At 41.8% G+C, this 552631-nt stretch overlaps 39 protein-coding genes, 2 non-coding genes and 1 pseudogene across 64 annotated transcripts; 25 read left to right on the top strand and 17 right to left on the bottom strand.

Annotated features, from left to right (window-relative positions):
• The first annotated feature begins 796 nt into the window (after positions 1 to 796).
• LOC113152637 (transmembrane protein 184B-like) lies at positions 797 to 14200 on the top strand. 2 transcript variants are annotated; one of them, XM_026346004.1, is made up of 9 exons: positions 797 to 1249; positions 3713 to 3946; positions 6211 to 6376; positions 7965 to 8055; positions 8170 to 8245; positions 8786 to 8877; positions 9312 to 9481; positions 9704 to 9898; positions 11111 to 11340. In XM_026346004.1, exons 2-9 carry the CDS (start codon positions 3713 to 3715, stop codon positions 11338 to 11340), a joined length of 1254 nt encoding a protein of 417 aa, XP_026201789.1. In that variant the 5' UTR covers positions 797 to 1249. The 2 variants fall into 2 exon arrangements, with proteins under 2 accessions (XP_026201789.1, XP_026201797.1); XM_026346012.1 differs by lacking the exon at positions 797 to 1249 and having other exon boundaries at positions 11111 to 14200.
• A 541-nt stretch (positions 14201 to 14741) lies between these two features.
• LOC113152912 (probable ATP-dependent RNA helicase DDX17) lies at positions 14742 to 22282 on the top strand. Its single transcript, XM_026346437.1, has 13 exons — positions 14742 to 15184; positions 15357 to 15516; positions 15683 to 15779; positions 15902 to 16035; positions 16142 to 16207; positions 16315 to 16456; positions 16603 to 16763; positions 16861 to 17033; positions 17150 to 17260; positions 17471 to 17532; positions 17624 to 17683; positions 20567 to 20803; positions 21043 to 22282. The coding sequence occupies exons 1-13, from the start codon at positions 15135 to 15137 to the stop codon at positions 21507 to 21509; spliced, it is 1920 nt and encodes a 639-aa protein (XP_026202222.1). The 5' UTR covers positions 14742 to 15134; the 3' UTR covers positions 21510 to 22282.
• A 75-nt stretch (positions 22283 to 22357) lies between these two features.
• LOC113152530 (ADP-ribosylation factor-binding protein GGA1-like) lies at positions 22358 to 30358 on the bottom strand. Of its 2 annotated transcripts, none has more exons than XM_026345839.1 (17): positions 30290 to 30358; positions 28833 to 28917; positions 28405 to 28480; positions 27925 to 28023; positions 27672 to 27795; positions 27459 to 27559; positions 27196 to 27276; positions 26795 to 26923; positions 26603 to 26684; positions 26001 to 26111; positions 25730 to 25882; positions 25438 to 25511; positions 24979 to 25166; positions 24545 to 24774; positions 24267 to 24436; positions 24047 to 24157; positions 22358 to 23608 (listed from the first exon to the last, which is right to left on the bottom strand). In XM_026345839.1, the coding sequence occupies exons 1-17, from the start codon at positions 30330 to 30332 to the stop codon at positions 23498 to 23500; spliced, it is 1968 nt and encodes a 655-aa protein (XP_026201624.1). In that variant the 5' UTR covers positions 30333 to 30358; the 3' UTR covers positions 22358 to 23497. The 2 variants fall into 2 exon arrangements, with proteins under 2 accessions (XP_026201624.1, XP_026201616.1); XM_026345831.1 differs by having other exon boundaries at positions 26001 to 26114.
• Positions 30359 to 31159: 801 nt separating this feature from the next.
• LOC113152481 (MICAL-like protein 1) lies at positions 31160 to 38482 on the top strand. Of its 3 annotated transcripts, XM_026345759.1 has the most exons (15): positions 31161 to 31743; positions 32177 to 32225; positions 32373 to 32508; positions 32774 to 32862; positions 32968 to 33107; positions 33999 to 34630; positions 34772 to 34817; positions 35443 to 36085; positions 36289 to 36408; positions 36833 to 36959; positions 37099 to 37186; positions 37296 to 37369; positions 37693 to 37807; positions 37889 to 37935; positions 38139 to 38481. In XM_026345759.1, exons 1-15 carry the CDS (start codon positions 31601 to 31603, stop codon positions 38261 to 38263), a joined length of 2574 nt encoding a protein of 857 aa, XP_026201544.1. In that variant the 5' UTR covers positions 31161 to 31600; the 3' UTR covers positions 38264 to 38481. The 3 variants fall into 3 exon arrangements, with proteins under 3 accessions (XP_026201530.1, XP_026201544.1, XP_026201536.1); XM_026345745.1 differs by having other exon boundaries at positions 31160 to 31743; positions 32177 to 32508; positions 38139 to 38482; XM_026345751.1 differs by lacking the exon at positions 31161 to 31743 and having other exon boundaries at positions 31766 to 32508; positions 38139 to 38480.
• Positions 38483 to 39116: 634 nt separating this feature from the next.
• polr2f (polymerase (RNA) II (DNA directed) polypeptide F) lies at positions 39117 to 41872 on the top strand. The gene is made up of 5 exons (XM_026346361.1): positions 39117 to 39255; positions 39438 to 39507; positions 39707 to 39837; positions 41185 to 41256; positions 41345 to 41872. Exons 1-5 carry the CDS (start codon positions 39236 to 39238, stop codon positions 41433 to 41435), a joined length of 384 nt encoding a protein of 127 aa, XP_026202146.1. The 5' UTR covers positions 39117 to 39235; the 3' UTR covers positions 41436 to 41872.
• Positions 41873 to 44369: 2497 nt separating this feature from the next.
• Positions 44370 to 52228, bottom strand: sox10 (SRY-box transcription factor 10). 2 transcript variants are annotated; one of them, XM_026345949.1, is made up of 4 exons: positions 52096 to 52228; positions 48897 to 49741; positions 47461 to 47621; positions 44370 to 47244 (listed from the first exon to the last, which is right to left on the bottom strand). In XM_026345949.1, exons 2-4 carry the CDS (start codon positions 49328 to 49330, stop codon positions 46460 to 46462), a joined length of 1380 nt encoding a protein of 459 aa, XP_026201734.1. In that variant the 5' UTR covers positions 49331 to 49741; positions 52096 to 52228; the 3' UTR covers positions 44370 to 46459. The 2 variants fall into 2 exon arrangements, with proteins under 2 accessions (XP_026201734.1, XP_026201727.1); XM_026345942.1 differs by having other exon boundaries at positions 47353 to 47621.
• A 12348-nt stretch (positions 52229 to 64576) lies between these two features.
• On the bottom strand, positions 64577 to 71760 carry LOC113152663 (ATP-sensitive inward rectifier potassium channel 12-like). The gene is made up of 3 exons (XM_026346047.1): positions 71721 to 71760; positions 67844 to 67959; positions 64577 to 66200 (listed from the first exon to the last, which is right to left on the bottom strand). The coding sequence occupies exons 2-3, from the start codon at positions 67864 to 67866 to the stop codon at positions 64577 to 64579; spliced, it is 1647 nt and encodes a 548-aa protein (XP_026201832.1). The 5' UTR covers positions 67867 to 67959; positions 71721 to 71760.
• Positions 71761 to 75154: 3394 nt separating this feature from the next.
• Positions 75155 to 75226, bottom strand: trnaq-cug. The gene has a single exon. It is a non-coding gene; the product is annotated as a tRNA-Gln (tRNA).
• A 469-nt stretch (positions 75227 to 75695) lies between these two features.
• Positions 75696 to 79170, top strand: kdelr3 (KDEL endoplasmic reticulum protein retention receptor 3). The gene is made up of 5 exons (XM_026346212.1): positions 75696 to 76084; positions 76440 to 76540; positions 76959 to 77117; positions 77288 to 77540; positions 78130 to 79170. The coding sequence occupies exons 1-5, from the start codon at positions 75994 to 75996 to the stop codon at positions 78171 to 78173; spliced, it is 648 nt and encodes a 215-aa protein (XP_026201997.1). The 5' UTR covers positions 75696 to 75993; the 3' UTR covers positions 78174 to 79170.
• Positions 79171 to 79386: 216 nt separating this feature from the next.
• On the bottom strand, positions 79387 to 80918 carry LOC113152717 (annotated as a pseudogene).
• Positions 80919 to 82001: 1083 nt separating this feature from the next.
• On the bottom strand, positions 82002 to 96331 carry LOC113152435 (ankyrin repeat and fibronectin type-III domain-containing protein 1-like). 2 transcript variants are annotated; one of them, XM_026345691.1, is made up of 20 exons: positions 96128 to 96331; positions 94918 to 95044; positions 94023 to 94418; positions 93452 to 93716; positions 93132 to 93332; positions 91958 to 92074; positions 91026 to 91123; positions 90609 to 90699; positions 89931 to 90038; positions 89093 to 89192; positions 88168 to 88297; positions 87885 to 88004; positions 87535 to 87638; positions 87154 to 87268; positions 86707 to 86873; positions 86308 to 86485; positions 85996 to 86158; positions 85104 to 85270; positions 84653 to 84851; positions 82002 to 84050 (listed from the first exon to the last, which is right to left on the bottom strand). In XM_026345691.1, the coding sequence occupies exons 3-20, from the start codon at positions 94182 to 94184 to the stop codon at positions 83326 to 83328; spliced, it is 3210 nt and encodes a 1069-aa protein (XP_026201476.1). In that variant the 5' UTR covers positions 94185 to 94418; positions 94918 to 95044; positions 96128 to 96331; the 3' UTR covers positions 82002 to 83325. The 2 variants fall into 2 exon arrangements, with proteins under 2 accessions (XP_026201476.1, XP_026201484.1); XM_026345699.1 differs by lacking the exon at positions 94918 to 95044.
• A 5703-nt stretch (positions 96332 to 102034) lies between these two features.
• Positions 102035 to 156745, top strand: LOC113152902 (meiosis inhibitor protein 1). Its single transcript, XM_026346425.1, has 32 exons — positions 102035 to 102486; positions 103395 to 103518; positions 105372 to 105422; positions 106415 to 106488; positions 107341 to 107446; positions 111564 to 111773; positions 113832 to 114007; positions 114665 to 114779; positions 115088 to 115207; positions 115745 to 115844; positions 119649 to 119783; positions 120793 to 120907; positions 121499 to 121590; positions 121786 to 121933; positions 122347 to 122458; positions 124500 to 124560; positions 125229 to 125326; positions 129577 to 129757; positions 131138 to 131288; positions 132158 to 132343; positions 133016 to 133153; positions 133440 to 133629; positions 139605 to 139721; positions 141597 to 141707; positions 143058 to 143251; positions 143571 to 143655; positions 144760 to 144944; positions 149247 to 149328; positions 149732 to 149838; positions 150410 to 150541; positions 155366 to 155493; positions 156415 to 156745. The coding sequence occupies exons 1-32, from the start codon at positions 102343 to 102345 to the stop codon at positions 156464 to 156466; spliced, it is 4020 nt and encodes a 1339-aa protein (XP_026202210.1). The 5' UTR covers positions 102035 to 102342; the 3' UTR covers positions 156467 to 156745.
• Positions 156746 to 157972: 1227 nt separating this feature from the next.
• Positions 157973 to 168384, top strand: LOC113152768 (coiled-coil domain-containing protein 134). The gene is made up of 7 exons (XM_026346200.1): positions 157973 to 158225; positions 161545 to 161678; positions 161832 to 161953; positions 163097 to 163181; positions 163635 to 163816; positions 167031 to 167102; positions 167227 to 168384. The coding sequence occupies exons 2-7, from the start codon at positions 161576 to 161578 to the stop codon at positions 167350 to 167352; spliced, it is 690 nt and encodes a 229-aa protein (XP_026201985.1). The 5' UTR covers positions 157973 to 158225; positions 161545 to 161575; the 3' UTR covers positions 167353 to 168384.
• Positions 167455 to 172720, top strand: LOC113152519. Of its 2 annotated transcripts, none has more exons than XM_026345809.1 (3): positions 167455 to 167550; positions 168469 to 168639; positions 170020 to 172720. In XM_026345809.1, the coding sequence occupies exons 2-3, from the start codon at positions 168630 to 168632 to the stop codon at positions 172008 to 172010; spliced, it is 2001 nt and encodes a 666-aa protein (XP_026201594.1). In that variant the 5' UTR covers positions 167455 to 167550; positions 168469 to 168629; the 3' UTR covers positions 172011 to 172720. The 2 variants fall into 2 exon arrangements, with proteins under 2 accessions (XP_026201594.1, XP_026201604.1); XM_026345819.1 differs by having other exon boundaries at positions 170023 to 172720.
• Positions 172721 to 175121: 2401 nt separating this feature from the next.
• srebf2 (sterol regulatory element binding transcription factor 2) lies at positions 175122 to 189116 on the top strand. Of its 2 annotated transcripts, none has more exons than XM_026345638.1 (20): positions 175122 to 175436; positions 178530 to 178918; positions 179614 to 179806; positions 179994 to 180148; positions 180285 to 180437; positions 180610 to 180891; positions 181029 to 181143; positions 181228 to 181379; positions 181469 to 181673; positions 181783 to 181958; positions 182341 to 182590; positions 182746 to 182915; positions 183036 to 183207; positions 183329 to 183446; positions 183532 to 183641; positions 184126 to 184258; positions 184419 to 184590; positions 185167 to 185343; positions 186077 to 186188; positions 186729 to 189116. In XM_026345638.1, the coding sequence occupies exons 1-20, from the start codon at positions 175355 to 175357 to the stop codon at positions 186944 to 186946; spliced, it is 3534 nt and encodes a 1177-aa protein (XP_026201423.1). In that variant the 5' UTR covers positions 175122 to 175354; the 3' UTR covers positions 186947 to 189116. The 2 variants fall into 2 exon arrangements, with proteins under 2 accessions (XP_026201423.1, XP_026201432.1); XM_026345647.1 differs by having other exon boundaries at positions 186732 to 189116.
• A 938-nt stretch (positions 189117 to 190054) lies between these two features.
• Positions 190055 to 192912, top strand: nol12 (nucleolar protein 12). The gene is made up of 6 exons (XM_026346188.1): positions 190055 to 190211; positions 190822 to 190927; positions 191006 to 191054; positions 191223 to 191368; positions 192028 to 192125; positions 192413 to 192912. Exons 1-6 carry the CDS (start codon positions 190102 to 190104, stop codon positions 192606 to 192608), a joined length of 705 nt encoding a protein of 234 aa, XP_026201973.1. The 5' UTR covers positions 190055 to 190101; the 3' UTR covers positions 192609 to 192912.
• Positions 192913 to 200252: 7340 nt separating this feature from the next.
• Positions 200253 to 216095, top strand: triobpb (TRIO and F-actin binding protein b). Of its 2 annotated transcripts, XM_026345896.2 has the most exons (13): positions 200253 to 200947; positions 204519 to 204575; positions 204932 to 205000; positions 205232 to 205321; positions 205518 to 205627; positions 206627 to 207059; positions 207906 to 208140; positions 209022 to 209133; positions 210168 to 210327; positions 212071 to 212166; positions 213366 to 213452; positions 214862 to 215060; positions 215152 to 216095. In XM_026345896.2, the coding sequence occupies exons 1-12, from the start codon at positions 200942 to 200944 to the stop codon at positions 215021 to 215023; spliced, it is 1617 nt and encodes a 538-aa protein (XP_026201681.1). In that variant the 5' UTR covers positions 200253 to 200941; the 3' UTR covers positions 215024 to 215060; positions 215152 to 216095. The 2 variants fall into 2 exon arrangements, with proteins under 2 accessions (XP_026201681.1, XP_026201671.1); XM_026345886.2 differs by having other exon boundaries at positions 200254 to 200947; positions 214862 to 216095.
• An 853-nt stretch (positions 216096 to 216948) lies between these two features.
• On the top strand, positions 216949 to 218489 carry ndufa6 (NADH:ubiquinone oxidoreductase subunit A6). The gene is made up of 3 exons (XM_026346348.1): positions 216949 to 217109; positions 218006 to 218121; positions 218242 to 218489. The coding sequence occupies exons 1-3, from the start codon at positions 216971 to 216973 to the stop codon at positions 218371 to 218373; spliced, it is 387 nt and encodes a 128-aa protein (XP_026202133.1). The 5' UTR covers positions 216949 to 216970; the 3' UTR covers positions 218374 to 218489.
• Positions 218490 to 219086: 597 nt separating this feature from the next.
• On the bottom strand, positions 219087 to 220915 carry LOC113152880 (essential MCU regulator, mitochondrial). The gene is made up of 3 exons (XM_026346388.1): positions 220728 to 220915; positions 219891 to 220055; positions 219087 to 219297 (listed from the first exon to the last, which is right to left on the bottom strand). Exons 1-2 carry the CDS (start codon positions 220881 to 220883, stop codon positions 219918 to 219920), a joined length of 294 nt encoding a protein of 97 aa, XP_026202173.1. The 5' UTR covers positions 220884 to 220915; the 3' UTR covers positions 219087 to 219297; positions 219891 to 219917.
• A 427-nt stretch (positions 220916 to 221342) lies between these two features.
• fam234b (family with sequence similarity 234 member B) lies at positions 221343 to 228902 on the bottom strand. Of its 2 annotated transcripts, none has more exons than XM_026345787.1 (13): positions 228765 to 228902; positions 226889 to 227431; positions 226143 to 226256; positions 225650 to 225817; positions 225454 to 225569; positions 224787 to 224937; positions 224576 to 224714; positions 224143 to 224337; positions 223948 to 224026; positions 223692 to 223859; positions 222910 to 223030; positions 222125 to 222351; positions 221343 to 222013 (listed from the first exon to the last, which is right to left on the bottom strand). In XM_026345787.1, exons 1-13 carry the CDS (start codon positions 228799 to 228801, stop codon positions 221936 to 221938), a joined length of 2136 nt encoding a protein of 711 aa, XP_026201572.1. In that variant the 5' UTR covers positions 228802 to 228902; the 3' UTR covers positions 221343 to 221935. The 2 variants fall into 2 exon arrangements, with proteins under 2 accessions (XP_026201572.1, XP_026201581.1); XM_026345796.1 differs by having other exon boundaries at positions 221343 to 222037.
• A 3057-nt stretch (positions 228903 to 231959) lies between these two features.
• LOC113163924 lies at positions 231960 to 232111 on the bottom strand. Its single transcript, XR_003298949.1, has one exon. It is a non-coding gene; the product is annotated as a U12 minor spliceosomal RNA (small nuclear RNA).
• Positions 232112 to 232619: 508 nt separating this feature from the next.
• Positions 232620 to 237168, top strand: poldip3 (polymerase (DNA-directed), delta interacting protein 3). Of its 2 annotated transcripts, none has more exons than XM_026345972.1 (10): positions 232620 to 232707; positions 233454 to 233572; positions 233697 to 234124; positions 234252 to 234296; positions 234391 to 234468; positions 234773 to 234982; positions 235156 to 235233; positions 235324 to 235453; positions 235698 to 235764; positions 236025 to 237168. In XM_026345972.1, exons 1-10 carry the CDS (start codon positions 232640 to 232642, stop codon positions 236239 to 236241), a joined length of 1440 nt encoding a protein of 479 aa, XP_026201757.1. In that variant the 5' UTR covers positions 232620 to 232639; the 3' UTR covers positions 236242 to 237168. The 2 variants fall into 2 exon arrangements, with proteins under 2 accessions (XP_026201757.1, XP_026201764.1); XM_026345979.1 differs by having other exon boundaries at positions 234255 to 234296.
• Positions 237169 to 238025: 857 nt separating this feature from the next.
• On the top strand, positions 238026 to 240942 carry rrp7a (ribosomal RNA processing 7 homolog A). Its single transcript, XM_026346152.2, has 7 exons — positions 238026 to 238099; positions 238236 to 238378; positions 238469 to 238594; positions 239029 to 239152; positions 239260 to 239357; positions 239437 to 239644; positions 240628 to 240942. The coding sequence occupies exons 1-7, from the start codon at positions 238036 to 238038 to the stop codon at positions 240711 to 240713; spliced, it is 849 nt and encodes a 282-aa protein (XP_026201937.1). The 5' UTR covers positions 238026 to 238035; the 3' UTR covers positions 240714 to 240942.
• Positions 240943 to 241040: 98 nt separating this feature from the next.
• Positions 241041 to 244380, bottom strand: LOC113152551 (zona pellucida sperm-binding protein 4-like). Its single transcript, XM_026345862.1, has 12 exons — positions 244082 to 244380; positions 243696 to 243820; positions 243485 to 243602; positions 243008 to 243142; positions 242708 to 242880; positions 242516 to 242595; positions 242272 to 242405; positions 241992 to 242175; positions 241640 to 241784; positions 241480 to 241549; positions 241260 to 241391; positions 241041 to 241186 (listed from the first exon to the last, which is right to left on the bottom strand). Exons 1-12 carry the CDS (start codon positions 244269 to 244271, stop codon positions 241050 to 241052), a joined length of 1623 nt encoding a protein of 540 aa, XP_026201647.1. The 5' UTR covers positions 244272 to 244380; the 3' UTR covers positions 241041 to 241049.
• Positions 244381 to 246449: 2069 nt separating this feature from the next.
• On the top strand, positions 246450 to 250864 carry wbp2nl (WBP2 N-terminal like). Its single transcript, XM_026346139.1, has 8 exons — positions 246450 to 246606; positions 247264 to 247372; positions 247486 to 247624; positions 247801 to 247893; positions 248222 to 248422; positions 248891 to 249004; positions 249532 to 249608; positions 249704 to 250864. Exons 1-8 carry the CDS (start codon positions 246548 to 246550, stop codon positions 249758 to 249760), a joined length of 849 nt encoding a protein of 282 aa, XP_026201924.1. The 5' UTR covers positions 246450 to 246547; the 3' UTR covers positions 249761 to 250864.
• An 878-nt stretch (positions 250865 to 251742) lies between these two features.
• LOC113152804 (heme-binding protein 1) lies at positions 251743 to 259640 on the bottom strand. The gene is made up of 5 exons (XM_026346257.1): positions 259592 to 259640; positions 259294 to 259493; positions 255268 to 255406; positions 253634 to 253814; positions 251743 to 252850 (listed from the first exon to the last, which is right to left on the bottom strand). Exons 2-5 carry the CDS (start codon positions 259369 to 259371, stop codon positions 252676 to 252678), a joined length of 573 nt encoding a protein of 190 aa, XP_026202042.1. The 5' UTR covers positions 259372 to 259493; positions 259592 to 259640; the 3' UTR covers positions 251743 to 252675.
• A 1845-nt stretch (positions 259641 to 261485) lies between these two features.
• On the bottom strand, positions 261486 to 263391 carry fmc1 (formation of mitochondrial complex V assembly factor 1 homolog). Its single transcript, XM_026346304.1, has 2 exons — positions 263208 to 263391; positions 261486 to 262013 (listed from the first exon to the last, which is right to left on the bottom strand). The coding sequence occupies exons 1-2, from the start codon at positions 263334 to 263336 to the stop codon at positions 261810 to 261812; spliced, it is 333 nt and encodes a 110-aa protein (XP_026202089.1). The 5' UTR covers positions 263337 to 263391; the 3' UTR covers positions 261486 to 261809.
• Positions 263392 to 266429: 3038 nt separating this feature from the next.
• LOC113152389 (glutamate receptor ionotropic, NMDA 2B) lies at positions 266430 to 372234 on the top strand. 2 transcript variants are annotated; one of them, XM_026345617.1, is made up of 17 exons: positions 266430 to 266691; positions 272005 to 272139; positions 273852 to 273959; positions 295969 to 296610; positions 326004 to 326147; positions 326341 to 326611; positions 333197 to 333389; positions 343998 to 344112; positions 347170 to 347375; positions 347642 to 347813; positions 351735 to 351888; positions 352661 to 352786; positions 355813 to 356042; positions 356143 to 356303; positions 356712 to 356899; positions 359967 to 360205; positions 364595 to 366877. In XM_026345617.1, the coding sequence occupies exons 3-17, from the start codon at positions 273933 to 273935 to the stop codon at positions 366875 to 366877; spliced, it is 5151 nt and encodes a 1716-aa protein (XP_026201402.1). In that variant the 5' UTR covers positions 266430 to 266691; positions 272005 to 272139; positions 273852 to 273932. The 2 variants fall into 2 exon arrangements, with proteins under 2 accessions (XP_026201402.1, XP_026201410.1); XM_026345625.2 differs by lacking the exon at positions 266430 to 266691 and adding an exon at positions 267008 to 267269 and having other exon boundaries at positions 364595 to 372234.
• A 14427-nt stretch (positions 372235 to 386661) lies between these two features.
• Positions 386662 to 401366, top strand: tcf20 (transcription factor 20). 3 transcript variants are annotated; one of them, XM_026357531.1, is made up of 6 exons: positions 386662 to 387189; positions 389073 to 397462; positions 397662 to 397755; positions 397863 to 397926; positions 398083 to 398183; positions 399797 to 401366. In XM_026357531.1, exons 2-6 carry the CDS (start codon positions 390284 to 390286, stop codon positions 399799 to 399801), a joined length of 7443 nt encoding a protein of 2480 aa, XP_026213316.1. In that variant the 5' UTR covers positions 386662 to 387189; positions 389073 to 390283; the 3' UTR covers positions 399802 to 401366. The 3 variants fall into 3 exon arrangements, with proteins under 3 accessions (XP_026213316.1, XP_026213325.1, XP_033181996.1); XM_026357540.1 differs by having other exon boundaries at positions 397863 to 397912; XM_033326105.1 differs by having other exon boundaries at positions 386662 to 386963.
• A 1438-nt stretch (positions 401367 to 402804) lies between these two features.
• LOC113157847 (germ cell-specific gene 1-like protein) lies at positions 402805 to 407355 on the top strand. Its single transcript, XM_026353476.1, has 6 exons — positions 402805 to 402939; positions 403404 to 403722; positions 405604 to 405651; positions 405730 to 405894; positions 405979 to 406090; positions 406526 to 407355. The coding sequence occupies exons 2-6, from the start codon at positions 403428 to 403430 to the stop codon at positions 406989 to 406991; spliced, it is 1086 nt and encodes a 361-aa protein (XP_026209261.1). The 5' UTR covers positions 402805 to 402939; positions 403404 to 403427; the 3' UTR covers positions 406992 to 407355.
• A 236-nt stretch (positions 407356 to 407591) lies between these two features.
• On the bottom strand, positions 407592 to 412714 carry LOC113160502 (epithelial membrane protein 2-like). Its single transcript, XM_026357798.1, has 5 exons — positions 412566 to 412714; positions 410893 to 410980; positions 410078 to 410186; positions 409052 to 409192; positions 407592 to 408947 (listed from the first exon to the last, which is right to left on the bottom strand). The coding sequence occupies exons 2-5, from the start codon at positions 410968 to 410970 to the stop codon at positions 408790 to 408792; spliced, it is 486 nt and encodes a 161-aa protein (XP_026213583.1). The 5' UTR covers positions 410971 to 410980; positions 412566 to 412714; the 3' UTR covers positions 407592 to 408789.
• An 8181-nt stretch (positions 412715 to 420895) lies between these two features.
• On the top strand, positions 420896 to 423741 carry LOC113157854. The gene is made up of 6 exons (XM_026353489.1): positions 420896 to 421518; positions 422379 to 422522; positions 422618 to 422736; positions 423163 to 423334; positions 423422 to 423564; positions 423733 to 423741. The coding sequence occupies exons 1-6, from the start codon at positions 421152 to 421154 to the stop codon at positions 423739 to 423741; spliced, it is 954 nt and encodes a 317-aa protein (XP_026209274.1). The 5' UTR covers positions 420896 to 421151.
• A 448-nt stretch (positions 423742 to 424189) lies between these two features.
• Positions 424190 to 429151, top strand: LOC113160405 (zona pellucida sperm-binding protein 1-like). The gene is made up of 8 exons (XM_026357639.1): positions 424190 to 425453; positions 426251 to 426423; positions 426514 to 426593; positions 426701 to 426813; positions 426907 to 427087; positions 427716 to 427857; positions 427941 to 428010; positions 428262 to 429151. Exons 1-8 carry the CDS (start codon positions 424895 to 424897, stop codon positions 428279 to 428281), a joined length of 1338 nt encoding a protein of 445 aa, XP_026213424.1. The 5' UTR covers positions 424190 to 424894; the 3' UTR covers positions 428282 to 429151.
• On the bottom strand, positions 428302 to 435824 carry zgc:65811 (CD9 antigen). 2 transcript variants are annotated; one of them, XM_026357749.1, is made up of 9 exons: positions 435711 to 435824; positions 435492 to 435564; positions 433939 to 434044; positions 433746 to 433843; positions 432289 to 432363; positions 432065 to 432166; positions 431592 to 431687; positions 431428 to 431511; positions 428302 to 429373 (listed from the first exon to the last, which is right to left on the bottom strand). In XM_026357749.1, the coding sequence occupies exons 2-9, from the start codon at positions 435555 to 435557 to the stop codon at positions 429284 to 429286; spliced, it is 717 nt and encodes a 238-aa protein (XP_026213534.1). In that variant the 5' UTR covers positions 435558 to 435564; positions 435711 to 435824; the 3' UTR covers positions 428302 to 429283. The 2 variants fall into 2 exon arrangements, with proteins under 2 accessions (XP_026213534.1, XP_026213525.1); XM_026357740.1 differs by having other exon boundaries at positions 428302 to 430226.
• Positions 435825 to 450154: 14330 nt separating this feature from the next.
• LOC113160510 (tetraspanin-17-like) lies at positions 450155 to 454895 on the bottom strand. The gene is made up of 6 exons (XM_026357810.1): positions 454815 to 454895; positions 453784 to 453868; positions 453587 to 453684; positions 453233 to 453307; positions 453060 to 453143; positions 450155 to 450362 (listed from the first exon to the last, which is right to left on the bottom strand). Exons 1-6 carry the CDS (start codon positions 454878 to 454880, stop codon positions 450360 to 450362), a joined length of 411 nt encoding a protein of 136 aa, XP_026213595.1. The 5' UTR covers positions 454881 to 454895; the 3' UTR covers positions 450155 to 450359.
• Positions 454896 to 463812: 8917 nt separating this feature from the next.
• On the top strand, positions 463813 to 510008 carry LOC113160412 (RNA binding protein fox-1 homolog 2-like). 8 transcript variants are annotated; one of them, XM_026357652.1, is made up of 13 exons: positions 463813 to 464712; positions 475122 to 475172; positions 488427 to 488630; positions 489638 to 489811; positions 490187 to 490240; positions 490386 to 490478; positions 499421 to 499508; positions 500813 to 500869; positions 501106 to 501253; positions 502301 to 502343; positions 504374 to 504471; positions 506993 to 507068; positions 507290 to 510008. In XM_026357652.1, the coding sequence occupies exons 1-13, from the start codon at positions 464458 to 464460 to the stop codon at positions 507332 to 507334; spliced, it is 1386 nt and encodes a 461-aa protein (XP_026213437.1). In that variant the 5' UTR covers positions 463813 to 464457; the 3' UTR covers positions 507335 to 510008. The 8 variants fall into 8 exon arrangements, 6 of the variants coding, with proteins under 6 accessions (XP_026213437.1, XP_026213446.1, XP_026213454.1 ...); XM_026357661.1 differs by lacking the exon at positions 502301 to 502343 and adding an exon at positions 502829 to 502871; XM_026357669.1 differs by having other exon boundaries at positions 500816 to 500869.
• Positions 510009 to 511035: 1027 nt separating this feature from the next.
• Positions 511036 to 514755, bottom strand: LOC113160449 (G-protein coupled receptor family C group 5 member D). Its single transcript, XM_026357715.1, has 4 exons — positions 514484 to 514755; positions 512546 to 513710; positions 511923 to 511978; positions 511036 to 511742 (listed from the first exon to the last, which is right to left on the bottom strand). Exons 2-4 carry the CDS (start codon positions 513636 to 513638, stop codon positions 511653 to 511655), a joined length of 1239 nt encoding a protein of 412 aa, XP_026213500.1. The 5' UTR covers positions 513639 to 513710; positions 514484 to 514755; the 3' UTR covers positions 511036 to 511652.
• Positions 514756 to 517737: 2982 nt separating this feature from the next.
• On the bottom strand, positions 517738 to 518088 carry LOC113160543 (retinal cone rhodopsin-sensitive cGMP 3',5'-cyclic phosphodiesterase subunit gamma-like). The gene is made up of 2 exons (XM_026357853.1): positions 517946 to 518088; positions 517738 to 517855 (listed from the first exon to the last, which is right to left on the bottom strand). Exons 1-2 carry the CDS (start codon positions 518086 to 518088, stop codon positions 517738 to 517740), a joined length of 261 nt encoding a protein of 86 aa, XP_026213638.1.
• A 16368-nt stretch (positions 518089 to 534456) lies between these two features.
• On the top strand, positions 534457 to 537073 carry mgp (matrix Gla protein). 2 transcript variants are annotated; one of them, XM_026357827.1, is made up of 5 exons: positions 534457 to 534559; positions 535764 to 535844; positions 535973 to 536002; positions 536205 to 536304; positions 536508 to 537073. In XM_026357827.1, exons 2-5 carry the CDS (start codon positions 535784 to 535786, stop codon positions 536662 to 536664), a joined length of 348 nt encoding a protein of 115 aa, XP_026213612.1. In that variant the 5' UTR covers positions 534457 to 534559; positions 535764 to 535783; the 3' UTR covers positions 536665 to 537073. The 2 variants fall into 2 exon arrangements, with proteins under 2 accessions (XP_026213612.1, XP_026213606.1); XM_026357821.1 differs by having other exon boundaries at positions 534463 to 534559; positions 535761 to 535844.
• A 2055-nt stretch (positions 537074 to 539128) lies between these two features.
• On the top strand, positions 539129 to 540524 carry bglap (bone gamma-carboxyglutamate (gla) protein). The gene is made up of 4 exons (XM_026357841.1): positions 539129 to 539186; positions 539326 to 539373; positions 540208 to 540292; positions 540422 to 540524. The coding sequence occupies exons 1-4, from the start codon at positions 539129 to 539131 to the stop codon at positions 540522 to 540524; spliced, it is 294 nt and encodes a 97-aa protein (XP_026213626.1).
• A 1973-nt stretch (positions 540525 to 542497) lies between these two features.
• On the top strand, positions 542498 to 543949 carry LOC113160456 (pleckstrin homology domain-containing family F member 2-like). The gene is made up of 2 exons (XM_026357728.1): positions 542498 to 542779; positions 542977 to 543949. Exons 1-2 carry the CDS (start codon positions 542539 to 542541, stop codon positions 543582 to 543584), a joined length of 849 nt encoding a protein of 282 aa, XP_026213513.1. The 5' UTR covers positions 542498 to 542538; the 3' UTR covers positions 543585 to 543949.
• A 1390-nt stretch (positions 543950 to 545339) lies between these two features.
• Positions 545340 to 548022, top strand: LOC113160485 (pleckstrin homology domain-containing family F member 1-like). Its single transcript, XM_026357774.1, has 4 exons — positions 545340 to 545437; positions 545577 to 545651; positions 546155 to 546494; positions 546726 to 548022. The coding sequence occupies exons 3-4, from the start codon at positions 546248 to 546250 to the stop codon at positions 547283 to 547285; spliced, it is 807 nt and encodes a 268-aa protein (XP_026213559.1). The 5' UTR covers positions 545340 to 545437; positions 545577 to 545651; positions 546155 to 546247; the 3' UTR covers positions 547286 to 548022.
• Positions 548023 to 552631: the final 4609 nt, after the last annotated feature.

Raw genomic sequence — 552631 nt, forward strand, 5'->3', positions numbered from 1 at the left:
TCCTGCTGCAAAAATTATATGCTAACAGTTTTATGTCACCTTAAGATTTGAACCTCCAGCAACCTTGATGTCATTCATAAGAAAACATAACTGATGCAATCGCAGGGGTGTGTAAATAGTGTGTACTGTGTGTAATACGTTTGTACAGACCACCATGGCCCAGTGGCATTGTAACAGTTGGGTTAGGGATGGTAAAGAGACTGAAGCAATGGGGATTTCACTTTATGTATTGTGTACTGATATCTTGTACAGTTCTTTAACACACTTTATTTACAACAGTATTTGTGTATATTTTATGAAGTAATAAAAATGAATACAGTTGCTCACAGCTTTCTGTGCATTTTCTCTTACAGGCAGCATACAGTATAGCAGTAAATACATGTACTCATGTTTTTAGGTACAGGTTTGAGGTAGTTTTGTACTTAGTTTTACATTTAAACATTACCGTTTGGAAGTGGTTCTTGCTGTGATTCTGAATTAAACTTAATAGCTGAACATTTTAAACACCTGCAGAAACCTTACCTATGAGGCTTATGTGGAACAAATCTGGACTACACAACATTTACGTCATCAACAGCATCAAGTTCAGTAGTTTTTAAAATACTTTTCTTATCGAGAATCTGAGAAATTATTTGTGCGTGTATTTTGTATCCTACAGGAGTAAATCATTTGAAGCACTTGTCCTTGGAGTGCAGTGCTTCTGCCACCTCTGCAGCTTCTACAAAGTTACATCATGATCAGTGGAAAGACCACAGACAGGAGAAACGCGACTGCGCATGCGCCAGGAGGAGTTTTGGCTGGCAGCTGCTGCTGTTGATACAGGGAACTGCTGATGGTGGTGTGGAGGAAATAACGGTGTCCACTTCATCAGCTCTGGGTGGGGAAGGGCAAGAGAATAGCAGTCATTTTATAGACATTTTATTATTACACCTGAGCGTATCGCTTGTTATTTGAGCGTTTTTTTACTTTGTTCTGATTTCACCGGGAAAAGCAACAGCAAGTTAGCGTCAGGCTAAAGAAGGCTAGCTGACGCTAGCTGGCTGCGCTCAGCTGCCGACACTTGGCCAGCTTTATGAAAAGAGCCAACTTTATGGGGTTCAGACAATGAAGCAGCGATTAGACAAGTGACCGACTGTCAGCTGAATGGTAAAATAACTTTTTGAACTCCACAAAGGTTTGCAATCGGCTGGATGATGAGCTAAACTGGTGTTTGGACCAAATCAGCGCAGATCAAATAACTGCAGAGGAGGTGAGTAACATTAAAATCAGCCTGATGGAGCAACGAGAGCTGGTTCCTTCACTTTAATGTGTTTCTGATGTTAGATTTAAAGTTAAATGCGGCTCCCGATGACTTTACATGAGCGTTAAATAGAACTGATGTTAACCCATTCTAGAAAATGCAGCTCGGCTGGAACCTGGAAAACCTGCTCTCTCGCTCTTTGTGGGGTTTGTTACAGCATCATTGTAAAGACCTGTGGTCACTGCTAAGTAGCCCTTTTGTCTGCACTGCCTCTCATTGAACTCAGTCTCGATGGCCTGATGTTTACAGTACGTTTCAGACTGCTCTCCTAGCCTGAGGACTTGTGATGGCCTGGTATTAGTGGTGGTGATTGGATCGAGGTCAAAGTACAATAAGTGTTTTGAAACCATCCCACGGGTGCAGTCAGCAGGATGGATGAGTTTCATCCCTCTTGTCTGTGACCCACTGGGAAGCACCGAGCTCTGCGTTTGTAGGTTCAAGCAGGTGCTTATGATCCTCACTGGAACTCAGACTTCATCTTTTTTTCATTGCATTTTCATTTCAACATCTGTTTGTTTGTTTATTCACTTAATTTAACAGCAAAACCAGTTTGAATGCATGCAGCCAGAATTATTGATAGATAAATAATTATAATCCATGCTGAATTTATGCATTTATATTATTATTCATCAGCTTGGGCAATGTGGCCAAAGGTGCAATACTAAATGAAGCCTGTCCCCTGGTATCAGTATACAGAACATGTTTACAGTGATGCTAACGCTGATCAACTGTTGCTGTGTTTAAAGTAGAAACGTGTGCTGCATGAGAAATCATTGTGCCAGAAGTCTGTTATGTAAATTTGTGTTAAGACTGTATACTGAAACTAGTTTGGGTTCCACAGATGGCTGGTTCTGCTCTGATTTCCTCATAGTTTATTTTCCTCATTAGTTAAACATGTATGACGTGCTCCTAGTCATTGTGTTGCCACAAGGCAGTGTGAGTCATCCATGACAACCAAGCACCAACCTATATTTAGCTGTTGCACATGGGGGTTTGGAAGTCATTGTGAAATTAGTTTTCACTGTGAATGATTAGATTATTGACTTCCCAGAATCCCAGAATCCTGACCTAGACACTGACATAGTTGAACAGTGGCTCAAACACAATGATGTTGGCACATTGATGAGTTTATTGTGTGCGTGTGTGTGTGGTTTGGCACATATAGCTTACATTTTTCCAAGTCAGCACTGTGTAATTGTGTAAGACCCTCTTCTTATGAACGGGTGTTGAAATTCCTATATTTTATCTTCCCATTTTTTTGAAGTGAGTCAAATGTAAAGTAAGCATGAAGCCTGACAAGCTAATAAAGAAAAGTCAGTGGGGTTTGGACTCTGTATGCTGCACAGTTGACTTAGCTTTAATGTATTTACCGATATTTACCATGATACAGGGATTATGACTTAGTGTATTGAGATAATGTAAGCAAGTTGAGTTATTTTCATTATTGTAATAAATGTAATTATAGGAAAACTTTTATGCTATAAGAACACACCATTGTGTAATTTATGCAGAAAATATGAGTGTGTTTTATTTCCTTAATGTAATCAGAACAGTGAAATCTGTACCATATTTGCATAAATTACATCACTGCCATCTAGAGGTTGGGGGGTTTTAGCTCAATGCAAAATGATCTGTCTGCCACAAATCTTTTAATGTAAACTAATTACAATATCATAAAACATAGTGTCACAATATTTATGTGTATCACTACAATGAAGGTTAAGAAAAAGTGAAGCACCAATATGAAGCATCATTTTCACTGACCACAAACAGATTTATGGAGTAGTAACAGTAAAAAGAGAGTATACATTCAGATGAGGTTTCATTATATTTTTAATTTACTTCAGTTTTATATTAGGTACCTACCTTATTTCAGGACACGCCTCATGGTTTTGAGTCTGATTAAATTCTTTTTTGACAGAACATGCGTGTTAGTGCCGTTTCTAGCTACACTGCACATCTTTCTGGCCTCTGAAATGAGAGAAGAGAGGGGAGAAATTGGGTCAGGAGCCCTCAGTTCATTGCTCTCAAACTGATGTTGCTGTGTTTGAGTTATTCAGCCCCCACCCTCTGGTTTTTACACTCTTTGTCAGTGTCTCCTCACCCACCTACTGTACATCATGCCTCTTCTTTTTACTCATTCTGTTTTGATCTTGCTTCATCTGTCTATTGAGACAGTCTTTCTTGGCATTGTAGATGCTGTGCACCGTCCTACTTTGCTCTTCTCTGCATCTTTTTCTCTGTTTTCTCCTTCTTACAACAGTGGATGTTTGCTTGAGATTGAGTGCTGACATTTTGAGTTACATGTACATGTACGCATTTCAGCAGATGACAGTTGTTGACTATGTTAGATTTTATTGTATAAATTACATTTTTATTCATGAAGTGTTCTACACCCTTTGCTTTATACAGATGAGTCAACTTTGGCGGCGAGACATACCCCTGTCAGAGAGGTTGGGGAATAACTCTCCAGTCGGCCTCCCCCCAGGGTCTCCAGTCACTATGGGCCCACAAGGATCCAACACCTCCTCTATACCAGAAACCCCAGTGGTCACACCAGAGGAGCCAATTTTCCTCATGACCTCCACTGCCCAAACTATATCGGGTTTCTTTGTTTGGACAGCTCTTCTCATCACATGTCACCAGGTAAGGAGAGCTTGACATTTTGTAATTCATTCTTGTAATCACTAGGTTTAAACTAAACTTATAACCTCAGGATTTCGGGTTTAACAATAGGATGTATCAATGAGAAGTTTAAATGAATAGAATGATTAATGAGGAGATTATATTTATTTAGTGTGCTATAGAAATGTAACGGATCTAAAACAAGACCACAGTCATGACATGGAGACATCCACCATCTCGTGGAATAGTCCTGCCCAACTCTCTACTGCATGAGTCTCCCACACAAGTGGCTCCATAATACCTGCAGATAATGTATATCCTAAAGATATGCTATTTCCTCTGTTTTTGTCGTAAGAAGGATCATCACTTGCTTTTTTTGTAATCGGGTAACGTGTTTACATGCACTCAAGAAACCGGATTACTGGAAATCCGAGAATACATGCAGCAAAAGAGTAATCTGATTTCTCCTCTGCCCTGGGCTGATCTTGGAACCATGGTCCACAGATTTTAGCTGCATGAAGACAGAAAAGATGCCTCCCAATCACTTTTACTTTCTTTCTCACTGTCTTTTTTTATTCAGCCGCTCCTCTCAGCTGATAGTAGTAGAGCTGTGAGTGTCGGCCACCTTTGTTATGCACATGCGCTCTTGCAGAAAGCTGATTAGAAACTCTGTTATGTGTTTACATGAGTAATCTTCATTCTGTTGGAGAACTCTACCTTTGGAAATCAGGTTTCTCTAATTCTCTACCCTGATTACCCGTTTACATGACACTTTCTCGGGAAAGCCGACTGTAACCCGGTTACTTGAGTCCATGTAAACGCACTGTCACAGCAGCAGCTCTAGTGAAGTGAATTAACTGAATCATGTCTTTGGAGAATTGCTACTCCCCTGTGTGCTTGAGTTCCTGTGTAACATTCTGTTTAGTGTCTGTGGTGCATATAAGTGTTGGTCTTGTCTCTATCAGTTTGTCAGTCTTCATGTTACAGTGGACTGTGCATCCGTTTTATAAGTGAGAACAGTTGTGCCTCTAGGTCTTGGTTCATAAAACATGTTTGCTATTGTTTGCTGCTGCTCTTTACATACATGGTTAAAGAAAAGGCTTCTGTCACTCTGGCAACAGATGCTATTAGCTCAGCTACATCATGAAAGAGCTTGTGATTAGTGTGAGAGAGTGTGTGTGCGTGTTTATGCATGAGTGTATATGTACAGAGCAGGGTCACCTAGCAACAAACCCTGTGAGCAAAGTGCACTACCTCGCTTGGCTTGTTGTCACCCACTGTTATTTTACCAGAGGTGTGTGTCTGTTTACATGCAGGAAAGGTGATAGGTAGGACATTGTGTAAGTGGAAAGGAGCCGGGAGGTGCAGACAGAGGCCCACCCTGTCCTTCCTGTTGTCTACTGCTCTGAATAGGAGTGATAAAAGCCCAGTATCAGTTCCCTAAAACAGCCTCACACACCTTGCAGACACACTACTCCAGTTTCTGACTCAGGTAAATGTCTGCTAGCTGTATTTTCTGACAGAAGAGAGCCTGATGAGCTTGCACATACAGGATTCATGAGACCGCAATTAGTTTCAGTTAACCCATTAATCCACCACATTCTGAGCTGGGGTGTCACGGGAGGGAGGCTGACACATGTCCCCTGTAATGTGATAAATATATGTTGCTGTTTAAAGCAAAAAGCTAACTAAACTAACTAAAGTATGCAGAAGGCTTCATTCATGGCACTTTCTTTGAAACTCTGCATATTTCACGCAGTTCTAAAAATATATTGTATATTCTGCTTCCTGTCAAACTGCCATCAAAACTGGGCAAATACACGATAATGCATCAGTTGCTGCTCTGTGACAAATTAATAATGGAAACTTAACATAACAATGGATTTTTCTTTTTCTTCTTACCTTGTTCTATAACTCGTATATTGTGTATTGACTGCATCGTTTTATGTCCATAACGGTCTCATGTGCATATACAACTGTGCTGTACTGTGTGTGTTTCATTGCATTTTCTTGTCCTTTTTTAAAGCTCTGATTATTAAAAGTTCACCTCAGTGGAGATCACAAGTGTACTCTGTGTTTCCAATGTAGTTTCATTTGTTTGATTCCATTATAGATAAGAGCAAATACTTTACACTTAAACTTAAAATAAATGACATATTGTGTGGTGGCACAAGTGAATCATTTAACTTTTTGAATAAATTTAGTTGCACTGACCTGTTCTCAGTATTAACTGTATTTTGATTAATCCCCTTCTTCTGACCTTTTTTCTTTTTTCATCCTTTCAGATCTACATGCACCTACGCTACTACAGCTCTCCCAATGAACAGAGGCACATAGTAAGGATTCTCTTCATAGTCCCCATCTATGCCTTCGACTCCTGGCTCAGCCTTCTTTTCTTCACCAACGAGGAGTATTATGTGTACTTTGACACAGTCCGAGACTGCTACGAAGGTGAGTGGATGGGGAGCACCGAACACTAGCACTTTCTGCTACAGGCTGGGTTATTTGGTACCATATCGGACATGCACACAGCAGGCCAATATTCACCATAGTGGTGGGAGTAAGTATTCTGTGTTCCAGTGTGTTTCTCCTTGGGAGTAAGGCTGAAGAATTTATGTGTTGTGACTCCCCAGTGGCAGATGGCCTTTGCAGTGTCTTCATTTACAAAGGTTGCCAGTTTTGCTCTTGTGTCTCCATGGCCTGTTGGGATTGCAAGGGAGGGGAATTCTGTTTCCTAGCAACTGTATGAAAACCAGGAAAACGTTAAGACTTTGAAGGCGTCTCACTAGTGAGCAGATAAATCATAATCTTATTATTTGTTCTACCAGCATATAATGCATCTGCTGCACGGGAGTATTCATGCTGAATTTGCGAAGCACATACTATAAAATGATGTAGTTATGTTAATGTGAATAACTATATATATGCAGGCAGCACAGTGCTGAGCCACTGATGTGTGTTACGCTTAAATTAACTTGTGAACATTAGTGTGGATGAACAGACATTCTTCTCAGGGGCATCAGTTACTGGGATCAATGTGCAGTCCAGTCAGGGATTATTTAAACTGAGTGCATAACGGCAAACGGAGTGCATTACACAGCAAAACGGCCAACAGACCTTAATACACAGGCTATGATATAACAGTTGTTACACTTGTTGAGGTTACCTGCCTAAAGAGGATGGATTAAAGGCAAGAGCAAGTTGCTTTGTAGCGTAATCAATCAGCGCAGCCAGCTGACTGCATGTAAGATCTGAGCAGCGAATAGAATAGAAAGGGATTAGAGAGGCACCTGGCGTAGTTTCATATTTAAGCCCATGATGCCGTGGAAGACTGATACAAAACACGTAAGAATATCATTTTAATCTTCATTAGCAGCAGTTATGTAACACAGTGCTTAAGTGAAGATTATAACCTTACTTTAAATTTGGGTAAGATGATTATTTGCTATAGAAACATTTTTCTCTGAACCATTTCTATTGTGTGCGTGTATGTAGCAGTGTAACATGACCACACTGCTTCTTTTCTCTGCTCTAGGGAAGAATAGCTTATTATTGTGCCTGAGCTTACACTTCACTCAGAGCCATTACCCAATAATTGCTAAGCCTGCTGATGGGCATGACTCACCTTTCTGCCTTGATATGGCAAGCTCAGCAGTTCTGAAACTGAATCAGCAAAGCATACCTGTAATTACAACTGTTACACCAAGTCTTGTAAACACTGCTCTACTAACCGGCACTACTTGCAGTCCTCTCAAGTAAGGGGAAAAGACGGCAGATGGTACAAATGCTGATTGTTTTTGCATAGTTTCTTTTGAACTGTCTTGAATTACTCCTTACATTTTCACATGAAGGGATTCTCTCAACTAAGAATGGCTCATCTTTGCTGTGATGTGTACGATAGGCTGGTACCTTGTGAAAGGTTTCTGTATATGGCATCAAGCAATTACTCCAGCTATAGTTTGTACTGGCTGTTTAGTAGAATCTCAGATTGATTTTACACCAATAATCAATTTTTGTGTGTGTGTATGACTCTCTGCAGCCTTTGTTATCTACAACTTCTTGAGCCTGTGTTATGAGTATCTTGGAGGAGAAAGCGCCATCATGGCAGAGATCAGAGGGAAACCAATCGAGTAAGTTTTGTTTGATCTTTTCTGGTATAAACAAGAACTTGGGAATTATTTTCATGTTAAAATAACCTAAATTCCTTTATAACATTTGACACATGAAAATGTGCCTTACTTTAGGTCAAGCTGTGTGTATGGGACCTGTTGTCTGTGGGGAAAGACCTACTCAATTGGTTTTCTCAGGTTTTGCAAACAGGTATGATCACCCTCTTGGTTCATATACTGCACACAATTAACACACACACACACTACTATGAATATAGGCACAAGCATTTCTGGGAGCTTAGGAAATCTGTTATCACTTGACACAGTTTGCGAAACTCTGTTGCACAAGGAGGAAGCCAAACATCAATTCTGTGCAGAAACGCTACCAAGTTCTCTGGGCTTGAGTTCATGTTGGATGGACTGAAAGGCAGCACAGACATGTTCTCTGATCAGACCAAGTCCATGTTTCGTCAACAACAATGACAAAATGACAACAGATCATCAGAGCAGCAGATGTCTTGTATCCGCAGGACTGGGCAAATATTTAACTTGCAAAACTGCAACAATTAAAAAGCATAATTATAATTAATTAACACATAATTATAAGGAAGTGTGTTTACATTACATTTCTGCATCTATAACATTTTTTGAGCATAAATTTACAAAACACAATTAAATCAGTAAATGAAAATAGAAGACCAAACATTTTGCTTCAATTCCTCTTAATCTTTCTCACATTTGCTTTCCTCAGGCAACTCTCCAGTTCTGTGTGGTGAAACCCCTAATGGCAGTGATCACTGTCATTCTCCAGGCATTTGGGAAATACCGAGATGGAGACTTCAAGTAAGATTCCACTCACACTGTGTCATTCACTGGACGGACATCCCTCTGAGCACTGATCCCTCGTGTTCTGACTCACTGACATTAACCAACTTCACCCAATACTCTTTTTAATTCTTGTGCAGCACTATTCAGAGAATTTATATTTCTAATTAGTGAAAGATAGAAATAGAAATAGAAATAGAAATATTTTTTTTCTGCAGTTCTTTTGGAATTACATTGAAATAATTAATGACGGCCTGTATAAAAAAACATCAGTAGTGCTACTCTACAATTCACATTATTATATTATTAATGAATCAGAGGAAAAATTCTAAAATTAACTTGGCATTGTGTAGCTTTAGCCTGAAAAACCTCTAAAACTCTAAATTCTCTTTCCACAGACAGTAGGATTTCTGTTTACATGGTTTTCTTTTCTTTTTGTTACTCTCCTTCAGTGTGGCCAGTGGTTACCTGTACGTGACTATTATCTACAACATCTCCGTCAGTCTGTCTCTCTACGCTCTGTTCCTCTTCTACTTTGCCACACGTGAACTGCTCGTCCCATACAACCCTGTGCTCAAGTTCTTCATGGTCAAGTCAGTCATCTTTCTCTCCTTCTGGCAGGGTAAGAAGACCAAACAAAAACACATTTGTATTTATAATGACATTTGACATTTGACATTTTGTTAAGTATCTCCTATGTGTGAAGAAATTGATATGCCCGCATTTCACTCTTTCTGGCTCATGTTTAAATTTATGAAATTCGACTCCATGACAAATTTCACACCAAAAAAAAAGATGGTAAACCTTGTTGTTTTCTCACCTGGTCTCTCTTTGTACAATGCAGGGATGCTGCTGGCCATCCTAGAAAAGTGTGGTGCCATTCCTCAGATCAGCTCTGCGGACGTCTCTGTGGGCGAGGGAACAGTTGCAGCTGGTTACCAAAACTTCATCATCTGCATTGAGATGTTCTTTGCTGCTGTGGCTTTGCGCCATGCTTTTACTTACAAAGTCTACATGGACAAAAGGCTGGACTCATATGGTACGGGAGGCACTTGTTTGTGTATTTATAATATACTGTATGTATGCGCTTGAGTGTGTTTTAAAAGGGCTGGTGTAATTTATCTTCTTTTGAGAAGCTGAACATATATAAACTGATAAAAGCATGTATAATGCACTAATCAACCTAATATAATGTGCAGTTCAAGCAGAGCTCTTCTTCTTACAGTCTGATTTCTTCCTCTGATCTGAGCTCACTCTCTGTGTCCACTGGTTTTACTTGGATTCTTATCTTTAACACTGAGTCTTTCTTTTTTTCTTCTAATCCGTTTCTTCATTTTCACCTTGACTTTCTTGTGTTTCTGGTCTCTCTTTTTGTACTTCTCTCCTTTTTCTCTCTTCTTCACTGCGCTGCTCTGAAAGGCTCGTTTCCTATCTATGGACAATACGGTAGGTCTGACGTTAGCTGTGTTTTGTCTGAGTTTGCCACAGTTATGTATGTTACAGTGCTTTTCTTTTGCTTTTTTATGTTTGGTCAAGTGCACGTTAACATGATTAGTGTTGCTGTCAGTTCAGCATGAGTAATATAGACATTTATTTTTATTTACCTTTATTTTGCAATAATTATATTCAGCCCCCACATTTTCCTTTTCATTTCTCCTGCAACAGTTTTGTTTAATATATGCTCATACCTCTCTATAGCCTGTGTTACATCTTCACTTGGCCAGTAGTATTAATAATGACCTTCATATAATTTTGTCACAAAAAGATGAGAAAAAATTCAAGGTAACCCTGTAACACATGTTCTGCATCAAACATTAAATCTGTATAGTGTCCTGTCAAATAGATTTTATGTTGCAAGTAGAAGTGGATTTGTAAAAACTAAATTTAAAAAGGTGTAGTCAGTATTAATTTACCACGGTCTCTACTCCAGTCACTCAATTTATCCAGAACCTATAGAAGCCACTTGTCTGCTTAATCCAAGAAGAGAATCTTTTCATATAAAGTCATCATAAAATATTAAAATGTGCATTTATTTTGACCTCTGATATCAGACTACCTGCCATTGCTTTATTATATAATTTGCATGTCTTTGGCATCAGGAATCAGATTTATTTTTTCCATCCTGTCGATTACATTTTTTTAAATTACATTTTTCCCACATGTCTTTCTTACTTGTCACTTTCATCTGTCCCTTCCCGTCCATCCTGCCCAGCCTCTTTATTAATATTTAACCTTCCCAATCCACATCTAGGCCGCTGTGCCCCAATGAAGAGCATCTCCAGCAGCCTGAAGGAAACGATGAATCCTGGGGACATGGTCCAGGATGCCATCCATAACTTCTCCCCAGCTTACCAGCAGTACACCCAGCAGTCCACCCTGGATCGCAGTGGGGGGCCACCCCTCTCCCGCAGTCACAGTAACGTCAGCACACGTGGTGACAATGAAAAGACTTTGTTACTTAGCTCTGATGACGAGTTCTGAAACTTAAACATAGACTCACTAAGCTCACTTACCTCCGGCAGCCCATATTGAATTTTAGCAGCTATGTGAGACAAATCAGATCTTTTGTTTCACCCTTTACATTCTGGTTTTATTTTTAAGTTTGATCCATGACAGACTTGAAATAGTCGTGCAGTAAGGGCGAGATTGTTTTACAGGGAAAAGAGACGATAATGGGAGTAAGAGTGGAATATGAAGAGAAGGGAAATGTTGTTACAAACAAAGTTAGAGAGAAGAGAGTCATTGCTGACACAAATCTGACATCTGCATTTATCTGTTGAATAAGAATCGGTACAAATAATTATGCCTGCACCTACCATCCTTATGCTGCATCAAAAAAGTGTTAGAAAAGTGCCATCTCTATCTGAAACAAATGGCCTTCATTCTTCAGTTTTTATTTTGATTCTCAATGCATACTCCTTCTCACCCTTTTGCCAGCTCTGCCTGTTTCTGATACATTGCCAAACAGAGGAGCAGCACTTCATGAGACACACTGTGTTAAGATGTAGAATTGAGTTATTGCCAAGCAAAAGTAAGGAATCTGGGATTGCAGGATTTGTTTTAATATATAAGAATTAAATCAGAAATACTTGTTTATTTAAATGTTGTAAGACCTTGAAGGCATAGGTCATAGAAATGTTATAAATATTCTGTATATGTTTTGTTGTGGCTTCGTATGAACAGGTAAATCAAAAGCGTAATAGTGTGACTCTGTCTGTTGACCCGGTTTTGGCTCCTTGCACAATGTTATTGTTTGTGGAGCATAGAGGGAACAGCTGTAGGGGAGATTTTAGCGTGGGCAGGGCAACTGATGGAAGGACAACACCCACACAGATTACAGATTACTGAAGAAGCATAACTTCCTGTAGGACTGGCCCAGCTGGGATGTGCTGTGGATTATAATCCCATAAATAAGGGCATTGCATGCAGCACAGATCGGGCCTGCCTCTGCTGGTACTATTAATGATGACATTGTAACAGTAGTAGTAGTGAGTGAGTCACATTAGGATACACATACAGAAATGTAAAGACATATTGGTGCAAACAAGGCTTTAAATCTTTTGGGACTCACACCTGGGCATTGAAAGCTGGCTGGCACAACATTAGAATGATCAGCTAATAGACATATATGTTTATGTATGTATAAAAGAAAATAGGGAGTGGAAATAAGTCTCAAATGAGTCAAAATCCTTGGACCTGCTTGTCTTCTTTCTGTTATCTTTTTCCTAATAATAATAGGAACAGCCTAATTTAATTGTTCGCACTGTTAAGTGATGAGTAACATGCGTTTTAGCAGCAGCCACTTTAAAGGTTGCTCGTGGTCGTGATTGTACATATTTGATGGTGGAGCACAGAAGTATAAAAGCTGAGTAGACCTTTTGGACACGTGTCAGGCGCCCCAGTGCTGCTTTTAAATGTGCAACTAGCATTTTCTGTTTATCTTGAATGCAGAATCCAATCTTAAGCTGTTGACAGCAGATAAACAATAGAGTACTGTCTTGTGAGTAATGAATGTAGTATCGTTGAAAGATTTAACAGCCAAATGGATCCTCAACAGTGCACAACCAACTTTTTACAAAATCATGTTCTGTTAACATCAAAGTGTTAGAAGAATGGAATTCAACATTAGAGGATGCAAACGTGGGTTTCCAGCTGTGGTTGCTATTCTCTATCCCATCAACCTCCTCCTATACTCAGTCCGTGCTTCACTGCTTCAGTTAAAGGCAATGTAAAGTGAATTTATTCTACTAATCTAACATTAACTTAGTATTGAAAAGTTGAAATTCCTGCCTTATACTTGCCACTTGGTAACAGTATATCAAACTCAAGCATCTTTATTCAAAACACTACAAAGAGATAGTTTTGATACTGCGTGACTTAAAAGTTGGATGTTAATCTGAAAACCAGGATATTTAATATCCAAAAGAAAACAATGTTGTAAATGGTTAAACTAAGCACTGCAAACATTCACTCGAATGGCTTTGCTGTTGCTTTGTTTTAGTAATATTTGTGTTTAATGTTTTAATTTTCATATATTCTCTCGTTTTATTCCTGTTGCATACATTTTAATTTGTATATTGGTAATATTTCATGTTTCGGGGCTATATTGGTTTCTGCTGGTGTTGAAATGCAAATAAAAGACAAATGGAAACAATATTTCTACCATGTTTTAGTCAGCTTTCACTACATGGGTCTACACTATGTAATATTTTGGAAAACTGTAATTTCACTTTTGTACAGGAAATTATTCTACTTCCGTTTACAGTATTTCACTGTTGCAGCTACCAGTTATGTACTTGGATGCAGTTAAATTAGATAACAGTATCACAAATACTAAAAGGTTTGCTCCAGCTCCACAAGATACCTAACAGTCCTAACGTGCTAAAAGATTTGCAACAATAATAATCTAAAGATGCAGAACAGAGATCACTACTTTTTTTTATCTTAATGGGAACTCCACTAAATTTTTGTCATGTTGAAAACACAATTCAGTAAAACTCATTTGGATGTGAATAACTGCAGTGAAAATGGTTTGAAGTTGGATATTCAACAGACATTCAGCTGAAACTTCTCCGGTAAACAGAACCACCGATCTGCATTTGGTGTTTGCTAGTCCTGCAACAGAACTGCACCTATGCCTGTACATAGTTAGAGAGTTAGGGACTGTCTGCAAATTGTCATTCTGTCTATATTAATATAATATCTCAATAACTTCCATGTCATGTGACCAATAAGTTCACAATCTGTTCTGAAATGTGCAGCTACATATTTTACAGAGGGCACACTTCTTTGTATTCTACTTTGATAAGATATATGGCTATGTTTTTTTAATTAAAATTTTATAATTGGTTTACATAGCTTCATCTTATGTTTATGTTTATGCTTATTTTTCACTTGTATTACTTATCTATTTCTTTTACCTTTTTTCACTTGTTTCACTTTTTTCACTTCCACATAAGTTGCATTAGTGAACTATAGATGTAGATAAGTTGTGTTTTTTTGTGTGTATATACAACGTAGTGATCTTAATTAAATGTGTATGTGCAGGCAACTGCACACAACTAAGTACCCCTACTTTAATCTCGTTGTACGATGTTGCAATGACAATAAAGTTTATCTTTATCTTTATCCATGCATTCATAAAATAAAGTGCTAATATTGACTATAAAGGAATATGTAGCTGTACATTTCAGAACAGATTCTGAATATATAGCAAACGCTATTTGAATATAGATATTACAACTCGTAAAAAGCTGTTTTATTTATTTATAGTGAATATTTTTACTACTAAAAACTGGAATGTCAATCATATATGAGGGGCGGGGCTTCTGCATGCAGCCAGCCAATCACGGCAGCTTACACTTGCCGGTTGACCAGTGCTAGCGAAGCTAACAACAACAACAACACTCCTCTTTGTTTTTGTGTTAATGAATGGACGTCTAGCTGGATTCTTTTCAGTGAAGTGTGAGGTTTAGTGTGATATTTGAGTTTCTGGAAACCTATACGAAAGTATATTTTTTTCCACTCTGTCTACGTCCCATGTTATCTTTAGTATTTGACTGAAATACTAACTGAATGTTAACCCTGCGCATCCGGCAGTTAACGCTAGCTTTGGTTTTCAAGCAAGGCCTGGAACGGCACCGTTAACGAAAGGCGACAGCTAACGTTAGCTAGGTAACCGCTCTGAGAAAAGGGTCTAGCTACTAACATAACGTTAAACGTAATATTGAATTATTTAATAGCTGCTCCACTCCTCGTAGTAGAGTGTTGTCAAAATGAGAGGTTCGTATGGGGAGAGAGATAGAGACCGTGGCCGTGACAGAGGGTGAGCATCAAATGGTGAATTAGCATGATTGCTAGTGCTGGCAATATTGGCGATGTAAAATGTTTTTACGCATTTGTTGCGTTGATTACTACAGTTAAAACACTGACGTTACCTTCACCTTACCTTAGGAAACCATAACTCATGTAAAAATGTGTGTCTAATGATTTTGCAGCAGCCCACGTTTCGGGTCTAGCAGAGGTGGCCCACCACCTGGCAAAAAGTTTGGGAACCCCGGGGACCGTTTACGAAAAAAGAGATGGGACCTGGATGAACTCCCCAAATTTGAGAAGAACTTCTACAGTGAACACCCTGAAGTGCAGCGAATGAGCCAGGTAGTGGTGTAGTATGATCTTCTGATGCAGCTAGTTACCTAATGCGAAATTTGAGGTCTCTAAAAGAGAGTCTGTAGTGCCTTAAAGCTGCTGTAGTAACTTACTATTTAAAAAAACACAGTGGTTTGTTGGTTTCACATACTTGTTTGTTATGTCATCCTTTCAGTATGACGTTGAAGAGTATCGTAGGAAGAAAGAAATCACTGTATGTGGTTCAGGCTGCCCCAAACCTGTCACCAACTTTCATCAGGCACAGTTTCCTCGTAAGCTCATACTGTACATACATGGGTGTCACACATGGAAAAGTAGTGTCACCAGTAAAAACTACATAATGCTGGCTGCTAACAGAAATACCTGATAATGTTTTTAATTCTACTCCATCTAGAATATGTAATGGATGTGTTAATGCAGCAGAACTTCAAGGAACCCACAGCTATTCAGGCACAAGGTTTTCCCCTGGCCCTCAGTGGTAGAGACATGGTTGGCATTGCCCAAACTGGTTCTGGGAAGACCTTATCTGTGAGATTGATATGTTTCTCTGTACATGTAAATTTTTATACAGATCAAACTGGTGAACTGCACAGTAGCAAAATCCACTGATATCTCTGTTTTTGTCTGTCTTCAGTATCTCCTGCCTGCAATTGTGCACATCAACCATCAGCCCTACTTGGAGCGTGGAGATGGACCAATTGTATGTGAAAATTCATCCCACTAATCACTATATAGTCTATTTTGCAGAGTTCCCCAGAATAATATTATAAGTCACCTTAATCACTTTAGTATTTGTATGATTTGCAGTGTTTGGTTCTGGCCCCGACAAGAGAACTGGCACAGCAGGTCCAGCAGGTTGCATACGATTATGGAAAATCGTCCCGCATTAAAAGCACCTGTGTTTATGGTGGTGCTCCCAAGGGACCCCAAATCCGAGACCTGGAAAGAGGTAAGGAGAATTTACTGGTTGAATTGAAGAATTATTAACTTTTTCTAATTCTCCCAGTCACCTAAATCTTTCCTTTACATCAATGTCATCACTGAATAAATCAGTAAATGATGAGTGCGATGTATTACATACCATTTTTCTCCTAGGTGTTGAGATCTGCATCGCCACACCGGGTCGTCTGATTGACTTTCTTGAGGCTGGAAAGACCAACCTGCGGCGCTGCACATACTTAGTTCTGGATGAAGCTGACCGCATGCTGGACATGGGTTTTGAACCCCAGATTCGCAAAATTGTGGACCAGATCAGGGTAAGTCTAATAAAGACAATGAATTAATGCAATAGTTTAATGTGTATTTGTTTGTAAATTTACTTACTTGTTGATTGTGTGCTATGCTCTTTCTCAGCCAGACAGACAAACCCTGATGTGGAGTGCTACCTGGCCAAAAGAGGTTCGCCAGCTGGCAGAGGACTTCTTAAAGGACTATGTCCAAATCAATGTTGGAGCACTGGAACTCAGTGCTAACCACAACATCCTTCAGATAGTTGATGTCTGTATGGACAGTGAAAAGGATCACAAGTAAGAGGCTAATCATTTATCACTCATTTAACAGAGGTCCATTTTTGTGATTTGGCTTATTACAATTTGTTTGTATAAGATTGCTTGATTTATTGTGATTTGTGGTGTTTTCTCAGGTTGATCCAGCTGATGGAAGAAATTATGGCTGAAAAAGAGAATAAGACTATTATCTTTGTGGAGACCAAGAAACGATGTGATGACCTCACACGTAGGATGAGACGTGATGGGTAAGTGATGTGACTGTTGTGAATACATTCAATCACATGTTAAAAAAACCAAATTTTTTCCAGACAGTGGGGACCAGGCATATGGTGCACACTCATTCAAGGATCAAAAATGTATCATTAAAACCTCAAAGCCAAAATAATATAATCTGTTTAAGTATATGATCATATATAAAGGGCTACTGTTTTTTTTTTTTTTTTTTTTTTATCCAGGTGGCCAGCAATGTGTATTCATGGTGACAAGAGCCAGCCAGAGAGAGACTGGGTGTTGTCAGGTACCAAAAAATGGAAATATATGATAGTGACCTATATCGTTGTTTACTTTTCTGTGATTGTGTTGAAGTTCCCAATTATGTTTTCTTGCAGAGTTTCGTAGCGGAAAAGCTCCTATTCTCATTGCTACTGATGTGGCCTCTCGTGGTTTGGGTATGTTCTGTATGCTCAGCAAAGCAGATCGTTTGTGTACTATAATCGCACGCTGACATGGTCACACATACAGTTCATGATATATGATCAGTTAATATGTAGAAGAATGTAAACATTGGTCAGTATATTAATCGGGCTTTACACTGCATGTTTATTTACAGTGGATTTATAAAGAAAAGTCAACTATGAACACAGATGAGATTTTCTTTCCAAGAATATATGATGTTTCTCAGATAAAGTGTGTATCTGAGAAGTGTCATATCATATTTTTTATATTTGAAGCAGGAGTTTGTGTGAATATTTTAGCCACTTTGCTCTTCTGAATAAGACTTAAAAACAACATAGGAATAATGTTGAATAAATATGTAAGGGGTGAGGCTAGTGAAGCAGCCCCTTACAGGATGGCAATCAACCTTTAACCTAATTCTATGTTCATTTGTTTTCCTTTCATTTTGTTTTTGTTTGTTTTTTGTTTCCAAGTCTCTCTTCCGGCAACTAGAAGCACACAGGCCCTCGGGAGCCTGCAGCCGGACCTAGGCATGACAAATCGAAAGCTGACTTGGGGAGAGAGATGGCCTGATTAATCAGCCCCAGACACAGCCATCTCCACTGAAAACCTAGAACAGAGCCCACAAACAAAAATCTCCCTCCTTCCAGGACAGTGGCTACCTGGGTGATGGGGGAGGGGGCAAGCACGGGGTTCTGCTGGGCTTCCAAATTTGATCCTAGGGTCGGGGGCGGCTGTCAGGTGAGAGGGCAAGGAGGGGAGTGTGGAGGAGGGTGGGTTCCCTTCGGCCATGCCATCATCCGAGTGACGCACCGCACCATTTCCTGATTAGATTAACTCCTATTCATCCAGAGACTTTGACATGTTTTTAATATGTGTGTATTTATTCTTTTGGGATATGAATTCAAGAATCACTCTTCCACAGTACCTAAGGAAATATATTTCCATACCCAATACCAACCTCTGGACAACAAAATTTGTATCTAAATTGGTCCTCCAGATAATATGAATAGATGCTACTTAGGTTTTGTGAAGATGACAGTGGTGCGTTACAAGAAGACAGAATGAGACAACTGCAAGGAAATGGAAAGCATCCAAAACGGGGCATGGACGACTTTGCTGGAAGCTCCCCTCTGAACTGCCCCCTGATGCCAGCCCCTGACACCCCCCACCACTGGCTGTGCCGGCCGGCCTCTCCCTCTGCGGACGTCATGTCTGGTCCTGGCTGGCAGGAGTCCTGGCCTGGAGGAGCCACCTCTCTATAATCGATTTCCCTCCCTTTCACTCCTCTTGCTCTCTGTCTCTGCTTCCACTCTATTTTCCTGCCTCTTACACATCATTTCTTCTCTTCTGTCTTGTTCTTCTGTCATTTCTTAAATGTTTCCACCTCATTCATCTCTCTTCTCTGCCCTCTAACCCTTCCTCTTTCACCCCCTATCTTGGTCTATCTTGCCTTGTTATTTTCTCGACCTCATTTCTGACCTCTGTCCTTTTTGTCCCTATTTCCCACCACCCCCCACTCCCTGCCTTTTATACTTAGGCCATTTTTCTTTGTATACATCAAACCAGTCCATTCTATAACAAAATTTACCAGCCCTTAATGATTTGCTAAATTTCTCTATAAGGGCTAGGACAAAATTTCAGGATTCAGATTTCCTGATTCCTTGGCAGAGCCCATTCTCAGATTTGTCTTATTGGAGAAAAAAAGTCTTCTTTTCAGTGTCTGTTTCTTGTTACTAAACTTGAAAAGCTGGGCTCGATGATACCACTGCCATTGGAAGTGACCTGGGAGGCATTTGGAACAAGCCCATTCAAAAGTCTGCCATTCTACTATCCCACATCTTTATTAGAAATGATCTGTCAGTGGTAAGAAGCCAGAGAGTCTGGTGTTCTTAGAATAATTTCAGGTTCTCTGCACCCTTGACTTTGTACTTGAGACGACATAGCCCAGCAGTGATGTCTCGAGGCCAGTTAAAGGCTGTGGGACATGAAGAGGCACAGATAAGCCTTAGAATAGGACTGCATACCTACAAAGTCCAGCTGTGGCCCAGACAGTTTCCAGCTTTGGGAGTGTTGTGGAGGAGTGGCGAGGTGGGAGAGAGGACTGCTTTTGTCCCATGCACTCCCCTCCTACCCCTGCAGACCTCCTAGGACTAGTGATGGGTGAGGGGACAGAGGGGTAACTTTGTAAGCCATCACTAAATCTTTGCTACAGGGTAAGTACTGTACCTGAACCTCCCTTCCTTATTTTCTTTCGACAGCCTTCATCATTAGGCTTCTTAAATCAGACTTGTCTCTCCTACAATCAGCAGTGCTTTCTGAGCCGTTTGTCAAATGTAATGAGAAACAGACCTTTAATTTTTTGAATTTAAACACAGTTGTTCCCTGTTCTCAGTTGATTCAACTTCAAACATTAATCAGCAAAACCTGTCAACAAAGGTCACCTGTCTAAATTGGGTTTCTCCTTTTTTAAATGATAATATTGTTATAATTCTTCAGAAAAACTCTATCATCACTTAACCAAGTTGGTCTGTAGCTGCATGTAACCTAATTCAAATAATTATTATACTACAGTATATTGTTGATCCCTGTTTTGTAATTGGTATAGTAAGTAAAATCATTGAATAATTGTGTATTGTACAGTCATCATTTGACAGGTAAGTGATGCTTTCAGAGGATGATGGGTATCTTGCAGGTATTGTCTGTCCAAATGTTTACACTTTCAAAAGCACAAAACTTAAAATTCATGAATGTTAGTTATGTTAGTTTTAGTTAGTATGTTTTCTACTAGTGTTAGTTTTGCTCTGACTTTTGTTTTTGTTTTTTAATCCCTGTAACTGGTCTCATCACACCACCATGACTCAACTCCCATCAAGATGTGGAGGATGTTAAATTTGTCATCAACTATGACTATCCCAACTCATCGGAGGACTACATCCATCGTATTGGCCGTACAGCCCGCAGCACCAACAAAGGCACGGCTTACACTTTCTTCACTCCAGGTAATCTCCGCCAGGCCCGCGAACTGATCCGGGTGCTGGAGGAGGCTCGTCAGACCATAAATCCCAAACTGCTGCAACTGGTTGACACTGGGCGTGGAGGAGGCGGAGGAGGTAAGTGATGCTACCTGCTGAATTAGTTCACTACTTTATATGGTGACTATATAATTAAACCAAATTTGGGATAAATCTAGATTCAGGATTGATCACTGGTATGACTGGTATGAGGATGGTGGAAGAAATCCTGTGACTACTTTTTAAAGAAGCTAGAGCTGTATCCCCTAAATAGATTCTTGTCCTGATGGAAATTCACCCTCCTTTTTTGTTTGTCCACCCTCTTTCTTCATTTCCAGGCAGTCGCCCCCGTTTCCGTGGCAGCTCTAATTCTAACAATCCCAACCTGATGTATCAGGACGAGTGTGACCGGCGAATGCGTTCTGTGGGTGGCAGCTCCAAGGACAGCCGCAGCAACAGCAGCTATACCCGAGATAGCCGCGGAGGAAGCAGCAGGGACGGGGACCGCTCCTCCACATCTTCCTCTTCTTACAGAGATCGCAGTAGCCGAGATGGAGGACGCAGCTACGGTTCTGGCTCCAACTCGTATGACCAGTACCAGAACAACAGCAACAGCAGCCAGTACAGCAGCTCTAGGGGTGGCTCTAGCACAGGAGGTGGTGGAGTGGGGCAGGCCCCAGCTCCATCAGGTCCCCAGCCTCTGATGGCCCAACAGTTTAATCCTCCTCAGCCTATGATGGGCCTGATGGGGCACTCGCCATTCCAGTTTGCTCCTCCACCACCTCCCCCCTCTGGCAGAAAGTAACGTGATCTGGGCACAGTCACACCCAGCACAACACACTACTCCCATTCACACATATGGTCTCAAAATCAGTCTGGACTGTTTTGTTAGCAAGTTGACCACTATGACATTTACATTCCAGTTATAAGCTTGCCTGGGATAAATCACATCTGTGCAATGTGCTTTAAAATTCCTTATTTCTAGTTCAGACTAGGCTCTTAGTTTTTTCTTATTAAGTCGCGACGTTTGACTTTTTCTTTGAAGTAAAATTAATCAGCATTAATTTCATTAGACACGATGTAATTTTAATAATTTGACCGAGGTTGTCATGATTGTCTCAGAAAAAAGTCCAAAACAAAAAAGACAAATATGTTTTTGTATTGTGAGCCTCTCTGTGACTTCGAGTATTTAGCTTCCTCCTTTAAGTGCAGTGAAGGTAGGTGCTTAAATCTCTTTATTTTGGGGTTTAAAAGTTTATTTAGAAAATAAGATCAGATAACTTTGAATTATGGAAGAATATCTATCTTGAGCAAAGGTTGGGGTGGGGGCATAGATGTTTAGTCCTAAATTAGAGACAGTTCTGCAGCAGCTTTGTGTATTGATGGCACATTGATCAGAGTGCACATACGTGAGCTTTCCTTTAAGTTTTTTTGGACAAATCTCCAGGTGCCTGCCACTTACTTTCTAAGAACACTAGTGTAGTCAAGAGTTAGTGGCAGTGCTGGAAAATTTCTTAGCTTGTATTACTGTATGTCTTTTTTAACAGTTTTTCATGTGAAATAAAGGTATTCAGCATATCTTTGTGCACTAAATTCTTGACACTGAAACTGGAGGTGGATTGTCATGTTACTGACAAAGCAATCGAACATACCTTCAAGTCACCAACAAAACACTTTATTACCCATTTGCAATTTTACCAGTGTTATGCTCTTGCACAAGTCAAATGTACATGACAGAACTGCCATCATTATTTACAAAGCCATCGTATTGAAGATTAGTAGAGTGGAATGGGACTGAGAGCCTATGTGGAGGAGGAAGTGTTGCACGTGACTGACATGCATCGCAAATTGTAGAAACAAGTTGAACATGTTTGAGACTGACACTGTGCTCAGAGCACCTGGTTGCAACTCAGTTTGCATATGCTCAAGTATTTGATTAGTTTTAACCCATAAATGCTAAAATATTAATTTATATCACAAGCTAAATAATTTGTCAAAATGTAAAGAAATCCTACTCAATGATTTGAATATATTAATTTAAAATCATAATGAACTAGTCTGCATCTCCGACTACAGACTAAATACAACTGATGTAACAGAAAAAAATCTTGCACAAAACAATTTTTAAAAAATGTTAGAACTGCAAAATAGGCACATATGGCAGATAATACATAACTCTGATGTTGACAGTAATTTTTACTTTACACAAGATCGGGAAAGACAGGAAAACTGTATTATCATCTCTGAGCAAATCAAAAAGGAAATAAATTTTAATCTCTCACAAAATAAACCACCACAAAAAGTTGATTAAGTATAACTTTGTTTTGCGAACTAAGATGAGCTGTGTGTGTAATGTGTCCCTCCCGGTGTGCCCGATTTTTTCCAATGTTGGCAGAGCATGCAGAGGTGAAGGTCAACGTAACAGATAGTGGATTGAAATCAACTTTGTGCCCACACCAAATGCGCAAATATGCACACAATGAACATGGATTCTTTGTGGCACCGTCTCGTAAAAAAACAAGATTTTGAGACTGCAGCAACTTTGGGGAAGCAGTTGCAGGTCTGTTCTAAAGCAGCCGCAAACAGCAGACTAGATCTAGACACATGACTTGTTTAGAGCAAAGCATACGCACATTACACTGAGCATGAGTGTAATCTGAGGAAAACCAATATCAAAGAAAGTACAGTGTGATTACAAAAGGAAAACAGACTTATGTGACGTGTGAGTTGATTTAGGAGGAAAGCCGAGTCTGAAAGCATAGAGTCTGTTAATGGTGGAGTTGTGTTTAAATGCTATAGATTCCCCCACGTCTCCGGAGGAGGAAACTGTTCTAGACTGCCGCTTTCACTGTGCTCCTGCTCTCCCATGGTGAAGGTTAATCTGTACTGCAGCTGCACTTTTTCCTGAAACACAAGAGAAGTGGACAGATCCAGTAGTTAAAAGGGAAGCCTTGACAGCATGTGTTGTCCTCTGTACCAATCTCACATTTTCACAGTGAGATGATTTCAGATTTATAAAAGGCATTACATTCTGAAAGGCAATACAAGAACTGAAGTGACGTTTGTCAAGAATTACAGTCACAGGCTGCAAAGAAGATAGTTACATAATAGGGTGCAGTGTAGCATGTTTAAGGGATCATTTAGTAGCAGAACCTTTCCACTTCTTGCTTTGGTGTCATGTAATACAACTCTGCTCTTTAAATAGTTAACAGTTTAAGTGAGATAACATTTAAACAGACACCAACAAAACCAAATTAAGGCTTTTAGTTACTTTCAAGGACTGCAGACAATGGTGATTTTCATGCCGTTTACATACAAAGTCAGCTTTATGGGTTAATTTACCTTCTTTGGATTTGCCAGCAGCAGGATCTGTGTGACAGCAGCAGGGGGAAGGATGGGGTTGAAAGCTGGGAGCTCTGTTCCTGATGGAGGCTGCAGCTTCACTGCCATAGACTGTAGTTAATAAATTATAAAAAAAAAAACAGCTGTGTTAGCATTTATGAGATTAACTTTCCTTAATGTAAAGGCCTTAACAAATGCCTTTAAGATTATTGCTGCTGACCTGAGGAGCAGTAGTCTGGAAGTTTATGTTGGTGACAGGGACAGGGGCAGAGGACAGCATGGAAATGATCACCACAAGCACGTCAGGGCGAGACGGAGGTGATTCCCGAGCAAAATGAAAGAGAACCCGCAGACTGTGTCCGTCAAACACTGTCACAGGTAACAGACTACCTTCAGATGGAAACAGAAGGAGGGAGAAGAGAGAGTGTTTAATAAAATAGGTACAAGTGCACTTCCAGATGGAGAGAAGCATAAAATAATTAGGTGACCGTTACTCACTGGGTTTAATAGACTCTAGTGGTACAAAAACATCTGTCAGGGTGACTTCAGCAGAAGGGGGCTCTGTGTGAGATGGGGACATATCCAACAAAGTAGCTCCAAGGTTGGGCTGAGAGTTGAGGGGAGATGCAGGGTGCTCGGAAGCGAAAGCTAGGATGGGGTTTGGGTTAGTGTTGGCCCCAGACTTGCTCTGGAGATCCCTTAGTGTTGGTTTAGACTGCTGTTTGTCCCTACAAACAGAAAAAAATGCACACATGCTGCCTTATGCAAACTGAAAAGAGCTTGAGACAAATTTTACTGTGTGTATTGCTCACAATGGACAATGGACTGTTTGAACTTTACAAAGTTTGAATTAATCTTTGGTCAATTTTGAGAGTTTCAGAGCAGACAAAATATTTTAGAAGCCTTGTAGCAGAAATGTGCGTGTTAAATACCATTTAACCTGCAGGCCCTCTGGAGGCAGGGACTGCTGTAGCAGGGTCTTTCCCAGCAGGTCCAGCTCGTCCAGGCCAGAGTTCCCAGGAGTGGAGCCAGATGAAACAGGCTGAGAGTGGGAAGTTGGGTCTGGACTCAAGAGGAGACTGGGTGCAGCTGGGATGTCTGTGTCTATGCTGTCAGAGGACTGGAATCAGAAAATCAAATTGTGAGGAAAGTGGTGGAACAGATGACTTGTCAGTCATCCAGGTCATGCTATTCCAAAAAAAAAAAAAAAACAAATCTGTAGGCAACTGCACGTGGAGGTTTTGTTGATCATACTGGAGCAGTGTTGATAGCAATAATGCAAATTAACATGAAGTTCAAAAGTTGTTGTGTGTATTGACATAATACATCTGTGTTAATTATGCAAACTCACTAGACCATCACAGTTAGAAAAACACTCTCCCTCAGCTCACCTGGAAGGAGTCCCAGGCAGTGGAGTCCTCAGGCTGTGATGGAGGGTTGGAAGTGTGCGTTCCTTCACTTAAACCTGTGGGATGCACAAAGAGTGACAGTACTATTTAGGAATAAATAAGTGTTCAGTTGTTTCAGATCGATCTTGACTTTACAACAACAACAACAACAACAACAATAATAATAATATCCTGCAGAGATATTTTTCTTTTTTTCCTCAAAGGTTATTGTTAAATGTAAAATACAGACAAACAAGAGTTCATTTTAGTGTTTGTGTGTCTAACAAGCTGTTACCAAGTGACATGAGCTCGTCGTCGAGCAGACTGATTCCCATCTCCTGTGAAGGGGCGTTGAGGCTGTCGGTCGGAGTGGGAAACTCTGGGAAGGAGGGAGGCGACTGGGGAGACGTATCCAAACCTGACAGATCTAGAAGTGCTGTTCCTCCCCCTGAGAAAATTGATTCAAAATTAGTAAGTAAGTTTTCTGTATCAGTAAACATTTCTGTAAGTACAAAACCAATCTGCTAAGCAGACTCCATGGTTTGGGAACTGAAAGCTTCACCCACCTGTTTTTTTCTGTGCGTTTAATGTGTTGTTGCCATTTACTATCTCCCCCTTCACCTGCTGTTTGTACAGGTTGATGACGGTAGTCAAGCTGTCGTTGGCCTGCAGGATCTCTGCTGTGGAAAGATGAGAAAATGTTCCTTATTGTATTAGACTAGATTGTGGAAACCAGCACTGCCATTAGAAAGAATAAATCTCGGGACCTATGTGGATTTAAAAGCAAACATGCTCTAATAACTGTAACTATGAAATCTTGGTTTATCATCTCCATTCATGTATTTTACTTTGTTCTACAAATGACTCCAGAAACATGAAACAGCCTTATTACACACACAAAGCATTGAGAATAAAAGGTAGAAAATGGCAGTATTTAGTATGAAAAACTTCTGTAGGAGTTAATTTGTAAGAAAATGGCTGTATGTTGTGAGAACAATGATTAAAATGATCAAAGGAATCAACTGGACACTTAAACAGTACAAATGAATATTGATTATTGGTTTTTGCTCAGGCTGATGATCAAAATTAAACATTTCTGCTACAAATCACAAAGCAGAGATCATTGCTTTATTCTCCATTTATCTGACAGATGAATGAAAACACTCACCCAGAGCCTCGTCGTTGTCCTCTGTATCACTTGCCAGTCTGAACAGTGTAGGTCTCATTTTCTCACAGCGCTGGTACAGGTCCTGACAGACACCACATTTAAATACTTGAAATCGATATTCAGTATTCAGTTTTACATCTCAGGCTATGGTTGTGTATATACTGATCTCCCTGTGATTGTATTTCAGGTCACCTGTATGAGCTCAGCGTTGCTCGCTGTGCTGTCATAGTCCTGCAGAAGCTGAGTGAGCAGAGCGACGCTCTCCTTCACCTCCTGAATGGCGTTCACCCGTTTCGACACCTTCTCTGCTCGCCTTTGATCCTGCAAACCGAAAAACATAGAAAAAGTGCAAACTCCAAACTTCACAAATGAAACAAGCTGAAGGATCATACAGAACACAAAAACATGAGGCACAAAACCCGCCACCCAGGGCCACCACCCTACTTCCATATTCAGGTAATATTCCTGCCATGACTTCAGTCTTATTGTATTTAACTAAAACTCCTAAAATCACACACCTAGCTATAGAAAGTTGTCTTGTAGTAATTTGTAATTCAAGAAGAGAATTAGGAAGGATGACGAGGCAGGCTTACCTCTTGGACCATTTCCTTGATGAGTTTGTTTGCCGCTTTTAAGTCCTCGGGGTGTGAGCTGTTCAACAGGCGAGACAGCATCTGACGAAGCAGACAGCCAGAGTTCACATGGTTGAAAATGAGGAAACAGGTTTGAAAAATCCCTCAGCAGAAGCACAATCATGATCAAAACACAGCACAAATATACAAACTGGATAAGCAACTGAATCAGCTCACATTTCTTCCTCATGTTGGATTTTTAAATAAATAAAAAAAATCATTACTTTTGACTTCTCCTCATCCTCAAAAATGGCATTCTTAGGTCTGGGTGGTGGGAGGTTGAGTAGTTTGTCTGGTGGCAGTTCAGGGTCTTGTTTAATAATGCCTGATAGACAGAACACAGAACGTGAACAAGATCATGAGTGAACGTGCACTTTAAGAGCCTCATAACAACTGAAAGGTGGTTTTCATTCATCTGAAGGTGGAGAGCTTCTTACCTTGCTTCTTTAGCATCTGGTAGGCATCTGAGATTTTGGTCTCATCAGGTAACCCCAATGTCCAGCTATAGATCAACTCCAAAACTTTCTTTTTTACTGGCTCTGGTGACCGTGAGCCCAGGTACTGAGTGGGAGAATGAGAACAAGAAAAACAAGTTAAGTCACGCACAAAGAGAGAGAGACAGAAAGGTGTATAACTGTCTGGAAAAGTAAAAGAGTGCTTGCACACAGAGATGCACTGTGGAAGTTTTACCTTTGGAGAAACTACTTTGATGAGTTCATTGAGAAAACGGAACTTGCCCACTTCACTGTGAAACCTTTTCCCACAGTTTTTCATACACGTCTCCAGAACCTTGTGATAAAACACAATGCAACATAATATTCTGAAAATACTCTGAGATGTATGCATTTAAAACTGTCAGGTTGAAGTTAGGTTTTATACAGACATGTATATAGACACCAGTGACTAGTCTGAAAAGCTAACTCCTCTAACATGGTATTGAGGTTGTGTTTAGGATTTAGTTTATCATGGAATGTTTGGAGCACTCAGAAGATGATTAATTAAATCAGACAAAAGTTGTAGTCTTAAATAAAACATAATTACATGAGACTGAGATTTGATTTTCAATGAGAAAAAAAAAAAAAAAAAAAAAAGACTACACTGAAAACCAGAAACATCATTACTAACGCAGCTAATTTTCACTGTCAGGTCCTGGTTTGGATGTGGACTCACCAGCAGGGCTTGCATGGCCTCCCACTCCTGTGGAGACTGGATTTTATGGGCCAGGAGCCTGGTGGCCAACTGAGGTCTGCAACACAAGTGACAAACCAGACTGAATATGTATGTGCACAATTATAGCTGTTACTAAGCCAGATGATTGATTGTAGAATGATTTCTCCATCTTTCCACACACCTCAAAAGAAACTGTGGCTTTTGTGTGTTTTTTTTTTTTTTTTTTTTAAATGGGCCATTATTCAGAAATATGATGCAGTATAATCTGTATTTGCCACTAAAGTAGCAGGGAACCGAATACTAACTGTTAATTTGTAATCACAGTTCAGTTTAGGTAGTAAAATTGTAATTCAACAGGGAAAAGACAGCCTGTCTTTAATTAAGGAATGAAGCACAGACTAAGTCCTGGCCCTGTGGCCTGCTCTCACCCCTCCAAATCATTGTTGAGCTGGTCACAGAAGGCGTGGATGCTGCTCCAGTCAGTGTCTCTGTTAAGCGGGTTTGTTGCTCTGTCTGTGAAGTCAGCAAATAGGATGTCAGACGACAGATGGGACAGATGTTATTTCAACTGTGAACACGTCATTAACTGTCTGTTCAGTTAAAGTCCATTTGTATCAAGTAGGAAAAAATATTAGAGACCCATGATCGTTATGCGATACAATTCAACACATCCACAGATGAGTTTCCAAAATGACCAAGAATTTTAATCCAAACATTAAAAACGTCACTGTAACTGTAACAGAATAAATATGCGTTTTCTGTTTGTATTAACTTTAGGAAGAAAACAACTGAGAGTATGAACTTATTTTGTCTTTTAGGCTAAATATTTATTAATGGCATCAAGATAACATAAGACACTTTATTCATGATTATGGAAACTTCTGTGCAAACCTGCTTGTCTATACTGTGATGTACAAAGTAAATACGACGTAAGACAACAGCAAATCAGAATAGATACAGAAAACATAATAAAATGCAGATTAGGATATGTTAGTAGTATTAATCTTAAATGCAATATAATAAATAAATAAATAGGTAATAATAATTCATGGCTGACATACACAACAGAAAGGATGTTATGCAAAGGTGACAGGTGATAACAGGCACCTACAGCAGGAACATTATGCAACAATGGCAGTTAAAATAGCTTAGAACAGCAGTAGCTCACAAACACATAGAATCAAGAATAAGAGCTAGAAGGACTTGGAGTTATAATGGTTAACAAAGCTCCTGGATACCCACGACAAGCACTAACACATTAAAAGACTGAAAAACATTAGATCTCCCCACATAAAGAGTCCTGCAACAGCCCCCAGGTGGTTCAGAACACAGCCAGGAGTCATCAGGACTCTACACGTTTACCTTTTAACTTAAACTAGTACCTGAAAAAACACAAAGGAGGCCAAATGGCTCCTGAGTGACTCTACAATTTATTCATTAAGTCGGTGCCACCTAACCCCAACATGTCACCGTGCAGACACACACAGGGTGTAACGTTAGCTAGCCCGCTGCTGGTATTCGCACCGAGTCACTGTCTAGAACTTTCTTACGAGGCAATAATCTTTTTTATAGCTTCACCACAATTATAATTAAACATCTGATTGATTTAAATTAGGCTCCGTGGTCTTGATTCCCGCTGCCTGGATGAGCCATCGAGCCGTGAAGCTAAAGCTACGCCTGGCTACGTTGTGTGTTGACAGCTGGCAGCCACAGCAGCTCCGGAGCTAGGTTAGCATCCCGGACGGCAGGCTCCGAGCGCCGCTCACCGGGAAACGCTCTGCCGTGAGGAGCTGGCATCTTGGTGACGACATCTAACAGCTAATAATCTGGGAGAATCTGCATCCCCAGATAAAACAGGCTCGGTAAAATAAGTTAAAACACTCACTGATACGAGACTCCAAACTCTCCGCATCGGGCGGCGCAGCCATCACTGCGAGATTTATGTGGTGCGTCGGTCTCGCGAGGGACGTACGAGCACGTAGACATAGAACTAGACCGGATAGATAGACACTCAAATAGAAATCTGCTTTAATATCCCTGTTTTAAAAGCTATGTCGTACATATCAAACCTCTGAAACATAAATAGCTTTTCATGTAATAAATCAACGTCAACAAGGTCCATGGAAAAATAAAATATTGCATTTTAGACAAAAATCCTAAAAGTGTAAGTTTGAATAATAGACTGCACATAAAGTCCGTATCATCTTCATTTGCTCTAGTTTGAAGCTGAATAATCGTTCTAGCTAAAAAATGTCTATGAAATTTTTGCCAAGTCACAAAGCAGAAGCACACCGGAAGTATGGATTCCTTCAAAATAAAATATGCCATTCGGTCAGTTTATTTCTGAAGAAAAGTAAATTAGAGACAAAGAACACTTGTTTTAATTTTATTCGCAAACGAAAGAAAATGACCTTTGTAAGAGTAAAGTGTTAGTGCTGCTAATATGATCTGTCAATTAAGATTGTATTTAACATGCTTGACCGGAAGTTTCTTTTTAAATTAACCTCATAACTTTACAGATAACTTATAAAAAACGTCCTGAAATGAGTAGTGAAGGTTCACTGATCAACAAATGCTCAAGAACTGCTAAAGGGGTCTGTAATTAGTAAATTGCCACATTAGATTTTTGCCTGGCTGTTGTGCAATAAAAAGAGAAAGTGTCAAGTGTTCAAGTAACCAGAAACCTCTCCCTCCTAATTATAGAGAAGCTGCAGCTCTGCGTCCCCCTCCAGCGGCAGTTATCGTGCACGTCACTGATTGTGGATCACAACAATGGGGACTAATGCAACTAACGGGATTTGAATTTAATTGATTTCAGTCCTAACTAATGGACCAGGAGTCCAGTGGTTCAGCACTTCTAGAAGCTCGTTGGTGGTTTGTGGTGAAACGTTGCTGTGTCGCTGTGGGAGATTTGATCCGTTTGAGCTTTGCGGATGGAAACACTGAAGAAACACTGAAGTAAAATCGTCTAACATACTTCGACACCTCCGTTTCTGTCTGACACTTCACACGCGTCAGGAGGGAAACGCGACTTCCTCGTTGCAGCTGAAGTTTGACCGCAGGTTGTCTGTAAACAAGTCGCTGCAAAGGTAGAAGAAGCTGGTTTCCTGTTGTCTGCACAGACTCAGACCTGCCACATGTAAAAGGTTTCTACCAAGTGATAAAGTGCCATGTTCACCCAGTTCCCACTCAAGAGATGGCTTCACCGTCGGCTGTACGGGACTGGTGCCGCGTCACATGCGCTGATTACCCCGGTGTGGAAATAAAGAACCTGTCAACCTCGTTCAGAGATGGACTTGCATTTTGTGCCATCATCCACAAACACCGACCTGACTTGATGTAAGTAGACCAGCAGCTGTGTTGGAGAATCACATCATCCTGTGTCAGATGGACCAGGTGATGCTTCATTTCTAACACAGCTTCAGGAAGGTGTTTTCACACTGTGTTGTTTGGGTTCTCCAGTCTAACATGCTATCTAATCTGGAGAGCAGGTCCTCCACTGTGTCTAATCTGCTCCATTTGCTTAATCTCAATCTCTCTGTAACCTTTTCCTGCCTCATTAAATGGGATTAGAGTTTGTCTTAACCTTTTACAAACAGCTGAACCAGAGTCATGTTATTTAACATCAGGTCTTGATCCACATTTAGCTGTTGCACTTTTTTGTGGAGCCTCTTATTAACCATCATCCAGCAACGGGCAACTTTTCTTGTTTGTAATTTTGTCTATTCATCATTATTTAATCAATGTCTCCATTTCCCTCACCTTGCTATAGAGATTTCAGCTCCCTCTCCAAAGATAATGCTTATCACAATAACAAACTGGTGAGTCATTTCCATCTATGTTCGGCACACGAGCCAAATTCAACCTCCTTGAACTCTGTGTTCAGAATTTATTTTCTGTCACTAACACAAAAGGCTATTTTTGCAGTCACCTATCTTCATTCTCTGTTTGATTTTCCTGGTGTGCAGGCGTTTGAGGTTGCAGAAACAAAGCTGGGCATCCCTGCATTGCTGGATCCAAAGGACATGGTTTCCTGTGAGGTGCCTGATTGTTTGAGCATCATCACCTACCTCTCCCAGTACTACTCCTTCTTCAACAGCAACAGTAAGTCTTACAGTGTGTGGTGTTTTATAGTCCTTTATCAGATGCTGTTATTCTGATGGTGTGAGGTTTATTGCCTGTTTGTGTTAAGACATGCCGTAGTTTAAGGTTTCATACATACCGTATAAATACATATTCATGCCCAGTGAATATTAACTTTATTCGGTGCCTGTCTTCTACCTGCTTTATTACAAGTGCTGTGGTTTCACTATCATCCTCCTGTTATCCAAACTGTGCTCCATTTGCATGTTTACTCTTGACTTTGCAGCTGGTCCTGCCAGTTTGAGATCATCACACATGACTCTCTTAAACAATTTCACAAGGATTAAAAGTCCTGATGGTCTGAAACCTCTGAAGGTAAATGCTCACAGTCATTTAAATACATGTGTACTCCCAATGTGCTGTGCTCTTCTCAGATGCTGGGTTGACAGACTGAGTTTCTAGTTTCTATTCTCTTTTTAGAGTTGGACCCACCTGGAAACCAGCAAAGACCAGTTATCCAACACAAAGCCACAAACACTGTGTAAGCTCTGTTCCAAACCCGTCCACCTTATACAGAGACATCTGGTTGATGGAGAGGTCTACCACCGCAGCTGTTTCAGGTAACAGCACCGTTCAGGTAATAAAGGTCACGAGGTCGGTACGGACATATACTGCCTGGCTAAACAGAAGTTACACACTAATATTGTTCAGCTGCCTTTTACTTTGATTACAGCATGTATTTGTTGTTGCGGTGTTTTGATATGTTTATGCAGTGTTACCACATTTATTTCTGTCCAGAGTTGCATTAATTTCTCACCCAGATGATGGGATCTGGCAACTGTGTAAAACTTTCTGCAGCACACCCCGAGATTCTCAGTAGGGTGAAGGCCTGGACGTGTGAAAATCATGTCTGCTGCTACTTCAACCACTCTTTCACAATTTGAGCCCAATGAATTGTGGCTTAGAATATACACGTCATCAGGGAGGAAGACATCCTCTGATGGAAAATCCCAGTCATGCAGTACATTTAGGTTACTAAAAAGGTTACTAAAGGTTTACTAGCTGAAACATTAACTATTGCTGTAATTAACCAATGGAAAGCTCTCGACAATTTTCTTAGTGAAATCCAGGTGGTTACTTTTTTTTGGCCAGGTAGTGTATTTGTCTTTACAAAAACAACTTTAGGAACTCAACTGAATTAAAAAGGTGTTGAATTTCACGTGGTAAAGGCTACAGAAACCCACACATATTTACATTACAATACAACCCTGCTCACTGATTGAATCTAAAGAAATCTGTCTACATTCTGTCACAGAGTTTGAGAAGAAAACATCGTAGTTTGTTTTGTTTTGAATTGTTAAATGATTGGATTTTCTTTTTAAGCATTCAGATAATTTTATAGGAGTTATTCAGACAGTTATTCAGTTTATGTTCAAGGTGTTGAAGGCACTGTGTTCTTAAATTGCTTGAGAGATTGTTTTACAACAGCATATTTAATTTTTGCTTTTCAGGTGCAAAGTGTGCCGCTGCACTCTTTTACCAGAGTTTTACACACAGGGAAGTGATGCTGGCTCCTTGATCTGCACTTATCATACAACAGACAGTAAAAGTACTCGAGCTGACTTCAGTCAGCAAATTGGATCTGCTGATTATCAGCCCAAAAGTATGTTTCAGACGGGTTATGTTTCTCTAAGTGGATTAGTAGTCACCGGTGTCCCTCATTACACTATGAAAACAGAGTCACAGGACAAACTGGTTTGTGAAACAGCAAAGACAGAAGTCACAGGAAGGCAGGAGAGGAGCAGAGAGGTAAAAGACAGAGAAACGTCATCTGATGGACTGAAGAGCATGGTAAAGAAGCCAGCACCACTTACTCTTCCTCCACCCAGTGGTAAAGGCAGGACAGTAGAAGTAGCCGAACAAGCTGGACCTGTACCCACTGTGGCAGACAGCAGGATAAAGCAGGAAGCTCCAGAGAGTCAGCAGCCCTCAGAGCACTCTTCACTCCGCGTAAGAGTCGCAGAAGGAAGTGGTCGGCCGGTCCCAGCACCCAGGCGAATGTTGACGAATGACTCTTCTTCAGCCCCTGTTCCCACTCCCAGGGTCAAAACCTCGCAGACAACAAGCAGCTCTCCTGCTGCAGGTAAACAGGACCTGTATTATTTTACTCTCACTGTTTAGTGTTTGTCTAATTTAATTATCTGCTGTATGTTAATGTAAGTCCATGTCCATCTCCACTCTGTAATGACAAGACATTTTTTGTTTTATATCTTTCTCTGTGTAGGTAACGCAACCAACCGATGTAAATCTCCACCCATTTCACCTCACATGTAAGTGTACAGAAGAGTCACTTTTAGCACAGACTTCTAACTCTCTTCTGTATTAATCCAATGCATAAAGACAGATTATCAAAGACATGTTTTCTTTTACTTTTGTTACTTTTATATTTATTAAATACTGAAAATAGTCATTTAGTGAACACAGTACAATAACAAAATTGTTTAAGGAGACCTACAAAAGTGAATACAAAATAGGAACTGTGCATGATGTGCATGTACAAGCACAATATGTGATATTTTAAAATCTTTGAAAGCTGAACAAGTGTGATATGCAGGATTAAACACATAGTATGAGATTGTGCATCAATGGTGAAGGTGGGAGACAGTTTATACTTTGAAAATTGTTATTTTTAATATTTAAATATTCACTTTTTTTTAAATGAGATGTGATAAGGCTGATGTGAGTTAGTGATTTTATCACTATTTAGTTTATTATTCAAAACATTTTAATTAGGCTTTTAACATCACATTAAAGAAACTTTAAATAATTTCATTTAACATAATATTGATAATAACAATATTAATAATAAGAAGAAATATTATATTATATAAATGTATATATAAGTCAATATGAAATAATGAATCTACAGAGCATCATTTGTCTTCCCCCTTTCAGCATCAGCCCAACCAGTCGTAATCCTAAAGTGAAAACCAACCACCCATGGTTGGGCATCATTCATCCTGGACCCTGGACACAGCTGCCTCCTGCTCCACCTCCAGTAACCACTCCTCGATTCAAATCTAGCCTGCAGGGGACCTGGTACAGACCCAGATTACCTCCGCCCAACCCATTTGCTGAAGTTGATGAGAAAACCTGTGAGGAGGCTGCGAAGTGTGAACCTGCAGGAGAAACTAAGTCCACAGTAAATGTATGTCATTCAGAGAGCAGTGATAATCTGGCAAACAATTCAGGGGATACAGACGTTGCAGGCGATGCTGAAAATACAGCCAATAAACCTGAGAATAACGCACAACCGCTCGATAAACCCATCCCACCAAAGAGACAAGTGGGTGTGAGTGTGAACACAGTGGAAACTCCCATCAGCTCATCAGTTTTAGAAGAAAATAGAGGCACCGGTGGCTCACTACTAGATGTGACTGAACCAAGAGGGCTACAGGCTGCTTCAGATGCTGCTCAGAGTCACTTTTTACCCAGGAGTGTTTCTGTGCCAGCTATAATATCTGCCCACTCTCAAAATCCCTTAGAACGTGATGGTCTAACAGAGGCAGATGAATCAGTCACATGCAGCCAAAGCAAGGTATGACTAAGTAATGAAATTTAATCCTGTATAACACCTCCCTTGTATAACCATGCATGTAAGTTACAACATGTAGAAAAAGGATGTTTTTATGACATGTTATTGCTGTGTAAACATCCTGGTTATGCAGGTTATAAGGGCCTTATTCTCAGGGCCTGTGTAGCATTTCAACTCAACAACAAACCTTTCCCCCATTTTTGCAGCCTTGCAAAGAGAATCCTTATGATGGAAAATCTGCCATGCCCAAATCAAAGACGTTTCAGGCCCTCACCTCTCAGCGTGCCCCAGCCCCTGGACATGGTTTTCCGCTCATCAAGAGGAAGGTAGTGTGGCTGGATAAAGCAAACAACATTAGTAACTATAAATATGTACTTTATACCAATGTATTGATTCTTTGTTATGAAAGTATCCTTACACATTCAGTCATTCAGATTTAATCATCTTCAACCTCAAGAGAGGGATTGGATAAATTGATTGATTAACTGATTGAGGTTTTGTCCACATGTCTTATACAGACCATTTTATGAACTTTCCATGTGTTTGCAGTGTTTTTGATATTTTCTTTGGCACTTTTGCCTTTATTAGTAAAAGTATAGTATTAGTAAAGAGGCAGACAGGAAGGAAATAGAAAAAGATAGGTGGGTGCGACACTCATTAAAGGTCTTGAACCAGGGATGCTGCAATGTTGTGGCATGCATTGTAACCATGGCTAAGATATTTTAATTAATTTTAAATGTTGCATGCCAGGTGCAGACAGACCAAACTATTTCGACTGGAGACCTGCAGGTAGAGCTGGGAGAACTGAATAAACAACTGGAGGCCCTGGAACAAAGAGGTGTTGAACTGGAAAGGAATCTGAGAGAGTGCAGAAATGGTATGCAGATATTCAAGACAAAACTGTTACGAGTACAGAAATCACTCTTATATAGATAAAGCATGCATAAATACTCCAAAGCAGTATAATCAACATGTTTAGGCCTCTGCTGTTTCTAGTTTCCTGCTTGTAATTTCAGATAAAGCAGAGCAAATGCTGATGGAGTGGTTTTCTCTTGTCCATGAAAGACATGTTCTGGTGCGCAGAGATGCAGAGCTGGTTTACCTGTAAGTAGACTAGAGGTAATGATGTATCTGTGTGTGCTGTGTGTGCTTTTAGCAAAACCCAAAACCAGATCAGTTTAAAGTAATTTTAATATATTTTATGTTTTGCCAGGAGAAAGCAGCAGAAGTTAGAGGAGAAACAGGCGGATGTGGAGTACAACCTCAGGTGTCTGCTGAATAAACCTGGTTAGTGTTTAATGCAACACTTGACAGTAACAGAAATCATTTATCTAAATAGCCAGATGCTGATGGGAAGCTCTGGAATAAGTTATGGGGTCTGTAATGCTTGAACAGGGAGCTACATAATCATGTAATCAGTTGGGGCAACATACATTTATTGCCCTGTGCACTTTTTATATGGTATAACAAGCATTCTCATGAAATGTTCTAAGGTGCTGCAGAAAAAGAAACAGAAACCTCAGTGGGTACAGTTTCCTGAATGTGGTCCATCGTGAGATAGTAGTTTGATGTGCTTTGTTTGTTAATTGTTACACACTTTGTATATTTAGAGAGCGACTGGAGTCAGGTGGATTTGAATCGAGAGCAGCAGCTCCTGAATGAGCTGGTAGCCATCATCGAACAGAGGAACCAAATCATCAGCAGCTTGGATCAGGACAGGCAGAGGTACACATAAAAAAAAAACTGTATGTGGTACTTTAACATACATAGATTTAAATCTTTTAAGTGTTATTTTTTTCTTCACAGGGAGAGAGAAGAAGATGTTGTTTGGGAAGCTATGATGACAAACAAAGGTGAGACAAAGGTAGACTTGAAACAGCACAGTAGACTGTCATGTGTGGATTCTGCAGTCTGTGTCTTACTCAGCTCCCAGCCTAAAAGGAAGGCTGAGCAGATGACCTTAGGTTGTCTGAAACACATTAATGCACGCTTACAGAGACATTTGAAGATAATAACTCATGTTCTGATTAAGTTTCCACATTTCATCTCTCCTCAGAGTTGCAGAAAGAAGGACTTAAAGAGTTAAAGAAGTCAAAAGGAAAGTTGAAGCCCTCAAAGGTTTTCAAGATGCTTAGCCATAAAGCAGAGGGCACCAAAAACTCAGTGGACAAAAAGAGCTGAAGGACTATGATCATTTTAGAAATGTTTTATCGATACAAAACTCTGACAGATGACAAACTCAACCCCTTTCAGATGAGTCAAGTGTTTTTTACCATCATCCTATTATATAGTTTCACAGAGAGCAGCTCAGGAGAGCTATAGACAAGTTGATTTTATTCTTTCTTTCATTGTACATTTTCTCTCATATTATTTTTGTGTATGTTATTACATATCTGTATAAGTTGAAATATGCAATAAATATTTATTTGGGAAGATTGTGTCGGATCATTTATAACAGGAAGATATTATGTATTATGCTGACAAATGCTGAATTTAAATTCAACAGCAGATTTAAATTGTCCTGAAGCAGTTGTATTTTACCTTATCTTTATGGTAAAAGATGGTTGATTCTGGCAGTAAGATTTCCTGCTGTATGATCTGTGTCCCATCTTGTATTTTCAAAATTTGTGCGCCACACAAATATTGCAGTATTTTTAAATTGGTATTTGACATTGAGAAGTGCTCTGTTTATACGAGGTTGCACAAGGCTTGATTTTAGTTAATTCTAATGCAGGTCTAAATATAGTCTAGACAATACAATCAGCTATAACTGTTTTAAACATTTGCGGTTTGTGTCCCTAAGATTAAAGAAAAATACCAATACACTTGCACAATTTGAAACGTACATCAGTAATCAATGTGTCCATGTCAAATAAGTAAATGATGGGCAGGGAGAAAGGGGGCTACCAACTAATTCACCTAACTTAAATTTTTAGCCAGTTTGAACTTTCTCTAAGCTTATTCTTTACCAAAATACAAGACAAGCAGAACGAAAACGGCGGACCTTTGTACCAGCCGGAATATTTTGGGACGCACCACCGGAAGTTGAAAACGCAAACGGCTCATGTGGGTTCGTGTTGACAACAAAAGTTACTGATTTTCTTTAGTATTACGGATTCATACCGGCCTATATACCAGCTTTAAAATAAAAAAATGTCCGACAACGAAGATAAGTAAGTAACGGCACACAGATTTAACATGCTATATTAAACTGCGTACTTTAAAGTAATGTCACAAAACGTGGGCTAACATGATAGCTAACTAACGCCTAGCCGTTTAGCCAAACGTGATGCTAAGTGTTTACTATTTTGGATCTGTTGAGGCTTATAACTTTTTTTTTTCATCACATTTGTAGTTTCGATGACGGAGATTTTGATGACGCTGAGGAGGATGAGGGGTTAGATGACCTGGAAAACGTGGAAGATGTAAGTTCGTCGTTTGGTTCATTTTTAACGTTATCGTTCGATGCTTTGTCTTTTTAACCTGATTGAACACCTGATGTGTGATTTAACATGTCACTTGATGTTTAGCCTGATTTATTTATAGCGTTCTCCACCGATGCGATGTGATAATTTGATTATTATTCAGTGAGTCCCAACTTGTTTGGTTTGCTCTTGTGATCAGGATGACCAGGAGAATGTGCAGATCTTGCCCGCAGGAGAGGGCCAGCAGGCGAACCAGAAGAGGATCACAACACCTTACATGACCAAATATGAGAGGGCCAGAGTGCTGGGGACACGGGCTCTACAGATAGCGTGAGTGTCATATCTGAACTGGACTCTAATTACTGTCACATCTGTCCTTCATCCTCTTAAACCTTAAACCACCCAATGTGTGTGAAGAGCTTCTCAGTCAGAATCGGCCAAATATGCAGTTTCTAGTGGCTTTCAATGTATTTACCAATGTAATTAAAAAAAAAACAAAACACACAGACATGAAGATACAGTACAGTGAGAAACATGACAAGCTGACAAATGTGTTGGTTCAAAAAGAATATTTTCTTTCACCACCTTTAGTTCATAATGTTGTAAAAAGATTTGGGCACTCTCAGAGCATAAAGACCATCTCCAAACCTCCGCTGAATGTGTGTGTGTCTGTAAGCTAAATCTGACTCCTGATGAAAATGTGTTGTTCATTATGAAAAGGAGAATCAGACAACGGTGACTACGAATTGTTGAGCAGCTAAAGTCTTGTATTCAGGAAGAAGGGGAAAATATTCCATTTGGTAATCTGTAACAATGAGTATCCTGAGTTCCCATTTTGTGTAAATACTGTACGTGTTTGTAGTGACAACAGCAAAACAAACAACAACACACATCTAGTTATAAGCCAAACAGTTTTCAATAGAAATTTTTAAACAAGGACACAAGTGTCACATAACGTCAGTCTGCATGATTTGTTTTTTGTTTTTTTTTTGTTATTTAATTGTTGGGGTATGTGTCATATTGCACAATGTAGATTTAAATTTTATAAATTCAGTTAATTTTTACAGAAGTTATCATATCGTCATTATTACACAGTGATGGTTAATGATAAAAAATACCTTATTTTCCCTTTTTTTAATATATATATATATATATATATATATATATATATATATATATATATATATATATATATACACCTCACCATGATTTCTGTAAATCCATCATGGTCATCTGTTTTTTCCTTGTTTGTGCTGTAGAGACAATTTCTGTCCGAAAAAACAAACACATCAGTGACACCTAGTGTCACAGTGATTGCTGCAACACTAAGTGACCTGTGTCATTTTGAAAAATGTCAATAAGTGTCAATAAAAGTATTTGAGTCAAATCAACTATTAGTATCACTAATAGTATGTTAGTGTTAGTGTGTGCATACATTTCTTCAGACAGTAAATGTAAAGGGAAGAACTGACCTTAAAACTCACAACTTAAAAATGACATTAGAAAACTAATGTATGTTGGATAAATAGTGAGAAATGACACATGAGTGTCCATCTGCCCCACACAGGAGTTTGGTCACATGAACAAATTTAAGTGCTAATAACTGGTCCTAAATGTTTAATAAGATGGTTTGGATTTTTAGAGGCAACTTAATTAAGTGAAACTTGTTCCCAACAGGATGTGTGCTCCAGTCATGGTGGAGCTGGAAGGAGAAACTGACCCATTGCAAATTGCTATGAAAGAGCTTAAGTAAGTGAGAAAATGAATTCTGAGAGGAAGAGCTTCACTGTTCTTCACATATGTCTCAACATGGCTTTTGTTTGTTCCCCTCTAACAGGAGCCGAAAGATCCCCATCATCATTCGCAGGTACCTTCCTGATGGGAGCTATGAGGACTGGGGCTGCGATGAGCTCATCATAACTGATTAACCTGTTTATCAAGTCTGCACTGAACTATTTATGCTGTTTTACACCCAGAATTATATGAAACCCAGGATCGTCCTTTAACTAATGCTTTGAACTGAGTTCTTTTTGTGATTCAATCCACAATGGACTAATACCTAAAATGTACAGACGACACGTTTAAAGAAAACAATCGGTGTGTTGTTTTCTAATAGCTCATCTCTGACTCTCTGTATCATTGTGTTGCATTTAAATTCCTAAGTTCTCGTCCACACTACTGCTTCTTTTAGCACACGCATTAAGCTAAAATGCACAAGTGGGTTATGTAACTTTAGGACTAACATAGTTTGTTTTCTAAAATGATCTTGTTTTGTAATTATTTCATTAGTTTGATTTTTAAAGACGAGAGACGATTAGTATAAAAGAACTGTTATTGTTATAAATAAACTGTTTTATATAAATGATCATGTCTTATTCACATCACCTTTAATAACAAAAGCTTTGTAATGAGAGAAGTGGCCCTCTCTAGATTAATATCTGTATTACCAGGTGTCAGAAGTCAGCCACACAGTTTACAGGAGTGTTATTATTTAGTTTCCCTGGCTGTACTAAATGTAGTTTTCACAAACACCTGTACCTCAAAGATACAAAGGCAGCAACACAGCAAGTAGTGGATTGTTTAAAAATTGCAATTTTTATAATTGACGTGTGTAGAAACTGCAGTTTGTTAGTACATGACAGATTCAACCAGGAGCTGTTTAAAAAAAATGAAGCTGGGTTACTCCTACAGCTAAATGAAGATGTGTCCCCCGCTCCCCTCTTCCCTTCCCCCATGCAAACACATCTATCAGAATCACACATCAGCTAAACAGTCACAGTATTGTTTAGAGGAAATGGGTTGTTGTGTAGGCAGAAAGGGGGCAGTGCACGCTGGAAGACGGACGGAGCTCCAAGTTTGTGAGAAATGGACGATTAACATCTTTGTTGCAGATGAAGCTGTGTGATCATCTCCCGCTTTTATATTCAGTGCTTGTGTGTGTATAATATGCCCAATATGCATATAAAGATTCATTCTAGGTGATAGAGATGGAGCCAAAGGAACATCTAGTAAAAATGTATGTGTATGAAGGCAGGAGGTGGTGCACTATCTTAGTCTCATCTATCTCACAAACATCAAAAACAGCAGCAGCATGAAACCAGATCGATCTGGTGTCTACGGTCTGTGTGTAGTCAGTCATGTTATTGATTTCTGAGAAACTGCTTGTGTGTGAGTCTTTTGATTAGAGGAGACAGGGCCTCAGGGTGACGTTGCACTGCTTTCATGGGGACGAGAGCGCAGCCCATGTGACACTCACCAGCATCCACCACAATGAGGCTACCATGAGGTCATTCTCCACCCAGCTTGAGGGTACAACTAATATCTCCTGACTTATTTCTTTGCCCTTTAACCTCTATGTTTAACTTCATTTACTTCTAATCTTGTTTGTCTGTCATTTCTTTATTATTTCCCTGCACATACAGTATGTCTTTCTCTGCGGATCTCTTATCTCTTATTTCGTCTGGTGAAGTTCACCAACTGGGCCACAAGAACAAATTTAGTCTTTCATTTTAGAGATTCAGTATATGTAAGTGTTGTCATTTTGTTTTATTAGATATATTCACCTGAACCTTTCTTAATGTGGAGAGGTGTGACGCTTCTGTGGCCTAAACTGGTGCTGCTGCAGAGATTTTCCCTTTGAAAGGTTTTTGAGTGAGGCTGACCTTCCTAACCAACCAGAAGAGAGAAGGCTCATTATTTCTGTTTTCTTTTATGCCAACACCAGCTTGATTCCCAACAGTTGCATGTTACAGTTTTATACACAGACAAGACTTTTTAAAATTAATGCAAAAATCTTTTCTCATTGAGCTCTTTAAACAAAATCTCTGTCATGGTTTTAGAGTTTAGGCCAGTTCTGTGAACTTCTGATGGTTACTGTCTAACTTTGCTAAGATGAATCAGGACCTATTGTATTATGTTTGGTAACTGCAAATAAAGTCAAGCTTGATTTTAACATTAACCCAGTGAACCAACATGAGAGGAGCAAACACATTTGTATGTGTTTTTGCTTTGCACTGTGATGTGGCAGGTCATACTGTATATAATCAGCACATCACTCCAGCCTGTTTCTGGGTTTTACTGCTCCTGGCTGACACCTGTCTTAACAGTCTCATGTCCAAAAGAGGTAAATTGAGTTGTTTCCTTTTTATTTACTGTGGAAGGAAGAGTGTGGGGGATGAGTGCAAGAGGGTGGGTATAGTTGGGGTTGCAGGGTCTATGTGCATAGAATGTATGAGAGTCTCTTTGTGAAGTTACAGGCCAGGCAGTTATGGGTAAGGCTTCCTCGTTGCCCTGTTTCCCCCCTCCCCCACAAGCCCCCTTTCAATGGCCTTCTTTGTTTTTCCAAAGTATCACACAGCCGATTAAAGAGAGGGAATTAGGAGTCAGGCTTAACCCACAATGCAGAGAAGCACACACATGTACATACACACTAGCTGAAACATGCATTAATACCCCGTAGGATGTTGGAATAGTTCAAGTTCCGTTGTAGGAAACTTTCTGTTGCACTAATGAGCTACAGTACGTGAATGTGCATCATTTCTCTAACATAACATACACACAGTCTCATGTACAAGGTGCCATCACACATGTTCAGCTTACATCTGCCAATGGTCAGTTGTGGATTGTTGTGGCTGTGGAGCTGAGTGGCACCCGGCTAAACTGAATTATCCATTAGCTGAAGAGATTATGTTGAGAATGTGAGCACTGCTTGAGTCATTAGACGCCATGAGGACATGTGCTTTTGTTGCTCTAAGAGAAGATGAATTTTTGCAGCTTGATATATTTTAGAAATATTCATTATTTTTGCCACTGTAAAAATAAAGTTTCTAGATGCAGGCTTGTTTTAAAGCAGTGGAAATAGCTTTATTTCAACTGAGAGTAAAGGATCATGAGTCAGCGTCACATGCTTAGGCTTTTGTTCCTGCTGTTACAAGTTGCTTTGCTGTGCTGGCAACAGTTACACAAGAATAAAAAACATAAAACAGCTACAAAAATGGCAGTAATAGTCAAACAATATTGTCATAATGAAGAGAAGTAATTGACAGCGCACAAAACATAAAACAAATATAAATAAGAAATGTAAAATTCATAGCATATTATATTTCAAACACAGCAACAAGGATGTGAAATGACGGTTAGTTACAAATGGGATTTCCGCTTCGATGGAATATGAATTATAACAAGCAGTGCAGCATGCAAGTGGTTTAGATATGTGTCCAGCAGTGATAAATAATATTTGGGTGATAAATACACAAATGAAGTAAATTAAGTGTTTTTTCAGATGGAGAATAAGATACTTGTAATAGAGTTCTGAACTCCTGTGTGGAGAGATGGGACATTTAAAAACACATTAACAAACAGTGGAAAAAACAAATACACAACATGAAATACATGTTTTTCTTCTCTGCTTCATGTGTTAGTACTGTAAGTCAAGGCACTTTTTAGAATTAATATTAGGTTATGATAAAACATACCATCTCCTGGAAGCTTTACTCGCTAAATCTCTGCAACTTTTTTATCTCAGTATTTACCCCCCACCCCCTTAAACACAAATCCACAGTTCACATCAACATGGTTCATAAAAAGATTTGATATTTCACATTGAATACTGTTCTACATGACACATAAAGGGAGATAATAATGGCATTATGCATTTGACAAGAGTTATAACAATCAACTGATAAATCAAATTATTTATTATATGACACGTTGTGACCATAGTCAAAGTGAATCATCCAGGTATAAATAGAATCATATTTTATCATGAATACGTTTTATGAATGAGTCAAATGCTAAGTAAAATCAAAAATATGCAGAAGTAGCTTTTGACACCAATATATTTGTAAGACAATCACATTAGGTCACATTGGAATAATGTAGACAGAGAAAACTAATTAGCTACATGATGTAAGGTAGTTTTGAGTGTCGTGTTGGGAGAAACGTCTATAAAATGAGTTTCTTCTTTAAAGTTTTGGTCTCAAAACTTTGGTCGTTTTACAAAAATCTTATATCTCTATACATTAACATATGCTCATTTGTAATTTCAAGTACACTGTGTAAACTATCCTGATAACAGTCATCATGAGAAATGTTTTTAACTAAACGTACATTACTTAACAAAAACTCTACATGGTTTATGGCATTTTTCTTCCATGAGTGTTCACTGTGTGTACAAAAGGCATAAAAGTGAACACTGCACAGACATTTGAATTATACAGGGAACAAATGTGCCTCAGAAACCAACAGAATGTTAACAGTATTTGTTGTATTGATTTCCAAAAGCAATACAAAACTAACATCTGTTTGATAAAAGGTCAACCATGCCTGAGAAATGAATAGACCACAGCCAAATCATCTGACACTCCAGTCTCCTGCTACAAAAAAATATTTCATATAGCATGAATTTGGCTCTCTCCAAGTAACATGTTCATAATACATGACTGATCTTGAAGTTCTATATTCCAGATGTTGTTAAATGTCTCTGTGTACCATGGTTCCTGTGGTTGCTGACTACAATGTGCATCCTCTGAAACACATGGAGTCACCAAACCGACACAGAAGTGATCCTTCACCACCCATGTACACTGCTAATGATGCTGCTGTCTAACCTGGAACTCTGCAGTTGTGGGTGGATGTTTTGTTCTTTGCACCATCCAAGAAACAAACTGTCCGACTACTACATTCTGTTCCCAAATGAATCAATCAGGCTTTAAAACCACCACGCTCCAAGCTCGTTCTTGGGCTGTGATAGCATTTCTGCATCTGGGCAAGACCAGAGTGGGGTTTCTCCCCTCCTGCCTCCCCAGCCAACTCCACCAGTGCCTGCCCACTCACCCCAGCCCAGACCACTTTCCCCTCTGATGCCACCAGCAGTGCTGTTGTAGCTGCTGCTGCTCCTTGGGTCTGACTTGGGGGCTGGACCTGCACCAGTGCTCTCTGGTCTTGTTATCTGTCATGGCCGCGACAGTGTTGTGTAGACGGGCTGTTCCCAGTGCGTCGGGCTGTGGGACTGCTGTACACTGGCTGGGTCAGTAATGGGTGTGTACAGGGGTCTCTGTGAGGGCCCCATGTAAGAGAAGGCCGAGTACAGCCCAGAGGCCTGGCTGGAGTGGGCATAGTAGGAGCCCGAGGCCTGGTGGTCAGCATACTCAGCAAACTGAGCCCTTGAAGCCAGTGAGGGGAAGGCAGAACTATAGTGAGGAAGGCTGAGGGGGGTGTAGGTGACATGGGAACCAGCTGAGACTGCCTCTGCAAAGTGACCCCCAGCTCCTCCGGTTTCACTCTTAATCTGGGCTTTAGAGGGGTCTGAGCCCAGAGGGGAGCCATGGTGTTGTTGTGGTTGCTGCTGCTTGGAGAGCCAGGCTGCTGAATGTCCACTGGCCACTGCCAGGGCTGAGGAGATCCCGTAGGTGTACGGCGAGGCTGGAGAAGCTGTTATAGTAGCTCCTCCCCCAGCACTTTGCCCAACCCCTGGCTGCCCATTTGGGGGAAGATATTGATCAAACTCATTGACATCGAAAGGCTCCATGTTGGCCATCACCTCGTGGCTCATCTCACCAATGTCCACATTACCAAAGTCGATGTGAGGTTTCCCAGATCCTGGAGCACCAGAGCTTCCTTCTCCTTCCATTGTGCCACGGGAGCCCCCAGCACCCTCTCTTTTTCCATCCCCTGCTTTCCCAGCTTGAGGTTCTGTCTTGGGAGTGGTGGGGGGCGTAGGAGGACTGTGACTCTGACCTGCAGACACAAAAGAAAACATGCAGTTAGCATTGTTGTTCTTAGCCAGATTGAGCAATTATCTAGAGAGTGTGACATGGATCAGCAGGGTAGTGGGAAGCAGCCCACCTGTAGCATGTGGGTGGTGCCCATCTGCCAGAGGGGAGCCGACTCCTCCACTGTGGGCCACATCCAGGTGGAGGCCCTTGTAGTGGGATTGGCTGTGGCTGACCTCACCCTCCGAATGGCCGTCGGCTTCACTCCCCGAGCTGGAACCAAGCTTCCCGTTCTTGCGGCGTCGTGGCTGGTATTTGTAGTCAGGGTAGTCCTTCTTGTGCTGCTTCCTCAGCCTCTCTGCCTCCTCGATGAAGGGGCGCTTGTCGCTCTCATTGAGAAGCCTTGGATAAAAATCAAGTTCAAAATAAGTTTACTAAAAAAAAATGAAGGCATATTCGGACGCTATGCAGAATTTCAAAATGTATATTGTTGTCCCAGGCACCTTAATGATTCACTACCTCTGCACATCTGTACCTATTGTTATACCTGCCTGAGGCTTTTGACTGCTTGACAGTAATGCAATAAGGCAGGCCAAAGATGCATCCTGGCTGCAAACATGGATGTGTGCTTCCTTCTACTCCTACTAGCAGAAATGGCATGAGAAACCCCTGACCTCATCCGCCTCCCTGTTCATCATGTTTCTGGGCCAATTAACCAATCATGCCTGAATCCAAGGTCAAGTCTTCATCTAATTAGTGTTCAGTCCCCACAAGGTTAATGAATTTAACCTTTGTGACCTTCTTGTTAGTGAATACTGAGTGTTCTGCACATGAAAATAAAAAAGGGAGAGGCTAGAAGAACTGCAGGAGTTCTATGATGGTGTTAACTACTAGAAACCGAAAAATCATCCAATATGTTTTACTATGAGAGTTGAAAGACTCCGAAAATCCCCTCTTATTCCCTCAGGAGCCATTCATGCTTTGTGGCCAAGAATCAAAGAAGGCATGAAATTAGCCTGAATTCATGTGACTATGACTCCCTGCAAAGACACATTTAGTGTTTTTTTTATCCGTTAGGATGTGACTAAAAGTGGCAAATGAGTTACTAAGAGTTATATACAACTAGTTAAACCATGTATCAATCAAAAAATATCAAATATGACACTGAAACAGGTTTTACTTGCTGTAGCCATTCATCCTGTCCATACAAGTCTTTAGAAGATCTGAAGGAAGTGATGGCAACATAATCCACAGTCCTCCCTCTGAGCAAAAACACGAAATGTTCTGAAGATGATACAGAGCTTCTGACCAATGTTCCAGACATCTTCCAAAGTTTTCTTTTAAAAGTTCAAATCCATCTTTTTGCTGTTTTTCTCAACAGAGCAGCACAAAGATTTTAAACTTCTCTAAACTTTGGAAGATTTGATTTGAGCTTTAAATACACGTTTCGGACCGTGGACTCTGAACCCATCACTGTCACTGAGGCTTCATATGAATTTGCTGACATGACAAACCTCTTTCAGTGTGGGACACATGAAAACTGAACCTGTCCTTTAAAGAATCGACATGAATATGACAACATGTGCCACTTTGTGAAAGCTCTGAACATACTGGACTGTAGGTGGAGTATCATCATCATCATCATCATCATCATCAGTAACTGTCCACTCCACTCACCTCCAGAGCTTCCCCAGGGTCTTGCTGAGCTCTGCGTTGTGCAGGTGTGGGTGTTGGTCGGCGAGTTTCCTCCGCGCCGCCTGCGCCCAAACCATGAAGGCGTTCATGGGCCTCTTCACGTGGGGTTTGCTCTTGCTTCCCGTGTTCACGCGCACGGGCATGGGCACGAGGGTCCAGTCGTAGCAGTTGAGCACCTGGCTCACCGCCTCGCGGATTCCTGCGGGAAAGCGTTCGTCCTCGTCGTCGGATCTGACGGACGAGCAACCCGCCGACACGTCGTCCAGACCCGCCAGCTGCGGCTGCTGCTGCCCGTGGAGAGGTGAGTCCCCACCGCCTGTTGCACCGGAGGAGTGACCCGGTGACATGGAGCGACTGTCGTCCGACATACCGGGACTGAGCTCAACCTCCGACAAGCTCTGCTCCTCTCTGGACATCTTCCTACACACACAAGCCTCCAGGTGCTCAGACGATCCTAGACCTGATCCTAAATGCTCTGCTTTAACCCTCGGGTGTCTGTTCTTGTTTATGCCTAGAGTGACGCACGGAGTGCTGGCTGACTGCTGTCTGATCTGTCCTTCTGGCCTCCTCTAAGTTATAATATAAACTGCCAGTCTGTCTCTACTCTCAGCCTCCGTTGTAAAACTCTATGAGGGTTCCACATTAAAGTTCTTTCCATCCGTGTTGTTGGTATCATAGGCGGCTCAGTGCGCACCTTGGACCCCAGTTTACCTGCTAATGCACAACTGCCCGCGCCAAACTCACCCAGTCTCACTTTCCTCCTCACTTCCCCTTCTCTCTCTCTCTCTCCTCCGTGTGTCCCGCGATTGAAATCCAAAAGCGAGGACCTGAAACAGAGTGGTGAGAGGCGTCACTAAGAAAACAGAGGTAGAGTGACAGTGCCTGTTTCATTGGGCACCAAAATCTGCAGGTCAGCATATGTTTCTGGTTGGTGTTTTTATTCTAAAGAGGTCGAGTCAGAATCTTCTTGTGTGCTTATTTTGCTTCTATCAGAGTAACAACATAAACAACACTGGCATTGAAAGATCTGCCCCACCCAAACTTATTTGTACTTATCTCTAGATTTTAAAGAATGAGTCGTGCGTATTGGAGACATTTACAACCCAAGAGTTAAATGGCTTCATATTTGTTTGGTGAGTTAAAACAGACTCACTGATGATTCTGGCGTGTTGTGTATTTGGTGTATTCAGTATTTATTTTCAGGAACTTTGTGGAACAGAGTTATGATTTGCCAGAGCTCAGAGTTCCAGCTCTTGTATAACGCGGCGCCTCTGTTTAAGCTACTGTTTTTAGGTTTTGCAGTTATCCCAAGCTCCCCGGAGAAACAGCGTTGGAATGATATGGGGCCACAGGAGCACAGACCTTGGATTTATACTTTGCAGTTCTTGGACAAACATGGCATGGCGATGGAAATATAAACCCCGTGTGCGTGCGTGCGCGTCAATACGCGTATGTGAACTGGACACATTCTGTTTGTTAAACAGGGGCAGGTCTCACTCAGGGGGCAAAATGTGTCCTTGTTTTGTCCATTAAATCAACACCCTGCCGCGAACTGTACATTTTAAATCAGCGAACTTCCTGTGAACCAGCAGCGCACAGCGCTCTGCTTTGTTTTCTTACTCTTGTATGATATTGCAGGAAAATTAGTGTCTAGTGACATTATGAAATAGTTTGTCAGTTCAACAGTTTGTGTGTTCATGTATAGCTTAAGTGGGTGTGTATGCTCACCAGAAACCTCCCCGGCCTTTATGCCAGCGAGTTACTTCTTAACTTTTATCCTAACGAGCTCTAGGTTTATTTCTACTTAAACTAATATCACTGATGGACTTTGTCCGATCACTACTGCCCACAAGCAATGTCTGTGAACCTGTGTCTCTGTATAACACACAAACATGGCAATGGGGTTTACAAGTGAGGCTCCGTAAACCAGCTTTTAATTAGCATCAAAGTGGATGTCAGTCGTATCTGTTTCCAGCACAGCTTCACCATCTGTCCGAGGCGCATTAATAATGATATTCATCTGCCACCTGTTGTGTAAGACCACTTAACAGACTGTCACCATGTCCATCAAAAGAGTCCCTGCTTCAAGGACACAGTGCGCAAAGGTTGTGCGTAAAATTCACCAAAGCGCCTCATTGCGCGCGCGTTGCCTGCATTTGCACCGCACTCAGTTTGGATATAATACCTCTCTTAATAGAAAACATAGAGAACAGTGGCATAAAATCGCCTAACAGAGTAGTGATAATTTCCTTTCGTCACTGAATAAATTAATTGAAATGAATGTAACTTACATAAAACGCCTCAAATAAGCAACAAGCAAGCAAACAATCAAACTCACCTATCTACTGTCACGCCCATCAGTCTGCAGCAGCAAACGCAATTTCATTTAATATTTGATGATATACAAATCGTTTTCGACACACCCTTCAAATCAGGTTTCTAATTTACATTACTGAGCACATTTACTGAGCCTAATGAATTTCTTCTGCTTGCGCTCATTATCACCGCTTCACTTGCCAATAAGTTGACCTTAATTTGCTTGTTTGGAAACTTTTATGTAGTTTTTTGTCAATTAGTGTATGTAGTGCCATCTAGTCCACATAGCTCCAAAGAAATAGTAAACAAAGCACAAAACAACACAAGCTGCATTAAAAATACATTAATCAAAGGAATATTCGTTTAGAGCTATTTCATTGTGTCCATCTTCTGAAAACGTTATGTTTCTTTATTAAGCTTTTTAAGCAATTTGCTTCTCTCTGCTTGAAAAATGTTTTACTGTCGCCACAGAAAAATCAATAATCATTTAGTGTCAAGACCAAACTGTCCAAACAAATGAATAAATATCGACGAAACATAAAAATGAATCCACCTTAGAGAGAACATTTTTAAAAGCGCCACTTGTTGCTGAGGACCGGGTTATCTTTACCATCACATGTATCATAATGTTTATCATAACACTTTATCAAGAATATTCCTCATATTTATCCTAAATGTTACATTTGCAATAGTTCGGTGCTGACTCACAAACCTGAAACTAAGAATGAGAACGACCAAACTTAAACGACCAATGTGTCTAACAACACTTCTTCTATGATTCCGACGTGATTAAAGAATCAATTCGGAGAATCTGAGCAGCCACCGGCTCCAGAGAGGAAAGAGTTGGAAATGCTAAGCGTCTTACTTCAGTAATGAGAAAAGGAGGTCGCCGGTTTAGCACGAGAATCCGTGAGTTCCCGAGTTTCCAAAGTGACGCTCGCTCCCCAGCCCCCTCGTTCGCGCTGCCCGGGTATGAATGCCTGCTCTGTGTGTCGGTACCGGGGCTTAAAGAGCTCCTTGTATGAGGCTGAGAGAAAAAAAGAGAAAACAGACACTGGGGAGGACAAATCTTAAAGGAGCAGCACAGACGTACGGCTGCAGGCCCGGAGCTCTCTGATTGGTTGAGGGAGATATGGTTTGTTTTACTGTTTAACAAATGTAAAAATATGAAGAATCCGAGTTGATTATGTTTAAAACAACAAGTCAAAGTTTCTTTTGTAAATGACTGTGACGCTGAATATGAGAGAGCAACGTGTGTAAATAGTTTGCACAAAGTTTGAACACCTTACTGGTGATTGGACTTTGAACTGGTTTCATCTTAACATCGACTAATCTCATATTCTGTATAGTTCATTTATATATATAGTGTCATTTACACTCAATGAAATCATACCTACGTGCACATTTTAGAGAAAGAAAAACCAACGTAGTGTTTGTATTACACTCCAAAATGAAGTACAAAACATAAATCAGGTGTCAGGCTGGTACTGGACCCTGACTCTCATCACGGTTTTATAGCTTTTATATAATTTCTATCAGCCAGGACAAATGTCCTCACGTTCATTAAACGGACGCGACAAAACAATCAGACATGTTTGATCCACAAATAAAAAGAAAACTTCATCAAATGCCTCATTATTAACTGATGAGTGAAGAGAGGGAGAAGTGTCGTTTTTCTTTAGTGTTTAGTGATGTTCGGGTCTCAACATGCGGCCTCAGGAGAAAATGTGCTCAGACTTTACGCACTTTGGTGACTCACAATGTCCATAAACAGAATCAAAACAGGTGAAGACATTTGCATGATTGTAAAGGACGTGTATCCACTTTTAGGACTAAACGTAAAACGTGTGATTATAGTAAACATGGTGACACAGTTTTTAGAGTCAGGATAAAATAGAGCTACTAACACATCTCATGCGTAATCAGTCAAAGGCCCTTGTAGAGATTGTGTGACAGTCGACAAAACGTCACTTTTGTAATAGAATCAGCACCTGTGGAGCCACAGAGTGCGCGTTTAAACCTGTCGGTGCTGGTCGAAAATGCACAGAGGAGAGAGGAGAGGGGACGTTGTAGGCCGCACGGATACAAACACAAGCGCTGTTCTTCACAACAATGACCCCTTGTATCCGCGCCATGCGACACACTGGCCTCCAATCCCAAATTCACATTTTTTTCATTATCCCTGAACGTTAACTGTGATAAGGGAATCCCGACCATGAGTGCATCTCTCTGTCTGATTCTCTGCCTCTTTCGGTCCTCCTCTCCTCTCTCTTCTTTGCGCCCTTTGTTTTATCTCAGGTGAATTGTAGGCCTAATCATGTGATCAAAATGAGCACCCCCTTCCCTCTTAAATGAAAAAAAATGGGGAACAAAAAGCAGTTCTGTGCAAATGAAAAAAGAAAAGAAGGAAAAGGCTTGTGTCTTCTCTTGTATCGCCACTCTTTGTCTGCGTCTCACCAAATTCTGACATATAGAGAAAAATGCTCCGGGAGCGCGGCGACTCAGCCCGGGGAGCTGTGGTGGGACGGCCCGGCTCCTGGAGCTCTGAACCGAACTACTTCAGAGAGCAACTCTGGGGATTTGTCTCCCGCTGTGCAGCTGAGGATTTGCGGCCAGGCCTCGGTTTGACGTGAGTGTTTGTTTTGGCGTGTGTGAGTGTGTGTATATGTGCACAAATTATAAAAGTAGAGAGAAATGACGTGAGATAAACGAGCCTAACAAATTTAAGATGCGAATAATTATGCAGAAGATGTTTGAAAAGAAATAAAGTATAAATGAGGTAAAATAACAATTTTATTAGATAAAACCTCTAAAGAAAGAGAAGAGGAATCTTCCTTTATTCTTGCTTAATAATTATCTGAAAACATCCCATTGTCCGAAAGTACCGTCAAACTGAGAGTCTGCAGACAGAGTTAGAGAAATTAAACCACTGGACGCATTTAATAATAAACCCAAATTACGCAGTTCATGTGAGCATTTTAAACATGATGCTTCTACCATAAAATACCCTGGTGCTACTGTCAACCCTCATAGTTAAGTGATTTATATTTTACCAAAATCTCTCTGGTAAATATTTATTTAAAATTCTTAATTTTCTTTCTAGAATTTTTTACATTAAAATTCAGATTTATTCTATATCACGAGAGATTATAAAATGTATTAGATTGGACTTAAATAATAAAAAAATAAATTTGTTCTATTCTCTCGAGTTTTCCAAAGAGAAAATAAAAATTAAATATAAATTAAATTTAAATTACTGTTGTCTCAGTAAAATGTAGACTTCAGGCTTTAAGCAATAATAAGCAGTAAATGATTTGCTGACGTGTCTCAGAGTTTTAGATGTGTGCATCAATAAATGTAAAAGTAAGAACTTTAACTTTGATGCTACTTTTTAATGTTCATTGACGTGAAACCATAATCACTGCAAATGTTTAACTAAAAAATAACAACAACAATATGATGGACACAAACACAGAGAACCACAGGATCCAAACGTTTGTAGTGAAAGAGACACAAACACATCCGGACGGTGGTGACAGTTAGTGGTCAGCAGCAAAAATAAAAGCCTGACATGGGCCCTGCAGTCCTGTGACCGGGAGTCCAGAGGACCCACCAACACACGCCACACGTCCCCAGTACTCAACCTGATATATGCACATTTGTTTGTTTCTAAATATCAAGACCCAGACCTGATCTGTGTGTGAAATACTGGAGAAAACAGACACAGTCTTCAGTCTGAGACTGTGTGCACGTAGTCATCAACAAACTAAACTGACTGTTTGGCAGGTGACATCACTCTAAGTTGTGCATGTGTCGTAATTTTCCATATATTTGGAATTTATATAGAGGAAATATGTTAGAACAAAAGCCTTTGTGTGTTTTAGTTTTACAGTTAAAAGTAATTTAGACTGATTTCATGACCTCAGGATAAAAATCTTACACATACAAAGTTTTTCACATGTGTGTCACTTGGTGCATGCGATGAGTTGCATTGTGGCATCACATGACTGGTGGGTATTTTTAAGTTGAAGAATTAGAAAATCACTGCATAGTCTGTTGTTTGGTTCAGTCAGGAGACAGGAATCTGCTCAGCTGACATGTCTTTGACATTAATGTGGTTTTGGTACAAGTCTGAGCAGAGATGTGAACAAATCTCTGAACATATGTTCACGTTCTGAAAGCTTTTTATCACTGTGTAAAGAGGCAGCAAACCTCTATCCTGCCCTGTGACACACTCACCTCACTTCTCTCTCCTTCGCTTTCTTTCCTGGTATATGCACCTGTGCAGGACAGAGCAGGTGTGTGAGAGTTTGGCCATTGAAGTGAATCAGTCAGCCCTGCAGAAAGATCCGGGGGTAACTGCCATTGCAGTTATTAAGTTATTACAAACGCAATCAACTCTGTCTCATATTTTGCAATAAAAGCAGCATTCTTGCTTTAGTTCCTCCAAAGAAAAGGCAGTAATAATGTGATAGTGATGGATTTCTACCCTAGAGAGAGTTCAAAGGTCAGGATCAACCACAGAATGACAGGAGCTGGTAGAGATTCAGAGTCTTACTCAAGGAAACTAAATAAATTTCAGTTCTATAGGAATAAGAAAGCAATTTTATAGATTCTTCCCACATAGTAATAGATGTGAGTTCAGGCAATCTTCCTTAATAAATGAATGGAGCTGTGTTACGTTGAAATGTGTCCCTCTTTTCAGTATCTGTGAATCCTGCCTTTGTGTTCATAAACTTCCTATTTTGTTTGTGCTAGTCTTGTCTTTCTTTGAGTTTTAGGTTGTGTGCATAAGTGTGAGGGGTTGCCAAGAACTTGGACGGGCTTTCGTCGCAGCTGTTGGGTCTTGTGTTGTGTGTGTTTGCATGTGTGTGTTTGTGTAAATGCAGATGTATCGTTCTGTGTTTGTATGTGCATGAAGTTACAGAAGGATGTGTGTGTGTGGGCTTTCAGAGATGGATGGTGCTGCTACTGGTACCAGTCAGATAGGGATGAATAGTGGTTAGACTGTGTGTGTGTGTGTGTGTGTGTGTGTGTGTGTGTGTGTGTGTGTGTGTGTGTGTGTGTGTATGTGTGTGTGTGGGTGCGTGCGTGTGTGTGTGTGATCCTACCTTAATGAATAGCTCATTGTGTGTCCTGCTTCATATCTCCACTGGCCAGCCAAAGGAAAGAATCTAGTTACTTCGATTGTGCGATGGGGTACATCTGAAGGAAACTGATACACGGGGGTTAAGGTGGGGGTGTGTGGGGAAGGTTGCTGGTGTCGGAGAGGGTCCACGGTGTGTGCTGTGCTGTAATGCTCCCAGGTAGGGCACAGAGGAAGAGTTTAGTTACCTGTAGCTGATCTGTGCTGGTTTTCTGTAATCACCTGTCTCCTTGTTTTTGAGAACCTTTCCAGGTTTCACTCTCATACTAATGTTTTTCTGCATGAATGTGTAATAAAATGAGATCTGATCTTCATCTAAGTGTAGAGTATCAACAAATGTAATGTGCCTAAAATAAGAACACAAAAATCAGATTTTTCATGTCTTCATAGAGAACGATCATAGAAACCCCAATAGTGATAGCAGGCCCAAATCATGACGTTTCTTCCACCATATTTTACGATGGGAAGATGTTTTCATGATGATATGCTGTGCCCTTTTTATGCCAGATGTAATGATGTGTGTTCTTTCCAAATAGTTCAATATAGTTTCATTGGTCCGCAAAAATTATTTGTGCAGCAATTTTCTTTTTAGTGAGCAGCAGCTTCCTTCATGGTGTTCTGCCATAGACACCCTGCTTGTTCAATGTTTTACCTACTGCATGAGCACAGATGTTAGCCAGCTCCAATGGAGCCTTCCATTCTTTGACTGTCTCTCAGGTTTGTTTCTTTACCTCATTGATGAGTGTTTGTTGTGCTTCAGTCATTTTGACTGGTCGCCCACTTCTTGGTAGAGTAGCCTCAGTCCCAAAGTGTCTCTATTTGTAGATTGTTTGTCTGTAGACTGGTGAATTTCTAAAGTCTTTGTTGACATCACTTTGTAACCTTTTCCAGCTTTATGTAAATCAACAACAATGATCATTGATCTTCTAAAAGCTTCTTTTGGCAAGGCATGGCTCAGATAAGTGTATTCTTCTCAAAAAGTGTTTTTGTTCGTCAAAGTAGCTCTAGTCCACAGCTCCAAACTAATTTTCTTACAAGACTCCAGGTATGCTAACACCTGACTCCAAACAGCTTTTTTGAGGGTTGAAGGGTTCACTTACTTTTCCACTCCCACTGTGAGGCTTTTATGGTTGTACTCAATAAAGACATGAAAGATCAGAATGTTTTTGTGCTATTATTTTATGCTCATTATATTTGTCGTGACTTAGATGAAGATCAGATCACATTTTATGACAAATGAATGCAGAAAATTTCCATGAAAAAGGTGTAGGTACTGTATCTGAAAAACTGCTGGATTGATTTGAATTTTAGAGACATTTGTGGTACCTGGAGGATAAATTCGACTCACTATGGTGATCACAGACGTTTCCTGTAGCATGGCAATGGTGCCTTGTGTCCCTCACAACTATCTGCCGTCTCCCTTTTCTTCTAATGTACATGATGTGAACCTGTAAACTTTCTCTCTCAACAACACATCTCTGTAGGATGAGCTTGAAGAATAATAAGTAGGGGTAGAGAGGGGCGAGGGACGTGGACATTGAGTCATTTGCAGGAAAATTCAGAAAATGATGTTCAAGAATCCAGCTGGGAACAAGGGCGTCCTTTGTTAGGATGCTTCTGCTGCATGTAGGCTTGTTGCTGTTTGGGACATCATTACACAGCAATGATGTGCCCCTCTAAAAATGTTCAACTTTAATGATTATTTCACAGACTGTTTTTGCCCCAGGACACAAAACAAAATTCCCATTAATTTAGCCTGACGTCTTGGTGGCTGAACACAACAATGTGCACTTCAGATATCTGGTGGAAAGTAACTGAGTACATCTACTGAAGTAATGCACTTAATGTGCTTTGAGTTTTGTACTTTGTCCATTTTATACTTTTCTATACGTTTTTACTCATTAAGATTGGGCACGGAACCACATCTGGTAACTTCTGTGTCACCAAATGAGGTCGGCAAATGGGACTGTATAGTCAGTGTGCATGTTATAAAAAACTGCTGGATATTTGTTACCAGTACCAGAATCAGTACCTCAAGAAATGATAAATGTTTGAGGAAAATAGGTTTTTGGCATATTTCTATGTTTAAAAAATGTTATTTTATAAATTTTAAACAGGTCACAAGAGTAAAGTCTTGTAATTTCTCCAATCATGGTCTAGAGTTGGAATTTTGAATTTCAGTGTTTGCACATTAAATTTAATGTCAGTGGGAAACATTTGACTCTGTACTCCCCTGCATTTATGTAACAACTATAGTTATCAATTAGTAAATTGTACACACAAAAGTAAAGTATAATTACAATATTTCAATGTCCTTTTATAAAGTTTTCATATATAATTTCACTAAATTCTTGTAAAATGTTTTACAGAGTGGACTAATGAACTTGTAAATAAGTAAAAATGGCCCATATTTTACAGTTCTGTTCAAAGCTGTTCAAGTTCTTTGTCAGCACAAGGTTTGAAATTTCATCCCTTTCAACTCACGTCTTGCTTTTTTGATTCTCAGGAGAGAATCGTAAGGGCTCATTTTAAATAAATTCATTGTTACTGTGTTGTCTTGTTCTGTGACCTGCGTTTTATGTCCTTTGTGTTTTCAGGACAAAAGACAGAAAAACAGACTCAGGGAGAACAGGATAAGGGGTGATGATTTTTAGGAGATGTGGAAAAGGAGGCGGATAAAAAAAGTCACTTTCCAATCATGAGTTTTTCTCGGAACATTGAATTTACCAGTGTGAAAGGGTGGGGGCCTTGAGGGTCCGGGGGCGGCTGGCCGCAAAGTTGCCGGAATGAAAGGAGTTCGTTGTTTGGTTCTCTGAGAGGGAGATAGCGAGTTTGCCGGGCATCAGTCCCCTCTCCCATCGCCTTCTCACCCTGCAGCCCTCCCTCGCTCTAGCCATGTGAGCTAGAGTTCAAACACAGGGCCCACAGCTGCACACACACACACACACACACACACACACACACACACACACACACACACACACACACACACACACACAGACAGCACAGAAGTACATACATGGAGGACGATATAGATACTCTCATGTGGTACACAGTGAGGAAGCCAGAAAAGATCAAACTTACTGTGCTGAAGACTAGAACTTATGCGTGAAAACTCAAAGGCCCTGGCGAGGTGCATATTCAAAGGCAGCAAATGACAATAAAATATTTATACTGTTCCCAAAGGTAAAGAATGGCACAGGGCATGTAAAAATAACGTTATAGATACATGGCAGCTAAAATGTAGGAGATGGCCAATGTCATAAATTCAGAAGTTGTCTTGCAAAAATTATCACTTTTCCATTTGATTTTAATTATACTGAGGAAAGTTACTAAATGAAGCCATGGTATTTTAAATCAGATGTGCCAAGTAAAAGGCACAGACCACATGAGTTTCCATGGATAGACAGCTAAACCGGCAGAACTTGTAGGCATCCTAATTCAGAGAGAGTGTAAGAAATTAGTCACTTACATCAGTTTGAGTGATGAAAATTTCATTTTTAGCATCGGCAAACCCACTGCTAAAAAAACCCATCAACGTAAGGCTTTAAGTCATCCAGCCCAACAACAAAGTTGGCATTGTAGAGGTCAATTGTTCCTCTGATCGTTTGAGATGCTATCAAACAGACATCAAGTTACATTACAGCTGATTCATTTGATCAACAAACTGATCTTCACTGACGTATAACCTATCAATAATCGGACTGGGATGTGGATGTGCATCAGCATTTAGGTCAAAGTGCAAGATATCGAAGGCTTGACAGGTCTTTAATCTTATTGCAAGTGTGCAGCATTAACCTCATTTATATGTTGGACTATTGGGAATCCACTCCAAAGGTTGAAGTAGTCACCTCAAATATTTAATATCATCAGTTGGAATCTAAGTATAACTTTAGGTTTTCATGTTGTCTTGAAGAGAAGGTTTTCAGCTGCACCAAAATATTTAGGGAATCTGTAATCGTACACCTCTAATCCAGCAACAGGGAGATCGGTGAGAGACGTGCAGGCTCAAGATGGCTGTAGGGTTTGCAAGAGAAGTTGTCACTGTTGAACATAGAGCACAATTTGTCTTTGATGAATGTTCCATAGCTAAATGTCAGGATAATGTCCTACAGTGTTTTAAATATTAGAGTGAAGCAGATCCATGCAGAATCAAGGGCAGCTGATTCATTAAATAAAGAGACACTGGGAGCACAGAAATGTACGAATAAAGACAGTGAAGAAAATGAAAATGGAAACAACAGGAAGGAGCTTAAAAGGGGTCACGGCAAAAACACAGAGATCGGTGGGGGTGTTAGTGCCTTGGGGAATGATAAAAGAGAGAAAGAGATACTGGAGAAGTGCATGTCCCAGGAAAGAGATGGAGGGATGGAAAACACCAGAAGAAGATGTACACACACACACACACACACACACACACACACACACACACACACACACACACACACACACACACACACACACACACACACACACACACACATCCTATAATTAGCATGCTAACAGGCAGTTAAATGTCCCACACAAAGGCTCTCTGTTGAGCCTCAGTTGCTCACTTCGGAGACAATGCACAATAGGAGTCAGTGGGAGCCCCCAAATCACCCTAATAGCTGCTGTGGCCCAGCGCGACTTCTCCTGTCTTACCATTCCACCGATCCCCCTCATTCACTCATTCACTGACTCGCTAATGAAAAGCTGATAGCCTCGAGGCCTGCAGCTACCGAGCAGCTTGCCCTTTCCTCCTCATTTCCCTCTTTTCATCTTTTCATCCACTGACAGAAATGCCTCTCCTAGGTCCAGAGTTCCAGCACGTGGGCTGTTTTTGTTGTTGGGCTTCTTGTGCATGGGAACAGCAGCAGACTGACAGAGACACACTGAGGATATGTAATTAAAGGAAGATCAGGACAGGGCAACCATGAGGGGCTAAACGGGGGAAGTCTCCTATTAGTCTGACACGGGAAGATTTTAGATGGATTCAAATCGAGGCAGAAAAAACAGGAGGAATATTATTTAATTATGGAAGAAAATGCAAAACTTTTTAAACTAGAATCTATAGTAAAGAGGAAAAGACTGAGACTTCTCAGGGTTTAGTGTTGTCCTGCTTTCTCAGACTTCTTAACATTGTGTATAATTTCCAAGCAAGTGCACCTGCTCAGAATCTAATGATATCATCACAGTAACTAACCAGAACAGTTACTGATTTTCATTCATAACTCAAACACTTGGCTCTTGCTTCTTTCTATTACCAGGTACACAGAAACTTGAGGGCGGCCGTTTACTTATTTGTCTTTAATCCTGCTGTAAAAAGGATCTGACATCAAACCCAGAGCACATTCTACCAACAGTATTTATTTATGCTGACATATGCTTTAAGCGTCACAAACAATAAAAGAAATTAACTAAGATATATGCTTTTCCATATTTTGATATGAAGGAAGAGCCCCCACTGTGATCGGCCACTGAATGACTACACAGAGATTAAAGGGTTTCAGTTCAGTGGTCCCACAAAGGTGGAAGAAACTCAGCAGCCACGGTCCCACTATTCAAAAAACTGATGATGACAAAACTCTTCTGCAACTTCCTAGTTTAAAAATCAGGCCTCTAGTGTCACACGAAACAAACATTTCTTCTAATGGCACTGTGCTTCAAATGTCTTCACCCTGACTTAAATTTGTTGCTTGCTCTGTATCTGTCGCTTTGGATGAAAGCATCCAAAAATGTAAAAGCATATTCAGATTTGAGCCACTTATCAATTTTTTCCTAATATTCTTGAATTTAGATTCAGTTCTCTGATTTCTCCGGTGCTCCTTTGTTGCACCACTAGAGGGATCATATGATTCAGTGCTTTGTTTGAATGGCTGCAGAGGCATCTAGTGGCTGCAGGAGCTTCGACGCCCCCAACTGAATCACAAATCAGAATATCACTGTACATGTGCACAGCATCCTTCACCATGAGGAAGTTTCAAAATAAAGAAACAAAAAAATAATATAAATATTTATTTGCAACATCAACAAGTACACAATGATGAATAAAGTGCTTTGTAGTTTTCTGAGCACATTTCTCCAAGCAGAGGTTAGAAAATCATTAGATTTATACAAGCAGGAAGACTTAGAAGCACAATAAACAAAATGGCCTTTAGATCGGCTGTTTTCTAGATGACTCCCTCATATTATGGGTCAGTTAAACACTGACAGTTAATACTGTTTGAACCATGGTTATTTTAATGAAAGCAGTGAAATAGTGTCAGGTAAGGTGTGCTTAGAGGTGTAGAAAACAAAATGGTGTAACAGCTGCACCCATTAAAGTACTGTGTAGGGGTTCCAGTTAGAGCCCAGCAGAAACAGCACACATGACCAAAACAGAGATGAAACTAATGAGATAAATAGGTCCAGTTCTCCCAGTCGCCTTCTTTGAGTCGTGCTCTCACATAAATAACTTTTTTTTTTTTTTTTTGTTCTTCTCGTGTTTTAAAAAAAACATCTGTCTTCACATCTGTCTGCGCACCATCACAGTCTGGTTACAGTGAAGAGGCCGTCTGCTTGCCAGGTCACTGTCAGTGAAATCTAATCTAAATCTAATCAAACCACACCTGCACTGTAATAACTAGGCACATTAGCTGAGTATTTGAGAGTTAATCCCACTGAATTGGATTTTTTTTAGGAAATACCTTGAGGTTTACATTTAGCCAAGTGGTACATTTAATAGAATATAATTTTCCACTTAGGGCAAAACATCTTTCAAAGTTCTATTTAGTTAATTTAGCCACTCACAGTGATGCAAATGAAAAAATCCTCTGCAGTCATAGATGGTAGAGATTAAAGACATGATACCTCAAACTACAAAGGTTTGAAGGTTAGGTTTTACTCTTTGAATTATGAACTCTGGAGGCTAAAAAGTAACTTTCTAATGTCACTGCAATGTAAAGTCGAGCCGGAGCAGGCAGATGAGGCCGGTGCATAAACACTAGTGTGCATGTACTGTGGGCTGCACAATGCAGAAGCTTTAGGTCATTAGACATCTGCAGGTAGATGCTACAAATATTTTATCAAACTAAAATAAGCATGCAAGGAAAAATATATTAATCCCACACAGTAACAGTTGATGTGTGGCCATACATACCAAAATATTTTATGTATTTACACATTTGTATCAGATAGGAGAGATTTGCCAGATCTGATGCTTTGTATCGTGGTTCCCAGCATGCAGGAAAAATGGAGGGTTACTGTTTTTTTCATCTATGACATCATAATGACACCTCAGTTCAGAGCAAATCACATTACACCTGACTTAGTCCTCTCCTCTGTTCAATCCAGTCACTTATTGCACATTTCTTCCACCTCCTGTACATCCCTTTTATTCCTGTTGTGCTTCACAGTGGCTCTACACTTATTTCATGTCACACAAACTATCAACACATAGGCTGCACACACTCCAGCTTCAGAGGCCCTGTGGTTTACTTTCCAGACTTTTTGGCGATCAACACAAACATAATAAAGCCACTTCCTTAGTGTTATCTCTGGCTGCAAACTCCACAGCAAACAAACCAAGAAAATTAATTCATAAAAGAATATTACTTTGATTCCTATTAATATCTACAGCATAACAAAACTTAGGATTACTATTTCAACACATTCACTTGACTGTAAAATAACATCATAAGTTTTAACAGAAGGTTTAAAATAACAGCCATGTCTGTCTAAATTGCAATAAATGACATTTTCTTATGGAATCTTTATCATAAATGCATGGTCTCACAAAAGTGCAAGTAGAACTATTGCATGGCATGATGACCATTGAAATCCATGAACAACATTCAATATGGTTGAGCATAAAATGTGTCTCATAAAAATTCAAGTCTTGAGCTCAGTCCTCTTCGAAAAGGAAGAGAAGTCAAAAGTGCTGTTGCTTTCACAAAAAGAAATAAAGTAAATTTCTAACTATGCAAAATTTAAATAGATTCTAAAACACTGAAGTTTACTTTCCTTTGGTTGTGAAATTTGTTAGAGATTCTTTGTCCTTCTGTGGGACCTCTCCAAAAGGTATTTAGGAAAATCTTATCTTCTTTTTCATTTTATTTTAAAACAAATATACATATAAAACCACACGGGTAAGACAGAAGCGGCTCTTAATGCCTGTACATGCCATCCAAAGCTGAATACATCAGCAAGAAAACAGGAAGGACTACTTTCCCTCCACTCTTTAAATCTCTTGCTCACTCTTATAGGTCACAGGATCAAGAGGGATGGCCGTCTGCAAAATGTCAAACTCCATCTGGTTGTTGTCCATGTCCAGAACACACATGACGTTGTGACTGCCTGATGTCATGGTTGCTGTGTCCTGGAACATATTCTGAAAGTCTACAGAGACTGAAGTCGTCCTCTCCTCCACCCTTTCCTTCCCTACAATCTCAGAGGAGTCAAAAATGTCGACCTCTTCCTCCCCACAGCTCAATGCCACCTCATTCTCGTAACAGAAGGCGCTCAGTGACCTCGGAATCAGGTCTTGTCTGGATCTACATGCAGACACAGGGGAAACAGCGGAAGAGGGTCGGCTTGCGGCCTCGTCTAGCTCTTTAGCGCTGTGGTGAGGTGTTGATGGGACCTCATAGGTCTTGTGAAAGCGAGCGTAGTCCACCTTGTACCGGTCTCGGTCCTCGTAGATCACAGGTTCAAACCTGTGACCCCAGAAGATCTCTCTGGCCAGGTAGGAGCTGCGGAACTGGGTGGTCATGGCCGTGGCCTCCACCATTCCCTCCAGGATCACAACAATCTCAAAGTCATCTGCTTCCAGATCAGCTCGGCTTAAAGTATATAAGGGGCTATCTTTATCAATCTCATGAACTATGACCAGCGGGGAGACGAGGAACAGCCTGTCTGTGCCCTCATCGTAGCCCACATTGAGGTCCATCTGCTCCAAGGGGATGAACTCCCCCTCAGCTGTGATGTATGATCGTATGAGTTGGGCACGGACATGAGCCTCCACGATGTGGCTCCTCCGCAGGTTGCCCACCCTCCACATGAGACACAGCTTGCCATCACGCAATGCAATGACAGCATTTTTGGAGAACACGAGGGTCTGGTTCCTCTTCTTTGGACGCGCCATCTTGGCCATGATGGTGCCAATCATAAAAGAGTCAATGATGCAGCCCACAATGGACTGGATCACCACTGTTATGACGGCAACAGGGCACTCCTCTGTAACACAGCGCCAGCCATAACCAATGGTGGTCTGGGTCTCCATGGAAAACAGGAGCGCCCCAACAAATCCCTGGACATGAAGAATGCAGGGCATCTTCTGTGGCTGCCCTCCAGCTGTGTGCCCTGAGGCGTGTGCATGAAACCCCACTGTAACCCCTTCACTTTTCACTATGGGATGCTCCTCAAAGTCCCCATGTGCCAGGGAGACACCATAAAAGATAATGCCAAAGAAAAACCAGGAAGCCATGAAGCTGGTGCAGAATAGAAGCAGCAGGTATCTCCAGCTGGTGTCAACGCAGGTGGTGAAAATGTCAGCGAGATAACGCTGACTCTTCTCTTCCATGTTGGTGAATACAACATTACACTGTCCATTTTTCTTTACAAACCGGCTCCGTATTGAGTTGGAGCCTCTTGTCAGAATCTTCCCATTGTAGTTGTTCATCCCTCCTCGTCCACTTGTGCTGGACACAGCAACAGAGTCTTGCGACTTCTTCCGACTGTCTTCTGTCTCTGTTTCACAGGCTGAGTGCAGTTTGAAGTGGTGTGAACTGTGGCCGTTGTGGAGTTCTACGCTAGTGAACTTCTGATGTTTCTCTTCTGGTAAAATGTGTGACACAATGTTGTACCTGTCAGCAACAGACAGTGGGAGAGGTTATGTAATAAGTGAAGTTAAACTGACACCAATAACTCAAGTCACTTATCAGGTTTAGAGACAATCTAGTTTAGTCTCTACTGGGTGAAGGCTGATACAGTACGAACAGCTTAGGAAAAATTTTAAACTGAATCTTCTGAAGTAAAAAATATGTTTACAATAAAAAAGGATTGTGTAGAGCATGTGAACCAGGAAGAAATAGTAGGAGGACAGATCATTGAGCCATTAATGTTTTTAAACTTTGTGTGAAATGCACAAAGACACTTAACCCCTTAGCAGCACTATTGTCTGAGTTACTTCTTCCATGACTGCAAACAGCAACTCAAAAACTAACTCATGGTCACCTACATCAATCATCAAGTAATGTGTCTCTCCCCTTTACATGATGGATTATGAGCTGGGAAGGTGAGTTCAGTTTAGCTACGTGAGAGGGATTGCTGTCATCATAGATTATAGGATTAAATCCGAGTCTGCATCCGACTCCATGAAATCCATGAGGAAATCAGTGTTACCTTTATTTAAATCATTAATTAATAATAATAATTATTATTATCTTCTAATGACAAATAAATTATTAATATATTAATTATTATAATATATTATTCAGCTTTGTTGAAGGAGATTTAGATTTTCTAGATTTCTGTAGTCAGAGAAACTCAATCTACATTTACACACATACAAGAAAAAAATAAGACATGAGAAAGGAAAACCACACAAAAGCATAAGATAAAAGAGAAACCCGTATCAAAATCTATTACATAGTTAAACCATACCATTCCAAGAATGTCCTTCTAGGGATTTGCAGTGTTCATCTACTCTAAATTCAAGATTTAGACTAATTGAATAACTTTGTCCAGCTTTGTGTCACATTCTTACATTTAGTGAGGACTTGTCTGTAACATTTACAGTTTTCTGCAGAATGTGCATATTTAGTACAAATACGTGGGATTCCTTTACCAGTAAATCCAGAAATCTGCCTATTGGGTAACTTCACACCAACTCAAACCTGTTAAGCTCACAAAAATCTTACTGCTTCCTTGCAAAACATGAAATATTAAAGTGGATGTTAGTCACTTAATACACTGAGGAAACCTGCCTGTCCTTTCAGGCAGCTTGTCAGGCTGGTCAGGACAGTATAGGACGGCCTTGGCCTTTTTAAGGATCTGCTCGCTGTAAATATCTCTGAGCTGGATCTGACTCATCCCAACCAGCTCATTAAATATTGACAAGCACGTTCCTACTGGCTACTTTATGTTGAGTCTTCTGGACCAGACAGTAGCTTATTAGAAAAGGATGGAGTTGTTTCTGTGAAGCAGAAGGGATCCCGACACTGCTGTGAGGCTTTTTGACATGACACCTGCACAAAATGAATAGATCAATAGTAAAATAAAATCAAACCATCAAGTCTAATTATTTAAAAGTCACACACAAACAAAGTCTCCCGATTATGAGCTTCCGATCTATGCTGCAAAAACGTGAGGCTTGAATGCTACAGTTCAAGAGTAGATTCAGATCTAAATCCACCATGGCCACATAATCAGACAAAGAAATAATTGTGGTTGAAGTACAGGTGTAGACAGGACAGGAGACTGTTCCAGATTACTGTAAATCCCTCACCTGTTGGACCTACTTGTTCCCATGGCACTAGTGATCACTAGTATTGGGCCATTGGGGGAGGCCAGAATCTGTCCTGCTCCACCATGGAGCTGGTTTTTGGACCACCGATAAGACCACTGCAAGGGAGAGGAGACATGAACAGTATCAATGCATAGTAGTTTGTATACGCTGATAAAAATCTAATTACAACACCTCTAGCTCCTAAACTGGAGATTATAATGAGAGTGCTGCTGATTGTGAGTCACACTGAGGAGAGGTCTTCAATCAACACCAAACATCACTCGAAGAAATGTATGAGGAGAAATGTTTCCATTGTGAGATGTAAGTGCAAGATAAGGAGGAAGAACTTTTTTTAAAGTGCATAAAACCTGCAGAAGAGTTTTGCTTTCAGCAGTGATTGAATATTGAGATTGAAGTTAGGTAGCTCCTTCTACCGTTCACTGAGCAGAAAAGCTCAGCTTGGAATCCTGTTCTGTGTGGTTTAGGGACGACCAGACACCAGGTTTTGACAGGGAACAGTGGGCAAGAGGGATACAGGCAGCCTGTAAAGCTGGTGCAGAGATTCGACGTGTCCTTTTTGGTTGTTCATGTTGCTGCATTTTGGATCATCTTGAGACTTTGATTGCACATGATGGCAGCCATGGCAGCAGAAAATTGTAGTGGTCAAGACAGAAAATAACAAGCATCTGCACAAAGTGTAGGGTCTGATTCTTCTGCTGTTATAGAAGCCAAATCTGCTGCATGAGAGGTGGAGAAGCTGTCATCAGCAAAGCTCATTTAGTTGCCAGTGATAACCCCAGATTCAAAACCAATTTTAATTAAAGAGAAATAACTATCTACTATTTACAAAACACAAATGTCATTTTATAATGACATTTGTGTTTTTACTCTAATTAACCCAACTAGACTCCTCCCTACAGGGAACCAGAGCTTTGCAATAAATAACTGTGCTTTCAAAGTAGTTTCCCCAACACTGACGTGTAATAGATGGATAGTAGTTTTTATCATTTCAATACACAATCTTCATTTCATACTATTTTAAAAATACACTCAGTTTACAATGGATTCACTGAAGATACTGGAGACTCTATTGTATCTGTTGTATACTGAAAAATATTGACTCCCATGTACATCTACATTTGAATTTGTATTTAAACGTGAAGGTTTAATGACATTTTGTGTGACTCTGTCCCCACAGCTGTCCTTGCAGCCAACAACACAGCTGTGAAATAACTTGTTCCACCTCTGAGCCTTATCTATAAAAGGAAGGTGCTACGAGCCAACAGTCCATCATGGATGGTGTTGTTTCCCTTTTGAGTTAAAGGTTTTATAACTTCTAATGAAAAGAAGGCCGGCAGCAGCAGAGCACAGGAGCCGATGTGTCTCAGCACGGTACAGTCAACAGGTGAAGCCGGGGACTTTTACTGAAGCCAGTTTCCATAGGAACACATCTCCTGTGGCATTTTGGGGACGGAGCAAAGTGGAGATTCACCAGTGACACAGTGGTGTACGGGGGCTAGGATGCAATATTAAGTGCTCTTATAACATGAGTCAGAGGGGGAGTGAGGGGTGGAATGAGAGAAAGGGTGTAAGGGCATCAAAACAACATCAAGGCTACAGTGGCTTTTAAGTAGCTTCTAGTTGGGGTTGAAGGGGTGACACTTAGTGGAGACTCCACATGACTGAGTAAGAACAAATGATTTAGACAAATACTGTACGTTTTGTCTTAGCTTTACTTCTTTTGCTGATGATTTACCCAACTAAAAGAGCAATGTTCTATTAACTATAATGTTTTTACACTGTTAACAACAGTGTAAAAACCACATAATGTCTTACCACATTAAGACAAACAGCTTGAACTGTTGTTGGTTGAAGAACAGATTAAGGTTAATTCCGGTTAAATGATCTTTGTGATTTGTAATTATTGTAATTTAATACTCTTGAATCCACTACTGTCCCATTTCTACTGCAGTTTTGATAAATAAATCAGTGCAAATGTGACACTATAGTGACCGAGTTTCTCATTTCACCTACAAGATAATGTTTGGTGTATAAAGTGTGCACAGGAGAACAGATGTGCAACACGTTTTCAAGTCAAAGACCTGCTTTGTGAAAAGATCTGACCTAAAGAAACAAATGTGTATGAACTGCATGTGGGGTGTAAATCTATTAGCAACTCTCCCATTCATGCATCTTTATTTTACATTAGTAAACACTGTGCTGTGTGATGTAGATGGGATGTATCTTAAAACATTGGTATTGGTATTAGTATTTATTATTTTACAACCCCCCTAAAACACTTTTATTTATAGGCCCCATTCTAAGCACTCAAGGTTATTCAATCTAGGAAGGATCATAGAAATCTACTGGCTTGAAAAGCAGAGAATAACCTACTTATTGGTTCATTTGTTGCTGATTATTTGGAACTGTGCACATTATTCTTGTCTTTTATCCTAATCCTTCGATTTTGGTTTCCTTGTTAAACTAGAATGTGAGAACTGATCAATTTCACCTCTGCTCGTCACGAGCCAGCCCACAGAGAAGCAGTCAGCCATGCAGAGAATTATTCCCACGCTACCATCACATCCCAGACAACCTCCGTCTTGGCTTCATTTCACATTGTTTTTCCACATTGTCCTATTTTAATCTTTACAAAACATGTGTTCATGCTGGACCCAGTGATCATTTTGCAATATGTGCAACTGCAGACACTCGCTTTCCATCTGCAGAGCTGAATGGACACGACTGTGAATGTTTGTGTATAGCAGCAGCTCATTAGGTCATTTCAGTCATTCAGTATGACTACTATAAAGTTTGCAGTGGTAGTACTCTCATTTATCATTTACTTAATTTAAAGTAGCAATACCACTGTAAACAAATGTCATTCAATAACTACTAAAAGTGAAAGCACTCTTTAATTTCACCTCAATAAATATGATGTATTTGGAATATTATCATCATTATTATCGTCATGTCCATCACTTTGATGTTGCAGCTGGTAGCAGTGGAGCTTATTTTAACGACCTCTATGACATATGATTTGAATCTAATCATTATAAGTATATGTCAGTTACTTTACATAGATACTGGATATTTTCACACCAAGCAGTTCATAATTATATCGTATTTTGTAATAATTTGGTTCTAAAAGGATAACTGATTAAACAGTTATCTAATAAAACTAGAAAAAGTAGTAAAAGAGTGATGTTTGGAAAATGAAATATGTTGGTAGAAAGTTGCTTTTTCTGGTTTGTTAATGAAATGTGTCGTTCTTGTGCTTTTTTAGTTTTTATCTTCACAGTCCTGCTTGATGCAGTTTTCCTGACTGGTCCTAGAAAGGCTTTAACACTGTCTGAAAGTAGGTCAGGGTGACGTAATCAGGCTAAATAGATCAATAATGTTCCCCTCAGCATTGGCTTTGGAAAGATCCCTTCACTAACTCCTCAGTTCCTCTGTAATGGTGAAGTTTTCCACTCTGAACCACTTAGATAATAAAACTGAGTAAATAGTACAAAACATTTGTTTAAAGTTGATCCGCAGGTGTAAACCACCATCGCTGCCACATATTATACTTGTTGTGATTTGATGTGTTCCCGGCTGATGTCTTTGAACCAGTGTCTCAGAGATTCATTATGTGACCGTGTAGTGTGACTGTTCACTTTCTCATGCACGACGCAGCAGTTTCCACGATGCCTGAGCTTCAGCCTCTGACGCAGTGCTTATTTTGCTGTTATAATTGTGTGAGAGCCTGAAAAAACATCTCTTATTCATCTCTCCAACACTGAAAACTATTAGAATTATTACTTCACGTTGCGTTATCACCTCCTGAAGCTGAAATGTTCTTAAAAACTATACTAAAAATCCAACTGATACTCACCCTGATTGTGAGTCTGTCACTTGATTGTAATTTCAGTTCCTTGTGTTCGACCACTTTCAGTGTCCAGGGAAAAGGTCCCACATCCTGACTTGACTTCTGTTGTCTGTGATCCTTTCTTTCACTCCTCCTCTCTTTGTAGTTTATTCTTCATTGTTTCATGCCTGTTATTTCTCTCTTTTAATCCTTTATTGTCCTCTGCTGTCTCCTGCGCTGACTATAATCCTGTCTGTGCGCACATTCTCATACACTGCGAGCTGAAAATGCTGTGTCAATCTTCCCTCTGCAGAGCATGGGTACAGAGGAGAGGGAGGGAGGGATGGAGGGAAGGAGAAATGAGAAGGAGACGAAAAAGAATGGAAAAAAGAAAGACAGAGAAAAAGGAGAGGAGGGGGCTACAGCCATGTGTACTCTAAACATGTGTAGGTGTTGAATGATACCTGGTGTTCCCATGTAAGCGAGAGAGAACTCGTTTGAGTGACTCTTGTAGGAAAACGGTGATGCTGCTCTAACAGGTGGGAGATAAGGAAAGGAAGTGAAAGAACGTGTGCAACACAAGGATATTACTGTAAACTGGATTGTGAACTTCATACTGGATGTTCAAGGCTGCGGTTTCCCTTTTCGTGGTTTATTTATCAAAACTCCATTAAAAACACAGATTTGAAATCCGGTTTGTTCATTTGAATCTGGAGACTTAAACTGTTGGAACCAGTAGCTGCTGAACACTTGCTGTAATTTAAAGCTTGTAACAGTAATGAAAATAAAGAATTAATTTATTAAAATAAAAAAAAATAATAAAAAATAGGGTTATTAATATAAGTAAAATATTCCTTTCAAAGTACATAAACATAATAAACTGGAACAATGTGAATGTTCTTTTCATCTCTGCTCATTTCAAAGTTCCATTTCTTTGTCTATGTTTGTAATTTACTCTGTTGGCGTTTTAATGTAACATTTATTCATGTTATTTATTATTATAACTTTTTGTCCTCTGAAACATTTGCTGATACCAGATTCCCTTCATCCATAAAAATATGAAATATGAATTGAGTAAAACAGTTTCTATGGAAACTCATCCACAGCTCCCCTTTAGCCGCCTCATCGCTCCCTCCTCCTCTCTTCCTCCTTCCCGCTCCTGTCTAAATTATAGATCGGATGGTGGGGGACATCTCTTCAAATTCTCTTCCCCTGAATAGAGATTGTGGGTGTTGAATCTGTACATATGTCAGTTCTACAGAGGAAGAACAAGGAGGCGGATGGAGACTGTACCTATGTATTGAGAAAAAGTGAAGTAAACAGAAACTTTGAAAACACATGGAGGGAGATTCCCAGGGTTTCACTTTGGAGACAAGTTTGTCTTCTGCTGTCTTGGATGATGTAATGAGAACTGCTCATGTGTGACATGCTGTACATGTAGTTTTTTTCACTGGTTTGTTGCTGATCAGTTATCTGAACTAGTTACTGTTTGTCTGTGGAAATGAACAAGCTATTTTGTATGATGTAGTTCTGTTTGAGAGCTACTAGATTTATTTGAGGTTCTTGAAGAACGTTAACACAACTAACGGCAAGTGGAAATATTTTTCATCCTCAGTCTGAGAACTGGTGAAGAGAATTATAACTGTAGTCAAAAGGCCACTGTGTACATGTGCTGCTTTGTAAATAAAAACACCATTGATGAATGGATAATTTGAACTTTGCGTGACTGTTAGAATGGTTATACCTATTAATAACCTACGTGTCAATCATAATGTGTCTGTGTATGGTGAGAGAAAACTGATCCACAGTGGAGCATCTGCGGAGAGGAGGAGATGACCAGGCAGACGGACACCTCAGTGCAGGCCGTACTGTGTGTATGTATTAATAGCTGCTAATCAGACCAGTGTGTGTCAGATTAGTTCCCATAACCTTTTCCTCAGCACACACTTATTACAGCATACGGATGTGTCAGCTCTGTGCAGAGGATGTCCTCTATAGTGTCTGCTGGTCAACCCTCATCCCAGTCACCTATAAGAGATTAACCTAACAATCATTTCATCGCATATTTCGTGTATTAGCCTCTGTTCCTTCTCCTTGCATCCCTTCATCAATGTAGATTATAAGAACACTTTGTCTTGCTCTACTTTAAAAGTCTGGTGACTTACATAGGGACCAGGTTCTTTGCTGGATGCTTCAGGTGTGTAGTCTTCGCCTGTGCCCCCTCACTTCTCTGCACCAGTGAAGATGCACTCAAAGTACTGTGGAAGTATTTAGTCTCTAATCTCAGGTGTACTGTGCTGGTTTTACTGCATCAAATGTAAGAGTAGGATGTGTGGCAGATGATGCCAGAATTCAGCTGCAATTTGTGGTTTACTACAACATGGAGGACAAATGAGGAGGTGGAAGTGGTGGGATTTAATGAGGAGGGAGACACCAAGAGATGAGAAATGGAGAGAGCGAGCAGTTTTAGGTTTTGACAGTGATTCAGTGAGCAGAATTAGAAGGAAAAAAAGATGTAGGTGGAATGAAAGTGTCAGAAGACAGTGAAGACAAAGCGAGCGGAGAGTGTTTTAAACACCGAGGAGCACCGTGGCACCGCTACACACGCTCATAATACTATATTAGAATTATAAATCATTTGGCCTGTAAAAATGTGATGAGGTGATGAGGTCATTTTGCAGCTGAGAACAGCGATACAGTCCATTATTCAAGATGTGTAGGATGAAATATGTTCCAATCACAATCTGTCACAGACAGTTATTCATCATCTACTGTGAAACATGATTACAAATATGATCCACTTATTTCATCAGTTTGAATCATTTCATTTATGCATTGTGTGTTTCACTTAATCCCTCTAATTATTTACCGTGATCACAGCAATATAGCAGGTGCATGTTGTGTGATTCAAGTTCCTCACTTTCTACAGTTTGTAAAAAGACTTCAACGTGTTTTACATAACGACTTAAAGATAAGATAATAACTGATAGAAACAGGTAAATAGTTAAAAGTTCTACTGGGGACAAGACACTAAAATCCAGTAGAAGTGCCATCACATTACTGTTGACTTTTTAATCACAGAATTTCGACTTTTAAATCTAATAATTTCCTCTAAATCAAATTTTTTAACTCTTTCCTAATCGGTGGCTGAACTAAGAGAACTGCTCTGCATGTTTGTTGCTGTCCAGAAGCAGCTTTGTTTAATTTTCTTTTATATTTCACCAGGTAGCTGCAGTTGAACTGGAAATCAACTGAATATATCAATGTTTTGGCTGCAGGATGGAGAGTTTCTCACACAGGAACTAAATCTGAATCTGATTCAGGACAGATCGTGTTCAACAGGAACAGAACATTTGTCACTGTGTGTGTGTGAGAGTCCACAGTTATTCTCTGTGTACCTAAGGTGCAGTGTGTGTGTTTAATCTGTCATACATCCTTGTGGCTGAAAAAAAAAAAAACTCAGGTTCCACCGAGATTTGAACTCGGATCGCTGGATTCAGAGTCCAGAGTGCTAACCATTACACCATGGAACCGCTGCGGGTCCCTTCATTAATCTGCACCTGGAGAACTGAGACTATGTTCTGAATGTAACTCTGAGGATAAATGGAAATCCTCTGCAGTGCTCCTTCTTAAAGAACTCCCTCCTCATGAGAACAGTTGTGTCCTGTTTCCTTTTTGCCTGCAGCTTGTCGCCATCTGCAGTTGTGTCGGAGCTGCAGCGGTGAGGATGGAGCGGAGCGTCTAAAAGTTAGCGACAGATAACCGAGCAACACAGGAAGTGAGGGGGGTTAGCCTTCTAAATAAAACACTAACATATTTTAAAATAACAAATCACCTGACGGTAACAAAAACTACTAAACGTGTGTTGAATTGAAAACTGAAACTATTACAATACTATATTAATCAGGCTAAAGTCAAAACAGAACTGCGTGTTTTAACTAGTGTGACTTTTACTTTTAAAACAAGAACCGGAAAGTGTTACACACTGTTGATCCGGGCGAACTTGACGCTGGTTCCTGCTGGTTCCCTCTGGTCCGAGCTGTCAGCCACGTCACCTCCTCTTAAACAACTTTTCGCTCAGACTCCTGAAGACGCTGATGAGCTTATGAGGGAAACCGGCGCATTTTTAATTGTTTATCTACTTCTGCTCAGATAACCGGGCTACAGACACCGCAGGAGACCAGTGTGCAGCTGCGAGCTTCGTGTCACTTTGTGTTTGTTGCTCTCACGCAGCTCGTGTCTGACGACGACAAAGGCCTGTTTGACTTTTATTAAGATTTTGTTGCTGAACACAAACAAAATGAATATTTTTCGGTTGGCGGGCGACCTGTCACACCTGGTGGCTATCATCATCCTCTTGCTGAAGATCTGGAGGTCCAAGTCCTGCGCTGGTAGGCTGAGCTGTCGCTGCTCTTTAACTTAGTGGAGACTTTTTGTTTTGGTCTGTATCCTGTAGTAAACATGCAGCTTTGCAGAACACACTCAGTAACTACTTATTTTTTATACAAATTCAACGATCTGTGTGTGTAGATATCAGATAAGAGCCCGGAGAGTACTTGCATTGCTGTAGCTGTGCAGGAGTGGAAGCTACGTGGCAATGTTAACAAAGCAGCCTGCTGCCTGCTCCACTTACTGCAGAAGGATCTACATCTAAAACCAAACTCAGTCTGCACCACAGCTGCCAACACTGCTGGGATGATCTGTTTTGCATAATGATTTATCTTTTTTACTGTTATTTGTCTTTAGGCATCTCTGGGAAGTCTCAGGTGCTGTTTGCGCTGGTCTTCACCACCAGGTACCTTGACTTGTTCACAGTCTTCATTTCCGCCTACAATATCGTCATGAAGGTGAGAAACCCCACACATACACCTGCATTTCCCCATTTTCACCTTTAACCTGCAGTAACCTTAATAAAAAGTGTTTGTGGCACAGGGTTAGATTGATTCATCCACACACCCACTGAACTGGTCTAATGTCCAGAATTTGACCCAGAGTTTTGCTCCTGAGCACATAAATGCAGAAACACGTCGCTCTGGTCAGTGTGACATTCACAGGCACACACACTCACTTAGCTAAAGCTGACAAGGTCCACACAACAATCACAACAACCCAGTTCTAAATCCTCTCATGAAGGTCATGATGAACTGTTTTAGAGGGGTCGGTGTAACTATGCAGTTCAGTCCACAGACACCAGTTACACCCAGAAAACAACTTCTTCTTCGTGCTCATCCATGGTTATTAATTGATATCTGACCCTGCTCTCAGGTGGTGTTCCTCGCTCTGTCCTATGCTACCGTGTACCTGATCTACATGCGCTTCAGGAACACATATGACTCGGAGAACGACACGTTCCGCGTGGAGTTCCTGCTGGTGCCGGTCATCGGGTTGTCCTTCCTGGAGAACTACTCTTTTACCCCCCTGGAGGTGAACAGATTCAAGTATTTTCAGTACTGCTGGATGTGATGTGATGTGCTCTGCAGCCAAGAACACAGAATCGATTTATTTGCAGCTATTTATTATCACTTAAATGTTTTCATGTTAGGAGTTTAATTTCAGCAGTTCTCACGTGTCTCCCTCCCACTGGTTCCATCCAGATCCTGTGGACCTTCTCCATCTTCCTAGAAGCAGTGGCCATAATGCCGCAGCTCTTCATGATCACCAAGACCGGTGAAGCAGAGTCCATCACCACCCACTACCTGTTCTTCCTCGGCCTCTACCGGGCCCTCTACATAGCCAACTGGGTGTGGCGCTACCACACAGAGGGTTTCTTCGACCAGATCGCGGTGGTGTCCGGCGTTGTGCAGACCATCTTCTACTGCGATTTCTTCTACCTTTATGTCACAAGGGGTGAGTAAAGATCATTTTAAAGATGATGATTTAGTATTAAAAGCTGAAATCCCTTTAGATCAATAAGAGAGTTTTAGCATTTAATTATTTTTTATTTGTTTATTTAGTTTAGTTTATTAGTAGTAGCGGTATTATCTTTATAATCCTAATGTGAATTTTAACTTGAGTAATCCACTGCTTCCTCTATGAAATATCAAAAATAATGACAAGGGCTTGTTGTTATTTGCTGAACTAGTCCAAACACTTGTCTTTTATTACCAAAAATCCCCAATTTATCATTTTCTGTTGTTACAAAGCAAAGACAGTGAAACTTCATTTAGAAAACAAACACTAAGAAACACAAACTGTTTCTTATACACATTTATTTAATGTACATTTACTAATTGGACAACTAGAATGTGTGCTGTTTCAATTCTGTGAACAGTACAAACTGTTTATTAACATATTTCGTTGAAGAGGACATGCATCCTATTTGGCAGCAGCTAAATAAAGATGAATCTTGTTAGGTGACTGGGAGCGGTGTTCGTAAACAGACGAGTGGAGAAAATCCAGTTTTGTGGTTTCAAACCCACCCTGTCTGTCTCTGCAGTGCTTCGAGGACAAGGAAAGATGTCCCTGCCGATGCCCGTTTAAAGCCCCCGCCTGCACTGCTCGGCCACCCATCTGTGCCTGCTACAGTTCAGCATCTGAACACAGACATGAACCTTCAACTGTTCATCTATTAGCAATGGGACTAATGGTCTGATGACATCCTGTTGGCCTAAACGAGTGCACGTCTAGAAAAAATGAATTTCTTCTGTCTGATTGTACTTTTGTGTCTGATTGGTGTGAATGTGACTCTTTGTACGTGTGTGTTTGAACACATCTTGTGACGTTTGTTATGTATGTTTGTTTTCTATTTCGTTTTATTTTTTGTTTCTGTCTTTATTACATGTAGTAGAAACGTGTCCCTCATGTGCACACACAACATAAAACCATGCAAGTCACACTATAGAAGCTGTGTATTTGCTTCTACTTTCCCCTTTAGGTGCTGAGGTGACTGTGGCTTTAGAGATTATTAGATTGTCAGATCCTCAATAATATTCCTGATTCTGTACAAGCACTCAGATTGTACAAAGCTTTGGTTTCCACACACAGCACAGCTGTAAATCCTGTGTTTCCCGTCTTAAAGCTGTAAGAAGCTTCTACACTTTATCACAAACTGTTGCCTGATGACAAATATTGTTGTATTTGTAAAGTAGTTGTATTTCTCTAATATTCCACAAAGTGTTGTCTTCTTTCTGCAGCACCTGAATAGTTTACTGCATCACATGCAAACATTTTTTTCTTATTGCCAAGTATGTTACTGTTTTGTACTTCTAGTCTGTCCTTTGTATTTCAATGTGTCTTTAATGGGAGAGAAAAGGGCTAAATATTCTGTCGTGTCAGTAATCAAACCAAAGATGGAAGAGAAGGCTGCTGCAGTGTTTCAGTTTGTCTTGTCAGGAGTAAAAATGGAAGAAGAGGTATCAGGGAGTCTTAAATGTTGTATAATTAACCTGATTAACACTTGTGGTACTCACAGAAAGTTGAATTGCACAGCATTTTTATGACATTTTCTTTAATATTACACGAGTTCTTTCAAATTAAAGGTGTGGTTTTGTTCTTTGTCACCTCAGGAGGATATTTACCTTCCTGCAGCACACACACACACACAGCACACACACACAGCACACACATTGTTATTTAACAGTATGATCTGAAAGTGCCGGTGCATAAAGATAAAGTGACAGCAACTATTATATATATATTATATTTAACTCTTGTCCTAAACACCTTGTGGAACGTGGTCACAGTCAAATCTCCCTCAGCGCAGAAACGTTTTCCTGTGTTTGTATAACACCTTCCCTCCCTCCCTCACTGCCCCTCCCACCACCTTCGCAGCTGAACTGATGGAGAGCGGCGTCGCCGCCAGAAGCTGCAGCCTTCTCCACTACCTTTACCTTCTTTACAGCTTTCCCTTTCCCTTTGTCCTTCCCCATGATCCCTGCACCTTCTGCGGCACCTTTCCCCAGTGCCGTCACCAGCTCGCACCAGAAAAGCCTCTCCGCCCTCTTCCTGGCCTCTTCCTCCTCCTCCTCCTTCCTCCTCCTCTGTGACTCGGGTCCTTTCTCCTCTATGTCTTCAGTCTCCTTATGAGGGGACCCCACCTCATGGCCTCCTTCTCCCAGGATCCTCGCTTGTACCTCCTTAATTGCCCACTCAGCCTCCTTATACATATTGTTGCTATAGCAACCGCCTCCATTCTCTTCCACAATCTTGTCTACTTTCTTCAGAAGCTCCACAACCTGTCCTGTCTCCTGTTTACTGTTATCAAGGACGTGATACCCTCCATGACAGCTGCTGACGAACTCTGACAGCTCATTACTCTCCTGCAGGAAGTCCTCGATGTGTTTCCCCTGCAGCTGGTCTCCCCAGGTGAACAGCACCATGGTAAACCTGGTGGCTCCAGACCCAAACGTAGCCTTGATCCACTCGAATGCATCTCTCTCCTCCTGGGTGAACCTGCCAGGTTGCAGAGTCACCAAGAAGGCGTGAGGTCCTGGAGAGGACAGGACAACACACCGCCCCACCTCCGCCATGACGTCCTGATGGGACAGGTGTGTGTGGAAGAACCCAGGTGTGTCAATCACAGAGACGCTTCGTCTGTCCACCATCCCAGTCTGTTTCTTACAGTGTGTGGTCACAGAACAGGGGGAGACGTTGACCCGGAAGGCGGATCTGCCCAGGATGGTGTTGGCTGAGGAGCTTCTGCCTGTTCCTGTCCTCCCCAGCAGAACAATCCTCAGGCATTCGGCCGCTGAAGTAGGAGGTGACGCTTCACAGACAACAGACCAATCATCATCATAGCACAGTGTTATTAATACAGTAATCAGTGGTAAAGCAGCTTAAAGCATGTCCAGAAAGTTCGTCTTTGAATGTTTTTAAAGGTAAACTTATTCTGATTCTCTAATAAATGATGGTGATGATTCCCTTCAACAGTTTTCTGAAAGCTCTTGTTCTAGTTTAAAGAAGAGCTGCTTTGTCCACAGTTCTTATTCCTACTAACAATCATTCTTGCAGAAAGACATTTTGCATGTTTTGGAGCACACATCGCCCAACATAAGGTTAACAGACTTTTTTTAATGTCTTTTTTTTTTTATTACTTGAATTCTTGGTAGTACTATTGGTAGTAATAATATATGCAATAGCACAATTAAATCAGATATTCCAAAATCCCACATTTAGATCGATTTATATGCTTTGGACTGGTTAACTGTGATAATGTGTGGATACCAGCCTTGGGGTGATAATAATCCACATACCTTCATGTGACGCAGCATTTTCAGATGACGACATCCTGATAGAGAAACTATCTTCCAGCCGTCGTCCTGACGTTTACTCAGCCAGCAGCAATAACACAACACAATAATTCACTGTGAGTTTCTGCAGCGGGTGAAATGATGCGATTGAATTCACCAGGGAGCATCCAGAGCTGCAGAGAGGAGCTCCACTCCGACTGTCAGCCTGGTCTCTCTTCACCGTAAACCTGAGGTTAAAACGGGTTTTTACTCTCACTTCGGGTGGTGCTGGTCTTATGATCACACTATAATAAGTTGTGCATGAATCTGACTGAATTTATTCGGGGTTGCAGTTCCTCTCGATGACCACCAGGCTGCAGTACAGCTCACAGCTATATTAATACTTCCGGTGAATACTTTCAAAATAAGTTGTCTGTTACAAACCAACTTCACATCATACAGTCAAAATACTAAATATTTAAAGTGATTGATTTTACTAATGTACAAAAGACAATATTGTAGTTGCAGTTTTAATGACGTCTCGTTGCTTCAATGAGGAATAGTAACACACACACACACACACACACACAAAATCACCGGCAGAAATATAGAAAGTGTGAGACACAAAGTGACGGATAAATGACAACAAAGGGACATTTAAACTGGCTAGACAAGTGCTAGTGAGCTAGTATATTATTATGCCTTTAGTACAGTTAGGACAGAAAAGTACAGATCAGTAGATCTTCAGTCTCTTTAGTCTCCATCTCCATCTCCTGTTGTAGGTTTTACATTAACAATTCATTCTGCAGTGAATTATTACATGGCTTGTGTTTGGTAGCTATATTTTGAAAGGTTATACCGGAAGTGTATCTGCATTGATGCAGTGTCAGACTTTGACCACTAGGTGGCAACAACGATATTGAGCTTCAATCCAAGGTTAGAACCAGGATCAGATTTTACTGCTGCTTTTATATTTTATAAAATGTCCTAATGTAGTGACTTATATTAGTATTAGAAGTTTATAGTCACTCACTTTGTGTATGTTGGGAGAATATGCTCTATTAGACTCCAAAAAAGATTCTCCAAATGTTCTTATTATATCATAAAGACGACATGATTAATGCTGCAATTTACTTCTCTCCAGTTGGACTACGCTGTACAGTGTATAATTAACAACAAGTACACACTTAAAGGCTTTGCACAACCAAATTGGTATTTTTTAATCATTCTGCTTGATTTGATTTGGCCCTTTTCCCAGTCGTACCATAACAGGTGCACATTCTGCACACACCCACACAGTCGTGAGAAGAGATCTAATTAGGTACAATGATGGAAAACACTTGTTTGACAATGAATAGATGTTGAGCCTAATTAAATGTTGAACTAAAATGTTCAGGCATCATTTTGTTCTACTCAAGAAGTAGAAGAAATAAAACAAATGCAATTCACTTAAAAAAAACCCTCCTTACTTTAGCAGATTTCAAAATCACTATATGACAGCTTCACCCATGTACCAGTCCTTAATGGGATGTGCAGCAACATTAGGTTGGCCACTTTTAACACAGTCAACAGTTTAATCCATAACAACCTTTAAAACTTCTGATTATGCACATGTTCATGATGTTAAAACTCTTAGTGTGAGTATTTATTTTATTACTATCAAAGATAACACCTTACTAATAAAATGGTTCTGTCCAATAACTAATAAAAACAAGTCCAGTGAAAACAACCATATAAAATACAGATGTAACAAAGTCAGACACTGTGACACAGCTGATATAAATGCATTGATGTGTAAGGCTTCTATGTTGAAGAAACTGAGATACTGAAAGACAGTTTATGCTTCCAAACAGGTGAATTCAGGCAAAGAAATGCAACGTCTGAAGAAACCAAAGAAGAACTCACCCTCTACATCCTCATCACAAATATCTGTAACAAAAACGTTGAGTGTGATTCTTCCAGTATGCAAGTACACAGCATGTATCAAGACCCGAGGGTCTTAGGACAAAGGATGTAGTTCCTGTACAGACTGTAAGGGACTTTAACCCAGTACTGAATGAATGTGATTTAAATTAGACATTTCAGCTGTTGACTGACAACTTTAGGCCCTCTAAATGTAATCTACAACACAGTGAAGCCAAAAGTGAAAAGGCTTGGAGCTTCAGAAAAGCTTTATCACAGCTTTTCTGAAGCTCCCTTTTGCTGAATTGTGTGTATTTACTAGCTTAAGCAGCAATATCACTTTGTGATGTAGTGAGTGATGGATTTATGGATTTTCAAGTCAGAAAAACTGCTGATAGTTTAGTTTAGGCACATGAGCAGATCTAACAGACCGAACATTAGAATAGAAACTGCAGTCATTGTAAAGTCAGAGAGTCTAGTTTGGATTTGTGTCTATTCATCAATGCAGATATGTTTTACTGATTTAAAAATAAGTTCAACGCAGGCTGTTACTTATTTTAATGTCAGGATGAACCGTTCCAGGGTCTGTCCCACTCCACCTGGCCTCTCGCTGGAAGGCACACTGCTTTGCTGGAAACCTGCTGAGCGTCTCTATCAGAACTCAGAACAGTCACGTCATGGCCACTGATGCTCAGTTCGGTGTGACAAACAGTGTCAGACATGTCTTGTCCTTGAAACATCGACCTCTCACTGTGTGTCTCTGTCACGCTGCTGCTGTTGGGCTGGGACTGACACCCAGCTCCACTGATCAAGTCTGATTTCTCCAAGTCAAGGAAGGTGCTGTTTTCTCCAATCCCCAGTCCAAAGCTCTCTAGCATATCCATTACTGATGGCACCGACGGGCCACTGGGGCTCCCCTCCTCAATATGACTCAGTGTGGGCAAGATGTCCACCAACTCTGCCATCTCCATCAGCTGGATGACCTCAGTGATGCTGGAAGGAGAGTCCTGTTCCCCTCTGTAGGCCTCCTGTGTGTCCAAATCTTTAAACTGTGCAACAGCAGCAGCGTCTGGTCCAGATTTGATTAAATCGCTTCCACATCCTAATTCTGACTCGCTACTGCTTGTTAAAGCCACCGTTGTCTGGGCGGAGATGTCTACAGGGTACCCTCCCTTTGCAACGCCATCTATTATCGTCAGTGCAGGATTTTCAGAGACAACCACCACCCCTGGTGGAGCGGAGATGTCTGCAGTGACGACATCTGGTGGAGTCACGTTGACCACGCTCTCTAAAAAAGGGGGATGAAAGAAGGTTATAGTCTTAGTCCTTGATTTAGATGTACGGTATTTAATTACTGAGATGGTCGTCAACAGCAGTATTCTCACATTTCTATGCAGCTATTGTTTCTTCTAGTGCTTGAATGAAATATGTGAGACGCCTGACCTGCAGTGACCTTACTGTTCCCACCTGCCCAACTCTTCTCCTGCAGTAAATATCCAATCACATCCTTGTAGATTGCTTAATTCACTTCCACATCATCTGCCAGATCTTCACTCTTACCTGTTACCTCTTACCAGCATGTAGCTCAAACAACTGACAAACAACTTAGCCAATATAATTTCCCTTCACCATTATTTAGCAGAGAAATCTCCAAGAACCAGACTGAAATTATACTTTTTCAGGACAAAACCTGATTATTTTAGACTCTGACCACCTAGAAGAGTCTATGAAGATTCATGAAATACATTCAAACTGTGGCAGATTGTTGTAAAACCCACTCTACGTCGTTTGAAACTGTCACCATGCACATGCACTACAAGGTCTCTGCAGAGATATGACTGTTACTCAAATGTTTGTAGAGTCCCAAGCCATCTGCACCCATCATTGTACCTCTAATGGCTCTCTGTGTCCGACCAGGCCATGTCAATCTAGCGCTCAAACTCTCCTCCTCTTCCTCGCCATCTGGACGTAGTGGCGGGTCTCCTCCCATCACCAGACCTAGAGGCACTGCCCCCACCCACTGCTTTGAGCGAACGCACTGCAGACAGTCCATAATCCAGCGGGCGTCCCTCCACACCACTTCTAAGCGCTGATGAAATGAGCAGCAACGGGAAAGTGAAATCAGTTAAAGATATAACAAATGGTGATTGTGAAATATTTAAAATATAAAATATTAGTATTAGACTTTAATCAATTAGTGAAAGACTTTATGTTATATTGATTTATCCCATTAAACTCACATTAATCATAGAAGAGCAGACAAAAAGAACTATTTTAAGCTTTGAGGTGACTGAAATGTGGATTTATGTAACATTGATTATTCTTCCTTTCATAATCTTACATGGGAAAGCTCAGCGATGTGGTTCAGGCGCTCTCGGGCTTCCTGCAGCTCCTTGGTGTCCAGTGCCTCCCGCAGAGCCTGTTGGGCCAGATGAGTGTCCAGCTCCAGCCTCACCCAGGCCTGGCAGTACTGGGACAGGAAGTCGCGTTCATAAGTCCAGAAGTGAACTGGTGAGGAGTTAAGAGAAAAGAAGCTTCATTAACTCACAGCCGAGAGAAAAGAGCCTCAGAACTCATTAACACACTTTATCAGACATTGAGCGTGGGAATTTTCAACAGCGGTCAGAGGGGGGAAAGATGGATTTAAATTTGAGTCAAAACAAATCCTCAAGTGTGGATGAAAAACAGGATCAAAGCGCTAATTAGATAAGAAAAAACAATAAATGCGGCTCATCTTCAAAAGAGCAAAAGATCAGATACAGTGCTTCAGTTTCTTACACTTTGCAACCAATCTGGCAGCGGTTAAAATGCATTTCATGGGTTATTTTTTGGTTTATTTTAAATCTTTTTTTTAGTTCCATTGAAGATGAGTCACATTTTGAGATATATAGCAGAAGAAATCGTTCTTTTCACTTCACTGCTCACTGGTTTCATGTGATACTATTGTTTTAAAAAGTGCCACAGGCACACCAAGCTGTTCCAAGTAACAAGAGATTAACCTGCCAGGTACCTTATCCTGACCTCAGGCTCCCAGTCTGACAAACAAATAAAACTATAAATCCAAAATAAAAACCCTTTTTCAAATTCACTCTTAAGGATTTTAACCCAGTGAGAATCACAGTTCCATAAATGTGAACCCCTTTAACCTGTGGTTGTCTAACATTTGGGAACAAGGAGATAAAATCACCTTAAACTTACACATAAAAGTGCATATGTGGGAAATCGTCACCTACCCAGCTCAAAGATCTGCAGGGGCATGGTGAGACCAGGCTCCTTGGTCCCCACCAGAGGCCAGTAGCTGGAGCTGAAGTCCTCACTGGGGGGCAGCAGCAGAAGCATGGACACCTTGTCTCCAAACTGCAGCAGCTGTCCGGTGTACACACCATACTGATAAGCCTGTCAGAGACAGCAGATACAATAATAAAACGATATCCTAATGATATGAAAACCTCTTTGGAATAGTCCTCTCCTCGTTAAACACTTCAGAAAGTAACTCCTTAGAGAGGAGGGTTTAGTGGGAGATGGCTATTTGAAATCATCTTTACCCTGTAGAGGGGGATGTTGAGCTTTGTCAGGAGATGTGTGACCGCAGCTCTCAGAGACCGGATGAATTCAACCGTCTCGCTGTTCTCCATCAAGCTCTTCTCTTCACTGCTCAACATGTTCTGAACACTGCCATTGGCCGTGGTCTTAACATGACTCTGGAGCCATGCCCACTCCTCTCTGTCACACAAATATGATGCAATTACCGAAGCACTTTAAACAACATTCAACACACAAAACTTTCTCCGATGTTGGACTGCAAGTTTAATTAATGCCAGGAAGTAATACAGTATGTTTTTAAAATCCCCTCAAAGCATTGTCAGTAAAAATGACATAGTATAGTATAAAACATAGTTTGTGGTGGGCTTCACACAGTATATGACATGTTCAGACTCTGCTACCTGGACACGTGGGCATTGTGTCGAACCCGTGTGTGGCACAGTACATTGGGCAGCCTCTGCGGCACCAGGACCCTGATCTGTTCCACTGAGCTGCACAGCTTCAGGATTCCCACATACAGACCAGGCTGGACTGACTGAATACTGTGTCTGTGGAAGGACAGCTTCTCCTGGGGAACACAGAGAAACATGTACGATATTAAAGATTAAGAGGCGTTAATAAGGTGTAATGTTCAGATGCCTGCAGTTTTAATTTGGTTTCATTTGGTTTGGTAATTTGGTTTGGGCTTGCTAAATTAATTCCAATACATCTTTGGGGTTATTTGAGCTGCACAGGAGAAAGAGAAAAACATGGCTCAATAATCAAGTCAATACGCTCAATAACAGTGCACATAGCGCTCAATGAAGGAGCCACTGCTCAATGTGTCCGTGCAGTTACTCTTTGTTCACCTTGAGCTGTTCATAAAGCATGTCCATAGCAGTGGGCTCAGGCAGCAGAGGAGTTCTGCTGCGGTTCCTTTCCAGACGGGCCAGGGCCATCCAGTGTAGCGGAGGGTCGGGAGGGCTTGGAGCAAAAGAGACAAGTCAGGTTTAAAAGTATTCAGTTTGAATAATTCATATTAGAAAGTGTAACACTAATAACTAGGGGGGATACTTGTATCCTGAACACATCGCTCTGCATGTGTGTCACTGTGTGGGCTGAGTAGTGAGCTGGAGACTGTTCTTTAATCAGAGGGCAGAGGTTAAAGCCTGATTTGATGCTAAGTGCCTTTTGTGAAAACATAACATTTGCACAAAAGCGATTAAGAGAACATGAGAAAAGACTCTCACCAAGAGTTTGGAAACTCTTTCAGAGTCACCAGTAGTACGTTGCCCTGCCGGTCTTTCAGGGGTTCATAGTACAACTGGCCCAGGTCCATAGTTCCCAGTGAAGACTGACAGCAGAGCAAGTTGGGAGAGTAAAACGGAAACATGAGCATGAATAAATATGAGGACATTAGGGATTAATGCAGTGAAACACAGGTTCTGGGGAGAACAGGTATGTAGCTTGCGATAGGGAAGTGAGGCAGCAGTAAGAAGAGTGGGAAGAAGAAGAGATGTAAAGAGGTAATTAAAATAGCAATTAACCCATTTTGATGCTTCTTATCAAGCAGAGTACAATAAGCTGCTTAACGTCCTACCTGCAGCTGAGAGACGGCTCTTAAAATGTTGTGCCTGTTCTGAAGTAGGGAGGAGGGAGATGAATGAGCAGAGAAAAGTGCCTGCTGGAGCCACGGCACTTGTTGCCACGCACAGGACAACTACAAGAAAAAAAAATCTAATTTAAACTGCATTTACTCAGAAGATTACACAGCTTTCAAATAAATAAGCAGTTGACGTGTTTTTAAATGAAAAATATCACTGACTACATGTTCTGAGATACCAACATTATTAAAGTCAGCGTGGGTTGAATTCACAGTTCACCTTAGCAAACCAAAGGAAGTCTTGGATGATGGAGTTGGAGCAGCACTGGATCTCCACCAGTGGGAGTTGGTCTTCTGCTGTCACCAGGATGTTTTCCTTGTGGTAGAACACAGTTGCCAAGTACACACCCCTGATGAGATCAATATGAAATAGACCACATAAAGACAAAATATAGACACAATCAACAACAGCAGCAAATATTTAATAGGTTACTCTACTTCTACATTAAAGCCACAGCCTTCTATCACTTTCACAAGTTGATACTGGCTCAAAAATCCTAAGAAATTATAAAGTAAGATTAAGCTTATCTGCAAAATATCAACTTTGTGCTTTGATTGATTTATTTATGATGATTTTGCAGTGGATTTTTAAACTGTCTCATTAGATGAAAATATGAGATAGATGTGAGAAGTGTTATCTCCCCAAACAGCCAAAAATCCTTCTAGTAAATAAAATCATGTAAATGTGTTATCACAAACCAACATGATAGAACATGTTTTTTAAAAGACATCAATATTCTCATTAAGCTGTATCACTGTAAATATCAATAAACTCTGCTGCTCCTCTGTGCCACAATTTTTTAAAGCAATGCCTTTATTATTCACCTGCTCCTATTTGGGAGCTGTCCCTTTTATTCAGTGCTAGCTACTGTGGTGAATGTGGTCCACTGAATGCATGTGACAGAGAGAGGCCTTGATCATTCACTTGCAACGTGCCGCAAATTCAGCCATCCTTCTCTTCTTCAAAAGACCTCTTCACTAATCTTGAGGCTGCATCATTGTTCTTTTTCAATAACTGTAACAGATAAAAGAGCTTGGACCTCTACTTTGTGGTCTACGCTGCTGTAATCGCATCACATTTATCCGTTATTCCCCCACACCCTCAAGGCACAGTGGGACAGGTAAGACGGATGAGAGAGTGTTACCTCTGTAGGAGACGAACAAACTTAGTGGCGGATTGGAAGAGTTGTTTGATGCCTCGAGACATGGACAGGCGCTTGCTGGGACTCTGGGGCTTAGAGCTTTCTGTGGAGTGGAGCACAAGAGGATCAAGTGGGATGAGAATCACTTTATGTGTCCAAAGACATTTACTGTGCATGTACAAGGTATTTTACAGGGTGAAGGTGGAGAAACTGTTTCCTCTGTAGTGAATGGAGCTGAGACATGAATGTGGATGCTGCTGATATAAAATTATGTAAAGACAGAATAAAATGTGCTACAGTCAAAATATTAGGTGAGAAAGACTGATGTTGAAAGAAAGATGTTCCAGTGTCTCTGACATGTCTTTTCTGATATTTCAAAATAATTAATACAGTACAGAAAAACATTGTCAAAATCCTGGTCTAACTACAGTAGTTATATGCATGCAAATAACTACATACATGTTTTTGACAGGCTCATTTTCAAATACATTTATGCACAAAGGTTTGTGCCAAATGTTAAGACATTACTTCAAGTGTTCCTTACATCTGATATTGCATTCACAACGATGCATGAACGCATGAACGGGACACACAGGAGGTCGAGGTGACCTTGACCTTTCACAACCAAAATCTAATCAATTCATCACTGAGTCCAGGTGAACATTTGTGCTATATTCGAATAAATTCCCTCAGGGCACTTCGGAGATATGGCATTTACAAGCCACTGCTACTGTATTGCTGTAGCAGAGTTATAAAGAGCTGTTCTGATGAAATCTGTCATATTGGAACACCATTCAGAGAGCACTGATCTAAATGTATATCAACAAAAACCCAATGTTACCTATGCAATATCCTCTGTAATGTGGTTCTCTGGCATCTTCAAGCAGTTTCCTTACCAGGCCCTCATGGTTTCTGAACTGTGACTTCACACCGACACACTCTCTCCAACCTGCATGGGAAACAAAAGAGAAACAAAACATCACTTTCATTTTTGTGGAGTTAAAGAAAATCATTCAAGACATCGAGAATCCATTCACAGGCGAGTCCTGGGAGCTAATTTTTTTCTTATCCTGGTGATTAGGACGCAAGAGCAATTGTATGAGACCATCTGTGTGCTGTGCCTCTGAAGGGTTTGATGCTGATTTATTCTGAGCTCCTCTTAAGTCGGGTAATAAGTTTAGTTACATTACTGACACAGTAAACATGGTGAACATCACTAAAATCGCCACTGTTTATTTTTGCACAGCTAGAGCAGCTGACATACAAGAAAAGATTATGAGCCAAATTTCAACACAAAGCAGCACGGGTACCACGGCCCATTGACATCAAAGTGACATCTTAAATTCTCCACGTTTTAATAATTCATTAATCTACCAGCCATGACTGGATTCCACTTCTTTCACATCCAGCTTGATGTCAGCCAAGTAATTTCATTACACATAGACAGAGAGAGAAAGAATAGAGGCCTTTCAGTGCTGTAAGCCCACATTAATCAAAGTTCGCAGTTCGGGATACTCACTGGAGGGGGCAGCGCTGACTGGCGTAGAGCACTGAGGCAGACCCCATCCTCTCACATTGTAGGCACTCACTCTTACGAAGTAATGTACTCCCTGCATTTGGAGAAGCACCAGACCACCAAATTATCACCATGCACTAACCTTATGAACATATCGCTTTTATTATGAATTTATCTGGTTACATAGGGCAGCTGAGTCAGATAAGTGTTCCTTGATGGAAAGTGGTTCAGCACAGTAGATGTTAACTGGGGAGAAGGTTTTTTGTGTTTTTAAGTGCGGGTATATTGTGTATACACAACTACATGTCCCTAAACTGTTAAAGTGTGTGTTTGCATGTACAATATCTGCAGAATGCCTATGTTTACCGTTAGTATCTGTAACTGTTGTGATGTCTGCTTTGTGTGTGCTGTCTGACTTACGGCTGTGAGTCCCGTGATGGTATAAGATGGATTCTTGGTCTCTGTGACTTGGGCTGAGCCAAGGATGCGTTTAAAGCTGGCTGAAGTGCTCCATTCCACTGTGAACACAACAACCATCTCACTGACTGATTATTCTCTGGCTTTACTCAAAACCCCCCTAGAGGAGAACTAAGGATCTGAGTGTTTACAATGTCAGGGACTTGCTCTACCTGGGCTTAATCTACTTTTGCTGCAAAAGTATGACGTTTATGCAGCTGTAAAAAAAGTGGCAAAAATAAAGAAGCCAAACTAGATGCATAAATAGAATAAACAAACAGGAAGCATTTCACTGAACAATCTGGTGTTAGACTGAATTCTTAGCACATTATTTTTTAACATTTTCTTCAACCCCGAGAGTTTTACACATTTTTAATTCATCCTCAAGTTGTTCCATTGATTTACCCTCTAGAACAAGTTTGCTTTTTAAGTTTGTTCTTTCTCTAACTTTTTCAAACATAAATTATCTGCTAAGATTATAACGACTCCTCGCTCAGTCTTAAAATCAATTTTGTATAATCTCTGGTAGCACTGGTGTGTTGGCTAAATTAGCAAATTTAAAGTAAACTACATATCAGATTTTAATATGTGTAACTTCAGAAACAGATGGTTTCGGGGTTTGAGAAGAATATTTGCTGAAAATTCTTATGGTCCTTTTTCTGTAAACAAAAATTAGGTTATTGTGAGCGCATTTCCCCAAACCTCTACACAATAAGTAACAATAATTGAGCAGTGTGGAGTATACACAGCACTCCCAGGTAACAGATGTTATACTTTATATTACAATATGCATGCATGGTTTCCTTATTTAATTCATCATGCCACTGATTGTTTTTGTCATTGCATCACCCCGTATGCATCTATGAGTTATCAAAGTTTTCTTATTTACCACCCACCTTTGTAGCGAGTTATGAGCCCCACAGTAGTGTCACCTTCTGGCTCTTTGATGGCCACAAATAAAGAGGAAGTACTGGTCACCAGTATGGAAACATGACTGGGAGGGCTCGGGAGCTCTGATTGAAACATTAAAAAGACAAACCAAATTTTAAAATAATTAAACAACCATATAAAAAAAAGGTATTGCACAAGTATAATTAACAAACCCTGAATCTGTAACTGCTTTACCTGCCTACATGCAAATAGAGCGAGTTTAAAGAGTTCATCTACAGGGATCAGTAAACTATCACAGCATTATTATTACAACAATTCCAGTGTAATTGTGCTCTGCTCCTTCTGAAAGGGTTTTCAATTTTATAAATTACTCAAACTGAGCTGTGAGCTGAAGTAAATCTACTTTATCATATCATATATCTTTTATAATTTGAGCGTTCAGTTGCCACTTTTTACGGACAGCAAGTTTAATTTCACTGCAGCCAAAAAGAAGAGTGTTGGCCTTTTTGCCCTCTACAATAATGCTGTGGTCATAAAACAGCCTAAGAAGGAAACTGAAAGCACTTAGGAGAGAAATGAAACAAGAGCTAAGCAGACGTTTATACAGAGCAATTAGTATAAGTGCAGAGGGGACTTCACATGATACTAAAAAAATGTGTTTAAATCAACGGAAAGTCCACTGAGAAGACTTGAGCATGTTGGAGCAAGGAAAGAAAAGCTAACAGGCTGAATAAAGAACAAAACAGATCATACCGAAGGCTTGGAGGACTGTATCCATGAGCAACAAGGTTTTTGAGTTTGAAACAAGCAGCCACTGGCAGCAGGTTAGAGGGAGTGGGCATAGGATAGTTTGGAAAAAGGTTGATGACAAGGCAGTTTGCTGAATTTTTGATGAGCTGCAAGGAGCTGGAGGGAGACTTTCATGAGGCTGAGTTACAAGAAGGGAAATCAGTAAAACTTAAGCAGAAGTTGGGCTGTATACATGATCGCTCAGGTCCTGTCAGCAGTGATGGATGGCTTGGTAGAGAGCTGGGAAATATATTAAATTCTCCTATGGTTGAGAGTTGGTTTGATGAATATGAGTATTTCTAACAAGTGAGGGCTGAAAAGAAATGGACCTGTGACTGAGACTGTGTCCCAAGCCATGGTTGAACAATAAGCTGACCCGAGACCACTGACCTGTGTTTTGGAAGTTCTCTCTCATCCGACAGTACAGTTGCAGCCGGAGGCTCCACAGGCGGATATATCTCTGAACGTCAGCCTGTGCCTGAGGCGCTGTCCCTGCCTTTTTCCCTAACTCCTTCTTCCTCTCTTCCACCCTCTTACCCGCCAGCGCCACCAGAGCATCCAGCTTAAGTGCCCACTCTGCTGGTTGGCACACTGAGTGGAAATACAGAGAGCAAGAGAAAGGGCACAGTGTGAATAGGTTTTGCACTGAACCGTACAACAGCGACACAATCGCTTATGTTAGCGGAGATATTTTAAGACATAAGACTCACAAACAGGGTTATGCCTGGCTCCCGCCTTTGTCAACACATGCAGCAGAGGTGAATTGTGAGTAAGGGCGGCCACGTCCAAGGGGACCAGGCCCTGTTCGCTCACCCTGTTCACCGCCTTCTCTCTCTCTCTTTCCCAGTCCTTCTCTTTCTTCTCTCCTCTCTCCCACATGCTGCTTCCTCCTCCACAGTTGGTGTGATCTCTGGATAGCAGACTTTGTACAGCCAAAGTGTCTTCATTTTCAACTGCCTCCCACAGGGTTTTGTACTAAAGGGAACCAGAAGGAAGGGTGCAAGGCCACATGAGGGAGAAAGATATTAGAAGTGGGTTCATACCAAAATACAGATTTATTTTATAAGTTAGAGGGAAGGGAGTTGCAGAGGCAGTAATACAGGACACATAAATCAAATCATGAATCAAAGTAGCAGACTGATCTGGGACAATGTACCCGTAGCGACACAGGGGCGGCTTGTAATGTCACAGACATATCCAGTACTTCCCACCATAATGAAACAGTCACAGGACGAGTAAACACATCAGACCTTCTCTTGAAATGACACCTAAATATCTTACAGCATCTGCAGACTTGCTGAGGTGCTTGGGGATGTCAGTTTCCCCTGCAGCAGACGACTCCCCACCCTTCAGTCTGACAGACAGGTTTCTGTAGATGCGCTTGGGCGAGACAGGACCCAGAGAGCGCCGGCGCTGGGGTGGGTTCCTCATGGATACAGACATGACGGGCAGAGACAGGAGAGAGGAGAAGAGAGATGTACGAACACACGGGACGATGGAGGGTAGCTGAAGAGAATGAAGAAATAAATGGGGGTGTGACAGACTGGTTAGCTCATTGGAAGAAAAATTAGGATCCTCAGGCTGAGAATCACACAGAGAGATGAGAAAAGTGACATTTGGAACGGAGAAAGCTAAACTTTATGAGAGTATGAGGTGAAGGTGAAAGTCATCAGAAACCTGGGGAGAGAAATAAAAAAAAAAAAATAGAGTCAGGTGCATGTAGATTATTGTACAGTGAAAGCAATTTTCTACCAACTTGAAGGGTAAGTATAAGCTGAGCTGGGTAGTGCTTTTGTGTGGGTGGATAAATGGATAAAAGTTACAATGCCTGTACACAGCAGATGAAAAATACCTTCAAGCATCCATTTTTGTGCCTCCTACTATTCTGCCCTTTGTTCTTCTTTTACCCGCCATAATGTGACACTAGTTTTATTAGCACTGAATGGGGTCTCTCAGCGCACAAAGCAACCAACCCATCAATCTAATTAACTAAAGAAAAGTAATCTCTTGTAGAAGAGCCAAAATTCTTTACTTCTAACAAATATGAATGTCCTCGTATCATCAGCTCGAAGATAAAAATCCATCATCACCAGTGCAGTAATGATGGTTCATTATGATTTCCATTGCCGTTTCATCAGTACAATCATTCACTTTTGTGCCTGAAAATCTGTCTTACATTTTTTTCCCCAAACACTTGGAGCCAAATGCAGTCTGGTGTGGGTTCTTCCCCCTTCCTCTTCAATCAGCAGATCTTCTCTTTCATTCGTCACTGTCTTTCTTCTCGTTCCCCTCTTTTCACAGGCCTGCAGTTTGGAGAGTGATTTTCACATCACTGTGGTTTACATCACGCCCTGAGCATTGTGATCTGAACAGCAACTTTGTAAATAGGAGATACTCAAACTCTGCCATCACTGCCATCCAGCTCTCTCTCGTCACCACTTTCCCATCTACAGGAAAATCTCACATTTCAGTTTTTTTCCAGCTCTCTGTATCAAGTCTGACTGACATTGTTCTTGTGTCAAAATGAATGCCCCCCTGACAAAATGGGCACTCTGACCACAATGACGCCACCACCTCTTGGTGACACATGTACCTGCTACCCCACTGTGTGACTCACTGAGCCTGCACTGTGTGTATGCACAGATCACTTGGGTAAGAGCAACTACTTTTATTGGCTTCCCCTTGCCGGTTTGTTATGAACTATATGAGCTGTGAAAAGTGCCGGTGAGGCTGCCGAGAGATGGCCTCTTTTTTGGCACAGAATGAAGATCAGACAAAGCGAGACACCTGACAGAGTGTGACAGTGTAACTGTAATACTGTAGGTTAGAGATGTGAGCTTTAAAACAACCTATGTTGACCCATGTAGAGACGCACACTGAACATTCACTGTGGTTTCTTGCATGTCACTATGTCTGGCTGTGGTGAGGTCGTTTTTTTTTATCTCAGCTCTGAGTCCCACATGCTGACAGCATCATGCATCTTTGCAAATATGCTTTCTGTTTCTGCTAAATGCTGTGGCTGACAAGTTTAATGGAAATCTAAAAAGTACTACTACCAATGCCCCAGGAAATAATGCAGTACCCTACATCTGTGTTAACAAACCTCAAACTGTTTTCTTTATCAAATTAATTTGATCAGTTTGGCAACAAACACGATTTAAATGATCATAAAAGTCAGACTGTGATGCTGACCAGTAAAACAGTAGGTGATAATGTTTCAGATAATAACCAGGCATCCAAAGGCTTCCCAAGAGTTGGTACAACTTACAAAACCCCATGCAACACTCAGATTAGCTATGAATTCAGATTTTAAACAGTAAACAGATATTCCAGTAGCTAGACCACTGGATAAACCAACAGCTTATTCTGAGTTTTTAATATCTTACCGTTATTCACAGATTCCTCTTCAACCTTTACTCCTGCGCTGCACCGATGCTTCATGTTTCCTCTTTCATGAACGACTTCCTTTTCAGCAGATAAAATCCATCCATCAACTTCGGGAGTTTTCATCAGAGGCTGAAGTCGAGTGAGGAGTGAAACCAGCTGTCGATCGCCCTCGCACCTCTTCCTTGTTCCGCCCTCTTCCTCCTTAATTTAATTTAATTTCTCAGAACCAAACGTTTTTATAGTACTTCTCTGACTTGATATGATATTTGTAGACTGCTGGGGTTAGAATTCAGAATTTAGCACAGTCTCACCATCTACAAGTCACATTAAGATTTACAACAGGGGCGGATTTAGCGGGGGGACAATAAGGCATCTGTCCTCACAGCCCCTAAATTATTAACACAAGTAAGACCAAATAGAAAGTTGGTACTTATACAATTTCACTGTATTTTCCAAATGTCAATAAGTCTATTATTTTCCCCCCATGTAAGTTTTCCAGACCTGCCATTGATTTACAGATTTTATCTGTCTATAGACATATAATATATATGATATATATAGAGAGAGCCTGTTGTTTCTGGAGTGTGAAGCAGCTTGATGTTAACCAGTAAGGTAAGACAGGCCACCTGAAATATTTTTATTCTGCTCTGCAGTTCAATAGTAGTAGGAATATTTGTTCTCATTATAAAAAAGAAAGAAATTCAACAACATGACCTTCACTGTCGTCAATGGAAACAATAGGCTCAGCTGCAATAATGTGAGCAGAGTCAGATTTTGACAAAGTGTGGGCTGAGGTGAGTGGAAAAGGTACAGAGTTATATTTAGGACAGCTCAACACCCCCGGGGATGACTACTGTCACAGTGGTGGACTAAAATCACCGGCAAAAAATATTAGTTAATCTGTGAGAACATGATTGTTTCTTAGTGTATGTGTGAGGGATGAGGGGGTGGTGTGGAGTAGACACAGGAAGTGGTTCAAGAAACGCAAAGGCCCAGTGATGTTTGAAAAATGGTTGCATGTTAAGTCCCTACTTATGTGCTGAGACAGAAGCTGTAGCCATTTGTCTCTGAGCTGTATTGGCCCCTGTCTGTGTGAAATAGTTGTCAAATAAAGGTGAGTGATATGCCTTGGCTCTCACCTAAGCAACAAGGAAGGCTCTCCGTCTCTTCCTCTGTCAGTTCATCTCTCTCAATCCCCAATGAAACTACACAGTCTGATGGATTTAGGTTCCATCCAAGCACAAATGGGGACTTTAGAAACAAATATTTTCCACCTGCTTGTCAGAGGTCTGCTACTCTTCTCACTCGGCCAAACAAGGCTTTGACCATTTCCTGCACACACAGTCCTAACATATTGTTTGGCCTCCAACATGTTTGCTGGAGCACAGCAGATTTGTCAAAGGCAACACATATTGCACATTGATGAAACGACTGCACTCACTTGTGCACACTCATGCACAATGAAACACACACAGCTGAGCTGGCTACAATTTATGTCATGCACTACTTTGATGTGCAGTGAACTGTATTTAAGGAGAAGTAGAGAGAGATTATAAATTGACATGTTGGTAGTGGCTGATACTCGCCCCCACACTCCTGTCATCAGATAGTTGCTCAGTTGCCGAGAGGCTTTAGTTGTCATGGTGATAACCAAATTGTGGCCTTTGCTGTTAAACGATACTGCAATGCAAACTCATGCATCCCACCACACACTCACAGCATATTATTTAGCTATGACATTCCTTGGAGGATAAACTGAAATTGATATATAATTTTGAAGGTAATAATATATGCTTTTTGCTGAAATATATATATATTTATTTATTATCAGAATTTGACCCTAAAGGACAGTTTTTCTGAGCTCACTTAAAACTTAAAGATGTGCACATGCAAGCACAATGTGTGGAAACTGATAATCTTAGATAGTCTTATGATGAACCTAAAAAGTGTGATAGACAGCATTATAACTACCAGCACACACACAATTAAAATAGGCATCACTGTGAAGTAGGAGACTTTTTTTGAACACACAAGTTAAAAGTGAACAATATTTACAATCACAGATCAACAATTCCCCTCCCTGAACTGCCACCTTACTGTGGTGGAGGGGTTTGCGTGCCCGAATGACCCTAGGAGCTATGTTGCCGGGGGCTTAAGCCCCTGGTAGGGTCTCCCAAGGCAAACAGGTCCTAGGCGACGGGCCAGACTAAGAGCAGTTCATAAACCCCTTATGACGAGTGAAAGATCAAGGTCGGATACGTCGCCCGGATTGGCGTCACCGGGGCCCCACCCTGGAGCCAGGCCTGGGGTTGGGGCACGTAGACGAGCGCCTGGTGGCTGGGATCTCTCCCACGGGACCCGGCCGGGCGCAGCCCGAAGGAGCGACGTGGGACCGCCTTCCCGTAGGCTCACCACCCGCAGGAAGGCGCATAAGGGGTCGGTGCAGTGTGGATTGGGTGGCAGCCGTGTGGAGGTGCCTCGACAACCCAATCCCTGGACAAAGAATCTGGCAATTGGGACATGGAATGTCACCTCACTGGGTGGAAAGGAGCCTGAACTTGTGTTGGAGGTTGAGCGGTACCGGCTAGAGATAGTCGGGCTCACTTCCACACACAGTCTGGGCTCTGGAACACAACTCCTTGAGAGAGGTTGGACTCTCTTCTACTCTGGAGTTGCCCATGGTGAGAGGCGGCGGGCAGGGGTGGGCTTGCTTATAGCCCCCCAGCTCAGCTGCCATGTGTTGGAGTTTTCCCCGGTGGACGAGAGAGTTGTTTCCCTGCGCCTTCGGGTAGGGGATAGGTCTCTCACCGTTGTTTGTGCCTACGGGCCAAATAGCGGTGTAGAGTACCCAGCTTTCATAGGGTCTCTGGAAGGGGTACTGGAAGGTGCTCCGACTGGGGACTCTGTCGTCCTACTGGGGGATTTCAACGCCCACGTGGGCAATGACAGTGATACCTGGAGGGGCGTGATTGGGAGGAACGGCCTCCCTGATCTGAACCCGAGTGGTGTTTTGTTATTGGACTTCTGTGCTAGTCACAGCTTGTCCATAACGAACACCATGTTCAAGCATAAGGGTGTCCATCAGTGCACGTGGCACCAGGACACCCTAGGTCGGAGGTCTATGATCGACTTTGTGGTTGTGTCATCTGACCTCCGACCATATGTCTTGGACACTCGGGTGAAGAGAGGGGCTGAGCTGTCAACTGATCACCACCTGGTGGTAAGTTGGATCCGATGGCGGAGGAGGGAGCGGGATAGACCTGGCAGACCCAAACGTATTGTGAGGGTCTGTTGGGAACGTCTGGTGGAACCCTCTGTCAGAGAGGTCTTCAACTCCCACCTCCGGGAGAGCTACAATCAGGTCCCGAGGGAGTCTGGAGACATTGAGTCCGAGTGGACCATGTTTTCCACCTCCATTGTCAATGCGGCTGTTCGGAGCTGTGGCCGTAGGGTCTCTGGTGCCTGTCGTGGCGGCAATCCCCGAACCCGGTGGTGGACACCGGAAGTAAGGGAAGCCGTCAAGCTGAAGAAGGAGTCTTATCAGGCCTGGTTGGCCTGTGGGACTCCTGATGCAGCTGATGGGTATCGGCAGGCCAAACGTGCCGCAGCCCGCGCGGTCGCAGAGGCAAAAACTCGGACCTGGGAAAAGTTCGGCGAGGCCATGGAGGAGGACTATCGGTCTGCCTCAAGGAAATTCTGGCAAACCGTCCGGCGCCTCAGAAGGGGAAAGCAGTTTCCCGCCAACACTGTTTACAGTGGAGGTGGGGAGTTGCTGACTTCGACTGGGGACGTTGTAGGACGGTGGAAGGAATACTTTGAGGATCTCCTCAACCCCGTTGACACGGCTTCTGTTGAGGAAGCAGAGGCTGGGGACTCGGAGGTTGATTCGTCCATTTCCCTGGTTGAAGTCACCGAGGTAGTCAGTAAGCTCCTCGGTGGCAAGGCACCAGGGGTGGATGAAATTCGCCCCGAGTACCTTAAGTCTCTGGATGTTGTAGGGCTGTCTTGGCTGACACGCCTTTGCAGCATCGCGTGGAGATCGGGGACAGTACCTCTGGACTGGCAGACCGGGGTGGTGGTTCCTCTTTTTATAAAGGGGGACCGGAGGGTGTGTTCCAACTATAGGGGGATCACACTCCTCAGCCTCCCTGGGAAAGTCTATTCCAGAGTGCTGGAGAGGAGAGTTAGGCCGCTAGTCGAACCTCGGATCCAGGAGGAACAATGCGGTTTTCGTCCTGGCCGTGGAACACTGGACCAGCTCCATACTCTCGCTAGGGTGCTCGAGGGTTCATGGGAGTTCGCCCATCCAGTCTACATGTGTTTTGTAGACTTGGAGAAGGCGTTTGACCGTGTCCCTCGTGGCATCCTGTGGGGGGTACTCCGGGAATACGGGATTCGGGACCCTTTGTTAAGGGCCATTCGGTCCTTGTATGACCGGAGTAGGAGCTTGGTTCGCATTGCCGGTAGTAAGTCAGACTTGTTCCCGGTGCATGTTGGACTCCGACAGGGCTGCCCTTTGTCACCGATCCTGTTCATTACCTTTATGGACAGGATTTCTAGGTGCAGCCAGGGGTCGGAGGGAATCCGGTTTGGGAATCACAGGATTTCATCTCTGCTTTTTGCAGATGATGTTGTCCTGTTGGCTTCATCAGACCGGGACCTCCAGCAGGCACTGGGGCGGTTTGCAGCCGAGTGTGAAGGGGCTGGGATGAGAATCAGCACCTCCAAGTCCGAGGCCATGGTTCTCAACCGGAAAAAGGTGGCTTGCACCCTCCAGGTTGGGGGGGAGATCCTCCCTCAAGTGGAGGAGTTTAAGTATCTTGGGGTCTTGTTCACGAGTGAGGGAAATAGGGAGCGTGAGATTGACAGACGGATTGGTGCATCGGCAGCAGTAATGCGGTCGGTGTACCGGTCCGTCGTGGTGAAAAAGGAGCTGAGCCGAAAGGCAAAGCTCTCGATTTACCGGTCAGTCTACGTTCCTACCCTCACCTATGGTCATGAGCTTTGGGTCATGACCGAAAGGACAAGGTCGCGGATACAAGCGGCCGAAATGAGTTTCCTCCGCAGAGTGGCTGGGCGCACCCTTAGAGATAGGGTGAGGAGCTCAGTCACCCGGGAGGAGCTCGGAGTAGAGCCGCTGCTCCTCTGCATCGAGAGGGGCCAGTTGAGGTGGCTTGGGCATCTGTTTCGGATGCCCCCGGGACGCCTCGTAGGGGAGGTTTTCCGGTCCTGTCCCACCGGGAGGAGGCCCCGGGGAAGACCCAGGACACGCTGGAGGGACTATGTCTCTCGGCTGGCCTGGGAACGCCTCGGTGTCCCCCCGGAAGAGCTGGAGGAGGTGTCTAGGGAGAGGGAAGTCTGGGCATCTCTGCTAAAGCTGCTCCCCCCGCGACCCGGCCCCGGATAAGCGGAAGAAAATGGATGGAGATCAACAATTTTTCACATGATGCCTTTAAATAAATTTTTATACCCAGTATTTCATTCAAATGAGAATGTTTTTTGAAATGTCTTAATGCATGACTGGAGGGGACCTTTAAGGAAAAGAAAAGCACTCACACAGGCCTTATATCATTTGGAAAAGACCTTGGCCTTTGTCTCTTCAGTATTGTATTAGTATTATGTCTGAGATAATTTATTTCAACATAACATAGCTATAAAGTGTTTCAGGACATTCAAATATTCTTACAGAATTGTTTTTATCTAAAAATAACAATTTACAAGTGTGCCTGTAATAATGTTAAGTTCACTTTCTGTTTTTTACAACCAACATAAAACAAGTTTAACCATGTTAATAATGAGCTGTTTCATATTTCAGTGTTTACTGGACTCCACATTATGTTAATGTAGTTTAGTTAAATAAAGTTTTGATTCAAAAGTGAGCGTAGGATAATTGCGTCATTCACCCTTTAGCTCAGGGCTAACATTGCATAGATATAATTTGCGACACAATTGATCAGTCTGATAGTTATTTCGCTGAATTGTATCTATGGTTTTATTGGATTGTCGGTAAAACCTTTAAACAAAACTTGAAAAAGAAAACGAAGACGTAAAGTTTGTTTTTGTGGAGAAGAAAGGTCAAGCTTCTGGTTAGCTAAAGTTAGCTTAATGTTAGCTTCTAGTAACTAGCTAACTCTTTAACTCAACTGTCGGAGTGGCTATTTTAAAAAAAAGAAATTTTAATTTTTCGTTTGTTTCAACAGGTGATACGACCAAAATGACGAGCGGAAATATTGTGTATGACAAGATTCATTTCAGACATGACCCAAAATGGAGCGGCCGCTTGGGGCCTGCAGAGGGGGGCGGGCTGCTGCTCTGTGTGGCCTGTGCCATCGAAATGATTGAGAGTGAAGATGTTTCGGTGAGAGATGTACTGTGTGATGAACAATATTTCTTATTAACGGCTTATTGAGCCATGCTTAAACAAAACAAAAAAAGCTTTTGTCCAAACAAAATTAATTTCTTACTATTGGATAGTAGTGTTAAGTTGTACAAAAGTCTGGGACCACATGGTAAATATGTCATATTTTCATGTAAACCTGGAAATAATCATTTTTGTTTAAGGAGAGGAGGGACACAGTCATATATCATGTAAAATAAAAGCACTTAGTTATGATTTTGTGCTGTTTCTTGGTCATAAGTCAAAGTGAAGCAAATTCGTGACATTTACCTTGTTAACTCCTTTGTAAAGGTCAGATCTCCATTTCCACTGAAGCCCATGCTTAGATGACACTGAGGTGGATTTAATCTACTCATGAGAGGCTTGTAAGCCTTTTTTTATTAAAATATTAATGAACATTGTGATAGTGGGAGACATGGCAACATAACAAAGTGAAAGTTTTAGTGTTGGTCAAATATGAATCTCACTGTCAAATTATGATTATAGTCAAAGTTTCTAAGGGGGCCGTGCATGGTACATACACTTTGTGGAAACTAGATCCGTTTTATCTAAAATAAAAACAAAAGACTAAAATTAGAAAAAACAAGGTTGTCTAGTAGTCATCTCATATGATAAGTACAGTAGCTGTAAAACAATCTTCAAGAAGGAAAAATATTTGATATGGGCTTTTAGACACAGGTGCTCATCTTCTGATCTCTCAATTTTGGACCCAATTTTTGTCGTGTTACCTTGCATCTTTACAGTCTCTGATACTTGTTGGAATTTGTCAGAAAATATTTATGGCAAAAGCATTATCTTATTAATTTCCCCAGATGCATTGGCTTTATTTACCCTCCCATATCTCTCTGTCTCGCTCTGTTTCTGTACAGTCAGTGAGGAAGTCTTTTGCCTTGTCTGGTATTAGCGGAGTGCTGAAGTGTTCCCCAGGGGCTTTACGAGAGCTGCTCCAGCAGGACCACAGAGTCTCCATGCGTTTTATAACTTCTCTACTAGGTGAGAAATAGTGGTATATACAGTAAAACATGCAATTAAGATATGAAGGAAGGACTGGAAGGTCACTTATTATTTACAAAACACAAAATGCTCACTAAGAGCGAGCAGTGCACAGATTCTCCATTTGCTACAGACCGTTTCTAATCAGCAGTAATTGTTCTAGACGTCTCATGGGTGAATTCAGTTGTATAACCTTCACTCCACTGGTCCACACTTGTGCTAGTGCTGCAGTCACATCACTGCTTTTCTGCAAGGTCACAATGAACACATTAGATATGATCACATTATCTGAACAACAAGAAACAGAAATATTCAACATGTTCTGCATAATGTAGTTATTTTGTTGTATTAAAAACACTATTCACATAGATAATAGACTTGACCTGCAGTTAAATGATTTTCTTTTTTGTAGTAGGCATAATCACAGTGTTCAGTGGTAACCAATACAATGATTTGCTGATGACCCTTTCATAACAACTGCATTACATCTCATGTGGCATAGCTGTATTATCTAACCAGCACAATCTCTAAAAGCATGTCGGCACACTTTTTATTTCTAAAAAGTTAAGATAACATTGTAGACGAATGCCTTGAAATACTAGACATTGATACCTTTAACATAAAAAGGCACAAAACTCTGCTTAAAAATTGGAAGTGAAGGAAACTTAACCTGATAACCTTTAAGATAAACTGACTGTTATTGTTTGCTCTTGTTTACTGTATACTTTTATTATCTGCTGTTTGTAGAATCAGACAATGTTTCAGTATAAACTTCATCAGCTCTACACCAGCTAATAAAAAACAGTGACTAATGACATCTATGCACATAATGAATTGGTACCCGTTTCTTTATCTTGAATGTGTACAAAGTCATCAATATTGTGAGAGCAGGGAATAGCACTGGTGAGCTAGTTTATGAAATTCTTACACAGTGCCATTGTTTTAATTATACCACTATGGGTTTATATAGTACCACAGCATCAGAGGATATTACTGATATTTCATCTTCACTGGGCAAATTTCAGTCAGTTATTGCAGCATAAAGAGTTAGGCGTACATCATTTGAGCTCTAATCAAATTAGTGAAATGAGAGGATATGTGGTCAAATGTTAAGCTGTAAAAGATCTGACCAATATGACAAGACATTAAAAGAGCCATTACAGTCCAGTGCTTGTGGGATGGTCTGCTAAACTGAGCTGCCACTGAGAGCGTAATCCCATCTAAAATTTACCTTTCATGTCCCTTCATACACATTATCATTTTTACATGCTTGCAGGTTAGTATTTAAAGAGGCACCATCATTACCTGCACACATAGGTCATTATATTGTTATTTTTACTTGTTTTGGAAATCTAGAAAAAGTGTCCAAGATTAAGCAGATGCCACACAGGTTCTAATAGGGTATAAAGTGTGCGGGATGAGTAGTTAGAATTAACAGATTTAGTGTGTTTTGTACTGGAACTCTACATTGTCAAGGTGTAATACTAAGTATAATAATAAAGTATTATACTTTGACTTTTATATTTATACTTCATTTTTCTTGTCCTAAATGAGGTTTACCAAAATGTTTTACAAAATAAAAGACAAAACTAAAACTGCATCATTTGATTCATCATATGAAAAAATACATCAATGGAGTAAGAAAATAAAAATATATTGCATCCAATGTATATGGATGTATGCAAAATATGTTTATAAACAACAAAATGGAGAGTAATAAATGAATGGAAAAAATCTTTAAGAGCCCCCAGAAGCCACCGAAGGTCTAAAACTGGAAGACACCTCTACACATGACAATGTATTTGTGAAGTTGGGCCTGTAAATCTGACTTATTATTACTGTTCTCACCCTAGGGATGCTTCACGTTGTGAAGGAACCAGCCTTATTGGAAAAGGTTGACCAAGGTGAAGTGATGTGTCTTTGTAATTTGGATAATGCAGCACACATAAACACACAAATACACATCTTATTCCTATTGCACTCACACAAACATAGATGTAGACTTTCTATGCAGTAATATTCCAGACTGCAAACACAGGCTACGTGTCTCTATTTCTCAACAGTGTTTTTCTTTCATACAAACTCTCTTGGTGACTGTGACATTGCTCATTGTTGGTAACTAAGGTGATCTTACGCCACAACTCCACAGTCCCAGTTTCTAAATGTAAAATTTTTAAAGGCCTTGACCTTACTTCACATCTTAAAAGTCTTTCACTGCTGCACTATACACGTCTTAAGTACCTATTTCATTTTGTATATAATGATCAGTTAGGCAGCTTTTTCAGATTTCTTTTATCAGTTTTTAGTACTCAGCCCGGTTTTTCTCACTGAAGCTAAATATTTGAAAATGCAAAAATATTTTTAACAAATGACAGAATGATTTTATGGTAGCTGTCTTAGAATGCCTTAGGGACCACTTTGCTGTATTACTTAGTAGAGTGCTTGAAATTTGACACTGCTTCTGCTCTTTGCACATAAAGAGTGTGAAGAACACATTTTAAACCTTGTTGGAGCTCTATAAATAATGCAGTCATCATATCTGTGTGTGAGGACAAACAAAGGAGGAGAAAGAAATCTCCAGAAGTTTTCTAACTTTAGCTGAGAAGCCATATAAAGCACTTAACTAAGTAAGAGCTTTGGTTTAGCTGGATATTGCAATAAAATCAGCTCTTATGTTAATTGACTGCTGGCAGCATATAATGACATCAGAACTTGTCCATGAGCCATTTACGTACAACACATTGACACAGTTGCTTACAAGATCCTAAAAGACACAAAGAGAGTGAGAGAGAAGTGGGATCTATGTTTATTTAATGAATATTTCTCTGTGTTATTTGTTTAATGTGAGTGTCTGTGTACATGCATTCATGTTATGTGTATGATTATGCATTGTCAGTGCTGGTTCAGCTGCTTGTAGAGCTTCAGAGTGAGGTGTCATTTCACTTTGTCTTGGATGAGATTCACAGGCAGGTGAGAATAACACATTCATAGATGTACTGAATTGAGAAACATTTCCGCTCATCTACACATGCAGACAGGAACACACTCAACATATTAAACTATGTAACCAGCAACTTAATCCTCTCTAGGTTGTTTAGTAACAGGCAGTGAGCTTGTTTCCCTCTTGCTGGTATTTTGTCATGTATGGTGGAGGCAGTAGTGGAAAGGACTGATTCAGTAGCGATAATGCTGGTGGAAAGTAGTAAAGCTGTGTACACTGATAATGCTACAGATGTATACCACCAGGAAGAGGTGCTGACAAGTATCATTTACATTACTAGAATAGAGCCTGATTAGAACTAGAAAGAAAACATATTTAGAAACCTCCTTTGTGAACACAGATTTTAATTTTATGTGAACGAGTGCTGGAAAAAGAAATAGGTTTATATCATAATTTGTGAAAAAGATTGAATTACAGGCTTGTGCAGTGAGCTCTAAAGTATAGGTGCGTTGTTGTAGTTATAGCTGGATTTTTGTCAACATAATGTAAAATGAAAGCCATGAATATCACTGTTTCACGCCTGCCTTACTGCTACAGCTGCCCTGGAGAGGTGATTTGGACAATTCTAAATCATAAGCAGGAGTGTGACGGTGTCAAGCTTTAGCTTGAGGACATGTGATGTTAGTCAATTTTACCGTTTGTCGTATCTGTTCCCTGTTGTATGACTTGCTCATTACTGTTTACAATGCCTGTGAATGTCTCTGTGTAGTATAAAATCATACTGACCTTGAGCAATTTTTCATTTTTATCCACACAAGCTCTTTTACACTGTTGAATGCTTGTTTGGCTTTGGATTTTTAATCTGTGTATCTGCTGTGTAGCTGAGTGACCAGCTCAGTGTGAAGAGTTTCCAGCCCACATTCACCTTCCTGGGGAGCATGGTGGAAGCAGTCCCCAAAGTGGCTCACAGCCTGGTGACTCAGTATGGTGAGACACTGCAGCCGACACTCAATCACACCTCACAGCTGGCAATGGTGTACAAGGGAGTATGTTTTCATGTGAATTTTTATTTTTATCGTTAGCTGGCAATTTTGGTTCATATGAAGATGTACCAGTAATTGTTGTTTCCAAATATATGAGGCCACCATAGTGTCAACATTGTTATTAGGGGGGTGGGTGATAAACAGTTGTACATGTTGTCAACCTTAATACTTTTCTCAGAATGTGATATATACTATAACCTTACCCAGCCTCACAAACTCCATTACATGATACTTGGCAAGAGACATAGTGCCAATGTGCAAAGTAGCAAAGAGGAATTTTATTCATTGATTTACACCCCAGGAAAAGTAGCACCAGGCATTTGTATGTTAGAGTTGAGAAATACACATTCCAAAATGATCAGTAATTGGTGCATTTTCCTTGATCTCCAAAAAAGGAGACTCATTATACCATTTGCTTATATATGATTGTAATATTGTCCATGATAACTAAATTCTGCAGCTCTAGTCATATAGCGGGGAGATTATTTTGGAAGTGTCTACAAAACAAAAAAGCTTTGAGTCAGGTTGTTTTAAGATAGATTTAATAACGAAGTGGCACTGGATCAGGTCAGGTCATATCTCAGATGGCTCATCATACTGTCACACCTCTAAAAAATTAAATCAGTACAGTGCTGATTTATCTCGAATGCTGATATCCAGGAATATTAGTGTGCACAGAAATGGTTACTAGTTCTGTGTCCACCTTTGAATTAGTCATCCCCGTGCAGTTCCCTTCTCCACTCCTACTGGTGCTGAGAAATGACAAAAATGCCACAAAACTGTATTTTTTATATCCTTTCCTTTAAACTTTCTCAATTCAATCTCTCTAGCTGTTATGACCTTTTCAATTACGCTCCAGCTGCATTGATATAACTGTGCTCTGTCCGTACTTAAAATTCTCCCTGTATAACCAATCCCATGCCAGCACCTGCTGAAAATAAAAAAAGCTGAAAGAGTCACAAATACATGTTCAGTCAACCTTTCCCCTGAAATTCCCCATTTATATGTATATATTTTTGTGTACAGTTCTGCAGGGTAGGGAGGAAGACATATAATGTACTTCACCAGCTCTCCTGCACACAACTGTGCTGATTTAATCTTTGCCACAACCACCTATCTTTCTTTGAAGTGCCTGAAAAATGATGCCACTCTATCTAATGTGTCCTGTTAATGAGCAGTGTGAGCCTGTGTTGCTGTGTGTCTTTTTAAGCAACAGAGTGAGCTTTATGACAATTGCAGAGGCATCATAGTTATTCTACCATGGTATGTGTGTCCACCTCCCATGTATTTTCATGAGTTTTACAAGCTCCCCTGAGTTAGTGGTGTGCTGCGGTGATGCTGATTCTAGACTGACTGTGTGTGTCTGTCTGTGTCCTGTCACTCAGCAAGTCTCTGTGGGGCTGTTTGGACTAACAACAACAGCATGGCAGTAACAACATGAGTCCAAAGCAACCAATGCATTTCACTCTTTCTCTGACTCACTGTCTGTCTGTCTGTCTGTCTGTCTGTCTGTCTGTCTGTCTGTCTGTCTGCCTAATGACAATACCTGATTAACCCATCTGTTTTTCTCACAGCTTTGATTTCCTCTGCTAGAACCCTTCTTTTATTCTCTCTCGCTCTTTTCCCCTCCTTCTCTCAATTTTGCATTACTGTTGTTTTACTCCCCTAGGTCCTAACAAAGGAATGGATACAGACAGAATGAGGGAGCGGTGATGAAGGATGAAGCATTAATGACTTAATGATAGTGGAAGGGAGGGAAGAAAGGGCCTGTGATACAACTACACATTAATGCACCATTTTGGTTTATGAGTCTGTACTTTCAACTTCATTTCACTTCAGACATTTGAAAGAAGTTACATACAAAAAAGCTAATATTTTTGCCCTTTGGCAGTATTTATCTGGTTGGGCCAAACTATGTTGTATATGTGGGAATCATAGAAGCCAGAGAAGGGTAGAAAAGGGTTTAGTTAAGCAGGGTGAAGCACGGAGTGAAAAACAACAAGAAGAGAAATACTGTAGAAAGCAGATCAGAAGATGAGCAGAGAGTGCACATCTTCACAGTGGCAACAGAAAAACAGTAAACAAGAGAAAACAGAAATTAGCCTTTCATTTTATATGGCAAAAGAACAAAAGCTGTTGAATCTTTTATTTTAGTGCTCATGTGTGTCTGTCTCTGTGTTTGTATGTATGCATCGTAAAATGTAGTGTAAAGCACTAAGGCTTTTATTTGTTGTTGTTTTTTGTTCACTACTTTTATATTTAGTTCCTTCCATTTCATTCCTCTGTTTGTGGAGGTTTTAACCCCCTACCTCCTCATCTCCCTCTTCACCATCTTCTTCTCTCTTCATACCTGGCTCTCATCTTGGCCACCTCATATATTTAGGTTTAATCAAACATGTCTGGGAGCCTCTCCTGCCTCACATGGGTTTTGATCTGCTTCACAGAGCAGCTGGGCTTCAGCCTGGCTCTCATACCCTGTCATCTCTTTCTTCTTTCCTATCTCTCCACCACTCTTTGAGTCTCTGCTCTTCTGTCTTCTTTCACCTCAAGTGCTGCCCGGCACTTTAACGCTGTTTATTCTTCTGTTCTCAAAGTCACTCCTCTATACTTACAGTACTTGCTTCTCTTCTCTTGCCACCTGTATGTATCTCTCTCACTTTCCAACATGTGCATATTTATTCTTCAGACTTTCTGCACTTTAATATTTTGATTATGGCCACATTAATGCAGTCGTTTGGTTATTATAGCTGTCACTCAAGCATTTAAACACTTCAACAATCTTGTATTAAAATTCGTCAACACAAAGGCCATAAATTAGCTATTAGCTCACTGAGTGACAGTAGATGGATGATGTATGAGAATCAGTGTGTTTTTATATCATTCCTTCATTACACATACACACAATTTTCTGCTATTCTTGCTTTCATTCACTGTATAATGGTATTTACTTAAAATAGATTGTAGTGTAGTGTAATATTTTCTATATTGCAATGATGTTACTCACTCATCAAGCATACTATATTATCTTCTTCTGATGCAATTTTTTCCATTATGAAGTAAGGGATCTCAGTGGATGTTTTACAGAGAGAGTAATTATTTTGAATAAATTATAAAACCGGGGCCTCAAGGGCCGTGATTGGGAATGTGTTGTCTGCCATTTTGACTTTAAGTATTCACATTTGATTATTACAGCTTGCTGAAGTAATTCAAGTCAGATGTGCAAATGCACATAAATATGCTCTTGTATGCACTGCTGTAACATGCATGTCACACTGTCACTCTTCTTTTCCTTCTGTCTCTCTGCCACCATCACCATTTTTGTGACTATCAGTGCATCGCTCTCCCTCCCTGTACTGTATACCTTCTTCCCCCTGTGGGTTTCCTTCCTCTATCAATTCAGCCTTTCTGTCACTACCTGCCTCTTCTTATCTCTCTCCTTTGCACCATCAGTCTCTCCATGAGTATCTCTATGTCCTCTGTCTTTCTTCTTCCCTTTGGGAATCTGAATCATACTGTACTCTCTCTGTCAGACAGCGTACTTGGAAGCCTCTAACTCCTGCCTGCTGCGCAGAAAGAAAAAAAATCCTGTCTTACTTTAGTATATATTTTAAATCATTTCTACTCACCCTCTTTACCCAGCTGCCATTTTGCTGCACTCTGTCCTCAATAGCCAATCTTCAGTTTCATCTTCATGGCAGTGTTCTCCAGTGTTGGCTCTACAATTTTCTGTCATTGCTAAAGAGTCTTATAAAGTGAAACTCAGCACTTAGTTCCCAGCTGCTCCTCTTTTATGTTGTTATCTTGTTTCTCTTCTTGTAGTCTGTTTGTCTATGCTTCTCTCTCACAATATATTATTTTTATCTTTCATCTTTATCAGTCTTGTTTCTTTTTCTCTCACCCCTTTACACACACACAAATCTTTGCCATATACTGTACTTGATCAGTTTAATTTGATTGTAATTTATTTAAATATTGTCGTCGTACCACCCCAACCATCCTCTTCTTCTCCTTTGTATTAATTGTGTATTGATATGTGTGTGTCCTCTCTCCCTGTCTCCTAGTGCCCTTGCTGAAGCATTTATGCTCAGCCTTGCTTTACCCAGATGAAACACTGAAGGCTTCAGTCCTGTATGTGTGGATCAAACTGTTTGGGACAGCTGGGGGCTTGGCAGCACAGTCATTGCCAACTGCCATCAGGGACAGAGTGTGTATCCTGTTGCTGCAGACCTTGGCCGATGCCAGCGCCCCACAGCTCATCAATAACAGCATTGGTGAGAAAATATCAGTCGGTTTAATACCTTTGCTGTCAGGAGCAATGCCAGAATATATTCTCATTTGTCCTGACTCAAAATATTCTTCTTTGAATTGAACATGGCTTTGATGGTTTCATGGCTACATCTGTCTAGAGTGTGTTCTGTGATTTTTAAAACCAGGGAAACAAATTCTTTCAAAATAAAGGTAAAAATAACATTGAGGGCATTATTAGCTGTCTAGATGAAAAAGTGCATATATCATTGGCCTCATTTAAGTTTATTAGGCTCTACATAGCCAAAGTGAGATTGAGATGCTATCATCTAAAGGTTTGAAATCAAGTATTAAAAAACTAGTTGCAAATCAAGATAAGAATTTTGAGCAGCTGCTTTACTGACTACCTATTTTGGAGTTGTCATGTACAGAACATGTAGCCTCTCTCCCAGCTGCCTGGGAGAGAAATAGGGTAAGGATGGCAATTATGTTGTTTCGCATCCATCCAGAATCTATTTAAGAGTGAGGCTAGATAGAGAAAAAGGAAGGATTATATGAGATGAAAGAGTGTTACTATCTTGTACGAGTTTTGAGTTATAGGGATAATGAGGTCGGAAGCGTGTGCTTTGGTGATAACCAGAAAGGAGGTCTGTGGTGGGTGCATAGGAGTTATTGAAAGGGAATATAGTCATTACCCTATAGAAAGTTGATGATATTATATCACTGTAATGCCTTTTGAGAAAAGCACAATGCATTATGGGCTTAGAATAGAGGTCCAAGGTTGGTGTATTTCAGTTTTTAGAGCAAATAAATTGGAACAGTTACTGTTGTTGTTTTTGTAATTTTAAATCGATTTAATCACCACCCCCGGTGAGAACAACATTAAGAAGGAATTAAGCAGGATTACCATAATAACGTGTTTCAAAACATTTGAAACAAAAGAAAATGTGTTTTTCTTCATGCTTTTTTCTTGCACTCATGTTTTGTGTTTTATTACTTTCTTTCCAGATGGCTAGAATGGAAATGATTATCATAGCTTATTCATGCTATGCTTTGGCAAGTTGAATTTTTGCATTTATATCTTCTTCACAGATTTTGAAGATTGTCTCCAGCACAGATGTTTTTTATCATTGCAGAAGTAGTCTTATATTCATGAGCCTGTCATCTAATCCTTTATCAGTGGTGGTATCTGAACCAGACCAATATGTCAGTAGGAAAACAAAGTGATACTGTGTATTTACAGTTTAAATCTAATACCAGATATTCACAAACATCAAAAACCAAAGAACTTTACGCTTTGTAATGCATATTGCATCTTTCACCATGTGCCGTTTAAAGACTTGGTACTTATGTCTACCAACCGGCCACAACATTAAACATAATTACAGGTAAAGAGAATAACTCTTTAATAGATTTTCATATTACAATGGCACCTGTCAGGGGGGCGGGATATATTATGCGTCAAGTGAAGAATTTAAGGACCAAATTGCGATGGCTGGGTGACTGGATGAGGAGAACTCCATGGACTCCTGTGGCATCTTCCCAGTATACAGAAGCCAGTACCTACAAAAAGTGGTTCAATGAAGGACAATCTGTGACAGGATCATGGGTGTCCAAGGCTCACTGGTGGACATGGGGGTAGTTCATCTGGTCCGAGAGTTCTCCGGCTAACCCCCTGTCTACTGCCAAATAGCACCTACAATGAGTATGTGAGAGTCAAAACTAGATCCCGAAGGAAGGTGACCTGGTTTGATAATTCACATTTTCTTTTACACCATGTGTAGCCAAATCTGTGTGCATTTGTAAGTGGGGAAGGGATGACACCAGGATATACTATGGGAGTCCATGGAGGCCCCACCTCACAAGTTGACATCTTGCTGCCAAACACCAGAGGACACCTTATTAAGTTGTGTGGAGTCCATGCCTCTTTCGGTCACAGCTAATTAAGCAGCAGTGAGGGATCTACACAATATGAGTTAGATGTTATTAACGTTGTGAGTGTTTATTATTCAATTTGTAAAATGTTGAACATATATGCGTATGTCAGCCAATATTGTTTTCACACTGTGTGTTTCATCTGTTAGGCCTGCTGTGTCTGTTAGTGCAGCTGGAAGAAGCAGTGTCAGTTCTAATGAACAGCCCCGGCAATCAGATCATGTGCGATGAGAACCAGAACAGCCACACCAACAGTAGCCAGATCCTAAGCCAAAACCAAGAGCAACAACCCTCTGACCACCCTCTGCCTCTCATACTGAAAAAGGTCTCTGTCCAAACATCCTGCTGCTACCCCAAGACCTGCATTCTGACACTGACGATAATCATAACAAGAAGTTCTAATCCCGGATTAATGTGTCTTTGAATAGGGATTCAAGGGGTTTTAGCCAGGACAAATATTTGTGCTTCATGTCTGGGAAATCAATGTGTAGATTACATCTAGTCAGATTTTCTCAGTGATGACTTGCATTACAAAACCCAGCTTGTGACGTTAGTAGCCTTTTTGTAGATCGCCAGTGTGAGATAAGCAATAAGAATCACCAACATCTAAATAATCTTCCAAAACATAAACAAATATGTTGTCTTTGGGATCTGTACAAAGATTTTGTAATTGTAGTTGATGTTTATCCTCACAATGAATGAGTGCATGAATAAACCAATGAATCTTTGGCTTCAAATTACATCAAACTAACAACAGATTTACTGAAGATGAGAGTCAGACAGTCGGAAAAATATTACTTCATCCCTTGCTGTCATCAGCAAGCTGGAAGTGTTAAAGAAACTATAATTGATCTGCTTTGATTGTATCTCAAATAGTCACAGTTTGCGGTGTAAACACTGTGTAAGCACTGCACCGTATTTGAATGATGTGTCTTAAGTTGGTTGGTTGGCCCTCAGAAAATTCATATAATGTGTCCTTCAGTTGCTGCTGAGTGGTGATGAAATGCTGCAGGTGACCAGTGCTCAGTGTATTGCATCCATCTTGGTTCATTCTCCCAGTCAGTACAGCACTCCCTTCATAAAGGCTGATGTACCTGGTACTACCACTCATACACACACAAGCTGTTGCCTTCTGTGATTTATTTTCTGCTTTCACTTTGACTCTACCTTGTCTGTTGGTATTGCTTTATTCACTGCACTTATCTGTTCTTCACTGTGGTGGTTCTGTTTGTGTTTCCCTCTTGTCCCAGCAGCTAAATATGCATGGAAACACTACATCCTTTTTTAAAGATTTGTAAGCTGTTTTTGAATAGCAACATTATTTGTTGTTCTGTCTTTATTGCTTTATTAGTTTAGCCCCTCTAACAAGCCGCTTCATATCCTCCATCTCTCCTTTACTTTATAGAGTTTCTGTTCGACCGTTTGGCAAGCAGTAGTAGTGATGTGCTGTTGTCGTCTGTCTATACATGTTTGGTGTTACTGACCGAAGACCCACTGTTCTTCTCCCAGTGTCACTCTGTGTATGGTAAGAAAGCTAAGACAGATAAGAAAACACTGTTGGTGTGTGTGTATCTAGTGTGTTGTTCAAAGTTGGGTTACATGATTTATCTGCAAACATATCTGAAAATAAGATAATTGATGCAAAGGTAGGTGTGAAACTCCTACCTTTGATACCTTTGTAGATTTACAGAAAAGTTACAGACCTAATTTACCAGTACGGGGTATCTGGCTTAATAACTCATTGTGCTATTAGACTCTTGCTCTAATTCATTATAAACATGAGCTTATTACAGCAGATTCTGTGTAGCAGTAAATTAGAAAGTTGTTCTGCTGCAGTGGTTTGTTTGACATGCATGACTGTGTGTGTTGGTGTCTTTGTGCTTAGTGGATGTACAATATTTATGAGCATGTCAGTCATTTTAATGCAACAAGAGGGTCTAGCCTGTAGCATAGTAGTCAGTCACATCACTGTCACAACTTTGGCATTGAGCAGAACTGGAAAAATGTGTGTGCTTGGTTGAGATAGGTCTGCCTGCTCACTATTTCTTTGACTTTGTGCTAGGTATTGAGTCCCTTGTGCGCAGTCTGAAGGAGGCTCTGCGGCTGACCAACCCAGCAGTGCAGAAACAAGGTCTGCTGCTTCTTACTGAGATACTGGAAAGGTGAGACTGATCTGTTTTTTGTTTTCCTTTCCTTTGAGGCATTTCAGTGCCAACTTTATTACACTGTACTGGACGTGTCTGGACGTGTGTATATCTTTTCACAATGACTAAAGAGTACTAAATGACTACACTTGAGCATTTCTACTTTAATAGAGCACTGTCATATTATTGGAGAGTAGACACAGCAATTATGATTTAATTAAGGCACCTTAGTTAGCTGCAACTTTTTGACACTGTCATCAAAGGGTCCATTTGACTTTCAGAGGTAAATGGTGTTGCAACTAGCATATGTATTTTAGAGGATTGCTCAGCTAAATCACAAGACACACTTGAGAGTGTAGTTATCGAGTTACGTGATACCTAATGAGACAAAGACATGAATTTCGGAAGAAGCATGCCTGCCAGTTATAGTCCACAGGCATTAAAGTAAATAGATTTAATTGGAAAATGTTTTCAGCTGATATTTATATGCTGCTTTTTTGTATCATTATTTATAATATACAGTATACACTATAGAAATACTGCATGTAAGATATATGGCATACATATGTTTGGCATAATTCAAGATTTAAAAGAAGGAACAATGTTAAGTGTTTGTTGAACCATTGACTCAGTGGTATTATTACAAGATACACTGATCAGCCACAACATTAACACCACCTGCTGGTTTTACATTGTGGTTTACAGCAGTGAGCATGGGAAAATGTAATTCTGTCCATGACCGACAAAAAACAGGGTTCATCGCAACAGTGTGTATGAGGAGGGATCATCCTCACCCCGTGCACATAAACATCTCTTAACTGTAACACACCCTTCACAGAAATGAAATACACAAATAAAAATGTATTATGCACATCTGTGTGCTCACAAAGTGTGTGTTTGCAACTTCTCCTACACAAACAGGCATAAAGTATTGTTAATTTGGGCAAGTTTAATTAGATTTAAATTAACTGTCTACTAACTTGTACATGAAAATAGGTCATGAGCTAGTAAAACACTGTCATAGCAAGGTTGACATAATTGTAATAGCAAGGTTCACTTGTCACATGTTAATGATATAAGAGATTTCAGATGTCGAGGGTCATTTGTTCCTTGAATGGAACTGTAAAAAAATAGAGTGCTGAACAAATTAAAATGTATGTGTGAGAGAGAGAAAGAGATCTTTGCCAAATTTAGTCAGTAACATTTCTCTCACAGTGCATGTGTGTGTTTAGGTTACTTAGCGTGTGTGTATATAATTGTGGCTGCATTTTGATAGCGACAGCTGGGGGCTTTAAGGTTTGGTGTTGTTCATCCATCACAAACTGATTTAGTGGTTAAAGGTCACTGTGACCTCCTGTGTCATGTGATATCACATGAAGGCCTTGAAGGAATGTCATCAAATTGGGCACAATCTTCTACTTGGACTTGAGGATGAAATGGTAACATTTTGGACGTCAAAGTTCAAGGTCAAGGTCACTGACCTCCAGTCTGTCCCATTCTTATGAAGGCGATATCACAGCAACAGCCTGTGGGAGTTTCTTCTTACTTCTGCGTCCAATTAAACTCAAGGAATTTGCAAGTCTGGTCAGACATGCATGTAAACTACAATGTCATTGGTAGGTGGAGGGATACAATTGTAATGTCTAGCCTGTGTGTTCTTGCCAATAGCTATGCACCTGTGTGTGTGTGTGTGTGTGTGTGTGTGTGTGTGTGTGTGTGTGTGTGTGTGTGTGTGTGTGTGTGTGTGTGTGTGTGTGTGTGTGTACTTGTTTACTTTTTTTTGCCTTGGGAGTGAGGACATTTTGGGAAAGTAAGGAGACTGTGACCAGTCCTCACTCTCTGATAAACACAGCCCTTTTCAAATCCAGAAAAAAATTTGAGTAGGAACACTTCCACAACTGACAGGGAAGAACAGAACAAACGGAACAACATTGTCATTCCATATGTTGCAAGAGTGTGTGAACAACTGATGGGAATTTTCAACAAGCACAGCATCCCTGAACATTTCAAGAAGAGAAACACACTGAGGCAGAAACTGGTCCAAGGACACTAACAGAGCAATATAGTATATTTTGGTTCAGTGCAGTGAAGAATGTACAGACTTGCACATAGAGACTAAACAACAGGGTCAAAACAGAAGAGCCAGCTCCTCAGGACAGTCCGTGTTTAAGTTAGGCTTAGAAGACAGGGTGAGTTTAAGCATGTGTGTGTTTGTGTGCACCTTTAAGTGTGCATTACAATATTAGGATGTTTGTGTTGTGCCAAAAGTCTGCAGCTGTTTGATGTCATGGACCATAGACATGCACCACTTTGCAGTGCTAATATTGTACGTCAGCACCATTTGTTTAAAAATAAAAGAAAGAAAATAAGAGTGTGTGTGTGTAGGTGAGTGAAACAGAGAGAGGGTAGGTTCACTCAGTCAGTGGTGGTATTGGCAAAACAAGAAAGACAGGAAAATGAACAGACTGTCAGCTTTTTGATTAGTTTTTGTTGTGTCAGAAACCCACATCAGCAAAAAAATTACTGAAAGGCCTCTCCCTGTCATACTGAATAATCCTGGAGATCCAAAGTACAGACATTTTTTTCTGTCTTGATATTTAATTATTTGCTTACAACACAGATTCTAGTAGTATTAATCATAGATGGTTCAGGATCTGTGCCTCCGGCTGCTAGGCTACAATTTAACACCAGCTCTGACAGCCTGCACAGTTTTTGTTCTTTAAGCTCTGTGCTGGAGTTACAGAGCCCACATTAATGTGTAATGTCTGCTTCAGTTTGAGTAAGTTTCCATCAACATACAAATAACTGCATGTGAGATATACCCCCTTTAACATACATTCTCCAAATCACAAGGGTTAAAAAGCTATTGGGCAACTACTGAATATTTGTTGGTCAGTTGGGTTTTGTTTCAGTGTCAGTTCATGCACAAAATATCTTACACATAGCTCATGATTGATTTAGAGTTGCTATTTAGATATAGAGTATAGAGTTGACCGGGCAACTGAAGAAGACAATAGTAAGCCTTGGGGCTTACTATTGGCTGTGTGTGTGTTCTCTATATCTGCATGTTTACTTGTCAGCAATAAAGAGAAAACTTCATGACCAGAGCCTTTAATTTACCACAGCATACAAGCACTGCTTCATCTTAAAGAACTGAAAGGCCAGGTTCCAGTTCAGAAATAACAAACTGAGTTCTGTGAACTGATGAAACAAAAATCAACTTATGTCAAAATCATGAAAGTGTGGAGAGAGAAAAAATAAAGAGCCCTGAACCCAAAGCACCACCTCATCTGTCAAACACAGTGCTGGTTCTGTTCTAGTTTGTGTAGGTGCCAATTGAAGTGACACACTTGACATTTATTGATGATTTCAATTCTGATGGAAAAAAACAGGGTGAATACAGGGTTTATGAGAGCATTTCGTGAGCTCAGCAGAAAACATCACCACTCACGCGATAATATTTCATCAAGCAAAACAACTATCCTAAGCATACCAAATCGCCCAAGTCAACCAGCCAACCGGCTTTTTAGCAAAAGCGCATGCTGTTGTCTCCTGGTAGAAGACTTCAGACTTGCACTTAAAGGCTTTTCCACAAAAGATTGAGTTTGATTATTTTGTGTGACTTCATTTGTATCTGTCCAATTACTTTTGAACTCCACATCTTTGGAAATCTTTCTATTCTTTCTATTTCATGTAAACCTACTCAGATAAAAGTTGAGACTGTAAAGAATTTGTACCTGTCCAGACACAGTACTTGTACTCATCCATTGTGAATGAATGTACTATCATTTTTATGTGTGTGTTTGTGTGTTGTTGTTACAGGCAGCCCCCAAGTGTACGTTTGTTCCCCAGTGGTCCAGGGTTTGCAGCCGCTACAGAAGCTGTGAAAGTTGGAGTGTCATCCTCCTGTCTACTTGTAGCTACACAGGCTGCTAGTGCTGCTTCTGCCCTTTTTAGGTAGACACAAAAACATACTGTGGATAAATGAGTCACATATTGTCAAGCACACTGGTGAAGTAAGTGGATTTTTAACTTTTTAGTGTTGATTGTTGCTGAAATATTTAAATGCTTTTTCCATAACCCATCTCGACATGCAAGTCATGTAGGACTATGTTAGGGAAGTGAAGTTGAACTGGCGAACAGACATAACACCCCATTATACACCCGTTACACACATATCACATATCTCTTGAATTAAAATAAAACAACAATCCTGATATTAATCCCAGGGTGATGTTTAAAAACAATGAAGAATGCAGACATACTCAGTGATCCTCCCCTCCTTCTCCCTTTACTGCTGACGTGATTCACTGCTGGGCATGTACAGTAAGTAGATGGAAGAGGCAGGTTTGAGAGCGTGGGAGAGATGCTGTGTCAGATGTATTCCACCAGAACGTGTTCAGTTATTAAATTATGTGAAAAAAATTAGGCTAAAGGTTTAGCGGCAGCTGTTGTTTTGCTGTATTCATAGCAATTAGCGATTCGCCAGCAAAGTCACAGACCGTGTGCATAGCTGACATTGCTGTTTATGCATGTTTATAGAGTGTGATGGGTGTTTTAGATACTTTTTCTTTCTACTTTTGTTTTGTATACAGTAAGAAGCATAGACCCTGTCAGCCTTAGTGTCTTGCTCCTTCTCCTGCCTGCTGTTCGCCCTGTGTGGAGGACAGGAGCTCAGCCCTCAGTGTCAGACACAGAGGCAGACAGTGGACAAACTGCATAATACACACATTTTACGTCTGCTAATCTATGTCAGGGTACTCTTTAAGTGCAAATACAATACTGAAAATCAGTCTGCATATACTGAGAGTCACAAATAGTCTTTCATACACAAGAAAATGGGTACATTAAAAGGAATTTTTGTTTATATATATATATATATATATATATATATACTTTGACGGCCCTAGTATTTAAGATGATTTGTTCATATGTACTAACATCGTCCTCTGTCTGAATTCTGAAGGTTGAACCACCAATCCAGACCAGTCCAGTACAGGGAGATGGAAGGATTGGTAGAGGTCATTACAAACAGATTATCTGAGCTGCCGCTGCCCTCCCCTGCTAATCAGAGAAGCTCTGTGAGTTAGTTAGTTTTTCTTTATGTTTTGTCTACAGTTATGAAACAAGGATACGAGATACATAAAAATTAGAAAATTGTGGTGAACAGAACTGTCTGTGCTATACATCTACTGCGTTTGTTAAAACTGTTTCTGTGGTTATCAGTGGCTGTTCCAGTGACAAAACAGACACTGTTACAGTACATCTGCCTTTTTATGTCACACAAAATATACGAATGTGTGACCTAGATGTTTTATTGAGGGGAATTAATTCTTCCTTAAAGGAATAAATGTCCTTCTGCATGCATTCACATTCGAATTTAATATGCAAAGAAATCCTCCAGTTGCACTGAAAAATGATACAGATTCAAGGCTAATATTCAAAAAATGTTAATGAATATAATGTTGATGTTCACTGAAGAAACAGAAGGAAGTGTTTCTCAAGGTCAGTCTTAATGGACTTTTAGATAAGATAAGTTTTTTTAGATAAGTTTTAATGATTTCTTGAACAAATCTTTCAGTTGATGTGTCTTGATGAGACGATAAGACAGCTTTCTTTGCCATGTGATTAGATGTGTTTTTGTTTTACATCTCTCTCTGTTTATTCTCCAGGGGAGTCTGAAGAGGTCAGACACCAGCAGCCAGGCTTCAGTGGCAGAAGGTTTTCTCCTTCAGGCCATTATCTGTATTCAGGCTGCTTGCAGGTCAGCACATGTTGAAGAAGTTAAATTAGATATATTAAGTGTTAATTTGTGAAGATAAGTGGAGTCAAAGAACAAAATGATTCTGTCCACCAGCAGAAAAGATAACTGCATGTAACAGAGTCATATCTTTGTCTGTCTGCCTGTCTCTGTCATTTTCAACCTGTATGTGTATTTATTTATGCCTGTGTGTCTAAGGTTGGCTGAGGACTGTGCATCAGAGCCTGTTCTGAGGGAGAACACATTCACAGCTCCATCTAAACGCTGCCATGCTCAGGACTCACTGGAGTGTCTTTGTCACTGTCTGCTGCGGTGCTGTGATTCCGTCTGGATACCCACCGTCACTGTGAGAGACAGACACACTCAAACGCGCAGAAGCACATATTTGATTCATCATCTTCTCATCTTAACCTTCTATCTCCCTGTCACAGGCACTTGTAGCCAAACTCTTGAGAAAATGATCTTGCAGTTCCCATCATCTCTATTCTGAGAAACGGGTCACACTGATTATTATGTTCTGTGTGGCAGAGCCTCTAAATGACTGTATTAATAAGCACAGCCATACAGGCTCTGTCTTCATTTGTTTTATGTAAACATGGGCGTTAGAGCCTATCGATCAGTGCCTCAGCTGTAGTGCTAGCAATTGTTTCATGTGATTTTTTTCCAGAGTTGGTATTTAGGCTGAAAATCAATCAGTCAAGAAAAAATGTTTTGTATTTTGGTCATTTATTACAATTTTCTGTGTGTTTGTGTGTGTAGAGAATGTGTGAGCGTGCACTCATTGCTCAGATACTGCAGTACTTCTACTCCATCTTATCCTCCCAGTTCACCCTCCTTCCATCTTTTATGCCTGTCTTTGCAAAGAAATTAGGTGAGTTGGATAACACCACAACCTCAAATCATCAATTATACTGTGCATACTGTCTACTTGTTGATGCTGTATGTTGTCTCATTTGCACTGACTCGCATTGCTGGGCTTGTTGTGATGAGCTAGTCACGATCTTATACATATTCCGCATTAACTATTCAGCTTTGACTACTGCAGTAGAGTCTTTTGTCCTCTAGACGAGACAGCAGGCTGACAGTCCCTGTAATATTATTTTAGAAAGAAAAATATCATAAACTCATTATTCAGTAGCTGTAACACAACCAATGTTGCTTCATGATATGACAAGTTAAACTAATCCAGATTTGATTAAAGCCATGATAAAGTTTTCAGAGAGATAACAACAACAACAACAAATCCACAGCCACGATCCTCACACCGCAGTGGAGTTGTTTTTTTGATGCTTACAAAATTAGATAAATGAATCATCACTTAAGAGAAACAAATATCAAGAATTCATAGTGGACACATTTTCCTATTTTAAGATGATAGATCTGAAGCTTCTCTTCCAATTTGTTCATCTGATGGCTCTTAGTTATGAGATGAAATTTAAAAGATAACGTTCTGTTAAACTGTGCTACTATTCATGATGGCATTAACTGTCATGGCAGACTGATATAATGGGGACAGTCCACACACAGCTCCTGTTTTTATTGTCTTGTTACTGCTGTGTTGGCACATACTGGTACTGGTCTTGCCAGCATCATATAGCACAATCCTCACACCGCAGTGGAGTTGCCAACCAGACAGAAGAAATTACCAGACATATTTCTGAAAAGCTTACGTTCTGATACAGATTTGCTAATGAAGCATGTTGCTCACAATACATTCAACTGAAATCTAACTAACTAAACAAGCGTTAACAGGTGCAATTTGACTATAAAGCTCATTCCAGCCAAGTGAATTGGTTTATTGTCATTATCACATAATGTTTCTGTAGAGTAATGTTAAACTAAACTCCACAATTGCGCAGTTTAAAATTAATTCTGCTGTCATCAAAAAGGGGCATAAATACCTAAATGTTGACTAAATTTGCTATCACTGTAGGGGGAAAACTGAGCAATCTGTCCATAACTGGCTGTCCACACTGCAAACCTCAATTATTGACAGGAAACGTGTTGCCTCGGGCATCTAGACAAGCCTGTGTGGTGGCTCTAAAAAGAATCATAAGCTTTATATGTGTGCTGCCAGCAGTTAACAAAGCAGAACCATTTTCTGCAGATATGACTGAGAAGTTCTTGGCATAGGTCCACAAGAGAGTGAGTTAGTAGACTCAAATTAAAACTTCCCTGTAATAAGTAATGGGTCCTCTCTGTCACTGCAGCACCGAAACAGCCAAGATGTTAAGTGCAGCTTTACAGTATATGGTAGGGTTTTCCCCATACAGTTAGCCAAGTGATGAGTATTTTTAGAATATCGTTTGTAGGGGAATGTATCCTGAAAACTAATGATTAAAAGACTGAAATACAAAGCCATGGGGATTATTGGCCCATGAACAGTCTAGGAAATGCAAGATAAGAAGATCAGTTGCCAGAAGGGACAGTATTGTTTGATTCAGGTGCACCAAAATTGGATTTGCATTTATTTATTTTTTAGTGCTTTAAACTGATTATATTGTTAGTTTATCATTGCTGTTGAGTACATGTACCTTTATTTTGTACAACATGCTTCATAGCATTTGCTATTTTAAGTTGTGTTAGTACTGCAGATTCAAACATGGCAAATTTACACTGTCTAACAGAAATTCATAAATGGACAGAGACTGAATGATACATGTGTGATAATGACGGGCATCTCTGTCTGGACTGTGTGTCCAATGTCTCAGTTCCTTCTCCCTATCGCTTTTAAACCACTGAAATTTTAACTGTGTTCTCCTTTAACCTTACACTAACTGGACGATTAGTATGCCTTTTATTAGTGTTTAGCTGTTTATATGTGGAATTTAGCAATGTACTTTGTGAAATTTTTTTTTTAAAGTGTTTCTTCCTCTTCTCAAAATATGCTTTTCACCTTTTCTTCCCTGCAGTTTCTTCTGGTTTCTACAGGCTGGCTCTGGAACACAAAGGCCTCTTCTGTGCTGGAAACAGGTACACTGTAAAAGGATAACCTGGAGACACGCACACTCCTACAGAACAATTAACAAAGCACTTCTGTCTAAAAGGTGTGTGTCTGTGTGTTAAACTGTGGTGGCTCTGAAAGTTGAGTTCTTATTATCATTCCCTGTCAGAGTGCATTGAACAATGAGACAGATAACACGACTCAGGCATCTGTCATTTCTGAATCTTTCTACCAGCTTTCTCAGCAGTGTGTCTGTCTCAGAGCTCTGGTTCTGCAGCTTTAAAGCCTATTCTTTGCTTGTGCATGTGTTTAGATTTTGCTTTGTATATGTTAGCGCTTTGTGGGTGCATGTGTATGTGTTAGTATTTCTGTTTGCACTTTCGTGTTTCTACATTAATGTGGTTGCCTAGGTAGGCTTTAGGTCCCCTGCTCTGAGCTGTAATGAAACTGAACCATGGCATTTCTGTGTTGACTAAGACAAGGCACATCCTGTCCTGTGTCTTGCAGCTTATTTTTCACTGTATTGACCGTGCACTGTGGGATGGATGTGTGCTGTGTGTGCTTTGTTTTGGGTGCTCTCTTTTTCTTTTTTCTTGTGCCTCTGCAGTTTTCCTGTGCTCTCCCTACTGTCTTTTCTTTATATTCATGTCTATTCTCTCTCCCCTGTGTGTTTTTTTCCTCTTACCAATTCTTTTAGGAACCCAGATCTCAATGCATCATGCTGTGGTTTTCTACAGAAACTCAGCATGTGTCTGCTTTCCCAGTCAGGCCCTGCTTCTGACTCCTACCAGCATGGTATGCATGCACACACTTGCACTACACACAGAGCTGCTATATATGTAGCAACAGTAAAAACCATGTTGGTTTCTAAGCAATGATGTCATGTTAGCAGTGTGTGCAGAAGTTCAGATCATGTCAGTTGTCAGTTGTTCACAGTGCTCTTGAGATTTCATTAAGTTTTTTTCCAGATTAGTTTTGAGATTACCTTCCAGTCTTGAGAAGTCACAAAATCCTGGTAGGACGTCTGTGTGTTGCACACAGATTTAGGCCTTATTCACAAATTAAAAGCAGTAGGGATGTGTGGGTGTCTTGTTTCATGCACAGGGGAGACAATGACATATAGTGTGGGAAGTCCAATTTGACTGTTGTGGTTTGTGACACTGTTTTATAGCTCTAGAAAGTTATCCTGGTAGCAACTGTTTTATCTCTGGTTGTGAAGATCTCAAGGTATATGTGAGAAAAACGTTGTTCTAATTATAAAGTAACCCACTGGAAATGTGCACTTACATGTTTCTAGTTGGCCAGCACCTTGCTGAGTGGCATCACATTGTGTTCCAGAAACAGGCCCAGGGTAGTTTTTCTGACAGATGCTGCATTGTTTTGTAAAAAAGCAGGTAAAAACTACACTATGCAACTTTTGGGAATCAAGTAAGTGGTAGCATGAGGCATAGAATCAATCCATCATGCTCTGTCTAGTCCTTCAGGTAATATTTGTTATGAAATTACAATAAATACAAATATATCAGTCAAGCAGAATTGGCCTTCTCTGATTTATTAGAAAAGAGAACCTTGCTTAAAATCCTCTAGAGTGGCATAAGTCTACCAAAGCCTATTAGAAAAAAACAGAGGTGAATGCAAATAAAATGTTTTCTACTAAATGTTAAAACCTGCCTGCTAGTGTAAAAGTTTAAACATGTAAGTTAATACTGAATTGGGGCCTGTTTATTGACTTAAAAAACATAAAAGAATAAAATATATCTCCTCTAAATCATCATTGGTACTGCCAGTTGGTTTAAGAAGTCACACAGTTAAATGGAGAACACCTGAGTGCAGAGAATGTGTTTCAAAGAATGTAGCAGAAATACATCTGTATCTGGAAGGTCCAGTTACTCGGGAATCAGGATCCTGACCAAAAACTACATCCTGAGGACAAAAGAACACTTCATGCAATTCTGCAAAGAGTTAGTTTGCTGCTGAGGTTAGGAGCAACATCCAAGTCATTGAATATCACTTGGAGCACAGTTAAATGTATCATCGGGAAGTAGAAGGAACTTGGCACATGGGTAAATCTGCCTACAGCAGGCCATCTTCAAAAACTAAGTGACCATGGAAGAAGAAGAAGACGAGTAAGGCAAACCAAAACATCTGTGACTGCCTGAAGTAGTTTCAAACTTAAGCTGCTGAGATGGGAGAGACTTTTTACCTGGGATGTTCACTAGAAAATCATACTCTCTAGTCTTGCGGCCAGAAAGCTTCATTTTGGTCTCATCAGACCATAGAACCTTTTTCTAGGTTACTTCTGCATCTCCACAAACCCCAAATCAGAGTTAATGGGATTTTTTTCTTTTTCCATTCTCCCACAAGGCTTTGAGTTGTGTATTGAAATAAATTCCCAGTTAGATTTTTAATGAGCTGTCTAAACATTAGGCCACCACCATGTTTCACCTGGCAGAATTAAATGGATAGATTATAGTAACAGACCAATGTTAAAATGTATTTGTTTAACAAATCAAACTAAAGAGTTTGTAGAGAAAAAAACATGTCACTTCCAGAATCACAATCATAAACTTACAAATTCTTTGTAATTTATTTATAACATCTTACATACTTATAATACAATATACTTATAATATACTTGTGTCTTTTTTTCACTTATAACATCAAAGAAGACTGTCATCCTTAATAGAACAGTCTATCTCCAACCCTGTTCAGAAAAATGGTCTTAAAGTAGCTTGTCATTTTAAAAAATGTTTGCAAAAACATTTCCTTCTTTCCATAAGATGAAAGGAAGAGACTTTGAGTGTGGCCTTGAAGTGAGCATTTAACGGTGTTTGCTTTCTGCTTCGAATTCCTTTGTGAAGGAGCTGATGCTAATTCTCATAAATGTCAAAAATACTTCAAATTAAAGGGCCATTGCTCCTGGTTATTCGAGGCTGACGTTATTTACATCAAAGGACAGCAACTCTAGGTAGATTAAGCTATAATTTGAAAACTAAAAATCCAGCTCTATACTTCTCCCATTCCCTTTTCCACATCAGTTTAACGCCACTCTAACATAAAGAATAAAAAAACATTTTTATTGGAACATCCCAAGAGGCATGTTGTGATATTGAGACCAGAGTTGAGTAAAATATTTCTTTGAGGTAATGAGATGTAAGAGAGAGCACAAGCCAGTGCTGTTCTTGTATGCATGCCGTGTGTGTGTGTGTGTGTGTGTGTGTGTGTGTGTGTGTGTGTGGCTGTGAATAATGAGTTCTGAGGATCTAGGCTCCTGTTTGTTTCTTTTTCTACCTGTCAACATCTTCCTCCCTTTTCATCACCCTTATCACTTTCATTTTCAGCCTCTTTCATACCCCCATTTGTCTCTGCTCTCAAATGTTTCTTGATGAAAAGCTCATTTTTATCTTTCTTTTAAACTTTGGTAAATCTTTATATATATATATATATATATATATATATATATATATATATATATATATATATATATATATATATATATATATATATTAATGATAGATACAGTATATATCTGTATATATAGATGATATTAGTGCTGTTTCTCCTCGATATCTAGTTGCATATCTTCTCCATGTCAGTGTTTTCTAGACTGAATTAATCATTTATATTAATAATTAGTTGGAAGATTTATTAAAGTGTATCCTTAGCAGTTTTGTACAGCTGTTTGATAATAGTGCAACATCTGTGTAAAAAATGTTTCTTCTCTCTTTTCTTTTTTCTTTTATTTTTTGTGATTGAAACCTGAGCAGGAGGCAGCGTATCACAGCAGCCTGCTTTATAGGTCTGTTGTCTTTCTCCCATCTGTTGTCTCCCCTGCGTCTTCATCTGTCTGTCCTCGTCTTCTCCGTTCCTCCCTTCTTCACTCTCTCACTACTTCTCCTGAGATGAGAGCTACATTGGTGCTTGCTGCCCTTCTCCTCAGATTTCCCTGCTTCCAAACAGTACCATTTATTTCTTTCTCTTTCTCCATTACTTGTTTTCCTCTGTTGCTGATTGGTAGTCTCACTCCCCTCAGACCCTGCTGTGGCTTTATGCCCTCTCCATACTCATTCATCAGTGACCCTTATCCCTGTCTGCCATCTCCTTGTGACTACTTCGTCATTCTCTTTGTTACTATGCCCCTACTTTCCAGTGATTCTTCATGCTATATACTGCATTTCTTATCCTCTCACAATTTCTCTCTACCCCCCCCAAACTTTCAGGAGGCTGAATTGCAAAGCACTATTTTCTCTATTCATTGCCATATTTTTCCCCCTTCTCGTTCTGAGATTATTTTTTTCTTTTCTCTGTTTCCCCTTCACTCTCCCCTCTCTCTTTCAAGCTCCCTAAAGACCACCACATCATGGATGCAGTATCACGGTGCATATACACCTACTCTGTTAGACCTTTCAGAAAAAAATCTGGATTCACTGCTATGCTTCGTCTTTGTGTTTTCTCTCCCTCATCCCTTTTTTTTTTTTACATCGTTGGCTATTTATACAGCATATATCATTTTCTTTTGCCCCCTGCTCCTGTCTTTCAGTCCTCCAGTCTTTGAAGACATGGAATCCCTCCTCTGCACTGTTTCACAGTGGCTTGTCCTGGCTCTCATCTCTTCTTGCAGTTCCTGTTTTCTTCCTTAATAGTAGCTCCCTTTCACACCATAACTTCAATTCCAGGTGCTTTCTGCATATTTTAGGAACCGTATTTATTAACTTGGTTAAATTGGCTATATGTTTTGATTCACCATAGATTATTAAAGGTGTAAACTATACTCACTTTTATCCACAAATTAATTTATCCTCTACATAAACAAATTACTGCTTTGGCTTGGCTGTAGTCACAAAGACAAAATTGCTGAGGACTCATTTACAAATGACTTGTAAGAGTTGTCCTCATTTCCATCCATCCATCTCCTTCTTTTTTCTCTTGTCTCTGTTTTTCTCTGTACTGTATCTCCATAACTTTCTCCTGACCCTGTTTCCCACATTGATTAATAAACTCATTTTCTCTTTTGCGTCTTTTTTATTTCCATGCTCACACACCAGATTTTGAGGAAGTGGAGAATCTTCTGCTCCACCACCTTCCCTCTCTGTGCTGTCGTGTGTCAGATTGGCCCTCCCTGCTGTGTGAGGTCCCGGGGCTGCAACTGTGTGAATATAAAGGGCCAAGGTCCCTTCAGTACTGTCTGGTGATAATGCTACACCTTGCCCTGCAGCAAGGAAATAGGTAATACCACACACACAAACACATGGTCTGGACTTGTAGCTGGACTACACAAAATAGCAAAAAGTAAAAGAAAATCTGAATAAAGACAAGAAAATAAAAGCCAATTTTATTAACATTTGAAAAACCTAGATTTTTACACTCCAGCCATTCAAAACGTAATGTACAAAGTTGAAAAAGGAGAATGGCATTTGGTTTTGCAAAAGTTGCTTGATAAAAAATCAAGGCTTTGTTCAATTTAAAATTACGCAAATGCCAAAACAAACTTGTTCCGACCTAGTATTTTGGTGGAAATTAAATCTACCAATAAACATTTCAGCTGCTGAGTGTTTTTTGTTAGAAGGGTAAGCACTGTCCATCTGAAATGTGGCCTTGTGGCTGCTGAGTAGCTCTTAGTAACACTGCGTTAAGGGAGTTAATATAAAGAACAAAATGTCATCAAACTTTTCTGTTCTCATACCAGTGCTGGCACACAGCCAGCTGCACCACTTCTCTGTGCTCCAGTTTCATCTGTGTGTGATCTAAGTAACATATATAAACACAGACATTTTTAGAGTTTAGTTTAGAGTCTATACAGTAAGTGCTTCTAGAAATAGACACTAAAAATAGTGTGAGGAAGTAAATGTGAAAAATGTTCTTTACTAATGTGGATATAAAGATCAAAGACTGTTCAGTAATGCAGCCCCTGGGAGCAGAAAAGGCAACATTTGAACATTATATCACAGTATTGAAATCACCAAATCCCAGATGATAGCTGGTGTCAGATCATAGCTTGGTATCAATATCAGTATCTCACTGTATTCTACCAACAAACCAGCTGCTTGTGCATGTTGCTGTAGCTATCTTCCTGCTCCAGTGGCTCTGCTGCGGCTTATCGATGGTGTTCTTAAGTACATATTTTATGACCTCAGCTTCTTTGGAAAGTTTTATCTGTCCTTCTCTGGAACCTCGGCTATGCATTACCCTACCCTGGGGGAAGGGGATGAAAGCCTCTCCCTGCCACTGTGTGGTCTCATCAAGATTAATGGAAACTGTGGCCAGAGATTTACATAACGTAGGAGGGCTGACTGTGTGTAGCCTACGTGTAGGATTTGTGAATCTGTGTGCATGTCTGTGTGTTGGTATATATTCTAATTGAATGTGTTGGTGTTTTTATATGAGGAGGAAAGATAGCAACTTTGTGATATCAACACACCCCTGGAGCAGTTTGTTTGCTCTGCGCACCGAGTTTGTTTGTTCGTCCAGTTTATTACCCTCACACTGAACGTGGGTTTGACATTCAAGTATATGTGTGTCTGTATATTTTTAAACATGGAAATGTTTATACTGCACTTGTAATTTTGTAAGTTAATGTCATCATTGTTGTGAATGTGTGTGGACCAGGCTCCTCCCAGAACAGACGGTGTTTTCCAGTGTGTTGTGCCTGTTGCGTTCGGTGCAGGAACAGGGTAGCTGTGCCGTGCCACGCTCTGTGCTCCGCTCTGCCCTCTACCTGTTGGCAGTGACACAAGACAAGAGCCCCAGCCTGGATGGGGTAACTTTGATAGTTTCACTCAGCATAAATCAAAACACATTCTTTACCTTAATAATAAAGTAGTACAGTACTTCCATACATTGTAAAATATGAACATTTTTATATTTATAAAAAAATAATACCTCAATCAAATCATCTACATTTCCAGATAAAACAGTTTCACAGTTTTACTTTTCATCTCTTGTCTTTTGTGCTTACCCAAATACACTGTGACAGTTGAGGCAAGTTTTCTACCTCAGTTTTAAATATTCTGTTTTATTTTATGTAAAGTGAGTGATCCTTACTGTGTTTACAGTGTGAAAAGATTCTCTTGTCACATTCATAGAGATTTACTTACAAGCAGTGCCACACTGAGGTGTCAAGGTGTCATCAAGATGAAGGTGTTTTCTGTGCACAGAGAGAATAGCTTGTACTCAAGTTAGAGCTCTGTACAGTTTAATGTACTCTGAATACTCAAAATCAAAGCTTGACAGTCCATATTCATCTTTCATTACTAAATCCATATTGTGCTTTAGATAATTCATCAGCAGAGAAAATTAATTATGTGTCTCCATTTTTTGAAGCTACACAGAACAAATAACACTGTCTGAAAATGTCTTTTGTGTAAAACATTTCTTTAGTTCAAAGGATGTTACATAGCAAAACTTTGTGTTGCAGCTGCTTTGAAAGTACTTAATAGTAATAATGTATTTATTTTGCCTATGAATATAAATAAGCCATAGATTGTAGAAGAATTCCCGCTGGGAGTAAAACCTCTGCAGTCTTCCATTTGGGTCGATGAAATTATTTTTAAAAAGTTTTGTGCATGTGTTCTCATCTTTAAAGAAATATTTAGACTTTTCCAATCTTTCTTTACCAATCTACTCAAGGCTTCTTTGAACTGCATCAGCAAGGCACTGTCCTCTGGCCAAATCTTCTCTTCCCTCTACATTCACCATCCTGCACTCCTCCACTTCATCTGTCGCTATGTGGAGCTAGAGGAGAAATTTGGGTCCCTGGTCTTGGAACTTTGGTTGACCAAGCAAGAACAGAACACAGATGCACAGAAGACCCTGGTAAGGGGAGAGTTGGTTCACATCTGCCTCAGACCCACATGTTACAGAGAATGATTACTTTTTCTATTTTGAAGTTTTAAAAGTAACAGTAACTCATGCATGAGAACAGGGTCTGAAACGAACACCCACTAAAGGTAAAATGTGTGTAGATTTTCCATTTGGGCAATAAATCTCTATCTGCCACTGTGGCAGGTAAATATTTTTTATCACTAGTTATGTAATAAAAGGAATTGCAGATACTTTTGCTTATGTCCTCTGTGTCTGATCTCTCGGTATGAATATAGTGCTATTATACCACACCTTATTGTACACATTCACTTCTAACTGTCAGAAGCAGTTTGTCTGTATGAGGCACAGTACAGAATGTAGGTGGTCATGTTTTGGACCATATAAAGTATAGGCTATATGTGTTTATGAAACAGTAAGAGTAGAATTTTTGAATTTATAAACTGCTAATCAATATATGTGAATATTTTGCTTAAGAAGTGTTTTATATTGGCTGGTAAAAAATCTGTTTAGTCGGGGGATTTAAAAAATAATTTTATCTACCCTTTCCAGTAAGTCAAAAAAAGTCATTTGGGGCTCTGCATGAGAGGATTTTTCTCAATTCCCTTTGAACTCTCCTAAATTAGAATCAGAGTTGATGAAAAGGTAGTTGGATGTCATTTCTAGCTACAGGGAGAGATGCAGCAGAAAGGAGAGAAGAAAGAAAACCATGATGATAAGAGACGGGATGGGGAACCAGACATGGAAACCATGGAGCTTCTTACTCTGATAGAGATGTATCCAACTGTCATACTGATCCTCCTGGTGAGTACCAGACACCCCAAACAGAAAATTTGATTTAAGAGGTTGGTCATATTAAAGGCTCTTAAATAGTGACTGATGTGCTGCATTGTTTCATACCCTATTAAAAATATTTGTAAAGCCTTAAACTGAAATTCTGCAGTTTATGGAAGACGCATATTTCTCTTTAACCTGCAGTTAGTACCTTGTTAGATTTACTGCATTAAGACAATGCTGGTGTTAAACCATATTCTAAAATCTCTTTTATGGCTTGTGTGTGTCGTTCTGTTGGCTGTCTGTATCATTAAAGGAAATGGTTTGCACTAGGGAGGCCCCCCTGGCAGAGAGAGCTCTCAGTGTGCTAGAAGTGCTTTTGCGTCGTCAAAAAGATTATGAGCCAGACTTATGTGCCAAACTAAGGCCAGCCCTGCTGCAGGCAGTACAGAGGCTCAGTGTGGAGAGCGTAGGCCAGGGGCTGGGACAGGGAGACACAGAACAGGGTAAGAAAGATAAACTCACAGAGGGAGAGTATATCACTTCTACAGTTTAATAAAAAAATAGCCCTTTGCAAAGTAATTTGAGCCAAACATCTGTGCAGAGTTCATTGCAACAGCCACATGGCTCAGGTTTTTTGAAACTGATGGTAAATTAGAAAAACCGACAAAAATAATTTCAGTTAGTCAGTGGTTTTATTAGGAAAACTTCATGATGTGATGAAAATTGGAATAGTGGTTTTAATTTACACTTCTACTGGCAGTTCATTGACAACACAGATAAATCTCACAGCATTAAACCTTTATGACAGTTTCATACACCTGCATTGCCGTGAGGATTCAGTAATGGGGTTTTTCATTTGAAATTATTGCGCCTTAATCTGAGATTTTATTATGTTTGAATCCAACTTTTGATAACAGAACATTTTAGATGACTGAACAACACCCTCCCTATTAATGGAGCTGGTTACGTCTGTGTAGAATCAAAACATACCACATTCCCAATGCATACTAGAAATATGCATTGGGAAAAAATACTGTTCTGTTAATGCATAGTTGAAATTACTCTGATCAGAGTGGTACAAACATGTTGTCTGCAAAAGCTTTTTCACTGTTAATTTACCTACAATCTTCTTAGATTCTAGTTTTTCAAACCTCTTAGCTTAGTCAACATTGAAGCCAAATTTAGACACAGAGTGTGCTGGAATACCTTAATAACATGCTTTTGGCTACAGACTCTGTCCTTGCAGTAGCAGTTTCATCTTCTAACAAAACATTATCACCTATTTAAGATTTCCTAAACAACACTATTCACAATCATGTAACAGGTATGATGCCAGCTGATTCGGTTTGAAACTGTGCTACACTAATTACTGTATGTTAGGTGATAGATTGAGGTAAATTTAGCTGTTTGCTCCCCCGAGTGTACTTTTTATGATGTTGCAGACAATTTTGTGTTTCCGTTGTTCTGCTTCTGTCATATATTTAAACTGTATAATAAATGATAGCTTTAAATTAAATAGTGTCTTCCCTGATCGATTAAAGCTCATACACAGTAAACACACACACACACACATGCCACTCGGCACCTATATATACACTCACAGCTTTACCCAGTAGGTGCCTGCGCGGTGAAATGCAATAGAACAAATGCAGCCTGACAGTCTTTATTCTTCCCTAGTTACTTAATTAAATTTCAGTATTAGAAACAGCCAGCAGCAGCAGCCACGCCTGGGCTTTCAGGTCTCAAAAGCCCATGTCTTCACATTGACTGAAAAGTTATTTTAGATTACGAAAAGCTATAAAATAAAAACGTTTTTTAGAATAAATCTTTTACACCCTAAGCTGTTTTAGTGGATGTACAGTATATCCAGAATAAAATAACACTAATGGTCCCTAGATTTAGAATACTAAAAACTAGGGGAGTAACTATTCTCCCAATACACAGTTTATTTCAGACTCGTTTTTTGTTTTGGTTTTGGTTTTTACTGGGGGTTGGGGCCCCTTGAAACACGGATGACCTGCACTCTGTATTATCCCTGAACACAGCGCACCAATACAGCAGCTGCAGAAGCAGTGTTACTTTCTTGATGATGTAGATCATGCACAAAAAGGCAAGTGATAGGTCCTCTTACAACAACAGATGTAACATTTCTCCATTATTTTAGGGATCAGGTAGAGAGAGGTGGAATGTCTGTAACTGGATGGCAGTGGAAGTGGTCTTCTAGAACCGTGTTTCGGTCTTACTTTCAGAACACACTATTAAAAAAACTGCACTGTTCTGGAAAAAAAAAATCTAATAGACTAAACGTTACTAAATAGGACAAAGGATGTAAAGGCCTCAGTTAGAACAAATAACATATATATTGAAATATTAATGCTGTAAAATATATATTTAACAGAGAATCAAACTGATGAGTAATGATTGGGTTTAAACCTGCAGACTGTGTGTATCATCTGAAAGGTTAAAAGAGTGAAGGATTTGTTTGGGTTTAGGGACAAACACCAGGACTAGTTTGGTCTTTTTATTTCTTTGATTTATGTAATATTGAATATGATAATAATTATTCTGACTTGATACCTAAAATACACACTTGCATTGAACAAAATAATGTAATAATTGTAAATTCCACTATGCTGTCTGCCTAAATAAAACACAGTATAGGCTTAATAAAAACATGTTTTAAATCCTACAGCTGCTAATTAAAAAGTAAGTAGGACTAAATTTGACTAAATGTTCGGTGCCAACTTCTGCTAATTAGTTTTAATACTGGAATTGGTATTCTCTGCTACTGGGACAGTTCAGTACTGTGCAGCACACACAGTACCTCTTGCTTGGCTGTGTGTCTCAACTTACAAAGTAATCGGGACCTTCCAATCGGGTTATACTGTGTGAATGGATGAATTAATTTTTTCTGTCACAAACTTGACCTGAGTTCAGAAATTATACGAAGATTTAAATGAACGATAAGAAAATTGTTGTACACTGCAGTAAACATTTATAATGTAATGTGCACAATTTAATAGGTCCATTTGGCACGATGTGCTTGGGAAACATATTGGAAGCACTTAGTTTAATTATTCTCACACATTGAATGAATACCTGTGCCAATCTATGTTTGTTTGGCTTCTCACTGGTGAATTTTTCTTACTCATACTTGAAGTTGCACAGCATTATAAAGCCCAGATGATTACAGCCACAGTCTGACTAGTTTCCCATTATGGTTGGTTTATATGTAAACTAAGTGGCTAGTGGCGGTGCTGTGTCTTTTAACTGTACTGTCAGTCAGACTGGGTTGAATCGTAATCACAAAGTCTCTCCTAAAACTCTGGTAGTTTTAAATTGGATTGAAATGGCAAATCGTTCCCAGAACACTGTTGCTTCTGATTAATGTTTGAAGGAGAGAACCATTAATCCTCTGTTAAAATGAAACCTCCCAGCCTCCTTTGTGAGTACAGACAGTGGGACGTGAAATATTTGTTTATGTAGCTGGCCCTCCTGTAGGAAGCTTGTTGTAATGATATTGTTTTAGCCTTGTGCATAAAAAATCATACACAGTTTTTATATTCTTGGATATATGAGAGGAACACTCTGAGGTTGGTGGGCTAAAGTTATAATAGTTTAATATTGTCATATTTTTTAATTCAATCTGAATTTCTGTTTGAATAATTTTGCCGGTGGTTTCTACAGCTTTAGTTAACTTTTAAAGTTCATAGGCTAATTTCTGTTTAGTTCATTACAGTTATATTAGTTTATTGTAGTTTTGATTTTAGTTAAAAGATTTGTCCTTATTTGTTAGACTGTAGTTAAAAGCTTGACCGAAAACAAAGCAAATGGCATTCACAGTACCACACAGTTATAATGAAAGAATAAAAGTGGACACTACCATCACCAGTGTGTCTGGGGTTTGCAGGTTGTCACCCATACAGGGCTCTGATGTTTTCTGCATGATATAATGACTATCCACCTTTATTTACTACTACATGGGTTAGTAGTTAAACGTAGTTACATTGCATTTTTATCCAAAGCTCAAAATGGCCACCCTGGGGTTCACTGTCTTGCTTGAGGACACTTGATGTTTGAGATAGGGATTAAACCACTTACCATGTAGTTAGTGGACAACCTGCTTTACCTCTTGATCCACAGGCTTACATATTGCCATCTAAAGGCTTTAGGATATAGCCGCAAAGAATTGTTTTGCAAATTTTAGGATTTTTGCTGAGTTTTATCTTTTTCATGTAAATGTATTTATATTAGTTCCATAAAGTTTTATTTAAGTCTTACATTCTACTTAAGACTCCCGCTGTGCTTAGACCCTTGTATCAGATAGAAACTAAATCAATAAAAGGCACTATAAAACTTGAACTTTAAAATATTTATGAAAACAGCCTCTAACATACAAAATAGTTTTCATTTTAGTATATGCTAATAACACTGGTGTCAGCTTTGATATAGTATTAGTCCTAAACTTAAGTACTGTAACAGCATAAATTAAGCAAAAGCCAGGAAAGTGGCGATTTTTTAGAAAATATGTAGAGTGGATCAAACATTGACCTCCATTGCAGCCTGTGTGTATTTGTTAGATCATCAAATTGATTAGTACTGTACAATGTACATATACAGTGGGAAAAAAGGTATGTAAGCTTTTGGAATTTCATGGTTTTCTGCATGAAAATGTAATCTGATCTGTAGACTCATGAACACAGATGTCAGCCAGTTCCGAAGATACCTTCAAATCTTTGACTGTCACTCTGGGTTGTTTTGTTTCCTCACTCATGAGGGGTTGATGTGCTTTTGGGGTCATTTTGACTGGTCGCCCACTTCTTGGTGGAGTAGCCACAGTTCGAAAGTGTCTTTATTTGTAGATTGTTTGTCAAACTGTAGACTGGTGAATTTCTAGTCTTTGACAGCACTTTGTAACCTTTTCCAGCTTTATGTAAATCAACAATTCTTGATCATAGATCAAGAATTGCTCAGAGAAGCATATTCTTCTTGTGCGGCGCAAACTCAAAGAGTGTTTTTTGTCAGTCGAAGTAGCTGTATTCCACACCTCCAAGCTAATTTTGTTAACTTGTGCTAACATCTGACTCCTGAAGCTTTGAGGTCATTATTCAAAGGGTTCACATACTTTTTTCACGAACGCTGTAAGCTTTTATGGTTGTTCTCAATAAAGATATTTTTTGTGTTATTATTTTAGGCATATTATATTTGTTAATACTCTTGACTTAGATGAAAATCTGATCACATTTTATGACAAATTCATGTAGAAAACCATTAAAATTCCACATACTTCACATACCTTTTTTTGTCACTGTACAGCACTGCTTCTGTTTACTGTTAACTTCACACATAACATTCTTCTTGTTTAAGTAGATTGGAAATTGAAATTTTTAAATGTCTAAGACCCATTGAGTTGACATCAGATTTACAAGTTAAGTTCCTTGCATACATATCAGGAGCTGTCATGTGTTTTTGGTAGAGGTGTCTACCAGATGGCATTATTATGTCTGTTTATTTGACCAGGTTAATGGGCTCAGCTGAAGGGTGCAACCCAAGTGTGCCAGCTGGGGATACTGGGGAAATTGTTGCTGTGGTTAGGTTGTGCCTGCTTTCTGCTCATCCCTGGCCCCGCGGGAATCACAGACTCTTATCCCTGCACATGTTCCAGTTCAATCCACTGTAATTTGCATTGATATATACTTTATATTAGCCTCTAATGCAGCGGTATCCCAAGGGGAGATATTTTAATGTTATGCACTACAGCAGTAAAAGGAGGGTGTACTGTAGATTGCTTTTCTGTCTAATTTTCCTCCAGTCTCTTTGCTGTTACAGTACTCCTGCCCTTTGTCTTTTTGCACCTCGTCTCCCTCGTCACATTCCCTAACTGCTTTTTCTTTGTGTGTGTGTGTGTTTCACCTATAACCTTTTCTGCATCCAAATCCAAAAAATTATTATTTAAGAGCTTCTGGTAGTTTTAATATTTCTGAGCTTTTTGTTTTTGTTGTTGTTTTTTTCTTGATGATTACTGTGTGCTGCCCACTTTTGTACGCAAACCAGAACTTTCAAGTCCCCAAGGCATTGCAAGATAAGCTGATTTTTATTTTATTTATTTATTTTTTCCTTATCGCTGCTCGAACAGTGTCAGTTTGAACGATGTCCTCTATTTTGGCTTTGCTGGAAAAAAAAAACACTGGGAAACATCAGGCTTCAGACTAACTATTGAGGCAAGGTGAAATGCTAATTCGGGATGAATGTCAGGCAGTCTCTCATGTGCACCACTTCCTCATCTTTCTCTCTCTCTCTCTCTCTCTCTCTCTCTCTCTCACACACACACACACAACCTGTTAATTTATCTTCTCTCCCTCAGCGTTTTCATTGTTTATTTAATTGTCTACCGTATCCGTCCGCCTGTCTGACCTTCTTACTTCTTTTACACTTTTCCGTTAACAGCTGTGCCTTTTCCATTTCTCTCTTTGTTTAGCAGTGAACTCACTCCCTCTGGTGCTGAAGCTGCTTTGTGTGATGCAGGCCAGTGACCCCCCTATATCTTCCTCCTACAGCAAGATGGATGGTGTGCACTTCAAGCTGCTCTACCATGGTGAGGTCAAAAGTTGCTGCTGGCAGGTCATACTAAGCAAAGAGTGACTCTCCTACCATCAGCCCTCATCTGTTAGCATACACACACCAACAGTTTCCGTGCATGTTTTTATTAATGTGCATGATCAAGCACACAGATTCAGTAAAGTGGTTGCTAGATTAGAGGCATGTACTCACACATTTAGTATGTTTAAATGAACTTAAGTAACCTGGTTACAAGGCTTTCTCAAGTAATCCAATGCAAATAAGAAAACTAATTTCCCTAGGTAGATTTCTCCTGGGGAACATCAATTCATCATGCCATGCATACAGTATGCATGACAAGTAGCCAATATAGGTTTTTCAATGGTCAATGCAGATGTTTAGAGCGCGAGGAGGCTGATGTTAAATGTTGATATATTACGTTTCCTTTTCTTTTACTTTTTTAAAAAAAAATTTTTAGCAGCAACAAGAATATATGATAAAATTAATTAACTCTATTTTTAAATAATCACATACACAGTTGTTAGATTATAGCTGAAACTAATACAATCAGATCAATTGCAAGATTGCAATAAAATAAGTAATAGTCTTGAAATTAAGAACTAGGTAATGTTGAAGTCCACTTGGTCAGTTCTAAGCTGTGTCGCAAATTAGAACTGAAACGTTACCTTACAGCAGTTTGCATTAAGTTTATACCAATTAGCATATCATTAGTCAACAAGCTCTCTGTGGTTAACATACTTAACAGCTGTTTTTAAAGGCTTTTTACTTGCCAGTGAGTTAAATCTCAGCTCACCTGGGCTCCCTCTGTTTTCCTGCCTGCTGCGCACATTGTGCTGAGTCTTGCCCTCAGTCACAGAGAGGAGAGGCAGCAGCCTAAACACCATAATCATATTTTAAGGTTTGCTAATCTCACTCACTGCTCACTTCAAGTGCTAATACATTTTTTCCAGTTGAGTCATCTCGTGCTGGTGTGAACAAATAACTTTAATATGCAGTTATTCATTTGTGCGAGTGAAATGTTTCCAGTGTAGGTTGTAGAGCTGTCTGCAGACTGATCAGTGAGTCTACCGCTAATGATAAAAGGCTGCGACGAGTGAAGGCAGCAGAGTGGAGTCCACCCAAAATCTGGCAAAAACTGAAGCTAACACAAAGTGACCTGTGGAAGAAGAGCCTTTTACCTCTGAGTAAGAGATCAAGAAAAAAGTATTATAACTGATCCACGTACATGTGGATTTATTATAACCAGGTTACTTGAGTGCATTTGAACACAGTGAATGTTTCTCACACTCTGGCACTAATGCTAAAAATACAGACACACAACACATTCGGTTCTGAATACAAATTACTTAACTACTCTTCAGTATGTTTCTCACTGACACAGGCACTTATTCACTGTCTCACAGACACATAATCATCTAGTGAAGACGTATCTCTCTAACACATGAGAGGAGCGCTTACTGCTGATCTGCAGATGTAAATGCAGGAATGTACCAGACATATCTGGTAGAACATAACTCTAAGTATATTATTAATAGAGCTTCATTGTTTTCTTTGGTGTCAGCAACCCTGTCCATCTGTGACTTACTGCTTAGGTTTTTTCTTTTCACTGCAGCAGTGGAACCTTAGTCTGAGTTGTTAGTTATATTTTCCAGCCTCTCACATTTGACATTTTCACTGCCAGATCAGATTAATTCACTTTTTACCGACTGGTGGGAGACATGATGTGACAGGCAGTAAATGCCGAAGCTCATCTTGTTACATTTTATCTGTCTGTTACGTTGTGTCTGAGTGTCTCTCTTGGATTAAATGTTTATCAAATGCGTTTGAGAGCACTGCAGGTAAAATATCAGAAAGACAAGCGAGCCATCAGTTTTGAATTTGTGTTTGTCAGTGAGTATTATAGCAGGAAGGTTAAAGCCGACCAACACAGAGACCCTGGTGCCTGCCCTGAGCTACTTGTACTGCAGTCTGAGCCTGTCCCCTGCACACTGCGCTGACAGAGGTTAGACACACTGCCTGTCTCTTTCCCTCTCTCTAGCTCCACATATTTGTCTTACTCTTTTTACTCTCCCAGCATTACATTTTCCACACACTCTCTCTCCAGCCTCTGCCTTAAAATTTTTCTGTCTTTCTCTCTATGTCCGTCTGTTTCAGCTTCTCTCTCATTCTGCCCTGTTTTGACAGAGGTAACACTCTGGCTTTGACAAGCACAAGGCACTGAGACACAGGGGAAATAATAAGCATGCAAGCTGACACCTGCCTTACATCTTTACATACTGATACACAGGCCGTTGCTCAGTATTGTTATGCTGTCAAGTCTGAGAGCTTCTCACACATTTGCTCAAAAACACGACAAGTGCTCAGTGTTTTGTTGTCACCTTGGTAAACCTAAATATTTGTAACCACAAATACAAACAGAAAAATACACACAGTGACATGGTCAGTAAAGTAACTCACACTGTCATATGTGTATAAAGATGCACACAAGAAACACCTTTTTATTTTTGCAAATAATCAAAAAATAAAAAAGTTTTATCATATATATATATATACATATATACATATATATATATATATATATATATATATATATAGTTTTGATATATATATATATATCAAAAATATGAATTATTTGACATGAAATATTGATTGGCATTTATTTTATTGAAAGCTAAATAATTTCTCTGCACAGGAAAATGTGCACAGAAGTCTGTAATGAGCTGGTTTGTAGTTAATAAGGTGAGTAGGCTGGTGACCAAAGAGTGCCGATACCATTGGGAAGCAAAGCCAATTACGCCCATAGCATTTCTGTACTGGTTCAGCTGCATTCGCCATCTGCTTCTTCATCACTGGTGGTGTGTGTGCAGATGCTAGTTATTTCAGCCTCAGGCTCGATGGTGTTTCAATTGACCTGGCTGGCTGCCTATGTACTTTATATAACCCCAATGTTATGCAAATTATTTCCCCTATTATTCTGTTCATTTTTTTCTCATGTGACACTCTGATTTCCATATTATACATTAATTCATATTGAAAGATATGTGCCCCTTGGTTGGTTTCTTGGTAGAGGCTGACGTTGTGACTTCAGCTGAGTAGAAGCATGATGTGAAAGTAAGTGGGTGATCATGTACGTGTTATTTTTTAATCGATTTCTAATTTTCCAGTGGTCTCGCAGGTGCCACCAAAAAGTGAAAAGTATGTGTGTGTTTATTTGCATAATTGTAGGTGGGTGTCTGACGCACGTCACCATGCAGTCATCCAGACCAACTGCTATTCACACACACGCACCCACACTGACAGACAAGCATACAGCCCATCTAAGTGTGATGACATAGTGCCTTCTCCTCCCCAGCTGTCTTCATGCTGCTCTCCAATAGTGGACTGATGGACCAGCTGCAGACAGTCCTCTCCTCCTCCTCCTCCTCCTGCTCTTCCTCCTCGGCTACATCCCCCTCTCCATCAGTCTGTCCTCCTTCAGCCCTGCTGTGCTGCAGCCATCTACTGCTGTCCTCCCTCATTACCTTGCAGCGCGTTCACTCCGCTCAGGTACACACTACAGCTCAGCTTTGCTCTTATCACAACTTCAGGATAGAACTTCACAAAGTCAAGGCACAGTCAAGGGCAAGACATAGAACAGATAGTTCAATAGAAGATGGATTAAAAAGTGGATGCAGAATACAAAATGGCAATTGGATTTGTTATATATAGTGTATATCACAGAAAGACTGCACTTTATTCTCTGCTGCCACTACAGGCGTAATTCATTCTTACTTACAATTAGATTTTTAGTCCTAATCTTGTTATTTTTACGATTCTCTCCTCTAGCTCCCTTGTTCTTTCTGTCTTTCTGTTTCATTTAATGTAGGCCCATAAGAGCATCAGCTGGAGTCTGGACACAGTTATGCTGCAACTTCTGGTTCAGAAAAGAAACACAGACCATCTCTTGCTGGGTAACAACTTCAGAACTTTGTGTAATGATCACTTTTGAAAGACATCTACCCTGTAGATGTCCACATATGTGGACAGATCATGGTTTCTTTTTTTCACATTTTGTTTTTCTCCTCCTAGTGTTTTGTATTCTCCTAATTTCTTCCGACCTTTCTGTGATTTTGTACTACTCCATTTTGCCCTCTTTGGTGCAGTTCTGTAATAAAGTTTAGCTCCTTTTGGTTTACATTAACTCCTGTTCGAATAAAGTGACTGTCAGTGTTTTATCCAAATCCTAGTTATATACTGCACACACTTTCGTTATATTAAGTGGCCCACATCCCCCTGCACTTCGAGACACATCATCCATGCTTCTCATGTGTCTCTGTCTGTCAGCTGGATAAGTGGCCTGTCATGGTCCCTGTGATCTATTGGCTCCCTCCCTCTGCCCTTCCTATCTTTCTTTCTTTCTATCGCTCTTCTCCCTTAACTCAACCTTCCTGTCTGTTGTTCTGTCTCTTAGTTTTTTATCTTCCTTATGGTTCCCATTCTATATTTTCTCCCCATCCATCAATCTCTCCCTTTCTATCTCAGTGCTTTGTCTCTTCTGCTACCACTAATTGAGTCCTCCCCCCCTCAGAGAGCTCTAATCTCAGTGTACATGGCATAAGTGCAAATCAAGTGGCTGGCAGCTCTCAGTTTGGATCCCACTGTGTTTTAGTCATTTTGGCTGTGTCACTGCCTTTATCTCAGTCACTACTTTGGTCCCACAGTCTTGCTGACCTTCCTTCAACCCTATTTCTTGCTGTTTCACACACTCTTCACTTGGCACTGACATCTTTAAATTCTTGCCCTCCCTTTCTGTTACATATCAATTCAAAAATGTCTTAAGCTCCTATCAACTCTTATTCTTACTCTTCTCTGTGCACTTCCCACTCTGTGCAACACTTACTCCCTCACTTCTGTACTGCAATGCACTTGTTTCTCCTGTGGTCTTGCTCTCCACATTTGTTTGCTTTCTTCTCTTCCTCTTGCTCTATTGTGTGTTTAAGTATTTTATTTCTTCCTAATTTCCTTTCATTTTCTAGCCATTTACCAGTTGTCATTTTTCCCCTCTCTCTTTCCAGTCAGCTATCTGAAGTTGCTGCAGGCCTTACTTGATGGTGACCTGGTATCAGAGGTGGTCTGTTTGAGCACTAGTCCTGGCTTGGTTGGGCCCAGACCTCTGGAAATAGAAGATGGAGCTTTGTACCCACTTGGCTCTAGAGGGGCCCAGTGCCTTTCAACTGCTCTCAGTGGACTTCTTTTGCAGGTTGTAGTACTTGTACTACTTAACTTTGTGTGGTAATGTATGTGTGTGTGCTTGTATAGCTAATTACTAATCAGTCCCTCCAGCAGTCCCTCATTTTTTGTGGATTTTTGCAGCCTAACATGCCTGATGTCAGACACTCCTGCCTTGCAGGCGTTTTAGCATTTTACTTTTTGCAGATGCCCCATGTCTCCCGCTATCAGTATCCCGGAAATCAGATATTACTTATCTTCTTGTTAAACAGTAAGTAGACCAATCATTTGTATGCAGGTTTTACATGCATTCTCCCATCAGCAGTTCTGATGTGCAGAAAATTTGAGGCAGAGACAGTATAAGTATAACGTTAAGTAGATTTCCTGAATTGATTGCATTTTTGTTAACTGTTGCGATGCTACATTGCATTACAATTCCAGAAGGGATTGACTAATGGTTCTTCTTCCTTGTTGTTATGACCAGTGTATTTCAATTTTGAGGATGTGGGTTGGATCCTAGGTCACCTGAGTTTTGAGTCAAGTGCTGTAGGAAAGTTCAGTGTCCAAAGACTGTAACTCAGGATGTTAAGTGACTGAAACAGGAAAGATAAAGCCAACAGTTAAATAGTCAAATTGAGAATAATGGTTCAGAAAGCTCAGTTATATTTGCTATTGAACATGTCGTAAGTGCAGTATGGATTTTACATCAAAAGATATATTTGAGTCTACTCCAGGGACTATTACTGCAACATTACATTTCCGACATTTCTTGTATGTTAAATGCAAAAATAACGGAGAATATCTACAGTCAGTTATGGGTTGTAATAAAATGTGTAGCGCTACCAAATGTTTCGTTTTTCATTTGGCTGTGCACAAATGAGACACATGTACATTGTTACACACAGCGTTGTCTTTAATGGTGGGTTGGTGCACAGAGGTACATAATGAACTGAAGGGAAAAAGCACAGCTATTCTCTAACAGATTTGTTTTATTCTCATTTCTATAAATCTGTAAACTCTGACTTAGTTGCATTTAGAACAACATTGTGTGGCAAAGTTTATTCAGAGAATTAACAATGTGCATCTAGCCCAAAATAAATACTGTAAACATAACCGTGTGCTCCCACAGCTGTGGGCTTAGATATAACAATACCTCCTCTCTTGCTTTACTTCCCGACCACTCTGTATTTTGCAGTAGAGATAGCATAAAGGAAATCTTTAAAATCTTTACAGCATGACATTGAACCTGCCTTTCAAAAACAAGGTAGTGAAGAAAATGAGATTGCAATTGATTTAGCAGTTAGGATAATGGAATTGCACACCTAAGCCAGCACAATCACAGGTGTCTCCAAAATGTTATTACATGTAGCTAGTGTATTGACTTTGGTTACTTATTACAAAAGTGTCTGTCTGGTGTCTCACCAGCATTCATTTTGCAATAAAGAGGTGAAGCACTTCCTCTGGATGAGGCAGCACAGAAGAACCATCATGGTCCTAATCATTAGTAATCCAGTGCACAAAAGGAGGTAGTAGATAAAAAAACATTATGAAGAATCTTATCTAGAAATATCTATTGTGCCCTGAAGTACTACATATGTTGATACTTAAACAGGCCTTTGACTTTACTGCTCCAGCATCACAAAACACAGACACTACATAAATATGAAGCAATGAAATGCTCAATGACACAACCAAGTATATTAGCTGCTACCTTTACAATGTAAAGTTAATGGCCTAGTCTGGAAAGTCACACAATAACAGGTTCAATTTCTCTGTGCAACTGAAGCTAAGGTATCGTGAATCAATGAATTGCAGAGCTTGCAGGAGTTATGAGTAGCTGTAGAACGAATGGTGGTTATTCATTTTTAATGTGTCCATAAAATGGCAGCAGAGACAGAGTCTGAATTAAGTCCAGACTCATTGTCCAGTAAATAAATAAGGGTATAAACCAGTTTCAAGATGCTGACATCCTTATACAGTAGTAGATAATAAGAGGTTTGTGCTGCAACATGAGTTGAACAGTGAGAGTGCAAACACAGCAGGCATATATCATACTGACCAAATCAAAGACAATTCCTCTTACTGGTATAAGCAACATGAAAATAGTTTAGATGAACAAGGAATTCCTGAATCAGCAGTTACAGTGCTCAGAGGTCCTCAGGATACACATGGATAATAGCTATTGTACATGATTTGTTTTGCCACAGTGTCACTTTAGCAGGTCATTAAAACATAACAGCCACAGCAGGCACAGACGCAGGTCACACTGTAAGTATTATTACAGTTTTCTGTTCTTCAGCTTATTCAGTTTGAAATGAAATTATATATACAGCTTTTAAGTATTATGTCCCTGCTTTCATTTGAGTAGATTTAGATCTATGAAGAAAGAACTGTATGGCAGATTTAGCCCTATTAACACAGTGTTCAAAGTTTAGGGGTCAAATTGGTCAGCGACACATTAAGCCGAACAAAAACCCTTTATCCTCCTCTGCTCTTGCTTGTTAGGAGGTCTCTGTGAATTTACTCTGCTCCTCAGTGAGTACAATGCCACACCATCAGGTTTAAATTGGAATGTGGAGGTTATTCCATCTCTCCACCCTGTAAAGCGCTGTGGCAGCTTTGGACATGTGTTTTGGATTGTTGATGCTGAATGATTACATTTTATGCTGTTGGTTTTGCAGCAGTGAAATCACAAATAAGTGTGTGACTTGAGTTGGCAGCCATATAAACCCAAGAACAGAACAATAACCACGTTTAATAGATAAGGTGGTCATAAGTTTTTCTATTTGTTCGTCTATTGTGGACTCTAGGGTTTTAGGGACTGTTGTAGTGCATCCAAGGCTTTTGTCATGAAATCTTGATTTGCTGTGCTGTCTTACAAGCAATGGTTCCTCATCATGCAAATTATTTTCTGCTGTTGAGTTTAGACAAATCAAGTACCTTTAATGTCTCTTTTTTTTTCAGCTTTGCTGAAACCCATTATTTTTATCTTCTTCACTTGTTTCCTTACCTCCACCAGCTCCACCTTAGTCTAAACTAAGGTGCATGAAATTAAACTTTTAGCACAAGTTCAAGCAGGACGACACCTGTCAGCCAACTCATCTTGTCACTACTCTAAGGTTTCTGTCCATTATTTTCCAATAACTTCACTGGGTTCTGCATGATGTAACCCTTATTATCCGATCATGATCCTAGCTGTAAAACATTCAAACCACCACAATTCCTTTTGCTGTCATTGTTTTCTGTGCTGCATTGCAGCTTCACCCCTCCACCATCAGTTTCAAAGCCCCTTAAAAGCTTCAGGGCATTTCACTCCTGGCAGCTATTTTTGTTAATTAGAAAAGTTTTAATGATTAGAAGTAAAAAAATATATGTATATGTACAATATACATATCATTATATTATAAAATATGCAAACTACGATGATAATTGGATATTACACCTGTTGTATTTCTTTCTAATCGTATGTTAGTGTTGCAGCATGCCAACATCTGGTTTCACACTATTGGTATTTCCTTTCTGTGTAGGAGACTAGTGCTGAGCTGAGCTTCAGATTTATGCTTCAGTGCTCTGTGGTCTGCTGTTCAGCAGCTGATATGAGCAACAGTTCCCTACTCCTCCCCTCTCTCCTCTGCCTTGCTTTCTTTTCTTTTTGATGCTCTGGTTTGGTAGCAGGAGGAAACACTGCAGCTCTGGAGCTTCTCCTCCTTGTTCCTTGTTTCCTCCCCCTTACACTTTGCCCTCCAGTTTCTTGACTTTCCTGTTTCTTTTTTCTCTCCACTCCCTCTCTTTCTGTTCTTCTCTCTGACTTGAACATATCCTTTAATCTTTGTGTCCTCATCTGCCCTCTTCTCATTTGTCCTTTCTCTTACCTCTATCCACTTCACCTCCCTCACTATTATCCCCTCCTACTCATCCTCTTGACTCCTCTCTGCCTCAGGATTAGGATGTGGCTGTTCACTGTTGTCTTTAGATCTGCCTGGCCTACTTCCGTATTTTTGGACACTACCTGATGCTTGCTGCCAGAACCACCACTGTGGGAGCTACATGCATTATTAAAACCTTTCAGCCACTGTCTCCACTGTTTCCTTGTTCTCCCTTTTGTTTTTGGCTGCATCTCTGTCCATTGCTGTGTGTGTCCATGGGTATGCGTTGTTCATGTCTATTTACTGTGCATCTTTTGCTGTGCATATCTGACAAGCAAGCACATGTCACATTTCTGTGACTCCCATGACTTGCAAAGATGTGACATTTTAGAGATGGACTATGTTTAAAAAGATCTGCACTCAGGTTCTGTGTCATGTTTCTCAATACTATGTCTGTTTCTCCACAGAAGCATGAGCTGTTGCTGAGAGCCTCAGTCAATTGTCTAGGCTCCCTCCTGGGCTTCCTTCAGAGGAAGAATCCCACTACAGGTACAAGACAGTTTGGAAATGAGTGAGTGTAGAAAATGTGTGCAACAGAGAGAGAGAAAAAAATGGAATAGTGCATAAATGCTTGTGAGAGACAGATGAAAGATGTGTGTAAATGTGCAGGTAATTAGTGTATTTGAGAGAAACATCTGTATGCTAGACAGCACATGTGAATTTGTGTGTGTCTGAGTGTCAAGGTGACGGGGAAAGAAAATTTGTGGTCAGTATGTCTGTTTACACCTTGGTCGTCAGCACTACAGCATGTCTGTTTGCATTTAACATGCTGTATGTTGATGTTGTCAAATGTATTTGGCATTTAGTAATTGCATCAAGAGAAATAGAGAAAAATGATTTTAATTGTGAATTATTATATTTCATCTCCTGAATTTTTGTGCCTTCGCATTAGCCAAGTATGTGGTGTGTCAGCCATGGAATCGATTCCTTATCTTCTGCCTTCTAAGCTCAGGAGAAAGCTGCCTTCTGCACCCTGTCTTTCTCAGACTCATGACACTTGTGAGAGGTTTCACACACACACACACACACACACACACACACACACACACACATAATGCAAATCAAGTATAATTTCTCCTGAATTGTTCTGAGCACTCATACATTTTTCATATTAAAAATATCAAAAGTTAATGAAAGTAATAAAAACATAGAAGTGCTTGAAGTATTTTGATCCCATGACAGTAAATACAGTACAGTACCATATTATGTCTGGCACAGTACACCACATTATACTGCAAAGTAAAGGCATATTAAAGCCACATTTTGTGTTGTGAGCTATGTCTCCATCTCTTTTATTATTGAGTGGGTGCAGGGAAAGAACTGCAGGTCAGCTGAAACCCATGTGATGCCTGTCACATCCAACATTTCTGACATTACTTAACAGACTTTGGCATAAACTTAAGGCTTAGCCACCATAACAAGTCACTTTAAAAGAAATTATGTTTATTGTTGCTTAGATTCTTTATGCTTTCCCCCTTTTATACTCAAATTCTCCTGGGTTTGTTAACAACTACATCTGTGCATCTTATGTGCACATCTATTTTTGTACATCTGTTTGTGTCCTCTGCAGCTTCTGCAGCACGGCAGTACGGCTGTGCTGTGCGAGCCTGACCTGATCCAGGTGATGGAGGCAGTGGAGACGAGGGGGGTGAAGGAGCTCAGCCAAGAAGCAGCACAAGCCCTTAGGCTGCTTCTCACACAGGTACAGTAGGCCTGTGGACATATGTGGTCACATAGTCACAAATAAAATCATGTTTCACACTTGAAAGATGCTAGATCATTGACATGCTGTTACATGTGAACATCCACAATATTTTTTTAATTAATTCATTAGAAATTGAATCATGATAAACTGAGTTTATCAGTTTGTTTGCCACAGTGTTTATATTACTTTGAAATTTTTATTTACCTGGTGTGTAGAACAGTAAAAACTAAGAGACAGCAGGGGAGATGTGCACAGTGAGTTATTTATGCAAATAAAATGCCGGTGTTTAACACATCAGCACTGCAGCAGAATGATGCCATTTTACAGTAGCCTTCCTTTGGAACCAATGCACAAGACTTAGAGTTATGTAGTCGCATTGACATTAATTTAGTAGTCTCAGCTGTTAGTCATAACTACCATTTGGTGCCCACAATTATCTGAGTTTGTGTCTGTGTTGGTCAGAGAAACAACAGACTGTGTCTTGACAAATCATTGCACCATGTTTTGAATCCATTTATCTGTCAATTACATGTGAAGCAGATGGACTTTGGGGTTCTTTGCATATCACATGCAGAGAACTACTTCTAGATATACAATAGACTTTAAGTTGCAATACAAGTGCTATTGTGCCAGTTTAGCCCAAATTTGTGAACCCAAACATAAAATATACATTTTTGGCCATTTGCCTCTCTTTAAAAAGATTCAAGAAAGTTTATAACAAACAAGTCAGCCTGAAAAATTTTAATCAACATAATATTCATCAGGATTCTGAAATGTCTGTTATTGATAAGGCCTTTGCACAAAATGTTAATAAAGGTTATGGTGAGCCCTGGGTTTACTTCTGACAAGGCAGTTTAAGGTGATAAATACAAACTAGAACTATGGAGACGCACATTCAGACGTTTAAGTGAATTACTAATTACTATTACTATTTCTAAGTCAGTTTAACTTTCTTGTGAAGCTGGAAGCAAGTCACAGTCTACAAGAATAAAGTCACTGCCTATTTATCTGAGTATCTGATGACTGCAAAGCTGATATCTGTTCAGCTCTCAGTAGACATTTTGTTGCTGCTGGCTATTTGTTTGAAGATGACTGCACACAGTGTCCTCCTGCAAATACAAATTATGTGGATCCAGTCTCTGGACTCTATTCAGCTGTTCGGTGCTGATGTTGGATGAAAACCCAACCAGCCATAGTTGTTAAAATTATGTTTACTGGTTGGAGAATGGCTAATTAAAACCATTTATCATCATAATTTTGTACCATTTGGTACATGCTGTGCATATCAAATTATGAAATAAATTCCTGTCTAACACCAAAGGGCCTGTCAAGTTAGATTCTGAGATCAGGAAAATACCAAGATGTAGTAGTGACACTTGGGCAAGTGTTTCCACTGCCATGAAAATGGAGCCCTCAAGGGTCTCACTTTCTCAGTTGTGTGTTCAGAAATGAGTATTGTGCAGCTAAGTTCATTTGAGTAGCATAAAAATAATATGGCAACCTAAGGCAGTGGCGTTTATTGTGTAGCTTCACAATAATTTGTACAGTGAAATATTGAATATATTGTGTGGATGGATAATATAGAAATGTAGGACACCCTAGCAAACGTCTCCCTGCTCAATGGTGATCACAGCACTTATTTGGCACAAGCTATTACAGTTAGTCACCAAATCACACAGAAGAAGCACAAACACAGAACACCACAGAACTGGCTTCCAGCCCTTGTTTTCTCAGTAAAAAAATAGTTTTAAAATCAGATACATGATAATCTATGTTCTTGTTGTTACTGTGGGAAGCTTTGCAACAAATGCATGACGACCATCTGAGTTTGCTTTGAGACATCATAAAACACAGAAGGAAAAGCAGTCGCATCAGATTGCGTAGCTTGAATTTGGCAGCACATATAGGATCAGAACATTTGGTATTCTAGAAGTAGCTCAGAATCAGAGGAGTGACAGAATGATGGCGCACGCTGCAGCTCCCAGTGCCGGAGATTCGTCAGCTGTGTGAATGCATGTGCCTGTGTGTCTTTGCTTGTGCTGGTGTTTGCTTGCAGTGTGTATGTTAGTCTGTGTGGAGACAAGAAGGCAGTTTATGGGAGGTTGGGTTCAATGTGACAGACACACTTCTCTTAACAGTCTCAAGACAGTATGATTTTTCTCCTGTCATCCCCTCAGCTCCAGTCTAGCAGACACTTTATTTGGACTGATGTGAAATCTCATGAAGAAGTTCTCTGTGCTTGTTTGTCAGCTATCTGGTATCACATCACTGTCTTGCTTCCTCTCCGTGAATTGTGACACACCCACCGCCTGAGAGTGTGTGTGCACATACTGTGAGCATGCATGCATCATTTGCTTTTGCAGCTTTAGCCCTTGGCTATTTCTGGTCTTACCCTGCCTCTTTACATATTCGCATGTGCTTGTCTTCCTGTCTCTAACTACAGTGTAAGTGTGAATCAAGGCCACTGTTGAGGGTTAGCATGGGTGAAGCTGCTGCAGCTTGTACTGAATACTTAGTTAGCTCGTCAGATCAGAGCTGGCCTTGGGGAACAGTCTCTTTTCATAATTTCTAAAACTTCTAATAACTTTCCTCAGACTGGAAGGAGTCTATCACCCATCATGTTTTTTTTTTTTTATCCCTTTTATTCTTGCGTACAAAGCCCAGTCTTTCACTTGCTAGCCTCTTTCTGTTTCTCACCCTATTCCTTTGCTTTCTCACTCCTTTTCCTTTTGCTCTACAAATTGTTCTCACCTCACTAACTCCACTTCATTCACCTCTGTTTCCCTTTTTTGCTCTTTTCAATTACTGAACTGTATTGAAGTCACTTTTTTTTATATTCTGCCCTTTCCTTCCCCTGCCAGTTCCTCAAAATCCCATCCTTTAGAGTCACTCAGTGGCAACTCTTGCCAAATAAAATCAGCTTTGAGTGTAGTACTCACTTGTGAATGAAGCAATGCTGCTTCTCCCACAGAAAACTTAAAATATTTATAGTCAGGTTATAGTTTTTATCATATCTTTTGCTGCAGCTATGTTAGTGTCAAATGAGAAATTAGTATGGGCAAGCAGAGGCACTGTGGAAATCCAGCTGAGTACTTTAACTGATCTTCACATTGCTGAAGTATTGAAAAGACATTATCCATTCTGTCTGAACCACCGATTCTAATCTCTACCTGTGTGCTCCAACTTAAAATCCTCACCAGTCTAGGCAAAGAGACACAAGAAATCTTTCATCCTTGCAGTCTTCAACTTAGTTGCTAAGAATGATGATTATGACAATCATGAAGAAGATGTTGATAAATTGGTGAGCACATGGCAGGTTGTAGGGCTTTTGTAACTTTAACTGTGGTGTTCACAATAATAAGGTTGTGATTGTGTAACACTGTTTTTGTGATGTACACATTGATTCTTAACTGGTTGTTCTACACAGACTTGGACATGTGGCTGCCATTCTTCAGTTCTTCAGGCTAAATGTGATGTTCAAAGTGTGTGGTGTGATTCAGCAACTGTGTATTCACTCATATACTTTTAGCTGACCTTTAGTTAGCCTCTGAACTGAAGGGGAGCAGATCAGTAGCAGCTGTGTGTTTAGTACTTGGCAGTTTACTATGAAAAAGCTTGTACAGTAATCCTTGTATTCAGTCTGCTTTCCTTTGGGGACTGTTCATAGCTGCTGGAGATGCTCTGAGACCTTTTAACTTCTGAAAAGTTTTGTTGATGGTGAATATTTTCTCCAGGATTTTCAGTTTTTAGCCTGTTTACAGCAAACGTTTGCTGTTCTGCATTGCCCGAAGTATACAGTTACATCTACAGTACAGTTCTATTTGATGCTTCACAGGCTTTGTGCACATTTTACTCCTGCTGTGCATGTTAGTGGCAGCTGAAATAAATAGTTTCTTTTTTCTAGGAGAGGTTCTTGTCTTGCTTACTTATTTAACACTCTTCTAATCCCACGTTTGTGTGTATGTGTCTCCTCTGTTCCCTCCTGTGTGCTGTAGGTATAAACAAGAATTTGCCTTTTGTCAGCTTTACTACTGCAGGTATTTTGGTTTGTAAGTGGTTCTCCGGTTAGGGTTAAAATTCCTCTTCTAAAAAAGCAAATTTTCACTTTAAAAATAAGGTTTTAAGGGATCATTCTAGTTTATTTCTGCTTTTGTTTTTCATAAATATAGCCCCGATGGGTTGTGCTACCTTTGCACCCACCTAAATAAAACAGGATTTTTACATGAATACATAGACATTAGCAGCCTGGAATGGCCATGACGCCAACTTATAGGGATCTTACAGTCTTCCTATATACTATGCTGAGAGGTGACATTAACTGTAGCTTGGCAATTTATCCAACACATTTTTGTAACATTTTCTCTCAGCAACTGTTGTAATTTCGACTCAGTAGATTGAAATAGCAGATGCTGGTGTTTATTGCTGGTGGGACCAAATGTACACGCTCCTCACACAGTGTCTAATTTGTTGTACTCGCTTTTTCTAGTCAGATGGAGAGCTGAACATTTGTCCAGCCAGCCTCATAAAGCCACGTTTATAAGAAATATATCAGATTGAAATAAACTAGAATTTTAATTTAATCCTCGCTTCCTGATTCAGATATTATATATTGATATTGATTTTCCCTACTTTAATTTTCTCATTGTCCTGTTTACTGCCTATTAACATTTACTCTATTTGCATTTGTATAACATTTGTTTGTCCGGTTCTCTTTCTCTCTGTCTTGTTGTCATCATCTCTCCCTTGTTACACCACTCCTTTCTCCTCCTTTCACTACTAACTCAACAAAATACAATTCTCCCTCTTCTTTTGTTCATTCAGATCCAGAGCAGTGTCCTGCAGTCGCCACGCACAGAGGAGCACAAGCAGAGAGCGAGAAATATAATGGAGTCCCTCGACCCACAGACACCAGCTGAAAGCTGCAGCCCCACTCTGCCCAGCAACGTCTTGTATCCTTCACCTACAATGAAACACATTCATACACACCTCTTACCTACACAGGCTGATGTACTATGTACTGTGAAATATGCAAACACATACACTCTGACCTATATTTGAAGTACAGCTCACGCTTTGCAAAAACCTCAGACTTGCATCTGTTCTAAGAACAGAAATACGCACACAAGCACTCTCAGCACCCCATGAAAGTGGGGTTTGAAAGTGTGTTGTACAACACAGAATAGTTACTGTGGTTAAGTCAGTAAGCCCTTAGAGATAAGAACAGTTTAAAATTACACCTCTTTTTTTTTTCTCTATAATTCCAAAAACTATAAGGTAAATATACATATCCATGGTGTCGTGGTAAAGCAAACACTCTCTTTAAAAGGCCGTAAATAGCTAACATGTAAGCTGCTCTCATTGCTGTGTGTGTACTGCTGTAAATCAATCCTCTGCCACTTCCATGTTGTACATCCTACTGTAAAATGACTGAAAGGGCTAAAAAGGCAATCACCAGGCTTTCAAATAAGGTATAACAGAATGGTACTTCTGCCTAAAGATATTATGATAACATTCAGAATATTAACATTTATCTTATTTCCATAAAACTCTCAGAGCACCAGTGCACTTAGATCCCCGAGGAGTTAAAGGACAGGCTCTCAGTTTGCAGAGGTGAAAAGCTGCCTGCTGTAATTGTGTCTCATATTAAAATATGTTTCCTGTTAAAGATAGTTGCAGTGGAAGTGATGGGGACAAAACACACAGGTTTGAAGTTTACCTCGAGACAATTCAAGGCTTCAACCTGTCAAATCAGTCTCATTAGAGGGAATTTTATACTAAACATACAAATTAAACATATTCTGTCTCTCATTTACACACACACAACTTCTTTCTCACCCTGTTTTATTGCTCCTTTACTCTATCGTCTTCAGGCGTGTTGGAGATGTGTTCCTCTGTCTGTCTGACTTTACACTCAAACACTGATGTTCCAGCTCCAACTTGTACAAAATGATTACATCATATATTTTTCAGTTCTTTTCATTCATGTATTGTTATATTTCTTAAATGTGCTGCACATATTTTACAGTATAATCATTGTACTGTATGTGTTTGTTTAGCAGTAGTAGCAGTAGTTTCAATTTCCAAGCAGTGTCAAAGAGAAGCAGACAAATATCCTTTTTCTTTATATAAATTAAACGTCATTTGTTCATTTGTTATAGGCCAATATGTTTGTTTATGATCATACCACAATGTCTCTACTAGTCTCTGCTTGTTCCTAGAGAACAGGATCCGAAACAGAACCTTACACACATGTTTCTGTGTTTATAGGTATAGTGTGACTTTTTGAATTTTTTTCACAGGCTTTTCTAACAAATAAAAAAAAAATGTAAAATTTAAATACTGCTGTTTTTATGTGAAAAGCAACTAGCAAATATCTGCCGGATAAAAATAGTACAGAATCTGTCAGAAGTATAAAGAAATACTTTATACTTCTGACAGATAGAATAAAATAGAGTAAAATTCAGGTTGAAGCAGTTATCTCTTGAATTTGTACATCAAAAATAACATGATTATAAGGTTTTAGATTTCTGCCCAAACCTTAATTTATGAGGCTCCTCCACTGATCTACTACTTATTCAAAAGTATTACATCAAAAATTACACAAATAATGTCAATAACCTCAGTCCACATTATATCTTCGTATATAGTGGGACATAACATTAAAAGGGAGGGATGGGCAAGTACTTACTTAAAAAATAGTAGTAGAATTTCTTTACTGAGGTTTAAGTACTAAACTCATGTTTTGAAATTTATTGAAAGTAAGAAAGTACAAGTACTTCACTAAGACAACTGGATCTTAAACAATGTGGATTTGCTGTTCCTGTCATAAATGGATTTATTGAATTTATTTGACAGATTCTCAAAGGTGAAAATTATAGAAAACGACACTTGTAGTTATAAGATATGAATATTAAGGCTAAAGTGACCTGGTGTGAAACTAAACAATATAATATTTAATAAGAATTTTGATCTGCAAAAGTAACTAAAACTGTAAAAGTGTAAAGTACATAGCATAAAAATACTTAAACAAGCACTTTAGTACTTGGGTAAATGTACTTAACACCTCTTAAAAGCATTTGTTTTAGTAGAAATGTAGTACTTTTTGTAGGTATAAATACTGCAAGTTCAGCAGTAAAATACTTTTTTTAGCAGTAACTCAGTCAGACTTACTCAGAGGAGTACTACTTGTAATTTAGCACCAGAAGTACATTTAAAACCATTACTACCTAATTGTTAATTATGTGGTTTATGTGGTAATATTTCTACTTGAGTACTAGTGGTACTCCCCCTCTGAAGTACAGTAAATGTACTTCGTTACTTCCACAGGAGGAACTAGAGGGAAGCGGAACGCTGAGGCGGTGTCCCTCCCTAAACCGTCCGTGCTGAAACACGTCCTCCTCCGTGCTCGCTGTCATTCGTCCAGACCGAGGCAGCCGGTGCGATCGTGGCGCTGGCGGAGTGGAGCAGCGAGAGCCGCATGTAAATGAACACCTCCAGCTCCGTGCGGTTGTTACCTGCGGTTAGAAGGAGGAGAACTGGCCGTTTCACCGCCCACAGAACCGGAGAGGAGACCTTTGACGTGTTGTGTGGACATGAACAAAGATTGAAGTGGTCCACTTTGGAGCAGACGCTGTCCGCTAATCGCTGCCGTTTGTCGCCTCCACACGGTGACGGGTCCGGGGTGAGTTCTGTGGCCGTAATGTCCAGCGCTTTGTCGGTCGGATCCGCTGTGCTGGCCGCTGTCTGGGGGCATGCAGCTGCGGTGATCAGCGGAATAAATGTGCGGAGGAGCGGCTTCGTGTAGTTGTTTAATTCCCCAAAGTGCAGCCCTGATGAAACCCTGTATAAATAAGAGTGAGATATTACTGCGGAGTTGATGTGTATCTCCAGTAGATCATGATCAGAAACTGCTGCTTCGCACTAGACGTGAAATTGTTGTTTTACAATTAAGAAAATCAACTCCTGTAATTGTTTGTGAAGGCTGAATTTAAGACAGGTCGGGTAGGGGACATGCAGTCAATTAAGCATCTGTAATTGATGGTCCACATGACAGCCTTTATCCAGACTCTGCCATAATCAGCATTACGCATGTCTGTGCCGCTGCATGAATGATGATGGGGGGGGGGGGGGGGGGGGGGGGGGGTGCTGCACAGATGGAATCACAGAAAGTGAGATGATGTGTCAGTCCTTGAACCTCAAACCACTCACAGCAGGCAGGCTGCCTGAGGGGAATCTGGATCCAGTGCGGCTGCACATCCAGCTGTCTGATAGGCATCTTGCTTTTTCCATCCTCTCAGGAGTTGCTTTCACCTCAAGGGTCACTTTTGCCTCTTGAAATCAGTGTCACATAGATGGCTGGTTGGCAGTGTGGACGGTTTCTTGCTCTTGATTGAAGATTATTTCCAGAAGACGGTTTTCCTGTCTCGCTGCGATTACAGAAATTGCACATTAGCGTTACATTGTAGAGTGTGGCATGCATTTTTGCACACCACTGGGAATTAAAATGCAGAGTGCAGCTATCTTCAAGGTCTGTGTTATGATAAGATACGGTATCCTACTTATCTGACAAAGCTGGAACCTGGATCTCCCACACAGGAAATCAAACTCCAGCCTCTTTGCCACAGGAGATTGTTGTTGGCAGAAGAAAATCTCCTCCGGCCAAGAGATTTACGTGGGCTTACGCGGCTTCAGCAAGAGCCACTCTGCCTTCAGACCTCCTCGTAGCAGCAGGATTTCAGTGCCACATTTTGACAGACCAAATACGAACCGGGCCCTCCCACCGTGGGTTCTGAGCATCAGTGGGTAGGCTGGAGGGAAATCCATCCAGTCCAGGATTCAGTATGGGACAATATAAAAGCATGTGTCTTGCAGAGTAGCAGTGTTGTGTAAATGTTCAGTGGGCTGGTGTGTGCACAGTGTACACTGTGTTACACACCTAAATTATGAAAGATGGGGGGGTTTCTGTCAGAGGTCAAAGGCCGAGCAAAAGGTTCAAGGTGAACTTAACATTATGGCTGCAGTTCTCATGTGGTCTCAGAAACGCCACCTGAGTTTTTAAATCGATCGCTGTGTGTAATTAGGACTGCCTGCTTACAGCTAATGGATGCATTTAGACTCTCATTTCTGTGCTGCCCATGCCACATTAGAGATGATTGATTCCCGCCCGTAATGCCCTTCTTACACTACTTCTTAAAGTCTCAGCACTTTGCCCTATTACATGGCAACATTAACAGCTGCTGGATGTAAGTGTTGATTGCATTAAGTTGTGCCAGCGGCGATAACCCCTTTTCGCTGATATTTTCGCTGTCAGAGGTACATGGCTGCACAGAAACATCAAATAACCCTGCGAGCTGCTGCTACCGTAGAGTCAAGGCCCTCTTCTCCTTGGCTGTTATCTGGAAATATTGAGGCTTTTGACCAGCACTTAAGGATATTTAGTGCAGCGTTTCTCAGAAGGCTGGGAAGCTACCCAAATGTTGTTCCCAGAATGCACAAATTGGCCTTAATCGAACATTGTCTTCACTCAGCAGGCTTCAGGAACACTTGTTTCTGCTGACTCTGGAAGAAAAAAAGTTGTTTTATGGTTTTATTTTTAAATAAGGAACTCCAATGGCCACAGAAACCCCGACTTAAAGCCAAAATAACAGCAACAAAATAGTCAGCATTCTTCTGCTGAGCAGTCTTTGATGTTATATTGGCAGGTGCAGAATAATCTGTTGTAATCTCCTCTAAGATCAGACTCTGCTGTCAGAATGGGCTGTGAAAGTATCGTAAAACAGGACGCTTTAGTGTGAAATGATCTGTGTTGGTCCATATTATCTGCACTCAGAAGAGGGATTGTTTCTTGGAGCATATGCTTTTCTCCACTGATTTAAGTAAGATCCTTGAGGGGACTCATTCAGTCTAAATTAACATTCACACCCTGGGACGTTTGCTCGCTCCCTAGTCCTTCAGATTTAGAAATAAGCAGCCAGGCTTGTAAAGATTATTTCTGTCAGTGCAAAATCAAGTCCCGGGTGCTCATTATCCTCCCGCGCAGACTCGTACCCCTCCTCTATCTTGCGTTTGCTCTCCTACAGTATTCGTGAATTTTTCGGTTTTATCGCTGTGCCTTAGCAAAGGCAGATGAAATATTCACCAGGAAAGCTGTTGTTTCCCGCAGGGTCTCGCCTTCCCACTCCTCGACTTCTCCCCCTTTCCTCAGCCTCAGCACCCCTCTGCTTATACCTTCAAATCCCGTCCTCCTCCTGCTCCTCACATTCTGACATACCCCTCCACATCCCTCTGATACTATCACTGATGGAGCCCTTACTAAATTATGCATTGAATTATTTGAATAATGTCTTGTATCTTTTCATCAACATTGTATTTTCCCTCCCACCACTCTCTTCTGTTTTCCGCTGTTTTCTTTAAAAAGCGGCTTTTATCAAATTTTCATTTGATGAGCCACTATTTTTAGCTGTTACATTTATTTTCTCGCTTTCATCGCTCCCTTTCAAATGTATAAGAAGCCTCTGAGGACAAAAGGAGCTGCAACTGAATGAAAACATTGAAGACCACTGCTCTGCATAGAGTGTCAGAGATTGTAAAAGTTCCTCCGGGGATTTTGTAAGAGCCAAACATCAGATGTGTGTGTTTTTTTTGTTTTTTTTTGTAATGAACATAAGGAGCCCCCTTACAACTGGTGGCTACCCTCTGTTGTTCCATATTGTCCACTTATCCCCAACATGTTTCTCTGTTTTGCATACTAGACAATTATCACAGGAGAGAGAGGCTTTCTAGTACCTATTGGAAGAAGGAAAATAGCTGCGTGAATAAAAAAACGATTTCAGTGATATTTTTATCGAAATACAGCCTGTTCATCCATCACTATCACAGAATCCTGTTTTGTGAAGGGAAAGATGTGCAGCTGCCTGTAAATTTTAAATCGTGCAACCCTGTGCCAACATTTTGATGTTTAACAGCGTGATGTGATCTCTTGGTTTGTCATGTATGTTCAGGCCAACGCCTCTTTGCTACCCCCTGCTGACCATGTGGAGTGTGTGTACAGTGGTCCTGGCACTCGCCTCTGTCGTCCTCGGCTCAGCAGAGTCCGACACGCACAGACTGAGACATGACTCCAACCTGGAGATCTGTATCCTTTTGCTGTCAGCGTGCTGCAAAAACACAGAGGCATAACTGTGTGGATGTCTGTCTGTGTGCATGTATGTTCTTTAAGTGTGACAGATGGACACGAGTGAGTTATCCATGTGAAAAGTGTGTGTCGTCCTAAACTACTTGTTATCAGACAAGCGGCTGTTTGAGACCAAGAGAAAAGATCAGTTGAACGCGCTCAAGAATCTGGTCGAGCTGAACGACATCAACCAGCAGTACAAGATCATAGACATCATGCTCAAAGGACTCTTTAAGGTGGGTTGTGTGTGTGTTCTCTCACATTATAAACTCACACAGTGAGGCAGCAGCAGAATCAAGCATCAGATTAGAAACACTAAGAGCAACAGGTCTTCCTAAGAGCTCAACCTTCTCGTCCTCTGAGCAGATTGAAGGACAAGAAGGTTCACGCACCAAGATAATCAAAGGTTTAAAATCCAGTGATGGGATTCATCAGCATCTCTCTTTGCATGCATTTGAATCTTAATTCAGACTCCGCTACTTAAAGCCCACAGCTTAAACAAGGCTGGGGGCTTTGCTTTACAGTAATCCTCAGTTTCCCAGTGGACTGCCATCTATGCATCTGTGTGTCTCCCAAGGGCAACATGCATAGTCCCCCCCTCAGTGGCAGAAATACACTGTCAGCATTTCTGTGTGTGTGTGAGCAAGAGATAGAGTGAGTACAGTGTTTCTTCACACTTCTCACTTCTTTATACCGTCCTCGTACACACAGACTCTAATCACAAAATGTTTCTGAATGCTCAGAATATCTCTATTTTTACCAGAACACAACTTAAAGTGTGAAACCTAGTTTCTCTGAAGGCACATTTTACCTTATTATCCAAACACTCGCTTTGAACCGTATCTTACTTCAAACATTACACATAGCCGCTCATATTTCCTGCACTAATAGAAAGGGATGTGTAAAATATCATAGGCAGGTATAATCAGCATTTAGCTCAATGCACTGTGCCTAATGGGAGTTTTCCACTACAGAAAGTCATTGCATCCAGAATAAACAATAAAATCATGATTAAATTTACAATAAAACAAAATACACAACTATAAAACTAAACTACAACTGTAAAATCTCCTAGCCAAACACTACTCCAGGCAGATAGGAAACAGAGGATGACACTGGGAACTCAAATAGAAGCTGAACATATTTTATGGGGAACTTTAATTATGTACACCCAAATGAGGAAGTGTGTCACCTTTTCAAAAATAAACATTAACTAGTTTTTAAAATACAGTGACGAAGCAAACAAGATTTTAACTTTATGTAGTGGAAAAGCAGCTTTCACTGAGGAGGTACATTGTATTTCTACTTAATTATTACAGCAATTTGCATTAATTAAACACTGCACAATAACTGAATCTCTCTTTCTCTTTATTCTTCAGGTGTTGGAGGACTCGAGACAAATCCTGGTTGCGGCCAACATGCAGCCTGATGACCCCTTCCCCATGGACGATAAGATCAAAGAAGGTCTGACTCACTTCATCATTTCTCTTGCTCTGCTTATATAAGGCACTTTATTTAGCCGCACCTCTAAGAGTCTCTTTCACTGTCTGATTCTGTCTTCAACACCTCTGACTAGTTTGTCTTAAGCACCTCTAAAAGCTCCATGTCCGTCAGTCTCTCTCTCTTCTTTTGGTGCTAGGGAGCCACTAATGTGAATTATGTCTCTCATATCTGTCTGAATGCCGTGAAGCTCAGATTCTCTTTTTAAGACTTATTCAACCCCGCTGTTCCTGTTCCCGAATCGAATCATCTATTGCTTGAACTGCACATTTTCCTTTTGTTCTATTTATCAGCATGTTCTGTGTTTTGAGTCAGCACAAATATATCTTCAAAATCATCAGAATTGTCCTCACCCTGTTTCTATTCTTCTAATTAACTTACTTTTCCTCTCCTCTCTATCTGTACGACCGTCTGCAGCTTATTCCCATGTGGTGGAGAACACAGCATTTTTTGGTGATGTGGCGTTACGTTTTCCCCGGATTGTCCACCACTACTATGACCGGAACGCTGACTGGGGCGGTCTGCTGCGCTGGGGGCTGAATTTCTGTAACCAGACAGGAGTTTTTACAGGAGGAGCCCACCAACATGTCCTCACGCTTGTAAGACCAGACAGTCATATTTTCATCTGTCCACATTCTAACAAATGTCACCTTTCAATAATTGGATTGTCAAAACCTAGTGATGTCTTCTGCAAATTACAGGTTTAGCTTTTAAATTCAGCTCTGCCTTTGTTTAGAGGTTGAATTAAAGAGTCTTTGAGCAAAGAATTTGTTCTTGAAAACGAGGACTCAAATCACATTCAAGAGTTCATACAAATATTAGTCTAAAAGTGAAGTCCTTGAACATGTGAGAAGCAGAAGTTCTTTCAACTGCCTGCCTATGTGTAAGGTTTACATCACTTTCATGACTGGTTGAGTTGAGTTAAGTTTCTTTTTGCGGTTTTCTGTGCATTTGCAATCAGAGCAGAATGTTAAAATAATATTGCATCAGATGCAAATGGAAACCTTCTCTGTAGGAGGGTGTAGATAGATTGTGGATAACATTGCAATATAATCATTCAGTGTAATAGAGTAAATACAGCAGGTGCACATAGAGATGACAAGCGTAGGTCAGGTTAGTGCTGCTGACGGCTAAAACCTTTCGGTCATCAAACTTGAACCTGACCTATTGTGACTTTTGCAAAGTCGTTATAACAGCATTCTCTGTTTAATGTGTGTGTAAATGAACTAAACTCCTGCAGGATTAATCTGTGACCTTAGCAATGTGCCAAGAGGATTATATACTGGATTAATTCTGAGGCTCAAAGCAGCAGCACTTAGCACCCTGAAAGTGTGCATCCAGACCTCACTTGTGTTTCAGTAACCCCACACTTAGTTTCTGATCCCCTCTCTCTATTTCATGTAGCTCTAGCTCCAAAGTGCTAATGTGAAAATAAGCTATAATTCTTCAAAACCCCAGAGATCCAGTATTATTCAACACCTCTAAGAGCACAGTTACGCCAATAAAGGACACAGGCATGGTGTCAATTTTCTCAGGCTTTTGGTTTTAATTTAAAACCATGATGAGGGGCAGGCAGAGGTGCCAAGAAAACAGCAGCAAAATAAATACTAGGTGTGCTGGATGATTGCTCAGTTTAGGCTCAATTAGTCTGATGTCACAAGCCTACGCAGCTCTCGTAATTTAACAGCAACAAATAATTAGGAACACCTTCAGTTCTTTAGAGGCTTTTTGTTTCTGAGAAGGTTTATTTCTGCTCCTAGAAACGGCTTCTTTCAGCTGTGTGTATATTGGCTATGAACTGAACCTCATTGGTTAGAGTTGACTTAATTTTTAAAAGATTTGTTTAGGTTTTTATCTATGAAAGGCAGGTGGATCCATAATTCTTCTTGGAGCTCAGAGATTTTTGAGATTACAGTTTTTGCAAGATATTATTTATGATTCTGTTTGGAAAACCAGTCTAAGGTATGAAATAGAAGGACCCACTTCCTGATTTAAATTGGGAAACCTAAGTTTTTCTGCTTCTGATTGATTAATTGGTTGATTGATTTTTATTATTATCTCATGTATTTGCACAATTTGTACCCTATAAGGAACCGCTCTTTCAAAGAAGTTTGTTTTTCTAGCACTTAATCAGGGTCAAGACCTTAATGTGTAGGAAAAGAGCGACGACAAGCAGCTTTCAAAACATTAGGCCTGCATACTGTAAACGAGCAGCTCCAAGGGTGGAGACATCTGCAGAAAGGTTTCCCAGAGAAAGAGAACAAGTTAATGACGTGCAACATAACTAAAAGAGGGTTCAGAGTCACCTGAGATCAACATAACAGCAGAAACAGCTACATCCTGCCTTCTGTATAATTTACAATACCAGGACTAAACAGACAAGCAGCCTGTCTTCTCTTCAGGCTTTAGATGGTAATTTTGCAGCCTTACAAACACCGAAATTAAACATCCGTTTTATCTTTTATTCATCAGTACTCCAGAATATTCAAGACTCTTTCTCATGCATCACATCTAATATAGATTTTCTTAAATTCTCTTAACAGAGATGGGACAAAAGAAAATGTGATTCACTCTCAATTTCATCCAGACACATTATAAAGTATTTGAGTTCTTTACAGACAATTAACAGCTAATTACTATTATTTTTATAAAAGAGTGCTGGTGTGCCCGTATTGTCGAAGTAAGGATATTTCAGGTCTGCATTTGTGTTATCTCTGTGTTGTTAAATAGAGCTGATATTGTAATGAACCAGTCTGTATCTAACATTGATTGTCTTGACAAAAAACTTTCTGCATCAATAGTTATATTTACAGTAAAGTCAACTCCCATCTTTCTATAGATTTGCATAATCCTGCTTTTGAACCTGCACCCATAAAGGAGGAGTACATACATGGAAATGAATTAAGCTACATTTTTGAAACCACAGTTTTTCTGTGTGTTGGTGAAGTTGTTTCAGGTCCTGTTGCAAAAGTCATACTTCCTCTTCAGTTGTTCACATTAGAACTGAATGTGATTTCGCAGATTATCACTTTCTGATACCAAAGTTCCAGCATCTTGTTATTTAGAGTCATCACTTCATTTAGTCTCAAAGCTGTTTTAGGTGAGTTGGAGGATTTTCAAACTACCGACTTCTTCAAGCCATTTAACATGAGGCTCAGGACTATAAAAATGCTTTATGTGTTAATAAGTTCCACATTTTAGTTTCAGCATATGTTTCAATCATTGTTTCCTGGAAATATATTGAGAAACTACAAGAGAAACTGTAACCTAATGCTATTAATGTTACACCTTAAATTGTTTCAATAGATGTATGTAGTGCGTACAGTGTAAACAGCCCCTGATTTAGTGCAGGGACGAGTTTCATCCAAAACGTAGTGTAGGTATTTCCTTCTCTTCTCTTGGAGGATTTGTAATTGCACTCATTTCCAGTTCAGCATCATAATATTTGTAAGAATCTTGTTATGATTCATTGTAGTGATAGTAACTCCCACTAAAAATCAAAGCATCTGTTGTTTTATCCAGTGAGTCAACATCAAATGACACACACACGTATCCATCTTTGTAAAGATGTGTTGGTATGTATATCCTTAATGTGATTGACAGCATTTCATACGTTGATTTGTTGCCACAGGAACCAGAAGAAGTGTAGATGTTGCCTGCAGCTGCTTTTTAAATTGCATCATTCTGCTTTTAGCTACAGAATCAGTGATTGTCTCATTTTATTCCTTCTCTCTGTTGAGGAGATGATGATGATGACGACGTTTCCCTCCTTCTCTTTTCCTCTGTCAAATATGTGTTCTGCTCATCTCTCAGATGTCACAGGAGCTGGGAATAACGGAGAAGTCTCCAGACTTTATAAATCCGTACCGCACAGAGAGAGACGATGTGAGTAGGATTCTGCATCACTATACACACCCTCACTACCACACACGTACAGACCTTTACTTTACACTTTGCACTCCTACAGTGGCTTTAATAGCAGTCGCTCACACTTTCTAACCTGCTTCAGGTGCTTCACACTGCAGAGGCTTTTCAGAAGATCCTGAGGGAAGAGGAGAAGAGGAGGAGGAAAGAAGAGAAGAGAAAAGAAATCAGGAAAGGTCCTCGCATCTCCCGCTCTCGCACAGAGCTATAGCGCTGCACCTCTGCGCTCTGCAACGGGCAGAGAAGTGGAGGGAGCAAATGCACAGTCCACGAGGAGTGGCTTGACTTGCAGACTCTGACGACAGTGAAAGAAATAAAAGCTGTTGTCACTTGTTCAAAAGCCAGGTGCTCTGCTGAAAACAAGAGAAGAACCCTAAATGTGACACAAAAACGTAACGTGGAAGTGCAGGTTAGTCTGTTTCTGACAAAGACCTGAGTTTCTGTGCTCTCAGTAATTTATAATTGGAAAATTGAACGATTAAGAAATAAAAGAAGTCTCTGGACCAGGTTGATAAGGGAAACTCACTTTTGATAACTTGAGGATTATATAACTGTACTTTGGAATATAAGTAATTTTAGTATAATAAATTTTGCTTCAAAACTTTGCTAAACCCTCCTGTATTGTGTCCGGTCTAGATTTGATGTGTCTAAAGCCCATTAAGCTTCAAATGTAAATGTATGTGTTTGCCAAATATAAATTTGACCTCACCTCATTAAAATCCAGCCTTTTGGTGGTTAGATTACACAGATTTCAATGATGGAATACAGGTTTATTTTATTATTTTGTTAGTTTTTACTACCCAAAGTTGTAAGTGCATATCTTAGATTTTGTTTCCATGAAGGACAGTATAATGTCAAATATTATCATTACCATCTCTTTTTTTTTTTAATGTCTTTTTGATTACTGATTTTGTAACCAACAAAGGGGTTAATCAGTTTTGCATCGTTTCTGGTCTTTCTGAGAGCATTACTAAACTCTCTGCAGTTGTTTTACTTATTTGAATTATCTCTAATAAAAAAAAATAATGTTATCCTTTTGGGAAAGAATATGTCAACCAGTAACACAGTATGTTGCAGCTCAGTTCCTGTTTCTTTGCCTTTTTAAAGTAATTTTCCTTCATGTTTTTGCTGGAAATTGACATATTTTAATAATTTAGATCTATGGAATTGATGTAATATTGAAAATGTCACGACTGTTATAGCCTATAAAACTATATGTGTATTCACAGAAGTAATATCCTTGCTGCCGAATGAAAAAGCCATTTGTTCTGAAGTTTACTGAAATAAAGTGACTGTCTGTGTCTCATGGATCACACTGTGCTGTCAGGGCGGAGCTCGGCCGGCAGGGGGCGCTCTCAGCCGGACAAAGTCCACTGCACAGACTTTGAGCTCGAACCAACGTGGAGCTTAATCAAAGTCAAAATCATGGGAACAAAAACCTGAATGCGGAGAAACGACCTCTTGGATTGAGACTGGGATTCTAATAACATGGATTTGGGTAAGATAATGTCATAAAGTGCGTTAGCAACCGGGTACAGCTATAATGCTAATGCTAAATGACTGTTGACAGCTAATGTCACAGTGAAAACTGATCTGCTAATGCTACATAATAAATGTTAAACATGCAGCTCGTAATATTTACTGTAGAATTAAAGAAGTCCTCATGTGATGTTTAGTGTTTAGTAGTGATCGTGAGTTATAAATAACATCCAGACTAACTACGTAGTTTATATCGCAGTCAGCTGTTGACAGGAATCAGGTCTCTGAGCCTCAAACACCTTTAAGAAGTTTTATTTATTATTTCTAGTAATATTTTTGCGTGTATTTTTACTGTTGTTGCATTTATTTTTGGGCATAGATATACTATACATAAAGATATATATGTCTTAATGTGGTAGTTCTAAGTCTTGTTGTTGTACTTTTATTGTTTTGTGTCTTTTTGTTTCTGGATATTTTCCAGGTGAGGACTTGAGGTCATCTGACCTCTAACCCACGCTCTTTCACTTTCAGCTGTGATGTTTCTGTTCTGTGCTGAACCTTCCTGACAAACACTGACTGTACCAGACTCGTATATCACAAAAACACAACTGGTGTTGTCTAAATTAGCAAAACACAATGAAGACAGTGGAGGTGGTGATAGCTGCCAGTGGTGTATATTTATAGACTTGACTTTGTTAATCATCAAGGGGAATCCCAGTGTTGCAACAGACCTTTCACAAATAACAACACTGAAGGAAATAGTAACCTTAAGATAAAATAAAGATTACTAATCAGTGTATAATGCTCAGCGTAATATTTTGTAACATTAGAGCTTGAAGTTGGGTGGATGATCTGAAAAGCTGTACATTAAGGTTCATATATTCACATAAACATCAAAATGATTAGATGCTGTACATGCTACATACGTTTATTAGAGTGTAAAAGGTGTAGAAATACAGAACATTTAAGACCATGTGTTTGTTGTAGTCATGGATGGATTATTGAAGGTGCCCCCAGGTTACAGCTGTGTAATATCCCTGAAAGAAGATTCTAAAACAGCCACAAAGAAAGTGCAAAGTGTTCTCAAATAAACATGAAGCAGTCATTAAGAGATGTGTCTCTTTAAGCACAGACATAGTGTGATGAAAGAGACACAAAATATTTAAAAACAGTGACGAAATGTCTCTAAAGAGACTCCAGGGATTCAAAACAACCACAGAGAGAAAAGATGTAGAGAGTTTCTGTGCAAAACCAGCACATAGAGATAGAATGACCATAAAGACGGAGTCACGGGGCTCCTTTACATGTCTGTTTCACAGAGCCCGTTGTGTCATAATCCAAGTGACATTCTAACAGCGGAGGATGAAAAGTCATTTTCTCTTGTGCACTTTTTTCACAGCAGATGACGAAGAGATAAAGGAGCCATGTGATATGGAGCGGGGGGAGGAGGGTGATGACTCTGAAACCAGATGGAGTGATGAACTCAGACTGGTCCTCATTGGAAGGACCGGATGCGGCAAGAGTGCGTCTGGAAACACCATCTTAGGCCGGAAACAGTTCCTGTCACAGATCAGCGCCAGTTCTGTCACCCAGATCTGCGAGCTCGGGAGCACTGAGCTCGCTGAGGAAGACGTTGCTGAGCAGGATGGTCAAGCTGTCGCACAGAGGCGGATGAGGAGAGTCACAGTGGTTGACATGCCAGGTTTTGGTGACACTCACCTCACTGTGGAGCAGATTCATGCTGAGATAGCTAAATGTGTTTCTCTCTCTGCCCCTGGCCCACATGCTTTCCTCCTGGTGGTGCCAGTGGGACGATACACAGACAGCGAGAACCAGGCTGTCTGTGAGTTAACAGAGATATTTGGGGAGGATGCTCTTCATCACCACACAGTGGTTCTTTTTACCAGAGGTGATGACCTGGAAGGAACAGGGATTGAAGAGTACCTGAGTAACACAGCACCAGCTGGGCTTAAGGCTCTGATTGACAGGTGTGGTGGGCGGTACCATGTTCTCAACAACAGAGACCCCAGCAACACAGCACAAGTTAAAGAACTCCTGATGAAAGTGGACGAGATGGTGAAGCAGACTGACAGAGGGTTTTACACCAATACCATGTTTTTAGAAGCGGAGGCAGCCATCAGAGAGGAGCAGAAGAGGATGTTGAGGGACCGGGAAGAAGCAGAGGGGGCAGAACAAGGGGAAAACAACAGCATAGATGATGAGGCTAAATGTCCAAAACAAAGAAAATGTGACTTAGAGTCTGACATAGCAGAAATGAGTGAGACAGGGCTCATCAGCAGGGACATGGAGGGAGAAAATAATTTGAAGGTGGAGAAGTGGACAGTTGAAAGCCGACACAGTGCCTTCAGCTTCTTGAGGGACAGAGTTGATCGATGTAGAGACCAGTTCAGAGGCAGGCGTAAGGGAAGCAGCAGGCGACAGTCTGTCCGATCATCCTTGACTCGCATGAGGAGGGAGGCTGCACTTTCTGCTAAGGTGCTAGAAAAAATTAAGATCCTGGTGGCTGCTGGAGCCACCGGCATGGCAGTCGGAGCAGTATTTGGGGCGGCTGCCCCTTTAGCAGCTGCGGCTGGGGCATCTCTTGTGGGAAACTCAGTAGGTTTTGCTGCAGGTCAGTTAGCTGGCATGTCTGTAGCTGGTGGCACAAGTGTTGGGAAAGCTGTAGGGGCTATAGTGGCGGCAGCTTCAAGTAAAACTGCAGTGGCTTTGGGCGCAGTAGCAGGTGGAGCTGTGGGTGGTTCTGTGGGAACCATTGTTGGTGCTGAGGCTGCAAGTCCTGGGGAAGGTGCTATGGATGCCCTTGGGCAGGTTAGTATTCTAGGGGCCTCTGCTGTGGGGTTGGCAGCAGGTGTAGGAGGCACCATGGGAGCTGGGGCTGTTTTAGGTGCAGCTCTGGAGGGAGCAGCTTTCAGCACAGCAGCCCTCGGTGGACCTGAAACTGCAGCTGTAGGAGCAGCTAGTGCTTCTGTAGCTCAGGGTAGTTTAGCCTCGGCGGCAGGACAGCATGCAGTGGCTACTGTGGCTGCAGGCACTGGGGCTCCACAGTGTGCTGCAGCCGGGGCGGCCTTAACTCAAGTGGGACCTGTAAATGCTCCACTTGCTGTTGGGTCAACTGGTGCTGTGCAGGGGTTAACAGGGTCGGGTGTGGCATCAGTAGCTAGCAGGGCTGCATCAGACCCCTGGGGCACTGTGGCAGCAACAACACGCATTCTGTCTGCTGTGGCTGAGATAGGCAAGGCTGCAGCAGGTATTGCCCTGGCTGGTGGTCTGGTAGTGAAGGTGGTAAAGGAAAAAGTCAGAGGTGGCACAGGAGTAACAGAAACCACTTACTCAGAGAAGAAGTCTTATGAGATCCACTGGAACAAATAGATACATGCCTAGACATCCAGGAAATGAGATCATTAGCATATTTTCCTCACCTCGTGGTGAAATACTACACTCCACGGCATCTCACTGCGATTTTACCATGGAAATGTGAACCACCTCAAAGACACACAGCTAGTATCCCAAACTGTGTAATATAAAACAACACAAAATGTATGAACATGAAATCACACATTATATGAGATAATAGAAAGCAGAAGTTGTAATTGCTAATGTGATGAGTTCAGTAACATTTGCAATGCAGTGTGGGATGACTAATACAGCATCTTACACAAAGACCTTCTCTAAATCAAGTGGATTAAGGATGTGTTTTATTTCACTGCTGCTGTATTTGCACCCAGATCAAAAATCTTAAAAATAAAAGGAAATGAAAAGAGGAAACTGTATAAGTTAATTAGAATTTACAATATCAGTTTTTCCTTTGGTGTTTTAAACAAACACATAATACACAGAAAACAACAACTTCTTTAGCACAATATTACAGCAGCAGTGTTGGCTTGCTGACAGAAATAAGGTATTATCGGTGGGTGGATGTGTTGCACAATTTTACATCCTGCAGATATAAACCAGGACAGAATTTGCTTTTATGTATTAATGGTTATGAACAACATATACCAGCTATTGTAACTGTATCAACAGTTTTCTTATTAACTTTTGTTGCAGTGAAATGAAGAATAAAGACAGTATTTCTTCATGCTGTTGTGTCCTCTGTTGTTGATCGTTGTGTTTTTCTGCTGTCATTCAACTTCAAAAGTGCATTTTCTCAAGCTTCAGTTTGTCTCGTGAAGCATTTTAATCAGATCAGATCACATGGCTGTACAGGTATATGTTACAACTATATCTATAATTATTTTATATTTTTGCTACAGTATACAATAAATTTACAAATCCTTTGAGGTGCTCATGATTTTCAAGTAATTCTTTAAACAATAAGTCCTATGGAATAGGTTTTGCTCTGTTATAATTTCACTTCCTCATGACAACATTTAGTGCTTATTTTATGTAAAATTACATCATAAATTATTTTTAGGTAATAGGAGGCTTCAGCAGTCTGAGTTAGACAAATCAACATTGATTTTCTTCAAACGTTAAATCCATTTTTGTACCTGATTCCATGTTTCTGCTGCAGAGAAACAGCGACCAAGGAAACACAAAAAGATATTTGTACAAAAAAAAATTTAGGAATACAACGATAAATTTGATTTTGACTGCTGAAGCTGCACATCAAGCTTAAAAATACTTGTGCACCAAACACTAATTGGAATTGCATATAAAATTAATAATTTTAAAGGCCAGTATAAACAAGAAAAAATGATCACATTTATTACATCATACATGACTATTGTTTGAGAAATACATAAAAAAAATATGAGGCTATTCTTGAAGTATTTATTTATTTACTTTTTCATAAGGGAACTGATATATTTGAAGTGTGCCCTGAAAATTAATATATTATTTGAATGGAGTTTTGTATGTTAGAGGTTGCTGTTTTATTGAACGCAGCATTTTATAAGCAAGGACACAGATGAAGTTAAAATGTCAAGGGCGTTCATGATAACAGGAGAAGTGCGTTGATTAAACGTGTCTTAGTATTTTATTTATTTACTGTCACTGTGTCTTAGTATTTTATTTCTTTACTGTCACTGTGTCTTAGTATTTTATTTATTTACTGTCACTGTGTCTTAGTATTTTATTTCTTTACTGTCACTGTGTCTTAGTATTTTATTTCTTTACTGTCACTGTGTCTTAGTATTTTATTTCTTTACTGTCACTGTGTCTTAGTATTTTATTATTTACTGTCACTGTGTCTTAGTATTTTATTTATTTACTGTCACTGTGTCTTAGTATTTTAGTATTTTATTATTTACTGTCACTGTGTCTTAGTATTTTATTTATTTACTGTCACTGTGTCTTAGTATTTTAGTATTTTATTTATTTACTGTCACTGTGTCTTAGTATTTTATTATTTTATTTATTTACTGTCACTGTGTCTTAGTATTTTAGTATTTTATTATTTTATTTATTTACTGTCACTGTATTTTAGTATTTTATTATTTTATTATTTACTGTCACTGTGTCTTAGTATTTTAGTATTTTATTTATTTACTGTCACTGTGTCTTAGTATTTTATTATTTTATTATTTTATTATTTACTGTCACTGTGTCTTAGTATTTTAGTATTTTATTATTTTATTATTTACTGTCACTGTGTCTTAGTATTTTAGTATTTTAGTATTTTATTTATTTACTATCACTGTATTTTAGTATTTTATTATTTTATTTATTTACTGTCACTGTGTCTTAGTATTTTATTATTTTAGTATTTTATTATTTTATTTATTTACTGTCACTGTGTCTTAGTATTTTAGTATTTTATTATTTTATTTATTTACTGTCACTGTATTTTAGTATTTTATTATTTTATTATTTACTGTCACTGTGTCTTAGTATTTTAGTATTTTATTATTTTATTTATTTACTGTCACTGTGTCTTAGTATTTTATTATTTTATTTATTTTATTATTTACTATCACTGTATTTTAGTATTTTATTATTTTATTTATTTACTGTCACTGTGTCTTAGTATTTTATTATTTTAGTATTTTAGTATTTTATTATTTTATTTATTTACTGTCACTGTGTCTTAGTATTTTAGTATTTTAGTATTTTATTTATTTACTGTCACTGTATTTTAGTATTTTATTATTTTATTATTTACTGTCACTGTGTCTTAGTATTTTAGTATTTTATTATTTTATTTATTTACTGTCACTGTGTCTTAGTATTTTATTATTTTATTTATTTTATTATTTACTGTCACTGTATTTTAGTATTTTATTATTTTATTTATTTACTGTCACTGTGTTTTATTATTTTATTATTTTATTATTTTATTATTTTATTTATTTACTGTCACTGTCTGATGAGCTCCACAGGGGGCGCGGTTTATTCTAATGACACCGAAGCTTCTGATGTTTGACGTACTATCAGACCACGGCAAATACGAGCTTCTCATTGGACGACGGTGACTGGTCTCATGACAACAACAGCCTGGTTTCGACCAATCGGAGCCCGCTTTGGGCCACAGAGTCTGTTTGTGAATGACGTAAGAAGCGTAAAACAAGATGGCGTCGTCTTAAACATTAATCGGTGTGAATTAGTTTATTATAGACGTCGGCCTCTGTTGAGGCGCCAGTGTTGTTTACGGTTATTTTGGGAGAATAACAATCTTCCCAGTCAGATACGTGTGTTGAAGGTCTTGCTGGACGCCGCGCAATAACCTCCGACCCTCCGGTGACAGCCGGAGAGGCGAGCTGCTGACAGACAGGATGGACGGCGGAGAATACATGGAGAACATGGACCCGACTTTAGCGGAATTAGGGGATGAATTCACCCTGGGTGACATCGACGGTGAGTAGATGTGTGACTTATAATTGTTGTGAAGTGTGAAGTGTTTGTCGTGAAGTGTCGTCTCCGACCTGAGACAGTTGGCCTGTGGCGAGTCGCTGACACGAAGTTCGCTTCCGTTTGTTCGTTCGTGCAGAACTGGAGAGAATTCGCTTCGCTGGGCACCAGATATTAGAGGTTGACAGCACTAATACTCATACTTTGTGCAAATGAGTGCAGCTAAGCAGTGTTTTTATGAAAAGCTGACAATAAATAAACAATGCACGGGTGGCCAGTGACGTCCCTTTTAGCTCTTACCTACCAGGGACACGTCTGTGGAGAAGAGGATGTTCGTTCTACTGTCTGGGATTCTTCTTTTCTAAGTCTTTGACCTGTAAACTTGTGCTACACATGAAAACAAAAACAAAGATCCACTTGGCTCAGCGCCACTAAAATAAGTGTCGAAAGTGCAGCTAGTGTGTTTATTTACGCAGTGTTGGCTAATGAGCAGGTTTGAACTTGTTCTCATCTAACTTGAGAATTAAGATGTTCACAGTACATATAGTTATTTTTTTAAATTTAATTTAACATTGAAAATGTCCACACTGTGTTGTGACGTGTCATGTCATATATTAGTTCTGCTCTTATTTACTTCATGATTCCAATTTTACAGTTTCCTTTTCAAAATTGTGTTGAGATAGTCTTGTGTCATAATGCACTTTGAATAAAGGTTGACTGGACGTAGCCCTTTTAGTTTGACTATATTTTAGTTTTATTAAAGTTTTATTAATGTCTCATTAGAGAGTCATGCTTCAGTAGGGATGCATTTGAATGTGTAGGCAGAGTTTCCATGAAACAGAAGTGTCATGCATCAGAAAGCTGTGCAGGTGGGCAGTGAAGGGGCATGATGTAAACCAAGGCTCAGAAGATGCACAATTTAGTTTAAGTTTAGTTTTTTTTACCTTTTTATTTGTACACTGACAAACAGTTGAACAAACTTGATGAGACAACATCTCTGTAAAGATCCAGTTCTGTGCTGTTCAGGCAGACGCTAACAGCTCCCACTGATCCCGTCTCCCTCTAATCAAAACAAGTTCTGCTGTTTGGCACACGGTGAAAGGATGAGGCTTTTGGTGTAACGCCGGCCTGCGCAGAGTCACCAGATTTCCATTAGTGTGGAATTTTGCTAAATGCTAAGTCACCAGACCGGACTGAAGGACCTGTGTGTTTGTGTGTGGTGTCAGACAGTCTGAGATAAAACTGTGTATTAGGACAAAAGTTTACCCTTTTCTGGCTGTGATGCTTAATGGATTTATAAAACGCAAGGCTACAGTATTTAACAAGCATTAATGGAAAGCACTGACACTACTGCACACAGACGCTACCTGTTTTTGGTGTCTAATTGTAATTCTTCTTTCAAAGTGAAGAGACAGCACACCAGCTAAAGTTATGTAATCCCAGTAAATCACTGTGCCAAAAGAGAGAAAGATTGTGAGAAATGACAACTGAGGCTTGACTGATGAATTCACAGGCAAGCTGCAGCAAAGGCATCCCACACTCAATTTTGTCTCCATTTGGCCTTGGGCTAACTGATAATGACAGTTTCTCCGTCAGGCAGAGCAGCCACCTGCAGAAGAATTACTTGACTTATAGAAATTTAAGGCACAGGCTTTTTTATGTTAGATGTATGTTTAAGTCACTTTAAATTGGATCTCAGTTGACTGGCTTTGATTTGTCTCTTTGGGCAGCCGCTTATTTAGTGTAGACCTCAAAGGGTGCTTGTTCTCCAGATGAGCCATGTGCTTTTTTGTGTGATAGTTTTTAAAGACCTCTGTAAGGACTCATGCAGTTGACCCCACATTCATCTAGAACATTTTTCCTCTCCTAATTATTCCCTTAGCAACTGCAGCTCTGCTTATATAACCAATTTTCTTTGCTCTCAGCAGCCTATCCCCTGTCTGATAGAGTTATCATTTGTGTCAGCTTGTCTGAAGCTGTGGGGGCTCCGAGCTGCTTTGTCCTGTCTGTCATAAGCTGTCTGCAGTCTGAAGGTGTACAAGCATGCCAGATCATTATTAACAATTGTTAAATTGCAGACAACAGAAGCATAAAGCTATAATAGTCTTCACAGTGACTGTAAAAATCACATATATCCTGCTGTTCTAAAGTACTGTATATTAGAAACATAGCAAAAGAATAAGAGTCAAGTCACCACAGTGTCTTGCTTGATTGAAAGTCACTAAAGACATTTAAATATTTTAATTCAGACTTCTCCATATGAGGCAAATATAAGGGATTAACAGACAGCTGGGAAGAATTTAAATTAGTTATAAACACCAAATTTCTATTATAGTCTATTAGGAGTCTATGCAGATGACCTACACTCTGTATTGTCCCTGAACACCTCACTGGAGCTGAAACTAACAGCTCACACTACACTTTCTACACAGTATTACCTTCCTAATGCAGAGCCTACACACAAAAGCAGTGATAGGTTCTCTTATGATAAGAAATATCAGATTTCTGTGATCTTTAATAATACAAACGTAATAAACTGGCTGCTGATTGTATATTATCACACACATACACATACAGCATTATTTTGTGTTATAGTCTAGTCTCTTCAGTTTTGTGCCCTTCATTTATGTAACAAACTACATAGTGACTGATTTTAGGTGGTGTTTAACATATTGTAGTGTTTGATGACAGGATTCATCGTCATTATCAGTGTTTCATCTATCTATCTGTCCTTCAAGTCTCTCAGAGCTGCCTGATCCTTTATCTACATGCTCTTTTACCCTGCTTCTATTGTCTTTCAGGGCCATCAGTACATTCACATACTTTTTCAAGGCTAATTGTTTGAAGGCTGTTCGCTTTGTGCAATGGTTTATGACTAGACTAGCAGCTGTTTCTGTGCATGTATGTGTCAGGTCAAGGCCACTCCAGTCAATTCTCTGACCATGTTGCAATTTGTTATTCTGCAGGTTTCACCCAGTGATACACTTTCTGTTCACATAGACCTATATTGGAAATTCACAATATCTTCGTTTTGAAAATACTTTTTTTATATTTGTAGACAGATATGTTGTAATGTGTGTTCTGTTTTGTCAATTTCAGAGATGCTGCAGTTTGTCAGCAACCAAGTGGGGGACTTCCCAGACTTGTTTGAGGACCAGATGAACTCGGCAGGTTCAATACAAAATGGCTGCTCTAGCACCACCCAGCGTCCTGCCGTTCAGACCCCTCAAGCTCCCCAAACTCCCCAGACACCGGCCCCTGTTGCCTATCACAGCGCCAACAATAGTCTCGCCATCTCGCAAACGTTGTCACCCCAGTCTTTGCCCCTCACCCCTCCCCTCACTCCTGCACAGACCCCCTCCTCCTCCACCACCACCCCCTCAGGACAGCAGCAGGTGACCCGCAGCCCTCTGCTGCTTCAACCGCGGCCTCAGATTGTACAGCCCATCCAGCCTCAGCCCCAACAGGCTGCCCAGCCCACCATCCAGGTATCACCTACCTGACACCACTTTCACACTCCAGTCCTGTGTTTTTATGTATATAAATCCACATTATACTAATTTTAGTAGCAGCTCTAATAGTAGGGATGTGGTTCAGTACCATTTTATCAAATGGCAACACCCATTAACCCTGTCCTCACTCGTGTGTTTGCTGTGCTGCCACTGCACTGACAAAACAAACAACATAACAAAATTATCTTTGTTTTTCATCATCAGTCAGTGATGTTCTGCTGCACACTACTCTTAACGTTACCTGAAGGTGAATTGTTACTCAGCTACAGTTTGTGCAATCTGACGGTTTAGAGAATCCAGTGTGTCATCAGCAGTTGGCAAGCGTCCTTCACAAGTTACCAACATAAACAAAAGTTCTTACTTTAATGTGTTGAATTAGATTTAAATAAAGGACCTTTTGTTCCCCCTGCATCATCAGTACCCTTTAGAAATTCATTCAGCCATGGGTTATGTCATGGTTTTTTCCCCTCCTATGCTGAGGTCTGTAGTGTCAGAAAGCAAGTATGTGAAGGAAAGATTTTTGGCCATGAAGTTTAACAAGTCCAACAAGTTCCAGGCAGCAGGAATTATCAGCTAATGTGCTCACAAGCCCAGTCACAAACTTTAGTTGTGTTGAAGAAGGAAAAATGCAAGTTAAATGAAACTGAATTCATTATTTTACCTAAATGCAGATGCACACTCAAGGGATCCCCATGCAGACCCAGACCTTCCCAGTCCAAACCCTGGTTCAGACCCACAGCCAGGCAACGCTGCCCATACAGACCCAGGCAGCCCAAACTGTGATGATTGCATCCAATGGTGGACAGTCACGTTTCATCCAGAATCCAGTCATCTGCCACCAGAGTCCTGCTCCTGGCTTCCAAGGTGACCAAGAAAAATAGGAGGGTGTCACATCAGGGCCATCAGTACATTCACATACTTTTTCAAGGCTATCTGTTGACGCCTCTGTCACATGCAACAATTTAAAAATAATATGTTTTGTTTTGTTTTGTTTTGGACCATGATTTATTTTTAGTTTGACTGACTAATCATCATCTCTCCCGATTCCCAGTCCTACAACCACAGATGCAGAGCATCATGACATCACCACACCTCCAGCCAGTGACCATTCAGCATCAGCGTGTTCTGACTCCAACCGGTCAGACCATCCAGACTCTCTCAGCGCCCACAGTCCACACCGTACAACAGCAGGTGCAGCAAGTGCCTGTGAGTAACGTCTCTAGTGTTTGCTGCAAGAAGTAGCTCCTGCACACATTTATTTTGTTTTATGATGATGGTGTAGATGCAAAGATAAATTGAGGTCCAGCAATTCTGAGATGTTTTTTTGACATCTGTCAATCAGGTTCTGGTCCAGCAGCCTCAGATTCTGAAGACCGATTCACTGGTTCTCACAACACTCAAACCAGATGGCACACAAGTTCTTTCTACCATGCAGAGCCCTGCTGGGATCACTACTTTGACGACCCCTATTCAGAACACAGCTCTGCAAGTCCCGGTATGAACATATAATAAAAGGATTTATAGTGTTATTTGATTGATAACAACCGTTACAGTTTTGGTCTCTAAATAAAGTAATAGTGTAATAGAGTATTTCTAAATTTGTTTACTGGTACTTTTTCTTAAGTCAACTGTCTGAGAACTTTTGTTATTGCTGATTTCTGTCTCAGACACTGATGAGCAGCAACATCCTGACCACCGTCCCTGTTGTAATGGGAGGAGGAGACAAGCTCCCGATCAAGCAGCTCCAGCCAGGCTCAACCCACTGCACAAACGCAGCCAGGACAAACATGGAGCAGAGCCAGGTGACAACAGGACCAGTAGTCCAAGGAGGAGTGGTGAAGGAGGGTGAGAGGAGGACGACGCACAACATCATCGAGAAGAGGTACCGCTCCTCCATCAACGACAAGATTATTGAGCTCAGAGACCTGGTCATGGGTAACGATGCAAAGGTTAGTGATCTTAACATTAAGATTATTTTAATGGCATTAAATACTTTCAATGGAAAATGAATTCACAGATTTGACTCACGATCTTAGAAATAGAAATGTGATTCTCATGTATACTCCTCCATTCTCTTTCTTCCCAGATGCACAAGTCAGGAGTGCTGAGGAAAGCCATTGACTACATCAAATACCTGCAACAAGTCAACCACAAACTGAGACAGGAGAACATGGCCCTTAAGATGGCAAACCAGAAGAACAGTGAGTGTGTTTATAACTACAACCCTTACTACAACTACATGTGGCAGCTTACGAATTAAATTAGTTTCTCTCTCTCTGTCTCAGAGCCAGTGGCGCAGTCTGAAGATGTTGAGCTCAAACAGGAAATAGTGATGATGTCACCTCCAGCGTCAGACTCTGGTTCCAGTTCCCCTCACCAGTTCTCTCCTTACTGTGTGGACTCTGAACCAGGCAGCCCCTTAATGGATCATGATCCGGTAACACTGACTTTGTTTTTCACGTTAATTGTTGTCAAATAAAAGACAAGCTCGACCTTTGCAATCCTTTGTCTCTTCCTCTCTTTCAGGTGAAGAGTGAACCAGATTCTCCATCCTCTGTGGGAGTGATGGATCGTTCTCGTCTGCTTCTATGTGCTTTGACCTTCTTCTGTCTGTCTCTAAACCCACTTCCATCTTTGTTGGGTTCTGATGCCTCAGGGAGTCCCAACCTATCTGCTGGCCATGGGCCATCCAGAACGCTTGTCTGGTTCCCAAGTCACACACATGACTTTGGTGAGGAGGACATATCTAAATAAATAAAATATAGTTTGTTATAAATGGTGTAAATCTCTTAGAATGCATCACAAATTTACCTCTTGTTTAATGTCTTCTCATTCTCCAGCATCCTGGTTGCGGTGCCTGTTGCCATGGGTGATGGTGTGGGTGCTGAGCGGGGTGGGAGCAGTGTGGGGCTGTGTCAGGGTGCTCTACTTGTGGGAACCTGTCACACCCCTTCACTCCCCAAAATCAGTGTCGTTTTGGAGACACCGCAAACAAGCCGACCTGAATCTCAAAAGGGTTTGTGTCCAACACATCTGAAACAAACCTGAACTTTGTTTATGGCGCTACAGTGATTTTTGTTTTAATGATACATCTAAAAAGGGCCAAGGTAGTGTTTACAGTTATAGGAAAATTATTTCACAGTGTGGATGTTTGCTTATTCTTTTGTCCAGTTTTGGAATTAGACTTGATGTTTTCTCGCCTATTGAAGAGCACTTCACTCACTTTGTTTTGATGTCTCAATTTAGACTGCTTGTTCCTTGCATGGGTTTATTTTTAGTGTTTGTTAAATCATGCTCTGCTCTAAGTCATGACCTTTATTCTTCACATCTTTTCCTGTCAGGCTTCACTGAATACTTCCAGCTTACTGTTTTTTTCTCCCTGATCCTGTCTCCTGCAGGGTGATTACACAGCAGCAATGGCCAGTTTGGAGACCTGCCTGTCAGTCTTGACCAGAGCTCTTCCCTTAACCAATCTGGACCTTCTCTGCTCGCTGTCCTGGAATCTGATCCGCTACTGCTTGCATCGTCCGGTTCCTCTGGGCTGGCTTGTTCACCAGATCAGAGGAAAACACGAGGGGGACGAGGCTAAGACTAGTGCAAGAGACGCAGCACTGGTTTATCAAAAACTGAGCCAGCTGCAGCTCACAGGTGAGTGTTGAGAACAAAGCAGGCTGATAGATTTTACAGGCTGCCGTGATAAGATTCATGGTTTGGAGTGAATAAACACTGCAAAATATTTCACACAATAAATAAATAAATCAATGAAGGCACAGTGATGGGTTCTCTTCTGTTTTTCTCTGTAGGAAAGCTGCCTCAGTGTAGCAGTCTGTGGTCTTTGTCTCTGTCTCTAAGCGCTGTCAACCTCAGCGAGAGTGCCCAAGGCAAGATGGCCCCCTCCCAGCTCACCGAGATCTATGTCACTGCAGCAATAGCCCTGCGCACTGTGCTGGGGCACCACCTTTCCTGTCTGCCCGTACGTCTCTTACATTTGTCGTCACAGTGTTAGAGTATTTGTCCAATTTATCAGCACACAGAGAAAATAACAACTTTATTTCAGTCATGTCTGATTTCTTTTGTACACGTTTTCTCTCAGGGTTACCTATTGAGCTGTTCAGAGAATGTGGCCAGCCAATCGGACACAAAGATGATACCTGACTGCCTGCGCTGGCTCTTCACACCTCTAGGCCGACAGTTCTTCCTTAGCTGTGATTGGTCTGTGAAGTCAGAGAGCAGTGACGGTGTGTACACTTCCCAGAGAGACCCAGGTACGTCAGGAAAGGAGTTGAATTCACTCATACTGTGATTACTCTTCATTTCATTGTTTCATTTCTTCCTTCTATTTGAAAGATTATGTTAATAAGTTGCATGTCCTTCATCTTCCTCCAGCTGACCCCATTGCCCAGCTGCACCGCTCTTTCTGCAGAAAGCTGTTGGAGAGAGCTGTTCACACGCTCATCCAGCCACAGAGTGACTCAGAAGCAGACAAACGCAAGAACGACTCTGGGTAAGCCAGGGGCCTAGTCACTTTATTTTCCACATATGAATTGGTGATTTTATCTGCATCTGTAAACCTCTTCTTACTCTTTCAGGGAGTTTTCCAGTGCCCTAGAGTTCCTCCAGTTGTTAAACAGCTGTACAGAGGACTCTCCATCCCCTCCTCCTCCCTTCTCGACTCCTCCCAGTCACACCACCACTCCAGGTATAAATAGCATGAAGAGAACAACTCATTTCCTGCCTTTTTACAAGGAATCATGAATCACATCACATGTTTGTGTGGGGAAGACATAATATGCTATCGGGTTAATCGTCAGTGAAGATTAACCAGATAACCATCTTAATTATTACTGTCAGCATGAATGGATTTTTATTGCTCCGTTGGCTGTGCACTTACTGCACAGCCAGTTTACCTTCTGGAATTAGTTTTTTTTTTTTTTTTTATTGGATTATCACAGATAACGACCTTTGATGTACTGTAAACCTTCAGTGGAAGAAATGTTAATTAGTTAAAATCTTAATTAGATTCTTGTTGTTGCTCAACATGAGATCATAACACACATACATCAGTTTTTACAAAGAGACAAAGATGCAGGCATGTTCTTTACAATCAGATTATCTCTGAATCGAGACTTTCAGCTTTGCAACCAGGCTGGTGGAGCATCATTTCCCTGTCTTCTTTCTACTAGTGGGAGACCCAGTGAGTCGCTGGTGGGCCTTGGTCCTAAAGGCTGCTGTGCATTGGCTGCAGGGTGATGATGTTGCAGTCAGGACGCTGTTAGCAGAGGCAGAGCGAATGCCAAGGGCTCTACACACCCTAGAGTAAGTAAAGCGAGAGTAGGAAGGTTTGACAAATTTAAAATAATTTTCAACTGGATTCAGACACATTAAGTGACATTTACACAGGACTTTGAATGGCGTTAGTAAATCCAAATACATTGTACTTGTTAAAAATAAAATGGACCATCCTCTTCTGTTTCAGCCACCCTCTACCTAAGGCTGTGCTGCTGCTTTGCAAGGCAGTTCAGATGAGTTTGTCCCCTCTGAAGGGAGAAGGGGTGGTAACCTGCCTGTCCCTGTGTGACAGAAGCAGCAGTTACCTGTGCTCCAGCATCTCTGTTCCACTCACCCAGTCTGGGAACTTGCTGAACAAGGTAAACTGCAAACACTCCATCATAAGCACCAGCATTAATCTCTCCTTAAGATCTGCTCTGGGTTTGTGGTTTAAGTAATCTTTTCTACTGACTTTTACCCACATAAACAAACCAGAAACCTGACGTCAATTTATTCAATCCTACACACATTCTAACACTGCATGCAGGCTGACGTGGGGCTGTGTGTGTGCGCAGTGTGGGTGGCAGGAGGTGGCTGTGGTGCATTGTAGTTGCATTGCATGATCCTGAAGCCGAGTGCAATGTGTCTGCAGTGCAGTACAGAGGCCTCCCCAATCTGCACGCACCCGCTACACACCCCACCGCTAGACTTCACTGAATCTCATGTAGTCCTTCTAATTCTTTCTAAGTCTCTGTTTTTGGCCTATGTGCATGTTGGGCGAGGCACAATAGTAATGATGGTGGTGGGCTGTGGTTGTACTGGCAGATTTAAGTCACCCTTTGGCATCTCTTATAAATATAGTACTCAGTACATCAATCACAGTGTAAAATAAATCAGAACCTCTTTAGTAAATGCACCAAACAGCTCTTTGATTTTTGTCTCTCTTCTCCTCGAAGGGTGTGGAGCTCCTGGTCTGTGACCTCCTGCTAACCCTGAGGACCAGTTTATGGCAGCGAGGAGGTGTCAGTAATGGAGAGCCTGGTCCGGCACCTGGATCCCAATTGGCTGGTTTCCAAAGGGACCTCAGTGCACTCAGAAAGCTGACACAGTGCTACAGACAGGCACAACACAAGGTAAATGCTTAATGTGGTCACAGGTCAGATGTGTTGAGAAATCAGTGCAAGATTACAGCCGGTCAAGATGAGTAGTTAATGATAACAAGTATGAGCCATTCAGTTTTTTAAATTGAAAACAATACACATCAGGCGTTACCAGAGCTCAAAGTGATTAGAAAACAGTTTACACTGAAAAGAAGGCACCTATCCACATTTTATAAAACAACAAGCAACAAGCCACAAACTATGAGTAATTATGTTTGTGGCTTCTTCTTCTTTCATTGTGTCAACAAAAGCTATGCAGTGATAATAAACCTGTAAATCAGCTGGGACCTGTTAATTGTATCCAAGATAAAACAACGTCATTCACTGTTTCAGACTTGGAAGTGAAGGTCTGTCCTACTCTAAGCGGCTGCAGAAACCTCACCACTGTTTAACATATCATCAATCATAGTTGTAAGATTTACTGGAGTAGTTATTACTGCAGCTGGAGGGTCTTTAACAACTGCTGCTTTCACATTGGTCGGTGGTCATTTGTTATATTTTGACTTGTGCACAACTCCCACGAATTGCATAGTTTTACGAGGTTCTGTTTTAGGAGCAGCCGTGAGGCTTTTTGCATGAACAGCCTCCACTGAGGGCAGAATGTGTCCTGTAGATCTGCTTGGTAGTAAATGTGCAGTGAAGTGATGTGAGAGCTTAGTGTTTGTCTACTCCAACATCACTGTTATGGTGTTGTTTTTTTCTGCAGGTGTTTCTTCATGAGACCACAGTGAGGCTGATGGCTGGAGCCAGTCCCACGAGGACACACCAGCTACTGGAGCACAACCTCCGACGCAGGGCTCACAGCTCCTACACTGCAGGTAAAGGAAGAGTCACACTGATATTTCTATTTCCTCACTGATTAAAATTAGGCCTGTGCAATATCACCAACAATTTATATCTCAATATAAGGTGTTTTATATCCACATAATGATACATACCAAGTGTGCATCAACTCACATAACCCCCATCCACAATTGTGTGAATTGGGTCCATGTCTGCAGATGATCTGCAACATCAACCTTTATCTCAGATATCTTGAGATATCGTCTTTTCCCAAATAACTTAATCTTTAGGAGATGTCGTCTTAGATCCACATTCAAGTACACATAACAAAAACTGTGGATTTTGTTTCCCAGCATTTCCATTGAAAGGGTTTTGGAAGGCTCAGCAAGAAAATCCTCGTCCAGTCTTTCTTTAATCTTAACTACTAGTGTTGAACTTAAAAAATTACAGGGCAGAATGAGCCTGTATTCATATGTAAACACACATAGCAACCGAACACACATACACACACACCAGAATACAAAATATACTAACTGAACTTTTCTTGTCTTTCTCCTGCCCCCTGCTCCTGTCAGAAGGTGAGTGCGTCCTGGGCGAGAGGGAGAGGGCTCACGCCATCCTTCTGGCCTGCCGCCACCTGCCCATGCCCCTGCTGACTCCTCCTGGCCACCGAGCCCGCCTTCTGGCTGAGGCCAAGCGCACCCTGGAGCGAGTTGGAGACCGTCGGTCCCTGCAGGACTGCCAGCAGATCCTGCTGCGCCTCAGCGGGGGCACGACAATCGCTGCCTCCTGACCACATAAACAAACACACAGACACACTGTTAAAACAAACACGGTGATCAGGGCTACTCACAGTACACTGAAAACTGTGAACTCTATGATTTGAAACTATATGTACACCAGGCTGTTATATGTCTCAGCCATTCACATACTTATTTAGATCAGGTCCATTAATATAAAGAGTGAGCTTCAAATGGCTGTTTTTTACCGTCACAGCTGCTTTAACTGTCGGCCTTGAGTCCAGACTGCAGCTAAATCTTTCACATTTGCTCATTTAATGCATAGTTGCAGCACAATCATGCCACCTCCTGGTTGTTAATGGTACTAATAATGGGCTAACAGCCTCATTTTATACTGTAAAGTGCCTTGTGGTGACTTCTGTTGTGATTTGGCGCTATACAAATAAAATTGAATAGAATTGAATTTTAAACAACGCCATACAACCAGGAAAATCAGGTTAATAGGCCCCAAAGGGAAAAGGGACCATAATCTAATAACTGTTCAAATTAATGCAAAGCAGCTGTGCATTTATTAGTCAGATACCGAGCTGGTTTGTTTTCGGCGCACAGCAAAATGAGTGCTACAACAACTGTGTAACGTCTCATTATGCTTGCATGCTTCACTTAAGGGCTTCAGAGTGTTCAGGAGTAGACAGCCGAGGTCTGCAAATCACGACTGTGCTGTAGGACGGATGTAGGACACAAACAAGCTTGCTTTTAACCGTACAGTGCTGAGTAGTGTCTCTTCTTATCTACCTCATACACACTACAGTGCCAGCATTGTACTGTGGAGTGAAATAGGTTAGTTAACACGTCAGTGATCCTGAATTTGAAGTGACTGTTTGAAGTGATGCTTCGATCAGTGCAGTGTCATTCTAATACAATCTTGCTGAATCGCTTTATTTAGACTTTAGGGTGCAGTAGAATTTACAGCATAGAATTTGACTTGTTGCAGATTATGCAAGAATGGCAACCAAGAAACATGGAAAGTAATATTTTAAGTACCAGAGGGGAACAGCCAATCATGGGCCAACAAGTAGAGATGGGTTTCGATAGCATTTTATCAAATCTGTTTAACCAGTCAGTTTAAATAAAAGGGTTCTGAGTGCAGAACTAAGACAAACTCAAGCTGTTATGTATAATAAACATTGAAATTAGTCTTCTTCTGTTTTACATTAATAACAAAATTCAACTGGCACAAGCAGAAACACTTAAGCAACAAATATCTCCTGTGTTTGTCTTTTTTTGTGTGTGTCAGTCATAGGTTTGCTGAAGAGTGAAGGTTAATTCATTTTGATAAGAGATTAATTTGGCTGTGGAGCTTAGAACTAGATCCAAAACTAAACTTGCTATGGGAACCCATCCCTACTGATAAGTTTAAAAATACATACACACACACACACACACACACACTCATTCACATTGTGATTGTAAATAGGTTGTACATAGGCAGATAAACAGAAGTAGATTGAACAAAAGTTCTTACCTATAGCCTAAGAGGAGACGCAGGTCAAAGAAACATGTCACAGTTGGTTTGTAGTAGTTTCTTGTCAGGACCTGGTCTCCGGTCTCACCCGGAAAGTGATACACAATTATTACCACACACTCAACCTGATGCAGGCCTTGCATGTTGGCTTTAAACCAAGTCACCGATGGAGAAGAGCAGCTGTGTCTGGTTTAAAATTCCTAACATTTACAAGTTATTACTGCAGGTTAAAGAATCAAATCACACATAAAGGTTCAGGCAGAACACCAGAATCCACCTGTGGAGGTTCTGGGTGGTGTATCACTTTGTGGCGTGAACACACTGATAAAAGTGAGGGATTGTATTTCTTGTAGCAATGTCGCATATGATGTAAAGCTCTCAAGCTAAATGGCCTTCATGTTGTGTACAAAAAAAAATATTTTATTATGTTTCATCATTTTTGTTATGATGGAGGAGTTTGCGTATCTTTGTGAGATCCTTTGTCCAATTTGCTTTTTATTTGTAGCTGTCAACATATACAAGACACAGCACTTCTGTCATTCTCATTTCTGTGCTCTGATTATCTTATTTAATGGTTATGTAATATTAATATAAATGCTTTTAGGGTGGGAAGGGAGCAGTTTTACAGTCATTGTTTTATATCTGTGAAAGCAGAGTAGGGCCAGAAACCGTCACAGACAGTATATATAATTAAAGAGGTATTTTAATAAAAACCTCAGTTTAAGCTCATTATTTTAGAGTCTTTTTTTTTCTTTGCTGTTTAAAAAATAAAAGTAAACACACATTTATGCTATTAGAAACTTTGTCTTCCAGGTCAACCCAAGATGTAGGTGAGCAAACGAAAGACTCGTAAAAATACTTTAGATTTAGCTCTCCTGAGACGGTAAAATGCAAAAGAAGAACGTGAAAGTGGTCCTCAGCAGCTGGACTTTTTGCTTAATGTTATGATTATGTTACAATTTATTTTTGTCTTTTTCCCTTTGCGTGTTTTATGGTATAAATGTATGTGTTAATTGGAATGTTTTATAATAAAATGGCAGAAGTTGTTGCGTTGTGTATAGTTTTTATTTTATTTCATGTAATAAATCTGAGTATAAAATATCTAGTCCACACTTGGACACACACAGTATGATGCGAAAGTATGTTTATTCAAATTAATCAAGAGCTTGTGCAGGAGGGATTAAAAAATCTATAAATTATGACAGAACATTAAAATGAGATGAAGTTTATATTAATTATATAAAGTTATATTTATACCATATATTTATACTATATATATGTATATAGTTAATCAAGTTCATTAAGGTGAAGATGTGTGCACAGTCTGGTAGAAAACTAATGAATGTTGAAATTGGTTAGGAAGAAAAACTCTTGGTAATAATGGATGCTGAAATTAAATTCTGTAAATAATAAAACGTTTTTCATTTATGCCAAAAGATTAATATATAAAAGAAAAAATTATTCATGGCAACGAATACATTTATTTTGAAGAAGTATCATGGACATTTACAGTAACTTAAATAAGGATAATAAATCCTTAAATAAACATCCAACATTTATCCAAACGTGTATGTTGAGCGGAACGTTTTCGACTGTGGTGTACGTGTTTCCAGACGGACAGATGAATGACGTGCTCCTTCATAAGACGCGCCGGAAGTAGTGTTCAGTAAACACACGTGCAACATGAAAAATTCAAAAAAGCACAACAACGTTTCCAAAAAGGCAAAATTCAAGCCAGGGTCGAAAAAACGAGAAAACAAATGCATCGTGATGTTTGACGACAAAAACAGACAGTAAGTTTATCACCGATAATCAGCCTTTAGCTGTTAGCATCACTGGTTTATTACAGGTTAGCTCTAAGTTAGCCTGTATCAGTGTCTCTTTAAACAGTTTGTATTAGTGTGTTATCTATAGTTTAATTTATTACAATATGACTTATGATGATTTAATGTCATGTAATTAATGTATCATTAACCCTGTTGCTCATGACTAACCTATGATCAAGTCACCAACCATTATTAAGAAATAATCAATGAAAGAATGTCAATTCACAGTTTTACAGTGTTTAAAAGTTATGTCAATTAACAGGTCCACTATAAGAAAAGTGTTTGATGTCATGTTACATTTTGTTTAAATGGTAAAACACTTGTGTTGATAGTTTTCTTACAGTGTACATATAGTATACAATAGTTTGAATTCTATGGGTTCAAATACTAAGATTTTCTCACTAAATGAGGAAGCAAATGTCATTTTTGTCATTGTTTTATCTTTTTTATTCTCCATTGTCTCAGTGCCACTGGAATTATCATTATATGAAAAGCTCTTATATGAATGCCACTTACTGTTCTAATCTGCACACATTTAAAAAGGTGGCTGTTGATTTAAGTTGCTTCTCTCCTGCAGGGAATATCTCACTGGTTTCCATAAGAGAAAAGTGGAAAGGAGGAAAGCAGCAGTGGCAGAAATCCGTAAGAAAATCAAAGAAGAACAGACGAAAGTTCGGGAAGAGGTGAGTTTAAAGTAAGAGAGCAGAGTGGTGCCTGAGCTTGTAAAGAGAGGCTGAACTGACGTTAATGTCTCATTTCAGAGGCATAAGGAATACATTAAGATGCTCAAGGAGAGGAGAGAAGCTCTAGGTGAGTCAGTCATTTTACAGATTTTTGAACCAGTGGATCAAGTAGTTGCTGAAAATGCTTTGTGACAGATTCAATTAACATTTACTATAGGTAAATATAAGAACCAATCGGACTATAATGAGAATCTTTGCTTACTGTTTTGTTTCCTCACTTGATCACATCTCTTAGAGGATGCCGAAGATGATCTGGAAGATGTGATAACCGCCACAACAGAATCTGTACAGTACGATCACCCTAACCACACCGTCACGGTGACGACCATCAGTGATCTTGATTTAACAGGGGCTCACATGCTCGGACCCTCAGCAAATCAGGTGAGCAGTTCATGTTCAGTACATGTAACAGAACACCTGCTTGTTCTTGTTCTTTTCAGATTTAGGTGTGATGTAGGTCAGTTTCTCCTGGAGAACACAGATTTCTCTGCTATGTCTATGTATGTATGTGACTGTTTGCATAACCAGATTTCATAATCAGCTTTGTACAAGTGATTGACAAGAACACTGCTGACAGGGAAAGTAGCAAAAAAAGAATGGCTGGATGACAGGAGAGCAATACCTTATCATAAAAAGGTGGCACTAAAACTGAATCTAACACAAAGTGACATGTAGACATGTAATTAAGTCGGTTTACATATCATATTTTTTAAATGTAGATAGTTCACACTTTGAAAATGAGCTTCATTGTGTCTGTGGACTGTATTTCCCCTGGACTATTTAGCCTTGAAGCATCTTCTGTCATCAAACATCCAAAATCTGTGAGCCAGAATCTGATTTCTGATCAGTAATCAGATGATTTATACTAACCAGGATACTACATGTAAACACGCTCCCACATTATCCTGCACAGTCTGACTTCTGTTCAAGTTCACGTAATCTCAGTGAGTGAAAAACAAAAAAGATGGAGAATTCTGGTCACATATAAAACATATATGTATTATTGAACTACATTAACTTTGGCAACCTCTGCTTTCAAGGTTACCAGGGAGTGTGAGGATGAAGAAAAGGGGGAGGAAAAGGAGGATGAAGCTGCTGCAGTGCCAAGAAAAGCTGGGAATCCAATCGTGAATAAAAAGTAAGTTGTTTATCATTCAGTTCAGTATCAGTAAGCGTGGCTCGTTTTCAACTGGCTCATTGTCAGACGACGTGTGATAAATATTTGTCACTGTTTTTGAGATTTTAAAAGCAAAATATCTGATCAAGTAATCAGACGATGAACACACACAGTGATGGTGCCAAGTCACCACATTCTCCCACAGCACAGTGATGACATAACAGCTGTCCTCAGATGTTTCTCGTCTGCCGGCCGTCCTCTGACCCCAGCTGCATTTCTCTCTCTGTCTCTCTTCCCCGCTGTTGCAGGATCCGCTCCCTGACGGCGGCACTCAGCACTTACACCAGCAAGCGGAACAAGAAAGGGAAGCAGGAAAGACGAGGGGGACGAAGCCGACGGACAGACAAGAGAGGTGGTGTCACAGAGAACAAAAACAAAACGGGGAGGACCAGCAAGTGGCAGAGGCGTCGCAAGACTGGGAAGAGGGTTCATCATCAAGACTGAAAGATTTTCTGTGAAAATATATTGTAGGGTTTGAACTGTAAAGAGACTCGACTTGTCTGAATCGCGTAAGAGGTGAACAAACCGGAGTTATTATGCTCCTATGTTTGAGCACGTGTTTCCTCAAAAGTCTGTAAAATACAAGTGGACGCACAGAACGTGCCCTGTGTTGGAAAAACCTGCCTTTTGAAACCTTGTGCTCATATTTGTACATTTTTGCAGAGCGAAACTGTTCTTGTCATGTTTTTCATACACACTCTGCTGTATTTAGCTACATTTGGATTAAATGAGAGATGCATCTCGCTAATAAGTCACCTTGTGTTATTTCACTGTGCTCTATGAGGAATTTGTCCCCGTGTGGTCTATTGTTTAATAGGAAACCTGATGCTGTTGTCAACATCCTCTGCAGAACATCAGGAAATCAACCCTTAGCTCTGGGTTTCCTCAGAGCTCCGTGTTACCTGTGTGATGGTTGTAAAGTTGAAACAACCACAGTGTCTCTCAGAGCATCTTATTTGCTGTTAACATGGAAATAAGCCACTGGTTTTAATGTATGTTACCCCCCCCCACCACCACCACCACCACCTCACCAGTGTTTATTTATTTACGTTAACCTGAGCCAGCATTTGCCAGATGTCACTAGCATGAGCGTTGCATTTCGCTTTCTAAAGCCCATGATATTCAATACAACAGCTCATTAGAGGAACCAGCAGGCGACTGGCTCCATGTTGGCTCCAGGTCTGCGTGATTCAAGGTCTCCGCTGCATTAACTGGGAGCCACCATGGCCGCCGCAGCTGCTTCAGTTTCAGTCATTGTCGCTGCAGCCAATCAGGTTGATGTGAGAGTTTGGCAGCTCCAGAGTGTAGAGAGCATGTGAAGAGGAGGCATGTGCGTGATGGGGGTCTGATGGGCAGTTTACCCTCGAACTGCAAATGACATGTTCTGACAGAAGCTGACGGTAGGAGCTTCTCCTGTCAGGTAACCATCCCAAAATGTTGGCTGCTGCTTTCACTGTCCTACTTCTGTCTTAATAGGTTCAGTTTCTTGTCTTTTATTGGAGGCGGTGGTTCTTGTAAAAGCTGTTAAATTCCAGCGCTTGTGTGTTGTGGTTGGTAGTAACGCTGCTCTGTGGTGAGTTTTAACACAGCTCTCACTGGATTGTGTTTCACTGTCCTTGAGTGTAATTAGTTATCACCTACTCTAACAGTTCCGCTTTCGATCTTGCATGAATCATGAATTAAAAGAACCTCGTTACTGATACACAGATTATGAAAATGGGGCCTGGGGCACAGAGGAGAAAGAAGCCCCTCCAGGACAGAGGAGACAAGACCACAAACGAGTCTCGTGTCATTTTTCTCCCTTTGTGACCATTTTTTGTTTGTTGTGTTCATTTTTTGCCTCCGTGTGATGATTTTTGCCTTTTTAAAGTTTGTTTCACTTCATAAAGACGTTCTGCTCTAGGGTCCCTCGACCTGTGCCTGGTTGTTAAGTCTGCTGTTTGATATCCATCCATGTCTTTAGTGTTTACTCTTTGCTTACTCCTGTCTACAGTATAGTTGTGTCACAGCCAGACCTAATAGAAAAAAGAGTGGTTTTAATTAAAATACTGCAGCTGACACAGCTACACCTTCATTATGATTTAGCCAGATGTGTTGTTATGATTTGCTTCACAGTATATTTCCCTGTTGTTTCGTAGTTTTTTTGTGGGATGCAATGAGTGGGCAGGTTTTGCCTCCAGACCCACCATGCCCCATTCCAGCACTGAGCCCACCTGCCCCAAGTTCCAGCCCAACATCTTCGACCCCTCCCGCTGCCACGACTGCCTGCGCCAGAGGCACCTGCACGTCAGCGCAGGAGAGAGCTCGGAGGTAGCACCACTACAGAAATCCATCGCAGGGACTGGAACTGGGGCTTTAACTGGGACTGGATTAAGCAAAGGAGTATTGTTAACGCCGATCCCATCCCAGGCAGAAGAAAGAGACACCAGCAGCAAGGTGAGAAAGAAGAGAAGCCACAAAGGAAGAGGGAGGGAGAGGTGGAGATGGGAAGAGGATTCAAAGTGTGCTGAGTGATGGGATTAGCTGGACATGAAGAGAGCATTAGTGGTCACAGGTGAAGTCAGTAAAACAGGAAATCAGAATAAGAGACAGCAGTGCTGCTGGAATCAGCTCAATTCAACACTTCTATTTATTTTCTCTGACAAAGAGCTCAGTGTTTCTGTGAGTGAGTAAAAAATTATTAAGTTAGTTTAATGTAGCTCACGTGGAAACACAGTTAAATCATGTTTTAGTGTTTGTTGCTTGTGAGAAAAGGTCAGAGACAAAGAATAAGAGGCATCAGTGAGGAGCAAGGCGGTAGCAGCGACTCTAATTATAAATTAATGACACTGGATCATTTACTCTCTTCATGGGAATCACTTGTAATTTTAGACAAAGGGACAGCACACAGAAAGGATGTGTTATACCGTCTTAAACTATGACCACCTGACGTTTTTCTATATTATAACTCTCCTGCCTGGATTATAGTAATATAAAAGTATGTGACAGCACACAGCACGTTGGGATCTGTTCTTTTGTAATGATTTCCATAAAGTTATAGACACGGGTGCCCAGGTGTGACATTTGCAGACAGATTCTTCTATTTCAAGAGGAGGGTTTATGGCAAGAAAAAAAGGATGAAATATTAATGAGGAGAGCCACGAGCCAGGTCGAGTTGCAGAGGTGTAACCCTAATCGAACGGCAGACTGAACATGTGTCAGAGAGGACACAGGGGACAAACACTGTTCAGCTGAACCTCTATTGTAGAAGAAGGGCCCAGACAGACACATGTAGGATTGTTCTGTATGTGAGCGGCTGTGTTACGTCACTGAATCTCTTTACTAAAATAGCTGTTACCTGTCTGAGAGTCTGGTCGTTTTGTTAAACATCATCTTTGGAGGGACAAACAGCGACTTCACTGCTTCTTCCTCTGGACGTGAAGATGCAGTCTGCTACTGACATGTTGTGATTGGCCTGTTTTTCATCTCGTCATCCTATCAGGAGGACTCTGACTGCCTGTCGGTGGTGAGCAGCTACTGTGATGTCATTGGAGGCCGTCAGGTTGATGGAGGAGGCTCATTGTGCATCTTAAGCCCCGACTGTGAGCTTTACATCTGTGGTGGTGACGACGACGACAGCTCGGACAGGTAACACAGTGGAAAGTTCAACTGTAGACTTTAATGTGTAATTTTAGAGGTTTAGTCACCTAGATCAGTCTCAGTCTGCTAAGTCCTGCAGACTACTAACTTGTATTTCTTGATTTATCTTTAAAATTCATTATATCCTCATTTGGTTTTAACTCTCCCCTCCTCCCGTCCTCCCTTGCTCTCCACATGACCAATCTCTCACCTTCCCATCTCTGCTCTCATCATTCTTCTTCCATCTCCTCTTCCATGCAGCTGTCGTGACCAGAGTGACTACCACGAGTTCAGCGGCTCAGTCAGTGCAGACGACGAATACCTGTCGAGCCGTCGACGCTCAGTCAAACTCAGCATGACCCGGCTTGACCCCCCACCCCACCGACCCAACCCTCGGGCCTGGATGGACGACACTCGGAGCAGAGACGGATTCAGCAGACGATCAGGTAAATGAAAGGTGACCGTGTGCGTTGTTGTCTTTGTTTTATCATTTCTACACAGATTAGATTAGATTCACTTCCTCTCTCATTGGAACACGTCATTCTCAATAGACCTTCAGTAAACTCATGACTTACTGCACTTGACCAATCCGTATCCAGTTACAGCCAAAGGTGTTCTTTACTTGGCAGCACTGTTTGATGTCAGCAGCTGAAGTGTCGCAGAGCAATTATCAGTAATACAATATAACTCGTTTTGTGTCAGGAAACCTCTGGTAGTTGAACTCTGACGTGTGCATCTCTTATTTCTGCTCTCCCTCGATCTTCCAGGGTTAAAAGAAGACAGAGAGAGGCGTGAAAGTGGCTACTTCTCCCTAGGGAGGGCAGCGGGGGCCCGTTCACTCCGTGAAAGCAGCCCTACTGCTCCTTTCCGCCATTTTGAGAGAGGCCACCCCATCTTCAGCGGCAGAAACGTTGAGCCCAAAGACACCGTCCCCTTCAGAAACCCTAATCTTGGTGTGGCCTCTGAAAGGCAGATACCAGAGAATCTAAACGAGGACCTGCCTGAAGAAGCCCCTCCTCCTGACCCTTATGAAATTGCTGTTGAGGTTGAGGCGCAAGTCGGCCCCCGCTCACCAAGTCCTACTCCTTTTAAGATAGCTGAGTCGCTTGCCTCAACCACCCGGAAAGGTTTCAGCTGCTCATACGGCCGAGGAGACTCATCTTCTTCCTATCAACAATCGGGACGTTTTGATTCCTCAAGGCAAAGCTCTGCTCTGCAATCTCGCTCTTCTTCTCCGTCACGTGGAAACTCACCATTTAGACGAAGTGAGTCCACAACCTCCCTCAGCAGGAATAAATTTGATAGTGGAGGGAGGTCTCAGAGGCTGGAGCCAGGATCCAAAAGCTCCTTGCAAAGTGCACATGCTCGACGTGTTGAGTCAGGTACTCTGCCAAAAAACTTCAAATCGTTTGTTAGTTCAGTCAAATCCCAATCCAGCACCATTTCAGACTTTAGGAGTGCCCTGAGAAAAACAGAAGTTAACGGATCTTTAAGTGGTCGTGGTCGTACTCATGACAGCAGAAGCCCCTCTCCTTCAAGGAGGGACTATAACCCCTCAGGCCAAATGTCTCTTCGCAAAACTGAAACCATCAGCAGCTCATCTCATACTCAGAGACACAACAGTCGTACTTCATCTCCATCTAGAACAACTTCTGACAGACTCCGTGACAGTTTCTCACCCACACGGAGTAATTTCAGTTCGTCCAGCCAATTCCTCCTTCGTAAATCGGAATCAGTTACGTCTCTGAACGGACGTGGGCACCATGGACGCTGTGGCTCCCCCATAAGGGAAGGATATGATATTGAAAGTCAAGCTCTGCTACGAAATTCAACAGCAAGGAATGGACTGAATGATCAGGAATATGAACATGACAGGCCCATCGTGCCGCAACCAAAACAAAGTTATGATGCCCCAAGTCGGTCCATTCTCCGTAAGACTGAATCAAGCACTGTTAGTAGCAGTCGAGGGCGCGACAGTCGTAGTTCCTCCCCTGGAAGGAGAGGCTACACAACCCCAAGTCAATATCAGCTCAGGAAAACAGACACTAGTGGTTCGTTGAAAGTCCGTGGTCATGAAAGTCGTAACTCATCCCCGTCGAGGAGAAGCTATGAAAGTCCTTCTCAGTCTCTGCTGTGCAAGAATGAAGTGAAGAGTTCTGTCAGAAATCATGACGGTCACAGTTTGCTGCCTTCAAAAAAAAGTTATGATGCTCCTGACCTGCGCTCACAGCGGAAAACAGAAACTAGAAGCTCCCTGAGCAACCAAAACTCTTCTTTGACTGGAAAAGGCACCAGTGAAGCACCAGGCTACTCCATCCTGAGACACGCCACTAATGGAGACTCCATTCGCTCCCCTCAGAGGAAAACTACCTATAATGACTCCAAATCGGACTCCAAACACTCACCACGATCCTGGCGGGAATCGACTCATTCTGTCCGCAGCTCTTCGTTATCTCGTGCTGCTTCACCCTCCAGACAGAACACAAATGGCAGCAGAACAGCTTTTGTCACCTTAGAAACACCCAAGAGCCCCAGTAGTATGAGATCCGGGGTTGGGAGACTCGCCCGAGAGGATCGCTGCCCCTCTCCTCATGATAGGAGGTCCTCCCATCGTGCACAGAGCCCTTCTTATTCCCCTCATTTACAAATGCGGAGGCACACCTCCTCCCAGAGCTCCATGGAGTCGTCAGAGTCAGGTCAGCTGTCAGTGGGGTCCACAGGGCGAAACAGGGAGGAGTACGCCATGATGGCCGACCTCCCAAAGGTCAAAATGATTCATCAGGTGGAGGGAATGGGCCACACGGGGCGGCATCTCAATCAGCAGTCCTCCCGGAGACAAGAACTCTTCAAACCAGCCAGGTTGGAAAAATATTATGTGTTTGTATGATTATCACACAGAAGTACACAAACACAGTAAATAAAACTGTACGCAATTACCTTCATAGATGCCACTTCAAATTATTTACTGAGCATTAAGTACATGCTCTAAAAGGAACTTTTGAGCAGAAAGGTGCGAGTACACCACTAGAAAACATTTCTCTGGGTGTCAGTTCAAGATTCAAGATATAAAAAACGTAATCCATCCCAGAGAGAAATCTGACGTGTTAAATGTTTCTTCTATTCACAAACTGACCCAATAAACAATTAGAAAAACACATGTTGGAGCGAAACTTCACCATTTACTGTGAACTTTTGTTGTAAACTGCGAATGTGAAAAATACCACAAAGTAAAATTTAGGCTCGATTTGATTTGTTTTTATCTGATTTCTGCATTGAAAACGTACTCATTACATAAAGGCCCATTTTAGATTGATATATATTACTGGGTTATAATGGAGTATGAATGACTTTCTGTCTCTGGTACTTAGCGGAGGTAAATCTAGGAGACTTTGTCGCCTTCATACCATCAGCTCAGACACATTTGACCAAATCAGACTCGCCGTTGACCTGTTTGTGCTGTTTCAGCCACTCCCTGGGCAAACACCCCTCCAGAGAGTGGGACGATGTGGTGGACACTGAGAGAGAGTGGCACAGTGGTGGCAGTGGGTATCTGTCTCGAGCTCACTCTTCTACGTCACTGCAGGTAGGCCAGTTGGGGTTGAGTGATTTTATTTTGTGTAGGTATGTAAAGACATGTTTTGAGACAGTATGTGACAACAGGATGAAATTCAGCATTAAATCCATACAGAAGTGTGTGCACTGCATTAAGCGCCTTTCCCTTTTGCACAGTATAATCCATCACAGTGGACCTGCGGCTTGTGCTCTGCGGTTTCCACCTGCTTAATATGTTAATGCTTAACCACATCTTCCACATACCTACTCCACATTTGAATACATCTGTGGATGTGAAACTGTGAGGGTTTCTATATTTGCTCATTGATTATGCTCATAACAACACAAGCTGTGCTTTTTCCAGAGGTCTGGCAGTCCCACAGCAGATGAGGGGAGTACCTGGAAAGGTAATCACCACAGATCTGAGCAAATGCAGGTATGTGGAACAGTTAGTCCGTGTGTAACTGTATGTGGAGAGTGATTCTATCATTAATATTTGAATTGAACACCATAAACCAACTGCAGCACTTGTATTTGCACCTTTATTGCAGTTTGGTCTGTTTAAGTATACGTTATCTCTCTGTTACACATTTACCAGACGTGCTGCAGTTTGTACAGCGTTCACACGAATCCCATCTATCACTGGACGCACTTGGCATCATCCCCTGACTTTTCTATATGCAGCTGTTTTGAAACCCTCTTCTTGCAGCTTGTTGTTATGTGTCTATACACTTCACCGACACCCTCCAGGCATTTCATAAGACTGACTTGAGCTTTGTCAGTTATGGTCTGCTGGGACATGTGTTGAAATTCCTGAACTGAAACCAATAGCTACCAAAAGATTTGGGAGGAGGAGGGGAGTGCTATTTAGTTTGCAGAAGATATTCAATGAGGAAAATATAGCAAAAAGAAATCTTCTAAATGTTTGGGAAGTAGATGATAACAACTGTTTTACATGTCTTGGTTCTCCAACATGTTTGAGGGGTTTGGTCCCAGGAATAAAGAAGGAGTGACACCTCACTCTGCAGAGGATTTGTATGTGTTTTCTTAACAACAACCTGCTCTGGGTGTAAATAATCGAGGCAGTAACAGCTCTCTGTGGCCGGGGACTCCATCAATCCCTCTGATCCCCGTCGAGGTCCTCGGACCCAGGATTTCGAGCCAGCACCGTGTGGTTGGGTTCAGTCGATTTGCAAACGATCTTCGCGGATCCGCCCAGGAAGTGGCGGCGAGCAGCGAGCGAGCAGAGACACGACAGGAGGAAAGTTAGCTTCACGCAACTTGTCCAAAAGTTGACAAATTAGAGCTTTAAAATCCCAAAGTGTTGGTCCACGACTAGTCAGATGGATGCACTTTCCCCTTGAGGTCGGACGGTGACTCTGCTGTGGACCTTGGCGGTTCGCTTGATTAAATTAACATGGGTATGAATGGCGGGGACGGTTCTAATTTCGCGTAACGCCAAACTTCTGCGAGAAAGTTAGCATTTTTACCCGAGACGTTTAGCTTCAGCTGGGAAGTATAAACGTGAGAGCAGACGAGGGTTTGTTAGCGTGAGGTAACTGAATTTTTCTTTTGTCTTTATTTTACTCTCTCTGGATCCTGCTGTCATGACGGTAAGTCGAAGTTTCACGTTGAAAGCTGTTTTGTTTTTCCTGTCAATCTCTCTTTAATTTAATGTTTTTCAAATGAAGTCTGGAACAAGAGTTAGTCATTCACGTCTCACAGTTGGTTAAATCGGTGTTTTTTATTGACAGTGTTTATATAAATTACCACATAGACATCTTAATGGACCATTTTGCTCAACGTTTGATTGATTTTAGGGGTGTGTACGTTAAATACATATTGTTAGCTTAATGTAATTGGGTTTTTAGATAAATATTGACAGGTCGAAAACAGTAATTCTCGTTTCCAGGTGTGGTGAAGTTTCATCTGTTCACTTTGTTTTTAACTAGCAGGAAGTGGCAGCAGCTTGCACTGTGCACACACTTGTCAGTTTATTAGATATATACTTAGCCTAGCTAAAACCAAAGCAGGCTAAATGTCACTAAATTCTCCTTTAATGTTCAGTTTTTATTTAAACTGTGTTTGAGAGATGTTGTATGATCATTTAAAGGCTGCATAGCATCATACTGCCAGGTGTTTGTATTAGTTTCTATCAGTAGGTCACTCTAATTGTAAAGCATTAATTTTAGGTCTAACTAAGAAACTGACTTTATGTAGTAACTGAAGTGTTTTACTTGTTTGCACACAGACAACACAGTATTGCATGTTGTAAATTAAATAACCTGGAGCAACCGTCTCTCTAAACCATTATTATTCGTGTCATCACAGTTAGTTTAACATTAGGTATGTTCTTATTCATGTTCTTCAGGAACGTCATCTGTTTAACTAAATGGAGACAAGCAAACAGCAGAGCTGCAATAAAGGCTCAGCTCACCTAACAATACTCCTCTGTAGTGATGGGAGACAGCCGTGTTTGACCCGCTTCCTTCCTCCTTGACTTATTTTAAGCAAGGTCACTGATCTGAGAGCACATGACAAGGTCAAGCACAGGTCTTTCGTAACAGATGCTGCCTCCGCGGCTGCTCCCTGACCCGGCTTATGGTCAAGTATTGACTGCATAACATTAATTTATGATGAGTCTCGCCCCAGCACCAAAAATCCTTGAGTGGGAAAACACAGTCAGTGATGATTCATCCTTTGAATCGTTGTTATCTGACAAAATGCAGCTGTCAGCATCTGAATCAAGTTTTCTATTGTATTTACAGCCAACACCTGACGTTCCAGCCGACTGTTGTGATTATAGTTTTTGTTGTGTATGCATGTTTTTGTGAGTGTGGATGTCCGGCAGTCTTCAAATCATTTCCACATTATTTATTAATAATCAGAAGGAATTTAAATTGCACATAACATTCATAACACATTGATTCTCCTTTATTTGAACTATTGGCAGCCATCAGACCAATCATTAGATTAAAGAGGGTCAGTGGTTTATTGAGAAAACTGGGTGGTACTGTGGTTTACAGAAACACAACTGAAGCCAGGAAGGGAGGATAAATACTGAAAAGGGCTGGTTACACTTGACAGAAGACACAGAGAAATTATATTAGAGTGCAAACAAAGAGGGAGCTGAATAATTGAACCATTGACAATGGGGATAAAATGAATAATGCGCAGTTGCCACAGAGAGAAGAATGTAATGGGAAAGAGATGCCAGTGGGAGAAGAGGTGACGAATGCAACAAGAGATTTTTTTCAAAGTGAGGAATGAACTGTACATGTTGTGAAGAAGAGATAAGCAAGGTCAGGAATGTATGTTGGAAAAAACGTTGCCTAATCTTAATCTGGGATCACCACATCGTGAGGTTCCTAGTGCATGTTTTCCTCCTCCTATCAACATGTCAGAAGCAAAAAAAAAGAAGCCTGTTTGTGGAGACAAAGTCGAGTGAAACATGATTCAGTGTCTCTTTGTTGGCACACAGCATGATTTCATAGTGTGCAATAGTGTTGAGTTATGAAGAAAAGATTTACACTACAGTTTCCTCCTATTATTAGGGACATGCTGCTCCAATTCCACATACCTCAGATATTAAGACATATGATATAATATTTCAGAATCATGTTTCAGCTCAAATGGCTGTTTACTTGTAGGGATTCTACGGCCTGCACCATAATGAAAATGGGCCAATTCACAAATTGTCACATCAAATCACGCAGAAGCATGCGCTGCAGTGTTCCTGCTCCAAAATCTATGTATGAAAAACATCTTGCCAATTACAAACAAGAATGTTAAAACATAAATCAGCTGTTCGACCTGCAGATAAGACCTCTCCTGCTGCTGCCCTGGTGGATTTTCAAATTAAATGCCTTGTCTCACACTCATTTAAGTGAGGAATTTGACCTGACATTCAGCATTTTGTCTTTAACCCTGATGCTTTATTGTAGTTAGAGGTTCACTTTTTATGTTTGTATTGTGAATGTATTTTTTGGTGATGGATGGATTCAGTTTTGTTGAAGAGCTTTAGGGATTTTTAGAGACAGATTTGGGGCTTACTTTGATTGCAGGAGGCAGCTTGACACACCTGTTGGTGATGAGTTTGGTGTTTGACTGGCTAATTAAAGGGACTTTGTGCAAACTAAGGAAGGTACAGCCAAAACATTTGTGCCTTTGTCCCCCTGTGCATTTAATGAAATGAGCATTAAAACCTTTCTGTGGATTTAGGTCTGCAGAGTACTGTATTTACCTTTTTGTGCATGAGCTCTGGTTAAAAGCACTCTGGACTCCTGGACTCCTCCTTCTTTTGTCTTTAGTGGAGCTTGAAGTTCTTCACCAACTAGATAACAGGCATACTTACTTCCTGTCTTTTTTCACACCTCATATGCATCTTTGCAGCTGTTGCCCCCTTTTCATTTATTTGCTGTGCTGCAGTGCAATGGAGAAACGCCGTGGTAGTTGTTGAATGATCACAATATACTGTATAATAATCTCTGGTTTGTGAGATACTGGAGCTGTAGAGTGCTGTATGTGTAGAAACATACTAGTGTATGGTTCCATTTACCCCGGAAATTGGAAGCCGGAGCTGGGAATGACTTCACCTGAGTTGACTTCATTCCAGTACACTAGTCAGGTTACTATTACAAAATGTTCTAGCCAGGTTAGCAACTGTTTAGCCGGTTTATATTGGTACAATATTCTGTATTTTGCACATAAAAAGACTGCAGTGACGTTCACAGATAGAAGTTGTGTACAACAGTTTTAATGAGACACAAAGAAGACAGAACTGCTAGAAATGTATACACATAATACTTAAGTAATAAACATTTACAGGAACCTTTACTGGTTTTACCAGTTCGAAGTTTCGATAGAATCTATAGGAACTAGTTTGTTTTCCTTATGGCAAAATAAGTCTGGAGCTCTGGATCTGTTGTGATCATGCACAGTGATGTATTCATGCTGCGTACGCCTCGCCCTTCGTCCTGTTTCATTTGTTGCATCTAGTTACATTTTTTCTTTTCTTTCATTTCCTGTTCACTCTCTGTAAAATCCTTTTGAGACTTGCTTCGGATAAATGGCTTTTACAAAATGATGACCTTGAAACACACAAACAGTTTCCTTTAAAACCTTTTTGTCAAACATTCAAATGAAGCTCAGTGAGCATGACGCTGTGTACTCTTTACCTCGCAGCCTGACCTCCTCAACTTCAAAAAGGGATGGATGTCGAAACTGGACAACAGCGGAGAGGTAAAGTACAGTAAAGCCGCATCTTCCTCTCTCTCCAGCATCTTCCGTCCATCCTTCTCTGCTAATGAGAAAAGCTGTGTGGAAGGCGATACCGGCAGATTATCCTCGTTATCACAGTAATAGCTCGGTGATTTGAGACACAACAGGTGTCTCCTCTCTTTGAATGATACACTTGAGTGCTTGAGCGTCTTACATCACAGACTCTGCTGATGAACAAGGGGGATTTCTGTATCACTAACAATGTTTACTTTAAAAACTAAATATTAATAATGCTCTTTTTGCTTTCACACACCATTTTGTTTTAATAGTTTTCAGTTCTCAGACTAGTGTTGGATTTATCTGATGTCTTTGTTTAGTGGAAGAAGCACTGGTTTGTTCTGACTGATGCTGGACTGAAGTACTACAGAGATTCGAGTGCAGAGGAGGTATGTTAGCTAATAATCACACTCTTTGTCATGTCTGACTGTTGCATTTGATTTTAGAAATAATCCAGTAGTTGCATTTAATAAAAACATGTTTGCATGAGAATTTTCAAGCATAAAGTATCAGTTTCTTGCATGTTTTTGTTGTTGTCGTTTATGTTTATGAGAGTTTAGGGGAAGTATACCGAGTTTCTGTGCAGGTTGTGTAAGTTTTGTGTGCTTTTTTTTGTGCAGAAAGATGACATGGATGGAGAAATTGACCTGAAATCCTGTGTGAAAGTATCTGAGTTTGACGTGGAGAAGAACTATGGGTTTCAGATACAGGTAATTTCTGTCACTGCTCTGTGTATGTGATGGTGTTTATAATCCCTTTTTGTCTCCCTTAACCACACCCGCTCTGTGTCTGCTTGATTCACATCTCACAGACTCTCGTCTCTATGTCTCATCACATCGGTATCTCTCTTTTAGTTTTCTCATCTCAATCCCGTCATGTTTTTGTGTTTCCACATTTGTTTTCCAGACGCGGGAGGCCGTCTTCACGCTCTCTGCCATGACAGCTGGCATCAGGCGGAACTGGATAGAGGTTTTAAAGAAGTGTGTCCGGCCGAGCAGCTCTCCAGACCTCACACAGTAAATACCAGTGGAATTGTAAAAAATGAAACTATAATGAAGGGTAAAAAAGCGTTGCCTGCATTCCACGTTTAGCTCGAGTTAAATTCAGTCAGCTCTGCTTTTAAAGAAAATTTTGGCTGAATTTATTAAATGATTTTCTTATTTAACCTTAAACAATAAGACCAGTAGTTCTCTGTATGTTTTTTAAAACTCAGAGTGACACAAAACTGGTCCCCAGTACTATGCACCTTAATATTGGAATGAGCTGCAACATGATCTAAAGTTTGAGAGACTTTTTCTCAGTGCGATTTCCTAATAAATAAAACTTAACTAACTATAAAAAGAGCTGGAGAAGCAAAGTAGCAACGTAATATGAATCAGCTTCTCTCTCTGAACATTTCTCAGTTAATATTCATCTTGTAAACACTGTGGCAATCTCTTCTAGTGCCAGACACTGTAATATTGTCAGAAGAACTGTAATCCAGAGCAGAAGAAGCCAGCAGAGCAGTGTAAACAGAGCAGGGATCACATGCACGCTGAGTTGGTTCTTTCTTACTTCAGATGCTGTAGTAACTGGGACTCGTTCGACTGCTCTGGAGCTCTTTTTAAAAAGAGGGGGACCTCGTTATTTCTGTAATTAGGAAATGTGTGTTTTAATAGTTCTGGAACAACAGTGAAGCTCAGTGAGACAAATGAACTAAACCAGGTTCTGGATTCACCTTACAGGTCATATAACAGACTGGGTCTCTGTTTTATAAGTTTTGCAGCTCCCAGTATGTTAACATTGGCTGTCTCAGCATTATTGAATTGTTTATTTCAGGTTTTGCTGCAGCTCAACCCAGTCTGATAAGAACCCCTGTTACACACATGCACCTGTAACTTTGCTGTTTTAGCTGCTGTTAAAGAACAATCAAAGTTTCATTAATAACTTGTCAGTAACTTGTTCTCACAATGTCTCACCACGAGCTTGCTTATCTTGCTGTCTGATCAATAAGATATTTGTCTGATCATTTCCAGATTACCAGACAGTAGCAGCGACAAGGAAAACTCCCACTCACGCTTTCTGTCATCCTCTCGTCACCTGTCGTCGCGCCACAGCGACGTTCAAACAGAAGTTCCGACCTCTGCTGCTTCCACGCCGCACAGGTTTGACTACGTCGAACTTTCCCCCGTATCCACTCCTCTCCCAGCCAGCCAGAGAGAAGCAGGAGAGGGGCAGGGGAGGGAGCAAAGCCAATGGCAGGACGAGAGGAACACAAGCAGCCAGTGGGAGGCCGTGCTGTTGAGGAAGAGCAGCGGCGTAGGATCGAACCTGCGGCTACGCATGGAGGAGGAAATAGAGAAGAAGTGGGCTGAGTTTGAACGCCTGCCCATGAAGGACATGAGCTCTTTACCACAAGTGGGATCGCAGTCTTCCAGCCAATCAGCCAGTGAGGCGCTGCAGAGGGAGGTAGTGCGTGGAGATGATTTTCCAATTTGCAAATTTAATAAAATGCAAATTAACTCTTCATCTGTCTGGATGAAGTAAGAATTTCCCTTTTCTGCCTTTTTAACACTAACGCCTCTTTTTTCTGACCTGCTCCTGCTGTTCAGTAGTGTCTTCCATCTAAAATAGCAATTGAAAGTAAACACTGATCAGATTGATAATTGGGAGTGATGTAGGAGACGCTTCTGAAACTGACGTCTGTTCTTTCTGTGTGTTGTGGTGTGCATCTTGGTTTGAACCTGTATTTGGCACTGAGTCAGACTAAACATGAAACACCAGCTGCCCTACATCACAGCGCTCTCACAGGCTTCATACAGTCATACAGAATGTATAGATAACGATTTACTCTAAAGAGGAGGCTTTGTGCATTAGTTATTAAATTATAATAAAATATAAGTCAAATATATATTTATATAAAGAAGTGAATCCTAGACACTGTGTTTAAACCAGTGCCTTAAACCAGCCTTGAAAGTTCAGCAGGGACATGGGTTAAAGTTCAGATAATGTGATAAAAGGGAGCTGAGGAGCAACTGTGGCATCATGGGTCTGTCTATTATGGAACAGTGGCTCCAGCTGATGGTTCAGATCACATGCTGGCTTTGGAACACTGAAAGAGATTCACTGATTTGGCTCAAATGTTTTTATTTGACTGTATTTTATCTAAAGTTTGGTTAAATGTGTTGTAAATTACAATCATACTTTTTATTGCTGCTCTTTCACTGTCAGTGCCAGCGCCTCTGCCATCCATTAGCTTCTGCCCTCCACCTCCTTTGCTCAGTGGGCTTTACCTCGGTCTTTGTCTTTTCTCAGGTGGCGTCGCTGAGGCAGCAGCTGGAGCAACTACAACGAGCAGGAGGGAGAGGTGGAGGAGGTGTCGTGGGCGGCTGTGGCCCTGACGCCCCCTGCGGCCGCAGCCTGGCAGCCATGGAGCGCGCTCACCGACATGCACTGGAGGAGCTGCAGAGGCAGCACGACCGCCAGATGAAGGAGCTTGAGGCTGAGAAGGCCAGGCTGCTGCTGGAGGAGGCCCAGGACACAGCACGAGGTACTTACCTGCGAAGGTGGTCGTTATTTTTCATTAATAAAGGCACAGTTGATCAAGTAGAGTTGACGTAGTGCAAGTCTGGGATGTTGGTTATAGAAGAACTCATGGGACAACTGTTGGTGCTATAATGTAATTTATGAGCAATAATAAAATAATAGTGGAAACAAATATCTCAGGTACATATTTATATTTTCTTACTTAAGAGAAATATGAGATGAGTTTAAATCATGAAATGTGTAAAATGATAAAGCAAAACACAAGGAAATACACTTTTCCACTCTGTGGTACTAGTTCATCTCGACTCCACTCTTTTTGCTTTTGGTTTCAGCTACTTAGTTTTCCAGTGCAGATATGTTCTGTTTCAGACGAGGTTGAATGCAGTTAGTTGAAAGACTGCTGATAAAATCTGAGAAGAAAATACTTCCTCAGTCTGACGAGACAACTGCGGTTACTCGTGACTGACAAAATGGTAGTAACACTTCTCTCTGACCAATCAGTAGTCTGCAGTGTTTTCTTGTCACCATTTGGTATCATCACCTCAGATGGAGGTGGTACCTAATAGGTTTGAGATGAACTGTCACTTTAAAGTGACTTATGATGTTAGACCTGGTTCATGCACTTGAGTATCAGAGTAGGCTGGTGCTGGACCATGACCGTCTTTTAACAGTTTCATTTAACCTGACGGTTTAATTGCACTAATTTCATCTCACAGTTTACTTTTTGTGAATCTTTTCAGTTCCTGTAATTTTTGTTCACATTGAACTTTTCTCTGTGGAGCTGCTCAGTTGTTCTTTCTTCATGTCTTTATTCCTGGCTGCTCCTAATGCTCTGCACTGTAATCAAAGGGATCATGTAGAAGTTGCGTCATGTTTGTTTTCCAGTGATGGAAGCTTTGAAGAAGAAACACAAAGAGGAACTGGAGAGAGAAGTGGAGAAAGTCAAGAGGCTAAGCAGTGGGGTGGTAGACTCTCAGACTCTACGAGCTCACCAGCAGTGAGTAACTTCAAATCAGTTTTTGCCAGTGTGGTAAAGATGTAAACTGGCCACAAAAACATTTGTGGGCTTAGGAAACAATCAGCAATGCTTTTTCTCCGTCTGTTAGCATGACACAGACTCTGTAAAGAAACAGAATTAGCTCCACTGGCAACTGTCTGTTCAGGAGAAATCACACAGAAATACAAGCTTGTTAAGGAGGTTGTACGAGCACCCCTGCTCTGTGTGAGCCTCGAGTCTTTGTTGCCTTAAAACTAAAATCTTTTTAGGCTGGACCCGGGACCTCAGTCTCAGTCAGCACAGGCCAACATTGGTCATTTATGTGAAAAGCTCTGCTGTGCTTTTAAGTGGGAACCGATCGACCACAAAAGGGTTTTGTGTGAAATAAAAGGTAGAATTTGCAGACTCCACAACAATCCACAGTTCCTGGTCCAGACGAGGCCATTACCACAGCGGCCACTGGGTTCTGTCAGGCACTTAAGGAATGTGGAGGAATTTGGTCATGGATTAGTTTTCCTTTGTAAGCTTCAAAAAGCCTTTTGACACGAGGCTGTCTCAGAGCCTGCTCCTAGAACCTGCATTTTCGAGCTTATCTGTGTCGCCTGCTTTGAATTCTCTTCGCTCTTTGCACGCTCTTCCTTATTTTTGTGGTTAGCTGTTTTAAACCACAGTAGGAAATACTTCCCTCATAAAAATAAAATAAAAAACCACACTCATACTTTTTCACAGCAGTACTGCAATGTGTACTATTTAATAATTTTATGGTAGAAGTACACAATAGGGGTTGCGCAAAATGGAGCTTGTATTTAATAGTAAGACGTCTGACAAGGTTTAGTGGGCTGTGTGCTGTGACGTGATCTTATTCTGACTAAATACATGTGGATTCTTGCTTCTTCATGTGTCTTGCTGCTCTCATTCTAAAAACAAATGCGATGAACATTCTATCATAATTCAGACATGCAGCGTTGCAGCTTGTGTTTCTTGTTCCTGCAACATGAGCACATTTTCTTTTTTTATTCTCTCCACTGCTGCAGGGCAGAAGCTCAGTCTCTGCAGAGAGAGCTGGCTGGACTGTCAGAGCGCTACTCTCAGAAGTGCCTGGAGCTAAATCGAATTGAGCAGAACAACGCTGAGAGGGAACGGGAGATCAGCCGCAAGGAGAGAGACATGGAGCAGCTGCGAAAGGAGAACCAGGTGATTTATCACACAGATACTCAGAATTAGTGCTGAGAGATGTATGTAATTAATTTAATTAATCATTTTTGAACGATGTTAAAAAAACTAAATCTCAAAATTGAGATAATTGCTTCATCTACTGTCACTCAAACACCAGCAGTAATGTGCAGTATTGGAGACACCTGAAGCTAGAGTAAAGGTGGCCGCAGCAGCCGAAGATGACTGAGTAATACCCAGCCGTGTAAAGTAGCCATTTTCTGCTACGTGATACTTTGAACGTACTACATTTTAGAGGTAAATAAATATCATACTTGTACCCTCTTACTTCTGAAGGATACTTAAGAAATCTTCAATGATGAAATATAAGATTTGACTTAAAGTTACACAATGCAGAACAGTGCAGGTGCATTTTGAAATAACAAGACGTCACTTCAGTTCCACTTTCTGAGCATTAATTATCATACACAGTAAAAGACGGGACTGTATACAAGCACTATAAGAGGTTTTACCACAAACTCAACTGGCTGTGGTGGTTGTCTAGCTGTGGGTGTTAGTTGGCACTATTTTCTTACAGAGTTTACATTTTGTATGCGTCTTGTGTTTCACTCTGTTGCTGTTTTTTTTTTTTTTCACAGGAAACCAAACATGCTGCCACTAAAAAATTTAAAAACTGTAAATACTGAAACATTTTAATATTGTGAGATATCGGAGTACTCTTGTATATAAATTGCTTTTACTACTAGTTACTTTCAGAATGTGATTAATATTAGATGTGATCAATATTTGGATTAGATTCAAAACATATAACCATCAAAATGACCTGCACTTTGAGTATTTGTGTGTTGTAGCAGCACTTTGAATGCAGACTTTTATTTGTAACAGCGTATTTCTACACTGTGGTATTACTACTCGTACTTAAACAACCTGACTACTGCTAACGCCACAGATAAACCCAGAGAAAGGTTGTGTTACGTCAGTGATATGGAAAGTGTGGACATTCCCGCTCTCCCCAAACTTCAGGGAGTCTCCCACATATTTTTAACAGCTCACTGACGGCTACAAATCATAAACTATGTCCTGAAAGTCCTTTTTATCGTTGTAAGTGGACCTATCACGTGTGTTTGTGTGGGGGCTTTACATTAAGAACTCACTGTGTCTACACAGCTGCTGGTCACTGCAAGTGTGTTCAGCGAGCCGTTCAAAGACAGTACAGAGTCACCTGGTCACCTGTGTTTTGGAAGCGTTAGAACCCATCATGTAATTAATTTACAAAAAAGTTTTTGTTTCTGTTTCAAAGCTGCTGCTTCTTTATATCTTTTACAGGGATAACAGCTTCGCTCATTGTGTTTTTCTTTTATCGATTTTGCACATATGGCTTCAGTTGCTAGGGAATGTTGCATACTTTAATAAATAAAACTATTTTTGCACCATGTTTTGAAACTGTAAACCATCCATAACACTGAAAAGAAAATAAGATTTAATCTTTTGGCCATATCTCTCAGCCTTACATGAAACAACAGGAGTGATGTGAGGAGTCTTCATCTTTAGGTTATAACTAAAACGAAATAATAAATGTTTTACTGTAGAGACATTCATCAGATTTCTGACCCTCCTTAAAATCTGGTCCCGTTTCTGTGTCTTGCCTTAGAAATGTGATTGTGCAATCTCCATGACTGTAACGTTTACTTTCATGCAAGTTTGTGTTGTCTGGCTTTGTCGGCTTCATTCAAAACTACAAAAATAAAATATTTTCCTCTGCAGGAGTTAAAGGCTCGTTTGACGGAGGAGATCAGTCGGATGCGATCTACCATCACAGATCTGGGAGACAACAAAAGCAGGGCGGCCTGTGAACTGGAGGTAAGGTTTTACTGTGTGAGCCTGGTCTGCCAGTTAGCTGCCAGGTATTTTTATAACTGGTTGTAGAATCTGCAAATTCTTGTCTCTACATTAAGATCCAGCCATGTCTGAAAGATTGATTGTGAAACAAATTAAAAGCAAAATAACTTTCACAAATCTGATCCCTGATGAGAACAATCGGAAGAATAAGAACAAGAATCTTTGCGGTGCAGCGATTTAAATTCTCTCCTGTACAGGTTAATTATGGATAAAAGAAAATATGCATTTTCTGGATTTACTGTAGATTAGTCAGTGACTGCACAGACGTACCTGTGTGTAGTTTATCTGATTTAACCGGCTCTACAGACATGCAGATCTAAAATGGTAATCTACCGTCGGGTCCACCAGTATTTGAACAGTGACGAATGTTTTTGTAATTTTCCATCTGTAGTTTAAAGTGTGGAATTTCCGCTTCAGTTCAAGGTGTTTAATAAAGTATTCAGGAAACTGTTGAGGAATTAAATTTCCCCTATTTCCAGAAGCTCAAAGGTAACTAGACAATTTATGACGAGCAGTTTAAAACGGACAATTCAAGCCTCAGCTACAAAAGGCCCAGAAGAGTTTTCATTATTTTTTAGAATAGAAATTAAATCTCAGTAAAAACACTATTTACAGTGATTATTCAGCATAACAGAGACCGAAAAACTTAAATAAACACCTGAAAACCTAAACTTGAAGAGACATGTTTAATTTATTCCTTATTTTGGGTGTACTGATCCTTTAAGTCTTGTTGCTGTCTCTCTAAACACACATCGAATTAGACTGAAAGACACAGATAAAGCAGTACAGGGAGTTTAAACTGAACATATAAAATATTGTCAACATGCACTGAGAAAACAACACAAACGATTCTGACATGCCACCATCATCTTCCAACAATGCAGCTTTTCATTTATGCTTCAGTATTGTGTTTTTCACAATACACAGGGTGAACCAAACATAAACAGTGACTGGCAAAAAGCCCAGACTGTGTACTGTGTAAATTACAGAGAGAGCCCACTGTGTTTATCATAAATCAGTCTAAACACAATTACTGTGCGTTTTTTGGAGAACTCGAGTGATGATTATAAGAAGAGAGGAGTAAAATATGTTTCTGTGTTGTCTTATGTGTGTTTATTGTTTCGGAGACAAGAAACCGCACTGTGCTGTTTTCCTCCCAGGTTCTTCTCAGGGTGAAAGAAAATGAGGTCGAGTACTTATACAAGGAGATCAGCTGTCTACGGAATGAAGTGCAGTTTCTTAACACGGTACTGTGTGTGTGTGTGTGTGAGTGTGTGTGTGAATCTCACCTTCTATTTTTGCACACTTTGTGTTATAGGTTGAATTTTAAATGGAGGAAACTGACATTTATTCATTCAGTCTTCGCTCAATAGCCTAAACATTTGCAACTTTCTAAAAACAAAACATCTTTTATGTACAAAAGTATTCAAGCCTTTTGCTGTGATCAGGTTGTGATCTGGTGCATCCTGTTTATTGTCACTGACAGAAGAAAATTAACAGCAAATTGGCAATTGAATTGAATTGAATTGAATTGAATTGAATTGAATTGAATTGGCAATTCACTCTGAATGTCAGACAATGAACTTGAAGGACCTCTATGTAGACCTGCGATAACAGGAAAAGGGAATAAAAGTATTTCTAAAGCTTTGAGTGTTTTAGCACAGTAGTGAGAGCTGGGAGAACCTGGCAAAAGAAAATTTCAGGGACGCTCCATCAGCCAAAACTTTATTGGGGAGTAACAAGAGAAGCCAGTCTGAGGACAAACTTAACTTTTTTGACTAATACTGACCCTGTTAAGCATGGTGGGGGCAGCATCGTGCTATGGGAGCAGCGAGTAGTTCACAGCAGCTGGCAAAGGAAGGCTGATCAGAACAGAGAGAAGGATGAATTTAGCCAAAACCTGCTCCACAGTGCACAAGAACCGAGACAAGGTCCATAAAACATGATAGTGAATAACAACTGTGCTGTTGGTCTAGAAAACCAACATGTGACTAAGACAACACTGGGGTAATTACAAGACAAATGTTAAGCCAAAACCCAGACTTAAACCCTCAATGGAACATCTGTGGAGAGACCTGAAGTTGGCCGATCACACACACTTCTCATCCAAGAACGGGACAAACTGGAAGACAAATCCAGGATTGAAAAGCTTGTAGAGACTCAGGCAAGAAAACTCAAAGTGAATCAAGGGTCTGAATATTTTAGTAAATGAGAGGTTTGTTGATTTGGTAGATTGATCAGCAAAAACAGCAGCTTTAAAAAATACAGCAAAGTGAACTCACCATGTGTTTCTTTGTTCTGTGGACCTCATATTACTGGATGAGGAAATGTCTGTAAGTTTGTTAAAACTAGACCCCGGGATAAACAGGTGTTAGTGATCTATTGTTTCTATTGAGGAAAAACAAGGTTTAGCTGCAGAAATGAATGAGGACTTCACATCCACGCAGACTACTTTTCTGGGTTAAAAATCAATGAGTGATTGTACAGAATTCATTAATATAACAACAGCTTGTGTTTGTTTTTAACAGTTTGAAGTGTCCGTAGTCCATGATCTTTCTAAATCCACCATGATAGTCCAGTTACTGTCTCATGTAGTAGATGAAGCTGACTGAGGGACTTGGACACATCTTTTCATCCTCTGCTCTTTGCTCCACAGGAGAAACGCCGGGCCTGTGAACAGCATGCAGATGTGCGTGAGGAGCTGAATGCGTTAAAGGGTCGGAGCGAGCGAGAGATCCAGAGTCTCAAGGAGCACTTGAGACTGGCCATGGCTGCTCTGCAGGAGGGGCAAAAGCTGGGCAACAGCCTGGACCATTGAGAACCTGCTGCTGGTGCTAACGCTCTGACAGACACAGGTGTGGACTGGTGACATGACACAGACATTTGAGAGGCAGTTGTTTTTTAAATACCATCCTCTCTGTGTGTTTCATTGCCGTTGTTTTCCAGGTGTGTCTGCACCGTGGTGACTGAATGAAAGAGGGGTAGAGGAGCTGGATGTTCTGCTGTGTGGGGACCATGATAGTGCCTTAGTTTTCAACCATTTTGCCAGTGAGCAGCATAGAGTAGCTAATATCTGGTTTCATTACACTGGGCCACACATGATATATAAAATATAAATCTGCACTTTTCTTTTTTTTTTTTATTTTATTTTATTTTAGCTTTTGTGAGTGCGAGCGAGTGCGCATTTGGTCTGAAAACTGGATTATTTGTTAGACTTTTCTTCTTTTTTTTTAAACTGTTATTGTAGATAAAGAGTTTTTTTTAAAACTTCTCATTACGTCTGTGTCGTCTGCTCATGAGCAGCAGCGCTCAGCACGGTTACAGAGGAGCTGCTGTCATCTCAGTTTTCTGATGTACAGCTTCGGAGTCATGTTTACTCGTTGAAAACAGCACACGTTTCTTTAGAAATGGAAGCTTATCATTTGCTGTAATTATTATTATTATTATTATTATTGTTAATATTACTTTTTTTTAAACATTTTATTGTTTGAAAACGAAATTCCTGAAAAAATATTGGGATTAACACGGGATAAGACAGGAAACGTTTCTAAATCCTGGCAGGCTGAACAGGAAGCTGATCTTTGATTGTATGTGAGATTCAGGCTCCACTACTATTGAGTATGGCTGTAAAAGCTGTTGAATGAATGTTGTCCCACATCGCAGATGTCTTCATTTTGATACCACGGCTGAGAAGCTGGATTTCTCAAGCTTCCAGTCTTCATTATTGGCATTTATGTGCCACCACGACGAATGGCAGGTGTTGCATCAATGAGCCAATTTTGTATTGACAGTGTGTATTGTGATAATATGACTTATCTACCTGCCTTTTGAACAAGTTTCATATTTAATATACTGAAGAGCCTGTATCATCTTTGTAAATTATACACATTTTACAATCAATAAAAACAATTCAGCAAAAACACTTTGGTTTGTTTGTTTGTGGTCTGGTGTGAAGGAGTCTAGAAAAAATGTAAGATGCAAAGTTTGTCGATACTTTATAGAAAATGGTCAGTGTTTTTCAGGTTTGTGTTTTGTCTCGGTTCTACACAATGTAGGACTCTTTGTTAATATATTTGAAATGTAGTGTCGACCTCATTCAGTTTTGAGGCTTTATCACTTTTACTCCACTGTGTTTATCTGACAGTTTGAGTTGCTTTGCAGATACAGATTAAACAAAATATAATAAGTGATAATAGATTATCACTGATTAACCTCCTTAAAATGTGCTCCTACTTTATCAGCTTCTTTTTGTTTCCCACCAACACAATATCCTATTTTTATTATGTTTAGTTGATGATTACTGTTTTCTTACTGTAAATTGAACTAATGAACATGTTAGATTTCTGCAGAAGCAGAGCTCCTGTTGACACAGGATTCAGTGACCTTTAAATACTTTTTACTTTACTTCTATGTTTTTATCAATAACTAAGTCAGATTTATGCTTAGAAATCACTTTATAGTGGAGAATAGAGCGGGATCAAATTTGACACTACAGTCTTCTCCATCACCAAAGTTCCACATCAATCATATTTTAGGTGTTACATTCAACCCAGCAGTTGGAATCAAATGCAAGACATGAAAAGATATAATTAAAAAGATCTGAAATCTTAGTGAGTAGTGGTGAAAATATATATTTTAAGAAACACGATCAAAATGCTGCTGCTCGCTTTAATGTGTCGTTAGCGGAACGTACCTGTAGGTGGCGCCGTGGCGTTCGTCGACACAAATACACCATCGAAGAAGTCGCACCGGAAACGCAGCAAACATGGCGTCCACAGCGGCGACCCGAGCGGCAGCGGCTGCCTCTAAAGTCGTTAAACCGATTTTCAGCCGGGATCTGGACGAAGCTAAGCGCAGGGTCCGGCAGCTGTACCGAGCCTGGTACCGAGAGATCCCCAACACGGGTAGGTAACGTTAGGTTCGCTGCTGCAGGGAAGGGGTGTTTGAAACCAGCGCTAGCGTCAAGGTCGAGTCTGTGCACCGCTCATATTCAGAGTCTCAGCGAAGTTCAGCGTTAAAACCTTCGGACTGAAACCATCCATCGGTTAAAACCTTCCGACTGAAACCATCCATCCGTTAAAACCTTCCGACTGAAACCATCCAGCTCCACACGAGTTGTTGTTCGTTAAAGAATAAAGCTTTACTGATGGCGCACAGCTGATGTGTTTACGCACCGACAGTGAACGTCTCACACAGCAGAGCTGTTAGCAAACAGAACAAGTAGAAGTACAAAATATAAATACAAATAAAGTACAAGTACTCCTAAGTACGTGTAGCATCTTCATGCACAGATTAAAGGAGAGAACTAATTGTAAAACCTGATTACTGGGTTATAATTAATGATGCATCAGTGTGTTAACATCACTAATGTGACGTATGACAGGAGTTTAATAACACGTCTTTAATTCTTAGATTGTTTTTAAGATCTTGTTATTTTCCACCACTGTTGATTTGTCATTTAAGATAATTGTTTATCTTTTGTACTAAATATTAAAAAATGTATTAGTATTAAATGTGCAGTTCATTGTTTAGATTTGATTTACTTTATGTAGAATACATAAGATCAGAGTGTCCAGGATCCACCACATTAAAACCAACCGTAGTGTTAATGATGTGGCTGATCTGCTTTCCCAGGACTACAGCAGTAAATAAGCTGCTGAGTTGACACAGTGCTGATCTTGATTCATGTTCACTGTCCTGTATAGGTTTTGGATCCAGAGTCGTATCAATCTGAATTAATATTATTAATCTAATCAAAAATAACTTGAATGACTTTCTGCTTGTATTTCTTTGTCCACAGTTGCAATGTTTCAGCTGGACATTACAACACGTCAGGGAAGAGACAAAGTGAGGGAGCTGTTTGACAAGAACAAGCACATCACTGACCCACGTGTGATCGACATGTTGGTCATCAAGGTAAAAAAATCTTTGTCTGAATTTGGGAACTGCACCAACTCAATTATTTAACTAATAAGATGGATGTGTTTTAGGCTGATTTAAAATTGTTGTTCTCTCTGCATCTTCTTTCATCTCCAGGGGAAATTGGAACTTGAGGAGACTATCCACGTCTGGAAGCAGAAGACTCATGTAATGCGCTATTTCTACGAGACAGAGGAACCTCGTCCCACTGACTTCCTGTCCAAATTCTACCGAGGTCATGACCCGTGAACTGTGTAGCTGTCTTCTGACCTCTGACACCTCTTTGCTTGTGTCCAGTTTGAAAGATTTTCCCCTTTATTGTAAATACACTCATAAAACTCACATACCTAAAGTTGGGTCTTTTATTCTGACTCTGTTGTTTTATTGGAGTTTTCTTAAAGGGCTAGTGGAACCAGAAGTGACATATACAGGAAAAACTGCACACTGACAAAACAGTGAAGATGCTCTTCTGATGCAAAGTTGAGACTGTGGAATAAGATTTGAATAAAAGTGACGTGATGGTCAGTGAGGACAGGAAAAGAGAAGAGGTGTTGCACCTCAGCTCATCGATAAACTGACCACACAGCCTGTGTGAAGGGCCAGAGGTCAACGATAAACGTTTGTATAGGTGTCTGCTTGACACTCTACTTATAGTGGAGTGTGTAAGTTGTGCTGATGATTGTCTTTTGACCTAAACATTTTTATTTTTCACATTCATTTCTAATAAATTGGCATCAGAAGAATCTTCTTGCTGCCTTTTAGGTGTCCAGGCATTTGTTCAGTGTTATGGGACTTTGTAGCTAAAGGAAACCTCAGATAGTCCCAAACAAACTTGGGTTTTCATCATAGTTCCTCACATTTGTAGTAAAATCTGCAGGTTACATTTCTGATAATAACATTACACTTTATGTGACTGTGTGATTTCATCAACGTGCACCAGTTCCAACAAACATCAGCTGCAGTTTCCTGCCTTGAAGTGCTTTATTTAGACGTCAGTAGTGCATGCAAATACAACAAAACATGATCAACCTGGGGACAGCTCTATCTCAGCACTCGGCACAGCAAAAGCCCTGAATCTAGTGCAGACAGTGGCGAGTCAAACAGCAGACGGCGCTCCAGGAAGATACTTATCACCTTAGACTCTTCCCAGTGTTGGTGACAAGACAGGATAATCTGTGGAGGAAGAAAGATGAAAGCTGTGTCATCGAAACTGCCCCAACATGAATATTGTAGCTTTAAATATGCAGAAATTTCACATGCAAACAAAAGTGCACTAGAACGAATTGCACTCTGTTACCCGCACGAATGTTTTATGTGTTTATCTTGTTCTTTTATAGCCAGATTTTCAAATTAAAAGTCTGTTATACAGGATATTATCCATCCTGGTTGGAAAGTAGAAATCTCATGTATTATTGTCTTGCCTGGTTGTGGAGGGGCTTCTCTTTGTTAGTTCATCCAACTATACATTAAACTAGACCAGGAGTGCTCAAACAGAAGCTGCAGAAAACTTCCACCACCTTCAGGACAACAAGTGAATCTTATTCCAAGAGGCAAGAGGCTACGTTGTTCACACCGAACACAGACACGTGTAGCAGAAAGTAAAATATTAAAAACGTGCAAAATAAACAAAGAACAAACTGCAACAGATAACAGGAAAACAAAACATGCATTTTATAAAGACAAATCACGAAGCCACACGTTGACTGATCAGTGCAGGTGTCGACCACAGTTAAAGCGTGTGTGTGAAGTCCAGAGTCCGGAGATACCTGATTACCAGGACGTCTCCAGACCCCTCAGTCATCGTCGTCATCGTCCTCGGGGACAAAGATGTCGTGCTCCTCCAGCAGCGCTGCAAAGCTCTTGCTGATCAGAGTCCCCACATACAAGAAGGGCACCACTACCAGAGCAATCCGGAAAAGGCCGAAGGGGGTCTGCTCCCCAGTGTCACACATCCACCACACAGAGACGACTCAGTTAGCAGTGGTGGAAGAAGTACTCAGATACTTCAGTAAAAGTACCAGTACATGAATGTAGAAATACTGGACTAAGATTCTTACAATAAATTCCTACTTCAGTAAAAGAAACGACAAGTTCTCAGGAGAATCTGAGTAAAAGCACAATTTAAATAGAGAAATAGATAGTTTATATTAAGTTTATAGTATTTTACTGCCTGTGGTGGAGCTTTGACTACTTTACATACAGAATCTTATTTCTCTCCTTTTAAGTAGATTATGGATGATTTAAAAATGTAGTGACAGCATGTGTGGAGTTTAACACTTTAACACTCGACTGGTTTAACTACAACACGTAGTGGAATAAAAAGTATAATATCCATGTCTGAAGTGTAGTGGAGTACAATGACCTCACCTAAGTCATAGACAGATTCTAAAATGTTTATGTTGTGTCTACTCTTCATCTTTATTTGTCTTCTAAGATTTATTCTCCTCACTTCACAGGTGCTGATGAAACAGAGCAGTAGTTGAGTAAATATACTTAGTTACTACCCTGTACCTGAGCTGTATCTGTAATAAATCTGCAGTAAAGTCAGTTTATTCCTGATTTTTCTTCTCAGTCTGTTTGTGCAGATCCCCCCATGCACTCACCTTCTTGGGTTTGGGCAGAATGGCACCGGACGAGCTGCACACAGCTGTCCGCCGCTGGGTCGTGGTCCTCCCCGGTCCGCTGAGGGGGGCCACCGGTGCGGTGCGGCCGTTTCTGAGGACCGACAGCCTCGAAAGACGACCGAGGGCCGACGCCATGTTTCCAGCGTTTGATGCGGCAGCAATGCGGAAAACAGAGCTTATTTACGGGGTAGAGGAGGCAACAGCGCCGCCCTGCGGCGCCGGAGCCGCACAGCGTGTGTTTTTATTATTATCATTATTATTATTATTATTGTTATAGTTATTATTATATTTATTGTTATTGTTATTATTATTATATTTATTGTTATTATTATATTTATTATTATTATATTTATTGTTATTGTTATTATTATTATTAAATACTGAGGTGCTGTTTCCTGCTTCTCAAATATGAAGATTTGCAGTTTTTCTTTGATGGTGAAGGAAGTGAACACGTCTCCAGGTGTGAAACCTGTGTGAAGTGTGTTTAGAGCCACACAGACTCATAAAACACCCCACACAGTCAGTGTGATTAGGTTTCCATCATTTCATTCACTGACACTGAAATAAATGTTAAAATAACCACAGGACGCACTCTTCCATCTCAGTAAAGAAGTCATTTCATTCTTTTGTGAAGTTGCAGCTTACATTAAAATGCCACAACCTTTAGCAGCCACATGTTGAGAGGAAATAAACAGCGGCTGGTTATTTAATGAAACTAAATCTCACAGGATAAATTAACAAATAAAACAAAAACATCTAAACATGAAAGCTAACCAATAAATACTGTACAGGCTTAAATATTTACACAATCAATAATAGTACTCAACATAGTGATCAGCAGAAAGAAGACTTAGTGGCTTCGTTACAAAATGCATGTGACACATGACTGTAAGTGATGCATACTGTAAACACATTGATTCACATCTTCACTGCCAGAAATAAACTAGTACTAGTGTAGAGTTACTCTGCTGCCACCAAGTCCAAACAATCCTAAATATTCAAGTGAAATTTACAGATTTCCCTACTTTCACTTTATAGAATTTCATGGTACAAACATAAAATAAAGAGAATTCCCACTCTTTTTACAGTTTTTTTTTGTTTTTTACACAAATCTTCTTATTAAGTAACAGAAATTAATTAAGTTCATACCAAGTGACACATCAAACAGGATGTAGACATGTGAGTTCTTAGTGTCTTTGTAGTGCAGAGCGTCCTGCAGCTTTCAGCCGGACGTGCGTCCCGTCAGTCGTGCCGCTTCGTGTGACCTGGGGTTTGGTGGGAGATCATCACTACACAGATAAACACAGTTAGGAGAACAAATCGTCGACTGTTCTTCTCTTTGATTCGACCGACTGAGTCTCACACGTGTGTCTCACCTGATGTTTGAAGGTCAGGCGCCGGAAGAACTTGTTCACCTCAAACACGCCAGGTTTGACAGGCCCCCCCGACTTGTTGCTTTCCCCCAGTCTGACAATTTGTCCTTTGGTGATAGCAGCTCTGAGGCTCACGCTCTTTACGATCCGAGCCCCAGACTCCGAATCAGTTGTGGGCCGGGAGGACACGGTGATGTAGGAGGCGTCTTTCTGATGCTCCTGATAACTCACTGTCAGACCCAAAAGTTGGAAAATGATAATCAAATACTGGTGTCACAGCTTCAGCTTCAAACGTCTTTTTTGAAACTGTTTGAAAATGAAAATAACTGCCTGCAGAATCAAGTTACTGCTTTTTCTATCAGTCTTTCTACATATATGTTAGGTGTGTAATGATTTGTCTTTTTGATTTTGTTTTTTATTTTTTATTTTGGGGGATTGGGATCTTGCAGAACATGGATAATTGACACTCTGTACTGTCCCTGAACACACCACAGATAACTAAAACACTGAAGCAGCAGCCTCTAGTAGGCTGCACATTTAGTGTTAGGTGGTTTTGGGATTGAAATAATAAATGCAAATGAAAAAATATCCATGAATTCTGTGCAATATCTTTTCCAGTCACACTGTTTTTGCTTATTTCACCTACACTGAACCACTGTACCTGAACGCCTCACACCCGAATGCTGCGTGCTGTTACTTTCTTAACATAAAACGAAGGCAAATTCATTTATTTCTCTGCTATTCATCTGCTACTTTCTGTAAACGTTTAAACACCTGCTAACTTTTACCTGCAGACGTGACTGCGGTGTCTGTGGTGCTTGTGAGTTCCAGCAGGATTGTGGGATACGCTGGGTGCAACAGGAAGAGTTTTCTGATGAGGGGTTCTGCTGCAGCAACACCTGGTGCCACCTACACGACGAGAGTTCACAGTATTTTATTATTAGCTCCACTTATAAACCAGGTTTTATTCAAAACCGTTTTATGAACAGAATCACCAGGAGCGATACTTTTCCCCGTAGGTCCAAACCTGTCATACGAGTCCTGAACATACACACAGACAGATTCTCTTCTGTAATGGAAATTTATGATGGCTGAATGGTGCCTTTGTTGTTTAATGAAACAATAAGAGTGTGACGCTTTTCTCTCGCTCTGTCACTGTCAGTGGAAAAATACACAGTGCTGAAACAAAATGTAGAGGTTGACATTTAGAAAGCAGGACGGGATCTCTAGGAAGTGAGGAAGGTGAAGAAAGTGGCAACAGCAGAGACAGAGACAGCAGACATGAAGCTCTGACGTGTCAAATTCTTCTTTCTACTCTTGTCTGACATTTTTATGAACCAAACTAAACTACAAACTAAGCAGGACGGGGCTTTATGGGGTGATGTTAGGAGTTAATAACCAGCTCACACTGACACACACCTGCTCAAGAACAGGTGACACAAGCAATTTACATCAAGCTACGAACACACCTCACTGCAGCGGGAGAAATTTAGGATGAAGATTTCAAAACAGTTCATTAAAATAATCTGTGAACATCGTTTGTGTGTTTAAAACTCTGCTCCGTACTCACAGTTGTCTTGGTGCTATTCCTTTGTGCTTTGAGTGGCTCGCTGGCCCAGAAGAGGAAAACTGATTGGCCGGTCATGGTGGAGATTGCTGAAGTTTCCAAAACAAGACGAGGACACACGAACTCTGCCGACCAGAGAGGGTGCCCGTTCGCTCCGTCGATGACCTGTGCCTGACAGACGCAGCACGGGAGGAAACCAGTTAGAACAAAGCGCTTCGTGTGCAGCACATGATTTATTGAGGCTTGGAAAAAGTTTTACCTCCATGACACCGTTAGCTGAGTGTTGAAAGAAAATATCAAGGACTCCATCGGCATTGAAGTGTCCCAGCGACGGTTGACTGTGACAGGAAAATTTATATTTTAATACAAATGTGTCAAATTCTTTGTTTTATTTCAGCAACAAGAAGCTTGAGACAAGAATTTCAGTCCGAAGTAGGAAGTCACAGAGTTTTACCTGTGAACGGTCTCTGAACTGAAGGTCCATGTTTTTCTTATGTCTTTCTGTTTGATCACTGACAGTTTGCTGGAGCCGTACACCAGCACCCAGTCACTTCTGGTGGCGTTCAGGTTGGAAACCGGGTCCAGGCTGTTGTGGTTGTTTCCAAAACCAGCAACAAACGGGAGCAGGAACTCCACACCCTCAGATCCTCTGCAAAGACAGAAAGCTATAAATTGTCTAATGTACCAGTAGTTGTCATCGCAGCCTTTGTTACGTATACAGGCATCAAAAAGGAGGATGTCTTTACTGGATAAATGTATGTTTCCTCCTGTAGAGAACTGTATAAAATAAATACTGCAGCTTCTTCTTCTGATTAAAGGTTTAGGATTTAGACAAAGAAATCTCTGTAAAGTGTAACCTGAGTCTCGTTCCAGTCACTGTGGCGTACCTGTAAATGTGCACAAAGGACGTTGTGCTGTTTCTTAGTTTCTCCCACCCTGGATCCTTAACTTTAAGCGCCTGAGTTGTCGGCATTTTGCCAGTAGCACGAATGTAAATATCGCGCAGAGAGATGGCCTCGACGTTACCTGAAGAAACACAGTAATGAGTAATGTTGAGAAATATCTGAGACACGTACGTTTGCTGAGTCACTGCCTTACCAAGTCCAAACAGGATGTAGTACGCCCCTTTCTCTGTCTGATGGAGCAAAGGACCTGTCAGCTTTCCTTGTGCAATGAGGTTGAAAGGCACGGGATGTCCGATCTGCTCCCCTGTCAGCCCAGAGATCAGGGTCAGGAAGAGGTCTAAAGCCTGAAAATGAATACAGAAGGTATGTAGTCAATGAAGATTTGAAGTCCCAAAAGAGGCACAAGATGGTGACTTTAACATTTACAAAGTGGTAACTTGTTAACCTCACTGGAGACTAATAGGACCAGTGGAGCTAGATAAGTTCTGTAGACTGTAGCTGGATTAGTGAGTGGGCTGCTCCGCTGGGTCCAGTCACAGCAGCTCAGCCTCAGCAAATACAGACATGAGGATAGATGATAGATATGAGGCTGGTTCAGTCTGTCAAGTGTTTGCTCTTTGATTGTGTGAGAGTACAGTTAAAGGTGTCACCTGTCACAGAGCTCAGTAGATTTATGATACTCGCTGCAGAGTCAAAGTCAAAACATCATTTATCATGAGCTTCCACAGGAATGCTAACCTACATTTAACTATGCATTGAGTAAAAACAAATATTAAAACGAGTCTTCGTTCAGAATTTAGAGTACAGTTACTTAAAAAACACAAACGATGATTGCATCACGTTCATTTGTGGAGCTGTACCTCATCAGCAGGCAGGGTCGCTATGAGCAGGTCGGGAACGGAGTCGCCCTGGACGTCTGGAAGTAAAACCGCCTGCGATTCAATGTTCTTGAGCTGGATCGATGATACGTTCTTCCCTGAGGAGTGAAAGGAGACTTCTTAGAGCTTCAGCGCTGTGAATCCATGGCTGTGAACCAGCCTTAGAGTCTGTTCTAACCTGTGGTGCCATTGACGGTCATGAGCATGGATTTGCCGATGAGGAGACACACAGGTGACCTCTGGCTTCTGAACTGCAGACCACACTGGATGTACATGACAGACTCTGCCATGACTTTCCTCCACAGCACCTGACCGCTGACTGCAGACAGCGCCACCACACTGTAAACTGGGACAAATAACAGGATGTCATTAAACATTAACAACAAACTGACAAAGGTTAAAAAAGGAAAAGGTGAAGTAGATAAATTTAAACTGAGCTAGAAGACGGACTTTCACAAGTTCACACGGATCCATACAAACAGAAGCTGTGGTGCTTATGTCACTGCTCAGGCACATGTTCCTCCATGTGACTCACACACAAGACCAGAATATTTTCACATCATACTCTCCCCCTCCTCTTATCTAAAGTGCCCCTATCGTTTCTCTGAAATAACAGGTCGCACCACGCCTTTTCAGAGAACCCCCCCCCCCCCCCCCCCCCCCCACCGTACCTTTGTTCCTTTGTGGAGGATGAGTGTGATTGGTCCATTCTGTAACACTGAGCAGCACGTCCTCCACCGAATCTCCATCAACATCCCACAAGGCCAGAGCAGGTGGGGTGACACCTGGACAGAGAGAGCAAAACAAAATGAACTCCACCCGACAGCAGTGTTTGAACGGAATCAACGAGGAAAATACATAAAAACATAAAAACTACGATTCATTCTCAAAATGTCTTGGCTGAACGATTAGTGGACATTTTTTTAAACAGCGTTTATTTATACAACATGTTTGTAGATACTCAGAGACACTTAATAACATATAATAACATAATAATTAAATAAAATTATGTGGTAATTAAAAACACAATGCTGTTGACTTTATTATCACTGTAATAGCTAATAACAGTACACACTGAACCAGAAACTGTGGTTGGTTACAGTAAAGCTCATAATCCTGTGTAATTAAAGCCTGATCGGTGAGGCTGCACTGTGCAGCCTAGTAAGTCCTTATGAAGAGAATAATGATAATAATTATAATAATATTACTCACTGACAACCTCCAGTCATCATTTAAAGTATTTGAATAAGCAAGTAACTTTCTTCTCTCTTGAAATTATGTACGAAAGTTTGTTATTATTTATTCATTATCATTTATTTGTTGGCAACATGTAAATATCAGAGTCTAACTCAACAGTGCAGACATCAGCTTCCCCAAATAGTGCACAGCAACATTTAATGACACATCATTCCTTTACCTCCTGCATCTCCCAGTGCTCTCTCCCACTGCGGCTTCCTCTCCAGCTCTCCTTTCCGACACGGGATCAGGAACGCACACAGCAGCACGAGCACAGTGGCACAGACCAGAGGCACCAGGAAAAACGCACTGCGGACAGCGTTCTTCATCCTCAACCTCTTTACTTCTAGCTCTGTGCTGTGAATCCCCAGCCCAGCGCCCCCCAGTGAGCCAGCACCCCCTCTGTCCTCCCCCATCCTGTCCCTGCCTGACTCCTTCTGGCTCCAGTACTGCATTCCTTTCATGTCGCCTCTGTCCTGCCGGGATTTGATGGGGAGCTGCTCCCTCCATTCGTCCTCCTCTTCTTCTTCCTGTGCTTCATCTTTGGCTGCTACGATTCTTCCAGACCTGCCGCCCCGCAGCTTTGAGGGGCCGGTTCCGAGGCAGCCGTCCCTACCGAGGCCGTTTCTGGGGTAGTTGAGCACAAGGTCGTCCTCTTCGCTCTCGTCATCGCTGTCTGCCTGGGTGAGAGGGTCGTACTCCCCGAGCTCCGAGCCCTTCTTCCCTGCAGTGACACACACAGGCTGCTGGTGATGATCATACATACTCACTAATATATTCTGTAGCATGACTAGTGCAGTACACAGTCAATAAAGTTTTATTTTTAAAGTCATGAAATAAAAACTAACATCAACAGCTAAAGAATTTCTTTCTATTCTATTTAAATAAGTTGTATTTACTTTTCACTAACTGGCTCAGGGGTGTTCAAACCTTTGTGTACACAGTACAGAGTAGTAGTAGTATTGAACTTTTCTTTACTTCGGTTCTTTATCCGAAGCGACTCGAACACATTTTTCACACATCGGCAGTTTCAACACAAGATAAGATAAACTCAACTGAAGGGAAATTAAAGTGTCGCAGCAGCAGGATACAGGCAGCATGTACTTTGTACACATTATGTAAACGTATTTTATGTGTGTGTGTGTGTGTGTACATGTTAATGCCTGAGAAGAGAGAAAAAAAAGATGCTTGTTAAAGAAACTAAATACAGTGTTTTATCCCTATCTTCATCTGATTCTCACACATAACTGTTTATTACACAAGACAATAATAATTATTATTATTAATGTTTTATCATCTTACTTCATGATTTACTTTGTGTTTTTCTCTACATTTACTTGTGTATTTGTATTAATGTTAGTATTACTCTATTGCAGTTATTATTGTAATTCTATCTATTTACCTTAATATATTAACTAACTGTGTATTATCACTATTATTTGTACTATCATCCTCACTACTAGTACTATTACTGTTACTGCCTCCACCTGCAGCTGGTGTTACTCTGATATTGCAGGATTACTACTCTGGGTTACAGTATTTGTACACAGTACTCTGTCTTGTGTATACTCTGTAAACGTCCTCATGTTTGCACAACAGTTACCTTCTGGGTGAATAAAGTGGTCTTTAAGCTCCTATTTAGACTCTTCATGAGGACGTGTTTTCTTTATTTCTTTAATAAACTATAATTAGAGACCTAAAAATGACTCAAATCGTAAAGGAAACTGTTGGAAATCAACTATCAGTACAGAGTTACTGCGTATCCAGCACTGTCAGCTGTGATGTCGGGGTTAACGTGGGCTAGCAGCTAGCTTAGCTAACATGCGGCTTACAGAAAGACGTCAACATGCACAGAAATCACAAAATCGATCTTATATCACGTCATGTACATGTAGAATATTAACGAACAAATGCAAATAATGTTTGACGAATGAACGCATTAAATGAATCAAGTGCATTTAAAGAGGAGAAACCACCACAGACCACCTCGTCCCGACTGATGGAGGCTTCGCTCCTTTCTCGGTTAGTTAGGACGAAATACGTGCAGCGCATCTTACCGGGCAGTTTGAGAGCACGGGACAGAGCTGCAGCCATCTCTCCTGTGATGGATCCGGGGGTTGGAGACAGGAGCAGCGGTGATGAACGATCCGAGGAACCGACCCGACCGGTTAGATCTGCAGAGCTGTGGAGGACAGAGTTGCAGCAACGAGTCTAAAACCAGAGCGCTGTAGAGGAGGAGTTACGACAACGAGGAATCACGTGACTGGAGCTTCGGATAATAAAAACACACAAACAAGCTTCATATTTATAATTTATTTATGTAGTTAGGATGTTTGGTGGCTTTACAGTTGTTTTGCATGAGTTGTTGTTAAAGCAGCAGATTTAAAATGTATTTATTTATTATTTACATTATTATAGCACAGATATGTTACATTTATGTAGATATACTGAGAAACTACTTAGTCTAGTATTTCTCTCAGTGTGCACCTCTTACAATGGGAGAGACTAACATGCATATGTTTACTTGGTGGCCAGAAAAAAGTATGTGAACCTTTTGGAATTTTATTATAAAATTTGATCTGATCTCCATCTATGTCAAGAGTATAAACAAATATAATAATAACACAAAAAGAATTGTGATGATTCATGTCCTTTTTGAGAACAACCATAAAAACCTCACAGTGCTAAATAATGGAATAGTGCATAGCATAGTGGAAAAAGTATATGAACCCTTGAAATAATGACCAAAAAAAAACACTAACTGTGAGTGAAGTACTTGTTAATACTCTTGACTTAGACAAAGATCAGATCACATTTTGTGACACATGATTCTAGCTACTGTATATTCATAGTACATAACCACCACGCATTTAATACAACATTAAAATATGGACTAATCATACAACCTTCCACACAATGGTTATATAATGTAATATTTCATCTGTATAGATGGCATTCCCATGAAAAGGTATCTCACCAATCTTTTATGAACTTCCCTTATGGTCTGAACAAATTATCTAATTTAACAGTAATTAAAGGAAACAGAGGAAACATGGTGGAACACAATATGGAACAAAAGAGAAGTCACCGTAAATCATAAAACACATAAAACAATGAGAATTATACACATGAATCTAATGCCCCAGTGCATGCTGGGAGGGTTCATCCACGCCCCCTACCTCATATACCTGCAATCACATGATGAGCACAGAGACAATGAGTCAGATGCTGGTGATAGTTTGAACTCTTCTGTTTTTAAATGACTGAATTACTCTAAAGAATTAGTTATCATGGAGACATCAGGCTAAAATAATCCAGTTCTCGGAGTAATTCTCGTCCAATTAATCTGGTTCTTAGACAGCCGTTTAGAGGTCTAGGTTTATGTTTAAGCATATATTAAATCATCCTGTGTTTGTGCTTTATTTAAAAAAGAAAAAAAAAAAAAATCCAATACCCCTCAGTTGAAACCGTCAGCAGTCATTTCATTGGCTGGCCTTTGTAAAACTAGTTGTCCCAACAACCCTCAGGCGCTTCACTGGGCTTATTGACACATGTACACATCTTATTTGAGTTAAGTTTCTGAAGTTTACTATCACTGTTTTTTCTACATAATGTTCCTTCATATCTCTATTGTTATTAGATATTCCCAGATTCATTTGCACCTACAGCAAACAGGTTTCAAAGTAATCAAGTATCTAAATAAATCATTATTTCCACCAACATTTATTACTGTACTATTACTTTACTTTTTACTCCTCTTTCAGACAACTTCCAGTCAAAGTGTGAGGTCTATGCTACAGATATGTTTATTATACTAGCTAATCAGTGAAGTTTATAATTAACTACATCGACATCCATTGTAATTATAAAGCATGTCATCAAAAACAAATTGCAATGATTGATTGATTGATGTTTTTCCGTCTTGGCTTCATCCGGGCTCCGTTGTCCACTCCACCTTTTCCTAATTCTGCTAGTGACACATCCAACAGTTAATCTGATCATTTTATGGTTCAAGCAGCACAAATGTACTTAACCATTAGGTTTAGGTAAAAACCTGTGATAATTACTGTTTCTACTACTTTTAAGTTCCTACCTTAGAAAACAGCTGTGCTCCTTTATCCGAACTCTATAGACCTGTAAACCTCCCCTCGTCACTCTGCGCATGCCCACACCGTGCAGGCTCACCTACAACCTGGGACGTCGCCATTGATTCTTAAAGACTCAACGACAGAGAAAGTTCCCTGTCAAGTGTCTCAGCAGACATTCAGACTGTCCTGCACACTTTCTTCTCAGACCTCTCCGGGTTTAAATAAACCGGTAGACGAACAACAACCCGCGCAGTTACTTTATTTTAATCGCTTTGATTGGTCACCGGTCCAGTCAGGTGACACCTGGTGCAGGTACCTGCTGTCAGGGTGCTGAACAGTGACGTCACTCAGATATTTTAAACTTTATGTATTGACAGTATTCTGAACTCAAAATACAGAATAATAATAAACGTTAAAACAACGTTATATTTGCAGATGAAGTGGAAAAATAACTGATGAATATAAGAAACAAAGTGGAAAAAATGTAAAGAAAGAAATGAAGACAAAGGAGAAGGACTCATTTACATTTAGTATTTTATCCAAAGCGACTTACAAGTGAGGAACAAGACATCAAACAAAATCTAAGTCAAGAAGAAACAACATCAAAGCAAAGTGCTGTTAAAAAAGTGTTCGACTCTAATAATAATAATAATATTATATTTTATAATAACATAATGTAATATTCATCTCATTCTGAACAGTAAGTTATCAAATGTATGCAGTACAATGTGGGTATATTAAGTCGTAGAACACAGACAAATGCTCTTGATGCAAAACTCAATTGGTATATTAACATCAGTACTACAACAAAACTGCAGAGGCTACTACTGGAATGTACTGTGTTACTTTCCACTACTGAGATGTACAGTAACTGATGTTGTACTTTTACTCAAGTACTACACTTTGAGTGTGTTACTTTTACCCACCACAAATATTGTACTTTTATTTCAACATCATTACTTTACGAGCTACATATTAATAAACACTGATGTCTTGACTACAGAGGTTGGTTCCTTTTCTTTTTACACTTTAAGTGACAGTGGAACCTCTGGTTCTAGTGGAACCTCTGGTTCTAGTGGAACCACTGCAGCGGTCCGTCACCAGTCTCCCTGCTCTGGGCTCCGGTTCCGGTTCAGGTCTGTTTCTTTGGACAGGGTCGGGTCGGGGAAGGTCCTGGTCCCACGAGGCATCTCACGAAGTAGGTGAGTCACCTCCGCGGTCAGACCTGGTCCCGCCAAAAATTCATCTCGTTAGTTGCACGAGGACGCGGGCGTCACCCCGCGCCGTTATTTTCCTTACTCATCAGTTTAAGGCATGACCAATCAATGCTCGAGGACCGACTTACTCACAGTGCCTAGGCATTCCTTGTTATGGTGCCGAGCGTGGCTCACTGGCAGTAGCTCATTTTACAATCCAAATGTTTGTATAGAGGAATAGTTTCTATCAATAGACGCTAAACTGTGTTTAATTTGGTGTAAACGGTGGATATTGCGAAAAATTGCTAGACTTGTTGTTACGATTGCCGCAAAGGCTCATGGGTACAAGGACATGTATCCGCCTTTCGTTGTGTCAAGAGTAATCGATTACAGATTGTCAATTTGCCATAGAAAATAAGTCACGTTCATAGTCAGAGTACTTTGTAATTAGCTACATCGACATCAGTTGTAATTATAAGACATATAATAAAAAACAAATGCATTTCAGACTATGCAATGATTGTTTGTGTTTCATGGCTGCTTCATCTAGTTACGTTACTTCGCGTTTTGCCCCCCCCCCCCTTCGGCTTCCGTTGCCCTAGATGAAAGCCTTACAACTACACATGCGCAGTGATGCTGTGTTAGAAAATGGCAGACGTTTCTTTGGATGAAGTGATACGACAGCGCGGTATTAATCTTAAAGCATCAGCGAAACGGTAACAAAACTCTTAGCACATCGATGATTTTACCACGTTAGACCTTGCAATGTGTTCTAGCATTTCTAAAAGCACAACGTGAACTGAGAGCTGTTTTTAGCTAGTTGATAAGTGTTAGCTAACTTTAGCCTATCACAGCTAGCAGTGAGCACCTCGTAGGTGCTCGGACAACGCTAGATGGTAGCGGGCCTTCAGGCCACTGACCCAAACTGTTCATTAAAATCATTCGTTAAAAGTGGAAATATAGAGTAATTATTCAACCAAAGTGTGTTTTGAACCAAACTAGTTTTAAGTAGTTGCATAAACGTGACAACGCGCGGCCAGTTTGCTTATGTTTGTAGTCTCATGCTTAGCTAGCTAGTAAGCTAATATTTATGTTCCCACTCCTCCCACTTATTGAACAGATTTGGTGGAAAGTAAGTTAATTTACTCAGATTGCATACTGAAGTGCAAATTTAAAGTACTGATATGCTACTGGAATATTTTCATTGTACGTTGTTTTACTTCCCACCATGAGAGAATAACGTAGTTTGTACTTTACTACATTTATTCTACGTTGAAGCGATAGGTGTAGTTGTAATGTAAGATAATTTACTGTCAAAGTATTTAAAACCTGAATTTGGTAAACAGAGAAAAATAAATATCTATAAATAAATTAATAGATATGGAGTGGAACACTGGCTACATATGAACGTAATGGATGTTATTAAACCATTGTTGAGTTTGTGTTTTTCTCTTTCTCTTAGGACCATGTTTGGACGGGGAGCAGGAGGGGCTGGCAAGAGCTTTGATGCCCGGCAGAAGATTGGGGCAAATGACGTCAGACAGCGACTTGGAGGAGGAGGAGGAGGAGGAGGAGGAACAGGTAAACATCAGCATTATTGCATAAATAAATAAAAGTGCTAATATTATGTATTACTTTATATTCATTGAAAACTAAATATGTTGGTAATCTAAACAAAAACCTCCCTCAATCTTCTGCCCATCAGGTTTTCAGGTGAAAGATGCAAGAGAAAAGTTGGGTCAGAAAGATGCTCGCTTTAAGATCCGTGGCAGAGGAGGGGCAGGAGGAGTGCAGGATGCTCGTCAGATGATCAACTCGCGCAAACAGGGTCAGAATCAGCCCGGTGTTTCTGTACAGACCACGCAAAAGACAGCAGTGACACACCAGCTACAGAGCCAGACGCTTGTGCCACAGATAAAGATACACACAAACAACAACCTCGCTGGTGTTAATACAAGGCAGTTTGCCTCTAATGTACAAGGACTGAGTGTGAGGGGCAGCACAATGCCACAGCTGAGTGTTAATAAGAGAATGGTAGATGCCCGTGATCGACTGAGCCTGAAGAGAAGCATTGGAGGGACACAGACCCAGGTGGCAGCTGCTCTACCCTTGAAAATAACCAAGACCATCCAGGTGAGGTTTATTTAGTTACTGTTTGTGAAAGCTCATTCACATAGGCTGCATGTGTTTTCTGTGTTGAGTTGTTGAATAGTATAAGCTTATTAACGTGCTTACTGTTATGTGATTACAATTTTTACAGCAGCGTCCAGTAGGAATGCCAGGTGGCATACGTCCAGCTACTCAGGTAGAGCGCTTTTACTCCATGTGTTTTAACATGAGAAAGAGAAAACTGGTAATTAATACATTTATTTATTTTATTTATATTTTGTCTCCCACAGCCTGTTTCTAATGAGCATGAGGACACCCCCACTAAGCAAATAAAGATCACTACTGCAAACAGTATGCTACAATCCAGGGTAAGAGCTGCACAATTCTGTTTTGTTTCTCGCACATTTCTTAAGAATTTAATTTCTCTTAGGACTACTTTTTGTATCAGCAGTCATCTTTGTGAAGAATAAAACACTATGCTCCCTACTGAAACAAGACTAAACCATGCTGAGAAAATGTCTTGTTTGCTCTTGATTTTACCATGCTCGGATATTGAAGGGTACATTTATCATTATGCATGTTAAATCATGCATAGCCAGTCTCACAGCAGAGCTGAGTGTCTTTTTTTGCATTCACTAAACCTCATCCTGTCCATTCCTCTGGTTCATACAGTCTGGTACAGTGGGCTCTACATTCTCCATGACAGCCCCAATCACTAAGGTGGTAAAAAACGACGCTTACACCGCCCCACGTCCTCCTGTCCCTGTGGCTCCCACTCGTCCCAACCCCGCCCGATCCTCAGCTGCGGCCTTACAACCGGTTTCCAGGACCCTCCAGCATAGCACAGCAGAAACTAGCACAACAGCTCCTACACCACCTCAGGTAAACATTTTTTTGTTTGACACTGTAGCCCTATATGCAGTCCTTCCCTCCCTTTTATAGTTTGTCTCCACCCTTATATTAGTCTCACACACACACACACACACACACTCTGTTTATGTCAGCCATTTATATTGTATACATTTTATCACATGGTGTGTCATATTTCCTTCTAGCCCGCTTTTAGTCCTTTGGAGGGGACCAAAATAACGGTGAATAACCTGCATCCCCGGGTCACTGAGGAAGACATAGTTGTGAGTAAACCACCACTTGCCAGTAACCTGTTAATGTAGTTAATATCCAGTGATATGCTAAGTCCTCTGATGTCGTCTGGCTACCCACAGGAACTGTTCTGCGTGTGCGGTGCCTTGAAGCGGGCGCGGCTGGTGAAGGTGGGTGTGGCCGAAGTGGTGTTTGTCCGTAAGGAGGATGCTGTGAGCGCGTACAGGAAGTACAACAATCGCTGCCTGGACGGTGAGTGCCAGTAGCAATAACACCAGATATTAAGTCTGTTTGTGTTTTGCTTCAGCTTTTATTTTGCATGTAGGCCAATGAGTTGTATTCTTCAGCAAATAAAACTACATGTAATTACTTATGTTCAAGTGAAAGATATTGTGTTTGTATGTCTTCATAGTCACAGAGACCAGAGTGGTAGACTTGAAGTGTTTCTGTGTATCATAGTCTTTTCTTCTTTTTTTTTTTTACCCTCTCTCCTCAGGCCAACCCATGAAGTGTAACCTTCATATTCAGGGAAATGTCATCACTTCAGATCAGCCCATTCTATTGTAAGTGATCCTGGAAGGCATTTCTAATTAATCTGTAGTTCTGGATATATTTGTTTGCATATTGTCTCTGAGCTGAAATTTGCCTTCACTTTCAGTGACAGCCCCAATGAACAACCTGTTGCCTGCATTTATTTCTTTGAAGTATAAAGATTGGCGATATTAGGCGTCATACTAAAATATTTTCATATTCTTATGTGTTTTATCCATTTTTGTGGTTTCTTGAGATTCTGATGCTCCCTTCTCTCTCTTGGCTCATACAGGAGGTTGAGTGATACACCAGGCGCAGGCAGCAGTACAAAGAAAGATGGTCTGCCCCCGTCCTTGTCCCGTCCTGCTAGTCAGCGATCCTCCTCTCAGCCCACACCTGAGGTGGACCCCCAGACCATCCTCAAAGCTCTGTTCAAGTCTTCTGCGCAGTCCACCTCCACCACTGAGCCCCCCAGCTCACAGGCCACTGCCTTTCGCATCAAGATATAGCTCACGTCTAGTGTGAATACACCATCTGTTCACAAACACATTACTGCAGTCTCATTTTTCATATACAAACTGTGGGTTTCACCTTGACAGCAGGCAGCCACCGTTCTCATGTGAGACTGATTTTTACGCGTTTGATATACGTGACTTCTCTGAAGTGAATGGATACACAGCGTCCTGTTTGTGGTTTTGAGGTATTCAGATGTTTCTGAGATGGACCAGGGGGGATAAATGTCCTGTGATTTGTTGTTTTAATGCAATGTGGTGAGGGATGCCAAATCAAAGCAATGTGTTTTTTTTTTTTTTTTTTTGTCAGTTCAATGCCAGCCTGTTTGGATATGCTGAGATTTTTATATTTAACTCCACGATCCCCCAAAAAAGTAAAAAAGTAGGTGCAGTATTGTTGTTGCTGAAAAATAGATTATGTTTAAGGCTGTCTACATCCACACAGGTGTGTTCAGTTATATTGTCCACATTTACAGATAATTAAATGTAATATAGTCAAACTCAACAGAATAAAAAACATAGTCCAGACTAATTAGATAAGACAAGAAGTTGCCTTCAGCAAATCCTCAGCACAACTCTAACGTCAACCTGAGTCTTCCTAGCTAAAAGTCTGCATAACAAAATAACACGTGTGATTAAATTGGCGATGGACAGAAACTGTAATACAATAAAATCAGTACACCAGTTGTCCAGTGGTCAAATACTCTCTTGATCTCTGGTTTTACCTGCTTTGTTTGTGGCTGGTTTTATTAGGTTATAGTAGTTTCAAAACAGTTTTAATGATTTGTAGTCTACATTACCCTCAATCTGTGTTTAAGGAATGTAAGCTATTTTCTGTTGCTATCTTGGTATGTCAGTCAAGAAGACAGTAGAGAGGTCAGACCTGTCTGTGAAATGTCACCATTAAATATTTAGCTTTCTAGATGTCTAAGACTCCTCTTTCCTCCCTGTCATGCAGACCTAATTTAGCCTTTTAAGAACCTGTGGACATGGAACTCAATCCACAAAGTACATATTTAGAAAATACAACAATTAATAGAAATTTGTGTTTGCTGAAAACAAATGTCACTTGAACTTTTTCAATAACAGGCTGTTGTTATTCCACATATATGTTTTGCACCATTAAGCATACCGACTTTTCTCTCAATAAATAGTTTTTATGTGCTATTGGATGTACAGATAACTGCCACTAAATTACTTTGAAATTGAAGAAATCTTTAATGTCCGATGATTGTGAGGCAAGTTTGAAGCGTTGAGACTCCTGGCTCAGTACATACAGTAGGCTGCAAGTTGAGCTTAATTTTTAGCCTGTATCCTTTTACATTCTGGAAACTTAAGTGAGCCGAATTGATATTAACATCAGCTTTTAACTGTATGAAGTAGTGACACCTGCCACAGCATTAATGTGATTCTGAAGATATCTTAAAAATCTGATGATTCTCAGGCCCATTGAGATATTATCAGACACATCAGATAGTAATCGATGAAGACATGTTCTCATAATTATGAATTATTATGAGATCAGGATCTCGTAAAAGTAAAATCACAGTAAAACATAATTAGGAGATAAAATTTCTCAGTAGAAGTTTTGACTGGATCATTATTTCGAAAGATATTCTGCTAATTTATAACGTTCTACGTTATTAATTAAAATGAAAGTCAACAACATATGTAAGCTACACTTACGCTTATTTGACTTGTGTTTTTGTTTATAACTAAATTATGATCTAGAAAAAAACGTCAAGCTTTTACTTTTGTATTTGCACTTCCGGTGTGAAAGTTCATACCAAGATGGCGCCGTCCAAGAAGAAACATGCTAGTAACCAGCCTTGTATTATTCCTGGAGGATTTACAGGTATTTATTAATAAAACGCTAGGTATTATTTTAATACTGTCACTTATTCTCGGACATAACTTGTCAGTGTGGTTAGTGTTCTGTTGGTGATTACAGATACTGTACCGAGTGTTGTGTTGACTACGTCTCTCCGCAGTTCTTTCTTTACAGTTTAGTTCCGACAGTGTTTCACAGCACAAGCTGTATGTGAAAGAGCACAGAGTTCGGACAGAGAAGAGCTCACACAGGCCACTGGACCGGACTTTATTTGTCCTCAACATCCCCCCTTACTGTTCAGTGGTACGTTTATAAAGCTGGAAAATCATTTAGACGCCGTCATCATCGTAGAAATACACGCAAACCTTTCCTGTCCTGCTGTTTCTGTTTCAGGCTGTTGTCAAAGACTTATTCTCCCAGTTTGGCAGTGTTCAGTCTGTGGAGCTGAGAGATCACCCAGGATCATTTAAGGATTCTGAACCCAAACTGTCCAAGTTCTTCAAACCCGCTGAGAAACAGGTTTGTTGCTGTGAATCTTCCTCCTCTGACTCGCTGTCCATGATTCACACCCCGTTTACTTGTTGCACGTTTAACACTGTAATTTGTACCCAACTACACTAAACATTTTAGAATTTGTTGCAAAATTATTTTTATTATTTTCCCACAGTCTTCAGGTCTCTTAACAGATCTTCTTCAGAGTCCTTTAAATGCTCTGTGGCTTCTGTCTATTCACTTTATCGTAAAGGCCTGATAGATGGAGTGTTACTGAGATGTTTGTTCCTCTGCAGAGGATCTGCATCTCTTTTAGATTGAGCATGGTCTCTAGTCAATATTTAACTGTATTACCTAATAAATGAAATCTACAAACAATAAACTGTGCGGACGGTAAAGGCAGTGAATACTTTCTGAAGCAACTGTACGTCTTGTCATTTTACCTTTTATGTCTCTTCCAGGGTTTTAAAGTCGGATACATTGTGTTCCAAAACTCAACCAGTATAACAGCAGCTAAATCACACCCACATGATGCTCCACTGGTGGTCTGCACAGAACAGCATCCAGTGAAGACTGGAGTAGAGAGTGGGTGATGCTCATGTTTTTGATCATTGTGATATTAAATATTGCTTTCTCATTTTCTTGTCAGTCTTCTGAAACATGAATGTTACTGGTGTATTTTCTCCTGCTAGAATGGATTCAGCAGTACACAGAGTCTTTCGTTCAGCCAGAGAAGCTGCAAAAATTGGTCGATTATTTTATGGAAGACTACGACAAGCAGAAAGAAGAGGTAAGAGTTTTGCTTCTCTTCCTCCAGAATCACCCACACGTCTAGTTCATGTGACTTCAGCCTGTTTTCTGTATCACAGGAAGCAGAGCGGCAGAAGAAGGAGGCTGAGCAGCAACAAGAGGATGAAGAGGGCTGGGTGACAGTCTCAAGAGGACAAAAGGGCACCAAGGCCCGTCCCCACAGTGAGGCAGCCAACCGGAGAACTCTACAGAAGGAGTTGAAGAAGAAGAAGAGGAAAGAGCTCATGAACTTCTACACCTGGCAGCACAAAAACACACAGAAAGAACGTAAGTTGACAGCAGTTAAAGGATATAGATGATCGTTTGCTAGTTTTTTTTAGCACAGACGAATCTGAATCATGTAGTTCAGCAATTCAGCGTTAGTCTCTGTCTGAGAATTGTTGAAAACAGTAGATATAACAGAGGCCGGTTCCAGAAAGTAGGTTTAAAGGAAAACTCTGCATTTATTAACCTGGATTTGAGGGAAAATCTGCCTGCTAGTCTGTTACCCAGGATTTTACTGTTGTTACAGTTGTGTGTCATTCAGTGTGAGGACAGAGGCAGCAAAACACATCATGACCACTCACCAATATCACAAAGTTGTCTCAAGGGGCTCACACTCTGTGCTTAAACCCTTAAGTCAGACAACACATTTTCTGTCCTAAGCTAAGAGAATGATTAGATTACTGTAAAGAATTATCTGTATGTTAGATTGTAGTTATCACGTACAAACTTCAGGGATGGTGCATGCAGCTGCACAAGATATTTTTATAAAAAAGGCAGGAACACAGACTGTTCTGCAGGAACCCAAGGGCCTTAGACAAACTCTGGACAAATAAATTGACTCTTGTGTTGTGATTGGTCGCGCTGATGAAATATTGCTGTCATAGTTACTGATCAGAGATGATGTGAACATTTCTGACTGAGGCTAAAAAGCAGTTTAGTTTTAGTACAATAAACTGGATTAAATCTAGTTTAAGTTTGTATTCAAACATTTCTAAAGTCTGAACATGCTTTTCCAGTTACTGAATGAACAAAATCATTAGGTCAGACTGAGCAGCTGAGTCCTAGTACTGGAGCTCCAGAACTAACTGAGTGATCAATTTCAGATTTTATTGTGCCAACTGAGATTTCCCTGGCACCAAAAACAAATTGAGTCAGTTTGTTAAACCTCCTTTCTTGAACAGGACCACGAGTGACGCTTTAGGTGAAGACAAATGTTAATGTACCGATTTGTAAACTAACCATCGTTTATCACTTTGTTTTTCCAGATATTGCTGAACTGAGGAAAAAGTTTGAGGAAGATAAACAGAGAATCGCTCTGCTGAGGGCGCAGAGAAAGTTCAAACCCTACTAAGTTAACTGCTCAGATTTGTTTTTTCTTATTTCACTGTGTTTTATAGCTACATTATAAACAATGTTTTTGTTAAACTATTGTTCTGATTGATGTAATATTGAATTAACAGCATCAGAAGAGAGAAATGATCATTGGTATTTGTACAAGAGTTTCTGAATACATCGGGACTAAGTTCAACATCAAATTTTGTGAGATTGAAGTTTAAGTAAACCACTGTGTGAACCTTTCAGAGCCAGAGTTGTGACCTTCATTTAACAAGGAATAATGAATCACTACAGCTTTGGAAAACATTAGTAAAATTACTTTAAAAAGGCACATTATGGAAGGTGAAATGATTTATTCACATTGTTCACTGTCAACTTGCTGCTCTTGTGTCGCCCGACACTTCTTGATGCACGGCCACAAAGTAAAGAGTAGGACCAGCAGCAGGGTAGCACCAACACCAGAGAAGAGGTACGCCGCCATCCGAAACTCTGAGGAAGGAGGCAAACTATTATATCTGTCCGTCATATAGTGATGTTGTAGGTTTGTGCTGATCTTACATACTCTGCTGTTTTTCACATGGACTGTCGTCCACTTCGGTGTCGTTCTGTCCCAGCATCAGGGGGCCTAAGGACACTAACTGGAGCTGGTCAGAGTCTGACGTGGCCTCTCTTCTTTGTCTCTCATTCTCAGATGCTGGGACAAGAGCAGAGACAAACACTTAACACCAACACATACACAGAACACTCTGTGTGATGCAGAGGGCGAAACATAATATTCTCACATATGATGGTGCAGCTCTGTGCACATTCGTCATCAGCAGTGCAGATTTCCACCCAGCAGTAGAAGTAGATCTAAGTGAGAGATGAAACCATTAACAGATTGGAATCAGCTGTTAATGGAGAAATACACTCCTGCATTACTGAAATATGTGATGACCTTACTTCCTCCACACTTGGATGACCCGTATCAGGGTCCAAGAAGGCAAAGGTCTTGACGTCAAACCTCCTGACTTGTGAGTGTGATGTGGCCCTCCCCCTGTGGTCCACAGGGACCGAGCTTCTCATGTTATCTGAAGGGTTGGGGCATCTGTCCGGGAGGAGAAAATCAAACTGACAGCTGCTGTACAGTGTCCCCCAAAATGTTTGGGACAAAGATCAAAACCCAGTAAGCTATATCTATAAATAAGATTAAGCTGTCACTGCAATTATTAAACGCGACTGCTTTCATTTACATACTGTTCTGTAAATTTTAAATTCCATCTTAAGATTGTTTCAGTAATCGTCTCCACCATACCCGTCATAGAGAAGCATCCACACCGAGCGTCTGGACGCTGGGTAGGCAAAGCAATCCCGAACACGCAGTGAAAGTGTAGGGTCTGGGGTAGGTCGAGCGATGGAAACCTCCACATATGCAGTTTCACGCAGGGGCAAGGCCAGCGGCAGCTGGTCCTCTGCAAAGAAGGATTTGAAGGATTCATCTGTAGAAACAAATCGACACACAGATGTAAGGACACTTGTAAACACCAGAGTACTCTGATAACGTGCTGTAAAACAGGTGCTAAGCATCCTACGACCTGTGGCTATTCTCATCTGCACTCTGATTGTTCCCAGTGCAGCCACAAGCGGTGGGTTGGTGACCTCGTGTAAGGGCCGCAAGTCTGCTGCACGCTTTAGATCTGCAGCGTCATATTCACACTGGACCTGGAGACTGAAAGAAAAACAAAACCCCACAACTCTTAGTAGCAGCTGCAGTTGCATTGTGGTGTTTCCTAACCCTGTCATGGTCACCAAAACTTTACAGATGAGGTAAAAACAGACCTAAATGCAGAACGATCCGTTAAGCTTCGACTCTTCAGCTCCTCCACTTCTAACTCATAGATCACCACATCTCCTCTCTCCTGAAAACCAGACAGAAGAAAGGAGTTGGGTTCAAGCATGTAAAACAAATAATGATGGTTTAACTCCTAGAGTGAAATTAATGTGGTACAGTGAGATTTATTCTTGGATTGCCTTCATCTTGGCACCACAGTCTGTGACTCCAATCTTGAACACAGCCGTGTCTATGGTGGTGACCACAGGGAAACACTGGGGATGATCCTTTATTATGAGGCTGTTGGGATCAATCAGCACGTCTGCGTCTGTGGTTTTCACTGAGAACACAAAGTGTCCATCCAGAGAGCAGTCTGGAGGACGTGTCACAAGAAGATGGGTTCATTTCAAAACTAGTTCCACTGATGAAGAACTCAGAAAAGACACTTACATGGTGATGTGAAATCACTTCACCATGTAAGTCAGACACGACATTCTCACCATTGAGTTTGTAGTAGCAGGTTAAATCACGAGCATCATAGCAGCAACCTAGTTTGTAGCAGGCCTCAGTAGAAATGCTCGGGTTGCCACAGTCCACTCGCAGAGCTCTTTCTGTGTCACAGTTTCCAGGAAGTGCTGAAGAGGAGCCATGTTTTTAGAGTCCTTACAGTAAAAAGTGGGTTTGTTGTGCAAATTAAATTCTTAAATTTCAACCAGGCTGAAAAAGGGAAATGTTTCAATTTGAACTTTGAAACTGATGGACTGACGTCAGAAACACAAGACCTACAGTACCTCCAGTTTGAAAAATCTGAATCATTGTTAATTTAAAAATCACTTTAAAAATGATAAATTAGTTAAAAACTGACATTTTTCTCCTGAAAACTGTCAAAAAGCCAAGTTAACGTCAATCATTCATTTGATGATTCAACAGCTAAAACGATGCCAACTTCCAAATGTTTTGCAGCCATGTCCACTCACGTGTTGGAGGGAGATTCCTCTCGTTCTCTCTCTTTATCAGAGGACAGCTGATGTTGACCCTGAACCATTTTTCCTCTCCTATCAGCTGGACCTGCAGAGGAACGACCACTCTGCCGCCCTGAGGATCAGAGGTCATCACCACGTTAATATTAGATTAATACAGGGTTACGTTTTATTTCCCCTGAGAATCCTGCACTGATGTCTCTTTTACCTCAGTCTGAACATAGCAGCTGTCATATCTGCTGTAAAAAGAGAGGCTCTGGTCCTTTTCCCTGCTCAGCCTCACACCACAGGACTCCTCAGACTGGGACACTGGGACTGAACCTCCCCACGTATCTAAGAAAACAAAGAACATGAAAAGGAAGGAACGTTTAGAGCCTAGAACATGTTTGACCTCTGTAGAAACTTTAAGAGGCACATGTGGAACCGATCTGGACCAGACTTCAGTCATCAACACCATCAAGTGGTTCAGTCACAGGTAAGGTGAACTTTGACCTCAGGTTTTAGAGAAATATTTGCACTTGTATTAACTTTGCGTACTTCTACCTCTTCTGTCACCCAGTAAAGGTAAAACTAGGACAGAGAACCCGGTCTTACCTCTAACATGTACATTACTGTTGACCAGCGCACTGAACGCAGCTTTTATTCTTCGTGCAGAGCAGGTGACTCTCGGCAGCGCGAGCTCAGGTGTTTTCTTCACCTGGACGTCAGAGAAACACGAACAGTGCTGAGCTGTTAGGGTAAAAGTTAAAAGAATCAAACTGAGCTTCGCAGAGGGACACTTCATCTTCTTAACGTCTGGAGGTTTTCGCTGAGGCGGTTTCTGTGCAGAAATATCAGCTCCTTCTTTGACTCCGGTGAAATAATCACATGACACCTGCTAATTAGTGTTAATTGGTTTGAGGCTTGCTGCGTCCTCATCCAGAATCAGAGCCTCACTGCATGCTCGTAAGTTCTTATTGTCGTGGATAAAATCATGTGTGTGTCTTGTTGGATAATGATAAAACCCAGTTAAAAGAGAGCGAGACATGACGTCATCAGTAATTTAATGTACACTGTGCTCATTATTGAGCAAACTGAGTGTGAATATGTTTAAATGCTAATGTTGTTGTATTTACTTTCACTTCCAAAGATAAAATCACACTGAATAGAAGAAAACACGGAACAAAAAACTTAACAATCACAACAAGATGCATAATAATTATAAAGAGATGTGACATCATCAAAATGTTCAGTGCCCACATGATACTGGAGGGATGGGGCCCTTTTCCTCCTCTGTGCCCAGGGGCCGTGTGTAAAGTTAAAATGAGGTCACAGGTTTGCTCAGCAGTCTCCAACTGTTCACCTGATGTTAAAAGTAGGACAGACCAAGCTGGTAATTAATAAAAAAAGGTCAGCGTTTAAATAATACATATCATGCATGACTCAGTGTTTCCTCAGGGACCCATTAAATGAAACCATTGCATAACTCAAGCGCCTTGCCAGTCTCACCTCGTCTCCCTTTCCTCACGGCAACATGTGTACCCATCCAGCTGTTACATAAGCAATCTTAAACCTTTATTTACTTCTGTATCCTGTTTAAATCAGTGTCCATTCATTCCGTCTCCACAGGATACATCTGTGATTATCAGTTTAAGTCCATTAATCCTTCGAGTAACTGAACTAATGTGTCAAAGAGGTGGAAAAGCTTTCACCTGTTTCATAATTTATTTCATTTAAACTGAGACTTCAGTGAACTTGGGGTTAGTTGCCTTAACCAGGGAGCACTACATGGTTTTCTCTACAGCTGTGGTTCCACAGGATACAGAGAACACACAGTGAATTCAAAACCTTGGTTGGACTGTTAGTTCAAAGCTATTTACGCCTGATCAGACAGTCAAAACAGTGACCATGCAAGTTCCAGCAGGACAGAGAGAGAGAGAGCCTATTCAGCTAAAGCTGGTGCATTGTTGTGCAAAATATAAACATATATCAGGTGATGTATAAAGTCATATTTACCACTCAACTGTAAGCTCTTTACAACACAGCACAAAAAATAGAGAGTAGATTAATATTTAGAAATTAAACTCTACCACATACAGTGGCAAGAAAAAGTATGTGAACCTTTTGGAATTTCATGGTTTTCTGCATTAATTTGTTTTAAAATGTGATCTGATCTTCATTTAAGTCAAGAGTATTAACAATTATAATGTGCCTAAAATAATTACATGAAAGAAATTCTGATCTTTTATTTGAGGGCAAACATAAAAATCAGGCAGAACTGCTTTAGCTTCATGTCGTTCCATAGCATCTGTATTGGATTGAGGTCTGGACTCTGATTGGCCACTCCAAAGGCAGATTTAGTTTTTGATATTTTTGATTCACTAGGGAAATTATCTTCCTCCCAACCACTGCAAGCTGGCATTGCCCTGATGCAGCAAAGCAGGCTCAAATCATGATGTTTCCTCCACGATACGTTATGACTGGGATGATGTGTTGTTGATGATGATGTGGAGTTTCAACATGCTCTGTGGCTAACTTCAGGCGTGCAGCAATGTTTTTTTAGTAATCAGCAGCTTCCTTCATGATGTCCTGTCATAGACACCCTGCTTGTTCAATGTTTTACCTACTGTAGACTCATAAATACAGATGTTATCCAGTTCCAATGATGCCTTCAAATCTTTGGTAGTCTCTCAGGGTTCACATACTTTTTCCGCTAGGTCTATGAGGTTTTTGTGTGTTTTATTCTTTTAGGCACATAATATTTGTTAATACTCTTGACTTGATGAAGATAAGATTCCATTTTGTAGTTGTTTTGTTTTTTGATTTGTCGTTTTAAATTGACGATGCAGATTATTGTGCTGCTCCACACTCTGGGCCACTTGTAGGATTTTATTTTAATAACTTTTTCAGAAGGTTTATTTACTCATGGTGCCTCTAGAATATTTGTCCATCAACGTCACGGAGAGTCACGAGTTGTCAGTCAGCGTGGTGACGTAACGGCGGTGACGTTCCCAGGGCTTTCCCGTCGGGCTGACGTTCAGAGTCCAGCTGAGGCAGGAGAGAAGCAGACGTCTCCCAAACATGGCTTTGAATCGGAATCACTCGCAAAACGGTGGCGTTTTGATAAACAACGGAGAAACGTAAGTGTTATTTATCGCTTGTGTGTGAACGATTTTATTAACTAGCAAGTTGTCGCCTTTCTTTTGGGTTTGTTTACCTCCAACTTCCCAGTGCGTAGTCAACGTAATGCTAGCCTCCCGTTAGCTGGCCTAGCTAACATTAGCATAACGTTACAGCTGATACATCTGTTGATATTAGTGTGAGCTGTGTTCATTATGAGTAAATCCACTTTAAACTAGTCCTGTTTTATTAATAAGCGCCTTAGTAGGCGCTTCGTATCTTGACAGGTGTTTGGCACAGGATGGCTAGCTGGCTAACATTAGCTAACGATCAAAACAGGAAGTAGCGGTACCTGTCGTTAGGATGTTGACTTCTTACAACAAAGATGTTCCCACATCATGTGTAAAGTTGTGTAACGTGAGTTACATACACGTTGTGAAATACAGTAGTTTTACAGATTTCCCACACATATATTCTGCAACACGATAGCATGTTATTCTGTATTACTTTATTTTAGTGGCTGGCTGAGTTGTGCATTTACTCAACTACTGTATTTAAGTACAGGTTTGTAGTGGAGTTATTTTTAGGTAACTTGAATTGTACAGAGTTTGTGTACATCTGCTTCTTTGGTAGCTGAAGCAAGTCTTAATATTTTCACCTGCTTCTTCTTTACCCAGTATTTTAAGGGATTGTAAGAACGTGGAGCTGTCGTTCAGTGATGTCACCTGCAAGACAGACCTGCTTAAGGGGACCAAGAAGGGCACCGTTTACCTTACACCATACAGGGTACAGCCTAAACTATATAAGTAACATACTGCTGCTGCTGCTGCTGTCGTGTTTTCTGTTGATTCTGTTGTAACTCCCCACACTCACTCTCTCTCCCCTCATTCACTGGCTAGCTGGTGTTCGTGTCCAGTAATACCAAGGATTGCCTGGGTTCAGCCATGTTCCCGTATTATCTGATGAAAGGCTGCAGCATTGAGCAGCCGGTCTTTGCAGCCAACTACATTAAAGGGACAGTGTCAGCTGAGCCTGGTGGTAGGTGGCCCCTTGTTTTTTTCTCTTAAATTAGACTATGATGTAAACAAGGATGTGTTAAACTTACATTGTAAAATATTAAGAAATTAAATGACAGTATTGTAAGTGTTGCCTTAATTGACATTCACAGTAAAACAGTTTTCCGTATTGGTTGTGACTTTATTCTTTTGTCTCAGGTGGCTGGGAAGGCCAGGCCCATTTCAAGATGTCATTCCCCAGTGGAGGAGCCATAGAGGTGGGACAGCATCTCTTCAAACTCGCCACAAATGGTTTGTATCCTAGTTTACTACTGAGTGACATGGTACAAAGTAGAAAGGTGTTGATCCAACTGTATGATTGTGTTAGAGCCTGTAAATTGTGCTGCTGTTGAATTGTGTCATGCAGTTGTTTGTGTTATTTAATAACACAATTCAACAGACAAACTGCATCCTCCAAAATGTTTGGACAGCTGTATGAACACCCCACTCTCTCAAACAGTTGGATTAGACTAACTTTGTTATAACTTGGTGTACTTAATAAACCTCCAGATAGGTGTATATATGATTTATTTATTGTTTTAATTCTTGCATGAAACTGATTTATCTTGCTGTGTCCTAGCATCCCGTGCTGCTCCTGCCCAGAACGGTGCTGCATCCTACGGGTATCCTTCACCTGGAATGATGAATGGCTATGGACCACCTTCATCTGCTCCTCCTGGTTATCCTTACCCACCACCACCGCCCCAGCAAAATGGTTTCTACCAGGGACCCCCCCCTGCTGCTGGCAACATGGGCTACCCCTATCCAACAGCTGCTGCAGGTATAGAAATCAGTCCATTTAAAATCAGAGACGTCAGAGTTTCTACTTTTCTGTACATTTCTTTTACATTCTTTTTTTTTCTTTGACTTTTCTTTGAGTTCAGTCAGAAATTCATGTTCAGACAGAAAAAAAAACTTTATCAGGACCGTCTCAGGATATCTTTACTCTCTGAAGATGTTCACAGTTAATTTTTAGCCTCTGGGTTGTGTTTCCCTGTGTTTAAATGTGCATGCAGTGCATAGATTTGTTTTGTATGTATGTTTTTTTTTTTTTTTCGCCAAATGTTCTAATTAAATATAAGTAAAAAAAAAACCTTGAGGCACAAATAGCTCTGCATTTTCTCTCCCTCCCTGTCAGTTTCATACTTGTTTTTTGTGTCATGCTGCAGAACTGACTGCTGACAGTCTGTAACCTCCGTTGACCTTGCAGTTCTATCTCTTTCCTTTCTGTCCGTCTTCGGTGTTTCAGGAATGTACCCATCTGGTTTTGAGTACATGGCACCACCTCCGCCGTACCCTGGGCCACCCCAAAATTGGACTCCACCCCCTCAGAACTGGACAGCACCACCACCAGCGCCTCCAGGTCTGTTTCTGTCTCTCTCGCTCTTTAGATTTCCTCTCTGTATGTCTGTGTCACTGCACCCGTCAGATCAGATCTGTCTGCCTCAGAGTGACTCACTATGAAGCACGCCACCAAAAAAAGGGGTGCTGATGTCTCATCTGCTACACATCAAAATTACAAAGGATAAACAATCTCCCCTTATCCTCTCCTTCCTTATTCTCTTTTTTTAGCACCTTGTGCATTTCAGTAAAATCTGTCTCACCCGACACACAGGTTGAGCTTGGTGCACTGTGCTGACATGTTGCTTTGGCAAATCTCTGTTCTGAGTAGGTCATTTGCTTCGGTGCGTCCTCGGGGTGTGCCACTAGATTTTTTTCTTGAGGATTCCTGGAGTTGTCAGTTGTTGTGCTTCACTTGACTAATACCGCTCCTTGCATCATTTCTTCGTACAGTGTTCAGAGCTGTAGCATCTGTTCCTAAATATGCTCATCAGCCTTCACTGTCTGCCTTTATCTCCCTGTCTTTGTCACGTCTCATTTTATGCACAGGTAACTCCAAGGCGGCTGAAGCAGCAGGCAGTGCGTATTACAATCCCAGCAACCCACACAGTGTCTACATGCCCATGGTAAGCTGCTTTGTTTGTCATCACCTCAGTTATATTTGTGTGGAAGTGACACGTGAGCTTTCCTTTAATGCAATTTCTTCTTCATTCCCACACAGGAGCGGCCTCCTCCATATGCACCTAATTCAGACTCACCTGACAAGAAAAACAACTGAGGCTCAGACATCATCACTTCTCTCTTTTTCTGTATCTTAAATATATTTTAAGCAGGATGTCAATGGATACTCACAAGTTTGGAGAATACAGAAAAGAGACCAGAGTTAAAGAGGGCTTGAAGATGAATTGATGATTTCTGGTCACTGGAACAGCTTATAAAGCAACCACACCCTTTTACTTAAGTATATTAAAAGTGATTAATATTGTGTAACTTTTCTGAGACTGATCATTAACATTTACTTTAGTCTCTAGCAGGTAAAGTAAGGGCAGCGCTGCTGTCTTTGTTTTGAGATGAAAGGAGGAGGCAGTATGGGGAATGTATTTTTTAAGATGGAGATTTATTACCAAAACATTTTGTAGCGATTTTCTGATGCAGTTCCTTTAGTAATTAACATTAACATTAGCAACTCCTGTTATAAAGCAGTTAAGTATTTTTTCATCATGTATCATTGCAAATACTGTGTGTTTCCTGTACAGCTTTGTTTGTCTTCCCATAGTATCAGAAGTGGGTTTAAAAAGTAATACTCATGCTCATACTTTAAGTCTCTTCACATGTGACCAAGTAATTCTCCATCATACTCTAATACTCGTATCAGAGGCTTTGGTTATCTGAAGGAGTGGTGTATAGTTTGAAAAAGGGGATCAGTAAGATTTCTAACATTGAAAGTTATATGTATGTGCAATATTTCAATGCTGGGGTCACATGAGTGACCATGTGTTTAACTCCTAGCTTCTATTATATTCATGTGTGTAAAACCAGGCTGAGCCCAGAATCCCACTCTTGGAGAACTCACACTAGTGTGTGGTTACAGGGCAAACCGATCTATTAAAAGGCCCTCAGTATTTTACCTGCTGTTGAAACAATTTATTCCTGATTAAACTGGGGTGGGGCACTAACGGGTCGTGTTGATGCTCATCAGAAAACACGTGTATGAAGGGGTATTAGCACACAGTTGTAGTAGAGAGATGCTCTTTTTGGGTTTGGGTTTGAGTTTGGTTGAATTAATCAATAGTCTGTATAGATATCTGTTTTGCGGTTCTTAATCCTATTGCTGAATTTTTCTGTCAGTTATAATCTAATAAATGTGTCGTATTAAATTTAACATGTTTATTTTTGCCATTTATTAGAAATTTAAGCACTGAATCACTTGAATTTATCAGAATTAACTAATTATTATGTTACAAATGCGTCAATTGGGTTTTTAAAATCTAATTTTCATTTACTAAACTATTGCTACATTTTTATAATTAAGTCTCTCTTTTACATTTGTTCAGGTCTTTAGTGATAATTTTCCAAAGTAAAAACATCAAATTGACTTTTAAGTGATGTGAAACTGCAGATATTTGTGTTACAGAGGGGAAAAGTAACTTAATATAGTTACCGAATTAATAGTCTCAAACACTAATTTGAGGTACTCTAATACTTTTGTGAAATGTTATTTTCTATCTTCAACTTGCTACATATCAATATTGTCCTTTCTACTCTACTGTACTCGTTACTATTTACTTTTCTGACTTCTCACCAATTTATGAAATGAATTTCTTAAAACCAGCTAGTTGCCAGGCATTTACGTTCGTGGTTATTTTCTCTTTTACATTTCAAAGATGGTTTTATTTAAATAAACGTTTCAGGCTCAGATTAGCAGAAACAAAGAAAAACAAATACAAAATAGTTTTTTTTGTTTTTTTCTAACCTTAAATAATAAATCATCAAGTGTATGTAATGTAGTTAATAATATTAATTAAAATCATGAACTCATACCTAGTGCACCAGTACTAATATATAAAATAAACTATTAGTGATGGAGACCATTCTTCTGCACAATGAGTACTTTTACTTTTGATACCAGTACATTTTCCTCATTTTCCAACATCACTTATGCACATTTACTTTAACTTGAGCATTTAAGTCACCACTGGATGAACTGATTGTGTCTCTGACAAAATGAAGAAATAAGACAATTGAAACGATCCACACTCCAACTGAAGAACATATTTATTACATTATGAAACAAACCCCCATCATTAAATTCACTCTTTTGACAGAAAACACACTGTACAGCGACATAACACGACATGAAGACTCTGGGTAGATAACGATGGCTTTGTCATGCACTAAAATACAAATGCTTTCAGGAATAATATACTGAATAATTACAAAGTTAATAACACATCATTAGCTCACATCTGTCCCACCCATTAATTCATAGAGACTAGTTCTACGTTATGGCTCAACTCCTGTTTTAGTCCAGTTCCTCTGGAAAAGGATGTGATCATGTCTCTAATGTTAAATCTGTACATTTCTCTGTAGCTGTCACTACACTGCAAACTAGATTAAAGATGTGCAAAATCCTACTGCATGTTCTACATGGACTTTATCTACCTTCAAGGACGAACATGTAAATCTTAAATCAACTGAAATGAGATTATTCATTGAATGCCTCAGTCCTAAAACACAAAGCAAATGGACCTTTCTGATTCACACTGTACACTTAGCTCACCAGTTTATCAAAGCTATTTTCCTACAAATGTATTTTCCCTCTGCTAGAAAACTAATCTCTGTCACAGTGCTGCATACCTTTGCTTCTTAATAGTATTTGTCTCGGCGCCTTTAATCACTTTTCGCACGTGTTGTGTTTCAGAGCTATGAGGTTAAAATTAGAAAAAGTGATAATGAATTGAGAAAATGCTGCTGCACTGATGTTGAATTCTAACTTCAGACAAACAGAAGATCAGACGGATACTGGCAACATGGATAATCTTAATCTGTTCACCTGTGTTCAAAGGTCTAACAAGTCACCATGTTTCTCTTACTGATCAAACACTGTTAGAGCTACAGGAGTGTTTCTGTGTGGTCAAAGGGTCAAAGGTTAAATAAAGAATTTAGCGTGAGATCTGACTGATGGAATGACTCCTACGGCTCTTCCTGTAGAAACCACACCTCATTGCGGCGTCCGTAAGGCTTGAGTGGGTCGTAGCTGCAGCAGAAGTACTGCTTGCGCTGAAACGGGGCCGTCTCACCCAGGGTGCGTGTCAAACGCAAGGCCTCTGCCCGGTACTCGCTCTCCCCTGCAAAGCCTCCAAACTGCCTGTGAGCACAAAAGGAAATGAGGGAAATCTAAATTAGCTGGATAATTATAGTGTTACTTTGACTGGATGAATTCTGTGGACTTTCTAATGGATGCAACAAGGACCTTCAATGCACTCATGCACAGTGAGAGTCAAAACAACATGAGGTCAACTAAACCTGCTTTAACACCAGATCATCACTGCAGGAGACTAAACATAAGTAAGTAACGAAGCAAGTAAAACTTTATTTATATTGCAAAACTAGGGTGATGAAGTGCTGCACAGACACAAAAGATGACAAAGTTTTTGCATAAATAAAATAAAATTAAACAGAAACAAGAAACAAATGAGAATACAGCAAGGAAATGGAACATCAGCAACGCAAGGGAATCGACAATAAATAGCTTTTAAAAAGATTTTTAAACCAGAGTTTGCTGAATTAACTTCCAGAGGGAGATTGTTCCATAATCTAAAAAACACGTGGACTTCAAATTCTGTCCTTCAGTTCTTGTTCTGATGACCTGAGAGACCCGGAGAACCTGTAAGAGTTGTTGTGCTATAAATGTTATTAGAATGATTTTAAAGTCAATCCCATATTTGACAGGAAGTCAGTGTAACAAATCAGCAGTGGTGCCATGAATCTTTGTTGTTAAAGTAACCTGCAGAAAAATTCTGGATTCACTGGACATATGGACAAAAATAGACAAGCCTTAAACCGATCTCTGGGGGACGCCACAGGCTAGTGGAGCAGAATCAGACAATACACTAAACTGTTTAAACAGAGCATCTTAAATGACACCTACAGAGCATAGACGGTCATGCCGGGCCGCTCCTCAATCCTGATGGCACTATCGGTGGGATCCGGGGGGCTTGGCTGGTAGACTGAAGGGATTTTTATGGCAACCACCAAACGGCGAGACAGCACGCCATCATTCCTTGGGTACACTGTGATGATGACGGGAGCAGCGGTACCCATGGCTTCACCTTAGAAGACAGAGAGTGAGTTTTCAAAAGGAGGAACAGCAGAGAAACACCACTTCCTCCCTAAAGCAAACAGATCTAAAGGTCAGGATTTATGTGATTCTGTGTTGAGAACATAATATCATATGCAAATGGAAACACTGATAGTGTTTAACCAGACATTACAAACCAGGTCACGTAAATCACACCTCTATTAATACCAAAGGGATTAAATGATGATTCTGCACTGAAGCCTGGTTACAACTAGACTGCTCTTTTATTCAGCTGCGGTCATGTGTGTCTTGTCTCGACACACGACCTAAAAGAACAGAGCTGTAATTCAGCCAAATGAAATAAGAAACCAATGGAGGAATATCAATTTTCTCAATTAAAAATAAAACAATAACAATTCCACTCAGCACAAGTATCCACAGATCTTAATACAGAAGAAATAGAGAAGGTTATTAGTCACAGTGGGTTAAATAATTATTATTTCCAGTTCAGCTGTTCATGTGAATTTAAGACCAGACACTGATATTTACTGTGTTCATCAGTACCTCCACTGAAAAAACAAGATCTTCTCAACAAGATGTTTGAGCCACAGCTCCTAAATGTTTTAGGAAGCACTGCTGTGTCTTTCATTGTCTGAGAGAGAGAGAGAGAGAGGAAGTGTGGACACTGACAGACCTCCACCACCTCAGGAGTTACACACCATCACCCCAAAAGACGGTGAAGCTGGTTTGAAGTTTGAACATGTGGAGAAGCTTGTAGATTAATGGAATAATGTGGGAAAACGTTTGCAGGAGAAAAGTTCCTACATGGACCTAAAATACCAAACCAGTGAGGTTTGGAGGTAGAATCTGCTGCCATCCATCAGAACAGTGAGATCTAGTCTTCCTGTGTGCAGTTACTGGTCCCACCAATCGCAACCAAGGGTTTTTTTTTAACTTTATTGTGTTGTACTGAGTTAAACTGATTCAAAACATTCTACCTGGACTCTCACCTCAACAGAACTGAAGATCAAGTTTCAGAAGCGGATCACAAAGGCCGTCGCTGCAGATGAAGGCTTCTCCACCAACTATTAAATAAACTGTGTCATTCCAATTCAGTGCACAAAGGTTTTTTATTGTACTGTAGCTATAGCACATTATGTCTGGTCTTAATTTCAAGTGAACAGCTGCACTGGAAGTATGTTTAATGAGATACTGTACTTCCCCACTGTGGATTACATTAATTAATGAAATAATCGCTGGCACTCAGTCGATAGAAAGCCAACATTAATCATGTAAACAAGAGTCTAAGATGAGTAAAAGCCCTTATTACTAATGACATTCCATAAATTAATAATCTAGTGTGTTTTTGCTCCATTGCTTCATCAGATTATGAAAATCTCCCCATCAGATTATATAAATCATCCATGTTCAGTGTTTTTGCCATAAGACACAGTAAGACCTCTATCATGGTCTGATTGATTCACCTGGTTCGTTGCTGCCACCGATGTACATGAGCAGCTTCCTCATCAGTTCCCCCGTCACTTGGTCAAAGGCTCGTCCCTCAGAGGAGACAACAGCGTACTTGGCAGCATCGTACCGCCGCACCTCAAAGCTAACTCCATCCTAGGGAAGAAAGACAAATCATGTGGTGACTTACTGTAGGCATCAGCAGGCCAACCACAGCCACACACTGCAGCGTGCACAGTGCTGCAAATGCCTTTTGTGCCCGTACACCCACACAAGCGCACAGACACACACAAACGCAGTGGTTTTCTTCCAGGGGATAAGTGCAGGAGAGAGGTTAAGCTCAGATATGAGTCACCTCTGACACACTGATGCTGACAATCTGCTCCTCGGGATGAAAGCCTTACACTGGAGGGGGGTTTACACTCACTGTGTGTGTGTGTGTGTGTGTGTGTGTGTCTGTGTGTGTGCGTGAAACCAATGTGGGCAGCCAAATAATAAGATGCTGATGAAACGTATTTACACTGATTTAATTTAATTTCTTCTTCTGCTCTGCGGGGTTCAGTCAGCTTACAGGGAATAATGGGCAAGAGGAGATGCACGACCTTACATAACAGCGCACAGGCAAACACACACATGCAACTCGCCCCCACCCCCAGCTTTAATATGATGCAACAGTTTTGCATTAAGTGTGATTAACTGGGGTTAATGTGCAGCACAGTCACTCAACTATGCTAGTGAGCAATAACTTTAATACATTTTGAAGGAATCTGGTCACTGGAGACGGAGATGTGAGTTTTAAATGCAGCTCGACATTTTACTAACATGATTACACTGTGTGGGATTTTACAGTGAATGACTCTGTGTGTTTTTATTATGGGTTCACAACAGAATCTAGGTGCTGGACATGGCAATGTTACATTCGAGTTATTCCACAGTATATTTAGATCAGACTAAACTAGATTTGTGTTCTGAGCCCGAGGTTTTTGCCAACGGTGAGAAACTGCTCAAACACATCAAAGTTGATTTACAACTGTCTTTAAAATAAACGAGCAAAGAAAGTTTCCATCATTTGAAACTATGAGCAAAACTGTTAATCACAATGTTAATGTGACCCATGACACAGAAAAGAGCTAAAATATACATAAATATCTCAATAACTCAAATAAAATATTTACTAAATGTCCAATTCGCTATTATGCAGAGACGTTGATGTTTTAATCCGTAGATGGGTGGGTAATGACCTGTGTTCTGTGTGGTGTTTGAACGCCTCACACACACATCGAGTGAAACATGGTAGGAGGTAGGACGAGAGTTCCTCTGAGTGTGGGCGTGCACACGTTCCTAAACGAAGCCTTTGCTGCTGCAAACAGTGTTCATGTCCACGTTCATGTTCTTCAGCTGCAAAATGGTCCATTCAGTTCCCTGTTCACTAAAACAATTTATCACGTTCTTGCAAAATGCTGGAGCTTGATAACTGTGTTAGTGTTGCAACAGATGACACAGATTTAATGTAGAATAAAACTGAATCTATCTATTAAAAAAAAAAAAACGCTGACTTTAGTAAAATGTATTATTTTGCAGATGATGTGTTTGTATTTCTAACAACTTTTTATCTTTATATCTTTATCTTTATATCTACCACCACAGTCATCACAGAGGACCTGGAAAACATGTGAAGTGGTCGTGGAGTCAGATGCAGCAGACATATTCATTCCTCAACACATACAGGATAACATTATGTTATCACAATGGTCTCACTTGTGACAGGTACAAGGGCTCCTGCATAGTAATTACAAGGACTTCGCTCTGTGTGGTCTGTCACTGGGACCACCATTAACATTGTGTATAGGGGGCAAACTAAGAAAGCAGAGCCTGACTTGTGCAATTAGGACGTCTGTCATGTGTCTGGTGGTTGTGTGCATGTGTGTGTTCAGCTGCTGCTTATGCAGTGATAATTACTCTGTGGCTGAACAGAGCACGCATAACGTATCATCAGCACCGGGACTGCTGAGCTGCTTTGTCGTTTCGTCCTCTGTTAAAGTAACCTGTTAGCGTCGTTAGCAGACGTCGAGCTACATTTCACTTACGTGTTGCTGTTGTTCTGCTGTGAACACTGTGTGTGTGCGTGCAGGTATGTGTGTATGCCCTGTCAGACAGCTCGTCTGGATTGTGTGTCAGTTTTAATTAAGAGTGCAGGGTGTCAGAGTCAAGGGGCTGTTCCACAGATCAGGTGACAAGCTCTGATTTCAATGGCTGCTGTTAAAACATCAGTCAAGTCCAGAGATTTGATGAACGTGCAGCTCGGGTACCGTGGTGACTCTGCACTTTGTGCTCTATTTAGAACTGATCTCTCCACACCAGCAAATCTCACTTACATGTCAACATTGTTAAACTGTGATTAATAATAACTAAAATCATTCAGTTCAGCAGTTATTTGTAAGCAAACTGATGACTTCAGTTGTCTCAGGTAATAGTTCAGAGCAGACCAGCCTTTCTCTGGGTGCTAGTTTGGGTCATTTGATTCTCTTCCTGTGTGGTCAGCTGAGCTGGAAATCCTTTGTCTCCCTTTGAAAAGTTAGCTGCTGTTCCAAGATAAACGCACAGACACAAAGACACTTTCGAAGTCCATGACGACAACGGATTTTCATGGCCACATGCATATTTACAGCCGTGCTCTGTAGGTAAATGGGAGGTGTGTGTAGGGGTGTCCTCCTCTGTGATGTCAGGCTCCTGTGTCTCTGTCCTCATGGTCAGTGCATCATTGTTCACACCTGATCCATATCTGAGCTCACGGATTAAACTCGTCTGACCTGCATCCTTTTCTAGAACAGGGTCAGTTACCTTGTGCTTTGTGATTCCACGTGCATGTACACTCACTGGCCACTTTATTAGGTACACCTGTGCAACCTAATGCAACCTGATACAGCAGCTCTGCTGTGAATTCTACTTTTACAAGGTAAGAATTCCTCAGTTTAAGTTGAAACTGTCAGGTTATAATTCTACTATGTGTTTTTATTGAGGTCATAGTGGGTGGTGGAGTCATACTGCAGAGCAATTTACATAAATAAGGGTCCAAAATATTTCAACAGAAAGTGAAACTATAAGAGAAAAACAAGTGGAATTTGAGTGAGAGCTGCTGTATTGGACTGTATTGTATGCACAGAACCACACACTCAAGTAAAAGTATAAGAACTAAAAAATGCTCCACCTCAAATAGAAATACCACTTCCAACTGTATTAGATTTGATGTTGTGAATAACACAAATGTGCAGGTCTAGTTCAGATTTGTTCAACAAACTCTCAAAGATAAAAATTGCAGTAAGAAAGAAGATGGTTATTAATAACAACATAAGAACAAACATCAGTGTTACTGTAGAGACGAGAGGGAGAAACAGCAGCAGGTTTCTGTTCTGGCAGCTGCTTAATCCATAACAACAGATTACTGATTAATAGCTGATTATATCTGTACACACATCTACATCTGCAAAAGTAACTAGTAAATACAGATGTGGAGTAAAAGAGACATACAATGGAAATAATTAGATTTGAGTAAAACTACCTCATTACATGTAATCTATTACTCACGCCTCCACAGTGTCATAATGTGGAAAATGTTTTTATTGTATTTAAAAAATTATCAGACTATAGTTTGCGTGTGTGTTAATGTTACACATCTTTATCTATCTGTGATTTGCTGACTGGCGGAGGACCTCTGGCTGGTTTACCCCCCTTTGCCCCACACTGCGACTCAGCGAGCATCCTTATAGGTCACAGGCAATTAACAGCCAGGCTGCGAGTCGAGGTTACAGGAGTGAATAAAAATCAATGACTATAGCAAACAAAACATAAATTATGAAGGGCACGAACAATATTCAAGCAAACAGAGACAGAAGGGTGACACTTTGACTATACATCAGGAGTTTTGTGCGTAATTGGAGCCGCACACGCATCAAACGCCACGAACACAAGCGCATATTGCAGAAGCTGTATTGATATCAAAGTGACGTGAAGTTGTGTCTGACAGGTGTCCGCACGTCTCTTACCTTCGTCTCACTGCTGAGCAATTTATATTCCGTCTCTTCGGTGTTTCCGAAGAGCGAGTTCTTGATCATGCCAAACATGTCGCGGACAGGTCACCTCTCCTCTCGCCGCTCCGCTGGGTCGCTGCGCGTCCTCCCGGTCGCTCTCGATGTAATTTACTCGCGCTCTGGTCTCACAGCTTCTTTATGAGCTCGTCCAATTCCTGGAAACACGCATTAAACAAGACAAACAACTTACAGCAGCATCCAAATGCGCCAAGACGCAGAGGAAAGTGCGCGCTTTGCTCCAGCGGACACGCACCACAGCGGCTGTTTCCTTCAGTTGGAGATGCTGACTCTTCGCCCCTCTGCCGAACCAAGGAATGAGCTAATCAGCCTCCACTCAGGCGGGTGGAGTGTCTCCGCCCTCCTCCTCTCCTCCTCTGCTCCTCCACTCTTGGTTTTGTATCTTAACCAGCGTGACGGTCACTCATATCACCACTTCTCAGACACAAACGTTTAGGTTAACTTAGAAACACGGGATCAGTCCAACTTCCCCGCAGCTCCAGGTTGCGCTCACATAAAAAAAATCCACTGACTTACATAAGTAAAGTCTTGGTATGAGCTGCAGCATCACAGTCTATAGGGAGTCACCTCATCCAAAGCAGCAGAGGAACGTTCACTGCCACTTAGCTTTCGTTTGGGTTTCTCTCTCATTCTCTTTGTCACGCCTGTCGGTTCCAGGATACATAAAACAGTTGGGTGCAGAAAAACACATTTACAGCCTGCTTTGTGCGCAATATAAATTTTGACACAAGCCGTTGGTTTGTCACTATGCATCGGGTTTTCTTTCCAGGGCTGTGTGGTGTGTGCGTGTGCTGGTTTGGGGCAGCGCACGGGTGCACGTCTTCCTCCCTGTGTCACTGCTGTGCTGCTGCTTTAGGGTTAGTCTATTTAAATTCACACTGAAGGCAATGTTAGTCCGCGGAGAGTGGAGAGTAAGAGGAAACAGAAAGATATAAAAAAGTGGGATGAATAACAGTGAGTCAGAAAAAGGAGGCAGGATCCTGTCATGTACCTGTGCTGTACAGAGGAGGACACTCTGTCCCTGAGCCCAACCAAAACCTGTCGATTTGAATATTTAATTACATTATTTTTTAGACTCCTGTCCAACTAATCACTGAGGATGGAGCCTGTGCAGTTGGTAAAGTTTTCTGACCACTACTAATCTTTAGTGATGGTTTTGTTTGACATGTTCTGTGATGAGCTTTGACACTTTTCCTCTTGTCTTGTTACATAATGTTGCAGCTACTGATGTACAGGGCAACAGGGCTCTGGTCTCTTTGTATCTCTGTGAACTGCCTCATGTTTAAAATCTCACTTAACCTTCTGGTCACTGATATTCAAATATATGACTTAACTGTTTGCACTTGGGTTTAATTGGACAAAACTTTTAAAGAGTTAATTATTACAGTGGCTGCACCATCAGATCGCTCGATGCTCAAGTAAATGTGCACTTGCCTAAAAAAGGGACACTGCCACAAGAAACTGAAGATGCGAAAGTAGCACTTTAAATTCATTATTTCACTTGAAGTACAGAGTACATATTTTAAAATGTTTTTTCAGTACAAAAACACAGACAGTTCACTAAGAAAGTGATTCCTCAGGGCATCAGTCAAACTGAGTTACCACTAAGAACAAAGTAATTTAAACATCGTTAAAAGTAAATCTACAAGTTTAGACATTAAGTCATTAATAAGGTTTCTGGAGAAATCACATCATCAGCTTTAATTCATAGATCGACTGACAGGTGGTTAATCCACAATAATAAATCATAATATATTAGCTGGTTGTATTTTATTTATTTTTATGTACCTGTGCTCCTGTTTGTCGTCCACCATCATACAGTCACACAATGCAGTAGAACAGAAGACAAAGACTAGAGAGGCAGCTGGACCTCAGGAGAACCAGTCTAATAGAACAGATTCTTATAAATCTATGACTTGACTAAAATAATATTAGTCCTCTAAGAATGAGTGACTTCATTAATTCACATTTAACAGATCAAGTATGGGCAATATGCTCAATGACTCCATCTGTGTAATAAATGTGATTTGATTTACTTTTACCTGGTTCTTAAGTGCATGCAAGTGTATTAACATATGGATTTAATATCCAGTTGAACTGATATATAAGGACAAAAATCTCAAGTGTAATCTCAGTTGTTAATACTTTAATAGGAAAATGACTGAAAATGAAATGACTTACAGTTTCGATGTATTGACATCTACAACAAATATGTAATTATATCTTAAACTTTTACAGTTACTTCACTTGGAATAAAATATCAACATATTTATTCCCTTTGACAGTTGTAGGAGAGAACAGGAATAATTCCTTCACAGCAGTCCATGATGGTGAAAGCTTCTCCTCTACCAGACTCCAGTCAAATATTTATCCATTTAGACTTCACATGAGGCCACAGGCAAGAAGAGTTTTCAGATCTAATTTTTTTCCCCATGTTGCATCGTCCCATGTCCTCACTTCTCCCAGCCTTTACCTCCAGGCTGAGTGGGCAACCTGAGCCCCACTAAGCTGGCCACTTCTTCTGGGCTGCGCTCGCCCTTGCCATGGTACAGATTGTGCAGGGCCATGTGGTTCCTGGTAGACTCCAGCAAACACAGGTATGTGTGTGAGGCGTGGTGGGCTTCCTGCTGAGCACGGCAGTACCTTGCTCCTGTTACCTGTCAGTGGGAACATGGAGAAAGTATTAGAGCAGATCAAATGATGAACTACATCATAACATAAACATCAAAATATTGAGTTATTATTATTTTTTTGCTTTGATTAGTAACAACTTAAACATGTCTCTTTTCCCTGAGACAGATTTTTCTGACTAATGCTTCAGTCCAGCCCCTATAGAGCTTCACATATACACTGTGATGCACTCAGGTCTTTTCAGAGCTTGGACAAATATCCACTGACAAACATGAATTCCTTCTAGCTGCTTCGCTTCACTGACTGCACATGCATGTAACCCCTGCGGTGAGCCATATTCTTCCAAGCATAAATAATATAAGCTTTAAGCCTATATGCTCGACCCTTCAACAGGCAGCTGTGTACTGGGAAAAGAAACTGACAAGAAAATGTGGTGCTTAGAAACAGCCTGGTTAATGACGCAACTTTAAAGGGCGACATCACCTGTTCTGAACTATTAACTTTATACTTGATAATATATATATGATAATAATTTAGTACATGTGTATAGATAGTATTTACTAAATTGATCTGGATCTGAGTCCTTTTATACTAGATATCTGCTGACAGAGTTCAATCTGATGATCTAGCTGAATCTTTTAAACATACACACACATTTACCCTGTTAGATTAATACAAATGTTTTAATATTTTACGTTTTACGGTTTATTTGGATCTTAAATCTTCAGTTAATGTGTTAATGTGCATTAATATGTTTTAAATAACATCAAAGTGCCTACATCTTTCATTGAGGCAAACATAATGCGTGATACATTAGTTACACATTATTTAGGCGGATTATGATAATAAAAACATTACCGTATTTCACATTTGTATTAAAATAATAGTTTATCAGCTACGTCTCAACTCTGTGCTGTTCTATTGCTCGTTAGCTGCTGGCTAATGTTAGCATGTCCTTCTACTTCACAGTCACCTTGCTCTCAACTGACACCTGCAAATATTGCAACTTTGACAAGAAGAACTTCAGTCTGAACCGGAGTATTTGTATTTTCTAAAAGACTGAATCACAAACATTTTCATTTAATGAGAAAATTATATTATTGAGCAGTTGTAGGTTTAGCTAATCTTAGCCACGCACCTCCAATGGGGTTTGTATTGGTAGTTAGCTAACGTGGCTAACGTGGCTAACGTTAGCTGAAGCGCAGTTAGGGGACACTCACCTTATTTTTCCGAAACTGGTCCATGACATAGCTGTAGGCCAGAGACTGTTTGTAACCTGGACCCTGGAGGGTTCGTAATTCCTTCAATATTCCCCGACAGACTCGCAGCGACGATGGCAACGATGCCATGTCTGATAGGTGTTTGATTGTGCGACTCTTGCAGCCAGGCTGCTCAATGCAACACCGCACAGTCGATGAGTTCGTGTTCATTGTCCACAGGGGGGCGCTGCGCCACAGTGAGGACACAAGGTGCAGCTTCATGTTCCTGCAGCAGCTGTGAGCTGATGTGTTCATCTAAAATACACAGGTTCTGCACAAAAGAAGGTGTAAATATGAAGCGCAGGGGTGCAACAGCCAACAAACAGCTCGTCAGCTCGTTCTGTGCACATTGATTGTTTTTATCAAATTAGTTTGACCTTCATTAACCTCCCAGTTTAAAGAGAACTATTTACATCTCATGTTCCTGTTTTACTTCATGTTGAAGTGAACTAGGCGACTTTTTCAGGCAAGTACCTAACGTTTTACTTGAGTTTGTGTATTTCTGCCACCTGTTGGATTAGTCAGCGTTAAAGGAGATTAACAATCCTCAGGTGCTGATATGAAGATGTGGTTTCCTCCTCATGATAATAACGATAAACAAATGTTTTCCTCTTACAATGCAGCTTGAGAGTGACACAGTCCCTCTCTTTGAGTCTCCTGTCATCACAACTCAACAGGGAAATTCAAAGAGGGAGTTTTACACTAAAACTTTTACACTGTCTTTGGATTAAATCCACCTCAATATGTCACGTAAAGCTTCATATTAACAGCTTCACAAACCGATCATTGTTTAGCTGTTGTTTAAAGACCTTTAACAGTCACAAGTTCAAAACTTACATTACAATGAAATACATTAAATATACCCAGTACAGAGTAAAACAGACAGTGTAGATTATTGGATGTCTGCTCAGAACATGGCTACAGGTTATAAATAAAATGAACATCACTTTGTTACAGATCATTGTATTTACAGAGATGCCTGAGTCTCAATGGGAATTCAAGCAGAGACCATTAAATGGACAGAGGGACGACAGTGGTGTTTCAGCCTAGAGGGATGATGATCTGTAGAAATGGATGGTCCTGAATCCCACATGAAGCCTTATCCACATGAAATCCACCCTCAGCTTCACTGTAAAGGTAATCTCATTGTTCACCTTGCCTAAAACTTCAATCAAACCTGAAAGAAATAAAACAGGGCTTAAGTTTGATTGTGAGTCCTAATAAACAGACTGAAGAGACGGTGGACACCCGCGATCACGTTCTTTTAGGATCTGACAGCATCTCTCTGTCTCTATCACAGCAGAACAAAATGATATTTGTGTTGTAGTTGATTCCCTGAAGGCAGTAAATCTAAACCTCCTGTTATATTTAGTGTTGTGTTTTAATTTGCTGAGAGAAATGCAGTGATATCATGTTTCAGAGAGAGGAAACAGACTAGAGTGGACTTTCACTGCAGACTTTACCTTTGAATGCTGTGTTGAGGACCCATTTTTCTCTGCTACTAGTTTGATTTGGCCACTTGGGAGCCATCACCTGTCACCATAGCAACACTCCGTTTGGCTTAGGGCGAAAAGTAGAGAAAAGGATCAGTTTGCTTCACAACACCGCGGACGTGAGCTGAAAGTCCTTTAATCCTTTGTCCAATTTTTGTGCAAGAGGACAGTGCTTCATCACACAAAGATGATAACACTGCTTTCAGAGAAAAGCAGAGCTCAGGCCTTTATATTTGACCCATAAAGTGGAACATTGAATTATTCTGTAAGTGGATTACAGTAATACTGTGCAGCTGGAGTGACACGCTGCAAAAACTGAAGCAGCGAATGTGTCCTCAGAGGTTCTAACGCCAAGTGTTTGTTGTGCCCTGCAGGCAGGTCACAGGTCAGCAGACAACACAGTCCAACTTTAGATGAGTGTTAGATTATTTCTGAGTACCACTCTGTGCAAACAGCACATTCAGCTCTTTTCTTTCTTTTGCATCCAGTGTTCATCACAGTGTTTCACCTTCATCATCAGCCTCCTCCTCCTCCAGCCGCTCTGTATTATAGTGGAGGTTGAGCTGTTGGAGCTCGGAGTTGCACAGAGAAACTACATAGATTTCAGTTTTGACATTCTTGTAATATATTTATTCCATTTAATAGCACTATTAAAGTGACATCTCAGCTTGACATCCCTCTCACTCACAGTAATGAACTTCACGCTTGTAGTTCAGCTGGGCCGTTAAAGTGAAGGCAAAATGCCGAAGACCTCAACCATGTGGGAGCATTTCAGCTGAGTGATGACCAAACCACAGCGGTGTGCCAGATATGGCTTTTGGAACGGGTCTAACACGGTGACACCACCAGCACCTAAATGCTGCCTTCAGGTGCACTGTGGCATCCTACTGCTCCTATGTAAGAGATGGTTCATCATCATCAGAGGAATCATTTGGTTTAAATACATATATGTATTGGTAGCATTTAAACACAGCACCCAGCAAAGCTTTTAACATTAACAACAGTGTTTGGAAACAGGCTGGGAATTGTAGTTCCTACAGAAATCTTATTTCTGCCTTGTACATACTGTACTTGTCTCCTAATGTGAAGTACTTGTACTTAATGGCACTTTACGTTTTTTAGTAATTTAGAGTTTGTACTTCAACATGAGTAAAACATTTGAATAAAAATGATGCTTATACTTGAAGTTGAATACTTAGAAGTGGAAAAGTACTTGAACTTGCAGTCGTTTTTCAAAGTACAGCATTAGTTATAATTAACTTAATCATCAAAAACTGAGCACGCTCACCTTCGTCATGCAGATGATGTTTTTGTCTGCGTGGATCTAAAGCTGCCAACGCTGTGCTCAAACCCAGTTTTTCCAGTTCAGGTATTGATGATTGACTCTAGGGGGAGCCAGTCTCTTATCAGTTTCACACGCTGCCTTGGTTCCTCGACATTTGTTGGAAGGCACCCCTCTCCTCCTCCTCCTCCTCCTCCTCTTCTTCCTCCTCCTCATCTCTCCCTCCCTCTCTCTCTCTTTCACACTCTTTCAATGAATACTAATGCAGCGAGCGGGCCCACCTCCCTTCCTCCCATCTTTTCGCAGGGATGGGCGGGAGAGGGGAGACAGAGCAATTCCAGCTCAGTATCCCTCCTCATGAGGATGGCAGCGCTTGACTAGCAGCAGCCCCAATGCCTTTTTTTCCCTCCCACTGAGCAGAATTGGTGATAGTGTGTGTTGCTGCTGCAACAATGTCTAACCTGTGTGAGTGGCACGTCCTGTCAGGCCAGAGTTGAGAGAGCGAGAGGCAGAGGAAAGGACATCTGTGGCTGCTTTTTGTCATCTGGATGGGAAGTCTTTTTTGGGAGGAGAGACAGAAGAAAGCAGAAGGCAGCCGGGGAAGGGGAACAACTGGCAGCAGCCAATCCCCCCTTCCACATACAGACTGGAGACAACGGAGGCCGCTGGAGTATTTGCTTTTATCTTTCGTTTTTTGTTCTTTTTTTTCCTCATCGCGCTGCTGGGAGGTGCTTTGCCTTTTCATTTGCTTGCTCTCTCGGTCCTCTGTCTTCTCATCTATTTCGCCATTTACCTGGTCAACAATTTCTTCTATTTATGAGCCAGACAAGGAGGGAGAGAGAGGCAGAGAGACAGAGAAAAAGAGAGAGAGGACGGGGAGTCTTCTTTTTTTTTACCCCTCTATCCTCTTTTTTTCCTCCCCCTTTCATTCATTCTTCCCTCCCTCTCCATCGCTATCACTTCCAGCCTTTCCTATCTCTGTGCAGCCCACGCTCCCGCCTCCCTCCACCGCCTCCCTCCTGCTCCTCCCGCCGCTCCACTCACTGTCCACTTCGGCTACTTTTTGACTCCACCAGTGTTTTAATTTCTTTACTTTGAAAAGCTCTGATAGAGACGTTTGAATTGGCTTGCTTGTATTTTCTATTTATGCCTTTTTCACTTTTGTACCTTGTCCTATTTTCCCCCTTCTCTTTTTTCCTCCCTCCATCCTATGCATCTTTTTTGGGCGATTCTTAAATCTAACCATAGGTAGGTCTATTTAGTGTTTAGTGTCTGTCTCAAAGTCTTTGTTCCTTTTCTGTGTATGGAAGGTGTTTTGTGTGGGGTGCACACCTTGATGCACACACACACACTCACACACACACACACACACACACACACACACACACACACACACACACACACACACACTCACACTCACATGCTCTCTCGCCTACAGTCTAGTTTCGGTGTAACCATGTCTCCCCTCCCATCCGGCTCTCAGCTGATCGTTGCCTCCTACCGTGTCATCCTCACGTCACTCCCCCCTCACGTACTGTAATCTGTGTTTTCTGACTTGCTTTTTTATCCTTTTGTTCTCTTCAACTGCGAACACAGGAACCCATCGAGCAAACACCGTGTCCAATGGTCATCACAGAACCACATTTTGACTGGCTCGTCATTTCTGTGTTGTTGCACAAAAGCCTGTTTACCCCCCCCCCATTAAAACGTCCCTTTATAACACTCCTCCTCCTCCTCACACGTCCTTTTTTGTTTGTGGTCATTCATGCTGAGATGTTACAAACACACATTCACCTCTTATCAAACCGAGTTGTGTTCGAGTTTCCTCACGTCACGTTTATTAGCTGAAGGTCAAACTGAGCAAAGGCCTAATTCCTGAGCGTGTTTCTGAGGCAGCACTCGTCCGTTCTACAGGGGTGTCGTCTGTGTGTGTGCACTCCTTCTTTTCCTCTGCCCTCTTTTCCTCTCTCTCTCTCTCTCCCTCTCTCTCTCCCTCTCTCTCTCGTATCTTTCTGAACGGACTCTCATTCTTGCAGACAGACACACACAAGCACTCAAAGAGAATGGACTAAGACAAAAAGCTGGCTTCATCATCCAGAGGATATTTTTCCCTTTTTTTCCTCCACCATGATTTTCACCTTTTCCACCCACTTTGCTTCCGTCTCTCCTCAATCGCTCTCTTTAATCACCAGTTTCTGCATCCATCCTCTTTTTTCTCTCCCATCACATCCACCCCTCTCACCCCATCTGAACTGATCCACTTATTGATTTATTTGTTGTTCCATTTAGTTTTTTTTCATCTGCCATCTAAACAAATTTAACATCCTACCACACACACGTCATCGACTTGCTTGCATCAGAGAGTAGTTGCTGTTTATTTTGCACGTTAGTGATGGGATTGTTGCAGTTCATCTACTTGACTGCTTCCGTTTATTGAAATACAAGTGGCAGAAAATTCATGAACAAGCTTTTGCAGTTTTAGGTTGGGAGTATTGGTAATAAGTGTGTGTGTGTGTGTGTTTGTGCATGTAATGTGTGAGCAATAGACAGATGCATTGCAAAGTGAAGCAAACCACACAACTCATTTCCTCGTCCATCTCCTTTCTTTTTAATATCTCCACCTTTTTTCCTGAAGGAGATTTAAAGCCTCTCCTCTTCATTACACGAAGATAATGGGAAGTGGGACTTGTAAGCAGCCGTCACCTTGATACAGACACTCTGGATATAGCTGTTTTCCTGTGGAATTACCCTTTAAATCCTGGATTTGATTCCAAATGAGAAAAATAATTAACAATTATCAGAAACTGTCCTAAATTCGGGACTCTTTTTATTTTTTGACTTTCTTTTTTGTAATGGACTGAAGCTGATTTCAATATTTCTTTAATTTCTTTAATGGGATTTCACTAACGCGGATTAAAGACTCAAGCAGCATATTTGTCTCTTAGTTGATGTAATAGCTGTGATTCTCACAATTTCTCCAGCCTCCAAAATCAATTAAATATAATATTTCTCAGTGTTAAGGGTTAAATAGGTGAGTACACTGCTTTGAATCCACACATTCTGTTGCTGTTTCATGTTCTGGATGATGATTAATTGATGGAGATATTAGAATATTTTGGTCATTAACTCACTGTGTGTGTGTGTGTGTGTGTGTGCGCGAGCCAACATGAATATATGTGAGTGGTTATTAGCAGATTATCAGAGATCAGCTGTTTCCTCACACTTCACCACCTTAGCCTTTAATTCTGTTTCTGATGCATTTTAGTCATGTGAAATAAAATCACACCCTCACATCTGATCATATTCGAGTGTCTGAAAAAAAATCTTATTAGCCACTCTCCACTTGCCTGATGGAGTAGCCACTTCAAATCACCTGTTCAGTGCTGCTCTACACACTGATTGAAAGCGGTGGAGTGTGTGTGTGCTAGCCTGAGAGGAATGTATTCGCAGATCAATAAAGTAATCTACATGAAGAGACAGACTACAGTGCCCTTTTCTCAATGCAATTATTTTTATCTGCTGTTATTCCAAAGAAACACACACTGGGAGAAAGACAGTAGAGCTCTAATCCAGGTAGACTGGGATCAAATTAAAGTCTGCAGCACACACACACACACCCCCAGACCCTCTGTCCTTCTGTCCATCATAGCTGCAGCGGTGATTGACCCCTTTTCTCTGATTAACTTTCTATCGTTTGGCTGGTAGCAGTTTAGATGTGTGTGTGTGTGCAGTCAAGGTTATGGCTCTGTACCTGTGAAACCCACCTGGGACCTGCTCTTATAATCCCAAACCATTACACATTCTGCTCAGTTGTCTCGGCACACGTGACCCGTGTCGCCTGTCTGCAGATGGGCACTTTAGCCCAGGTGGTCTGTCAGAGCTGTCACAGCCTCAGACACCGGCTCACTGCAAACTAGTACATGCCATCTTTAATGAACAGGCGGAACACACTTTCCGCTGTAGCATTATTGTCTTAACATTGTGGTGGAGGGAGGTTGACGCAACGTGGATGGTGATGTGAACGTTGAATGTTCCACTTAGCTGGAAAACTGCATTTGATACAGCTGCTTTGTCTACAGTAGTAAGAGGAGGATGCTCGGAGACTCAGCTGGGTGCTAGAGTGAGCAATCGCTGGGTATGACTGAGCATCATTACCATGCATATATACAGGTGATTTATTGGAGATCATAGCAGAACATGGAGCATTTTGGATGATGAGCTTTTTCCAGATAAATCACCGCTTTCAGTGCGGCTACCTTAACGTAGCTTCAGTTCTGTTCTGTAAGTGTTTGACTCAGATTGTTCTTTAATGTGTAGTGTATGAATTAAAGTGTGCCCCCAGTCTGAATGAATAATCTTTGTGTAAATGTCACCACCTAAATTTTATTGACTAGTAAATCAGTATTCTGATAACTGGGGGCCACGGTGACATATTTCAAGAGCCCTGTCAATTTTTAGTGTTTGAAATGATTTGATGCCAGAAGCTTATGTGAAAACGAAGTCTGCCAGAAGTCTCCAAACAGAGCTTAAGAGATTTCACAGGCACCGTGTTTGCAGTCATCATTGATAAACAGGCCAGGAGAGGAGACAGCAGGGGCTAAGGAGATTCATAATCCCGTCCCCTCTTCCTACTGACTGTCTCTCTGTCTTTCTCCTCATGTGCTTCCCACTCAGCCAACGACACACGTCTTGTGTGTGGCTCTGATATTAGATATTTTACCTTTAACTAACGCTCACTCTGTGCTGGGATGTTACCGTGTGCATCAGAGGTCCAACCTAAAACCTAAAAGACGGTTTTAACAAGTCCACACCGAACATCAGATTCACATTATGTCAGACGCTGCATGTTCACCTCGTCCATCATCTTGTTAAATGAGCGACTCGGCCTGCGGAGCTCCATCTAAAGCTCATAATGTTCTGCAGCGTGTGTCTGAATCCCGTGCAGCCATTAGGGAGCGAGCAGGGGATCCTATGTGGGGCGACTTAAAAAGTACATCTCGATTTTATTGGCAGCTATATTCACATCAAGCGAGTGGAATATGGGTCATGATCTGATATAAAAAGGGTGTTCAATAATTCATCAGAGCTGATTAAGAGGACTTGTATCGACGCAGATACTGTCCGTGAGAAGAGAGGGGAGTGCACAGCGAGGGGTGTGCAGCAAAGCAACATTTAGGCCCCTTTGTGGGATTAGTTTAAACTAAGGAACAAGCTAAAAGAGCCTGGGCGTTTCTACTGAGCAGCGTCGGCCTCTTTGATGTCTTTAATCTACTGTACGTTCAGCCCTTGTGTTTTGTGTGTCGACTGTGAAGATGCAGGCGTACAGTACATGTGAGCAGTGAATCTGTGTGTGTGTGTGTGTGTGTGTGTGTGTGTACATGTTGTGTGAAGCCCATCAATCTATTAAATATGAAAGTGCAATCTGTTACCCTGAAGAAGCTGGTATATTATTCATTGACACATTTGAATTAATGATTTGTTTTACCTAAAAGTATGGCTCTCGAATGGCCTCATGTGTTCATGATATATGAGTTATGTATAATCAGGATTAATAGAAGCTATTTATTATTCTTCTGATGTTGTGCTCAGTGTAACTGGGGATGAAGGCAGAGACAATTCAGTTTTACACTGTACTTGGAGGAAATGTATAATTGATCTTATTGGCCTGGATTCTCCTTAAATTAGACTGTTTTATTTCTTTATATTCACACACACAAGTTTACTAAAATGAGTTGTGAGATGCATTTAAACAGATTAAAGACTGTATTTTTTTTTTTCTGGCCTTCACAGTGGATTTGTGCTGTTTTCAGATTCTGTTTTACTCTCGAGTTGTGCATCTTAAAATCCCCTCATTTAGTCAGACTTATTAATTTGAAGGGGAGCAGGTCAGAGGTTGCACACTGTGCAGTATGCTTTTATTAGAGTCTAACTGCCTGTGACCTGCCTCTAACCCTCTGCCCTCCTGTTCCCTTTGCAATAACAGACAGACGTCAGAAAAACAAGCAACGGCAAACATCTCTTCGGTGGAACAGAAGAGAAGCTGCTCCTGTGGAGTACAATTACCTTGAAATTGCTGCTTTACCCTTTTGACCTGTCGAGGATTTTACCGAAAACTGCTGTGAGTTCCTGTTGCCAAAAAAATAAATCAACAATTAAGACGCGAAAGCATTTTGCAGAACTGCTCGCCTCATTTCTTAATCTCCATTCACGAACATCTGTATTTGTTCTAGCAAACCCCACACACCTAATGAGGTGTCCTGGTAGGGAGGTGTGTGATTCAATTAATCATGAAGACTAAAGTGCATTTATTTGATAAAGCATGTCTGGTTAGAGCAAACAGACCTGCTGCTGAAGTGACACCTACAAATGATGAAGGCATAATTTAGTCCCATGATCATTGTATTCTCCTTTTCTGGAGTAAATGAAACTCATCTTTCTATTAATTGCCTTACAACATTGACAGATGTTATCATTCCAGGTGATTAGTCTTGTCTCCTTCCAGAAAAAAAGCCTCCAAATTTAAATTCATGGCTTTAATGTGATGTATATGAAGAGTGGAAGCAGCTGTTTTTGGTTACATTTGATAAGGTGGAGATTGAAGTGATGCTCTTTTCAGTTTTTTTTCATTTAATCTTTTTTATTAGAATAAACTATGAAAGACAAACTGGTTGGTAAAAATCACTGAAGAGAAACAATCATCACCCTCAGGGACAAACTAAATGACTGACAACCAGGGACGTGCAGAGAGTTCCTCAGAGGGCAGCGCTCAAATTTAAAAAGGGGGCAGAGCTAATTTGAACTAGTTTCCAGTGTTGGAATAACTGATAACACAGTGAACTCGTACACCTCTGTGGATCATTATCGTTGGTGTTTCACATTCATCATTGTGAAACGTAACTAAACTTTGTTTAATACTTGAAAGTTTTAATAGATTTGTGAATCCAGTCCAACACAGACTGTGACACACCAAGATAACACCAGTGACAGAAAAGTGACATTAGGAAATAACGTTTACCAGCAGGTGCCGCTAGTCTGTGTACGTCATTCAAAAGAAAAAAGCAGACGAAGACTTAACTGTGACTAAAGCAGCATCTGTCAGCGTTAGCTCACCATTTTCACACCACCCTCTCGCTGTATTATAGCTAATACTAATTGAGAATATGTCTGATTGGAAGTTGTAAATGGCTCTGGGGTCAATTTCTGTTCTCATGCAGTGATTCGCTAAGCTGAACAGCCAATCAGAGGCGTCTTACTCACCTGCTGAATAGGCCAAAAAGCTGTAAGTGGGGGTTCGCACTACAAAAGACTAGGGCCACAGACATTTGAATGGTGTGTCATGGTCCCATGGAACATCCAAACATAAAGAACCATTATGTCATTTGAATAGAATCTGGATAGTTTGTCTGTGTAATAGACTTTTTATTTTGACCCAGGAGCCTTGAGCTGTGCATGTGAGACAGTAAACATTTACACATGAAATGGGAAATGGATAAAATGTTAATTATACATTTTTATTTATTTATAATGTGTAATTTTACACCACTGCTGCTAATACTGTAAATGCAAATAGCTCACGTTTATTTACCAAGAGCATTGAGGTGTCAGTAAAAATAAATAAGTGGCTAAGATCCCAGAGGGTTAATTAATGTTAAGAGGGGCACCTTTGATTAACCTGGGGGAAGGCCACCCCTGAGCACCCCTTCTGCACATGCCTGGTGACAACAGGAAATGTTCAGATTCAGTCTCTGCTCTGAAAAACTCAACATTTGAATAATTTAAACACAGCTGCAGACAATCAACAATCATATTGTCTTTTGTCATTGATCACAGTTTAGCCTCCCTCAGTCTGAGGCTATGAGAGGGAGAGAGAAGTCCCAGGCCGCACCATCATGCTACTTCTGAGACGCTGGGATGAGACTTTGGCTGGCAAAACACAAGGTAAGACAATATTGATGCATGAGGTCTCTACAGCCGGAGCCGCTCTTAGTTTTCCTGGGTTGTCCCTGCAGAGAGTCGCTGAAACAACTCGTCTTATCTCACCTGTGTGTTTGTGCGTCTGCAGTGCGCGCCTCTCCTGAAGCTCAGTGATGGATGGTCTAAAACTTCCACAGGCTTCTCTGTTCAGAATCCAATGCCAGCTTTGCTTGAGGGTCAGGATAATGGTTCAAGGTGGAGCCTACAGACGAATGGTTTAATCCTGGGTTTTTAGCACAGCGTGCACTTTGATCAATGGCGTGCGTCTGCGCGTAGACGTTTAACCTGACCCAACCCCTATCTGCTATTGGCTTCGTTTGCATGGCTCTACAGGCACCGAGAGGCGCAGTATGTAATGTGTGATAAGATAATAGGAGACGTAATTCTGTGTCCCACATTGAAATTACACAGAGCAAAAATATTTCCCACAAGGCCCCATGGGAGACTATTATCGTATCAGCACGTTCCATCGTTCTCTCCTCCTCACTCCTCTGTGCCAAGGTTGTTTTTTGTTTTAATTGTTCGCAGCCTCTTTATCTGCCACCACTCACCCTCTTTTCCTCTGTCTGCCTCTTCTTTTTCCTCCTGTCCCTCCCTCCTTCTCTTTTCGTCTCTTTCCATGAACTATTAATCAGCTGTGACGTCTAAGAGACTGAGCCTGAGCTTTTTTTTTTGGTTGGAGCTGGTGTTTGCTGTGGGAGGATGGGCTGATGGACTATGCATACACTGTGTGAGCACACTACAAATGCTGCCATTACAAAGTTACTCCCATTACTTTAAGCCGGCAGCAGAGCCACAGTGCAGCTTCGTAATGAAGTGTCTCATGCTCTGCCGTCTGTCGTTAGCTGAGAGTCACACAGCTGCCTCGGCTGATGCTGACGCTGCAGATTGCCTGATATTGCTTTGCGTCATAAAGCATTAGCATAGACAGTAGCAGTCAAAAGTTTGGGCACAACTTCTCATTGACGCTTTTTATTTGTCTGTTATTTACATTAGATTAATGCTGTAATGTCAATGTAAACTTGTTTGCTTTTTCATGAACACCTTTTCAATTAACAGGTGTGTCTTATCAAATATTGACAGGTGGATGAAGCTGAAGTAGTGTTAAAGCTCCATTATCTATCATTCTCAGAAATCGCTGAGGATGGTAACTAATGATTATTACATTTACATGTAGACCTCTTTTGAATGTGTTCCTCAGTTCGATTTGTGTCTGATCTCTGGTGATGCAGCAGCAGCAGCTGACAGAATTCATGTGTTTAGATTTCAGCTTCTCACTTCTCTGCACACGTTGCTTCATCCAGTGTCTGGACGTCAGTCTTGTGTCTTAAGCCAAAGGAACAGTTTTTGAGATAATTGTGCAATTTAACTGTTGCACAAATGATGTTATTATAAGCACATGGCTCATTTTATAATCTGCACGTAGAGTTGTACCTCAGTGGTGTTCACACTAGAGTTAGATACATGACGTGAACGTGAACCATCAACACACAACACAGTTGAGCACCGAGGCCTGTGGTGTCAACCTCGCCCAGAAAAACCTGCAGATTTGGTCTGATGAGTCCAAGTTTGAGATGCTAGTTCTTAAAATGCAGAGAAAGATGAACAGTATCTACTTACATGGTTCCTAACATGATGCATGAAGGAGGCGGAGGGCTGGTGCTGTTGAGGGGGTGCTGTGTTCGTGATTCTCCTGGAGATTTATAGAGAATTCAAGGGACATTTAACCAACACAGCTACCACAGCATCCTGCAGCATGCCATGCCATCGAGTTTGTGCTTTATGGGCTATCATTTGTTTTTAGTATGCCTCCATGATATGCAAGGGGAGCGATGGAGTGCTGCATCAGATGACCGGGCCTCTATAATCCCACGACTTGAACCCAACTGAGTTGGTTTGGGATCACGATTCATGTAATGAGTCACAAAGCAGGTTGGACGAAAGCACAGACACACTAACAGGCTGGCACATGAAGTAGAAACAGTTTGATTTAAGCAAAACCACCAACGTGCTCACAATGAGTATAACCAGCAGGGAGGATCGTGGACGAGGTCAGCGTCCTAACGGGGGTCAGAAACATTCAGGAAAAACAGTCCAAAGGGAGAAAACAACGATGATCTGATCTTCATCTAAATCAAGTCTGGACAAACACAAGGTGCTTAACGTAATAACACACAACCAGTGTCTTTACTGAACACTCCCAGGTTGTTGTTAGTGGAAAAATAGCTGGATTAGACCTGCACAGACCTGAACTATGGACCATTCTCCTCACAGAACTGCTCCAGCCCAGCAGCACCTCTGTCAGTGGTCTAGATTTGATATAGATTTAGTTCACTTTCAATTACTTAATGCTCGTTGTCCTCCATTGTCCTGACATTGTCTTTTAAGATACCTTAAATAAATTTAGAAATTGATTTTCCCCTTCAATACATGTGTCCAAACGTTTGACTGGGATCATAACTGTGAATCTCATTAACAGCTCACATGTCAGAGAACAGCATTTATACTTACAGATAAGGATTGTTAGTGTTTTAGGTCCATTATTAAAGTGCACTGAGCTTCCTGCTCTTACAAAAACTGTTTAGAAAATGCACTGGCTGAAATAATGATTAAAACGAGGACATATTAGAATAATAATGTCTCATAAGTTGTTCAAAAGCTTTATCTCCAGCCCTTGTGTACCTAACCTAAATGGGATTTTGGCCTCATTATATCACCACCACTCACTGCTATTAATTAAGTGCTGCATGGCTTTTCAGTCATTTTACAGTCAAATCCAATTAACAACAGACTCTTGTTTAGACTCTGGGGAACCCACGTCATCATTCGCATCTAGTGGTAGAACACATCGAGGCCGTGATCTTTGCTGTGTGACACAGTATGAAGTATTCTGGCATCACCTGTCTCCCCTCTGCTGATGCACACAATGGGATAAATGGCACATTTCAGTATGGAAGCATGACAGAGAGTTCTTTGAGCACCGTCTGGGTGTGTCTTGTATTTTTAAGTCAGGAGTTGCATCCTTATGCTGAATAGGTCAGTTTGCTTATGTGCTTATTTTTGCAGAACATTCATAATTGACATCATCCTTCTTTTAAGTAGAGAATGAAGATTGTTTCTTCCTCTTTTTCCTTTGACTGTATCTTCTCAAATCAGAGCAGATTCAGGGGTTAGGGAGATGGGAAGCTTTTGATAAAGAACAGCACAGAAGAAAAGAAACAGGGAGAGGAAGAGAATAGAGGAAGTGTTTTGGTTGTTTCTGGGGACGTGAATCGAGGATAGAAAGTGTACAGCTGTGTGTTTTCTCAAGAAGAAAATGACTTTTGATGTGCCTGTGCTGCTGTCTGTTCTGTTTTGTCACCATATGCAAAATCGCACAGCAGTGTGTGGGAATATCTCATTAATTCAATAACTAGGTCTTATTCGAAGAAACTTTTCAGGCATGGCAAACTCACCGCGGCACGTTTGTCTTTGTAATGAATTGCAGTCATATTGTTTAACCTGCGATCCACTGATGCTCAATTATCTTGTAATTGAATAAACTTGTAAGCTAGAGTAGCACCAACATGAAGTCTCCAGAGGTTATTTATCTCAAACTAATGCTATCAGTTCATATTGATTAGACAGTGAGATCACATAGTTTAGCTTGACCTGAAAACACAGCTAATATCTGTGTGGTAGCATTGATTGGGTTGCAAAACAGCAGATCAATACAGCTTCACTCATCCTTGTCTCCAGCAGCGACACAGTAACATAAGTCACCTGGAAAATGGCCTGCAGATCCGATCATCAGCTGAGTGTTGCACTTCCAACATTTGCTTTGGTGGCATCTGTTGTCATCTGGCACGTCTTCAGATGCTGCTACGACGGGGCTCCAGGTGTCGTCGGTGTTTGTGCTCCAGTCGTTGCACCGCTAGATCCTGTGCTGAGATAACTAATTAATCCACAGGAATTTAATTGAGAACTATTTTATTAAATTAAAGAATTGTTTATTTAACTTGGAATAATGTAAACATGCACTGTTTTTTTTTTATGTAACCAGGGGTGACGTAGCTGCAGAACCTCAGTACTTTTAACCTATATTTAATTACATTTCTGTAAATTGGCCCCATGAAAACCATGCAGAATTAGCTATTAGTTCATGTTTGCAATTTTCCCATCGATGTTTAAACAACTATAACTAGATTGTTTTTGACACCGAAGATGTTTCTCAGGTAAGTTCTGGGTTTATAAGGAGCATTTTCTTCTAGGATGTCTAAGTTGCTTTATGGTTGTTTATTCTCTATGGACATCAGAGATATGATATTCTCAGTACGTGTAACTCATACTGAATCTAAAAACGGAGGCATCATGTCTGTGTGTCCGGATTTAACTGTGTTATGATTTATTGAAGGAGAATGATTTTTGAATTGTTGGCTGAACAAGTTTCCTGATGTTTTCTGCAGTATTACCTCTTAAACTGTCTTAACTCTTGACCAAGACAAATCCTGGTGCAGTGCAGTAGATCATGGTGCAATGTGTCAACATGTATACAAACACTAGACAGTACACACATGCATGTGTACTGTATATTCACTGTACTGCGTAAGACTTTCATATAAATATGTACAGGTCCACTGTGTGAGCAGCTGTCTGCAGGGGCTGCTGTGCGCTCTGCTTCAGCTGACTTGTTGTTTTCCTCACCTAGAGGTTGTGTTGTTGAAGCTGTTGAGTGATTTGTTTTGGTGTGTGTATACCACAGGTCAGCATCTTCACGCAGCTCCGATCGACAGCAAACGCTCGCGCTCACGCCTGCAGGACTAACAGTGCAGTGTCAGAGTTTTACTGTAGACTTGAGAGGACGGTCGCAGTCGAGTGATAAACCAAACACATTTGTTCCTTTTGTACAGTGTATACTGAGTGAGACAGTGAACGCATAATCCACCACATAATACAATACAGAAACTCTCAAAGCTTGTAATGTGTGAATTTAGGTTTTATCTAACTCTGTACAACTTTCAGTGATTTAGCGTTGTCATCTTTGATTTAAACTCCTCAGATCCAATTTTAATTCTGAATAATAACACTTGTCTCAGTCAATGTGATTAATGTTGTCCTCACAGAATTTGATTAATGTCTTGTTGCACAGGAGCTGCAACTAAGTAATGCTATTTAAACTTCTTTTTCTCCATCTCCGCTCCACTAAGTTACGTTTTTCTTTCCCATTATGAAAGCTGTGCCAGACAATAAATCAGTCTATGCCAGAAAAGGGATTACTTTCCCTGATATAGCGGAACGAGCTTTGAGCTACGCCTCCTGCTATGAGATTGCACGGTGGTGCATCATCAGCTGAGCCACACGCACAAACACAAGGATCCCTAAAAGCCTGTTTGTGTTGTTGCAAAGATGAAGTGGTCAAGCATGGGCTGTGACCTTCGACCATCTCTGAGTGCATCTTCTTCTTTTGGTAAAGCTGGAGATCACCCGGATGTAGCTCTTGAAATGTCATAGCTAATGCTCAGCTCACTTCAGTCGCCTTAGCAGAGTAAAGCAAACTCCATAGCTGCCCTGTCTGCTGCCTTGCAGGCTTTGGCCTCTGCCACGCTCTGTCCTACAGCCTCCTGCAGCCTGGACTGTGTTTGCCAGCAGATAATATTAAAAGTTATTGATTGGGTTGTGTTAAGGAGAAATGGCCGCCAGGAGTTTAGCAGAAGAACTCCCAATAGGGAGCTAATGCCTCCCTGAGGGACCTCATCCACGGACTGTCAAAATGTGTGATATGTGGGGACCAGGCTGCAGAGAGAGAGGGATGCAGGGAAAGAAAGGGGGAGGAAAATAGGTTGTAGGTGCCAGTCTGTCTTGTAAAGAACAGGAAGAGGCTGTAAAACCTTCAACTAGGCAGACAGACAAAAGGGACCGCGAGGACACTGTGATGTGAACTGTTGTAAGAGATACAAACATAATAGGTCTGTCAAAGTCTGACTGATTAAACTCGATGCACCTGAAGAGGATGCAGCTATCCTGCAGCCATTTAACCTCTTCTGTGTATTCAGTCAATTGTTCCTGTTTGCATCGCACATCGATTTCTGAGAGCCACAACCGGAGTTTCAGAACAATTGAAAACGATGTTAATGCCGATGTGAGATTATCCAACGTTTCTTTGCCTCGAGAGATTTCATATACTCAATATTCACACATTGTCATTTGTGTATCTCCTCTCTGTGGTGAAAATGTTGGGGGGAAATAAGCAGTTCATGAATAGGTGTACTTAATAATTTGTTCTTTCAGTTGATATTTGGTGTTGACTACATGAAGTTACATCTTAAGATATATATGTTTTTCAGTGACTGAATGTGGGACTGTGTGATGTTTGGTGTCTATCGTTGCCTTGCTCCTAATAATTGTACTACAATTACTAACAGATGCCAAATGCTCAACTATATTCTCCACCTATTCTCTAAGTGCGTCTGCAAGTTAGCAAATGAGCAAAGGGTTTACCGTGAGTTTATTTTAGTGCCATTAATCTGAGAACAGCTGCCTGCTGAACTCAGAAACAACTCTGTGAGGTCTGGATGCTAAACAATGAGCTGAAACTCACTCTAAATTTCAAAGTGGAGATTCAGGTGATAGTTCTCTGTAGGATAATGGATGAGGGATGTTGGTGGGTGGAGGAGCATTAAGGGAAAGATGAGGGCACAGAGAGAGAGCAATGAAATCAGTGTGATAAGCTACAAGAATACTTTTGAAGTCTTGGGGTGTTTGCATGTGTGCCGGTGATGGGATGGGGTGCAAATAACAGCAGTATTAGAGACGACTGGTGTTAAATTAAGAGTCAGTCCAACAATGTGCCACCTCGAAAAATGAGACAATTAGAAGATGCTCACAGAGCCAGACCCTGAAGAACTCTCATTATGGAAGTGTATGTACATACGTGTGTGTGTGAAAGAGAGAGAGAAATGTCAGATTCCAATACTGAATACGTAGATCATTCGGATCCACAGGACTTAAAACACATCTTGAAACCAAAATAGCAACGCAAAAATTTAAAGTACTAGTTTTTTAGCTTTTACCAAAACCGACCTGACAGAGACACACAGCTATATGCACATCATCACACTGTGTCACCGAGATGCTCCATTAAACACATAGTTACAGTATCATAAGAATCAGTGGAGAGTAGAGAGGCAATCAGCCTTAAAATGTCCAAGGAGAGTAGATCTATAGGACGTCTACCACCCAGATCAACCCAGAGCTGAGCATTCAAGCTGTTTTGGCTCATAGGACTCTCACATGTTGTAATTGTAACCATAAATCCTTCAGAGGCTTCATTCTAGCAGCACGGCTCAGTTTGGATCATAATGTTGATAGTAGTTACAGTTATGATGGTGATTGACAGGCCCTGTCCAAAAATGAAGGATGGGGATGAAACAAAGGCAAGTAACTGAGTCAGCAAATACGTATAACAGACATCAATATCCTAACTGTATATAGTCATGTAGATTAAACTAATGGAAGATGACGTATGGCACAGAAGACGTCGGATTTGAATTCAAAACACGCGGCTTTTATTAGGTTTCATGTGCATCTCAGCGTCGGACATTTTCAGCTGCAAGTAGCTCCGTGGCATGAGGGTTCATCATGTGTGCATATTAATGGTAGCTAAAATAATTCACCCTTGAACCAGAGTTCATTATAATTATGGTTTTAACTTGTTTAGTGGTTGTGTCGGGAGCACAGTCATTTGTTTTATCTTGAGTCAACTGGATGAATTTTCAGTTCTGTCTCTACAGAAATTGCCCTCTGACATTATCTCTAACTGCTGATATCTGTTATGAAGTGTGGAAACCCTCAGGGGGACAGAAGATACTATCACCTGGGTTGAACAGAGCAACATTAGTTCTCAGGTTTGTCTAAACCTCGTTAGTTTCTAAACCTTCACCAGCTAGATATGAGCACAGGAGCTGCCGGCTGCAGCTCAGAATAATGCTGTGAGATCCAGACACTAACCGATGCACCTGACTTGTCAGAAGTCAAAGAGCTGATGATTCATCTCCTTTTCCCTGATGTTTTAAACCTGTATTTCACCAGCCGGCACTGTGCGTATATGAGCGCCAGCATACAGCGAAAACAAACGTGAAGCAGTGAAATCAGTGACGCACACTGATGGTTTGTCGCCATACTGGATCCACACGAGGAAATCAAGTCAGCAGCGCCATCCCAGCACACGTGGTGGTGCACAGAGGCTGCAGAAATGAAACTAGAGCAGCAGGGAAAAGGAGAGATATGATGACCCCTTTGACTTTCCTGCACGTTAAGGTTCTGTAAAACCGAGGGGAGCTGCAGACGCTAGGTTGGTTCATCGCTACAGAACGAACAACCTGTTTCACTTTGTCACACTGTCGACACTTTTGTCATCAATCAGCTTCCAAATGCATATTTTCACACATTGTGGGGTAGAAACACCTCTGGGAGGCTTCTCTGATCCTTACGTTAGCAGTTTTGTCATGTATAGAACGTTCTGGTATCTACTCGGTGTCCCAGCTCAGATTTGTTAAAATATGTATTTCTATAATAGAACAGTTGAGTAATTTAAGGCGGTATGGACATGCTTGACTGGTTAAGGTTGAGATACAGTGTCTGCATGTTCATTACTTAGCACTGAGGCCTTATACTTAAATGGATTATTTCATAGTATGTGCATGCATCACTCAAATTGATGCAGCCTTCTCCTGTGTGCAGGAGTGTGTGTGTGTGTTTTTTTTTTTACTGTGGTTTCTGTCGTGATTGTAAGTGGACCAGACCTTAAAAAAAAAATCAATCAGCGAGAGTGACAAAGAATGGAAAAACATGCACAGATGCACACGGAGGAAGGAAAGTAGAGACACTTCTTTTCTGTTGTCTTTTACTTTCCACCCAGTGCTTCTTGCTCCTGTGATCACTCTTTCCCTTATTTTCCATCCCTGTTACTTTTCCATGTTCCTTCTCACTTCACTCTGCGTCATCTTCCTCATCTAATGCTCCTTCTCTCCCTCTCCTCCCTGCATTTATCTCTCCTCTCACCCTCTCTCTCTCTCTCTCTCCCTCCCTCACACAGTTTTTAATTAAAGTCTCTCTGTATCGAGGGATTCTGTTATGGTGGTGATTTAAATGGAGGGGCTGACATAAACTCAACATTACTGTCAGACCAAAGCAAATTCCATCAGCCCTGGTTAAATTTGCAGCTGGCCGTTTTCCAAAAGCCTTTTTATTCTACAGCCAATATCTATACCTGCACCTCATTCTATCTATCACTTTTCACTCATATTCCCTAATGCTGTGTGTTTGGAGGCGACACGTAGCTCCGTTGGTAGGGCAGTCATCTATAAACCCCAGGGTCTGTGGTTCGACTCCTGGTTTCTCCTGGCTGAGGTTTGATTGGACAAGACATCAAAACCCCACAGTAGCTCTGTAACAATGCAGCTTTCCCAACAATTTCCCCAAAGGGATCAATAAAGTATGTTATTATTATTATTATTATTATTTAAAATTTTCAGTGTGTCAGGTCAGAACCATGCATGGAGAAGTGGAGCTGGAGCCACCTTAACATGTAGAAGGTGAAAATAATTAGTCCCAAGGTCATTTTTAGTCAGAATGACTTTTTACATATTCAAGATGTCAAGAGATGAAAACCACCTCAATAAGAACCTTTACAGAAATATTTATAACTACCGTTAAGATGTTGTAAAAGACATTAAGATCAGTCAAACCTCACATTAGTCTAATGACTAGTAATATCTTAGTTTAAGATATAATTTTAAGATGCCAAATTAATGATATATTTAAATGCAATTACGACCAGATGTACCTGGAGTTCACATTTCACATTGTTGTAGCTATCACAAATTAGCTTTCCTGTAAATCAATGAGTCATTTTTACCAGACAATACGTTATTGTAGATATGTCACTGTAATAAGAATTCTGTTGGTTTAATAATTTATTAATTTATTTTGTAACTCTAATCTAAATGTACTGGTAGGGCTGCACAATAAATCACTATTAGATCCAAATCTTAACTTCTGTGCAATCTCATTGTTCCATTAGATGAGGAGTTCTGTCCAGTTTGTACTAACATGGAGATCTGCTGCATCAAATGACAGCAACTGTGTTACAGGGATCAGCTGTGGAAACAAATATCATAATCATAATTAGCCAGAAAACCATTAGTTTGTAAGTGTTAGAACTAAAAGCAGAGCAGAGTTAAAGTTTTCTGTAATCATATTAATAATAATGATATATTGCTCCAGAATCGTGCAGCACTACTAGTCGGTGTAAATACCCAAAATGTAATTAAGGATATTCAAGTGAAACCTGTTAATTGGCTTTCCAGGTACTGGATGTTTGACACAGATAGAAATAACGTCCATGTAGAACAATTATCCAATTCTTGGCTGTTGGGCAAGACACTGAAGCCCAAGTAGCTCCAGCTGGGGGTCGGGGCAGCTGCTGAGTGGTGAAGTGTGTGTGAATGAGAAACAGTGTAAAGAGCTTTGTTGTGTAAATGCAGACCATTTACCATTTAATTCATTAGTCAATAGGTGAGTCTCCTATAAGTGATCAGTGAAAAGGGAAAAGGCAGACGATGGGGTAATAACGGTCAAAGATGATATAATACATTTGATTATAGGAGTAAATATTTACTCTCACAAACCATCCTCAGAGTTTAGTTTAAAATACTCACCTACATCTCTCAGCTCCAACTTTTGCTGCTTCACTCCTTCCTGTGCTTCTTCAAACAGGAATAAAATGCTATTTTTAGCTGGACAAAGCAATTTGCTGCCTTGGCAGAGTTCACATTTTTCACTAATGTTTCTTGTCCTTTCCAGCAACAAGTTGAAAATACTGACAGTGTGTCCATGTGAAAAATGTGGCTGCACTGAGCCGACATTTTTCAGAGAAGTGAAGAGTTCTAGGAAAAAAAAACACAGCAAATGTGTGTGTGACCATTAAAAAACAGACAGAAAACATAGATTAATGCCTGTTACTGGATGTAAGTGATTATTTCTGAATGTAATGAGTTACATCATAAGTAATAATATGACTAAACATAATGTTTGAGTGGTATCAGGGACTGAATCTGTGTTTTCATCTGTGAATTAACTCCTGTCTGAAACAGTTGGAACAGAAACTGAACGTTATCACCCTCACGGAGGAGGATTTACTGCAGACCTGTTTAGATGAGAGTATAAGCAGATTGTGAAATCATCCTGTAATTCCGCCCAGGTCCATATATCAGAGCAGACACACCTGCACATATGCTTGTCACGCTCGCGCTCGGACACACTCGCACTGAGTTACGTGTTCGCGGCGGCAGCCACCTTGCTGTGAGGAACGAGACACTTCCCTCTCCCTCAGAGTGTCCCCCCCCATGCCTCTCCTCTGCTGTGGTGTACTCACTGTCTCTGGTGGATGGGCGCCTGTGGTCGGGTCTTCATAAATCAAGATGTTACCACCGGCGCTATGAGGCTACTTTTTAATTAAAACTGTGAATCAGTCGGCTCTGATTATGAATTGTACTCTGCTGCCACTGAATAAAATATACAGGCCTCACTTCTTCTCCCCCCTCTGACTCTTACTCTCTGTCTCCCTCCCTCTCTCGCACTCGCTCTCTTTTTTAGAAATTGAGAGTGTCCACAGCAGGCCTTGGCCATGCACAGCTACTGAAACCTGACAGTGTTGTGATGCAGCTGAGGAGCTTAGCGGTTGCATAAATATAATAAGTCAATATGGAGGGTCTGGCACCACTGGGGTCACCACTATTATATCACACCAAAGAGGCAGGAGGACAGAAACACAGCATTACAGCTGCTGGGTCCTTTAATTGTGTCTGTGTTGGGTTGGATGATCCTATCAAAGCAGAGAAGAGAGAGCAGCCAGTGTTTGGATGGTACCAGCTTCATTTTGTCCACGGGTCATGTTGGATGAGCCGTGAATCCGTTTCCGTGTCCGTGATAAATGAAAAAAGCCCATTCATGAAGCCAGAGAGGGAGCAGCTCTGCTGTTCAGCTTTTCACTATCACAGAGCAGTGACAACAGCAGCGCTATACTGTCAAATGAAATAAATAAAACCAAATCTATGAATACATTTATATGCAAAATAGTGAGTCTTCAAAGCTCCTCTTAGAAGTAGCACCAGGTTGAAGCTTAACAGAATGTCTGCTTCAAGGGGCCCTTGCTAATTTATGACCTTTGCGTGTCTTGCAAGTACAACTGACACCATCCTGGGGAGATATGGGGATGAGCCAGGCCTCGACGGAGCAGAAATTAGCCCAATGGAGCGCGGCGGCTGAGCTGGAACGGAGCACGGGGCTGGCGCCGTACCGCTGTACCACTGCCGCCTCCGCTTCCCTTTACATTTTATCAGTGGGCGAGTGCATGGAGGGAGGGAGGACTAACTGGAATTCAATCTTACAGTTTTGCACAAACAAACTCATGAATGATAATGGGTTGCTAATTGAAGGTACTGGAGCGATTCACTCCGCTGACTGCGGCGCTACAAATGGAGTCCTCCGGGTAGCCATGGCGACAGGAACAGAGAGGCTCTGGAGGTCTCCTGACCTGAGCTGGAGTCAGATCCTCTTTTACACATGCTCCCCATAGTTGGTGCCACCATTTGGTTATATTTGCATCCATGAATATTTATAAGCAAACTGTTTGCAGTTGCTGTTTGCATTACTGAACTGTTTGAAAAGTTAGTTCAAATGTGGGCTTGTCTTTGTGCATCTGCATCAACACACAGATATCCTGATGGTTTGCTCTACATTTGACTGTAAGGTAGTTTGTTTAGGTGTTTTATTGGAAACGTACTATTACAATAATTATTTTACTGTACCTCAGCTTGTGATCCAGATGACCTCCACCTGTTTGTATGAATTCTCCATATCGACCATTTGTTTTACTTTTCATCACCAATAAGCAGCTTAACGTGATCTGAAGTGGTGGAAGGCTTGCACAGGTGTTATTGACGACATCGATTCTCTACCGTGTTGTCACCACTCATGTGATGTGAATGCAAGAGCAGAGAGAATTTCCAGGAACAGGTGCTTATAAAACCTGCTTTCATCCCGGGGATGGGGGAGAGCATACTCTCCAGCTTCACTAAGGCATTTTTATCTGTAGTACGCTTTGGGTTCTTGGTTTAGAAAAGCTGTCTTAGCTTTGTGAAGACCACTTTTACTCTGGTGCTACCCACTATGCTTGGGTGTTCACCTGTGGCTCTGTTTGTTCTTGTCTGCTTCTATTCTTGCTGGATGTCTGCTGGTGAGCCGGCCAGACTAACTCTCTTTGTGTATCTCTGCCGCTGCTGCCACTCGGTCTGGCAAACCTTCCCGTCTGTCTGTGCGTCTGCATGCAGCGCTGCTGTTCTTTTCTGGGGTGCGTGTCTCTCTCAGGCTGAGCGTTGGCTGGGATTAAATCCAGGGGACATCCGTTGGAGAGACGCTCTTAGATGTCATTATCCCTGTGGGAAGTCTCATCATCATCCCGCAGTGGAGGGGCGCTCGCTGCGCAAGCCTGGGAAGACTGTGAGAGAGACAACTGTGACAGCCTCACGTCTGCAAGAAAATTATCATAATCATGCGACAAAACAACACTCGAAAAAATTCCCAGTTTTACACATTCTCTAAATATGTTATATGTTATGGGAACCTAGAGAAAATGGCCGTATCGTAGGCTTGGATCCATCCATGTGCAGCTTCTAATCATAGCAAGTCCCGTACAAAAAATACCTGAGAGTTAATTGAAATGTGTAAAATTAGCAACAGGGATGATAGCTGAAAATGAAAGTCATCAGTCAATGAGAGGAGAGGGAGGAGACAGGTTTCCCTCAGCACGTTAGCTAAGGTGGGATGAATTAGAGAGGTCTGTGAAATGGATGGATGAGATTATATAACCTCGTTGTCACTGAGTCACAGAATTTTGCAAAGACAGTTCTATGTCAGGATAGTACACATGGGAAGGTGGATTAACTGAAGAGGAATGGAGCAAAGAAACACCATTAAGCACAAAATGTATTGAAGATTGCTGCTGTGTATTTACATTCCCTACAAACAGACATGTCCTGTTTGCTGGGTTAGTGATGTGTGTGTTGTGCTGACAGACATGGGAGACACTGGATTAGGCCGTGTTCTTGTTTAAGCATATTTCAGGGTTTGCACCCATGAGATGTTGATTTCCACTTGAACAAGCAGAACATTCACTGTTTCCCACACAATAGAGTGGTGCAGATACCTTACTATACAGTCTTGTTGTTTCTCAGTAGGACACCCACAAACACACTCAGCCCTACAAAGACGAGAAAAAAACTCCTGCACACCTACAGTACTAATCCAAAAAAGGCAGGATCCTGGTGCCAAAAATAACATCTTGGAATGAGATGGATGGAAGAGGACAGATTATTGAGGCTCTAATCTGTGAAAAGCTGACAATAAAACACATTTAAAGTGATTACAGCGCTGTTATTGGCACGGGGGTCACTCAATTCACCGTACTCTTCCTGTCCCTAGGTTTACCTTTCAGTAGACAATGAAGTCTGCTGCATAAAGTGAAAAGTGTAAAGGTCTTTCACAATGTCACGGACTGAAGATGTGAAGCTTATACAAGGCAGATGAGGAGAGACGCCAAGTAGATGTAGAAACAGAAACAAAAGCAAGGACGGAGGAGGGAAAAGAGCACCGAGTGGAGAGAGGGATTTCTGCACTGAAGCCACAAATCATGGGGAAGATTAAGCGTCTCTTCTGTGAGGCGCAGTAGGCGTAAATAGAAACGTGTCCCTGAGAGAGATCCTAGAGACCAAGTGCTTATCTGCCTGAGTAATGTCAAAACACATTTGTCAGTCTGAAGTGTCTCTGTATCTATAGGAGGCTGGATATGCAGAAATGTACAGCTGTGTTAGCAGGTAGATGGAGGAAGGTGAGAAACAAAGCCTACAGAGCCCACACACACACACACACACACACACACACACACACACACACACACACACACACACACACACACACACCACCTGAGTCTAGACAAAACAGTTTTCACTCCGCTTTGACCCCCTGGCTTGATGGAAGTGTGTGGATGAATGAGTTGATCAGGCTTTATCTCTGTGTCTGACTCCCTCCGCTGCAGAACCAGCACATCATCAAACAGCTGCAGGCCGGTCTACCTGTTCAACATCTGCCACATCTCAGGAAACAATGAGAAAACGCTTCACACTGTGACTGTGTCTGCCCTGTAAATTACCCAAGCAGGTCTGGGCCTCTAGTGTTGCTGCACTCATCCTGTCACGCTGTGCCGTTTCCTTTGGGAGCACTCGTGGCTGGGATGAGGACTCGCTGGACTCTGCTTGTGCAGCATTGTGGTTACTCAATTTGGGAGAATATCTGATATCAAACATGTTGTTTGTGAGCTGGGGGACTATAGTGTAGCCGTCCACTGTACTGTGCAAGAAACCACATGTAAAATAAGATTTAGTTACATTCACATTACAGCTGAGTCTCAATCTTTCCTTCAACTGCTTCTCCTACTGTATACAGTCACACAGAACCTTGGCTGGAGGCCAGCTAGAATTTTACGGTCCTTATAATGTTATTAATTCATTAGGAACAGCCACTTCATGCTGTCTTGTAATTGCTAAAAGCAACATGATTTGTCTTACCTTACCCTGCATCCAATACAAGATGTACAGACTTAAACTGGGGCTTTGTGCCAGTAAGTACAGATCATTTTCAGCTGGTCATATTAAGTCCATTCAGGAGCGATTTCCTGTACATTTTGGAAGTTATGATGCATTCAATAATGGTTTTATAAATGCACACAGCGCCTGCCACTGCCTTCTGTTCTTTTGGCATCTTCCTGCAAACTGCCCTCAAGCAACCACAGGCTCTGGTTCTCCAGTAATACTATACACTGATGAGTGAAACTTATAACTTTTATTACCTTTGTAGTCCACATGTCTGCTATATTTAGAAAATAGTTAATTGTTTTATTGTAATATAAGCACAGATACCATTCAAAATGGCAGCAGAGTGGCAAAAACAACAGTGTAATAGCAGGAGTTAATCCCTGTGCAGCTCTTAAACTCTTTATCAGTTCAGAAGTTGACTTTACAGAGAGTGTGGGACTGAAAGACAACGTTACACTGCTCTATGCTCATCTTATTCAATTCTGTACCACATCCAATCTGCACAAAAAGTGCATTTAAACAGGCTGATTAACATATGACTAGTACCAGAAAGTCTTTGCACACATATGGAAGCAAATCCCTACACACGTCTACTTTTACCAGTAGAAACAAAACATTCAAAATAATATAACAAAGATCTGCCTCCATATGTGAAGTGAAGGATACAAACAAATATATAAATAATGTTAAATCAATAGTTTGTTCCAGATGATGCCTGAAGCACATTTTGTTCTTCTGCCAGAGTGAACTGGAAAATAAAGTTATAGACCTGTGGATGATATTGATGGGGTTGGAGCAGGACTCTCTCACCGGGGCAGCAGCAGCTGGAGAGGAAGGCCCACAGAGATTCAGTTTTATACCACATGCATCTTATCCAGACCATAATGACTCCGTGGAACATGGACCGACTCTCTGTGGGTCACTGCAGAGGGAGTTTCTTTAGCTCACCTGGGCCACTGCAGACCCAGACAAGCAGGGAAGCTGTAGAGCTACAAGGGATTAAATGACTGACTGTTCAATCCCTTGTAGCTGTTCATCAGGTTACACACACACACACACACACACACACACACACACACACACACACACACACACACATTCAACTTATAAATAAAGTAGGAAACATGTGCAGAGGCGTAATGATGGATCTCATGCACAGGAAGTCTGCCCCCGCTGCTGTTCTCCTGTTGTAATTACTCAACATATAACTAACATCTGTACGTCTTAAATATCCAGAGCTCAAAGGCCACATATTCATTTACTGATCAAACAGCTGATTTCAGAACCTTCACAGGAGAATCAATCCTTCTGATGACTCTTAAACAGCCTTGAAGGCAAACACAAGTATTTCAGTTTTCGGCCCTGGGTAGTTCGCTGCTTTCCTCCCACCCACCACGGTACCACAGGTTGGGCAAGTGTGATCAGCCGCCCCCGCGTCTCGCTTCTGTGTGCTCAAAGAGGTTGTCCAGGTAACGTTGTCTTTCATCACCTGCGAGCACTTGTTCTGGGTCAGGGCAAGGTGCCACCTGTGGTTTTAGCCTTAAAACACAAAGAAAAGCACAATGTGGTGCCAAACAGCTCAACAACATGAGATTGCTGCAGTCAGTTTAGAGTCTTTAGAGTTTGCAGTCTCCCTGCAGAACGCTAAAAGTCACAGATGAAGGTTCTCCTCCTCATCTGATCCTGTCTGAAATCACAAGCAGGCACCAACAAAAGAATTCTACTCGTCAGTAGCCTCAAGTATGCATGGGTTTGACGTAACAGGCAATTTTTCATGCTCCTGGTTCTTATTCTGCTGCTTCTGACACACGAGCCTCTCATCTTGACATTCTCATTTCAATTAAAAGGATAAATGAAGCCGCTACACCACGCCTGACTTAGCGGTTAAGATAATGTACATGCACCACAGCTGGTTTGAAGTCATGCAGAGAGATTAGGGAGAAATTGTCTTTCAGTGCCATCTTCTGCTGTCCCCCTAAATATCAAACCAGGCAATAAATGTGAAAAATTGCCAGTCGCCTTTGTCCTCCAGTTTTCATGCAAATAACACCATCGACAAACCTGACACTTAGCACATAATGTGAAGAGGGTGATGAGAGAGTGTGAGCACAAGAGAGAGATAAGTGGAAGAACTGAGAGGAAGTATTGTTAGAAGAGCCGAAATGCTGAAAGAGGGAAGAGGGGAAGAAGAGAGAGACGGGCGCTTCAACGTCCCCTCTCTCTGGAAATAGTCACTATTATGACAGTAGATTGGTCCTGGAGCCTCACGAACATGTGACTTTAAAGCATGGCTGGTCTGCTTCGGTGAGGGGGCTGGTGAGTGGCTGCTTCAGAACATCATGTACAGACACAGGTCCAAACACATAATCACACACGCACTCATACACACCACCTTCCACATCCACAGCAGGCTGTACAGACAGGCTGCATGAATATTTATTAGAGCACTTTATAATGAGTTCACACATTAGGCCGAGCGTTCTTTCATATTCTCGCATATCGAAGGGTTGCCAGCGATTTCCAGGTGATTTCTCTCTTGTCAGTGTGCAGCACAGCGACCACAGCGCCATGTGTCCTGGTCCCATCCCGAGGGCAGCAGAGGCTCGCCTCCCTGAAACGCTACGGCACAAGTGAAGAATGTTTGTTTGATACTGTCATGTGCTGTTGAAACAATTTCAAATCAAAGCCGTCTCATCGCTAAAGATTAGCAGCGAGGTTGCATTTTTCTGCCAGCTTTCATTTTAACAAAAAAAAAAAAAAAAAAGAAAAACTCCATAAATGTCAGTTCTAAAAATGCATTAGGGAGAGCAAGCCACTGCTAGTGCTGTTCACAACCTTTCAAACCAAATTCATCAACTAGACACACACACACACACACACACACACACACACACACACACACTTACACTATCCACAAGGGCACCAACCGTTCTTGGCAGTAATGCCTCCTGTCCTGTGTGGATTTATTACTGTGAGAGCAGAATATGTTGTGATTGGAACAGAGTGCTGTTCAGTCACATATATTAAACACAGAACTGGAATGATGTGCTGCCTGTTGGTTCACCTGTAAGGACACAGAAGCTGCTTTTGATTGACTGGAGAGCTGATTTTCCGGGTTGTTTATGTGTGTGTGCAGCTTCTGTTTGTTCTCGACCGCTGCATTTGACACACGCAGAGGTTCTACCTTGGGCTTCCTGCTCGTTATGACTGTGTGATTTATAGTTTTCCAAAAAATCTGAAAGAAGGGACATGTCTCATATCCTCTGCTCTGTCAACTCTCCACTCCAACAATATAAGCCATGTTAGCCTTGACGGTCATTAATGGCTATTAATCCATTTATAGTCCATTTGGGTCCATTTAATACCTGTTTTTTCTTGGTTGGGGTGGGAATCTACTTTAAACACTGTTGTTACCTCTAATTGGCTGATGCATCTGGACGGTAACAGAGGCCGAAGCAGTTCTAACCAGACAACAGAGACTGGATTACGAAAAGAAGACTTGTGGTTTCAATGTTGGTTCTCACATGTGTCTCACTGAGGGTTTAGACTTAGATGTAAAAAAGTGAAGTAAAGCCAAAGCAACCGACCAGCTTTTTGGCACGAAGGCGGAATATCCAGAGCTGATCTCAGTTCAGTTCAGCTGCACAGTACTTGTTGAAGGTGAAGATTAATTTGAGTAACTTAATGTTTATCTGACCAAACACTTCTGAGCCCCTAAAAACGTGTGTGTTAAAATACTGGAGCTGTAATGTCCATAAAGTTTTTATGTAGTTTTTAACCAGGGTTTTATTTCAAATGTGCTGAAGCACATAAACAAGCGAGTATCCAATTACTTACACTCTCGACTTTATGTTTTTAGCACGGTGTCTTGCAGTCACTTGTAAGCAATATTTCCCCAAAGCACGTCCAAGTTGGCGCAAACAAGGAAAATGTATTTAGGATGAAGAACTGGCAGCAAAAAGCTGCAATTAACAGCTTTTCAATGAATCTACTGATTGTTTTCTCAGTTAATCGAATAATCGTTTAGTGCATGTGCGTTCAGAAGACCTATTCTATTTAAAGAAAGGTTTAGTAAATGCAGGAAAATGTGTGTGTGTGTGTGTGTGTGGTCCACCCGTGTGTAACTGATATGGCTGCTGTGTGCGCTGGTGTGGCTAATAGAGCAAATGGTGGGTGAGAAGCGAAGGCAGGCTGACGAGGAAATGGGGTCATTTAGTGTCATAACCTTGTTCGTGCAATCTCCAGTTTAACATGCGCCTTTTGTATTTCTCTATGAGACGTGCTTTGACTCACTGTGGGACATTTTAATGGCCTCATCTTTCTGAATGATCATCTGAGTTACACAGTGCGTTGGTTAATATAATCTGTACCCTCAGGGGCGTGTGTGTGTGCGACTGCAGGGTACTGTATGCATGTGTGTGACTGGGAGTTTGGTGGGAGTGTGAGTGTGTCAGAGGTCTCGATGCTGATCTGTGCACGAGAGGAATGTTTAAAAAACGCCCACGTTAAGGACACAGAGCGGAGTGAGCGCTACGGTACAGCAGCATTTACGTGATCAATACTTATTGCAAAATGTGTGTGTGTGTGTGTGTGTGTGTGTGTGTGTGTCCATCAAGTGTGTCTGTACATGTGCACTTGTACTGTAGGCCTATTTTAATTGTTGCCATGGAAACAGAGTCCAGATTCAAAGAGGGCATCTCTATCTCTCTCTTCTGTCCTCTCCTGTCTTCCCTCCTCCATCCCTCTGTCTCTCTTTCTCTGCTCCTTTCTTCTTCTCCTTTCATCTTTCTCACGTCTCTCCTTCGTTTTACACTCTTACGTTTCCTCTCACCCCCCCCCTCCATCTCATTCTGTCTCCTAGTGCCTCTGATCATCCCTCCCTCCCGCCTCTCCATCCTTCCCGGAGAGTGGTGTGCAATTGACTATTAACACAGGGACCTGTAATTAGAGCTGACGAACCTCCAGCAATTAGTTTCCCCTAAAGAAGTTGTTCTGTCATCTCTGCATACATCCCTTTATCCCTCTCTCAATCTCCCTCCTGCTTTATCTTCCTCTCTGTCATTTCCTGTCTTATTAGCTGTCAGCTTATTGTTTTAGTGGTTTTGTTCCTCTTTGTACCGTCCATCCGCCTTGTTAAAAGCAGTCATGTATGAGATATACACACAATGCACCACTCAGAACAAGTTTATGAGCAACTACACCCCCGTCGTCCTGGACATCTCTGCCCACAAACCCGGAGTGAACATCTATTCCCTCCGACTGTACACCTACACCAGCTATATGCAGACGAACTCAGGAGGACACCCGCCCTCTCACTCGCTAGATGTAAACACACACACATACACACACTTTTGCCCCCCACCCTCCCCCTCTTCCCATTAATGAAAAGCTCTGTAAATAAGCACAGAGTAGAGAGAAAGAGATACGGTCAAGTAGAACATGGGAGGGAGGAGGAGGGATGGAGAGATGGACAGCAAATGACTGCGAGTGCTAAACTAGGCCAATAGGAGTTGAGGGAGGAGGGCGGGTATCATATCAAAGCCGTGTGAGTTGCTCCGAGCGCCTCCGGCGTCAATCACTTAATCTATTTCGGCATCAGTCAGTTTGTCGGTGTCTCAGCGTGTCGCTCATCTCGCTCCAGACAGTTTGTCAATCAGTCGGAGCTGGCGTGCACCCGTCTTTTGCTCCATCTGCCCTTTCTCTGGTTTGCATTCCCTGTGTGACTTCCTTCGTTCTTCCCTCTGTTCCTCGCTGTTATCCTCTGCTATCAATACACCGGCATCTCATCTGGAGGGAGAGTTTATGTCATCCATAATATATACAATAATGCTGCTTCAGAGCATTCCACATGAATTATTGATCTGCGTGAGATTATATGTGGGCCATATGCTCTCATACCGTGTATCTATGTGAGTGTTTGTGCACTATTTATGTGCCAATTGTGACCTCTTCTATCGTCCTTCTTTGTGTGTTTAAAGATGTCGTTTTCCACCAGGTTTCACCGTCTTCTTCTGAATTCTCTTCCTTCATTGCCCCGTTTCCGTGGACTGACATTGATATGCACTGATTCATGTAGCCTCTTGGCAATTCACTTTATTCAATCAGTGTTGCCTGGTGCTATGTTAACCTCTGTCTCCTTCTCTCTCCATCTCCTGCCTTCCCTTTTTTCATTTTTCATTTTTTACCTTGCTTTATCAAATTCCTCCCTCGCCCCCTCCCCCCATCTCCCCCTTTTATTTTCAATCTCCATCTCTTTCTGGCCTCCCCCCCGATTTCCTCTCCAGGTATTACTCTCCCACTCCTCCACCATGCCTGTCTGTGGCTGCTGCAGCCCCTTGCCACCTTGCGGCCATGCCGGGGCTTTTTCCTCTGCCTCCTCGGTCACAGAGGAACAAGAGAGGCGAGTCCGACCCTTACATCCACCTCCGCTTCCATCGATCCACTGCCGCACCAGCGCCTCTCTCTGCCTCTCCCTCCTCCTTCTGCTGCTCTGCCTTCTCCACCTGCCCCCGGCCTGCCACTCACGGAGAGAGAAGGGCGGGGCAGGAGGTGGCGGCGGCCACTACATACCCATCCCCCAGCCTCCTCCACACCACATGGCCCTGCCCAACATCCTGCGTGGCCTCAGCATCGCTGTTGTCCTGGTGGGCAACTCCAGCGAGGTGGCATTGGCTGGGGCCCGGGAGAAGGAGGACTTCCTCCACATGGCGCCCAATGTGGAGGTGCTGACCATGAATGAAACAGACCCGAAAAGCATCATCAAGAGCATCTGTGACCTTATGACGGAGCACTGGCTGCAGGGTGTGGTGTTTGGGGATGACACTGACCAGGAGGCCATTGCACAGATCCTGGACTTCATTTCTGCTCAGACCCATATCCCCATCCTCGGAGTCCGTGGGGGCTCATCCATGATCATGGCTGCTAAGGTAGGACACTCAAAGTCTCACAGTGCAGGTCATGTCAAAATGAAAATGACCTCCTTTTACAGCAAACCTTTTTAAAGATTAACTGCTCAAAACAAGACGACTCCTGCTTCACCATCACTATAGTTCTAATTGTCTGGAAGAGACAAACTCTAGACCGAGCAGTCTGAAAATATTAGCAAAATACATTTTTAGATGAAACCTTTATTCACTGTTAATTAAAGGTGTATTATTTTATTTCTACACAGATTAATAAAAGGTGGATGTAAAGACTCTGGGAATATTTATTCAGTTTAAAATACCAGAGGTTTGAGCAGGTGCTCCATGGGCTTGTTTGGGTTTTGTGACAAGTAGCAGGATCTCCTCATGTAACAGAAGGATTCTTAGATTCCTGCTTAGATTCATCAGGAATTTACATTGATGGCAAAAGAAAAGGTACAAAGAAGCAAACTTGAATGAATAACTACAGCATTGGCCTCTTGATATCAACTCTTCCCAGAAGCCCCATTAGGCCGTTTTGACTGGTGTGGCTGCAGCTGAGAGTTTTTTCAACTCCTTTACTGCCATACTGCATCGTTGTGAACTCTGGGTGCAGGCAGAGAGACAGACAGGCAGGGTAAGCTGCGGTGTCTGACTTGAAACACAAACTGCCAACAGAGCTGATGCCAGTGACAGGATCAGCTGGAGAATGCACCAGAACAGAGAGTTAGATCTCTGCCTATTTAGTAGACCTTGCCTAATGGGATAAACCAATCTGCTGCTGCTTTATCTGTGTCCGCGTGGGATCTGGGCTTGGACCCCACTGCACAAAATCAGCTCATTCATTTGATACTTGCACATTTATCCAGCTGCGTTAAATAAAAACCAGTAAAGACTATTTATAGTCATTTCCAACACTTGTTCTATCTATGGAAAACTTGGTTGCCATTCTATTCCAGTCTCATCTCAGGCACATCAACGTCTTCCAGTTTGTCTACTGACCCTCTGGAGTCAACAGGTCGTTGTATCAGCAGAGACATGAGTCGTAGTGACACGGCGAGGCCAGCAGCCACCGCTGAAGCTCTTCTATCTGTTCCCTCTTATTACTGCACTGAAGAGAGAAATGGCCAGAACCTTCCAATCCCATGTTAAACTGTACACTTCATACATTTTTATAAATGCGTACACATTCCCCAGGTTCCTAAAATTCTTTCTGTATTTCCTGTGAATGTGCTTGGAAAGATGGAGTCATGTGGGAGGAAGAGGGTGATAGTGGAGGAATGCATGGGCCTGTGTGTTTGTGTGAGCAGCGGTGGTATTATTCATTAAACACAAGTGGCCTAAGTGCACCAGGCAGCGGGAAAGAGCAGTGTTTTGTGGCAGAGGTTTAAATGGATTTCCCCGGCCACAAGCCAGAGTCTGCATCTCCTGAGAGCTTCCTCCTGGCTGCACCGGGGCCCAGGAGAGTGAGGATGGGGCTGCGCTAAGGCTCAGTCTCCAAACGGATTTGTGTCTGCTTAATGGGCTGAGACAATGGAGTGGCGGAAATACGATAGAGAAGGATCAGAGGAGGGAGGGAGAGGAGAAATTGAGACAGTGAGGATGAGATTGAGTGAAAGAAATTCAACTTTGAGTGCAAACAGGGAAGGGAGGAGGTGTGGGAATTATTTGAGGGGATTTGGTCAGATCAGGTAGAGGTGATGGACAGATGAGGGTAGAGGACGAGGACTGTGTCAACAGCAGGAGAGACAGAGTTTGGCACCGCTCAAGCTGAGAGGAAGGAAAAATGTTTATGGAAGTGAGATGCTGAGAGGAGGAGGCAGAGATAGAAGGAAAAGTTGAGTCATAGAGCTTAAGAAAAATTGGGCTGTGAGTGAGCATCCACAGAAATGGACGGACGAAGACTGGGGAAATTGGGGCTGCACTATGAGGTGTTTATCTTATGGCCTCACAACATGACGCACACGCTCGCACACACCCATCACGTCTGAAGGCCAAATACTGCTATTACAGTTGGCAAGACAACCCCTCCTTTTTCATTACACTTCCGAGGAACGACGATAACGGGGAGCGACACAGGAGGCGGAGAATACAGCGTTTCGATTTTTAGTGTGGGCTGAATAGGAAAAGAATTTGCAGGAACTGTACAAGATAATTCCATAAAATGTACTTTCTGAACTGCTGTAATGCCATGTGAGGACTCATGTTTAATCAGAATAACATTGTTCAGCTCACATCTGCATCTAGAGTGAGAGGTACTTGGTATTTGAGGCGATTAGAAACAAAGCTAAGGGCAGCATCATGTGTGGGAGATGGAGCCCTCCAATCCAGTCCAGTATCGTCACTAAAGATTTAAAAATCTCTCTGAGACTCTTCTGACATCTGTAACAACAACTAAACTGGATTTTTTTTAGAACAATTCCTCTTGGGGATGGAACAAAAGTCGAGAAGTAGCAAAGCCATAAAAAAAGTGGGACTACAGTTACCACAGTGGTTGCTTCTGCACACACAACTTACCAGTGGGAAGTGTCTGTAGTTACTGGTAGTGAAGAGAAAGTAGGAGAAAGTAGGAGAATAGATAGATGAAGGGATGGAAGGACAAAGCCAGACAGCTCTGCTATTAACAAGGAATGAAGAAGGAGGAGGAGGAGGGAGAAAGAGAGAGATGGATGGAGGCAAAGGCCACTCACATCTATATCAATGAATAAGATCAGTGAGGGAGAGCTGGGCGGTAAGTAAGAGGATGAGTGCACTGAGTGCACGGCTGCATGACTAAGAAAGAGAGCAGGAGAGAGACCGGGAGAAGGGAAGGCAGAGTGACAGTGCAGCAGCAGGCGTATCGCCATCTATCCAACGGATCCGACGGTACATGAAGAAGAGAAGCTGCCTCTTTTCTCAGGAAATCGCAGCCTAAATGAAGGAGGAGAAAAGATGGATGGAGTGCAGCTGTAGCCACATCTGTGAAAGACAGGCCATGATAGAGGAGGAGGAGGAAATGGAGAAGAGAGAGGGAAAGCATCCAACAGTTTAAAAGTGTGTGTTTGTGAATTTCATGTTACCTGGCCAACATGGCAGCACTTGCCAGTCTTTTGTCAGTAGTGGTTTCCAGCACCACCCTGCTAGTCGTCCCTCTACAGTGTTTGTTGGGCTGCAGTAATCAGTATGATCTAAAGCTTTGGCTAATGCTCATATTATCAAGACTCTAACATGGAGAACCATTTTCCTCAGCTTGTCTAGAAGGTATGGCTTTGTACTGGTACAAATAGCTGTAGTTGTCTCTGATCACCCCAGGGCCGCTGCACAATATGAATAGTGAGCTAATCTGTGAGTGGAGGCTGCTGCTGCTGTAGATTAGCAGAGAGACGACATCCACTTGTGCGCAGGATTTAAATGTTTGATCATCTGCAATTAATGAAGAAAACAGCCAATCCTGATGACCCGAGGGAAGCTATAACATGACACGAGAACACGTGCAAATGTGCATACGCAGGCAGACACACAGATACAGCACAGGCACGTTCTTCTAAATACAAAGCTACAAAGGCAATTAGTGTTGGGGTATTGAATAGAGAACAGCAGCAGTGCTAAAATGTAGCTGCACAATGAACATCACATACTCACATGTACGGACACAACAACAATAGGGATGCGTGCACACACAGGCGACAACTCTGTTCCCCGCCATCTTTTGTGTAACTGGCAGCCTTCTCCAGGAACAAAACAGCAGGATGCGATCAATTAACATTTGCCCAAATAATTCAGGCTTTTCATCGTTTCAAATGTGGTCGTTTGCCTGTGGGTGTCCGAGTCTTTTGTAAGGAAAAGGAAAAAAAAGAACGATTTTGTGTGTGTGTGTGTGTGTGTGTGTGTGTGTGTGTGTGTGTGTCTGCTAATAGCGTACTGTAGGATTGGTGTTGAACTGTGTCCAGGGATAATTGTTGTGGAGGAAGTGTGTGTGTGTGTGTGTGCGAAGTGAGGCAGTTGAACCGCTTAATCACAGCATAGGGGTGTTTTCAGAGGAGTAATTAATGTCCATACCTCATTTTCCAAAGATGGAACATGTTCCCCTTCTAATCTACATTTATGTGTTCATCCCACAGTTGGAGGGAAATTTTTTAGTCACAAAGAAATCGCCTGTTTGATCACCGTGTCCTCGCGGGGTTTCAGCCCAGTGTGCGGAACATAAATGTGCTTGCATTTATATTCTCAATTAATGTCCTACAACTGCACCTATTGTTGTAGCAATCACTGAGGTCCTGTACTCTATTAATGTAATGTGCTGTTCGGCTTGGCAGCGCCCCATCCTTGCTAGAACAGAGACGCAATTAAGAGCATTTGTAAATGATAAGAGAATTAAAAGTGAGTGTTCCTTTGCCTGACGTCTGTGTTTCTCTTTGTCTGTTTGCATTTCTGTGTGTGTGTCTCTCTGTTCCTGTCTCTTTCACATCTCTTTCCCCTAGTTGTTTAGTTCATTCATGGATTTTGTTGTGTCCAGTAAAGCACAGTAAACGCCATGTAAGAGCTTTCTGATCCATCCTTTCATCCTGGATATGTTCGCTTTCCCTTTTTTTCACTGCTCCCTTTGTCCACTTTTATTCCCTTGTGCCTTTGTTAGCAGTTTTTGGTGTTTGTGTGTCTCTAGCTGCCTCTCGTGTTTGTTGTTCAGTTGCAAAATGTCTTAATCTGGAACCTTTTAGAACCGTTCATTAAACACATTATACAAACACCTAAAAATAAATTTAAACTTGAAATTATTGTTATGCATCATCTTCTTAAAACAAAGGATTGTGCAGAAGCTCGTGTTTACTGTGGGTGATATAGACCTAGAAGTGTCACGGCCACTTTAGCGTTTGCTGATCAGGAGCAGTTTCACCGCTGCTGCAGTTCGTTCGTTTGTTTGTTCGTGTGACACTTTGCATTAAGGCGATAATTACCTGATGTCCATGTGTTCGTCTTTCACGTTTTTATTTTGTGTGTATTTGTTGATGAAAAATCCGTGTCAGACACTTTTTATTTAGTTTTCGCTGTGAAAAAATTCGTTCTGAAAAATAGGTCATCAGTGAAGATTTTTTGTCATAGTTCTTGTCGGTGAAGTTAACATTGCTACGAACTGGGTTTCCTGGTGCAGCATGGCTTGGGGGAAATGTCCCACTACTAGTCTCTTCTTACCTTCTCATTGTCCTGGTTTAGAAAATGTGACAACCCACTGTGTGTGTTCCCCTTTTCTGGAGAGAGAAAGATCGAGAGAGACGGAGGGAGAGAGGAGGGTAGGAAGGGGAGAAATATTGAAAGTCCTAAATTTATGTGTCCTATTTTCCAACCCCGTTGGTCTCAATTTACTCCGGCCATTTAGAATGTGGCCATTTTTAAACTCACCCCATAACTTTTTTCTATACCTCACCCTCCCTGAACTGCCTCACTTCACTGCCTCTTTCCATCTCAAATGACGTCTCTGTCCTTTCTGTGCTCTGTAGCTTTACATCGAACATGGACCAGATTAACTTGGGCAGATACAGTGGTGATGTGTATTGAAGGGAGACTAGAGAAATAATTAGGAATGATAATAAACAGGCTTTTACAGAATCACTGTCATCACAAAAGCAAAACAAAATGTGATGTTTTCAGTGTGCTGCTTGATGAACAGAAAATGCTCCTGGCTTTTCCGTCTCCACCTGTTTGCTTTAATTTATCTTCCCCTGCGTCTTCACCAGTGAGGCTGTTTGGTAAAGGTCTGGTTCATCTTGTGGCAGCTTGCAGGAAGCAGACAGACGGATTCATACCAGATGTGCAGTGGTTAATTCATTGTCTTCACCCATTGACTCGTCTCACTTCCATCCCGCTCTACAGCGATCCAGGTGTCTTGCTGTTAAGTCAACCTGACATATTTACACCAAACTCTAACAAAGCTGTCAAAATGCTGCCTCCGTGTCCTTTTTACACAGTTACCAGGTTCCAGTATTAGAGCTGTGACATTTAGCGTGACGTCCAGCGTGACGTCCTACACGCATGTAGGAAAGACAGGCTGCACTGTCAGCACCGACGATGGTGGATGAGCAGAGGTGACCTTTTGAACGTCTTGCACATTTCAGTCCAGCATGATTCGGACTCTGAAGTCAACTGAAGTTGCTGTACAACACGTTCACGATTACAGTGATGGATTCTTGTGAACAGTGTTCAGGTGATGGACGATGAACAGGAACACGTTGAGGTGACTGATCAGGGTCGGACTGAGGTTCGGCTTTTTCAGCTGCCTTCATCCAAACTCTTGCATGTTGCATGTTCAAGAGTCCTCCAACAAACGTTGATCATCCAAATCCCAGTGTAACATCATTTGCGCACAGTCCTCCAAAGCCCCATTTACATAGACATTGTGCTTTTATGCCTGTGCTGCCACAAATGAAGGTCAACAGCCCCCTCCCTCTGCCGGTGTTGGAGCTTTTTATACAGGAGGGTGTGGTAGAAGTCTTGTGCTCAGCCTCTTGTGTCTCTCCATGCTCAGACATGAGTAGAAGATGGTAGAATAGAGGATTTGATGGACCCCACCCTTACATCCTCACCTCTTTTCTCACTCTCACCCCACCCCTCTGTTTTTCCTCCTGCGTGGCCTCTTTTCCTTCATTCTCACTCTTCGTCCCTCTGGTACAGGACCAACCACACCTTCCCCTCCATCCCACCCCTCCACTCCAGACTCCGTAGTCCCTCTGGACATGCCCGTATGTGCCACCTCCTCATACTTCACTGCTTCTCCCCTCCCTCCATCTCTCCTCTCCTCCTCTGCTCCTCTTTTCCCTCTGGATACAAACAGTCTAGTTGTTTCTTTTGCCACTTTTCTTTTCCCTTCACCACCACTATGATCTACAGTAAAGTCCTCCCACCTTTCCTCCCCATCCCCAACACCCTCCCCTCTTATTCCCTTGTGGATCTCAGACCAGGCCTTTGCTGGGACCCTTATTAGCCTTATCTCCACCTGCCTCCAGCTTGATTCAGAAGTGGAGAGGGAATGATGGACTTCTATCACAGGCTGAGATGAGTCAGTGCTTTTCTATAAAGCATACACACAGAGGATGGAGGAGAGGAGAGTACAAACTCAGGACTCTAGTTAACTGTCACCCCTCTATCCTCACCACAAATGGCTCAGACATGCTGCTCCACCCTGTCTAATCTGGACACTAACCTTTAACACAACCACTTCCCCTCCAACTGTTTTCGTCTGTCCAGTTATGAACCTCCATCTCTCTCTGACCGTTGGTGTGAACGTCCTGTAAACAGTCACAGATTCAGCCCATGCAACACCCACTGTGTTCCTGTCAGAATATAATAAAGTGAGAGTTCACTTTGTCTCCACTGGAAGTCAGTCTAGATCACAGTGCCATTCGAAGGTGGGATGAGTTGTATTTGGACGTGTGTAAATCAGTCCTGGATTCACAACATTATAAATGAAACCAGTGCTGAAAAGCTCGGATGCTTCATAGTTTGTGCTACAGAATCAGATTTTGAGTTTGATAGCACAAAACTCAAAGAGGGGCTGTTCTTCCAGTGCAATAACATGTTTATATAATGAGTGTGGATTAATCATACTTCATTTGATGAAGGTAATTCACCAGGTTATCACAATAATTAAACAAGATATTGATTTTAAAACCTACATTACGTAGCACATTTAAATGCCAAAAAAATCAACTCAGATAAAAACATTTAATTAAATTCGTACATTTAAAACAATTTCACCCAAAACTGGAACATTATTACATTATTACATGATTTATATAGAGATGTGATGGCAGAGCTGCTGTGAATGAGTAAAATCAACTAACTGGACGATGCATTGTTCACAAATCAGATAAAACTTTACTAACTTGAAACTAACTTGAAAGTCAAACATTGTTGTTAGATTTAAGAATTTAAACAGCAGGTTTTAAAAGTTCAGATTATGTCTTCTATTATCTTATTACTAGTTTAATGAAAACCATTGTCACAGTATAGAAGCTGGAACAAGAACATGCTTGAAAAAATGATAAATGATTAGTTGATTATTAAGATACATTTTCTGCACATCGACTAACTGATTAATGGATTTCCGCTCTAACATATGATCATATCATCAAGATCGGACTCGTTTAAAAATACTGAATTAACACCCGGCTCTGAAAACTGGATCAAGTGCTGTAACAGTTTCCTGTGTTTCTTTTTAAGACCTTTTGCTGTCTTCATGTTTGCCCTTGTTTTGTCCGTGCTCCGCCTCACCCATGGCCTCGTGTGTTACAGTCTCTGTATCGATGGAAGAAAAGAGCGAAGGCAGCGAGGGGAGAGGAAATTAGAATAACAGAAGGGAGGGAAGGAAAGGAAATAGAAGGCAAAGACGTAAAGGAGACAGCGTGAAGAGAGAAGGAGGCCGAGATGCGGAAGAGGAAGAAGAAAGACGTGAGCGAACACCACAATGTGCTCGCTCAATTGCTCAGCAGTGCTGTGCCAGGCTGGCCCTCATCAGAGCCACATGCTGTGACACACAAAGCCGCCTACACTGGCAGACACACACAATAGCCTATACATCAGTTCAATATGTTCATATGTGTTCCTGCTGACCTACAGTATAAACATTATTCAGACCTAGACACTCTGTGCTGACTGTGGACACACACAGGCTTACATAAGCCCTGTTTACCTTTCCTACAGTACAGCACAACATCCAAACACATACTGTAGAAAAATAAGACTGAAACACACTGTGCTGTATGTTCTTCAGGCCACAATCCAATCTCCTTAGGTGTCAGAGTTTCCATCTGAGCTGACCCTTGTTACTGCACAACCTCTCCCAGGTGGGAACGCCACACACACAGAACCCGTATCCGTGCAGTAAAGTAGTAGTTACAGATAGAAGTTTATAAGATTCTTATAATGAAGCCACAGGAGCAAACTCGTGTTCCCTGTAGTCCTTTTTCTGTTTTGTTTTCTGTTTTCGAGTCACAAGTGAATTATGTTGAATGGTATAATTTGTCTATAGGTGCTCTGTAATTATGAACAAACGCTTCTGTTTTTATCTTACTGTTGTTCATAGATAGACTCGCCTGAAACAAATCCCAGGAATATTATATTTGCTTTCTTCTGAGAACCCCGTTTCTTGTGTTCATAGACATTTCACTACATTTCTTTTTTTATCTCGAATGCTCAGCGCTCTCCTCCACCCCTCTCTCTTTCTCATGTCATGTGAGGTGCAGCGAGCTCCTGTGATGAATGTAAATGTTCCCCCTCCCTCCTCTTGTTCTCCTAAATTACAGAAAACACCACCTCCTCTTTAGTCTTCACTCCCTCTGTCTGCCTGCGTTTACCCACAGGCCTGCAGTGCATCCTCGCACGTCGACCTACACGCCTTCAGCATCCACACAAACACGTTTAGAGATACAGTACACAGACGTGTGAGTCAGATCTGACAAGTAATACTGTGAGATGAAGAATAAACCTCCAGCGTTATTGTGTTGGATACTTTGAGTACAGCATGAAAACCTAGACTGCCAAAACAGTGTGAATACACTTGGCTCATTATCCTCATCCTTGCATTGATCACCATGTGTTTGAATTTAAACTGTGTCGCTTTCCGTGGACGTTTAAGCAGAAACAGAAATGACTCATTGTTGTGTGATGGATCCAGGATGTAGTGAAAAGTATTTTAACACTGTGGATGCAGATGTCTGAGCAACTGGACATGTTAGAGTGATACAGAGGAGGAGGACGAGTGGAGGACCTGTCACAACTGATGAGAAGCTTAGAGTTTCAGTCCAGCAAGGACCTGGTTCAGCATCCATCAGCTTCATGTGCATCTTGATCCTTCCATAGTCTGAATCAAATATATACAACCATCATATCATCGCTGAAACAAATCTAATGGTGGCCTAAGACCTTTGCACAGTACTGTACATTCAACCGGTTCACTGCTCACATTCATACATGCTGGACAGTCGTTAAGAGGTTAAATAGCTGAGACTCTCAACCTGTCACAAAAGGTGATGCATCTTCAAGAACCTTAGGTCCAGTTGGCAGTTAAAATAGACAAATGAGTCCCATGGATGGGTTATTTTTAAATAAGGAAGTCCTGCAGATCCTATACGAACAGAACACCACAGTTTGTCATCCTGGACTGTTTTAGCTGCAAAACCTGCACAGACAATGGAGCTCATGACACACACTGACATATACATGCATGAGTTGACAACTTCCAGCTATTTATTCAGTGTAGTAACAGCAAAGTGAAATACATGATGTTCTCTGCAGTGGGCAGCACACAGCCCAGCTTTTAGGGATTTGACAGTAGGCAGTACGTGGTTGTCTGGTTATCTTATGCTGATACTGAATGAACTTTGAGTGTCGATCACTGATTGAACTGAGCCCTGCATGCCGATATGGAAGAGTCACACAATTAATCAAAATGCTAGCAGCAGGTTATATCTAAAATTCACTATTTAACACACATTGCATATGTTAAATGGGTCATGTCTCTGGATATTTCTTGGATAAGTCCAGCAACAGCTGTTCTACCTGTTTCCAGTCTTCATGCTAAACTCGTTTAGCCAAGATCTCCGTCATCATCTTGCAACTGGTCACTTTATTATGTGGGATCCCATTATCTTTATCACCATTAACATATTCAGTTTATCAGTCATCATCGTCAATAAAACATCTTCCTCAGGGCATTTACATATTTGCATTAGTTCCTTTTTTAGTTCTATCACATCAGGCCTGTGTCAGACACTTGTTTGGTATACTGGAGCTTTGGTCGCTCTGCTCCCTGTCAAAGACTGATTTGCATTAGCAAAGTCAAACAGGCTTAATAGACTTTTATTGGCATGAGGCACCCAGGCGCAGAGGGGGGGCTTTTAAACAATGTAATATGCTAATAAACAGAACACAATGTTCCACAACAACAAGAAACAAACTCATGCATGCAAACACACAATCTATAAGCCTGCATCAACAGATCCATTTGCCTTTATTGACAGTATTTTTACATATTAAACGTAATTCTAAAAGTACCTTAATGGCAAAGAGGAAGCATTATGGAAATACTGGTCTAACATGCAACTCTAAAATCCATGACATTGGAATATTTGTGTTGTGCATCTAAGCACTGAGACACAGACGAGACTGTCGCTGCAGACTCTGTGTATAGCTCCTCCAACTTATGCCAAGTTTTTGTTGTTAGATAAGAATGTGGAAGTAACAGACCAGCCCTGTGTTGTATTCTCACCTTGTTCTGGAGAAGGGCCAGCTGATAGTAACACCTACCTACAGCGTGCTGTGCATCACTTTCGATCAAGTACATTCTGCAACAAACTGTAGCTGAACCTTTATCTCAGTAAACGATGCCAGCAGCACAGATAAACACCTCCCCTAAAAGAGAGAACAGAATTTGTACCTGCTTGTACGATAAGATCTATGTGATGATTTGTGACCACACAAAACAAAATGCTGAATATGCGGTGTATCAAGGAATTAAAAAAAAAACACCCAGAAAGATATACAGAGAATAGATTAAGAGTCACATTCTGACTTTGAATCGTTTCAGCCGTCCTTGGGTCGCTGCAGCCGAGCTGTAGGCACTGAGTGTAGGTGAATGTATATGAATGTTTGGGGTAGAGACAATACAAACTGTCTGATTCCATCGTGTGTTCATGAAACCATTCTCGTGTGAGGATATTATCATCTTGAAATATGGCAACATCATGGGAAAAAAAAACACATTTACCCAGACATATCACTGTATACACTGGGTGTTATGCGACCATGAAGAGCAATTGTTGGGCCTAATGACTCCCTCAACATGGTTTCCTGAACATAATAGCTCCACCATGAAGGGCCACAGTTGGTAGTAAACCCTTAACTTTGTTTTCAGGAGTACAAATGCAGTATCCAACTGTACTCCAGGAGCTACACCCATATTGGAAAATCATGCATCTTGCAAGTGACCTCCAGTGTTCAGCTTTAATGGCCACAGACATGTGGTGGTCTCCTATTATCCACCAGTTACCCTTCCTTTCAGTGAATATCTTGGGGTCAGACTTTGCATGAAGTTTCTCACCAGCGTGTTTTCAGCGCTCAGCCTGTAATTTTGGAAAGTTATGTAAATCACATCGCTTGTATTTTAAAATGTTGACTGTCAGATGTCTTTTTGAGCTTGCACAGCTAATTAGAACAGCCCTTCAGTGTGATGTGATTGCCCTGTGTAGGTGCCTCATTGTTTCTGATTTTGTGTCTTCAAAGTTTTGTTCCTCATGTGGAGTTTCTGCTTTGTCCTGTACACCCCCTTCATATCGCCTTTTATTTTAAATGCTAATGAACATCGCTGCCTCAATCGCATTTGAAAACCACAATTATATGAGTACACACTCTGTGTTGTTTGGATTATTTAGACTCTAAAAAGCAGAGAGTTGCACAGAGAAGAGAAAGTTGTGGGAGCTTTTGATCCAAGGTCGGTAGGGGGACACACAAGGCTTCAGGGGTGGCCGACTTAACCACTCAGCTATCTCTGGGCACAAGCATTGCTCTTCTCTGTTTCACCCTGCAGGAGCTTCTGTTATCAAGAAGACTATCCACCCGTGTCTGTTTTAGAGCTACTCTATTTTCAAAAGAAGTTCTCTCGCATGTTTCTTGCTGACTTCTGTGACAGTAGCAACAGAATTGTTTGTGCTGATAATGGATAAGGTCACGAAACATGCAGTTCTCACAGAGACACTTTAAAAATCCTGCTGCACACACTCCAGTGCATATTGACTTACAACCTGCCTTTGTATATGTATATTTTGAGTGTTGTACCTGACCCATATGGATGTGAACAGCTTTGCAGCTCTGCAGCGCTACAGTATATGGGCATAACAGTCTGTTCCTGCATGGTAGAAAAACATCTCTGGTGTCCCAGAGCAGTGCCGAGGGTTGGGAACGTGCTGGTATCAACATCATGATTCTCCGGATCACACACCTGATAACATTACAGCCTCTGCAGATGACCTTATAGTACCTGCACACAGCACGTGCAGCTTCAACCACTTTTCTCACAAGGTTGGGGGGTGATGATTAAATGTAAATATAAGAGCGGAGCATTATTTATAGTGCAAGGATTTCATTTGAAAATGCTCAGTCGTAACCCTGGATGTGTTTTAGTTTGATGCCATTACATAAAAGCGCTCCCCAGTTTTTGTTTTTTCTCCGTCTCATTTTTGGAATGAAACCACTTTAAACATTTGTTTGTTTGATCTCTTTTGGCAATAAAGAACAAAACGAATCACATTTTATTTTAAGATGAAATTTTACGGACACGCACTTGGTTATGAACAAGCTCTGTTTGGCTGTTCGGCCCCGCAGTGGAAACTAGGTTATTGTCTCTGATGCCCTGGAGCAAAGCAGAGAGCGAGCAACATGCTTGCTGCCTATAGTGATATCAACATACTGTCTCGTATCAGGGCTTAGAGAGTGCAACTGTGCACATTTTAGCAGCTCATTTTACACAATTACCCCACAGTTTTACTAATCCAGTCAAATGTTTGCAGTCATCTATTAAACCATGCTATAGTTAGTAGTAAGACCTAATTAACAATTAATAATATCAGCTCCCATTTTCGTACATGGCCAGCAGGTAAAAAGCTCAACTCTTCCACTGCTTCCTCCTCTCTGCTCTTTCATCCTGTCAGACTTATCAAGATGCTGTTGAGTATCACTGAGTGGTGATGCAAAGGGTCAGCAGCATGCCTTCTGTATAACAAACTATCAACGTGTCTCCTGAATACTAAAGAAAAATGTTTTCTGCCCGACTCTTATTCATTCACTCAGCATTTCTCTGTGAAACATGAATATTGGAAGAAGGTATCTGTTTCTTACTCCTGCAGTCGTTGTGCCGCTGCTTTGACCTTCACACTCCTTACTTTAGTCTGCTTCATTTACTGGCTATTTACAAATGGATTCTCTGCCACATCTTGTGTGTGTGTGTGTGTTTTTGATAAGAGAACCAGCAGAATGCTCAAACTGGACATAAGGTCTGCAACACAGAATGTGTATACACTCCATTTCCACCAGCTCCTTGGTGGATGAGGGTTTTCAGGAGAATATGAAATCTGCTCTTTGGAGAATATTCAGCACTTCAAGCTGATTTGGCCTCAGCCCAAGTGTTGATTTGGCACTTGTGATTGCAGGTGTGAGACAGATTAGTATATACAGTATGTCTGGGCAATATAATGACCTAAGTTGCTCTGAGTACTTTTCAATATGTGCACAGTATATGCATATTTAAGTAAAGTTATTTGGGCTTCTTTCGTGAGAGCAGTAGGGTTGTGTAGAAGACATGTGAAAGGCTGTTTAAATATCTACTGTAAAATATATACCCCTGTAAACAGGAAATGCCCCAAAGCTTCGAAAAGCTTACAAGCTCACAAACTATAAGTCAAACACCAGCAGCGGTCGCTCCTGTCGGCCTTTTCAGTCACTACCTGATATAAAACGAAATGAAAAGTTTTTTATCACAAACGCTAAGATGGAGACCAGCTGCTCTGCATCACATGAGCCTAATAATCATGAATGTAGTTCATGTAGGATTCAGTGCTGAAAGCAGCCGTAGATCAATATTGTACAATAATATACTGGACATATATCCTGTTTCTATCTCTATTCATAATTACTAACATGCATCAATATGAAACAAGTGTGGTGATAATAGGAGTCTGTATTAGTCTGAGTTCCTGTGTGGGCAGTGGGGAAGTGGCAGCAGGATGCGTGTTGAGTTGTGAGTTGAAAGGGGGGAACAGAGCGCTGTGTGGGTGGGTGCATGTGTGTAGATTATGCGTGATTATGTATGAGTGCTTGTGTGTGTGTGTGTGTGTGTGTAGTAAAATGCATAAACGCATGTAGGTGACTGATGTGTGTATGTGTGTGTGTGTGTGTGTGTGTGTGCCCGCTCCATACAAGCGGCGAGTGGCATTCTCTTTTTGTTCCCCACTAATGGCATCCTTAGCACGACTGTTACGATGGAAACCACGTTGCCACGGAAACGCAACCTGTCTCTGTGAATTAGAAGTATTTCACTCCCTCTCTTAGCCTCTCTCAACCTCTCTTTGTCACTCTCTCTCTCTCTCTCTCCATCTCTCACCCTCACTGTCCTCCTTCCCTTCCCCTTCCTTTCCTCTGTCTCTCTGTCTCCTCATCTCGGTTTCTTTTTCCACCTGTCTTCCCCTAAACCTGACAGGACAGCAGCTGATGCCTGGATAGAGGTGTGTGCATGTACATGAACGAACGAGATTGACAAAGGAAATAAGGAAGTAGAGAGACAGAGAGAGAGAGAGAGAGAGAGAGAGAGAGAGAGAGAGAGAGAGAGAGAGAGAGAGAGAGAGACAGAGAGAGAGAGACAGAGAGAGAGAGAGAGAGAGAGAGAGAGAGAGACAGAGAGAGAGAGAGAGAGAGAGAGAGAGAGAGAGAGAGAGAGAGAGAGAGAGAGAGAGAGAGAGAGAGAGAGAGAGAGAGAGAGAGAGAGAGAGAGAGAGACACAGAGAGAGAGAGAGAGAGAGAGAGAGAGAGAGAGAGAGAGAGAGAGAGAGAGAGAGAGAGAGAGACAGAGAGAGAGACAGAGAGAGTGGGGGTGGAATTTTTTGGCAAGGTAAAAAACAACATGGCAGAGCGAGAAGGAGACACAGTGATGTGACAGAAAGGTTCATGTACAGACACACCACATGGCCCAAAGGAGGGAGACACTGACTACACTAAACAGGCATCGGAGCAGAACCTTCTAAACTTTTACTATTTCCAGTTGGAGCCTTTTTATACCCGGTTGGCTTCTCCCATTGAGGACACGTTTACAATTAATTTAACTCTAATATTTCCACCCAAAACATATCATAAAAATACCTGAACATATTCAACTCTATACCATCTAATATATCTAAGTAAATAAAAATAGAAATGCTAAATTAGGAAAGAATGGCACCACGCAGGCTCATTTCTAGACCTCTTTGTCTGGGTCCTTTAGCCACAACAGGAAGTGCTGCAAGGTAAGAACAAGAGTTCTTCTGCAACTTACATATTTAGGATTTTTATTTGGCATGAAGAAGAGCAGAGGGCAAAGATTCAGATTTAAACTAGTGACTCTGTGACTGTCTTCACCTGCTCTCATCCTGCCAAAGATTGTTTGATGCTTCATCATTTTTAGCTTTTTAGTGCTGGATTGCGATGTTTGTCCTCATGTTTTGCCACCACCTGTCGATCAGTAGTGGTGTGAAACGTGTGCATTATTAAAAACAAAAAGAGAACCCGTGTATAAGAACAATGCTCAACAACACAAAACTAACAGAGGTGGAAGAGAACCTTTAAGATTTCCCTGATTTGGAACAAAGTGGACAAACCCACGCCATGAAAAACCAGTCGTGTAATGTGCTCTGTATAATGTCACACTCACATTAACGGACACTTCTTGAGAGAGCGGAGATAAAATATTCAAACGAAAAGGGTCAATTAGAACGGAGTGCAGAGATAGAGCGCATTAAAGAGGCTGGGAGTTTGAGTCCTGCTCCACATATGGAGGGAATAAAAAAATAGGGTGAGAAAAAAGAGAGGACGAGAAGGAGGGGAGACGGTGAGAACGAGATTCATTATGTCCTCCTAAGAGCTTTCGGCATTATTGGAACTGTACCGTCCTCCCGAACCAGGCAATTTGAAATAACGTTACAGGAGAGGAATGAGGAATGAAGGAAGAGGAGGGAAGGAAGGCGAGGGGACAAAGAGGGTTGGTTGGCAGTGAGACAGAGAGAGAGCGAGAGAGAGTGAGGGTCTGGAGGGAGGACAGAGAGATAGATAGAATAACTGGGTTCAAAAGTAGGACAGACGGAGAGATGGCCAGAGACAAAGAGAGAAGGCGTGTGAGAGAGGGAAAGAGCGATCTGGGTTGAGAAGACTTGCAAGATGAGCCAAACTAAAAAAAATCAACATGCTAAACTCCGTTTTATAAATTCCAGCTGGGCGCTGCACATAATAATCCATTTGGAGGATAATAAGTTTAGAAATTCCACTTGAAACATTCCTTCTAAATGCTGAATCGTCAGAACAAAAATGCATTTGGGGAATAATAATAATCCAATCAGGAACAGGAGGAAAAGATAAAACAGGAGGCGGAACTTGAAAGAGAATGGACAGATGGGTTTGGATAAGGTTCAGATAACAGGGGGAGCGGTGTCGGGCGGATCACACAGAGAAAGGACTGTTGAGGACACGCGAGGAAAGAAGGTTGGGCGTGAGAAAAGAGAGAGTGTGTTTTTAGTGTGTGTGTGCTGGGAATACCGACATGCCGAGACGTCAGGCGTCAGCTGAGAGACATGCAGGGATGGGCATGTGCAGGACAAGTGCAGCAGGAAGAAAACAGAGGATGTGAAGCGACAAAGCTGGAAAAACAAAATGTGTGACGAGGGAGAAAAACACTCATGCAAAGTTAAAGAAGGTTTGAAGCATCAGTCTGTTGTCTCCCCTGTGTTCACTCCCGGCCTCTCTGGCAACTTCCATCCCTCTCTCTCCCCCTCTCTCTTATACCTGCTTCCTGATTGAAGAGATCTGACCTCTGACCTCTGACCTATTGACTGCACAGGCCAGACAAATAAAGCAAACGTTAAGTCACGCCTCATGTTACGATCGAGCACATTACTCTGAGGGGAACAGGGCAGCGGCCTGATGGAAATGAATTGCCGAGTGATGGAGCACCTGCCTCTTTAGTCTAATGAGAATCTGGTCAGGTGATCGTTTAAAAGAGGACACGTGGAGCCGGGACACGTTGCGTCACGCCACGTGTTTTCGGGTTGTTTCAGATTATAGTTTCGCTGCCAGCAGCGAGAATTCAGCTGATTTCCAGATAATCTCTGTTTTCTCATTTCGCCTTTTGCTGACAGTCGATGATGGAGCATTACAGGGTTCGACATCACAGCAGGAAATAGTCAGAGCCTCTAGGAATGCATATGTAGGATTTTACTGTTGTTGAAAGTCAGGTGGATGTAAAGTATTTGTTTCATTTTATTTAGTAGTAAAGTACTCGGAGCAGGATAAAATAAAAATACTTCAGTAAAACTAGCTGAAACTTTACTTCTACCTCCACGGTTCAAGACAAAACGATATTATACCAGTTGTTCCTCACACTTCCTGTGGTGTGTGTGTCCATCATGCCTCAGCTGGTTAGTTTCTGCTCTGTAAAAGCTGTAAAAAGATTTTCATTTTTGCGGCCTGTGCACCTGCAGGTTGGACTCAGATGTCTTGGCCTCTTTGAAGCTCTGTGAGTTGTTGTAATTTAGCTTTGAAAGCCTGTATATCAAAGTGCACGCTGGCAGACCACTTTTAAAGCTCACCCGTGCTGCTAAATGGCATTGAACGCTGCACAAGTTGGTTTGTACTTTGTAGGATTGTTGAGTCTGATGCTAACACGGTATATGTTTGTCTTTTCTTCTTTAGATGTTTTCACTGTGGGTACAATTGGCCTATTTCACATCTCAGAACTAATTTTGTATTAATAGCATGCATTTATTATTTGAAGACAGGTATATATGAGATAGAATAAATTGCCAATTAATGCATTAATTAACTTATCTAACGACCCTATTAGCACACTGTGACTGGTCATGTGGAATAAAACTTAGCTCAGGTGTTTTTGTGTGTACATGTGTGTATATTTGTGTTTACATGAGGACGTCATTATTATGTTATGACACCTCATTTACTGGACCCAGCTTTCCTTCTGGTAAAAACTGTTACTCCACTCGATTGTGTGACTGTGCATTATGACTGTTATACCCTGAGTTCATACCCTGAAAGTGAATTAGTTACAGAGGCGCGATATCTCATCATGCAAAGCACAGCGCCTTCCAGTGCAGCACTGCGCCTCCATTACCTGCTGCGGGATTTGTCTGGTGAATGGAGCCTGCTTGACTCCATCTACTGCATGATGTTGGAGCCGCAGCTCGGTTTACAGTTCACATGCATCTTTTCTGTGTTTCAGTTACACGTGTTGTGTGTTGGTAGCTTCGTGCTTTAGGGGAGAAACAAGGTGCAGCATATCCTCACTGCTTTAAACTCCATATCCAGTGTTTGTTGCAATGTGCTTTCTATGTTTGATGCTTTGTTGTGTGAGGTTATAAAACAAGCCTAGAGGCGAAGTTGTTAATGCGTGAGTGTGTGCTTGTTTGTGTGTGTCTCTACTGCAGTGATCCCATCTTCCCGCAGATATTTTTAGAACTTTTTCAAAATTAATACACTTTAATTAAGAATTCAGATTCTTTGGATGAAGAAAGAGACAGAAAAGAGATGTGATGGAGGAAACGACAAGGCAGGAGGACAACAATGGGAGCGTAATATTAAGGTTGGAGGGAGATAACGGTACACGTGTAGTATAGATGTTGATAGAAAAACAAACATTTGACATTTATTTTTGATGTCTGTCTTTCTCTCTTTTCACTCTCTCATCTGATGCCTGGTTGACGTTGTCCAATAAATACCTGCATGTCCTGCAGGAAAACGTATTCCACTGACATTCATAGGTATATGTAACTGTGTGTGCGTGTGTGAGTCACCAGAAAGACTTCCAGATGCAGGATTCAGCTTCTGTTCCGTGACACAGCATGCAAGGGAGGCGAGTGGGAGAGTGGATGTGACTGCCAAAAGTGGGCTTTAGTGCCACAGCTGGTGTGTGTGTGTGTGTGTGTGTGTGTCTGAATGTACACAGGTGTGCATTTTGTGGTACTGTATGTGCACTTGCTTGCATGTTGCAGCACATGTGCATTCATCCATGTGTGCATGTGAACAGAGGCACAGCGAGGGAGAGGAAGACTAACTCGCACCTCCACAGTGTGTAAGCTGCGCCTGCAACCAACTGTCAGGCAGGGAGGGGATGAGGAGGGGGATGGGAGCAGGCTGACTAGGTGTGAAATCAGAAACAGTGCTTATGGATGTAGAACACCATACATCAAAGTGTTTATGCATGTGACGTCACAGTTAAGGGCTTAATCAGCCAGGAAATGTTCATATGCAGCTTGTCTTTGTTATAAACCCAGGTGTGATGCAGGGGCTGCTTGAATGTATTTATTTTTTTTACCAACATAATTTTTCCTCTGCACATTTCCAGTTGTTCTAATACTATTCTAAATTAAAACCTCTTGGCTGTGAACTCTGTTTAGTTTGATATTTAGACCCAAAGCAGCCCAGAAAAGATCAAGTCAGGTCAGGCTGAGCATTTTTATGCATTTTATGGGGTAAACCTTAGCATAAAAACACACATTTGGTTTGCAGCTTCACACTACAGCTGAGCTGAACTCGGAAAGATTTATACGTGAGAATCAAAGAATAAAGTTTGATGCACAACTCAAACCAGGTACACAGTAAGAGGTGGAGTCAGTAGTAACATCCAAATGTAAAACATCTATATGGCAAAAAATGTATCATCCAGCATTTGCTGTAGCACAACAATCCCTGAACCAACTCCAGGAACCATCTCTGGTGTAAAAATCCCTTTGAGGGAACTGTAATTCACAGCAGGGCCAAAATGATGCGAACATATCAAAACCCTAAAGCTCAGGTACTTTAAATACTGTGTAGTATTTAACCAACAGCAACAGTCATCACCACAGGCCGGATAGTTCTGAACCTTCAGATACTACTGTTCTCTGAACAGGGACTATTTCAGGGGGAGGAACTACAACCCTAGAAGTAAATATTGACTATTATTCCTCTGATGGAAACAGAAATAATAACGTAGGAAACGATCTAACAACTAACATGTAATAAAGTAACTAAGGAGTAACTATACTCAAAAACCTGTCTCACCTCTCTGTGATAGTAAAACGACATACAGTGTAGTTTTCTTCTTGAATCTTATTACATGTTCATGTAAATTAAATTAGAAAGAAGTAAAGTTCAACCGTATCAGACATGTTGTTGCAGATTTTTAACCTCTAATTACACTTTGTGCTAGTTAAATTTATAACAAGGCAAATTTAATTAAGTTACCTTTAGATTAAAGTCAGTGTAGTTATAAAGTGTAAAGCAGCATAAAACCCACACAGACTAAATTAAACCTGCTTATTATGTAAGCACAGTTTTTCAGGCAGTGCTTCCCCTCCTTTTCCTTTTCAGCCTCAGTTCAAAGGTTCAGAGGTGAACTTCACTGGCGTGACAGACGGGTGCTGGTGCCAAAGCTGCTCCACTGTTGGATCAGGCTCCATTTTATTTCCACACACTCGTGTTCTATAGAATCTCCACAGGCCCGATGTCCTCGTGTATCCACTTACTATTGACACAGCACTAAACCTTTTCTGTCTGTTCTCCTCATTATCTCAGCCCGCTCCTTCTTTTCATTTCATCTGGTTCTTTGTAAATGCCACGTCCAGCCGCGTGAAATCTGTTAATCGATCGAGACACTGATTGTGGGGCCGCTGTTGTAGGGCGACTGTGGCAACAGAGACACAGAGGAGCAGGGGGGAGTGGATAGAAAGGAGGTGGATTGGTATAGAGTACAGTGCACGTGGGAGAGAGGGTGTGCACGTGCAAAGGAGAGAATGGATGGTCCACAAGGAGAGGAGGAGATAAAAGAGAGGGGGAGCATGTGACAGGAAGAGTGTAAAGAATGGGTGTTTGTGTGAAGGGCTGAGCCGGTGAATACAATCTTCCTAATTGCCGGGCTGAAAGTTGCCGGTTGCTGGTTTAACGGTTTGATGATTCCAACCGGCCAATGTGTCCCATTTAGATGTTGTGGTTAAGCTGTGGCAGCCACAGAGGACAACTGTCACGGCAGCTCGCAGCGGGACAGAGAAGACGGACCACACGAGCATCTTTCTGTGTGTGAGAGAGAAGAATGGAAAATGTGGGAGGAAGGTTTTTTATTAAGAGGGCACCAGAAGGTAGAGTTCTGAAAACAGAAGTAAAATGTGAGAGAGTGGAGAGGGTTGGAGCGAGAGCAGACGGTGTTAAAGTTATTAAATCCTATTCTAAGCTGAGTGGTTTTAAACCACATTACTGACCAGCGGCGCACTCACACCCCGACCACTGGAAGTGTCCGGAAACAAAGTTATTCCCTGTTTGTAGCTTTAGAAGTAAATTTGTGACAGTTTGTTCCTGAAAAACGGTACAAGGGCAAAGTCGTCTTGCATAATTGCTCCCAAATTCTAGAAAATTAACATAAGACAACAACAGGTGGTAAAACTGACAAAAACCTGCTAACGTGTGTCCAGGAGCAGAAAATGTCAAAGTTTATCACAGCCTGAGGAAAAACCCAGTTTCTTTATTTAAAATCGTTTCTTTTCTCGTTCTATTTGACTGTATGTTGCATTGTTCTGTATTAAAAACATGTATAAAATTATTTTAGAGAAAATTCTTAAGGGTTCACAAACTTTCAGGCTTCGCTGCATGTTGATAGTGTAAATAATGAATACGGGGATTAGAAATGATTCAGTCTGTATTCATAAGTCCAACTGAAGTTTAGACTCCATCTGTCCTGATGATAAACAACCTCTCACGTCTCTGTCCATGCAACTCCGTGCTCTCTCGTCCTTTCTTAAGCTTCCCTGGCTGCACTTTCCTTTAATGAGAACACACACAAACGCACACATGCATTTACAGTAGGTAAGTGCACACCGTGAGAGCAACGGATGGTGACATAATGAGAAGTGTCTCTCTGCGTTAGCTTCTTAAGAGACTGTGGAAAAGGAGTGTGAAGCAGAGGAGGGTTTTAAGTGCTTGTGCGGGTTAGTTAGTCGGGAGGGGAGTCTGGAACGAGTGAGGTGGAAGAAGAGGAGCATACAGATTGGCTTATTGTCTTAGCCCGTCTTGTAGCATGTTCTGTTGTGCAGACAACCCCCTGCCACTGTCACGCCAATAAAGGAGATTTGAATTTTAATTTTCATCACAGTGAACGTAAGGAGTCCTTAGTGGGGGAGCCGTGCTAGAGAGAGAGAGAGAGAGAGAGAGAGGGTGGTCTGTGTGAATCGGAGATGAGAGAAATGAACCTCTTCTGTTTTCTTTTTGCCTGCTGGTGATTTCTTTTTCCTCATCATACCAGTGATTCAGAACATTTGTTACGACTCTCATTGAGCTGCTGCAGCATCGACCTCTGCCCCCTGAACTTTCTGCAGTTCCACTCTTTAAGTCGCTGTGGACTAGAGCTCCAGCTGAATGCCCGAAATGTAAATGTGAAAAGCAGGGGATGGGAGGATCGAAAAGGAGGAGGGCGATAGAGAGCTTTTACTCTGGGAGGGATGGGATTGGAGAGGAGGAGGTGGAGGAAGAGGCGGGAGAGCGGAGATAGAGAGGGTGGTCTCGCCACTGACAGTGACTGAGAGCAAGCCTTTATCGTGTTGCCAGGAAAAGAACATGGAAGCACAAATCAACCGAGCTCTCACTCCATTTCCTTTCTGCTCTTCCCTCCTCCTTATCCCTCGTATTTCACTCCTCTCTGAAGATCAGCTGGTTTCTAACAGGCTGAAGAGGGTAAACAGAGGAGATGTATCGTAGATAAACGGTAACACTGGGGGTGAGCTGAGGTGAAGACACCCTGATAGAGGATTCAAGCAAGGCGTTTGTGTGAGAGAGAATTCAGGTTTCATAGTGTGAAGTGGTGAGAAACAGCCCTAGAATGATGATGATGGCTCTGGGCCTACGACTGACAGCAAAACCCAGGTGCACCCTGGGATGCATGATAGATGGAGAGAAGGAGGGAAAGAGGAAGAGAGCAACAAAAGGAGAGAGCAGAGAAAGTTGGCAGGGGAGGCTGAGGCAAGAAGGAGGTTAGAGAGGGGGAAGGAGGAAAGGGGGGACGAAGGGGACAGACGGAGAGAGTAGAGGGGGAGAAACGCTCAAACCACCATCACCCTTCTCCTCCACCACTGAGCGTGGGGCAGGAAGAAACATGTGCTCACCTCGCCAACTCCTCAAACCACCGTACATCCACCTTGGGACACTCTGTGGTCGCCCTGAACCTCAGCGTGGACATCTGACTTGTCCTAGTCTTGCAGTTTCTAGTCCTTCTCTTCCTGCAGACATCAGTGTTCAGCTGCATGCACACACGTCTGTAGAGAGTCCGACCCGACCCTCGAGCTCAACGATTAGTGAGATTTACTTGATGGGCAAAGACACGTGGACAAAGATATTTTTATATTACAGTCTTGACGTCCTCTTCCTGGCAGTTTTATCGCTGCTTACACTTTGACACCTGATGGTCGGGTTGGAGAACGAGCCTCCTGTGACCTCAACGACCTGTGTTAACAACTCCAGGGAGGTTAAATACCTCTGACTACCTACCAGTTAGTCACTGTTGACCTGGTGAAGCCTTTCGGATGAGAGGTGAAACGTCTTCAGGAATCTCAGTGGAAGGCATCAAGTCCAGCTCCCACTGAGGAGCCCCTCTGGGACACTATACGATATTATTTATCACCTCGACTGGTCCAGCTCCACATTCCTGGAGACAAACACACAGATATAAAAGCCCAACTGCATTAATACAGTTTGCAGACTCGCCGTCCCTCTAACCACCCTATCGAGCCTCCTTAGCCTAACTCTACAAGACACAGACACACACAGAGAAAGAAACTATCACCAACTACAAGGACCAGGGGACAAACAAGAGCAGCAGCAGGAAAAGCATCAGACTGCAGAGGCCCCTCGGTGGGTCGTCTGCTAAACTTAGAGCAGAAATGGGCCAGAGAGAAACGATCTGTGCATTTGTGCCTGTGTGTGTGTCTGTTATTAACTTTCATTCAGACTCTGTCTAATTGTGTTAACATGTGAAACTAAACCCTCATTTCTCCAGTTCAATTTGTTCGTCTGGATCTGAACACATTTGTCTTATTATCCCTTAAATTTGTAAAATAAAGGGCACGGTGGCTGTGACAGGTTAGTCATGTAGAGGCAAAATGAATCAAATATTTTCATGAAGACCTGTGTGTGTGTGTGTGTGTGTGTGTGTTTTAAATTGAGGTTCAAAAAGTGCTTAAAATAAGGTCAGTGGTAATTAGATGATGTTCTGACAAATGTGCAAGCTAATTAAGCTCGTATGTGTTTGATTAAAGATAAGTAGGCTCCTATGATAAGAAATGTGATGATGAGGCACGAGAAGAGGGAAGTGGAGGGAAAAGGAGAGCCGTGGAGTGAGAGGACGTTTAATTGTGGTAGAGATAAGTGTGTGTGAGGGGAGAGCGAGCGACGGAGAAGGGAGATCGTCATCAATACGTAATTTCACCACGTGGTGATGGAGGCTTGTGCTCACAGGCTTTATCACTGTGACTGTGAGTGTGTGTGTGTGAGTGTGTGTTTGAATGCCTCTGGCTGTGGTGAGTTTATATCTTCTGCCCACTGTCTTTTAAATTCTCTATATTCAAGCGAAGGCCAGCTGTTCCCCGTTTCTCTCTCCTCACCTCCCACTCCAGCTCCCTCTCTTTTCTATCCTCTCTCTCTCTCTCTCTCTCTGGCTGACGTCTCTTTTCCATCAATGCAGCAGCAGTTCAAAGACGCCTTTATAGGCGGGATAGAAATATGCATTGCCAAAAAGCTCTGCCTTTGCATCATCACTACTTTCTCACAAAGATTAAACACCTATATGCGATGGAGTACACTCCAGGTTCAAATTAAAATGTGTTTAAATCAATATTATTTCTAGGGAACTGGAAGTTCTTTTCATGGGCTAATTACGATGTAAGGCCTCATTCAGCATTCTCTAATATCTCTGGTAGTTCTTGTTCTTTGTCTCAGTATTTCAGGAAACTGCTCGCTGTGTGTTATCTTATATTATAACTGTGACTCTACCTGAATGTGATGTGCATAAGTTCATATTTAAGGAGATTTGTTTTAAAATGAGGTTCTCGACCCTAATAGAATCCAAATGACACCAAATAACTGGGCCCTGTTTTCACCTCCTGCTCTGACACTAAAGGAATCTAACATAAGACTAATATTTTCTGAAATACATATATGTGAATCAAATCCAAACTACTTATAATTACAAACATGTATTTTTACAGCTGATTTACTTAAACATTTTCTCCTACTTTCCCCTGGTGAATAAGACAGAGCTGATACCAGTATGCACTCCTAGACATGCAGTATTAACACACAAACACAGCTCAGCAGGATCCATGACGACCTCTGATACGTCTGCACCTGCAAAATATATGTAACTCAAGGAAGAACACTTGCTGCACTTCCAACATACAGTAATCTCAAGATGTTAAAACCAAAACACAATGAACACACATGCAGCAGCTGCACACAGTCTGAAATATGTATTCTATGGTGTCAGTGTACGGTTTGAAAACACAGAGAAAAGCTTCTGTCTGCAGGTTAAATTACTGGTGAGTGATGTGTTGACTCACTATGCAGTGAAAAGTATGTGTGTGGACTGTGAACGTGTGTCATGTTCTTGTTTTCCGTAAGTGCTTCATGTGATTGCTGTACAACACACTTTTCTGTGTCTGTGGTGCTTTATGGCATTAAAATACATGTGCCAAGTGTGTGTGAGTGCCTGATCCGTCATTTTGTGTTCTGTATTGTGCACGTCTGAGGACGGCCTTTGAATGCAGCTATGTGTGCGTAAGTTTTGTTCCACATACATGTGTCTGTGAGGATGTGTCTGTGTTAGTGCCATTCGAGTGTGTGTGCATGCCTGTGTGCGTGTGCATATTCCAGAGCAAGATTGGAAGTGGGTCTATTTCTTTTGCAGTCACTGATGTGCCTCTGTGTGTGTAATTGAAATACCTGAGTTATTGACTCTCTCTCCCCTCCAAGTCAAATAACTGCTCCAGGAGTGGGTGAGTGCACTCATTTGGAGGCTCTGGGGTAGAGCAGGCAACTCTGGCAGCCCAAAGCCCGTCAACCATGGAATAAGCATACACAAATACGGGGGGGGGGGGGGCACAGGCAGAATCGGAGGGAGAAACACACAATATGCATTGATAAAGGTATACCAGCTACACACACGTAATCACACAAATACTGACACACACCAACACACACAGGCTTGACAAAGAGGAGGATGCGCATGTGTCCCGTCTCTCTCTTCTTTTCTCTGACAGCAGCAGTCCTCTGTGGTTGAACAACTCAGGCTTAGCCTCCTCCTGCCTAAATGGCTGGCTGGCTGCCTGAGACACACACACGCACACACACACACACACACACCTCCATTCGCCTGCTCCTTCACTGACTCCTGGCTTCCTGCCCCCTCGCTGCTCTCTCTCTGCGCTGGATCAGAGCCGTCTGCCGGCCTGTCCTCTCCCTCTGCATTCATCCTTTTGTCATCACATTGTCCTCTGCCTCTGTCCCTCTGGAGGCTTCAAATCTCAGCTACATCCTAGTTGCTTTTGTACATCTCTATGCTTTATTCTCACCTGCTTAATTCCTTTCTCCTCTCTTCCTTTAGTTCCTCTCAGTTTTTCCCCTTTTTCCTCTTATCTGCTCCCTCTGGTTAACAGTTTTATTTGCTCTCTCTCCGTATCTCTCCATCGCTCTCCAGCCATTCATCCCGGTGTATTGTGTAGTGAATTGTTGTCTGTGTACAGTAGCCAGCGCTGACGTCAGCTGTAAATCCACAAAGAAGACACAGACCGGCTCAGAAGTGTATTCAAAGACTTGCTGGCCGCTCTCCTGCGTCTGGCTGATAGACTCGCTGGCCTCACTACCCCCTCTGGGAATTTTAATACTCGCTAATTGATCACCTTGTGCCAACAGAGGTGATAATGTGACCAGACCTTAATTATTGTTGCTGTAAATGAAGAGAGGCGTTTCGCAGCACTTTATTTTACTCAAGCTTTCTTAACATTTAACCCATTTCTCTTACTCCCATATCTCCCACACTTCTGTTTCTGTCTTGCTCTTCTATTAGCGTGTGTTTTTCTCAGAGGCTAATGAAAATTCTGCAGAACCCTGGCACTCTGAATGGGAGCGTTGGACAGTACATTAATACTGCTCTTAAAAAGAAGAGAGGGAGAGAAAGCCAGAGGAAATGGGGTGGTGGGGTGCTGTGTAGAGGATAAAAAGGGGAGCGGCAGTGCGCGAGTCTGGAAATTCAATTATAACTGTGCCCTGGCAGTAATTCCACTGGTATAAATGGGACGGCAGAGCGAGAAAAGAGATGGATAGAGATGGATGAAGGATGAGAGAGAAAGAGGCAGAGAAAGAGAAAGTTGAGGATTCACTTGGCTGAAAAACGCAACTCCAGCATCAGTGTGTGTGCATCATTATTTCATGATTTGGAAACACAGCCTCTGCATTAAACTCAGCATTAGATGCACACGTTTTTATTTTTCATGACATGTTTTCAGCCTCAAGCATACAGCACGTTACACTCGTTACTTGCGAGAGTGTTTCACATTCACGACATGCCACCTCAACGGTACAGCCCTGATCTCATTAAAGCAGAAACAAGGTAACGGATCAACCCGTGTGCATCCCCTGGGAGGGGCAGGTTAGCCTTTGATGTTGAGTAAAGCACAGAGAGAGTCTCAAGAAGCCAGAGAGATTTCAACACCCTGCCTGCCTGGAAGTCAGCTCCAGCAGATTCCACTCGCATACAACCCACAATCTCACACACACACACACACACACACACACACACACACACACACACACACACACACACACACACACACACACACACACACACACACACAAATAAGTCTTATTCATATAATTTGCCACAGGAGAGACATGAATATCCAAGAACAGTAACACACTACTGTATGTCGAGCTCTCACAGCCTGACACACATGCACAGTAACTAGCTCATGTTGCAGATTTGCACAGACTTGTCTAGACTAACATTTCTCACTTCCTCCTCCTCTTCTTCTGTCCAGTTCAGTTTTCCATATCAACACTGGTGGCAGGACTGTGAGCGATGTGTATTGGAGTGTCTCTCACTCTACTGCTGTTAGGTGCACTGTACATTGTGCAACTCTCTTCGAGATCAAGTGAGGAGAATTAGTGAAGCGTTTATGTGCCGTGTGTTGAGCCTGAGCCATTTCTCGTATATTCATCATCTGCTATCTAGACAGCAGGTAACATTGAAATTGCACCGTTCTCACCCGGCTGTAATAAAACAAATGGATGAAAATGATCGATGAGATTAAAGACAGCAGTTTTGAGTCACCGGAATTTGCTGCAGCCAGCCCCGTGTGTACAAACTCATTAAAAGAGTCATAAAGGAAACTAATGAAAATCATGACCGGTATCATGACAAGCCTCTGGTGTCCTCTCTCGCCTTTCTCCTCTGTGAGCGAGAGAATAAAGGCAGTGAAATTAATGTTCGCACCAATAATGTTACAAAACCACTGCTGTCCTTTAAGTAGTAGCTCTTCTCCTCTGTGTGTGAAGGCAACTAAATTAAAGTCTGTGTCAATAATGTTACATAACCATTTACGCCCGGCCTCTCTTTCTGTCATTTCCAGGATGACCACTCCATGTTCTTTCAGTTCGGCCCCTCCATCGAGCAGCAGGCTTCCGTCATGCTGAACATCATGGAGGAGTACGACTGGTACATCTTCTCCATCGTCACCACGTACTACCCAGGTTATCAGGACTTTGTCACCAAGGTAACCGCTCTCATCTGAGACAACATGCACAAATAAATCAGATCATAAAGGAACGACACAACACAAGATGAATACGTTTGTCTGTCACAAGAGAAATATGTTTTTTAATATATAACTGCAGTCAGGTTTGATTAGCATTTAGCAGCCAGTGTGAACCTAACTACGAAGAAACTTTTTCCTCTGCCCCATTCAGGTCCGAAGCACCATCGAGAACAGTTTTGTGGGCTGGGAACTGGAGGAAGTCTTACTGCTCGACATGTCCGTAGATGACGGAGACTCGAAGATCCAGAACCAGCTGAAGAAGCTCCAGAGCCCTGTCATTGTTCTCTACTGCACAAAGGAAGAGGCCAACACCATCTTTGAGGTGGCCCACTCTGTTGGGATCACTGGCTACGGCTACACGTGGATCGTGCCCTCGCTGGTAGCTGGAGACACTAGTCTAGTGCCTGCAGAGTTCCCCACAGGTAGGCAGCCGCTTTAGGAACTGAATCAGAGGGAGGAGCAGAAATTAAGATGTTTGATTGACTTGAGCTAAAACCCTGTGCTGCTGGTTGATGCTCATCCAACGTTTCATAAATATCATGAATCTGCACAAGTGGCCTGAGACACATAACTTATGTCTCATCAGTGCTTTACTCTACACAGGTACCGAGGCAGTAAGGTTTACAGAGCGAGTGCTTTTGTGTAGCTGTGGGTCCTGGACTCACTGGGTTTGTTGTGGGGGCAGCAGCCAGAATGAATGAAGAGTGGGTGTAAATGTACCTAAACAACCAGTCAATGATGCCCAATGTTTAAATCTTTCCTTTCAATGTCCTTTAAATTCAGATTGAGCTAGGTTGTGATGCCAATGCTAACAGCAGTCTCACGTTACTGTACACAGAGTCGTTTTCATCATCACGTTAGATTTTGTGCTGGATATTTGGATTTTCCTGCACAATAAAAGACAAACTGACCTTTTTTCCGCCCCCAACAGCACTACTGGAGGTCAACCTAACCTTTGAAGGTCACATGTGGAAAACCAAAGTGACAGCTAAGTTGGGGTGCATTAACCACTCAACCTGCTCACGCAATCTGTCAGGCTGCTTCATGTAACACGACTTTCAGCACTTGGGGGCGGACTGACACTTTTAGAAAGGCCAGCTCACACCACGCTGCCACCATGAGAACTACTGGAACTTTCCATGACTTCAGTCTATTTTATTGTCTGTGGTAGATGAGATAGAAGATTTACTCTGGACACAGGAGCTTGATCATTTCTTGCCATTTGTCTCGTTGATTTACCTTCAAGCTGCCTGTTCTCAGCGGTTTCTGGGAGATAGTTGCCAGGTGGAACCTGGAATTGTTGCTCTGCCCAAAACGCCATAACTCAAACTTTGTACCTCTGCTCCCTTATTGGCATCCATGGATGATTTACTCTAAATGGGAGTTAGGTGTGTGTTCGTGAGCCTGTGTATAATGTTGTTGTGCATTTGTCTGTGAAATGTGTGATTGGTTCACAGTTTAATTTGCATGAGAAAATAATGGATTGAGTGTAATCAAACGGTTTGTGTGTTTCTGCTTATGTGTATAGCTCATGATGAAGGACGAGGGTGTTTACTTTAGGCCCGTGTGAACAAACCTGTGTGTGTGTGTGTGTGTGTGTGTGTATCCGTTTCCCTGTTCCAAATTAGGGTTCCACTCTATAAAGTTTGATATATCACCGTATCAGTTATGCAAAGCATACAACAACTTCCCTCTTGATTTATGTTGCCACAGAGATAATTGTGACTAGCTCATGTACTGCCTGGATGATTGCAAAGTGGAGCCGCCGGAGTGTCTGCGTTGATGGACACACACACACACAAACCTTTTTCAGTTAACACTAACTTATCATGAGATTAATCATATGGGACATAATGACGGATAGTAGGCTAAATGTCATCCACTCATTAACTGCATGATGAATAGGATTCTGAATGTGCTGACAAACATGACACTCAAAGTAGGCCTATACCTGTAGTCTGACTAAACAGCAAAGTGGTTTGGATTAAAAACAGTAGATCATTTCTATTTTGTGTTGCTTTAAATGTTGTGACAGCTTGCATGTTGAAATGTGTAGAAGACGTAAGACAGGATGCAGATGGCTGAGCTCCTGCTCACAGCACTGCTGCTGCAGGATCTGTGCTCATCAGTGCTGCTCTCTGCCAATATACGAACATGGTGGGTTTTACTCAACAGCTTCAGCCATGACAGTCCGTAATGAGGCTGAACCGGGGGAAAAAATAGTCAAATTGTGATTTTATTTATTTATTTTTGCTTGTTTAAAGAAAGAAAATCTGCATCCTGTCTTATACTAAGCTCTCTGACTGAATTGTGAAATCTGCAGTTCATTGTATTGCAGGGAATCGTGTCTTTACTGTAAACTTGTCTATCACCTGACTGATTACCTGGTGGCGTTTTGATTAGCAGTTTAGACCAAGTCATACTTTAACCAGTGATGCCTATCATCAGGTATCACAGTTCAACTGAAACACTGGAGGTTGGAGATCCTGAAATTTTAGCTGCAGTTTTGCAATTTGAATATTTTGTTGTAAAAGAATGGTTTGGTTTCAATCCCACATTGACGTAGGTCTTGCTCGGTTACGGTTTTTGCTTTCAGTAACGTCCGTGAATGTTTTCACACTACACTGTAAGAAACTGGGTACGACATGTACGTCTCTCATTCTGTTCAGCTGTGACTGATTGGAAACTTCAGTCCCACCAAGCACCCAGCTGGCTTAGTGGGACTGTCTGTTGAAAGATAAAGATATTGATTTGAAAATGATCAACTGTTGAGTCCCAGTGTGTAAAACCTGCCCTGAGACCAGATTCACCTTCACAATGAGTCGCTAAAGCATCTGAAAGACGTAAATTACTGTGGAGGTTTTATGCAAAAATATTGGTATCCTGGCAAAAAGTTTAGTTTTGTATTGATGGACAATTTTAACGAACACTGTCCTGAATTAAGCAGAAGAAACTGTGCAGAAGAAGATTCTAGTAGTGAGGCATTCAGCTGTTCGTCCAGCGTCTGTCTCTGAGTTTCAGCCTCAGTATCAGAGAAGCCACATGAAGCTTGTAGCTGCACTGAACCCACTCCAGCTTCTGGACTACGGAGCAGAGCGACACTGTGGCGCGGCATGTGACTGGTGGCGTGGTGCTCCGTGACTCCAGCGGTTCAGGGTTCACCAGAAGGTGCACGCTAGCTTTGAGGCTAATTTGCTTACTAGGCACACATAATCATTTGCGCCATGTCTGATGAAGAGCCTCCCGGTCTCCAGGGTAATTCCACTGATGCCTTCCTTAAGTGGCACTCTGGGGAACCATCACTCCTCCCACCCTCCTCCTTCCTTTCCTTCCTTTCCTTTCCTCCTTATATCATGATTGTTTCCCTCTTCTTTGTGTTTTCTCTCTCTCTATTTCTGCACCTCTGATTCTATCCCAACTCACTGCTCCCTTGAGTTTTTTTTTTTGCTGCCTTATCTTTGTGTCTCTGCTGCTGTCTGACTTTCTCTCTGAGCTCATTCTGTCCCTCTTTCCTCCTCGTCCCGCTCCGCTCTCTCTCTCTTACTAACATCCTTTCTGTCTTGATTCTTCCTGATCACAGTTACACACTCCTGCTGCACACACTTTGCTAACGTAACCACCCAATCCCAATCTGACATCACTGACAATAATAAGCTGTTTCCAAAAATACCCAGCGATACAGTGGTTCTGCTATTACATTCTCCAATCAGCGTGGGTGTGGGTACTCTGTATCTGTGTGCGTATGTGTGACAGCAAGACATCCTTTGCCTTTACACAGAGGCAGAAGCTACTTTACAGACCAGAAAAAAGCTTTCAAGCTGCTACAGAGCTGCTCGGCTATAACACTGCCAGCTGACATGTCTGTGTTGTGACATTTAAACATGTCCTGGGAGATGTATGAATATAATACACATCACGCAGCAGTTCCCAGGATGTAGAATGCACATCCACTGCACACATGCACAAGCCACAGACACATTCGTGCATGTGTGGGTGCTCTTCCTATGAAAGAATCTTTTCCACAAAATAATAAAATAAAATAGTGTAGAAAGGAACAAGCAATGGGAGCGAGTGAGTTCTTCGGAAAGTGTCAACAGTGTGTGACATTAGATGTGGTCCTGGGGGGACCAGAGCTGTCAGCTCTGAGGCCCCGAGAGGAAGGCAGGTTGCCAGGCCGCCTGTCTATTTCTGCCCACTGACATGGTAGTGAACTGGCTGACGCGTGGTCCTACGCTGTCAGACAGATGCAGACCGACTGATGGACAGAGAGAGGGACAGATTAAAAGGAAGACAGAGAGACAGATAGCCAGAAAAATTGACTTGAAGGAAGGATGTGTGAAAGTTGTGTGACCTGCACCCAGAGGCGACCAGCGGGGCCAAAAAGGCAAGAGCTGTTAATGGGCATTTTCAAAAGTCGTAAGGGCACTTGTTAAGAGTTTAGACACCAGTGTGATGAGGAAGGGAGCCACAGTTATGGTACAAACATCCTGTCGTTTAATAGTTTAGCAGATACACACTGTTCAATTCATTACTAACACCTTTGCTCCCGTGTTTTTGCTTTTGGAAAGTTGATTAAGACGTGTGTAATTCAGTGGATAATTGGTGATCAACACCTTTTGCACATTCAGAAATTCTTTGGTTCAAATGGGCATAAATGCTTTTCAAAATGAAGTTGAGAAACAATTAAACACCCTGTGAGCTGAGCCCAAGGAGAAATCCACCTGTTAGCTGTAATCTGATAAAATCCTGACAGAGGCGAACAAGAGGCTAAATGATTGGTCATTAAAAAAAGATAAACATTGTGCACTAGACTCAGTGCTGGGCTGTGTATCATCAATTAATGGCGACTATTTGTCACAAGTTAATCATATTATCAATAACTGCAGTTTAATACCAGTGGAAGTCATTATCAAAATGTCAGCTGTGGTTTAACAGATGCATGAAAAGCTCATTTTCATTGTAGTTCAACTCTTTCATGTCTCAGTGTCCCTGTGTTTTTATTTGTTTTAGATTAATAATTTACCAATAATAACTGTTGATTAAATGAGTCATGGCCTCCATCATCCGTCCAGGTAGATACTCGTAATGAGTGATTAAGTGCATTTCACCAGGCTGTGTGCTGATTTGAGTTCTTGTAAATCAAGGTTCTAACAGTTTTCCATTTTGAAACATGCTTTAATTTTGTGTTCAGTCATAATTTCCATTTATTTATTTATCTTTAATCTAACATACTGTTTGCTGTATTTCTTGAGTATTGAATATTGCACCTCCCATGACAATTGTATGAGTTTGAACACTGCATTTTGCGAAACACCTAAAGTCACATATTCACTGTGTATTTGTTTATTACTACCACAATATATTGTACAGTCTTATGGCAGTGGGGAGAAATGACCTGCGTTAGTTCTCCTTCTTGCACGGGGGTGTAACAGTCAGCAGCTCAGAACCTCCACTGTGTGATGCAGGAGGTGGGAGAGGTTATCCATGATGAATGTTAGTTGTGCCAACATCCTGTGACCTGGTGACCTTCCCCACCTTATATTATAGTCCCCTCTACATGTCATGGACGTTGTTCTGCTCCAGCTTCTTCCTGTAGCTGACCTTGCACCTCTTGATCTTGTACTCACTTTCCTCAGCTCCTCCTGGTCCCCTGAGAAGAAAGCCCTCTCCTCGTTCAGCAGTCTTTCAGCTCAGGGCACAACCCGGGGCTAGTTGTTGGGAAAAGACCGTACACTCCTGGCACAGTGTTTTCCACACAGAAGTTTATGTAGTCTGTGAAACAGTGTGTGAGACTGTCAGTGTCCTCCCCATGTCCCAGTCAGTGCTGTTAAATGAGTTCAGCAAACACAAATGAATTTGCCTTGTCATTCCAGTCGAGCAGAGGGAACTGCAAAAGGCAAGACCACGATTGAATGAACCAAGTTCAGCAGAACAAACAACAATATACCACAAATTAAACACAACACACAGTAAATTCAACAAGCGAGCGTCTGTTTGAATACAGTGCAGTTTTAATGAAGAGACTGACGACTGCTTTGATTGGAGCTGGTCATCCACTCCTGAGCTCTTTGCTGATGTTTGTCTTGTTGCTCTTTCTCTCCGTATCTTTCTCCACGAGCAATATGTACCTCCTTTGAGGGAGACTTTGAAGTGAATTTAAACCTTTGTTAGCTTAGCCTAAAGTTCACATTTGCTGCCTGGCATACTGACCTCTAAGGTTAACCTGTGAGGTACAGTAAAGCTCGGTCCGCAGCTTTGGGCACGTGGAAGCAAAGTGTCCATCTACTTGCCTCTCAATCAATGATAATCAACAGCAGAGAGTCACAGCAGGGTGGAGGAAAGATGGGGCAAACAGCTGAAAGGGCTGAAAGGGTTGAAAGGGCACCTACAACTGAACGCTCAGAAACAGGCAGATTGTCAAAAGGGAACAGGACTCCGCAGACAGAAGGACAGATAAACAGACGTACAGACGGAGCAAAGGCCAACAAACACAGTGCTGGAGACAGACAGATGGACAAACACAGCAAGGTGATAGACGCTTAGTCAGGCAGGATGGGAGTGCTGCTCATCTGCTCTCTGAATCATCACGTAGTGTGTGCTCTGTCTCTTGGAGTGTGTTCAAAACATGTACACAGTGTATAGCCTCATGCCGTTATCCCTGTCTCTCCCCAGCTTTAGTCTTCTCCATCTGTCTGTCTCTCTTTTGTGTCTCTGCCTCTTTGGTCTTTTCCCTAAATAATCCAGTTCATTCTGATCCTCTTTGATTTTTCTAACATGTTAACGACTGCAGTTTGAGTTTCATGCTGCATCTCATTTGTGCACAATAAGACGCTGGAGAGAAGCAGAGCGACTGTGTGTGTGTGGCTCCAGAGTGAATGAGATAGAGTTAGAAGAGGGTTGAGGTCAGAACTGGTCGGCTAATACTTCCTCTGACACTTTCTACTGTCTCTCGTGCCCTCTTCCTTCCACGCCTCCTCTGATCTGTCTCCTCCTTCTTCTTCCTTCAGGTCTGCTCTCTGTGTCTTATGACGAGTGGGACTACGGTCTTGAGGCTCGTGTTCGCGATGGCGTGGCCATCATCACTATGGCAACCTCCACCATGATGATGGACCGCGGACCTCACACTCTGCTGAAGTCAGAGTGCCATGGCGCTCCTGACAAGAAGACCCCCATCTCAGGCAATCCTAATGAAGTGCTCAGGTGAGCGGGATAATAATATGTATTACACATTACTCACTACTCTACTACTTCAATTACTACTACTACTCCCTGTAGAAAGTAAATTGCTACACTACTAATTAGCGTCTTTCCCGATATGTGACTTGAGAAACGGTAAATTGCACTGTGTACTGTTGTATTATTAAAGCATCAGCTTTAGTTTAGATCAAAATTAATGGTGCATTCAAAAGGGAATTTATCAATGTCAAGTTAATTGTCACGTGTTGTTCTATTTATACACTTAACTTACTTAAGAAAGAAAAGAGACATTGTTCATGTTCTTTAAATTGAAGTAAACCCTTTAACTTCCAGATGAATGCTGACACTTGATCTCACTGTTGGCTTTTAAATGATTGCTCTATTTATCATGATGAGAAAGTCTCTGTGTGCTGCAGTGTTCCCCCTTCAATCAATCCTGCACAGATTCAATGTGAACCTGAGAATATAAGACGGAGCAGAGGCCACGTGCTCTCATTTGTTTACTGTTACATGTGTCAGAATTAACACGCTAATGATTTATGATGTTAAAATGCAGCAGTTTTAAAAAGTGAACATATTCACGTGGTGCTATATCATCACAAGTATCCTGGCATAGATCAGCACAACCGTGGGTACAGCAGATGCTGGCACACACCTTCATCCCCTGCATACTGTGATCATCCTCTCTCCATGTAATAATACCCTACACACACAAACGGCCCCTTCCTCAGGAAAATCTAACCCCACCCCCTCAGCTGTCCGTCCCAGTAGCAGGGCTTTTGAACTGGTCGTGAAGTGCAGCGTTCGGCGGACTAATTGGTCCTAGTGGCGTTTCAGTCAGCGAACACCGGCCTTTCTCCGGCTGTGCTCCAGTGCTCGGTGTTGTATTATATTCAGAGGAAGTTTCACCCCTGTGCCACGCTGCGTGGCTGCTGAAGACGTATGTGTGTTTTTATTGTGTCAAGGAAAGACAGATTCCAGTTTATTAGGAAACTAGAGCCAGATCTGATTCAGTCCAATCAAACCAGTCCTGCCATGGGCTGAAACGAAGCACCTGTTATTGTAACAGAGCGATTCAACAGCATCAGAGACTCTTCAGTATCTTTCAAAATGCTCATGCAGCTGAATGAACACCTCTCTGAAACGGATGTCGTCATTTGGTGTTCTTCATAATCTAACAACAGGCTGGACACTGGGCTGATGACGAACACACATTCATCCAGAAATACTAGTTTTTATATTGATGCTCACTCAACAGCAGCAGGAGAATAGGTAGAAACGCACGCTCTGTTTTTAAATTACGCTGCATATGAGGGTTATGGGTAATTTCTGAGGCAGCAAAGCTATGTTTGTCTGCGTGTTCTCTACTTTCTGAAGCTTTGCATTTGTTTCACCACTGCTTTCTTTGAGATAACAGTGGCAGCTGCTGTTGCCCCAGAATACAATTCCCCAGCTCTGTTTGTGTGCGCCTCGCTGTGGTCTGCTGTGCTCTGCTCTGTTCCTCTCCACTCTGCCGTGGTCTTTTCTGTCGTGTCTGTGCCGCTCTGTGCAGCTCGGCTCTCTCTCCTCCGTCATGTTCTGCTCTGTCCTCTCTTGCCCTGTAGCCTCCTCTTTTGTTCTGCCCTAGTCTGCTTTTCTACATCTGCTCTGTTCCACTTTATTCTCTGCTCTGTTTTTATCTGCTCACACCTTCTACTCCTTTCCTCCTCTGCTCCTCCTCAGCCATCGTCTATGCTCCAGCCCTGCAGTTTTATAATCAACTTAGCTGTGTTGTTGATTAGATCAGTTGTGAGCGCTGCTAAGATCCTTCGCCCCTCGCCGCCTTAACCAAATTTGTTTGGTGATAACCTTTATCGTCAAGTGTTCAATCAAGAGATTAGCATTTGGCCTACAGTCTATATACTGGAATACTCGATGAATGCCTTGTTGCCTGGCCTGCTGGTTTGGTTTGGTTGGCTGGATGGTTGCTCTGCCGCCTGGTTTAGTTCCCTATTAAGTGAATCAATGGGTGAAGACTCAAAGACAAGGCTCAGATTATACTCACTGTCATCCTCCAAAGAAGTTGTCCATTTTCAAACTGAAATTTAAAGCACACGTCGTTAATTCTCACTGTTCATACCAGAAAAGTGAAAACGTCCTGTTCTAGGTTTGAAGACAAAGCCTCAATTTCTAATTTTTACTTTGAGATTTCAGTCATGAAATCATTTGAACCTGATGACTGGATGTCAGGCTAAACAGAAAACCACAGGAGTTGGTTTAGAGCAGAATCTGTCTTTGTAAAACACATCAACACAACTCTCACGGCAGCTCAAATACTCCACCACTAACACCAGTTATGATCTAAATATGTTGAATTGATTTGATGTTAAACAGGATATTTAACTATTGTGACATTGGTTTGGCCTGTTTTAACTACTTATCTGTCTCCTCTAGTGAGTTTCAGTATTTCAGCTGTTTCTCCACCTTTAGCTGTTTCAGTGATATTTTTACAGTCCTGTTTCCAGAAAGTTGGGACACTGTGTAAACTCATTTGCAAATAATTTAAAACCGATGTTGAAGATTTTTTATTTGCTCATTTTGAATTTGATGCCATGTTTAGCACCTCCTCTTCATTTGACAGCACTGTGGAAGAGTCTGAAAAACCAACTGCTTTGGTTTTATAAGCTAAACTGCTGAGGGAGACAGGTTTGGACTGGAGGAAGCTCAGTCCAGCATCTAGTCTCTTTTACTACTGAGCCATGCTGCTGAAATACATGCGACATATAGTTTGACATTGTGTGAAATAAACAAGGCCTGCCCTGAGAGATATTCACTGGATGGATCCAAACCCCTGTATATTGTTCAGCATTCATGGTGCATGTTACTCATGCTGGTGCACTAATTCACCTCCAGATCACCATTCATGCCGGCTTTTGAACTTCATGCTGATAAGAAGCTGGATGGTTCCTCCAGAGGACACGGCGTCCATGATTTTCCTTTTCAGGCCACAGCACAGTTTTCCACTTAACCTCAGTCCATCTTAACTGAGCTTGGGTCGAGAGACGGTGGCGGCGTTTCGTGTAGTTGTTTATCTCCACATTTCAGCACTGGTCCCTTTAACTTTAACCATTTCAAACACAAACAGTATCTGTTAGTTTTAGCTAAACGTGTGAATGAACACACATTTATTTTTCCAAAGTAACAATCTCACATGTTTATTCATATCCAATTTAGTCCAACTGCTCCACAATCGTTCCTCTCTTCACTGTGTCCAGTGTTGAACGATAAAGAATTGCTGTCACGGTCATCTACTTGACTTTATAAGCCATACATTATGCTGATCCTGCTCTGCTTAGCATTTCCTTGTCCAGCCCTTAGAGCTTCACAGAGCACCCGAAGAGAAGGACACGTCACTCCACTAAGTAAATTAAGTCCACTGTAGCCAGCACTGTGACATTCCAGCTAATGCTACGGTACGAGCCTGACAAATGAAGATAGCAGGAGGAAGAAGACAGCAAAGCACAGTGAGTGAACAAAAAAGCAAGGGGAGAGCTAGGAAGCGAGACGACTGGAGAGCAACACACAACAGTGTGAGAATCGCGAGTTTGACAACAGTGGCCCTGACCTTGCCAGGCGTGGACAGGTTCCAAATGAGCTTGGAGTTGGAAAGGTGTCAAGTGCTTTTAAGCTCTGAGGACATTTTTGAACTTCTGCAGCCTCAGTGAAGCTTTCAATAGGATGTGTGTGTGTGTGTGTGTGTGTGTGTGTGCACGCCGGCGTGTGCGTGCAGAGTTTGAACCCCATTGAGCTGATGGACGAGTGTGTTCCTGCTCGATGGACAGTGGTGTCCACCTGGGTGTTTGTGTGCTTCTGGCCTTTTCAGACTCAGTATAGTAGAGACCAGCTGTGTGTGGGGCCAAGATGGTGGGAGGCAGTAAAAAGGCACCTGTTTGTGACGGATTGGAACCAGACCAGGACTCTTCTCTCCATTTTTGTTGCCGTCTCTCTTCAGTGAATTAAGTTTTTCAAACAAACACTTTGAGTTCTGACAAAACTGGACATCAAACACTCACTAGCCCAGCAACAATAAGGCCACAAATAACCCATAACTAGTGTGAACAGATAAATATCTGATCCTCAGAAACACCAAGATGACCCCCCCATCAAACCTGATAACCAGAAAATGTTGTAGTCTCTAGGTCGTCTAGTCTGCAACAGACTGAAGGGCACCAGGTGTCAGCTCCTCTTTGCAAACAGTGCATTTCCACTGCAGCACCATTACCCTTCGCCGGACATGACCCAGAAGAACAACAGAGCAGCGATACCGGCCAAGATGTTGGACCATGACGTGTAACCAGAGCCTAAACTGAGCCTTCGTGCTTCTGCTGAAATACGATACTGTCCTTTCTTCCACCAACAAGGCAACCTTTAGCCTCTTCTTCTTTAGACGTTTGTTGACGAACTGCTTTAAGGTGCATTAACCACCTCCTGGATTGTAGTGTTCTGTGTTTTGCTAATTTTTGCCTTTTGCAGGTTTAGCACCTGCCCACTCATGCTGCTGATTTTGTCATGGGTCCAGTTCAGATCTTCCTGGCATTTGTTTCTCACTGGGAGTCGGAATTCGATTAGTTTTGAACCAAAGTATTTTTGGTGAAATTGCTCAACTTATTTTGTGAATGAGAACTGAACTGTTAGTGGTAAAAAAAAACTTAGTGAGAAAAAAGCTCAATATGAATTGTGATCTTATCCAAGTGAACCACGAGTGATGTGTGTGTCAATAATATTCTGCTCTTCTTTATCACTTTTATTCCATCTTAAGTGCTCTTGCTATTTTTTTATCCTTTATTTCCTTAATTTATTCCTCTGTAAGATGTTATTTTTGGTTCTTATTAGATATGTTTATTCCCAAATATATTCAGAAATAATAAAAAGAGGACAACAGTATTATTGCCTGTATACCAATTATCTCTAAAATGTAGTCAATATGTTCACCGGCTACCATTTTAAACTCATGATAATGAAGTTCTGTCTCGCCACATATCTAGTACCATTTATGTGACTTTGATGTTCTCCGTCCTCCCCTCCTTTCTGTTTCTGTGGTCTCATCATCGCTCTTCTCTCTTCCCATTAGCACAATTTATTGCACTGTTTACACATTCTGTTCCCATGTCTGAATACACAAATGGATGCCACTAGATGCTCGCATGTGCAAACACATGCGAGCACGAGAAATTCACACATTCCTGCACATTCACACTGTAAACTCCCAAGTGTGCATGCCTCAAAGCTACAGTATGTTTTGACCACTCAGTGCCATATGGGACACTGGTATCATTCTGCATATATGTACTCCTCCTCTACAAATGCAATAAGTACATTGCACTACAGTAATTGCTAAGGAGTGTAATTCATGACTAATTCATGTCAGGGTTAATTTATTAAAACTGGCATCAATATTTAATAGAACTCCTCCATTATTCACACTAGAACATGCGCTCTAACGTATCTGTGTCAGGCCATGGAGTTAGCATGGTGTGTGTGTGTCACAGTGTTGTTCTGATTTTCTTCCTCACATGAAAGTAGAGAGGATGGATCCACTGAAATGCTGCACAAATCCTGAAGAGGATAGTGCTACTGTGACCGGTGTGCCGCCTGTCGGAGTGCTGTCAGTGTCACTTGCCTTCGTTCTCCAGGTGGAGACAGCTGCTGCTGCTGCTGCTGTTTGAATTTTAATTCACCTGCTGTACAGTGCAGCTGAGACGGTCTCCTGTAGCTCGAGCTGGAAACTGACAGGTTCAACAGGAAATCAAAACAAGGGGGTCAGTGGGTGGGTGGATGTGTGCCTGGGTTTCATCATGCTGTCCATACACACAGCATGAGCAGAGCATACTGCACCTAGTATACACTTAATGCCATTTTATGACTCATACTGTACATACAGGGAGTATAGCTTCATGTTCACGTGCAAGGAAACAGCAAAGGTGACTCTCCTCATGACCCAGAGAAGAACTGACTGGGCAGTTTCTAGACGGGTATGTGCTGAATATATATTAGAGCGGATGCTGAGTAAACTATCACCTGTTTAACTGTGTGTAGGCACAGGTGTGTCCAGTTGTATAGGTAGTGATACACTGCTCTAAAAGATATTTCACAGATGTTTTTAAATTTCTTATTTTGTGGAATGAGGTTTTTGGGTTAATGTATAAAACCAGAGTGGACACATTTAAGATTTTTCAGATATCATATATCAATTCAAATACCCAAGGAGATTGAAATGTAGGTAATCCTAGCTATGTTTTTTTTTTAGAAACCTCATCTAGTCTCTAGTATTTCTGTCAGTTTTCAGGGTTTTTAAACCATCTTGAGGACAATAAATTAAGGTCGAACCGGCCCTGGTTCATGCCTGGATTTGAATTTCACCGTTTTCATAGCAGGTCTATCGAGCACAGAGCCCTTCAGGAAACTGGAAGCTCATTTGAGCGATTAATTGTGGTTTGCCTGGTGAAGTGTCAAGTACCAAGTTCAAGAGGAGCAACTGGTTCCTTAATCAGGATGTTTCTGCACCAAGCCCATCCTCTTCATTGGCGACCACCTCAGCAACTAGTTTGAGTGACTGACTCATATCTTCATCTTTATCTTGGTTTGTATTTCACCGTCTAATCTTCCATATTTTATTGCATATAACAATAACTCGTTAGTTTGAGATGTCTGTTACTGTGTTTTTTGTTTTTGCATGTTGGGTATAAACATTTTTTGCAGAGATATTAGTTTTTTTTATAGAATATTATAATAAAAATGCAGAGCAGGAGACAGAATGAAGAGAAGACCTGTAAACACAGGGAAGAGAGCTACAGTAGTAGTAATATGGCCCATCCCCTGTCTCATTTCCTTTGAATCCCACCTCTCTCTCGTCTCTTTGCCTCCCACCCTCGGTGAGATTACCGTTACCATAGGAACGCAGCAGATTGGCTTGGAAGTCGCAGTGGTTGTGGGTACCATGGCAACACACATATGCTTGTGCTCCGCTCCGTTACTGCTGTCAGCGTGTGCAGGGTTGCATGCACGCAAACACATAGGCACACTCACAAATGCCCCCACACTGTAGAACGGAACAATGGCCGCTCAGTAAAGATTAAAGGGGCCACAGCGTCAAGTCATTTTGTAAATGGCTTATGATTTATGCAGCAGATTCTGTGCGCTTTGTATCGGTGCCAAGGCTCGACAGGATGGGGCTGTTAGCCGGACACATGGGGCTGCATAAGACGGTATGATGCTGGATGATTCAGCTTCACCATAGCCCATTGGAAATATCAATATTTAATACAGGAAATAGAATAAGGAAGCTAGCATTAGAGTAATTGCTTGATTATTATGTAAGTCACTCCATTCTCTACACAGGACGGGAAAGAAAGATGGAAACAAAGAAAAAAACAGAGCTTAAATGAGATTTCTCAGAGGGTTAAGTGTCTTTATCAGCTGTGGTCTGTTCCAGCAGCGTTAAAGGTAAAATCATTTCTACTGGTGAAGTTGTGTGTAATGTCACATCATCATATTTTGGCTGCGTCCTGATACATGACCCAGTCTGCTGTTAAAGACCCCAAACCCTTTATGTCTGTATGTGTGTGTGTGTATATATATATATATTTATACACATACATACATATGGTGCACATGGATTTGAGGCGGTGTTTCCATGGAAACAGTCACCGAGGGAGAGTAAAGGGTGAGGGAGTGAAAGAGTTAAGAGATGCTCTGTGTGTGTGGGATGACAGCCAAGTGATTTGAGTTCACCTGACATAAACATTCCTGTATTTCATACACACACACACACACACACACACACACACTCCCACACAACGTTCACCATAATCACTGCAAGAGAAAACCGTGTTGGCCGTGTGTGTGTGTGTGTGTGTGTGTGTGTGTGTGTGTGTGTGTGTGTGTGTGTGTGTGTGTGTGTGTGTTTAGTTCGACGAAAAGTGAAATGAGTTCACCTGACAGAAACAATGCTGCCTCTTGGTTTCTGCTTCACTGCTGCACACACACACACACACACACACCAACACACAGTGACTTGACAAACTACGCGTTTATTTAATTTTACGTTTTGTTGCATTTGACACCAGATAAAAACAGCGTTGATCATTTTTGTCCCTCCTTTCTCTAGAGAACCAGATTTTCTTTAACTTAGCATGTTGTGCGTCATGCTACCTACAGTCCAGTGTAACACTAGTACCAGAAATACTTCCAGAAGGGACGGTAGTTTAAAAACAGAGTCGCGTACTGTTTTCACGTACTTCAATCAGTTGCAGATTGCAGGTTTTTACAGTAGTCGGCATCATGAGTTTGGTACATTTATACATTCTGTATGTGTCCAACCAGAATAACAGGGGCGGTTTGTTTAGCTCGGCTCAAAGATTTTAAATAGAGGGAAAACAGAGGTAACACCTCCACCTACCAGCAGCTGTAAAGCTCCCAAAAGTAAAAACAAAGCAAAGTTTATTTATATAGCACTTTTATAAACCCGGGTTACAAAGTGCTTCACAATAGAATCAGGGCAAAGGCAATGAATCATGCAAAAACATAGTCACAATATGAAAGAGCAAGCAAATGTGCCAGTGTCAAATGCCTGTGAAAACAAATGTGTTTTAAGAAAAGACCAAAAAGCAGTTACAGCAGCTTAGGACCTCATTTCCAGAAATAAAGCCGGTCACTTCTAATTAAGACGTAGATGCATCTAGGAGCAGCAGACTGGAGGTGTTCCTGAATATACAAAGACACCAGACTGTGCAGGGCTTTAAAAACCATTAACATCAAAGTATACATCCCAATAATCCTCTACTGAACAGGGAATGAGGCAAGAACTGGGCTTATCTATATGTAACATTAATCAGACAAATACAAACCAGCAGCTGCGTTTTGGACCGGCTGAAAACTGGGACAATGATGCTTGAGAGATTCCAACCAACAGTTCTCGAGCTGATGACGGCTCAAAACCACCAAAATAAAGTACTTAACCTTTGTCGATAATCTCAGCTGAAAACGGCTGAACTGATGCGTTTGTCCATCTTATTAACACCCTTTAGTTTTTTACACTGACTGAAGCAGGTTCAGACTAACACCGCTCGGGGCTCCAAACAGCACACACTCTGTTTTAGTTTCATTACCAACCACACCTAATCTCTCTCAAGCAGTTTTTTGTAAAGTGTGTAGTGAGCTGCTCTTCATCACATAGGAATATAAATGTGAATGTCGTTAACAGTAATTAACGGGAAGTTATAAAGTACCGTATTTCTTGGCCAAGCTAAAGCTGAAGACGTGAAAACTTAAGCAACACGTATAAGATACAGAACGTCTTCACCTCTAGACCAACCTGTTTCAGCTCGTGGTCTTCATTGGGATCTGTGTATGGAGTAAAATAACAAATAAGATGATTTAAACAGGTGATGTGCTGTTGGAGCTTTGACAGGTTGATTCAGATCGTTGTCTCGTCTCCATGCACCTCAGCACAAAGTGAAGCTGTGCCAGAAATTCCTACTCTGCCTAACAAAGGCTCCCAGCCAAGAGAACCCGTGAACAGTTGCATTTACACTTCATTCTTCATAGTGATTCACTAAATGAGACAGAATTTATTTGTGAGCTTTAAAGGGTTTGTACTGGTAGGTGGATTTTTTATTTTTTTTGACAGGAGACAAGCTGTTTTCTACAATGGCCCTGAGATCTCAGTGCTCTGCAGCTCAGGAAAACAACTTCACCATTTATCACACTGAAACAATGAGAAAAACACAACTAAATATGCCAGTAGAAAAACAATTACAAATCAATTTAAGTAATTTTCCAACACACGTTAACTTTAGCTGCCTAAGTTTTCATAGCAGCAACAAGCAAAGACTAAAACGTGAAGACTGGGACGAACTTGTTGCTTCTATGATCGTTGCGTTTTGTGAATTTGCCTCATTAAAACATTGTTTTTTTCTTTTATTTGCTGCGTGTTTCTGTATTTAAATGTGTTGGAGGTCTCTCTTTTCTTAGTTTGCTTTTATTTTGCTGCCTGTTTTCATCTCTCAGGACCTTCTTAGTTCCCCTGTTTCCGTCTCTGTGCTCCTCTTTGCTAACCAGCTGCTGGCTGTAGCTTTATATTTAATGGACAGGTGCAAAAGAAGTATTGATCCCTTCATCTAACTCTCCACAGTGCTAAACCGTTGCACCACAAAGACACATCCATGAAGTAACACAGATCATGCAGAACCTGAATGTTTAACCCGATGGGTGCATGAAGTGATGATTTTCCTGTGTCATGTTTTAAAACCATCACCTGTTGTTCTGCTCACATGTCAGACTGCAACTGATGACTAAAGGACACTCGTCCGTCTGTGGAGAAGCTGCTTAGACTTTAACTGGCGGCTGTTTTCTGGCAGATGATGCATTTGTGTAATATCATTGTGTTTAAAAAGATAAATGCAAAAAAAAAAATAAACGGACACAAAGTAAAATGTAATGCTTTGTGCAACTGAGTCATTAAAGAAGAAAAGGGTGGAGAACAAGTGGGAGCTGCCACACGTAGTTTCAGTGAGTGATAAATGCTTCATTGAGTGTCTTCCTCTGTCTCTGTCCTCAATGTTTCCTCTACAGGTACCTGATGAATGTGACGTTTGAGGGGCGTAATCTGTCGTTCAGTGAGGACGGATATCAGATGCACCCCAAGCTGGTCATCATTCTGCTCAACAAGGAGAGACAGTGGGAGAGGGTGAGAGAAAAGCGAGAGGGAGAGATTGTGTGGGTGTTTGTGAGCTTTTATATTAAAGAGCATAAAAATGCTCATAAAGCGCTCATGCCTGGTCTTTATATTCCAGTCAAAAGCCAACTGTCCTCTGCTGTTAACAGTAAATTCATGTGTAAACTGTTGTTGGAAGCAGTGCCGGTGGGTTCACTGTTTCCTGTAAGTGCACTGCCTGATTGGTGCACAAGTGTCTGTCTGCGTCTTTTTATCTGCATCTCTCATCATCTGATTTTCACTTTTTAAGCATTTTACGCCTCAAGCTTCACAGTCGCTACGCCGATTAGATATTATCAACTTGGAGAAGGTGCCTTTGAGCAACGTACTGCAACACAGACTCCGGAGTGGTGATGTTCAGTAGTTCATAGCTGTTCATTTTAAAAGCTAACTATTTCACAGTAGCTATAATCCATGTAGTATTTTCACAAAATCATGCTACACACTGAGATTTCTCTATTTTTAGACAAAAAGTATCATCAGGAGATCCTGTTAGAACCAGTTATGATAGAAGGCATCACCACTGTCCATGTGTTGCTGAGTATGTTAATAGTACAGTACTTTACTGTAGGGCTACAGCACAAAGACATGCTTTATGAGACATTATTTTCTGCTAGGGGAAATAAAATATGCATGTTATGCTGCATATTGCATGGACCATACTGCACACTGGGCTTCCACTGAAGATGATCTCTCCGGTAGTAAAACCAGCAAACACACAGGCGTTGAGACTGATTGAGTCACTGTGTCACTTAAAACTGTGTCTGAGTCACGACAAGAACAGAAAACTGCCGTCCAGTATGACTGGGACAAGTTGAGGCTGATTCATGCTTCAGCTGCTGCCAGTTGTTTTTTAAAACCTTGTTGTCGATGGGCTCGCTTGTCGGAGGAGACGTGTACCGATAGATAACCGAAGCATGTATAACTCTGTCCTCTGCAGTGTTTATATTCTGACGTTTGACACAGAACTGGAACATTTGGCTTCGTCGTCTTCCTCTGGCTTGTGTTGATAGTTCTTGAGGAACATGCATCAACACTCAGTGTCCTAAACTGCTTCGCATGTGCAGTAACCTCCCGACCTCCCCCTTGACCGTCGTCTCCCCCATGTTTATTTTTAAGGGGCCGACACTGCTGGTGACGACAACAGAGTGTATTAAAGTGCAGAGTGTATTAAAGTGGAGCCGATCTGATAGAAACTAAATCTCATTCGGTTCGTTCACACTTCAGAGATGAATTCAGATCTGAGTCACTTCAGTTTCTAATGTGAGTTTAGCTTTAATGTCTAAATGTACTAACTGTCCGTACACAGCTTAATGCAAACAACAGCATATGTACCTTCTACAACCTTTTTGTGCACGAACATCACTTAGATTTAGAAATGACAGCAGAATGTAGGAGGAGTAATAGTCACACTCTGATCCAACAAACTTAAATGAACCTGATCCACCTGTGAAGTCGCCAGCGAGCATCTGTGTTTCCTGCTGCACCTGTGTCCTGCAGTCTGACTCCTCTGACTCCATCTATTCTTTATTCTGAGTGTTTCTCTCTTTCTTCTAATCTATGTTCTGTCCTCTGATCGGAGAACAAGGTGAATCGCTCCCCTCTCTCCTCTTCTCCCCTTTGCAGCCTGCACCATCCCATCTCGTCCCCCCCTTCTCCTCCTCCCCCTGCTCCCTCACTCATGTTTAATGCTTAGCCTGACTTCCAGCTGAACCACTTCTCTTGGATCCTAATGAGTTCCAGCTCCTACCGCCATCCTTCCACTGAACCTCTGAAGTAGCATAAAGACTCTGTAGTGTCCGCTCTCGTTTACGACCGTCAGCCTTTCTCTCTTGTTCCCTCTCATGCATGTCTCTCTCTATCACTTACTCACCCATTCTGTGCAGATAGAAGAAGGCTGCATTGTGCCTCTGGGATACACAAGCTCAGCTTGTCCAGTCCCAGCAGCCCTGCCAAGTTTGTGTTCCCTCGAGTGCAGTGTGTGTGTGTGTGTGTGTGTGTGTGTGCATTTACATATTTAACAAGGCTGACTTTACACACTGGCAGCACAGCTCCCTGTCTTCCCCTATCTCCCATTACGATGTGTCTAATTAGCTGATGATCCATGTTCATTTCCACCCACATCTTTCCCTCAATGAAAGTGCCCTGACCAGGCACTTGTCGAGGAAGGGGCACAGGCCCATTCTCCAGGTATGGTTTCATGTGGCCGTCATCAGGGGGAAGCTGACTAATTGATGATGCTTATTCAGTGGAGTACAGCCACACGGGCTGGAGGGCCCTCCACATGTACAGCTGGACACTCGTCTACAGAAGAGCCAGCATTTAGCATGTGAATAAATCCCATCTCCAGCTTTCTTTCTCTGTTACACACTCACTTGACTAATTTACTCCGTCTACACTATAGTCTGTTCCTTTTTTCTGCAGATTTAGCTGTTTCTCATACATCATATCACTCTGTCTCCATGTTTCTCTCCCATCCTCTCCTCTTAATCTGAATTCTGCTCTGTCCCTGGTTCCAGTCTCGTCCTTCACATTAACCTTGCTCTCATTCTCTCCTCTGGGTCCCTCTCTCCTCTCCTCTCCTCTCTCCTCTCTCCTCTCCTCTCCTCTCTCCTCTCCTCTCCTCTCCTCTCCTCTCCTCTCCTCGACAAATCAAATTAAATTAAACTCAGAAAACAGAAACCAAGACAATAAAACTCCAGTTACAATCACATGTTTTTGCTTAACAAGCATAAAAACTACTTTTCTTTTCTTTTCTGCCAGTGATGCTGGTGATGAACAGTTTTCAGTTACATCAGTGTAGAATTTAATCTGAATTCATTCTGTAATTAGATTTTTGCAGAGTGAGTGATTTTATGTCTGTTTCCTGTTGAAGTTGTGGCCATTTTTAGTTTATAAGCTTCTTATAAACCTTATACCATCCAGTGAGGTCAAATTCAGTTCTAGAAAACAATACTAAGAAATAAAACTGTGTACTGTGAGTACTTTAAAGTACTCTGAATGTCTTTGGTTTGCTGTATGTCTCTTCAGGTGGGTAAATGGGAGAATGGTTCCCTGTCTATGAAGTACCACGTGTGGCCTCGCTATGAACTTTATGGGGCTGCAACCAGGCAGGATGACCACCTGTCCATCGTGACATTGGAGGAGGCGCCGTTCGTCATTGTGGAAGATGTGGATCCTCTTAGTGGGACCTGTATGAGGAACACTGTACCCTGTCGGAAGCAGATCAAAGCAGGGTGAGACTGAAAGTCCATCTGCCACAGTGACTTCCTGCTGCAGCAGTGAAAGGCCGAGTTTGTCTAGAAACTGAATAATCTCGCTTGTGCGTGATGTTAATTTCCAACGTAACCTTTACAAAACGAGAGGTGCAATCAGTTCACACTTCATCAGTGTGAGAGTGACAGTGCCAGATAAACCAAATCACGATTACAATTAACAATTCAGACGGCATTACACATTTGATTAAATAATGATCTGTTCGTCTGTCTGTGTGTCTGTGCAGTAATCAGACAAAGGAGTCGGGGATCTACATCAAGCGCTGCTGTAAAGGTTTCTGCATTGACATCTTGAAGAAGATTGCCAAGTCAGTCAAGTTCACCTACGACCTTTACCTGGTCACTAACGGCAAACACGGGAAGAAGATCAACGGCACCTGGAATGGCATGGTGGGAGAGGTGAGGAGACTCGTGTCCTTGTGTTTGTCGTCCTGTGTTTCTTGCAGCACACTCGCTCAGAAACAAACCATCTGAGAGCACCCAGGCTCAGAGTCACTAAAAGAAATCACCAAAGTGGCCAAATGTGAAAGTCGTGCTGTCCTCTACTGTAAATGTTCAGTCAGTGGAAAGCTGCAAGATTTCACAGGTCAGCAAATGAAGCCTCTTTGTGCCTGTCGTGGTCATGCATGTGTAAATTATACAACAATCTCGTCTGTAATTTGTTGGCAAAGCTTGCAAATGAAGATGGCACCTAATTCACACTTCGCAAAACCATCTCATCATTATTGATGTTAGTGGTGTTTAAATGGAGGTGTTTTAAAGGTGTCATTTGAGCTGTCGAGTGGCTGCGTACACTGCCTGAAGACATTGGCATATTTGGCAAAATGTCAGCTAAAGGAAGAAGGAGGACAGCAGAAAGTTTGTAAAACAGGATTTGGTGCACGGAGGAGTACAACGTGGAAATTCAACTTATTGTGGTCTGTAAATAACTGTAAATAAAAATGAAGGTTAGTCCAAAGAAAACCAGAGAGGCCTGAAGTCTCTTATTAAATTATTCCTTTCACATTTTTAGGAGGATGAAACATTTCACTGATGTGTTTTTACTTGTCGCTCTGTGGATAAAGCTAAGATCGGGTTCTGGATTCACAGACTAGACATGACTCATGTTGGTTCTAGTCTTTTTATTGGTTTTAAAAAAAAGAAATCACCTCCTATACTTTAAACAACTTGACGATATTCACAATAATATTATATTATATAATTATTATATTATAAAAAGTCTTAGAAGTAAGGAAACATCAGTGAAGTGCTTTTCTTTAGATGTTTGCTTGTACAGTTCTTCCACACAGCAAGTGATATATGATAATCAGCTGGCACTAAGAGTTTAGGTTCCTAATTTAATGCAGTGTTACAACAGATTTACTTTGATGTACTTTGTATTTAGTTGCCATTGTCTTCATATCAGACTCACTCTGAACTTCAGCATCTCTTATTACAGCGTTGCTTCGTAAACGTGTTACGTGTTAGCTTTGACACGTGGAGGTGTAGGTAAAGGAGATCTATCTATCTAGAGTTCTATATTTAGTTTCCATAGGAGCCTCTTGTGTTAATAAGCTTCCCGTTCTGGGTCAGCCCCCTGCCCATCAGGACCAGCTCTTATGTCAGATGGACTGAGCGTCTCATTCAGCTGCAACAACTCACTTTAGGCTTTAAACTATCTTTAATCAACATCACTCCTGAGGCAAGGTTGTTGTCGCTTCTCATACCTGTGCTGTCTGACTTTGGCTATTTGTTAATGAAGGCAATAGCAAACAGATCGATAACACCCCAAGGGTCACAGGTTGCAAACACGCTGCGTCGCTCTTCGTGTGGACCCTGAAGTTTGAGTAACCTTCACAAGTCACAGACGAGGTTATGTGTCCGTTTCCCTCCCCCCCAACATTAAAACTTTTCCTGTTGAATTTACATTAAACGGACCCTTTTAATCGATTACATAAAGCCATTTAAATCATCCTGCCAGTCAGCCCGTGTCTTTAGTGGGCACCGAGCTGGAACTGTGGTCACCTGTAATAAACGATATCGCCCTCACTAAAAGCATTGCCTCCTTCTCACCTCCACAGATGAATGGTCATTAGAAGGGGGGGTGTTCATCCGCTTCTCTCTCCTCACTTGTACATGAATGGTGACAAACTCGAGAGAATATACACATGAGTGCAGAGACGTGGACACAGACACTGCAGGCGTACACACCCAGACTGATTCTATATGTGCACTTGAAAGATGAACGTATCCATCTCTTTCTCTCCCACACACACTTCACCGCAGTTCAACCACATCTGCTGTGTCTAAAAAAACGGAGCCGTGTCCTTCTCCAGTTGGAACACGGCCAAAACTACAGTGAATCTCGACCTCATAATGGGTCCAGATCTGGACCGATGCTGACACACACACACACACTGGGACGTGTCTGTGCACACTCCTGAACACTCACTGAGATCACTGAGGGCCTTTACACAATTTGTCACTGCTCAAAGAGACAAAAGATCAAAAAGAATAAAGAAGCAAAAATCAATGAACGTTTTGAGAAGGTCTACACTTTGTCCTAACTCGATTCTGGCGCTCGGTGTCCGATTTCATGAGCTGCATTGACCCTAATACTCCTAATCTAAAATATTAGAGGCAATACACTTGATTACATGAGTTTGGCCTTGCTAGCACAGCCACACAAAGACACACCAGCTGAGACACACACAAACTCAGATGCTCGCTCACTGATTCTCAATAACACCCACATGGGTCACTTTCATAACACGGAGAGAACAAGTCGTAGGAGGGAGATGGAGAGAGCGAATAGAGAGAGAGGAAGTGAGTACACTGCTGGATGGACTTGTTCTCTTCCCCGGGGAGACATTCGCACATTCACGCACACACATCCATACTTACATGCAGAAAGAACAAACAAAATTGAAAAGTTACACATGCACACGGAGATGCACACAAGCAGACACCAACACTTTGAAAAGTGCAGATAATGTGCAGAGTAGATGTGTAATATTCCGTCTGCCTGTAAAGGTCCACTTCACAGGTGGAGAACAAAGGTTCTCTACCTTCTCTTTCTCTCCGTCTTTCTCTCTTTATGACTCACTCATATGCACACACACACACACACACACACACACACACACACACACACACACACACTCTACTAACACTGAAGCACATACTTTGACTCACATAGTCACACACACCTTATTAACTCAGTGAGACAGTCTTGTCCCACTTTCCCCTGCTGCTGTAGGGCTGTAAAATTTGGGGCTAAATATACTACCTGTGCAGAGGTGCTGAAGGGAGAGAGGCAGGTAATGGAGAAGGAGAGGCATTGGGCCGGCTATTTCAAGCAGCCATGACCAACTGTGGTAACCCACTTTCTTCCTCCCTCTTTGTGTCTTTCTCCCTCGGCGAGTATCACGAGTGTCCACCGCGAGCCTCCTGTCTCTACCTGCCGAGCTCCATCTTTGTCTCCAACGTCTCCGTTCTCTCGTGGTTCTTTGCCTCGTTTTGCTCATTCTAATTCTTTCCCCACTTTTTTTAATGCATCCATTTCCCTTAATCTACTCCTTCTGCTGTTATGTCAGATTTGATTCCCTACATTTCCTGGAATAGTTTCTGACAGCTAACACAGAGGGAGCGAACCTGCAGCATGCTTTATACATGCTAAGGCCAGAGGACCGGCTCCAGCACTGCAGCTTCTCCTCTTTGCTCACTTTATTGCTTTATGGCTGGTTGAGTAACTGGTATCTTTACCCTCTTCTGCAGTGCATTGTCTTTGTTTGGTTGATAAATATCAGAGTTAAGTGACGCATCTACACAGAAGTTAATGCTCTTGGATTATAAGAGCTGACACCAAAGATCGCTGAAATGATTTCTGCTAAGAGGGTCAGTCACAGTGAGTCATTCATCCACTGAAATAAGACCAGATCCAACAACAAAATGGATGCATGGGACAATTGGACACCACATGAAGCTATTTTCAGCTATATTTGTGTTTTCACTCTGCCCCTAAAGGGAACTGCACATATTTCTACTTTTGTCCTTTTCAGATTCCTTAATAGATCCGATAGATAGATTCAGCACAACTCCCTTCAAATGAACTGATGCCTGATGTGAGATTCCATTTTTATGCTTGTGTTTTGTTGTTGTTAGTTATTTTTAGCTGTTTTTGTTGCTGCAGCACTCAAGAGTTCCCCCCCTCAGGGAAAAGTTGAAGTGTTTCAGGACAGATTTAAAGTGCACATCATTCATTATCTTTCAGTGCTTTATTAGTTGTTGGGTAATGAAAACATTTAAAGATGCTCTTTGTTCAATCTCTCTCTTTTCTAGGTGGTGTTAAAAAATGCCCACATGGCCGTCGGCTCCTTGACTATCAACGAAGAGAGGTCGGAGGTCATCGACTTTTCTGTCCCCTTCATTGAGACGGGCATCAGCGTCATGGTGTCTCGTAGCAACGGCACCGTTTCACCCTCTGCCTTTTTAGGTGAGGGGGGGGGGGGGGGGGGGGGGGTGTGTGGAAGCAGAAATGGGTGGAAGGAAGTGTTTGAACATCATCATACTGTAAAATTGAGGCTGTCGTGAAACAGAAAAGCATTAAATCAACTTAAAAATGTTCAGGTTTTACAGCTTTTACATTCCTGCTTAACTGCATATGGTGCTTAGACTCAGGTATAACTCCTCGCATGTCTAGTTATTATTATTATTATTATTATTATTATTATTATTATTAATACAGATTTTAGTTGAGTTAATTGTCTTTTCCACCAAACAAACTCACAGGATTACTTTGTCACTTTAAAGGTGATTTAGTGGACACCCAGAATAATTAGAGCAGGTTTTAATGTATTTGTTCCGTGAGGACACACAGGAGTGCATGATAATATGGCAGTTTATTTATTCTCTCTCCTGCTCTCTGTCTCTTTGCCCTCTTCTATTTCCCACTCCTACTCTATTTCTCTGACTCTTCCTTCCTCTTCTCAATCTGGCGCACTACATTTGCATATTTCTCTTGCCCTCTCTCGCTTCATTTTATTGTCCTCTCTCTCCACCGCCCTCGCTGTTTGTCTCCCTGTTTCTCCTTCTCTCCCGATGTCCTTCATCTCTTCATCATCTTCTTCCTCTTTTCAACTGCGTTCTCCGCCTTCCTCTTCTTTTCCTTATTGCCGTGTGTCCACTTTGCCTCCTTCAATCGTTCTTCTCGCTTGCCTCCCCTCCCCTCGTCCTCTCCTCTCTGCCCTCTCTCTGCCCCCCTTCAGAGCCCTTCAGTGCGGATGTGTGGGTGATGATGTTCGTGATGCTGCTGCTGGTGTCAGCAGTGGCCGTGTTTATATTCGAGTACTTCAGCCCTGTGGGCTACAACCGCTGTCTGGCTGACGGCAAAGGTGAGAGGCCACAGCTCAACACACAGAAACACATCCAGACGCACACATGGAAACAGACATGGAACCCTTTGGTGGTGGGGTGAACAACGCTGTTTGATACTGTAGATGTAAATAAAAGCAGGCCCTCTCTCCTCTAGTCAGTGAACTGTATCACTACCCTCTTCTTGAATTTGGCTGAAAATTCACCTTTTACCTTTGCAGCATGTGCTAAATGTGATATTTAGCTGAGTGCAATAAAGTCAGGTTTGCCAACAATCGCAGCCTCAGATGATTTCATCTTCTCACATTTGCAACCTTCTCACCTAAAAAATTGCAATTAGCAGCTGTGGATCTGTTTAGTGTGAAATTTAATGCAGACCAGATTAAAGTCTTGTACATAACAAAGTGTTTACAATGAATGCACGGTCACAGCCAGACGCATCATTCATGCTGAACATGGGTGAAATAAAGCAGCTGGATCATGAGATCAGGGTCTCGTTTGAAGAAACTAAAGTCCCCTGTCTGTAAGTTCTGTGCACTGTGCAGAGGTGAAACAACCAAGTCAGAAAGGTTGTGCAGAGATATTCCCTTGTAAGCGATTTGAAGTGAGGCTCACCCTTCCTGCCAATCAGAGAGGAGCAGTATTTCTACACTATTAGTACATTTTGTTGTAGAACTGAGTCAAGTCGCTTGTTAATTCCGATGCATTAATGTTTTCTGTAAGTATGATTTTAATGGTGTAGCTGGCTGAGGTGTAGTTAGCTTTTAGTGCATTGGTTCCTCATCTAAGAATCAACCTCCTTCAAAGGGGAAAGAAGAAAAAACAATGTCCTACTTCATAAATATGCCATTTATTTTGGGAAAGAAAAGCTCTAGTATATAAGCATCTTTTCTATGAGACACAGTTGGCTTTTGATGAGCAGCAATAATGCTTTAGTGGGTCTGAAAAACACTCTCCTCACACCAACGCTAACTAAAGCAGATGACAGAAATAATATTTTCTTGGGTTCATTTGGGAACATTTGCACCAACTGGTAACTGAAATCTTAATGTTAGTGATTTATTCACATTCCAGGACCTGCACTGCCCAGTGTTTGGTGCTGGGTTACATTTTCTATTTTTCTAAGATGTTTTGAAAAATATCTGAATGAGAGGATGTTTCACAGCCAACTAGGAACTGCTGGGTGTGAGACAAACACCAGCACAGGAGCTGTACAGGAGTTTAATAGAAGAAAGAAAGATCAGGTGGTTGAACTTCATCTGTCCAACACGTTTCAACACAGAGAGGGTGAAATTAACATACTGCTGGAGAGGTCTGAGTAAGGAGAGAACATTGTGGTGGGTGATTTAAGCCTCTAGAGAAAGTGTATGATGAGTAATGCTCCAACTAGTAATTTGCTCCAAACAACCAAGCACAGGTACAGATGCATGTTTAATGCTGTCTGTCTGCAGCAGCACCACAATGACTCGTCATGTACCAATTGTCTTTCATTGTGCGTGCACAAAAAAACAGCACAGACGCAGAATCACACGAATACAGTGCAGGCCGCCTCCACATATAGACCAGCCGTCCGCGCTGACCCAGTGACTTCATTCTCCTCCTCTTCGTCCTCCTCCTCCTCCATGCAGCTCGCGTTCTATCATTTTGCAGGTGTGTCTCGCTGCTTTGGTTTCAACACGCCTCTGGTGCTGCTTCCTTCACACTGGACAAGTCATTTGCATTCATTTCAATATTTCCTAAAGTCACGTGTCAGCGCTGACAACAAGGGAATAAGATGTGTTAGATCTCTTCTGCCAAAAAGATAAGAAACCGGAAAAGAAATCAATGTCTTCCCACCACTCTAACTCTGATGTGGCTATATTTAGACAATCACTGCCTTTTTCCCATTTCTCTCATCCATCGTCATGTTTTGGAGAAGAAGTACTCCCCCCTAAAGCACTGCTCTTTTCTATGTGCCTCCTTGTTTTATCTGCTTGTGGCAATGTGGGAGTTTGGTATCACGAAGAGGGCAGATCGAAGTTTGGACTCAAAGGATTTGATGCAACATCGTATCAATGGCTTGACTTCAGATTTGTAAAAGTCTTTTCCTGCTTCATTTAACCAACTTTCTTGCAAACTTCACAACACAAGATTTTTTGGCACAGCGAACTCGGTTTGTCCGTGAACAAAAGCCTCATAACAAAACACACCCACATGCTTGCACACACACACTCTGTGTCTCTGTCGCACACTCACACATACCCACACAAACATTACGAACCGACTGCTAATCACAGGAATGAACCAGTCTCATCAGTAATATAAAAAATATATGAATTCTATTCAGATGTGTGATATGTAAAGTATATATAGAGAGAGACGCACTTAGTTTAAAAAGTAAATCTTCCTTCACAGAGGTGATAACTTCATTTTTGTTGTTTTTAGAGAGGTTGTATCCAACAATGATCATCAGAGGTAGCCATAGTGTTGTGATGACAGTGAGCTAAATAAAATGCAACACTTTTCAATAGTACCACAAACTACGTGCTCCAAATCTCTGACAGCGTGAACCTGCTGAACAGAAGAGTTATTACAGGACTGTTTTGACCAAGTGCTCATAATAAACAGTTTGTTTGATTTACATTAAATACTAATGTCACAAACCTGAAGAATGGGATCAGTACCTGATGATGTACATCCAAATCTTCAAATAGGAGCTTCAGGCCTATGTGTGTTAAAGATTTGAATACACACGTGTAAAAGGGCCATTGGAGAGGAAAGGTTGAAATGTGATGTCTTAAGGTCAGAAGAAGAAGGGTCGGGTCGGACGCTGGTGTGAGAACTGTGGCCTAACGATAAAGGAGATTATCACCTCCTCTCTGTTTAAAGTAATGTATCAGTACTTTACCTTCGACTGGTGAAGGAATCAAAGACGTTTGGTTTCTTACTACGAAACCAAATCACTGCTCAGCTGGAGAGCCATTAGTGAAAAGAGTCCCACTGTGTGTCCCACGCACTGGTTTAGAAACCACAGTCTGTCCTTTAACCATGACTGTGTTTCTTTCAGAGCCTCACGGCCCATCTTTCACCATCGGTAAGGCCATCTGGCTGCTGTGGGGCCTGGTCTTCAACAACTCTGTGCCTGTGCAGAACCCAAAAGGCACCACCAGTAAGATCATGGTGTCGGTGTGGGCCTTCTTTGCTGTCATCTTCCTGGCCTCGTACACTGCCAACCTGGCTGCTTTCATGATCCAGGAGGAGTACGTGGACCAGGTGTCTGGTCTCTCAGACAAAAAGGTGTGATGGAAGTTTAGTTTGATTGCATGTCTGTCTTTTATTTTGGAACAGAGGGGTTTTTAAGTTCCTCTTCATCAACTGCTCCGTCTTCCATGTTTAGTTCCAGCATCCCAACGACTTCTCGCCCCCGTTTCGGTTTGGCACCGTCCCCAACGGGAGCACAGAGAGGAACATTAGGAACAACTACCCAGAAATGCACGGCTACATGACAAAGTTCCACCAGAGGAACGTCAACGAGGCTCTGCAGAGTCTCAAGTCTGGGTGAGTAAAGTGGTTAATTAACAATCTGCACTAAAAGGATTTTTATAACAAAGTGAATTTAAAGAAATGACAAAAAGCTAATTATCATCTAGAGTTACTGAACAATGTTGCATGTTTATGTTTGTATTAGGGTTGAAAAGGTCAAAGGAGCTGTGTGTGAACTGTGGAGAAAAGAGTCTTCATGTAAACGTGTTGTAGCTGCACAGCTCCAGTAATACTGTCACTCCCCCTCTTCGGTTTGCATCAGCTGTGCCAGCTCCAGCCTTTGGCAAACCAAGCGGAAGTCTATTACACTTATCAGCAGCTTAGTGCTATTTAGCAGGTTAATTGGAATGTTGTAGCTGTGTCTGACTCCTAAGTGCTAATTAATTGTAACCCCTCTTTCTTCCTGCCTTTCCTTTTCATTAGCAAACTAGACGCTTTCATTTATGACGCTGCCGTCCTGAACTACATGGCCGGCAGGGACGAGGGCTGCAAGCTGGTGACCATTGGCAGCGGTTACATCTTTGCCACCACAGGCTACGGCATCGCCATCCAGAAGGAGTCGCTCTGGAAGAGACATGTGGACCTGGCCATCCTGCAGCTCTTTGGAGACGGTGAGACAGTTTCTTCTCTGTTTTATTCACAGGTAGTGAACAGTTTAATGCGCTCGTGGAGCAGAAATTCTGTCAGATTCTGCAGCTGTGCTGATGTGATGAGTCGTTTATTTAATTACTCAAAGATGAGCCAGATTGTGACGGAGTTAATGCCGTACTTCAGCAGGGAAGGGAACAGAACATAGCGTCTAATTGACAGGCTTAAAGTAAACACTTCAGGTGATTTGGAATGTGCTTGGATTTTAATGACTTTGGCCTCTGTTTGTGTTGTTTATTACATCCAGTACATCTCTAACAGGACCAGAACACGAGGGGTCAGCAGTCAGACAGGGTTTAAACCAGTTAACAGACGAGCTTTACTCCTTACTAGACAAGGATTCAGGTCTGAACCTGCTCCATGATGGACGCTCATCAGATGCCTTTAGTCAGGATTCGACCTTTGCTCTTTGTGTTTGCTTCAGACTTGTTAAACCTGATAATTGGAAGCTCTTGTTTTATCTGTGATTTTCCTGCTTTAATTTAATTCATACTGTATCAGTGTAAAATACAATTTCTCATGCTTGACTGTACTTTTTTGGACTTCACTTCCTGCCCTGTGTTCACGATAAGAACTAGCAGAGGATGGAGAGAAGCACAATTTTAGTGATGAATTTTCTGTGCAGGTAAAAGGTACAATAATCCAATTCTTCCATAGTCCAACGACAGTACCGAGAGAACAGCTAAGACAATGCTGCTGGAAGTCTAAGTTGAGATTCAGCTCCCGTGCGGGGAGCCTATGCTTTATGATCCTGCGTGCCTTTTATGGGAGACTGTCCAACCTCTCCAGGGCTTTCTCCTTTGAAACACACTTCATTCCTGTCAGATTTTACTGGAACATTAATGAGTCTCAGAACAAGTGGGAATGAAATGAAATGTGTTTAAAATGTCCGTTGCTAACCCGTATAGTTAATGTTTTATGGTTTTCAAGCTAAAGCTCTTTATCATAAACAAGTCCAAATGTCCCAGACAACAGCTGCTCGCACACTTTATCGACTTCAACAGTCCAATCTCACAATGTCGTGTTTTGATATACAGCTCGACTCAGAATGGGAAATGCGATGCGAGTCTGTGTGTGTGTTGTAGCTAGTTTATTCGAGCATGGTCCAGCGTGTTGTGAGCATCCTGAACCGGGGGCCCTCCAGGGCCCACTACATTGCGTCCCAGATAGGGGTGCCAGCATAGCTCCTGGTGTATTTCGACACTGTGTGTGCGTGTGTGTGTGTGTATGCATGTAAATATGGGTCAGGCCTCTGAAAACGAGAGTGCATATGTGTGTAAGCGAGAGGGGTGTGTGTGTGTTAGTGAGATAAAGAGGGAGCAGAGACTCTAACTATTTATGACACAGGTTTATTTTTATCAGCCTACATACGATTCACTCAGAGTGTTGTGAGTTTATTGTTTCTGACTTATTGATTTTAAACTAGATTATGAATTAAATATAAAAACCTGGACTTAACACCGTGCACGAGCACGTGAGCACCACATCAATGTCGGCCATCTTGCAGTAACTTGTGCTCCTCCAAAAGCGTTCACACAGAAGGCAGACGGCCCCGTCTCGCCCCCTCTCAGGATTTCAATGTCACTTCCCCGCGCCTCGCCGTCCACTCCCCTCCTGGTGGCCTAGAAAGAGCTCACGTGCAGAGCCCAGTGGTCTGATGGGAAGGCTGGAAAGGAGTCGTTTGACGCAGGCCGGAGCGAAAAATATATCACAGCTGTCGCAAAGTTCTTCTTGCAAACAAGTGCAGATTTGATGATTTTCTAATTAACTGTTGGACGAAAAGTTTTAAAAATAATTCCGATTAGTTTAATGAGCTTTTGCTCTTGAAGCAAATGAAAGACCTGTTGCATCACTTCACAGACACCAGGCATGAAATCAGTGATGAAATCTTTTTCTAATGGACTCTTTAAACTTTCTTATCTGATGTTTACGTCCAAACCTGCTCGAAGTGTTATGATCAGTCAAACGTTTTCTGAGTGTTGTCCACAGACGAAGCTGCTGTAAATGTGAAAGGTCGATCTATGGTTAGTGTAGTTTGGAACAAAGAGTTTGTTTTATTCTGAGAGATAAATGACAAATAAATAAAAAGTCCAACTTTAATAAACAAGTTGCTCCAACACATCTCAGGAGCCTTTATCAGATGTTCATGTGCCAGCGTCATGTCAGTGCGCCTGCAAAACGGATTCTGTTCATTCTGTTTCTCAGCAGAGACGAACGGCTGTACAATCGCCAGCGTGTGTGTGTGTGTGTGTGTGTGTTGCTCCTCCGTCCGAGTTTGAATGCTGTTTCTATGCCTCGTTAATTCTCAGAAGCCAGTCAGTGCTGTGGCAGTAAGAGTCGCTCATGACGTGCAGCGACAGCGGCTGAATGTGTGATTAATTAGCCGACACCGCCACAGTCGGCTTTGATCGAGAACAGCTCGTGAGGAATCAGAAGGTGACCCACAACGAGACCAAAAGGGCCAGAACACAAACACGTAGTTTAGCTGCTAATAAGATAACGTGTAATGTAAGCGACATGTGGCCGCGGCGTACAGTATGTGTGTTACTCTCTTCCTGTCTGATCTGAAGTCTGCTTCAAAATCCAGAGCTGAATTTCACTTCTAACCACCCTGACCCCCTTTCCTCCCCCCGCCTGCTCGCCACCTCCCCTACTCTCTTCTTCTGTTGCATCATTCTCTCCAACCCTCGTGTCCTCCAATTCCATCTTGTTATTACATCATATCCCTGCTTTCCACTTGATATTTTACATCCCTCCCCCTTTCACACCCTTTTCTTTATTCCAATTCCCACACGGATTATTAAAACACTTCCCTACATGTCGTCATGGTGCCGTCGTCTCATCTCTTCTCCTGCTTCCTCGCCTCAATCCAAGTCCATCTTTCCGTCCCTTAATCCTGCCCTGCCGTCCATGTCTCCCTGCCTTCTTCCTCCTTCACGCCATCTGTTTCTCCCTTCACTCTCTGCCTCCCTCTGTCCTTCATGTCCTCTGCCCGTCCCCCCTCCGTGTCGTTATATTTTCTCTGTCCAGGTGAGATGGAGGAGCTGGAGTCCCTTTGGTTGACGGGGATCTGCCACCACGAGAAGAATGAGGTGATGTCCAGCCAGCTGGACGTGGACAACATGGCCGGCGTCTTCTACATGCTCGGAGCCGCCATGGCTCTGTCGCTCATCACCTTCATCTGCGAACACTGGTTCTACTGGCAGCTGCGCTTCTGCTTCATGGGCGTCTGCTCAGGCCGACCTGGGTTCGTCTTCACCATCAGCAGGGTGAGGAAGTTACCAAACAGAGCTGCTGTTAGTTCTGCACCTGTATGTGGGTAGTAAAGCACAGGAAGTAGACAGTTCCTGATCAACTTTACCTTGACTTGTACTTTTCACAAATATCCTGAGTGACAGACTCAGATTGTCAATAAAGTCTGAGTCAAGACAGAAGCAGCACACTGGAGCAGACACATTTCACACCATGCCTGTGGTTTAAAGCATCATCACTTTTCAAATTTCAGTAAGTTAAAGTTAACTTCTCTGCAGCTTTCCACAACTATAGTGTCAGAGGAGCTGATGAAGAACTTGTTTCTTTTAAAATGTTCTTACAGCACCTGAAGTATCATTTTTAGTTAATGTGACCCGGCTGATAGCTGGAAAGAAATCCTGATTATAATTGTCGGCTCTCTGTGACAGAAAACTCCTAAAACAAGCACTTTACTCTGCTTTAAATGACGGTTTTACACAACATCCAATTAGGTTCTGATTCTCCCGTTCACCTTTGTGTCCTTCATCTTCATCTCTAATGTCTAATGTCTCACAAATGAAGGTGTTTTATTCATTCAGATGTGCTGAAACAGCACAGGAGCCTGTGTCCTACATGACCAACCCTCCCAACAAAGTCTAAACAGATATAAACGCTTTTTTCTCTTTCAGTTTTGACGCCTGGTCCCCTGAGACATCCAGGGGGCAAATATTTACAAAATATTGAGCTGAAATCAATATTTCACTCAACAAAAATCAGCCACAGAACCGGAGCGGGTAGATTACTGGATCCCAGGAGACCAAAGTCACCCTCTAGGTGTTTGATTTGCATTCCAATTGTTTTGACATGGCTCCGGTGTAATTCACCGTGTGCCTCTGAAGGTGAAGCACTGCAGGCTGAACCACGTGGCTAATTTACAGCAGCGCTCCACACACTGCTGCTCTCTGCCGTGGTGCCGGGGCTGCTTGTGCCAAGAAAGAGAAACCAACACAACATTTTCCCCTCAGTGCTTCAACACGCTCCAATGAGAAACTTTGATTATTGTGTGTGTTTTATGTTTGCTGTTGCTTTGTTTATGTGTGTGTGTGTGTGTGTGTGTGTGTGTGTGTGTGTGTGTGTGTAGTAGGAGTGTAACATGTCAGCTGACTCCTCATTTGCAGACACGGGCTGCTTGCTGTTGTTTTTGATTATTACATCATAATAATTTGTATGGGAAATGGATCTGAGGACAATTACGCTTTGTGTAACACTGGCTGATTGCTCTCATTTGCAGAAATGACTTGTCCACGATGTGACAACATAAATGAGCAGCGTGTGTCCACTAACACAGGGAGATGATTCACTATGTTAAAATATTCAGGGGGAATGATCATTGAAGGGGTTCATTTGTTTATGTAGCACACGAGCTCAGGCAGCTATTATCGTTCCACGATCTTCAGCCACAGCATCGCATCACATCCCCTCGTTTACTCCAGCGTTTTCACCTCCAGCCTCGATTTCTTCCTTTGTGTTTTTTTTTTTATTTCTTCTCTTTCCCGCTCTGCCGCTCAATTTGATTCCGCTTTTTTTAATTTCACAGCATAATCCAATAATCTTTACTGTTATTGCCACAATTAACATTTAAGTTCGGCAGAGTAAAAAATGAGACATCTGTCACGGTCGGTGTGAGTGACACAGCTTCAGTCATGGCTTCATGGTCGGTTACCGTTCCCTCCCTCTGGTGGAGGAGCTCGGCTGCTCTCCCCTGGCTGCCTGCACCTTCAGGTCCCACCTGAAACACTGAAACAAATTCATTATATCAATTTAAAAAGCCTCTAATGACGTTAGAACAGTTAATATAGTGCACATTTAATCGCCCCTCTTCTCACAGCCCCCACATCCCATCATACCTGCATTTAGCACCGTTTACTTCCACGTCAAACCAGTGACATCCTGAGCAGCTGCACAAACTGAACAGTAGGCAGCCGTAAATAGCAGCTAGTTATTTGTTGATTTGTTGCCACTCTGTACCACTTTTAATCAGTTATAGATTTTTCTGCAATTCCTTGGTGGATGAAATTTCCTGGGAGCCCTCAGGCCACGGTTATTACTACATCCCACCCAAATAATCAGCTTCTGTAGCACCAGGCCGGCAGCAATCTGCCAACTGTTACGTTATGTGGACAAAACCTGCTGTTAAATACAGAGCCCCGTCGCTTTATTAAACCTCCAGGATCTGATTCACTACAGTATTAACTAAAGAGGAAAGTAACTATGTACTTGTACTCAATTACTGCACCTAATTTCAATTTTATGCTGCTTTGTTGCTTTACTTTTTCTCAACTCCCTGTGATAGAAGTTAAGATTCTTAAAACTATTAATATATATATATATATATATAATTAGCTAATAAACAATGTTTTATTACAGCTGTGGGGACACTGTGTTAAACTGCTGAAGTCTCTATAGTAACAGTAGACTGTTGTTGTCACCTTTTTGCCTTTGAATGTTTCTTTGCACTTTAAAGCACAAATGTGAAAGTAGTTTATCATAAATATATTTGCTCATGTGGTCCATTCTATTAGATTATTTAAACAGAATAAATATGTTAGATTCTGCAGAAACTGTATTTATGAGGCACATGTGGAACAAATCTTGACATTCATGTTATCAGGAGTACTTCAGCAGTGTTTTAAATACTTTATCTGTAACTCAGTCAGATTGATGCCCAGAGAAATCACTGTCGTAGCGCAGCATCCTAAAAGATGAAAAAGTTTTTAAAGTGGCAAGAAAAAGTAAATTGAGGTTTTTGCTGCCAACGGTGGATCAGCCAGTTATTAAAACACTGCTTCACTTACTTTTTCCTCCATCACTTTGTATGTTTAATGTGTGTGTTAAATCAAGAAATCAAATAACTGTCATAACTGTTTGTTTTATCAGCTTAGAAATATTGTGTTTGTTGATATTTGTGACTTTGCTGAAGATCAGATCACAGTTCATGACCAATTTATGCAGCAAACACAGAGACTGCACATGGACTTTATTTCCTGCTGCTGTGTGTGTGTTGAGAAAAAGCTTAACTGCACAAATGTTTATTCTGACCTTGCTCTGAAATGCCATCATTGCTCAATGCAGCAAAGTGTTGGCGTCTGTAAAGGTCAAAACCTAAGATTAAGATGGATTCTTCTGGAAAATTCAGCCCGAGACAGTGAGATGCTGTAGATGTCATGGAAAGGAAGTTCAGTGGCAGATTCGGCAGCAGGCGTGGTGTAATCAGGACAATAAAAGAAGAAAAACAAAAGAGAAGACGTGATGACAAATTATATAAACAGGCAGATGGAAAAAAGAAACACAGATGAAACATAGAAGAACCAGATAAACAATGAAAGATGGTTCTAAGTGTGGAAAAAAAACTAAAATATCACGCAGGTGGGCGTATGCATTAGTCCTACACTTTAAGATTCCTATCCAAATACCATCCGTCTTTAATGCTGTTGAGTCATTTTATATTTGTATCAGCCTCTCTGGGTTGTAGCTGCTGTCTGGCCTTTCATACCGTTAACAGTCTCCAATAAAAACAGAATGAGGGACAAAGGCACCGTTCAAGTAGTGAATTAACTACCACACACACGTGGTTAACATCCGCGAGTCTTATTAGAGAATAGAAGCAGTGGGAGGTAAAGAGCCGCAGACATCCACACGACCGCTGACCTCTTCCTGACCTATGCAGCGGCGGCGGAGTTCAGCTGACCTTTGCTCTCTAGAAGTGGCCAAGGCGTCCCTCCCTTTCCACGGACGCCCAGAAAACTGAGTAAAATCATTGTTTGGAATCGATCCGGTCCTTTACTGTTCCCATCTGTCACGCCTGGTTTGTTCTCGCCTGTACATCCATTTCTTATCCGAGTATTGTATCGTACATCACTGAATGCAAATGGAGCCGTTTATCTTTCTGCCACTGTGACGCTCAGCTGGCGTCTCCTTGGCTTGGCCTTTCTCTTCAGAGGAGATTGTGTTGTGGCCGGCAGCACAGACCGGGCGTGGAACTGCTGCGTTTAATAACTGTCGGAGGATATTGTTCAGCTGAATTCTAATCACATTGATTAGAAAATATTGAACAGTGAGACTCAGGGTTTGTTTTTTGTTTTTTTTACTGCTCCAATCATCCACCGTTCAGCTTCACTTTTCTCTCTAACGTTGATGCTCAGTCGCACTTCATCTCACACCAGCTATTATCACTGTCTATAAATTACATGTATATGTGCACGTCTGTTTGTGTGGACTGTATTTGCTGGAGAGCTGCTTCCACGTTACCTCATCTAGAATTAAGAACTTCAGTCAAATGTTTTTGATAACCTAAAGCACAATATTAATTGAATGTACCATATGTTCACTCTGTAACGCTGCCTTCTGCCTTTCCTTCCTCCACACAGGGCATCTACAGTTGTATCCACGGGGTGCAGATTGAGGAGAAAAGCAGCTCAGCGTTGAATTCCCCATCAGCCACCATGAACAACACCCACTCCAACATTATGCGACTGTTACGCACCGCCAAGAACATGGCCTCCCTGTCGGGGGTGAACGGCTCGCCACACAGCGCTCTGGACTTCATTCGTCGTGAATCCTCTGTCTACGACATCTCTGAACACCGGCGCAGCTTGGCGGGACACTCGGACTGCAAACCACCTTACCTACCAGAAGACAACATGTTCAGTGACTACATCAGTGAGGTGGAGAGGACGTTTGGCAACCTCCATTTGAAGGACAGCAATCTGTACCAGGACCACTACCTGCACCACCACGGCTCAACACTAGGGCTCAGCGGACCCCCTCCCAACAGGCCTCATAGTCTGGGCAGTGCTAGTTCTCTGGAGGGCGGCATGTTTGATTGTGACAGCCTGGGTGGAGGAGTGGCCCCTATTTTCACCACCCAGCCCTGCTCTGCACTGACCCACAGGAACATGAGTAAGTTTGACCTGCTGTCTGGACAGACTCCTCCCTCAGGACAGGGCTTCAAGGGAGGCCTGCCAGACCTGTATGGGAAGTTCTCCTTCAAAGGAGGGGCTTCAAGTTCCACCTACATCCCTGGGCATAGCTACTGTCCAGGGAGGGGTGACGATGAGGGGAACATACGTTCAGATGTCTCAGACATTTCAACGCACACGGTAACTTATGGAAACCTGGAGGGTAATGCCAAGAAGCGCAAACAGTACCGGGATAGCCTGAAAAAGAGGCCGGCCTCTGCCAAGTCCAGACGGGAGCTGGACGAGATCGAGCTGGGCTACAAGAGGAAGCCCTACCACATCAGCCACCACCACTACCATGGCCACCGCTCTGCCTCCCCGCCCCTGTTGCCCTCTGAACGCAAGAGAGGAGGAGGAGGAGGTGGAGGAAACAATGATGGGAACTCTTATATCTTCAGAGAAAAGGAGAGTGTTAGGGATTTTTATTTGGACCAGTTTCGGCCCAAAGAGGGTGTCCCTCAGTGGGAGCATGTGGACCTGACAGAGGGTCCAGGGAGTAGAGATGGAGGGGTGGGGACCTGCACCTCCTTGGTTCCGGTGGATGACTTTCTTAAGAGCAAACCCAAAAAGTCAGATTCAAAGAGCGGGGGAGGATCCGGGCTGGCAGGGGGAGAGTGGGAGTGCAGGAACTGTCGCGCTAGCGGGGGAGGTGGGGGCAAGCAGATGTCCATGCACGGAGGAGGTGGTGGTGGCGGGTATGGTGGTATGAGCTGTGGATCATCGGGTGGAGGTAACAGCCGCCCCAGCTCTGCGACCTGCATGCGCTGTGAGGGCTGTAAAAAGACAGGAAACCTCTACGATATCAGCGAGGACAACAACCACCTCTTGGAACAGATGGGGGGAGGGCAAGGTGGGGGAGGAGGCGGAGGTATGGTCGCAGGCCCTCAGTCTCAATCTCAGGCCCAGCAGAGGAGGAAGGGTGGAGGATTTGGCAAACCACTGAGGCGGCAGCACTCGTACGACACATTTGTTGACCTTCAGAAGGAGGAGTCGGGTGGGATGGGGAGTTTGATGGGGGGTCTCGGTGGAGGGATGAGCGGAGGAATGGGTGGGATGCTGCCCCCACCCAGGAGTGTTAGCTTGAAGGAGAAGGAACGCTACATAGAGGGCACCAGCCCCTTCGCCCACATATTTGAGCGTCATGGGGGCTCGGAGAGAGATAGGGAAAGAGAGAGGGACCCACTGTTTTACGGAGGGGAGGGCCAGACAGGACCTGGCTCCCCATTTGGCCTGTTCAGAGGCGGAGAGGGCCTCCACCGCCGCTCCATCGGAGAGAGAGACATGAGAGACAGGGATAGGTCTTTAATGGAAGGAGGTGGTGCAGCATACTCTTTATCCAAATCTCTTTACCCCGACCGGGTAAACCAGAACCCCTTTATTCCCACCTTTGGTGACGACCAGTGTCTGATGCACGGAGCCAAACAATATTACATGAAAAAGCAACAGCAGCAGCAACAAGTTGCCAAAAACAGCCGAAGTGACTTCAGGGGCCAGTTGAGCACGACGTCATATCTGCCAACGTCTGCCACGGCCGGAGGGATGTCCAACGTGACCCCCCGGTTCCCAAAAGAGCTCAGCCTCGGTGGGATGAACCACCACGGCTCCATGCTGGGGGTCGGCCCCCCGCGTCCCTTCAATGGAAGTAATGGCCATGTGTACGAGAAGCTCTCCAGCATTGAGTCTGATGTGTGAGAGACTAAAGGGGGAGGAGGAGTGGACGATAGCGAGGGAGACGGAGAGTAGCAAAGGCAGTAGTGTTAGGAGATCAGGGATGATTTTACAGACACTGTCCACACACTGCAACCTTAGAGAGGGAGACAGATGAGGAGGCGACTGAAACTGTGAATAGAATATTAAGAATAAAGGAGATAATTCTTAATTTTTGCAAGAAAATGTGGGTAAAAATCAGGACACTCTGAAGAGGAGTTGGATGTTAACCCTCTCTCAGAAACGGCCAAAGCTTACTCTACTTTGTGTCCACACTCAGTCGTACCACATCGCCCTCCGCCTCACAGACGCACTCAACTCAAGTCGATCATTTTTATCCGCCAGTGAGGCAGAAGTCAATGTACTCAGTTATTATCTCAAAGAGGCGACACCTCATCCTAGTTTGATACGGGACGCGTGAGCCTGGTGGGATGTGACGGCTGTCTGAGAGCTCCCGCTGAGTGCTTGTGAGGAAAGACTGCGAGAGCGGAGAGAGGAGCGAACTGCCCATCTGCCCCTGTGTCACCGCAGAAAGGAGACATTGTCACGTTTACCAGAGCCTCGACACAGGAGATGACGAGTGCTTCTCTCTCTTCCTCTCTCTCTCTCTCTCTCTGCCTGTCCACCTCTCTTCTTATGTCTTATCCATCTCTCCTCTTCCTCTCTGCTACCGCTCCTCCTCCTCATCCCTGACACCAAAAGAGCTGATCACATTTGCTATGAGAAATACAATCACAAATGATAATAAGATATTCTTATAGAAAAACACAGGGTATAAGAACAACAATAATATTGATAGCATTGTGAATAACAAAGAAGCTAGTATTGATTATGACAACACTGCTATGATATCACTAGGTTTTCTTGTTTTTCGTTTTGTTGGTATATTTCACTACTGTGTTAGTACCTGTAGTTGTATCCTGTCTGGTGGCAGCAGGGTGGCTGTTCTTCAACCAACAAGCCAGAAAGACTGAATCCTGTTTATTTTTCTGTTTTCTGTAGAATATTTTACTCCATGCTCATATATTTATTTCCTACTTTTGGTGAAAACAGGATCTGGAAGACGTGTTTAGAGCTGACAGGTCCTTCCTCAACATTTCAAATGCACACACAGACGCACGCACACGTAAACACACACAGTTGTTATCGGTCTAACTTGTGTTACTGTGAGAAGCCGAGGACACAGAGAGGAAGGACGTGCCTTAATGGTCTCCAGTGGATGTGTCCTTCAGTTGGCACGTGGCTGCACCAGGACCCGGACCGGCGTGCTTTTAGTCTGCTCCGCATCCTCTTTAACGAGCCAAACCTGCACCGAGCATTTACAGCAGGCTCGAGACGCTGCTGCTGATGGTTTAGATACAGGATGTTTTATAACTTCATAAAATAACTTCACACAGCGTGTTGAGCATTGGCAGTGCTCGACAGAGCGTTTGTATTCAGGATGTGCTACTGTCACCGATAGACTGATGTGTCTCACCTCACAACACGGCAGCCTTTAGACCACTTCTTTTATTCAGGTTACACATCAACCGTCACCAGGCACTTACTTTCTTTCGGCCTCTCACTAGTATTGCGTAGAAGGCATTCGATTTCACTGGCGTAATCAGCCTGAGAGGCGTACAGAGAGCTTTGTTTGGACATTGTGTATGATTAATAATTCACTGTCGTTCCTGTAGGCGAAATGCTACAAAATGTGTAGGAGACGTGTTTTTATTCCCCACGACAACGGTGCTGCTGAAAGCAGGAGCTGAGGAGGAAGTCTATTAGAGAGAGACCTCTTTAAACACAGAGCGAGGTGTCGGGAAGGCGGCCATCTTGTGAAAGCTTTTCATGGTGTTTTTAGTTGAAGAGGCCTCATTTACTGCACACGACCTTTTGCTCAGTGTAGGTTCAGGCACTCAGTAGACATGCCTTACCACCCCACCCCCAAAACCACCCCGAGCTGTCTGATGATGACTCATCACATCACTGTACAGAATAACGAAGCCTCTTTTAGTCATTTAAAGGTTTGATCTTTGATTAGCCGACAGTGTCAGGAGTTCAAGGGCTGCAGGAGAAGGTGCAGCAGTGCTGACCTGAGATTGGAGCTGCTGGAGTGTGTGGAGTGTCACTGCACGCTTATATCTTATACCCCGATCTAAATGCACCAGTGTAATAGGTTGGTGAGTGTGTGTGTGAGTGTGTGTGTGTGTGTGTGTGTGTGTGTGTGTGGAAGCAAATCACGATTGAATGATAACAGCTGTTTTTTTTCTTCTTCCACGAACCTGCTCATAGCTATTCATAAATTCAGCAGCCTCCACAGATAACACTATCAACGTGAGACGGATTGAGTTAGCCTTAAATCTGATTCGTCCACCCCACCTCCCCTCTCCCACCTCCTCCTGAATGACTCTACTAATAACTAGATTGGAATCTCTGGAATTTTTATACACACACATTTTGAAAGTTCAGGTCGACCATTATCGGGGGCAGTTTAAGAACGAGTCGTGAGAAACGGGAAACGGCGACGAAGGGATCAGAAAGAGTTCGGAGGGAGTGTCAATCAGTGCCAGCGTCAGCGTGTTCGGTCTTTTCCTTGTAAATAATATATTGAAAACTCTTTTCACTTTGTACAGTAACCAGACAGACAGGATGTAACTTTCAATATGTTTTACAGCAATTTAAGAAATAAACAAAACAACAATAAAAAGTCATAAAACAAAAAAATGTGTGAACAAAAATATGCAAAATATAGTTAAGACACAAATATAACTAAGTGATATAATTGAAGCTCTTTTTCTTTCAATCTCATGTTTACTTAATTCTAATAGTTTACCAATCAGTATACTGATTATGTTAAGAATTATGCTTTTTCTTATTTTGACTAAAGTGTTGGAAATTGAGGATAATTTACTGTAGGTGTAGACGTTTGGTGATTTAAGGGGAAAGTTTAGTTTTAGGAGTCTTTGCTAAGTTTCCCCTGAACTGTGTTAGATTCTCTCTTTTTAAGATAAGCTCTTCTTCATGCTTTTTGAGATCAATTCAACTATCTACACATTTATGTAATACAATATTACATGTATACATAGATGATATTTGCATATAGAGGCAGTATATCGTGATCCTTCATTTTTAAGCAGCAATCCTTGTTAAAAACTAAAGATATTTGTGTTTTCGTTGCCCTTTTCGTTTTGCATCTTTCTTTTTTTTTAAATCTGGGCTCTAATGGTGATTGCACATAGAATTTAGAGCCATCGTCGGCCTGACCTATCCCGTTCCTTCTCTCTCTTTGGGATAGACATCACTGTGGTAAAGGAAGCTATATATACATATATGTACACAAATGCACACACGTATAAACACACGTACACACACACACACACACACACACACACACAGATGCTCACTGGAGATTTGCCAGTGTTGATCATTGCTGAGGTTGTCAGCACAAGAACGAGTGCAGTTTAACGTTACTGAGAATCATTTGAAATGCATTTGTGCAACCCCTTATTAGACGGTGAAACATTACATCTGTAAGGTTTCATTTTATGTGGATGCTGCTTCAGGGCAATCAACACATTTTACTAAACTGTTATTTGACAACTGAAAACTCTTAAATGCTTTGGATTCTAATTTGTTTTGTGCAACTTTTCTGCGCTGCTGTATCAGACAAGAAATATGACTGATAATTCGTTGTGTACATATGCGATTTTGTCCCATGCAGTCAGAAACAGTTTCTCTTCTTTTGTGTGGTTCTCATTCTAATAAGTCTTTATAATCCTCTCCCCAACTATCCGAGACGAAATTCATCTCTCTTCTGTTTTTCTCCACAACTGCTTTCATGTCTGAACGGTTGATTGAAAAGTGAAAAATGTATTTTTGTGCATATAAACGGTTTGTGTTGCATATTTTTCATGCAAGCCACCACATTTATTCCCCTTATTTGCAATAAATGGCACGATCAAACAGAAAATGCCCTCTATCTACACTGTATGTGCCAATACATCATTGCTTTTTCAGGCATTTAAAGTCTCGCTAGGCCCAATTTGCAGCTGGTGGTTGCGAAGTGTCACGCGACACTGTGGTAAACTTTCATCAGGCCTTTAGCACCTGCAGCTGCTCCACTCTGCAGCCATGTGCGCAGGTCAGGCAGCGATGCAGAGTGAGCAATGCTCGTCAGACGTCTTTATCCCCCTTAAGGCCAAATTGGCCCCAGCCTCCCATCTCTGCACACAACCATGCCACAGCACATTGGTTCAAACTCTTCACATTGAGCAAAACACTGTGTCATTTTTTTTCCTACAACACAAGGAATGGCTTTGGCAAGTTAGTGGAATATCCTGCAGGTGGAGGATGTAAATATCACCTCAGCTGACGTGTTTTTCTGTCAGGAGCACTGACACATGGGACCAAATCACAGTGTGACGTGGTCGGCTGCAGGGATCGATGCATCGGTCTGAGTGACTTGTGAAAATGTATTTTTGCATTTTATATTTTGGAGGGAAAGGATCTGATGTGTTTTGTTTCTAACATTCATGGTGACTGAGTTGACCTGCTACTTTTTAATCAGTGAATCACTTGTGTGATTTCATCTCATGCCGATGGGAAGAATTATACTGTGAATTTGATTTATTGTGAAGGTCCATGTAATTTAGCAGCGTGTAACTTTTCAACTCACCCTAATTTGTTAGGGAACACGTTTACTGATATTTTAAACTTCTATTTGTGTGTATGTGAATTAATCTGTATTGATATTGCTTTGTATTGATGCATACAAATTTTCTATTAAATTGTGTACAGTTTTGTTTGTTTAATATTGCTACTGTCCACCTTCATCATTCAGACCTTAAGAACGGATCATTGGTAACGTGACATAAGGGGTTGCTACTAAATGTATTTCACAAGGCTGATGAAAACTCATCAAGGAAAATTCACAGCCTGAATAAAATTACTGTGGGTTGACAAAATGTAACATATGAATATTATCAATTGTATACATAATGATATACATATTATTCTTGGCCATCCTTTTCTCTTTTTGTGGCCCTTTTCTTTAAGATAATGCCAACATTTTTACGCCATACAAACAGAAAACCACACAAAAACAAATAATTGTACAGGTTGTGTAAATACTGAATATTGGGGAAACATTTACCTTGTTTTTTTTGTATGGAATTGCAGTAATCTCAATAACAAAATTAACCACGTCATGACAAAATTGCAAAAAAACATCATTAAGGTACTTCTAATAAGGATAATACTGATATCTACAATTATAAGTGCTCAAATAAGACTATTCTTTCTCTTTGTACATGATGAACAAAATGAAGTGTTGAGTATTAATAATAAAAAACTATAAGTTTCATGCATGTGGCAAAGTCTTTTTTTTACCTTTTGTGTATTCACCTGTGCTTTTTGAAGCCTTGACACACACACACACACACACACACACACACACACACCTCTGCAGGTCTTGATTTATTAATAGCACAGGCTGAAAATATTCAGAGCCCTTCCTTTCATTGTGTCGTAGATTTATTTTTAAATGTATTTAAAACGTTCTGTTTTTCCATCAATCAGCAGCCAAATTGGCAGATTTATTAAAAATCCCAAAACAAATCTGTCATTTCCAAACATATTCACACCTTTTGCTGATGAACCAAATAGTGGTCAGTTCATTTTCCCTCATCTCAGGTAGCGTTCATACTCCTGTGATGTGGGGAAAAGACCTGACGGACATAGTGTTGTTAGAATAGACACATGGGACTCACATCACCTGTTCATCAGGTGGAAGAACCTGACAGGAGAAGGAACATCTCACTAACGCGCACATCAGACTTTTTTACTTTAATCTGATGGAGATTGAGAAGATGTGTGAGGAGGATCTGGATAAACTACACAAACCCACATATGAGACACCTGTAGAGACTCAAGAAGACCTGAAGCTGTAATTACTGCCAACAGGATTTCTACACAGCACCGAACACCATTTAAATTGTGATTCATTTGCAACAAAACACTAAAAAATGATTTTCTCTTTGTCATTTTGAGTTCGTGAGCGTAGAGAGATGAATGATGGATGATGGAATTTGCCAGTAAACGTCCCCCTGCTGCTGAGAGACGTCCACAGGATGAACGACGCAGTTTGGACACACGGTCCATCTCTTAGATTTAGATTCTCTCTTCTCCTCGTTGTCTGATGCTTTATTTCATGAACACATCGACTGTCTCAAATACACAATCTGTCCATCACACACAGGCAGAGCTGTCTGTCTCTCTGTCTCTCTGTCTGTCTCTCTGCCTCTCTCTCTCTGTCTCTCTGTCTCTCTCTCTCTGTCTGTCTCTCTGTCTCTCTGCCTCTCTCTCTCTGTCTCTCTGTATGTCTCTCTCTCTGTTCTTTGATGATTAGTTCACTCTAAGCACAGACAGAACCTAATAGAACCCTCTATTTACTGATGTGTTTATTTATTTATGTCCTTATTGATTTTGTTATGTAATAATAAAATATTTATGATATTTTAATCTCTAACACATTTTTATTTATTGGTGGTTTGTAAATTAAAGTCTCTTGAAAAATCTAAAATCTCCCTCTCCCTCTCTCTCTCTCTGTCTCTCTCTCTCTCTCTCTCTCTCTCTGTCTCTCTCTCTCTCTCTGTCTCTGTCTGTCTCTCTCTCTCTCTCTCTTCCTCTCTCTCTCTCTCTCTCTCTCTCTCTCTCTCTCTCCTCTCTCTCCTCTCTCTCTCTCCCCTCCTCTCTCTCTCTCTCTCCCTCTCTCTCTCTCTCCTTCTCTCCTCTCTCCTTCTCTCTCTCTCTCTCTCTCCTCCTCTCTCTCTCTCCTCTGTCTCTCTCTCTCTCTCTCTGTCTCTCTCTCTCTCTCCTCTCTCTCTCTCTCTCTCTCTCTCTCTCTCTCTCTCTCTCTCTCTCTCTCTCTCTCTCTCTGTCTCTCTCTCGGCTGGCAGGAATTGCTGACATGGAGAGAGGAGAGGAGGGGGCTGCCCAAGAAACCAGGACCATATGGTCTCTGTGTGGTGGCGTGGTTGAGTCTGGGTCTGTCCCCTCTACAACCCCAGCCTCGTCTCGCCCACTCGGGGTTCTTTTAGGCTGCCTCCCTCCTCTCCTCTCACACCATCAACAGCACTGGTAAATGTCACTAACAATCTTCTCTTAGACAACGAACTTCTGTATTCGTCTTGTTAGATCTTCGTGCTGCATTCGACAACATACTATTACACAGACGGGAACATGGCGTTGGGGTTAAAAGGAGCCGCTGCTTTAAAACGGTTTGTGCATGTTAGTGATGAGTTAGTAAAGTTAGTGAAAGAGTTCCACAGGGTTCTGTGCTTGGACCGATTCCTTTCTCTCTCTAATGTCCACCTTAGGCAATATTATTAAAAAACACTCTATTAATTAATCAAACTTCAAGCATTTTTACAGTTTTTCTCGATTGCTAAGACACATTTCTTGAAAGCTGCTCTCCTTTTCTCTAAACTGTGAACACAAAACCAAAGTTTCAAACTACATTCACAAAACCTCAGACTCTTCTTGCAAAACCAAACTTCAATTTGTACTCAAAACTGAACTATGTTGTCAACTCGTGCCCCAAGTCAATCAAAATTAAAAACATTACTGAACAGTCACTAAACACTATGTAGAAAAATATAAAACACAATGATCAGGACATGAAGCTGGAGAAATAAAAGTTTATTGTTCACTGTAGGCTAAATGCATGTTGCAAAAAGACTAAAGAAATCTTGTGCATTTACACATAGCACTTGTAAAAACCAACAGAAATCTTATGCATTTGCCACTTGTGTACAGTAAGCCTATGTAAAAATAAAATACAAAAATATACAAATAAGTGCATCACTCAGCCACAGCATCATGTCTCCGTACTGGGCTGGACACAGGACTTCATCCACATCACGGGCCAAATTTTGTCTGGCCAGGCAACGGGGGAAGAAACCCCTGGCATGCCGTATCCAGGCTTTGCATGCCTCCACACCTATGTCACCACAGGCAAGTTCCATGGTTTGCAGGAGATTTACCCTGGTGTAAGGTTGGCGTTCATATACCTTCCACCGCCATGAGGAGAAGAATTCCTCAATGGGGTTTAGGAAAGGGGAGTATGGTGGAAGGTAAAGATTGATAAAACCTTGGTTCATATTGAACCACTCTCTAACCTGGGGGGCTCTGTGAAAACTCACATTGTCCCAAACAACAACATAGATCGGATGATAGCTATTACTGTTCTTTGTCTTTGCTGACCACCTTGACCACCTCGACCTCCTCTCACACAAACTCTTCCTCTCAGATTTCTATCCATTGTAAGGTCTGACAAACCAGTGCTCTCTGAACTGGCTTACTGTATATGTTCCCTCACATCATTAGCCACAAGTGTGATCAGTTTTGAGTTGTTGTGTTCAGGTGGTGACACCTGTGCTTTAATTGTGTTTGACTTTTGTCACCTGTGCTCACCATTATGCACCACAGGTGCATCACAATGAAAATGTGTTGGCAAGTTGTGTCTAAACAGGTGAAAAGTGCTTATGGTTTTGCCAAAAGAGTGATTGATTCAATCAGTGGGTTCAGGCAATTGAGCATTTGGTTCAGACAATAGGGTGTAATGTTTTAGCTATTGAGAAAAACTGTAAAAGACTATAGCCTGAATGTCCTCCAATTTCCTACTCTTAAATTCAGACAAGACAGAGGTTATTTTGTTCGGTCCTAAAAACCTCAGAGACATGATGTCTAATCACGTTCCTTCCCTAGATGACAAAACATTGTCCTCAGGTAATACTAGTAATACTGAGTTATCTTTGACCAGGATATCTCCTGTACTTTATAAATTAAATGAATCTGCCTTCTTCCACCTGAGTATGTTGGTGACTAGTCCATGTTACTTCTATAGATCAGTTGTCTCTGAACCATCTCTTAGTTCTGCTGCTATAGCTTAGTCTGCTGGGGGAACTCTACTGACAAACTGAGCTGCTCTCCTCTCTCCATTTCACGTCATTAACTTTGTCTATTTTCTCTCCTGTAGTTGTGTTTCCTCCTCTCTGTCCTCCTCCTTGGAGCTGTATATCTCCAGAGTCCAGTTACTGGTTCTACCAACTTGTCCAGTGTTGCCTGCTGTTCTTTTCTCTCTCCTCTTTCCACTCACCCCAACCGGACGAGGCAGATGGCCGCCCACCCTGAGTCTGGTTCTGCTGGATTGTTTGTTCTGTTAAAGGTTGTTAAAGGTTTTTCTCCTGGTGCTGCTCGCGTGGGGTTGTTGGATTTTCTATCTAATTCTGTATTCAATTATATTTTATAGGTCTTAAACCTTAAACACTGCAAAGTGCCTTGAGATGACTTCTATTGTGATTTGGCGCTATACAAATAAAACAACAACACTCAACTGAGCTGGTGCCCATTTTAATTCACCACCATGTTTTTTGTTGTTTTTGTTTTTTTTTAGTACATCAGTGAGATAAACAGTGAGATTGAGGCTGCTGTTGACAATGAATAATAATTACCTAAGGTCAGGGAAGTGGGACAGGTTGGAGAATCTGGATGATGAAAGTAAATGAAGAAAACCTTCTGATGTCTTAAGCAACTGGCTGTAAACTGACTTTGAGAAGGACATTTATCTTCCAGAAGCCTCTAACGTCCTTCAGTTGCTCACAGTGTAATACTGTGTGTCCCTTGTTTAAATGTATGAATAACAAGCAGGGCATTCTGTAAAGGAGGTTACAGGGGAAAATAAAGCTGCCATTTAGCTACCGTAGACTGCTAATTTACATTTAAACTGCAAGTTTCATGTCTTCCTCATGTACGTGCACAAACTCCACATGATCTGAGTTTGAATTAGAATCTTTCATAAGTATGAAAAACGTAAAATTTCATTTGTAAAGACTCGTTGTAGGTTTGATAGGATCTGGTTAGGATGCCTTTTCCCTTTCAAAAAACAACTGGTTTCATTGTCCTACGTTTAAATTTGACATGTTTTTATGTGGAGTTCCTTAAAGATTCACATTATACGAAGTGATCATTGCCCATTTGCAGCAGTTTGGTGGATGATTTAGGGATGTTGACCAATACCAGTGACTCAATCATTACTTTGCTGATTACTTTTCAAGGTACAGCACTCAGACTTCAAGCACTTCCTTTCACTCACTCTAACCTCATGTGCTCTCTGCCTTGCTTCAACTGATTAAATGTGGAGAATATGAGTTATGAATGATAAAATCACAACTACAAACATTTTGGGCTCAAGTAAAAAAAAAAATCAGAGCAGAGTTACTTTGCTTTGTGATATATGAATTCTTCACTCGACACGTCTGTAGTGTTTCTGCTGTAGTGACAAAGCTTTCTGTCTTTCAATGAGATTAGTGCACACACATCTACATTCTACCACATGAATGTCTGGTTGCAAGTAGCAAGGTCCTTCATCAAGACAAGTCACCTCTGTGACGATGTACTGCAGGTACAGCGAGGTGTTGTGCTAAATGCTAATGTCACAGAGGTAATGCTTCCATGCTGATTTTTAGAACAAGGATATGAGACGTGCACACTGCCGTCCAATCATTCCTATTAAAGTTGCTCAGTAGCCGATATGCAGCAAAAAATTCTTATTCTTCCAGATTCCAGATGTAAAAATGATCTGGATGAGCCTCACACTTTTTAGGCAAAAGGAGCAATGTAGCATCTAACAGCCTCTACAAAAGATTCAATTTATAAAGTTGAGGTTGCAGTTCCACAGTTAAACCACTAAAACAAAATTCTTCCCTGACCAGTGCTGATCCCGGGATCAGGATCAGTCAGGTAATAGTAAAGTAATTATTGATCATCCTCTGGAAACCATGAATAACTGCACAACATTTTGAGCCATTCCACGAAGGATACGTGATGACTTTAAGATCATAGTTGTGCTAGAGGACAACTTGAAGGATCTGAAAAGTCACCTGGATTAATCCTCTGGGCACCTTGAATATAGAAACCAAAAAGCTCTGGAGGATCACCAGTTTTCATCCATCAATGTCTGTACAGGATTTATGGCGTTTCAAGCAAAGGCGAAGAACTAAAATGGCTGATATTGCCATCCCATCCAGAAGCTTGGAGGAGACGACTGATACACTGATACAGGAAGTGTAGAGGATGGGAAAGGGTTTTCAGATATCATCTGGGATCTCTACCATCACTTCAGCTACATCCCAAAATAGTGAAGATGAGAGGAAGTGGCTGCTCCAGCTCAGACTCTCACCTGTGTTCCCCACAGACCACAGCGAGAAAATAGGTGTCTGGAAATTGCTGATAGTAGAAAACTAGGAAAACACAGTCAGGCGCTGCAGCGCTGAACGATGCACAGTATGTTAGACGTGATGCTGGACGTCGGCATGCGGTCGATGCACTAAACATCCTCTCGAGCCTGTTGCCTCCTCAGTACCTGCACACAGCAGCCTGCCTGGCCCCCATCCAGTTGTGATGACACTCACCTCCCCATCCATCATCGTTGGATAGCACACCCCGCCCCCTCACTCCTAGCCGACATTAATTTTTCAGTCACGCTGCCAAGCAAGACTTATTAAATTATTAATGAAGGGAGTGAGGTGTGAGGAAAAAACGAGCTGTATTAGTGAGACAGAGAGTCACGTGTGAAGCTGCGAACCACCTGAAATGAACTTGAAACTGTTTTTAACCACCGTCTAGCTTTAGTTGAATGATATGTTGTGTTTAGTCTGGTTTGAAGAGCAGGACAGTCGAGCTTTCTACAGCGCTGCATGTCACTCACCTGCTCTGCTCTGTGTCAGCCGGCCTTACCACTACCGTCCGTTCTCCCGTCTATCACCTGATTCCCCACCTGACTCTCTAACACTAACACTCCCTTCCTTACTTTTGTCTCTCTCCTCCACTCTTACTCCTCCTCTCTCCAAGGCCTCCTTATATTGAGCGTCAGCTTGAATTATTAGGATGGAGGAAGAGCTGTGTGTGTAGTGTGTGTGTGTGTGTGTGTGTAGTGTGTGTGTGTGTGTGTGTGTGGGGGGGGGGGTATCGTGGTAATAAAAGTGAGAGGGGCCTGTGAGTTATGGATGAGAGTTTGCAGGATTATGGAGAATGAGAGACGGAGCAGGACACAGGACGGAGGGGTATAAAGGACAGATGACAATAGTGGAGTCCAGCAAAGCAAAGCTTCCGTTTAATTGAAGTCACTTCATCCTTGAAACTTGGGACCAAGTGTTTGTGAAACATTGCTGATCTTTTTCCAGCATCGTCCAGTCGGCGTCTCGCTCTACTTCACTTATTTCTATGACTCCCAGTATCTTGTCTTTCTACTCTGTGTAAAGTACATTTAAACAATTAACAGTTACCTAGCAACAAGAGTTGTCAAAAACCAAACAGAAGAGAAACCTGATGCAGCAATGGAAGGTAAAGTATGTTATTTACTCCAGGTAGATACCAGGAACAGTAAAAGACAGAGGGTCTGACGATGGAACAGTTTCACCCCTTCACCACAGGTCCTGTATTCACTAACCTGACAGACAGACTCACTGTGTGTGACGCATGCTGGCTACACACACCCTGCACACTGGAACAAATGGAAAACCTCGATCTCATTTCACTGGACGTTGTGGCTGTTCTGTGTCTGAGTGTGATCCGCACACACAAGAAGCGGCAGGATGGAGGTTTATGGAGGAGGAGGCTGATTCCATGATGCAACATTCAAAGGGCAAAAGAGCAAATACTGGAAACTGGCAAGAGCCCAGGATGGTTGTTGGCTCTGACCTCTAAATGTCCTACTTTGCACTGGCTGGCATCCATCACGTCAAATGGTTACACAGCAGCGAACTTAGTAATGCATGGGAATTTAATTTGGGTTTGATTTGTTGACAGAGTCACACAATTAGACATTGACGTGGGTCTGCTAAGAAACTGTTTGACATTTTTGGAAAATACGCCTTCCTGCCAAGAGTGAAGTGACATTTTTCATTTTTTGTAGTGAGATGATTCAGTGCTACATGTACAAAGCAAAATCTTTATCATTATTTGTACTGTGAAAAATATGAATAATAGAAATTCTCCTAGTTAATGGACACAAATAAGTTCACATAAGTCAAATGGCAAAATAGTCTGTATGAGCATAACCCCAGGAATGATGGGTGCTGGAGGTGCTGTAGCAGGTTCCAGCTCCTCTGTCATGTGGACCGACAGAGATTTGTTGCTAGTTTATGCCTAATTATCGGTTGCAGCTACTTTAACTTATATTCTGTCCCCATATCAGTCATTTTGAAACCTACTCCTAACCTTGGTTGAGCAGTGGCCCCTGTACAGAGAAGGCTGGACATGATAAAATGATGATAAACCTACTGTCAGAGCACCGTGGTACAACAGCCCCCTACCATCTGTAGGTCTGAATATCCTCCAATCAACCACAGTAACGAGAGAATTAAAGAGTGCCAACTTAAACATCTGTTCAACATCCTTCAAAATGACCACATGGTACTGTCAGGGCAGTAAATCACATACCTGCCAGCTGACATGTTGATGTTGCACCACGTTTTCTAATCATCAGTAACAACTGTACTGAAACTATTAGTATTACTCATCACATTTAACCACAAACTGTCACTGTTCTCTAGAACAGAATGATTCAGAGTTAACAAAGACAAAATGACAGGTGTGCCGACATGAGGACGAATAATCAAGATGAAGACCGAATGGCGAAAAGAATTTGTGTTGCCGAGAGTTGGGAGAAGAGAAAGAGAGACGTCGAGCGGAGAGAAGGATGGAGATGAAGAGAGGGACAGATGGAGTGATAGGACATCAACAAGTGTGAGAGAGCTGCGATGGTAAAAGACAGAAGGTGAAAAGGAAGTGCCGAGGAGAAAGGGTTAAAGAAGAGATGGGGAGAGAGGCGGTTGCCTCGGCAACAGCAGCCAGCGTTTTTTTTTTTCGTTCTTTATCAAAACCTCTTGTACACATGCACACGCAGACGTACGTACACATGTTCTCGCCCTCCCTCCTCCTCCGTCCTCTCCTCTCCCTCCTTCAGCTCTGCTGTGGTTCAGAGCTCAAAGTTTTGCAGGCGAATATTAAGACGCCTACAAGCTTTCTGTGATGGGTCAGGAAGCACAGGATGTACTTCAGAATGAATGGTGTGATGCCATGAGGGCAGCCAATCGCTTAAATCATGTCATCCGACCAATGATGGAGCTGCTGTGTTAGTTTCAGGATTCTTATCGACGTCTTTAATAAACACTGTGCAGAGAGCTCAGGTTTAGAAAGGAGCCATTCAGGTTTTGGACTGGATTCGCTTTCGTTGTGTTAGTTGTTTTGTAAGAACTGTTGGGCCTCCTGTCTCCTAACGACAACCTAACCAGCTGCAAAGGTGGCTTTTCAATATTGTGTAACGAGTGTCACCACCACAGTCACTGTTGCCCTCTAGTGGCGTGGAGTGCAAATACAAAAATAACTTCAACAAAAGTCAACACTCATATCTTAATGAAGCCGCTGTTGTACAGTATAACCATATCTGGAGTGAATTTGAACTATTTGCTAATATTACAATCACTGACTAAAGCTGGTGACAGGAACGTTACAGTGCTGATTTTATACAAAGAGAAAAAGGGATCAGTAATATGCAAATAGTCCCCAGAGAGCTAATTAATCTGGAGTGGGGCTTTGATTAATTTGGAAAATGGGTTTGAGCCCCAGAACTCCTCTTCTTTCTTTCTTTACCGTGTTATTGCTGCATTGTTGCTCTGCCGTTGTTATTAAATTTAATGTTAAATTAATTGCACAGTTGTCACGAGGTGAAGTGAATAATAAGAAAGTAATAACAGTTTTATCGCAACATGCTGACAACTCTTTTCCCCAGTGCAATGTTTAACATGCTGGTCGCTCCAGAATTTTATAATGTGTATAAAATGTTTGCACTCGACTATAATTTGTGGAACTCACACTGCAACGTGTACTATTACAAAATGTATGACTGTAGAATGGTAGTGTACGTACAGTATACACTATCAGACACAATAACATGATGTTGATTTTAAACATTTAAGTGTTGCATGTGATGCACACTCGCACTGACTCCTGTTGTGTACCAGCTTGACGTTGAACATGCCTCAGTCTTCCTGACTAAACCCTGTCATGCGTGTATGTGTGGTTCATCTCCTCATGACAGTCGCCGCAAGGGAAGAGGAGATCCAGTGTCAAAGGTCAGTGTCACATCACACAAGAAGCGTGTGAAGACTTGTGTGTTGTGACTGTGAGTGACGAGCGTGTGTGGGTGCGTGTGAACTGGGTTTTCTTTATGCACGTAGCCGACGCTGAATAGGGTCGTTAAGTGCTTAGGTGGCGTCTCCAGCATGCTCCAGAAAATGGACCCCCCAAGGAAGAGTGGAGTAATAACGCACACAGGACTGACCCAAGTCACAAGGACAGAACTGAGATGATGATGATGATGGCACCATCAGGTTTAATGAGCTACAGGAGAAGAGGGGAAGGTGGGCGAGAGCAGAAGAAGAAGAGACAGGAGGGAGGGGGCTAAACAAAGGGCACAAACTGCCTGTAGAGGGACAATCACTCCGCTCCACTTGTCATTCTGTAATATTGCTCATTTGAATCTTGATCTGAGCGTGGCCCTGAGAACCTTGGTTGTGTGATTCACCTCTCCCACGCAGATCCTCCTCTCCAGACATGTTGCATGTCTAAAACCCTCACATCAACTTGTTACCTGGCACTCAAGCCCACTTTGAGGTTTCCTGCTTGGGATGCTGATGCTGAAGCCCAGCCAGTTTCTCCCCCCTTCCTCCTACTCCTCTTCCCCCTCTGCCTCTCTCACACTCTCCCGCCCTCCCTCCATCCCTCCCGGTATCCGTAGTGATTGGAGGCAGGAATCTGAGGTTGCTAGGAGACGAGGAGAGTGTGGCAGCCGGCCTCAGTGTGAGAGAGCTTACATGAGAGCGGGGAGGGACGTGGGGAGAGAGCGCTCCCTGTTGGCCACAGCTGGTCACTGAGAGCCTCAGTAAAATGAGTTTGGTGTCTCATGCCACCTTTCATCTGTGGTGAACGAGCAAAAGGATCACACAGAGGTGAGTGTGCATGTGTTTAAACCAGACACAGCTCCACTGGAGCTCCACCGTATGCCGCTATGCTATTTAATTACTAGATTTGATAAACAGCACATGTAAGATGGCAGAACTCTCATGGCTGTGGACAGAGCGAGTACTGATTGTGTCCCTGTATCACCAGTCTGCTTAAGTCGCAGATTTGGAGTTAGGAGCTGTTGCAAGTGTATTTCAACTGGGCTACATCATGATCTTTGATCTAGAGGAGTTTCACTGAGATTGTGAGAGGGGCACCACACCTAGTGGCAATCAGAGTTCAACATCTGATTCCTCTGCATCCTCAGAGTTATGTTTTCACACTGTGTATTATCACAGTTGAGCCAAACTGGGACTTAATACGTTCATGGGACACCAACTGTGACACTGCAGGATACTCCAGATGAAGAAGGATCAAAGACTGTGAAATTGAACCAAAACATCATTTTAGAAGCGCACACGTCAAAGGGATGGGTGGAGTGGCAAATGCAGATCAAATTATTTGAGGGTTATTTTTCATGCTGTAATTCAAGGCCAGCTCCTGAGTGTTGGAGGTGAGCTGTGTGTTTGTTGTGTGAGTCTGACTCCGTGTGGTCATCGGGAAAACTGCAAATCAGTGCTGCTACTGGGCCGGTCGAGGCTTGTTGCTGTAAGAGTTGGATACTCATGCACGTTGGATGCTCATGCACATGGACTAGTTGTCAGTTTTCAGATGAGTTTGAGGTAACACTGATTCCCTGTTTCGTCCGTCCTAACATTTTATGTCAACTCCAAAAATGCAATTCATTCTTCTGCCACAGCTAAATGTCCTCCTGATTTTGCACAATGTGTTTGTTAATTGTCTGAATATTCAACATGATGGACTTTTAGAATCTTTTTGTACCAGACTTGATATAAAATCATCAACATTTCTAGATCAGGGTACGATGAGAGGAAAAGTGTACTCAGTTAGTGGTGATGTGCAGCTTGTTTATAGTCTAACTTTAACTTTTATTACTTGGCGATTATATTTAGTCTTTAAAAAAGTGGTGTTATAGTTTCGGTAGTTCAAAAATAGATCATCCAAAGTGTTCATATCAATATCTTCAACTAACTAACATTTAAAATCTAAAATCAACCTGAAAGGAATTTTAAAGTGAATGAAAACAGTGGGTAAGTGCATCAGGAGGAACCTCTATGAACACAGTTCACAGGCACCTGACCGCTGTTCTGAACTAAAACCCGTCCTTTAAGTAACATGTTGTCCCACTGTTGACTGCTTTTCTGTGAGGACAAGCGATTCTTACCAATGTTATCAAAGCATCAGCACTCAAAATGGAGTCATTATTGCTTATTATATCCACAGGCACAATCAGTGGCAGCAAGACTCTTCTAACTAGCCTCACGCCTTCCAAAAACACAAGAGTGGATTGCATTCAGGGTGAGCATTGAGCACACAGTGCAGCCACTTAATCCACTGCTCGTCTCTCCACGCACTCGGGTTAAAGAACGACGTTCCAGCTGAGTTTTAATTGTCTATTCAGGTTTTTGAACGACATCTATTTTGCCGGTGTTGAAAGCCTGTGGATGTTTTAGAGCTTTTCTACAAAAAACACAAAGAATGATTCGACACATTGAAATTAATGCAATCTTAATATTTGCACTGATGCAAAATGTCCTCGTTCAGCTTTGGCAAGTCAAGGGCAATGCACTTCCTTTCATTTTCACTTCTGCTCTCGGTGCTGAGTGCAGATACTTGCAGCCGATTTCTGTAAAAGCAGATGGTGTCAAAATGGAAATGCAGACTGTGCTTCCTTATGCAACAGCTTTTTGTATAGTAGTCACAATAGCTGTGTTGGAGTGTGTAAAGGTGAAGGTCGTTTACATAAAGTAGTCAACGCATTGTTTTGTTTTCTCATTTATTCAAGAATCTGTAAAATTTCAGATGCTGTGAGCAGATCGTAGAGCAGAAAACACAAGTCGTGACAACAGTCAGTCATTAGCTACACTCTGCACTGCAGCCTTGGGATGTTTCCTGCAATTAAAATACAGCCGAATGAAATTGAACTTTTGTTTTTCTAAATTAAAATCTATTACCAACAAGCACAGGATGCTAAAAACCAACGTGGGCGCTATTCAACTTCTGTCTGCACACAGAGAAGAAGCTTGGTTTTCTGCTATATGCTGAAAATATTAATACTGCATGAATATGAGGCTCAGGATTTGATGTTAGGACGTCTCCAACTTGATATTAGGTTACAAATAAATGACAAAACATTTGCCAATTGCAAGAAATATGCTTACATAAAGGATATTTGAGAGGTAGATTATTTGAATAATCTCTCTGCTGTGTCTAACAGAGATGTGGAGTGTGTTCCAAACTGGCTGTGTTGTTTTTGACAACCGTGTGCTTTGAGGCTGCTCTGTAGTGGATTTTGTGACCTTGTCCGTGATGGAGAGAGTCTGTGTGTGTCCCAGCAGGTGTTCCTGTTGATTGGACGGGCCAGGCTGGCTGACTCGCCGGCCCAGAGTATCAACGCCCTTTATCTCGCCTCTCGGCTCTTTCAGTCCGACTTGATGGAAACACAAGTACACAACCGCATGCAGGCGACTCGTGGCTGAAGATTAGTAGCAGCAAACAAGAATGTCTGCATGAAATCGCACATGTAAAAAGCAAATGTAGACACGTAGCCTACAAAATTATCCACAGTTAGGGCTCTGTGATGCAGTTGCTATGGCAACAATGATAGAAATAGACGTGTATCTGCAAGGGAATGAAATGTATTGAACTGTTGTTTAGAAACTGGGAGATTTTACTCTTGTGATTGACGGGTTAAGTGAGTGACTGCATAGAGCGTAACAGTAACTGTGTGTGTACGTTGTGCATCTCAAACTGGATTCACGTGTATGTGTTTGTATGTATGTTCATGTGTGTGCTGAGCGTGTGTGTGTGTGTGTGTGTGTGTGTGAGCGCATGTATGACGTGCTGCAGTACATTAAAAGCGCAGCACCATGGATGGGGGGCATAGGGCACATCATTATGATGGTAGGAGAGTGTGAATGGCTCTGCACCGCTCTCCTTGGTCCTGTGTGAGAGCAGACAACACAATAAATTGATTGGGAAAAGGATTCTGTCTGTGGCACCTCCATCGTTGTTTTGACCATGATGATGTTCTGAGCTGTGTCAAACATTAACCAACGGACAGATATTATTATAATAATTGAAATGTGAGTTCTAGGTGGAAAAAATCCAAACAGAATATGAGCACTGTGGGTGCCAGTGGGTCCACGTTTCAGCATCAGGAGACCAGAGTCAACTTAACAAGCTTCCTCCACTGCACTGCAACCTCCCCCTAATGCGTGCGTATGTATTTGCTCACAGTGTCTTTTATCTGGTATTGACTTCTTCATTTCAGACGTAACCTACCATTCCATTCAACCATGTCTCCTCTCCGTATTGCCTTTGTACCCTGGTGCCTTCATTAGTCTACCCTAATTCACTTTCACTTGAGATGGAATAAGAACAAAGGAGCTGTGGCAGAAACGCTCAGCTCAGACATGCAAAAACTGCATTTGCATTATTACTTCAATCTTAGATTTTATAGTATAAAAAGGTAAAAATCAATGAAAAAGCAAAAGGCTGAGAGAGGGAGGGGAGATGGAGGGATGTGATGGAGAGAGATGAGGGAGGGGGTGCAGGAATATGAGTGTGTATGCATTTTCAAGGCGGTCTTTCTGTTGCAAGAAAAAAAACAGTAGTCTAAGAGGGAAAGGAGCAGGTCGAGCTGCTGATGAAGGTATGCAAATCCAATCTAATGACGGAACCTGACGTTTGAGCTCTCCGTGCGTTGTCGTGTGAGAAGAATGGGTTTGATGTGAGTTGGAGAAAAGGTGGAATCACCTCAGCGGTGTGTGAACGAGGAGAGAGGCGAGGGGAGCCAGAGGGGAGGGGGCGGGGGTGTATGGACCTCACTGCCTACGGGACCCACAGGCACCCCGACTGTGCTGAGCTCTCATCATTTTCTGAGGTGAGGACAAAAGAAAGAAGGGCAAATCGGAAGAAAGGCCCGCGGTGCGAGTGTCGTGACGGGCCCCCCGACTTCGCCGCCGCTGGTCGGGGTTGTCCGGACTCAAAAGGGTGAAGGAAAAGCGGCGGAGCGGTCGACTCGAGCCTGGGGTTTCCTGCCACAACAGCGGGATTGTCACAAAACAGCCTTGCAGCCTTCGAGGGGCCTTGTATCGCTCCGTTTTCAGGTATGCGTTAGCTAGCCTCTCCCTGCTGTTTACTGGAGGAAAATGTCAGGCTGCGTGATGGTTCGGGGCTGATGCAGCACCACAGCTAGCAGACGGGATTTATGCTAGCTAACCCATTTACTCACAGCCCCAGTGAAGCTCTGAGGGGGAAACATCTGCACCTAATCACCTCTCTTTTGTAGCTTGGCAGCCCTGTGCCTTTAGCCTGCTGGAGCTGGGGCTCTGTGCACCTCCAAAATGCTTGTTACACTTTAATACACGCAAATTAGCTGGCGTGCTAAGATGCTAACTGGGGGTTGTAGCTTAGCTAGCTCCAAACATATGCAGTTAGCCTGCATTTTTAATTTGCAGAGGAATTTGGGCTAAGCATAACCTCACAAAGCTAAAAGCAGGCAGCACTACAAAGCTAATCCTAATGCGTATACTTCACTGTTGGCTAATGGAGCTAATCTTACTAATGCTATCGTGCAGAAGCCGGTTTGTGTTGGTGACAGTCTGAGACGGTGAATGTACCGGAGCTGGCGTTTGATGCTTATCTGCAAAAAGCGTTGCGTGTGCTCGTATCAAGCAGGCAGCTGTGCAGCTGATTGACTTGCTGACAGTCTGCATTGAGCAGGTTTTATTAATGCTGCACTGTTGTGTGTGCTGTGAATGCTGCCGCCTGGTCGTGCACAGAGAGCTGCTGTGATTAATTAGTAATCAAGATAGGGGCTAGCAGACAAATGTGGAGCCTGGGATGGATCCGAGCTCAGTTTTCCACAGCACCACTGGTTTTGACCCCTACAGCAGGTTTTGACACCTGATGACGCACGATACTGTATGTTTAACACCCTGACATTTGTTCTTTGTTGAACTGTCACTTTCTGTGTTTAAGAACATTGACACATGAATGACATTGTTTATATTAATAGTCAGAGTAATAAACAGTGAGGACCTGTTACTGTGAGCTGTCACTAAAGTCCCCTGAAGTAGTTTCGGGGCCGTTAGTAATTTTACTGTGTGTGTGAAGCAGACAATGGAGTCACACATGGCAATTACGGTCCCTGACCCCATAAAGGTGTCGGCATCCCTTTAATTATCAGGATAATAATTAAAGACCACTAAAACAACTTGAACACCCTAAAGTTAATGGTCTTTGGTCACGTTGTAAAGAGGTGGGAGGTGGACTGTTACTGTCCGGGCTCCACGAGGCTGTTTGTTTACATGTGAAGCAGCATTTGTACCTCGTCCATGTTGCTTTATTGCTTTAATTACATGCCGCTGCTAAACCACTTTTCTCTTCACCAACCCCGTTTCTTATCAGTCAGAAGAGACGGCTAAGCCATGTATTATTAAAGCTTCAGTCACAATAAAGGCTGTACTCACAGTGCATGTTAAAATAAGAGTGTTGATATGGGGCCAGAAAGCCTTTTAAGTAGTGAAGTAAGGGGTAAAGGAAGGAAAGTATATGAAACCAGAACGTAGTGTCAGCAGTGTTGTCGGTTTAGTAATAACCCAGTGTGATTATTATGCTAGACTACTAAAGATAAGCCCACTTATGGGAAATTCTGATGTAATATGTGATCCTTAGATCGTAGATTTACGGTATCACTTTTTAATGAACACAGATTCTGCATTTTTAAACAAATCGAGTAAAAGAGAAGCCTAAAGAAATGCTAAGCATCAGTTTCATGTTAATATTTGCATCTTTAAATCTGGAAAATGGGATATTAGACTAGTATCATTAGTCCAGATTATGTTTTATAATTATCGTCTGACCACATTGCATTTCTCTTTATAATTAATTAATTACACCAGCAGACCTTTAGGACAAGGTATGGTGCATAAATATTGTGTTTTCAGTTTGTGTGCTAAATTTTTTAATCACCTTTTTATATTTGCAGAGTTGAAGAAGGCTTCTGGTCAGCATCTCCTGGAAAATCTTCTTATCTGCATGGAAAGACGAAAGAGAAACAGAAAAACCGAGCTTGAATTGACTGCATTTCAAATGGAATAAATGGATTACCCTCCTTTTGGAAAATTGTTGCCATGGAACTAGGTAGAATTAAAATGATGGTTGACAGAGAAAAACAAAGGTAAGGCTGCTACATGCTGAAGATACAGGAGCGCAATGAGAATCTGAACACAGTCAACAAAAGAATGACTGCTAAATAGGGACCAAAGACTTCTACAGTGCAAATGAATGCATGCAGTCGCAAAAAACTAAAAAAGAAAAGTGTATTTGAAAAGGAATGACCAAGAAAAACAACATCGCAGAAAGTATTGCACTCTGCATCCAAGAGCTGATGAGAACATCAATGGATTGTTTTCCTCTGGGAGTCTTTAGTAAGGGTCTGTGTCCAGACCTCCTGATTCTGTTACTGCAGTTTTCGTCTCACACAGGTGTGAGTCAGATCTCGGCAAACTTACTCATGTTGATGAACTGAAAGCTGTAACGGAACACGGTCTCAATGGTTGTATTGAGATTTTTTTTTTCTTTGCACAAGATGCTGTTGGATCTTAACTTGGTTTAATCCTAAAATAGCTCTGCTTGCTTGAGCTGTTATTATAGCAGAGCGCATACATGTAAAGACATTTGAGGTTGAGCATCTCGCATGGTGGTGTGTCAGTCGCCCGTGATATCATCGCCTGCTCAGTGCCAAACTGCTTCAGCTTCCTGGGAATGACTGCAAACTTTGTATCTTGTATTTTTCTTCAGTAGAAATCTGCTTCACTACGTATCTTTTGTTTTGTTGTTTTTTTTTTACTCAATTTTTCAACATCCAGCTCTTAAGTGACTTTTTTCCATTGAACAACCATCATACTGAAGAAGATTTCTACTGTTTGGCCTTTTCATATATTGATAAAAGTCATTGTTCAATTTCTCTACTGCTACAAAAACTGATTATAACATCTGCGACATATAGTCCTCTGCTAAAACTATTTGGTGGATTTCAGAAGCATTTCCTTGTTTTATTGTCAGGCTGTAGACTCTCTCTCTCTCTCTCGTTGTCATTTATGGTTAATGCCATAAGCCTTCCAGTTTTTGATGAGAAGCATTCCCTGACAGACACTGACAGATATTTCCATCTTTAATCCAAACTTTGAGAAAACAATGCAGAATTTTTCAAACAGTCCAGCTCCCACATCTCTCCCCCCTGGGTTCAGTGGGAGAGGTGGAGGGGGACCTCCGTACCCCCCTCAGCCAGCAGACGCCCAGATTTCCCCAAGGATGACAGATGATTATGCAGGGATGCAACAGCAGAGCCTGCACAGAGGCCATCACCACCCCAGCCAAGCCTGCCACATGCTTGCTTACAGTGCTAGAAACAGAGGAGCTGTGGAGGCTCCGCCAACACAGGGTAACATTCACAGTGGCAACAGCAACAATCCTTACAGGAAGGACGCCATGGATTATTATTTTTCAGTGGGTGGAAAAGATAGGCACAGAAGGGGAGGTATAGCTTATGGGGCAGGTTTTGGGTACCCGAATATCGATGGCCATATACCTCACCAGTACCGTCATGCTGGATCTGTCTCTGCACCAACATCTGGCCTGATGTCACCGTATCCAGTAGACTATGGCTCCAGTGCTGGTTCAGGTGCTGGTGCTGGAGCATTCTCTCCTTCTCATCAGTACAATATGAGTCAGAACCCTGCAATGCAGTCAGTGCCAGGTTCTCAGATGCAGCATCGCCAGCATGGGCAAACCTTCCCAACTGTCCACCACGGACAGCAGCATAGGAGCTATCCACACTCTGGACACAGAATGACCCCTCAGTACTCACACTATTCCCCACAGGGTGGAGCATCCACGGGGTCATCAGGAATGTACAGCCCCCCACCACAGAGATATCTCGACGGGGCTGCTGGCACCGGGTTTGATCCCAAAGTCAACAGTGTCAACTCCAGTTCAAACTCAGTCTCCAGTTCAGTTGCTGCTAACAATGTGGGGCCAATAGAGAATGTTCAACAGAGTTACCATGCTTCAAATTATCCTGGATATTCTCCACAGACACATTCACTCCACAAGCAAGCCACACTACAGCACCGCAACTCACAGCACAATTTAGGGGTAGGGTATGACAACTCTCTCAAGATGCAGCACCAGGGCCCCTCTGTATATACTAAACATCATCAAGCCTCCAATCCCAGTATACCTCAAGCAGCAGCATCTCAAGAAATAGCCAAATCCCCAATGCATCCCAATGCTCAACAGACCCAAATTAACCAAAACTTTAGCCCAATATCCAACCCTTCTCCAGTTGCCTCTGCAGTGCATTCCCCCAGCTGTAGCTCCTCTCCTTCTCCATTGATGGGTGTCTCAGAGGCACATGGAAACCCCTCAGGTCATGGTCCTTCGCATCCTCCTACATCCAACCCCCGTAGCAGCCACGGTCATGGCAGGTTACTGCAGACCATGCCTCAGTTAAGTCCCACACCTAACTCAAATAGCAGCATCAGTAGTTGTGGTAGCAGTGGAAGCCATAAAGCGCACAGCATGACTGCAGTTGGAGGAAGCAGTCTTCCTCCAACAGGCCGCAACAAAATGAGTCTAGGTGCAGGAATTGTATCCCGAGATGAAGGCTCCTCTGTTTATTCATCTTCTCCTCTTGATAAAATGCAGGATGCTGGCCTGAATAGTCTTAATGCCTTGAGCTCACAAGTAGCCAATTTACCAAACACTGTCCAGCACATGCTTCTCACTGACACAGTGCTGTCACAGAAGAAGAAAGATGGTGGGCAGATGCAACAGACAACACATGGCATGCCCCCATCACAACCAAGGAGTCGAAATGCAAGTGCAGCCTCGAGTACTAGCACAGTTAAAGATGGAAGTGCAGCGGGGATTGGTGATGGTGCTAGTTTAGATGCTGGTGCTGATGAAGACTCCTCATTGATTTCAGTTGGAGGCTCATCTGGGACCAAGGTGGAGAGAGATGAGCAATTTTCTGAAGGGGAACATGGGAGAGTTAGACAGATGAGTGGTGCTAGCAGTGGATCTGAACCAACTAGCTATCACCATCCACCCCAGAGTCAAAACCAGCTACAGGCTGGACAAGAATCAAATGTTAAAGCAGTTAGTTCTGATTCAAAAGAACCAAGTGTTTCGGACACTAAAGCCAATGAAGCTCACATTCCTTTATCGTCATTATGTCCCTCGACTGGATGTCAGTCATCAGAGACTGGGCCAGCTTCACACTCAACACCTTCAGCTTCCTCTCCCCCATCATCCACTCCCTCCAGTATTTCTACTCCCCAGCCAAACTGTGTTTCAGAGCCCAGTGTAACATATAATGACCACAGAAGTGGCCACAGGAAGACGACAGAAATTAAAAATGAAGTCATTAAAAATGAAAGTGAAGGCGCTGTTGAAAACACAGAGAAAGGCGGTAGCCAAGTGCAACGAGATGGTGAAGTCAATACGGAAAATGGGCAGGACAAAGAAAATAGATTGCACGCCGCATCCAGATTACACAAAAATGAGACAGAAGAAAAGCACACATCTGAGGAACAGCAAAGTGCCAGTAGTGTTGGTGTGATTGTTTCAGCACGGTCGGATGGAAGACATACAGAAAAAAGCAAGCATCCGCAAGACAACAGTGTAGAAGAGAAACAGTCACAGCCTTACTTAAGAGAGTCCAGCAGTCACAATGGGGATGAAGGTATAGATTTGACTCTTTATTCCTCCCATCACCAGAAATCAAATTTTGGACGGCCTCAAAATCCTCCCCAGTCTGGACCACATAAATATGGCTACCCAGAATCAACATATGGATCAGATTTGTCACTGAAGAACAGAGGGAGAGCTGCCCCAACTGGAGTAATGGAATCAAATTCCCGATATTTAGGCTACCAGCAGTCACAAAGTGGTTACGGCCCTGTGCATCCAAAAGATGCTGGTTCTGTAGCAGAGGCTTTAGTGAAGAGGGGACAAGGAGCAGTAGCTAAAGGTCATGAGGAAAATTCACAAGTACAGCAATTTCCAAGCCTTTTACAAGAGGTCCTTCAAGGTTATAATGTAGATAGACGTTATGGCAGACCAGAACAGGCATTTCCTGCCCACCTTCAAGTTCAACAACAGTTTCCGTCCAGGCACCAATATGGCATGTCTGAAAATATGAGGATCCAAAGTGGAGTAGCTGAGGTTTCGGGCCATTCTGCCCAAACAGGCAGCTCTGGAAAGCCGCCACATCCAAACCAGAGGCATGGAAATGAGCCTGATTTCAGCACAGACCCTCAGTCTTCAGTGAAGTCAGAAGTGTCCATTACTAAGATTTCACAAAATGCTGAAAAAAGTGATGTGGGTGTGTCACAAAGTCATGTACCACAGTCTACAGACACTCAGCAGCCCCCACCAAAACATATAAATTTAGCTGACTACTCTCTACCACAGAGGAAAACGTTATCTAGTGTGTCCACTCCATCCTCTGCTGTGCAGGAGCTCCTTTTGCAAGAGCCAGAGCCGCTAACAGGAAGCATTGGTCAAACTGAGTCTCAAAAATCATCAGGCTCCATATTAGCCCCATCAGAGCGGCGCTCTGTCATCTGTGATGTGTCGCCAAACCGACGCAGCACACCAGAGAGGGACAGGGAAAGTGACAGAGAGAGAGAGCGGGAGAAAAGTCAGAGTGGAGCCTCTGTGATTCAACAGCCATTTTCCTCTCCAGCAGCAGCCAATGATCTGAGTAAAAAGGATACTGGAGAGAAACAAGTGATGAAAATGGAAATGGCATCAAAAGAGACTGGCCCAGACTCTGCAAATTTACAAACTGATCATCATGGCAGCGGTGGAGCTAATGAGGCTGATATGGAGTATCACTCCAAGTCTGTTCATTCATCTGTAGTAATGAATGCTGACCCCTATAGACGAGGTAATGTTGATATTTCCCCTTTGCCTTCTCATCCTATAAGCACTAATCCATTATCTTCACCCTCAAGGCATCAGTCCTATCTTCATGGTGTTGATTTAACAACCAGCAGTGGCAGCACTTTTCCAGGATATAGATATGGAGATTCAAGAGAAGGCAATATAGTGCCGCGTAGCAACCCCCATTTTCCCTCCCACCATCCATACCACAACTTGTCCCCACAGACTCAGTCCACAAATAAACTTCAGATGTATTCACACCCTCGTGGCCCCCCTCATCACCCCCATGACATAGGTGAATGGGTAAAAGCAATGAACCGCCAGCCTAAGGAAATGATGATGCAGCCTGGTTCTTCTCCAGGAAGACATAAGGTCAACCAGTCAGAGCCAAGACAGAGGATAATCTCCCAAACTGACATGCCGGGTGACCAGCATCCAACTAAAACTTCACTCAATATTCAAGGTTCTTATTTTGATATGAAAATGTGGGAAGCAACACATCCTGGAAGGGAAGGTGCTAGAATGATAGAGGGAGACTCCTACTACAGAGCGCAGCCACCTCCTCCACCTCCTCCTCCTGCTCCAGCAGCTTCACATGGCCCCGCTCTACCACCGATGATGCATGGGCAAAATGCTGCTGACTCTGAGGTCTCCAGAGGAGCCCCTGAGGAAGTCAAGCATCCTTGCCCACCTCCTCCACCCAGCTCCTCTAAGCCTCCTGCTGACATGAACTTCACTCAGCCACAGGTGCAGCGTCAGAATAAAACGGGGGCTTCAGGAGACACAAATCCACTAATATTGAGAAGGAGAGTTCGTTCTTTTATCTCTCCTATTCCTGCCAAAAGGCAACTCCAGGATGCGTCTCAGCAGAGGGCTGCCACAAATTCCCATCACTCCCCTGCAGCTCATTCTGAGTCTAGCCATCACAATGAAGATGACTCATCTAGTTCAGATATACCGTGTCCCAGGCTCTGTTCCCCTCTGCCCGGAGAGAACACCTATTCACAACCTATATCTCCATCAAGTGCTAATGCCAAGGTTTTGCCTTCCAGGAAAGGGCGAGGTTTGAAACTGGAGGCAATAGTGCAGAAAATCACGCCAAATATTAAAAAGCCAGCAGGCCATGCTGATGATGAGTCAAATCATTACCCAGGCTTCTCTCACTCTGAAATACCACCGTTTAATGATTCACAGGACCAAGACTTAGCCCATTTCCCCAGGGTTGCAGGAGGGGATGATAGTTACATGGATGAAAGCCACTCATTAAACGACATGATTCCCTTCAGAGGAGTTGATGAGACTGGGCCTCTACCTCCGTCTGCGTACCCATGCGATCCCCATCATGCGTCCCAAGCTATAAAACAACAAGACTTCGACTTTGGATTAGGGGCCGCTGTGGCATCAGCATCTGGTGACAAGGAGGACTTTGCTTTACTCGGACCGTTACCCCCTCCTCCACCTCTTCCTCGGCCAGTCCAAGGTTCCCCGCCCCCATCTTCATCTGCCCTGTCAGACATTCAGCATTTCACCAACACTTACCAGCAGCTAGAGACAAGACGAGGAGAGCAGTCTGCTGCTAACCTTCTTCGACAGAAACTTCAAGAATCTGGCATGGGATTTGATGATTATCCTGGCAGTGACTACTATGGAACTACCCCTCCCCACCACAGCCAGACTCCAGGACACATGCTGAACAGACAACATCAGATATCCTCTGGTAGGTCCAGTCTGTCGCCACAGGATTCTAAGCCACTGGAGAGTGTCGTGCCCAAAGGCTATTTTCCATCTGGCAAGAAGAAGGGCAGGCCCGTAGGGAGCGTCAATAAACAGAAACGGGTCCAGAACCAAGCCCAAACACAGACACAGGCCCAGTCTCAAACCCAAACACAGAACACAACTCTGAGTGCTCCTCCAGCCCCACCCACTCCAACTATAGCTGCTGCCACAACTCCACCGATGGTGCAGGCTACCAGCAGCACACCAGCCCCTGCAGCACCCCCTCTGTCAGACAGTATAATCACTCCTCCATTGGCCCCACCCATTTTAACCCAGGTAGTGAAGGTGGATGTTGAGAGTGAGGACACACAGCCAGAGATTGAGGTCAAACCTGTGAGACGGAGACGCAGAGGAGTGAAAGATGAAGATGGGACATCGTATGGAAGTGGACGACAGAGAAGGAGAAGGAGAGGGGCAGCAGCAGCGGCGGCGGCGACATCATCAGTGGCCAAAGATGACCCAGATACACCTTTAGCAGCAGGAGGGAATCTTGGTACAAATAGAGTATTTGTGGATCCAAATAGAAAGGGCCCGTTTGTTCCACACATTCATGTGGAGAAAAAAATACCAGAGATTGGAGCGGTGTGCACCATTGTAAACGCTGAGGAGGACAAGATGAAAGGAGAGCGTAGTGCAGTCGGAGGGAAAGCGGGCGGCAGTGGAATTGATTCTCTCCTGACCTCAGCTCTTTCCTCCCAGTTATCTAGGAGAGACAGAGAAACAGAAAAAAGGGAGACAGACGAGGTGGAAACTACACTTCAGTCAGGAAAAGCGCTTCCTTCATCTGGCTATGTTGTTTCAGGCCCTGTGATTACAGAGACAAAGCACTCTGGTCGTCTGCTTTGCTGCCTGTGTCAGAAATGGGCAAATTACAAACACCTTGGAGATCTCTATGGGCCTTACTATCCAGCTGATTATGCTGCAAAACTCCCCAAGAACCAGCCACAGGTCAGACAATGTCAGGCAACCACAGGCACAAACAAAACAGGACCAAATTCAGACACAAGCTCAAACAGTATCCAAGACTCACAAATACAAGATGCTCAGTTTACCAAACCCTCAACTGAGAGCGACTATGCCATCAGCCTCGAATCAAACCCGACATCTTGTACCACTACAGTCAGAACTGCCTCCCCAAATGATAGAGAGGACATGACGTTGCATGCTGTTGGCAAGCACAGTAACACCTCCTTCTCCACCACCACTACCACCAGTAAAACAACATCTCTAACTTGGGACCTGAATATTGATATGCGACCTATCCCTGAGCTTAAGAGGGAGCCAGACCTTGAGATTGATCAACAGCAGGAGCAAAAACAGCTTCAGCAGCCGACAGACGAAGCTCAACAACGACCTCAACACAGAAAGCTCACCTCACATCCCCGCTTTAAGAGGAGGCATAAATCTAGTGAGGATTCCCCGAGAATGGTGCCATCCAACAGTAAGGCATCGCTGCCCTTCCAGCCCCCCCCACCAGCCTTGGATTCCCTGGGACCCTTGGCACAACTCGCCCAGCTGCCACAGATGCCCATGGACTCAGAGGAGCTGTGGGTCCATGAAGGCTGTATAGTGTGGACCAGTGGAGTGTACCTTGTCAATGGGAGACTGTATGGCCTGCAGGAAGCACTAGATGGTGCCAGAGAAACAGTGAGTATCTTCTGAATCTGTGTGACCTGATTTATTTGGCATTCTGGTGCTGCCTGTAACTTAGTTCCACTGTTAACTGATCAACGGACACCTCAGTGATTCATATGTTATGCTATGTGTGGCCTTAGCTGTTCAGCTTCACTGTCTTATACCATTTTAAGATAATTGATTTGTTATTTTCTATTCTGTCTCTGCTCAGTGCTGCTCATACTGTGAGATGGTTGGCTCAACTATGGGCTGCTACAGTAAAGGCTGTACACTTCGCTATCACTATCTGTGTGCTATTGAAGCAGGTGAGTGGAGACCTTAAATAGAGACGCACTGTAAACATGACGTGGAACACAAATATTGCTTTTAGGCCGTCTCTGAACAGTGTGGATATTTTCTGTCCCTCCTGCAGATTGCTCTCTGAATGAAGATAACCTCTCACTGCGATGTCCGAAGCACAAGGTAAAGAAGGAGAGGTTGGTTCTGGCTTTTATATATTATTGGGTATTTTTCTTTACATTTGATTAGAACCAGTCTTAGACAGATGTGCTATGCATCATTCCTTTCAGTGTCTCCCTCTAACTTTAGGAATATGTTTCTTGTCTTCACTGTCTCTGCTCTTTTCTTCTCAGTTTACCCAGAGCATCCGGCCAGCCAAGTCAATGTACCTGGAGCAGTCGGAGAGAGGCTGAGACAAATGGAGAGGAACAGGAGATACAGGATTCTGGGAGCTGTAAGTTTAGAATTAACGATTAATCATCATTATATGATATATATTATATATTTCAAGAATATTTGCAATTACGATAAAATATTACTGAACAATGTTTTATCAGTGATTGCAGTTTGCAGGCAGTGCAAACAAAATAAGACATTTTCCATCATTCTTTTTCAGTGAGCTGTTGTCCTTGACTACGTTTATATGCTCTTAAGTAACCAGGTTACTTAACAGTAGTAGTCTGGGAACAGAATTTACATACCTTTAGGAAATCTTGTTACTGGAAATCTGCAATATGCCAACAAATTTTTCCTCCTTCTTTGACTTATTTTGGAAGCATAGCTTACTTATTTTAGCTGTATAGTTATAGAAAACACAGAGTGGGGGAGAGGAAAGAGAGTGGAGAGACACAGCTGGCAGACGGAGCCTGAATAAAAGAAATCTGTGGTGAATAGTGACTCATTTAATTTCGACAAAGCACGTTTGTATTAGTGTCATCTTCAGTTGGACGTTAGGTGGACTTTAATTTAAACACGAGGCAGCATTGCTCCATAATGATCTCTCCCTCATTCAGCCATCTGCAGCCTTTTATTATGTGCATGCACTCTCCAGGACAAATCTACCTGGGTAAAACGTTCATATTACTGAAGTAGCTTCTTTTCTTTTTACACTAAATCGTCATCAGAGGCTGACATGTGCATGCTAAGGAACATGAATGTGTCATTTATGACACTTATTTTTATCAAGTAAGAATTTATACTGGTGTGTCTATGGAGGGTATGATATGTCACACCTTTATAGTTTGATATTTTAAGTGTTACATTTAAATTGGAAGTTGCACAAATTTAAAAATTAGAAAAGTAGTGTGCAAAAATGCATCCATGTAAAATTAAATAAACTTGATAACAATTCCCTAATTGGATGTTAGCAATTTTATGCTATTTTACAATGAACTTACTAAATACATGAACACAAATTTGGTGCCTCATGGCTGTTTATGCCTTTTCTATTGAAGCAGTTAGGTTTAAAGTAGCAATACAACACTCTGTGTGACTCTCTCACACTCCTCCTCACCTTAGAGGCTGTACTCCTGCCTGTCACTACATTGCCCACACTTTCAGTCCTGCCTATCCTCATTGAAAAAATAAATACCATATCACCACACTGTGACTGGAACCTCTAACGATGCATACAGAACAAAGTATGTTTCCTAACTCAGTTTAAATCTTGACTGAGAGTCAAAAGTGAGACCAGAGCAGCCCCTAAACTCCACAGTGACCTCTAGAAAGATGACTTGACTGGAGCTTCATTGCTTGTATGTCGTCAGTTGCTGGGGGCTGTGTTGTTGTGCATATTGATGATGGAACAAGTTTCCCCTTAAGTTATTTATTCATTCTCTATTTATTTCTAAAATAAGATCACAGCAGAAGACTCGCACAGCTGTAACTGAGTCTAGTCAAAATCTGGATTCACGCCTCAACTTGTAGATACATAACATGTCCTCTGTCTGATTATCTGTCTATATGTCCAGTGCACAGGGCTCATCTCTATAAAAGAAATTGTTCTAGGAGAGAAAGTTGCACGCACCCTGGTAGAATGCTTACCTCCTTTTTTGTGTTTCCTTCTAGGTTAGTTTGGACAATAGAACCATGAGAAACTTGTTTGTGAAGCAGCCCCAAATGTGAAGGGACAGGAGTGGCGTCTGTGACAGAGAACAACAACAGGGAATGTACAATTTCTCTACAGGAAATCAGCATTATTTACATTTATGACAATGGAGAAAAGAAACCTTTTTTTCTAAGAGAATTATTGCTCTTTACTTAAAAGTAGAAAAAGAAAAAAAACAAGGACTTGCAACATAAAGGAACGGCGCTACAACAAAAAGACTTAAAAAAAAAAAAACTACAGTGATTGAAGTGGAAGAAAATGAGACGGAGGAACTAAAGGAACTTTTCTGTAAAGAACTAAAGGAACAAACTTTCTCTCTAGGCTCACTTTGATTTTCCTCAGACACCTTCAGAGTGTTCAACTCTTGTATTATCATCTATATTATCATTTCTTTCTTTCTTTTTTTTTTTTGTTCGTTTGCTTTAAAAACACATATTGGGAGCAAGTTGGGTGTCAGACCCAGAAAAGAGAAGGAGAGAGTTTTGTATCCTCTCATAAGTAGTATTTTATTTTATTAGGATGATCACAATTATTATTTTAGTCCTCATTATTACTTTGTATCCTCAACAGTATTTACTCAAAAAAATGAAATGGTTGTATCTCACTTTATATTCAGTTAATGCGTTAATTGGATTTTATTTCTCATTCCTGGAGAGGGAGGAACCAGAGTGATGTCTGGAATGTCAGGGTCGAGTTTGCCACAAAGACATTATTGCCTTGGAGAACGGACATCTGTTGCCTTTCAAAAGTCACGTTCGTTGTGTGAGTGAGAAGTGAGTGTGCGTGCAAAGCTGAAAAATGCCGATATCTGGGTCTTTGATTCCATTTTGGTCCGTTTGAAAAGTGTTCTTATTTTTCATCACTGGGGTTTTTACGGTACAGATAGTATTCATGAAAAATCAGATGGACAGTCTTATTTTTCAAGTACAAATGTTCGTAATGTGCAAAGAGAAGGACAGAGCCTTGTAACAAGAGGAGATAACAGTATGGACTAATGCGAGTCTGCCATCTATAACTGTCCCAGCTGGAGGAAGACGATGGACAGGACAGTGAAGAGTTTCCATCGGTGCAGAACTGTGTACTGGGTGCACAGATGTGTTTGTCCTGCAGAAGAAGTTAGATTTGACTGACAGGTGTCAGTCCTACGAACAGTGATGGGACTTTTTTGTTTGTTTGGTTTGTTTTTGAGGAGAAACTTTGGAGTGGGTGTCATATAAGTGGCTGTGATTGGCCAACTGCAGCGGCCAGTGAGGAGTAAGCCTAACCAAGTACTTTTGAATGGTTTCATTCTGAAGTGATATCGCAGTGGTTTGATCGAGAGATGCAAAATCCATTCAAAAGAAGCATTGCCATAAAACTTAAAAGTGAGTCGTACATGGTGTTGTCTTTACCATTTTTTATTGTTATTCTTGTAAAAAAAATCAAGCTGAGAAGACAGTTACACTATCAAAACCATGCTGTATTAGAAACCTGTCAATATGTATATGAATTATGAATACACTTAAAAATGCTTCAAATGTGCTCTTCTCATTTCTAAAACTCCTTTTTTGTCCCTTTTGTTGCATCTCTTTCAGTTTCATTTGACATTTCTGCACCAGTTTCAATCTCAATCACATTTCTATGGCGAACATGCACCTAAATGATCTCCATCTCTATTTTAGTTGCATAGACACACACACACAGACACTTGTCTGCATTCTTTCTTCTTCCTGTCTTTTCAGTTTGAAGGGAATGCATAAGCCCCATTCTGACTTTTTCAGACTCGCCTTTAGAAGATGAGTTCTGAATGTATTCTCTTGAGTCTGCACTGCACCGCACCAGGTCACGGATTCAGTGTTTCTGTCAGTTGATGTGTTCAGTTTCACACTGAGAAGAATTTGACTTAAAGCATCTACAGCAGCCTCAGTATCTCAGAAGTGATATGTTGGAACAGGAAGGTTCCAAAATGCCCTGAAAATGTGAAAATGCTGGTTGTAAACAATGAAAGTGGATTCTGAACATTTTAAACATTAGAATTAAATCATTTATAAAGGACAGTTGGCTCCATATTCAGAAGAAGATGATGATTTGCAATCAGAGGTATTTCTACAGTTGCCGGGGGGGATTTGAAAAGAAAAGCAATGTTATCTAATAGCATTAGATGATAAAAATATTCAGCAAATGTGCTACAAGTAATGGATTACAGATAAAAATAGTAAAACTAATGGTTAACAGTAGAATAGATGAAATGCCCAAATTTAATAGTTATAAGGTGAAATGGTAGGATGACAGTAATGACTGAAGGTACATGGTTGAAACAGTAAAGAAAAATAAAATAAATAATTAATAATTAATTAACCTAATTGTGTTCAATTCTAGTTTAAAACAACATGATGATGGCTGATGGTGAGGATTGGAGACCTGATTGTGAGCATGTAGAAAACACTGAGAACCACTGGGTTAGTTTCAATGTTCGTCTTCTGGCAACAACATAAAATCAGTCAAGTGAGTGCAGTTGACTGCAGTTATTAAATAACCCACCATGAGAGCCCCCGACCTCTCAGAGTTAACAGTAATAGCAAATTGATGCACACATATGGTCTGCACAGCAATATTGTTCCTGTAATGATGTGTATCTGCCACATTTATTCACCATTTCAAGGTCATGTTGATTTTCACATCAAAACAGTGAGAGCGGCGTGTTTTACAGACTGAGAGCATTTGAAGAGGGGGCAGATCAGGGGAGGAGAGATGAATGGAATAGATCAAAATGAGTCTGAGAATCAGAAATGAAAACAGATGGAACAGAATCGTCTGTTCTGGATTTATATGGATGGATTAAAGAACGGCAGAGTGTGTGTGTGTGTGTGTGTGTGTGTGTGTGTGTGTGTGTGTGTGTGTGTGTGCTATGCTCACAGTTGTGTGTGACTGCTGGGGTTGGATCATAAAGACTGACAGTCACACTGCTCGCAGAGGTCAGTGTGACGGCCAAAATCCTCCATCGCTCTCACTCTGTGATGAAGAGTAAAAGGGGCACAGATGGATAAAGGGGCAGGATGTTTCTTTCACCTTAGTCCATGAGGAAACTGAGGATAAAGCGAGAAGTTAAGAGAGACTGAAGGAGGTGAGTGCTTTTCTTATTCTTTGTTCAATATGAATTCACCGGTTGACGTCACAGAGCTCACAGGTTTTGGGTTGAGAGGTTCCATGGTGACAGCAATTTTCCCTACTTTCCCGTGATTTAGCCGTCTGTCTTCCCTCCAATTACCAGCACTGTGCTGATTTTCTGTCGCAGTCTTTTTATTCTTTAAATGTGATTAGTCATGTAAAACTGCTGGCTCCCCCGCACTTCCTCTTTCAAACACCTCACTAATCATCTCAGGCAATTGGGCAGAGCTGCTTCTCCTTGGAAACTAATAACATGCTGCTGGTATTTTTAGTGACATGCAAGAGTGGAAGTTTACCTAAAGTCATGGAGATTAACAAAAGCTTTAGCTACTCATTCACCTCTCGGATGTTTCATATACGGTGGTGGCATGTTGTTGTTTGACCGTGTCTCTCTCTCCATCCCTGCTTTTACTCCTGCAGCCTCCTCCTCTAAACCCCTTCACGATGGCCTTCCTGCAGCAGATGCGTTCCCCTCGCCTCTCCTTTATCCAGACGTTTGTGTCTCTCTTCCTGGGCAGCGTGGCCCTCATGTCCTCGTACTGGTGCGTGGGCAGACAGAAGGTGCCTAAGCCCCTCTGTTCGCCCACCAAACACAGCAACTGCATCCCCGTTCCCGGCGTGTCCAACTCCTCCAACATCCAGTTCTCCTGGGAGACGGGGGACGACCGCTTCGTCTTCCCCAAGTTTCACACCGGCCTGTTCATCACCTGTGAGGAGAACATCTACACAGACGCATGGGGTGAGAGCTGACGCACTGATGCGACACATGAGACAAAGTTTTAACGTTTAGAACAAGAGTTGTGCAAGAAAAGGTGAAAATAAAAGTCCTGTCTGCTCAGTTGGAAAAAAGATTCCTCAATGATCACAAAGCAAAGTTCAGTTTCTCTCCCAAGAAAAAAAAAGAGAGGTCAGATGTGTGATTAGTGATCCTGAGCAGGATTAAGCAGGAGAGGAAATTAATGAGAGAACATTGGAAGAAGTTTAAACAAAGCACTCATAGTACTGAGTAATACATGTGACCATGTTTGTAGTATGCAACTAGTATCATAGTGCTTTATAAGGGCTTTCATAAGCTGGTCATCTGTGCTGATCAGGCTTTGTGTGTGTGCTAGAGGATATTCCCAAGGTGAGATAAGGATCCACAGATAAACAGGAAATGAACAAATTGTATTGAAACTGTGGCACTAGTGTGGCACACGGTGAAATGGGCCACAGGAAGTGAGGAAATGCAAGGTGACAAAACGAATTGAGGTCTCAGGTGTGTTGTTTTCTATCTGTGCACGTGTGTGTGTGTGTGTGTGTGTGTGTGTGTGTGTGTGTGTGTGTGTGTGTGTGTGTGTTTGATGCTTGGCCCAAAGAGGATTATTATCAGTGTGTGCTCCGCTCACAGAGATTTAGACTCCAACAGCATGACTCAATTATGGATTAGAAACCCAGAGAGAGAAAGAGAGGTTAATAGGATTCACAAACATTCTGCAGCTGATTTGAAGGATCCAGTTTGAAGGATACTGAAGTTCAGCCAAACGCCTCAGCTGTCTGATGTGACGGATTCTATAAACCAGTGAGCATTTAGTAATTTACAGCGGATCATATGTTTGTGATCCACAGCAGTTAGTGACTAATCCACTAGCTCACATGAAGTGGAGAGTCTCAGTCCTAGTTATCTGAGAGGTCCCGCTCAGCGGCAACCAGACCTGCTTCAGGTTCTTGAAGAAGTTTCACGTCTCATCCAGATTAGTAACCTGCTGTTTAACCTCTGTTAGGTGTTAACACCTGATCGAGGTCACGAGTCGACGTGTGGAAGAGAAGCCGACCAACACACACCAACAGCACATCACTGGGCTCTGGAGCAGCTGTACTTCATGTTGAGCATCTTTATTTACCTGCTGAGCTCTGACTGGACGTTTCTTTCTGCCGCTGTCTGACACTGATGTCAGCGATTTGATCCGACAGCTCGTAGTGTCCCAGTAACTGAGGCAGGGTGGTCGGCTTTTCCTCTGGCTCTGTCATCATAGTATGAAGGTGGTGTCATACACCACCTCCTCTGTCAAGTGACTGTCGTTACAGTTTGACGGTGATGGCCTCCTTTACTCATCTTTCAAACCATCTACTTTTTCTGTCTTCACAAGTTGTTTCTAAAAAGACAGAAAGGCGTTTTTGTAAATGTGAAGTCGGTGAACATGTTTTCTCTGCTTTGTTTCTGTCGGCATCTGTTTCCTTAAGTCGCAGCTTGTGGAGCTTTTAGCCGCCGTTTAGAGCCACTCTGATTATTGCAGCTGCCATGAAAACACATTGGTAAACAAGCCACAAAGAAGCTTAACCAGCCTCAGAACCTGGTCTTTCCTGGGCGTCTTTTTTAAACTGATTTTATATACAGTGGTGGAGAATCAGCAACATTTAAAACAAGACACAGCGGCTGCATCATATTTTAAGACTGATCTGATGATCTGCCATGAGGTTACTGCAGGTCAACACTTTACACAGACGGTTACCTCAGTGTGGTTCACACAGTGTTTTCATATCCACAGGTTAGAAGGTGCTTTAACTCTTCTGTCACTGTAGTTAACGTCTTCATCTGCAGCGAGTTTCTAACTGTTTGTCTTTGTCTGTTGGTTCTTAGAGGAGAAGTGTCGAGGTTTTTACACGTTGACTCCGAGAGATGAAAAAGGTAACAGACCTTCCTCCAGTGTTACTGTGGCCTGTGTTCATCTGTCTCTGTGCTCAGCCTCTTCTCCTCCCTCCCCAGCGATGATGTGGCTGTCGCTATCCCTGGAGCTCATGTACATCGGCCTGCTGCTGGTCAGCTGCACGCTGCTGTCTGTGCAACTGTGTATCGGGGCCTGGTTTCCCTCCACACAGCGCTGGGGCCTCCTGCTCAACGCTTTCGCTGCAGTCTTCACGGTCCTCGGAGGTACACGGGTTTCTCCCCTGTTCTCAATCACACTGACTTTGGTCCGTCGAGCTGTTTTTGTGTTTACGCCCTGTGTGTCTTCAGGTCTGCTTGGGATGGTGGGTCACATGATGTACATGCAGGTGTTTCAGACCACTGCATCAATGGGACCAGAGGACTTCAAGCCCCACAGCTACGGCTACTCGTGGGCCTTCTAGTGAGTTCATTAACATTAAAATCACACACTACCTGTAAAACCCTGTGCTGGCAAACACTGAACAAGAGAGAGACAAATATTGGACAATAGATAAGAATGAATAGATTTAAAATTCCTCAACACTTGTGTAAGACGTCAATCTCACTTCTGCTCCACCTGTATCATCACTGGCTCAGTTTAATTTCAGTGTCCCAGATAGAAAGGAAAACGTGTTATAACATTTGAAGTTTAAATGTTTTCTGTTCTGAACACTGTCGTTGGATCATTGTCACTATCTGTGTTTGCATCACACTGAAAACACATCAGCTGTTTGTGGTAGAAATCTTTAACAAAGAGGGAAAGGAGGGACAGAAGAGGGTGGGTGGTGTTCCTTTGACTTGACTTGAAAGCATAAAAGAGGACTTCTTGCCCCCCCTCCCCGTTTGTCTCCATCAGTGTGGCCTGGTTTGCCTTCACCGTCTGCATGTCCGCCGGCGTCTCCACTCTCAACAACTACACCAAGAAGGTCCTGATGGTGGGGCCCAGGCGGAGCTCCGGCCTCAACCCCTGCAGCTTCAGCTGGTTCCTGCCTCCGGCCCCTTACTACACCCCTCCCAACCCCACCATGCCCCTGGCCTGTCCCCCGTCTCCCCCTAGGATCTCCCACCTGTCTCCTTACTACGATCCCCCACCAGGTGTGGTACCCGCCTCCACTCCGAGGCTCACGCACTCCCACTCTTTTCCTCTCTCCAACTCCGACTCCTTCCCTCCTCCACCTTCCCATCCGGCACCTGCGTCCCCGTTCCACCGCCTTTCCCTCCCCTCCCCATCTCCATCACCCCCCCCATCTGCCTTTGTCCACATTCTCCCGGGACACCAGGAGAACCACTATGATCCAGGGGAGGACTACAGCACACTTTGATCGGTTAATCCAGACTGGAGTCTGTTCAGTTTTCTATTTGTATCAGCAAGTCACTGACTGAATCATTGTCAACAAGACAACAAGACTTCTACCACCAATAAAGATCAGTGAGCCTGTTCCAGGAGAAGCCGTGCAGCCCCCACCATGACGCTGCCTCCACCGTTCTTCTCAGACTGGATCATGAGCAGATCGTTCTTCTCCCGTACCTCCACCTTTCTCTCGCGTTAGCCGAGCTTAATCTTTGCCTCATCAGTGAAGAAAACTTTGTTCCAGCTCATTTAGATCCTCTAAAGCTTCACAACCAGTGTCACAGGTAAAAAGACTCTCCTGTCAGTTTTGGGGGGGTCTGACACAAAAGGTGCTAAACTCCGTGTTGTTGAGTATGTCTCGATACCAAGAAATAAAATCTTAAAGGGTTTAAACACAAATGTCTTCATTGCATAGAAAACATATGTGAGTTGTCCTCTTCAAATATTTGGAGGCGACTGTGTCTGGAAATCTGTGAGATACATGTAGTGGAGTAAAAAGAAAAAGTAAATGGAAATACTGAAAAACGGTACTTGAGAAAATATACTCAAAAAAAAGATGAAAACACTTCAATAACTGGTTGAAAATCAAGTTTAATATTGTAAAAATCATCAACTATAACAAAAATAAAACAGCGTTAGACATACAGAGCATTTGGGAATCAAAATATATTTACACATTATATCTCTATAACAGTCAAGGAAGCCGTCTTTCTGTCACACCACGTGGAAACAGATGATTTCAGTGAAGATATGTGGAAAGGCTGAGATATTATACATTAGTATATGGTTCGGTTTACCAGCAGACAGGATTATTGATTAATTTAATAAAGTTTTATACATATAGCATGAGTGTAACTGAAAATAGTTATCTATGATATATTTACTTTGACTTTGTTCTTTACTTAAACCTTTCTCAAACAACTATGTCAGTACAGTAATGTAGTGTCACCGTTCCTGTGCAGGCTCCTCGTGCAGTGCTTTATTTGGCAGTGGACGTTAACACTAAAACCAGTCTGATCACAAATAAGCACAAAACAAACTCAGACTGTTTGACGTCATTGATTTTACACTTTTTATCTTTGCACAGTCTTAGAATTAGATCACTCACAAATCTACAACATGTGATGTACAAACAGATTTTTAAGACTTTTAACACTTCGATTTTCCAAAGTGGTGGCAACACATTGTAGTTACACTCTGTTTAATTAGTGGCACATTACACAACATCATACCGGAACAGAGGAATGAAATAACATGTATGAACTAACTAACTAATTTAATAATGAAAAAACAATAAACTAAAATCATAAAGTCGCCCCTTTTCATCCAACACTCATTTAACAATACAAACATGTACATTACATTAAAAGACCACAGATTTGACTCTTCAACCTCATTTTGTCAGAAGCCAGAAACACTGATGGATCTTAATTTATCAGAGCATCTTTTAAACTTTTGTTGTAATAACAATTAGAAATCCAGCTCTAACTGTGGGTTGAGAAGACGCTCAAACACAGCTGTGACTGATTGAGTCGGCCTTGTTCTGTAGAAATAACCAAACATCTGTAAACAGGCTCAATTAGTCACCGCTTATTTGAGCGGATCAATACGTCTGCTGTACTGTATCTATAGCTGAATTTACACTAGCAGCTCAAATCTGATGTCCGGATGTGAACACTAACCCACTAACTACTAAACTGAGATTTTAGCTGAAAGAGTAGATCCAGCCACAGATGTTGGGATGGTTGGAGCTAGCTCTAGTGTCCTTCTCACGCAGTCTTCTTGCGTAGCACAAAGTAAATGATGGAGGAGATGAACGTGAGCGCAAAAGAGATCCATGCCAGGATGAAGCAGTGACCATACCAACCGTTCTCCTGGAGGTGGAAGCGGTCTGTGTAGATGGAGGCTGCGATCATGATGCACAGGCCTGGAGCGAAGGAAACATGGGCATCAGAATGAGGAGAGCAACAGGTGGGGCTCAGACACAGAGAGAAAGAAGACACTGGAGTCTATGACACAGAAAATACTCACAGGCAACGAACTGAAAGATGCCAGAGATGGTGAACCTCTTTCCTTTCTCGAGGGTGAAGAGCTGAGCCACGAACACAAAGATGCCCAGGATGGAGAATATACAGGCGAGGATTGAGGTGGCCTGCACTGCCTGGAGGTAATCTGCAGGGGGAGCCAGAGAGAGAGAGCTGCTCAGTGAAACAGGCTGTGTGTGTGTGTGTGTGTGTGTGTGTGTGTGATGAGGGAGTATCCTAAATACGTGCTGCATATCAAAGTGACACACCCGGAGCGGTGACACTGTGTAAAAGAATTCAGTCAGACAGTTGTGGTGCGGAGTGGTGGGAATATTATGTTCAAACATCCCATAATTATTGTGCACAACATCCAACAGTGCAGCATGTATAAAACTCAGGACATAGTGTTTCAGTGTTTCTACGCTATTTTATCTCTTTACACGCCAGCGTCATGTTTAGTTTGCTGCGTTGAATAAAGGCGATCGTGTCACCAGGTGATTCACCTTCACGTTGAGGAGGAAGTAACGTGTTTCACGTGTTATCAATGTGTTTTAACACGTGTTGGTTTCACATCATCTGAAGGTTTGTATTAAACGCTCTCTCACGTTATTAGGTGACAGTATCCTTTAAAGGCCTTGAAAACACACTTTCTCCTTCAGCTTCTCACTATCAGTGTTTTCCTTTACTCTTCTTTGCTTCTCTTGGTGGTTTGAAGTTAGAAAAAGCTCGAGATCATCTTGATATATTGTAAAAAGCCATGAATCCTTGTTCTCCACATATTTGAATAGGGCTCTTTTAGTTGGATCATCATTGTTCTTCTTTGCAGCGGTTTAATGACTGAAACCAGCTGGCGGCAGCTAATTTTAATTTTTTTGGTCGATATTAATTTCCTTCAGACTTGTTAAATGTGTCTACATGAAGATGTTTACTTCAGTTTGGTTGTGGTCATCGATGAATGAATATTGAAGGTTTTAGAGAAAGATTTTAGCTGTTTTGAATGAATAGAAGTTAATTCAGTTCATCGTTCTCTTACCTTGTGGGTACGTAGAGCCTGTGGGGAGGTCGGTGAAGTTCCACTTTCCATTTTGCAGCACCCACCGGGCCCACACATCCGTGGAGATGGTGTCAGTTACCCACCAGGCCTGAGGGGATGGCAGAGATTTAACATTTCAAATCATATTACAGGTTCTCTCGCACTGAACCCTTTTACGTGAAAAAGGAAATTAAACGAGTTAATTCAAAAGGAATCAGAACAATCTGGAGAATTCGAAGCTGAGATTGTAAACGCAAGAGTGTGTGTGTGTGTGTTTTCAGCCAGTGTTCTGATACTTATCAGGGGGAAACCTGCAGGCCTAAAGCATGACAATCAGATGGAGGAATGCACCATTTCACTCTGATATCGAACAGTCACATATTTCCATAAGCATGAACAGCATGCACATACTGCAGTTTCTATCAGTGGCACTGGGTGACATCACTGTGGCCAGTTTATCTGTCAGCTAGAAATGTGGAGTATGTGGCCCTGAGAGGAACTGTCAACCACTAACAGAGAAGGAATGAAGGCCTCGAGTGATGGAGCACAGGTGAGCAGCTGAGAACTTATCAGCCGTGACTCTGCTGCATGTCAGCATGCACATAACTCCTCAGCACTGTCAGTTTAACACTCGAACAAGGGAGGAAGGGATTATTGTGGAGCAATAAGGCCTCCAGGCTGCGAGGGAAAGTAGCTGTGTGATGTGGCTTTGGGCTCTGTGCAGGAGAGGGGAAGGTGGTGCATGGTGGACGTATCTGGAAATAAAACTCCAACAATGAAAAGGAAGCAAAATCACCAAACCCAGTGTTACTTACATTGTCAATGGTAGCCACCAGGAGGAGGACGATGCCGATGATGTGAAGGATAAAAATGGCAGCGAGAAGAATCAGCATGATGATGGTGCTGCAGAGAGGGAGGTGCAAAGAGAAAACTTGTTACACCACTTTCCACCCTTCATTATACAGGATGAATATAACCAGAGGGCAAACTCATATTCAAACTAAAATAAAAGGCACGCACACCAGACAGACAGGGAGAGCAGCTTATACGAGCAGAAAGAATCAAATATGGTCTCAGAAAGGCAACGTCAGGCACACACACACACACACACACACACACACACACAAACATGTTCATAAACACACTCGTACACAGCAGCAGAGCGAGGCCAAAACCTGGCACCCACTCAGGGCGTGGCCTTGCAACTTCTAATTACTCTGAGTTACAGCTTAAGTGTTCCCAGTGAAATGAATGCAAATAGACTGAACCTTAATGTTCACATCAAGAAAAACAGAGCAGGGAAGTGCAGGTGAACGGACACCAGTGAACAATGGAGTTTATCCTCGAGTAAACACACAGCAAACTGCTGGTAACCAGAGGCAGAGAGTGTTAAGAAGGGAAGTTCGTCACGACTGGATGAGTTTGGACTTGTCTGGTGCTTTCACGAAAACCCGCCACTCCTTAAAATAACTGTACTGAATACCTGCTCTGGCCCACGCCCAATCCCACCTGGGTTTGAAGTGCAGGACGCGATCACACTCAGTGGCCCCAAAACTCAAACTACTTCGAAGTAGTTTTAAGAAAACTCCAGGCCCCCAGTCTGCACGGGGCTTCGTCCTGTCAGTCGTATCAGGTCGATCAGTCATTTGATCAGCAGATACTTCTATTTCTCTGCCGAGGCCGCGCTGGGTGTAAGAGGCACATCTGGAATGTGCTTGTTCTCTCCATCGTAAAGGAGTGGTCAAGGGTTGGGTCGCTCACACCGACACGCAGCCCCACACACAAACAGACCAGGGACGCACGGAGACACGTGATCATGCTCCAAGCATCGGAACACGATTTAGTGTTTCCCACTTTTCATCTGCTTCAAACTAAAAGGCGAAAGATCCAGTTTGCAAATATTTGCTGTGGATCATTTGTGCCTGAAGCTCTGAGAGCACAAACGCTCTCGAGTTGTCTTTTGCCACATGACTGAACTTTAATGAACAACTTCTGTGTGGGAACAAAAACGAGCGACAGATGCTTTAATCTAAAACACACGTGTAGAATCGTGAGGCTGAATATTTCCCCAAATCTCTGCTGAAAGCACAATGTGTCACCTGCTGCTGCTGGGTTCTGGCCTGGATGTGGCATTTTTTCCATTACACCAAACAGAATACTTGTGGCTCAGGCTGGAGCCAAAAATCCAGTAAACAAGCAGAGAGTTCTGAGTCTTTCCTGCAGTTTAACATTCAAACTAATCGTCTGATTACAGCAACTGCTGCACGGACACATCTGGAAAGCTGCCTCACCTGCTCAGTAATGAAGGAGTTATGTTGGAGGTGCACACACACACACACACACACACACACCTGCTTTTCTCATCATTATTCACTTGTTTTCTATAAAACTAACAACTACTGCAGCAGAAGTGCAGGACGGCTGCATCAGCTCCAAACACAGTTTTAACACTTTGAACCAAATAAAGAGAAACGAGTCTCTGACTTACTGTTTGACGACTCCGGGTCTCTTCAAGTCTTATTCCTCCTGCTCTCGGGGCACACTAATTTCAGACTCTGTCTAAATGCACAAACTCTAGTAACTAACCCCTCCGCCCACTTTGACCCTGCCCTCTTAAGTCCACACCCCACAGCACTGCCGAGCCTCTCAGACTCACTTCCTCTTCTTCTCGCCCTCTACTCGTTGTTCCCAGTCCCACCCTCTGTTTCTCTCTGTGTACTTCTCACATGGGGGCAGGCTCTAGATTTTCCTTATGTGTTTGGTGTCTCATGTCTTTGTCACTCAGCCGATGATGGCGATTTTCTCTGGGAGGGCAGCAGATGACTCACTGATGTTTGAGATGGGAACTCCCATAACACTGAGCATTATTGACATTGAGCTACGCACGCTGCCATGGCGACAGACTGCAGCCCGGCCCAGTCACAATCCCACCGTCGCTGTTGCACATACACCAAACTCCAGGGCATGAGCTCATGCACCTACAAGCAGCGGTATCTTCCTGATCACCACCCTCCGTCTTTTCCTGCTTCTGTTACAGAGGAAGCAATTTCAGGTTGAAGGAATGTTGTTGGTTGTGAGGAGAAAAAAAAAAGTGGAGGCAAGTCGTAGCTTGAGTGAGAAAGTCGAAGGTAGTGAGAAATAAAGGTGGTGAGAGAGGAACTGAGAAGGGTCTGGAGACATTTCACACTGCTGTGAGTTCATTAATTATCAGTGTGTCATCTGCCGCACATCACGTGTGGTAGTTTAGTTAGAGGCTGTCGCTGCTGTTTTTACGCCTCAAACAGTCCTTCCACCTTTAAATTGATGGATTTTATGAAACATTTTAAACATGTTATTTTTATAGCTTTTATTTTTTATTGTGATGTGAACATTTGTCCCATATAGTTTATAGATCTTAGCAGTGGCTCCATTCATGTCAGTGTATGTTAGATTACTGATGTATTAATGTTGCATCTTTTACATATAGTAATTATATTTTAATAATAATGATATTATTCATATTTATTGATTGGCCTTTGTGGAAACTGCTGTTGATCAGATGCAGTAGATGATGATGTTACTGTGGAGTTCTGATATTGGCTCCGTTTACAGACGACTGTTCTACCAACTCAGTATTACTGGGTACCATGTGAATTTCACACCAGTCTTATTATTATACTGACTTTTGTATTATTAATTAGATTCCAATAAGCAGCCAGTAATCAAAGTAATTTAAACGTACAAACTGTACTTTTGTGCATGAATGAAAAGTAAAATCTGGATTCAAACTACATCATAATAAAACATTTGGATTTGAAACGCGGTTGGATTTCTGTAGCATATGACGCATCACTGGGGCAGCGTGCAAATCAGCGTCTCACAGCTCATCATCTCTAATAATAAATTCCCTCGCTAAGAGAGGAAGAAGGATTTTAAAGGAAGAGTACTGATGTCCTCAGAGAACTAGGGCAAAGAGCGATGTTACATCTGATCTTACATCAGCCTCAAAAAGAATATTTCTTGGATCCTGGAGTTTAAACTGAGTCACAACTCCGCCTGGTAACAGGACACAGAGGTTTCTGCTACGTCTTCATATTAATAGTAGCTCAGGTTCAGTGCAGTACACTCTGCTACGCTACGCTCTGCACATCACTGCAGGTACTGGTCAGTATCAGATGACAATAAATAAGATGTGATCAATGTAAAAGACGCTGCGGCGAACAAATGACAGAAGGCAAAGAAAGCAGCTGAAGTGTCAGGTTGTACTTGTATATTGTATTTAACTGTCAGCAGTTTAAGTGTCAGATCTAAATGAATAAAAGAATAATAAAAGAATAATCTAGAATAAAAATGACTTTAGATTTAGATGAAAGCAGCTGAAGTGTAACGGTGTAGGCCGACTCCCGTCATCTTTATCCATTTATCCTATGGACAAACGTAACACACAGTGTTTACTGTCAAATAGTTTTGGTTTAAAGTTTGTATGAGAATAAATGTCTGAATATAAAAAGGTTGAAGAGGAGTCGACACAGTTCAAAGAGCAAAACTGGAATGAACATTTAAAAAGTCTCATGTAAAGCACGTTTAAATAAAGTTTGGAAAAAAGCTGGAACCTTCAAAAGTCCAAAAGAGGAAGAGGAATAGTAGAAGAAGATGAGTGTGCAATAAAAGTCAGATACGCACAAGTAGAAAGAGACAGTTGGGTGTGGACTGAGGTCACTTGTTTGCTTCTGGTGAGTATATAAATATGCCCGAGGTCTGAGTCAAAGGCTCAGCAGATCACCTGGTCAGGATCATGTCAGGCTGCCTCAGCCTCAGGTGTCAGCCAGCGGGATAATAACAGGCTTCAGAATCATTTACCTGCTGGCTGCTGGTGTGGCTGCGTTCTGGTGGAGCTGTGGTTAAACAAACACGCACTGTGTTGTATGAATCCAAACAAAAGAAAACAAACAAACACTCGTCTGACATCTTTCCTAACAATGAAACCGAGACACTTCTGCTTTGGTGAATAAGAACAAAGCTGCACGGTTGTCATGGAAAATAACTTTTTACATATGTAGACGGACGGACTCACAAGGCTGGAATGCTAAACATAGACGACGCCAAACGATGCCAGCGCCATGGTAACGCTGCAGATTTCTGTGCATTTTGCACATGACCCGTTTCCATGACAACACCATCCAACTCTAGGGAAGCAAATATTAACATCACAGCATCAAGTGTTGTCCACTTAATTAATACATTCATTAGTCTGAAAAACTAAAATGAATGAAATGAAACAACTTTGAGACAGTAAATTCATTTGTAATGACACGTTCGCTCCTCGTGGGATCTCTTGAATTCATCGAGCATCTACAGAATAAATGTTCTCCTCACACCTTTCACTCTCATGTAGACGTATATGAAAACACCTCCACGTTTCAAGGACACCTTTTCTTTTCATGTCCTTTGAAAACGTTGAGAGATGGTTTTTCTTCCTAGACACTGTCCATAGAGGTCGACTCGCTTTAATGCTGTGTCCTTCACACTGAAACACCAGCATTCACAGAAAACCCTTCTGTGTTCATCACAAACTTGCCGACATGTTATTTGTCCGTTTCTTCCTCTTCCTTCCAACACCTGCTGCAGCTGTGTTTCAGCTCATGTTCAGAAGCTGCTGATGCTCCTGTACTTTCATCATGATCATCAGGTTTACCTGTCTCCAGTCTCCAGGTTCAGAACAGTTAGTGTCAACTGTAAGTCACAGGTGTTTCTAACCTAACTGCTTTTAACACTGCGTGGGATCAAATATACACTTGAACTCTAAAGGTTTAAAGCTGACATGAATGAATGTTCATCCATTCATGCTGAACAGGCTAAATTTCAGACACCACACCTTGATCTCAGTACTTAACGTCCAATGTGTCCCACCCAGATCTCTATGGGAAATAATGTCAGTCCGGATTCTGCAGCTCAGGTTTGAATATTGCTGTTTCCTCAAACTCATCGCCCGCTCCCTCCGTGAACGTGCACAGAGGATATTTACATTTTATATTTTCTATATTTCCATTTGACCTGAGATTTAAACACAACTTCACCTGCTTGTGAGACACAACCTGAGGACGATCCAGAGACATTTAGAGAAAAAGAGAAGTGAGAATGTAGTTGGACCTGATTCTGTTCTGGGCGTGTCGACCCCACCTTGCAGGTGAGGGAAGGCACGGTTAGACTGTCCCATTCAATGTGATCCAGAATGAACTGTTCCTGCATGTGTGTGCAGCAAAAACGACTTTTTGCTGCTTGAGTTATGCAAGAAATCTTTTTTCAGTTCTCTGTATATTTTCAGGACAGGAAATGCCGTGAGTCACGCACCCGTCAGATATCATTTGTCAGAGTAAAACTTTGGTGGGTGTTTCGACCACACCGCTGTTTACCACTGTACATATCAAGAGGCGGGACAGGAGCTTAACCACAACACGTTCTTTAGATCCAAACACATGTCGACAAATCACACGCCTGTGTGACTGCTGAAGAAGACCAATGGGACGACCCGCTCAACAGTCAACCCTTTGTAATGCTGCCTTTGCTGATCAGTACTGGAAAAACCAGAGTCATAAAGGATCAGTTGGAACAGTTGTGATAGTGTCTGAGATGCCAAGTGTTGTGTGCACAAGCATTAATGATGATGTCTTGAAATACTTTCTCAGGCCTGGCTGGTTCAGGGTGGTTCTATTAGCTCCAGTGCACAGTTCACTGTACGCTGTGGGATCATTTAAGAATCTGCTGTTCACCACACAGAGGACGTTACTGTCCCGACGTCTCCGACATCACAGATTACTAAGAGAATCCGCTAAATGCCAAAAATGTAAAATGATGTAAATAGACAAACATGATCTAAGCGAGACAGAAAACTATTCCAGGTTGAGTAATGTGAAAATCCTTTAATTAAGGTGTTTGTGCAGCGTCTCAAAGAGGGACGGTTTCAACATGACTGTGTGAAACTAAGCCAGCAGAGCAGTGACTACATGCCAGCAGAGTGAGCCCTGACCACAGCAGTCACTGCTGCTTTACACAATAGTAAAGCTCTCGGTCTGTGGTCGACTGTCTCACTCTGCTCATTCCTTCTCCGTCTTACACAACGCTGCACCCTGCCCGGAGATTTCTAAATGCCCGTTATAACAAAACAGCCGGAGTATACTGTGTATTTACAGGATTTTAAAAAGCAGTTCCTCAGACTGGATGAATGTTCTTCTGAATGAAACACAGCAAACAAAAGGCCGATGTCAGCGCTTTGTGCTGTAACTCTCAGATCAGCCCGGAGGCTGCTCACTAATTGCAAACGTTGCCCGTCGCTCTTATCCCTTCTCCCAGTGTCACCAGACGGGTTTTGATGATAAGCTGCTGCACAGACATGTCAGGTGGAGGATGGGAACACGTATATACACACTGACGTGCACAGATCCTCCTCTATCACCTGAAGCTGTGACACATGGCCCAGTGCCTGGAGGAACAAACACACATGTTGAACTGTACATACATACCTTCTACTCTAAAAGCTCGAAGGCAGTAACACACAGCTACGGGCGAAGGAGAAGGAAAAACACAGCTTCTCATTTCCAACTCTTTCTCCACTAACTTCAGCCTCCTCACCTTTGTTTGTGAGTCCCGACAACCTCACCTGGATGACTGAGAATCTTATATATATATTTTTTTAAATAGTTTAATAGTAGTTAATATTTGTGCTACATTCATGCCTGAAAACTGTTGTATGAATATGTTCTTATCATTATGATTCAGGTTCAACGTCAGCAGCTCTTTAAGCGAAGGAGCTGCAGTTAAATTAAGATGAAGACGTCAAACAATGTGTGAAACACATTTCTAGTGTTCTAAGTGTTTTCATGTGCTCTGTTTGGCCGCCTGCCTGTGACAGGAGCAGCTTCAGCTTCAGGACTCAGACAGTGAGGATGAACCGTACAGTGGATGTGAGCTGCTGCAGTGCAGCTTCCAGCGGGGAACCTTGTGTGTTGTGCTGCTCGGGCTACGTTCAATAAGAAAATATTTCCTCGTATTTAGTGAGCCGACTTGTTTCCATGGTTACTGGCCACGGGGTTTCATTCTTCATTCACTTCCTCACCCCGAGAGCTCGGGTCTGAAGGCTTTTCCTTTTCCCTTCTACCCTTTCACCGTCTACTCCGGCTTCTCCCCACGTGATCTCTTCTCCACTTTGGGAACGTTTCTGCTCCTCCTGCTTCCTGCCCAGTGCCACCCCTGTGTTTATGCCGCCCCCACAAAGCCTCGCTCTCTCAATGAAATCCAGACGTACACACTGTACTCACAGTTGGAATCTAAAGAAAACAACTCCTGGCTGTAGCTAAGCAACTCCAAATATGAGTCATCCAAGGGCCGCGCCCATCATCTACTGACCCTCCCTACCTCCCTCACACACACTCACACACACACTCACACACACACTCACACACACACACACACACTCACTCACACACACACACACACACACACACACACACACACACACACTCACACACACACACACTCACACATCAGCTTCAGATCGTCTTTCTTGAAGCATAGTTTGTCGAATTCAATCCAACTGTGCTGCTTCACTCTAACTCAGAGCTGGAGGTTTGTACAACAGTGAGAAAATGACTCACGTGGCCTCAGTTGATATCATCATGACCACGATATGATGTGTGTGAGTAACTGAATGTCCTGTTTCTTCACTGTTTGGTTAAACACAGCAGATAAAATCTCATTTCATTGAACTGAGCATGTATTTATGTATTAGATTAACACCAAACAGTTTAACGGACACCAACACAACCTCCAACGGTTCTTCATTAAGTAAAGTAAGTTTAATGGATAATTAAAATCAAAAGATGGGATTGATATGATTGGATGATCAGACTGATTAATCACAACTACACTGCCCCTCCAAAATAAAATCACCTGGATTTAACTAAGCTAATAGGTCAGAGCCTCCTACTAGATAATTACTGGATGATTCTGTTTTAGCTGGTAACAAGTTAATTAATGATAACTGAAGCAGTGAGGAGCTCATTTCCAAAGCTAAAGGTAACGAAATACTGATACTCGCTGATAATATCAGATACTCGTATGTATTCTGCACATTACACCTGTTGCACTACACTAAATACCTGTATGTAAAAATGAGGGATTGTTCTATTTCACATGCTCGTTATTGTCAAAGAGATTCGTGAATGTTTCTTATTTTGGTGCTAATTACAGGGAAAAATATGTTTAATTGGTTTTGTTGCGTTTATTGATTTTTAGGTGAATTCCCATTAAAGAAGTTATTTAATTAATGAATTCAAACCTAAGGAAATGTATTATTACTGTTATTGTTATTATATCTATTATTTCTCTTCTACACACATCTTAAGCTGGTCCCACTCTGAATTAAATCTTCTAAGCTTTGTTAACTTGTCTTGGCAGAAAAAGTAAGTGAAACTATTGAAACTATTTTCCTGGTTCTCTGCATAAGTTAGTCACACGGAGGTGCTGTAGAATGACATGAAGACGTTCACACCAGACGACCAGAGAATTTATCTGATCTGAAACCGTTCTGTGAGAAATGTAAAGGAAGTGTTGGCAAAGGTTGTTCAACCAGTTATTAGAGCACTGTTACACCGTATGTGTGAGGGGTGCTTTCAATAAAGACATCAAAGATCATCACTCTTTGGGTTTTATCAGCTTAGTAATACTAATAATATATATAATACTGTGTTTGTTGATATTAGTGACTTTGGTGAAGATCAGATCACATTTTAGGACCAATTCATGCAGAAAACCAGGAGACGGAAGTCGAGTTCACTGACTTTGGGCAGTACCCAGTGAACCATGTGGTACAGTTAGAAGTAAAATCTCATGTGACCTGACACTGAATGACGACAGACAGCACAGGTTTCTGTAGAAGAGCTGTACAGACGATGTACAGATTATTTCTATAAATCACGTGAAGAAGATTACTAAAAGAAAGAGGGCAAAGGTCAAATGATGCGATTGTCAGTGTGGCATAAGATCCGTCCCATAGACAGAGCCTCTGGATGTATTTGTGTAAAAGAGTCTGAAAAATGAAAAAAAAAATTTAAAAATATTAAAAAGATGCAAAAGAATAAAAAAAAACAAATTATTATCAAGATAATAAACAATAAACATGTCAACAAGGATCAACAATAACATTTAGAACAGATAGACAGGTGCAGTGCTGACCTCTAGGGGACAACACTGGAAACACATTTAGTGTTAAAGTCAAATTCAGTTAAATTAATTTTTAATTTAATTTAGCAAATCACAAATGTGTTTCAAGGATTCAAATACTTATTAATATATTAATATAATTAATAATATTGTCATTTTCTAATGTTTATTATTGTAATATTGTCATTTTTTTATTCTTTATTATTTTCAATATTGTCATTTTTAATCTTTATTATTATAATATTGTCATTTTTAATTCTTTATTATTATAATATTCTCATTTTTAATCTTTATTATTTATATTGTCATTTTTAATCTTTATATTATAATATTCTCATTTTTAATCTTTATTATTATAATCAGTCATTTTAATTCTTTATTATTATAATATTCTCATTTTTAATCTTTATTATTTAATATTGCTCATTTTAATCTTTAGTATTTTAATATTCTAATATTCTCATTTTTAATCTTTATTATTATAATATTCTCATTTTTAATTCTTTATTATTATAATATTCTCATTTTTAATCTTTATTATTTTAATATTGTCATTTTTAATCTTTATTATTATAATATTGTCATTTTTAATCTTTATTATTATAATATTCTCATTTTTAATTCTTTATTATTTTAATATTCTCATTTTTAATCTTTATTATTATAATATTCTCATTTTTAATGTTGAATTAGTCCCTGGAGGATCAGTAAATCTGACATGTTCCCCAAAAGGTGCTGCGCTACCTACTGAGCATGCGCCACCGGGCTAATCAAGGTTAATTGGTGAACAGGTGTGTTGTCCGGAAGTCGTTAAGAGCCCCCCCGCAGCTCGCGGGCTCCCGGTGCTTCGCTGCACAGACACAAACCTGAACTCGGAATGTGTTTGAAGGAAAACGGACTCAGCTTCGGCGTCTTCCTCGTTTCCACCGTCACTTTAATCATTGTCACTCAGTCCGAACACACTAACACTCACCTGGACGCCAAACCTGCAGGAGACAGGCCTGAACGGAGACTCTGGACCAGGATGGAGCCTTCTGCAAGACACCAGAGGTCCAAAGACCGTCAGGGACCCGGGGTCGAGGTCTGGGTGGATCCTTCACTGCAGGACTCGGATGAAAACTGCAGCAAAGGAAAAATCCAGCAGCTGGTTTATGGAAGATTTTACATCGTTGGTGACCTGGAGCTGGACGCCCCCGGTCTGGACAGGTCCGGGTCTGCAGCTCCAGGTGGGTCTGCGGCTCCAGGTGGGTCTGCAGCTCCAGGTGAGTCTGCAGCTCCAGGTGGGTCTGCGGCTCCAGGTGGGTCTGCAGCTCCAGGTGGGTCTGCGGCTCCAGGTGGGTCTGCAGCTCCAGGTGGGTCTGCAGCTCCAGGTGAGTCTGCAGCTCCAGGTGGGTCTGCAGCTCCAGGTGGGTCTGCAGCTCCAGGTGGGTCTGCAGCTCCAGGTGAGTCTGCAGCTCCAGGTGAGTCTGCAGCTCCAGGTGGGTCTGCGTCGGTGAGTCTGAGCCTCCAGGTGGTTGGGCTACAGTTGAGTCTGCGGTCAGGTGAGTCTGCGGCTCAGCGAGTCTGCGGCTTCCAGGTGAAGTCGCGGCTCCAGGTGGGTCTGCGGCTCGGTGGGTCTGCGCTCAGGTGGGTCTGCGGCTCCAGGTGGGTCTGCGGTCCAGGTGCGGTTGCGGCTCCAGGTGGCGTCTGCAGCTCCAGGTGGGTCTGCGGCTCCAGGTGAGTCTGCAGCTCCAGGTGGGTCTGCAGCTCCAGGTGAGTCTGCAGCTCCAGGTGATATGAACATAACTGTATCGTGGTAACAGGTTCTAGTTACTTTTCAGATGCAACAAATTAATTAGAAAACTTTTAATTTCTATTATTTTTATTTACAAACTGTCAGGAAAGTTTATTCTGAGATAAAAACTAAAGAGTCAGTTTGTAACGAGGACTTTTCACAGTAAATGTACATAAATCAGGTTTTTGAAGTTTTTTTTCTTTGAATCTGTGAATTATGAGGCGAGTGGAACAAATGTGCTCTAATAATAATTCATATCATCAATATATTATACAACAGGAATATTCAGCTTCAGACACTTTAATTTTTGGTTTGTCGTCGTTTCTCCAGAACAGGAGAGGACCCGAGCTCAGCGGGTCAGGGCCTCGGAGGAGAGCTGGCAGAGGCTGCAGCCTGTGGTGGAGTGTGGACACGAGGTCATGACCCTCACTGTGAGGAGGAGGAGGAGATCTGTTCAGCTGCAGCTGGACCGAGGTGACGCCTCAGATGTAGCTCAGCTCAGACACTGTCTGAGAGTGTGAATCTGTACTGAACCTCTGTCTTTACTCTGGTCTCTGTCTGTGTCTCAGTGAATGAGTCGTCCGTCCCTTTGTCTCAGCTGCCCCCTCACTGTGGTTACTCTGTTCACACCACAGTGAGAGACGTCAGCCTGAAGGTTCGATTTAACGCCTGCCACGTTACACAGGAGGTACAGTACAGCATCCTAGTGCACATCTCGGATATATTCAACTGTGTCGTGTGGTTTCATTTTTACTGTGTCGTAGTAACAGAGCTGTCGTTTGTTGATGCAGCTGATTTACAAAGAGAAACTTTTAGTTTTTCACCTGATGAACGTGGGACGAAACCGAAGCTACGACAAAAAATAACAAATACATTTTAAATAAATGAATATGTGCTGAATCCAGAAAGAAATGTCCAAATAAATAAATGTGATCAGTTTCTACATTTATATTTTTTTATTTCTGTATTTATTTAATCATGAATACACTGATAAATAAATTTTATTTATTTTCTTTCCAACTCCTGTTTTCATGTTATAATAAAAATAGTTTATTTCTTATTCGTAGATGTTTCTTCTCTAGTACATTTGAATGTTCGCTCACTGTTTGTGCAGGGTGACCACTACGTGCTGCCTCTGCTGTGGAGGGGGTCTCCTGTCAAGATGTCCTGTCCGGTGTCTCAGGTCCAGCCTCAGGACACCGACCCGTCCTCCCTGTGCTGTTCTCCGTATGGTATGAAGGTCAAAGTTCAGGGAGCGTCTGTTACGGAGGAGCTGAGGGTAAATGGTAATTTTCAGTTTTCGTTCTGTTGCCGTTCAGTTTCCCTCTGTGTCGTTTTCCTCGACCTGACCGATTTGTCCCCTGTGACCTCAGTGAGAGGAGAATGGACCCCGCTGGTGGTTCTGGTCGAGCAGTGCGACTACACCCTGAACAAACATCACGACGAGATCGTAATTACTGCTCCGTTTGTTTCATGTGGAATCACAATGAAGGTGAGGGTGGTAGTGGTGGTGGTGGTAGTAGTGGTAGTAGTGGTGGTAGTGGTAGTGGTAGTAGTGGTAGTAGTGGTAGTAGTGGTAGTAGTGGTAGTAGTAGTGGATAGTAGTAGTGGTGGTGGTAGTGTGTAGTTGGTTAGTGGTGTAGTGGTGTGTTGTAGTTAGGTGGTGTGTGGTGGTATGGTGTAGGGGTGGTAGTGGTAGTAGTGTAGTCGTAGCGGTAGGGTTTAGTGGGGTAGTTTGTAGTGGTGGTGGTAGTAGGGTGGTGTGTTGTGTAGTACTGGTAGTGTGGTGGTAGCGGTGGTAGTGGTGGTAGTGGTGGTAGTGGTGGTAGTAGTGGTAGTAGCGGTGGTAGTAGTATTTCAGAGTGTGAAAGTGCAAAGAGTTCTGTTTTGTTCTTGTTGCACAAATGTAATGTAGGTGTTAGATGTGGAAAAATAAATTTATAAGTAGTAATGAGTCTAGGGTGATACTGAAATGTGCTTTCTTTGTATTAATGTGGATAAATTCATAAATATATGAATTATTATTTATTCATATTATTATTTTATTCATATTTAATATCTGAATGAACAAATCTTTGCTTGTTTCACTGTAAAGAGCTGCGTCTGTAATTTTGTTTACAACCTTACAATAAAACGCCTCTGACCTCTTTCAGGATGGAAAACACACACTTTCTCTTCAGATAGGAGATAAAACGTTCATACTGTCGTGTCCCGTCTCCCCCCATGACGAACCCCCAGAAACACAGGAGCCGCTGATCGACATCTCTCGTTATGGAACCACAGAACCGACTGAGACCGAGCCAGAATCCACGGAGCCGTTCCCGTGGGCTCCACCTTTCTACCTGGCCCCGCTGTATCATCCCCACCCTACATATGATCACAGCTTTCCTAGACCTTATGTGTATGATGCGTCTAACCCTCGTACTCCTCCAGCTTCAGCAGCTGAACCTAGATTTGGTCCACAACCCCCCCCAGACTCCGAGGACTCCCCCCAGACTCCTGCAGGACAGTTGAACAAACAACACAGCGTTCGCAGTTCTTTATCATCTAAAGATAAAATCGAACATTCAAGTCAGGAATCTCCTGTGTTAAGTGTCTCTGAGGGCGACGCTGACACTTCCTCAAGCTTTGCACCTGAATCTCCTTCTCTCCGGCCCCCCCCTCATGCCTTTAACCCGTACTACCACTACTACCATCACCCCAAAATTCCTCTTCCTGATACAGGTCCTGAGGTTCCTGAAGAACGGTCTGAACCTCAGGCACCTTATTTTCCACCCCACTACTCCTTTTACTTCCCATATAGAACCGGAGGAGAGGCTGAAGACGCGGCACCTCTATATCTGGACATGGCTGCAGAAACGAATGCGTCCCCTGTTCACTCCCCCCCTCACAAAGACTACATGGATCCCTTTATCAGTCTTCCTAATGAAATGATTAACGGTCCAGAGTGGCTCAAACATCCACTTCTTTCTGAGGAGGATGTAAAACCAGTGCTGGATGACACAAAGAGACCCTCTGCACCCAGTTCCCCCCCTGAACCAGACCCTGGTAATGTTCCCCCTCCCTACCCACATCACCTCGACCCTTATTATCACTACTATTATGGACCTGTCAAAAAACCTTTAGACGAACATCAAACGACTTCAGCTGATGTTCAGGATCCTGTGAATCCTCATGACCTCCATCATCTCCACCACCAGCCTAACGTAGCTCCACACAACCAGGATCCACCTCCTGCAGGATCTCAGCTTCTGTCTGAGAACAGCAGGAAGGATCTGCTGCCTCACGGAGACTCGGGATACGTCGGCAGCCCTCAGCCACAGTACGCCCCCCCCCACAGCTTCTATCCTTATGTGGCTCAGCAGCCTCCATACGATGCTCTCGGGCGTCGTGTTGGTGAAGAAGGTAAAAGACTAAATGATAAAATGTTGTTTTAATATTTTTAGATCTGAGTGAGTCGACGTGTTTTACAGTACTGACTTCAGATCTCCACAAGGGGGCGAGTCCAGACTTGCTGAAGGTCTGAGTTCTTGATAATATCTGTAACCAGACACCTGTGTGGCGTTTACTCCGGCTCAGGTTGAATTCATCTCTCGTGCTGCTCAATAGAACCATTGAAGCAAAACAAGCTCTCTGCTCTTTGTCTCCTCGGATCAGACCAACGCTCCCTCTGCTCCTCCCTGTGGCCTCGTGTCAGACGGCAGTAACTCTTTGTGTTGTTGTCTGTACCCTGTGCACTCAGTCTGTCCAAGATCCAAGTCTCAACAACACGTATCTGACAGAAGTAATTTACTGAAAACGAGAAGCTGAATGACGCGTTCAACATCCGACCGCAGAAGTGCAGAAATGAAACAGTCTGATCTTTGCCTGCACTTTAGGATTGTTCTGTTTTTCTGTCTCACATCAAGTTAACCAGCGGAAACGAACCACAACCAGTTTTGTTTTTGATTTTCTGGCATTGTGCCTTCATTAACAGCTGGTTGTAGAGGCGACAGGAAACAGAAGAGAGCGAATGAGGAGCTCAGATAAAACCAAAACGGGGACGTTGTGGCTATGTGACGTGCACTGAAGCAGTTTGTTTACCAGGCCAAAAAGTTATCTTTACAATGATAATAAACGTTTTTTAACTAAAGTACAGTTTAAAGCTTTAGAAAGAGTTTTTACTTTCTGTGTTTAGTCACATTATTTCGTCGTGTCCACAGGTTGTACAGTGGAGCAGCATTTGGTCCTCGTGGTGCCCGACTGTGTGCTGGAGCCCACACTGGACCCTCCTGCTCATCCGTCTGAGGGCAGCGATGTGTCGTGCACACTGGAGAAGCTGACCTCTGACCCTGACATCTACATCGTGCCCCTGGATGCCTGCAGAGTTTCTCATGTAAGACTCACTTCTCTGTGCTGGACTGAGTCACCACGTTCATCTCCACGTACACTTAATTTAAGGATTAACTTCTTATATCGTCTTTAGGTGTTTGGCCAGAAGGCCGTTCACCCGTTGGAGGTGCACGGTGTCCACCCTCGTCAACCAGACCAGAACTCTCCTGTCAGGTGAAGATCTGTAGTCATGTTTTATCATCATTATCTTTTAGATAACTCCTTAATCACAATAATATAAACCAGCTTTTACTTTAAAATAGACCTGTGTTGATCCACAGGTTGATGGTGGAATGTGGTTCCTCCCCTGTTTCTCCAGGTGGAGTGTGGCTCCACACGATGGATCCCCCTCCTCCACCAGCCACCGTCACTGTACAGCTGAGAATTGCCACAGGTGAGCACTGAACTTCTCTGGACACTTGAATCCAGTCGGTGCTCAGTGAACCAGATCTTCTGTAGGAACAGACTCTATCATTCTTGTCCTCAGACCAGTCGTTCACCAGCTATCACCCTGAAGCTCACCTGCCTCTCAGCCTTTTGCGGGTTAGACCTCTATATCTGGAAGTGAGCCTGCTGGAGCCTCCAGAAACAGACCTGAAGCTGCTGGTTCACTCCTGCCTGGCTCACACTCACACTCCGTTTACCAGCTGGATTCTAGTTTACGACGGGTACGTTTATAAGAAGTCTACGTGGTTAGAATGATTAAACATCCAACGTGTTATTTCAGTGTCATCAAACGAGGAGGGTGAAAAAATGATCTCAGACTTATTTATAACTTATTCAGAATTTTGTTGTAGGGGTCATAGGTCAGGAATCAACAGCATGAACCCATTGACCCCAGCTGCCTTGTTGGTCCGTGCTGGTCGCTGTGGGAAATACTTTCTTGACTTACGTTAGGCCCAGTTTAGCTTATCTGAGTTTAGCTGCAGACTGAACATTTACTTTCAGCACGTTAAATCAACTCGACTCAGACCGGTCGGTTTTAGTTCTGTGGTCCGGTCACCAGCTCGGACTTTGAAGATCAGATCACGTTTCATGACCAGTTTATGCAGAAAACCAGGAAACTGAAATGGTTTAACAACATCCACTAGTTAGCTTTTATTTAATTTCTATTTCATGAGTGGATGTTTGTTGACAGGGTGTTGGGATAAAAGATGCTCAGTGTACTCGTGGTCACTCGAACGCCACACGAACAGTTTTTACAACTCATAATGTCAAAGACTTACTAATTCCAAACAGGAAATGCTATTTTAGTATGTTTGTTCTTCAGAAACGTTTCTGTTCACTGTTCTTCAGCTGTTCCAGTCGGGGTGATGCACAGCTGCTTCCTTCCCGACTGTCTGAACTCCACCACATCCGGAGAATTGTAATCTCCAGCTTCCTGTCGCTGCCCTCGGACATGGCTAAAGGAGGACCTGCTCATCTCGAGGATCCAGAGGTAAATAATGTGCTGCTTTAGATTCACACTTGGGATTCCTGTAATTATGCAGTAAATTAATGTCACCCCCCCCTTCTCCTCAGCTCTACTTCATATGTTTAACAGAAGTCTGCTTCGCTGCAGACGATCACTGTGCAGTCAACTGCAACAACAGTAAGTTCAGCAACGTAGGAAACTGGGAAGTGGTACAGTGGATCATCAGCAGGTTAATCGACAGCGTTCTTACAGAACAAATAATAATTCAAAGTGTCGTGTGTTCCAGCTTTAAAAAAAATCATACACTGTAGTTATTAAGTACAGCTAACTTACTCTTTACCAACATGTCACTGCTGAAAGTACAAAGTCGAGCCACAACCCTACAGAGAGATGTATTCATGTAATGTTGTTGATTTTTCTCCTCACAGGTCCCAACAGTGAGCAATAAAGACGCAAACAAAACTAAACTACCGTTTGTTTATTTATTAGAAACAGTTTCACCAGTGTTACTAAAAAAGAACGAGAAATAAAACACTCATGTAAAAATAGTGACGTGACAAAGAATAGTGCAAAGCAATAATAGTACTACAGGTTACGCAGGAATCCGCGTCAAGCAGCTGTTTTTTCAGAACAAGACACTTAGTAGGATTAAATTTGGTCACACACGCTTGGAAAGGAACAGAAACATTCCCTGAGGAACCACAGTCTTAACTAGAACGTATGTTAATGTGTTCTCCACCTGATCAAACTCCTGCCTAACATGAGGCAGCAGGTGATGATGGAGCTCGAATGTAACGGCACAGGACGCCTGTTGAAGGCCAACACTACCTAAAACGTCCCTTATGAAAATATTTAAATATCTTTCAAATAAGATTGATCCCTTTTTTTTATTTGTACACTTATTTTAACACAGCTTGATATTTGTAAGCAGCTCAGTGAGTGATCAACTTTTCCTCATACACCAACGGACAAATAAGCAGCATTACGTTCAAAACACTGAAGATTGCTGCTGAAATATGTAGCAGACAAGGGACGTGTCCTCTTCCCCCCTGAAATGATTAATAATTGACTGTTGCCTCATCCTCAGGACACTTCTTATGCCTACAGTGATTTAAAGGCCTGTCAGGCTGCTGCGACCGTGTTCTCTCACAGTTTCTACTCAGATGGATAATTGCTAATTATAAGCATTAATTTCAACAACAGCCAGAGTGAGATTATTTTCTGCAAAGCACAACTATAACTAGATGCTGTGTATATAAAATGGATATTTGCATTGAAATATTAGCATGATGTAATGTTTTAGGACGTAAAACAGAAATTCAGTTTTAAAAAGTGGGAACAGTAGTTCACATACAGACAGGTCTGTAAACACTGATTCGCTAGTTCCAGCCTGAAATCCAGCAACGAGCTTTGTTGAAGAGGAAGAACAGGGTTGAACTGAATCCTCTTCTTAGTAGACAGCGGAATAGTAGGTGGTGATGTCCTGATGGAGTTTCTTGATCTGTTGCAGGAGGACAATGCTGCAGACCAGGGCAACGATCTGTCGTGCAGACACAGAGGGAGGAGGAGGAAGTAAAGGGCAGGGGTGGGACAGAGAGCTGTGGTGTGAGCAACCTGTGTCCTCCACATGAGCAGGATTCAAACAAGCACAGATGAGTTAGTGCGACAGATGTTGCACCTCCCAGCCTCTAGAACCAGTCTACATGCAGCCACATAAGAAGAATAAGTAGGAACTTCAAGAAAAAATCCAGCCCTGCAATGTTTATCTGTAGATATCAGGGAGGGACGGTGTCTGTGCATCCTTTACCAAAGGGAAACCGATCAGAAGCTGCTTCTTAACGTGTGGAGGTCAAAATATTAATGTTTGTGAAGGTGAACAGGAATTGATGAATGAAACATTATTAGGTTAAATAGAAACTGTTGGTATTTGATTTGAAGGTTTGTCAAATCACCCAGTGATGAGTACAGTATATTACTGTATTAGCAGTTATTATCAGTTGGACACCATCGTGAGCTATAGCTCCAGTAGATGGAACAGTGTTAATATAAGTGTTTTTAGGGTTTAAAGTGTTTTTAGGGTGGATTTTTCCTTTAAAAAAGAGCTGAAGACACCCTCTAGTGCTGATAGTGGATAAGAACACACAGTAAATTTGTATTTATACAGCCAGCATGAAACCTAGAGCACACTAAGCCTGAGGCACAGGGATGTTTGCCATAGTGAGAGGGGTGAAAACCACAGGGTCCTGCTCAGGGGGAGGGTACGGGATGGTGGAGACAAGCTCGTGCGGGTTATGGAGGACAGGAGTGGACTGAGTCAGGATGATGTACTGAGGCGCTGAGGCAGATGCACGAATGCTTTTAGAGAGGACGGCACTGCAAATCAGAGCGAGGATCTTTGGGATCCAATGATCGGGACAGTGGAAGAGAGCGGGGGGAGGAGTGATGATTCAGGGAGACAGAGGGATGCAGAGTGATTAGAAAAGGGTCATTAACTTAATCAACAAAAGCTACATACAGCTTATTTAAAGGCAAGCGACTAAATGGATCCCTATGTTTTCACAGATATGAGGCTCAATACTGTGACTGGATTTTAAATCCAATGAAGCCCTAAACAGATCTGCAGCATTATCCGCAATGTAGAGAGCACATCTGTAGCACAGTGTAAATAATATAATAACTTCTCACTAAAAGTAAAAGTGTAGCTGACACTAAATGTGCACTGTGAGCTCTGATGCACACTGGAGGTCGACTTCATGACGTCACAGAACTGATTCTCTGATATCATTCACAGGAACGAGCCTATTCTCTGGTCTGTTTATCCCGCTGATCACAGTAGTGTGTTTAAGCTGCATTCAGATTCACATTTATACATGTGTCTAATGGGCTTTTGAAATGCACATGAGGTTGTCCATGTGACAGGAAGTGAAGTGGGGGGGCAGGATGACAGGAGAGATGATCTCACACAGATAATTCCATAGTGACCAAACAATACATCATGCAACAAATGTCCCCATGTTGACCCGGCGGTGGACGCTGTGGTTAAGAGCGTGGTTGCATGCACACTAAGCGTCAGGGAGCTCAGACCAAGCTGCTTGTTAATATTTGGTGTTGTGAGTCATGGTTCAACTCGGACCTTTCAGACCTATGATGTGCAGCATCGAGTAGCTTCGAGCTAAACGCTAACATTCGGTGTGTGGCCGTGTTTTTTTAGTATGCAGTGGAAAAGATTAGATTGCACCACACTTTAAAGCACTCCAACATTCATGGTTTCCAGAGGACTCACCTTAACTCGACTGTTCAGGTGTACTGTGTTTAGTGCCAATTAATAATTGTTAGTATTCTAACAGGCTACGAACCTGCACATGTTAGAACCAAGCTCACAGCGTCACAGAGCGTTTTATCATTAGTATGAGTGTAGTCATACTAAGTGCTGTTAGTAACTTTTCCTCTGGTTTCGTCCCTGCAGGTCTCATGGTTCCATGTGTCTACACGGCCGCCTACAGTTACTAAAGTCCATCTGTGCTGCATTGTGCAGTGCACTGTAGGTGAGTGGGAATATTTTAATTTAGTTCAGATGTGAGATGATCTGCTTACCAGGAGAGCTCCAGTTCCAAGGAAGATGCCCATCACCACTGGTGCGTTACTTTCAAAGGCACCTGATATGAGCCCAGGACAACTCTGTGAGAGGACCAGGAAATGGTTTCACAATGGTTCAATGGAGATATCATAGCAATACATCACAGTGGCCAGTCACTTACGGGCATCTTGATATGCTCGAAGAAGCCGTCGGGTTTGGGGCAGGTTTTCTGAGCGATCTCTATGACGGAGACCCCGGTCAGTCCACAGCAGTGAAGCTACAGAGGACGGAGAGGACGAGTTAACAACCCCCAGAGACGACTTTGAACTAACCTCAGACATCATCCCACAGTGTAAAATTAATGAAGCAATGATTAGAACATGTTCCCTTGATTTTCGTAGTATATAGTATTTACTTAATCCCACGTCCTTGTAGATACATGTAAAACTCAATGCAGGGATCAGAGATGAACAACAAGATGTTTTCTCACTTCCCTTTTTGCTTTTTCTTTGTGCAGCCTGAGAGTTTCTGTTTAACAGAATTATTATCCAGCACTGTGCACTCTGAGGCTAATAAACTATAATAATTATATATAATATATATTATATAATATAATTATATATAATATACATATACTCTGCACTCAGGTCTCACCAGATTGTGGATGAAAATGAGTGTGACACCGATGCCTGCGTCTCCACTGTTCACATACAGACCGTACATGGTATTGTAGAACTCTGCAGCCTTCTGTCCAACCTTGATGATGAGAATTAAAACGCACGTCATGGTTAGAAACGTAGTTTTTCTTAACAGATCTGTATAATATCCATCCTGCTGCCCCCCCTCTCTCCACCCTCCTACTTTTATTTCCCTCTCACCGTGTCACGGCTGGAATAAGCAAGAAATCCGACAACACCGAGAGCCAAAGCCAGGATGGCAACAAGGACAGTGAACTGGAAGGAGAGGACAGGGTTAAAATTACAACATGATCTTAAAACAGGTTTTTAATCCGATAGTCAAGAAGCAGCAGGTAAACCATCTCTTGTTTCACCATTTTCTTTCCAGTAGTATTCAAATGCATCACAACCATTTTAAAAAGCTGTTTCTTTACTTTTATTAATGTTTCTAGAAATGCTGCGGGACACTTTAAGAAGACTCAAACATGCAGAAAAGCAGGTGAGCAGCCTGAAATAAGCTTCATGTGGACCGATTCAAACCAAATCTGTTGCTGTGCAAATGTCTTTGCTGCATTATTTACGTCACGATTCATGGTCCATAGACTGTGTCCTGGCCTGTTTGTTAATACAGCACAAAACCTTCTCTGTCTTCTGCCCCTATGCTGTGTAACAGTTAAGGAATGTCTGTGAACACAAGCCGACCGAGACAATACGAAGATAAAGCTGCAAAACACCATTCAACAGGAAACTAGATGGAAAAAGAGTGACGGCCTTTAAACAGATCTCTGATAATTTCATACACATAACTCTAACTGTGCATAAAGACCAGAAATCTTCTTCTGCAGAAAAGAAATAGACAAAAACAAAAGAGAAACAAAAGAGTCAGAGATGAGTAACTAGAAGGATCCCCCAACATTCCCGACCAGGTCTTACAGCACTCTGTATGTGGGTGTGTTCAGTGAAGACTTGAAACATCACGTCTGTCTTTCATCAGCTCAGCGTTAGTTTATTTACTCGTGTTTTCTCTTTGTCATCTGATCATTCTGTAAGAAGTGAGTTTCTTACAGCTGAGTCAGTTTGAACTGATATGAAAGAACTAATACAAACAATCCAGTCGCAGTTGTACAGCTGTGCTTTTCTACTAGATTCTACTAGATGACTAAAACTGAAAGACTCCCCAACCGTCTGATAGACCCCCACAGCTTTAAACCAATGTCTCATTAATCCATGTTCATCTTTAGCTACATTACATTTGCTTCACGTTGTTATGTAAAGAGATTACTGGATGGGTGTTTTTTTGTTTGATCACTTAGTTTTCCGTGCGTGGGACTGACTCTGGAATGAGTCATCGCTTTGGTTTTCCTGGTTCCTGGTTATAAAAGAGACAATGGAAATGTGGTCTGAACCAACACAGGATCCACAGCGTCACCTCGACTGACCTGCTCCTGTCAATCACTCCTTCAAATCTGGGCCTTACAGATGTGCCAACACCGACATGGTCAACTTCATCTTTTTGGGTTTTGATTTAGCAAGAATTTTAGCTGTTGTAAGTCGCTCTCCACAGAAATCAGAAGGAGCACTGTTGCACTGGATTTCCTTCTCCGTGTGTCACAGCTCTAAAGGTTTCTGTGCAGGAAGAAGAATAAAAAACCTCTCACCACTTGCAGAGCACATCGTTTCTCACTGCAGGCGCCGTAATCTCCAAACATCACCACGATCAGCATCACTGAGCCGAGAACTATGAGAACAGTCACACCTGACAGAAAAAAAGGACAAACAAATATCTGTCAGTGATTTTTTTAAATTAATAATATCTATATTATCATGTTATCTGGAGAAACACAAACTCACCAAGAACAAATGCATTCGCGTTAAGAGCCTCTATTTCAAAGATCACTCTGGTGCTATTGCTAAACCTCAGCCACAGGCCGAGACCCAGAAAAGCGAAACCAACCACCTGCAAAACAATAAATGAAACCTGATTATTTATTATTATTATTATTATTATTTAGTGCACTGACTCTCAACTTCAGCCTGTCTTCATCTGAAGACAAATTTTCTGTATTATATTCGCTGGCAAGAAAAAGTTTAGAAACACCAAAACACTGAATAAAGTCCAAAACACAGAAAACATTCCTGTGTAATAATTAAATCAGCAGGTAAATCACTGAACAACTACTGTTTGCTGCTTAGTGTTAAACTTAAAAGCTTTGCGACCATCTTTTCTATGTAGGAATTGAAGTGTGGATGGTCTTAGACTGATCATAATGGCTGTTCAAACTGTCTCTGTTCTCCTCTGCAGGTATCCTCCTCCTTGGAGCTGTACCTTCCTCCTCTAAAGGGAGTTTTTCCTCCACTGTCTCCTGGTGTCTATATAATTCTGTATACAGTTTTATTTTGAAAGGCCTTAAACACTGTAAAGTGCCTTGAGATGACTTCTGTTGTAATTTTGTGCTACATAAATAAATAAATTAAATTAAATTGAATAAGTGCAGGTTTTCTTGTCACATGGTGACATGTTGTTGCTGCCACCTGCTACAGAAGAACTTAAAGAGAACAAAGTGCAGAATGACACCAACTGTGGGACAGCTACGTAAACAGAAGCAACTCTTCAAGTTGTTTCAAATACAGAGAGTAGCTCAGCTTCGTGCTCCTCCTGTGTTAATTTCTCTGAAGGTTAATTAACTGGTGATATGTTAAAATCACATCAGCTGTTCTCACTATAAATGAACGTCAATCCTAAGAGTACAGAGTGTGGGGTGTCTGTGTTGTGAGGTGTTCAGGGACAGTACTGACTGTAGGCCATCTGTATATCTTAGGTGATTTAAAGGGACAGTGTTTAAATTTAACGACATTCAGTGGTGACATTACAAAAAGAAACCTCCTGAGCACTCTCAAGATAGTGATGTGAGATAATAAATATTACTGTAACAGAGACAACAAATTCAAACTAAATCCAGATCCTTTTCTAGAGCCTGTGTTTGTCCTTTCTGGGCTCCTGTAGAAACAAGGTGGATTCTGGGAAAACTAAACAAAACACAGCGGTCAAACACTAATGTTTATAATTCTGAATTTAAACTAATAGATCTCACTAAATCTAAAAAATATATAGAGATAAAAATCTAAATGATTGTTGTTAATTATTGTTATTTGGGAAAGTAGCTTTATTATTAGTTTTATTATTAAGTGAATTGATGATTTTGCCTCGAAACAGAAAAACGTAGAAAAACGTAGAAGTTCCTACGAAACAACAGGAGGAATTCTTTTACTATTATTATTATTTTAATTTATTTTATTTTAAATATCCCTGGTTAATTAGCATGTGTTAATACATGAGAGGCACCGACTGAACACGTTACCTGAAGGACTCGTTAGAATAAACGCAGCTGCTTTTTCAGACTTACCGCAAAGATGAGGTTGAAAATAACGAGGATATATTTGCAGCAGGCGCCACATCCGTCCAGAGCCATGATGACACTGTGCAGGAGGTACAGTATAATAATAATACAGTAATAACAGTAATAACAGGATTATAACCTCTGTCCAACATCTTAGAAACTGTTAGATCCTCTTTAGACGGACCACATAATGGCCACATAATGAAACACAAACGGACCAAATACCTGTGTTTCGGGTGTTTTCCTGCTGTAGATCACTGAGGATGATGAAGATCTGCTGCTGTAAACACTTTAACTCCACTGAGCCTCGCTTCGGTTGTCCTGCCTCATAAAACCGCACGCCCCGCCTCCTGCGCCCTGTTCCTGCCTCTCATTGGCTGACCGCTGTGGCCGACGGGAGCCCGCACCAATGAGCAAGAAAGAGGAAGCAGCTGACGTCAGAGCGCCACATCAATGGATCCCACCTTAATCCAGAGTGAACATGGAGAGAAATGTAAAATGAAACTTAGAGAAACGAAAGCTAAGAAATGGGAAAGCTTTGGAAGCGAGACTGACTTGAAACAGAATTAAAAACAGACTAATTACTGAAGCCTAATGCAAATTAACATTTAAATCATTATTCTGCTAGTGTGCAGGCTTAGAATGAATCAGACATGTTCATCAAACAGGAAATGAACTCACTGAATCAACACTAATCAACAAACTAAATAAAGAACAGTGTGAACAAAGCTGAACGTCCCCCTCTCAGTTTTAATAACTCTATCTGTGTCAGTTTGGGGTCTGGGTTCAGTCTGGTGCAACCATGCTCTGCAGAAAGGTCAAGAAAGGACGAATACAGTGAGGTCAAGTTGGTTTAGATATTTCCCACAGTCATCAACCACGAGTCATGTAACTGTGGTAAATGTTTTTTAATCTGCTGTAACCAGCGTCTCTCTGCATGTACCAGAAAACAAACTACAGAAAACACATCACACAAATAATAATAATAATAATAATGGCTTTGCACTGGTTTGGTTAATCAGACACTGAATACATACACAGTTGTATATAAATAAATTAATTATATAAACATAAACATAAACTTTCTCCTCTCATGATGTTGGAAGCACGTCCCACCTACAGAAGTGTGCAGAGTAGGTGTGGCAAGTTCAACATGAAAATAACAAGCAACAGAAAGTGAAGCACTAACGGACGTTTGGTGCCACAGTGTGGAGGCTGCAGCAGCTCTGACAAAATGAGAAGTGAAACACGGAGCCACTGAGTTACAGCTGGACACTCCAGTATTTTTAAAGACGTGAAGTTGTGGCTGAATTAAAACTGTAAGAGTTTCTCAGCTCTCGGTGAAACAGGCTGTGTGTCATCCATCTTTGCTGCTTCATGCTCTGTCAGTTCATTCAGGATTTTACTTCCATTCTGGCCACTTCTGGTTATCAGGAGGTTTGCTCTGGTTTTATGTAACCGTGCTTTAACAGACTCACTAAGCTGAGTGGAGGATGTGGCTTTTATTTTATACTCATTAACATTTGAAGACTTAGCTAATTAAACATTATAAACAACAAGCAGCCAGAGTCTCACATGTTGTTTCTGACTTTCGTCACACGGTGGCAGGATGGAGCAGTGAATCAAAGGCTTATTAATCACAGATCACATCAGCGTTGACAGTTTTGTCTGTAGTTAAAGATAAATAAAGTTTAAAAAAGGTCAGTGAGGTTTTGGCTCAGGTGAATAAACATTAAACTTCGGATCGATATATTTATCAGGAATGTTTGGCCTCCTCCCATTGAGATTTTTTTATTGGAGACTGATCTCAGACAGTTATTTATTTAATTACCTGGTGCTGAAGAACTGTCATTTACTGTGTTTCATTCTGTTGTGGGGCTGGTGAGTGTAGTTCTCAGTATGAAGACAGTCAGGGGATGGACACCAGGTGGAGGATCCGTTCTATGGATCTATGGTCTGTTCATGTGATCAGACTGGATGTTGACTGATCTCTCTGATCGTGTACAGATTAACTGTGAAGATGAACGCTGACCTCAGTGATTCTCACTCATTTATTTGTTGGCTGATTGCAGTTCTGCTCTGATGGTGGTTGGTGAAATATCTAAACCCCCAACAAGCTTCTGTATCAACGTAATACATGTTCTGTTCAACCTGGGTGGGAAGAATATGTGGAAGAACTGTATGCTGAGGCTGAAGCATTCAGGTCTCACTTACGTGCTGTGGTTCAGACCATTTATCCCCAGCTAATAGCAGTTTGATCACCTTCTTTTCAGAATAACAGAGTTTATCTGTGTGACCTGACAGGTGAGAGTATGAAATCAAAGACAAGGACACAGAAGGTTCACTGGGTAAAATCTGGTTCATAGAAAAATCAACACATCTCCAACAAACTACATATATAAAACATAAATAAAAAACGATATAAAAAACATAAAACACACAAATTGTTACACAGCAGAGTTTTTACACGAATCATTAAAGATTAAAAATGTTTCTTCCACCTTCAGATCACAGTTATGTGTTTAACTAACTTCCTCCTTCTCTCAAACACTCAGCTTTTATTTAGCTTTAGTTTTGTAAAGTTCACAGATGAGTTCAAAATTAAAAATAATAACTCATCAAGACAAGATGAATCATGATTTAAAAGAACAACCTCCTCCTCTTCACACAACAACAGTTTATATCTCCTATTAAAGCAGTTTATACTGAAGAAATAAGCAAAGCTAAATATAACTAACACAAAGCTGAAGTTCACTTTTCTACTTAAACTTACTGAAAGTCTCTGTCACAGACTAACGGTTTGTTCAGAAATTGCTTCTTTCAGTTCAAACCATGTTTTACATGTTTTATTCAGTTTGCATTGACTCGTGTTTGGATTCTGTTGCTGTTTAAAATGATTAGATTTGTTTTATCTTCAGGACTCAAACTATTTAACACGTATCTGAACCTAGTGCTTCAGCAGTCAGACAATATCAAGCAGGTTACTCTAATATGATGTTTGGTTCTTCAGCTATAGGTAATACATAATGTAACAATACATTAAACAACAATATAATGTTTTAGGGTAGAAAATTCTTTTCTAATTTAGTAACTAGCAACAGTCGTTCATAAACTATGATTTGCTGGTTCCAGCGATGGTCTTGGTTGATGAGACAGAGGTTAAAACCGGATCCTCCTCTTAGGCAGCAGCTGAGTAGCGTGCAGTGTAATTTTGATTATTACACCGCACCACTCTGCGCTCTTGAGTATTGCTGAGTATTTTTCACTGCGATAACGGTGCAGACAATGGTAAAAAACTGTCCCATAAACACAGGAGAAGATGTGAAGGACGGGGATGAGAGAAAGAACTCGTGAACAGGATTAAACCAGCACAGACTGTGTCAGTGTAGGAGAGACTCTGCACTTCACTGCTGCTGTTATCAAGCTTAAAATACCAAATTTACTTAGTTTAACAAAACCAACAAAAATATATTGTTTTTCTCACCAGAAGAACTGCAGTTGCAAGAAAGATCCCCAACACACACCATGCTAATATGTCAGAATAATAATTTATGGCGTCACGACAACTCTGTAAGAAGATCAGGACAGTGAGCACCCACCAGAAGACAGCAGTTCAACACAGTCACACTATGATTACCATTAATGTCCTGAATAAACACAGACACATGCAATCTAATCATAAATACAGTTTCTATCCTCATTAAAACTGCTTATTTTGTTTGCAGCAACTTACACCCATAATGCCTGGTTGACACACAGCTTGCAGCCCCTCTTCCTCAGGTTTTCCTTTCAGTCCACAGCAGAATAACTACAAAGCAAGAAAAGTAGGATGATGATAAAGGGAGAACGCTTAAAGAAATCTCAAAATTCAATTGAAACAAAGCCTCATATTTGCATTTTTACATGATGCCACCATTGTTTAATGTTAAAAACATCAGTAATTATCAAAGTCACATAATCAGGGGTAATCAGTCCAAATTGTTAAAATACTTTATATATTGAGTTAATAAACACTGATGCAGGAAGTTTCCCATTTACCAGCTCGTGGTGGAGTGTTATTTTAGGTGAGTACTTGCACTTTTGCCACCTCTTCATATAAACAGTGGTAACTACAGAAATAAATAGGAGTGTAATGTTTCAGTTCAGACCTTGATTTTTGTTTTGTTTGTGCTTCTTATTTCCATGGTGCTGGGGGCTTTTGAAACACAGGTAACTTGGACTCTGTTCTTCCTCTGAACATATTATAATACAGAAGACCTACACTCAGTATTTTCCCTAAACGCAGCAGCTTACAGGAGCCATGTCAGGCACAATTTTGCACAAAGGCAGATGAACTCCTGAGATTCTAGTCAGGGAGCTAATTTGTAGGGATCCTCACATGCCCCTAGCCTAGTGCTGCTGTGACTTCTCCCTAACTATGACCTCTGTCACCACTGCTTCTATTTAAGTTGTGCATCAGGGATGATTAGTCCATCCTTAACGCTCTACTTTCAAATCTCTGCAAGGAGTTGTGTGAACAGGGACACTGGTGAAGTCGCCTTCCTCTACTCTGTCGCAAACTCTAAAACCAACATTACTGTGAGTTGTCAGCTGGTGCTTACCACTGTGTGGGTCACTTTGAGAGCCCCAGCAGCCAAGACAGTAGCCACGTCTTTTGTATCAACTCCCTTAAACTGGTCATACATGGAAGTGTAGAACTTCAGAACAGCTGTTTTCAACTTCATAAAAAGAGAATTAGAACACAAATCATGATTAGAAACAGACTGTTGACAGATTGATCTTCCCATTCTGCTGTTGCATTCTCTCACCTCTGGACACTTGAAATAAAGATACACTCCAAAGACGACATCAACTAAAGCCATGATGGCCAGAGGGATACAGAACTGAAAGAAGATGGAGAGGTTCATGAACTTTGAAGAATCACTAGCTGTAAAACAGTGTATAAGGAAGATACTGTTTCAAGAATAAAGGTCTTACCATTTTCAAACTAATTCCTTTCTGTTTCCAGATACGGTAAATTCCAACTGTACCCATTGCCACCATCACCGAACCCTGAAAGATCAGAATTCCTGCAACTGCCCCAAAACATGTCTGTCATTAAATATAGGTATAAATATACATACAACAGAAACATCCATCCACCCATTATCTTAACTGCTTGTTAAGGGTTGGGGAGTGCTGGAGTCTATCCCAGCTCTCACTGGGCGAGAGGCGGGGTATACCTGGACAGGTGTCCAGTCCATCACAGGGTAGTATTTCTGAATTATGAACTCACACATATTAAACAGGGAGATATTGAGGCCCACGTTCTCCAAGCTGTTAGCATTTTTCTTCATCCATCCACCGAAACTGGCAAAGCCTGTCCCCACAGCCTGTAAAAACAGAAAACATCTTCAGTTTTCTCTAGTCCTCTCAAGGTCTACTCATGTACATTCCTACTACACTCACTCTCTACAAAAGACAAAACACCAAGTCAGACAAGAATTTATGACTAATTCTTTACTTAAAACATGAATTATTTGTTTAATTGGTGTTTGTTAAACCACTGAAAGGCTTGCTGGGAACTTAACTATACTTGTCAGTATACTTCAAGTATATTTTGGTACATAAAAAGGACACTGGAAGTATACTTGTTTGTTTTTACTTTAAAATAAGTACACTAATAGTATACTTTAATATACTATTTTTTGTACATGTTGGTAGTTTCACTTGCATAACTAATGAACTACTGTTATAATGATTATTTCTAGCTGCTCAGATTTAGCTAATAGGGTGTCTTTGCCCTATTAATGCTGGTCGGTAGGATTCCACAAGTGTGAATGGTGCTGGTCAAGTAGTAGAGGAGACAGAGTTCAAGTGGACCCAGCAATAATTAAAGAAAATCTGTTCATGCAAGTGGTTACTGTAAATAATAATAATAATAATAATAATAAATGTCCATAAAAAGTAAGGTGAAGTAATCATTGTGGCTTATTATTATTATAAATTATTATAAGGCTGGGTTCTGTTGGTTCAGCTCATTGTTTGCACAGTGGGTATTGGTAGGTGCAGCCAGCACCTGAGGTCCGATCAAAGAACCTTTCACTGTAGAGTAAAGACCATGGCAAATTCAAGTAATGCCTTTTGGACTGTGCAATGCCTCAGCCACCTTTGGACGATCTGCTCGTTCACACACCGCACCTAAACGATGCTCTCCACAACCTCAGGAAAATTCTTATCCACCATCCGCCAGGCCGGGCTTCGGCTGAACCTGGTCATATGCAACCTGCTCACCAACGACACTCAGTTCTTGGGGCACTCAGACAGTGGGGTGGCCACTGACCCAGCAAAGGTGGCTGCAGTTGGGAAGTGGCCCCAGCCAACGAACACCACTGATCTCAAGAACATTCTGGGCCTGGCCTCCTACTACTGGAGATTTGTGAAGGGCTTTGACACCATTGTCAGCGCTCTGGACAGGCTGACGGACAAAGTCTGAGTGGTCTGAGGTCTGTTCATCAGCCTTACAGCAGCTGAAGGTAGCTGACCATTTTTGTTGAACTAAGAAAAAGGTGCTTCAGCTAGCTCATAATCACGCTGATAGAAAATTAATTGTTATTCATTATAAAATGCAGTTGCTGTGTCAGGAGAGAGTTTTTGTGGAACCTGCTCTTGAACAGAACATAGTATCGTTCCAATGAAGCGTATGTGATTGGAAGAGTAAATGTGTGTTTATCCTTTTAATGTAATATAACTACTGCTCCCTTACAAGCATTAACATTTTCCTAAGGTTAGATTTTGGTCTCAGTGTTATTTTTCCTAATAACGCACAATGTTTGACACTGACAAAGGTTTCAGACTCACCTAGTCAAATAAATATAATAATACTATGTATGAAGTGTGTCTGGGGGGTTCATGGGAAACATTGTGGAGGATCATTCCTACACTTATTTCCTCAAATTAAAAAAAATTAAAATAATTAAACTTTTAAATTAAAAGAAAAAAATTCCAAAACTACACAATAAAACACAATCTGATGGACTTACCTTAAAGATGACACTCAAAACTGTGAACATGCAATTGCAACAGCATCCTTCTTCCTTACACATGATGATCAAAGGTTTGTTAAGTTGTCTGTGAGGAACAAATGACTTATATTAAAATACACACATATTGTAGCTTCGTACTTTCTGCAGTATTTACTGTGTTGTAAAGACTCACTGTTACCAAAGTTCTGTAAAAAGATTAAAGTCTTGAGAAATGAGGCAGCCAACAAGATGTAACTCAGAGAAAAACTTCTGCTGCATCACTTTTTATTAAGCCTCGTGCCCCGCCTCATAGACCACACACAATCCTTTCATTGGCTGAGAGCTTTGACTGACAGAGGTTATAAAAAGCCATAGGAAGAGGAGTAGATGCTGTGTTGGTCTGCAGAGGAAAACAATGAAAGCTTAGATCTTTATCTTGTAAATGACTCTACACAGACTAGAATAGAAATTCTAGTTTGGGCCCTTGTGAAAGTTTTTGATGTGGTTTAAATATGACATGAATTTATCACTCTCAGTTACACAGTCATAAATTATAAAATAGATTAGCATTAGCACCATGAGTTGCAGACATTTGCATGAGAAGAAAAGATTAAGAATAGAGTGATAATGCATATACATGAAATATTCTCTGCAGCTCCATTAACTGACATCTTTACTGTAGATATAAATACAATGGGTGTCACAGCCACTGCCCAAAAAAGAGGAATCAAAACGAAAGTTAAAGACGATGGATCATTGGACTTCACCTTGTGAAACAGAGGCACCACAGACTCATATTTAGCAGCACGTCTCTCTGACATCAGTATATGGATGAGTGAAAGGCATCTTCAACTCAACCTGTCCAAGACAGAAGCTCTTGTCTTCCCAGACAGACCTTCAGTACAACTTTAACATCCGGTCTTTTGTGACTGTTCCCACTAAATCTGCCAGAAACCTGGGGGTGATGACTTATGATGATGATCAGCTGAGGTTTAACGTCCTCTGTCTCCACATCATGTAGATTTACCCTGTTCAGCATCACCCGACCTTTCAGACTATACAACACAACTCATTGTTCAGGCTCTGGTCATATGTCTTCTCGACTACATCAGTGTCTTACTGACGGGGTTACCAGCTGCACCAGAAAACACAGGTAAAACTCAGCCTCAGTGAAAACTGCATAAGTGGGAGTTCATCTTTTGACTCATCAGTCCAAAGAACATTCTCCCAAACAGTTTAAGGGTAATCTAGGTGAACTGTGGAAGACATTTCTTGTTCTCACAGGCCTGGTTTGTCTATTCTCGTCACCGTTTTGCTTAAAAATACAAGTATCATTTATGATGGATACAAGGAGGGACCTGAGATGTTTTTCACAGCACTGTATGTCTCTTACACAAACATTATAGAAATGTATAGAAAAAGTTGAGAACATCATTGACCACAGAGAAAAAGTCCGTACAGACTTAGGTGATTTACGAATTCATCTCTTTCAAAAACGTTAAAACTACTGCGATCAGAAAATGTTTACAACACCTCTATTTAAGAGAGAGGGTATAAACACACAAACACACTCTTCTTAGAATTTAGTTCTGGTCAAAGTGAGGAACCAGATAAGGAACCAGATAAGGAACCAAATAAGGAACCAGATAAGGAGGACCTTGGTTAGGAAGGTGCCTGAGAACCCAACAGTGAATCTAAGAGAACTGTAAAAGTTCTCTGCAGAGACTGGATCAGTAGAGTTAGACCGTCTGTCAAACGCCATTTAAAGGACTCTGAGATCATGAGCACAAAGACTCTGAAGAGACTCAGTTCAGCTCTCACACCTAACACCTCCCACATACAAGATTAAAAGACAGATACTTAAATAAAGGTGTGAAATTCATCAGGATGTGGTTTCGACCATGCCAACGTAGACGTGCAGAGAACCGTGAGAAGAAAAGACCGAGACTCTGCACTGAGGAAAATTCTACTTCATTGGTTTATGGATTTATTCACATTACTACTGTAATTCATATTATTAGAGGTCAGTCAGTCACAGTTTCTCTTGAAATACACACTGTACCACTAAAACACAGACATGACGTCTTTTCAGAACCTGTGAGGTTAATAAAACAGTTCTCACACGTTTATATGTCGACCGCTGACCTAAAGTGATACAGATCACACTAAGGTCAGACTTTATCAAAGGTTTATTGGTGACAGCAGAGAAAGTCTCTGACTGTCCAGAAAAACACGAGAATGGAATTTGAAACATACATAAATATGCACTGTAGCTCAAACTAGCTTGAGATAAACATTCTGCTCTTGATTCTGTCGCCTACTACTGAGGAGGTTAGGAAGAAATCTTTGAGAGGAGGAGGCAAGGAGACAAGGAGACAAGTGCACTGACAACAGTCTGCTTTACTGGGAAATCAACACACTTCACAGCTTCTGTTTGACTCCACAGTTGGTTTTATTCATTTTTATAGAAAGAATTGATCCCAGTTACACAGTTACACCTTCTTCCAGCACCAGAATCATACATCACAATTTATTCGCTTCTACATTTTTAAATCGAACTGACATCTGTGCGTAGCTCATGGAGTCTAAAAAATAACATGCAGCAAGCAACCAGCAGGGGAAAGTGCAGCCTGATAGTTAAACCACAAAACCACATCACACTTGGTCACCCTCTCTCTCCACGTTTGCAACTTTACTGTCAAGCTGTCGAATAAAAGCTAAAACTAAAAAACAAGCTTGTAGTTGGATGAATAATAGCGAACGATCACGTTGGAGGATCAGTTAAACAGGCTGTTGATGCTGCTGTTGATGAAGCCAAGTTGTAGGATAGAACCACTGCAGGTCTGGTCCAGTGTCACTAGTGACAGGTTGGAAACCGAGTCTCTTCTTACAGCTTAGCTGAAAAGCGTGCAGACATCTCCACGTTGATTCTCCTGCTCTGTTTCAGGAGGCAAGTGCAGCAGACCAGGGCGACAATCTGGAGGAAGAGGAGACGTGAAGAGAAGGAACCAGTCAAAGACCTGAACACTGAAGAACCTGCTTCCTTAAACCCCCCCTTAAAACCCGTTTTGGTACCATTTTAATTTCAGATTCACTCAGATCAATTCACCCATTCTAAAAATCAAAGGGAGTTTTAACCCTGTGAGGAGGTCACCTGTCCATTTCACCTGCCAGGTATCCTGCCCATTTTATTTAACAAACAAAATGAATGACAGTGTGCACATCATGAGGACAGAATGTGACAATGTGAAATGCACTTTCTTACCAAAAGAACTGCAGTACCAAAGAAGACCGCGGTCACCAGGGATGTGTACTGTGCGATGTCTTGGGGTACAAGAGGACATCCCTGTAGGAAAACATACATGATGACATGTATGTGAGAACTTCCTGCGCTTATTTACATTTAAACTGTTGATGTGTTTCCTGTTTGGCTTTTCTTACCTGTTCGCACATGAACAGAACAACCATTCCATAAATGACATCGGCTAAAGCCAAAACAGCCAGAAAGATGGAGAACTGAAAGGAGAGAGGAAGAAACAACATGTTCATTAAACTGGTCATTAATCTGAAAATCATAATCAGGATTTATATGTATATAAATACTCATTTATATTATTATCATTTAAGGAATTCACTAATGTTAGAGGTACAGTACTGTGTTTGAGGAACCAGACGACATGACCACAACAGAGAAACACTGACTTGTGGTTGTACAGTGGTGTTACAGAGTGAAAACTAAGGTCTTACCCCTTTCAGACCACTTCTTGACCTTTTACAGACACAGCAAAGTCCTCCTGCTCCCACAATCACCAACAAAGTTCCCTGAGCAATGACAATCAATGTAGCTGCAAAAACAATGCATCAGTCATTAAATATATAATATACAAAAAAACTGAATCCAGTTTTATGAATGAGATTGAAATGAGATTAACTCACATGGAGCACTTTTATCATTATTCATTAACCACACGCCGATGCCCACAGAGGTAAACCCCACGGCCTGACAGACAGAAAAATAAAACGACAATGTGAATATTTAAAATATATCCACACTGTAAGAAAATAAATTAAAACTTATTTGTACATCATCTGCTTTTTCTCTCTGGAGTACAGCTTTGAACAGTGCAGCATCTGATCTGATAAAGATCTTTATGACCACCTTCAGCAGAATGGAGAAGTGCTTCTCAACCATGTGAAGAGTTAACCCCTTTCTCAGAGGCTTTAGCTGCACTGTCATTGCAACAGGAACTAATATTAAATCTTCTAAAGTTTGACACTGATGAGTTTTCACCTGCTCAAATAAGCAGACGTCACTCAGAACAATAAATCAGGTATGAAGAAGTATTATCTCTGTTTCTGTTTGTTTTGTTTTGCTGAAAGAAAATTTCTCCCAAAAATGAAATTAATTAAAAATGACTCCTACAATTATTTAAATATATAAATATATGATATTTAATAGACATACCACGAAGATGCCACTCAAAAGGGCGAGAATACCTTTGCAGCAGCCTCCTCCATCGTCAGACATGATGACCACTTGTTATGCTGCACACCTCTCTGTAAAGTCTGTAAAGTTCAAAAACAGAGTAATCAGGTCTGCACTTATATTTAAAATAAATTTCCAGGCATATCAAAGTTTTTTAAAGAGATTACGAGGAACAGGGCAGTGATTACAGCCACAAAATCGTAAATTAAAGAAGAATACCTGCTTTTTAAATGCTGCTCCGCTTCTTCTTTCAACTTTTAATGGGAAGAGATTGAACTTGAACTTTTCATTTTAAAGTCTTAATGATCACTATGCCCCGCCTCTTTGACCTCTCACAGTCCTCATTGGCTTAGAGCGGTGAGTCGCTCAGTCCCCTCATTGGTCTGCAGCCATCAAAGGTGAAGAGAAACTTCACAGAGCAAAGAGATTTGAAGACTTAGACCTTTAACTTGTGAAATCCTTGATTGGCCTTTTTGAAATGATCTGATGTGGCACAAATATGACAGGAATTCATAAACGAATCCATTGCAAATCTTTATTTTGTGACATATTATACAGCTGAATCAAGCTTCAACTCAAAAATAATAAACTGACACCTGATTGCATATCCAAAGAATACTCAACACCTAAAACCCACCTGGAAACAAAAAGAAGGACAGGAAACTTGTGGTACCTCTCACTCGCGTGCTGACAGACACATGCTTACACACATTGTAGATAAGTTAAATAATTCAACAGGATGTGTGATACAGACATTTGCGTGAGAGGAACCTGCACCTCAGAAACCACAGTGAAACAAATTGTTTACTGACTTGTCTGGTTTGTGTACTCAGCACATTTAATATTAAATGTATTGTATATATACAATCTATACAGCATAATGATAATACTGCAACAACACATCCAGTGTATGTTACAGAGGAAGATGAGTAAGGCACTGTGTGAAAATTTACAGTCAAAAAGGTAAATTAAGGAAAAAATGGGGGGTTGGAGTCTGCGTGGAAATTGGAGAGCACTTCCATTTAAGATTTAATGTGTCATCAGAAGCATCTTGAAGTCGAATGTGATGGGAAGCAGAGACTAGTGTAATGTGGATTTCTAGGAGCAGAGAATTGTGACATCCAGTTTTTTTTAAAGCATGACTCTAATTTGCGAATCTCAGAGGTCATCAGCCTTCAAAGGGATGTTAAGCTGGATATCACAGAGCAAATTATCAGAAAGATGAGAGGGCCAGGAACCAGGCCATGGGGTACTTCGCATTTTATATCAGCAAGTTTTGAAACTATAAGAAACAAACTGAGTTCTGTCAGATAAGCTGCGATAATTTACCACTTTGATTAATGCAGTTTCAGTACAATGAAAGGATTTGAAAGCAGACTGCTGTTAGCTACGTGAGCTGAAAACACAACAACTCTTTCCAATATTTTGGAGAAGAACAGGAGATTAGAGACTGGTGGATAATTATTTTAGTAAAGGCGGCGGGGTAATGGTGTGGTTCCTTTAATAAACAGCAGATTTATAGCTAGTAGGGACAATATCCACTAGCTCTAAATGAAGGGATAAATTCATTATTAAAATTCAAGATAGTGATTCTTTGGGTGGCTGTGGCTCAATAGGTAGAGCAGTTGTCTGCCAATCACAGGATTGGTGGTTTAATTCCCGGCTGCCATGTCACATGCCAAAGTGTCCTTGGGCAAGATAGTGAACCCCAAGTTGCCCCCGGTGAGTCAGGTCAGTTGTATAGCAGCTCTGCCATCTGTGAATGAGTGTGTGTGTGCTTGTGTGTGCAAATGGGTGAATGAGACGCAGTGTAAAGTGCTTTGAGTACCAGCTAGGTAGAAAAGTGCTATATAAGTGCAGACCATTTACCATTAGGAGTCCTCCTAGTAATTGGTCCCTTACAGTCTACCTGCAGATACCAGCATGATACTCAAGCTGCTCTGTAACAGAAAAAGATGAGGGGATGATTTTGTGTCTATTTTACTTAAAGGGTTTGGCACCTGTGTCTAAAAGAAATCTTGGACCCCTGTAACAAAAAGGTCTGCTCTGTGGTTTATTGAAGAGCATCTCACTTTACTAACAAACTTAGTCTGGTTTGTTATTAAGGTGAGAATAAAGTCCACAGTCTGTATTGGAGTCTACCTGCACCTCCTTAAATCCACCACCAGCTCTTTGGTTGTATTACTTTTGAATTTTAAGCAGTTGTCGCTGATAAATATTAGGTTTAGTTTAGACATCTGCAACAGTTCAGTCTGAGAAACCTAAAGACAAGAAACCCGGAGGGGTTTAAACTTGTATCACAGCACTGTATATGTTCACTATCTGCTGCTTCCTCCTATGCAGCAGACACACACTCCCTCCCACTCTCTTCAGTATGTCACACACACACAAACAACAGTATATAAAACAGGATGTGTTGACATACGGACGTTTGCGTGAGAAGAAAAGGTTGAGAGAGACCATCAGTGCCCACAGAGACACATCCTCTACTGACTTTGTAGGTTTACGTATTCAGCAGCTTCATGTCATGGCAGCTGGTTATTGCAGTGGTAAGATCACCACCTTCCCTGTGGGAGACTGCAGTTTGAATCCCAGCTGTGACCTACTATCATGTAGTGATGCAGGGTGTTTAGCTACAACACTGTTGGAGTGTGTGGATTGGACCTGCCTTTCAAACCCATACACACAGATGCGATCACGGCCCATTGCAGTGATCTTGCTCATTTAAAAGACGATGTGGAATAATAGATTGTTTCTTGCAGATGATAATACATTTTTGTACATGCAAACCTTCAGCACATCAGGCCCTTTGTGGTCAGACGTAAATAAATACATGATTTCTAAAGCTTTCAGTGTGCATGAGCATGAGCAGTGGCCTTAATAGTACTCTGATGAGACTAAATCCAGCTCCAAGAACCAAACCTGGTGAACGCCAGCTTTAGCTTTGCTGTATCTCATAAACAGACAACGGAGAAAATATCGAAACAAAACATCTGTATCAATTCAGAAACGGTGAAATGTGAAACCAAACATGAAAAAGAAACAAAGGACAGGAAATTCATGCTATCTCCTTTATCTGTCTTTGCCACAGTCAAAACTAACAATACAGGATGTGGTTTTATCATGCCAATGTAGACGTGTGTGAGAAGAAAAGTCCACGACTCTGCACTGAGGCACATTCTGCTTTATTGGTTTATTGTTCATTCACATTACGATTTGATAGAATTAATTCTAGTCAGCACTTCTAATAATATGTTTTATACATAATTCAGAGTGTGTTAAAAGTTGTACCATGCATTAGACGACAACAAGACAGGACTATAAAACCAAGAAAGAGGAAGTGTAACAGGCTGTGTGGAGCAGCACGACCCCATCTGGCGTCCGTCACTGCAGGTTCAGTGGTTGGCAGACAGACAGGTAGGAAGACAGGCAGGTGTGTCGCAGAGAGGGACAGAAAACACAAACACACACAGGTTAGGTTAGGTTTAGGTTTCCACGTTAACACAGTCTGTTCTGAGGACGGCGAAGTGAGACAGGAATGTATTTGTTTGTAAAACTTCAAACTGAATAAATTTATATATTTCCATCTTTCTCCATCTTCAAATAATGATTCACAATTCTTTTGTAATATCAGAGGGTTGTACATGAAGTAAACGACCTGGAGTATCACTAAAATACAGAGATTACTAATATGATACAGATGCATTCAAAATAAATCACAACTAAATTTATACAATTTAAAATCTGTACAGAATGAAAATCATATGTATATTATCTTAAATAAGTATATATATTTATATAAATAACATTCTTGTTCATCTAAATCTGGCACATTAAATCCTCTATCTTTAGGAGATTTGTAATGTTGTAATTTTAATTAATTCCTTAAGCTTTTAAGCTTTTCTGTTTTAAATGATTTGTTTTTCTATTTTCTGTAATTTTAGTTCATGCTTTGAAAAAGTCATTTAAATAATAATAAAGACATTTCAAAATAAATAAAAATACCACAGAAAACTAAAATATTTTAAACTAATTAAACATAAAATTGTATGTAATATTATTATAGTCTGATTCCTACATTTGCTTTAATTAGATCTTATGTTAACGAGTAATATAATAAAATGTTTTTTTTCATACAGTAGATGATATGTTGCTTAACACTGCTTCTCATATATTTGTATATTTTTCACTTGATTAAAAACTGGAAATCACTGAACATTCAGAAGAAAAATGAAGGTACAAATTTCCCCAAATTACTCAAATACAACAATATGTCATCTGCACAAAACTTGATATCAATATTTAATTAACCTGACTCCTGTGACAGGACTGTTTGTTATTTAAATCTAATTTTCACTGTGTTTGCTTCTATTGCTAAAGCAAAATCAAGAGGGGGAACTGGGCACTTCATAAATTCTCTCAGTAGTAAGTAATTAGTATGAAGGTGAAGTATATCTTAGTGGTGGGAAATGTATAGAACAATTGCACAAAATCTATCATTAAAAATAATTACAAAGACAGGGCCACTGAAGATGATAAAACTGATCAATCTAAACTGTGAAATATGTCTTTGTGTTTTTTTGTTGTTGTTTTTTTATGAATGTATATTTTAAAATAATTATGTTTGATTCATATCCAATAATTCTAGTAAAACCTTTAATAACCATTCATATGTTTACATAAATTGTTACTATCACAATTTAATCTCCTGAACTATCTAAAAATTAAAGAAATTCAACTACACTCATTGTTGGCATAAAAGGCTTTAATGTTTTGTTATTTGTCATTGTCTGTCATGACTATGAATTTTGGAAATCTTCAGATTTAGAAAACAAACAACATGGTTTCTGCTCTTCAACACAGAGGAATAAAAATAAAAACAGAAAAAATAAAGATGAAGAAAAAACAAACTGTCCAAAAAACATAGAGATAATAGAAATCTACATAATTATGGGAATTACACAAAACTAAGCAAAACACTGAGGTGGTGAATGAGGGAAAAGGAGAAATATGACCAGACTAAAAATAAAAATTAAATTAAATATCCAATAAAGCACAGAAATACTGGGGGGGAAAAGAATATGGACAAAAATGGTAGTTTGCAGCAGTGTAGTAGTTGTTGGATTTACAATTAAATCTGTGATCCAGAACAGACATTTAACACATCAAAAGCAGTCAAATGTAAAATGAATACAGTGAAATGTGTCATCTGCATTCTCAGAAAATCTGATTAAAGATTTGGACTAAGTGCAAACAAGTAATAGTTTTATTAGAGGATTTGTAGCCTGGAGCTTCCCCTGGTGGACAGAAGGAAAACGACATAAACTTTATAAAATCTGCAGCCAGAGGAGATAAATATGATCACAGGAAGTTTCCCTCTTATTAACATGGTGGACCTGACCTCATGACGTTTGTCTGTCTGCTATTTTTAACCCTGTCACCTTCAGGCTACTACACATTTCTGTGTGTTACCTGGTGGGTGAAGATATGAAATCAAACATAAGGACACAGGACAAATCTTCAACAAACACACTTCACAGCTCTTTTCAACAACGAGGAGCTCCAGACATCCAGACTGACAGATGAAATATTACACAGTAAACTTTTTTATTCAGATAAAACATAAAATATAGATTTTTTTCGTGTCCATTTTAAGCTTTATACAAAGTCACTTTCACTTTTTAAAATCTCTCATTAAGGCAGTTTGTACTAAAATATTCAGCAAATAGTATCTAACTACTTATTAAAACACGTCTAAATACTCTAAAGTTCTAAATCTTCTTTACTTTCTTACATCTTGAAATTGAAAGAGCCTGATTCAGTCATGTTGTTGACATAAAACCGCTGAAGGTCTTCGATTAAGAAGCAGAGAGGACAAGTTTAAACCTCTCTACGTTCAGTCCGTGTTCTGTTCAGGAAGCCAATGATGCAGACCAGAGCAAAAATCTGTCATGAAAACACAAGAAGAGGAGACGTAAAGAGCAGGACCCACCGCTCAGTAAACTGTGTTCTGATTGGTTCTTGCATGAGGCCCATTAGCTCAGCTTTTGTTCAGGTTACTGTAACACGTTTCTTCCTACTTACCAAGAGAGCTGCAGTGCTGAGAAAGACGCCCATCACCTTATCAGATGCTTTATTGGAAGGAGCCTCAGGGAGCTCAGGACAGTTCTGTGGAAAGAACACAGCTGTACTGTTGACTGACGGACTGACTGATAAGGTTGGATGTTTCAAACCCCGTTTGCCTCTTTCCCTCTTACCTGTGAGCAGTTGAAGTGAACAACCATTCCAAGGACAATGTCCACTAAAGCCAGAACAGCCAAGAGGACAGAGAGCTGAGAGGAGAGAGGAAAAGGTTAAAAGAGATGAAACTCACACTGTTCCACTGTGACACGGAGGATTTTAACAAGCAGCATCTCCACTTACTGTCAAACATCTAAAATATCAGGTAACGTCTCATTTACCAGTTTTTATTATTTTCAGGACAAAAGTTAATGAGACCTTTTCAACCCACCTTCACCTTGACACGATCAGAGACTCCATTAGTGCAGATACACTGAGCTCTACACTGAGTTTGTTTTGCTTTTGCTTGTGTGTTAGAAATAAAGTCTTACCATTTTGAGACCGAATGTCTTGTCTTTGCAGACACCGTAAATTCCACAGACACCAATGATCATCATCAGTGCACCTTGAATGATCAGAATCCACTGAACTGATGCAAAAAGAGACACTCGAGTCATTCACTATGTAACAGAAGCTAAATTATTGTCATGTTTGTTTCTGTTTTGTATCTGTACAATTATCAACTCACCTGTAGCAAACAGATCATTGTTTTTAGGGGCTTCAGCGTTCACCTTCCACCACAAGCCGAAACCTAAAAAGACTGAACCCATCACCTGCCCAACAGAAAACAAAAGTCCAGTGTGAACACTCAGAACTGATAACACTTTTTTCCTCTTATCAAATGATCAAGATCCCGATCTCTCAGTTACTAGTGTAGAATAGTGTAGAATAGACTTAAATATTTAAAACGCATCAAATCAGACAGTAAAAAATCATTAAAAGAAAAATAAAATCTTTAGCAGCTGCAACAAGAAAGTTATGAACATGATAATGCATTAATAAATTATAATCTAATGATATAATGTCATATTAATATTACTGCTTTTACTGAAGTACATATACGTACTTCTTCCACTACAATTACATTTAGTTATTTATCAGACGCTTTTATCTAAAGCAGCAAAGTGAGGTACAAAGCTAAATATCTAAATATCTAAAGGAGATGAACTATAAACTAACGTGATATAGAAAGAGCTGTTTCAGTTTCGTGGGCTGTAAGTGCAAGATTTCTTTCTTTCTTTTTTTTTTTTTTTTTAAGGTTTTAAGTGCCGAGCAAATTTCAGAAAGGCGAATGGTTTTCACCGGGATCTTTTGAGGTGAGGTGAGCGCGTTCAGGTGATATTGAGTTGATCACTCTGTAGATCAGAGTCAGGACTTTGAACCTGATGCAGCAGCTGAATGAGTTGTGTTGTATAGTCTGAAAGGTAGGGTCTGATCCTTGTGATGCTGAACAGGGTAAATCTACATGATGTGGAGACAGAGGGGATGTGGTCGGTAAACCTCAGCTCATCATCAATGATCACCCCAGGTTTCTACTACACTACACTACAGCAAACATCTGGATTTAAAGCTGCCACCTTTATCTCATTAGATTTTACCTTTTTAATTAGCTCTAATTAGTTCAGTAGCGTCTCTTTTTTATTATCCTTCATGTTAAGGTTGAATAATTAAATTCATTTGTCCTACCAAACTGTGCAGTCAGATATTTGATGAACTTACCTCAAATATCATGCAGAGATGGATGAGGATATATTTGAAGATGATGCCACATTCACACTGAACCATGATGACCAGTTTGTAACAGAAACCGTCTGCAAGAAGCAACTTAAAACTCTCGTTTTAAAGTCTGGATGAGCATCATGCTCCACCTTTTTGACCTCGCTCTGTCCTCTCATTGGCTGAGAGCTGTGACTGACAGATCACCCATTAGCTGCAGCAGTGCATTTTTTTCCAATGGATTTTTTCATGTGATGGTTTTGCAGGTGACATGTTTTTGTTGCCACAAACCACAGAAAAAACAAGTGTAGAGCAACTATAGGTTAAAAAAGCCTTTAAACAACAAAACTCACTATAACATAGTAGTTACCATGACAGTAGCCTCATTATAAAAGACACACTTAGGTCACATTTATCCAAAAGTTAATTAACCAGGGATGATGTTGAAGGTAATTTAACATAACTGTTTAATTTGAATTTACTGATTGTTAGAATTTGTTTTTGCACCTCTGCACCTGTCTAAACTGTGGCGGGAGGCTTAATGTACATATGGCAGACAAGCATGTAACCTGCAACTCAGGTGGATGATGGAGGCACACAACTACAAGGTGGTAAGTTTAGGTGTTAATCTCATTCTTTCCTGTGGAGCAGCGTGGTTTGTTGCTACTGGACAAATGTATCCCAAAGACAGGCTAAAATAAACCACAATAATATGTTTTTATTAATTAGTTGATAAATTAATCTAGCCACAGGGGTTGCAAGCCAGTGATTTCTGTGCCTGTCCCAAGCCCGGATAAATAGAGAGGATTGCGTCAGGAAGGGCATCCGGCGTAAAAATTGCCAAAATAACCATGCAAATCATTCACAAGACTTTCATACCGGATCGGTCGAGGCCCGGGTTAACAACGACCGCTACCGATGCTGTTAACCTACAGGGTGTCGGTGGAAATTTGACTACTGTTGGTCGAAGAAAGAGGGGAGGCAGAAGGGTTCGTGGTCAGAGAGAGAAGGGGAAAGGCAGGGACATAGATCTGAGAATAGGGACTCTTAACGTTGGTACGATGACAGGGAAAGGCAGAGAGCTGGCAGACATGATGGAGAGAAGGAAGGTAGATGTTCTGTGTGTGCAGGAGACAAGGTGGAAGGGCAGCAAGGCACGTAGTATTGAAGGAGGATACAAACTGTTCTACCATGGTGTGGATAGGAAGAGAAACGGGGTAGGAGTGATCCTGAAGGGGGAGTTTGTAAACAGTGTTCTAGAGGTGAAAAGAGTCTCAGACAGGGTGATGAGCATAAAGCTAGAAATTGAAGGGGTGATGGTGAATGTAGTCAGTGGGTATGCGCCACAGGTTGGCTGTGAGTTAGAAGAGAAGGAGAGATTCAGGAGTGAGTTTGATGAGGTCATAGAGAGTATCCCCAGAGGAGAGAGAGTTGTTGTTGGAGCAGACTTCAATGGGCATGTTGGTGAGGGCAACAGAGGTGATGAGGAGGTGATGGGCAGGTTTGGTGTAAAGGAAAGGAATCTGGAAGGACAGATGGTGGTGGACTTTGCTAAGAGGATGGAAATGGCTGTAGTCAACACTTACTTCTAGAAGAGAGAGGAACATAGAGTGACATACAGAAGTGGAGGTAGGAGTACTCAGGTGGACTACATCCTATGTAGACGAGGTCATTTGAGAGAGGTTAGTGACTGCAAAGTGGTGGTAGGAGAGAGTGTAGCCAGACAGCACCGCATGGTGGTGTGTAAGATGACTCTAGAGGTCAGGAAGAAGAAGAGAGGGAAGACAGAAGAGAAGACCAAGTGGTGGAAGCTAAAGAATGAAGAAACTTGTGAGGAATTCAGACAGAAGTTGAGACAGGTTCTGGGTGGTCAGGATGAGCTTCCAGATGACTGGGAAACTACAGCAGAGGTTATCAGGGAAACAGGTAGGAAGGTGCTAGGTGTGTCATCTGGAAAGAGGAAAGAAGGTAAAGACACTTGGTGGTGGAATGAGGAAGTACAGGAATGTGTCAAGAGGAAGAGGTTGGCTAGAAGGAAGTGGGATGTAGAAAAGACTGAGGAAAGTAGACAGGAGTACAAGGAAGCGCAGCGTAGAGTGAAGAGGGAGGTGGCAAAGGCCAAACAGAAAGCTTACGATGAGCTGTATGACAGGTTAGACACAAAGGAAGGAGAGAAGGACTTGTACAGGCTAGCCAGACAGAGAGATAGAGATGGGAAGGATGTGCAACAGGTAAGGGTGATTAAGGACAGAGATGGAAAGGTGCTAACAACCCAGGAGAGTGTGCAGAAAAGATGGAAGGAGTATTTTGAGGATCTGATGAATGAGGAAAATGACAGGGAAAGAAGAGAGGAAGATGTGGATGTTGTGGAGCAGGAAATAGCAGAGATTGGAAAGGATGAGGTTAGGAAGGCTCTGAAAAGGATGAAGAGTGGAAAGGCTCATGGTCCTGATGACGTACCTGTGGAGGTGTGGAAGTGCTTAGGAGAGGCAGCAGTGGAGTTTCTAACCAGTTTGTTCAATAGGATTCTAGAGAGTGAGAAGATGCCTGAGGAATGGAGGAGAAGTGTTCTGGTTCCGATCTTTAAGAACAAGGGTGACACGCAGAACTGCAGCAACTATAGAGGAATAAAGTTGATGAGCCACACAATGAAGCTGTGGGAAAGAGTAGTGGAAGCCAGGCTTAGGAAGAAGGTGGAGATTTGTGAGCAGCAGTATGGTTTCATGCCCCGTAAGAGCACCACTGATGCCATTTTTGCCTTGAGAATGTTGATGGCAAAGTACAGAGATGGTCAGAAGGAGCTGCATTGTGTCTTTGTAGATTTAGAGAAGGCGTATGACGGGGTGCCGAGGGAAGAGCTGTGGTACTGTATGAGGTCGTCGGGAGTGGCAGAGAAGTACGTCAGACTAGTTCAGGACATGTATGAGAGAAGTATGACGGTGGTGAGATGTGCTGTAGGTCAGACAGAGGAGTTCAAGGTGGAGGTGGGACTACACCAAGGATCAGCTTTGAGTCCCTTCTTGTTTGCTATGCTGATGGACAGGCTGACAGATGAGGTCAGACAGGAATCTCCCTGGACAATGATGTTTGCGGATGACATTGTGATTTGCAGTGAGAGTAGAGAGCAGGTGGAGGAACAGCTGGAAAGGTGGAGGTTTGCTCTGGAAAGAAGAGGCATGAAGGTCAGTGGTAGTAAGACAGAATACATGTGTCTGAACGAGAGGGATCAAGGTAGAAATGTTAGGTTACAGGGGGCTGAGGTGAAGAAGGTGCAGGAGTTTAAGTACTTGGGGTCAACAGTTCAGTGTGATGGAGAGTGTGGAAAAGAGGTGAAGAGGAGAGTGCAGGCAGGTTGGAGCGGGTGGAGGAAAGTGTCAGGAGTGTTGTGTGACAAAAGAGTGTCAGCAAGACTCAAAGGAAAGGTCTACAAGACAGTGGTGAGACCAGCTCTGCTCTATGGGTTAGAGACGGTAGCAGTGAGAAAGAGACAAGAGGCTGAGATGGAGGTAGCAGAGATGAAGATGTTGAGGTTCTCCTTAGGAGTGACCAGGTTAGACAGAATAAGGAACGAGTACATCAGAGGGACGGCTCACGTTGCCTGAGTTAGTAACAAAGTCAGAGAGGCCAGACTGAGGTGGTTTGGACATGTTCAGAGGAGGGATAGTGAATATATTGGTAGAAGGATGTTGGAGATGGAGCTGCCAGGCAGGAGGACAAGAGGACGACCAAGGAGGAGATATATGGATGTCTTAACAGAGGACATGAGGTTGGCTAGTGTTAGGGTAGAAGATGTTCATGATAGATTTAGGTGGAAAAGGATGATTCGCTGTGGCAACCCCTGATGGGAAAAGCCGAAAGAAGAAGAAGATTAATTAGTTGATAAATTAAACCTGATGAGTCACATCCTCTTATCGTTTGCAGTGGTGTGCCACAGGGTTCTATTCATAGACACTTTACATTCTACACGAATAACATTATTTTACCTGATAAATTTTTTAATTCTCATTTTTATGGAGCTGAGAAACTCTAATTTGCCCAACTCAGGCTTTAAATAATCTCCACTCATCTTTCACATAGAAGGAATAATTAACATTACACAATATTATAATAATTTTCTACATCAGTAGCTGATGGTTTCACTTCTAAAAGTATTCGAACATGTGACTGACAGCTGTGTCCTATTACATTAAATTTTCAAACATAAATAGCACTGAATGTCTGTCCAGACTGTATTTATAGTTGTTTATAGTGTAACATGAAAACCAGAGAGCTGTCTAAATGTGTTCGTTTAATTGCCCTCTTTTTTATCTAGTTGCATGAAAATCTGACCACATTTTAGGTCATATTTATGCAGAAGTAGGTGTACATCAGGTGAGTTGTTCATTTACTTTATAGTAATGTTTAGTTTTCTGCACAGTAACTAATTTAAATTTGTTTGACTTTTATTCAGTTTGTTCAGAGCTCATAGCAACTGCTGATCTTTTCCTAATGATACAGTCTGAGACCCGATGTGAACAGGGCCTCTGAGAGCATCTGTCAGCTCATCCGTCCTTTTCTACCTGCTAACCCCACAACACAGACACGTTCAGTGAATGTTTAAATACTTGCTGTGAGTCCAGATGATAACTGTTCTTTTCCTGTGACTGAAATTGAACTGGGTTTATGTGTTGATCGGTCTTGATCTGGGTTGGAGCTGAGCTGTGGGTACTTCTGAAACGTGTCTTTGGGTTGTGGCTTTTAAACTAGTAAATTGTATGTTTAGAATGTGGTTTGATCTTTCACGCTAGTTAAAAGTCTATTTACTAGCTGCAGAGCTTCACCTGCTGAGGTTAGATTTTAATTTATTTTATCACCCATTGTGGTTTTTGTGACCTGGTTTGAATTTTATGGTTTTGTACTGAAGGTGACAGTAACAGTGTTTCTGAAACCCACATATAATAATTCAGTTCATTCTTGATTAAAAGAAACGCTGCTGTTGTTTTTCTTTACGTTGCTGCATTGTTTGTGTTCATATATATAAACACTGGAACATTAAAAGTGTAGTTAACAACACAGAAGGACATCCAGCCTGGTACCACAGTGAGATTACTGAGTGCCACTAAACTACAGACGTTCCTACAGACACCATGGTTTATTTTTTTACTACCAATCGTTTTTCATGACCTGTGAGGTTGTGGCTGGATTAAGAGTAATGGCTGCTCAGCTCTCAGTGAAACAGGCTGTTTCCATCATTGCAGGTTGGGCGGGTGTCAGAGGGACAGGTAGAAGGAGAGAGACGGGGGCTGACAGAGTTGGACTCACAGAGTGGGTGAGTCAGACGGACGTTGATTCAACTACACTCATTGTTAGTATTTGTTTTTTCACCTCTGCACCTGCTTAAACTGTGGCAGGAGGCATCATTTACATATTGCAGACAAGCATGTAAAGGTGGGTGGTGGAGGCAAACTACAAGGTGGTAAATTTAATCTGATTCTTTCCTGTGGAGTGGTTTGATGTTACTGGACAAACGTAGCCCAAAGACAGGCTAAAATAAACCACAATAATATGTTTTATTAATCAGTTGATAAATGAAACTTGATGAAGCACATCCTCTTATTGTTTGTAGTGGTGTGCCACAGGGCTCTATTCATAGACACTTTACATTCTACATGAATAACATTAGTTTACCTGATTAATATTTTAATTCTCATTTTTATGGAGCTGAGAAACTCTCATTTGCTAAACTCAGGCTTTAAATAATCTCCACTCATCTTCCATATGTTTCATCCTGGGCTGCGCACTGGAGTCCATCAAGGAGGTGGCTGACAGGAGGATGTTGGCTAAACTAACATCCATCATGGATAACCCCTCCCACCCCCTGCACCAAACTGTAGAGGCTCTTACCAGCTTCTTCAGCATGAGACATACACCCACAGTGCAAGAAGGAGCGCTACCGCAGGTCATTCCTCCCCACAGCCATCAGACTATACAACACAGTACTACAGTGACACACTATGTACCTACACAGTGTATTTCATTCATTGTTGCTGTTGTTGTTTATGTCATTTGCTTTTATACTGGTGTTAACTTTATTTTTGGTTATATTATTGTTGTTTGGTGTGTAATTAACTAATTAACTTAATTGTCTTGTAATTTAATTATTTTTTTCTTGTGTAGTTAATATTGATGCTGTCCAATGTATACTGCTTTTTTCAATACTGTCCTATTTAATGTCACCTTGCTGCTGTAGACAGAAGAATTTCCCCATCGTGGGATGAATAAAGTCTATCTATCTATCTATATAGAAGGAATAATTAACATTACACAATATTATAATAATTTTCCACATCAGTAGCTGATGGTTTCACTTCTAAAAGTATTCGAACATGTGACTGACAGCTGTGTCCTATTACATTAATTTTTCAAACATAAATAGTACTGAATGTCTGTTTAGACTGTATTTATAGTTGTTTATAGTTTAGCATGAAAACCAGAGAGCTGTCTAAATGCGTTTGTTTAATTTCTTTATTTTTTATCTAGCATAAAAATCTGACCACATCTTAGATCATATTTAAAAGTAGGTGCACAGCATGGCAGTTGTTCATTTACTTTATGACACAAATTGTTTTTATAATAAGTAGAACCACAGAGTTACAGTTCTATGTTTTTGTCAACTAAATTTTGACGATCAAAATCTAATCAGTTCACCCTGGAGTCCTCGTGGACGTTTGTTCCTAATTTGAAGGAATCCCAACAGTGATATTGTGTTCCTGGGTAAAATGGGATAGATAGCCACAGTGACCTTGACCTTTGACCTTTTAACACCACAGTATCATTAGTTCATGCTTGTGTCTGTTCTCTGCACGTCTATCACTGTCAGTTTCCTCCACTACATTAGACAATATTACCCAAATCATCACTGTGTTTTCACACAGACTGTGCTCCTCCCATCTTGTTTGTATTTCTCCTGCGTGTTTAAATACTGTGTTTGTGTTTTTTATATTTATATATTTATCCTGAAACTGAAAGTTCCTACGAAATGTTCTTACACAATGTACGATGACGATTAAGGTTATCTTACAGTAAACATTGGTGCTGAATATATTCTGAACCTAAACTCCACAGGATGGAAACACAGAGAGCAAAGGAGCTGGTGATGGACTTCAGGAAATCTGGGAGTCCTGTCATCCCTCTCTTTATACAGGGGGAGGAGGTGGAGGTCAAATCTTAGTACAAATACCTGGGAGTGAACTTGGAGAATAAACTGGACTGGACTAAAAACTCATCAGCATTGTACAAGAAGGCTCAGAGCCAGATGTACTTCCTGAGGAGACTCAGGTCCTTAACTGTCTGCAGCACCATGCTGAGGATGTTCTATGAGTCTGTGGTTCCAGTGTCATCTTCTATGCTGTGGTTTGCTGGGGCGGCAACATGAAGGTGGAGACACTAACAGACTAAACAAACTGATTAAGAGGGCTAGGCTCTGTTCTGGGGGTGGAGCTGGACCCTCTACATGTTGTAGCTGAGAGGAGGATGCTGTCCAAACTCCTCAGTACTGGACAATCCCTCCCACCCACTGGACAAGGGAATTATTAACATTAAGTCCACAGAGAACCACAGGAGGTCGTTTCTACCTGTGACCATCAATCTGTACAATCCCTCCCCCCTCTGTAAGCGGTGGGGGAAGTGATAGTTGTGTCTTATACTAGCTGTCATTGCACAATAGGCTGTAATTATTGACCCATTTTCATTCATCTATGTTACATATTCTGAATATATATATATATAGTTTTTCTGTAATGATGTTACTTATTTATGTTGTTGTGGATCTTTCCTGGTTGTGGTTCCTTTCTTTCTGTCTGTGTTGAGAACAATTGTAATGAGGTAAAACTATTTCCCTCTTGGATTAATAAAGTTTTTTAGAATATTGAATCTTGACAGAAATTAATCACAACGTGTTCCACCTGCTTCCCTCTGGGTGGCGCTAGAGAACAGTGTTCTCCACCAACAACAACCACAGACATGAACAGTTTCTTCTTACATCAGTTCTGGACTAACTTAAACAACATCTGTGTGATAACCAACAACAACAATAAAACAATAGAAATAAAATCTGTACACATTGTACATACAGTACACAGGTTTGTACATTAAAGTCAGATTTGAAGTAACTTTACTTGAAGTAGTACTGCACTGACTGCAGACGCTCTGTCACTTGGGAACCACAAGGTGGCGCTAACACATTAAAAACCCACTGAGCTGAAGGTTTGATTCCTCCTGTGCAGACTGCAGCTGTCAGCCTCTTTATATTTAACATCCTCCCATGTTACTTTGGCTAATGAGGAGCTTTTATTTGAGTTTATTAATTAGTGCTTTAAAAATAAACATGTAAGCTAAGACTATAATATAGTTTATATATATATAATTGAATTTATGATTTTAATATGCTTAGATTGAACAGTTAAATAGTAAGAGTTAAGAAAAACTCCACTGACTCTATTGTGTTAAATGTAAATGTGAATACACATCAGATATAATGCACCTTATTATATAATCTAATGTGTAAAATTTCAGATATTTACTTTATGTCTCATAGTAAATGTTCAATCATATTGATAATAGAAAGAAAAACTAGATTATTATTATTATTATTATTATTATTATTATTATTATTATTATTATTGTATATTTAAGGTGACTTAGAGAGAAATGTTTTGACTGGAAATACTTCAAAATACTAAAAATGTGTAATGTGGAGGGATAAGAACATTAATAATAATAAATGAAATAGCTAATGATTAGAATTCAAGTTTGGATTTATTGATGATAAATATACAGTAACATCTGTTCAAGTTAATTATCTGAGTTAAATAATTCAACCTTTATAATAAATATATGTTGATCATTGTCTTTTCTCGGTGAGGGTGGAGGAGCAGGGAGCGGGGAGCGGGGAGCGGGGAGGAGGCGGACCTCAGACCAGCCCACCTCACCTCCCTCTCCTGTGTCTCTGAGCCCGGTCTGAGAACAATCCGACCGTGGATCAGTTGTGTCGGGCTCCTCCACTCCACGACCGGGACTCAGACCAGAGGGAGTCGTGTTCAGGTCCGACGCCGAGACTCATCAGAGCGGAGCGCGGCGAGGGAGCGGACGGAGCCACCGGACGGGAGAGAACGCGAGGGGAAGGCTGGTAGGAACGACCGAGGGCTTCACGGCTCCTTTACGGCAGAAACCCAGCGAGCAGCAGCGGGGGACCCGGAGCTGGTTGGCCCCGCAGAAGGAGGAGTGTGACCGCCGAGCTAATTCCCAACACCGTCTATTACTGGCAGCGACAGCGGAGCTAGCGGAATGGAAAGCTAGCAGGCGGCTAACGTTAGCAGCTAATTAGCTCCAGAGGCTCCGGGACTCGGACTGTGATCCTCATTAAATAGGTCAGTGAGCGGCGGCACCTGGTCCTTTGTACCGAAACCTGTAGTTCATGTGCTCGGTCCGGACCCACGATGGTCTGTGTCGAATAGCTGGCGATAAATTAGACGGTAAACTGTGCGAGATTCATGAAAACCCGTCTGCGCGTCTTGGGAGAAGCTGAACCCATTGTGAGAACCGAGCTGCGGGTGAATCCGGAGCGGAGTCGAGGAGAAGCCGGTGACTGGAGCCTCTCTGCCGTCCAATGTTAATGTCGACCGACGTTGCATCTATCATGCTTCCCGTTAGTCGGGGGATAATGGACCGGGAAAGAGACCTTGACACTACAGCCGGACCCCACGCGAACGCGCCCGGGGGTCCTGCAGCTGTCCGGGGAATGAAGCGGGGAGACCCGGAGCCCGACGCTCAGACAGCCGCTGCCCTGGCGGACTTACCCGGGGCGGAGTGCAAAAGACCGCGGATAGACGGGACCGGGAGCGTGGTTGGTGACATTGGCCAGGTATGAACCTCGGCTCCTCACGTCTGTGTGTTTCTGTGGCTCCGGTCCCATCTGCCCTTCTGTCTCCTCTTTCTTCTCTTTCTCCTCTTTCTTCTCCTGAAGGCTTTTGTTCCCAGACATCAGCAGGGAATGATGTTTTGACAGGGCCCCCCCTCATCAACAACATAACCATGCATCACTGCAGCAAACACTGAATCCTCTAATTAAGAGCAAGTGGCAGATTTTGGTGAATTACACAAAAGTGTGGGGGGGTAGTGCAGTGTGGCTGCTCCATGAGAGGGGGGGGGCAGCATGACCAAGCCAGACAAAGGTAATATGATACAGGCTCCATTGCTATGACAGGCAGCACAGCACAGATCAGACCCATTCATCACTGTCTGCTGGAGGTAAACCAGTCACATGTTGCAGAGAACAGAGTCAGTTTTAATTCACGTGGATGAAATCATTTAGACCTGTGAGGATCTTTTGCAGTGAGTCACCAAAGCAAATCCTCATACACATGCATGTGCCATTAATGCCCCCCACCCTCCTCACACTTCCCCTTTTCCCCCGATTGTCGCTAGGTGTTAAAAGAGAGAAGCAGACAGGGCCTGGGGGAGGGGTCACCACAGTGAAAGACAAAGAACAGAGCCTTTTGGTGAAGGCTGAAGGAGTGAGGGGCTTGGGGGGGGCTCTACTTATAACACAGGTCTTCCCTGCTTTCATGACTGGACCTGCTGAGGCAGCAAAGCATCAGGAGCCGTCCCCCGTCTCCACCGGACTGAACAGTGCATATTGCTGCCGGGGCACGGGGTGCTGCTCCCTCGCTTTCTCTCCTCACGTCTATTTATTCCTTCTTCTTCTTTTCCGCTCTCCCAAACACGCACTACATCATTTTTAACACCTACACACTCTGAAGTGCCTCTAATCCAGCAGCACAAAGAGAGTTTTAGCTGACGTACGGCCTTTTAGTCCAGGGAAACGGTGCTAACAGTTGTCCAAGAGCAGGCCGACGTGGTTTGAGGTCATCGGCAGTTAATTGAATCCCAGGGAGCTGGTAAAATACTGTAACTGGCTGCGCGGCTGACCTGCTGCAATGACAAATGGGTTCCGTGTAATGCTGTGATGCCCGGCGAGCTTCACACAGGATGGTTGCTAGATGATGGGGAAAGGTTACAAGCCCGCCGGCAAAGATGATGTGACAATGAGCAGCGTGGCGTGGGGAGGTTTCTCGCTGGCCATTAGCCGTATTGATCGCCGGGCACTGGGGGTGGGTCAGGCTGGAAATTGGATAGAGTGGAGCAGAGAGACAGGAAGAGACGCCGAGATGGATGGAGAGAGGTGGGACGTGATTGATGGATGTGTATGGTAAAAGTGAGGGATGGTTGGAGGGAAAGAAACTGAATGTTTGGGAGAGAAAGGAGAAATAAAGGATGGAGGCACGAAGAGAGAAGGGAAACTAGAGCCATTAGCTTGCATACATGAGGCAGCATGATAAAGGATAAGAGGAAAGTGATGGATGGCAGGATGACACAGGATGATTTGTTGTGGGGAGAGATGAGCAGCAGGACAGACTCTGAATGAAGATGAGTGGCTGAATAACACTTGATTCAAAGGGGAAATAAAAAAGAAATTGACATTGAGAGCTGAATGGCGTTGGCTCACTGTAGCTGCATGCATGCTCTGGATGTGTGTGTGTGTTTGGGGGTGGGGGGGTGCTCCTATGACTAAATGCACCCAACCATTACCATAGGATTCCCATTGAGAGCTGAAGCTAGTGTATTGCTGACCTTCCCGGCTGACTCTAAATCAGGACTGTAATAATAAGAGTGCTGCCTTTTCTCCCTTTTGTTGCTCTCGTCTCCCCCACCTCTCCGCTCCAGACCCCTTCATAACCCCCCCTCCCAATCCATACTCGTCTCCCTTATAGCTGTCCTCTAACTCTCCCCCCCTCCTCTATCTCCCTTTCCCTGAGGCATATTTCCAGATTGCTAATTGACTCCTGGTTCACAGGATTTTAGTGTGCCAGTGATGCAAACCACTCCAAACCCTCCCCCCTTCACTATTTCTCTCTGCTGTCCCACCTCCCCCCACATGCACACACACCTCTTCTGCCATCTTTGCTTATATCTCTCTTGCTCAGTCCACCTCCTGTCACTCACTATCTGTCATTTGTCCCCTGAGCTCCACATTTGTCTTGTCTCCTGTTTTCCTCCCGTGTTCGTTTCTGTCCTCACCTCCCTCGTGTCTCTTTTCTTTCTTTTTTTAATTCTCTGTTGTGAGTATTGATGTGTCCCCTTGAGGCAATGCTGTGGTCCACTTGGCTGCAGTGGGAGTAGTGTTTGTAACTCGCTCTCTGTCCGTCTCCCTCTCTGTTTCAGAGAGCCGATTTGTCCTATCGTTGGCAGGAAAGAGGCTTTGTGTCGCGCTAACGAGATCAAAGCTCATTTAGTAGAGGGCATTAACCAGACTGATCGCTTTAACTTTAACTGATCCCTGATATGAGTGGACAGATCACTGACATAGGTTCCTACTGGTAGTGAACAGATTTAGTTTCGCCACAAACGGCGTTAATTACATTGAGTGTAGCTTGTTTCTGAAAAATAAGTGCACTCATGTAAAGTTTTCTCTCTGCCCAGTGAGAATTTAATCATATTAAGAGTCTGCTCCTGATGCATACAACGGTAAGTTAGTCACACTAAATTAACCTTATATTGAAAAAATGTTTTGCTGTGTACACAATAATATTCAGAGCAGAATCAGTGATTAATTATTGATAGTTTGATTAGTTGAATGATAGAAATTATATTTAACTCATTCAGCATTATTTTTATTTATTTTATTTAACCTGTATTTAACCATCTAAATCCTATTGAGATTAGCAAGTTCACAAGCAACTATAAAGTCTAAGTGCAAGTGGAATTTAATGAGAGCTGAACTGAAACGGTGCATTGTAGGATAGAATTTAAATGAATTGATCAAATTATCTATTCATATCTATTTTGAGACATCAGTTTGCTGTCTATTTCACATCTTACAGAGTTAAATAGTTATAAAATATTCAGTAGATTAATTAATTATTCAAAGAATTGATTTCTGCCCCTAATCATTGACATTAAATTATCAGTATAAACAGTTTTGCTGCCTTTACTAATATTTGCCCACCTGCTCGGTGGTTTTTAGAGCTTCTTTAGTAACGTGCATAAACCCTGGGAGCTTTTGTGTAACTGTAGACTGATTAGTGTCCTTCAGAATTCAGCAGCCTGAATTATTCACATATAAGAAGAAACATCCTCAGATGAGGAAGAGCGTGGCAGAGACAGAGGAGGCTCAGGTTGTGCGTCCGCCGTGCACAGTCCCACCCGGTCTCACGCTCTCTCCAGCAATCAGTTTAATGATTGCTGGTAAACTTTGAGCTGCACAGCCGTGGAGTCACCCTTGACTTTTGAACCGATAAGCTAAAAATTCCCCACATGAAGTTGCTCAACGCTGTTGTTCTCACTCACTCACTCGCTCTTGCTTTCAGTTTGTGTTCAGTTCATTTCGGCACGCTGTATGGGCACAAGTGAGCAAAAATAAAAATCACACTGAAGGAACACAGACCATTCCTAAAAGAAGAAAATGACTCTGTTGTTCTCCGGCTCTTTACACCAGTCGTTGCTCCTTAACGTGACACTCTCATGTTAACGTTTCCTTTATGGTCACCAGCTCCCCCACCCTCCATGCCTCCTACCCAAGGCTGCCCCCAAACTGTCACATGTGCTTCCATCTCCACCCCCAACGCATCGTGTTTCTCTTACATGGGGTCATCTGTGATGCAGACCACAGTCTCAGCTGCCTCACTGTCATAAATGTAAGGGACATTCAGCTGTGAGCTACCTACCTGGTACCGGACCTCGCAAACATCGGCCATTAGCACACCTTCATACCGAGTGCAAATACTTTAATAAGTGGATCGAGTGATGCCTAGTGCTCATCCCAGACATCATTAAATAAATGTACTACTCATAATCTGTTGAAGCATGAAATGAAAACCTGAAATAAACACGTGTTCCACTTTCATTTATTAGACCCTGTGACGTAAAGCTTGCGCATGCTGCTCTACAGAGTGAAATAATTAAGGCTGACAGAAAACAATGAAGCAGCCTGTGCAGCATATTGATGGAGGTTACAGGGCAGAAACATACACACAGCATCTCACTTTTAAACATAAAGTAAAAGCTCTAAATTCTCAGTAAGCAGTTTCACATTACACATATTTTTACACACAGTACAAATACTTGTCATGTCATCAAAGGTATAGAGGTATCTGAGACCAGCTAATTAATTTGAGGCCTTGGTGGTTTATCAGTGGACCTCTGCAGTTCACAGTTAGCACTTGTAATGTTATGTAATGTGAAATTTGGCTTTTGTAAACTGGTCATGATATTTAGTCATGCAAATTAGATTTCTAAAAGTGTTTTCTAAAGGTCAGGGCTGTGATAAGAGCAGAAACAGAAGATGCAGCTCCTACAATGAACTGAATGCATGGATGACAAGATGGTTCTGTATTTTATACAGCTTAGAGGTTGATTCAGGATTTGATCCTTAAACTACAAGTCAGAGTCAAGTCTAAATGAGGCTGAGAGTAAAACACCAAGAGAGAAAAAAGCGTTTTTGAAAACACTTACCAGGCAGCTCATGTCAGTGACTGGTCTTGATGAATTTTTAATTCAACCAATTATCTGAACAAGTTCCCCTAAGGTTTGTTTTAGGAAGATATTTAATTTAATAGGAAGAAAAGAAATGCTGGACTCAGCTGAGTCCTACTAGTTTTACTACAATTAGAAAATCGCAGTATCACGATATATTGTATCATGACATATCACAATACACGTTTCATTGCCAACACAAACTCGAGTAGATCAGCATAACTTTGACCTCCAGCTCATTTGTTGTTATTAACCATCCAGGTGGTCGGAGGAGAGGAGACAGTCATCAGTAAATAAATGTCAGCTTGTAGTGATATTACAACATGCACAAAAAGGTTAGTGGATAGTGAATCACCTTGAGTCACGTCAGTCCTGTAAACCCTGACTGTGAGGAGTAGTTACAGTCTGTGTGAACCCATCACAGTTTACAGCGCTGCCGTGACTCAGTTTGGTTAGCCGGCTGTGGCTGTCTTATTTCTGGTGAATCGGTGAGACAGAAAATCAGAACAAGGGAAATATTTGACTTAAGTTACACAGCATATGGTTCTAGGTTCATACAGTATTAATACACGATACAACTGGACTGATCTGAGCTGTGTTTGTGTTTGTTGAAGCGATTTTACCCCTGGTTATGAGATGTGAAGTGATGGAAGTCGAGTGAACGGTGTGAGGATTCTTCTTTGTTTTCTAGCTAACAGCTGCCTGCAGATATCAGGCTGATGTCTTATTAGCACAAACTGTGGAGATGAATTAGTTTTCATTGTGTCTGTGCTCAAACTTATCGTTAAAGTGAAGCTACTACTGACATTAGTATTTATTTTTTACATTTTGCAGAATAATGATTCCCATCTGAGTCTTTTTGTGGTTTTTATTAAGTGCATGAAGACAAAACAATAGAAGCTGCGTCATGTTTCGGCTGTTTTGCATTTGCAGAAGAAAACAGACCCTTGGTTCACAGTTTATAGTCAGGAATCTTCTTTTATAGTTCGGTCTAAAATGTGCAGTTTTATATTCAAGGAAACAACTGTGCTGCTCATTTGTTGGTGAAGAAATCCAAATTCCTGGGAGACACTGCTTCACGCAACATTGGTATTTATCTGATGTAACAGAATCCTCAAGAATCCAGTAAAGACAAATTGATTCAGGACTTGGTGAATAGAAATGAAGTCAGGAGATGATTGTAAGTCCAACCCTACGTCTAAGACTTCTACTCTACTAAACTACAGTTGCAGCAAACACTCATGACTGTCCCACCGTGTGGTCTGAGAAGCTGCTTTGATAACAGCTACACCTTCAGTTTGTCTTGTCTTTGTTTTTTCCTGCTCAGCTCAGTGCTGATTTTCAGTCAGTAGACCACTTCCACACTGTCTGTCTTTATGTCCTTGCCTATCTGCTACCTCTGCTACCTGTCTTTGTCATTTTCATCTCTGTGTTTGACTGTGATATACCTTTTGTAGCGTATCACTATGACAAATCACATCCATCATTTCCTGACCTCCGGTCCGGCTTTGTTTATTCCTTCTCCTCCAGTTTCTGCTGTGAATGGTGGCACAGTTTGATCCTGTCAGATCCCATCATTATGCCCCATTTGTTTCTAGTTTTGTTCACTTGTGATTCGTTGACTTCATTAAGATTTGAGGTTGCTGATATATTGATAATAGCCCTGAATAGTCGGATTACTTGTGGTTTTCATGTTTTAGATCTGGTTCTACAGTAGAGTTTCAAATCAATCTGGGCTTCTAGTTTTTCATAAGTAGCGAGACTGTTAAAAAATAATGTACCCATGTTGATTCTCAAAACCCAAGAACACCACAGTAATGTGTGGTGTTGTGTAATGATGCATTGGTGGTAGCGGGTAGGATTTTCTTAGATTTGGTGATATGATTGAGCCCAGAAAGCTCAACACTGGTACAGTCCACCTCCTCAGGCTGTTCTGTTTGGGACCATTGGATGCCTGCAGCAGCCCTGTTAATTACCCCGCTCCCTTCCTCCCTCTGTGCCCCTCCCGTCTCACCATCTGTTGACCTCATGTCATTTCGCCTTCCTTCACCACTGCAGCTACTTTTTTCCTTCCCCCTGCATCTACCCATTTGCTCCAGCGACTCACCAGCTTCTTTCCTTCTCTAACTTCTTTCCTTCTCCTAAAATAGCAAGAGAGGGAGAAAATAAACAGGAGAGACGCCCTTTAGTTTTGCCCTCCGTGGAGTTTGAGAGAAGTGGAGTGTGTTTATATGTGTGCGACTGGTTTTCAGTGCTTTTGCTGATCCCTGCCTGTGCAGTCTGAAGCCTCCGCAGTCAGCCAGTCGGCGCCTTCAAAAGCTCCTCCTCGCTCACAAACTATATGGCATTAACTTAATGGAAACTTGCAAAAGTGCGGCACGAAAGCACAGCTTTCAGCCTGGACAGGCTTAGTGCTGCATACTGCGTTTTTCCTTTTATTTATTAAAAGAAAAAGTATGGCAGGCGTCAGTGTGAGTGCTTTTTGTAGACTTCTCAAGACATGGAGTATAGTTAAATAAGCAAAGTCATATGTGGAAGAGAATGTGTGTGTGCTTTAGTGTGAGTAAATGATTATCTAGGTATCAAGTTCAGACCCCCAATCCCTTCCCCCACCCCATAAGAAAATATAAATCACATGGCATTCTTCACTTATGACTCATTGTCTCCGCTTCACAAATGTTGTACTGCTTTATATTTCTCTCCCCTTCTTGGCTGTGGTCGTCTTATTCCCTGCATTCCTTCTCCTCCTGTGTGTCTGTGGCCTCATTTTCGTCTCTGTTCTTTCTGTTCTTTTCTTTCTTTCTTCTCCGTCGTTCCCCCGTCCATCCATCCTGCCCCCTCCTGCTTCTCATGCAGACAGATTGATTCCAGATGTTGCTAAATCTACCCTCTCTCCCCCCTCCTGGTTTCAAACTCCACCTCCTCTTTCTTTCCACTCCGTCCACTGTAGGACTGTAGAACCAACATTGACTCTATAATTTGATGGTTGGGGATAATTTTGGTTTAGATTTCACTCACATTCCAGTTTCCCTCCTAGTAAAGTGCCTACACCCTTTCTCTGACTGTAGATGTGATTAAAACACGGTTTTAATGTGTAATTGTACATTTTTAACATAAAAATGACTAAACAAATACAAGCTGGCGTATGAGTTCAGTCGTCTTTGACATGCAGTGCATGGTAACTCCCGACATGCATCTCTTTTTATTTAATGTGGGAAAAGTCCTCTCATTCTCGTCGACATTGCCCAAGGCCTTTCAGACTTGGGATTCTGCTCTGAACAGCGACCTTAGCATAGCACCAGCCGCTTCTACACAGTCAGTATGTTAAGCGCACCAAGGAGAGTGTTCCCCCAGGGGACGAGGCACGAGGGGGAAATTGGTTCCAGATGAAACAGGAAGTGGAGAGCGGAGACAAAGAAAGGGTTGTTTCAGACACGGGAAAAGGAGGACGGGCCCCGAGTCTGCACACAAACACTCGCACAGTCCGAGTTTACTGCGTGAGCATCAAAAGAAAAACGTTTCTTTCTCCTTTTCACCTATTCTTTACATCTGGTCGTTGTTTTTTTCCTACTTCATACTCTTCATTTTCCTTTGGCTTTCTTCTAGCCCCTCTGTCTAGACACCCTGTTCCCTTCTTTATTCATCCATACATTACCAGCACATCTGTTTTTAGCTTTAACCTTCTATCATCAAGTCCTAGTCTCAGTCTAAGTCTTTTATTTGAGTGGATCTTTGGGATCAGCTGTAATAGTCATTCTTGTGTGTGTGTTTAGTGGGGCTGTGCCTGACATCTTCCTCCATGATATACTGGTATAAGTCCCCCACATTTTAAGATACTGAGCTCAGCATGGCGGAGGCTGAGCTCACACACTGGAAGTTTGATGAAGGGTTAATGCCAAAACAGGAGCTTCGTCTGTTGTTTGAAAATAGTTCTGCAACAAATAAGATGAGAATCAAACATCAGTGATTTTCAAGTTGTCTCGTAAATGCAAATTAAAATTATTCAACCATCTTAGGCAAAGCAGCAGCTGGAATGTGAGGAAAGCCAGAAGCTGTGCAAGAAGAACATGGCAGATGTTAGGCCGACAACAGTAGGCAAAGTTATTTAATTCAGATGGTTTTAACATCACATTTAAGTATGGTGCCAGTCTAAACTGATGAGGAGCAGTTGTGCTTCTTTATACTGTGAAATATCTGAGCAGATTTCAGATTTAGGTCTGAATATGTTTATTTAATGCTTGAAATAATATTCAAACTTAAACTAAATGACCCTAACCCAACAGCAGTCCTATTATCTTGATTCAAACTTTCCTTTATTACTGATGGATCAACACAGTTCGACACAGCATGTTGTTAATGTTAATTTTCATGTATTATCAGAGAAACACATTCCCAGCTTTACTCTTTAAAGGGGGCTAAAATTAGGTAAGAGGTTGAGTGGACAGATCTCCAGTCTATCACAATGACAACCTTTCTCACTCACATTCACACCTACAGGCATTTAAATTCACCAAATAAGCAAACTAACGTCTTTGGATTGTGGGAGGAAACCCGAGTACCTGGAAGAAACCCACACAGTGTAGTTCTTGCGTCACCTTTTATGTTTGCACAGCTCTCTAGACTCCACGCTGCTGCTCAGTTTTTGATAGTATTGTTTTCATATTGTTATTATTATTGTCAACACAAAAACCCAATAAAATACCAGCATATAGTTCTAAGTCTGTATCGTCCATCCCTTTCACTAACATCATGTCAGTATGCTGTCACCATGACCCCTACGTCTCAGGCTCTTGCCCTAGATTGGCTGTTTGAATACTATCAGGAGGCCCGGAGGTTAACTGTGTTGAAACTCTTGAGGGACCAAATCTGCCCTCCTCATCGCTGCGACATTGCACTGGAGGAGCTCATTCAGGCCGAGGGGCAGCAGCACATGCATCAGTCCTGCAGATTAACTGTGAGGAAAACATCAGCAGTCCTAGAGACCAACTCATGCTTCTTTCTGTCTTTTAGCCCCTCAGACCTTCTCACCCTTCTCGCTGCCCTTTATTCTTTCCATGAGTCTCACTAAGGTTAGACTGTCTGATCTGTCAGAATGTGATTGTTTTTGGTAACTTTCCCCTTCGTGCCAGTCTGTCCTCCTGCTCTCCCCACGTCCTCTTTGTCTTTCTTCTTTTTCTTTTACCTCCTCCTCCTCCTCCTCCTCCTCCTCACCTAGCTCTGCGCCAAACAATGGCTGCTCTTGCTGGGGCCAAATGACACGCAGGAGAGAGGAGTCAGAGAGAAAAGAGAGGGGGGGAAAGACAGAACTAATCTAATTAAAAGTAATTACAGAGCAATTAACCACAACACTGGTTTCTAGGACAGGGTCGATGAAAAATGGGGGGGTCACCCTCTGCTAGTGGATTCTTATTGGTTAGCTGGATATGAGCGCTAACACAGAATGCAAACCGCTACTGTCTTCTGTCCTCGCTTGAACTTTGTTCTGTCACTGAGTAAAACAAGGGCACCCTGCTGATGTTTGGATGTTAAAAGCTCCTTTCACTTGTACTGAGCTGAGCTTTTAGATTATAAAGACAGGTTGTGACAAGATCATGAGACAGTTTGGAAACAAATGATGTGGAGATTTTTGTGAAAGCTTATTCTACCCACAGTGTAAAAGTTTTGCACCATTGTGTCGCATCCACTCGTTTTCAAAAGCCCATCCACTCACAGCGCTCTCTCCCCTGTTGTCTCTTGCAGAACAATGAGCCGCTAAACCCTGGTTTCCATGGATACCCACCTCACAGTCAGGTAAGAGATTAGTGACCGCTCACAATCCTCCATAACAGTAAATAAAAAAAACAATGGAATACACAATCCTTGAATCTTATCTCGAGTCAAGCAGATTTCCACCAGCTGCGTTGAATGTCAATACAAGCTGGAGGAGAAACTGTTGAATCCAGTTCAGATCAAATGCAGCTTGTTCAAAAAAAGATACCTGAACTGTGATGAAACAGTTCTTAAAGCACAGCCGCACTCTGGATCCTTTCCATTTTTAGATGGAGCATAATTTATATTCTTAATTCGTTTTCGTCAGGTGAACCTATGGTTCATTTGTCCTAATGCGGGATTGATTCTGTTGTACCTCGACATCATTATCGAGACAGCTGTGAAGTTTTGCTGCTGCAGCCTGCGGCAGCTTCTAAATGATGGCTGTTAGAAGAATTGATGAAAGAGGAACTGGTAGTGACTGAGCTTCTCTTTCAAAGGCTCGACCCTCAGAAAGCAGAGAGAAATTATGCTGCCACCTTTTTTCTGAGCTAAGCTCTGGGTGCTGCACATGCAGTGCTGTTTCACAATACATTTCTATCCTCTCACACGCTCTCTCTTTTTATGGCTTTCTCAGTCTCTCCGTGTCTTTCTAAGTGACTCCCCATGCATATTGCTCTCAGTAATGAGTGCCTTATGTGTGCAGCGCAGCGGCAGGGTAGCCGAATATTTTCTTATCTACCTCCAAGCAGCAGAGCACATTGAGCAGCTCAGTGCTCGTGTGTGTGGATGTGTGTCTGCGTGTGCACGTTCAAACCCCATTTGAGTGGGTTTATGAGCAAGGCCTCTAAATCTGGGGGTGCGCATGTGCACCTTTGTCTGCAGCCTGTTTGGGATGTGCAGCTCTCTGGCAGTGCCACAGGAGGGGAGTGTTGGTCTGTGAGCCTGCTCGCCCCCAGCCTCCCTCCACATATGACAACAGGGGAGATTCTCACAGTCCTCATCCCCTCTCATGCGTCCTCCTTTTTATTTCCCCCCTCCTCCACCCTTCTCGACTCCGCACTCCCGCTCTACCCTCGGTATCTCCTTTCTTGGGAATACAGCTCTCTGTTAGCGGAGAGGGAAACACTCTCACGCTGTCTCTGTAAGAATGTGGCTCTCACATTTTTAAAGTCGGTTTCATGTAGATTTCAGTTTCCTTTCCCTTGTGCCCACGAATCAGCTGTTTGAATTTGTGTGTTGACCTGACAATAAAAAAAGAAAGATTTGGAGAGAGGATGAGGCGGAGAAGTGGAGCAGAGGTGAAACAGAAATGGAAGCAAGTTATTTAAGATGATTTGTCTGCAGGGCACAAAATCACACAACAGCGCTCAGTTGGAGCAGAGTTATATTGCAGTGCTGGCCTTCCCCTCCTGGGTTCATCTGCGTGTAAGACAAACAGCTGGGCATAGAGCACTTGTGATCTGCAGGATGTCTGAACTCCCCTTGTCATCTGTTAAATACAGAGCCAACGCACACTGCCGCATTTGTTTTTTAAATGATTTAAAAGTCGCCCCCGCTAATGCATTCTGCCCTTGAGCACCACACACTTGGAGTCTCCAGCACACTAGCTGCTGGTTATCATGCAAAAAGAGCTAGCCAAGCCTAGCTTAGCTGGATTGGCTTGTTGGTTGCTGCAGTACACTTGTCTTGGTCAACGTTCCTGTTTTATGTGATGTATGTTACGTTTGAACTGCGTGTGTCTATAAGAGCGGGTTGGACAGTGACGGACTCCTTTGGGCTCCTGTCAATGCACATTGTGAGTGCTGAAATGGGTGTGAGTGTGTGCACGGCCATTCCGACCACAAACCGCACAAGCTACAAGCTTTTCTATAATTTAGCCATAGCAGCATTTAAATGTCATAACTTTGACACAGGCAGTCGCATTTCTCCTGAAAATGTCCCAGATTATTACTATAGACTAGTTGGTCCTAACGCTGAGCTGTTGATTGTCTGTAGATGGGGTGTGTGATGGAGCAGGCCTTTGTTTGACTTAGCCATTTGTTTGAGTGTGTGTGTGTGTGTGTGTGTATGTGTGTGTGTGTGTGTGTGTGTATGTGTGTGTGTGTGTGTGTGTGTGTCAGCCAAGGTGCAGCAGCATGAATATGATCACAGCACATCTGTGTGTACATTATGTGCATGTGTTTGTGTGCGACTGCATGTGTTTATCTCTGTGTTCAGTCTGTGTGTGCCTAATCCTCAGATCATCCCCCCATTCATCCTCTCATCCTCCTCACTTACATCCCTAATCCTGTCATCCCTCGCTCTTTTTTTCACCCAGCTCTTTATCCATTTATCTCTCTATCCCGTTATCTCTCGCTCACATCCACCGCCGCTGTGCTTCTGCCCTGGTTCTTTCTTTTTGCCCCTTTTCACCACCACCTCCAATCACTAATCTTGCCCTCCCTCCATCCCTCTGGACCCAGTTCTAGCCAGACTCAGCAGATGTCTGAAAGCTTGGCATCAGGTCTTTTTTTCCCGCAGAGTTCAGTCCCTCCCATATGAAATGCGGTGCGAGGAACTGCACTCTCATCTCTGCAAATTAAGCGCTTCCTTACAATACAGTGGTGGGAAGTGATGGAACTGAGCCCGAGCCAGAAGAAAAAGGCGCAGTGCAGCGTGGTATAGATTCATGTTCAGGTTGAGGTTTAGATACTGGAATCAGGGCTGGTGCCTTCTCAGTGTTGTGCAGTCAGCTGCAGCAGATAGATGGTGATCTGGGAGCCTTCCCACGCAGCCAGCTACCTAACTGTCTACCGAATGGTCTACCTACCACTGCTTTTTGGAGCTGACAGCCTGCCACGCAATAAATAAATCATCAAAAAAAGCTGCAATGCAGTGGGGGTCGCATTTGTGTTTTGTGCTCTGAGGCAGCTAGAGCGTGGATAGAAGGCAGCATCTTCTTCCTTCCTGGTCGTTTTCATACTTCAGGGGCTTGAGGAGACAGAAACAACAGCTCCATCCAGACCCAGGGTTAGATGGCTACATGGAAGGATGGACACTTTGATGGAAAGGAGGGACTGAGGCTAAGAGGGAGGGAAAGTTTTAAAAGAGGGGCGGGAACAAGAGGAAGCAGTGGGAGCAGCAGGACGTGTAACGCGAGCATGTGAATGACAGACGCAGAGCAAAGAGAAGAGAGAGGAGGAGAGAAGAGACTTAGGCTGTCAAGAGGAGAGAGAGACAGAAAGGCCCAGGGGGGATCAGAGCGGCAGGGCCGGGGAGACGAAGAAAAGAGAAGCAGAGAGTGACAGGCAGACGAGGCTTGCGTGCCGGAGAAGTGGAAAGAAGGGACGCCGGCGAAGGGAAGGAGGAGGAAGAAGGAGTGAACGAGGGAGAATTTGAATGTGCGAGACAGACGTGGACTGAAACCATCGTCAGCTCATGGTCCTAGAGCACAGGCAGAGGAGAGGAGGATCAGGAGAAGACACAGAGACACAGTGGGAAGGGGAGAGGAGAAGGAACGGCAAAGTGGAGAGCTGGTCAGCAGTTGTTCCTCTAGATCAGACAATGATGGGGCTGTACTACCCAGCAATGCTGCCGGTAAGTTCACTTCACGAGCTCCTCTAATCTGCTTCGTGCACGTGTTGAGATTTGCAACAGCAGAACTAGAAAAACAAGAGGTTGCTGATGATTTTGTTTCAGTAGTTTAGTTCGGCTCCAGAAAAACACATAATTAGTGTGCTGTTTATGATATGGCCTGTTTTGGTTTTGTCTTGGCCCAGGTGAGGCCTTTGTCAGATAGTTGGCAGGGCATCAGGCTCACAGCAGGGCTTGTCCCTGCAGCTCTGCTCCTTTCACTTTTTAACTCTTTGCACTCAGGATTTCTTCTGGAAGAACTAATGCCTAATGGCTTATGACCACGCTGTAAACATGCAACATTTTGTGCTTATGTCTCTGGAGTGCAAACAGTAAACAGAGACGTGTGCTTGCACAGGGACCGCAGACGAGTGACACTGAACTAGTTCCTTTACAGCGTGCTGCATAATGTTTATACAGTTGATATGTAGACTGCTCTTAGCATATGGTGGGCGTGTCTGTGCTACTTTAGCTGAGAGACAGCCTGAGGATGAGAGCTGTTCCCTGGCTCTGTTGTAGCATGTCCCGCTCTCTGGTCTTGGGTGCTTCTGGGCCTGAGAGGGGGTACAGGGATTGGGGGAGGTGGCAGTGAGGTGTGTGCATGCAGACATGTGAAAGCAGCTGCTTAGAATGTTGACTTACATGTACTGTGGGTATTACATGTTCTCGCCATGCTGACTGCACACAATGTTAGATTTTGTGTGTGTGTGTGTGTGTGTGTGTGTGTGTGTGTGTGTGTGTGTGTGTGTGTGTGTGTGTGTGTGTGTGTGTGTGTGTGTGTGTGCGGTTGAGATTTTTGTCAAGTGACTCGATGTTGTCATCCAAGCTGTCTGTGCAGTTTAAACTTCATCTGTGCCCGGATTGAGGGAGACAGGTGCCAAAGCACAGTTGTTTCTGCACACACACACTCTCTCTTGTGGACTCACACACCAGTTGTTGCTGGGAGTACTTTACAGCTCCCACTCTCTTATGGCAAAACAACCTCGGACACACAGATACTATTAATGATAACACAGCTACACTGGTGTTCTCTGGTAACATAGCCTCACGGACACAAACTACCTGCATTTGACCGATCTAGTGGACAAGACGACAGTAAAAACAAATAAAATATCTTCCTTTTGTCTGTCAGAACCGCATAATCATGATCAGTCAGATGTGATACATGTAGACTAATGCAGCCTGGCTGTGCCCATAAGAGGATATAATAATAATTCACACAGACTGGTCAAGGTTATCTGGCCCCAACCTATTAAATCATAATGAAAAATCTCTTTTTTCAACACAAACTTTCCTTTTTTGTCTCCTTCATGTGTTTTTTCATCACCGTCCCCCTCTCCTTACCCCCTTCTCTGTTTCCCCCACAGGCGAGAGCAGTCATAAGCTAAACCCATTATTCCTCTTCAAAGAGAGTGACGCCAAATGGAAGATGGTGGTAGTAACTAGAAAGGTGTGAGGGCAGGGGTGACGAGGTTACTTCCACGTGGAATGCACCGTAAAGGGGACACACTACCAGTCACACTGTGCTCTGTGAAATTTGTGGAGCTGTTAAATCTTAGTGTAACTGCAGGTGTCACTTCGGGGCACCACTTAAGCCGGTTTCAGATATGCACTGGAACCCTGAACTTATCTAGACATAACCCAGAGGTGCCGTATATAAGAACCAGACTTCAACCTGCCAGCGTGGACTTTGTATCTTGTACAAAGTCCATGTATTGTCTGATTAAGCCCATGTGTGAATACTGCAGGTAATTGGAGAACTCACCGAGTTCATGGCCGTGTTGACGTTTCTGTCACGTGACTCGCGCTGCCTCGATGTTCTGAAAACAAAACACTGAGCGTACGTTTTGTATGTGACAGCTCGGTTCAGTTAATGTCACCACTGTCACTTATTTTACTGTCTTCTGTGCTGATGTCACAGATGGGTAAATATGTCATATTGACTGAAGCTAAGTGGACATTTGCTAGACAGTGTCTAGCAAGAATTAAATTTAGGACTCTCACAGGGAGGGTTTTTGAAGTGTGATGTCATCTCATGATCCTTAACATCAAATATTAAGAATACAGTAGATTACACCCTACAAATAGGCTGCTCAGTGTGTAAACACTCTATATAGTCATTCCACAAAAGGAAATAAATAATAATAAAATAAATAGAAATTTCTAAAAAATGATCACCGCCTTGTCTGATACGAGCTTCTCTTCCTGAGCTCCCATGAGTTGTGTAAACGAGACGGCATTTTATAGGGTTATTTTTTAACAACTATTTTAGTGAATCACTCATATTCACCATCTTAGTCATAGTCTTTAGTTCATTAAACAAAAGAAGACACAGCCCCCACTACAAAAGACAATCAAACTAAATGCTGCTGACTTTCAGTTCCCACTAAATCGTACATTGAACAAATTTGACTTTATTTTAAGCAACACACTGACCTGTTTCTGTAAGAAGAGGCTCTTTAAACCTGTTTAGTGCCTTCTCCCACACAGATACCGTTCTGCAGCTGAAAGGACTCACAGAAACAGAAACCCACAGGTTGAGCACATTTTACACACATCCCTTATCCCAAGCCCAGTACGTTGTATGTCCCAGTTAAATACTTGTTTTGGTTTGCTGATGATGACTCATATCATTTTACCCATCCCATGACCGGGCATCAACAATTGTTTCAAGCCTCGTACACTGCTCACCTGGCCCAGTTTACAGGACTGTCCAGAGTACAGGTGGTCATCAAGCTGTAGACCACCCAGTGCGTCGATGTGCTGACTCGCTCTCAGCTTTTGTTTGTTGAAGAGGTCTCAACCAGAGGTGGAGTCACTGGAATCAACTGATCGCCGTCAGACTCTGCTTTGTCCAGTCTGCCCCTACCTGCAGGTAGCTAACTCTAACTAGCCGTTAGAGACATCAGACTGTCAACAAACACAGAGCAGATGAAGCAGTAAGTGAACTGTTTTTGTTGTGTCTGTGCTGACACTGATTATTAGGCTGGATGTTTGTGCTCTATTAAGCTAAAGCATCTGATACTGACACTCTGTGGCTGCATCGGCTGCCCTGGACTGATGACAGTTCTACAAATGGTGCAGACTTTTTCTTGTTTTTTTATTTCTGTTTTGCACATGTGTCCTAAAAATGTCCAGTTATGGTTTAGTCTTACCCAGCCCTTCTTGAATTTCCATCTTGATATTATTCAGACTGACAAATCAGCTTAGTTGCTCTATAATGGTTCTGCTGATGTGCTGATCCTAAAACCTCCTGCTTATCTCGGGAGCTCATTCGCTGCAGTAGGATGCCATGCTGTTGCCAATTGTTTGTTTGTTTCTACAGTTCAACGACAGTGTGTCAGTTTGTGTGAGGACTCGGTGCACATTTCCCCCCCTTTACCCCCATGTCCATAGGTGTTGCATCATCATTCTGAGCTGTATGCTTAGTGCAGACAGGTGTTAAGCCAGGACACTAAGCGACTTGCAGGGAGGTATCTGATCATTTGTGCCGCCTAACTGTTCTTCGTCACTATACATCAGCAGACCTTGTAGGAATTTGCAAGGGATCCACACCCTAGTCTGCTTCCCTCAGGGCTGCGTCTGTTTGTGAGAGTGTAGCTTGACACCTACATACGTACTCATTAAAACATCGACAGGCTCAGTGAGACAGATTATTCTGTGTATTCGGCTTTTTACACTTGTGCGACATCCATAGCTGTAGGCGTGATGTTTCCGAGGGGTCTGTCCCTGTCCCTGAATTTCATTACATCTGGAACAAATGTCCATTTGGACTCATTGCAGGAACTGGTTAGAACATGAGTTTGGACAGACGTGCATGCATGTAGACTGCAACTTGACTGGATGTTGGAGGCATTGCAGTTCCAAGGCTGTAATTCACGCGTAGTATTTATGGCAGCCAGATTATGACTTATCCTTGTGTCTGTTATCACTCTCACATCAGAGACTAACCGATGACACTAACTTCCTTCCTCTGTCACCTTTTAACAAACATAAAACACTAAATCCAAGAGCAAAGTCCTGCACTGGCCTAATGCACTGTGTTACCCCTCACTCCACCTCAGGGTTAACTGTTTTCTCACTGCCCATATAACCGTGATGATATTGTCCAACATTAATGCTGCTCTAACTGCTTCTGCCCGAGGCTTTACACACTGGCTCGGGATGTGAAAACACTTTGTATTTTACCTCATACCTGAACTCACACACACACACAGAAAGGCACATGCACACACGTGCTGCAGTAAAGCACTAAATGACTGCAGGATCTCCTAGGTTTACCTACTCCTGCATGATGAGCAGCCCTGTAGCTCTGTGCCTCTGCACACACAGTACCCTCAGTGTGCTGCAGCAGTAAGTCAGTGCAGCAGGTTTTTATATTTAAACCTCTCGTAACAGCAGTGCACAGATTCCGCATCTTGCTGCAATGCAAGGCTTTAGCGAGCAGTTCTGTGTGGCAGTACAAGCAGCACGTAAAAACAGATTTCCATTGATCCGGGCTGTCTTCAGTATTGGTTTGTTAGATTCCTGGTGGTTCAGTGTGAAAATCTTGTTCTACTGTTGCATCCTGCGTAAATCAGCCTGGATTAAAGGTCAGGGAAATCCTTTAAGTGTGAATGTCAGTCGGTGATTAGGGAACAGATGTAGTAATACAAAAAAACACTCCCTGGCTTCCTTTAAAAAAACAACTTGTCTTAAATCAAAAGATGACAAGAAAAATGTTCATTAAGCCAAACACCAAGATTTTTATAACCAGTAACAACATTTGCTGAGTTGTCAGTGTCGACAGTGCCTGGTGTTTATTTTCTTACATTATAAGGTAATAATAATGACATTTTCTCTGCATTCAACACACGCTTGAGTTAAATGAACTGAAACTGTAAAATATTAAACATTGTGTGAATGTCACCCACAGCTAAAACACAAGATGACAGTTATTATAATTAGTATCAGAGTACATGGTTCTTTCCAGGAAACATTCAAGGAATGATTAGGAAATAACAAACCTGTAAATTAAAAGCTTGCTGATTATTTGCCTTTCGTTTTTTTTGTGAAATGTTGGATAAATGGATGTTTATGGACTTATGATTGCAGGTGTAATAAAAACCTTAGTCTTTACATAAAAGATTTTACTAAATAGTTTTCATATATATGAAATAAAATAGTGATTGGTGTCCATTGGTTGTGTCTGTCTTTAGTGTTAGTTTGACAGATTCCTGGTGGTTTACCGTGAAGAGCTTCCTCTTTTTGTTGCAGGTAAATCAGTCTGGATATTAAATATCTGTGAAATCCCTGAAGAGTGAATTTCTGTCAGTGATTGGATAAAACTTGGACATCCTAATAATAATAATAGTAATTTGGAGTAAAGTAGAGACATCAGTGCTACAGAGGTTATGTCCCTGATGTGAGCTAAAATACGAATCCCAGTTCTTTTCATGCCAAATTGAAATCAGGATTTTTGTAGGAATAGTAGTAGCGTATTCCTCTATTATGATTTCCATTATTAGATTTTTTTACAATACTCAAGGACAGATGTAAAATCAGACAGTGATAGGATGGGAAACATGATATGAATTTAAAAAGGGCAGCTAAAGGGTGGAAATGTTCACAAAATCTCTTCAGGACATTTAAAGTTTTTCACATTTACTTCGTCCAAAAGTCGTCTGTCTTGCAGTTTGAACAAGTCGGAAATCTTGATCATGTTTCAAGTCTTTTTCATTTGGTAACATTTTCACATCTGCGTCCTTTTCCTGTCTGCACTTTGTCACGTGGTGTCGTGCAGTCCTGCTATAGCTTAGGAAGAAGAAAAGGAAGCGCTTGGTTTAATGCTGTGCATCATGTTAGAATTGTTGTGAAGAACGGGATTCAAGAACTGCAGCTCTAGTTTGGACACAGTTTGCCTTTTCTTAATTTCATAGAGTCGGTACACGCCTCATCCGGCTTTTATATAATTTGACTTTTATTTAACCAGTTTGCCTAAAAGCAAAGTCAAAATAGTTGTGATTCATTTATTGTGTCTGTAATAGGGCAGTTATCAAGTTTGCAGATCTGTCGTAAGCTGGAACAGATTTCATACCATATATTTTTTCTTTTTGTCCAGTGTTTTATTAAATCACCAACGGTTTGAAACACGAAACACTAATGGACTCTGTGCACATTGGAAACAAATGACCTACACTCTGTATTGTCCCTGAATGTCTCACCAGAGCTGCTGTTGACAGAGAGCTCACACTACAGCTTCTATGTAGACTCAGTGTTACCACACACAAACTAAGCGATAGGTCCTCTTACGACCAGAAATGATCAATTTCTGGCATCAGATTTGTAGGGGTCAGGGAGCTGCTATTAATATGTGGAAGGTGGGATGTCTATAGGAGTGGGTTGGTGGTTTAAGTCGTGGTTTTCGCCTCTGTTCCAGAACTGTTGCACCCCCAATGTGGAGTAAAGCTAGATATATAGCGGCAGCCGTTTTTGGATATTACATAACAGACAAGTCAAGTTGTTACTGAAAAGTATTTGATTTAATTTTAATGCTTCAATTTCTGCTGCTTTAGATTTTTTGTAGTTTGTTCAAAGGATAAAGACTCACAAAGAATTGTGCTGAAGATTTTCAATTTTGAGGCCATATTTCTGTGCCCAAGGTGAGTCAGAGTGTTGGAGAAAGGGCTGTCAGTGTGATTATGATAATGATGCTGTTGGTGATGATGATCAGAACTGTCAAAAAACAGACAGGCTGCATGTCACACGTCTCTGCACAGCCACAGAGCTGCTGACACTGACGGACAGCTTCGTGATGGCCTGTGGTTTAAATAAGAATTAATAGGAATTAGTGGTTGCGTTTAAGCTGCATGGGCAAGAGTTTCAAGTCCTTTGTTTGGTCATTTTTCTTGACAAATGACCACCCATATGTCCTTTGGGTCTGCAGCTCTTTATTTACATCGAAGAGACAGACTGTGTAATCCGATTGGCCCACAGTGAGGAAGGAGAGACGGCACAGAGACAACCCTATAAGGGAATGGGCTGTGGCCTGTGCTTTGATGGACATCACAGTGCACTAAACGCTTTGAGTGACTCGAGAGGCGGGTGGCTGTGGTTTGAAAAGGAAAAAACCTCCCTCTGGCTTTCATCAAGCGTGGCAGGCGAGGGAGAGCGGGATGAACGGAGACATACTTCTTCTTCAGCCACGGGAAAAAGAAAAGAGACGGAGTGCAGAGGGAGAAGGCGCCGTGCACTTCACAGATAGATTCACTAGACAAAGTGCCATTAATTTGCATGATTGATGAGTTTCAGTAGCATCACCACTTGGCTGTTGATTCTGTGCTTTACTTTGGCGATGAGAGGTTAAAGTCAGCAGCAGACAGGCACACACGCTTGAGAGGTTTGCCGTGAAAAGGCCTCTCCTCCCCCTCATCCCTTTACGTGTGTGGAAAAACATATGGTGTCTCAGGTAACACAGCTGAGGTGAGATTGTGTGTGTGCATGCGCGAGGTGAGAGTGGACCAGCACGGCTGAACGCGGCCTGCTGCAGATTGCCATGTTTGTAGTTTTGATATCGGATTGTTCCGTTTGAGACTTGATCTGCTCATTTTCAGCTCCGCTCTGATCGTGGTTCATTTCAAGCCGAGCTGAGTTTAAATCTAATCTCACTGTCAAAATTCTGTCTGGAAACTTTGTTCTGAGCTACCAGACATATCCCTAAAATATAATCCCCCTCCCTTTAAGCCCCCTTTTTCTTTTTTCCATTGTTTCTCTTTCCTTCCCCCTCTCCGTCTGACTATATGATGCTACCATGTAGGGCAGTGCTGCTCTTTACTCAGCAGGTCAGGAATGCCTGTGTCGATCTAAGTTTGCACTGTTTTCTGTTCTGATCTTAATCCAGTGTTTGCTCTCACCGCTCTCCCAGTTTATTAGTTCGTCAGTTCATCCACTAATTTAGTTTATGTTTTATTAGCTTAAGGCATAATGATAAACACATGGCCACGTGCACTTTGTCAGTGTCCTTTTAAACCTCTGCAATCTAAATATTTTAACACCTTAAAAAATGTTTTTTCTTCATGTGGCATCATTGTGACTGTGGAGTTTATTCAGCTACACACAATGACAGGATAAACAGAGATGTAACTTTGCTTTTATAAACCATGAGCTGCTTCTCTGTCGCCCCAAAGCAGCCTCTGAACAATCATCACTGTTAATGAACTCACCAGCACCTCTCTGCTCTTTCATTCAGTAACACATGAAATGGAAATGTGCATCCCTCTCAGCATGATTCGGCCTAATTCTCTCTCTGTCTAATCATAAGCTTCGCCTCTTTCCTCTTCTCTCGCTTCTGTTTCTTTGCCCAGTATATTTAGAGAGTGTGTGTTGTGAGACTCACCCCTGGGCTGGGATATGCCTACAGGACACACCCTTTAGTGGCTGAATACAGGCTACTGCATGTTTATGAGCGTGCATGCTCTAACAAGTACGCACAGGCTTTGATATAACCTTCTCCGGGTTGGCTGAGATTTACCAATGAGTTTTATTGGCGTATTATCTCTGCGAACAGGTTTTTGATGGCTCCTCTTTTATCACTGAGTGACAGAGACCGTAGCAGATGCAAAACACAATCACACATTCAGCTTTACCACAGAGAGGGTGGCAGCGAATGAGTTTCCCAGATTTTTTTTTTCCCCCTCATCCTGCTTTTGGATTTCGCAGCCTTCTTTCTCTATCTGTTGGGCCCAGACCCCAGAAGCTGTCTGTGTTGCAGATGGGCCTTTTAGCCTCAGCTGGCTGCTTGCAGCCAGTGCAGTGCGGTCATTGCTGCAGAGGAGCAGTGAGCAGTCGGGCTATAGGATTAGAGAAACAGAAAGAGAGAGGGGGGAGAGCTCTTTTGCTTTGCTTGTCTAATTAAAAATGGAGAGATGAGTGTCTCTAGGCGTCACCCACAGCAGCCTGGACCAGTGGCTAATGTTGTTGGATGCTGTGTGTCATCCTGCTCAGCCTGGTGTGGAAAGCGCAGCCCTGACCCCAAACCCACTGGGCCTGTCTTTTTTATTTTTTATTTTATCCTTCTTTCTCTGTCAGCTTAACCAGTCACTCTGTCCTTTTCCTCTCTGTCTTTGCTGGAAAGGGATTTTATAAAAGTTAGTCCAAGATGCCCTTGAGTGTGTGAAATGATTGAAGCAAGTAATACTGCAGAGTCACCACACAAACACATCAGAGATACGGTGCAGCTATAAAGACACAGTAGATGATCCTGCTGCTGATACAGTTGTAAGAGTGCATCTGAATTATAGATGGCCTCTAAAAGAAATCCAACAAAACAGGAAGCAGGATTCACACAATGCAGCTGTATATAAACATGTCACATTCAGTATTTATCTCTCTGCGTGTCCTTCCATCCCATAAGCGTCTTTGTATCTCAAACTGTGTATCGAATTTTCTGACTCTTAATAATAGATGTGTTTGCTGTAAATATTTCATGGTCGGCTGACTGAAAACACATGCCTGTCAGAGATATGAGGTTTAGGAAGGGGGAAGGAGAGCGCACAGGGAATGATGGAGGAACTGTGCTGAAGGAGAGACGGAGTGAAATTTAACCCCCTCTTCCATCAGGATGCTACATCCACTATAAGAGGCTTACTGAGTACATATGTTGTCTCCTTTCCTTCCCTCCCCCTCCCCTTCTCACCCCTACAGGGCTCCCAGGACTCAACAGGAGGACAGGAGGGGTTGGTGGCACCACCCTTTGCAGCATTCCCTCCACCTCCCCCTCCTCAAAACGGGCTCCCAGGCGCAGAGTTTGGCCCTGGGACCATGTTTGGTGCTGGAGGCCAAGGTACAGCAGAAGTGGGGGCTGGCGCTAATGGAGCCACCACCACAACCGCTGCCGCCAACAACAACGTAAGCACCATCACGTCTTCATAAAGCCATGAGTAACAGCTGAGTTAGCCCCCAAACATATGAGTTCTTTAGTTGTTGTGATGTATGATGTCGGCCCGAAGCATGGCGCTTTTAGGGAGACATACATCCAGTCCTTCTCGAGTTTGTGAAATACAGTGGAAAAGCAAAAGAGAGTCGACCACCTTTGCTCTGCAGACGCAGGTTACGAGTCAGTAAATTTGTGCTGCTTACAGATTTCCACATAGACCCTCAGGTACTTGATATAATCCTGACCCTGAGCATATGTGGATGCAGAAAGTAGCTGGACCTGTTCTTGAAAACTTTTCACCTCTCAACCCAAAAAACGTCTTCAGTTCTGTTCGGGAGCCACAAGCATTTAAACTCTGTGGAGCTGATAAGTCGTTAACACCTTGAAGGTCCAATGAGATCATGGTCATTGTCCCACATGACCCTGGATTAGATTATATCAACCACTGTTACATTGACTGCTATGAAGTTTGGTGAAACCACTGACTTTGTCTGTGGTGCCAATAGCTACGTAGCTTTTTTCAGTGAAACAGTGAGACATTCTTTCCTCTTCCATCTTCCAGCAGCACTGGTGATCTTCTCTTTCCCAACAGTGGCATCATCAGGTCAAAATTTAACTAAGTGCTGCAGAGAGACTCCTCACATTCCCTTCAGCCTCAGCTGTGCACAGTGGTTAGCATGCTAACAGGCTTTAAGATGATGCAGTGTCACTGTGACCATGTTAATATGTTAATGTTATGCTGTACCTTAATTCAGTCTGCAGAGCTGCTTGTTTAGGTTCATGTCATATTTAATTTACTTTGATACAGTTCTGGTAGTTTTTTTTTTGTTGCGATAACATCAAACTGTTTTGTTGTCTTTGTATTTATCAGCTCTACAGGAAACAATCAGAAGAAGTGCAGCAGAGCCTTCACTTCGCTAAAATTACCATCATATGTCATTTGTTTGTTGATTCCTCTTATCTGCTCCCTTCCCCACAGGGAAAAACAGAGGAGACCTCCCAGGGTGAGGTGGGTGTACAGTGCGGCGCAGGAGGCACAGGAGCAGGAGGCTCCGCAGGAGACTCCTCAGAAGCCAAAGGGACCCCGAAACGCCTCCACGTCTCAAACATCCCCTTCCGTTTTCGGGACCCTGACCTCAGGCAGATGTTCGGGGTAAGCATCTGGGAATTTTGCAGTGGGGCTCTTATTTTGATTTTTAATAGGATCTATAAATCAGTCTAGACAAACCCAGGTCCTTCATGTAGTGGCTGTGTTAGTAATGGTTGGCAGAGGCAGACAAAGGAAAGACACTCATGGGTCTTCTCTTAGTGTTTATCTGCTATTTGTATCACTGTGTTAAAAAGCAGCAGAGCACAGGGACAAACAGAAATGCTCTGAAACGTCTTTAGTGTAATAGTGACCTCTAGTGCAAAGTAGCTGTAATTCACAGACAAGCTTGGGATTCTAGAAAACATGTAAACATGTGATGCTCAAACATGTAAATGATGTAAATGCTTTCTCTTTCTTTTTCCTTAAATTTATCTGCAGCAATTTGGGAAGATTCTGGATGTAGAGATTATTTTTAATGAGCGAGGGTCAAAGGTAAGTGAGCACTGGATTCTCTGACGTAACACTGACTGAATTACGGATCATCTGTTAGGAAATGTGAGAATGCAGCCCAGTGTTCACAGTTTCTCGTCTTCACTTTCTTGCCGCCGCCCTCTTTAACCTCTGCCGTGTACCACAGGGTTTTGGCTTTGTGACATTTGAGAACAGCACCGATGCAGAGAAAGCCCGAGAAAAGCTCCACGGCACGTTGGTGGAAGGTCGCAAGATCGAGGTAATTCTCCGCTCACTCTCTCTCTCTCCTTCTGTTCTGTCTTCTGTCTGTGCTCCCATTGTAATTCTGCTTGATCACTGACTTCCAGCTAGCTCCCAGACTTGTTTCCTTCATGTTTGTTTTTGTGGTGGGAATGATCGGGGTGCAAGAACACCACATAAGGCATGCTGGGTACTTTTCCTCTGCAGCATTTTTTCCACATTAAGCTGTTGCCTCTTCACCGTTTTCCACTGATGCGCAACTTGTAGCCACGTTGATAAAACAACTTTTTCTGCAACAATTGGGATGATGTTTATGTAGCTGGCACCGGAAGGCACGAGAGGAACACAGTGTAAGGATGATGCATGGCAGATTGCTGTCAGATGCTCTTATTTTCTTCCCTAGTGTAGAAGTCCTTCTGTGTTCCCCTCTCCCGGTGCTGTGGCTAAGTGGTTGTGACAAGCTTATGGCTCCTGGTGCAACAGCAGCATGCTGGGAATCACAGCAACACTGACGCATGTTCACTTTATGAAGTCTGGATTCTTATCATAGAGCTGTTCACTTGAGTTTTTCTGTATGTCAAGTTTTGTGTGTTCAGGTTGTTTGTTTTGATTTGACTGCATATTGCTTTTATTTGTACCTGAAGCATGTGCTGTGAAGCAGTTTGTAAAAGCAGGTGTCTTCTTGATTTTAATTGGGTTTTCAATCAGACAGTTGTCCAGATTGGACCTCTTGATCCAGTCCACTGTAAGCCAGGATATCTGCATGGGCTTACGGTGGTGATTTCCTTGTGGTGTGTGTTTGTGTGGGTGTGGGTGTGGGTGTGTGTAAGTCAATTCCTGCATGATGGATGAGGCTGGCTGGACCCTTTTTAGTTCTGTATTGTCAGTTCTGCTGCAGTGTGGTCGAGAATGAGAGACGGCCACCTGCATCCGCGGGTACAACATACCTCCTCTGCGACCTCCACACTCAGCCAATCAGCAAGCTGAATGGATACTGATGGAGCCACTTTACCTTGCATCAGTCAACAACATGCTTTGCCCCTGGCATTGCTTTAACCTGATTCTTTGTTTCTTCCCACGTTTTGCATGATATCAGTCCCTTTCATTAATCAGCGAGCAGTTTGTCTGTGTTTTCAGTTGTCACTTTGCATGTTGTACTCCAGCAGAGGTGTTGGGCTGTGGCAGGTCATGTATCAGCTGCCTGGTGGGCCAGCAGCAGGAGTCTGCAGAGTGTTTCTTTCTTCCTGTCTGTTTATGGTGCATGGGCTTGAAGAGACAAAAGGGCCGGTGCAGGACAAACCGTGGATTTGTGTTTATACATTCTTTCAACCGAGGAGAAAAGGCCGGACATTTCTATTTGAGGCAGTGCTCTCTGGCAGTTCTCCCTCTCTGCAGATGTTGTTGCAGTAATTGGTCATATCATTTCAGAGTTTGGTGAACTGTGTTTTCAGAGTTGAACACGTCAGGACAACAAGAATCATGATACATTTCATATTGTACATCACTTCAGAAACTCTGAAATATCGGCCTACTGTATGCTGTTGTTATATATGAATATGTTACAGTTACTGTGTGACTGCAGTTCACTGCTCTTCACTAGCATGGGTTTAGATGAAGTGTGCATGGTTGAAGATTTAAACGTGGCCTTACTGAAGCAGTACTGCAGATAGCTGGATGTTTTTTTATTTCCTGCATGTTTTTTTGCATATATCTATTCTGTTGAGTTAGTTTTGGGGATTGAACTGCTGCCTTACCTTACCTTACCTTACTTTATATTTGTAGTTGGCATGAAATCCGTTGCACCCTGGTGGTAGCTGAATTCTTATCTATCATTTTTGACTGACTGATTTAACTTGAGTATGGACACTTTGTTTTGTAGGTGCATGCCGATGGGAGTGGTTGGAAGTTATTGTCATAGCTCAGCTGCCCGTAGCGTGCATGTACGTAGCCTGTATTAACTAGAATGAGAATTGCTGTGCTCAAAGTGATACTGTACTTCTCTTTGTCTGGATTAAAACTCTGCGCTTTGAAGAAGTCAGTTTCCTGTGTGCTTCCAATGTACCCATGTAAGTGGCCCAACTACAGTTCACCTTGTCTCTACCTGCTTCTCTGTGATCCCATCTCATCTCCATTTACTTTCTACACACTGTATATAGACTATAGAGTCCTATAGGTCTATATATGGGTGTGACAGTGTGTATCTTAGTGTGCACTCACAAACACGAAGCACACACCTCAATGCATCTCCACTCATCCATGGCTGTCTCTGTGATTGTGTGTATGCTCTAACATAAATGGTTCAACATCTGTCACAAGCACTAACATATTGGCTGCTATTGACTTTTGTTAATTTGACTGTAGGACACTCCACACAGCGAGCGACAGAAAATGTCTCCAAGTCATTTAGTCACAAATGTGTAGTCACAAAGTTAATTTGAATTCCGCAGTGCATTAGGGTGCCTACATGGTCTCATTTGTGCAGCAGCAAACTACAATCACAACTCAAATGCTTTCCTTACATTAGCTTAATAGATGATAGGTTAAAGCTCCACTAAAGAAAATATTTCAAACATTAAGATGTATGCTGGCAAAGATATAATAGTCATTTTAGTTTATGGTCCATATCTGGGAATGGCACACTGTCTAGAGACAGACGGAGACCATGGAGAACCCTTTAAACTCCCCTTCATTGACTCCTGCTCTGAGATTGTGTGTTTGTAGTTCATCTGTGTGGCTGGAGTGTTACAGGAAGTGACAGCTCCTCGGCAGCGCAGAGTTTTAGTCAGACGTGTCAACACAATAGTTCAGAACAGCCGAGGCGTGTGTGGATCAAACGTGGTGCAGCTCTGCATGCAAAGCCAGAGAGTGAGCCGTGTCTTCATTGCTGCATGGACGTGTGTGGTGGAAAGGATGAGCTGTGCCTGTGGTCCTGCATGCCTCTCACCAGTCAATGCTGCAGCCGCACTCTCCTCTGTGGGGCACAGCTGGTCTTCAGCTCACTTTGGCCTTGGCCTTAAAACAGGAGCTTCCGTAAACACCCTGAACATTTCTGATGGTTGGCATGTGTGAGGAGCTGAAAACTTGATTTTGAGTTGATGACTCGGCGATGGCCTGAGGTGAATCGTTACCAGCTCGTTGTGTCCCGGTTTGATAGATAAGCCCCTCTAACCTCCCCTCAGCTTTGGATCTGACTGTTCCTGTTTGGTTTTGGTATCAGAACTTTCTGTTACTGCATGATTTGCCCCAGTAAAGATAAAGGAATGAAACGTGTATCCGTGTGTGTGTGTGTTTGCTTGGCACATGAGTGAAAATGTAGAAAAGGTTGAAAGAAAAGGGGAAAGACAGTTTGCACTTTGCCCTTTCCAACCCTCAGTCCTTCTTTGTGTGTTGGCTCCATTCCTTCTCTTCTTTATCCCTTCAGTCTCTTGTCGCCAGTCAAGTTTGTGTCAGTTCTGTCATTTTGACTTCAATTGAAAAAAAGGTCGATAGCTGTGTTTCTGATTATAATATTTCTTTATTTTGCCATGACCTCTGTCTGCCTTATTCTGTTTCCATTTACTGTCTTCTGTTTTGTTTTCAGCTTTCTGTTTTATTTTTATTATTCGACCGTCCTTTAGTATATTTTTTGTGGTGACTGGTTTAAAAAAAAAAAAAAGGAAATTATAGCCATTCTGTTCACAACCAGTGTCCAAACACACACTCTTCTCTTGTGGCTTAACTGTACCACACAATGATCTTCCACCATCTAACCAAAATACCTCCACTTGTCCTTTTGGCTGGAATAGACCCAGACAGCATTAAAGCAACCTTTGCTATTCTGCTCCTGTGATGGAGGGTGGTGTGCATTTGTATCTGCTCTTCTGACTTTCCCTCGGAGGTGTTCCAGTTTTGCTGCACTTCAGTCCCTCGCTGGACCGTGCACAGATTTTGGGGTTAAGGCAAAGTCGCCCCATATTTTCATTCATCTTTTTATGTCTTTTATTTTTTGAGAGCACCGAATCCTCTCTGGTCACTGCTCTGATTGTTGTAATGATGCTCGGAGCTCTGTTAAGCATCGAGAGCTTGCATCCTCTCCCCCTTTCTTCCTCCTCCTTCTTATATTCTGTTCTGAGCTGTAACACTGCTGCTGTCAGGTTTTTAGGATGGGGGAGGGCGGGGGCATTTAGGCTTCTTTTGTTACTAGGAAAATTTGTTCCTTTATTTATTATATTTTTTCTGTTTCCCTGACGACTTCTGTGTGTTGTTGTCAGTCTCCACGGTAACCACTCGCTGTTCCTACGGCAACGGTAAGTTGTGTACAAACATCTATCACTGAACTGATTCCCCACCCCACCCACCACCTCCCCCACCCACAATGAAATGGGCATTTCCTACAGTATAACATACAGTTACAGTGTTAGTCTTTACGTTTCTTTCTACCCGGTGTGAGGATCAGAGGCCCACGCAGTGAAATGCCCTGGAAAGCTGCTGGTGTTATGTAATTTGACAGGGCACAGCACAGTATCACAAACACACAGACAGACGGACACAGCATCTTTCAACAGATTGGATCTTCTAGCAGTAATATTGTCTCCACATGCCCGTCCCCCACCATGTCATTAACACCTCACTGGGAATGACCGAATGTAATCACCCTCCTCTATGCAATGACACGGCTATCCACAGTCCATCTGATTAATTCTCCATTGGACTCAGTGTATAAAGTATTCATCCTCTTGATTAATAAAAATCAACAGAAATGATATGAAGCTTTGCTCCCTGTTGCTGATTGCTTTGACTGAATGCAGACCCTGAGCTGCAGAGAAATAACGCTGCTCTCGTTTTGAATTTCTTTATTTCATTGACCTGCCTGCTTCCAGCATAATGTACTGTCAAATTATCATTATTAAATTATTATGGCCAATTCACAGTGTACATTTGAAAAACGTGAGTCACAGATTTAGGGAGGACGTCTATCCAGGCTTTGAGCTAATGAAAATGATTTTTAGGTACCATGCTACTCCAGACCTGGACTGGGGTGTACCAGCAATTCTAGCTAGTTTTTCAAAGTAGACATTTAATAAGTCGGGTTGCACCATTCAAACTCCAAGAAACATCTGAGATATGTACAGAAATATGTATATCAGACTAAACCACTAGATTAAAGTCAGTGTAACATCACTAGATGAGCTGAATTTCAAATTTTACAGCTTAAGAGCTGAATTTGAATTTGTTTTGTCCAATTCCAAGTACAATAACTACACTTGAATACAGACTTGTACAGTAAAAATAAAAACAAAACCTTTCAAATTGAAAATAAAACAGTTAAAAATTCTAAAAATGAAATGGAAATAGGCTAAATCAGGGATGATATATCTAAAATGTAAAATACAAATCCATCAATTAAAATAATAAATGTCAAATTTAAAACGATAAACCTGGTTGTATTTCAGTGAACAGACGTTCGCTTTATCAGCAGTTCAGCGACTGCAGCATCAACTGTGGTGCTTTTAAATGCTCTGTACCCACTGGAGATCGAGTTTGTGTGGTGTAACCCATTTTAATTTAGTCTCCTAAGAACTAGCATCAGTTCCAACTCCGCTGGCTGCTCACTGATCCAGTCGGCCAGCGTTGTGTAACCATATGCATCTCTAAACCGACATGGGGTTTACCTCGCTGTGTTTTTGGGTCTCTACTATGCTGCCATTTTGTTTTTCTCTTTTGGTTTGGTTTTCTTGTAGTGGACTGTCTGTGTATCAGTAGTTGTAGTAGTAGTTGTAGTCGTAGTGTACTGGTCTCAGTTTGTGACACACAGTTCTAATGCCTGGCATAGTGTCTCGTGATTATTTTATTTCTCTCCTTTTTTGGGAATGGGGATTGCTCGCTCTCTCTCCCTCTCCCTCTCTCTCTCTCTCTCTCTCTCTCTCTCTCTCTCTCTCTCTCTCTCTCTCTCTCTCTCTCCCTCCCTCCCTCCATCCTTTGGTGCTCTGTCTCTCTCTCTTCTCTCCCCCTCCCTCTCTCTCTCTCTCTCTCTCTCTCCTATCTCTGTCTCCTTCTCTGTCTTCTCTCTCTGTTCTCTCTCTTCTCTCTCTCTCTCTCCTCTCCCTCCCCTCTCTCTCTCTCGCCCTCCTCTCTCTCTCTCTCTCCCTCTCTCTCTCTCTCTCTCTCTCTCCCTCCCTCCATCCTTTGGTGCTCTGTCTCTCTCCCTCTCTCTCCCTCTCTCTCCCCCTCTCTCTCTCTCTTCCTTCTCTCCCTCCATCCTTTGGTGCTCTGTCTCTCTCTCTCCCTCCCTCCTTTGGTGCTCTGTCTCTCTCTCTCTCTCTCTCTTCCCTCCCTCCCTCCCCTCTCCCTCTCTCTCTCTCTCTCTCCCTCCCTCCCCTCCATCCTTTGGTGCTCTGTCTCTCTCTCCTCCTCTCTCCCCTCCCTCCTCCCTCTCCCTCTCTCTCTGTCTCTCTCTCTCCCCTCTCTCTCTCTCTCTCTCTCTCTCTCTCTCTCTCCCTCCATCCTTTGGTGCTCTGTTTCTCAAGCCACCACATATAATGACAACTTCAGGAGAATGGTCACCAAATCTAATTGCTTTCTCTGAATGATGCACCTTGGTATCTATGTTTTGTTTTAAACAGTACTTGTTGTTAGTTGTTTTGTGTTGCTCATGGAATCTTTCTCCCCTGATTTCTATTTCTCTTCACTCCATCTTTACGTTCTCTTATTTTTGTACATGGACTGGCTCTGTCTCTTAACTTCTTACCTGCATCCCTTCCTCCTAACTTACCTGTCCCGTCTTTGTCTCATATATGTTCAATGTGGGAGTGCTGCGATTGTTTTGACTGGTTTCTATGCTGCATCCGACGCTTGCTGATTGGCTGAGTTTTTACTTTTCTTTTTGTTTGTTTGTTTGTTTGTTTGTTTGTTTGTCACTCACTCTTGGTCATGTGATGCGCCCATATTTGGCTGCGTGTAATTTCTGTGTCATACGATTATTAATTTTGTCTGACAAATGTTTTTGCACCCCCTCTTTCTCTCCCTTGTATTTTTTTAAACTGTTTTTAGGTTTGTAAACCCCACACGTTTGGTTTCATATGGAAATGTGACTGGGAGGGCAAAAGTGGGATGAGAAATGTTTTATCAATCAGTAACACTTTGAGATTTGCCTTCTACATTGGTCTCTGTTGATTTGCATGTGTTCCTGTCAACCGGTTTACCCAGTAATTGTGCATGACACACTCACAGGTACATACACTGGACAAACACAGCTGATTGCCCTCATTAACAGGCTAAACTCTTCATATCATTAAGAGTTACTACTCAGCAGAAAACTCCTCCTTGGTCTGGACAAAATCTCTCTGTGATACAAAAAGTGTCGACATTAATTTGATTCATTAACTCGATTTACATTTGAAAATGTCTCCACTCAGACACCCGCGGACAGTTGCGTCAGACAGCTAGCCAGGCTAGGCTAATTGAATCATTTGCCACTGACCTTGTCATTTGCAATGAGGGAAAAATGAGGTAAACCTCATTTCCATCTGAATGAAGCTCCACAGATAAAGAACATGACTCAGTGAGAGAGGCAGTCTCAGCCTTAATGGTCGACTAAGTGTGTGTGTGTGTGTGTGTGTGCGTGTGTGTGTGCGTGTGTGTGTGCGTGTGTGCGTGTGTGTGTGTGTGTGCGTGTGTGTGCGTGTGCGCACAAGCACCCTCATTCCTCAGTCTCTCTCCTTCTTTGTCAAACACACACACACACTCACTCTCTCTCCTCATCTAGCCAAAAGGTCATTAATCTTTAGCTTGCCACACAGTCAGTGGAGCTTCAACAGCACACTCTGACAGCATGGGTTATTACAGAGAGCTACAATCTCCCTTCTTTTAAAGCTCATCAAAGGAAGATGGGGATAGATCAAGGGAGCTGAGTGTGAGCCTTTGAAGCTCAGAGAGGAGATTATCGGCCATCTTGGATTGAAAGGCCTAAGCATTAGACTGAAATGTCAGCGAGCATGTACAGAGCATCTAAAAAAATCCACTTACTTTCACCTGTGAATGCAAAAATAATTAAAGTAGAACTGAGCTTCCTTTGCTTTGCCCCCACCTGCCTTCGTACAGTCTCTCTCCACAGTGAATCACTGTATCTCTACCGGGCAACTCACTGTTAATTAATTGCATGGTGACTAAAAATCCCCTTAACACACAAACATGGACATAAACACACAGTATTATAAGCTAGGAGTAAAATTCATTTTTATCTTTGTGTGAGTTTGTGCAGTGAAGAAACTAAATTCTTAATACTAGAAGATAATCCCTCACACATAGTGTCACATCCTGCAGCTCTGACGCTGTCTAACGAGCATTTTACCCATAAAAACAGTGTCATGTCACAGACTAATTACATATGCAGAATGCAGAATGATGTTGATACCACTAAGATTTATAACACTGGCATTAGAGGTCTTCACTGGCCCAGACGTTTCTAATTCGAGGTGGATATGAGAGCTGCCAGACCTGATCTGAACAGCTCTAAATGACAAACTGAGTGATTGGGTGTATTCATAAGTATTCAGTATACACATATTCTCACATCCTGCACCAACAGTGAAACATTTTGTAGCTAACTGGTCGTTAAAAGACGACTTTTAAAGAGGCCACATGGAAATCAAGTTCATTTCGTAGGAGACATTTTGCATCTTAAAATAATCTCAGCTTCAGCTCCCATCAGAACAAAGCACCTCCGCTTGTGCTTGGGTTTGTTCAGATCCACTGAAGTGTTGGACGTATTGACACACGGTCCTAAGAGTCGGTGGCAGTAAAGCCCAACCATCAGAACCGAGTGGACCCTTGAAGACCTCTAGCAGCTGTGTTGATTGTAATTCTGTGGTAAAAATAAACAAGTATTGTGTATCAGCCTCAGCCTTGTGATTTAGTCAGCTCTACTTTCCTCTGTTCACTTGTTGTGTCTGTGTCTTTGACCGTCTGCTCCTCCCTCCCCAGGTGAATAATGCCACCGCCAGGGTGATGACTAACAAGAAAATGGTCAGCCCCTACCCTAACGGAGAGGCTCTCAGCACGCTGCCTTATGGTAACAACCACACTGACTCCCACTAACAACAATCCAAACAGCATAGGTACACAGGGAGAGACAGGCGTAGGAGGGGAAATTACACAATCCAGCCACAGCGCTCCCTCCGCACCACAAACCAGCTCCATGTAGTTTATTTTAGTTACAGGATTTTTCTACCACCTACCAGTCGTGACATCAGCTGACTTTGAAACGTAGCTCACACTCTCCAGATCAGCTCGACAGCACGCAGGAATAAAAAGATATAATCTGTCATTAAAGGAATCATGTGGCAAAGTTAGCATACATGCAAACAATATGAATGAGATCTAGTTTTTTACTAAGGCAGTGTATGTTGGTTTCAGATTGGAGATGAGGCCCCAGTTTACCTGGATTAAACTATAGCAGTAACTACTGCAGTTTTTCGAAGCAGTGCCGTTTGTTTAACATTTTGTCTTCTTACTTTGCTGTAACACAAACTATCGTGTAGGTTTCAAGTGAATTAAATAGCTGTGGAAGTGCAATAAATTCTGTAAAAACTCAGTGTGTGTCAAATAACCTTCAGAGCCTGTGAAAATACATCAGTTTAATTGTTAGTGTTTGTGTGCAGCAATAACTCGCAGCTCTCAGCTGCAGCTGTATTTAGTTTCTGTACAGGTTTTGTACTGCGCTCCATTATGTAGCCAGCAATTAGACCAGACCGTTTTTTGACCTACTGTACAGTGTGTGCAGTCTGCTCGTGTGTCATGGCCGTGCTCATTTGTTCCGTCTGTTTATAAGACATCAAGCAGTCACCCAATGAAATGTCGGAGCTGGATGCAGGATTCAGTTTTGGTTGATTAACACGATGAGGACTCAGCAGCATCTGCTCTTTGTTTCACTGGTTCCTCCAGAGCTGCTTCCAGGACAGTTTTCAGTGAGTCAGATGGTTCAGTGAGATTTGTGCATCAAAGAACATCATACTGCATATGTTGATGGAGAGTGGGGTGTTGCTGGACAAACATAGATCTATATGATGTGGCAGCCTGAGCCTGCACCACCTCCACTCAGAGCTACAGCTAAGATCTGCTAATTCACAAACCGGCAAACTGTTTGTTCTCACACACGATGAGGCATCACTCCTCCTTTTGGCTCAGTTATTAAACCAAACTAAGCACAAAACTTTAGAAAACATACTGTGATTATTTTACTGAGTCAGAAGCAGCGGGTTTGATCCGTTGCATCATTAACCATCACACAGGCAGCGCCTCCTCTCATGTTGTATATAGGAGCCTGAATCTTCCCCTGTTAATTATTTTTCCCTCCCTTCTCTGTGTGACTCTCAGCAGGGTGGAAATTGAGTCCTATGGTGGGGGCCGTGTACGGACCTGAGCTGTACGCAGGTGAGTTCCATCTCCATCTCCTTTCCCGACATTAGAAACTCATTTAAAGTTGAGTCACGTCCCAGTCTTTAATTTATATTAATGCCTGCTGCCTAGCATCTCTCCTCACTGACACTTTTACTGATATCCAGCCCTCGAGGCTGTAGGTGAATAATTCTCTGGCTCCTGAATTTTTCTGTTCACATTTTCCTGCCTGTGTTTTTTCTGCCATCACTCAATCTTTTCTCCTCCTGCAGTCCCAGGGTTTCCCTACCCCTCAGCAGCAGCAGCAGCCACAACAGCAGCTGCAGCGTTTCGCGGCGCCCACCTCAGGGGTCGGGGTCGGCCCGTCTACAGCGCTGTGCGTGCTGCTGTGCCTCAACCTGCCATCCCTGCCTACCCTGGGTAAGAAGATTATGCTGCTTATGAACAAGAGTTGTTGACTTCACATGATCCGTAGCTGCACCACATCTGTGTTTTATCAAAAACACTTTGAAAATAAACCAACTCGTGTCCGTTCTTTTGTTCAGTGCCTGATAGACCTATTAAGGAACATCTCATGAATCCAGTTTTCAGAGTCATTTCCCAAATTGTATTGAACCAGCTGTGCTCGTACTCTCCTCGTGCTCAAACATGATTCACACTTCACTCCATCCAGCAGTCCAACTGGCACATTATCAGTCAGTTCACAAGCTATTCAGTGAAGTACGATCGGATTGCGCCATTGAAGGTTCATTTGAATAAACACACAGATTCCACCGTCAGAGCATTTGCATAAACACACACTCGGTCATTGTGCAGGAGCAGTCACCCTGCTCACACACCGGCCACAAGTGATTCACGTTGACTGTGATGGGTTTTATTCATTTCTTATTTTTTGTCCCCTCAGTGTGTTCTGTGCATGTTGTTGCTGTGCTGTGATGATTGGCTAATGGGGTTGTGACTGCAGTCGAATCAAAGCAGAATTGATTGGTTGACGGCCGCGTGCTTGGTTATTATGACGACATTCAAATCAAGCCGAATCACATGAAATTATGGGCTGTAGGAAATACTCTCTCCATATGTGCTCCACCTCCCAGACCACGTCCATTTACAGCAGTCTTTACTGCTTTGATTTTCCTGCAGCTGGGGAACAATAGCCGTTTAACGGTCTCATTTCACTTCAGTGAACTTTATCTATCAGCCCCTCGAGACTGCAGTTGAATGTTTCTGGTTGCAGCAGTGGAGTTTAAATGGAAGTTGTATTTCCTCTGCATGCTGCATGGGTGTGAAATAACTTCTCTCTCTCTTTCTCTCTCTGTCCCCTCTTTTGTTTTTGCTGTGTTGTGACCTTCATCCACTCTGGTTTTTGGGACTGTGCACCACTCCGTTTGCACCCCACTCCCTCCCCTCCCCTTATTTCCACTACACCACCCGTCCCCGTCTGTGTCTCCTCTCTTCTGCCTCTCTCAGCGTGGTGTATCAGGATGGGTTTTACGGAGCTGCAGACTTATATGTAAGTAAACTCACCACCCACGACACACCCTCTCTGTCCCTCCCCACACGTCTTTCTCCTGCTCTTTTTCCCTCTGGGGTTGATTCTGCATGTGCGTCCAGTCATGCGCTGCACAGAGCTGCCTGCATCAAGGTGAATGAGCCCACAGTGAAGGACTGTTAAGAGCTGCACAACACGCCTCAAATGTACACAACCCACATCCTTGATGATACAAGGTGTTTGTTTTGTTTGTTTTTTATTTACTTTAAGATTATTTTGATTGTGGTAAAAATAAAATCGATATTTTAAAGCAGATCCAGTCAAAGCGGTTCGAGCTTTGAAATCCTAATGATGGGTTCAAGCGTGTCAGACACCACTATAAAGGCTGCTCTGTGGGCGGATGCGACAGCGTGCGTCAGTGTATGTGTGTGTGTGCGAGTGTGTGTGAACAAGTGTGTGTGTGTGTGTCTCCAGGTTGACAACGGTTGTTTCTGTTCTCTCTATAGACTAGTGTTTCAGGACTCAGTCCTTAGTCCCAGATTGCCTCAGGTAGGGTCAACTCAACACCAAACCCACAGTGTGCATTGTTTTACTGAACTCCCTCTTCTGATCTTATGAATCATCTTCTGATCTGATCTGGAACATGTTGTCTTTTAGTTGGTATAAAAAATAAATTACCACTGCTTTGAAGTTGACTTTATTTTCTACTAACTCACTGAAATGTGCACTTTCTTCTGGCTTCAGAGAAGAGCTTTGTTTGTTTGTCTACTAAACTACTAAATTGTACTCAGTCTATATTTTTTCCTTCCAGTTTCTTCAAAAGAGAACTTGGTCTCTTTTGTGTGGTTGACTAGTTTTGGAATAAAATTGACACCCATCCTTATCTTTGCAAAAACGACAATAAACAACAATCAACTTAACAAAGACAGATTCATACGAAACTGCAGGTTTCTTGCATTTTTCCCTTTAAAATTGGAGGCAAAGGTCCAGTCAGGGCTGCTTTGGGTGTGAGATGCTGTAAAATCCTTCAAGTTGAAACGGAGAACATGGTCTCTTCCTGAATTAACTACCTCTCCCAGGATGATTACTGAAGCATGTGCTGCTCAGCTGCTGCATGCAGACATACTGTGTTACTGCTCCATGTTCTCCTTTCCCCTCCACTTACCACTTACTTAGTCTTGCTCTCTCCCCTCTAACATCCTCTTGTTCCTTCTACCCTGCTCCCTCCTCCACCTCTGCTCTCCGTTGTGCAGGCGTCTTGGAGAGCGCTGGGGTGTTTCTGTTGTGCTTTGCTGTGCTCTGTTCCGATCAGGTCCAAATGCAGTGGTGTTTTCTTTCTTTTTTAGGTTTGATTTGTAATATTGGGTCATGCATGCAGTCTCAGTGCGAGGAGATGATGTTTAGTGTCAGTATAGGCTCGTGTGGGTGTGTTTGTGTGTGTGACTTTTTTCCCCTCATCTTCCTTTCTGTTTTCTTCCTCCTGAATCCATGTGAAACCACACCAATAATAAGAATAACAAATGTGTTTGGTCATAAAAACGTCTGACTCTAGCATCCCGTAGTGACTGTTGGTGTCCTCATGACATATCTGCTCATTACTTGTATCTTCTGTCTTGGCCAGACAGTGAGGTTTCTATACGACCTCAACTCTTTTTACCCCCCACCCTCCCGTAGTGGTAATAATACAGTGTTACTCAACGTCGACAGTCCAATTTCCTCTTCCTGTCTCACTGATAAATCACTTCTTGTCCCACATCCAACAACACACCACTTGCTTCTGTCCCCATACAGAAATGCAGTATACTTTATTTAGTAAGAGTGTTAAGAGGAAGTATTTCTCTCAGTAAAAGGTTTTTTAAGATACTTACTCATGCGTGAGGTTCTACACAATCGACATTAATCATCTACATAATTGATTTAAACAGTTTTAGTGAGGTCATTATAAAAATGTACAGTATGCTGCATCTCTGTATGGAGCCTCATTCACACACCTTAACCCAGGTGACGTGCTCCCAGGTCACGTGACTCAGCTGTGTTGTGTGTGTCTCTAGGGGGGCTACCCTGCTGCAGCTGCCGCCGCTGCTTATCGCTACGCCCAACCTGCAGCCGTAACCGGAGCAACCGCTGCAGCTGCCGCCTACAGTGACAGGTGAGAGGAGCACAGACACACCGTGAACTACAGACACGCCGTGAACTACAGACACGCCGTGAACTACAGACACGCACAGTGAACTACAGACACACCGTGAACTACAGACACACACAGTGAACTACAGACACGCACAGTGAACTACAGACACACACAGTGAACTACAGACACACACAGTGAACTACAGACACACATCAACACACACAGACACACCGTGAACTACAGACACGCACAGTGAACTACAGACACACATCAACACACACAGACACACCGTGAACTACAGACACGCACAGTGAACTACAGACACACACAGTGAACTACAGACACACATCAACACACACAGACACACCATGAACTACAGACACGCACAGTGAACTACAGACACGCACAGTGAACTACAGACACGCACAGTGAACTACAGACACGCACAGTGAACTACAGACACGCACAGTGAACTACAGACACACCGTGAACTACAGACACGCACAGTGAACTACAGACACGCACAGTGAACTACAGACACGCACAGTAAACTACAGACACGCACAGTGAACTACAGACACACACAGTGAACTACAGACACGCACAGTGAACTACAGACACACACAGTGAACTACAGACACACACAGTGAACTACAGACACACACAGTGAACTACAGACACACACAGTGAACTACAGACACACACAGTGAACTACAGACACACACAGTGAACTACAGACACACACAGTGAACTACAGACACACACAGTGAACTACAGACACACACAGTGAACTACAGACACACATCAACACACACAGACACACAGTGAACTACAGACACACACAGTGAACTACAGACACACATCAACACACACAGACACACAGTGAACTACAGACACACACAGTGAACTACAGACACACACAGTGAACTACAGACACACACAGTGAACTACAGACACACACATTGAACTACAGACACACATCAACACACACAGACACACACACAGTGAACTACAGACACACACAGTGAACTACAGACACACACAGTGAACTACAGACACACACAGTGAACTACAGACACACACATTGAACTACAGACAGACATCAACACACACAGACACACCGTGAACTACAGACACGCACAGTGAACTACAGACACACACAGTGAACTACAGACACACACAGTGAACTACAGACACACATCAACACACACAGACACACAGTGAACTACAGACACACACAGTAAACTACAGACACACAGTGAACTACAGACACGCACAGTAAACTACAGACACACACAGTGAACTACAGACACACACAGTGAACTACAGACACACACAGTGAACTACAGACACGCACAGTGAACTACAGACACACACAGTAAACTACAGACACACACAGTGAACTACAGACACACACAGTGAACTACAGACACACACAGTAAACTACAGACACACACAGTGAACTACAGACACACACAGTGAACTACAGACACACACAGTGAACTACAGACACACACAGTAAACTACAGACACACAGTGAACTACAGACACGCACAGTAAACTACAGACACACACAGTGAACTACAGACACACACAGTGAACTACAGACACACACAGTGAACTACAGACACGCACAGTGAACTACAGACACACACAGTAAACTACAGACACACACAGTGAACTACAGACACACACAGTGAACTACAGACACACACAGTAAACTACAGACACACACAGTGAACTACAGACACACACAGTGAACTACAGACACACACAGTGAACTACAGACACACACAGTAAACTACAGACACACACAGTGAACTACAGACACACACAGTGAACTACAGACACACACAGTAAACTACAGACACACACAGTGAACTACAGACACACACAGTGAACTACAGACACACACAGTGAACTACAGACACGCACAGTGAACTACAGACACACACAGTGAACTACAGACCACATGAGATGGATTAATTTAACCAGCTTAGTGAGGACATATTGTTTATCTATCCTTGAGGTCAAAGGTCCTTTTTCAACAACTCTTTGATTCAGATTCTGTTTCATAGTTTTTATAATTTTATTTTTTTGTCTGTAGCTGTGTGTGAACTTCGGTCAGTCTTCTTCTTTTCTTCCTTTATTTGGCTCTTTGCTGCGTTTCTTAGCTCATTACCACCACCTACAGATGAGTGGAACAAATGAAGTCACAGACAGGAACAGGAGATCCACCGACACTTAACTTGTATAATATGGAGCCTCAAAAGGAACATGTGGAAAAAAAATAAATGTCCATTGGTGCTTTTACTTTGAAACTCTAACTTCCATGCATGTTGAAAAACCTGCTCCTAAACTTTCCATAATAGCACAAATAGAAATAATACTTTTCCTCACTTTACCCTTTATAATAATAATAATTATTATTATTATTATTATTATTATTATTATTATTATTATTATTATTATTATTATTATTACTGTGTCTTCATTTAAATTTTAATGAGTGACTTCCTGTGTTGTGTTTTGTTGCTAGTTACGGCCGGGTGTACACTACAGACCCCTACCACGCTTTAGCACCAGCTGCTGCTGCTTACGGAGTGGGAGCCATGGTGAGAACCGACACAAGCGCTGCAGAACATCTCAAACATGAATTAGTGACTTTTAAAGAACACAGGTTCCACTGAAACGATGTAGAGAACTTACATCTGATTTACAGTTTTGGGTGATTAAATGTCCAAGTTAAGAATCAGAGGAGACACTTTAAAGAATATAAAATGGAGTAACTTGGTTTTCCACTGTGTGACTGTGTTGTCTCTCCTCTCTCCTTCAGGCCAGTTTATACCGGGCAGGATACAGCAGGTTTGCTCCTTACTAAACCACAAATCACATCCAAGGAATTTCACATTACTCCAAAACCCTTTTATCAAGCTCTTTATTTGGCCGGAGCTCCTCTCCATTTTTCTGCAGGCGGACTATAGTGACAACTCACTTTTTTTTTATTGTTGTTGTTGGTTGTTTTTGTTTTTTTGTTTTTGTGGCGAGAGAGGTCATTGCCACATCATCGACTCCGTTTCTTTACTCTCCTACGTCTGTCACCGATATGGAAACAATATAAAAACACAACTGCCAGGAGGAGTGTGTCCCACGTAACGAGCTGGAGCCGAGGACTCGGAGCTGTGGGGGAACAGTTTAGGATGGTTTTAGAAACACTAGGGGACCTGGAAGGAGAGAAACTGCTGTTCCTGTGTAATCCAGCACACTACTCACTGTCTGAACTGACACTAAACCCTCTGTAATCAGACCTGAACACACACACTCGACACCAAGTATAGTTTCCTCTACATTTCCTGTTAGTGTGATCTGCACAGGACAACGCCACCGCACAGCATCACTGAGAAACGTCCTTTAAACACTACATTCATCTGAAGCTGCAGCAGCTCTGGTTTCACATCACGGTGTAATAATGGAAAAGTGAATCAAACTGTGCTGCAAACACAAGCTGCAGGAATTCTTTCATTTTATTATTTTTTGAGAAGCCGGAGCGTCTGACTGACAGGAACCACTGTTGTCCTGGCAACAACAACCATGAACTACGTGTCATGTTTTGTTTTTTTACATTTCACAGGCCCCTCCCACAAACACACACACACACACACACACTCAAGTGAAACAGGAAACACAAGAAAACAAATGTCATGTTTCAAAAAAGGTTGAAAATGACAAAGAAAAAAAACAGTAGTTAGTTTTTTCTGCATTACCTCAGTTTTTCTGTTGCTGCCATTAAGACGTGAGAGACGGAGACGTCCGTCCGTCCTGGTCGTTGGTCTTCACTCTTTCTACCTGTGCGACACTACGATGGGATGTTAACTCACTTCCTGCAGCTCAGAGCTGCCCCTGTATGTTAGTCATTTAGAGAAGTCGGTGCAGCTCCCAAAACGGACTCGGAACCATCAGACATTCCAGCTGCAGCAGCGACGGGTCGGATGGACAAAGGGAGCGCCGGACAGAACGCAGCGGATTTGAGACGGGAACAGAACCGTCTGCCAAACAGGAATCCCTCCTGGCCCGACTCTGCAGAACAGTAGATCCCAACAGAACAGCCCGGATTAGAATAACAGAGAGAGCAGCGAGGAAACTGGACCCTGAAGCAGTGAGAACTTTCTATTTATAGTCACTAGTTGTCCACACGAGTTTGTAATCTTCAGCCCCTCATCACGCTCTCTGGGATCGATGCTCTGAGTAGTTTTAAAGCCGAACACTAATCGACCCGGTCTCTGGATTTCATCCCCGTATACTCTCACTGTCTCGTTGTTGCTGTTTTTTTCCTTTTCAGTTCCAAAGATTCTCTGAAGAAGCACATGTTTTGGTCCTGATGTATTTCTGATTTCTGATTTCTGATTTCTGTGGATGATTCTGTTTTTGTTATATTTTGAAATCTGTATTTTTCAGTATGTGAAATGTCTCTGAGCCCCCCCCCCCAAACAACAAACAGAAGTTAAAGAGGTTTCAGACCGGTTTCAGAAGCCGAGCCGAATCATTAACTGACAGGATACCGACGTCGCCCGCTGTCTTTTCTGGGGGTGGGGGGGTCAGTCCAAGGAGGAGTCATGTTGTTTTGTATGATTGTGAAAACTGTGTGCAGTAGGTCCAATAAGTAATTTCGATGCGCATTACCTCTTTTTTTGTCTTATTATTCCTTACAAGTATTATCAGAGGTGTTGCTATGCATGCTTTGTGAGCGAGGGGGGGCGTCATTTCATTTGTGCATGAAATCAAATCATAGTGCTGGAGCAGCAGCAGCAGGAGGAGGAGGAGGAGGAGGAGGAGGTGTTCACGCAGCAGGAGCAGAGAAAGGACTTGCATGTTGTGTGATGCGAGGTGACAGAAGTGATGAAGAATCTCAGCAAAGGTCCAGTGTCTGGGTGGGGAGGGGGGGGGGAGGCAGGAGGCGAGAGGCTTCACTAATCTGGGTTCTCTCTGCTCTGTGCCTCCGTGGTCGTCATAGGAATCACCAGTGGTAGCAGATGTGTGGGGGTTGATGTGGGACGCGTGCACCCCCGTGGTGTCTTTGCTAATGAAAGTAAAACGTGATAATAACGACGACGACCACCCAGCGACAGTCCGGCCTTAAACTCGAACCCCTCCACACGGGGACGGGGCTGGTGATCTGGCAGCTTTCATTAATGGGGAACCTGCCCGCAGCAACACCTCCGCCTCAGAGCCGGCGTCGAGGTGCAGCTGCTCGTTTGCATCTAAATCTTACGTGGGAGGCTGCAGGAGCTCGGCCGCTGACCCCGACTCCCTGCACTGCGCTCAAACCCCGTGGGAGTCTTTGTAGAGGGATTCATAAGTGGGTTTGAATTGCATGTGGAGGTTTTTTTTATGTCACATGCTCTTAAAAGCTCATTTATCCAAGTGATTTTTTCTTTTCAGTAAGTGACATGTATTTTCTCACCATGTTTTATTTTGCCATCCTTGTGTCTTCTGCCTTCTCTTTATTCTCTTCATTATTACTGAATGTATATAATAAATAAACTGTTTGGTTTTTAGACCGGTCTCTGGATCTTTATTACCTCTTTATTACCTTTATCAGGAGGGAGGCTGCTCTCAGGTGTACAGAGATAAAGGACAGATGTTGCTGATTAAACTTGAGGCTCAACAGTAGCCACTGACCGTGCAGAAACTTTTCCTTCTCTGTGCTGCGATGATTGATGGAGGCTGAGATGAATCTCGCTTGGCTGTGTTGCGCTGGTCTTAACTCTCGACTCCTCGGGATGATAAGCTTTCACCACCTCCAACTTCCTCATCGCTGCCGAGGGGAACAATCTGGAACAATCTTTAATTGCATCTGGAGTTAATGGCTGTAAATAGGTTGGATGCGGCTGGAAACCTCATATTCCTGCTAATTGCTTTAATGCACAAGAGGCCAATTGCCAATTTGATGGCATGTTCTGTGTGAGTAATTGAAGTCAGGCTAATTGGAAGAATACAATGAAGGCGTTCTGATAAGGTGGGGGGCGTTCAAGTGAGGCGTTGACCTTTGTGAACAGCACAGTCACTGCAGACCACGGGGGATGAATCAAATCTGAAATTAAACATTTTAATAAGCTGACGTCTTCTGGGCCTTTGTGTAAAACGACTAACGTCACCGACGGGATTATTTAATGTGCGATTTACTGATGGACAGATGATGACAGACACGTTTGTAGCTGTCTGGTTGATCTGTGTCTTTGACATTGTGATTGTGGATGTTTTGAGTCTTTCTGTAGTTGTTTGGGGTTTTTGCCTCAGTGCAACAGCTTTGGACCATTTAACATCTGTATTTGATCATTTCGATCTTCTGGTTTAATTTGACACCTTTTTCATGATCATTTCAATGACTCTGTGTCTGTTTTAGGTCTTTTTTCACTTGTTTAGGTTCATTTTACATTTCTTGTTTCCATTTTATTCAGGTCTCACTTGTCATGTCTAGACATTGCCCCCTGGAGGTCTAACTGCGCTCCTACGGTTTGTGCAGATTGTGATTTGGAATTCGGATGTGAAGATTCAGAGAGAACATTACAAACACACTGCCTTTTACAGATTAATCTTTTATTGACAACATGTCACATCAATGTACAAAACATTAGAGTGTGTGTTTTCCTTACATTCTTCTCTGTACCCTGAACACAATATTTGTTTCTGATGCAGCATCAAGCTGGAAATCAACTATAAATATGACGATGTTAATCAGTGATGACACGCCTCATCTCTGCTAATCTCCCTCTCCCCTGACTCCTCTTCCTCTTTTCATCCTCTCCACCGTTCACACTCGTCTCTGCTCTGTTCAGCAGTTTGGCACCTTCAGAGTGACAGTTTCACGCCTCTCCTATCACCTCAGGGCGATTACATACCATCTCAGACTAGCACACCATGTGCACACCACACACCCCTATAATAAAGACTCACTTCCACCAAACATGTGAGATGTGGATTTCCCACCAGAAGAAAACTGGACTGTTTAACCCTCGAACAGATGAGTCTTCTTCTTCTGAGGAGACAAATTTTAAATTGAAATAACTTTTTTTTTTTACACCACAACACAGAAATATTTACATTTAAACAACAAAATGAACTATTGAACAGTTTCTGTCCAGTACAGACCACCGTCTGCTTTGTCTTTGGTTTCAGTTTGTGTGTGAGGCATTAGACATTTAATCTTGTCCGTAATAATCATCATAAGGTTCCCTGTAGTTGGTGGTCTGAGGTCGAGGAATGGTGTAATCCTTCTCTGGGTCGATATCCTGAAACACATACGGATACATACGATCACTCATCCATCACGTCGCTGCAGCCAATAGACACAAACTGTGTCTTCATACCAACATGACTTGGTTATAATTGCTTCCAGTAGTTAAAGGTCAGCGTGTTTAATTGCAGGGTGTGTGGAGTGAGATTGTTAATCCTGCAGGTTTATTACTCACTGTCATGGAGAATCCAGACTCGTAGGGCGATCGGAGAGACGGGTCATTTCTCCTGCCTGAAGGCAGACACGCGATACAGTTAGAGCTAATTATCGGTTCATTATAAACTGTTCATCATGAAGGCATTCATTCGTGTTGTAATGTTGGACACGGGCTGCAGTGATATTTCATTATAAAGGATGTGAATCTAGACCAGACCCAACCTTGATTAGGTTTTTCCACTTTGGTGGTGGAGATGATGTAAAGTGCAGACATGTAGAATTCAATCTGATGTTCTGTTGTTACATCATTTTATTTTTTTTTTACTCTTCTATGACCACTAGCTCGTGTTAGCTAACTTTATATATAAGTGGTATCTGAACCGTTTGCAAACACGCTTCTGTTGTGCTGCTGTTGATTTAATGTGATTCAGGTGAAACCTCTTAATAAAAGGTTTCATAATCTCACTCTAACGTTAGTGGAAGAACCGGTTGAGTTCCACTTGAGTTTGATCGAGAGCTGTAATTTGTTGCTCAGTTTGGTTCAACATAGTAAAGGACAAGAAAAAAAAAAGCAATGTGAATATGTCACTTATGGATGACATACCTGTCTCCCAGGTGTAATCCCCCCACTCAGATACTCACCTCTCCTGTTCTCACCATCGTTCTCAAAGCTGCCATTTTCTTTCCCTTCCTTCTGACTGGCCAGTCCTGGGATGTCGGCACCGGGGCTGGTCCAGCCGATAAAGTTCAGAGGCATGTCTTTGGACTTGCTCCCACCCCTGCAGAGGAATGCAAGCTGGGACAGGCCGTGCCCCATCAGTAACACCCAGCCATTAGCCACCAAGGCGATGCTAAGCACCGGGTCGTCCCACTGCGGTCGGCGGCCCACTTTAACGTTTCCCTTGGTGAGCATGGTGATCCACACCACCCAGATGCAGGCAGAGAGCACCAGTGTGAAGAACAGCATCGTGGCCTGAACTCGCCCCTGCTGGTTGTTGGGCCCAGTGTAGCTGTAGCTGTGTGTGGAGCAGGATCGGCACAAGAGGTGCAGGGAGAGGATCAAACTGATAGCCAGGAGGCACAGCACGTAGATCTGCAGCATGGCAAATTCCTCCTGGCTGTAGTTGCAATCATTCTTGTCCCGGACCAGCACGAGGATCAACCACTCAGTTGAGATGATAACCTGCACAGTGAAGAGCCCGAGGGCGATGGCGGGCTCGCCCCAGCCCCGAGCAGCTGCAAGACCCAGCAGAGCGAGGCAGCGAGCCAGCAGACAGGAGAAGGCCAGGGAGAAGAGCACGCTGAAGAGGAAGATTCTGGTGGGGCAGATCTGTGGGGTGAGACTGATGATGAAGGAGAAGGTGATGGCGAAGATCCCGGCTGTGGCCAACAAGAACATGGACGTGGAGGCCACCGGGCCTCCGATGCGGTCGCATTGATTTCGGTAAGAGGCACAGATGCACAGGGACCAGAAAGCCAGACCAAAGAAGAGAATCATGCTAAACAGGAAGCCTGAAGTGGACAAGGTCTCCACTATAATCCCCCATGCTGCCCGCCGGTCACACAGGTACCTGTAGATAGGGTTGAGTCCTGTGCCGCAGCCTGGCACGCCGTTCAGGGAGGTAAGATTTGAGGAAGGAGAGGAAGTGGTTGAGGTGTTGTTGGTTGACTGGCACAGACAGGTGAGAGGAACACAGATGGCGAGGAGGAGGGGGAACAGGGATGAAAAGGCCATAATGGTCTCAGTAATCCTCAGCAGGAGTCGGTCCTCCTTCTCCCGGTCCTTTGATGTGTCAGGTCTTTTCTCCTGAAACAAAAAACACACATCAGCACAAAATATGCGACACCATTGAACAGGAGGAGGTTTTTCGCTGAACACGCTGACATCGCATTGACTGAGGATGACAGGATAATGCAGAGGTCGTAGTGTGCAAAAGAAAAAAGGTGAGAGAGGTTTGACAGCCGAGAAGAAGGAGCAGGGAGTGTAGGAACAAGCCAGAACACGGCCGACGAGTGTGTGAGCCAAAGATAAGAATGGAGGAAAGAGGCCGGGGCAGGAGAGCCAACAGGAAACGTAACTTCTGCAGAATCAGGACACAGAAACTACACAAATGGACATTGTGGGTTAGACTCAGATTGCAGGTGAGAGACACGGTAAGAGATGTTCACTCGTGATGGCTGATTGTCGCTTCCTCCAGCCCATAACGCAGCCTTTGTTTCAGCTTCAGATGTCCAAAGATAACCTTTAGTAGGCTTATCGCATGTTAAATATGGCCCAGGCAGCCAGCTTCACCCTGACACCGGCCTTCATTTGTATAGTTGGTCAGGAGATCAGAGAGTGGGGGGGGGGGGGGGGGGGGGGGGGGGGGGGGGGGGGATTTGTGAAAGAGTGGCTGGAAAGCAATCAATTCCAGCAGGTTATTTCCATCTCGATATGAAGGATTTGAATATGAGTGAGTGAACAGGTTTATTAGTGGTTATTAAACAACAAGTGAGAGCGAAATAGACGTGTGACTTTAAGATGATTACAGCTGCACGCCACAGTAAGACTGAACACAGTGGAAAAACAGAGCCACGTACCTTCTTCTCTTTCTGGATTTGAGTCTAACTCTGTCCCATCTACTCCAAAAGTCTTGTAGTCGGCTGGAAGTGTTGCAATGATCTGTCTGCAGCTGCCTCTCAGCATGTAGCCATGCAGCTCCTAGCCTGATGCTGCATCCGGCAGCTCCAGGTAACAGGGAGGGCGATGAAGCTGCGGGGACGGACGACGGTGCACACCCTGCATCAACAGGTTGTGCAAGAGCAAAGAAACCTGCACCTCTGCTCCTGCCAGACCCTCCTGGATCTCTGTCTCCCTGTGTCCCTCCCTCAAACAATAGGTGGGGCTCACACACCTGTGGGTGATGATACATGCACCAGCACACAGGGAGGGAGCGTCGTTCACTCCTCCCTTGTTTATGAACCCTTTTCCCATATGAATTTGCATCCGATCTCTAGATAACAAGCTCACCGTATCTAGATCAACCGGAGCGTTGTGTTGTGTGAAACATGCTCACAGAGGGGAAAGAAGTGCGTCGTTGGACAAGGAGGGAGTTAAGGTGAGTCCACCTGACTCATCCCGGTCTCACCTGGATACAGAACGGGACCAGACGTCACCTTAGTTACTGGGAAATCACAGCAACAACAAACTGAAAGCAGCGAGTTGGCCGCAGGGAGATTTCTGTCAAGAAGAGGCAGTTGGCTTTTACAAGCCCATACGTAACACCTCAGCTCGTGTCTGCACAAGTTCAGCATTTGCAGGGAGTGTCTGGTTGAATCTGAAGTCACTGTCCAACCCTCAAGTCACACAGGGGCAGAGGTTTATCTGCACCATGATCAAACCTGTTGTTGTATAAACTACAGAATATTTAAAAAGTCTCTCAGATGGTATCAGAGCAGTTCAGAAAGCATCTGTGTTCAGGCTCTGATTAATTCATTTAAAGAGAAAACAGGGAGAAATGTAAAATGTCTGTTGATCCAGAACTTTGGTTCGTCAACATTTATCAGATCAGTTGAAATGAAGTCATACAAACATTCACAGATGGATCCTACGAACTGTTCCTTGTGTGTGACCTCAGCTTTTTGTGAAATTTCCCGTCAGCTACAGGATTCAGCTGAAATAGATATTAGATGTTCTTTTCCACAGCAGACTCGACTGTAATGATCTGATTTTCAACACAGTGTCCTAATCGACAGGCTTCGGTCTCCTACCAGCTGCTGCCTGTAGCTCTGTATCCTCATCATCTAATAAGTCACTATAATAAGTCACTTTAAAGTCTATCACAACGCTCTAATTCAGTAATACATCCTGTTCCATCCTCAAATTTTGGCAAAATTGCCCATTTCTACATAACCACCTAATCTCCATAGAACATTGGATGGCAGATAATTTCCTACAGCTCAACTCTGAGGAAACAGAGTCTGTTACTTCTGCCGCAGCTCGACTAGTCCCTCAGGTAATTCAGAGTTTAGTTTCACTTTCCTCCTCTATTAAATCTTCCCTACAAAATCTAGATTACACACTGTCTTGGCTTAGTCCGTACATTTTCCCAGCTTTGCAAAACACAAAATATAGATTGTAGTGAGATCATATGAATATAATATATAATTACTATTATTCCCTCTTTGTTTTTCTTCCTAATACTTGTAAGTAGTGCTAAATGATTTTATTCTTCTTTATTTTTAATCGGAGGCATATGGTTGTCGGTTGTTAACTAACTTAGACAACTGTTGTAATGTTTCAGCTGTTTCATTAATATTACACCTAAATATCTACGTCCTGATCCATCCTGCCTTCTAAAAGTCACGTTTCTATACAGCTAAACTACACTCACAAATAAGTTTTTACAACCACGTTAACTTAAAAAGGGTTATTAATGTAAAACTGCAGGTTTTATTTACCTCCAGAATATCTTGCATCTTATTTTGTGGTTGGGTTCAGGCTCTCTGAGAAAGATGCTGGTCCGGCTTAAAAGACGAAAATATCTCACACAACACCTTTCTCTAGCCTAAACTAAAGTGCTGAGAACATAAACTCAGGTCGGTGGTCTGTCAGTCCTGTACATTACACTGCCACCACTTACCCCAACCTCCTCCTTGTGACTTGCTTTCTGTTGCTAAATATAGCATCTTATACAAAACCATCATGGTGTTTGCAGTTTGGTTGGATGTGAACCTCATTGTGTGGGGGACAGGGTTGGTACTGATAGAAGCCCCTGAGAACGTTTCTGCATGTCCCTGCTGATTAGCAAGTGTTAGCATGCTAATATTAGCATGTGTTCTTAAAATCCAGCCTCACTGGTGCATTAATTTATATAACATTCACTGATCAGTAGTGAACTTTATGGAGATATATCTATATTATAGAATTTTATTGTCATGGAGTCCTGGTTTCAGGAAGTCTTATAATTAGAAGTAATTATTCTCAGATGTATCAGATCAGAAATAGTCATTTAATCAGTTTCAGTGGTGAAACTGCTGGAAAATGTAGATTAAGAACACTGTCATCAAATCAGGATTAATATAAGAATCTCTTTGTTTGGCAAGTTCCAGAAAAAAAGAGAAGGACAACATTTACTACAAATAAACCCATTTTACAGCAGCTACAGGACACAGCAGCTCACAGTACAGCGTCTGTCGCATTGTGATACAACACATAACATACAGTATATTCCTTTATGTTCTCTAAGGAGGGACGTGGGCTCCGACAGCAGCAGGGAGAGAGAGGGAGAGTGGGGTGAAGGGAGTTCCTCCTCCGTGATCCCATCCCGTGGTGTTTACAGTGACCTCGTACACAAAGAGCAGGAAACACAGTGCGACATTAAAGAGGAACAAAGTGGCGAAGGTAAAATGAAAGACGAGGTGAAAGGTGAAAGGTTTAACGAGGAGTCGAGTATTTACATTTTAACAGACAGCTAGAAGCAAATTCATAGTATTAACTAGTGTTTGCTTGCGTCCATTGCCATGGGTTAGGAGAGGGAGAGGCAGAGAGGAGAAGTCAGGAGACGGCTACTGTAGGTGGATGTGGGGGGGGCAGGGGTGCAGAGTTAGTTTTCTCGTCTTCTCCTTTCAAGTATATATACTGTAAACAGTATCGTATAATAATAATCATATAAAAATAAGAACATCATTATGCTTTCCAGCCACTTAGTGGAGCAAAGCCTGAGGTAGATAGACGAGAGGGCATTAGGGGGTTCGCTGGCAGCCTTATCACGGCGTGCCAGGCCGAGATGGAGAGAAGGCAGGGCGGGGGGGCGAGGAGACGAGGAGGCGAGGAAGGCAAGGAGGCAGCAGGTTTAAATGATGCCATATTTGGCCAAGTCGCTGAGCTCCATGTCGCCGAAAGCTTCCCATGGGCACACCACTGTAAAGTCTGTGCCGAGTCCCTCCATGCCGGGGATATCGTCTCCGAAGCTGGAAACAAAAAAACAAACAGCAGGTCAGGGTCAAAGGTCAGAGTCTGAACCGACCGCAGGCCTGAGAAGGAAATAAAGAGGTTTTTACCCCTTCTGGCCTGGCTTGGGGGCCTTGCTCTTGAATGTGCGAGTCTGCCTCTGCTTGAACTTGGGTGGCCCCTTCCTGGGTGTGGTGGGGCCAGTTACTCCACTGGGGGTCAGGGCACTTCCTGCAGGGGGGCTGGCGTTCATGTCTGCTGTGGATTTCTGAAAGACATTGTTGAACATGTGTCACGACATGTGCATGTGAGATCAGTCACACCCCCACCCCACCCATCTCTCCCCTCCCTCTGTTAATCCTGTTTCCTTCCTTCTGGAGATTATGACGATTAGGTTAAACACCCAGATTAGTTCTAATCCCGCTCCGATCCACAGTGGACTCATCGTCGTCGTTTACTTCACAGATGAATCCTGAAGTTCGAGCCTCTGTTCTTCTTCCATTCAGCTGAAGTGAAGTGATTTTCAGTTCTGACTCCGTCCTCGTCTCAAACTTCATCCTAAACTTTAGTTCTCACCTTCCCTCCTCAGACACTGGTGGTAGTTTAGCACTTTATGTAACACAAACATATTCAGCACCAGCAGACAGCAGGTCTACATCACCTGTCTGTCTACAGAGATGCTGCCCAACATGTTATTAACCACCTGTTGAAATCCTTCCTACAGTGATCGTCAGAACACACACACACCTGTTCTCTCACTCACCTGTGTGTTTCACATCACTTCTTTTATTCTGACTCTTCATTTAACAGTCACAACTCTAATTAAGTCAAACTCGTCTGTAGCATGTGAAGCATCGTCTGAATTCTCGTGTTCCCTCGGTAGAAAACATTCAAACTACGCGGCACTTGAACTTCTAACAGTTTCATTAGCAGCAGCGTTTGCTCTCACCTGTTGTCACAGATCTCCCAAGAAGCCACCGCCGATCTCTGCTCCGAGCTGCTTCTCTACTCCTCGAGTTCATGAAGTACGTCGTCTGCATCCTGCTTTTATATCCTCACCTCTCTAATCCCCACAGCCTCCAGTTTCCAGTCACAAGGTCAGCCAAACTTCTCCACCATGCCAGCCTCCTCCTTTCCTCTCCCTGCTCCCCCACCCCGGACTCACACCGCCCTTGTTCCCATCACCCCTCCTGCCTCCGCCCTCGCTACCTGACGTAGCAGGGAGGCACCAGTTTAGACAGTGTCAAAGATCAATCTAGAAGGATTCATCGGGCTTATCCCTCTAAACCTGAGCGCGGCTGCATTTAGCTTTGTCAGGAGGAGACGACCAGCTGCTCCTGTATCGGCTCCATGTGAGGTGCATTATTTACATGGAGCTGCGTGTTGCTTTCAGGTGTAGCTGCCAGTAAACAAAGAGTCAAACTGAGCTTGGAGAGAAATGATAGTTTCACTCTCACATGATTTATCACACGACCACTAACCGTCTAACTCAGCTTGATTCTTTCAGCACTTGCAGTAGATCAGGATGCATCATGAGACAGTTCACCCTGCTCACTTGCAGAACATCAGAATAAAAACTATAGTATTTCCCTTTGAACTGTAGTAGAAGTGCAGTACTTTGTTTTAATACTCTAGTAGATCTGAGATGTTCTTACTACTAACAACTGTAAGAGAGCTGCTGCTGATTTCCTGGTGTAGTTGGACTGTGTTGGGTTCGTAGAAGCATTTTTGAGGACATTCTGCTGCGGCCTCATTCCCACACGTCATATTCCTTCCATTTCTTACATTTTTCCATTAGTGTCGTTTAAACACAAATCACTGTCCTCGTCTTTCTTCTTCATGAGAGTTAATTGTCTGTTTCTGGCCGGAGCTTCGTAGCGTTGGTTTGTTGAGCTGCGGACAGTGTGAAGTAATTAAATCCATTAACACCAGAAGCACAAAGACAGGACCTGAAATGTGATGTTCATCATGTTCGACTGTGGAAATGTACATGTTTGCTTGAACGGTTTTGTCTTCGCAGTGTAGGTTTTCACCGGGACACTGATCCACTGGTGACTGGATCTTCCAGATACAGGTGTAGTTATACTTCAGTCCTGGAAACTCATTCGCTGCCCTCAGGTGACTGAGTGTGTGACGTCTTACATCAAGTGGCTGCAGCAGTGATGATTTAAATGAGCAGCTTTAAAGGTGGTGAATACTTACGCATCAGATCATTTTCATTTTAGTCTTTTTTTGGTTTCATGTTGATATTAAAAAGTATTTTTTGTCAACATGATTCTTGTAGCTTCTGTATTTCCTACAGTACGTGAGGGAAGCTAATTAATTCTTTATCTCTGCTGGTGTAAAGCGATGACATAAAGGTTTGGCTCAACGATTTGGCCTCCATGTGTGGAAAGTGTTGATCTAAAGGGAGGATCCCGGATTAGCCTGTTTGGAAGCAGGACAGAGAAAACATCACGACACAGCTACAGAGCTGCGATGGGAAAGCGTAGACGTTTGTTTTTACTGACAACATAAGTTCGATCGTCGCCTCTAAAACAGCTGCGATGTTAGAAAAGTTCGTTTTTATACTATAGTATAGGAGTCCTCGTCTTCAGTTCTGCTCTGTTTAATGTAAACTCTGAACTGACAAAGAGCACTACCGCAGGTCATTTCTTCCCACCACCATCAGACTGTACAATATATCAGTAACACACAATTACAATTATGTAAATTAAGGTTATTTTAATATTTCTTTTTTTAAATGAAATTTTCTGATGCTCTAAACCCTCAATCTTATCTTAATCATTACAAGAATAATTAAGGCCTGTTCCAGTTTTACTTTCTGTCGTAATTCAGTTTTCACTGTATGAGTTATGTGCTCCTGAAGAATCACTGGTCTATTACTAAATTTGACTCTAAATTTGACTTTTGTACTTTTCAATCACGTGCAACAGATAAATTCAGGCTCACGGTCCAAGTCAGACATCAGATGTTTTATTATTTATTTTAGATTTAGAAACAGTAAAAACAGTAGATACAGAGCAGTGTTTACATCCTGGTGCATCTCCCGTCATTATATAAATCTTAAAGCCTGTGGACAACACGCTAACGCTAAGACTGCTAATTAGATTAAAGTAGAGGCTCAGTGTTGAGAATTAGCAGCGTGTTCAACTTCACAGGCAGCGTTTTACTGCTTGTCAAACATCAGCCACGTATGACTCTCTTCTTTCATTAACCTTATGAATTCCTGTGTGTGTGTGTGTGTGTGTGTGTGTGTGTGTGTGTGTGTGTGTGTGTGTGTGTGTGTGTGTGTGTGTGAACCATGTACCGTACAGTGAAGACTTACAGTACATATGATTTGTGGGACGTTGGACGTTTGCTTCCTGTCCCACAAACATCTTAAAGAAAACCACAGGCGACTATTTTCAGCATAAGAACAAACTTTCATTATCAAAAACGGGTCTAGACAGAAGTGAACCACAGTCTGTGATGTCGCCCACGTTTCATATATATATTATTTATTATATATTAAAAATAGACACAGCCTCCACTCTGCTTCAGTTGTGTCTTCACTGGATTTTTCTGGCAGCAGCTCAGTTCGTCCAGATCACGACTGGTCTAGTTTTTGTGGTTGCAGTAGCATAGAGGAATTTATTGTCTTAATAAAGATAACTCTGCTAAATGCTGGGTGGAGAGAGGATGTATGCTCCAAACATTTTTGCTAAATTATGTCTAAAAAGACGGCGTCCATCCATCAGAGCCTGACACAGACCAAGTTCACTTACACTGGAGAACATGACAGTGACACAGCTCAGAGGTGGATGCTGCTGCTGGACGCGTGATTCCAGGTTCTAACGGACGATTCGATGTTTCTAACATGAAAACTTCTCATCATGACTTCGTGGGTGAGTGCTCAGTTGACCTAGAGTAAAAATAGTGCTGCACACGGACCACATGGATCCTAACACGGAATAACGTGAGCAGAGGCCGGGACTCAGACTGTCGGACAATATTTAAAATGACAACAATCTGATGGTCATTGACCTCTGACCTCAGCTGCAGGCCGCAGCCCTGTCAGAATTAGTCAACCTACGACCTCGGTGCCCTTCAACCTTTAACCTTTTCTAAACGATTTTCAGCAGTAGCTAATTTTCTGTTTAGTTTAATGTTTTAAACCTTTTAAATTTTCGATTTCTGTCATTTACACATAACCTGGAGCTGGTTTACTAAAAACACTTTCAGTCAACTATAAATATATATATAACATTATTTATTAGATTTATTTATTTGAAGCTGTGGTCACTTTCATGCACGTTAACAGTTCAGCTTCTTCACCTCCGAACACATTCAAGCGGTTTATTTTTAGTTGATCCTTCTTAAGCAGCTTCTGCTTCACATGAGACGTCGCTGAGTCTCCAGTGACTTTAAGGTGGATCTCCTGGTTCTGTTTCCTGATTTAAAACTGAAGTTAAAGAAGTTCTTTATTTTCTACATCTACTCTCTTTGATTTTAGTCTTGAATCCTGAAGTTTCTCATTTATTTCTGTGGCTGTTTTCATCATTTGTGGTCGTTCATGTTCTTGTGGATCTTTGATCCTTTGCTTTTCATTCTGACCTTGATGCTGCTGTTTTCAGCTTCTTCTATATTTTATGTCACCTATAACATCGTACATGTCATATTCCCAGTTAGTTAATATTCAGTTATTTTTGCTGTTGCAGTAAATGAGATTTAAACTTTGCATAAATCGGTTTAATCCTGCTTTGATCTTCTCTCTCTTATTTGATGACTTGTATTTCTCCAGTATCTCCGCACTTCTTTAAGCTTCGAGTGCAGAATCCCTTCAGTTTTATTTCCACGCAGTAAATATATGTCACTTTTATCCTGTTTGATTAACAAGATTTACGGCTTGTGCTTGTGTGCGAACTGCAGCGGCTCAGGGAGGGAGGGGTGAGGGTTACATGACAGCCAGACACAGACACATGTTCAGGACGGGAGATGTCAGTAATGGTAGGAAGCTGATTCAGAGAGATGAGTCACTGATGGACGTTTTAAAATCACCTTATTACCAACAACGTGCTGTTAGCGTCCCTCACACTGGCTGTGTTGGGTCGAGCCCTTTAACACAGGCTGCAGTGTTGGATTTAATATTTTCTTGTGCTTTTCCCTGTGAACACGTTATTATCACAGTTAATAACCAGATGTTTGTTTTTGTCATTGTTAATCATTCAAATCTGTTCGTTCCAGTGATGTAATGAATTTTCCGCTCCTCTTATGTAAGACTCTAAGAAGCCAGCGTGCTGAACTACAGGAACTGGAAACTGGGAAGATTCTTCTGAAGGGCAGATTGACCTGAATCTTATTTTAGAGGCTTGTCGTTGTTTGTCATGAAGCATTTATCGAGCCGTGTTCAGGAGCTGTTTAAGTCTCGTGTCGCTGCTTTGTGAAGATTATATCTTATTCTTATGTGAATATGATTAATGTGAGTCTGTCCCGTCCGCTCCAGTCACGTAGAACCCGTTTCTTTAAACAGATAAATATGAAGACATTTTATTGTTTTTGATTTCAGTTTGGTTTTTGCTCTGAGGTCATTTATCAACACAGTGAAACTTGTCTTTTGCATGTTTTTGTTGACTTCTGTCCACTTGGGGGAAAATGAATCTCTCCCTTGATTCTCCTGTGCGTCCATGTGTTGTACATACAACGAGCTGGCACTTCACCAAACTATCCCCCCTTTCCTTTGATTCTCCTCAGTGAGTCTCTGAAAGTGGGATTACAGAGCAGCAGAGTCCCTGCGAGCTCCCCTCTGCCGTAAAAGCCAGTTATTTTTCAGCCGACACACTGAGGCGAGCAGCGAGCTGCGTGTGCTGCAGCGAGCATGTGGGCAGGCGATTCTTAATGTGCCATATTTCATTTGAGTCAGGAGTGAAAACGTTGTGCAAAGGAAAGAGAGGAGGCCGAGTGAAACTGTCCTGCAGCCGTTGTGGTAAAGTCAGAATATGAAACAAGAGGAAACATTGAGGTTCATGTTGCACAGAATAAGTTGAAGAGTCTTTACTGCAACACGACCTTGGGTTTGATGTGACATGAATCAGAAATAACAGCAAGGACACAGTGAGAAACTTACGTCCATGTGTAATGATCTGAGGTGGAGGTTTCTAGGTTTCAGTCTTGGTCACGTATCAAAGAATCTAGAGACACAACAGAGACCACAGTAGATAGAAAGCCATGCACTTGTCATGCAATTTAAATCTCAGACTGGGAAAAGGTTGAATTATAATGATCATGTAGTTTTCAAATGACTGTAAATATTTAGTGCATCTCATTTCAGCATAAATAAAATAATAATTAGACGTCCACAGTATCTAGTTCTAGCCAGAGGCAGAAAACACTGAATGAAGCTGCTGGTGTCCAACAAGCAGAGAAACAAACCCTTCGCTGCTTGAAGCCAAATCAAACAACAGTTTACAAAAACATGAACGTGAGGAGTCGCTGAAGGGATGAGAGAGGTTCCCCCTGCTGTTTCCTTTATTTCAACATGAAGCAGTAAGAACATCGCTGCAGTGGGCAGTGCTCTTACTATACAACACATGTGTATTAATGAATATTGTATCACTTCTCTTTCTCCTACACGTTTTTCATTTCATGACTTTAACCCCACAATGTGTGATGCTTCACTTCTTTCCTCCTGACTATCATTTTAATTGATCACTCCCTGAGGGCGCAGCAGGAACGTGTTTATATATAATGTTGAGCTACATCTTGTTCTGAAACTTGCAGGAAGAGAGAGATGATCACAGGCACTGAAAATAAATCTGACCTGACTAGTTTTTATTTTTTATATCCTCCCTTCCCACTGTGTGATGCCCACGTAGTGATAGTAGTCGAGCCAACTGCTCAGAGTGGGTGTAGAGCAACAGAGGAAGGTCCAGATAGACAGAAACATCCACAGTAAGTGAGGTACAGTAGATTTGAAAGGAGCAGGTAAGGAGATGGAGCTGGAGCTGTAAACTGGGCTTTAAAGCTTCCCTCGGTATTACGAGAGCACACTGATTAGATTGGAGCGTTTTCCCCTCAGAGGGAGAGACTAATTGGATATCACCAAATCAGAAAGCCTGACGTTGTCATGACACAGGACAGGATGGAGGAGGCGGATGACTCACTCCACTCGGGCTAGAAAGCAGCATTAATAGCAATTAATGAAGAGTGAAGCAACCCGGAAACAGACCGAGACACATACAGTAACACAAGCTTTAATCAAGAGCGCATAGCAGCATCCACATCAGCATCAGCATGCACAGAAGCTAGAGAGGGAGACACAGGAGGGACGTGCTCGGGGACGAATGTGCGTGTCTGCGTGTTGGCATGTCCAACACATCAGGACAACTAACGGTTTGGCTGTAATTAGACTCCTCACTGCTGCGTATCTCTCAAATCTAAAGCCGAAGAGCTGCAGCGCCTGCAAATCAGAGGTGGAGGAAGAAGGCAGAGTGCAAAAGGGCAAACAGAGAATAGACGTGTGTGTGTGTGTGTGTGTGTGTGTGTGTGTGTGTGTGTGTGTGTGTGTGTGTGTGTGAATACAGAAAAAGCAATGAAAGATTAAAGAGAAGGAGTTGAATAGAGGTGAAATGAAGAAGTAAATAGGTTCTTCAGAGTAGAGAGCATCCCTGTGCACACTAGCATGATAAAACATTGAGGAGCTAATGTGATGTGATTTTACATTCTGTGCTGCTCGTCTTACATCACATACAGTGAGACTGGAGCTCCGTTCCCTTTCATTTTACTGGTGTGTGCACGTTTCCTGTGTTTTCTCTCTGCTTGAATGTTGCATTCATCTCTGGATTGGAATGAAAAGCAGGGAGACATGAAAGCGTATTTATGGCAGCTGCATGTTTACTGGTTAAAATTAAGATGACATTAATGAGTTCGCTGATATTCTGAGTCTGGAAATGTAAAAAGGAACATCTGTTCATGCTCAGCAGATTTGTCTCAATCACATATTTCAGCACTCGTGTCTCTATCCTGTTTTTCTCTTTCTCACGCGACTACAGCTGCACACGTTAGGATGCTTTACGCTGCCTGTTTGTACCGTACAGCTTGATATACTGCTAATGAACAAGATGAATGTGTATTTATATGTTTAAGTCTTCGAATGATCTCATAAATTCACAATCTGTTCAGCTTCATTGTTCAGTCTCCTGTGTGTACAATGTGCCCTTGGGTAACTAAACATCCCATTTCCAGCCCACAGTGTAGTAATGTACTCATTAATACTTAACAGAGTCTATAACAATGTGATGCTGCGCTCGCTGCTTGTGGGCAGTCATTAAACGCACATTATAGATCCTGTATGTTGTGAGATAATAAAATCGACATCATGCCGAGCATTTTAAAACAGGAAAACAAACTCTGTGACCTCAGAAAGCAAACACTCGTCTGCTAGTGTGGCTCAGAAGTTTACGATTATGGATGAATTATTGAACAGACCTATCGAAGTACGAGCAGTCGCCCAAGGGGTGATGCACAGAGACCTGACCTGAGTTCTGAGTCTCTGCTTGGTAGCGACTGTGAACATTTCATACTTTGGACTTTTCAGTATTGACGAACTGCCACGAAATCCAATCCAGTACGTAGCAGAGATTCTGTCTCCAGTGTGAACGAGAGTTTTAATCACCAGCAACAACTAAATGTTCGGCTCCGTGTGCACATGTGAGTGTCAATGAAAGAAATAATAACGGTCTACAGAGAGATGCTGACAACAACTAGGAAGACACAACGACACAAAGCAGCTACAGAACAAACTACAAGTGTAAAACAGTCACGAAGAGATGGAGGACAAAGAAAGATCCACATAAGATCTGTTGTTTCTGACATTCAAAGATAGATTTTTATTAAAACAGCACTAAGAAAGCTCGGTCAGTGTTTCAGCTGTGGCCACTTGCTTGTTGATTTGTGCAGCATGTTAAGTAGCTCAGACATCTCTCTGCTTTATATTTTGTTGTGTGCAGCTGAACTTAGACGACCTCCTCTGCACCCAAATCTCAGCTGTAGGCATGTGGAGCCAAGGTGGAAGTTTCACTTTAGTCCTTCACCCACTCACACTGCTGCAATGTGCAGAAAGATAACAGCACAGAGAGATGGTGTGAGAACGAGGTCCCACATGAAACCAGGCAAAATGAGAGACAGGCTGGGAGGGAACGAGCGAGCGAGAGAGAGAGAGACGGCAGAGCAGCAAGATAGAAGAGGAAAATACAAGGGGGGAGAAAATCGAGGTGCTGCAGCTCCGTGCAAGAGCGAAGGAAGGTAAATGTTCAGAGAGAAGAGAGAACAGCACTGTTCAGCCCTCCCCAGTCACCGTGTCAGAGCTAATATCTCATTACCAGTCTTAGCTGGCAGCGGTGAGGCAGTCAGGGAGAGGTCAGGAAGGCTCCACAGAGACAGACTAACAGTCAGGTTCTCATTGAGCTTAATGGCATAAAAGTGCAGAGGCATGAAAAGACTCCAGTGAGGATCCACGAGGACGCGCTCTGTGGAGACTGAAGCTCGGGGTGTGTAAGAACCACATCATATACAAAGTCACATGTTTGAAATGTAAGCACAGCGTGGACGTGTGTCCTCAACTGAAGCAGGTTCTCTCTCGTACACCTGCAGGGGGCGCATGAGTCTCACTGAGCAGAGGGGGCGACTCAGTGCTGCAGCCGACGGACTGATCGGCATGGTCTCTCTCTGCTGTGTATCTGGCCACAGCTCAGCATCACACACACTTCATGCATACCAGAGTCAGCTATGAATACAGTGAGTGGTTTCAGGCGGGGGCGGCGGCCTCAGTGAGTGGACGTCTCCAATTCTCTGTGCAACATATTGAGGCCTATAGATGTAGTGGTGGATCGTAGACTCAGTGGGTTTTATACTGTTTATATATTTATAACACACCAAACCTCACACATGCAGATCTGAACACGTTCTATTCAGATTCTATCTTTGAGGTCCCCTGAGGGATTCGTGACCACAAGAGGGCAGAAAAACATTAAGTCAGGCTCAGCATCCTGGATTTACAACCACAGCAGGTTGTGAAAGTCCCGCACACACACGCCAACATCTGTCTGTTTCTAGCTGCTTCGGTCTTGTTGTTGTTGTTGAGCTGGACACAGATTGAGAACAGCTGACAACAGATTTATAGGAGACAGGTACAGCAAGAAGACACATTTAAATCCACAGCAACAACATGAGCTGGATGTTTCAACATGAATATACGAATCAATGGATGCACACAAACTGTAAACAGCTGGAGCAGGTGGTGCTTAAGTTGAAGTTGAAGTGAAGTTCCAGTTTTCAACCTTCTTCTTCTGCACCAATCGTCCATCTTTCCACTCAACAGTAGTGGTGTTCATGTGACTGTTGGGTGCAGGAGTAACATCAGGACTGGACGTGATTCGACTACTTTGTCTCTGTGCACATGTTTTTCATTTCCGTGCGTGATCTTATCTCTGACCTGAGTCGTGATTACAGAGAGATGACATCTATCATTACATGTCCTGCCTTGTTCATTCAGGGACGCAGCTCTCCTGACAAGAGGTTTCTCCATCACTGTGCTGCCTTAAAATAAGATGACAGGAGCTGAAGGGGTTGTTGGGTGCAGCCTCCGGACCCCGTGGCTCCCCGTCACTTACAGACGACGTGTTCGCTGCTTCACTGCCTGTTGTGTTTGTGGCTCTGTACATGTGATTACACTGAACGCTTCTGACAACCACAACGGGACAGAGTACAGATAGAAAGCTGAGGTGACAGACAAAGGATGATAAGATGCAGCACGGAGCAGAAACAGCAGCGTTAGTAAAGACAAATATCAGTTAGTGTGTCGTGTTGGGTGTAGCTGGCCACCAACCACTCTCCACTCTCTCTGTTTCACCGCACTCGGCAGCTGCTTTACCTCCTTCACCATTCACATATCCATTTAGTAAAACCTTAGTGTAGAGATTAAATGAAGACGCCTGCAGTCATTAGCAGACTTTAAATTTATTGAGATTTATTCATTCTCTCGGCTCCTGTCTCCTCGTTGTCTTCTCTGCAGAGGAGGTTGAATAACACTGATCTGTAACAAGCTTCAGTTTGGATCCTCCGGTTCTCTGCTCCCTCAGCAGTCGACACCATCAAGCTGCTGTTGCTCAGTTTGCTTTAATTTACATCCCAGCGACGATAGGAAGACGTTACATTCAACAAATGTTGGTATAAGGTAAATGTCCATGGGACATAAACATGAAGCCACATTTATTTAAAATTTATACCTGGGAACCTCCCACAACACCTGTTGTCTCCGGCCCCTGTTCTCAGTTCATCACAGTTGATCAGTGTGTATCACACAGTTCAGAGCTACATACATATATTTACTGTGTGCACTTTGTGAACAGTCAGCATGAAGTCCTGCTGTAAAAAGTTTAGAATCCCAAAAATAGCCGACGTAGAGTCCGAGAAGCTGGACTCTGGATAATTAGCAGGAATGCATGGCCAAGAGGAAAAGATGCAGAACATGGAGAACAGCGTGTTTGAAACAGTGGAAGGACGTGAGCGATGACAAGTGGTGAAATGAAGGAGAGAGAAGCGAAGAACAAAGGAGAAGCTGCAGAACTGATTCCGATTTTTAGATTTTGTCTAGATGAGCAGTTTGTTGTGGTGCGTGCAGAACTATCACTGCTGGGATCTTGGTTGAGGAAATTCCTCCACAGCAGACAAAGCTTTTCCATCCCGTTGAGTTTTTTCAGACTGTTGAACTCCTTGGCCTGTCCCGAACCGCTCAGCTGCCTGTGATTGCTTGTTCTGTGTTTTGTGAATTCTATCTGATCCGGTGAAGTTGGTGTGTGAGAGATTCCTGACAGGGGCAGGTGGGTGCTGGTCACATGACCAGTTGGCACCTGAGAAAAGCTGAGAGGCACCAAAGTAAACAGCTCATGAAACGAAATAGTTGGAGCTCTAATGAGAAATAGAAGCAGATCATACGGAGCTATGCAGAAACCAGAACACGTACACACACACGCCCACACACTTATTCTCTCTCACTAAAAACGACCTCAACTTTCAACACGCTGAAGACACATTTAAATACTTGAGTCTGTCTAAAATGTTAAACACATATTTACTCACACACAAACCAGCAGGATGATTTCAAGATGAAGACACGCACACAGAAAACTGTGCATCAAAGTGTGTGTGTGTGTGTGTGTGTGTGTGTGTGTGTGTGTGTGTGTGTGTGTGTGTGTGTGTGTGTTCAGCGTGGGCTACAGATGAATGTAGAACAATCCTGTGAAACCTCACTGAAGCATAAACCCAAATAATGCAGGACTCAACCTGAAGCTTCACACCGACGCTGGAGCTGATTGGACCTGTGTCCACTCAGGTGATATCTCTATAAGAACAGGCTGAGCTGCAGCAGAGGTGAGACAGCATTCAGCCACCTGTCTCACCTCTCCTGCCCAGCAGTTTGAACACGACCTCTGTGTTCTGGATACAGATACCAATGAACGGCGGCTGGAGACTCCAGATGGATAAAATCTCGCAGCTTGACTTCAGTTAAGATGAAAGATAAGAGCGGTACTTCCTGGAACAGTCTCGTTACAGCACCATCAGAGCATCGAGTACCAACACTGAGCGGCATCGTAGCACAACAGTATGTGATGCTCTTTAAAACATACGGTTCACGTTCAGCCTCCTCCTTCACCTCACTAACAGACACAGTGTGGTGTTGATCTGATCTTGTCGCCTTTTCTTCCTTCAAACCTACAGAATGTTTTTTTTCTTGAAGTGAAACTTTCGAACTTGCTCCAGCAACATGAAATCCTCCAACTCTGAGTCCAAGAGGTCAGATTTATTTTTTTATCCCTCCACGTCTTCCACAGTGCCGTGTGCCAAAGTAAAGGTCACGTCAATAGCACTTGATAAATGTTTTATTAACGACTTGGGTCTTCCATAATTCCCCTGCAGTGGTTTGTGGGGGGGTTGTTGTTCACCACATACTGTCCTCTACACTTCACTGAAGAGCCAAAAGAAATCTGCTGCTCATCAAGTTCAACTTTCAAAACTCAAATTCACAGATTCTCTTTTTGAAATCAATGAATCCTGGAGGACGTCAGAGGTTTGAAGTTGTGCTGACGTCCATGTGGCAAATCTCACAGCTGCAGGACAACAGGAGCATCAGAGGACGTCCTGAGTCATGTCTGTCCTTCATCCCACCGTCTGACTGAGCCGAGTTTACATCACATGATGTTTTCAGCGACTCTATCTGACTCACTCCCTCATAGAGCGTCCAGTGTTTTCTAACATGAAGCCTGAATGAAGAAAACAGGCCTGGACGCAGCGAAGGCTCGACTTCATGGACACTTGTTGTTGTTGGCTTCGTGTTTGTCTGTGTTGTGTCCACAGAGCCGAAGACCAGCCTGAGCTCCACCTGCTCCACCTCCGGGGAAACACGAGCACAAACAGGTTCGACACGATCTGGAACCTTCACACACTTGTGGTCTCGTTATGAAACTCTCTCCGTCATTTTCTTGCCAAATGCTGATTCGTTCATATCCTGCACTTCTCCTACGCGTCTCTTTCTCACCACAAGTTCTGATCCGGTGTTTTGTCTCATCGAGGTCACGCCGCGTCTCCGTCTCCATCCTGGCTGCTTTTTTATATGACCTTTAATCGCTGGTAACACCGATTCCAACCAGATGTACCACACAGGTGTGCCCTGTTAGTCACAAGCTCCCCTCTCAGCCTCCCATCCTGTTTTTCCGGCCTCTGGCACATTTCACTGCATTCAGAACATTTTCTAAGAGCTGGATAAGTAGTGTTGAATGTAACGTGTTTACTTACTGGAGATTAAGAAAAAAGAAAAGCAGGACGCCAGAGGGGAAACGAGAGTTCGAGAACAGAGAGGGAAACAAGGACGAGACATTAGTTTCCATTCAATCAGCCTCTCGAATGTCTGTGTCTCAGTTTAGGAACAAATACTAAAATAATAATTAATAATAATAATAATAAATAATAATAATAATTAATGAATGCCTTTACATCGTTAAATAGAGAAGAAAACATGAAGTAGTCGGCTCTCCTCTCCCGCCCCCCCCCCCATTCCCCCGTGCTATCTACTTGTGGGCTTTATCTCCATCTTTACGTCTGTCTTAATGTTTATCTGTCTGTCTGACTCGGTCCTGGTGTGTTTGCTCTCACAGTCCAAACGCCTGTGTTGTTACGTAACTCAGATACAGACACAGAACCATGTTGTTCCTCCTGCTGTGACTTTAATATGAGCTGAGCACTGATGATGAAGTTCACTTAGTTCGTGTCCTTAACTTGAGGTCAGATCATTTATGAAATGTTCTCTTAATGAACATTTATCACTTTTCACACGACACAAACTTGGTTCTGGTTCTGGTTCAAACCTGGTTCAGCTCGCAGACCTTCTTCTACGAACCCCTTTGTTTTCAACAGCTGGAGAGACACATGTAGACCTGCACACGAGACACATGTAGACCTGCATAAAAGACACATGTAGACCTGCATAAAAGACACATGTAGACCTGCATAAAAGACACATGTAGACCTGCACACGAGACACATGTAGACCTGCATAAAAGACACATGTAGACCTGCACACGAGACACATGTAGACCTGCATAAAAGACACATGTAGACCTGCATAAAAGACACATGTAGACCTGGACACGAGACACATGTAGACCTGCATAAAAGACACATGTAGACCTGCATAAAAGACACATGTAGACCTGCATAAAAGACACATGTAGACCTGCACACGAGACACATGTAGACCTGCATAAAAGACACATGTAGACCTGCATAAAAGACACATGTAGACCTGCATAAAAGACACATGTAGACCTGCATAAAAGACACATGTAGACCTGCACACAAGACACATGTAGACCTGCACACAAGACACATGTAGACCTGCATAAAAGACACATGTAGACCTGCACACGAGACACATGTAGACCTGCACACGAGACACATGTAGACCTGCATAAAAGACACATGTAGACCTGCATAAAAGACACATGTAGACCTGCATAAAAGACACATGTAGACCTGCATAAAAGACACATGTAGACCTGCATAAAAGACACATGTAGACCTGCATAAAAGACACATGAAGACCTGCATAAAAGACACATGTAGACCTGCATAAAAGACACATGTAGACCTGCACACAAGACACATGTAGACCTGCACACGAGACACATGTAGACCTGCATAAAAGACACATGTAGACCTGCACACAAGACACATGTAGACCTGCACACGAGACACATGTAGACCTGCATAAAAGACACATGTAGACCTGCATAAAAGACACATGTAGACCTGCACACGAGACACATGTAGACCTGCATAAAAGACACATGTAGACCTGCATAAAAGACACATGTAGACCTGCATAAAAGACACATGTAGACCTGCATAAAAGACACATGTAGACCTGCACACGAGACACATGTAGACCTGCATAAAAGACACATGTAGACCTGCATAAAAGACACATGTAGACCTGCATAAAAGACACATGTAGACCTGCATAAAAGACACATGTAGACCTGCATAAAAGACACATGTAGACCTGCACACGAGACACATGTAGACCTGCATAAAAGACACATGTAGACCTGCATAAAAGACACATGTAGACCTGCACACGAGACACATGTAGACCTGCATAAAAGACACATGTAGACCTGCACACGAGACACATGTAGACCTGCATAAAAGACACATGTAGACCTGCACACGAGACACATGTAGACCTGCATAAAAGACACATGTAGACCTGCACACGAGACACATGTAGACCTGCACATGAGACACATGTAGACCTGCACATGAACCTGTGCTCCTGACTTTCCAACTCGCTGCTCGTTGTCTTTGCTGCGTTTGATTTTAATCTCAACTGAACGTCGTCTCTAACTTTACTGAGACATTAATATGAAATATTTTACCATGTTTTTAATGGAAAACATTAACATGACAACAATAGTGACCTCATAAAATAAAGATATTTACTACAAACACTGAAATGATGATAAAATGATGTAGTGACCACTTCAGTTTGTACTGTAATTGGTCATTTAAGAGGTTTCTATGAGTTTATTTGTCTTGCAGCACTTCAGTCTCATCAAATCACAATAAAGAAGAAGCTACAGGTGAAGCTCCGGCTCTGACCTCTGTTCTGCTGCCAGCTCTTTGAATTAGATTTTAATAAATGATGTGTTTAAAGTGCAGTGATTAAAAACGCCGCTCTGGTTTCAACTCTCCCTCCCTCAGCTCCGATCTCCCCATGCTGACAAAGTGCAGTGAATATTATCATGGACCTGCTACCGTCAGGTCGTCGATGTCCCTGTAGCGGCCGTCCCTCGCCCCCTCCCTGCCGCTCTGTTTACCCGCTGTTTGTTTTGCCCTTCCATCACCCACAGCACTGAAAGTTCCTGGTGAAGGAGTGGGAGTTGGGAGAGAGTGAGCTAATGCCCCGGTCTATTAAATGATGGAAAAGAAGGCTGATAGAAGCAGAAGGGAGGAGAGCGGGCCCTGGCTAAGGGGAGGCAGGGGGAGGGAGTCGGTGGGTAGAAAGGAAGAGGTGGGGGGGGGGAGGTGAGTATAAAAGCTTTGCACTGAGGAATTAGGAAATATTCCTCAGGAGACATTTCCCACACAGAGATATTCCAAGACTTCTCACTGCTCAGTTATCGTTCACGGTGAGTACATGAAAACCTCTTTACACAGCAACAGGTGAGTTTAAACTGGTCCGACTTCTTTTTCTTTTGTACTGAATATTCTCAACATTTTTATCATCTATCTTCAACATCATCTCGACGTTCATCTTTAATGTGTTTCAGTATAAAGCTGCAATATTCAGTCCTCATGCTACAGAGACTTATACAACTTTCTACAACAACCTTTACTCTGAGCTCTACCAGCTTTTTCCAATGAGGTGGACATGTTCTGCCTGCAGGGACGAACCCTCAGGGACCCTCCAAACATAAAAGACATGCAGAAACTCAGACCTCACACACACACACACACACACACACACTCTCAGTCGAGCTGTCTTTGGAAGTTGCTTTCTGAACTTTGGCCCCAGGCTTGTTGTAAGTCTAGATTCAACTGACGCCAAGATGAGCCTGAGGGGACGATGTTATGAGCGCTCTGCTCGTGTGTGTGTGTGTGTGTGTGTGTGTGTGTGTGTTTGGGTTTATGTACAAAGCTGCTATTGATGGTGAAAAAGCTGCTGAAACAGAATCTCGTCCAAACCCCACAAACAGAAACAGGCTTGAAAGCTTTTCTGCACTGCAGGTATGCACACGCAGCACATGTGCATGTGTGTGTTACAGACACCTGGCTTTTTGTTTGTACAGGTGTCACACACCTTATCTTATGCATGTTCTCCTGCTGCGTGTGTGTGTTGTATAGAATACCTGATATTCTCTGCAGTAAGTATCCGGACTCCATTAGTTGGCAGCTCGTCAACTATTCTCAGCCACAGTTATTCTCTCATGTCTGTTCTCTAGAATCTGAGGTTCTAGTTTAACTTTGTTCCAAAGCTCTAAAAAGATCTTTGGTTGGCGATTGGCACGTATAGAAATCCTGCAGCACTGTGTGGACATACGGTACGTCCACAGACATACCGTATGTCCACAGGGGAGCTTATATAAAGTATTTATATTTGTGGTTCTGGCCATCGTGCACAAAACCACAGGCGCAGATATAGAACATTTGCTTCTTTCAGCCTTATATCTGATATCTCTGCTTCTGGATCTTTCCTGTTTCTTTCTTTCCTATCTGAGCCACCTTCTCTCCCTCCTTCCTTCCTCCTTCAGTTTTTTGCCTCTCTTCCGATCGAACTCGTACTTGTGGTCTTGATTTGATTCACTAAAACACCTCTCTCCTCTCTTCCAGCAGGCAGATAAACAAACCCCAGGATGAGGAGCCTTCTTCAGTTTCTGGCACTCTGTGCTGCAGCAGCTCTCTGCGTCTGCTACGGTACAGATCCTCCCTGACGTCCTCACTTTGTTTTGCTGCAGTCTTTATCTATTCAGAACCTGTAAAATATCCTGTTTAGACTGTGATTCATCATTTATGATTAACCAGATTCCATGTTTTTCCCGTAGACTCTCATGAAAGCACAGAATCAGATGAAGGTGATTTAATGTTGTCTCTCAATCATGGAAAAACATGCATGCACTTCTAACCGCCTGCAGAGCTCAATGTATTTAATCAGCATTTTACCTGACACTAACACGCCCGCAGTCTTAACTTCACCTGACCCAGAGCGGTTACACGACAGCATGCCTGGCGTCACTAAAACAGGGATTTTTGTCTAGTAAAGTTTTGTGGTTCCAGATTTGTTTGTGCCAGCAAACCGAGCCAACTCCTTCATCAGGCCACAGAGGAGAAATGAGTACAACCCAGTGAGAGGCTTCAACTACTACGACCTCATGAGGTAAAACCACACGACCACAGACGTGCACACAGTGCACAAACCCTCCCTTCGTTCTACACATACATAAAAACCACAGTGAGCCCGAAAAAAAAGCCCGACTGAGAGAAGCAGGGCTTCACGTCTGCTGTGTGTCTGTGTCTCTTTCCTCTCACCAGTCCTTCTATCTTCTATCTAATCTGACTTTCTATCTCCCTCCTGTCCAGGAAAATAAAGTCTGCAGCTGAGAGGCGTTCAGAGACCTGTGAGGACTTCCGTCCCTGCCGCTTATACTCCTTTCAGGTTGGCCGTCAGCAGGCCTACAACAGATACTTTGGAGCCCAGAACCAGCCGCAGAGACCGGCCGGGATACGTCGATACTAAACTCGGAGCATGAGGCTGTCGAACACAGAATAATGGTCATCGCCTGCATGTGAATCCCTTCGTCCCACAAATCACAATTTTATAGAATTTATGTGTTTGTGTTTTTTTTGTGGCCTCTTCTGCATCATGAGTATCCACGAAGAAAACACATTTTATGAATACCGAAGCGTCCAGTGTGGCTCCGACCTCACGAAGGCACATCATTATACGCGTGTCTCATCTCTTATGTAATCTCAGAATAACTTTTTGTTATCACACCTTTCCAGCTTTTATTAGCTTCACATGTTATTCTTGAATAAAGTGTTTTACTTACTCTCCACTAACTCTCTCCTACATTATCCACCCACATATCCAGAGCAGCACCGCTTTGAAAAGAAAAATAAAATTCCCTTTGCTGGTTTTGTTTTAATCCTGTTTAGACCATTTGTTCGCCACATGGGCGTGTGAGAGCATTTGGTGTTCAGAACCCGTGTTTGCAATGTGTAACAGATGTTAGAAGGATTTCTGGATCTGATGTAATGGCTAATTTTCATGCTACATGTGTTTTAAAGACCAGGACTAGTGTTGAAGGTAAATAAACAACTTGGTGTTAGTCATTCTTTTTAGGAGGAGGTTTGTGAGAAGGTTTAATTTAGTTTTCAGCAGCAGGTTACTGCATCAGCAGATCAAGTACCCAGAGATCACTGTGAAAATAAAATCTTAATTACAAGCACAAGTTCTGTACTATCAGTAAAATGTACTTACAGTAAAGTATCAAAGTTGTTCTTTTCACATATGGAGACAGTGGAGAAGTACTACCACAGCTTCAAACTATTTAAATACAAGTAATAGTATAGTATCAGCAAACTGTGCCTGCAAGTATCAGAGTACTTGTAGTAAAATACCTGTAGTTGGATTGTTAATAGTAAAACTTTGCATTCAATCTATTTATATTCACTTAATATTATCCAACATGACTCGTGCTGTGGACTCTGACCTTTGAGTAACTTGCTGCTTTCTGAACACCGACTGAAACGTGGACTCTTTCTGTTGAGTTCATGTTTGGCTTCCTCTCCGTGTAACAGCGCTGGATGTTTTCCAAAGTACTCCTGAGTATTATACTGAACTATACTTTCATTATTATACTTCGACGTCACCATACAAGACAAAAACGTGATGATTAAAGTGTCTGTGTGCACGAGATAACTCTACATAACTTCATCATTTCATCGTGCCTGGTGTCGTGCAGTCTCGTGATGAATCTGCAGACACTCACAGAGACAAACCCAGGTCAGTGCACAGCAGAACTCAGCATGGCACAGACCAACAGAGGCAAAATATAAAAATCATATTGAATTTTTGTTTTTCTGTGTTGCCACAAAACCACAAATGTGCACAATTAAAGTTTTCCTGAAGCTGAGTTCTTGAAGTTTGTCCCTGAAACGAGACAAGAATGACCCAGACAGTGAAATTACAGCCCAGGGACCAGTCCAGAATCTAAATATTCACTTTAAACAAGCAACAGGGAAAAATCTATAGAAGGCATTTTCAAAGGATTCGTTTTGGAAATGTGACTGGTTCAGAGCTTCAGATGCTTCAGATGCAGTCAGGTTTTCTCTGTCTAATAAACTAATGAACACTAAAGATGAGTTGTGTGAAATGGTTCAACTTTAAACTTTTTTAAACTCTTCTCATGGAAAGTGGTGTTTAATTAAAATAAATGACATGTTCCACTCACTTTATGAACCTTTCTGCTACAAACCACCCACTTGTCTTAGTAAAAATATCTTCCCGCTTTTCAAAACTGGCTTCAAACACTCTGGGTTCGGTTTGAAATGTTGCTTTTATGTAGGAAATCACTGCGGTTTGTCATAAAAGAGAAAGCCCTCGGATTAAAATCATGTCACATCCTGTTTCATGGGTTTGTCTGCAGCCTGCACTTTGCAACCTAAATGTAAAAGTGTGTGGGAGCCCCACAAGACTCTGACCTCTCCGGTCCAGTCTGCCAGCTGGCACTGCAGCCCCCACGTTTCATCAAAAGTTTTATTAACACATCATCTGACAGCAGGTCGCCAGCTGACGGCTTCATTTCTGTATATTTAGCATCAGGCTTTGTCTCTTTTAAAGCTGTTTTCTTCTGATCTTTAAAACTAAACACCTGATGAAGTGTGCAGCTGCTAAAATCACCAAAGCCAGGTGGAATTAGTTTGTTCATCACCCTGTGGAAGCAGCGAGGCCACAGACTCGGTCTCATCTCTGCTGACTTGTGTGTGTATTTTTGCATATATGATTTTTACGGAGGTGTGTGTTTCTGCGTCTGTGTGGGTGTGTGATACATGATTCCCTAACCAATCACATTCCCATGTCATGGCGAGGGCTGCATCTGTAAACCTGGCATGTATTTATGTATAGATGTGTAAGAAAAGAGGCAGAAAGAGAGGAGAGTGACAGAGCTGCTGAAGTCGTGAAGAAGAGAAGCTGAAAGATGAAGACGCTGATCATCCTGGTTCTCTGCTCCCTGGCTGTCGTCTGTCTGACCTCAGGTATGAGAAACATGACGGCATCTGTAGGAAAAACTCTCTCCAGGCTTATTTTAACATCAAGAATGTGCATTAAGTGTAAAAATGTGAAGAAACGACTCACGACTAGAACCAATCTAGTGAATCTCTTGTTGTTTGACAGATGCCTCCACTGGCTCCCAGCCTGCCGGTGACAACCCCGCTCAGGAAGGTAAGATCTAATCAAACAGTTCCTTCAACTGAAAGTCATATTCTCAGTGTTTGACAGTGTCGCTTCAACAGGCCGTAAACCACAACACAAACTCTGTGGACGCTGGTTTATGTTCAGCTGCTCTGCAGCACGAGTCTCGAAAGAACTCAGAGAACCTCTTTCCAATATTTTGTCAGTTGAGTAAATACAGCTGGTACTTTACCTGGTGTAAGTGGATGATGTATTTATGTATGGTAAGTACTGAGTAAAGATCCTTCATTTAACATAAAGCTATAAAAGCATCATCAGAAACTCACTGTTTTAAAAATTGTATAATTGCTTATTGATGCTCACTATTAAAAAATTTTATTATTACAAGAAAAAGCTGTAAATTCTCATATTTGCAAAGTTGGAATGAGGTAATATTTAGTTTTTATACATGAAACTGTTGCTAATTCATTTTATTCACAGATTAATAACTTCTGGTGTAATTAACAAATCATCATATAAAAACTCACGCACAGCTGCTAATTGTAAATTCTATCACTTTATGCACTGATCATTAGTTTTTTTATTGTTTTTTTTATAGGAAAATGTAAAAGAAATGTAGTAATGTCAGTCGTGTCTGTGCACTGATCCCAGTATTTAAACTCTTGTTATTTAAACTGACTAACTGAATAATTATAAAAACGCTGTGTGAAGTTTGTATTAATCTATATTTCATTTGCAACATCTGGATTTAATCAAATAAAGCAGTAGTTTCTGCTGACTTGCAGTTTGCATTTCATGTTGGCTTCACTGACGTCTTCTGTCATTTTACACTGATATAAGTTGTGTTCAATGTGCACGGTGCAGGTTTGTTTGTGGAGAGGGACGAGGCGTCCAACGTGGTGAGACAGAAGCGAGCTGCTGCACAGTTAACCCAGTTCCAGCTGGAGAGGTATTTCACACAGTGTTTTTATCTCACATAGAGAGACGTCGTATGTTTTTTTTATTCCAATATAAAAAGCACGACTGACTGTGAGCGATGTCATGTGCAGTATCAATAACTCTGTCTGCTTCCACTCAGCCTGAGAGAAGTGTGTGAGGCCAACCTGGCCTGTGAGCACATGATGGACACAAATGGAATCATCGCCGCCTACACCGCCTACTACGGACCGATCCCCTATTAAAAGAGAGACACCGCAACTTAGTGTTGGTCACCGAAGCCCGTTCTTCACTTCTTTGAACTTAATGCAAAGATGCACGTGAAAATAATTTCCCAAAGTGTGTAAAAGCTGGTAGAGAATAAAGTGAATTGACTTCCTGTCCTGCATAGACGCAGTGTACTAAATTCTGTTATTGTGTGACTAAAGTGAATAAAGAAACATGAAACCCTGCTCTGTCTGCTTTTTCTGGGCCTCACCAGGATAACACAGCTACAGCACAGTACAACATGAACCTGAAATCAGTTTCACTGTTTGATTTCTTCTGATTCAACCACAAGATGGTGCCACAACATGTAAAGACACAGATGGCGGCTCGATCGCAGCTCGGTGACGTTCTGCTAGACGTTTACTTTACCGTGGTGCAACCAGCTGTTAAAACAACAACAACACAAGGTGATTTATGAAACGTTAATGTGTCCACATACTTTTGAGCCCTTACAATTAAAAGTCTGTGTTTTAAAATGCTTGTTGCTTCGACACATTTCATCCACTTTTCCAACCAGAACCTCAAAGTCGACACTTTAATGTCACCTGCAGCGCACAGAGACCACACGATGAAACCTGAGTCACCTGTGTTACCTGAAGATCTGGTCCCACAGGTTTATTGAGTCTCCCACTGAGCCACAGATGGAACTACTTTGTTGAGCTGTGTTCCAGTAAAGATGAACTGATACATGACGAAAGACAAAAAGATAAACTAAATGTCATAAACCATGTGTTTTTCTTCTCTTCTCAGATTTTATCACACAGAACTTAAGAACAGAGATTTGAACTGAGCAGAACTGAAATAAAACTGATATTAAAACACAGAACACATAGAAAGAAACTACAGAGATTACTATTTGTGCTGAATATTGCAGCTTAGTTTTCAGGTGTTCTCCGACGAGGTCTGATCTGTTTCCACTTCCTGAATGACAGTAGTCAAGGCGGAAGCCTAGAGGGGACAGAGCTTTTGAATGCCCTACCACTGCACATTTGTCAGGCACCTTCATCGTCCATTTTTAAAACTTACTTGAAGACTTATTTTTTCTCACTGGCTTTTAATTCAGCATGAAGACTCTGTTTGTTCCTTTGTTTTATTCTTTTGTTTTTATTGTCATCTTGTTATTATTCATGTCTTAATTGCTTGTTTTTCTTTTGACTAACTGTGTACAGCACTTTGGTCAGCCAAAGCTGTTTTTAAAGGGCTTTATAAATAAAGTTGAGTTGAGTTGAGTTGAGTTGAGTTGAGTTGAATGTTACCTGTGGTTCGCACCTCGTTGAAAACTCTGTTCTTACTTTAATGAAGACGACTCTTGATTGCACCCCGACCTCCTCCGGAGTATTAATGACTTCTGCTGACGTAGTGGAGGTTTCTCTTCACCATGGAAAGGATTCTGACCTTTTCATGTTGTTGATCTTTCTTCCTTTCTGTCTGTCTAAGACTGCAGTCGACTGCTGACTGGGCCAGACTGCAGGTTTTCACTGTGTTTTATGTTGTTTGTTCAGCCTCCTTCATTTGCATTGAGATTTACTTTATTTTGGTAGCTTCAGTCAAACAGCAGCCAAATGCCAACTCAACACCTGAAATCAACTCCAGAGCTTTTATCAGCTTCATTTGTCTTGAAGGAATCAGATCACACCACGTCACTTCACTGTTTCTCAGTCAATTCACTGATCAAATAGATGCACTCTGCGTGTTTAATATCATATGTCTGTAAAACCTCTTTAGACTGAAAGTGTTAAAGACATCGCTCTGGTTCTGTGTGGTTGTCAGTTTTATTCTTAAAGAGTAACTTTAAGAATTAAAAGTTTTACATAGGAGATAAATACAAATCTAAATATAGTTCAGCGCACAGCCCCACCCCCCCCTCGCGCTCTTTGTTTCTCGTCTAACATGTTTGTCTTCAGGCTAAATTTGGAAAGTACCATTGCTTTACCAGAAGCTGTATAAAAGCTGGAGCTGCTACCTGGTTCATGACACAGACGCCAAGCCACCATGTCTGACCAGCTAACGTTTGAGAGGGAGAACCGTGAACGTATCCAGGCTGTGGAGAACTCATTCGGCCCATCAGGGAAGCCCCTGTACCAGACAGGTCGGATCCTGATGGGAGAGGGACGTTTGATAAAGCAGGGCCGTCGGAAGCAGGAGATGAAGGTCTTCTTCCTGTTTAACGATGTGCTGGTGTACGGCAGCATCATCCTGAACTGGAACAAGAACCAGAAGATCATCCCTCTAGGTGAGAAACTTCTCTGGTTGATTTGAGCGAATGGTTTTCCTGCTGTGCAGAGTTCTAAGTAGTTGAATGATTTTCTTTTGTGCGTTTCTCAGGTGACTGTTTACAACCTGAATCACAGGAGGAAGAAAAACCGATGCACAAACTTGAATTTTTATTTTTTCTGTATTTTTATTAACACAACATTTTTTTCATTTCAGAGGACATCATGCTAGAGGACATGGAGGATGGTGCCCTGAGGAACCAGTGGCTGATCCGAACACCACGCAAGTCCTTTTTTGTGTCAGCCCCTTCACACGAGGAGAAGCAGGCCTGGATGCAACACATCCAAGACTGCAGGGACAAGCTGCTGCAGGGTGGTAGCCGCCAACCTGGCTCCAACTTTGCTGTTTCCTGGATTCCAGACCAGACATCCTACAAATGCATGCGCTGCTTAAACAAGTTCTCTGTAACCAAGCGTCGACACCACTGCAGAAAATGTGGATTTCTGGTCTGTAATTCCTGCTCCAAGCAGCGAGAATTGATCGACCACATCCACCCCACAAAGAGGTTGAGAGTGTGCAGCCTCTGTTACATAAGGAAGGAGGAAGACGTGTCTCGCTCGAGGGGAGACAGCACGGGGAAAAACAGTTCAGAGGACGATGATTTGGCACCATCCAGTGATGAAGGCGAGAAGGAGGAGGAGGAGATAATGCAGTTTGATCTTCCCAGCACCTGGCTGGACTCCAGGAGGGGCACCTGGGGACATATGAACAGCTATGTTAACCCCGGACCAGTGAAACACCGGCCTCACTCAAGCATAACATGACACCTCCAGTGAACTGATGTATTCATGACCACGAAACATCAAAGAGCAGCGTAACATGGAATGAATAAAGATTAATAAAGATTACCAGGAAATATACTCTGCTGTTAGAAGTTAATAATCATATATCTTATTTATACATTTATACATATTTACTGGTGTCAAGATTGGACCTCACTTATAGACACACTTACTGTGAAGTAAACACAAAGCACTTTTGTTTTATTAGATGAGGAGTTGATAGAGACCTCAGTGTGATTTAAATCAAATGTATAACTTATTGTTTTCATGTGAATATATAATATTTAAACTTCATAATTGTTCTTTTGAAATTCCACATCAACAATAAACAAACACCTCAAACTAAACTGTCTGTTGTCATGTTGGATACAACAATCGTATTTTTTCTGTCATGATTCTGATGCAGAAACAATTTTCCTCAATTTAAACTTTGCAGACATGAGGCTGAGACTATACATTATTCTTCAGCACATTCAATTTGGCAGTAAAACGTTAGGCACTACGTTAAAGTGCCTAGTTTCATCTAAAGCTGGCTGGTTGTTTTCTTCGTGTGTTTAGGATTGTTGTCCTGCTGAATGGTGAAATGTTGTCTGTTGAGTTTTGAAGCAGTTGACAGTAAGTCAGCCTGCAGAATGCTCCTACATACCTCTGCATTAACCCTGTTGACTGTCTGAGGACCCAAGTGCAACACACAACACAACTCTATTATAAGACAAGCACATTCGTCTTGTACGTAACACGTACGTAACAAAAGGCTACAGACGGTAGAATAAAGAAGAGTCCACCTAAAGTCCAGCTGGGATTGACAAAGGACAAACGCACCTCAGTAGAAGTCTAAATAAGATGCTTTTCACTGCTGACACACAGCACACTGTGCATCTTACTTGGATTTCTTGAGTACATGTAAACTCGACTACTTGAGAAAGCTGTTTTCTCTGAGTAACCTGATTACTTAAGTGCATGTAAACACGCCTGTCACGAAGTCAAGTCTGCAGCTCACTGACAAAAAGGATGGACAATGCCTTTTATTTTGTTTGTATTAATAAATGCTGCTGCCTGCACGCTGCAATAACAATAAGATGTTGATCAGTATTTTCTATATCTTTATAAACATAATTTATTGATTTCATTGAAATATTATGATATAATTTTCAGGGTATATCACCTACTCACACTATGATTAGTTCAGTGGATTAAACCTGAAGACATATGAAGTTTTGTTTGTAATGATCAATGCAACAAATGTGATTTCTGACCTAAAAATGAATAACTGTGTTTCTAAATCCCCAAACTTTCTTAATATTCACACTTTCACTTGAAATGATCACAGATCTTCTCTGTGGTCTCAACGTTAGACTCCATTCTAGATTAGAAAATGTTTTAGCAGACTTAAAATATTTATTTTATTTTGTCAAACTAAAAATAAAAAGTAACACATTTTGTGTTGTGCTAATGAAATAAATCAGATAAAATGTTTTTTGATCAGCTGTGTGTTTACCTCCAGGAAACGTACCTAGAAAATGAAAAGTACATTAAATCAACTTCCTTATCAGAAGAGGGCAAAATGCTGAAAGCACCGTCTCTTTCTCTTTGGAGTTTCCCTTGTATTCTGCTCTGTTTACAGTCACAACAAACTGCATTGACTTCTCAACAAGGTCTGTGATTGGATACCACGTATACGGTATTTACTGTAACACTGGAATGAATGACCTAAAAGTCAACATGCAGAGACACAGTAGACTGTCTCCGGCAGTAGGGCGTCTACGTCACTAAATGTTTTGGCAGGTGATCAAAGTTTATTTCTTTTACACTGCAGCTGCTCAGCCAGTCTCACGGTACTGTATGGGATTTTAAAACATTAACTGTTGTATTTATTTATTTATAACCTGACTCAAAGTCTCTTGTGGGAACCTTTGTATTGCATGTTGTTGCTTTTTGCTTCACACATGAATAATGTTTGTTTCTCCCTCTCAGCACTGCAATATACATTTTTACGCTGATGACACCATCTTGTATGTAACTGCAAACCAGGCTTTCTCCAGACTGCAGGTAGCTCATGAGACTTCTCTGTTTAATTTAAAGCTTGTTTTAAGTCTATAAAAAACTTAAGGCCGCCACCTTGTTTCTCATTTGAAAACAGAATAAAACTTTTTAAAAGTTCACTTTACCCCCTTGAATGATCAAATTTATTACTGTAGACAATGAAGACCAGTGTGCTTTACTGTCTTACGTTAAAGTGAGTGAAGTTCTTTTGAGGGATTTTAAAGCTTTTGGATTATTATGTAGTCATTCATTTGTTTCTGTGTTTGATGGTTGTTTGGCCTGAATAAACTATTGTTATGTATTTTCTTTGTTTCTATGTGTAATTTAGTTCTCAGGTCTCTGTTGTGAAGGAAATTTCCAGATAAAATAATCATCATTTAAAATTTAAATGATCATTTATTAATTAATACTAAAGCTTTTACGTTTTAAATAAGCTAAATAAATCAAAATGAAGTTTAACATTATGACACACCCACCTTTTCTTTTATTTATTGTCTGACATGTTTCAGTCTAAAATTGGAAAGTACCATTGCATCACCAGGAAACCAGGTGCATAAAAACTGCAGCTGGCACCTTGTTCATGCCACAGACATCAATCCACAATGAATGACCAGCTAACATTTGAGCGGGAGAACCGTGAACGTATCCAGACTGTGGAGAACTCATTTGGCCCATCAGGAAGGACCCTGTTCCAGACAGGTCGGATCCTGATAGGAGAGGGCCATCTGACCAAGCAGGGCCGTCGGAAGCAGGAGCCAAAGGTCTTTTTCCTCTTTAACGATGTGCTGGTGTACGGCAGCATTATCCTGAACGGCCGCTGGCACAAGAACCAGAAGATCATCCCTCTAGGTGAGAAACTCCTCCAGTTTGTTGGAGATAATTCATCAGGTTTCCATCACCTCTAATCCTAACTGCTGTCAACTTAAACTAAGCTTAGTTTCTCTACTATTGTGTAAAGTGGAGTAGCTGAAACAACTGTTGAAAATCTGAATCACAGGAGGAACAACACAAAAAGTTGGTGTACTAAACCCTTGACTATAACGTACTATATATTTCACTATACAATGTTTTTCATTTCAGAGAACATCATGCTGGAGGACATGGAGGATGGTGTGGGACTGAGGAACCAGTGGCTGATCCAAACACCAAGGAAGTCCTTTTTTGTGTCGGCCCCTTCATACGAGGAGAAGCAGGCCTGGATGCAACACATCCAAGACTGCAGGGACAAGCTGCTGCAGGGTGGTAGCCGCCAACCCGGCTCCAACTTTGCCGTTTCCTGGATTCCAGACCAGACATCCTACAAATGCATGCGCTGCTTACACAATTTCTCTTTAACCAAGCGTCGACACCACTGCAGAAAATGTGGATTTCTGGTCTGTAATTCCTGCTCCAAGCAGCGAGAAGTGATCGACCACATCCACCCCACAAAGAGGTTGAGAGTGTGCAGCCTCTGTTACATAAGGAAGGAAGAAGACGTGTCTCGCTCGAGGGGAGACAGCACGGGGAAAAACAGTTCAGAGGACGATGATTTGGCACCATCCAGTGATGAAGGCGAGAAGGAGGAGGAGGAGACGATGCAGAGTTATGCTGCCAGCTCCTGGCTGGACTCGAGGAGGGGATTAGATGGACAGTTGTATTAAATGCGACCAGTGCAGTGACGGCCCCAGTCAAACATAACAGGACCATTAGCACCATTAAACATCACAGAGCAGTGTAACATTGAATATTTAAAGATTACCAGGGAATATTTATACTCAACTTTTGGAAATAAATAATCATGTGTTGTATTTATACAATTTACTGGAATCATTATATTAATGTATTCTTGACTTTTCTTATAAAAATTAAAAAAGTGACTTCAGTGTGACTGTAATGAAAAATGTTTGTATAATTTATTGTTTCCATTTAAACTTTAATATGAACAATTAAGAACTCAGAAGCAGCTAAAACAGTTTGTTGTCTTTTTAAATTAATTTCCTAATCGGGAGAGGGTAAAATGCTGAAACCACCTTCTGTATTTTCCTAGTTCCCTTTGTATTTTGCTCTGTTTATATTCACAACAAACTGCACTGACTTCTCGACAAGTGTCTGTGATTGAATCACTTGAAGAATGTGGTTTGTATTTTATTGGTTTAGGCTTCTGCCTTTACAGTATTTGATGTAATGACCTATAAATGAACCTTCAGAGACATGGTAGAATATCTCTGGCAGTATTGTGTCTGCATCATTGTTCATGTTGGATGCACCGATCTGAACTTTTCTGCCAATGATTTTGATGCACACAATATTTCTCTTAATTTAAACTTTGCAGACACGTGGTTGAAATGATGCAGTCAAATAATAGATACTATATTAAAGTGCTGAGTTTCATTTTTAATCTAAGCATGTTTGGTGGCTGTGTCTCAGTCAGTACAGCAGTTATCCATTAACCCAGGATCGGTGGTTTGGTTCCGAGTCCCCCCCCTCCACAGCACATCTTTGATCTTTTGACATGCTGATGATACTAACTCCACAACATTCTAGATAACAAATATAAAGACATGGAGGTCGCCATCTTTGTTTTTGTGGAGAAGAAATTGTCATCACAGAGAAACAAGCTAAAATTATACTATTCTCCAACTGCATATTCCTGGGTAACTAGTTCCTCCTGTGCTCCTGGTCCAGACCTGGGTTTTGAGAACTTCCAGCAGCCCCCATTCTGTCAGGGGAAAACCACCACGAGGATCCCTTCTGAGCAGTTCCACCTGTAACATCACGGCACACTTAGTTCTGGCACCATGTTTCCCACAGTCTCAGTTCCAGTTAGTCGTCAATGTTCAGCATCATCTGAAAACTTGGTTCAATGGAAAAAACTTACAGACATGTTAACTTTATTAAAGACATATTAACTTTATTAAAGACATATTAACTTTATTAAAGACATATTAACTGAGCTGAATCTTCAATATTGTGCTTCATTTAGTCCAAATTAAAACGAATATGTTTTTGGTTAATGTGATAAAAATGTAGTTTGATCAGCTGTGTGTTTAACCTCAGGAAGTATTTTAACTGAACTTTATTTCCTTATCAGAAATGCAAAATGCTGAAACCATTTTCCCCTTGAAGTTTTTTTTTGTATATTGACCCATTTACATTCACAACAAACTGCGTGAACTTGTCGACTTGGACTGAATGACTGGAATAATGTTTACTGTTCTAGTTAACTGCCTTTATTTAACTGGAATGGCTCATTAATGACACCATAAAATATCTCTGCAGCACGGCATGTGGGCTGGCAGGTAATCGATGTTAGTTTCTGTTAAATTCCAGCTTGTCACTGAACGGCTCAGCCAGTTTTTTTAATTAACAAAATGAAACTGTTTTCAAACAGCTGCTGTTGTTTTCAAATCAATATTTGAAAAGTCTGAAAACGGAGCTCCAGAAGCATTTACTTTGGGCCCACTGCTTTTTAATTATGAATAATGAATTTGAATAATGTTTGTTTTTCATCTGCACTGTTTTCTGCATTTTTACGCTGATGACACCATCTTTTATACCTTTAACGCCGCTGTAAACCAGGTTTCTCCAGACTATGATCAATAGCCCCTGAGGCCTCTCTTTTTAATTTAAAGCTTCTTTTCAAATGCTGTCGACCACTGTGCCATTCAACATGTTACTGCAGACAGTTATTGTACTTTGAGTTTGATTGATTGATTGATTACTGTGAGTTATGTGAAGGCATCAGCACACCTACTGTTGATTTAGATTAACGTTTGACAAACCTTTTTAGCCTCTTTTTTAACTTCACTTTTAATGCTTTCACAGTATTTACAACTGATATTGACTATTGCTCAGTCCTTCAACTCAGATCCACATTTGACCCCTTTAACAACTATTGATCTAACAGACGTGCTAGTAGCTCGAGTCATTTCTATAAAATTTTTAAAATGCAAAGACTTCCCAAATGTTGTGGAACATTCAGAGACTCTGAGGAAATGAGCTGGTGAATAAAATTGAACTTTGAGCCCCTTAACCCAAAACTCTATTATACAAGGAGGACGCTTTGCATAATAACTCGTGTCTTTCTCCCTCTTGGTATGAAGTGCAGAGACATGCCAGTAGCTCAGGTGTTAGGTTTGGCCTTGTCAGTAGATTTTATGGTATGGCTTTTGGTAAAAATGCTCAGTGTTTCCTCTTGAAACATATTATATCTCTTATCAAATCTGCAAACATAACAAACATCTTCGTTCATATGACTCTGAGGTAAAAACAATTTGTGGCTGCACAACAATTGCACGAGTTTGCATTGACAAAACTCCACATCAACCAGGTTGTTACCAATTCTCTCATTTTCCTGTGCACCGATGCTTTCTTGCACGTACAAGTCACACAAGATACACAATCAGTCAGCATATATGGAACATCTTCATGTGTAGTCTTTTCTTGTTGTTAAATTAGGTTTTACAAAAAGCATTGTTGTTATAAACCTGAACTTGTGCAGACATCCTGGCTTCATGTCTGTTTTAATAATGTTTCTTTCAACTTCTCTGTTGTATATATGTGTTGTATGTATGTGTGAAATGATCCGTGAGGGTGAATCTGCACGAGGATCAGTGTTTCTGTAAGATTATGTCTTTCAGCTTGTTAGTGTGAGGTAATGTGATGGCAGAGGTCCAGGTGATTTCAGCTTCAGCCTCGTCGGTAAAGAGGGTGTGGGTGTGGTGGTTCACAGCAAAAATGTTCGGGTTTTGCTCTTGGGAAATGTTTGTACACTGATTGAAACTTTTGGCACAACAAACTAAAATAGCTGCGTCTTCCCTCTTCTTCTTATTTCCTGAAGCCAAAAATATCCAAGCATGCAAACATCAGTCAACACTCCTGCTCTAGATTTTATCTAAAGTGCTAAGGGGAAGATTTTTTTCATACATACGGTAAACACTGGGAAATTCACTCTATAAATGTACTTATCTACAAGTTTTACATACCTCCACATGGAACCTGATCCATTTGTTCATAAAATGCCTCGTTTTAAGATTTATGTTCTAAATTTAGATGTACATAAGTAAATGAACCATTGTTGGTGCGGTGACTGATAATTGTCTGAAGTCTCAGCCAAGTTATATTTGATAAGAACGACTGAGCAGCACGTGCACTTATTGTTGGTATTCTTTAATAAACTGGAGACTAATAATTGTATAGTGGTACACAGATCTAAACAGGAACCTAATTCAACTACACTTCTTCATTTCTCTAATGTAGAAATGATCTCTCATATTTGGGTGTGACGTCAGTATTTGTGGTGACTGTATCGGCCCTGCACAGTAGCTTAGAGGAATTTTATCTCATTCCTCCTCGCAGAACATCTCAGCTGTCACGCGACCATTAAAACATTTCTTCTCTTTTAACCTTTCTTTGAAATTGTATTTAGGGTTGTTGTCTTTCTGCTGAGCTTCAGTTCACAGGTGACAGATCTGTTGGTGGACTCCTCCTGAGGAAGGCTGATTTGGCTTGTATATGCTGCAGCCTTTAATCTGCATCCTTCCTACTTCCCTCTGAAGGATCAGTATTTATGTGCTTGGAGCTACAGAATTTATCCATCTACTGTAACACGTGTTTGCATTTAGTGTTTAGTCGAAGCTTGAAGAGACAAACTAACAGCGGCATCTAGTGGAAAAACTAAAAAGTGTAAATAAGAGTAAAATGCATCAACGGGTTGATGATGATCTGAGGCCACTGTTCCATCTTAGGAGATCCGTCCCTTTCCTCACTATTATCATCTTGTTTGCTTCGTCACCTCAACTCCACATCAATCTACTCTCAATCGTCCCATCAGTACTTTTGTACATTTTGAACTTAGAAGCTGCCCAAGAAATATTTATATGAGTGAACTCTACTATTATTTGTCACACAGTTCTTTCAGTGTCAGTGTGAACTAGACGAACTGTGTATAAACTAATGGCACCTGTGGGATGATGGCCAATCGCAGCACCTCAGCTCTTTATTGACTGTCTTCTGCCAACTCGCTGTGTTCTTTCTGAGGTTACGGACAAACATGGATTTTCTGGCTTCCCTCTCTTCCTGAGGGAAGGTGCCCATCAATCTAGTGTTATTATTGCCTCTCTGTCTGAATCTTATTGCTTTTATTTATCCCAGATTTATTGGGTTTTGGTGTTTTGGATCAGTAAAGTGAGTCGATCAAGCAAACCTATAAAAGTCCAAACTCTGTCCTTTAATGCACTATACAGTATTTAATGCAGTATTTAATGCAGTATGCAGTATTTAATGCAGTATCATTTTTTATTGCAAACTGAACAAGTGCTGAAGAACAAAACTGTCTAAATGTCCCAAAGCTTATGGTCTGCACTGTGTAACTAGAGTTCTTAGGCCTAATAAAATGACAGTGAATTGTTTAATGCCTGAGGGTTCCCTTGAAGAACGTTAGGGTTCTACTGTGTCTATCTAATGTTTTCCTCCAATGGAAACCAAAGTTATGTTTGAAGGTTTCAATGGTGACATCTGGTGACCAAAAGCAGAAGTGTAAAGACGGATTAAACAACTACAACTACAAGCAACTTGTAATGATGTAATTGTAAAAGTTAATTCATCTATAACCGGCTACGTGAACAGAGCTGTGTAGAATATACAGTTCAATGCATTGAGAGTATCGGCTTTAATGTAGGTTCATCTTATCTTATCAAATTATCCTTCATCAAAGTTAATTTAATTTTCACTGCAGCTGATGACTGACCTTCTTGTAAAGTTCTGTTCTTTACTGCTGTAACAATATCCTGTGTAAAAATGTTAGAAACAAAGAGAAAGTCGTCATTATTTAAGCCCATTAGGGTTATATACTGCAGTTATTATTGGATCATTGAAGCATTAACTTAAAGGTATAATACAAATGTTGTAACTGGTCAAGTTCTAGCTATTTAGACCAGTTTCCTGTGTTTATGTGTTTAAAACCATGACACAGTGTTTTATTCTCTGTACTGTGTCTAAGTTAATGT

The sequence above is a fragment of the Anabas testudineus genome, chromosome 8 (genome assembly GCF_900324465.2).
Source record: "Anabas testudineus chromosome 8, fAnaTes1.2, whole genome shotgun sequence".
Lineage (NCBI taxonomy): Eukaryota > Metazoa > Chordata > Actinopteri > Anabantiformes > Anabantidae > Anabas > Anabas testudineus.

What these genes read in the sequence shown, in the direction of transcription:
- fmc1 (XM_026346304.1), bottom strand. Translation starts at nt 263,336, where the DNA reads ATGGCATCGTTGCCATCGTCGCTGCGAGTCTGTCGGGGAATATTGAAG. An exon ending in ACCAGTTTCGGAAAAATAAG is followed by an intron (nt 262,014 to 263,207) that starts GTGAGTGTCCCC and finishes TCCCACTGACAG; the next exon opens with GTAACAGGAGCAAGGTACTG.
- ndufa6 (XM_026346348.1), top strand. Translation starts at nt 216,971, where the DNA reads ATGGCGTCCACAGCGGCGACCCGAGCGGCAGCGGCTGCCTCTAAAGTC. An exon ending in CCGAGAGATCCCCAACACGG is followed by an intron (nt 217,110 to 218,005) that starts GTAGGTAACGTT and finishes CTTTGTCCACAG; the next exon opens with TTGCAATGTTTCAGCTGGAC. An exon ending in TCGACATGTTGGTCATCAAG is followed by an intron (nt 218,122 to 218,241) that starts GTAAAAAAATCT and finishes TTTCATCTCCAG; the next exon opens with GGGAAATTGGAACTTGAGGA.
- LOC113152435 (XM_026345699.1), bottom strand. Translation starts at nt 94,184, where the DNA reads ATGTCTGTATCCATGAGGAACCCACCCCAGCGCCGGCGCTCTCTGGGT. An exon ending in GCTCATAACTCGCTACAAAG is followed by an intron (nt 91,124 to 91,957) that starts GTGGGTGGTAAA and finishes TTGTGTTCACAG; the next exon opens with TGGAATGGAGCACTTCAGCC. An exon ending in CCATCACGGGACTCACAGCC is followed by an intron (nt 90,700 to 91,025) that starts GTAAGTCAGACA and finishes CTCCAAATGCAG; the next exon opens with GGAGTACATTACTTCGTAAG.
- LOC113152551 (XM_026345862.1), bottom strand. Translation starts at nt 244,271, where the DNA reads ATGAAGTGTCCCTCTGCGAAGCTCAGTTTGATTCTTTTAACTTTTACC. An exon ending in GAGGAATCTCCCTCCAACAC is followed by an intron (nt 243,143 to 243,484) that starts GTGAGTGGACAT and finishes GCTCCTCTTCAG; the next exon opens with CACTTCCTGGAAACTGTGAC. An exon ending in GTCATCCAAGTGTGGAGGAA is followed by an intron (nt 241,550 to 241,639) that starts GTAAGGTCATCA and finishes TCTCTCACTTAG; the next exon opens with ATCTACTTCTACTGCTGGGT.
- srebf2 (XM_026345638.1), top strand. Translation starts at nt 175,355, where the DNA reads ATGGACGGCGGAGAATACATGGAGAACATGGACCCGACTTTAGCGGAA. An exon ending in ACCACCTTTCCTGTCTGCCC is followed by an intron (nt 182,916 to 183,035) that starts GTACGTCTCTTA and finishes GTTTTCTCTCAG; the next exon opens with GGTTACCTATTGAGCTGTTC. An exon ending in CAGTCACACCACCACTCCAG is followed by an intron (nt 183,642 to 184,125) that starts GTATAAATAGCA and finishes TCTTTCTACTAG; the next exon opens with TGGGAGACCCAGTGAGTCGC.
- bglap (XM_026357841.1), top strand. Translation starts at nt 539,129, where the DNA reads ATGAAGACGCTGATCATCCTGGTTCTCTGCTCCCTGGCTGTCGTCTGT. An exon ending in TGTCGTCTGTCTGACCTCAG is followed by an intron (nt 539,187 to 539,325) that starts GTATGAGAAACA and finishes GTTGTTTGACAG; the next exon opens with ATGCCTCCACTGGCTCCCAG. An exon ending in ACCCAGTTCCAGCTGGAGAG is followed by an intron (nt 540,293 to 540,421) that starts GTATTTCACACA and finishes GCTTCCACTCAG; the next exon opens with CCTGAGAGAAGTGTGTGAGG.
- LOC113160543 (XM_026357853.1), bottom strand. Translation starts at nt 518,088, where the DNA reads ATGAACGCCAGCCCCCCTGCAGGAAGTGCCCTGACCCCCAGTGGAGTA. An exon ending in CCCAAGCCAGGCCAGAAGGG is followed by an intron (nt 517,856 to 517,945) that starts GTAAAAACCTCT and finishes TTTTGTTTCCAG; the next exon opens with CTTCGGAGACGATATCCCCG.
- LOC113160449 (XM_026357715.1), bottom strand. Translation starts at nt 513,638, where the DNA reads ATGGCCTTTTCATCCCTGTTCCCCCTCCTCCTCGCCATCTGTGTTCCT. An exon ending in CGATGGTGAGAACAGGAGAG is followed by an intron (nt 511,979 to 512,545) that starts GTGAGTATCTGA and finishes GTCTGCCTTCAG; the next exon opens with GCAGGAGAAATGACCCGTCT. An exon ending in AGTCTGGATTCTCCATGACA is followed by an intron (nt 511,743 to 511,922) that starts GTGAGTAATAAA and finishes TATGTGTTTCAG; the next exon opens with GATATCGACCCAGAGAAGGA.
- LOC113160405 (XM_026357639.1), top strand. Translation starts at nt 424,895, where the DNA reads ATGGCTGCAGAAACGAATGCGTCCCCTGTTCACTCCCCCCCTCACAAA. An exon ending in GCGTCGTGTTGGTGAAGAAG is followed by an intron (nt 425,454 to 426,250) that starts GTAAAAGACTAA and finishes TCGTGTCCACAG; the next exon opens with GTTGTACAGTGGAGCAGCAT. An exon ending in TGGATTCTAGTTTACGACGG is followed by an intron (nt 427,088 to 427,715) that starts GTACGTTTATAA and finishes ACTGTTCTTCAG; the next exon opens with CTGTTCCAGTCGGGGTGATG.
- LOC113160485 (XM_026357774.1), top strand. Translation starts at nt 546,248, where the DNA reads ATGAATGACCAGCTAACATTTGAGCGGGAGAACCGTGAACGTATCCAG. An exon ending in CCAGAAGATCATCCCTCTAG is followed by an intron (nt 546,495 to 546,725) that starts GTGAGAAACTCC and finishes TTTTCATTTCAG; the next exon opens with AGAACATCATGCTGGAGGAC.
- LOC113157847 (XM_026353476.1), top strand. Translation starts at nt 403,428, where the DNA reads ATGGCCTTCCTGCAGCAGATGCGTTCCCCTCGCCTCTCCTTTATCCAG. An exon ending in GACTCCGAGAGATGAAAAAG is followed by an intron (nt 405,652 to 405,729) that starts GTAACAGACCTT and finishes CTCCCTCCCCAG; the next exon opens with CGATGATGTGGCTGTCGCTA. An exon ending in GGCTACTCGTGGGCCTTCTA is followed by an intron (nt 406,091 to 406,525) that starts GTGAGTTCATTA and finishes TGTCTCCATCAG; the next exon opens with TGTGGCCTGGTTTGCCTTCA.
- wbp2nl (XM_026346139.1), top strand. Translation starts at nt 246,548, where the DNA reads ATGGCTTTGAATCGGAATCACTCGCAAAACGGTGGCGTTTTGATAAAC. An exon ending in ACCACCACCAGCGCCTCCAG is followed by an intron (nt 249,005 to 249,531) that starts GTCTGTTTCTGT and finishes TTTTATGCACAG; the next exon opens with GTAACTCCAAGGCGGCTGAA. An exon ending in ACAGTGTCTACATGCCCATG is followed by an intron (nt 249,609 to 249,703) that starts GTAAGCTGCTTT and finishes ATTCCCACACAG; the next exon opens with GAGCGGCCTCCTCCATATGC.
- LOC113152880 (XM_026346388.1), bottom strand. Translation starts at nt 220,883, where the DNA reads ATGGCGTCGGCCCTCGGTCGTCTTTCGAGGCTGTCGGTCCTCAGAAAC. An exon ending in TTCTGCCCAAACCCAAGAAG is followed by an intron (nt 220,056 to 220,727) that starts GTGAGTGCATGG and finishes ACTGGGGAGCAG; the next exon opens with ACCCCCTTCGGCCTTTTCCG.
- zgc:65811 (XM_026357740.1), bottom strand. Translation starts at nt 435,557, where the DNA reads ATGGCTCTGGACGGATGTGGCGCCTGCTGCAAATATATCCTCGTTATT. An exon ending in TTTTCAACCTCATCTTTGCG is followed by an intron (nt 434,045 to 435,491) that starts GTAAGTCTGAAA and finishes ATTGTTTTGCAG; the next exon opens with GTGGTTGGTTTCGCTTTTCT. An exon ending in TCATTTTCATCCACAATCTG is followed by an intron (nt 431,688 to 432,064) that starts GTGAGACCTGAG and finishes CGTCCTCTGTAG; the next exon opens with CTTCACTGCTGTGGACTGAC.
- LOC113160510 (XM_026357810.1), bottom strand. Translation starts at nt 454,880, where the DNA reads ATGGTTCAGTGTGAATGTGGCATCATCTTCAAATATATCCTCATCCAT. An exon ending in AGACATTCGGTCTCAAAATG is followed by an intron (nt 453,308 to 453,586) that starts GTAAGACTTTAT and finishes CTCTCCTCTCAG; the next exon opens with CTCTCTGTCCTCTTGGCTGT. An exon ending in TTCACTTCAACTGCTCACAG is followed by an intron (nt 453,144 to 453,232) that starts GTAAGAGGGAAA and finishes TTCTTTCCACAG; the next exon opens with AACTGTCCTGAGCTCCCTGA.
- fam234b (XM_026345787.1), bottom strand. Translation starts at nt 228,801, where the DNA reads ATGGCTGCAGCTCTGTCCCGTGCTCTCAAACTGCCCG. An exon ending in TCCTCCACAAAGGAACAAAG is followed by an intron (nt 225,818 to 226,142) that starts GTACGGTGGGGG and finishes TATTTGTCCCAG; the next exon opens with TTTACAGTGTGGTGGCGCTG. An exon ending in CGACCCTGCCTGCTGATGAG is followed by an intron (nt 224,938 to 225,453) that starts GTACAGCTCCAC and finishes ATTCATTTTCAG; the next exon opens with GCTTTAGACCTCTTCCTGAC.
- nol12 (XM_026346188.1), top strand. Translation starts at nt 190,102, where the DNA reads ATGAAAAATTCAAAAAAGCACAACAACGTTTCCAAAAAGGCAAAATTC. An exon ending in TCGGACCCTCAGCAAATCAG is followed by an intron (nt 191,369 to 192,027) that starts GTGAGCAGTTCA and finishes TCTGCTTTCAAG; the next exon opens with GTTACCAGGGAGTGTGAGGA. An exon ending in AATCCAATCGTGAATAAAAA is followed by an intron (nt 192,126 to 192,412) that starts GTAAGTTGTTTA and finishes CCGCTGTTGCAG; the next exon opens with GATCCGCTCCCTGACGGCGG.
- LOC113152530 (XM_026345831.1), bottom strand. Translation starts at nt 30,332, where the DNA reads ATGGCTGCGCCGCCCGATGCGGAGAGTTTGGAGTCTCGTATCA. An exon ending in CCAGATGCTAAAGAAGCAAG is followed by an intron (nt 27,560 to 27,671) that starts GTAAGAAGCTCT and finishes TCTGTCTATCAG; the next exon opens with GCATTATTAAACAAGACCCT. An exon ending in CTGCCTGGGACTCCTTCCAG is followed by an intron (nt 25,167 to 25,437) that starts GTGAGCTGAGGG and finishes TTCTGATTCCAG; the next exon opens with TCCTCTGACAGCATAGACAC.
- LOC113152912 (XM_026346437.1), top strand. Translation starts at nt 15,135, where the DNA reads ATGAGAGGTTCGTATGGGGAGAGAGATAGAGACCGTGGCCGTGACAGA. An exon ending in AGCGTGGAGATGGACCAATT is followed by an intron (nt 16,208 to 16,314) that starts GTATGTGAAAAT and finishes TATGATTTGCAG; the next exon opens with TGTTTGGTTCTGGCCCCGAC. An exon ending in GAGAGACTGGGTGTTGTCAG is followed by an intron (nt 17,533 to 17,623) that starts GTACCAAAAAAT and finishes GTTTTCTTGCAG; the next exon opens with AGTTTCGTAGCGGAAAAGCT.
- LOC113152768 (XM_026346200.1), top strand. Translation starts at nt 161,576, where the DNA reads ATGTGGAGTGTGTGTACAGTGGTCCTGGCACTCGCCTCTGTCGTCCTC. An exon ending in TGACTCCAACCTGGAGATCT is followed by an intron (nt 161,679 to 161,831) that starts GTATCCTTTTGC and finishes ACTTGTTATCAG; the next exon opens with ACAAGCGGCTGTTTGAGACC. An exon ending in ACCGCACAGAGAGAGACGAT is followed by an intron (nt 167,103 to 167,226) that starts GTGAGTAGGATT and finishes AACCTGCTTCAG; the next exon opens with GTGCTTCACACTGCAGAGGC.
- tcf20 (XM_026357531.1), top strand. Translation starts at nt 390,284, where the DNA reads ATGCAGAATTTTTCAAACAGTCCAGCTCCCACATCTCTCCCCCCTGGG. An exon ending in TAGATGGTGCCAGAGAAACA is followed by an intron (nt 397,463 to 397,661) that starts GTGAGTATCTTC and finishes GTCTCTGCTCAG; the next exon opens with TGCTGCTCATACTGTGAGAT. An exon ending in CACAAGGTAAAGAAGGAGAG is followed by an intron (nt 397,927 to 398,082) that starts GTTGGTTCTGGC and finishes TTTTCTTCTCAG; the next exon opens with TTTACCCAGAGCATCCGGCC.
- LOC113152389 (XM_026345617.1), top strand. Translation starts at nt 273,933, where the DNA reads ATGAGACTTTGGCTGGCAAAACACAAG. An exon ending in CGGAAGCAGATCAAAGCAGG is followed by an intron (nt 347,376 to 347,641) that starts GTGAGACTGAAA and finishes GTGTCTGTGCAG; the next exon opens with TAATCAGACAAAGGAGTCGG. An exon ending in CTGCAGAGTCTCAAGTCTGG is followed by an intron (nt 356,304 to 356,711) that starts GTGAGTAAAGTG and finishes CCTTTTCATTAG; the next exon opens with CAAACTAGACGCTTTCATTT.
- sox10 (XM_026345942.1), bottom strand. Translation starts at nt 49,330, where the DNA reads ATGTCCAGAGAGGAGCAGAGCTTGTCGGAGGTTGAGCTCAGTCCCGGT. An exon ending in ACCCTGGGGAAGCTCTGGAG is followed by an intron (nt 47,622 to 48,896) that starts GTGAGTGGAGTG and finishes TTTTTATCCAAG; the next exon opens with GCTTCTCAATGAGAGCGACA. An exon ending in GCACCACCCACATGCTACAG is followed by an intron (nt 47,245 to 47,352) that starts GTGGGCTGCTTC and finishes TTGTGTCTGCAG; the next exon opens with GTCAGAGTCACAGTCCTCCT.
- LOC113160456 (XM_026357728.1), top strand. Translation starts at nt 542,539, where the DNA reads ATGTCTGACCAGCTAACGTTTGAGAGGGAGAACCGTGAACGTATCCAG. An exon ending in CCAGAAGATCATCCCTCTAG is followed by an intron (nt 542,780 to 542,976) that starts GTGAGAAACTTC and finishes TTTTCATTTCAG; the next exon opens with AGGACATCATGCTAGAGGAC.
- polr2f (XM_026346361.1), top strand. Translation starts at nt 39,236, where the DNA reads ATGTCCGACAACGAAGATAA. An exon ending in ATGTCCGACAACGAAGATAA is followed by an intron (nt 39,256 to 39,437) that starts GTAAGTAACGGC and finishes TCACATTTGTAG; the next exon opens with TTTCGATGACGGAGATTTTG. An exon ending in ATTGCTATGAAAGAGCTTAA is followed by an intron (nt 41,257 to 41,344) that starts GTAAGTGAGAAA and finishes CCCCTCTAACAG; the next exon opens with GAGCCGAAAGATCCCCATCA.
- kdelr3 (XM_026346212.1), top strand. Translation starts at nt 75,994, where the DNA reads ATGAATATTTTTCGGTTGGCGGGCGACCTGTCACACCTGGTGGCTATC. An exon ending in GAGGTCCAAGTCCTGCGCTG is followed by an intron (nt 76,085 to 76,439) that starts GTAGGCTGAGCT and finishes ATTTGTCTTTAG; the next exon opens with GCATCTCTGGGAAGTCTCAG. An exon ending in CCTACAATATCGTCATGAAG is followed by an intron (nt 76,541 to 76,958) that starts GTGAGAAACCCC and finishes CCCTGCTCTCAG; the next exon opens with GTGGTGTTCCTCGCTCTGTC.
- triobpb (XM_026345896.2), top strand. An exon ending in AGCTGCGAAAGGAGAACCAG is followed by an intron (nt 210,328 to 212,070) that starts GTGATTTATCAC and finishes TTTCCTCTGCAG; the next exon opens with GAGTTAAAGGCTCGTTTGAC. An exon ending in GGGCGGCCTGTGAACTGGAG is followed by an intron (nt 212,167 to 213,365) that starts GTAAGGTTTTAC and finishes TTTTCCTCCCAG; the next exon opens with GTTCTTCTCAGGGTGAAAGA.
- LOC113152804 (XM_026346257.1), bottom strand. Translation starts at nt 259,371, where the DNA reads ATGTTTGGCATGATCAAGAACTCGCTCTTCGGAAACACCGAAGAGACG. An exon ending in TGCTCAGCAGTGAGACGAAG is followed by an intron (nt 255,407 to 259,293) that starts GTAAGAGACGTG and finishes TTTCTTCCCTAG; the next exon opens with GATGGAGTTAGCTTTGAGGT. An exon ending in CGGTGGCAGCAACGAACCAG is followed by an intron (nt 253,815 to 255,267) that starts GTGAATCAATCA and finishes CTGTCTTCTAAG; the next exon opens with GTGAAGCCATGGGTACCGCT.
- rrp7a (XM_026346152.2), top strand. Translation starts at nt 238,036, where the DNA reads ATGGCGCCGTCCAAGAAGAAACATGCTAGTAACCAGCCTTGTATTATT. An exon ending in TATTCCTGGAGGATTTACAG is followed by an intron (nt 238,100 to 238,235) that starts GTATTTATTAAT and finishes GTCTCTCCGCAG; the next exon opens with TTCTTTCTTTACAGTTTAGT. An exon ending in CAAAAACACACAGAAAGAAC is followed by an intron (nt 239,645 to 240,627) that starts GTAAGTTGACAG and finishes TTGTTTTTCCAG; the next exon opens with ATATTGCTGAACTGAGGAAA.
- LOC113152481 (XM_026345745.1), top strand. Translation starts at nt 31,601, where the DNA reads ATGGCTTCACCGTCGGCTGTACGGGACTGGTGCCGCGTCACATGCGCT. An exon ending in CCACCCATTTCACCTCACAT is followed by an intron (nt 34,818 to 35,442) that starts GTAAGTGTACAG and finishes TCCCCCTTTCAG; the next exon opens with CATCAGCCCAACCAGTCGTA. An exon ending in GATGCAGAGCTGGTTTACCT is followed by an intron (nt 37,187 to 37,295) that starts GTAAGTAGACTA and finishes ATGTTTTGCCAG; the next exon opens with GAGAAAGCAGCAGAAGTTAG.
- LOC113157854 (XM_026353489.1), top strand. Translation starts at nt 421,152, where the DNA reads ATGTGTTTGAAGGAAAACGGACTCAGCTTCGGCGTCTTCCTCGTTTCC. An exon ending in AGGTGGGTCTGCGGCTCCAG is followed by an intron (nt 421,519 to 422,378) that starts GTGGGTCTGCAG and finishes TCGTTTCTCCAG; the next exon opens with AACAGGAGAGGACCCGAGCT. An exon ending in GGAGGAGCTGAGGGTAAATG is followed by an intron (nt 423,335 to 423,421) that starts GTAATTTTCAGT and finishes CTGTGACCTCAG; the next exon opens with TGAGAGGAGAATGGACCCCG.
- LOC113160412 (XM_026357652.1), top strand. Translation starts at nt 464,458, where the DNA reads ATGTTAATGTCGACCGACGTTGCATCTATCATGCTTCCCGTTAGTCGG. An exon ending in TGGTTGGTGACATTGGCCAG is followed by an intron (nt 464,713 to 475,121) that starts GTATGAACCTCG and finishes TGTCTCTTGCAG; the next exon opens with AACAATGAGCCGCTAAACCC. An exon ending in GCTGCCGCCTACAGTGACAG is followed by an intron (nt 504,472 to 506,992) that starts GTGAGAGGAGCA and finishes TTTTGTTGCTAG; the next exon opens with TTACGGCCGGGTGTACACTA.
- LOC113160502 (XM_026357798.1), bottom strand. Translation starts at nt 410,970, where the DNA reads ATGCTGATTCTTCTCGCTGCCATTTTTATCCTTCACATCATCGGCATC. An exon ending in TGGTGGCTACCATTGACAAT is followed by an intron (nt 410,187 to 410,892) that starts GTAAGTAACACT and finishes CCATCCCCTCAG; the next exon opens with GCCTGGTGGGTAACTGACAC. An exon ending in CATCTTTCAGTTCGTTGCCT is followed by an intron (nt 408,948 to 409,051) that starts GTGAGTATTTTC and finishes CCTTCGCTCCAG; the next exon opens with GCCTGTGCATCATGATCGCA.
- LOC113152637 (XM_026346004.1), top strand. Translation starts at nt 3,713, where the DNA reads ATGAGTCAACTTTGGCGGCGAGACATACCCCTGTCAGAGAGGTTGGGG. An exon ending in ATCAGAGGGAAACCAATCGA is followed by an intron (nt 8,056 to 8,169) that starts GTAAGTTTTGTT and finishes GCCTTACTTTAG; the next exon opens with GTCAAGCTGTGTGTATGGGA. An exon ending in TACCGAGATGGAGACTTCAA is followed by an intron (nt 8,878 to 9,311) that starts GTAAGATTCCAC and finishes ACTCTCCTTCAG; the next exon opens with TGTGGCCAGTGGTTACCTGT.
- LOC113152902 (XM_026346425.1), top strand. Translation starts at nt 102,343, where the DNA reads ATGACGAGCGGAAATATTGTGTATGACAAGATTCATTTCAGACATGAC. An exon ending in TGCCTCTCATACTGAAAAAG is followed by an intron (nt 114,008 to 114,664) that starts GTCTCTGTCCAA and finishes TGTGTCCTTCAG; the next exon opens with TTGCTGCTGAGTGGTGATGA. An exon ending in GAGGAAGAATCCCACTACAG is followed by an intron (nt 149,329 to 149,731) that starts GTACAAGACAGT and finishes CCTTCGCATTAG; the next exon opens with CCAAGTATGTGGTGTGTCAG.
- poldip3 (XM_026345972.1), top strand. Translation starts at nt 232,640, where the DNA reads ATGGCAGACGTTTCTTTGGATGAAGTGATACGACAGCGCGGTATTAAT. An exon ending in ACAGTATGCTACAATCCAGG is followed by an intron (nt 234,469 to 234,772) that starts GTAAGAGCTGCA and finishes TGGTTCATACAG; the next exon opens with TCTGGTACAGTGGGCTCTAC. An exon ending in TCACTGAGGAAGACATAGTT is followed by an intron (nt 235,234 to 235,323) that starts GTGAGTAAACCA and finishes GGCTACCCACAG; the next exon opens with GAACTGTTCTGCGTGTGCGG.
- LOC113152663 (XM_026346047.1), bottom strand. Translation starts at nt 67,866, where the DNA reads ATGGGAACAAGTAGGTCCAACAG. An exon ending in GGAACAAGTAGGTCCAACAG is followed by an intron (nt 66,201 to 67,843) that starts GTGAGGGATTTA and finishes TGTTGCTGACAG; the next exon opens with GTACAACATTGTGTCACACA.
- mgp (XM_026357827.1), top strand. Translation starts at nt 535,784, where the DNA reads ATGAGGAGCCTTCTTCAGTTTCTGGCACTCTGTGCTGCAGCAGCTCTC. An exon ending in AAGCACAGAATCAGATGAAG is followed by an intron (nt 536,003 to 536,204) that starts GTGATTTAATGT and finishes TTGTGGTTCCAG; the next exon opens with ATTTGTTTGTGCCAGCAAAC. An exon ending in AACTACTACGACCTCATGAG is followed by an intron (nt 536,305 to 536,507) that starts GTAAAACCACAC and finishes CCTCCTGTCCAG; the next exon opens with GAAAATAAAGTCTGCAGCTG.